The following is a 576,716-nucleotide window of genomic DNA, read 5'->3' on the forward strand; positions in this document are numbered from 1 at the left end:
CTTAGCTAAGGCTGTAGAGCAGACTCATTTTAACTCTCTCTAAGTGGTTTTGGTGCCACTGGATGGGACAGAACACCACACCCAGAAGGTGTGTGGGTTATATTATACAAACACAAGAGGTTTACAATCTAATTTAAAACAAGATACAGAAGTGAGGAACAAATGATAGAAGGTAAGGAAGAAGAACAAAGATGGCAATCAATCATAAAATTATGCAATTCAGGCCTGATCCAAAGTTCATTGAAGTCGAAAGAGGTCTTTCCATTGACTTCAATAAACTTTGAATCAGGCTCTTAAAGAGGAAAATTTTCAAAGACAAGTGCCAAATGGCACCTAACCACCAGTGAAATCCAAAGGGACTTAGGCACCTTTGACCTTCACTGGCAGTTTGGTGCCTAAGTCCTTTTTCAAAGGGAACTGCCAACTGGCACGGAAGTCCCTTTGACTTTCAATAGCCAAATTGCCATCTGCGCCTTAGAAAAATCTCCAAAGAGTCTCACAGAATGCAAGACTATTTCTGTATCAGTGCCCTGAATTTAAAAGAGCATGGAAGAAACATTAAGGATAAAAGTTACTACATAGCATAACATTGTTCCCATTTGCTATCATTAACTATGGCCGCAAGTGTCGCTGTAGTTAATTGCCAGCTGCGCTATTTCAGGTGTTCTAATACAGTAGGACCATTGTAATTTACATCAGACTGAAACTTAGAGAGACAAGGTGGGTGAAGTAACATCTTTTATTGGGCAACTTCTGTTGGTGGCAGCAACAAGCTCTCAGGCTTACACAGGTCTGGGAAATGTACTTAGTGTCACAGCTAAATACAAGGTAGAACAGATTGTTTAGCATAAGTACTTATGAATTTCCAGGGACTATTCAGACCATGATTTTTAGTATCTAGCAAAGTTGTTAATTTGCTGTGACACTCTGAGTACATTTCCTAGACCTGAAGAAGAGCTCTGTGTATGCTCAAAAGCTTGTGTCTCCCACCAACAGAGGTTGGTCCAATAAATATACTACCTCATCCACCTGGTCTCCCTAATAATACCCTGGGATCAACATGGAGACAACAACACTGCATGCATCAGACTGAAACTTAGCAAACATGAGGGAGAAATGGTGTGAAATGATTCAAAATGTTTTTAGAAAATGCTCAGACTCTTATTTTGAATAGTTTCAGATTCAAGTTCTCTTTGTTACCCTCATCCCCTAAAAAGTGATGGGAACGGAAACATTGCAGGCATTTGGTCATTAGAATGGGATATTACAGTTGCCACCTTGAAATAAGAACAGACAAGACAGTCCCAGTTTGTTACTGAAAAGCATCTGACAGTGATATGGCAACATCACAAACTAAGGTGGCTGACAAAGCAGCTTTTCATTTGAAGACAGCAAGAGCACTTTCTCAACCACACCCAAGCTTTATAAATGTCCTCTCAGTAGTACCAGATGTGTCGTACCTTCGATTTCTCAAGATGATGGGGGGGAGGGAGGGGCCACACATATGGATGTATAAACAGAGGGTTTGTGAGTGACCCAGTATGGCCCACCTTCTCTTCTGCTGAGACACTGTTTAACATCAAGACAGAAAACTATAAGGGAAAAGTAAAGGTGTCCATAAGGACTCACCCTGGAACCTAGAATTTACTGCCCATGATCAACTCTTGCTGTTTCTAGAATAAAGTGCACCAGTACAGCTCACCTCTGCTCACCCACCCACCCACGCAGCAGTGCAGAGAATTGACAGACGCCACTCGCACACATGCACACCTTGAGAGAACTCCTAGTAGGAACAATCAAACTGAAAGGTTGAGAGAAGAAAAAGAGAGAAGTAGAGTCTCAAAAAGCTATAACTCAAGACCAGGAAATCTTTATGGGAACTGCATTCACATATATTTTATGGGGCTAAGAAAGCCACTGAAGACTGCAAAATCAGAGGGAGGACTAAAGAGATGGTATGAATGAGGACCCATACCTTAACAGTTTTGCAATATGTTTTATAATTAATACGCTTGAGCTGGATGTAGAATGGAAACACATCTCAGACTCTCCCATACATTTTAGAGATACCATGGGTTTGCAAGCAGGGGCATAATACACTCTCCCAAAATAAATAAAGCGCTCCTTATATCTGTAACGGAAAGAAGGAAAGGAAAAGAGGGTAGAAGATTCTGCAATCGTCAATCACCCAACAGTGTGGCTGCTGGAATGTTCATGCTTTGAAATGCCCATTATTTTGGAAGGAAATCCTTTCTAGCCCAGATAAATGGTCCTAAGACAGGAAATAAACTCAAAAGCTTTAAAATAAAAGCCAAATATGAAAGCCACATGCAGAATTGCTAACTAAATAAACTGAACGATGCTTTGTGGGAACCTGAAGGTCTATCTGCAATACCACAATCTATATTTGTCAGCACATGCTATTTTCATTATTCGGATCAGAAATTCAAAGTATGTTTCAATTTCATGGCAATACTACATAGATGCGGTGCTATCAGAGTCAAGTATTTATGCAGCACTTGTTCCATCACCAATTTATGTTTTAAATAGTCAGAATGATTTCTTCAGTGAAGAGTACAGCCCACACCATCTGTAGATTTTGGATTTTCATCTCACCTTGTGCGTAGCAGAACTCATGAAAGAAACCAAAATACAACATGCTTGTTCACAACAATTCAGCCAATTCAAGGCAAGTACTACTGTATTTTGATCTATACAAGTAATGAGTGCTATAAACTGGCTAAGCTGCATCTCACAAAACGATGGATGGGGAAATTAATAAGTTATCATGTAGATTTTAAGACTGACATGTCATATTATCCCCAATAATGGTTTGAACGATCAAATATTTTATATTAATCCTGCACTTTTCATTTAGACAATTCTATACGGCAACAGATTTTTTGTTCTATTCGCCTCGATATGCCCTTTTGTATTGTTCTGCCTCTTAAAATATGAGGGATATTGGGAAAAACAGCTGCTACTTCATAAAAAAAAAATCCATCAATCCCTTAACATTCTTTTTACTATAATTCCTCCTCCCCACCCTCTTCGGCTGCTTTACAATATGTTCTTTACCAAGGATATTTAGACGTGCAAGAAGCAAGACTTGAAAAACCCACTGATCTGTGGTGAAGAAGAAACTTTCCTGGGCGAATACCATCCATTTCAGCAGCATGTAAGCATCCCCTCCCCGTCCCCCTGCCAGCTAAAGTATATCCCTTTTTGTCGCCCAGGTGAACTTCCAAACATGAGCAGAGTGTAAGCCATGGCAGTGGGGTCTTCTGAAGTATGCAGACAGTCCGCTCCAGTGCCTAGGCTGTTGCTCAGCGCTTTTCCAAGTTGCAAAAACTGACAGGCACGCTGAGAGTTTTCAGAGCTGCCACTGAGCATCTTGCAAGCAACAATGAAACCACAAGAGTCAAGTCAACTTTGCTCTATTAGATCCTGGGAAAAGCTATGGGCACCAGCAGAGGTAGGCACCAGAGATAGTCATTAGGAGGGGAAGATGCAAAAGAAATCCGAAGCTGCAGGAGAAGATAGCAGCCATGCACACCCAAACGAGCAGCACCCTCACAGTAGTCAGGAGGCTCTGGGAGTAGGTGGATTTGTATGTGGGGGCTGGATAGAACACAGAAATAGCGGTCTTGTCTCTTGTAGCTGTTACCTGACGTTGAAGGCTTTAATGAGATTCGAGACCTATTAGCCAGAGGTAACAAGATAAACAGAACCCTGAAAAAGGTCTACAGACAAAACCTGGCAGGTGTTCCTCGGGTGACCAGATAGCAAGTGTAAAAAAAAATCTGGATGGGGGGGGGGGGTAATAGGTGCCTATAAAAGAAAAAGCCCCCAAAATTGGACTGTCCCTATAAAAATCGGGACATCTGGTCACCCTAGGTGTTCCCCATTTCACAGCGGGGGTGGGGGAGGGGCGGAAGAGAGGGCTTAGCTTCTCACCTGACCATCATCCCTGGATCTTCATCTAGTCCTCTGGCTATTAGGTGTCTGGCATTAGGTTCCAATCCACACATATGACTGGGTGTGTGGATGGGGGAGATTGACAATTAATACTTTACAGAACATACACGTGTGCTAAGCACTTCACAGAAGATACAACACATACCACATACCTGGGCCCTGCCCCAAGAAACCTACAATCTAATCATCCAATTCTGAAGTATGTACAATTCCACCCCTAACTGCCCCCCAGGACCTCACCACCTATCCAACCCCCACCCCCTTCTCCCTGTCCCCTGCCTGCCCCAACCCCCATCCACACCCCTGACTGGCCCCCGGGACTCCCACACCCTATCCAACCCTCCCTGTTCCCCGTCTCCTGACCACCCGCTGAAAACCCCAGACCCATCCAAACCCCTCTGCTCCCTGACTGCTACCCTAGAACCCCCGCCCCATCCAACCCCCCCGCCCCGACTGCCCCCCCCAGAACCTCTGACCCATCCACCCCCCCGCTCCCTGTCCCCTGACTGCCACCCCCCAGAACCCCTGACCCATCCAACCACCCCCTGCTTCCTGTCCCTTGACTGCCGCCCCGGGACCCCCCCGCTCCCCGCCCCATTACCATTCTGGAGCCAGCCACGCCGCTGCGCTGCCTGGCAAGAGCAGTGGGCCAGAGCGCTGGTGGCGCGGCGTGCTCAGGCTGCGGGGAAGGGGCCAGGGGCTAGCCTCCCCGGCCGGAGCTCAGGGGCTGGACAGTACAGTCCCACGGGCCGGCTGTGGCCCGCGGGTCATAGCTCGGCCACCTCTGGCTTAAAGGGAAGCACATGTAGAAGTATATACAAAACTGAGGAGCATATATGTCTATAGCGTTAGCAGGGAAGGAGAGAAGAGGGAAAGGAAAAGAACACAATGTAGGGACAGAAAGAACGAACAGGGGAGGGAAGAAGAGTGAAAAGCAAACTGAAAACAAAGGAGGCTGTGACTAAGTACAGCACACATCGGCTTTATTTTTTTAAATTGCAGGGGGCATTGCTGCACAAGTTCCTTCACCCTAGCTAGCAGGGGCAGTCCTTACGCCAGGAAGCGTCAGGTAAATTTTTTTCAAGCTTTGGTAAAAGGCTTTGTACTGTATAGGAGTCTAATATTTCAGTTCCCAAAACCCACGTATGCTCAAGGCAGAATTGGCATCTTACCCTTTAAAAAAAAAAAACAACCCACCTCACGTAAACTATCTAATAAATCAGAAACAGGATTTGTGTGTCTGTCTTTTGGAATTTTTGCCCCAGGGTCCACAGATAAATTGCGTTATTCCGAACTCCTGTTGGCACCCTGGTTAAATCTGAAATAAATAAGAGTCACGTTCTCTTCATACAGCAGGGTTGCTATGCCAACGTTAACATGCCTAACCTTGCCTATAAAAATAGATCTAGTCAGTTTCAAAATGCATGCAAATTACTGTGTCAAAGAGGTACCACCACAGTGGCAACTTTCTGGTGGAGGAGTAAGCAGAGAAAAAATGAGAAGAGCAGCAGTAAAGGTTTTTAGCAATTAGAAGTAATTTTCACGATTAAAGCATTCTTCTGCTCCCTGTTTCTCCACATACGATGTCCTACCTCTGCAGCACAGCAAGGGAAGAGAAAGAAAGTAAAAGAAACAGAGCTTTGTACTTTCCATTAATATATGTTTGATCCATAATCTGAACAGCCGGTTATTCAATGCAAGACAGATCATGTGAGTAACTTTACTCACATGCTTAATTATTTGCGGGGCTGGGGCCACACATTTTATCATGATTACATAATTAACTAACAGGCCATCGATGATCTTTTATGGGAGAAAGTGAGGGAGGTATTGACTCATCAGAAGGGGAAACGGTTGTTAAGTGTTCAACTTCGAGAACTGATGGGATGCATAGTAACATCTTAAATTCAACTCATGTAACCACATAAAAAGTGTTCATTCTCAGATTCTTTTATCTGAAGTCTCCTTGAAGTGGGTTTCTCTTTAGAAAGTTGTGGCTTCCTTTGGGGCACACTTTATAAGTTTTAAGAGCCTTCAATCATATTTGTATAAATATCCCTTAAAATACATTTTTAGAAACAAATAATGCAGAAAATGGGTCTCCGACACTTCTTCGCAGGTACCAGAAGGAAATATAGCCCTTAACATGAGATGTTACTTCAGTTTGCCTGAGCATTCTTGACAGAACTAGCATTGATATTTAAATGCAGTACCAAACCCAGATTTTAGTACTTTTGTACTTTTTAAAAATACAAGAAGTGACTACACAGAAACTTGTGACAAAAGGGCACTTTTTAATTTTAAAGCCACATTGGAGAATTGAAAAATAAAGCAGTTCAATGCAAACTGCCACCACTTACTTATTAATAATGGCTGAACTGAATTTTCAAACTGGTATTTCTAAAGGTTTTTGAACAATAGGGGCTTGCCTAAGCTTCTGAAACTTGTGGGAGCGACTGAAATACTGTGAACCCAAAGACACCCAGTGAAGGATAATCTCACTATTCATACGCTCTCGTTCTGTGGCATGGCACGTATTGGAGAACAAGACAGTAAAAGGGTCTACTTGCACCAAGAGAGAAGCATGCAACAAAAATAAGTATGGCCTGATTTAGGGGTGGAGAAGAAGAAATAGAGAAGAAAGTTAGAAATAGCTGCTCTGTGCTATGCAGCATTCTCCAATGGAAAGTGGCAGAATAGGTTACAATTTGCTGTGTACATTAAGGTTAACAACACTAAGCATTAACTCCCTTTTCACAGTTCCTAACACCACTGATGGGAGCAAAAGCATGCACCCTCTGCGGTCTGAAACCAAGCACAGAATAGGAGAGAGCATGGGTCAGCACAAAGCTATCAATTGCGTAGAAAACTTTCTATCCATCGTTTGACCAAGACTTTCCCCAGAAAATCTTTGGCTTCGAGGCATTCACAAAGCCACCTGACAGTTCTTCGCCATCCATCAAAGACCTCTCCAGACAGCAAAGTTCTAATTAAGATCAGTTGTGTTTCCCTTCAGTGGGTTTGTACAAGAGAAGGTCTTAGATGGGAGATGTGAAAAGTTTATTTGATTAATTGATTTTATTTACAAAAATGATAGTATTCATGGCTGAACAAAGGTTAAGCAAATTAATGACTAGCTAAGTGAAACAACATTACTGCACAAATAAAATTCTAGAAGGATATGTGTTTTGATTAAACTTGTTCAGATTACTGTTTCAATATTATTATAATAAAAATGAATACTAGTTGTATATATTATGTACACACAGTGCAGGTTCTACACATACTGGATCAGTCTGAAAAAACACACACACCAACCAGCATTCCACTGATGGAATTCACTGAGTTAATCCTGTTTTAGACCAGTGTGGGACCACAATCAGGCCAAATACATATAAGAACCGAAGTGAGCCAAGGTATTTTCTTTGACGAACTGTAGTGCAGGGACTATGCAATATGCAGTTGTCATTCTTTCCTCAACTGTAGTTTACATGGCCTGTTTTACTGAGTGAGGACAGATGGGTCAAGATTCTTTGTTCTTTTGAAGAATGCAATGGGATCTTTAATTTCCCACTAAAAAGTTACCAAAACAGAGGCACGGGGCATGTTTAATGTCTTATGTGAAGTTTAAAGAATGGATCAAGAGCAGACAATCCCAAGTGACAGCAGTGGTACAGTTTTTCATACTGCTGAATGCTGATGGTCTCCTGCATCTCCTCCCTCCAAACCTGACCCCACACTTTCTGTCCAGAAAGTGCAATCCTTTATTACATGCAAGTGTACTATTATGACAATATTAAGGAGACATCATAAAAAGCATTCAGGATTAATGTCACATCAGCCACCAAGTGACTCCCTCCACACTCCTTGTTCGTGTGTCTACTGTTTCCTATTCAGGGAAAAGAAGCATTTTAAGTATCTAATCTCCCTTCGTTCAGGTCACTTAACAAGATTAATTCCTAATGTGTATTTGCTAATTCACCAGTTTTGAGCATCACTCCATTCACACCAAAGAAGCATCAAACAAGACATACATGAAGCAGCTGCAAAGGGTGGAAAGTCTTATTTTTAAAAGTTTAGTTGGTTTAAAAAAAACTGAAACAAAACCTAAAAAAAATATCCTCGTGTCAGCTCTAGACAGCGAGAAACATGAGTGCTTGAAGACTTACATTTGCTTCATCAAAGGGGAACAGTTCTGCAATACACCTGGGAGGGCTCTGGATTCCAGTTTGAGGCACTGCCCTACAAAAAGCGCATACATTTTTCTAAGTACTGAGGTTTAGAGTTTCCACTGAGCCTTATCCTCTTGCTCACAGCAACAGGTACCAGTCACCACTACACACAAATATGAACTTAAAAATCAAGACTAGCCACAAAAAGTGTACTGATTTGATGAACACATGCTAGTGTAACTATACATGCTCCTTTATTTGTTTGATATTTTATCCCTCAATACCTAAGAGATTATATTTAAATACAGAGAGTCCGGGCCAGACCAAAAAACAAACAAATCTATCCATATATTTTAGAAACTCAAGCATTTCAGGAGACTGTAGAACATTCTGAAAAGACTGGTAATGTGATATAGAGCCTTTCCCTTCTAGGTCACTGGTTCAAATCTTGCCAAGTGATCAAAAGGTGTTGCCATCAGAAAACTGTTCTGTGATTTTTGTGGAGTGAGCTAGTACTCTCAGCCCAGCTTCCAGTGCCAGGTATCCCCAACTTAAAATCCAGTGCCAAACCTAGCACACTGACACCCCCACTGGCAAGTTTCAGAGGCTTCAAGTGGTAAACTAGTGTGGATAATTAGCCACATATTCTTCCCAAGGGGTGGGCTAGAAGCTCATAAGGAGAGTGAAATGGAGAAGCTTATCCTGTCAGCATCTGTGTCATACCTTTCTACGGGCACATGAAGGACTTCAGTCTACAGGGTTTTCAAGCCAGCACCTTTCATCAACACTGAGGTTTTAAGGGCCTCAATCCTGCAAACACTCAGGCTCGTGCACAGCTTTAGGCATATGTGTAATCCCACTGAACTAATCATATGGGTGTTTGCAGAACAATACATTTTAAAATAGTATTATCACATGTTAATTCCAACAATCTAAAGCTGACTTGTCTAGGTTACAGTTGCAAGAAGTTCTTAACCCTCTTTGCATCAGAATGATTAAGGAGAAAGAAGTGGAGTAACCATTGCTTGACCGAAGTATAATAGTATCCTTCAGACTGACATGCAGGATACTCTTTCCCTACCATTCCCAAGAATACACTTTTGTCAACTCTTACAAAAAAGTGAATTTGCTTTTGAAAATTTGCCATTTTAATACATGGGTTTGAATTACTTCTTCATATTGCTCACTGTACAGTAATTTCGGACATGTGAGTGTTAAGATTTCACTCAATAAGCTGTCAGGTGCCATTGTGAACAAATGACATAATGCAGGCAGGAGAAAGCCAAGATCTCACAGAGCATTCAGTAACACCTAACTGTACTGCGATAAAGACAGGACATTTTACTTTGCGTTAAATCAATTTGATAGTCTAGAAAATTCCATGCGAGTGGCAGGGTATGAAATGCTTACTTGTACTTAAGTCATTTCTCATCTTTAAAGTCACTCTCTTTAGCAGTATCTTTAGGAAAAAAAAAGAAAAAACCCCACCCAACAGGTGTCAGCAATATAGCAATCTGTTTACAGCTGCTAGAATTCTCACCCCCTCAAACCCTCCACTAACTGTTATGTAGTAGTCCCTGCCTAAGGTTCAGACAAAGCTTGGAGATCTTGATATAACAAGACATCTTCTGTCATGTGTTGACTAATTGTGATCTTTCAAAACTAAACTTATAACTCTGCAGTAGGTAAATTATCAGATCCTGACCGGTAAAGCCATTGCTTCTTGTGCAGTCAGAAGAATTAATCAAATCTAAAGCCTACATACATGACCAAAAAACGTTTCTTCCCCAAATAAGGTTCCATTTTACTATTTATTTATGAATTTAAAAAAAAAAAAACCCTCTCAGTTTGCACTGGTTATATCTGAACATGGTCCAGAGGATTCAAATAATTATGCATTTTTCTTTGTTACAATTTAAGGCTCACTGATTATCTCCATGTGTGTTTTAATATTTGTTTTTATTAATTTTACCATTGCAAGGCTATTCAGCTTTTCCTCTCAAGAAGATATAGATAATGACCTATGAAAAAGAAACACTATAACTTTGACTAATGTAATACAGGACCTGGGATCCTACAGCACTAAATTAAGTTAAGAATCACATTTCTTTTGTTATTACAAGTGAAAAAAGCTACATTACTATCTTTCTTCATTTATGCTTCTAAAACAATAAAAAAGCAGTTCAGTGAATGCAATTTAAAATGAAAATGATACAGTATAAAAGTACTCCTATTAAGAGTTCACTGTGCATTACTCACTCCAGGTTCTGCATTTAAGCATTTAACCGGATTTTGGTGTTTAATGAAAGAATGAATCCAGTTAAATGAATCCAAATATTAACTACAAAATGTTGACATATAACAACTATCAGGCCAGATGAATGAATAAATCATCTAAGCATGATTTAGGTCAATTTCTGTTCCTTCCTTCAATTCCTCTCAATGAATACTTCATAAAAGAAATAAAATCTTAAATGTTTGGTGGACTGAATGCTCACAAAATCTACAAAAAAAAAAATGTAAGAAATCCCAACTATATGTGCTATCAAGGTATCTTGGAAATAGTGTTTCTGGGAAGTTGGGAGCCTATATACTTATTAACACAGAATGAAGTGTAACAGTGTGAAGAGTGATTTAAGGTTAAGAGTCATAATGAGACTAAAACCTCACACCGTGTTAAAAAAAAAAAAACACCACCACCCTAGACTTATTATAGTACCTTTAAAGACAACAGTAACGGAGTCTATTATTAAATGCAGGAGTAGCAATTTTATTTATCGGCATTCATAAAAGCAAAGATGATTTGATTTTATTTTATTTAAGTAAAAAGATCATAAGTCAAATCCTGCATCTGTTCTTACTCATAAAGAATATCCACTGAATTTAAGTTTTCCCTGAGTAAAGTCCATAGAATTTGGTCCTACCTTTGCACATAGTCAAACACAAAATTTAAGAAGAAATCTTCATTCAACCCCCAATTACTAGTGTACTCCAGACATTATGCAAAATATTTGTAATGTATGAAACGTTTGTGATATCTATAATTGAAGGGTATCAGAAAAGTCTATAGTCATATATTAAAAACTTTTAAATCCTTGCTCTTTCAGTGTGATGTCACAGGACCATGATTCAATGTAATATTGCCTAACTCATGCAACAAATATTTCTTATTTCACAAGATAAAGGCAAACTCCATTTTTTAAAACTCTGTTACTATGGTGCATACAACCAAGTTTCTTTTTTTAAAAAAAAAAAACCAATAACTCTCGGATATGAAACAATCAGAAAAAAAACAGAAAATTAAAATACAGAAAGATTTAAATGAGGTGAATCTCTCAATAAGATTTACATTTGGTTTTGGTTGATGCTCAAGTAAACACATGAAATTGTGCATGCTACAGAGCCAATTTTTTCTCAGTTTCTTGGATTCTGGAAGCATTCACAGCCCATTTGGGGTCCGTATTTCACCAAAAAATCTGGAGATAAATACAGGTTTATAGTCTATGATGGATACACTGTATTACACCTAAGTACATACACAGAAATACGCACATTTGATGTAAGCATTGTACATATATTAAAATCACACACATTTGTTCCATACAGAAATAAACATTCTTTTATTGTTGTGCACTGTGTTTGTGTGGCTAATGACAACTCTCAGATGTGTTTTCACCCAACAAATGTCACCCAGCAAATGAGTGGCTCTGGAGCATTCAAGCTCATAGAACATATATGTATGTTTTTACAATGGAGCGAAGTCACCGAGATTATACTCATTTGTGGGAAACACCCACACGCAGATATGTGCACACACATGCAAAGATACAAGGGCACACAGTATCTCTGTTGGATAACTTCACATTCAACCAGGCCAAACCATAAACAATAACCATGATGGGGGAAGTGGCTTGGATTGCCTTCTACTGTGCTTAATGTTCAGCATGTATCATGCAGCTAGTACATGCATTTTCATCTCCTAGAGAGGATGATCCTGGATAAATATTCCACATTCTTGAGTCACGTCCCCCTCCCTAAACGAAATTCATTTGGCTACTGGACTAGATGGCATCGCCCAGAGAAAAAAAAAAGAACTTCCCACTGCTGCTGCAAAGGCTCTTCCTCACCCCACCAACACTGGTGGCTAGGTGGATAGGCTCGGTGTGTACTGTGTATCCAGAGAGAGAGATCGGTGGATTCTCCTTCTCGAAGAGTGGAGAAATAGACCATCAAGGACCCCCGGCTCTTACACATTAAAGCAACGTCCCCGCCCGAATAGAGATCTCTGTGAATCAACCCCTGGCTCCAGGTGTCACCCCCATCGAGCAGCACGTTTGAGAGAGGGAAGGGAGAGGACATATGTCAGCGACGCGAGGGAGGAGTGGGGCGGGTGAGGAAGGAGAGCCCCAGCTGTCAGGATCGGGGGATTTACGGGCATTTTCATGCATGCGGGGAGCTGAAAGGCAGTGACAAGATCTGCCTACAGACAGCGGAGTCTGCGTGCGAACCCAGCCACCCAAAGGGGCTCGGATCAGGCGCGGGAGGGGGAAATGCCCGAAGAAGTAGCCAGAGGAAGGGAGGGAGCCAGGCTCTTGTGCTTTGGTCCCTCCCCTCCCTTCTGCCTCAGACACTCCAGCAACTAAGGAAGCTGGGGCTCCCCCTCTCTCTCGCGCGAGCCCTGTGCAATCACTGAAGGCAGAGAGGGGGAGGCAGGGGGGAGAAAATGCTGCAATGTAGCCCTAGGCAGAGAGATCTCCCGAGCAAACCCAAACGCCGAGTCAATAGTGCAATGATACCAATCAATCAAATTACCACCCCCAGACACAACCCTGACCAGCAGCCACCACTTCCTATATCTATCACAGCAGTTACTCCCTATTCACTCCCCAATCACCGCCTCCTCCACCCCCCTCCAAACACGTCTCGTCCATTTAGCAACTGCAGCCACAGTAAATAGGCAGACCCCGTTCCTTGGAGGGGGGAGAGACGTACAGGATCTTGGGGGACGGTGGTAGCCAAATTTTGAAAAAATGGAGGCGGGGCAGTGCAAGCAGACAGCTGGCTGTGTGTGTCCGTCTGTGCACGGCACAGCACTTACCTTTCACCACCCTGTCCGTCGTTGATAACTTCGGATCAATTGCCTTATGCTCAGACATTTCCAGCAGCCGGGGGCAGGAGGGAAGGGCTCTCTCCCTCACACAGCGCAGACACAAGGCTGAGACGGCTGCTGCAGCAGCAAACGGCCAGTCAGTGTCTCTAGGTCCTTGGCTGTGGTTAAAGTTACGGCCCCTCTTGCCTGCTGCTTGCTTTGCTTTGCTTTGCTTTCCTTCTTCTCCTCCTTCTTCTTCTTCCTCCGCCGCCTCCTCCTCCTCCTCCTCCTCTACTTAATTATTTATCTCAATCACGCCACTCGCTTCCTTGTTTATATTTTTTTGCATAAATAACAGGCAAAAGCAGCCAGAAAAAAATAAGTTTAAAAAAATAATCAGGGTACACATGCAGCAGCCCTGGGCTTCCTTCCCCACAGCAGCAGAACGGCTGCTGCTCCAGCTCCTCCGGCTGCTGCACTGGATCTGGATACGTCTCTTCCCCCTCCTCTCTCCTTCCACTCACATAGACACAGCCACTGAGCTGCACACGGTCCAAGGCGCAACCTACCCTCACCGCCTAGCCTTACACCCGCATCTCCCTCCCAGCTCCTTCTCCCTCGCAGCCATTGGCTCAGGCCGGGCTGCCAATCACTGTCAGGTAACGGCCGCCCGCCTCTCCTCCCAGGTGTTCTGACGGCTCTCCCCATTAGCCGGCTTGGGGGCAGGGGAGGGGGAGCACGGCAGCCGCTGGGGGTAGAATTCTCCCCGGAGCGTTCCACAGCCGTGGTTGTGCAGCGAGGAGAGTAGTAAAGCGCCTTGTGAGCTTTGCCCTGGGGAGCGGAGAGGTGGGGCAGGACTGTGGGCCGGAGGGAAGCTCTCAGTTGCACCCGGCTATTGCACCGCGGCTGGCGAGGAGTTAGCGGGAGAGCGGCGGCGTTGGGGGGTGTCTCCCCTTTTACTTTACAAACCCCAGGGCCACAAGAGCAGCAGCAGCAACAACAGGGAGAAAGCGCGCGCGTGTCACTGGCTGGCGGGGGCGGCCTCCGCCTGTCACTCGCTGTAGCTGCTGCTACACAACAGGAAAAGCTCCAGGGTGATCGCGCCTGCGTGTGTGTCCCTTGCAGCAAGGCACGGACACAACAGGCTCGTCCATGCACCGCTGCAGCCCCTTTCCCTTTGGGGTCAGGGGCTGCCGCAGTTAGGTTTCCTCTTGCTCCGGTGCCTTTATCAACCAAGCTCCCGACAGTAGCTTTTCCGTGTTTTTCCTTCTTTGCTTGTAGTGCTTCTCTGCGAAGGCAGGGGGAGGGGCCTCGGCTGGTTGGGATGGGAGCTTTCCAGTCGGAAGGTTGATGGATGGGTTTTCACTAGCGGCTGCCATTTAACAAACCAATGTATAATTAATTAGAGTAAAGTCACTGTAGCGTTTGGGAGAGTGGGGAATAACCTTACAATCAGGAAATGCCAAGGTGCTGAGCTAGCTGTGAGAGTTATTGCAGATCCTGCACATTAGATTATTATACTGTGTGTCCTTTTACCTTTCCTCTGCTTTGTACAGCAAAAAACACAGTATTTCAATAAGTAATAATGGGGGTGGGGAAGGATGGTCTTGTGAGGCATAGGTCTAGAAGTTCCATGGACTCTGCCATGCACTTGTTAGGTGATCCTGGGGAAGTCACTTGATATCTCTGTGCAGAGCTGGTGCTAGGCATAAGCAAATTGCTTCTGGCCCCAAGCAGCTAAAGGGAGGGGGGCGTTTGCTCTTTATTATAATAACTTGCCTGTTTTAGTATTGGGTGGCCAAAAATATTCCTGCTTCGGGCCCTCAAGGGGATAGCACTGGCTCTCTCTGTGCCTCAGTTTCAGGACATTGTATGTAAAGGGGCTAATAATGCACATCTCCCAGGGGTGCTGGATACCTAATTCATTAAAATTACAAAGTATTTTGAGATCCTCAGATGGAGGCCACTGTGAATGCAAAATGTAATTATATAGTTTTAGTTTTTAGAGAGAAATCATTTTCAGACTCAATATTTTTGTTTCTGTTTTGTGATGATGGCATTGTAATTCAAGAAATACCATGACATATATTTCTTAATCTGCCTTGACTTGATTAAAAATAAAAAGTTATGCAAATCTTATAAAATCTTTAAAGAGTGGGTGCACATACTTCCTTTTGAGATATTATCACACATGCACAGATTTTCAAAAGAGCTCAGTATGACAGATATTGCAACTGCATGCAATATCTTTGGGGGACCATACTGTATTAAGTTTATTAATAGCTGATGTACCACTCTTGCTCAGGGATCATATGCAATTTGGGGGTGGGAGAGGTTGCCACAGTGCCTCCAGGAACTATAAAACAGTGGGGGAGGGAGGGTGATTAAGGTTGTAAACACTTCCAGAGAGATTCCACTCCCCTGGGTAGGCTTGTATAAAATGGTTCAAACTGGGTTTTCCAGAGACCAACAGACAGAGAAAGGGCTTCTGGTACAGAAAGGCTGGGTCTAAACTGGCTAGGGCCCTTCTTTCTGAACCAGAACACAGACAGGACTGTCTGTCCCAACAGTTGCAGAAGGGATAGAAAGACTGGCCTACTAGGGCCCCCATAAGGCTGATAGGTGACCTCTGTTAAGATTTTAGCATGAGTATAGGAACTTTCATTGTTTTTTATGTTTTCTCTGTAACTTGTAATTGTTGGTAATATTCAGTTCATAGTTGGAGAGAAAGCAATGCACAGGCACTGGCTGTTAGGGTCCAAACTGGCTTGCTGGGGATATCACAACGTAAGGTAGGGAGCTGTGCAGCCTTAAAATGCCCAGTCAGAAGGGAGTGAGACCAGGTAACTGGTGGAGTCCTGAGACCTGGCTAGACGTTCCTGGAGGGGACTCCGAAGGGGTGGTTAGGGGTGCAGTTACCCTGAAATTGAAAAACTCAGCACCTAGCAATTTCCATTGTCCTTAGTGGGAATTGGTGGATTCTGAGCTCTTTTGAAAATCTCACCCTGGAGTGAGTTTTACATGGGTGGACCATTGTAACCCATGTACCCATACATAGCACCATTCCAGTTAATCCTCCATCCACCTCCACAAAGCCCATTGCAGCAGCAAGGCCTTCCTCTGTCCACTGTGTGAAAAGAATTTAGTTTTCTGGCCTTCACATATAACAAGCACAGAAGACAGCATTTAACTGTAGGAGAGTCTGTGTTACAGAATGATTTAATGTCAAAATATCTCACTGGCTTTGGAACAAAAAATAATAGAAAAAACAACTACCGATAATCAGGTAACTTGATGTTGCTAAGGTTCCTACCCAAAATGTGTTACTAGAATAATCTAGAAATGCCTGTATCCTCTTTCTTTTACTTCTCAGTATTAAGAACCTTCAGAGATGAAGTTATAAAAAAAATACAATAGAGAAAAAAGGGAAGACAGGAATAATAATGCTTAAATGTGTCATTATTATTTAATAATAATGCTTAAATTGCATCCTACTGTATGTCAATCAATAGGCATGTGGCAAGATCTGTAAATGGATCAGCAATGCTGCACATATTGCGCAGCTGTTCATTGAACTTTGTTTACTTGCTAGCCAAATTTTGTTGGCTGGTAAGGAAACCCTCATCGTTGTTCCATAGAAAGAGTTATTCACGTCCACCAGTCCTATAATTGGAGTAGTAATCTCCTTCCTTAATAGACTTGGTGCTTGAACCAGAGCCACTATTATCTCCTAACACTTTAACATCCCCACAACTGGCTGACTGTTTGCTTGGACTGGAATGAAATGGGGCAGCCTAGCTGGTAGCACCTGCTGCAAGTTGTTTATTTATTGATGCCAGTACAACAGCTCTGGCTTAATTCATTCAGAAAGGGGAAGGAACATATCCAGAGCTACTATTAATAGTTTTCAATAGTGTGTCATTTTTCCATGTGGAAGCCAGCAGTAGGACTGTCTGACACCTGCACCCTTGCTCCAACTGCTCATGTTGTCTTGATCTTTAGACTTCTTCCTTGAAGGCACCTAATCACAGCCCTAGATAACACACCTCAAAGGGAAAGGACACCATTCTACACCTCTCTCACTGAGACCTTGAGCAAGCATAGGACCCCCACATACGCTGTCTGCTCTTAGAGGTGCAGGGGTTTGCTCCCTTTTGGGACAGACCATGTGAAATATCCCGTGCCTTATTCCTATTTAGTTTAATGCAGTGGGTTAAGCTAAACAGAAACAAGACAATCTTATTCCTGAATAAGAATGTCTACCCATGAAGTTATATAAGAGTAACTGTTCCTGAATAACTCCATGTGTAGACAATCCCTTATTGACAGATGCCTGCCCCTCTTTTGCACCATGCTATACTGTGATTTTGGTGGGTTGTTTGCTTGTTTTTTAAATCTATTTTCTTTGTTGCTGTTTTTTAAGGATGCTATAGTGACGGGGATAGAGCACTACTTGTAGAAGGAGAATGCCTTGGTTGACAAAGCAAAAGAACCCGTACAGTCTGTGCAAGAGGAAGCCATATGTGTGGCTGTGGCACATAATTCATGTGAGTGAATTACCATTCTTTGATTTGTTTGATGTTTTTGAAGCTAAACTTTGTTGGTTGCTATTAACCCATAGCTGTGAGAATGTGAGATATACATTCACCGCACTAAAGAAAGACAATATAAAAAGGGTGACTGTGAAGGGGTTCCCTGGGTGCAACCTGAACTGTGGAACCGCTGAGCCCTCTGTCCCACCATCCTGGGATATCCCTCTCACACAGTGATAGTGTGACAAGCTATAAACCTGTGGCAGGTACTGCACGTACACAGACATCCACAGCCAGGGACACAGCCAACTGAGTTACATGAATGCTTGTCCCAGCCACTCATGAACCAACAATAAAGAGGCTCCAGCCAATTTCCCCCAGCTCCCCAGTCTTGCACCCCTGAAATACACTGTCTTGCCCTAGTCAGAAGCATGACCAGTGTAAGTTTATTACCTGTGGAGAGGACACACACTAACCTTTGTCAATTGAGCTGAGATTTCCCAAGCACTTAAACCAAAACCCACTGTTTTAGGTAAAATATAAAACAGATTTATTAACTACAGAAAGATAGATTTTAAGTGATTATAAGTAGTAAGCATAGATACCAAAGTTGGTTACCTAAGAAATAACATTTGAGTTCTATAAACTAGACAGGATTTGAATCAAGCAGTGTCTCACCCTGATAGATGGTACAAATGGGTCACAGATCTTCAATACATAGGCTGGAACTCTCCTCCACACAGGGCCACCCTCCCCAGTTTAAAATCTTTGTCCTCCAGATGTGTTTCCAGGTGTTGAGTTGTGGGGGGAGTGAGGCCAAGTCATGATGTCACTTCCCCTTCTTTTATAGTTTCTTCCAGGTTGCTGGAAAGATCTATGCTTGTGACGTAGGGTCCCATTGATCAAATGTTCTCCATTGTCTACGTTCTCTCTCTTAAAAGTCTTCTGGGATGGTCGCTGGGGAGTGTGGATTCCCTTTAATGGGCCATCAGCATGTCTGGCTACTCCATTGTTGCACCTGAAAGGCTAGCTGTGGGTATTGCCAACCACACAACATTATTTCAGTAACATACACATAGCAAAACTTCATGACTTGTCATATGATAGCTCAAACAATCCAACAGGATACTAATGTTCAACAGATCAAGACTTTCAAAATGATACCTCACAAGGCATACTTTGTACAAAACATATCATAATTATGTGACAATGCTGAATATGGGGGTTCCAGGGTATTGCTTTGGGGTACAGAGTGCCACAGTGACAAATGCGAACTACAGCATGGATTTTTAGCTTGTTGGGATAGCAACAGTAGTTGTGGGAGTAGCTACTATTGTGATTTAATAAAATGAAGTCAGTGCCCAAACAGTACAAAATGTTCAAACACAACTATGTTCCTTCTGTTACTCTTCGATTGAGCAAATCCTCAAGCTACATACAGGATGCATAAGGCTACCAATGCAGTAGATTCCACAGCTACCTCTGTGCTCCGGAGTAGGACTCTGGCAGCATTCTGTTCTGGAAGAGGGAGGGAGAAGTATGTTAGGAATGTAGTGTGGCCAGTGGGTTCATGCACAGCACAGATCTCCTGGGCAACAACTTCATGAAGTGGGGAGCATCATTATTTTGGATTGAAAGCTATCAAAATGACACGGGAAGAAGCTAAGATGGCAGCAAGAGACCATCAAAGATGGAAAGCAGTGGTGAAGGCCCTACATTCCTCATGGAACAGAAAGGCATAAGTCAGTCAAGTCATGCTGCCCATATCCACAATTGTCATTGTGGGCTCCGTGCATGTATGTCCTGGGTTCTACTTGGAAGGCCTCATTGGGAGGTAGGAATCAGTCCTCCCAGCCTATACTTACTATACACAGGCAAATCCCATTACTCAGGCTTTGCCCATGAGACTAAAATTAGGTCTTATTTCATAACAAAGATACATGATTGCCACTGCTGTGTGATGAAATTCTATGTGATGAAATTCAGGGTAAAATAGTACCCTATATGCCTATAGCACTTCTAGAAACTGCTAAAGTTTTTTGTTTTTTCTTAAATCTTTTCTCCTTTTATTTCTATGGTTTTGACCTTACTATGTTCCCCCCATCCCCATGCCCCATTTTCATCCACTCAGTAGGGGTGTTTGTTTATGCTGCTGCTGCATAAGTTTGATCTTCCCTTCCAATGGGCAATTTCAGTTTTCAGGTATTTTTTTAAAAGTCGCAACATTCATATTTCATAGCACAAAAGTAAGTAAAAACCTCATTTACCAGATCTATCATCTTGCTACACAATGTGATACAAGCATGGCAGGGCTAAAATGCATGACTGCTCTATCAAGGAGGTGCAGCAAGGCCGTGACCTTGTGACTTGTTTCTGTTTGGATATTACTTCAGTTCAGTTGCAAGCGCTCCCGATAGTTTCAACGCCATGCTATGAAAAGGAGGGAGATGTAAGCCTCTTTTCTCTGCTTCATTTTGATCATAACATGGATTTTAAATAGATAACTTTCTACTGGTTTTTGGTAAGATTTACTGTTATTTTGGCAGTAAGAGTTGCATAATAGCTATTGATTATCGCTCATAGGGACATGCTGTTTTCTGTCTACATAAGTGGTCCTCAGACTTTTCCATATTGGGACACCTTAGTTCCAGACCAGAACTAAGATCCTTCTCACTTGACCAGATCCCCATGTGACAGACTGACAGTATCGCCTACTATACTTAACAACGTTATGGAAATAAGGTAAACATTACTGAATTAATCTTAATACCCTTGGGGTACATTGTATTAAAAATGCAGTTGTTTATTTGGTGTTGTAGCATTGTATGTACCTTCTCTAGCAGGGTGGGGGGATGCTAATGGGCTTCCTCCATGATCAACACTTTGAAGCCACCTCCCTGGAGAGACAAATGTATATGCCAGTTCAAACTGGATTCTCCAGGGACCAATAGACAAAGAAAGGATTTTTGGATGAATAGTTTGGTTTTAAACTAGTGCAAGGCCTTCTTCCTGGTTTAGCAGGACCCAGGGTGCATGGAGGGCCCCAAGCCTTAGGATTGGGTTAGACTGACTTGAGTCCTTGTTCTGAGGTGGGAGGATTGATGGACTGCTACTGCCAGAATCCATGTTAGGGTCGGGGTTATCTGTGGTAAGCTTATTAGCATACTCATACATGTAGGTTCTTTTAATAAAGTAGGCTGGCATACAAAGAACTGTGTGGTACCTTATAATTGTAGAAATTACACCTGTTAAGCATCTCTTAAGAGAAAGCAAGCAGGTGTCCTTGGGCAACCTGTCTGTGCTGGGAAATGTGCAGTGAAGGCAGGGAACTGAGCAGCATGGACATACCCCAGGCAGAAGGCAGTGAGATGTGGGTCTTCACCCAGAAAGGCAACAGCTGGGGAACTGGAAGGCTGAGAATGGGTTCCCTTGCTGGGCCACTAAAGAGAAATACAGGTGCAGCTGCCCTGAGCTATGATGCCTCACTCCCCTTTAACAATATGGGAGGAAGGAGGAGGATCATGATAATTAGGTTGAGAACCCATAGTCTATATATTTCAGGCAAAGTTTGTGAGGTTCTACCTTCTATCTTGTTTAAGGCCTATAGGGTAAGATTTATTTCAGAGCAATGGGCCTGCACAAAGTCCCATACACCCCTTGAGTCCCTCATTAACAAGCAAAACCAATTGTCTTCCACAAATATGGGGGCTTGTCAAGCAAACTAGTGCTGCTCCACTGCACAAAGGAGAGCTGGATGAAGGGCATGCAGGAAGTGTGTGGGCATGGATACCCACTCTGCCATATGGCCACATGGCAAGTTCCAGTATGCATGTCCTCACATCTTTCCCATTCCCGTAGTAGAGGCTTCATAAGCACCTCTTGTGGCTATTTCAGCCATTGTACTGAAGTAGTCTTGGCAGCTCATAGTTTCTCCATGACCTGTGGGAGGATTTACCCCTTGCTTGCATGTGTCAGGCATCTGGCTCAGCTACTTATGTGGGCCCTGAATTTGGCCCTAAATCTTCTAGTGGAGTTTAAGTGCTGCTTATGGCATAGTGGGGCCCTGTGCATAAGGGTGAATTTCACACAAATGCAGGCAATAGTTTAAATAAAGAACCGGATAGTGTACAGAGGGCCTAAGGGTATAATAATGGAACTGTGTCAATATTGAGGACAGAATGAAAGCAACAGCATCAGAAGGGAAAGCCATGGAAGCAATGTAAGCTAACTTGGAACTGTGTGCTGTGTCGTAGGAGTGCCATGGGCAATATGTACTCATTGTATGTGACCATACAGAACGGGATAGACAAGATTTGAAAGAAACCAAGGAATAATCAGAGAAGGAAAGACATGTGAAAGAAAAATATTCCAAGAGTGACCGTTTTTAAAATAACCCCACTATGCCCTGTTGTGAGAGTTGGACTCGATAAAACCAATTCTTGACCAAAAGAAGCTCTGATTGTAGTCATGTGAAGTGAATGAATAGCTGCAGCTTGAATAAATCTCTAGTGTAAAACATATCCCTAAATTGGGTCTCTAGCCTAGATGGGTGTGCAGAGTTGAGGGGAAATGTGCAAGGAACTTTCTCACTGCACAGAAGTCAGGCAAAATCTCCATCCTTGAACTCTCCTGGCACACACATATGCACTGGTTTAAACAAACCACTGCAAACCCCTATGTAAACACCTATCAGTTTAAAACTGGTTATAGACATTTGGTTTGCCCCTATAAGTTTATGAATGCAAGCTAAACCAATATAAGCCAGGTTTAAATCAGTTTAAGTGTTCACACAGAAAGTTGCACCTATTTAACTAAATGGGTTTAAAAAATAAATCACATCTTTAGGTAAACCAGTGGGAAAGTATGGGTAGACCAGGCTTTGCTGTGCCAAGAATGGGGAAGTTTGGTGCAGACAGCAGCACTAAGATCCCCCAGAGAAGGAAAGGCAACATGCTGCCTCCCTTTACTGGTCTGCGGAGCAGTAAAAGGGCTATTAAACAGCAAGGGCTGCTTAGGTCTGTGCTTCCAAAAGCATTAGGGAGAAAACCTCCAGGTGGCTGCCACTACAGTCTTTCCCCAGTGCAAACAGTGGCTTAAAGCCACAATCTTGTCAAGAATAGTTAGGATTCCCCAAGGATCAAATCCTGCAATCCTTAATGAGGCACTGATTTCAGTGGGATTTTGGCGTCTGTAAGGGCCACAGAATTTCTGAAGGGGTTTTGAAGTATTATCATCTAAATGAATAATAAAGCCTTCCAGGAATCAGTAAGTAAAAAAATTAATGGGATTATTTTTATAGAAAGGAGCAACCATGATGGCTAGCAGACATGTGTTGAGAGAGAAACAGACAATACTCGCAAGAAGGAAATAAGTTTGGGGACATAACTTTGTATTATAAACTTTCCAGTACATGGTCTGACTTAATCCCACTGCAGTGTTAAAAACTGCTTGGTGTGGCAACAGCTGCAAGAATTCTGAAATAAAGTGGGTTGCTTAATGTGCACATTACCCAAAATGCTTTTCTATTCCCCCCCGATCCCCCTCTCCCAGCAATGCTGTGATCTAAGAGCCTACAACAAACTGAAAAGTTTGGATGTGTTTTTTTCCAAGGAAGGGAGGTTTAGTTGGTTTTATTAACATGCAATAAATTATTTATGTTTGCTGGCTTTAAAGCCAGAAAGAAATATAGATGAAATCCCACTAATTTCAGGGTAATGTGTGTGGAACATATCCTGGAGGAAATGATTTATTCAGATGTCCTCACCGCCAACTCCAGCCTCAACAGTAACAGCAGACCATAATGGGTGTCAGAAGTGAGATGATTAATCAAAATAAGTTAATACCTAAGGAACAAACATTCAAAAGTTCAATTTAGTTGCAAAATAACACAACACACCTCTAACCAAGCACAAAATGTGTCCTATGATTTATTATTTAGAGAATCAGAGTGAGTATGAAAAGGAGCAACAGAATAGAATGTGCATTCTGCTAAGTGATCTCCCATGGCATGCCTTTTCCAAAGAACTTTGTAATGGAAGAAAGGACAGAACAACCTGATCTCTGACTGCAGCCATAAAATACTCATATTTACAAAGCAAAGCACTGAAGCCTGAAGATTACCATAAAAATCTAAGGAGTTTTAATGAATATAATTGCTCTGTAACTTGCACATGTTGGCTTAGTGAGGACATTTAAAAAAATCATCAGTTTTCAATACTGGTAGTTTGTAATTTATGTATTTCAGGTCCTGATTTTCATTTACACCCAAAGGGGCCTTGAAAAAGGTGTAAGTTACATTTACACTCACTTTAAGGCCCCTTTATATTGCCAGAGTGAGGTAAAATGCCTCAGTGTAAATGAGAATCAGACAGCTAAGTGACCACGAACTCTAAACAACTAATGCAAATTTAAGCTCCAAACCTGTAAACTGCTCTTTGCAAACCCTGGAACGCCCTGGGAAATCTCCAATGACTTCAGTGGGACTCTGTGCAGATGTAGTGGTCTTCCCATGCAAAACAGCTTCAGGATCAGGATGTCAATATCTCAACAACAAAAGTAGATTTCATTTAAAAATCTAAATCCCCAGGCATGCCAGAGAACTTGTCCTTCAATCAAACAGCTTTTTCAAATGGTTTTCAGCGTCTTGTATTTAATCTAAGAATCCCATGACCTGTTCACTATTTTCCTCCCCCTTCAGTGTTCTGTGCTTACTTAGAGACATTCAGCACATCAACACACACATAAATCTTTCCCCCTAGACTGAGTTATTAAAAAATTTATCCAGTTGTTCATACAATCCAGTAGGATTAGAACTGTTCATAAAACAGCACCAGCACAGCTGAAAAGCATTCAGTGGGTACGTTTTTTAAAAAAAATAAAACATTTTATTGGTGGACTGCACATTCATCCTATAAATAGCCTCATTCTCCTGCACTGCACTAACCATCTTTACATAGTATATTTCAACCAGCCATTCTCACTGTCTTACCATGTCTAATACACAACGCTAGTTAGGAGGAGCTAATCACACTGCTTTCTGACTAAGACAGAAATATTTCTCTATCCCTTCCTTGAGTTCACAAGTATTCCAACGTGTAATCGCTTCTTGCTGGTTGTCTTCCAAAAGGATGTTGTGAACCCCTCTACAGTTCAGCCAGGATGAATTTCACCCTTGTGCAGAGGGCAAATACAAGGCCATATACCAAATAAGTCCCATTTAAGTCTTTGGTGTAAGGGCTAAATAGGATTTAAATGGTGCTTTGGCCTCATGCTGACCTTCTGCACAGGGGTGAATTTAATTCTTGTCGAAGAATATCTGTACAAGGAGGCAGGTTTTGAATTAAGTAGCAAGACTTGATGTCAAAAATAAAAAAATATTAATTAGTACAATATGCAGCTGATTTCTGTAATGACAGAAGCATGTTAAAACCTATTAATAATAAAAGCTGAATCCATATTTCACAGTATGCTGTAACAAAACCTTTTGTAAAATATTGGTTAGTTAGAGAATGTGTTTAAAAGATGGATTTAAGAGTCTACAATGCCTGCCATACAAATCAAATCTTGTTGATTTTAAAACAACAAGAAATAACTTTAAAATATACCTTAATATAAAGTTTTGTTAAAATGTATTTTCTTTTGTAATATTTTTATTGACTTTTATATAAACACAAGTATCCCCAGTCTGGGAAAATGTTAAAAGAAATTTGCAAAATTGCTTATGACTTCAATAAAGGAAAAGAAGGAACTCTGCTTTACATGTATCGTTAAATAAAATTCTAAGGGATTGAAAACAGGAGAAAGTGGATAAGAAACAAAGGGAGGGAAGAAGAAGTTTATAACAAAAAAGGTAAAACCCAAGAACCACTAATGTAATCTAGAAAAAGTCCCCAAATAGTCTCCAAAATAGTTAATTTGTAATTGGATATGATTATTCATAACAGGATGCTTCTGTTAAAGATACTAAGCTGAAACTCCACTTAGTGTAAATTATTATAACTCCATTGAAGTCACTGGAACTATGACCATTTATATCAGTGGAGGATGTGCTTCGTAGAATCTCGGAAATATTGCATCCCATAGAAGAGGAGGGAAACTATGATTTGAAACTCATTTCTACTCCATCCCTGCAGAATGGGAGTTTTTCTGCACAATCACCTTGCGCGCTCCGTTACCCTGGGTAGTGCCGTCATGCTGCCATTGTCTCACTCCCCGTACAGTTGTGCTGTAGGAGCTATGCAAGAGAATGTGTGTCTGAATTAACACTTGATCATATAGTCACTCTGATAGCCACAACTGAGCCCAGGGAATACACAATGGAGAATGGCTGCGCCTGTCCTGGTCTTTGCCTTCCTACTCCTGCATCTTCAAAACTTATGGATGCCCAATACTATAGAGTTCTGGATAGGAGCCAGAGGTGGGAGGAAAACAAGCAGAGCAGACACTCTTCCCCTATACCCCCTGCGATCTGATTGTTTTGGCTCTTCTCCCACCGCTGAAGCACAGAGAAGAATATTACAGAAAAGTCCTGTTACAGTAGGTCACGTAGTCTCCCCTTAATATGTAGGATTATCTCCTGTAACACTGTATATTGTCTCTTTCTAGCGGAACAATCTCAGATTTCTAGTACAGTGGTACTTTGGCTGTCATTAAAGATGTACTGAGCCACATTTAACTTTTTTTTATTCTTTATTTTTTTAATCCCTTTCTCAGTTCAGTAATAGCTCGCAGCAGGCAGAAATTGACAGAAATAGGGAGGGCCATGTGAACACATTTTCCAAAGATTCTTTCCTACAACTCTGCCATTTTAGGACATTCCCTGCACATATGCTCGGAGTATCCAGAAGCACTTTCCAATACATTCCAGAGTCTCTTAATTCTAAACTGCCTTCTCTCAAGTGGAGTCCAACTTTCCTAGTAGGAGGATATTTGAGTTGCCTTTGACTCTGCCTTTGAAGCATCCACCCAAATATATGCCCAAATAGAATCTGATTATGCAGCTCTCCAATAAAGAGGTTTGAGGTTTAAAAAAATCTCTCCTGATTTTCCTAAATAAAAACTCAATTTTTGATTGCAGTTCTAAATCTATAATTCCTGCCAACAGCAACACACACACAGCAGCCTGCTTCCATCAGCATTGAGACTTCCCAGACAAGCTGTACAATATCGCTCCAGAAACTGCTGAGGTTTGGCAATAATTGTAAGATCAATGGGAAGAAATAATAGCAATGGAGGACAAAGTTAATTGGGTAGGACCATATGGTAAATATTAGAATACTAAGGCTCTAAACTTTTAACTCTCAAGTCCTGGGTTTAAATCCTGTCTTAGGTCATCAGTGGAAATTTAGTTGAGGCAACATTGGAAGTTTTAGGTATCTAAACTCCACTACATACAGATTCAGCTTATGCGTGTTATTGCAATAGCTGGACATACAGTAAAAAAGTTTGTATGGTCCTTAATTCACACTGAAATGGAAGAAGAGAAAGAAGAAAAGATAATAGCTAAGGAATTAAGTGGATTTGCGTCTTCAAGTTTTGAATCACAAATCTAAGGGGAAAAAGGGGTATGGATCTTTAGGGTATGGAAATTGTTGGAAAAAAGTCAAACACAGCACATGCCTCTCTTTTCGTTCATTTATTTTATTTCATACTCTTAAAAGTCAAAATTTACTTTAGGACAGGCCATTTCCTATTGCTTCTGCGACTTTCTGGGGTATGTCTTTTTCAGGTTATTTGGAGGCAGTGTTGTGTTTGACAAGAGACTTTCAGTCTGATTCTTCTTTGCCTCGTATCTTGAGTCACCTGGGCAGAGGGAGAGCAAAACATTGCCACATCAGTCTTCTCCACTCCCACATCATAAGGAATAGTTTTGTTTCCCTGATTAAATGAGTTATGTAATTTAAAAGTATGCATTTCAGATTTCAAGTTACTAGATGCAATGCCTGGAAGTTGAAGCCAGCAAAGTTCAAACTGGAGATAAAACACATTTTTAACAGCGAGGAACAGCTTGCCAGGTAATATAATAAGTCCTCCATCACTTGGAGATTTAAAGCAAGTCTAGATATCTATCAAAAGATATTGTTTACTTCATCCAAAAGTTATTGGGCTCAGTGCAAGAATACTTGGCTTATTTTGTGCATAAGGTTAGACTCGATCACCTTAAGGGTCTCTCCGGGCCTTAAAAAGCTATGAAGTGTACATTCAAGCATAAAATCTGAATGGCAATTTGAAATTTGCATTCACCGGTTAGTTATGCAATTCTGAATTTACTTTTGCTGAATATCCAAGCATTCAAACTTCAGATTAGCTTTTTGTATGTACTCACATGTGTAAAGCTGGAATATGCACAAGAATATTTGCAAACAGGAACCCTAAAGTGGTGCAAGCACAGCCGAAGCAAATTGATGTAAAATGTGAACAAATATTTTCAGATTTATTTTAGCAGCACTCTTCTCCAATGGGCTGGTTTAACCTTGACCATGAACTCTTCGGACTCCACTGAACACACTCTGCTGCTTCATACAGTTGTAAAGTAAAGGAGCAGATGTAAGGCCAAAGACAGAGTGCTTCATTTTTGTAGTTGAACAAGATGGGGGTGCTAATGCTCCAGAAACATTGAAGCCTGTGATCTTCAACACTGTTTCAACAATTCCCTTCTGGAGCGCCCTTCAAGTAACCTGTCGGAGATATACCCACTATAGATGTAACTGATGCAATTTCTCCCTGGAGTGCAAGCCACCCCAAAATGGGCAGGGAGCCACGACCCAGCACTTTCTAGGGTTCATGCTAGCGTGGTTCAGCTCAGTCATAGGCTCATGCCTAATGGGCACAACCTGGTCTTCAAAAAGGAGATTGACAACATGTCAGCTTTTCATCCATACAAGTCATACACCTGATAGCTGAATATCACATTTGTCACTGCCTCCTCCAACAAAAGATTTCATCTGATGCAGGAGCAAACTTGTCATCACCTCCCGCTGACCATGTGAATCCTTTTCCCAGCTCCATGCTCAGTAAGTATAAGGAAGAAAAACGTGCACGCTGTGGAGACAATACAGAATTGTGTTTTTGAGAAGCTGGGTGACAAACAGCTAACAGTAAAACAATGGACCTCTCTGTCTTATGGCCCTGCAACAGTAGGACATCTGCTTGTGAAGTGAGTCCAGGTCACTTCTCGTGGTCTGTTGCTGCTAGGCTAGGTTCTTGCCAATTATCTGTTTGACTGATGGGTGAATGTTGGCCATTAAGCAACTGAATATTCTTGCCATACGGAACCTGGCCATAATCATAGTTATAAAACATTTTATCTTATGCTTTATCAAAGAGCCTGGGCCCCATTCAGCCTTGGTATAAAGTTTTGAAGCCATTGGTTCAACCCAGACCTTAATTTAAACCATAAATTTCAGCAGAGTTGCACATGCACAAAGCTGAATTAATTTTATGTACTTTTTAAAACCCTGGGTAGAACACTGTCACTGCAGTCAGTGGCCTTGGCAATTCAGAAGCTGTCACTCTTCTTTCCAAGTCAGCACTGAAGTAATGCTGCAGGAACCATGTTGCTGCCTTTTAGATGAGATGTAAAACTGAGATCCCCCTTGTGGTCATAAAAATTGCATGCACTTTTCATGCAAATAGGTGTTAGTCCTACATTCCTGGCTTAATTCAACTGGGAAATCACATTTTGTCTACATGAAGTTCCCTGTTGTATCAAATGAGTAAGAGATTCCTGTTCATTGTTGCTATACCTCTGATAGTCAGCCTTAGTGGGGTGGAGGGAAGTCTCTGGTCTAGTCTTCCTCCTTGGAAGGAGTAGAAATACCAGTATCCTAGTTATCCACCGCATCAGTGCACAAGAGGAGGCGAGTCCTGAGCTTTTTCTTTCCCATGTCAAGGCAGCCAGAATCTAGATCATAATTTGAATCCAGTTGTAATAATTGTTGGGTTCTTTGGGTGAAAAATGCTATCTGCACATTAGTATATCAATGTTCCATATTAATGCCAATTGTTAAGTATATGTAGTCACACACACCCCTACTGAAACTGGACATGGACTTCATTAGAATCTGCACTCCTTTGGCCCCAAAACCAACATACAGGGATTTAAAGTTATGAAGCACGATGCCATCCCAGATCATACTCCCTTATGGCATAGCATGACCCTGCAGACAGCCCACTCTCAGTTTCCTCCTGGATCTCTTAACAACGGTCCAGCATATTTAACGTAACAATCCTCTTCTTAGGGTCTAATTCATTAAATCTTTACAAAATATAGTCTCCATTGGGCCTCAGGCCCAACCCCATCCCTCTTGGGTCTTCCAACTCATCTCTTACTCCAGGACTTCAGGTTCTCCAGTTCCTTCTGGGTCTGGGAGCTCTGCTAGTCCCACTGCAGCCCTGGCCTCTCCGGACAGTCTTTCCTCTGGGTTTTCTTCCTGCTCTGGTCTAAACTCCCCCTCCTTTGGTTAAGGAATTCCACAGCTCTCCTCATTGTGGCTGTGTTATGGTTCAGGCAGGCTCCCACAGCTCACCAGTATCCAGTCCTGCTCCACAGAGCCTCCCTTTGTCCTTGGACTCACACACTTCCTCCCGCTGGTTCAGGGCCCCCCACAGTCCTCCTTGGGGGTGTACTATGATTCAAGCAGGCTTGCAGCCCTAAGCCAGCTTCTTCCAGCTGGCCCCTTTAAATTACTGCCCCCCAAGTCCACCCAGACTGCCACCAGCATTTCAAACAGAATTCAAAACACCTTCATAACAAAGTCCTTCCTCCTACCCCCGGCCTGCCTGCCCAGCATCTCTGCTGAGGTGCATTCTTCTAATCATCCTCACCACCTGAAGGCCAGGTCACACCATCTCACTGCTTTCCTCCTGGGTTGGATGATGTCAGAAAGCAGTAGTCCTTCTCCTACTAGTATCTATCCCATTACAAGAGAGGAGGCGGACTATATACTGTCTCCTAGCCAGAATTGGTCCCCCTTGGCTGAGAGAGAGGAGCCTTGTCCCACCTTACCCTATCAGGGTCCTGGTCTGAGGAACAGTAGCTTGGATTTTTCCACCCAGCCACTAACTGTTACGCCAGGATCACTTTCTCTGCCCCACCATCTGCCTCTGCCACTCCCTAAGTCCTCTGTCTGCTCCAAAATTGCTGTAACCTTAAAGGGGCTGTATCATGATCAGCGGTAGGATGACCCTAGTCCTCACTACCCTTTAAATGGGATAGACACCCTTTTACGTTATCCAAAAAAGTATTTTTCTGTCGACTTTCAGGAAATTTCATGACACAGCAGAGATTTACACATGTATGATGGAAACACGGGGATGAAAAAAGCCAGCTTTTTATTTTCACTAATGTTCTTTCCTTTTTGCTGCCTTCTCCCAGGCAAGGAAAGCTTTACCTATCTGTAGTGGTAATTTAAAGGAAAAGAAAAGCCTTTTTACAACAGTGTCATGTGTCAGTGCTGTCTGAATCATGGCTGTTGGTGCAGGGCCACAAGCTAATGGGGTGGTATCCTTCCACAGCTGTTCTGGCAACCAAGCATTGGTGTCTTAAGTGACATGATTAGATTTACTGTGCAAGCTAATTGAAAAGGAGCTGAACAATTACTCCAGGTTTTGAGATAAGATTTTAATGCTGATGTTTTTCTACTTGCTGTGTACCAAAACTCTCGAGGTGGAGTGAGTCGCAGCAGCAATAAGTAAGTGTTAACAGCTATTTATGTCAGGTCCTTTTGAATTTGTAAACAGAACTTGACAAAACTAAAGCAAGTGTCAAGAGGTTGTTTCACACTCTGTTACACTACATAATGGGATATGAAGACATTTCAGAAAAGTTTAATACAGCAGCAGAAAAATACCTCTTGTTTGTGGGACAAACAGCCAGATCACATTGGGGAAGCAAAAAACAACTTGACATACAGTGAGGCTTTCTTCTTCTAACATTGCACTGACAGCAGTAGTCCCACTGAAGAATGCTAGATTTAAAAGAAGAGGTACTTAGTGGCTCAAGTGTGTACAGTGTATATGTGTATATATATAGTGGACAAGGGGTACCAAAGCATTATATCATCTAAGAATTTTTTATTTATGTCCCATGGTGGCAGGGTCTGGGTGAGAATATAGAAAGTTTCATACTTTACCTCCCCTGTATTTAATTTTTTTAAAAGGCTTTAAAGACATGTGAAAGATTTGGCCTAGCCACAGGCAGGATATAGTTTGCACAGCGTATGAGAAGTCAGCCACATCCTCTTCCACTGTTTCTTTTTTAGGTTTGATGGGAGCCCTTGGGAATCTACATGTAAGCAATACTCATGTCTTCATTCTGCTGCCAGCTTCTCTCAGCCTCCCTCTCCGCTATAAATCAACACAGGGAGAGAAATAAATGAAGAATGGGGAAAATACCTCCTGGGAAACTGACTTTGTGAAGCAAGGTCTGCCAATGAATAACCTGGCCTTGTGCATATAACTTTAGAATTGGTATCTGCCAGGATTCTACACAATGTCCCTGTTCTGTTTTTATAAGCATCTGATTGCACGGAACACAAGCTTTTACATCTTTTTCTAGGCCACATTTCTATTTTGTAATATGTTTCAAATCAAAGGGAAAAAGCAATCTCACACAATCAAGCTAGAGCTGCCATTAGATGATTCATTCTCTTTCCAAGAGAATTACTGGTCAAAGCCACCCAAAAACCACCTCAGGATGATCTTGCAATTTTGCAGGGAGGATATGCCCAAAAAGAGTTAAGTAGGCCTGCAACATTAGTCAGCAACACCTGTTTTACTGTCTACATATTCAGTTCTCTATTACCACTGCCCATAAACCCACTCTTTTTCCTCCTCTTTAAGAAGTTATATGAGTTTGGTACAGTAAGACCAAACAAGTGCATTCCAAGAGTTGAACACTTTGGTATACTTAATAGGTACCTACTCCCATTATAAATTATGTATACTGTATGAAAACATAGGGCATTCTTCTCTCACTTACTATAGTGTAAATCAGGAGTAACTCTGTGGAAGTCAGTGGAGTTACACTAACATACGTGAGAGAAGAATCTACCCCAATGTAGCTACCAGAGTTGCCGCATCTAATGATTTATTGTGAGTCACCTGATGTTTGATTTTTTTTTAGCTTATGGGGCCATGTTATTGTGTGAAAATATCAGCTTTCATTTACTATTTAAAAAATTAAGTCTTCAGGGAAAAGCTTGAATATGCAAACACTTGACTCAAAAAAAACCAGAAGAACCCCGGATTTTATATTGTTTAAAATCTCATTAGTTTGAAGCCAATTGCATGATTTTGGGGGGGGCATGAGTTAAGGTATTTGAACACTTGGGGTTGCAACACTGAGCTTCCCTTCAATAAGGCAGGTGTAAGTGATAGGTAAGACAGACCAATAAGGAACACACATGCACAGAACATAATGCATTAGTCTGTTGTCCAGACTGGTTGCCCTCTAAATAGTATCTGAAATTCTATATAATGAATTTTGTGTCTATTGATCCTCAGCAATATGCCAGTGTCAATACGTCTGCTTGTAGTAATGCGACATGTTGTGAGCCATATTACTGAAAAGATGAATTGGTCACAGAGAACTTGATGAAGGCTGGAAAGATTGAGAGAACAGATAATGTTTGCAGCCGAGAAGCTGTAAGAGATGGAAATTTTTACGTATTTGGGCAGCTGAGCACAACAGATGGCAAGAGCTTAGGGGAAATAAACGCAAAGTTTGGGAAAGCAAGCAGTGTGGTCCAGCCATGGTCACTGAGCTCCTGCAGTAGGAAAAAAAATCAGTCAAACATTAAATAGAAGCTGGACTGCACCAGTGTTTTGTCAACAAGTTCATACCAAACAGGCACTTGGCAGACAGAAAAGATTGGACAGAGGAGGTTGATGGGTTTCAAGGGCCAGCATCTGAAAAATAATGGTCAGGATCAGATGGTATGACTACTTTAGCAACCAGGAGATTTGAACAGAGATCCACCAATTATGGGTCAAAGCGCATTCAGCTAGAAAACTCGGCTGTGTATCTGACAGGCCTTTTGTCTCAGGCTAGCAAGACATACGATTGTCTGCTGAGCAATGAAAAGGTGAAGAAAAGTTGATTATATTTAAGTGAAGGGGGCAAATGTTACAATCCAATTTACCAGTTAAAGTGGTTTATTAAATCTTGTGATTCAATTAATAAATCCAGGTTCATAGCTGGTATAAATTCATATAGTTCCATTGACTTCAATTAATCTACGCTGATTTACTCCAGATGAGGACTAGCAGGAATACTTTACAAAATATCTTGGGGTTCATCCTGCATTTGTGCCTTCCCAAAATTCACATCTCTGGGAATTTTGGGTGGGTAAGAAAGGTAGGATCTGGACTATTACATCAAAGCAACTAATGAAGTTATCAGAGATATGAGAATTCACATTTTTGTGATAACCAGAGCTATCTATCATGCCGATCAAATTCCACTTCTAAATTCCCATTGCAGTTCCATTCATACATGGTGTCCTTCTACAGTCTCTTAAACTATTGTGGAAAGTGTAAATTCTGTGTACTGCTATTGTGTGCAGTCATAGTCCATACACAGATGGCTGTATGTATGTGGTGGATGACTTGATTATATAGAAAGTATACATGATTGTGTGGTGTACTCTAAAGCTTTTATCAATATGAAATGGAGATAGTCCAATTATTCACAAGCTGTGAAGCCACAACTGAGTTATGCAAGATCTGAAATGAGTGCCAACACAATCATTATAACATCCTCCATACCGTCATAGGTAAGTGACAAATGCACAATAGAGTGGAAAAAAATGCAGGTACATAAAAAACGATATTGGTACTTTGGGTTTTTTTGTATCTCTCTGCTTACAGAGCCTAAGCCACCAAAGTGCTGAGTGACCTTTAAATCTTTTCAACATCAATGGAAGCAGACTAGAGGAATCTAGAGCACTGAATGGCATGTGAGAAAGCAATGATTTAAAAATGATAATGTACTTATAACTGTACTATTTTTCTGATTATCTCCTTGACATCTATTGCTACACACCCAATCCCAATTATTTGTTCTTTGGCTCAGATAAGCTTCTGAACTGAGAGGACTGGGTGGTCTAGTGTTCTGAGCATAAGAGTGGAATGTAGGAATTCCTAATTTTAATGTACACTCTGACACTGACCGCCTTTATGGGTTCAGGAAAGTCCCTACATCTGTTAGATGGGATCAATGATACATAAGAATGACCATACCGGGTCAGACCAAAGATCTGCCTAGCCCAGTATTCTGTCTTCCGATAGTGGCCCAATGCCAGGTGCTTCAGCAGAAATGAATAGAGCAAGTAATCATCAAGTGATCCATCCCATTGCAGATTCCCAGCTTTTGGCAAACAGAGGCTAGGGACACCATCCTGGCCCAGACTAATAGCCATTGAGGGACCTATCCTCCATGAATATAACAGGGTTCAAAAAAGAACTAGATACAGTCTTGGCCTTCACAACATCCTCTGGCCAAGAGTTCCACAGGTTGACTGTGTGTCATGTGAAGAAATACTTCCTTTTGTTTGTTTTAAACCTGATGCCTATTAATTTCATTTGGTGACCCCTAGTTCTTGTGTTATGAGAAGTAAACATCAACACTTCCGTATTTACTTTCTCCACACCAGTCATGATCTTATAGACCTCTATCATATCCACCTTTAGTCGTCTCTTTTCCAAGCAGAGAAGTCCCAGTCTTACTAATCTCTCCTCTGTCTTTTGTTGTGGTCTGAAAGCTAGTTAAGTGAGGCACATGGTCTGACCAAAGTTAATTATTTTACTTCAGACAGGTTGCCTGTCACTCCAATGGCAATTTTACTGGATGCTGCTAGAATGCCTGAATATCTCTATGCTGCTTTCTGGTCTCTGTTGGTTTCATCTGGAGGAACAGTTGTCTTCGTGACCAATAAAAAAACAAAAACACTCATTGCTGTGATCCAAAATCTTAGGTGGCCAACTGGAATCCATAGGAATTCACTGAATTTTTTTAAAGTTGACTTTAAAGTGGTCTCCCCACATCCAAATTCCTTCTCAAAGACTACTGGTGATAATCCATTATCTGCCTTGCCACACTCATGCCTTTTATCAAACAAACAAAACACAGTTTGCATGCAGATTTGATCCTCAACCAATGTAGACATGAGCTTAATGTGTATATGAAATTGTATGGACTGACATTTTTGTTCATGTTAAAATCTGATCCCTGAAAGGTGCTAAGGATCTTCCGAAAGGTGCTGCATTCCGTCCACTCCCATTGACAATGGGAGCAGAAGGTACTCAGCACCTTGCAGAACAAACCCTTAGATTTTTAAACTCCTTTGAGCCATGAGCACATCTTTATCTGTGTACAGCACCCCACCAGATAAATATATATATATTCTGGGGGGACATGGTGTAGTGAGTGTAAGCAAAATCTGAGGTGTTTATGGTAATCAGTATTGGTGCATTCTGTATGGGTTGTAATTTCCTCAGAATTTCACCTTTCATGTCCAGATAGATTGCATTTCTATAGTATTTAGCTGTGAAGATGCTCTAGATAACTTTATAATGTATATATTATATTCCTGCTAAACGAATTAAACTATAGAGCTGTATATCTGTCACTGATCAGATGTTAAGTTATAGTCAATATATACAGCTTTAGAGAGAACAGAGACAGCTTACATTTATTTAAGCAAAGTTCTATGTTATTCTGCTGTCAAACGTCAGCTTAACTCCTAAGAATTCAGATGTGTTATTCCCTATTTTGTAACCCAATGAAATTTAAAATAAAAATACTTGGCAGCCTTCTAACTATTTTTACTTGTGGTGGAACTCCCAGGCAAATGAAGTGGGTTCTAGCCCACGAAAGCTTATGCCCAAATAAATTTGTTAGTCTCTAAGGTGCCACAAGGACTCCTTGTTGTTTTTGCTGATACAGACTAACACGGCTACCACTCTGAAAGCTATAAAAATAGAGTATTTTGAGAAAGGAATGAAATGTTATCTCTTCTTTATAATGAGAGGGAGTTTTGAGAAAAAAAAAAAACGGTCTATACCATGCCTCCTGAGTGTTAACACCGTACATGTGGACAGCAGTGCAAGCCAACCGTGGCAGGAAATGAATGTAGCCTTTTCATTGTCAGACCAGAATGTCAAGCATAGGGTGTTAAAATAAATCCATTTACAATTCAGGTATTTGTGCTTTTGTATTCTTTATCACAAAAGCATTTGCATTTATTTACACTCAGATTTCAACTTAGTTCATGGGGAGGGAGGGAAGAGGTCCTATTTCACATCTGCAATCCATTTTAATTTGTGACAAAGTTAATTTAAATCTTTCAAATGGATCCAGGAGTTGTGTCTGCATAAAGACTGTTCACATCAATACTCCAGGGACAGGCCTGGACATCTTTTCACCAGTAAGAACAATGGTATGTTATAAAAAATACAACTTTGGATTGGCAACCCTATTTTTGGAGTTATTAGTTTGCCTTTTGAACATATTTAAACTTTGAATTTGTGCTGATATTTCCAAGTTCAAAGCTAGTTAGTAAAAAAAACCACATGAGTTTTCAGAGTAACCTTCATAAAAGCCATTGATCTGCTTTTGTGTATTAGTTAGCCTATCTTTTGCCTCTGAACACCATATAACCTAGTGGGCTATTTCACTAGCCCAAGAAAGGAAGCAAACACTATGCCCTATTCCTTTAAAGGCCCCCATCTTTGAGCACTAAAAAAAAAAAAAGAAAAAAAAAAGAAGACATAATACCAAAAACAAAAACACCTCAATGACAAATATTGGCTACAATCCCCAGAAGTTTTCCCTTGCCTCCAGATGGCTGAGGAGTCTAATCTGTGCTCTACAGGTTTTTCCACAGAGCACAACTCTCAGCCAGCATACTGTATACTTTCGTTCCTCCTCTGCTATTTCTTAGCCTCTTGAGCAAGGTGATTCTCTTCAGAACAGGCTGAGGCTTGATGTGTGATGCAACACCATTGCAGTCTATTGCCAGCCAGCTCCTCCCAATTCGTAGAGTCAATGCCTCCCCTCTTAAGATATACTTTGAGAGTTCCTTGCACTGTTTCCTCTGTCCACCACGAGTTCTCTTACAATGACTAAGCTGAGAAAAGAGGACTTGCTTCAGAAGGCGAGTATCTGCCATCTGCACACAATGGCCAGCCCAGCGAAGTTGATGTTTCATAATCTTCGCCTCAACTCAGGTGATGTTAACTGCAGAGAGAATGCTGGCATAAGTGTGATGATCTTCCTATCCGATATGGAGAATTTTCCTAAGGCAGTGCTGTTGGTACCACTCCAGACGCCTAAGATGGCTTCAGTATGTCATCCACGTCTAGCATCCATATAGAAGGGTGGGGATAACTACTGCATTGTAGACCAGGACCTTTGTTTCCATCTGCAGCTCTGTGTCAATAAAGACACGATGAAGCAACTTTCCAAAGGCACAATGGAGCCTATGTTCGATCTCCACATCAAGACTGGCTGTCTGGGAGAGGTGGCTACCAAGGTAATGGAAACGCTGAGCATTTGCCAGGAGTTCACCACCGATGATGATTTGTGGGAGATGGGGGGCAAGTACAGTTTGTGGAAAAAGTGGGGGGCATGTGACAGGCAGGGATCATTAAACCTTGCAGGGCTGTTGCATCACCTTTTTCCACATTCCTGGACTCAGCTCCTTAACTTCAAAGGAAATTAGATTAAAACCAAATAGCATGAATGCAGACATTGCATGGATAGTCCACTTCGTTTTTAAATTGAAATACGGGGTATGAGGGGAGCCCTCTGAAGTCAACATAGTTCCTTTTCCTCCCCAGTATCTATATAACACAACAGTAATACAATCTATAATTCTCTACTATGTTTGCATTGGCTGAAAATGTAAAGGTAGAAAAAAATCACCCATTAATTATTTGTTTAAATTTGGAGGTTTAAATTAAGACCAATATTCATCCTTTTCGTTCATGATGTGTTACTTCAATTACATGAGCCCACAAACAGGGGTGATGTGTAACTCACATATTTGATATGAAATCTCGATGGCTTCCTGGGAGGCAATTATCATGCTGGAATGAGCAAGTCTACTATGGAATGCTACATCTGCCTCATTATGTTAATAAAAAGTCCTCTGCATTCTAAGCATTACAGTGAGGTAGAGATAGCATTTCAATGTCACTAAATATCTTTAATTTTATTGTGACTGGTACTCCGAGGCACTCCACTAACACAAATAAAGATACAGACAACTAGAAGCAGATTGAAAGTTGTCTAGTTATTAGTGATATGAAATGTAAATGTAGGTACATTCATATGCAAATGAGACCTAGCACTCATGCTCCAGTCCCAAGGAGTCAATAATATTGCAACATATTGAGTTTCCTAGCCTAAGATGAAAAATATTGCAGGATGGATAAAATGACTTTTTAAAAGGAGCATGGAGCAGTTGTTCAGGCTAGCTCTATCTGGTCATGATTCTTCAGTGCAGAGCCTTCCCAATAGCTTGGGTAAGGGAGTTGAGAGGTGACTTCATGCAGTCACTGCACAATAAAATTGACAAAGTGTCAGAAAAGTTCACAGCAGCTAGGGGGAGGATACAAAATCTAGGGATCATAACATGGAGTGCTCTGACTGCTGCTTAATCCAGAATGAGCAAAAGTTCTGGTAAACTGAGACACGGTTACTCACACTAGATAATAAGTATTTTTGAGACTGGAACGGGGAATCCAGTCTTGAAGAGCTAGAGAGCCACTTCCTTTGTAAACAGCAAAAGCCATGTATCCCAATTAATCACATACCAACATAATTTTAGAAAATTGAACTCACCTTCATGAGGAGACATTGGGGTGTGATTATTTTGTATCTCTCTGGGTTCATCAGATGCATTTTTCACCTCTTTGAGGGAGAGAGTTTTACCTACACTCCCTTCTCCAGAAAAGTTTGCCATTTCAGCTTTTATACTAACTGCTGGGTAGGATATGGTTCACATGCCACTCTTCCAGTTTAGTATTCCCATTGTTGCTTAGTATTCATGTAGCTGAAGTTATGTAACTTGATCAATTCCGTGCATCCCCCCCCCCCCCGCCCAGTGTAGACCAGGCCTTAGTTTTAGCAATTATTCTCTCACAAGCACCCCCTGCTGGTCAGGTATATCTGCAGGTTTTCAGTGATCCAGCCCTCCAGCCAAGTCACACACACAGTCTGTATGTGAAACAGAAGAAACCCCTTCCAGGGTATACAGTCTTTAACTTGTCCTGACCCTTCTATGGGGCCATATCCCCCAGGCTTCCTCCCTGGAGACACTGTCTTCTTGCAGCCCTCCCTGAGCTCAGTTCCAACAGCCAGCCAGAATCTCTCTCTTGCATCCTCGGTCCCTGCTGGCAACTGTCTTAGGCTCAGTCCCAGCAGCCAGCCAGGAGCTCTCTCTTGCTCCCCCGATCCCTGCCAGCACTAGTCCTGCTGCTCTTTCAACCAGGCAGGAACACAGTTCTCTCTCCTCCAGCTCCAGCCAGCAACTGATTGACTCTAGCCCTGCCACTCCTTTTATGTGAGCCTGCTGGGCCCTGATTGGCTGCTCCCTGCAGCCTCCCTCATTGGCTACTTCCCTGCAACCACTCTCGGATGCTTAGAGAACTTCTCTTCTGCTCTTTTCCTGGATCGGGTATGGTAGGACCTTGAGGCCTCCAGCAGGGGGCCTCTGAGCCTACACCACCATCACACTGGGAGTGCTCACTTGTTAGTGATACCTAGCACAACAGCTGGTTGAATAATAAAACACACCACCACTGAAAAGCCCTGCTTTGTGAATATTTTTAAATGAAAGAACAAAATTCTTTTTGTAATAATATATGAAGTATTCATTTGTAAGTATTCATCTTGTTTCTGGATTTACAAAATGCTTGTGAATACTAAAAATCACCACGAATTTTAGCAAATAGATTTGTCTAAAAATTTCATACTCCAATGTGAAAATAATATGAAATAATATAACACTGTAAGAATGACCTGCACCATTACATCTATATACTCACTCTGATCTTGGGGAGAGCTCTATGGGTTGAGGTAGATCCTAGTCTAACTCTGGCATTCCAGTTAAGAACTCCAATAGATCTACTGAAGACCAGACGTTTTATAGGCCTCGATGTTCTATATGTATATGCATGAATAGCTCCTTCCTCCATCACCATATCTTAACTTCCTCACCCTCATAATGCTGGGGTGTCCTTATCCTATAGGTTAGTCTATTAATGAGGTTAAGGTCATTAAAAGATGTTCCCCTCCAAAAATTCTCTAAACCAGTACAACTGCCTTCTTGCAGTTACCTGTCAGTATTTCCAGCACTTGTGATTATTACAGAATAAAGTTGTGTGCCAACTTGTAACTTAAGGCCACTATTGGATCACTTATTTATGCTAACTTATTAAGCGACTACTCTACTCAGGTTATGCATTATGCTTATGCTAACTGCTCAAGCTATTTTTCTAGGTCTAGGCCTATAGGTCTCTTGCGTTTCTGCAGACAATTCCTTACCCCTTTGTCTCAGAATTATTACATGGCTACAGAATGTGATCCAAAAAAGCCACCACATTGGATGTGTAAGCTAACCAATGGGAGATGCCAAGGACAGAAGTGTGCCCTAAGCCCCTCTCCTCTCACAGAGAGAAGTATCTCCTTGCAGCCTGTACTTAGATGCCTGTCTCTGTTAGTGATCCATAACTGAGAACCTCTCTCCTGAAGCCAAGTGACTTAGGCACCTAAGTTGTCTTCTGTGAGAATGAGTTAGGCACCTGCCTCACTCCATCAAAAAAAAATGCAGGGGAGGAGGGAAGGAAAGAGAAAGAAGGTGGTGCCCTCCCTACAGCTTTTAGCCCAGTGGTTAGAGCTCTCATCTGGGAGACCTACCTTCGATTCTGCCCTCTGCCTGCGAGGATTTGAACAGGAGTCTCCCACACCTCTCAGGGGGATTCTCTAATCACTGGAGTGCTGCCGCTGCCAGATTTTGAATGGAACTCGATCTGGTAGGCATGCTCAGAAACGGGCACCACACCACCTACAGGTTAGGCAGCAGCCGAGCTGGAGTTTTGCACCTAAAAACTTTTTGGATCTGGGCCCAAGAGATGGAGAATCTAGCACTAAATGGCTTGCTCAAGTTTAAACTAGCTTGGTGACAAAGCTGGTTTTGAAAAAAAAAAATAATTAAAAATAATCACGAAATCTTGGCTCCCAGCTTACAGAAAGCCTTGGATGAAGCAAGTAGTTCTACCCTATCCCTAGCCACGTGTCAAACTCTAAGCGGCACTTAGCTTAAGGGGTATTATTTGAGTTTTGATTGTTAAGATATTATGTACATATAACACCAGGAAAAGAGTAAAAGCTGTTCTGATGATATGACTTTATGCACTTTCATTTGCCATAACAACCAGGAAAACACTTGGTGTTTTCCTTTAAATGCAAGTGATTTGGTTAGTAACTGAAGGGCCTGCTCTTTGGTTTGCAGCTTGGATTTTTCTATTTTGCCTGCCTCTAGAAGATTTTTCATTCATTGGCCCTGATTTCTGATATGACTAGCACCGTTTCAGAAGCCTAGTTGTGGCATAGAAGTGGGAAGAGACTGTCCTAATACTACCTTGTTTATGGAAACGTTTCTATCAAAAGCATTTTGTTAGAATTTAAAGGATGCTCATTTTAAATTTAAAGGTATTACCAGGTTCTTACAAGACCACCATTGGTCAGTACCAGTTCAGGAGTTTTGCCCTGTTCGATTGTTGAGACAAGGATAGGATATTGCAAGTGTAAACAAAAAGTAAGAGCTCATGTTTGATTCCAGTCCAAGGCAGAATCAAATCAATGCCTCTATCACTTTCTCTACTATTCAATAAAACTATTCATCCAAATATCAGATAGAGGAAGCCCTGTAGACAAATAGTCCTGGATATTATTTACCACCTAGTAGAGGTACCCATGAGGAAAAAGTATATTGGGATGCCCACATTATCATGACATTAATGTCATGAAAAAAATACAAGACTTCATTGAAAAAAAAAATCTATAAAAAGTTACATATGAAATGCCATATGGCATTCAGGTCAACTCTTAACAGCCTGCAAGGTGTTCAAGGTGACCATTCACATGTTCATAACCTCTTGCATAAACAGTGATTTTAAGTGAAATCTGACCCCTTACTGAAATTCTAGGGAAGACAGCCTTGCCAATGACATATATGGTATGACCTTCAATTTCTTGTAGTCCAGGAGGACTTTGCTTCCAGCTGTTCATGCAATCAGAATCTCTAAACTGTATATAGGATTGTGCTGTGCTTAATCCCCTGCCTCTAGCCTCAATTAATCGATACTGTATAATTACTGACCATGGCATTGATTTTCTTCCATGGCCTTTTAATATACTGTGTGTGTCTTCAGTCTCTCTCAGGCGTGATATCAGATTAGAATTCCGCTCCACTGCCTGGGCTCAATCAGCTTTCCATTTAAATCAATGGAATATTAGCACATACTTGATCAAATTTCATGGTGACGTAAGCGTGGTACAAGACAGTATACATAGCAGATGTAAGTTGGACAGAAAATGGGCTACAGGTGGAGCTCAGTGAATAACTGATTTTTTGGTTCTCTGGCAGTTCTGAAAAACAAACAATTGGTTCAACCTGAAGAAATGCCAAAAAATGCCAAAAATGTTGGCAAATTGACAAAGTGTTTCAGGTCAAATTAAATATATGAGCATTTTTAAAGGGTTAGAGTCAGGAGACAGCGGGAGGGGATTCCACCCTTACAAATTTTAGCTCAGTGGTTAGCACACCCACCCAGGTTATGGGAGACCTAGCTTCAGTTCCCTCCTCTGCTTGATGTGGAGTAGGGAAAATTTGAATGTGGGTCTCATCTCGCATGAGAGTGCCCTAACCATTGGTCTGTAAGGACCTGGGGACAAGTGTGTCTCAACCTCTCCTGTTGAAGCTGTTCCACTTTGTACAAAGTACTTGGATATTCACAAGAGGGAGAAAGAATGACTCTGTAGCCTGCTGGGTTACAGCACTCATCTGAGAGGTCAGAGGCTCAAATGCAAATCCTTGCTCTACATGCAGGTCTTCTACATGAACTCACTTTAAATCCTCTCTCCTTTTGTTAATAAACTTGTTTTACTTTTAATCTAAGTTTGATTTGAAGTGAACGTTAACTCCAGATAGTGGGGCCAGCTGCTAAGTATTTATCTTTAAAGGAACGAACAAACCTTAACACCTCTGAATAATGCAGGAGAGGGCAGGACATTGCAGAGCACATGATTTGGGGAAAATGTGGGACTGGGGGTTTTGGTGTCATCTTGCCAGGTGTAACCAAGGCTGGTGGAGGCCCGAGCGTGGCAGGGGTGTGACAAGCAGGCTGCTGGAATCAGAATTGCTGAGTCAGAGCTGCTTAGACACTCCCTGCAGGGTTGTATGCTGGGTGGAAGCATCCAGACAAGAGAACCACAGCAGCAGAGCACTTTGAGGCACTCTGTTACAAGGAGAAAAGGAGTACTTGTGGCACCTTAGAGACTAACCAATTTATTTGAGCATATGCTCAAATAAATTGGTTAGTCTCTAAGGTGCCACAAGTACTCCTTTTCTTTTTGCGAATACAGACTAACACGGCTGTTACTCTGAAATCTGTTACAAGGAAGGCACAACCCCTCACTGGTCTGAATTGCACCCCAGAATGTGACACCCAGCTCTAACCCTTTTCCAGCTGACCACATCCTCTCCTTCAGTCCACCCAGCCAACAGAGAGGGGATTGTGAGCAACCTTCCCAATCCCTTACAGACTTTATTTAAAGTTGGGGCCATAGTCTGGGTTTGCTTGCTAGTAGTGAATCATCTCTTGCTTTCCTTTTCTGATTACGATTTGTTGAATAGCAGACTGCTCTGGTCAGTGAAAAAGAGGGAAATAGTGTAGGCTAGTTTTCAGAATCAAACACCTATTAATCACCTTGTTATTCCCTTATCTAATGGAAGAGTAACAGTATGTCTTGCTTTTCATCTGGGCTTAAAAGTGAGTGTGTGCAGGCTGTGTGTCAGACAGGTGTGCACAGGATCAATTTACAGCAGAGGTAAAAGATCAGTACCTATAGATGTGTGTGATTGGCATGCTTCACCCAAAACATCTGAGTGCACTGATATGATGTGTTGCTAGGGGTGACCAGATGTCCTGATTTTATAGGGACAGTTCCAATATTCAGGGCTTTCTCTTATATAGGATCCTATTATCCCTTACCCCCATTCTTATTTTTCACACTTGCTATCTGGTCACCCTATGTGGGGCAGAGATCCAAAGAGCAAACATTTGTTTTATTTTCAGGGTGGAGGTATTTGGTAGACAGGTTGTGGGGTACAATTTAAGAGTGGCACACAGCAATTTAGTTGCCTGACTCCCATTAGCATCAGTAAGATCTGTGGGCTAAATTCACAAAAAGAACTTGTGTTTCAATGCCTAACTCCTACTGTGGGTCTCTCTCAATCCGTCCTGTTGAAGCATTTTCACTTTCTGTAAATAGTTAAATTCCCACAGGGGAACAAAAAAAACAAGACCATGACTCTCTGTGGTCCTGTGGTTAGTGCACTCAGCCTGGGATGTGGGAGAATCAGTTCAAGTCCCTGCTCCAATGAATATTTAATTTATACAAAGTGAAACATCTTCAGAGGGAGAAACTGAGAGGGCTACTCCCCAGAATAGCCAACGGCCTCATTAGGGCACTTTTCTGGATTAAAGCCCCTGCTTCAAATAAAGCATAGTGGAGATTCAAACTTCAATTTTCCATATCTCATGAGGGCCCTAGCCACTGGGCTTGTGAGTACAACAGGACATGCAAGTAGAACAGGTAGGAGGGAAAACAGAAAACTAAAGACAATGGATTTCAAGAAGACAAGCTTTAGCAAATTCAAAGAACTGGTAGGTAAGATCCCTTGGGAAGCAAGACTAAGGAAAAAAGAGTTCCAGAGAATTGGCTGGATTTTAAAGAGACATTATTATGGGCACAAGAGCAAACTATCCTAATGCATAGAAAAAATAGAAAGCATGTAAGAGACCAACCGGGCTTAACCAAGAGATTTTCAATGACCTGAAACTCAAGAGAGTCATACAAAAAGTGAATATAGAAAGACACTGCCAGCATGAAGAGACAAAATTAGACAGGCCAAGACACAAAGTGAGATTAAACTAGCTAGGGACACAAAGGGTAACAGGAAAACATTTTACAAATACATTAGAAACAAGAGAAAGACCAAGGACAGAGTAGGCCCATTATTCAGTGAGGAGGGAAAGATAACAGAAAATGCAACAACGGCCTTTTTTGTTTCAGTTTTCACCGGAAGAGTTAGCAGTCATTAGATGACTGATAGTGCACATCAGTGTAAATGGGGTAGGATCTGAGGCTAAAATAGGAAAGAAACAAGTTAAGAATTACTTAAACAAGTTAGGCATCTTCAAGTCTACGGGGCCTTATGAAAGACATCCTAGAATACTTAAGGAACTGGCTGAAGAGATCTTTGAGCCATTAGCGATTATCTTTGAGAGCTTGTGGAGGATGGGAGAGATCCCAGAGGTCTGGAAAAGAGCAAATACAGTATCTATCTATCTATAAGAAGAGAATAAGGACAACCCAGGGAATTAGAGCCCATCAGCTTAGCTTTCGTACTCATAAAGATAATGGAGCAAATAATCAATTTATATTCACCTAGAAGAAAATAAGGTGATAAGTAACAGTCAACATGGATTTGTCAAGAACAAATCATGTCAAACCAACCTAATATCTTTCTCTGACAGGATAACAAGCCTTGTGGATAGTGGGAAGCAGTAGCTGTTATATATCTTGACTTTTTAAAGGCTTTTGATACGGTCTTACATGACCTTCTCATAAACAAACCTTGAGAAATATAGCCTAGATGAAATTACTATCAGGTGGATGCACAACTGGTTGGAAAAGCATACTCAGTAGTTATCAATGGTTCACAATTGAGCTGGAAGGGCATATTAAGTGAGGTCCCACAGGGATCTGTCGTGAGTCCAGTTCTAGTCAATATCTTCATAAATAATTTAGATAATGGCATAGAGAGAACACTTATAGATGATACCAAACTGGAAGGGGTTCGAGTACAGTATTAGAATTCAAAATGATCTTGAGAAACTGGAGAAATGGTTGTGATGTTGCACTCCATATGATTTTATGAAAATCAGTGTGAATACAATGTAACTGGAATATGCTTCATGCAAAAGGTCTCTGGTAAGGTATCATTACAAAGCTTATAATCTACTGAGTGTGGTCATCCTATTTGTGTAAATGTATCATTCTTGTATTGAAACTAGAAAAATGAAATATAACTGAGGGCCTATTGTAATTATGCAAAGTGTGGACCACTAATGGTGGTTTGGAATCTTGATGGCTCCCATCAACTAAGACAATTGGTTGTAAATGGCTCTGTTTACTTGCAAGCCTTCCTGTGAGTCAGGCTAGGAAGAATGAAGGCTTGGGATCTCACAGGACATGTGACTATGTCACCTGGTACTGGAATCCATCTTAAACCTGGTGCTTTTCCATTTAGAAGGAAGGGTGGGGACCCAGAGAGACAAAAGATTCCCACCTTGTGCCAAAGCTATATAAGGGGGTGGAACAGAACAAAAGAGGTTCCAGTCATCAGAAATCCCTTAGCTACCACCTGAGCTGGAACAAGGACTGTACCAGGGGAAAGGATTGGGCCCAGACTAGGATGGAGTCTAGTCTGTGAAAGAAGCTTATTGGAACATCTCTGAGGGGGAGATTTACCTGTATTCACTTTCTTAAATGTATTAGGCTTAGACTTACATGTTTTGTTTTATTTTGCTTGGTAACTTGCTTTGTTCTGTCTGTTATTACTTGGAACCACTTAAATCCTACTTTTTATACTTAATAAAATCATGTTTTGCTTATTAATTAACCCAAAGTAATTAATACCTGGAGGAGCAAACAGCTGTGCATATCTCTATCAGTGTTATAGGGGGTGAACAATTTATGAGTTTACCCTGTATATGCTTTATACAGAGCAAAACGGATTTATTTGGGGTTGGATCCCATTGGGTGTCTGGGTGCTAGAGACAAGAGCACTTCTTAAGCTGTTTTCAGTTAAGTCTGCAGCTTTGGGGCACATGGTTCAGACCGTGGGTCTGTGTTGGAGCAGACTGGTGTCTGGCTCAACAAGGCAGGGTTCTGGAAGTCCAAACTGGCAGACAAAATGGGCTCAGAGGTAGTCTCAGCACATCAGGTGACAGTCCCAAGGGGGTTTCTGTGACAGAACCCATCACAATGGTATGAAATAAATAGGATGAAATTCAATAAAGACAAATGCAAAGTACTACTCTTAGGAATAAATAATCAACTGTAAAAAGAAAAAATAGGAAATGTCAGTCTAGGAAGGAGAACTGCAGAAAAGGATCTGGGGGTTATAGTGGAACACAAACTAAATGAGTCAATGTAATACTGTTCCAAAAAAAAAAAAAAAAAAAAGCAAAAATCATTCTGTGATATGTCTTGCTTAAAACACTCCTGCTAATATGAGAAGTAATTCTACTCAGTACTGGTAAGGCCCCAACTGGAGTAGTGTCCATTTCTGGGCACCACACTTCAAGTAAGATGTGGACAAATTGGAGAAAGTCCACAGGAAAGCAACAAAAATTATGAAATGTCTAAAAAACATGACTCAAGAGGAAAGAGTGAAAAAAATAAGTTTGTTTAATCTGGAGAAGTTATGACTAAGGGCGGGGGAGGGAGGGGGCATCAGAAGTCTTCAAGTACGTAAAATGTTGATAAATTGTTCTCTTCATCCACTGAGAACAGGACAAGAAGTAATGGGCTTAAATTGCAGCAGAAGAGACTTCGGTTAAACATTAGGAAAAACTTCCTAATTGTAGGGACAGTTAATATTGGAAAAAATTACCTAGGGAGGTTGTGGAATCTCTATCACTGGAGGTTTTTAAGACCAGATTAGACAAATGCCACTCGAGGATGATATTAGGCAATACTTAGTTCTGCCTCAGTGCAGGAGACTGCACTAGTTGACCTACTGAGGTCCCTTCCAGTCCTACATTTCTATGATTCTGTGTATGCACCAACCAATCTCCAAAATTCTCACCCCAGCTGTTTTTTGTGCTAAGTATGCCTACCGGATCAGACCCTCCAGGAAAGATAGGCAGGGAAATGTCTGAACTGAGAATCTCTTATTCATGAACTAGGTGCTGAGCAGCTTGGCAGCATCAGGGCTTAGGGAATTTCGCACCTGTCTACCAGTGGAAACTTAGGTGAGAAGGGTATTAACCTGGCAGAAACTTAGGGAGCTTACAGGGTTAGGTGGCAGCTGAGCAGCAGCTTTGTGAAAGTCAGTGGCACATAAATGTTTAACTTGGGTGCCGAATGAGGCTTTTAGTCTCCTTGTGACTCTAGCCCTGTGTAGTTAAACCACTGCCTTATAGTTTGAAAATTCATTCATTTATGTCCATGCTCCCATTTTTAAAAATCTTTGCCTTTATGTGATTATAGTCTCTGTATGAGAAGGAGACTATAACAATTGGTTGTCATCCCCACTTATTGGCTATTTTGTATATACATCTATATTGCTTTTTCAAAATTCAGTGCTACCTTACTTGATGGAGGTTTGCATCTTTTAGTGGGTGTTGAAGGCATGTAGCACCTAGTGGATTGGATTTATTTAGCCAAATCCTAACATGTGTGAATTTCACTCAGCCAACATCCCTGCACTCTTTGGGGCAGGGACTGTGTCTTCCTCAGTGACTGGCAAGGGCGTAGCACACTGTGGACACTACTACAGTCTAAGGGCTTGTCTCCATGGTGGGGTAAAGTGCACTATCGTGTTGTGATTTCTAAAGCATGCTAACTTTATAGTACTGTACACTACATTAAAGTGCACTAGGGAACCTTTAGTGTGGATCAGCAGGGTCTATATGGATCAATTAATGTGAAACACTGTCACACGGTTGGTACACCCCATTATTGGGTGTCAGATTGTGGGGGTCATCAAAATGGCTATTTGGTGGACCAAATAACCTGGATCTGGGTGGTAGCCCTTCCGCTCAGGGCAGTATGGCCCAATGGCCAGAATCAGTAAGGCTGTCCTTCCGCTCAGGGCAGCACAACCTAGTGGCCCAAATCTGTGTAGTTGCCAAATAGCATATTTCCCCTGAAAATTGCTCAACCATTTTAGCTGAAGCATATTTAAAAAAATGCAGCAAGAGGTAGAAACCTGGCATAGAAAATTTCAGCCCAAATGGTTGTTTGGCATTTGTAAGAAATTGGGAACAGGGTCTGTAGGGGCGGTCACCCCGCTCTGGTGTGGTAGGGGTTAAAAACAGCCCTGGGAAAGGGCTGCCTTGGGGAGCCAAACAGGAGTGGGCTTGAGGCAGCCAAGCAGGGCTGGGCTGGGAGTATGAGAAGGCCTAAGGGAGAAGCGGGGTCAGAGTCTCTCTCCAGCCTCGGAGGGAGAAGGACGTAGCGGCCTGGGAATAGGTTACTTGAAGCAGAGCAGTGCTGGGTAAGTGCAAGAGGAGCTGGGGAGCTCCAGCCTGGCAACTCCCAAGGCTGAGGCCCATGCAGGTACTGGGGCTGCAGAGGTGTAGCCCAGGGATAAGCAGAGGCAGCTAGTCTGACCCCCTTGCCCATGATGAGCGGCCATTACAGACTGCAGTCTGCCCCACTGAGAGGGGGTGTAGCAGAGCCAAGACTCACCGGCGTGGCGCCTCCTGCTGGCCATTTGGGAATTAGCTCATCCAGTATGCCTGCTTCCTTTGTCTCTTCAGGTGCAGTGAATGCAATGGACAGAGAGATAGAGGTGTGCCCAGGGGTGTTTGTCCCTTGTTTTTATAGTTTCACTCCCCCTCTTGAAAAATGTTTCCAACTGGGCACTAGAAGACAAAAATGTTTATTTGGAAGGATGTTCCCTGCTGGCTTTTTCTCACCCCTTTGAGCTTTCTTTTTTCCCCCTCTCCCTGCTTGATGATTCTTAAATGCAAATTAAGGTGAGCACACTCCTGTGTCTAGGACAGACCTGGTTGCCAACTTCTGATTGGGTAGGGCGGTGGGGTTTGGAACATGTGTTAACAACATCATACAGAGACATCTTAACTTCCATGTTGCCACACATTTTACTAAGATGACGCTGACCAGCAAATTATACCGTGTACAAGGCATGTCTTGTACAAACATGACATTAGTGTGTAGGGTGTGGACACAGGTATATTCTGTTGCAGGTTAATCAGAGGAAATGTTTTTTAGGCCAGTGGAGTTAGTTATGCCACTATAATCAGGTCCTGTGGCTTCTGTACACACAATCTTAAGGACTCAAACAGAAAATGACATAAAACCCACAAGTACAATGTTTAGCATGCAGTTAGAGGTTAGACTGAGACCCCTTTGAAAATCTAGTCTTTAATGCAGATGATTCTCAAAGAAATCAGGGGAGTTACTGTAATGTTGGCTTTCACAGTTAACAGCCAAGCAGAGAGAGGAGGTGAAGGAGGAGGAGGCAGCAGCGGCAGAGAAGCCAGCTGATAACCACAGTGCAAAGGGAGCAAGTCCTTATGTTGCAACGGTGCCTAGCCTTTGTGTGTGAAGTCTGAAGAAAGCAAAAGGAAGGTTATTTCCAACACTTCCCGGGACCATCTACTCACATAAGAATCAGGCATAGCCTGCTGCTACATAAGTAATAAAGGTTTCCTATATCTCTGAAAGATAGCTAATTATTATTATCCTCATTTTATAGATAGACAAATCATAAGCTGTCTAACTCAGTCTGCACAGGGTCTCAAGGCACAGACTCACTTCTGCAGCTGCCTCCATTTTGAAGTAGAATCAGTCCATCCAGCTTTGAGATCAGCAGAACATTTTTCCGAGCTGCCTCCACCATTTGAGATTCTTTTCTAGAGGGTAAGTGACAATCCTTACATCCAATCCTATCAGGGACTTAATCCCACTCATACTGAGAAATTACTCTGTCTTCTGGTCCCCAGAAACTTGCTATGTAATAAGCAGTTAGACTAAAGCAGTACAGCACTCTGAAGAACTACTAATTCTGTGGTGAACTGTGTGCAGTTAGAACTTAGCTAGTGTGGGACAATGTACTGATTATTAATTTGTATTACTATAGTACCTAAGAGCTCTAGTCATCACAGCAAATGATTTGTTGAATTCAGCTATATTTTTCTGCTTTTTGAACTGCGAATGAACAGATCAAAGCTACTTTCATGAAAGTATTTATTCAATGTGTGCTTAATATGAACATATTTTAGGCTACAGATTGTTCAAAGTATTCACTGGGAGTACTGCTTCAAGTATTTGATATTCACAAATCAGATCTTGAGTTGTACTGATTGCAAACTCAATCAGTTTGGGCATGGTACTTTTCCATGCCCTGACTAGATGAGTACAATTCTTTGAAGCAGGTTCTTTATGCAAGAACTAGATATTGCAAAGTTGAAATGTGCTTTCTATGAATATTCTGTGATACTTAAAATTAGCCATCTTCATGAACCTGCCAGTAAACTCATTTGCTAGAGTATTCACAGCAATAACAAAAAGGAGTACAAACACTGCTGAAGGAAATTAATCTAAAAGTTTGAACAAATATTTTTGTATAATTTTTTGTACTATTTGCTTAGCTCGACTCCTATCTACCCTAATCTTTTTCTCTCTCTCACACACACACTGCTGTTTCTTCTCTCCTTTTCTAAAAGCAGCACTCTGTGCAGAACAAAACACAACTTGTTAATCATATGAGTATCCCACACTTCTGCTTGCTTTTATGTAATCTCATATTTTAAAACATGCCAACATTATATTAACAGCAACTCTTCAAAGCTTTATTTCTTCCCAGGACTAAAATAGTCGAATATCAGGCAGCATGGCTAACCTTCCTCTTGATCCCCTGCCACAGCCCACCAAAATTAACTCAGTAGTAGCCAATTATACTTGCTTATCTTTTATTTTCTTACTAATTCATTTTAAATATCTGCTTTCTGACTGCTTTCTTACGAAGACACTTCTATAATCCCTATTTAAATTTCACTGTTCCTTGTCAGACATCAGGTAATTATTCCTTGCTGTGCCAAAGGTATCTCAGTTTATGGCCAGATGCATGAAAGAGATATACTGCTTCCTAAAAACGTATATACAATTTCCTATGCATGCGTCTTATTTTCATATAAAACACATCCTAGCAGAGTCAACTCAGCCTTTCATTCTTCCCAGGTAAGTAGCTTGCAGTCTACTGTATATGGTGTAGCAAAGGAGATGTTAAAAGCAGAGACTCTGTCTGCTCTGAGAAAGTGTTAAAGGTCTGAGATACCTTTAAAAAAAAATTGGCCATCATTTCTCTTCCTTTGCTTGCTGTGTGATCACTGATTGCCCCATGCCATGCCAGAGGTGACTACTTTTGAATGTTTGTATGTACAATTTGTGAAGTACTTTATGACCCTTTGGGATGCAAGGCACCATACAAATGTAATGTAATCTACTATTATGTTACTGGTTTTGTCTATTTTTAACCTTGAACATTTTGACTTCACCAACATTTAAGCATGCTACTGACTGAACAGATTACTTAGGACTTTCTAACTTGCACTTACTCTTAACTGATGAGTGGCAGGGGTTTTATCCTACTGTACCTTTCAATTAAGAGTAAGGTTATTTTTTCTACTCCACATAGTAGTGCTCAATTCTTCAACGTGGTTCTCACTACATGCATGGAACAGCCATTTGTGTCAACTTCCAGGAGCATATGTATCTTCTGTTAGTGTCAGTGAGAGATCTATGGATATATGGTAGGGAGAGTCAAGTTTCAGAGTTGAGATATTGTGCAGATATCAGTGGGACATTTTTGACATAAATAGGGAATATGTACTGAAGTCACAGAAAGTATGTGTCAATAAAAGTGGTGTAGCAATGAATAGATCTCGTTAAGGCTGAAGGTCCAGCATCTGGACACTTATTTTCATAAAAGTTCCCAATCAGTATATTTTTCAAATATGCATTACCTAATTTTCATGCCTTTCCTCTATTTTTAAGGGAAAGGTTGTTTTTATACTCTACACATGGTCCCTCACCACAGTATTAGTTGCTCTGCTCCAGTGGTAGGTATGCAATAAAAATAAGTGAAGATAACTTTACTAGACATCTGAATGCCTTTAAGCGCCAATCAACTGAAGTACAAATACAAACTGAAGTTAAATGCTTGGGTTTATGATTTAAAAGTACTGGTCACTGACAAGCTGATGCAGGGGAGAGCTCCTCTCCTGTCAAAATCCAGCAGCCATTCAAGAAGGGGGAGCAAGCACTCCTGACAACATGCTGATGAGGGGAAGAGAGGAAATGGAAAGGGGAACACTGCCTCAGAGGCAAATGCCACGTGAACATCACTAGTGATGTTAGAGGCTCCACAGAAGACCAGGCAGAAGGTGCTCTGAGGCACCATCAGTGGGAGACTCTTCTCTCTCCCTCTGCATTTTTCTTCCTGATGGGCTGTTGCCTGCCCAACTCCCTAAGAAGTAGGATCCCAAAGGCTGTATTCTGGCCCTGCCCTTTTCCTACACAGAGCTCAGAGAGCATGAGATGCTCAATCCCCAATGTATCCCATAGTCCCTACCTGCTGAGGTCTGGCTTCCAGTCTCTGTTTTCAGCTATGTGACTCCACCCATCATTTGGAACAATCTAGCTTTGACCATAGAGATGGTGAGTGTTTGTGGGTAGAGGGCCTCGCCCCCTGCTTGAGGCTGATTCAGGCTCCAAAATAGAAGCCTGTGGGAGAGGTGCCAAAATGGGGGTCACATTCCAATCCATATGTATCATATGCTGTACTAGAACATCTCCATGCCTCTGAACTGCTCTGCCTCGCCTTTTGCAAATGCATAGAGTTCATCCTCTGCTAGCCTTTGCCAGTACAGTATTGCCAACCCCACCACTCAAAAATCATGACATTGGTTTGAAAATCATTAGTACTTTACAAGTGACATTTGGATTCTTCTTATATTACTTCTGGTACCATAGCCATTAGGATTTTGATTTTGAAACTTTCCTCTGTAATCACAAAGGCTAGAATCTTTCATTTTAAAAAAGGTAAGATTCTCTCCTAGTCATATGAATCCAGGAGACTTGTGATCAAATTCTGAGAGTTAGCAGCACTGTGTGTACTGTGATGATTGGACCCTTCTCAACACCTGTACAAGAAAAGAGAAAAATGGATAAATGATTTCAGAAAGGAAAGTTAGAGAGCAGCACAGGAGACTGATGACCAGAGACTGAAGAAAAGAGTCTTAAGAAACTGTACTGCTGATATTTTTATTTGCTGAGGTGATCTGAAGTGAGCTGTAGCTCATGAAAGCTTATGCTCAAATAAATTCGTTAGTCTCTCAGGTGCCACAAGTCCTCCTTTTCTTTTTGCGGATACAGACTAACACGGCTGCTACTCTGAAACCTGATTTATTGATGACATCTTCAGATCTCTGACATATGGGCATTTTCCTATGTTCTTGCAGTATTTTTGTCAGTTTTCTTCTTAGGGTAACTCAGGTTTCTGTGCTATGTAAGAGTTGAATAAATGATCAGTTTATGGTTTGCTTGTCTTTGTGAGAAGCAGCTGTATTTCAATATCTAATGGCATTTTTAATATCGCACTACCCATATGCCACATCAGCTCTGTGATAATTCCTGCTAGAAGCTGCATATTGCAAATAAAAATCAAAGCAGGAACTATTTTTTAAAGTTATGACAAAAGGCTTTATCTCACAGAAATTTCTCATTCAGATTTAAGCTCAACATGTTTGTTTAGTCATAGGTTACTAACATTAGATTTTAGAACTAGATTGTGTATATTTGTGAGGGTATAGTTCTGTAGTAGCATCAGCCATCTCCTGAATCCCCCCTCACAGCCAGATGTTACACTGTGGCATCCTGCCACTTTTTCCCCCTCTTGGTTCCCCAGTAACTCAGTCCAAAGGTAATTAAAACATTCCCCTCTTGGGGTCTATTTTATTTAGGCCTAACCTATATAAGGTCCTAACCTTAGTTCAGTGTCTCTTTCCCCTTAGATAGGGAGTCCCCACTGTGTCTTTCTAAAGCTGGCTCCCAATCCAAAGTCTCTCTCTCAACCTCCAGTTCACCACCCCATCATTCAATATATTTTTTTCTCTTAAGTAGGGAATTCCCTGCTGTCCTTTCAAGAGTTGTGTCCTAATTCAACATCCACGCTCAGGCTTTACTTGGTTGGAGTTCAGCCTTCTGGCTCTATCCTCTCAGCTCGCCTAGTATCAAGGTTTTCCATACAGGAGCCTGCCAACTCACTATAGTGCTCTCAGCTGTACCACATCCCCCCCAACCCCCCTGTGGACCATCCTACTGCCCTTTATAGGGGAATCAGTTGTTATCCATCAGGCCCCATCTAGGCTGTTAATGAGGCACAGGTAAGCTGGAGCAGTTCCTTCAGTGATCCTGATGGGCTGGCCCGAGCCCTCCACCCTTAAGGGGCAAGCCACCTTATTACAAATTAGTACAATTATTGTATTTGATTTTACATTTTTGTAAATAAATTTAGTGTTTGCAGAGGGTGGTGGGTTGAGAGCAGAAAGTGCAATTGGCAGTTACCCATAGACAGGTACATCATGGGAAGTGCAAGCATCCCCCCGTGATCCGGACAACACGTTTGGAAGGACTGTCTCTAAAGACCAGTATAGTTCTGCTTTCACGCCATTTTGATACTTGGCCTTTTCACTAGGGCAGCCCAAAAGGCATCTATTAGTGCCAGCTGTGATGGCGATTTCTATGATTGGACACTTTCCTCTAGAAATAGACTTAGACCACCAGCTTATTTTACAGTGGCCACCAAACAGGCCAGACTGTCACTCTAGGCTGGATCTGAGCGAGAAGTAAAAAGATTATGTGGTTTTCAATCCCCTGAACCTCCTAGCTAGGTTCTTATCCATGTACCTATCATCTGTAACACCTCTCTTTAGTAAGGACAGTGTCTTAATCTAATACAAATGCAAAAGCTCAGTGTCCATTCCACTCCGTGGGCTGGACATCTTCATATTGGGGACAAAGGTGAAGGAATTCTTCTCTGAGGCTGGGAAGAGATTGTGGAGAAACTTCAGGCTAGCAACTGGAGCAGTGTTCCACTGATGCATTGTGACTTGTTGCAAGGGGATGATGACCAGAGGATTTATGCAGCAGCTGCTCCTCTGACCTTGCCCCTGCTTTCCCACTCACTCAATCCACCTCACTAATTCGCCTTGTGCAAAACCTGGCTCTGCTCCATGCCAGGGTGCTGAGGATGGTGGGCTCCCAAATCTAACCCACATCCCCTTACACAATGTATTTTTGTTTCTTTAGATTTAAACAATAATTGAAGAGGTCCATATTAAGAGCACTAGCACCCTAACAATAAGACTTATAATAACATAGTAATGACCACATGTAACAGGGTCAGCACCCACCTTTCACAAGCACCCCCACTGGTTGGGTGTGTCCATGGTCTTTAAACCCATCCAGCCCTGGTTTGGGGCTGTATCCGCAGGACTTTCTCCTTGGAGACACTATCTTCCTGTGACCCTCCCTGGGCTCAGTCCCCACTTAATCCCCACAGCCAGCCAGGAGCTCCTTCATTGCTCCTCCAGTCCCTGCTAGCAAACTGTCTTTGGCTCAGTCCTAGCAGCCATCCAGGAGCCTCTCACTCCCCCAGGCCCTGCCCCCACTTAGCTGTCCATGATCCTGCTGCTCTTCCAGCCAAGCCACACAGTCCCTCCTTCTCCAGCTCCAAACAATTACTAACTGCTGCACTGTTCTGCAGATCCTTTTTATAGGGCCCTCCTGGCCCCTGATTGGCCATTCCAGCAGCCCCATTCCAGCAGCTTCCTCACAACCACTCTAGGCTGCTTGGAGGATCTCTCCACTGCTCCTTTCCTGGGATGGCTCTGGCAGAACCCTGAGGCCTCCAACAGGGGGCCTTTGGGCCTAGTCCACACCATCACTCCACTCATCAGCAATTAATACTCATATGTAGCTAACACTAACTCAGGGTAACTGAGTGCTGTTACTGCTGTGGAGCTACTGCTGTGGTGCTGTGGAGCTAAGAGATTAGATTTGTCCCCAATGACAGAATTTCTTAAAAGTCCTAAATATGCACGGTCTTGCTTCTACAGTTCCTTGTTATACATTGAATGTTATGCTGACAGTCCCACTTTCAACATGATTAACATTCAGAATTTATATGAAGTTCTAACATTATACCAGGTTTTATCTAGGTTTTTATATGTCCCCTATTACTAAAGCATTTGAGCACCTCACAATCTTTAATGTATTTATTCTCACTGCAGCCTATGAGGTAGGGAAAATTTTACAGCTAGGCAACTGAGGCACAGAGAGGCTAGGTGACATTCCCAAGGTCACACAGGAAGTTTGTGGCAGAGCAGTGACTGACTGCAGATCTCCCGACTCCTAGGCTAGTGCCCAAGCCACTGGACCATCATTCCTCTCTACTCTGGTGCTCATATCGTATTAGCATTTGGAGTGCCTCCTAATAGCTGGTCGTGTATTTGAATGAAAGAATTGGAAAAAATAGCAAATAATATCAGGATTTCCTTTGGCACGCTTTCCTTCTATGAATGGATGTTACACTGGTCCAGCAGAACACTTTGTATACTCTTTAGTTTCAAGAAGATTAGAGGACAAAGAAGTCAAAGAAAAAAATTATAGTAGATGAAGTCAGTGTCAGTTCATTTTGACTCAAGCTTGCAAACACTCTGTACATGGGACTCTCACGTTGGGCCCTAACGACAGATGATAACTTGCCACCTCCATACAGAGTACTTGGCAAATAAGAGAGGAAGGTCTCATAACATTAAGTCACTGCAAAATATCTATGTTTCTTCACCAGCAGCAAGTGGACAGCTTTAGTGTATGACAGCTATACAACAGAACAGAGTTCTTTCTGCTCAAGGCTCAGATGTATTTTATGATGTCTTCCCTCTAAAGGCTTCTTAGTTATGTGAACTGTTGGAATCAGAAGGACAAGCAAGACATATTCATGGAGGTGTAGCTGCTTCTCTGTGCACATTTGTTTCATATATATAGGCAAAGGTGGTACAAGTGACAAGGCCACTCCGTGCTCTCATTAACATCTCTGCAAATCCAGAATAATTCTTGACTTCTGGATTTGCACCAACATAACCAGGAACAAAATTTGACCCCAGCATCACTTTCTTTCATTTGCTGTACTCTGACTCTTATGACTAAGTTTTTGGAACATGTCACTTCAAAGAATGTTACTATAAAATGTAAGAAAATCTTGGTAAACAAAATGACACAGGTTGTGCTGATAACTAAGGCTACAATTTAGTCACAGAGGTCAAGGCAGTCACAGATTCCGTGACGTTACTGGACCTCCCTGACTTCTTCAGCTTCAACTGTCAGCAGCTGAAGCCCTGGCTGGAGCCATAGCAGGGGCTGGAGCCGGGGCTATGCTCCCCACATAGCCCCACGGTGGGGGTCGCAGTCAACGTGGTGTGCCTCTGCCCCGCGGTGGGGGCCAGAGCCAGGGTGGTGTTCCTCTGCCCTGCAGCTTCCACCGGGGCCACCTCTGGGGCCATGCATCCCTGCCCCGTGGCTTCTGCTGGAGGCCGCCACTGGGGCCATGCACCGCTGATCCGTGGCTTGTGGCAGGAGCCGCCGCCAGGCCAAGCACCCCGCCCTGTGGTGAGGGCTGCAGCTGGGACTGTCCACCTCTGCCCCGGCTTCTATGGTTATTTTTAGTAAAAGTCACAGGCTCCGTGAATTTTTGTTTGTCGCCCGTGATCAGTCCATGACTTTTACTAAAAATAATCGTGACAAAATCTTAGCCTTACCGATAACTGTCAGAAAAGGCAGAACCAACTTTATAAGGGGACTGACGTAAATTCACAGTCCCAGGATCTAAGGCTATATCTATACGGCAATTAGACATGCGTGGCTGGCCCATGCCGACTGACTCAGGTTTGCAGGGCTTGGGCTATGGGGCTGTTTAATTGCAGTGTAGACATCTGGGCCCAGGCTCTATGACTCTGTGAGGATAAAAGCTTTACAAGTTTTCACCTACCTCTTCAAATGCACCCAGTAATGAATGTGAAGCCAATGTAGATCACAGAACTCTGGTAAAGGTGATTCTTCCTGCAAGAATCACCATCAAACAAGTAGACAGACATATTCTGCACTGGCTGAAGTTGCTGAGATGCTCTAAGACATAGGCCCATGGAGGATGTAACTAGAGAGTCTTACAGAGGGTCATTCCTGGGTGCTATGCAATATCTTCATTAATGTCCTGGACAATGGAGTGAAGAATAAACTTATAAAATTTTCGGATGACACCAAGCTGGGAGGGGTTTGAAGCACTTCGGAGGACAGGATTAGAATTCAAAATGACCTTGACAAATTGGAAAAGTGGTTTGAAATCAACAAGGTAACATTCAGTAGAGATAAGTGTGAAGTACTACCATTAGGAAGGAAAAATCAATTGCACAAATACAAAATGGGGAATAACTAGGTAGTTCTGCTGAAAAAGCCTGGGGAGCTATAGAGGATCACAAACTGAATGAGCCACTCTGATGCAGTTGCTAAAAATGCTAATACCATTCTGGGGTGTATTAATATGAGTGTTATATATAAGTAAGAGGAGGTAATTGTCCTGCTCTACTCAGCACTGGTGAGGCCTCAGCTGGAGTACTGTGTCCAGTTCTGGGTGCCACATGTTAGAAAAGATGTGGACAAGTTGGAGAGAGTCCAGTGAAGAGCAACAAAGGTTTCTGAAAGGTTTACACAACCAGACCTATGAGGAAAGGCTAAAAAACTGGGCATGTTCAGTCTTGGGAAAAGAGGACTGAGGTAAATGGGACATGATAACAGTCTTCAAATATATTAAGGGCTGTTATAAACTGGACTACAATCATGTCCACCGGAGGTAGAACAACAAGTGATGGGCTTAATCTGCAGCAAGGGAGATTTAGGTTACATGTTAGGGAAAACTTTGTAAGCTCTGGAATAGGCTTTGAAAGGAGTTTGTGGAATCCTCATCATGGAAGGTTTTCAAGAACAGGTTAGACAAACACTTTTCAGGGATGGTCGAGGTTTACTTTGTCCTGTCTCAGTACAGGGGACTGGACTTCATGACTTCTCAAGGTCCCTTCCAGCCCTCGAGTCCCTGTGATTTAAAAGGGACTGACTGCTTTGCTTTCGAATCTTCTTCAGTGGGACCATTAAAGTTTTAACAACTTTTGGAAAACACTAGGTAGCCTTATTTGTGAAGAAGCCATGAAATAAGGCTGGCGTTGAGGCCTTCTATGGTATTTCAAGAGTGTCAATACTGCAGTCAATAGAGTCGTCTCCACTACCCTTTTACATTTAAGTGCCATGGAAAGGCTGGAAAAAGGTGACATTCTGAGAAAATGAGTTACAAAATATGTAAGATTGCAGTGAACGTAAAATAGGAAATCTGCTCCCGCAGCAAGATTGAATAACGTTACATTTGGATTGAAAACTAGAGGATAGGTTCAATCTCCTAAGGGTACTGTACTCAGGAATCAAAATTAACTCAAACTGTACAAGATGGAAATTAATTAAAAAGAATTATGGATTGTAATTAAGAAGGATTATAGCCCTATCAGCAACTTAGAAATTGTTTTTTAATACAGAGTCAAAGAATGAAATATGAAACAATCTGCCAAGGTCAGCAATAAAATGAACATTCAAAAGGGAGGTATGCAAAAATCACTATGCTCAGCCTTTATCACAAAGTCTGGGTTAGAGATAATGGGGATGCAGATTGTTGTAAATAAATTGGAAGCCCCAGAGCAGCTGGTTTTCCCCCTTATCCTGGGACTCTTGAAAATGTTCTCTGTTGTGTCTTAGGATATGTCTACACTGCAATTAAAAATACATGGCTGGCCCAGGCCAGCTGACTTGGGCTCGCCGGTCTCAGGCTGCAGGGTTGTTTAATTGCAGTGTAGACATCTGGGCCTGGGCTCTAGGATTCTTTGAGAAACTCTATTCTTGTTTCATGAATACTATACTGCAAAAAGAGCATTGGTTATGTGCATATAATCAAGTCCAACTAAATAAAATAGTTTGTGCTAGGGATTTTTTGTAAGCATTTACATTTTGGTTCATTCTTCACAGAGAAAGCCTGCTTAGCCTGATAGTGTCTTATCTGAAGTCATTGGGAGGTTTGAGTTCATAAGGAATGCAGGCCCCAAGAGGATAACCATCCACTTTTTATCTTAATGGCTGTAATATAATAATGGAAGTTGGATATTTTGCCACCGTATGGTAGAGCATGGCCACCTTGCCATTCCAAAGGTTTTCTAATGTGGGATCTTATTTCCAGACAGTGGTTTTGACTGATAAAAACCAACTTTGCTGACTCTTAGCCCCATGATTTCTCTTTCTCAAGCCATTTTCCTTCTACTGGTTGTAAAACAAACTATATTTCTGAGTCTTTACAGCCCAAGGTTAGTGATGGTGCATTTCAAAATAAATTTCAATTACCATGTGTTATAGTATTTAAATTAATGATGTAAAGTTATTTTGCTGCGACATTTGATAGCTGAAAGCTCAAAAATAGTTTAGGGGGTTTCAAAATGCCTGTGATAAAGAGAATTCCAGATGTGTTAGGCTGTAAACAGCATAAATAGCTGGGAGGATGGCCTCCTTCACCCCATCCCTCACTCCTCCAGAAACATAACCAAAAGTACAGTAGATAAGATACAGGCTTACAGTGATTTAACTGGCACAGAAGCAAACCACCACATAAAATTACTTAAGAATAGTCTTTGAGGATACTGGTCATCAGGGTCCTCATTAGGACACCCAAACACTGAAAAACTAAAGAACTGCTCATTAATAGGGGGCTTTTTAAATTTTTTATTTACTTTTTTAAGAAGTGTGAATTGCTGGAAGAGCAAAAAAACCTCTCACATAAAAGCATGATGAAAGCAAAAAGAAATAGTGGCAAGTATTTGCTCTATTCAGTAAGGAGAAGCTAGAACACTGCCATGCCGCCAAGAAAAGGCTTGCTTGGTAGTGAAGATCTAGTATATTACACTGCCATGGGGGAGATGAGTGTGACATGTGAATATACAAGGAGCTGGAGATGAATCTCAGCTGCAGAGTTCAGATCTAAACATTCAAGGTAGTTCAGATCCAGTATTCCAGTTTGGATCCATTTTAGAGAGGTAGGCCAGAGCTGGGCCAGATCCCAGTTTCAACTTCTGCAAAGTTGAAGGGGGTTCCAATCTCATGTTTTTTCTTTTAAGTGAAGTTACAGTCAGTCATCATCGTCTTCCAGGCACTTTCTCACCCACAAGGTGCATGCGCCACCGCTCTTTCGCCCCAGCAAAGGAATGAACTGAAGATTTCATTACCCCCCAGTGGTTAATTGATAAAAATTGACCATCCTTATAGTAGAGATCTGCAGCTATCGAAACAACTCTTACCCATGTGGCGCCAGATTGTGATTCCATCATTTACGCTGGTGATCAGTTACTCATTTGTTTATACATTCTTAAATAAAGTCTTTTTCCTAGCATATCTATAATTTCATACCCTTCGTGTGTTTGACACATTTAGTTCTACTGACTCAATAGTGCTCCTGAAGATCTACCCATATTTTCTCTGTTCTAGTTCAGTACATGAGTCCACATTCAGAAATCAACAACCCTGCAGTTATTGTCCTCTGATTTGTTGAGAACTGGATCTTACCCTCTTTGCAGCCAACCACTAGGGCTTCTGAGCTGGAAAAATCACTCTCAAAGAGTGAGAGACTGAGTGGACTGTCTCTGCAATGTCATACTCCTCTGGGCGTGAGGGAATCTGAACCCCAGTCTCCCTCATGGTAGCGCAGAGGAGTACCTTAATGTCGCTGGGCTGTAAATCTTTTTATATACAATTTTTAAATGTTATTTACATAAAAAAGAGCAAATAGCTCATGACCAGCTTACTCCTAAGCCATCAGTTACCCCCTTGTTTACCAAATTTCCCACAGATGCTTCTGTCCATCTCTATAGAGAACTCAATATAAATGACCTTTGTAACAGAGATTCAGATCATGTATATATTTACACGAATCATCTTACAGACATGCTGGCCCTTACTGCTAGGGCCATGTCAGGAAGAATTCCATACTTACACCCCTTGTACTGAATGTCAACTTAAGTGGATTCTTGTCTCATCCTCAGGCATATGCAAGAAGACATGCATGTGTCAGTATCTGGGAGGGCAAGAAAGCTTTCTCTATCGCGTAGTCTAATCACACAGATTATTATGCATTCATACAGAGTAAGCACACGTCACATATACTATGTTGTGTGCACAGACAAGGGCAAGAGTCTCAAAAGACTGCATCATGTACCACCACCTGCTAGGATTTACTTTAAAAAAATCAAAACAAACCACAGCTAATAAGCCTCTGCATTTGGAAACTATTGTCATTCACCAATTGCAGTTCCCATATGAAGGATGAGTAAATCTGAATGCATGATTTTAAAACTCCTCAACTCGAAGGAACTGGAATAATGCTGAGACAACTTGAGGACATTAAAGTCAGATTGTAAAAGTAACAAAAACAAAACCAGAACAAGTTATTCTCTTTATCTGAGGAGAATGTCACATTTCTCTTTTTGTAGGTGTGTAAATCAATGGCAGGTGAAGGCTCTACTGCCCTCATGCCAAAAATCCCACACTCTCCTCTCCTATAAATAGGCTGACTCAGTGCCTATGCAATTTGAACCAGATAAAATGACCAAAAAAAAAAAAAAAGACTAAGGCACCTATATAACATAAAGAGAATTTTAATATCCCCAAAAGGGGAAAAAAAGAGTTTAAGAAACATATTACAAAAATAACCATACAGAGTTGTGAGTAATACAAATAAAAACATTGAAGTGGGACATCTCTTCCATACACTAACATAAGGAATAATTAGATAATATATACATATGTTGCCCAGAACCGTAAGGTTTCAAGATACAAAACACTCCCAAAACCCATCAAAATACAAGTCCGCAAAAGAGATCGCTGCATAACTCCAAAGAGGTATAACAGAACTTTTTCCTTTCTTCTCCTATGACTGGGGCATACTTTCATTTAGGAGCATTGTTACAGCACTCATACCCATTGTATCTTCTCTGATGCAATATTCCTTCCAACAGGAAAAGAAAATACACCTTACAAGCTAAATGGGATCAAAAGTGGGAAAAATAAATGTACGTATTTCCAAGATCTATTTATGCTGGGAGAATAATAAGTCAGTATTCTCCTCAAATCAACAGAACGAGCTGTTCTTAAAAGTTAATCTCTTTTTATACTTCAGGGCATACTGCCATGTTATTTTTCACTTTGTGTGGAGCATCACCTTCTAGTCTGCCAGTTGTACTTGCCCACATTTAAGGGTATGCTGTCTTGTTAATGAAGCCCCTGCCACAAACCATTTGCATTGCAGATAACACTGTGGATATGTCACATCCCTGGCAGATTCAGCTGGCCCTCTGATCAACAGGGCTTAAAAACATCCAGACCTGCTTCATATATGTGACTACACCCCAGCTCTAACAGCATGGATTCTAAATGACTTACATGTATGTGTATCCTATGACCAACTCCCTTGTAAGGGAGTCAATTTTCAGGATGACTCAATGGGTGGATTTTTTTTATCCCAGCAGTGCCTAGCTCCTCTCCAGGACCCCCATTTTATAGATGGGGAACTAAAGCACAGAGAGGCTAAGCGATTAGTTCAAGGCCACGCAGGAAGTCTGTGACAGAGCAGGGAATTGACTATAGGTCTCCTGTGTTCTAGGGCAACCACTGGGCCCTTCCTCTCCTTAAGGTATTTGCAGGGAGCTCTAAATTGTACAGAGGGGTTCTATGCTGACTCTTCTATCCATAGCCCTTCAGGTGTATTTTCTCTGCAAAGGGAATGAAAAATTCATGGGTCTAACTCATCTATGACCAAACTAAGCAGACAAGGGTTGCAAACTCTTTGGGTTTAAAAAGAAGACGTGCATACTTTTTGGGTTTTCTTCTTCATCAAGAATACATGGGGTTTCAGGAGACCATGTCTCCAATTTAGCAGATACAAATAAATCTCTAGAAGCAGCAGAAGACTGAAGAAGAGGGTTATTAATTTAACAGTTCCTTAGTATCCTCCCCAAAAGGGCCATCTCTGGGATAACTGGTTTGATTAAGAAGGCAGCGGTGGCCAGCATCCCAGAATCCCTTATTCTAGCGACTCAGGGTGAAAAAGAGGCAACTATAAAGAGGCAACAAAACTATAGGGTTTTATGCTACCCATGCAGTTCCCTCTGACACCTTCTTTGCATCATAATAAATGATTAGAGACTTAACTCTTGAAAAGAGACATTTTATTAGCTAGGGTTGGTTATACTCATGAACATGATCCCAGTAAATCCTGGTCTACTGGTTGCATGCTTTCAACTTGAGAGCAGGAGTCTGACCCTGCGCTCCTGAAATCCTGCACTTTGCAAGAAGTACCTGATGACAACTTGCGTTAATCAGAGAATCCTTGACTGTGGAGTTGCCTCTGTTCCCTCTGCATACATCACACTGTGCCCCAGTTCCCTCAGGACTATCAGAAAGTCTATCAAGAACTGCAGGTTAGAGTTGACAATGATCTGAGAAATCCAGCAAGGACAGGAGGTATCATTTCCTTAACATAACAGAAAGGTGTCTGGGAACCCATAGTGCTGCAGCACATCCCACAGATACTTGTGCCACTCTGAGTCAAAGGCCTCGTTTTGATCCAAGGAACATGCATACCCCCTCAGGCCCCTGCATCAGACACCTTCTGACACCCGCACAGCAAGTCCACTAGCAGCCTACCCTTGACTGCACTGGCCTGAGCCCCATAGATCAGCGCTGGAGCCACCCCACCAAGCTGCTTCAGAAGCACCTTACCAAAATCCTATAGTCTGTATTAAACAGGGTGAGGGTGTCCAGTTTTCTAAGAGCAACTGAAGACTGTGTTAGTGATACAGGCACCTCCACTGCCTGGGGAATAAGAGTCAAAAGAGGCATTTCCACCACTGGACACTTCCGATCTCCAGCGACCAAGCCAGATGTTCCAGCTGATGCCCCCAGTTCCTTTCCCCAACCATTTTTCTCATCCTCCTTTCCTTCCCCCTCTTGATGACCTGCCAATACCTCCACATTTCCAGCCCCTTCCCCAAGATCCACCACTGACTCCAGAGCCTGTATTGCCTTGACAAGGGTGCAAAATGTCCCTGCATCCTTGGCTAGCTCCTGGGCCTCCATCTCTCCCACCCAGCTGGCCAGAGATGAAAATTTATTGCCCAACTCTATAGGTAAGGAAACGGATCCTGGAAGAGGAAGAGAGGAAAAATAATCTGAGGCTACCTACCCTAGAGAATCCCCTTCACCCAGGCTAACCAGGTGCACACAACCCTAATGTATACAACCACTCCTGACAATATTTCCCTGATAGATGCTACCAGGAACCCACCACAGAGTGCAGCAGTCTCATGAAATGAAATATCAAACAAACAAACATGACATTGCAAAGTAAGAAATATAGGCAAGGCACGTTTTGGACCTGCAAGGTGATTGTGTCACTGAATGCCATGGTGGTTCAAAACTGGAGCACCTACAAAACTGTGCACTTGTGACTGGCTCAGTCAGTGCATCCCCAGCGGGTTCCCAAGTTGAGATGTCCCACCACTGCTAAGATGAAGTATACTACTCATGCTCAAGTGCAATATCGGGTGAGGTCAGGCTGTGGCCTCCCTTCTCCCAGACAAGGGGCTGAACTAGAATTCAACCAATGATCCCAAAATTGCTGCTACTATGTTCAGCAATTACATAACGAACAATTCTGACAATTAGATTTTCATCATTAGACTTCAGAATTTACTGTCTTCTTGCATCCTTTGGAGTTGCTGTTTCTGTTTGTCTGCCTATCAACTCTTTAAAACAACACTGCACCAGTTTGGGAGGTTATCTTCACAGCCCCAAGGAGTAGAAATGTAATCTTTTAAAAAAAATGAAAACAGAAGTACTAAAAATACCTGATGAGACCATGAATGGAGTGCTGGTATGGCCCGTTGAACAGTGATGGCTCAGTCTGACCTGTGTACCAGACTGCAACCCATGTTCCTGTATGCACTAGGAATTCTATGCCCCTGTTGTGTATGCCTACACTGTTACACATAGGCAAGGGCCAGTAGACTGGTGTGCCATTTCTGGTTTAGCATATTCACATTCTCCCAGCACATACTGCAATTTTTGCTCTTTCCCAGCTCTGTGAACTGTACAAAGGAGTGGAGACTCAAACTCGTACATTTAATTTAAAAATCCCAGCTGAGTCTGGAAACATCTGAGCTACTTTATGTGTCTTCCAAAATTTCTGACTTAAAGTTCATTCAGTAACAACTCTGGTACCTGTGTATTAGATACAGATGGTATATGCAGGTGTGACTAATATCTGAAATTAAGTATTCTGAATACACAGATAATATGTAAGGAAAAACACTCTGAATACACTTGTGATATCTTTTTTTCCCTTCAGCCTAGATGTAGAAAATAAGAGGGCATCTATTTGAATACATCTCACCTTTTTCCTGACCTTTATTGCATTATAAGACACATCCTAATTAAGTCTGTTCACCCTTTTCTCTTCTCCCTCCAAGATTCAGTTTATTAGAGAGAGCAATAAATGTAATGTTACAGAGATTAGGTTAGCCATGCATTTTTGGTATTAATACATTCTTACAACTGAAACAGGGTGACATAGTTTTATGATCTGGAGAATCTTGATCTCTTATTAGCATATACAGTTACTTTGTGAGTCGTTGCCTGAAACTAAACTGTTGCCTTGGTAGCAAAGCATGAAGTATAGCTGCCCTCTAAGCCAGAAAAGCTAAAACTCTTATTACTGCAGTATCCTACACACTTGTGAATGATTCTTGTGTTAGATGCTAACACATACAAACCAGAAAAACTGGATAACAAATGCTGACCTCCTTGATCTAACATTTTGTTTTAACATCTACACAGAAGAAAGATTTTAAACTGAAAGTGGAAATCCTAAAATGAAAAGCATTAGATATGCCTACAAATGAAACACGTACTGTATTGGTATTTCTCTGCGTTTAAAACCTAACAGAGATCAAAATACATGTGCCTCCTGCAGTCTCTGGCCAGGAATTGTTTCTGTTTATGAGCTCTGTTGTGATATTGTGAAAAAATATTCTGAGGTGCACCGCATAACCCTGTGCGGTGACACAGAACCCTACTGCGTGTGATGTGGGCTATTAGAAGGCAGTTTTTATTGCTTGGCTAAAACAAATTTAACATCACACTGCAGGTAATCATAAACCATACTCTGTCATTCATATGTACATACATCTGTCACGTCCTGATAGGGTTCAGTATATGGCTGTATTACTATGGATTGCAATACAGGAATCCAAAACAAGAAGAAAATTGGTTTTAAAAAAGGTCCCATTCTGATATGCTTGTGTTCAGAGGGCTGATAATTTTATTCATGATCAGATTTTAGGTATGTTTGTACCCAAAAATGTAGAAATATAAATTAGCCTGTTTGAGTTTGCCTGAGCAAAGCAATATGCAAGGTGTAGTTTTGGTAGTTCTCACTAGTCCCCTAAGATATTATGGGGGTCTTGCCTCTTTCCTGGATCTGATGGTGGAAACAGAAGCCCTTCAAAAGTTTTCTAGTGGCTGAATGAGGAAACTGTTTATCTTGTGGCTGTTTGGAAGGATGATCATTACAATTTCCAGACTACTGCTGGGACATACAACGTAAACTAGCCTTTGAAGGTAATGTAAAACCCAAGGGTGCCATATCATGGCCCCTTTCACTATACAGAAGTGTGTATGTATGCATGTGTTTTACACTTTAGGGTACCAGGCCTATAACATAGACCATGGCACCAAAGAACTTGGTGGAGGGTAGATAAATGCAAAATAGGATTCTGAGGGTCTTTGACTGTAAACTCTTTGGGAGCAGGAAATTCATTTTCCTATGTGTGTGGAAAGTGCCTCCTGCACTGTGGGTGCTACCCAAATGCAAATAATAAAGTATGTAACTAAAGCCTTTGATGACAGTTTGGCTTGTTCTATTTTTGTTTGAATTAGCCTGATGCAACTTTTCATCTGGGCATACTGTCAGAATGACCATCTGAATGTACATTTGGAGAACTGCATACATTCAGCTCACCTTTGCTTCCTGGGCAAATACAAAGTCACCCCAATACTTGAGTCAAATTCAGACAGGATTGTATACAGATCGCAGAACGATGCATAGTGCTAGAAAGTGTTCAGTCAGTATGTAAGACTGATTTTCATTTAAGTTACACCAGGGAAAATTATACAATATGCCTCTCCAATAAACAGAGTTAAATAGATTTTCTTTGACTCCAGTTACTCTGGGTACTACTCATACTAATACAGACTTATTAAATTCATATTACACTCCAATATGAGGTGAGCTAACAATGTTCAGATGCTATGCTACAGATATGTATCCCAGATGTTGTTTTTGATGAATGACATGAAATGGGAATAGCGAATAATTTGCTCCAGGAAAACAGCTAAAAAAATTCATCTGCTGTCAAATTATAGTAGCTCAAAGATGTTTAAGACACAGCTAGAAAGGTTATTAACATTTTAAGCATACTGTATGCCATGACTACTGCATATTTTCTGACATTCCTGTAAAATTTCAAGCACTTGGGAACTTGATGGCTCAGGTGTTTGATAATGTGATACAGACTCTTTCATCTCTAGGTCACTGGTCTGAATTCAGTTTCATCTGGCAGGAGCCAAAAATTGTTGGTGACCAGTGGTGTATATGAACTTAGTTACTTGTTGATCTCAGTCAAATTCAGATAAGTGTCCTCATCACAAAACATCAGTTACCCTCTCCACCTCTTCCCCCCACATCCCACACAGCCTTAGTGGTAGGGCTTGCTGTGTCTGGGCCAGCAAGGGAAATAAAACCATTGGCTCCTTTAAGGATTGTACCTCTCCCCACCTTCTTGTGGGTAACCCAGCCTCCTCATGGACTTCAGGAGGGGGACGCTGCGACTGATTAGTTGGACAGAAGGGTGTAGCATAAATCTGTTGGCTCCCATGTACACAAGGGCAGGATTTTTAGCCCTTGCCACTTCCCCAGGCCACCATTCTGTATTGGAAAGACCACCCTCCCCCCTCCTTGGAATTAGGATAGGACCAAGGTTTCTAGGCCTTGGTGTGGACATCATGCTAGATGCCTTTTGCGCTCTGGGAAGGAATTTTTCCCTCATTGCCAGAGTGGCCTGGACAGACTGGCATTTTTTCATCTTCTTCTGAACAGCCCATGAACACAGTAGGAAGGTTAAGTTGCAACATTCATTTTATCACAGCTCAGCAGGTGCCCATTGCATAAGGATCAAGAGGTCTAGAAGCCAGGGTTGCAGTGGCCTGGGAGACCAACACCTCCACATTGGCTCTGGGGAGCTGGGTAAAGCAGTACCCAACAATTGCTGGATGGTTAGGCACTGCAGGAAGTACTGTTCAAAGAAGTCAGTGTGACAGAACCCTGAGGCTGCCTGATTGGTCCTTACCAACTATTTCAACAAGGAAGTTGCCCCAGGGAGCTGTCTGAGCAACAATGCAGACTCTGAATTGCTATAGATCTTGTCTTTTGGCCTGTCTTTGCCCCTGGCCAAGATTGACCTTGGTACCCATTTCCTGACTTGACTTGGTAAGTAGTCTTGACTTCTGCCTTCAACCCTGACTCAGCATATGCTACTGGCCTGGCTTCCTATGCTCCAGCCATTACATAGTGCAGGTAATCAATCAATATGATTTCTGGTACCCTGATAAAATGAAACTGGAATTGGATGTGGATTAATGATCTCCTAAAGTGCTGTGGGGAATAGGGTTGGAGCTACTAATGTGTGAAAACCCCTTCTTCCTTACCCCCTTAACCCATGTACAAGGCACGATGAGGGGTTCCCAGCAACAGTGCTTGGACCAGATTAAAAGGGTGGGTGTTGGGGGGGGGCGTGATGGCAGCCCTCCACCAGTTGTACAGATTACAAAAGAGAGATGAGTTGAACAGGACAAGTTCCCAGATGTTACTTAATAAAGTTATGACCTAGTTAAACAATATTCCTAGGGTCTAGTCTGTCTTCCAGCAATGTCTGCAACAATCATTCTTGTCAGCACACTTGTGAAATACAGTGCTTTCTGCAGGGAAGTCAAAGACTGAACAAATAAAAAGTCTGAATTACTGGAGGAGCTCCTTTCAACAGAAAATTGAAGCACATTGGCTGGGGGTGGGAGGGTCTGGAAACTTCTGAGTGCTAAGTTAATTCAAACGTGCAAAGAAAACAAACTTCACCTGTATCTCCATCTCTAAACCTGGCAACAAAAGTTCTTTAAGAAAGTGTATAACAAATTATTTTGAGTATTCCTCTTTTGATCAGATAGAATTTTGAGTACTGAGGGTGACATCCTGGTTCCACTGATATCAATGACAAAACTCCCATTGACTTCAATTGGATCATAATTTCACCTGCAGTGTGTTACCAGTGTGCTTTTTCTGGAGGCTCCACTCTGTGCTTCTTTGATCCACGAGGAGCTCCTGTGTAAGGGGATGAAATAAGCGGAGTAAAATGTTGCTGAGTCTTGTTGGCAATGTCAGTGATGTCTATTTCCTTCCCACTCTTTCTTAATTACACCTTCTGTAAAAACGGCGTGCTTTCCTCTAATTTCCTTCCTTCCCTTCATCACACACAATTGGCTTTAAAAAAATCACACACCGAGTAATTAGCAATGTGTCAGTGTCAAACTGCATCCCAACAGGGGTCTGTTCTTGGATTAATACTAATGAATATTTTAAATTTAGGATGGAGAGGAGATTATGATAACAAAATTCAAAGAGGTTATGATGCTGGGGGTGGGGATGGCAGTGGGGAAGAAGGAGAGATCACAAATAGTTTGAGGACAACATTACAATCATGATGAACTTGAGAAAGAGCCTGAAATCTGATGCAATAAATACAATGAGATTCATAAAGGCTAACATCCAAACAGCAGGAAATAATTCAGGGCACACAGATAGGAGGGAGAAAATATTGGTTAGGCAGTGGGACCACAGAGAAGTACCTGGGAGATGAAGAAGATGATAAACTGAATGTTGTGTGAAGAGGCTTGCTAAGAGTCTAATACTATATATAGTATTATAAGAGCCTTTCCATCATAAGAATAATAATCACAACACTGACACCGCCTTCTATCCCTAAACCCTATCACAACCTGCACTCTAAATAAAATAATATATTTATTTTTAAAAAATCAAAATAAAAAACCTACTGCAAGCAGAGTTTTGGAGCAGGAAAGGAAAAAATGCCAATAACACCAAGAAGTATACTAGAGACTTTGCTATTGATGATTTTTTTTTTTTACATGGAAGATACTCAGGTACCATGGTGATGGGCAGCAGTAGAAAAATAGATTAGACAGACGGACAGATAGAGCTGTATTAATTGGCCAGTGTCAAATGAATTGTGATATAGTTATATAAAGTAGTTTTAAAATCCCTCTCCCCTGTGTCTACATTTAACATGTACCTTTTGTTCCAAACTGTATACATGTGGTGGTCAAACATCCCACGCTGATATTTTGAAACTCTTCGGTTGATGGGTTTAGTGTGTGGCTGCTATAAGTGATATACATATGAGGTTGGACTAGATGATCAGCTGGTCACTTCTGGCCTTAAACTCTATGACTAAACACTAGCATGGGGGAAAGCACATGCACATGGAGCATAATGTACTGGAACACACCAGGTCTGGCCTGCTGCCACCAACAAGAGCTTCCCAGGAGCTATTCCTGAGAAACGCCACGGAGTTAGGAGATACTCAGCCTTGAAGCATTCCCCAATGCTTTGTGTACTAGGGAGGCCCCTTACTCATTATTATTTGTATTATTGTAGTGCCTAGGACCCCTGGTCATGGAGCAGGACCCCATTGTGCTAAGGGGTTGTACAATCACAGAACAAAAGATGGTCCCTATCCCAAAGAGCTTACAACTTTAGTATAAGATGAGACAATGTATGCACACAAACCGACTGATGGGGAAGTACACCAGGAAACAATGACACAGTATTGGTCAGGATTATAGGCAATAGTCTCACCACACCAGCAGCCTAATCCTTGTCAAGCTGTTTTGTAGGCATCGCAGCAAAGGAGAGTTTGAAGGAGGGATTTGGAGAGGAGTGGCTTTGCAGATGTTTACAGAGAATTCTTCCCGAGTGTGAGGGGAAATACAGGATAAAGCACAAAGGTGCGTGTTGGAAAATTTGACAAGTGCGTGAGGAAGGCTAGCATCATGGGCTGATCAGAGGCTGGAATCGACCTTCTGATACTCAATCAGAAATGACAGATAGGGTGGGGATAGGCTTTATAGGGCCTTGAAAATGAAACCAAGTAACTTATGTCTGATGCAACAGAGAAGCTGGAGACAGTGGAGAAATGCAAAGAGAGGGGACACTTGATCAAAGCAATGGATTAGGAAAATGACCTTTGGAGCAGCATTTTGAATGGATATGAGTGGCACAAGATTGCACACATAAAGGCCAGAGGAAAGGATGTTCCACTAATCGAGAGCTTGGATGAGAGTTTTAGCCATATGGATGGATAGGAAAAGGCATATATCAGAGATGTTACATAGAAAGAATTTGCAAGACTCAGACATAGCCTGGATGTGAGGACCTACAGAAACGTCCAAATCAAGGATGACACCCAGGTTATAAGCTTGAATGATGGGCAGGATGGTGGTAATGTTGTCCACAGTGGTCGAGAAATGAGGTCTTAAGGAGGGCTTGGGGGAAGAAAGATTAAGAGCTGTGTTTTAGCCATGCTGAGCTTGAACTGAGGGCTAGATGCCTATGAGGAGATCTCAGAAAGAAAGGCTGAGATTTTCATGTGCGCACAAGGAGACAGGTCTGGAGTACAGAAGTACATCTGAGTCATCTGCATCGAGATGGTAGGTGAATTTGTGTTTGCAGATGAGATTTTACAGAGAAACGTGTAGAAGAAGAGAAGGGGACCAAGGACAGATCCTTGTGGAACTCCACAGAAAGGTGATTGGGGATGCTGGGGATCCTCTGAAAGAGATGCTGATTAGAGATGTAGGAGTACCAGGAGAGGACGAAGTCATGGAAGGTAAGAAAAGACACAATTTCAAGAAGAAGACCATGGTTAACTGTGTCGAAGATGGCTGACAGGTCAAGGAGGATGAGGATGGGGTACTGGTTCTGAGCTTTGGGTAGGAAGCGATCATTAGAGACATTGATAAGAGAGATTTCAGTGGAATGCAAGGGCCGCAAGATGGATTGGAGAGGGCCGATGATGGAACTGGATGAGAGGAACTCCAGACAGCGACTGTAAACAGCACATTCAATGAGTTTAGAGAAAAAAAAGGAGACGGGGCAGTAATTGGAGAGGCAGATGAAATCAAGGGAGGGTTTTTTAAGATGGAAATAACTAAAGTATGTTTCTATTGTGAGAGGAAAGAGCCCGAAGAAAGTGATTGCTCACTCCCCAAAAATGCTGCATGGGTGAGCTAGCTTCTGCCTGTGTGGCATCCTTGAAGGGATAGTTTGGGGTTGGAGTGGAAAGTCCACCTGTATTATTATTATTTTTCTTTTAAAGAAAATTTACAATTGGTTCCTAGAAGGAGTGTCAGACAGTGTGGTAAAAAGAACCTTTAAGAGTGTTGGGCCCTGGTTACCTCAGAGATTGTCTCTCTGCACATGTGATACCACAGCAGTTGAGATCAACTTAGTGGTCACGTTACCACATGAGCTAGGTAGGTGTGAGTTACATACTCCCTCTGGCCAGGAAAGGTCCTCCTGAGCTTCAGATGTCCACCTATTTAAATCTCCATTCAGGCTGCTACTTGTTACCCAATATTCCTGTTGCGGTCATCAAAATCAGGGATTGAGCCTCAGATCTCTAAATCATAATGCACAAGTCTCTACTGCCTGAGATAAACGCGCTCTTAGCTAAGGCTGTAGCTGGGTCATCAACTTCTGTATGTTGCCCAGCCACCGTTAGAAGGAGTCAGAGTGCCATACTGAGTGGGTGGCATTTTACAAATACTCCCTGGTTTAATCATCAGAAGACTCAAGGCCTTGTCTTTGACTATAGAACTCACTTCCTCTCTCATTTCCCCAGCACCTGTATTTGTTGACCTTTAGGTCCTACTCCATGTTTAGTTGTTGTTCTACCAGGAATTTAGGAGGGCTGGGGAGTGGGGGGGAAGGAGAAGGGGAAAGTAACATGGACAGGGTTTTGTCTTAGAAAGGTCTTTTGGCTTTGAGCTGTAGGGTTTTTGGGGGTCTTTGTTTTTGGGGTCACCATTTTTGTTTGGGGGCAGTGTGCATTTTCATAATGTATCTGGAGAATAATATGGGTATAGTTTTTAGCCTCTTTAAAGGATATATATTTTCCTGTCAAATTCCACTACACTTTCAAAAAGCACAAGTGCTTCTGGATAGGACAGAAGACATAATTGTATAAAACCTCAATTTGTTTCCTTCGCCCACTCCCAGTTTTATATCATCTTTCATATTGGAACAGCCTCCCTCCTCCTCCTCCTCTTCCAAATAAACTTCTGACATCTGTTCCCTTATAGCAATCAGCCTTTCCTCTGCACTTGCCTCTTAGCTTGTTGTACCCACTTGCTTATTTAAACTATATGCTCTTTGGGACAGGGAATCTTATTTGTGTGACATTTCTAACCCTTTGTACAGTAGCAATACTGTACAATATATATTCTTACAGCACTTATATAAATAATAATGAAATTAGACTAGAAAGGCAATTCCCTAGTTAACACCTCCCACATGTGGTGATTAAGTACTAGGCTTATGGGCACACAACAAACCCAGTGAAGATACATTTCTAGAAAGAAACTGAAAATTCCTGTTTCCCAGATGGTTACCAGGTTGTTGGGTGCTCCACTAATCAATCACGGCAGTAACAGGGAGAGGGTGCCTGTCTAGGTGAAGAAAAGACATATTTTGGGTAAATCCTGAGTTGCCATTTTATGCATTTGATCTGATTGCCAAATTTAGCCTTTGTTTTCTTGTCTTGTCTTACTCTGTAGATTATCCAATAAAGGGTGACTGTGGACAGTTGAAATACAAAAAAGGAAGTTGAATAGCAACAAGATGAGTCCAAAGGTGATGACACTTCAACATCAAAGCCTGGAAAAATTCTACATAGGATCTGCAGAGGGGAGTGGATTAGTACAGACCTCCTGTATCTGGTATTGGACACCATGAAGCATTTTCTGACCAGAACTGTTGCTGTATAAGTGTAAAAATTGGAGGTTAAAGTGCAAATCTGAAGACTTCTGCCTCTGTGGTTGAGAACCTTGTGCATGGTAACAAAGAAAACTAACAGTACTCATCTAACTGGACAATAGACAACTTATTTGGAGATGAAGGTATAGCTGGTATCTCAGATGGAGCTATGTTTAAAGACAGAGATTTTTGCTTTGCTATTCTGATTTTATCCTTTGTGTGAAATAAATGCATGAAAAATCAAAAATTGATGTTTTTATTGAACTAAATACTAACATGAAAAACAGGGATGCGGGATTATACTATAATAGTACGGAGTCCACAAAGCCAAAACTTTCAAATCTGTTAACAGTAGCCAAAACCAAGAGTAATGACCTATTTTTCTTGAGGCACGTGGTAGGCTCTTTTACAGATGTACCGCTACTGAAAAGTCCAGAAGTACCGTGGACAGTAATGAGTTTTACTGGGTGTTATGTTCATAGCAAATACACAGAGATAGAAACAAAACATAAATACTCTTTCTAGAAAGTTGCAATGTAACACTACTTTATTTCTAAGAATCCAAAACTCTAACACACAACAATCAAATACAAAGGGAAAGACTAGAGATAGCAGGCTGCTTCCTAAGGCAGAAAGGCACAACATAACCCACCTTGCTCTAGGCTGACTTTTTTGCAGACTGACTGCTGAAAACCCAGTTTGCATACTTCCCAACAGAACCCCCTAAACTGCAAACAAGACAAGGAAACTCCTTAAAACGTGAAGTGATAGCTTGTAATTTTAACATAGTGTTCAATATGCCACAGTGGGGAGCAATGAGTTCCCAGTGGAGAGATATTTGTTGTCCTCTGTGGTGCTTTGTAAACTAGTGGTTTCAAATTGAGGTCTTCTACAAGGCCATATCAGAAACCTTCATCTTCCTCAACCCATTCTGAGCAAAGGAAGAGCATGCTAGAAATGAGATGAGAAAGATATTTATTTCTTGATTTATTTTTATATAGTGTCCTTTACAAAGAGAAAATAAATCATAAACTCAATGCCAGTATTTAGTGTACACAACTCATTGGCCCCAAGATGAACAAGAGTTGCAGATAGGCCAACACAGGTGAAAAGCAACCCACAAACAAGGAGAGTCCAGGAAAGTGGAAAGGGCAGTGGAAGAGTGGAATGTATGGGCTTGGGAACAGGTGGATATGAGATCATAAATACTGGATGAAGTCTGCCTATTGAGCATTTGAAAACCAAAAGGACAAGTTTGAATTACCATCAGGAGTTGACAACAGATAGCTGTAGGACAGATAGGTGTTGGTGTGGTAGGTGCTGCCTCCTTGAGTTAGAGCATAATTGGAAATAGCCTCATGAAACCTCTGAAATGTAGATGATCTCGTTGAGGTCTATGCTCTACCACAATATATATCTTATAATAATGGAGATGTAGACAGTGTATGGAGACTGAACTTTATTATCTCTAAATGTAAGAGAGGAAGAATGATTCTGTGGTTAGATTGATAGCCTGGGTCTCAGAAGACCGGAGTCCAACTCTCTTCTCCACCACTGACTTCTTGTGTGACTTTGGGCAGGTCACTTAGGGTAAAATTTTTAAAAGTTCATAAGTCCCCTTTTCAGAAGAGATCCTTATAGGTATTTAGGTACCTCTCATTGATTTCAGTGAAGGTTAGGCACCTCAATATGTTTAATGATCTGGTACGTAGAACCCTAAGTTTAATTGAAAGTCAGTAGATCTTAGGCTCCTAAGTGCCTAAATCTCTTTTGAAAATGGAACTTAAGTGCCTAAGTAACTTAGGAGCCTCTGAAAATTTTACCCAAAGTCTCTCTGTGCCTCAGTTCCCCACCTGTAAAATGGGGATATTAGCATTTTCCTACCTCATAGTGGTGCTGTGAGGGTAAATATATTAAAAATACTTAGTTACTATAATACTGGTGGCCATATAATAGAAAGTCATTATTTTTTCAAGAAAAATAAACATTTATTCAAAATAAATTATATAATTTAATTACATGATACTAGATTCCCAGTTATTGGAACTGAAGGTATTTGTGATGTACAAATCATACGGGGACAGATAAAGTGAGGGAGTAAATTGGTTTGCATTCGGCAATTAATTATGCTTATTATATCCAACTGAGCAGGAGATATTGTGCCCAATTCTGCCTTTGGAGAACAAATGGATAATAAAACATATATGTGTCTCCCAACGCTGCTTACACAATATACAAGTTAGCAGGAACAAGCTGGGGATCAACTGCACCGGTGCTATGAATATCAGCCTTGGCCCTGGTGCACCCAGTTGCACCCTAGTGCACTCAGTCCACAGGTGTGGACAAGAAGCTGCCATACCCAACTTGTGGATAGGCAGCTGAATCAGACCATGTGAATCATCGTGGGAACTTTAAAATCAACATCTCTACAGTGGCTTTCTGTATTAGCAAACATCAAACTTCCAGCTATCTGTCGAGACATAGCCACGGCACAAGAACTTAAGCGTGTCAAAGATTACCGAGAACGTCCCGTCCAGCAGGTTATGGATAACATACCCCAACAACACCTGAAACTGCGAAAACCACTAGGGACCACACGTGACCACCTCATGTCTCTGGATCCAGCCAGTGAATGGCAAAGTGTCTGGACTTCATTCCAAACAAGCACATTTTTTCCTGACCCAACAAGCCGCCCTCCCGGTTTTGACCTGTCACACAGACTTTGGACCACACTGCACCACATCCAAATAAACTATGGAAGATGTGGCTACCTGATGCTCAAGTGGAAAATCAAAGACTCCCCTTCGTGTGACTCACATCCAAACCATTGAACACATCATAATGCAGTGCCCCAAATATGGATTCAAAGGTGAATTGGATGACATACACAATGTCACAGAGGAGGCTTTGAAATGGCTTATGGACCTTCAACTGCATTTATGGAATGTTGCTCTGCAGATGCCATACATGCACAAGAGAGAGAGATGGACCCAGTTGTAGGTTACAACTAATGCCCCTCAAAAAAAAAAGAAAAAGAAAAAGAAGCCCAAGTGGTTTCTCAAACATCATAACATCTACAGAAATAAAATCGTTTTTGCGAGATTGGGTCAAAATGAATCTGAAGTGAACAATCAGGGTTCAGACACCCCAGGGTGAAAACAGGGGGTCTGAACCCCAAAGAATAAGTAATTGAATAAGCTGGTTGTATACAATATTACTGTACTATAAAAGTATATCAAATAAGATCTTTGCTGAAAGCTAATGACACACAGGTGATAGATACCATTGTAAAATGTACATATTAACATTATATGAGGAATTATGGATACTTACTAATATTATGCTTTAACGTCTGTGACCAAACAAAGGGAGAAACAGGTTTTCTCCCAGACAGGAGGGATGGTAGCTATCTACCGGTCACCAATGTAAATTAAGCATTATGGAATCAAAACAATTGAAGTCCCATTTAAATATGAATCAGCAGAGGAATGGGAAGTCAACAGGAAGAAAACAGCAGCAGAAGGTCATCCTGACACTGCAGAAAGAAGCTGCAACCCAGGAAGCCTTCCTGGCTCTCGATTTGGAGACAATGGACTTTGGGGAATATAAAGACAATCACAAAGCCATTATGGTATCCTTCACCTAAAGAGTCAAAGAAACCAAGGACTGTTGGCTCTGTGATCGGATCTTTGCTAAGATCTGGCCAGCCATGCTGGAGGAACAACTGTGGTGAGAAAAACTACTTTGAACAAAAGACTTTAGTTTATGTCGGGTTTTAGACTTAGAAGCATATTTTTACTTTTGCTTGTAACCACTTCTATCCCAATTCCTTCTATTTGGTATCACTTAGATACCTGTTCTTTCTTAATAAACTTAATCTTGTTTTATTACACAATCATCTCAGTGTAGTGTTTCAAACTGAAGGGTAAACCCTCAGCCAAATTAACAGGCTGGTACTGTGCACTATCTCTTTAAAGGAGCAGTCCAATTGATAAGGTTTTGTGAGTACTGCAGTGAGCTAGGATGAACAGTGCAGAGGAGACAGTTTTGGGGAAACTTGGGGCAGGAGGAGCTGTTTTTCCTGCAAGGAGTAACCAAGCTAGCGTAAGCAGGCTGTTGGTATCAGAGCTTTGAACCTAAGTGCACACTATAGAGGCACCTAGGGTTAGAGAGCAGGTGGTGACACAACCCTTTACTGGACTGGGTGGAACCCCAAAGCATTAGGATAGTCCATTGTTTGGGGAGCTGGTACTTATAAGTACACTCACCTTCTAAAGGGATTTCATAGACAAGAAAGTTGCACCAGTTTAATTTAAAGCATGAATTTAACCTAATTTATTTAAATTTTGGCAAATCCCTATGTGGACACTGTTAATTTGATTTAAGGGTGGCTTATTTTGGTTTAGCTTAAGCTGTGGGGAATAAATTTCTGAAACAAAAATAAGCCACAGTTAAAACCAGAATAAGACATACACACAGGGGTTTGCATGGGCTTAACTGAATGGGTTTTAAAAAGTGACAAGTTAACTTTCTCATGTAGCTAACTCCTAAGGTAAGGTCTATTAAAGGTACCCCAAGCAGTGATTTGAGAAGCATAGAATCTAAAGAGGTCCATAAGATGACATGTTATTCAAATTAATGACTTACATAAGCTTGGGGACATTGTAGGTCAAGCAAGCAAGTGAGCTTTGAGTAAGATGTCTAGGATCAAGCCCCGAGTTTACAATTCGCGTACAGGTATATTGGTAGCCAAGGCAAAGAATGCAAAGTGGGTCTAATATATTCTTGAATGCTTACCATGGTAAGTAAACAGATTGCCACATTTTGCACAAGCTACTAGTACTAGAAACTGTTTTACTGGTAAGCTGAAGGAGAGAGAGTAAAATAGTTCATGACACAGGCATGAGTAGCAGAGGCAGGATCTCCTCCAGAGAACAATATATAACTGACAGCAAGAACTTGCCAAAAGGAACTTTTCTTTACAAAACATTTGCCAATCTGAGGGAACTCAACTTTCTACTCCCGAAGGGAGGCCTTCTCTATCCTTCTCTATCAAAAATGAGAGGGCCACTGCTTGTGGAACCTTTACCACCCACAAGAGGCACAGATCCACCTTACATCAGGTGGGGTTCATGGATCACAAACAATGATAGTAAATTATGCTTTGCATTTCTGTAGCACTTTTCATTCAAGGATCATAGAGCATTTTACAAACATGAAACAAAACGCACAAAACAGGAGTAGGACAGTATTCTTATCCCCATTTATGAGTGGGGAAAGTGTTTAAGTGACTTAACCAAGATCGCACCAGGAAGAGAACTTGGATCTCTTGATTATTAGGCCTGGCCTTTAATCACAAGATCATTCTTCCCCTCATTGTGACCTTCTCCTTAGAGAAGGGCATCAAAGGTCCCAGGCTAAGAACAATGACTGATAAATTGGGCTTGACCACTTCATCCACACATACAGGCCAGACCTTGACAAATCTCATTGCTATTCTCCACAAAGAGAGTTGAAAAATTCTCCTGGAAAGCTACTGAGGAGTCAGTTTGTCTTGGGTCAGTTACATTACAAAGTTATCAGTTTCTCTCAGCCCAAACCATTCCTGCTATTCCTATTTATTCACCATGCCAGAAACACTTCCGTGACCTCAAAAGCAGGCTTCTATAAACCAATATAAATTGTTTATAGAGCGATCAGTAAGATTTGAGAAAGTTTGTGCCAACATCTCCTTTCTAATCAAACTGTTTTAATCCCAGAATATCGTTAAGGGGCTGAACTTGAGCACCCTTAACTCCTGTTGATTTTTTAAATGATAGTTGAGGGTGCTCTGCACCTCTGGGAAGTGCTAAATACCATAGATCAGAGGTTCTCAACCTTTTTCTTTCTGAGCACCACCCCCCCCCCCCGCAAAAAAACTCCACGGCCCACCACTGCCACAACAACTGTTTTTCTGCCTATAAAAGCCAGGGCATACATTAGTGGGTAGCAAGCAGGGCAATTGTCCCGGGCCAATGTCACAGGGGGCCTTGCAAAGCTAAGTTGCTCAGGCTTTGGCTTCAGCCCCAGGTGGCAGGGCTCCGGGCCCCAGGCTTCAGCCCCACATGCTGGGGCTTTGGCTTTCTGCCCTGGGCCCCAGTTCTGCTTAGCAGACCCCTTGAAACCTGCTCACAGCCCACAGAGGGCCCCGGATCCCTGGTTAAGAACCACTGCCATATATGATTGAGCCCTAAACTTGGTTAGTCTCTAAGGTGCCACAAGTACTCCTTTTCTTTTTCCTAACCTGAGAAGTCACTCCACAGATCAAGCACACCAGTATTAAAGATATCAAGCCATATCAAAGATTGAACACTCCAGAGAGCCAGGTATAATAACCCGCAATGAGTTTATCAACACTCGGACCTAGGATGAGATTGGTATGGGGATTGGCAGCACCCAGAAGTTAAGGGGACCTGGATAGCTAAGAGCGGCCGGGGGTTGGGGGGGGCAGGAATTATTTCAAAAATTGTGGGGAAAATTTAAATCAAAGCAGATCTATACTAAACAAAAAAGTGTATGTCTCTATGGAATATTGCAGATGCTATGTGGGAGTGTTGTAATATTATTCCATTACGTGACATATTTATTAAATATTTTGCTTCAGGCAACATTCAGATAAACACTAGAGCTGAAAAAAAGGTAAATAAAAAACACAAAGAAATGTTGTACAATTTGCCTGAACAATTTTTGAATCCTATTAGAAAGAATTATGCACTGAATAGAATGCAATGGGGCTGCTCCTGAGATTAAAAAATATCAAAGTAAAAACAAATATGGTTAATGTTACCTTTCTCATCAATTCTCTTTCTCTCTGCTATGAAAGATTCATATGAGAAACAGTTGGATAGATTGAGCCTGATTCACTGATGTTTTTCCACCAGTGAAATGTGAGTTTGAAATGTAAAATGCTACCATTCTGATTTGGCAATATTTTACACCCACTTTGCACTGGTGTTAATTACTACACCAGGTGCAGGACAATGGTGAATTGAGCCAACTGTGTCTGATTTTGAGTCGGTATGCATGCAAGAGGGGGAATGCTTATGGAGCCTTCTTGCCTTTTGCATGGTTATGCCTTTAGGAACAGACATTACCACAGTACCCCGCTCCACTCCACTCCCAAGGATGGTATGGCAAAATGTAAAAAAGTGAAATTGAGCCAGTAGAAACCTAAGGTCATAGTGAGCTTACAGCGGCACAGCTGTACTGATGCATAGAGCCCTGCGCAGATACAAAAATGTGGATCTGCATCTGATCCACATCCTCCAGGATCAACCCGTGATCCAAACCGCGATCCGCTAGCCGTCTTTTACCAGTATCCACATCTGCACCCGCAGCAGCAAGCCGTCTCACCAAGGCTAGTGACAGGGGAAGGGGGGAAGGGAGCAAGTGGGGTGGCAGGTCTTGCAGAGAAGAGGCAGCGTGAGGGTGGGGACTGGGGGTAAGGGGCAGTGCAGGGGTGGGGTCTCAAGGAGAAAAGGTGGCACGGATGGGGGAGCTAGGAGGAAGGGGCATTGCATCATGTGCTGCTCCTGTGGGCTCACGAGCGATGGCACACGGCAGCAGCAGTGCGTGTTGCATCCCAGATCCGCAGATATAAAGCACATATCTGCAGATTTGCTGGGCTCTACCAATGCAGCTGAGCCGCTGTAAGATTGCTCGTCTAGCCACTCAATGCCAATGGGAGAGAGCTCTCCCATCGACATAATAAAACCACCTCCATGAGTGGCAATAGCTATGTCAGCGGGAGAAGCTCTCCTTTGGACATAGCACTGTCCACACCAGCGCTTCTGTCACTGTAGCTTACATTGTTCAGAGGGGTGTTTTCCCCCCTCTTTTTGCCCCTCTTTCAGTGATGTTAATTCCTTGAAGACTCAGGCCATGTCTACACTTGGGATTGATGTTGCTGCAATCGATTCAGTGGGGGTCGATTTAGCAGGTCTAGCGAAGACCCACTGAATCAACTGCAGAGTGCTCTCTGGTTGACTCTGGTACTCCACTGGAACAAGAGGACTAAGGTAAGTCAATGGGAGACCATCTCCCATCGACACAGCGCAGTGTAGACACTGCAGTAAGTTGACCTAAGTTACATCGAGCGTAACTTAGGTCAACTTACCCCAGTAGTGTAGACAAGGCCTCAGTAATAAGAATTATGTATCCAATGAGAAAAGAAAGGAGTGTGAAGGGGGAAATGATTCATGACCACAACTCAGAGTAAAAGAATAACCCATTCATAATTTGCAAGGTCATCTCTTTTTCTATATCATTGTTCTAATGAATCACTGTTTCTTTACATATGGGGAGTAGCATGTTACAGTAATTAGAGGAAATGGAGAGACTATTTGCAGCAGTGTTTTTAGGAATTATGCCAGTAAATTTTGTGAAACATTCTAGTTCCCAAACACCTGGTTAAAGAAAGGACTTCATTCATGCCTAAACCTAGAGAGACTTCCCTAGTTCCGTAAACTGCAAAAGATTTTAATGTGCTTGTCTCATTGCCAGCCTTATGGGCAGCTGATTTGATCCAGGATCTCACAGTGTTGACATTGATACATTTGAAGCAGCCAAAGGTATGAATCAGAAGGTATAATATTTGCTGTTTCCCCCTGGTTTGAGAAGCAAGAAAAAACTGAAAGGCTTAGCTCAATAACAAGGGCTAACTTTACTGGCAGTGTTACTGATTTATGCTGTTAATTTTCCATCTAAAGACTTCAAGAAATATGTTACCTCAGCCGTGATCCATTTATTCTAATAAATCTTCATTTGGAAATTTAGGCATTTAAAGTGAATATTAAAAATGTTGCCAAAGAATCTGAACAGAAGAAATCTCTTAGCCTAATTCTCCTGAGAGCATAGCTGGATGTGACTGGACAGTTTCAAGGCGCTACTCTCTGCAGATGATGTTTTCTGAGTTATTTTATAAACTTAGAGCCCATGTAGAATCATATGGCTTGGTTATAGAAGTACTCTATTCTCACATCTGGACGTTTTACCTGGAGGAAAGTCAATAAAGCTTTAGGGTTTTTGGTTTTGTTATAAATCCTCAATTTCTTTGATAATTTGATACATTTCTCAAACTGTAGGCATGACTTTCTAGTCAGGGACCTGATAGAATCTTTTTCTACAGTTCAAAATGAAAATGCCACAACTTAGCAAGAGTTTGTGGTTAGGTCTAGCTAGTTAGATGTTGTAGTTACTCAACCTACAGCTCTTCTGTGTGAAACAAAGAAACAGCATCTGCTGCTTGACATGTTTTTAAGATTTAGCCTTAAATTATGCCAAGGATTCTGGCTAATGTGTGGATTTGGGTTTGACTGAATTTAGCATCAAAATGTATGAATGCTTATCCAAAGCTTATTTGAAGGACCTGAAATATTTGAGCATTGGTTCCACAAAACTGAGCTGGAAATATCTTGAGAACAGACAGACAATCTAAGGAGATTTTAGGCACCTCTGCTTCTGCTGTGTTAAGAAATATCACAGGTTTGGTGAGGAGTCGGTGCAGGTGCCATATTTGTATTTTTCACAGTCTTTTGAAATGCCACATAGTCATTTATACAACTCAATTAGCACTACTTGCCCCCTTTACACAGTATTTCACCTCCTGCATTGCATGAATAACATGAGACCAGCTCTCCTATTGCTTCAGCCCTTTAATAGCTCCCAGAGGCCAAAAAAAAAAAAAAGCCTAGGAAAAACAGAGATGAGTATTGAGATATTTAAGTTTATTGAGGTTCCATAGGAACCTGAACACACAACACTTCTGCAACACACCGGCAACACTTCTGCTTTCAGCCCCAGATCAGTGCACTAGGGTCAAAAAACCACTACACCTGCAGGAACTTTTGGGCTCAGATTGGAGCCCATGGTCTAGGACCCTACAGGGTGGGAGCCTGGGTTTTTCTTTGCTGTGTAGACATACCCCAAGAGGCAAAGCTTTGTGCACCTTCCCCTGACACACTCCTGGAACAGCCAAGCACTATCTATCTTTTAGTGCCTGATGTAACAATATGCTCCCCCCCCCCCCACCATTCCCCAGTCTGGACATAATTACTAGGAAGCAGTTTATATAGTTTCCTAGTTTTCCCATGTGAGCCTTCAGTTCTTTTTCATTACTCCATTCTTTACACACATGGGACATCTGAGAGAGGATTCAACTCCCTGACTCTTGTGATCAAATAGGACATCATCTCACTTAGGTGACAGAGGAAGAAATGTGGATTAGACAGTCTCTATTAAAAAGAGAAAAGAAGTTATTTCCAGAAAAAGAAGGTTTAGGTTTCTTGAGTTGAGCCAGGGCTGCAAACCTGAAGGAAGGAGTAATGATCACTCTTTCATTTCAGTGCAGAACCTGAAATAATACAGTTAATGAAATTTAGAGTTAACATCCAAGACAAGCTTTGTACGTTCTAGTACTTAGATAAAACTAATGTCCTTTCTCAGGGTTTAAGCATGGTTTATGGAGGGGCAGAAAGTGATAGAGCATATGAGAAAGCTATAACAAATAAATATTAATTGTGTCTCCTTCAGGAAGTAAGGAACCATGGGTGCTTAATTACTGTTGGATAGTAAAATGGTTAAATTATGGTATTGTAATATTTTTCCTTATTATAAATTGATTCCAAGCAGATATCTAAGATTAACAATGAATCCATCTATTTGGATTTATTTATTTTCTCTAAAATTACAGAGAAGATTATTTGGCATGCACTTTCTAACTGAATAAAACACTAGTACAGCAAGTTTGTTACTTGAGGACTCTACCGCTAACTATATTAACTAGTCATATAAACTAGCTTATAAACTAATTAACCCAGCATAATATTTAGACCCTTAGAAAAATAAGTATATGATGTGATTTCTCTCTCTCTCCATCCCCCACTTATATTTTACAGATACCTGATAAGCATCCTATGTTAAACTATTTTGGACCTCTTCATCTCCTTGTGGACTAGTAACGTTTTTATGAATAGCTTGTACAAGCTTTCCTTTACCGTTTTTGTCAGACTGTCTAACCGATGGTATGATTGCAAAATCAGTTCAGAATGTGAAGTTAGAAACCCATAATGGTAACTTCATCTTTCAATTCATGGAAGGTGGGGAGGAGAATACATAATAGAAGACAGAGTAGCACAAAATGACCATATAATTATGAAAATTATCCAGCTTATTGTTATAAATTCCAAACATATTGGCTAAAAGCTACTTGTTTGAAATGTCAGACTTGCATAATAATCTGTAAAAAAAAAAAAAACAGGGGGAGGGGGAAAAGGTGATTATGGATCAAAATGTGCCTAGTCCCTCTTTGGGAACAAGAAGCCTTCCCTTCTTGGAAGGCCCACACAGGGGCCAGTCACAACTGCTGTCCTTCTCTCCGTACACAAAGACAGGTCCCCCTCAGTGGTCCCATAAACACAAATGTAATGACATCCATCCCCCAATATGGATTGGGCCATCCATGGGAATTGACCCCATGGCCTTGAGTGCTAAAAGCTACCTCACCCACTTGAGCTAATCAAGTGACTCTGCTACTGCTAGTAGTAGCAGTAGCAGGGTCTTAAACCTGGATCCACAAAGGGGCTTAGATGTTGCAATGCTTAGCATTAAAAGTTATAAGTGGGGAGGACACACCTCTTCCTCCTTGATTTTTGAATGGACATAGGTGGGCCAATGCCTATCTTCACCTGGTTTATGGATCCTACCAGTACTTAGGCATCCGGATGCCTAGAGTGAAGAATTTAAGCTCCTAGGGGATTTTTACAGCAAAAATTTAGGCACTAAGCAAGTTTAGACACCAACAGGGTTAGACGGCAGCTAAGCAGGGTTTTGTGGATTGCAGTAGTGCCTAAATCTGGGATTTAGGTGGCAAAATCTATTTGTGGATCTGGGTCTTATACTTTCACGTACACCATGACAAGAGGGGGTCATGTAACACACACTAAAACAGTGAATTACACACACCACCCCAAAAGGGATGAGGAGGGACAGGGAAGAGACGGGGACATTTCTCTACACCCGCATCCCCACACACACTAGCCAGTGCAGCGGCTGAGTCCCCGCCGAGATATGTGGCTCCACACTACACCCAGTCAGGCCAATGGGAAAATTAGAGTCTGACTCTAAAGTGTAAGTAGCTGCACACAAGTATCTTTTTTTCCAGTGTCAGAGCTTAAGCAGGTGTACTGTGCAACGGAAATCTGTGAGAGTTTGCTACAGCTGCCAGCAGATAATTAAAGTGAATCATGAGCTCAAGAATGGAAGGTGAAAGTATTAAGAGCCCACTCAATCCAAGAATACCAAAAAGACAAGGTGAGTTAAAAGATAGTCATTGCCTTTTGGAACTCACAAAAGAAAATATTTCTCAAAAGCAAACTTAGGAGCAGAACGTCTAGGATCTTTCTGAGAAATGTAAAGGAGTCTTCCATGGTCTGATCTACAGACACCTTCTTTCCTTTATATTTATAAAAAGCCCATCTGCTTTTTCTTTATATAGCCATCAACTCCAGAAATGAGGATTTCTAGGTGCTTTTCTAAGTAGAATAAGTAATTTTTGAATCCCATCACCAAAACAAACCCCACACAGTATTGCAGTGCCTCTTTAGAGGTGTTGTTGTCTTAAAACATTAAATTGAGATTCTCCTTTACTAACCATTCTGACGATCCAAATCAACTATTGGCCCTGATCCCATGTTCCTCTTCCGCACTGTAACAGAGCGTACTTACCTCTTTACCCTGTTTTGACAGCAAGGCATTCTGGGCATTGTGGCTCCCAGGGATACCAGAGTGTTTTAGGGCTTGCAGCAATGCATGCTGGGGCTGTGGAAGGGAATATACAGAGCTCCCTCTCCCAGTGAAGGAGAGAATAGGGATAGAACAGGGACTGATGTAAATCTTAGTACTAAAGGATCAAGAGAAAGATTAGGAAAGGTAAAAGTGCTCTTGGTCTCTCTGAGCAAAGGACCTAAGAAGACAGCCAGGCTAAGGTATCACAAGAAGTGTTTGTGTAGGGCAAAGGAAGTATTCTTGGTGGGGGAAGAGAACTGGGGATGGGAAGGCAGGAAGCTAATGGTCAGATCTGACCCCAGTTTTATTCTTGAGTGCCCCAAGGCTTGTGGAAGAGGGAGGGTGTGACCGTAGATGGTACCATGGTACTTTTTGAAAAAAATTCTTCTTTTAAGAACCTGATTGATTTTTCACTGTTCTTAAGATCCAAGGGCTTGGGTCTGTGTTCACCTGTACAAATTGGTGAGGATTATTATCAAGCCTTCCCCAGGAAAGGGGGTGTAGTGCTTAGGGGGGAAATGTTTCCAAGTGGGCACTTCCCCCTACTTCCTGAAACTGAGTACCTAATTAGTAAGGAAGTGTACACACTTGTTGTCAAGGTTCCTTCCCCACTCTGAACTCTAGGGTACAGATGTAGGGACCTGCATGAAAGACCCCCTAAGCTTATTCTTACCAGCTTAGGTTAAAAGCTGCCATCACCAAAGTGTTACAGAAAGAACAGGGGAAGTGCCCACTTGGAAACATTTCCCCCCTAAGCACTACACCCCCTTTCCTGGGGAAGGCTTGATAATAATCCTCACCAATTTGTACAGGTGAACACAGACCCAAGCCCTTGGATCTTAAGAACAGTGAAAAATCAATCAGGTTCTTAAAAGAAGAATTTTAATTAAAGAAAAGGTAAAAGAATCACCTCTGTAAAATCAGGATGGAAAATACTTTACAGGGTATTCAGATTCAAAACACAGAGGATCCCCCTCTGGGCAAAACCTTAAAGTTACAGAAAACAGGAATAAACCTCCCTCTTAACACAGGGAAAATTCACATAAAACAAAAGATAAACTAATCCGCCTTTCTTACCTATACTGGCTGCAATATTGGAGACTTGGATTAGGATGGGTTAGAGAAGATGGATTTCTGTCTGGCCTCTCTCAGAGAGAACAAACACACAAACAAAAGCCTTTCCCCTACCCACCCCACTTCCCCAAGATTTGAAAGTATCTTGTTCCCTTATTGGTCCTTTGGGTCAGGTGCCAGCCAGGTTAGCTGAGCTTCTTAACCCTTTACAGGTAACAGGATATTGCCTCTGGCCAGGAGGGATTTTATAGCACTGTATAGAGAAAGGTGTTTACCCTTCCCTTTATATTTATGACAACATGTATGTTAATTACTGTAGACCCCATTATAAAATGGTGGTGTTTTCACTAGGTGCACAAACACCTCATTTGGGTTACCTGAACAGTACTGAGCCATTTAGCTGCTCATATGCTCTCACCCCAGTTCTTTCCCATTCCCCTCAAGCCTGACAGCTGTATTATTGTGCAGGGTTTGATAGTGCCCTGCAGGCATGTTTATGGAAGGAAGAAATCTCTGCCACCTCTGCTTCTCTGTGATTGGCTGTTCCCTCACACTGAGAAAGTATTTGGGGGAGGGGTATTTTTGGCTCGCCAATTGAATATAGCAGGTGCCAAATCCTGCCCCTCAGCCCTCTCTAGCTATAGTGACCCCTGATCAGACTCTCTCTCCCCACAGTAGCAGACACTGATCTGCCTGTCCTTGCCCTGCTTCTACCAGGTAGAAGCTCTAGCTAGCAAACAAGAGCGGCTAACAGGGGGATTTTGCGAGGGAGTTTACAGGCGGAGTGTGAGGGGGGACTACATACACTTAACATTCCTTAAACTTTTTAAAACTTAAAACCCAAAACACCCCCTGATAAAAACAAAACAACAACAAAGGAGCAAGCTTCAGAAGAAAAAAGAGAATACAGGCAGAAGTCCAGCAACAAAGGGGGCTACCCAGTTTATTGCACCCAATGCAGCATGTATGATTACTTGCCCTATGTGTGAATTCGGTGCAAGGAGCTCTTGGCCCTCAGAGGCTATGTACAGGCTTTGGAGACAAGATGACTGAACTGGAGGAGCTAAGGGAGACAGAGAAATATATAAATGAGGCTTTCTGGGACACAGTTAAATGGTCCTAGCCCCAGTCTGACAGCCTCTGTGCTGTATGTTGAGGATGAAAGCCTCAGGGAAGGAGAACATCCAACTGGAACATAGGGAAATGATCCCATTGCTGGGACCCTCCTTCCAGATAATGTTGTGATTTCCTCTCACACTGAGGATATCTCTCCGGGGTAGGGAACTCCAGTTATTAGGAAGAGACAGGTATTAGTAATGGGCGATTCGATCATTAGAAACATAGATAGCTGGGTTTGCAATGACCGGGAGAACCACATGGTGACTTGCTTGCCTGGTGTGAAGGTTGCGGACCTCTCAAGACATCTAGATAGGCTTATGTTTAGTGCTGGAGAGGAGCTGGTGGTCGTGGTACATGTAGGTGCCAATGACCTACGGAAGGATAGGAGAGAGATCCTGGAGGCCAAATTTAGGCTTCTAGGTAAGAGATTGAAGTCTAGGACCTCCATGGTAGCATTCTCTGAAATGCTTCCAGTTCCGCGTGCAGGGCCAGTTAGACAAGATGAACTGCAGGGTCTCAATGCATGGATGAGACGATGGTGTAGGGAGGAGGGGTTTAGATTTATTAGAAACTGGGGAAACTTTTGGGAAAGGGATACAGGAAGGATGGGCTAAACCACGTAAACCACAATGGAACCAGATTGCTGGCACTTAAAATTAAAAAGGTCGTAGAGCAGTTTTTAAACTAAGAGCTGGGGGAAAGCCGACAGGTGCGGAGGAGCATGTGGTTTGGACATCCCTTAGGGGAGGATCTATAAATGGAGATTCCCTATGTCCTAATAAGGAGGAGAGGTTGTAAGATGATAAAATATAGGTAGGATCTGATGAGAAAAGTCAAAAGAAAAAAAGTCCCATTCAATTACATCATGTAATGGCAGACAGCTAAAAGGTGACAAGTTTTTAAAGTGCTTATATACCAATGCTAGAAGTCTAAATAATAAGTTGGGTGAACTAGAGTGTCTCATATTAAATAAGGATATTGATAGAATAGGCATCACAGAAACTTGGTGGAATGAGGATAATTAATGGGACACAGTAATACCAGGGTACAAAATATATCGGAAGGACAGAACAGGTTGTGCTGGTGTAGGAGTGGCACTATATGTGAAAGAAAGCGTTGAATCAAATGAAGTAAAAATCTTAAATGAACCAAAACGTAGCATAGAATCTCTATGGATAGTAATTCCATGCTTGAATAATAAGAATATAGCAGTAGTGATATATTACCGACTACCTGACCAGGATGGTGATAGTGACTGTGAAATGCTCAGGAAGATTAGAAAGGCTATTAAAATTAAAAAATCAATAATAATGGGGGATTTCAACTATCTCCATATTGACTGGGTACATATTACCTCAGGAAGGGATGCAGAGATAAACTTTCTTGACACCTTAAATGACTGCTTCTTGGAGCAGCTAGTCCTGGTACCCACAAGAGGAGAGGCAATCCTTGATTTAGTCCTAAGAGGAGCGCAAGATCTGGTCCAAGAGGTAACTATAGCTGGACCGCTTGGTAATAGTGACCATAATATAATTAAATATAACATTCCTGTGGTGGGGAAAACAACACAGCAGCCCAAAACTGTAGCATTTAATTTCAGAACTATACAAAAATGAGGAGGTTAGTTACACAGAAATTAAAAGGTACAGCACCAAAAGTAAAATCCCTGCAAGCTGCAGGGAAATTTTTTAAAGACACCATAAGAGAGGCGCAATTTAAATGTATGCCCCAAATTAAAAAAACATAGCAAGATGTTGTGAAGGCCAAAACTATAGCAGGGTTCAAAAAAGAACTAAATAAATTAATGGAGGATTGGCTATTAATGGCTATTATCCAGGATGGGCAGGGATGGTGTTCCTAACCTCTGTTTGCCAGAATCTGGGAATGGGCGACAGGGGATGGATCACTTGATGATTACCTGTTCTGTTCATTCCCTCTGGGGCACCCGGCATTGGCCACTGTCAGAAGACAGGATACTGGGCTAGATGGACCTTTAGTCTGACTCAGCATGGGTCTAGTCTACTATGTTCTCTAATTGTGTAGGTCTTATTGATTTGGGGATGGGGCTTCCTGGAACATTAAATAAAAAAAAACCTGTTAAAACTATGCCAATATTGGACAATTGCTGGGCCTGACCCTCCCTTTTTTTTTTGTAAAGTGAAGGCCAAGGAGAGAGCTGTACTTTAAGGGAATGTTTAACTGATACAATGAATCCTGTACATCTGGATAGTCATACAAAAATATTTGAAAATGATAATGTCTAAGGAATTTGTAATGCATCAGTGAATGCATGCAGGAGACTCCATATGCACAGCCATACACTTTATCACTGTCTCCAAAACTACTGGTAAAATTAGCACAACCTATGAAAAATTACAGCAACTTCTCTGTAAGTACAAACATGCATGTCCCTTATACACATAGCCTGGACAAAATGAATAGCCACCAGATGCTTGTATATTTATTTCACAGCTGTTAAATTCTCTCAACCATTCCTGCAGAACCCCAAAGGTGAAATATCTATTTCAAGCAATATAATGCTGATATGCCCTTTCCTGGATATGAGTGACATAATGGAGCCATTAGTGCTGCATTTGAATTTATATTCAAGTTTTCAAGACATGTGCGCTCAGAGTTCATTGAATGGAACTCTGAGTGTCCTGCAGTACTGTATGTCTAAAAGTTACTCAACTGCAACATAATAAAGCTTAATAGGCTAGCGAAGCATAAATGTTTTCTTTGTTAAAATTAGCTCTTTAAAGCAGGATAAAATAAATGAATGTGCAGTTGCTCAAAGAAACTCACCTACAGTATTGGAGGATCTGTTCAGTTGTAAATTGATTGAAGGAGATTGTCTTAGATGTCAGTATATTACAGTAATTCTATTCAACGGCTGAATTCTTCAATTTTATTTCACTGGGGATGTTAATCAGTTCCTTGATGTGATATTAGTTACATTTAACCTGAAAGGAGATAGATTCAGTCAGACTTACATGGCTAACTCTGTTAAGACCTCATTGAAAGAACAGAAAAATGAACAGCTAGATGCTAATTGGACTATACAACTAGCAAAGGCCATGCTTTTACACTTTATTATAGATATTTTTGGACCATGAATTAATGTTAAGGCTGTGAACAATAAAAGCCAGGAAATGGAAGGATGACACTTCTCTTAACTTACACTTAATGAAAAAGGAAATAAAAGACACAGTACCCTGTATTACATTTCAGTCCAGTATTCTGGTAGCTAGCTACCACACAAATCTCAGTGATATCCAAACAACTTCAAACTTTACCATAAAAAGGGACAAATTCATGGATGTGTAATTTGTCACATATTTTACCAGAACTGCTCTTCTGAATCTCAGCTTCATCATATTGTTATTATTATGGGAAGAATGTGACAAAGAGTCATTGCACTTTGTCTTGAAGGCTGTGAAGTAGAAAACCATTCCTTACTCTAGGAAGAAGGCTCTGTTTCATCCCGATCACTGAAAGTTCCATTGCTCTTGAGATCATGGAGGGAGAGACAGTTTCTGATATAGTATAGATACAGCCAACAGAGCTGTACAGATTAACAACAACAAGATTTTAAACTTCATGCAGTGGGCAGCCAGGGATGTGATCAGAACACCAGAATTATGTGCTCTTCTTGATCCATAACTGTCAGCAAAAGCCTGCTGTATTCTGTACCAAGTGGAGTTTCGTAAGGGTTGATAGCTTCAATCCTAGGATGGTGCATTTATACAATTAAGCCTGGAGATAAAAAATGCATAGATCACTATGACCAAAACTGCACTTGACAGGATAAAGCATAACCCTCTTTGTGGCTTGAGTTGGAAGGCAAATTTGTCTGCTGTTGTTTCTTCAGAACCAAAAATAAGGATTTCAGTAAGGGTACATACCTTGAAAATAATGCAGTTATGCATCTGATACACATACTAGTCAGCAAAAATTACTTGCCTGCAATTTGCTTTCAATATCTATCCATCAGTCAGTTTGCAATTATTATTATAGTAAATGTGAATCCTATCAATCCAATTTAACACTTGTTTGTCTGGAACTTTAGCAACATTCAAGACTGGGAGGTGGGGGTAGGGGGTGGAGCAAGAAGGGGAAACTACCTGGACTGCTAAACCAGATCAATACAGTGAAGAGCAGGCAAATAAAAATATTCTGTTCTACTCAAATAATCTGCTCACTTTCCTGTTACCTAAATTGGTATTCAGTATTTAATTGCACACTCATTTCTAGTTTTAAGTTTGCCCAGAATACATAACTCTGGGACTCCACCTCTTGGACAGTATTCTACACTATGGTAATAGAACTGTAAGAGTTCTCCCTCTGTTTTTGTTATAAAGGAAGGCACATCACAGAATACTTTTATATCTGCACTACAGTATGTCATCTCAATGCATTAATTTTTTTAAATGTCTTCCCTGATACGATGTGAAAAATGATCTTTACAGTGCAGTGCTATGCAGTGCTCAGTAGCCATTTTTTTGCCGTTGAGGATTTAGTAATGCTATTCTATCTATTTTCTTTTCCGCTCTTTCTTCTACCAAGAAGCCGCACAGAAGCTGAGCTCCTAGGAAGCCACAGAATATTGTCATTACTAGAGTTGAAGCAAAAGGGAGGAGATATTTGGGGGGAGCCAACTGAAAACAGCTGCCACAGCACAGCGTATTGTCCATATGGGGGAGCAGGATCTGTACCAGAAACAGAAGACTGAGACTTCCTCCCCCTCTCAAGTTGCTGACAGCAAACAGTGATCAAGCTGCTAAAACTCCATCTAACTACTTAAGAGGCACTTTCAAAGAGGAGTTATTTTACATTCTTGAAGCCTAGAAATTTCATCTGCTCTACAAGGTGAATTTTAATAACATCTGGTTCCTGGAAAAGAGACTCTCCCTTCCTGACACAAAGTTTATATTTGTTTAAATAACTCGAATGCAGATGAGATATTATGATGCTTTTAGCCATTTAATGTAAATAGGGGATTGCAGCTTTGTATAAACTGGCATTTTAACCGGAGTTTAAGGAAAAGAAGTGTTGAAAACTTAAAGTTTGAGCTGGGCTTTAATTGAAAATTTCCATGGGAAAGAAAAGCCCGAACTTAATCAATGAATAATAATTTTTTTTTAGGCCAGAGTTATGGGAGTTGCTTCACCAAAGTGGAATTCCACTGCTGTTACTAGAATTACACTGATATAAAACTCAGCGTAACACAGTGATGAATCAAGCTCATGAAATGGGAAAATATTGCTAACAAATGCAGGGGACACTCAATCAATCAATCTACTAGGAGACTGGGTGCTTGCAATGGCACCTAGGTTGACTTGCCTCCACTCAAAGGACCCCTAGAACTTTATAAAGAAGTGACTGTTGTAACTTTGGATGAAGGTAAATTTCCACTGTATAACAGACACATCTACTTGATGTAAACAGATGAAAACCAGCCAAATATGAGAAAAGTGACAGTACAATGTGTAACACTTCTGCCGGTTGGAGCCGGCAGCAACAAGAGTCAGGTTCAGTATCTAGGGGTTCTTTTTCAGCAATACAACAAAACCAGCTAACCTGGGCACCTCTAAGAGGCAGTACTTCCCCTCTTGCAAGCACAGAGTTTGAGTGTGGAAAAGAAACTTTTAATAAAAGGAGGGAAGTAACCCAGTATTAATTTGGGAAAATGCCATAAGCAGGATTCCTAAACATAAGACCATAAGCAAAAGACCCAACCCAGAGTACATTGGACAGTGTCCTTTTGCCTCAGGTTCTTAAATCCAGCAACCAAAAGTTCACTCCACTGCACCCCATTCACAGTTGTCCTTGGCCATTGAAGATCCAGAGTTCAGAGGTGCCTGAGCTTGCCTCCCATCCTGGTGGTGGGGGGAGGGGGACACCTGGCATGCTCTGCTGTCCAGGCACTCGCTGTAGCATCAGCTGTCCTGATGGCCACTCACCACTCTGCTCTGCTGGCTGCTCGCCGCTCTGCTGCACTGGCTGCCCTGCCAGCAGCTCACCTCCACTCTGCCGACCGCTCTGCCAGTGGTTCACCTCCACTCCACACCCTCTGGGATGTCTTGAGGTCCCACCACTTAATACAGCTCTCAGTGATTTCAGCAGTTAGTGCGGGAGCTTCACTGCTCGTGCAGACTGGGCAGCCTCTTGCATCAAAGACACTCTCCCCAAGCAGGCCTCAAAGGCCTAGTTACCAGTGATTTCAGCTCTATTGGTGTGCAACAAGACTCCCAATTGAATCTTAACCAGCTCTCTTATTACACAGTGGAGAGAGAAAGGGTCAGATGGTGTCTAGGACTCTTAGGCAGGACCCACAGCACCGTGTACACCACCTTCTCTCAACTCCACTGGATTTTGGCACCCATGTCTCCTGCCTAGCAAGTGCTGTTTAGTTGAGGGTGAGTCCCTCAATCACGGTATGCCAAGCACAGTTCTGATGCCCTTGATATACACAGCAAGGATACAGAACTCTTTAGAACCATTGCCCCAATAACAAAATGACTTGTGATCCAACTCCAGTCAAAAGTGATAATTTGGGCAAAGCAGTCCCATCATGCTGAGCACCTACGCAGGGTGGGTGTGCCCATGCAAACAAGGTCGGCTCCTGAAGTCTTCTTCCCCAGCTCATCACTAACTCTTTACATGACAGGCAAGAGCTCATTCAGACCATGCTTACAAATGTAAAGAGTAAGCCCAGGCGATGTGGGGTTTATCATTGTAAGAGTTAGACAAATCTTATAATGGTATGTGTTTTGGTAAGCAATGGGGAAAACTGCTAAGGGCTGATTTTTTTAAAATAAAGTTACTCAATGTTTTTCTTACACACTTTGATAAAAGAAAATATTGATTTTTATTCTGCGCTTCTATCTTCTTTCCTGACGTCTGAACAAACATGTGGAAAGGGAAATAAAGATTATGAACATGCCACTTAAATCTGAAGTTCGGGAATTTCCTAACTATTCCACAAGTCTGGAACTATTTATTTAAGTCTTGTGTTTCTTCCCACAGTGGATGGTATCCTTTCTTCTGACTGGTAACCAGCCAGGCTTCCCATGGCCCAAATTTTGGTGTAAGTAACTATTATAACTCTTATTTGTGTATTGTTATTTATATTACAGTAGCACCGAGAGGCCCCAACTGTGTGCTGTGTGTTATACACATACTCTAAATAGACATGATGGAGTGGGAGGACTCCCCATTTTATACCTGAGGAATTGAGATACAGAGGGATTAAGTGACTTGCCTAATGATGTCTCTGGCAGAACCGGGAACTGAACACAGGCTGCCTGAGTCCAGTTTTCCAGACTTTTGAAAGTCGAGGCCCCTTCAGGAAAGACACACACACACACGCACCCCTCCACCCCTCCTCTCTCTCTCTCTCCGATTATACACTTGTTCTTTTCTTGTTTTCCTTAATTTAAAATAAGGCATCCACACCGACTTCCATCTGTGGGAGCTGCTATGGGGAAAACACTGAATCAGGGCATCTGGCTCCACAAACCCTTATCCTAGCCACACATGCTTCCCAGTCAGAAGTGAGCTTTTATGGGTAGTGGTGGCCTTTTCTGAGTGCCCAAGCAGAAGGGAGGTTGTAATCATTTTGTACCACTACTGTCTTCTGCCTGGTGGACTTTGCAGCTTGGAGGACTATGCACCTTGGTTCACTCTGGTAGCTTGGGTAAACTTGGGCTGAAACTGAACCATCATCTACACCATAATTTTTGTGTGTGTTATTTTTTGAACTGAACAAATAAAGTATTGCTCCTAATGTCCATTACAATAGATCTGTAGATCACCATGCTTGGTATCTGCTTACGCCAGTGATATTATTTGAATACCTCTGTTGAGATGTGTGAGCAAATTATGAGATATTGTTGCTAAGGAACCAACCTTCTTTGTGTTCAGTATTTCGGTACCACATTAGATGTAATTGTAAGTGTGCCCTGGGCAAGTCAGTGTGCCCAGGAAGTATGTGTAATGCAGACATGCACACACTTGCAAGTCCAAAGGCACTGGTTTTTCTTCAAAGATTGTATTAGTACTGTCTATTTTGTGGCTGTTTTCATGTCCCTATACTTATTTGTGAAAGCAGCTACACTGCAATCATGTGTCATATCATTATATGTCTCTACAACCATACAATTTTACACCAATCAGTGAGCTGTGCTTTGATTTTCTAGCCATTTTCAAAAATGAGTACAAATGGACTGGTACTCAATCCCTGGTTCTGAATCCTTGCCAAACTGTAAGCAAAGATCAGATGCAGGCTAAGAGCTAATGCAAACTTCACAGCCCCCTAATACTTCTATATCAGGTCAAACAAAAAGACTGGATTAAAAAATCCCTGAATTTTGGGACAGTTCTGCTCTGGAACTGATCTCTCGAAGTCTGGCCCATCTCTAATGGTGGTATGCTTTTCTATTAGCACATACATCTAATCCGACTACTCATGCTTAAAGTTGCTTATGTGCATATTTGGTGGCTCAGGACCTTACTTTGTAGTATAAATAACATTAAATATGAAACAATAATCAATGTATGTGCAAACAAAAAAGGTAATTTTAGATGTTAATGATGTACTGTAATCCTTTTAAATTATATCTTGGGGGGGTTTCCTCTCTCATTTTTAAAGTCCCCATCTTACTCTTCTGAGGCCTAATTTTTCAAAGACCCAGTTTTGCTCACACGGTTATGGAAGTGTTGTCTGCCAGGATCTGTACTGTGGATCCTTTCAGGAGCTGCAGAAAGGCTCTGCAGGCTCGTCAAACTGTCCAAAGTTCCAGCACATTGACCTGGAGCAAGGATTCTTTCCAGGAACATAAATGAAGAGCAATGAGAGAGAACTGAGAGGTGGTTGGGGCTGCTCTGCCTTTTATGTCCTGCGGGGAAGCCTGGGGATACAAAGGGTGCAGGTGCAGCCCCGGCAGACAATATTGATGAAAAGATTCCAGTCTCGTATGTGTGCATAGTGCGATCTACACAGACAAACACTTAAAGAAGTCCTTAATTAGTTAGGACAATAACAGTACTTTTCATACTGCTTGTATTACATTGCTTGTTGAGACACTTTTAAGCGCTTTATTTTTTCTACTAATCTAACCCATAGATCTATATCTGTATTATATTATTTACGAGGTCATAATATAGAGAATTAAATCAAAATTCCATATCCACTTTAGCCACTTCGTGATATCTCTGCCTCAATTTTTTGATCCCTAAGTAATACGTTTCTACCATGTATTGCTAAATCCAGGGCTTTTAATTCTTCCTTATCTATTTTTTTTCCAGAAGTCCTTCATGTTCCATGTTTCCAAGCACAGCCAGCCTTGGATTTCTATTTCTTTGCAATTAATCTAAGACCAAGAATACAGACTTCCATATTGTTAAGAAATGTGGTAATCCTATATCATATGAAGTCACAGTCCTCGGAGAACATTACATCACCTGTAACAATTTTCTCCAAACACAGAAAATTTTTGTGGAGTAACATATAATCTGTGAAGTATTTTATAGTTTGCTTGTTGAGATATTACTGAAAGAGTGGTTTGGATTGCCATTTTCTACATTCTTTTCTATTGTGTTTAGTAGGATATTCAGTTCTGTGCTTCTTTACAAAATATTAATATGTACAAATCCATTTCATTATTCCAAAATTAATAAGTTGACATATTCACCATGGGCCAGAGTCTGTTACCCTTCCTCACATTCAGTGTTACTTTAATCAGAGAGTAGTACCACCAAAATCAACAGTGCTATGTATCCAAATATGCCCCCCAAAGTGGGGCTTGATCCAGCAAGCAGATGATCATCAAGCCCTAATCCAGCAAAGCACTTATGCATGTGCTTAACTTTAAGGACTTAGATAGTCCTATTGAAGACAATTGAGAATTGAGCCCTTAGCAACAACAAATACAGTTTTGGAGAGCCAATATTCTAAAACAATCCACAGAAAGGAAGACAAAAATCAAGGTTTTTCTTTTTTTTAGAACTAAAATATGTCCTAGATTGAGAATAATGCTCCAGGAAACTAACTGATTACATGAGCCAAGATGTTGTAGAAAGATACCAAAATAGATAATTAAAGTCTCAAAAGGAATCTCTGGTTGATAGAAACAGCAGATGAATGGTTTCTACAAATAATAAATAAGTAGCCATTGTTAAAGTTTGGTTTCTTGGTTGTGGTATTTTTTTGTTTTTTTGAAGGAGCTCTAGGTATGAGTTGGCTCTGATAAACAGGAAGATGTGGTCAATCCAAGGTGTGACAAGTGGGGATGGTAAAAGTCTGGAAAGGTAACACCAGAGAGAACTCTGATGAAGAGTGAGTTATGGATGAATCCTTAAATATGATTTATGACTTTTTACTTTTTGTTGGAATAAATCAAGTTCTAGTCTCAAACATACCATGGCTGCAATTTCCCCCTGCTCTAGCCTCCAAACACTACTTTGGCTGTGCACAGGGGCCACAAAGGAACTGCAAGAAGCCAGGAGGGAACACCCCTGGCACAGAAACTGAGTAGGGCTGATGGAAGAGGCCTTACAATGTGGGGCTCAGGGCTGACTGGAGTGGAAGGAATAAGTTGGAAGAGTTTAATATAGCACTGAGAACAATGGGGGTTTCTGGGCTGTTGGACATTCCATAGGCAGTCCTATGAAGTCTGGGATATATTACATGTAAGCACCCCATATGGTAAAACTGTCCTTGGCTTCACTGGGAGTATAGTCTGGTCACCACTGAGCACTTTTGAAAATCTTTCCTGTTGGCTTCAGTGGGGCTCCATCTGGATGTAGGAGTCTGTCTGCATGGCGTTCTTTGCAGGATCAGGACCATACTTTGCAAGTCCAGACTTCTTCTGATTTTAATTGTGCAGCCTTATTACATTAACATCTTTTTTGTATTTAATTTGACAAATGTTATATCTTCACATTTCACATTACATAACAGCAATAGATTTTGAGTAGCTTTTCCCCGCAGCCATGATGATGTAAAAAGGAATACAAAAGTCATAATAAACATGAGTCAGGCACTTTAAGAACGTACTTAAGAATTTATTGCCCCAATCTTGCAAACAGATAACATAGTAACAGAGGTGCTTAACTTTATACATGTGAATACTCCCATTGAACTAAGTGAGACTACTCACCTGTGTAAATTTAAGCAGCTGTGTTTACAGGATCTGGTCCTTAGTTGGTTCTTTGTATTTGAAATTTGTAAAAATATAATTTTCTAGATGCACACACATCAAGGGCAAACCAGTAAGAAGTGTGCAAACTGAAATAATTTGATTTACAGTAATAGACAGCAGCTACCTGCTGTTTGTGTTAAATACGAATCATGACATAGCAGCACCATTGGTTATGGAACCAGATGAGAAACCCATTTTTTCTGATCTCCAGAGCAGGCATAAATGACCAAAACATATGATATGTTTGTTAATTAATGGAAGAATTCCAGTAGCACTACTCTGATGTTTATTATATCTGTTTTGCAGTCTAGTAATAAATGGTAAATCATGTCTCTTTACCCAGTTTGTTAAAAATATATTTTTCCTTTTATTACTGAAATATGAGAATGTTTTCTGGTGTTTAATATTTATGGATAAAGAATGAACGGATTATCTGTTTCTTGTCTGCTTGTTTATGAAATATAAATTGAAATTTAAAAGCTTGTTACTGTATATGATGAATTGTCTTTTTTGTATACTTATTCAGACTCTACTGTACAGTATAGTTCAGCATAGGTGAAACATTTTAAGGATTCACTGATACTGTAAATTCATTTAAGTGCATGGAGAAAAGAGTAGAGTAACAAGGTGCACATAGGGTAGCTGTCAGTGTGAACTTCAGATATAAAACATGCATTTAGCAACTGTTTAACTGATTACCCATACTACTTTTCTTGGGGGTCTTTTACTTTTGATTGCCTAACTAAAGAGAAAGGACTCGAGCTGAAACTGGCTTTTTTTAGAATGTATTTAATATTCTTACAACAGCCACCAATAATAATATAGGATATAAGAAAGCAAAAATGGTATTGCCTATGGTTTAGTTACATAAATTGGAAAAGTGGTCAATATAACCATTTAGGTTTGGACTCAAATTACACAGCCACAATAGAAAATAACACTTATACTCTATTACTATCTTAGGAAGGTGACTTTGTTTAGATTTTTGACTCAGAATCCCTCAGAATAGGGCCTCACTAGCGCCAATTATTTATCAGCTATGGTGTTGCTAACACAGGGGAAAAAACAATTCAAAGCCAGATCATAAAACAATTTGGTCAGTTACTTACATGCCAGTTCAACAAGGTTTCCTTTGCAATAGATGTATATTCCCTATTTCCCAATGAATAATGTTAGCCCCAGGATCTAACACTCCTAACTACCTAAAATAAATGCCTACATTTTTGACAGACTGTATAGACAGAGTGCAGTAGAAAAAGCTTGACACGTGGTCTCATTTTCTGGCTGTAGCACTTGAAAGGCAGTATGAAACCATTAACTATTGTACAGTTCAACAATCTTAGTTAACCACAGTAACTTTTTTGGTATTAAAGCTACTGTACAACAATCTTGACCAGAATCTGTTCCAAAATAGAGGCTCAAGCAGCAACTCTGACAATATTTAGAGCATATATACAAGTGTCATAAATATAAAGGGAAGGGTAAACACCTTTAAATCCCTCCTGGCCAGAGGAAAAACCCTTTCACCTGTAAAGGGTTAAGAAGCTAAGATAACCTCGCTGGCACCTGACCAAAATGACCAATGAGGAGACAAGATACTTTCAAAGCTGGAGGGGGAGGAAACAAAGGGTCCTCTCTGTCTGTGTGATGCTTTTGCCTGGACCAGAGCAGGAATGCAGGTCAGAACTCCTGTAAAGAGTTAGTAAGCAATCTAGTTAGATATGTGTTAGATTCTGTTTTGTTTAAATGGCTGATAAAATAAGTTGTGCTGAATGGAATGTATAGTCCTGTTTTTGTGTCTTTTTGTAACTTGAGGTTTTGCCTAGAGGGATTCTCTGTGTTTTGAATCTGATTACCCTGTAAGGTATTTACCATCCTGATTTTACAGAGGTGATTCTTTTACTTTTTCTTTAATTAAAATTCTTCTTTTAAGAACCTGATTGTTTTTTTCATTGTTCTTAAGATCCAAGGGTTTGGGTCTGTATTCACCTATGCAAATTGGTGAGGATTTTTATCAAGCTTTCCCCAGGAAAGGGGGTGTAGTGCTTAGGGGGGAAATGTTTCCAAGTGGGCACTTCCCCTGTTCTTTCTGTAACACTTTGGTGATGGCAGCTTTTAACCTAAGCTGGTAAGAATAAGCTTAGGGGGTCTTTCATGCAGGTCCCTACATCTGTACCCTAGAGTTCAGAGTGGGGAAGGAACCTTGACAACAAGTGTGTACACTTCCTTACTAATTAGGTACTCAGTTTCAGGAAGTGGTGAATTGACTGATCTGGGTGGTCAGCCAAGAGCAAATTTGTGTGTTACTTATCAGCTCAGCCATCAGTTTACAGCTCAGCTATTTTTCATAGCAGGAACTGCACTGCAAACACAGGCAGAGTGAAGGACAGACACACTTTTCCCACAGCCCAGCAGGCAATCCAAGTTGGTGGAAAACTGAAAGAAATGGTTGAAAGCGCCTATCTGAGATAGATACTTGCTATTACCAGACGACTCACAGATGGTCAGACCAGGATCTCAATCTTCTCCCTTCCCAGTGTCTTCAGCTTTCAGGAATTAATGTACTGAAGGAGATAGGCCATTTTATTCTATTTCTGCTGGTTGGTCCAATTTGGTTCCTCTTCTTGGAGATGCAAGTATCGATCAATCAGACAGCGACCCATACTTCTTCCAAAGATTTGAAATGTCCAGCCAAAATGATAGCTGTCCTCTTTCACCATGCAATCAGAGAATGAAACAGCAGCTTTTGAGTTCATAGATTCCAAGGCCAGAAGGGACCATTGTGGTCATCTTGTATGACCTCCTGTAGGGCACAGGCCATAGAACTATAGGCTATAGAACTTCCCCAAAATAATTGCAAGAGCATATCTTTTAGAAAAACATCCTATCTTGATTTAAAATCTTGAGTTCTTGCTACCGGGACTAGAATTTTTCATTCTCTTTATGTAACACATCCTGCCACATCAGCTTATGTAAGACAAGTTGTGCAATAACTGTTGGTACAAGCATTATGGGACATACTTTAAACACAAGCTGTTTTGCATGGGTCAGAAACTTACTTCTGCTAGTTGCTTTCTACAGGTCCCTTTGTCATGCATCCCTTGGCCAATTTTGCATTTATGCCAGCTCAAGTTGCAGTTTCTCTATCAATACTCTGCTAGGTGCTGAATTGTCCACTTTGAATTTCATATAATTTATATGAATTTCCTCCATATGCTTTGATGCTCTTGAAATTTGTTTTAACTGTCTGTTATACAATGCAAAGCCACCTCAAGAACTATTGTTCTCCAGCAAGGCAGAACAGCTATATAACTCTTCTATTTCTGTTCTCCTGGCTTTAACAATGGTATCTCACTGAGCTGAGTCTGTACGTTATTAATCAAAGAGTTACATTTCCAATTATTCCACTCTGTGGTCAAGTGTCCTTATAAACACACTATTTGATTTCAGTTCCTTTTATTTACTACCTCTTTCAGCTCAGGTGTATTTCATTAACTTATACCATATGAATGCTTGACTGCAAAACTTAGCCTGACTTCTTCACTTTATCACTTAGACGAAAAGAAATCAATATCAATGCAACTTCTTTCTTTCCTAACTGGATTGCCTATGATGTACAGTAACTCCTCACTTTATGTTGTAGTTATGTTCCTGAAAAATGCGACTTTAAGTGAAACGATGTTAAGCAAATCCAATTTCTCCATAAGAATGAAGGTAAATGGGAGGTTTAGGTTCCAGGGAAATTTTTTTTTGCCATACAGTACAGTACAGTACTATAGTTGGAAGGTGCACCTGCCTTATCCCACACAGGCACAGCCCACTGGCACTGGAGACAATGAGGCAGGCAAGGATGCTGAAGGTGCTGTAGGCTAGGAGAAGCACGTTGCGCAGCAGCAGAGGCAGCTTCCCCTACTCTGCAAGCACCAGGTGCGGGGGGCTCAACCCTCGGCCTGTCCACTCCACCCCTTCCCCCAAGCCCCGACCCTTAACCAACCTCTTCTTCTCCCCCTTCCCCCTTTACTCCGCATGCTGCATCCTCAGTCCTCCCCCCTCCCTCCCCTGCCTCCTGCCCATGGCAATCAGCTGGCTTATGGTGTTCAGGAGGGAGGGGGGAGGAGCGAGGACACAGTGCGCAGGCTCCCCCTCCCTCCCCAACACTGCAAGACAGCTGATTGCCGCGGGCAGGAGGCAAGAGAGGGAGGCGCGCCATGTCCTCGCTCCTTCCCCCTCCCTCCTGCCCGTGGCAATCAGCTGGCTTGCGACATTCAAGGGGCAGGAGGGTGAGGGGAGGGGGGACTCGGCATGCAGCCTCCTCCCTCCCTCCCCTGCCTTCTGCCCGCAGCAATCAGCTGGTTGGCAGCGTTCAGGAGGCAGGGGAGGGAGGGGGAGCCTGCGTGCCGAGTCCTCGCTCCTCCCCCCTCCCTCGTGAATGCCGCAACCCAGCTGATTGCCGCAGGCAGGAGGCAGGGGGAGGAGGGTGAAGGCACTGATCCACGGGGTCTGCTGGCAGGCAGGAGGTGCTGTGGGGGGGCATGGGGAACTGATAGGGGGGCTGCCAGCTGTGGACAAAGCAGGCAGCCAAAAGATGTTATAGCAAAGCATTGCACAACTTTAAATGGAACATGTTCTGTAATTGAGCAGGGACGTAAGATCAAAACAACGTTAAGCGAGAAGACGTTAAGTGCGGAGTTACTGTAAACCCTGTCACTAAAATTTATAACATTTTGGCCAGTGCTGTATCATTTATAGTTAACTTCCCTTTCACACATTTGAATTACAATATTAGATTCCATCAAGTTTGCCATTTTACAACTGTATCTGATACATTTTATAATATCAATGTTTGATATTAATTTAATATTATTTTTTATTAATTCACAGACAAGGAAAAGGGGGAAGTCTCTTTAGGTCAGTGGTTCTCAACCCACAGCCTGTGGGCTGCTTGCGGCCCAATCAGCACACAGCTGTGGCCCATGTGACATCCTCAGGGTTATACAGGTAGTATATATAGTGTGTGGATTGGACCATAGAGAGCGGCATATGCTGCCCACAATGGTAAATAGGTTGAGAACCACGGCTTTAGGTGCACCAGTAGTACTCTCTCACAAAAGGCTGCAACAGCTGTGAGTTTCCTCAGACTATTGAAAAAAATCCAGCAGATAGACCTTGGGTTTTTATTCTCTCAGCCTGTGTTCTATTTTTTTGAAAAGGCCGTGCTGACTTGGCAATTGTTAAGTAGTCATAACTGAGAATTTTAGGGCCTTAGTTATTACATCAGGTATGAAGCTGAAGGCTCAGTGCTTTAACCACTCAAAAAGTGCCCCAGTTTTACAAGTAGTAATACAGGTATACACTTGCAATTGATGATTGCTACGAAAGTATGGTTCATTCATTTTCAATGTAATTGCCCTGGACACTTCAGGAAGACAAGATACTGTGATTGTGGTTTAACTTGGCTGCAACTCTATTAACACACTGGGAAAGGTATCGGGCAGTAACTTGTCCAGTGCAGGTCATCCTTCTAATTTATCCATGCCACCTTTGGGAAAGCTGCCCTCAGCCTTGCTCCCTTTCACACCCTTAATCTGGGCCCAGCACTGTCGCTGGAAACCCACCACTCTCCCATCATACAAGGCTTAAGGGTAATTAGAAAATAGGTTGGCCACCTCACTATACCAGACATCAGGAACCCCCCACTGTCCCCCACCTTCTTTATTTATTACATCTGCACTAAGATGCCGTGGGAGCAGTCTCTCCTTACGCATTTCGGTAGATGTACTTCTCCACCTTCTCAGTGCTGTGTAAGCTGTCAGGCTAACTCGCTGGTCAGGGCCCAAAGAACTTTCCAGCCACACAATTCCCCTCTTTGTTATTCAGAGCTTACATTTTATTTTTTCAAAATAAAACTATGTAACATGAGATCAGCATACTAGTCATGTCCTTCCCCCTTGACCTCGGGTTTTCTGCAGGAGCCTAACTATTCCCTACTGCATTACTCTATGCCTGGGAGTAAAGGCAAGCCTCTCTTCTCCCTAGATTGTTCCCTGCGGAACTACACTCTACAGATCACCTGCCTGAGAATCATAAGCTGAGTTTTCCCTTGTTCTAGAGCAGCGGTTCTCAAACTTCTTTGCACTGTGACCCCCTTCTGACAACAAAAATTACATGACCCTAGGGAGGGGCCAAAGCTGAACCATCCTGGGTGGGGAAGCCGAAGCCCAAGGGGTTCAGCCCCAGATCTGGGGGAGGGGCGATTTTCAATCTATCATCTGATCTCTGGCCTCACAGCATCAACTGAGAGGCAGCTGATTAGGTTACAGGTGTGGTTGTGCCCAGCTCCTCTTAAAGGGACAGGCACCCTGAGACATGCCAATTTAAGTGTTCTCTTAGTTCATTTTATGTGTTTCCACCAAACAAAAGAAACAGAATCCACACACCCCACCACTTGCTAAACATCACTCACATACCCTCCATAGCTTTGCTCAGGAAACTTGTACTCAGACAAGTTGCGTGAAGTAAACAGACTGTTTGTCTGGTAAGAAATACATCTGACCTGTCAGTCATGCTGGTTGGTCCTTAGTGTACTATTATAAAAAAAACTAAAAGCCACCTTTTGTAACCATAATCTTTCAATTGGTGCCTGGACATCTGAGTTTTGAATGAGTGTTGGACATTTCCAAATCAGTTCAGCAAGATAAAGGTTTTCAATAGTTTTCTAGTCTAATTAATATCTTATAAAGGTACTATGACTGTGTTTGACAAAATACTGTACGCCAACTATTTGCTGAAAGTAAACGCTTAAGCTTCCAGGCTTTTATTGATTGTTTTCAAAGACAAGTTATTTAACAAATTATTTAAACACAATGTACATCTAGGACATGTAGCTCAAAATATTAGACCAGCTACTGTGTGCTAAGAGTTGACTCATAACCAGGGAACTTTTACATTATGCCACCTGTTAACGATCAAGCTGGATACTTACATGGCCCTTATCATTATTTGAGCACCTTCCGGTACTAAATATTTATCTCCTCAAAACAGTTCTGTAAGATAAAGAAGTATTATCATTATCATTCTACAGAACAGAATTGAGGGACAGAGGAATTAAGTGACTTGCGCAAGAAGTCTGTTGCAGAGCCAAGAATTGAAGCCATATATCCGGAATTCCAGTCCAGCACCTTACCTTCTTCATCACTTGATTAGCACTTTAGCAGCTCTTTGAAAGAGATGTAGGTATTACAGTGCTGACATTTGTGGCACCTAGAAAGGTCATAGGAACAACACTTCAATCCACATAGCCTGAGTTAGGCTCCTTAGAAGGCAATCCACACAGCCAAGTATGCTAGGCACCAATTGAAAGATTATGGTTAGCAAATTTGCAGATGACACTAAGCTGGGGGGAGAGGTAGATATGCTGGAGGGTAGGGATAGGGTCCAGAGTGACCTACACAAATTGGAGGATTGGAGCAAAAGAAATCTGATGAGGTTCAACAAGGACAAGTGCAGAGCCCAGCACTTAGAACGGAAGAATCCCATGCACTGCTACAGGCTGGGGACTGTCTGGCTAAGTGGCAGTTCTGCAGAAAAGGACCTGGGGATTACAGTGGACGAGAAGCTGGATATGAGTCAACTGTGTGCCCTTGTTCCCAAGAAGGCTAACGGCATATTGGACTGCATTATTAGGAACATTGCCAGCAGATCGAGGGAAGTGATTATTCGCTTCTGTTTGGCACTGGTGATGCCAAACCTGGAGTATTGCGTCCAGTTTTGGGCCACCACTACAGAAGGGATGTGAACAAATTGGAGAGAGTCCAGCGGTGGGCAACTAAAATGATTAGGTGTTGCGGTTCAAATACAAGACAGGACAAGCTTTAAGCAAGCAAGCAGGCTGGTCTGCCGACGGCTGGTCTGCCTGTCAGCTCTTCCACCCTCTCCTTTATTTCTCTCTCTCCCCCCGCGCATTACATACTCCAACAGATAAAAGGAATACACTGGCTTTGTATAATATTCTTATTTACCAATTTCTATCTACCGCATTCCTTGCTCTCGGGCCTTGAGCCCAGTCCTGGGAGGCTTCCCACGGTTCATGTCATCTGGGCGAGATTCCAAGGTTCATGCCCTTGAGAGGAGCCGTGTGTGCACTGCTCCTACACAACACTCCGGGTGTGCCCTGAATGTTGCCAAGTGCATGAACCTCATATGAATGCGACAATTAGGGGGCTGGGGCACATGATTTACGAGGAGAGGCTGAGGGAACTGGGGTTATTTAGTCTGCAGAAGAGAAGAGTAAGGTGGGATTTGATAGCAGCCTTCAACTACCTGAAGGGGAGTTCCAAAGAGGACGAAGCTAGGCTGTTCTCAGTGGTGGCAGATGACAGAACAAGAAGCACTGGTCTCAAGTTGCAGTGGGGGAGGTCTAGGTTGGATATTAGGAAACACTATTTCACTAGGAGGGTGGTGAAGCGCTGGAATGGGTTACCTCGGGAGGTGGTGGAATCTTCATCCTTGGAGGTTTTTAGGCCCGGCTTGACAAAGCCCTGGCTGGGATGATTTAGTTGGTGTTGGTCCTGCTTTGAGCATGGGATCGGACTAGATCAGTAGTCACCAACCGGTCAATCGCCATCAACTGGTCCATCCTAGAGGATCTCCCAGTCGATCACGATCTCTGGTGGTGGAGCAGAGCTGCCGCTAAGGCAGGCTCCCTGCCTGCCCCGGCCCCATGCTGCTCCCGGAAGTGGCCAGTGCGGCCCCACAGCCCCGAGGGACAGGAGTCTTCCTCTGCGCGCTGCTCCTGCCTGCAAGCACCCCCCCCCCAGCTCCCATTGGCCAGGAACGGGGAGCTGTGGCCAATGGGAGCTGTGGGGGCGGTGCTTGCAGAGAGGGGCAGCGCACGGAGCCACGTGCCCCCCTCCCCTGTCCCCAGGGGCCGCAGGGGCACGTTGGCCCCTTCTGGGAGCGCTGTGGGCCCAGGGTAGGCAGGGAGCCTGCCTTAGTGGCAGCCATGCCGCATCACCAACCAGGAGCCGCCGGAGGTAAGTGCTGCCCAGTGGGAGGCTGCACCCCAACCCTCATCCCTGAGCCCCCTCCCAGAGCCTGCACCCCAAACCCCCTCCTGCACCACAAGCCCCAGCCCTGAGCCCCCTCCCAGAGCCAGCACCCCATACCCTTTCCTGCATCCCAACCCTCTGCCCCAGCCCAGAGCCCCCTCCTGCACCCAAACTCCTTCCCAGAGCCCACATGCCACACCCCCTCCTGCACCCCAAACCCCAGCCCTGACCCCCCTCCCAGAGCCAGCACTCTGTACGCCCTCCTGCACCCCAACCTCCTGCCCCAGCCTGGAGCTCCCTCCTGCACCCAAACTCCCTCCCAGAGCTTGCACCCCTCATCCCCTCCTGCATCCCAATCCTCTGTCCCAGGCTCAGCCGAGAGCCCCCTTCCACACTATGAACCCCTCGGCCCCAGGGGGGCTTTGGGGAATGTGCAGAGCCTCGGGGAAGGGGTGGGGTAGATCCTGGGTTGCCTTTAAATTCAAAAAGTGATCTTGGGTGTAAAAAGGTTGGAGACCACTGGACTAGATGACCTCCTGAGGTCTCTTCCAAGCCTTTGATTCTATGATCATGCTCCCTTTGTAACACTTCCTTCCTGGCTTTTATCAGGTTAGTCAGTCTCTCCTTTTGATGACCCACCTGTCACATCTCAGCACTCGATCACAATAATCTACCTTTGCAACTCCCACAGATCAGACCACTCCCTCTACATAAGCTCCCACAGCTGCCATTATTAGGATATTAGGATATTAAGGATTCTCTGCTGCCACTGTCCAGCAAGTAGAGGTAAGTTGCAAGAAGCCAGAGAGTCTATTGGTCAGTTACAGGGCATAGGCTCTGATGTCACTGAGGTCTGGGGCTGAGAAAGCGCAGCTGGGTCTGCCTATCTTTTACACCCCTTTCCCAAACAGCCCAACTCCACAAAACAGCTCAGAGACTGGAACTATATTCTTTGTGGAGCACCATAAACTGCAAAATCCAAAGTTTGAATATCAAACCTTTAAAACTCATCATTCCTTGCTATTCTCTTCCTAGTGCCCAAATATATTTATGTATTACAGCTGCAAAATACATGCAATAGATTATGTGCTGTCTTCAAGCTTTTCCGTGCACAACATGGACTCTTGAAAAGATCAAAGTAATTAGAAAAATAAATGAATGCATGCAAGCAGTTTCAAAACTATCTCCGTTTTCCTGCTGTTACTGGTACTTTTGATGTGGCTTTTCCCCCTCTCTCTCCTTTCTACCACTTCTCCCCTCTGAGTGAATAGCAACGGCCACACAGTGTTTTCTTTAAAAAAGCTTTTACATAATCCAGACAAGAAGAGAGCTTTCTTCAGTATAACTTTTATACAGGTTTTCTAATCTCCACTGAGAATTAGTTTTATATTAGATTATTGAGGAAAACATGCTCAGTATACCTGGAGACTCAGTTTGAATTTGATTTAGGTCACAAGTGCAGTAAAATGAAAATATTGTTTCTGGCTGAGTTGGAGTTGATAGCATTCTCTCTCTCAAACAATATGAATTAGATACAATTCTTCACAAGAATATTTTTTTCTGTTAGAAAGAAGAGCAGATTTGAAAGTTTACTAAAAATGTCAACTCTTCAATTGAATACAAAGACGTTGGGGTGATTGTCAACCACAGTTGACTTACAGCTTTTCAGAGTTCATAAACATTGTCTTCTTAAGCCTTCTAAAAGCTAAATGTGTGGAAGTCTTCCTTCCAAATTTATTTTAGGCTAAACATGAATGAGTTTGTTGATATGAAAATGTAAATCTCATTGACAGAGCTGTGGGTTTGATACAAAGGCCATTGAAATCGATGGGAATCTTTTCATTGATTTTATTGATCTTTGGGCCAGGCTCTATATGAGTGTCTAGCTAGGGCATCCAGTAGGGAATTGCAGGTCCCAATAATTGTTCATATTCCCTTCTTCATTTTAAGGAAAGGAAAAGTGGCAGGTAAATGAACTAGAAAAGAAAGGACACTCAAAACTGAGGAAAAATATCCATACACATCCATCACACTGTACCTAGGTATTGCATTGGTTTCCAAGCAGTTTGTGAGCTGACAGATTGTCACAGTTCAGCCCAAAATCTATGACACCTTGCTGGGTTTCTTGTGAACAAAAATCTCATTGACAGTATATTATAAAATGTTTATAATGTTTCAAAATTGTATATTTCAATTATATATCATAATATACAAGGGAATTGTTTTGCACACTTGAAAATGAATCATAGACCAAAAGAGCAGACTACAATCCTGAGTTTTTCAAAGCTCAGATACTATTTTGATATTAAGTAGAATTCTTGTAAATTATATCTGATTGCATAATCTGACAGAACTGAAACCATTTAAACCACTTAACAAATATGGAAAATAATAGCAGAGAGAAAGATAGAGTATATTGCACTGTAGCTAGTGGTCTGGGCTTTCTTTTCATACATGTCCCATGACCTTAATTTGATACACTGGGCCAAATTCAGTCCTGGTTTAAGAGGGTGCATCTCCACTGAAGTCAATGAAGTTGTCTCTATTTATATTAGAGCTAAATTTGTTTCCAGATAACTCACACATGATGTAATAGGTCCAATTAAATAAATGTATTCAGTATTCCAGATGAATGAAAGAAGAAATTAATTGGTCTTTGCTCTTCTAGACAGAGTAGTAGTGTCTCCTTTGCTCTTATTTGCTGCATAGGGGAAAAGAGCCAAATCACTGGGCTTATTTGCAGGTGTAAGAACAGCAGGATTGAGCTCCCGAATCCTGAGCTGCTATGTTGGTACGGTAGGATTCTAAACTGTGTAAGAGCTGCATTTTCAGCATGGAGGAGGACCAAGTAGTACCATGTTCCTGTAAAAGTACTTCATAGATCCCGCTTGCAGTGGATCTGATCTCTTTGTTAGCCAATACATATATACAGCAGAGTATACAGCACATTAATGGCTGTTATGTGCACAGTGTGTTTGTGTGTGTGTGTGTGTACGTATATTTATCTATCTACATATTAGGCAGTATAAAAGGGGAGGAGATATTACATTACACATCAAGAAAATATACACTTGTTCTAAGGTCCAGAAGGAGGTAGGAGGCAGATGAGTTGAAAATCTCTGAGTAAAGACAGAAGGAGTAAAAACTAGGGGTGACATTATAGTAAGGGTTTACTATAGACCACTGAATCAAGAAGAGGAGGTGGATGAGGCATTTCTAGAACAAATAACAGAAATATATTTAAAAAAACCCACAAGACCAACTAGTGATGAGGGACTTTAACTACCCAGATATCTGTTGGAAAAATAATATGGCAAAACACAAAATTTCCAATAAGTTCTTGGAACGTATTGGGGACAACTTTTTGTTTCACAAGATAGAAGAAGTAACAGGTGGACAGCCATTTTAGGCTTGATTCTGACCAACAGGGAGGAATTGGTAGCAAACCTAAGATCAAAGGCAATTTCTTAATTCTAAGGAAAGGAAGGAGTGAGAGCAGCAGAATAAGGACATTGGATTTCAAAAAAACAGATTTTAACTAACTCAGAGAACTGGCAGATAAGGTCCCATGGGAAGAAAACCCAAGGGAAAAAGTAGTTTCTCAAATAGATAACTGCAAGCCATCCCAGTGCAAAGAAAAGATAGGAAGAATAGTAGGAGGCCAATATGGCTCCATCAAAGGTCTTTTAATGATCTGAAAATCAAAAAGAAATCCTAAACAAGTGGAAACATGGATGAATTTCTAAGGAAGAGTACAAAAAAATAGCACAAGCATGCAGGGCTAAGGCACAAAATGAGTCACATCTAGCAAGGGACATAAAAGGTAATAAGCAGAGGTTCTTTAAATATGTTAGGAGCAAGGCAAAGATGAAAGAAAATGTAAGTCATCTACTTACTGGGGAAGGAGAGCAAATAATGGATTACATCAAGAAAGCTGAGGTATTTAATGCCTATTTTGCTTCAGTCTTCACTTAAAAGATTAATGGTGACCAGATACTCAACACAATATTAACAACAAGGGGAAGGAACACAAGTCAAAACAAGGATGGAACAGGTTAAAAATATTTAGATAAGTTAGATGTAGTCAAGTCAGCATGGCCTGATGATATTTATCCTAAGGTATTTAATGAATTAGCTGAAGCAATCTCAGCCCTGGTCTACACTAGGAGTTTAGGTCGAATTTAGCAGCGTTAAATTGATGTAAACCTGCACCCGTCCACACGATGAAGCCCTTTTTTTCGACTTAAAGGGCTCTTAAAATTGATTTCCTTACTCCATCCCTGACAAGTGGATTAGCATTTAAATCGGCCTTGCCGGGTCGAATTTGGGGTACTGTGGACACAATTAGATGATATTGGCCTCCGGGAGCTATCCCAGAGTGCTCCCTTGTGACCGCTCTGGACAGCACTCTCAACTCAGATGCACTGGCCAGGTAGACAGGAAAAGGCCCGTGAACTTTTGAATTTCAATTTCCTGTTTGGCCAGCGTGGAAAGCTGCAGGTGACCATGCAGAGCTCATCAGCAGAGGTGAGCATGATGGAGTCCCAGAATCACAAAAGAGCTCCAGCATGGACTGAACGGGAGGTACGGGATCAGATCGCTGTATGGGGAGAGGAATCCGTGCTATCAGAACTCTGTTCCAGTTTTCGAAATGCCAAAACATTTGTCAAAATCTCCCAGGGCATGAAGGACAGAGGCCATAACAGGGACCCGAAGCAGTGCCGCGTGAAACTTAAGGAGCTGAGGCAAGCCTACTAGAAAACCAGAGAGGCAAACGGCCACTCCGGGTCAGAGCCCCAAACATGCCGCTTCTATAATGAGCTGCATGCCATTTTAGGGGGTTCAGCCACCACTACCCTAGCCGTGTTGTTTGACTCCTTCAGTGGAGATGGAGGCAACATGGAAGCAGGTTTTGGGGACGAGAAAGATGATGAGGTTGTAGATAGCTCACAGCAAGCAAGCGGAGAAACTGGTTTTCCCGACAGCCAGGAACTGTTTCTCACCCTGGACCTAGAGCCAGTATCCCCCGAACCCACCCAAAGCTGCCTCCTAGACACGACAGGCGGAGAAGGGACCTCTGGTGAGTGTACCTTTTAAAATACTATACATGGTTTAAAAGCAAGCATGTGTAATGATTAATTTGCCCTGGCATTCGCGGCTCTCCCGGATGTACTCCCAAAGCCTTTGCAAAAGGTTTCTGGGGAGGGCAGCCTTATTGCGTCCTCCATGGTAGGACACTTTACCACAACAGGCCAGTAGCACGTACTCGGGAATCATTGTACAACAAAGCATTGCAGCGTATGTTTGCTGGCATTCAAACAACATCTGTTCTTTATCTCTCTGTGTTATCCTTAGGAGATGATATCATTCATGGTCACCTGGTTGAAATAGGGTGCTTTTCTTCAGGGGACACTCAGAGGTGCCCGTTCCTGCTGGGCTGTTTGCCTGTGGCTGAACAGAAATGTCCCCGCTGTTAGCCACGGGGGGGGGAGGGGCTAGCCACGCGGTGGGGGGAGGCAAAATGCAACCTTGGAACAAAAGCACATGTGCTATGTATGTAATGTTAACAGCAAGGTTTACCGTGAAAGAGTGTACCCATTGTTCTATAAAATGTGTCTTTTTAAATACCACTGTCCCTTTTTTTTTCTCCACCAGCTGCATGCGTTTCAATGATCACAGGATCTTCTCTTTCCCAGAGGCTAGTGAAGATTAGAAAGAGAAAAAAATGCACTCGTGATGAAATGTTCTCTGAGCTCATGCTGTCCGCCCACACTGACAGAGCGCAGACGAATGCATGGAGGCAGACAATGTCAGAGTGCAGAAAAGCACAAAATGACCGTGAGGAGAGGTGGTGGGCTGAAGAGAGCAAGTGACAGGCTGAAGAGAGTAAGTGGCGGGCTGAAGACAGGGCTGAAGCTCAAATGTGGTGGCAGAGTGATGAGAGGAGGCAGGATTCAATGCTGAGGCTGCTGGAAGATCAAACCAATACGCTCCAGCGTATGGTTGAGCTGCAGGAAAGGCAGCAGGAGCACAGACTGCCACTACAGCTCCTGTGTAACCAACCGCCCTCCTCCCCAAGTTCCATAGCCTCCTCACCCAGATGCCCAAGAACGCGGTGGGGGGGCCTCCGGCCACCCAGGCACTCCACCACAGAGGATTGCCCAAAAAACAGAAGGCTGGCATTCAATAAGTTTTAAAGTTGTAAAATTTTAAAGTGCTGTGTGGCATTGTCCTTCCCTCCTCCACCACCCCTCCTGGGCTACCTTGGTAGTCATCCCCCTATTTGTGTGACGAATGAATAAAGAATGCATGAATGTGAAGCAACAATGACTTTATTGCCTCTGCAAGCGGTGATCGAAGGAAGGAGGGGATGGTGGTTAGCTTACAGGGAAGTAGAGTGAACCAAGGGGCGGGTGGTTTCATCAAGGAGAAACAAACAGAACTTTCACACCGTAGCCTGGCCAGTCATGAAACTGGTTTTTAAAGCTTCTCTGATGCGCACCGCGCCCTCCTGTGCTCTTCTAACCGCCCTGGGGTCTGGCTGCGCGTAACCAGCAGCCAGGCGATTTGCCTCAACCTCCCACCCCGCCGTAAATGTCTCCCCCTTACTCTCACAGATATTGTGGAGCGCACAGCAAGCAGTAATAACAGTGGGAATATTGGTTTCGCTGAGGTCTAAGCGAGTCAGTAAACTGCGCCAGCGCGCTTTTAAATGTCCAAATGCACATTCTACCACCATTCTGCACTTGCTCAGCTTGTAGCTGAACAGCTCCTGACTACTGTCCAGGGTGCCTGTGTATGGCTTCATGAGCCATGGCATTAAGGGGTAGGCTGGGTCCCCAAGGATAATTATAGGCATTTCAACATCCCAATGGTTATTTTCTGGTCTGGGAATAAAGTCCCTTCCTGCAGCTTTTGAAACAGACCAGAGTTTGTCAGAAGATGCGAGCGTCATGTACCTTTCCCGGCCATCCCACGTTGATGTTGGTGAAACGTCCCTTGTGATCCACCAGAGCTTGCAGCACTATTGAAAAGTACCCCTTGCGGTTTATGTACTCGCCGGCTTGGTGCTCCGGTGCCAAGATAGGGATATGGGTTCCGTCTATGGCCCCACCACAGTTAGGGAATCCCATTGCAGCAAAGCCATCCACAATGACCTGCACATTTCCCAGGGTCACTACCCTTGATATCAGCAGATCTTTGATTGCGTGGGCTACTTGCATCACAGCAGCCCCCACAGTAGATTTGCCCACTCCAAATTGATTCCCAACTGACCGGTAGCTGTCTGGCGTTGCAAGCTTCCACAGGGCTATTGCCACTCACTTCTCAACTGTGAGGGCTGCTCTCATCTTGGTATTCATGTGCTTCAGGGCAGGGGAAAGCAAGTCACAAAGTTCCATGAAAGTGCCCTTACGCATGCAAAAGTTTCGCAGCCACTGGGAATCATCCCAGACCTGCAACACTGTGTGGTCCCACCAGTCTGTGCTTGTTTCCCGAGCCCAGAATTGGTTCCACCGCATGAACCTGCCCCATTAACACCATGATGCCTGCATTGGCAGGGCCCATGCTTTCAGAGAAGTCTGTGTCCATGTCCTCATCACTCACGTCACCGTGCTGACATCACCTACTCGTCCGGTATTGCTTTGCCAGGTTCTGGTGCTGCATATACTGCTGGATAATGTGTGTGGTGTTTAATGTGCTCCTAATTGCCAAAGTGAGCTGAGCGGCCTCCATGCTTGCCGTGGTATGGCGTCCGCACAGAAAAAAGGCGCGGAACGATTGTCTGCCGTTGCTCTGATGGAGGGAGGGGCGACTGACGACATGGCTTACAGGGTTGGCTTACAGGGAATTAAAATCAACAAAGGGGGTGGCTTTACATCAAGGAGTATTTCAGACAGGACTTCACGGAGGGTTCCAATAAGAAATGGTGCACCTAAGTAATTGTTCTTATTGGAACAAGCAGGTTTGTCTGGCCTCTGATTGATACATGGATAGATTTACCTCACTGCACCTTCTCTGTGAGTGACTGCAGTGTGACCCAGAGGAATGAGTCCCCTAGACCGGGGGGAGGGGGGGAGGGGGGAAGCAAATGAGTACAAAACAAATCTAGTCTATTTCTTGTCTATTTCTTGTTTTGATCCACTCCATCTATCTTTTAGATCTTTGGCTGGCAGCAGACGGTGCAGGACTGCAAGCCATCCACACCTCATGGCTGCTCGGCAGAAGATGGTGCAATAGGACTGCTAGCAATCCGAATCACCTGCCTGCTCACCATAAGATGGTTCAATAGGACTGACTGCAGGACTAAAGAGAATGACCTGGTCGAGTCACTCCAAATTTAGTCCCTGCGCCCATGTCTGCCCAGGCGCTCCTGATCGACCTCACAGAGGCGACCAGGAGCACCTCGGACACGACGATGATGGCTACCAGTCCTATTGCACCGTCTGCTGCCACAAGGTATGGGTTGCTGCTGCTGTGTAGCAATGCAGTACCGCGTCTGCCAGCACCCAGGAGACATATGGTGACCGTGAGCTGAGTGGGCTCCATGCTTGCCATGGTATGGCGTCTACACAGGTAACTCAGGAAAAAAGGTGCGAAACGATTGTCTGCCATTGCTTTCACAGCAGGAGGGAGGAAGGGAGGGCCTGATTATATGTACCCAGAACCACCTGCGACAATGTTTTTTACCCCATCAGGCACTGGGATCTCAACCCAGAATTCCAATGGGCAGTGGAGACTGCGGGAACTGTGGGATAGCTACCCACAGTGCAACACTCTGGAAGTCGACGCTTGCCTCGGTACAGTGGAAGCACTCCGCCGAGTTAATGCACTTAATGCACTTAGAGCATTTTCTGTGGGGGGACACACAACTGAATATATAAAAACGATTTCTAAAAAACCGACTTCTATAAATTCGACCTAATTTTGTAGTGTAGACATACCCTCAGAACCATTAGCAATTATCTTCAGGAACTCATAGAGGCCGGGTGAGATTCCAGAGGATTGGAGAAGGGCAAATATTGTACCTATCTTTAAAAAGGGGAATGAAAGGGAGAATTGTAGACCAGTCAGCCTAAATTCGATACCTGGAAAGATACAGGAACAAGTTATTAAACAATCTAATTGTAAGCACCTAGATGATAATTGGGGTATAAGGGATATCCAGCAAGGATTTGTCAAGTGCAAATCATGTCAAACCAATTTAATTTGTCAAGGTTACTAGCCAAATGGATAGGGGACAAGCAGTAGCAATGATGTATCTTGATTTTAGTAAGGCTTTTGATACATGACATTCTCATAAGCAAACGAGGAAGATGCAGTCTAGATGAAATCACTGTCACGTAAGTGCACAAATGGTTACTGCAACGGGTAGTTATCAATGGTTCAGTGTCAAATTGGGAGGGCATATATAGTGGGGTCTCGCCAGGTTCAGTGCTGGGTCCAGTACTATTCAATATTTTAATTAATGACTTGGATAATGGAGGAAGAATATGCTTATAAAATTTGTGGATGAGACCAAGCTGGGCGGGGTTGCAAGCACCTTAGAGGACAGGATTAGAATTTAAAATTACTTTGATGAATTTGAGAATCAGTCTAAAATTAGCAAGATGAAATTCAATAAAGACAAGGGCAAAGTAGCTCACTTAGGAAGGAAAATCAAATGCAAAACTACAAAATGAGGAATAACTGTCTGGGGGTAGTACTGCTGGAAGGAATGTGGAGGTCATGGATCACAAATTGAATATGAGTCAACAATGTGATACAGTTGTGAAAAAGTCTAATATTATTCTGCGTGTATCAACAGGAACTTTGTGTGTAAGACGCGGGAGGTGATTGTCCTGCTCTGCTTGGCATCGGTAAGGCCTCAACTGGAATACTGTGTCTAGTTCTGGATGCTAAACTTTAGGAAAGATGTGGACAAACTGGAGAGCAATAAAAATGTCTAGAAGGTTTAAAAAACCTGTGAGGAAATGTTGAAAACACTGAACATGTTTAGTCTTGAGAAAATAAGACTGAGGGCTTGTCTACACTACTGCGCCGGGTCGATCTAAGATATGCAACTTCAGATACGTGAATAGCGTAGCTGAAGTTGACGTACTTAGATCTACTTACCGCGGTGTCTTCACTGTGGTAAGTCAACAGCTGACGTTCTCCCGTCGACTCCGCTTGTGCTCCTCATTCTGGTGGAGACCGCTCAGCGGTCGATTTATTGCGTCTATACTAGACGAGATAAATCGACCCCCACTAGATCGATTGCTGCCCACAGATCCAGTGGGTAGTGTAGACCAGCCTTTGGGGGGGACATGATAACAGTCTTCAAAAATTATAAGGACTGTTATAAAGAGGATGGTGATGAATTGTTCTCCATGTCCACTGAAGGTAGAACAAGAACTAACAGGCTGAATCTGCAGCAAGGAAGATTTAGGTTAGATATTAGGAAAAACTTTCTAACTGTAGGGGTAGTTGAGCTCTGGAATAGGCTTCCAAGGGAGGTTGTGGAATCAGCATCATTGGAGGTTTATAAGAACAGGTTGGACAAACACCTGCCAGGAATGGTCTATGTTCTTTCTTCCCTCTTGGCTTTGCCCCCCCCCTTCAGAGTCTAGGTTTACTTGGTCCTACCTTATCACAGAGGGTCTCTTCCTCCACCAGTCAGTAGCTGTTGCCACTCCTCCCTCTTCCAGACCACCCCATTGCTACGTGAGTGAGCATTTTTGGCGAGGTGCTGCTTGGATTTTGCAACTGAATGACACAAGCCAATATCTCTGGTCCCAGACACAATCCTAGGAACCTTCATCTTGCAGTGTCCAGTTATGTCCACTGGACACTGCAAGCTTATATGAGTTTGTCAATTTAACAAAGAAATTGATATGTACCAGGCCTGTTATCCCAAGGAGAGTCTCTGACACCCTTCAAACCAAATGCACTGCTTCAGGTAGAATAAACAAAAAAATTATTACTTACAAAAGATAGATTTTAAGTAATTATAAGTCAAAGCACAAGAAGTCACATTTGGTCAAATGAAATAAAAGCAAAACGGATACTAAGCTAATCTTAACACTTTCAGTGCCCTTACAAACTTAGATGCTTCTCACCACAGGCTGGCTGGTTGCCCTTCAGCCAGGCTCTCCCCTTTGATCAGCACTTCAGTCACATGGTGGTGGTGTCTGTAGATGAAGGTGGAAGGGAGAGAGCATGGCAAAGTCTCTCCCTTTTATCTTGTTCTTTCTTCCCTCTTGACTTTGCACCCCCTTCAGAGTCAGGTGAGTACTACCTCATTGTAGTCCCAAACTGACCCAGGGAAGGGGGTGACTCACTCAAGAGTCTAACAGATCCTTTGTTGCAGCCTAGGCCAGTGTCCTTTGTTCCTGTGAGGCTGGGCTGGGTTTGTCCCATACATGCCCTGATGAAGTGCGAACTGCCCCTCTGCTCCTGGAGAGTTTTGCCTGGGCTTATTTTAAGTCATGAGGACACATTTTCAACCTCATAACTATATACATGAAATTACAACCTATAACTTTACTACAACGACAATGGTCAGTGCATCATGAGCCTTCCAAAGACACTTGACATGACAAGCTTTGCATTGGATACCACACAATCATATTATAAGGATGAACGTGGGGGCGCAGGGTGTTCCCCCTAGGTACAGAGTGTCACAGTATTTCATAGCAAGTTTTCACATGAAGCTGCATGACAATCAGACTTAATTTTCTGTTTGTTTTATTTCTTGAATATGGAGAAAAGAGAAAGAAATATAAGGATAAAGTGCCTGGAGGCAGCAAGACAAGTGCTAAATTACAATAATCAGGTAACTAGTCAGAGTGAATATAACAAGATTAAAAGGGGTAAATAGTATAAAATAGTGATGGTTGATTCATTCCACCACTTCTTTGTTTTTATATTGTCCCTTTAGGGCCTGATCTAACTCCCATTGACTACAGTAGGATTTAGATAAGGTGCTTAGATTAGAAGTTCTTTGGGAAATGGACTGGTCTTATTTTATGTCTGCATGCTATATAAACAAATAAAGAGGTGGAATTTTGAACCATGTCCTACAAACAGGTCTGTGAAATGTCAAGCTGAAATTTATGAAATGGATAAGATTTATGAAACTCTCCTTCAGACCAAATAATAAATTTCCCTCAGGTGACTATATTGGAAAAAGATCAAGGAAGCATCTTGCTAATCATATAAACTTAAACGTTGTTATTCTGGTAACTATAGACTTTTATCCAAAAGTCATAATGGGGAAAAAAAGGGACCTGGATTCTGTACCTGAGCCCATGGGGATTCTGGGGAACAAAAAGACACCTGGGCCATCTGTACAGACCACAAGTCACCTGTACTGTTAATAAACAGGTACCTATCCGGGATCCCATATGCAGCCTGTGGCTTCTGTGCAGTCCTGTGAAGTCTAGTGTGTAGAATTTCTTCAAGTCTAGAAAAATAACCAGTGGCTATTAGATAAATATGTCCCTTTTCTTCACACACATCTTGTGTTCTTTTCCAAGGCCTCTTAAGGAATGCTGTGGGTATGAGAGGTTTGTTGAGTTGTGTCATGGACTTGCATGTTTTCACCTGGCACTTTAGGTCCTGCCCAATGCTAGTTCAATCACAATCACATTCAGGCTCACTCCCAGAATTTTGTGAGGTCCTGATGTCCCTCATTTATCTTTTCCAATATTTCATCCTTCAGGAACAGTGGGATGACAATAGAACTGTCACAGATTATCAGAAAAGATGTAACAGATCACAGAAACATTACAAGGCATGGTTTCTCAATTTAGAAGAAAGAGACACTGAAATGGACTAGTTTGCCAGTTATGAATTCCAAGCTTTTGGGATATTGTATAATTTAAGCCATATTTCTTCTGGTTCCTACCAGCTACAAAAGAATAGACTAAAAGAAAGAGCAGTACAATGTGCTAAGTGTTTCTTCAAAAAAATAATAATCTTACACTAGCTTTTACTAGCTATAGAACAACTCCCATTTGAGTATGACCCCCATGTGAGTCACTGGAGTAGGCTTCGCTTAATTGCTTATGCGGCATTGCTAACTCATGATTTTATTGCAAGTCTTGCAATACTTGGGTTTTTTCTTAAAGCTTCAGCTCTTAGTATTCGTAGATTGCATAAGAACAGCAGCTTTTTTAAAAGTATGTTTCTAATACTCATGGTTGCACTCTAAAGGCTCAGAAACCAAGGAGCCAAGAATCCAACTGTGATGGGGTTTCCACCCCACATTCACCCTGAAAGGGTTAATGGATGCCAGATGGGCCAATTAATCTATTAGGCTGAAGGCTGAGAGGAAAGTCTTTATTAGGGGAAGCGGGAAAAGGCAGGGCTTCTATAAAATTAGGGAGGTAGTCTGCAGTCACTCCCTGGGAGAAGGGAGCTGTGTTTGGGTACTATAGCAACAAGTAACCTATGGTTGCTCATTGGAAGGAGGGAGTAGAAAGGCCGGCAAACCCCAGAGAAAGGAAGCAGCCCAGGGAGTAAGCAGCATGGTTGGGGACTGAACAGACCATGGCTGTATGTTGTAGGGTCCCTGGACTGGAACCTGGAGTAAAGCGCAGGCCCTGGTTCCCCTACCCACCACTGAGGAAGTGGCACTGGTGGGGCAGTGAAGTGAATGACTGCCTGTGTCACTGTGGGAGCAACAGAGATTTTAAAGGACTATACCCTGGAAGGGGGGAACACCGCAAAGAGAATGCTGTGGTTCCTGGAGCAAGAAAGGGGCTGCAGACCAGAGAAAGGGAGAGAGATGGAGTGACAGTGTGCAACCACAGGAAGGGTTTGTCGATCTCATGAGCTAATCCCCAGAGTGGCCTGGAGGAGGTGCCAGCCTAGCAGTGAGTGGAGTACTCGGTAACACCAACATCTATTGATTTTTTTTTTAAATCACGATTTTTAAGTCAGTCTCATGATTTTTGAACATTGGGGATGGTGATAATGCTTATTGGTCAACATATCAGAACAATGCTGACAGCCTCACAGATAAATATTCATCCTAATGGGCCCTAGTAAGCATGTGATGCTGAGAGATGCTAAATCTAAGATGTCTCAGGCTTTCTTCTTTAACTGTGGGAATGAAGCCCTACGACATCCCAAGCATAAACATGGAGACCAAGTCTTCTTAAAATTGCATGAGGAAAAATATTGATAGCATCGGTTGTTAGTGGATGTAGTTCCATGTGAAGTCCTTTCATGGTTGAGATGAATTCAAATACTTTGTACAGAAGAGACAAGTGGCATCTTCAGCTGTTGCTAAATCCTTGTAATAAAAGTACTCACAACAGCTTTGGTGAAGGAACACGATCCTGTTGAAAAGAGTCTTAAACCTGTTGAATAGAAGTCTGTACCTCTGGGGTCTGACAACTTGGCCCTGTAGTCCCATTATACAGTGAGGAACTAATGAGTTTCATAGTTTGGTGTCTATATGTCCACATGAATAGCTGTACATACAGGATGCATTCGACAATCCCACATCTACATGCTTCTTTGTGCATCTGCTATGTACCACAAAATCCCTCTTTTCACTCCTCTGTATCAAACAGCCCATTGAAGTGTTTGCCCCCCATTTATTTTTCTCCCCAACACAAAACATTGTACGTGAAGCTCTGTTGATCTTTACTAAGTAATATAGGTTTTGGAGCCTACTTGCTTCACAGCTGTCTTGATAAAGCAGTGCAATCCACTTATAATAAAAGCAACAGCTTTAAATGCAAAAAAAGGCAAGAAGTTAATTGAAAAACTTATTAACTCAGCACTTCAATTTCATATTCATCGGCACTTGTCGTGTTTGTATAATCAGATTATCTCTTGGGCCCTCCAGCATTTTCATATTATGAATTTTACTGGTAGCTTGGGGTTCAGGATGAAATTTTTAACTTGAGTGCTTGACTTTGGAACTTTCTAATCCTTAACACAGTATTTCCTAATATTTTATGGTTTAGTTTATTGATGAGAGTAACCTTAACTAACATTAAATGGAGTGTTTTTTTGTTTTTTTGTGACTGTATCTGTAAGAGAATTCTACATTTGTTAGGAGAGAAGTAAACTTTTCTAACAAGAGTGGTTTTTTGGAGGGGAGGGGTTGTTCTCTTTCATGTTTTAATGGCAAGTCTTTGAAGCTCCTCCAGAGGTTTAGTATGTTTTAGATAACCAAAGATGCGTTATAGATACAATTTGTCATATGGCTCTACAATACATGATAAATATTGTCTCAAAATATGTGGCCTGTAACAAAAATACATGATGGTGTATTGTGATATGAAGGTTTTTTGGTATGAAATTGGGATTGCAACATTACTCATGCATAGTTAGGTTATCACAAATGACTGCTAATAAAACTATTACTCTGTATATGCCATGTATTTTGCTAAACTACTTCAGAAATGTTTTAAACTTAAAGAATTTTAAAAAGATGTATTAGTCCTTTTTTATTTTGCATCCTTCTGCCGCTAAAGCCAGATGGTTCAGTTATCATAGGACCAAGGGTCTGATCCAAAATCCCCTGCAGTTAATGAGTGTCTTTCCACTGATTTCATTTGGGCTTGGCCAAATGCAATGGCCTCAGAGGGAGAGAAGAATCACTGATAAAAATTTTACAAGCCTCTAAAAGTTATCCACAATAGCTTTTTCATACATAATGTCATGATTTTATATCTGCTATCTGTAGACCTTCCTGAGCTAGAGACTCTGTGTCCTATTGAAGAGGTGGGACACGTCTCTTTCCAATGGTATTAGCCAACCACTAGCTCATGAGAACTGGATGAAGACGCTTCCCCTGTAGGCAGGCTATTCCATTACATTGTTTCTTGCACCTTCCTCTGACGCAGCTTATTCCTGGTCAGTCAGAGGCAGGATATTGAACTAAAGGGAACATTGATGTGATCTGGTATGGCAGTTTCTTTATAGATATGAGATGTGCCAGTGTCTAGCCTAGATGGTTCACAACATATCAGTCCATACAGTAGTCACTGCTCAGATCTACATATTCCCCATTCTGGATCTCAGAGTTGTATAACTGGGGTGAGGATGGAGGAAAGGGAGCAAAAGGGGAGGAAAAATTTCTATAGCAGATTTTTTTTATTAATAAAAAGTAGAAGATGTTTAAAGTTGCTCAGAGATCTGGAATATTAAAAGTCATCCCAGTGGAAATGGGTGCCATTGCGGTGGTCATAAGGCATAAGAAATACATATTACCTTGTGGCTGTGTATTTTATCATATTCCTTCAACGTATTGTGATACAGCATGGCCAAAAGGCAGCAGGAGAGTGATATAGGAGAGATATGTAAGTCCCAGGATGAGGAGAAGCCTTATTCCCTGTAGAGGGAAGAAAGGTTTCTATAGATGAATTAAAAGCACCTGAAGCCAATTGAAGCACCTGAAGCTAGTCACCTGATAAAAACCCCCTGCTTCAATCAGCCAGGGGAAGGAGTTGGAGCAGAGAGCAGTTTCAAGGAGTTGGAGCAGAGTGGTTTGGAGTTGAAGTAGAGGAGAGTTTGGAGAAGTGCCGTGGCTGGCTAGAAGACCAAGAACCTAGGTAAAGAAACACCCAGCTTGTGCAGAGAGAGAGCAGGCAGGAAGCCCCACAAGATGAAGAGCAGGAGAGGGAAGTAGCCCAGGGGAAGGAAGCACTAGTTCAAGTGGTTTACCACTATCCCTAGGGCCCCTGGGCTGGGTCCCGGAGTAGAGGGCAGGCCTGGCTCCCTCTCTCTCCACTACCCTTCTCAAGGTTACTAGTGGGACAGTAAATACTCTAGTTCAGGGGCAGAAAACTGCGCCCTGAACCCCCCCCCCCCCCAAGAAGAGGAAGTGCGGGACCCATCATAATCGTACCGGCAATTTGTCACAATATATTGACATCTAGCTATCTGTCTTTATACAGAAATGTATACACAATACATATAATAGAATCATAGAATATCAGGGTTGGAAGGGACCTCAGGAGGTCATCTAGTCCAACCCCCTGCTCAAAGCAGAACCAATCCCCAATTTTTGCCCCAATCCCTAAATGGCCCCCTCAAGGATTGAACTCACAACCCTGAGTTTAGCAGGCCAATGGATAACCACTGAGCTTGATCTTTCCCATCTGTCAGCTCTCCAATCCTAGAGAGTGACTGTAGAGTTCCATTCCATTCTATTATGTTCCTGTCCTCCCTGCAACCTCTGCTCTAAACTTTCCTTCTTTATAGTCACCACCCAGCTCCTTACCCAGCTGGGGCTTCACCTTTAATTAAGCCTGGCCCACCGTCCAAGTACACCCAGGCCGCATCATTAGCCTCTCAAATCCACATTAACTCTACCCTTGCCTGTGTGGTACACACCCCACCACTGTCCAAGCCATCTTTGAGACTTGCTAAGTTCTTTGCCTCAATGACATGTTGTGGCAACAAACTGCACAGTCTAATTACGTGCGTTGAAAAGTATTTCAGTTAATTGTAAATTACAAGTGTGTCCGAATCACGATGGTACTACGGGGTTGTGCTGTTATCATTTGTTATTAGTGCAGCAGCAACTGAGATCAGGGCTTTATATTAACATATATTTTATATATATATGTTATATATAAAATATATATATATATATTTTATATATAACATATTTTATATGTTATAAAATATATAATAATATATTAATATAATATAATAATATGTTATATATAATAATAATATATGTTATATATAACATATTTTATATGTTATTTTATATTTTATTTATATATTTTATAACATATAACTATGTAAGCTTGAATCTCGTCCTATTATTGTGCACTGTAGGTATGCATTTTGGTTGTTCCTGGGCAGAAAAAAAAATAGAAATAACGAACTGATAGCTAACTAACTATGGTATCATTTATATGCCACAAAATGACAAAGCTTCCTTTTGGAAACTTTTTGTCATTGTCACTTTATATTAAAATAATACACATGCACCTACACTACTCACAATATGAGGACCAATATCATTTCCCATACTTCTGAAGAAATAAAGATGGTTAAATAAAAATATATAATCAGTCTGTACAATGGATGTCGTACGACTACTGAACTTCATATCATCAGTGGATAATCCCACTGGCTTTAAACTAATTATGACTATTTGGAAAACATGATTTTACAAATCTCAGCAGAAGCAATTAAATAATTTCGAATACAATTCTTGGCTGTCAAGAGACTAGATGGCACAAAGGATTGGTAGCAGGTAAAGGCTGAATTTTGTCATAATTTCCTTGAGAACTAGATTGATTATGGATTTCATGGAATACGTGTTTGTTTTTTAAATCTTTGACCTTTGATGTTTTAGGATTTCTGAGTGAGAGAATGGCTAATGGATGAATGTGTTGGTAAAAGGTTGACCAGAGATAACTGAGAGCTGCAAAGTTAAATGGTGGGCTGAATGGGTTAAAAGAGAGATGAGGCTCACTAATAACTGTGCAGCAACACAAAGGAGGACAAGAGGCCCAATCCTGCAATTGGTTTCATGCAGGCAGACACTATATCCTGAGGTCCGCAAGGGTCTTTCATTGCAGATATGGCTACAGGACTGGGGCCATAACAGGAACTTAATTCCCCATAGGGAGATGAATTGCACTTGTCATAGAGAAGCTACCACGTGTCCTGTGGAAGAATTTCACTCCATGTTCAAGGCCTTTCATATTGTGAAAAATTACTCACTTATGTATTTGCAGAACTGGCCCCTCTGTTTGGGATTGTTTTTAATTTCCTTTTTTTCCATGGCTTTTCTATGAAGATTAGACCAGCATACATTTATCCTTATCGAAACAGATCCCTAAGCACAACCTTGACTATGTGCATTACAGATGAGTGTGGGAAGCAGTTTTCCTTTTCCTAAAACCTCAGACTAGAAAGGCCAGAGGGCTGCTCCCACATGCCAACTCCACTTTTCAAAACTGGCCATTGTTTATAAAAGCACACACACTTTTTTTATTTATTTGTCCTTGAATGGGATTAATACAGATTATTTTGGAGGAAATGTTTTACATTTTTATGGTATTTCCAGGGATTTTGTTATTTTTCTCTTTAAAATGGTCATAATCAACCATATCTTTAGGAATGCAATACGCAGCCTTTTCAGCTCTGGGTCATTAGTTTGAATCCAGTCCAACTCAATAGTGAATCTGGAAGTATAAGGTAACTGTTTGGTAGCCCTAGAGTATGTGAAATGAGTTGGTTGTCTCAGTCAGGTTCCTAACTCAGATGTCCCACCACAGTTATCATTATTATAGTAAAAATGAGGAGTCCGGTGGCACCCTAAAGACTAACAGATTTATTTGGGCATAAGCTTTTGTTGTTTTTGTGGATACAGACGAACACGGCTACCCCTGTGATTATTACAGTAGGTGCTAATTGGTATTTTTGTGGGCAGGCTCAGCAGAGAGGCCAAGGACATAAATTCAGTCAGGGTCAGAGTTAGGTGCATTAACACAGCATTCTGGGATGATTCCAACATTGCTACTTTTACAGTGTCTGTTTTGAGGACAAGAGGACCTGAGCCTCCACAGCTGTCAGTGCAGCACCGTTAGCAACCACTAACATTTAGCGCTCGTCAACATGTATTAGCTCTAGAATTACCACAGTTATCCAAGTAAGGGTTGGAGCGACCAAAGGAACCATAACTGATTTAATGAGCCATTCGCAGTTTCACTGTACCGGCCGAGTGTACTTAGACATGCATGGCTTAATCTTTGAGACAAGCATATGCAACTTTCTCTAAGAAAAAAAAATCCGAGCAGACTTGCATCCTAGCAGCCATCCCAGCATGGTCTGACACAGTAAAAAAGCCTTTTCCTCTTCACATGGTTTTCAAGAAGTCTTGATGGGCTTATTCAGCTAGAACAGAATTTATTTCGATATTCCTGTGATGACCATTTATACACACAGGAGCTAATTCACTACAATGTGTCCACATATAATGAGTGATTCAGTGAGACAGTTACTTCCAGCACAGAGAGCATTACAAAACAGAACATTACTCTTTTTATTTATTTGAATCTTCACTTATTCATAACTGCATATCAGTATAATGGTTATTTTAAAAACCAATATACTAACTAACCACAAAACAGATGGCATTCATTTTACCTTCTCACCACTAATACAAAATTAATGGAAATCATTCACATTTGCCAGAAGCAGATTCTATGGAGGGAAGTATTTATTATAAATGGGTCAAGATGCTACTAGGCATATAGATCCTACATCCTTCTCTCTGCTGGAAGACAATTATTGAAATGTCCTTTGCCTCTTTTAACTAATAAATACTTAATACTGTTTTATTAGTTTTATTTCTGAGACCTTTGTCATTTCAATCTAACTAGCAAAAAAATCTACACAACAGATTTTTCCCTTTTGCATCTGCAACTTAATTGCAAAAGTCTTACACAATGCTTAGAGTGAAGATTAACATTTCCATGCTGTAGCAAAATCCATGAAAGAAAAAGTTGCAAGGTACTGTAAACTCTTCACATATATAAGAACAATTCCCCCCGCCCCCATCATCTAAATCTTTCTTCTTTTTTCTCTTTTTTTAGGTGTAATTTAAAAGTCTTGCATTTTATGGACTTGATCTTGGTTCTTCCTCTGGCAAATCTCCCACTTGAGTCAGTGGGAGTTTTGCCTGAGTAAGGAACGTGGGATCAGATCAATTTTGAGCCACAAATAACTTCCAAAACAACCTTCCTAATTCTAAACAGAATTTTGGGCTCATTCCTCTGAGACACAGAGCACCCTGAACTTCTACTGAATTTTGCAAGGTCTGAGGGTGCTGAGCCCCTCAAAGAATCATGTCCCTGGTTCCAGAGGAACAGCTTTGGCTATGTCTGAAGGTTAACTCCCAACTTAGCGTATGTCTACGCTACGAAATTAGGTCGATATTACAGAAGTCGATTTTTAGAAATTGATTTTATACAGTTGATTGCGTATGTCCACACTAAGCACATTAAGTCGGTGGAGTGCGTCCTCACTACCGTGGCTAGCATCGACTTACAGAGCGGTGCACTGTGGGTAGCTATCCCACAGTTCCCGCAGTCTCCGTGGGAATTCTGGGTTAAGTTCCCAATGCCTGATGGGGCAAAAACATTGTCGCGGGTGGTTTTGGGTACACGTCTTCAGTTGCCCCTCCCTCCATGAAAGCAATGGCAGACAATCGTTTCGCGCCTTTTTTCCGTGAGGACGCCATACTGCTTTCAGCAGACGGTGTAGTAGGACTGCTAACAGTCATCATCCACCGCTTCCGCTGCAACTCTGCTCTGCTGCTTTTGTCTCAATAGCGAATTTCTCCATGCTGTCTGTCATGGGCTTCCGGGTACGTGTGTTCTTCCTCGGGAAATGTGCGGGGTGCTAACCATCATCCTCCACCGCTTCCGCTGCAACTCTGCTCTGCTGCTATTGTCTCAATAGCGAATTTCTCCATGCTGTCTGTCATGGGCTCCCGGGTACGTGTGTTCTTCCTCGGGAAATGTGCATGGTGCTAACCGTCGTCCTCCACCGCTTCCGATGCAACTTTGCTCTCCTACTCTCATGAATCCACCTCGCAGGTCCTCTCGTCGTTCTCTATAAATATCTGTTCTCATGGCATCTGTCGTCAGCCACCGCTTCTGCTGCAACTCTGCTCTCCTGCGGATGCCATACCACAGCAAGCATGAAGCCCACTCAGATCACCGCAGCAGTTATGAGCATTGTAAACACCTCACGCATTATCCTGCAGTATGTGCAGAACCAGGCGAGGAGGCGACGGCAGCATGGTGACGAGAGTGATAAGGACATGGACACAGACTTCTCTCAAAGTACGGGCCCTGGCAATTTGGACATCCTGGTAGCAATGGGGCAGGCTCATGCCGTGGAATGCCGATTCTGGGCCCGGGAAACAAGCACAGACTGGTGGGACCGCATAGTGCTGCAGGTCTGGGACGATTCCCAGTGGCTGCGAAACTTTCGCATGCGTAAGGGCATTTTCATGGAACTTTGTGACTTGCTTTCTCCTGCCCTGAAGCGCAAGAATATCAAGATGAGAGCAACCCTCACAGTTCACAAGTGAGTGGCGATAGCCCTGTGCAATCTTGCAATGCCAGACAGCTACCAGTCAGTCGGGAATCAATTTGGAGTGGGCAAATCTACTGTGGGGGCTCCTGTGATCCAAGTAGCCAACGCAATCACTTAGCTGCTGCTATCAAAGGTAGTGACTCTGGGAAATGTGCAGGTCATAGAGGGTGGCTTTGCTGCAATGGGATTCCCTAACTGTGGTGGGGTGATAGACGGAATGCAGATCCCTATCTTGGGACCGGACCACCTTGGCAGCCAGTACGTAAACCGCAAGGGGTACTTTTCAATAGTGCTGCAAGCACTGGTGGATCACAAGGGACGTTTCAACAACATCAACGTGGGATGGCCGGGAAAGGTACATGATGCTCGCATCTTCAGGAACTCTGGTCTGTTTGAACAGCTGCAGGAAGGGACTTACTTCCCAGACCAGAAAATAACTGTTGGGGATGTTGAAATGCCTATAGGTTTCAGAGTAGCACCGTGTTAGTCTGTATTCACAAAAAGAAAAGGAGTACTTGTGGCACCACAAGTACTCCTTTTTTTTTTTTTTAAAATGCCTGTAGTTATCCTTGGGGACCCAGCCTACCCCTTAATGCCATGGCTCATGAAGCCATACACAGGCACCCTGGACAGTAGTCAGGAGCTGTTCAGCTATAGGCTGAGCAAGTGCAGAATGGTGGTAGAATGTGCATTTGGACATTTAAAAGCGCACTGGCGCAGTTTACTGATTCAGTCAGACCTCAGCGAAACCAATATTCCCACTGTTATTGCTGCTTGCTGTGTGCTCCACAATATCTGAGAGAGTAAGGGGGAGATGTTTATGGCAGGGTGGGAGGTTGAGGCAAATCACCTGGCTGTTGATTACGTGCAGCCAGACACCAGGGCGATTAGAAGAGCACAGCAGGGCGTGCTGCGCATCAGAGAAGCTTTGAAAACCAGTTTCATGACTGGCCAGGCTACGGTGTAACAGTTCTGTTTGTTTCTCCTTGATGAAAACCCGCCCCCTTGGTTCACTCTACTTCCGTGTAAGCCAACCGCCCTCCCCTCTTTGATCACCACTTTTAGAGGCAATAAAGTCGTTGTTGTTTCAAATTCATGCATTCTTTATTAATTTGTCACACAAACAGAGAGTTTGTGCCAAGGTAACTGCCAAGGTAGCCCAGGAGGGGTGGGGGAGGAGAGAAGCACAAGGCCACACTGCACTTCAAAACTTATTGAATGCCAGCCTTCTGTTGCTTGGGCAGTCCTCTGGGGTGGAGTGGTTGGGTGCCTGGAGGACACCGCCCCCCTTGGCGTTCTTGGGCATCTGGGTGAGGAGGCTATGGAACCTGGGGAGGAGGCTGGGTGGTTACACAGGGGCTTCAGTGGCAGTCTGTGCTCCTGCTGCCTTTCCTGCAGCTCCACCAGACACTGGAGCATATCAGTTTGATCCCACAGTAGCCTCAGCATTGCATCCTGCCTCCTCTCATCACGCTGCCGCCACCTCTCCTCTTGCTCCTGCAACCTCTCCTCATGTTCATTTTCTGCTTTTCTGGACTCTGCCATTGTTTGCCTCCACACATTCTGCTGAGCTCTTTCAGTGTGGGAGGACCGCATGAGCCCAGAGAAAATTTCATTGTGAGTGTGTTTTTTTTGCCTTCTTATCTGAGCTAGCCTCTGGGACAGAGATGATAGGGAGAGTGCTGAAACATTTGCAGCTGCAGGAGGAAAAAACAGGGAGAGCAGTATTTAAAAAGGCACATTTTAGAGAACAATGGGTAGACTCTTTCATGGTGAACCAAGCTGTTAACATTACATAGCACATGTGCTTTTCGTACAAGGCTGCATTTTGCCTCTTATATTGAGGGCCTGACGGTTTGGTGTGAGAGATCACACACACAGGGCCGGGCAACAGAATTCGGCTTGCAGGCAGCCATGGTAAGCCACAGTCTTTCGGCTTCTTCAACCTTCATAACATGTGGGAATGGTTTCAAACAGCAGCGCCCTCCTTTCCCATACCAAGCACCCATTGGGTTGGCCATTTAAAAGGAGGGGCTGTGGTTTTCGGGTTAACGTGCAGCACAAACCCAACTAACCCCACCCCATCCCCCAATTCTCTGGGATGATCGCTTCACCCCTCCTCCCACCGCATGACTAGTATCAGGGAAGATCCCTGCCAGCCAAACACAAACAGCTCAGCGTGAATGGGCCCCCCCAAACCACGTGGCTAAAAGCTGGGATGATTTCTTTTCAGACACAGGCAAACAGCCCAGCAGGAATGGTCAGCTCTGAATGTCCCCTTAATAATGTCCCTGGAGATTTCTGCTCCATCCCCAGACACGTTAACAGACTTTTCCAGTAGCTCTACTGGCTGTGAATGCATCCCAAGTTTTCAGGCAAATTAATCATTAAACACGCTTGCTTTTAAACCATGTATTATATCTACAAAGGTACGCTCACGAGAGGTGCCTTTTCCGGCTTCATGGTCCGGGAACCCACCTTGGGAGGATATTGGCTAAACAGTTCCTGGCTGTCAGGGAAAACGGTTTCTCTGCTTGCCTGTTGTGTGCTATCCTCCTCCTCCTCCTCTTCCTCGTCCCCCAAATCCTCATCCCTGTTGCATGAGACTCCCCCCTTGCAGGTGTCCATGGACAGGGGTCGGGTTATGGTAGGGGCACCCCCTAGAATTGCATGCAGCTCATCATAGAAGCGGCATGTCTGGGGCTCTGACCCGGAGCGGCCGTTTGCCTCTTTGGTTTTTTGGTAGGCTTGCCTGAGCTCCTTAATTTTCACGCGGCACTGCTGCGGGTCCCTGTTATAGCCTCTGTCCATCATGCCCTTGGAGGTTTTTTCAAATATATTGGCATTTCGTCTTTGGAACGGAGTTCTGATAGCACGGATTCATCTCTCCATACAGCGATGAGACCCAGTACCTCCCGTTCTGTCCATGCTGGAGCTCTTTTGCGATTCTGGGACTGCATGGTCACCTCTGCTGATGAGCTCTGCATGGTCACCTCTGCTGATGAGCTTGCCACGCTGGCCAAACAGGAAATGAAATTCAAAAGTTCTCAGTGCTTTTCCTGTGTACCTGACTAGTGCATTTGAGTTGAAAGTGCTGTCCAGAGCAGTCACAATGGAGCACTCTGGGATAGCTCCTGGAGGCCAATACCATCGAATTGCGTCCACACTACCCCAAATTCGACCCGGTGATGTCGATTTCAGCGCTAATCCCCTTGTAGGGGAGGAGTACAGAAATCGATTTTAAGAGCTCTTTAAGTCAACAAAAATGGCTTCGTCATGTGGACGGGTGCAGGGTTAAATTGACCTAACACTGCTAAATTCGACCTAAACTCGGTCTTAGTCCATAGGCGCCGACTCCGTGGGTGCTCTGGGGCTGGAGCACCCACGGGGAAAAATTGGTGGGTGCAGAGCACCCACCGGCAGCTCCCCTCCCCGCCCCAGCTCACCTCCGCCTCCGCTCCGCCTCCACCTCCTCCCTTGAGCGGGCTGACGTGTCCTGCTTCTCCCCCTGCTTCCCCCCCCCCCCCAGTGCTTGCACTGTGAAACAGCTGTTTTGTGTGGCAAGCCTGGGAGGGAGGGGGGAGGAGAGGGAATGCAGCGCGCTTGGGGAAGAGGCAGGGCCAGGGAGGGGATTTGGGGAGGGATCCAATAGGGGCTGGGAGGGGCCAGGGGCACGAGCACCCATCGGCGCCAACAAAAGTTGGCGCCTGTGGCTTAGTCTGCTTAGAAAGTGTTATATTGTGTCTTGCATTTGCTTGTATTGATATCGTCATTCTTTCTGTATGTGGTTCATACGCCTTTGTAGGAGATGCATGACATGAATGATTCCAACAGTAAAAAGGAAGTTTCTATGTGATAGAAACAGTTTTTGTAATAAAAATAATAAATGATATATACTACATCAGCAGGTTTATGAGCTTCTGTACCCTGAATACACAACGAGTTCAATATATTTGTAAACAAGTATAGTTTGAAGAAATGGGCAGCATATTTGCAGATTGTTAAAATGTGACTATTCGTTTTAATTATATCTTCCCTTACATGATGAATTTAATGCCATCAGGTGATTTGAGCACATCCTCTTCAGATTACAGTACAAGAAACCCCACTGGCAATGGGCATTCCCTAAGTACACACTTTGTAATCACTAACCAACATCTTAGCCAGCTATGAAAGACTGTTGACATCTTAACATAAAAGAGCATAGTAGCTGACTGTGGCTTGCAGGTTTGTATGCTTTGTTATGTAAAAATCTCTTTGATTTTTAGTTCAGAAGCTCAACTATAGGGAATATCAGACAGGTATGAGTGTCTTCATCAGCTGTCCTCTGAACCCCTAAGTGGGAAAGGATCTCATAGGTAGCCACAGAATCCATAAAATACATTAAAATCTATTGTAAAGAAAAAATCTCTCCTAGAGCAGTATATGCCATTTGAGAAATTACATAATCCAGAGACGACATGATATAAATATTTCTTCTTTTCTTTGGTAAGAACATTAAAATATCAATTTCACTCTTGTTCAGTCCTCAAAAGCAAGTGCTGTCCACTGTGGTGAAAGCAGGTGCTGGACATGTCATATATTGAAACACTGCCAAAAGTGAGAAAGCACAGGTTTATTGCATTCTGTCAACTGCTATTTAATTCCTACCATTACAACATGTACTAGAGTGGCCTAGATATCTGCGTGTATCTTGAGCATAGATGAAGATCTTTAGCTTTTAATTAATAATACATAGCTGCAGAATCTACAAGGCTATGTATAATTTATATATCAGTGTCTCAAAACTAGTCATTCATGCATTATATATTCTGACACAAAATTTTTTCTTTTATTCTAAGTTATTTTTCAACAGAAAATGTATTAAGATGTTATCATGCATCCTCTAAAACTGAACAGAGCTACCCTCAGTTTCACACTTCTCAAAGATGTCTGCTTGCATTGCATACTCAGCTAAATGTTGCAGAAAGAAATCTCTGTCAGTACTCTTTCTTTTTCTTGATGGGTTTTTAAAAGTGATGAGACCATTTCTTGTGTGGGTGTTAATTTACTGCCAGAAGTAAAAATAATTCAAAGAAAGAGAGTTTAAAAAATATGGACAGACACATTCTTCAATTATTTACCTGGGAGGTTTCTGAACAGTGTTAGTGAAAATGGAGCAGGATTTTATAACACCCAGGTCTTGTGAAAAAAAAATCCATTTTTATACAGCACTTTATGTAAACGCTTATAAATTATGTATGCAGTCGCACTGTAGCTGTGTTGGTCTCAGGATACTAGAGAGATAAGGGGCATGGACCAACTTCTGTTGGTGAGAGAGAGAAGCTTTGGAGCTACACAGAGCTCTTCTTCAGGTCTGGGAAAGGTACTGTGAGTGTCACAGGCAAATACAAGGTGGAACAGATTGTTTAGCATAAGTAGTTAGCACGTATTAATTTAAGGGACCCTTAAAGATAGAGTGGGCAGTTAACATCTCTGCAGTCATAGCACACAAAAAAAGTGTGTGTGTGGGGAGGTGTGGGGGTTAGTGGATTACAGATTGTTGTAATAAACCATAAATCCAGTGTCTCTTAGTCCATGATTTGTAGTGTCTAGCAGAGTTATGAATTTAACCTCTCAGGCTCATCTTTTGAAAGTCTTGTGCAGGTTTCCTTTGAGGAGCGACAGATCAGATAGAGAGTGATTGCTTTGTGAAAAGTGTTCACCCACAGGTTATAGGCTGTTTTTGTCTTTTAGCATTTTCCTGTGTGAAGTTAAATGCTACTGTGGTGGGTTCTTTGGAATTTCTCCCCCCTTACAAGGATGTTAAATTTAATTATATTATGGTTGCTGTATCCAAGTGGTTCAGCTATATTCACCTGTTGGTCCAGACCCTGTGCTCCACTTAGGACTAAATCAAGAATTGCCTCCAGAACAAGCAGTTCCAGGTCCAGCTGCTCCAAGAAGCAGACTTTTAAGTTGTCTAGACATTTTATCTCTGCATCCCATCCTGAGGTGACATATAACCAGTCAATACGAGAATAATTGAAACCCACCTATTATCTGCCTTTGTAGCCTCTCTAATCTCCCTGAGCATTTCACAATAACCATACCATCCCGGTGTGGTGGTTGGTAGTATATTCCTAGTGTTATACTCTTTTTATTCAAACATGGAATTTCTATCCATAGAGAATCTAGTGTACTTTTTGATTCATTTAAGATTTTTTACTATATTTTGATTCTATATTTTTCTTTCACATATCGTGCCACTCCCCCACCAGCACAGCCTACGTTGTCATTCCTATATATATTTGAACCCTGGTATTACTGTGTCCCATTGATTATCCTCATTCCACCAAGTTTCTGTGATGCCTATTATATCAGTATCCCAATTTAATTACAGGCACTCTATCTAGTTCACTAATCTCAGTATTTAGACTTCTTGCATTTGTATATAAGCACTTGTACATTTTGTCAATATTTAGTTGCTTGCCTCCGTGTGTTATATTTAAATGGAACACTTTTATGATTGATTTGTTTCTCACTAGCTCTTACCTGTACTTTACCAACTTCTTTCTTATCCTCTTTACTAGGAATAGAGTTTCCCCTTTAATAAATTCATCTGTAAGTGATGTCTCCGCCCATTCTGAGTGCTCCTCGGCACCTGTCGGCTTTCTCCCAGCCCTTCATTTAAAAAATCCTCTACATCTTTTTAAACTTACATCCCAGCAGTTTGATTCCAGTTTGGTTACTTCCTGTTATCGGATCCTCATTTCCAAAAAGGTTCCCCAGTTCCTAATAAATCTAAAACCTTTCTCTCGATATCATCATCTCATACACGCATTGAGACCCTGCAGTTCTACCTATCTTTCTGACCCTGCAGGTGGAACTGGAAGAATTTCAGAGAATGCTACCATGGAAGTCCTGGACTTGAATCTCTTACCTAGCAGCCTAAATTTGGCCTCAAGGACTACTATCCCTATGTCATTGATACCTACATGTACCATGACCATCAGCTCCTCCCCAGCACTGCACATACATACTGTCTAGATCGGCAACCTTTGCACCTAGCAGGCACTTCACCATGCAGTTTTCCTAGTCATCACAAACCCAATTAGGAGTAGAGAGGTTATTTTACCTCTATATTTGGCACTGGTGCAGCTGCTGCTGGAATAGTTTGTCCAGTTCTGGTGCCCACAATTCAAAAAGGATGTTGATAAATTGGAGAGGATTCAGAGAAGAGCCACAAGAATGGTTAAAGGATTAGAAAACAGGTCTTAGAGATAGTGACTCAAGGAGCTCAATCGATTTAGTTTAACAAAGAGAAGGTTGAGGGGTGACTTGATTACAGTCTGAGTATGTATGTGGGGAACTAATATTTAATAATGGGTTCTTCAGTCTAGCAGAGAAAGGTATAACATGATCCAGTGACTGAAAGTTGAAGCTATACAAATTCACACTGGTGTGCATTTTTGATAGTGATGGTAATTAACCCTTGAAACAATTTAAAAGTCATTTCCAGCATGTCCTAATTTCAGAGTGCCCACCTGTTTCTGTAACAATTTACCAAGGGCTGTGGTGGATTCTCCATCACTGATAATTTTTAAATCAAGATTGGATATTTTTCCAAGAGATCAGCTCTAGGAGTTATTTTGGGGAAGTTCTGTGGCCTGTATTATACAGAAAGTCAGAGTATATAATCACAGTTGTCCCTTCTGGCCTTGGAATCTGTGATGGGAGCAGATCTTGAATACAGTAGAAATAAAAATGTTAAGATGGAAGCTTGAATTTACAAGGATGGACCACGTTTGGAATGAATGAATTAGGGGAAGTGTGAAGATGGTACCAATTATAGAAAAGCCGAAGGAATCCGGGCTTCAGTGGTTTGGGAATGTGAAAAGAAGATAGGAAGAATACATAGGAAACGGTATTAAATTTAGAAGTGGAGGGTAAGAGAAGTGTTGGAAGACCCAAAACTAGATGGATGAATGTTATACAAAAGGATTTGATTAGCTGCAGAGTTTCTGAGGAACTGCTTAAAACAGAGTGGAATGGAGAAGGAGAACTCAAAGAACCAAGCCCATATAGATGGGACTAAGTCTGGAAGAAGAAGATCTGCAGGGATCAGGCTGTGTATCTGGCGAGGGGACAAGCTGGAAGATGGGGCAGGAAGACAGACACACTTCATGTCATTGCCCCTTCCTTCAGCCAGTGGTGACCTGTTGATGCTTACTAGAGCAGCATTATATTATGCCATGCTACCACAGCATACTGAATTATGTTCTCCCCATATTGAACTAAATTCATCATGGATTATTCATTTGTAGGGGCAAGAGAATGCTTCCAATCTACACTGGTGATATTCCCTGGACTGCTTCTTTATGGGGATGGGTTCCCCCGACCTCAGAACAGGAAGAGAGATCAACCCAAAGAATATGAAGATCCTTTTAGATCTCTGTGCTTCTTGGAGGATTCAACATAGGAGAGGGCCATCAGTGCGAAAGCCATTTCTCTGCTCTACCTTCCTGTTTTCTCTGGCCCACAGCTGCCTCCATGACAACTCTGTCCCATTGGTTCTACTACCAGCTGCTGCCCTTGAGATCTTTCACAGGATGGGGAGCACAATCATGTTTTGGGGAAAATCCTTCCCTAGATGAATTCTGAAATATTTTGTCTAAGTATAAACTGGTTGTCTCTGGTTACCTGCTCACTGTATCTTTGGTGCTAATTTCTTGTTCCTGTTCCATGTATTTGCCCCGGTTGTTATTTAAAAACATCATCCCATGTTTTTCTCTTGTCACTCTAATGATGACTTGTAATATATGTGAAATTATCTTTGTCTATTATGAAATTAATGGGAATCCTGAGAGTATTATTGGTCTGGGTATTAGTCATTCTAACTTGGAAAACACTGAATGTACTCAAATTGAGGCAGATTATTGAAATATAATTTGAAACAGGTAATTGCAATTATTTGGCAATATAATATTCCAATATGCTTTCATAACTAGATCATAATATTTTGTGCATCTGTTGAGAAAAGTAAAATACTGGCAAAGTAGATTATAAAATTACAAACAGCATAGCAAAGACTTCTTAGGTTATCCAATCCATTCCTCCTGCCATATGGTGGTTTATACTGCTCATTCTGAAATGTTTTGTCCAGCCTAGTTTTGGGTAATTCTAGTAAGAGAATAGTAACAGGATAATTAGCTTATGGTTTATCAGCCACTTATTAACAACTTCTATTTGAAAACTATTCCATAGACTTTTTGCTATTTGAAAACATTCCCTGAAGTATAAATGTTTTCATGTGATTGTATCTTATTGCTTAATAATAACTATATATTGGCCTAAATACATTCCAAAGTATACCCTCAGTCACTGGCTTATTACTGAATTAAAAGGGAGCATCTGTATATAGTTGTTCTACTGAAATGTATACTCAATAATCTTGCTATGAAAAATTCCCTTTTCTTTGCATGGCTACTGCTCTCAGAACCCTTTCATATATGTTCACACCAAAAATGGCTTTCAGTTAGAGTAATTTATTTTTGATAACTGTACTACTTCATTGTACAGTGGTCAACCTTAGAAGAATGAAAACTTTGCCTTATTCAGATAAACCTTCCCATACTTTCTATAGAAAATACTAAAAAGAATGTAGTAACCTTAAGGAATACTGCATCTATTTATTAAGGAAAAAATTGAAAGTTTTTTAAGAGCAACCACTGGTTTTAATATCTGGGGTTTGGTGTCATAAGAGGATGAAGAGGTGGGCACAAGTTGAGACTGCCATGTTTCTATACATAGTGGATGCAAAATTCTGAAGGCAAAAGAGTGGTCTGATTTGTATAGTTAGGAATAATAGTACAATGATTAAAACAATCTCTGTCTGGAGTGACTAAAAATGGTCCTCAACAAATCAAAGTTCAGAGACTTGTATGCAGTATGGTTACTGAGAAGAAACATACATGTTGATGACAAATCAATCAGACCTCTCAACCAATCGGAATACAGGGGCTTTCATAATTGAGAAATAAGTGCTGGTTATAGTTCAGTAATTGAACAGCATCCCCGCTTTCTGGTTGGAACAATTACATTTCATTTACGATTCTGGTTCTCTCTTTTTGCCACCCCAAACATTCCTCCTCATTGTTGTTTATTTCTATGTGTTGTTCCACTCCCAATATGTGCTTTTGCATTTTCTATTCCTGTCTTCCTCTGTGTTTACAACACCCTACCTTGTTTTCTGAAATACAAATTAGTTTCTTCCCTCATCCTCCAGATCATTTATGGGAAACCGAAATCAAAATACAATGCAACAATCATCCCTTTGGGGCCTCAGCCGGCACTTAGAATCATAGAATCATAGAATATCAGGGTTGGAAGGGACCTCAGGAGGTCATCTAGTCCAACCCCCTGCTCAAAGCAGGACCAATCCCCAATTAAATCATCCCAGCCAGGGCTTTGTCAAGCCTGACCTTAAAAACTTCTAAGGAAGGAGATTCTACCACCTCCCTAGGTAACGCATTCCAGTGTTTCACCACCCTCCTAGTGAAAAAGTTTTTCCTAATATCCAACCTAAACCTCCCCCACTGCAACTTGAGACCATTACTCCTTGTCCTGTCATCTTCTACCACTGAGAATAGTCTAGAACCATCCTCTTTGGAACCACCTCTCAGGTAGTTGAAAGCAGCTATCAAATCCCCCCTCATTCTTCTCTTCTGCAGACTAAACAATCCCAGTTCCCTCAGCTTCTCCTCATAGGTCATGTGTTCCAGACCCCTAATCATTTTTGTTGCCCTTCGCTGGACTCTCTCCAATTTATCCACATCCTTCTTGTAGTGCGGGGCCCAAAACTGGACACAGTACTCCAGATGAGGCCTCACCAATGTCGAATAGAGGGGAACGATCACGTCCCTCGATCTGCTTGCTATGCCCCTACTTATACATCCCAAAATGCCATTGGCCTTCTTGGCAACAAGGGCACACTGCTGACTCATATCCAGCTTCTCGTCCACTGTAACCCCTAGGTCCTTTTCCGCAGAACTGCTGCCTAGCCATTCGGTCCCTAGTCTGTAGCTGTGCATTGGGTTCTTCCGTCCTAAGTGCAGGACCCTGCACTTATCCTTATTGAACCTCATCAGGTTTCTTTTGGCCCAATCCTCCAATTTGTCTAGGTCCCTCTGTATCCTATCTCTGCCCTCCAACGTATCTACCACTCCTCCCAGTTTAGTATCATCCGCAAATTTGCTAAGAGTGCAATCCACACCATCCTCCAGATCATTTATGAAGATATTGAACAAAACCGGCCCCAGGACCGACCCCTGGGGCACTCCACTTGACACCAGCTGCCAACTAGACATGGAGCCATTGATCACTACCCGTTGAGCCTGACAATCTAGCCAACTTTCTACCCACCTTATAGTACATTCATCCAGCCCATACTTCTTTAACTTGCTGACAAGAATACTGTGGGAGACCGTGTCAAAAGCTTTGCTAAAGTCAAGAAACAATACATCCACTGCTTTCCCTTCATCCACAGAATCAGTAATCTCATCATAGAAGGCGATTAGATTAGTCAGGCATGACCTTCCCTTGGTGAATCCATGCTGACTGTTCCTGATCACTTTACTCTCGTGTAAGTGCTTCAGGATTGATTCCTTGAGGACCTGCTCCATGATTTTTCCGGGGACTGAGGTGAGGCTGACTGGCCTGTAGTTCCCAGGATCCTCCTTCTTCCCTTTTTTAAAGATTGGCACTACATTAGCCTTTTTCCAGTCATCCGGGACTTCCCCCGTTCGCCACGAGTTTTCAAAGATAATGGCCAATGGCTCTGCAATCACATCCGCCAATTCCTTTAGCACTCTCGGGTGCAACTCGTCTGGCCCCATGGACTTGTGCACGTCCAGCTTTTCTAAATAGTCCCTAACCACCTCTTTCTCCACAGAGGGCTGGCCATCTACTCCCCATGTTGCGATGCCCAGCGCAGCAGTCTGGGAGCTGTCCTTGTTAGTGAAGACAGAGGCAAAAAAAGCATTGAGCACATTAGCTTTTTCCACATCCTCTGTCACTAGGTTGCCTCCCTCATTCAGTAAGGGGCCCACACTTTCCTTGGCTTTCTTCTTGTTGCCAACATACCTGAAAAAACCCTTCTTGTTACTCTTGACATCTCTTGCTAGCTGCAGCTCCAGGTGCGATTTGGCCCTCCTGATTTCATTCCTACATGCCCGAGCAATATTTTTATACTCTTCCCTGGTCATATGTCCAACCTTCCACTTCTTGTAAGCTTCTTTTTTATGTTTAAGATCCGCTAGGATTTCACCATTAAGCCAAGCTGGTCACCTGCCATATTTACTATTCTTTCGACTCATTGGGATGGTTTGTCCCTGTAACCTCAACAGGGATTCCTTGAAATACAGCCAGCTCTCCTGGACTCCTTTCCCCTTCATGTTAGTCCCCCAGGGGATCCTACCCATCCGCTCCCTGAGGGAGTCGAAGTCTGCTTTCCTGAAGTCCAGGGTCCATATCCTGCTGCTTACCTTTCTTCCCTGTGTCAGGATCCTGAACTCGACCATCTCATGGTCACTGCCTCCCAGATTCCCATCCACTTTTGCTTCCCCCACTAATTCTTCCCTGTTTGTGAGCAGTAGGTCAAGAAAAGCTCCCCCCCAGTTGGCTCGTCTAGCACTTGCACCAGGAAATTTTCCCCTACGCTTTCCAAAAACTTCCTGGATTGTCTATGCACCGCTGTATTGCTCTCCCAGCAAATATCAGGAAAATTAAAGTCATGAGAACCAGGGTGTGAGATCTAGTAGCTTCTGCGAGTTGCCGGAAGAAAGCCTCATCCACCTCATCCCCCTGGTCCGGTGGTCTATAGCAGACTCCCACCACTACATCACTCTTATTACTCACACTTCTAAACTTAATCCAGAGACACTCAGGTTTTTCTGCAGTTTCGTACCGGAGCTCTGAGCAGTCATACTGCTCCCTTACATACAGTGCTACTCCCCCACCTTTTCTGCCCTGCCTGTCCTTCCTGAACAGTTTATAACCATCCATGACAGTACTCCAGTCATGTGAGTTATCCCACCAAGTCTCTGTTATTCCAATCACGTCATAATTCCCTGACATCACCAGGACCTCCAGTTCTCCCTGCTTGTTTCCAAGGCTTTGTGCATTCGTATATAAGCACTTGAGAGAACCTGCTGATAGCCCCTCATTCTCAGTATGAGGCAGGAGCCCTCCCATCACAGACGTTCCTGCCTGTGCTTCCTCCCGGTATCCCGTTTTCCCACTTACCTCAGGGCTTTGGTCTCCTTCCCCCGGTGAACCTAGTTTAAAGCCCTCCTTACTACGTTAGCCAGCCTGCTCGCAAAGATGCTCTTCCCTCTCTTCGTAAGATGGAGCCTGTCTCTGCCCAGCACTCCTCCTTCATGGAACACCAGCCCATGGTCAAAGAATCCAAAGCCTTCTCTCCGACACCACCTGCGTAGCCATTCGTTGACTTCCACGATTCGACAGTCCCTGCCCTGGCCTTTTCCTTCCACGGGGAGGATGGACGAGAACACCACTTGCGCCTCAAACTCCTTTATCCTTCTTCCCAGAGCCACGTAGTCCGCAGTGATCCGCTCAAGGTCATTCTTGGCAGTATCATTGTATCACTTCATCTCAATTAGGGTACATCTACACTGGCAAAGTTACAGCACCAGTAGTTACAGCGCCACTCAGAGAGCACTGAAAGGAAATCACTGTTGTGTGTTCACACTGTCAGCTGCCTGCGCAATAGCATGTTCACACTCACAGCACTTGCAGCGGTATTTGTAGCGGTGCACTCTAGGCAGCTATCCCACAGAGCACCTCTTCCTCTTCTGCCGCTAAGAGTTGTGGGAAGGCAGAGGAGGTCGCACGGCATCCTGGGTCCTGTCCCAGTGCCCCGTGATGCATTGCTTCGCATCCCAGCAATCCATGTGCTTCCATCTGCATTTGGTGCCATCTTTCAACGGTTTGTGTACTGCATGCTCTGCCTCTTCGGTCTGCAGGAATGGATCCCAAACTGCTGACCAGTATGCTCCTCGCTCTGACCAACACATCACGAGTGGCAGTGGAGTTATTCCTTAACTACAAAGGCAAGAGGAGTGTGACATAGATCTCGCCACGCATACTAGCTATGACACGAGATTGCTTGTGGCATTCACAGAGGTGCTGACCACAGTGGAACGCCGTTTTTGGTCTTGGGAAACAAGCACTGAGTGGTGGGATCACATTGTCATGCATGTCTGGGATGATGAGCAGTGGCTGCAGAACATTCGGATGAGGAAAGCCACATTCATGGGACTGTATGATGAGCTCGCCCCAGTCCTATGGCAGAAGGACACGAGAATGAGAGCTGCCCTTTTGTTGGAGAAGCCAGTGTTGATTGCACTGTGGAAGCTGGCTACTCCAGATTGCTACCAATTAGTCGCTAACCAGTTCAGAGTGGGAAACTGGATGGCTTTGCACAAATGGGCTTCCCTAACTGCGGAGGGGTGACAGATAGCATGCACATTCCAATTCTGGCACCAGACCACCTAGTCACCGAGTACATTAATCGCAAGGGATATTTCTCAATAGTTCTCCAGGTGCTTGTGGATCACTGTGGGCTTTTCACAGACATTGATGCAGGCTGGTCTGGAAAGGTACATGACACAGGCATCTTTCAGAACACTGGCCTGTTCAAGAAACTGCAAGCAGGGACTTTCTTCACAGACTAGAAGATCACCGTAGGGAAAGTCAAAATGCCCTGGGAGACCCCGCCTACCCCTTAATGCCGTGGCTTATGAAGTTATACACGGGGCAACTTAACAGCAGGAAGGAGCAGTTCAACAACAGGCTGAGCAAATGCAGAATGACTGTTGAGTGTGCTTTTGGCCATTTAAAAGCCTGCCTCTATGGGAAGCTGGACCTGGCCAATGACAGGCCTATGCTTATAGCTGCGATGCCTCTATGGGAAGCTGGACCTGGCCTATGCTTATAGCTGCATGCTGTACACTCCATAATATTTGTGAAGAGAAGGGTGAAAGCTTCACTCAGGGCTGGACTGCAGAGTCTCAGCACCTGGAGGCTGAGTTTGAACAGCCAGAGACCAGGGCTATTAGAGAGGCACAGCGCGGGGCCATAAGGATCAGGGATGCCTTGAGGCAGCAATTTGAAGCTGAAAGCCACTAATATTTGTTGCTATGCTCAGGATTGCAGTGCTTGTAATGCTAGGAGGTGATTGCTGCACATGATGCAAGAAGGGACCTTAACATAATTGTATGTTGCTTTGCAATGCTCTTTTTGCTTTCACTTAATAGAATAAAGATTGCTTTCAAACCAACACAATTCTTTTTTTAAAAGACAACAACCGGAGGAAAGTCAAATGAAAAAATACATCAGCAGGGAGGGGGATGGGGGAAGGGAAAGTTCCAGGAAGAGGAGGGGTCCAGGGATGGCTAAATATTTGTATATGTCATATCCAACCTTCTCCTCTAAAGTACAATGCAGCGGGTACTGTACTTCAGCAGGGCCAAACTGCAGAGGGATGGGTGTTGAGTGCAGTGGGTAGTGGGAGTCCTCAGTGCTGGACTGTGAGGAGGGATGAGTGGAATGCTGCAGATAGAGACTGGAGCCAGGAGGTTCATAAGACTGTGTTGGTGGTGTCTGGGGAGCACATGGGAAAGAATTTTGTGACAGCAGCTGCAGGGGAGGGCGGGCACGGAGCTGCTCAGTTTGAGGAGCTAGTATCGCCTGGAGTGTGTCTGCTTGGTGCTCCATAATGTTTAAGAGCCACTCTGTGGATTCTTTCTGGCATGCCGTGTTCTCCTTTTGGTCCCTCTTCTCGCTGTCCCACCACTCCTTCAATTCCTGTTTCTCAGCGGCAGAGGACATCATAACCTCATGCAGAAAGTCCTCCTTAGTTCTTCTTGGCTGCCTTCTAGTTCTGTGCAGCTGTTCTGCTGCTGCTAACAAAGAGGGAGGCTGGGATCCCAAGGTCATCTCTGTGAAGTTTAAATGCAACATTTTACAGAAGCAGTATTGTTTGCAACACACACAACACTGATTCAGTGCTTTAAAACACAGCCAGTATTCACACACCTGTCACTAACTGGCTGACCCCAGGCAAGCACACATGAGCCACAAGATCCCCAAAATGGTGAGTAGCTACAGGGGCAGGGTAAATCACTGTTCCCAGACCCTGCTGTACACTGGGCATGTGGCTCTTGGGAAGAGCCAGCACTGTATGGTGGGTGGGCTGATAATCATTCCTGTCCCCACACTTTCCACAGGATGTGATCATTATGGAAGATATCTCGCTCCTGAGGGTGAACAGGGAATCAAGGGAGGGTCTTCTCCAAGCCCCTATGCGGCTCACCTGTGTGCAGCAATGGTTCCCTGCCCATGACAGCACAGTGGCGCGGGAAAGTTACCATTAATGTGGCAAGAAACAAAGCAGCTCTGCCGAAGAATCTGTGTCAGTGGATTACCCAGTATCTCCACAAGAGTTTCCTGGAGATCTCTGAGGGAGATTCCCGTGAGGTGAGGGAGTCAATCAACAGCCTGTTCCGCCGCTCAGACTAGGCATGAGGTGGGAGACGAGCCTGCTTTCTGCAACTCTCCTGCCCTACTGCCCCCAACAACTCGCTTCAGCAATTCCCAAAATCAGATCCACTTACTAGGGGCCCCTCTCCTGTTTGTGCTTCGCCCAGATGCTACTGCTGTGACTGGCTAGGCTCCTCTGGGGTAGAAAAGAGCTCCTGGCTGCATGCATCCCTGGCCTCCGAGTCATCCTCTGCCTCTGGGTCCCCTTCCCCCTCCACATCCTCGTCCAAGATTTCCTCCTCCTAGCTCATTCCATTCTCGACTGGCATGCGAGCGAACAAAGTATCCACAGGGCCTTTGCAGTGGAGGTGGGGTAGCCACCAAATATTGTGTCCAGCTCTTTGTAGAACCGGCCACTCATGGGTGCAGCACCGGAATGGCGGTTTGCCTCCCGTGCCTTGCGATAGGCGTTCCGCAGCTCCTTCACTTTTACCCTACATTGCAATGTGTCCCAGTCATGCTCCCATTCTATCATGCATCATGAAATCTGTCCATAGGTACCATAATTCCTACAGCTGGAGAGCAGTTGGGACTGGACAGCCTCCTCTCCCCAAATGCTGATGAGGTCCAGCAGTTCGGCATTGCTCCAAGTGGGGGATCCCCTGGTGCGTGGAGCTGGCATGGCTACCTGGAAAGATGTGCTGAGACCACTGCACGCATCACTGAGCAAACAGGAAGGGGACTTCCAAATTTGCAAAGACATTTATGTGGTGGGGATGATGATTGGTCACCTGACGGCAGGGCAGTAGAGTTCAAACTGAAGACCAGAGAGATGAGAACAGGCATTGTGGGACACCTCCAGAAGGCCAACTGCAGTGCTGTAATCGCCACGGTGTCTAAACTGGCACCACAGCGCTGTACCCTTGGCGCAGAAAACTGTACGCCTCGCACTGGGGTGGTTTTTTTAAAGCACTACAACTGTGCAGTTTCTGTGCACTAAGTGGCTTGGCAGTGTGTACAACGTGGGAGTTACAGCACAGAAAGCTGCTTTACTGCGCAGAAACTTGCCAGTGTAGACAGGGCCTTAGATAGATACATTGTCATATATTTATATCTATTTTATGAGCTTTTTCATATATGTGATGCATAATAATAATTAGGGCTGTCAATTAATCACAGTTAACTCATGCAATTAACACAAAAAAAGAATCACGATTAAAAAAAATTAATTGCGATTAATTGCAGTTTTAATCGCACTGTTAAACAATAGAATACCAATTGAAATTTATTAAATATTTTAGATGTTTTTCTACATTTTCATATATATTGTATTCTATGGTTGTAACTGAAATCAAAGTGTATATTACTTTTGATTACAAATATTTGCACTGTAAAATGATAAACAAAAGAAATAGTATTTTTCAATTCACCTCATACAAGTACTGTAATGCAATCTCTTTATTGTGAAAGTGCAACTTACAAATGTAGATTTTTTTGTTTGTTACATAACTACACTTAAAACAAGGTAAAACTTCGGAGCCTTCAAGTCCACTCAGTCCTACTTCTTGTTCAGCCAATTGCTAAGACAAAGAAGTTTGTTTACATTTACGGGAGATAATGCTGCCCTCTTCTTATTTACAATGTCAGGAGAAAGAGAGAACGGACATTTGCATGGCACTTTTGTAGCCAGTGTTGCAAGGTATTTATGTGCCAGATATGCTAAACATTTGTATACCCCTTCATGCTTCGGCCACCATTCCAGAGGACACACTTCCATGCTGATGATGCTCGTTAAAAAAATGTGTTAATAAATTTTGTGACTGAACTCCTTGGGGGAGAATTGTATGTCCCCTGCTCTGTTTTACCCAGATTCTGCCATATATTTCATGTTACAGCAGTCTCGGATGATGACCCAGCACATGTTCATTTTAACAACACTTTCACTGCAGATTTCAGAAAATGCAAAGAAGGCACTAATGTGAGATTTCTAAAGATAGCTGCAGCACTCAACCCAAGGTTTAAGAATCTGAAGTGACTTCCAAAATCTGAGAGGGATGAGGTGTGGAGCATGCTTTCAGAGGTCTTGAAAAAGCAACACTCCGATGCGGAAACTACAGAACCCGAACCACCAAAAAAGAAAATCAACCTTCTGCTGGTGGCATCTGACTCAGATAATGAAAATGAACATGCGTCAGTCCCCACTGCTTTGGACTGTTATCAAGCAGAACACGTCATCAGCATGGACACGCGTCCCTTGGAATGGTAGTTGAAGCATGAAGGGACATATGAATTTTTAGAGCACTTGGCATGTAAATGTCTTGCAACGCCAGCTACAACAGTGCCATGAGAACACATGTTCTCACTTTCAGGTGATATTGTAAACAAGAAGCAGGCAGCATTATCTTCTGCAAATGTAAACAAACTTGTTTGTCTGAGAGACTGGCTGAACAAGAAGTAGGACTGAGTGGGCTCGAAGGCTCTAAAATTTTACATTTGTAGGTTCAACTTTCATGATAAAGAGATTGCACTACAGTACTTGTATGAGGTGAATTGAAAAATATTATTTCTTTTGGTTTTTTTTATAGTGCAAATACTTGTAATCAAAAATAAATATAAAGTGAGCACTGTACACTTTGTATTCTGTGTCATAATTGAAATCAATATATTTGAAAATGTAGAAAACATCCAAAATATATAAATAAATAGTATTCTATTATTGTTTAACAGTGAGATTAATTGCGCAATTAATAGCAATTAATTTTCTTAACTGCTTGACAGCCCTAATAATAATAAACAGAGACACAGGAAAAATCAAACACATAAACTTTGGTTGAAGTAAATGGAGATACTCTGATTTACATGAGACAAGGATCTGTCTCACAAAAATTATACTTTGCATTCTGTAGATTTAGTGAAGAGATGGAAGCAAGAGTTATACCAACTAGTACTCAACTCGGGAAACACAATTGTTTGTCCTCTGTTTTGGTGGCTGTTTGGCATGAAGATGATAGCATATCAGTTCATTTCTGCCATGCTTTACTTTATAATCCATCAGATCTGTTTAATAGTATTGTCCACATCAATTTAATCAAATTTTTCTAATAACAACCCATTGGCACTGCATTAAATGATGTATTAGTGTAGTACAGTGGTCTCAAACCTTTTTACGCCCAAGATCACTTTTCGAATTTAAGGGCAAACCAGGATATACCCTGCCCCTTCCCTGAGGCCCTGCCCCTTCCCCAAAGCCTTGCCCTGCTCACTCCATTGCCCCACCTCTATTGTTTGCTCTCCCCCACCTCTGTTGTTCGCTCTCCCCCACCCTCACTCACTTTCACCAGGCTGGGGTTGGGGTTCGGGGGTGTGTGTGCAGGCTCTGGGCTGGGGCCGAGGGATTTGTAGAGTGGGAGGGGGCTCTGGGCTGAGCCTGGGGCAGGGGATTGGGGTAAAGGAGGGGGTGAGGGGTGCAAGCACTGGGAAGGAGTTTGGGTACAGAGGGGGCTCTGGGCTGGGGCAGAGTGTTGGGGTGCAGAAGGGGGTACAGAGTTCTGGCTCTGGGAGAGGCTCAGGGCTGAGGGTTGGGGTGCAGGATGGGGTATGAGATGCTGGCTCAGGGAGGAGGCTGGGGGTTGGGGTGTTGCCTCCTGCTGGGCAGCAGTTACCTTGGGCGGCTCCCGGTTGGTGGCACAGCAAGGCTAAGGCAGGCTCCCTGCCTGCCCCGGCCCCATGATGCTCCCAGAAGGGGCCAACACGCCCCTGAGGTCCTTGGGGCGGGGCACGTGGCTTCACATGCTGTCCCTCTCTGCAAGCACCGTCCCTACAGCTCCCATTGGCCACAGCTCCCCGTTCCCGGCCAACGAGAGCTGCAGGGGCGGTGCTTGCAGACAGGAGCAGTGCATGCCCGCCCTCAGGGCCGTGCTTGCTGCTTCTGGCAGCCCCACTGTGCCGCCAGAGATTGCAATCGACTGGGAGATCCTCTAGGATTGACCAGTAAATCGCGATCGACCGGTTGGTGACCACTAGTTGTAGCAGATAATCTGATCTAGATTGTCAAATGGATGCGTAAAGCAACAGAGATGGCAGCCATATAAAGTTAATATTTACCAACATTTACTGTGTCAGCATCTAAACTACAAAAGATATTACCTTTTCTGAGCATATGGAAATACTTTGCTATATCACATTCCATACTGTAGTAACTGTCCTTTTAATAATGACAACTGTGTTTCTGTATTTACCTAGTGGTACTGTGTTACTCATAATTAGAGCTGTGCAAATAGTGAATTATTCAGTTCACTGGCAATTCCAGAAAAATCAAAAAAATTGTTTCAGGTAAACCCAATAACAAGTTTTTCAAAACGTTCAGACAACTGGCAAGTTGAAAAATTGTTTTGGATCAAACAAAACATTTTTTGACCCAAAATGTGTTTTCTATTTTGAACATGTTTAACACTTAATTAAAAAAAATTAATGAAATTTCTAAACAAAATGTCATTTTGAACCAATAAATATAAATATTTTATTTCAAAATGAAATGTTATGACTTTTTTGTTTTTTCAACACAAACAATTCAGCGAAATCAACCTGAATTCAAGAAACATTTTGGTGTTGCCAAATCTGCATTTTGTCAATAAAGTTTGGGCTGCAAAATTTCACCCAGCTCTACTCATACTGTTAATTCATGTTGTAGATGTAATTCATGTTAATTTGTTATTGATGGCTTAGATTTCAGCCACTTTGAGGATTATTGTTATCTGAAATCTACTAAAAGGTGAGTCACAATTACACGCAACTCTAAACCATTAATAGCCCATGGATGAGGGGTAGCTGCAATGGGAAAAAAAATCTATGTTTCTGTCGTATCTGCTGAGGGACTGAAGATGTTTACCTATCTTTTGGGTTCTGTTTTTACTAATATGGATGTATGTTTGAAGTAAAACTGTTGCAACTATTTATTATGAAACTTTACTAGCTGTGACCAAGAAGAGCTCTGTAGGTTATAATAACGAGGAAGTGAATAATGCTTTGTTGGAAGAATGAAACTGAAGACTGATGGCAAACTTTTTTTCTGTTGCAGTACATCTATATGATATCTGTTGGATTCCTGTCATACTCTAATTTTATTGTATTTGTACTGAAAGAGGCTAATAGGTTTGTCTGGTTTGGGCTACTTTCCATAAACTTATGTTGCTTATTGGTTATGGTATTATTATACACTTGGTGTTTGCAGACTTTTCCCTTAATATTTATTTCATTATTTTAGCAAGCATGATGTTGAACAAGATGATAGTCATAAAGACCAAGTTCCTCCTTTATAAAAACTGTTACATTAATTCATAAGTGCTTCTCCAATCCTTTGGTATTGTCTGTCAGCTACCTCTTAGATACTTACATGGTCTCCATTACCATAATATCTGAGCACCTCATAATTTTTAATGTATTTATCCTCACAACGCTCCTGTGAGGTAGGAAAGTACAATATTATTATCTCTATTTTAGGGATGGGAAACTGAGAAAGGGAGGCTAAGTGACTTGCCCAAGGTCATACAAGATGTTTGTGGCAAAGCAGGAACTTGAACACTGGCTTTTCACCTCCTAATTAGAACATATTGTGGTAACTGATAGCACGATGAGCTAAGCATGAATAAATGTAGACATACTAATAGTGATCGTCGCATGCATCTAAAATCAAAAAACAAACCCGCATAATTTCAAACCCAATCCTTCCAACTGTGTGTCAACTGTTTGAACTGTATCTGTGTGATTTTTACAATGAAGGCTCTTTGAGGCAGGTACTGTCTTATTCTAGGTTTGTACAGTCAAGCACCCTTTTGTCTCATAGTCACAATAATACCTATTCAAGATATGAAATGTAGTATAAACAATAAAATGTGGAGTAGAATTTTCAGAAACATTTGTAGATCTAAAATAATCTTCAAGTTCAGACTATTAGCAGAAAATCTTGTTTTGAACTTACTGGACTTCTAGTAGAATACACAAACTTAATATGTCCAGTAATGTAAATACTGAAATCATAGAGGGTAATTAAAGCAACCCAGTGCATATTTATTAATAATTATTATTATTGTATTAAATATTTTACATTTCTAAAGCACCCATCTCAGTAGTGTCTCAGCACTCTGTAGTACACATTGGGGTGGGGAGGGAAGGGAGAAATTAGGATGAAGTTAAGGTTCAGAGCATGCATCAGTAACTAAGGGTAAAAATAATATTTCAAGGATGTGTAATAAACCAAGGAAATTCAGAGTTGATGTTACACTTAGAAGAAATCCAAGCAAGTTAAGGTAAGAAACAGACAGTCAAGGCACCGGAACCACTTTAACTCTTCACAGTAGTGATGTTATGCAATAACCCTGTGATGATCATTATGACATTTTAGTGTTTGTGGTCTGTGACAAAGCTCTGTCCTTGCCTCTAGGGGTCCCGCGTTTCCTGGCGGATTTCGCTAGCCTCAGAGGCTCACTGTAACCCTCCACGTAACCCTTCTCTCTCTAGAGACAAGGGTCACAGTCTACTAAGCCATTTTCATCACAAGCCAGCGAGGGAGGTGAGGAGAAGTTATCCTTCCTTGCACAGTCTCTGTTGTCTCCCAGTCTCAGTGATTAATCAGGGGGCAAAGGTGGGGGGGGGGAGCCCGGGCCCACCCTCTACTCCGGGCTCCCGCCCAGGGACCCTAATAGTATCAGCTATGGTAGCTGACCTTTTAGAAACATAACATGTACAATTCCCTGGGCTACTTCCCCCACAGCAGCCCTCATTTCCTCAAGCTCCACTTCACCCTTACCTCAGGGCCTCCTTCCTTGTACCTGATATGGTGTGTACTACTCAGCCTCTCCAACAGCACAACTTCCTCCCACAGCTCCTGACATGCGCACCAGCCTGACTAACTGCGAGGCTTTTAACTAGTTTCAGCCAGCCCCTGTTTGGCTTCAGGTGTCCCAATCAACCTAGCCTTCTCCCTGCCTTCTGGAAAGTTCTTAATTGGCCCCAGGTGTCTTAATTGACCTGGAGCAGCTGCCATTTCACTTATCCTGGTACTAGGGATTTGTTTAGCCTGGAGCTAATATATCTATCTCCCACTACTTTTCTACAACCATCTGGCCTTGCCCCATCACAGGTCTTAATTTAATATGTCTTTAAAAATCAGTGTAATCTAGATTTTTCCACACTATTCCCCCTCATGGCATCAAAACAGGAAAGAGTTAAGGTTGGTGATATAACTGTGTTTTTTTATGCAACATTTCTGAATTTCTTTTAAGCATAATCTTAACTTTAAATTTCTTGGGCTTATAATAAACACAAGGTTTGACCACCAGGCCAGCCAGATGTCCCTACAGTTGTGCTTCCACAAGAGAACAAGCACTGGAGGCACAGCTAACAGCCTAATTTCACAGTATGAGTTCCTAGAAGGGAATACGAGTAATACGAAATAACTAGTCAAACTGACCTTTAAATTTGATTCCTGGAAACTCAACTCTTTGTTCTTGGAACGACTAACTTCAACTCATTTTTGCTCTTTGACTCATGTCTGCAGGTAGATCTTTCTTTTTCCCTGGATGCGAATGGTATCTGGGAGGCAACATACAATTTTTTTGTTCTTACTGGGACTACAGAGGTCTGAATTGATCTTCCTCGTTCATTATTGAATTATTTAACAACATAATATGGCTTTTCTTCTTTATGATGTGGTCTTTTCACGATTTAGCTCACAATCATAGTGTGGACTACACCCTCTTCTAAGCCATTTTGTCTAATATTTTAGTTTATAAGGTGCAGTAAATGTTGCTGCTATTTACAGAAAATAAGCTGGACAAATGATGTTAATTTCTATCACTGACATGTTCCTCCCCTCTTATGTGATATTATTCTCTCCTTCCATCTCTTCCGATTATTCCTTCTCTCACTCTAGATTATTTACCCGATGCACTGACTCGTTGCCATTAGCTTGGACTTCCATTAGAATGCAATAATAGTGATCTTTTGGACTATGGTCACTCAAGAATTAAACACCTGCAATTTAGTGTTACCTGATACCTATTATTTCAGAAAATGGAAACAATTTAAAAACTGACAGTCCTGACAAAGAACCACATCCCAATCTCATAGATCCACTGACTTCAGTGGTGGTGTTTTGGATTTTCACAGTATAACATCAGAATTGGTTAACACCCCCCCCCCCCCGCCCAACAGCAAAAACAACCCCCTGCCAAAACATTAATTTGAAAAACAGCTACACAAACAGTGACAGCAGTAACAGCCCATGGTTCAGTTCTCCATTTTGTCCTTATAGCATGCAGATAACACTTTTAAAAATGCTTTTTACTGACACTTTTTTCCCCGAATGCTATCAATTGACCATTATCTATGAAGCTTTTCAATGGTTCCAGTTTAGGTCCCAGTCCTGCTCCTACTGATTTAAATGGGAGTTTGGCCTTTATTTTGATAAGGTTCAGACCTGGTCCAATGCCTATTGAAATCAATGAAAAATACCCTCTTGATCGATGGGAGCTGGACTGAGCCCTAAAACCATTTTTAACGGATGGTGCACTTAAGGAGAAATTGCAAACACTACCACCCTTACAGTCTGATATTTCTAACATTTTTCAATTTTTTTCTCTGCCAGGTCAATAATTAATATAAAGCATAATAGGGTCGGGGAGTTAAATCATTGTGATTTTGAACACTTTCCAAGCAGGGCATTAAAATTGTATTGCCAGGATAAAGATCTCTGCATGAAGGGGCATATTTCCAAAGTTCCATTCGTTCAGTCTGTTCTTTAAATACTGTACCCGGCTGGATTCATGAAATCTGGGCCCCTTTAAAAACAGATCCAAAATAGCTGCAGATCTAGAAATGCTTTTGACTTTTTTTTTCTTTCTTCCCCCTGAAGGCCACAACTAATGGCTCTAGACTGTTCTCAGTGGTAGCAGATGACAGAACAAGGAGTAATGGTCTCAAGTTGCAGTGGGGAAGATTTAGGTTGCATATTAGGAAAAACTTTTTCACTAGGAGGGTGGTGAAACACTGGAATGCGTTACCTAGGAAGGTGGTGGAATCTCCTTCCTTAGAAGTTTTTAAGGTCAGGCTTGACAAAGCCCTGGCTGGGATGATTTAACTGGGGATCAGTCCTGCTTTGAGCAGGGGGTTGGACTAGATGACCTCCTGCGGTCCCTTCCAACCCTGATATTCTATGATTCTAATGAACGTTGCTGCCATTAAGGGGCTCTTCCCCGGGGGAGAGAGAGACACTCATCCAGGTATCTCCCCCACCTCCACCCTGTCACAATCGTTTGAATCTGGTCTACACACGCCTGTGGCCCTCTGTTTGTTCCCTGCGTGCCACAAGCTACCCCTGAAGCTAAATGGGAGTCCTGGGGTGGGAGGGAAAGCAGGACCCGTTGCCAAACGAGAGCAGCATCCCTTTCGCCGGGGCTGGGCGGGCTGCAGAGGGGTTCGGTTGAGGAAGGCGATTTTCAAAGGAACTCGCCTTTGGTTTAAAAGGAGGCCGGCGTGCGCCGGACCAAAGCCCGAGCGATACCACCCGCACCCCGGCCGCACCCTCTCCCCTTTCCCCGGCAGTGCAGGAGAGCGGGGCGCCACGGCTTGGGGGCGCCGGGCCCTCGCCAGGGCGCCGTCTCCTCAGCTCGACAGGAGGAAGCAGGGCCCGCGTCCAGCCTTGGGCGGGAGTTTCACTTCTGCAGCCAGCGCGGGAGGCGAACTTCCCCCAGCGGACGGAGCGGGACCCGCGCGAGGGGGCGGGCGGGGGCTGCAGCGGCAGGTCGGCGCTTCCGCAGTGGCGGTGGCTGAAGAGGGGGCGTCTCTGCTGCTGGGGCCGGAGCGACGCGGCTGGCTGAGCGCGCCCCCGGGCTCCACCTGCCCTACGGAGAGGGAGGCAACGGGCCGCGGCGGAACGATGACGAGCCCCTCAGGTGGGTCCGGGCTGCTGCCGGGATGGGGTGGCCGGGCCAGCGCTGGGGGTGGGAAGCGGGGAGGGAGCTGTCAAACGTTGAGGTCTCTTCCTCCCCCCGCCGCCCAGCTTGGCTTCCCGGGGGAGGGGCGGGTCCTTCCCTGCCCCCACACCGGACTGAGAGACGAGCGGGAGGGAGCAAAGGGGCTGGAACTGGGGGTGCTGCACCGGCTCTTCTTCGAGTCCCCCAGCCCAGGCTGTATCCCACCTGGCGATGCCCTTGGGGTGTGGGGAGCACCGCAGGGGAGACAGGGACCCACTTCTCTTCATGCCCTCCCGCGACGTGCTGTTGCCCAAAGCTACCCTATTACGAACCCTGAGTCCTGCTAATGAAAAATAAAGAGTAGGACCCAACCCACCAAATTTTGCCGGGCGGGGGGGTGATGCTAGAAGAAGAGTGAAAACGTGCGTCCCTGGGAATTTCTTATTTTGCTTCCCTAAGTGAAGGATGGGTAGAGCAAAGCCTAAATTTTTATTTTGCGAAGTGTCTAACGTAGGAGTGAAAATGTTAGACAACTTTTTTTTATTTAAAGGGGATGTGTAGTAGAAGACTTTTCTTCTTGCATTGAGGAATAGCTTAGCTGTAGGGACCATTGCTTACTTACAAAAGAGTAAGTTGTTTCCTTAAACAAAATGAATACAGCTGGTATATGCGTTGTTAAATGGTGAACAATAACCCAGAATTTCTTTAGTGAAATATAATTGTAGACTTATGGCTTGGAAATATACAACCCCTCCAGTTTGGGGTCCTAACATCATATCTAGCTCAGTACAACCACTTTTAGGCAAAGCAGGTGAGGTAATATCTTTTTTTGGACCAACTTCTGTTAGTAAAAGAGACAAGCTTTCGAGCAACTCTGAGCTCTTCTTCAGGTTGCATTGAAATGAAAAACAATGTCAAATGCCCACAAAAACTGGATAGGTTTGCCAGGTTTTCGACCAGAACGCCCCATCGAAAAGGGACCCTGGTGGCTCTGGTCAGCACTGCCGATCAGGCATTAAAAGTCCGGTCAGTGATGCGGAGGGTCTAAGTCAGGCTATCCCTACCTATCCTGGCACTGCGCTGTGCCCTGGAAGCGGCCAGCAGCAAGTCCGGCTCCTAGGCAGGGGGGCTACAGGGCTCCACGCGCTGCCCCCGCCCCGAGCACCGGCTCTGCACTCCCATTGGTCGGGAACCGCAGCCAATGGGACCTGGGGGGGCGGTGCCTGCGAGCAAGAGCAGCGCGCGGAGCCTCCTGCTCTGCCTCCCCCCCGCGGCCCCCCCCCGGCCTAGAAGCCAGACCCGCAGGCCGCTTCCAGGGCACAGCATGGAGCCAGGACAGGCAGGAAGCCTGCCTTAGCCCCGCTACGCTGCTGACTGGGAGCTGCCCGAGGTAAGCCCACGCCCCGAGCCCAAGCACCTGCCCCTGCCCTGAGCCCCCCCAAACCCCTCATCCCCAGCCCCACCCCAGAGCTCACGCCCCAGCTGGTGGGGGAGAGCAAGCCACTGAGGGAGGGGAAAATGTAGTGAGCGGGGGGTGGGACCTCAGGGAAGGGGCAAGGCTAGGGTGTTCGGTAGACCACTGGACCACAATGAAAGCTCAACTCACCCGTTCACCTTGTATTTCACTCGATTCCCGTAAATATTTTGTTTTGGACATTTTAATTTGTTAGTGCCATTTCTCCAAGTGTTTTATATGGCAAACTAAATTTTACTGAACACTTCATGCTCAAATAAATTGGTTAGTCTCTAAGGTGCCACAAGTACTCCTTTTCTTTTTACTGAAGAAGACTACCATTATTTTTCATAAGTGTTTAGCACCACAAGCCACACCTATAGCTTTATAGAAATGCTCCCCTCCAAAATATCCATTAATCATATGTTGGTTCAACTTTAAACCTATGTATCATTACATACCAAAAAATACATTTCAAAAGTTATTGCAAAGTCAAGCGCTTGAAAGTTGGGAAAGGCTAGAATTAGGGTAGAATGGACAATATAAATTCTGATCCCTTGGAACGTGCATTGTCACATACTTTTTAATTAGATAATTACATACTATTTTTTCCATCTCATTCAAAACACAGGATGGACAGTGTTCAGTGATCAAGGCATCTAATTCAATTTTTCTTTTTTCCTCATAATTCAATTTCTGATCTTCAGCCTTATTTACTACACACCATCCAAACCCTGCACTGAATACAGAATTGTTCATTTTTTCATGGTCTTTTTTTATAGAGTACATCGCTATGGCATAAAAGTGCCTTACAAAAATTAATGCATTATTATTTCCATTTTACGGAAGGGGAAACTGACACAAAGAACATAGTAAATCAGGGGCAGATCCAGGATTAGAATTTAGGACCCCTGGACTCGCAACCTTAACCACACTGCTTAACTGAGGAAGATACTGAGTATTTACAGTTCCCATTGACTTCAGGTAGAGATGAGTGTTCAGCTGCACTTCTGAAAATGAGTGCCCCCTGGTATTTTATATTGGGCACCCAGAAAATGACAAACACACAATTAATGACCACCTGCCAAAAATTGTGTTTTAGAGACTTGCTTGATATCACATAGTAAGTCTGTGGCAAAGGCAGGGATCTATTTGCACAACTCTAGGAGACAGAAAAGTATTTTTACCCTCATCTTACCTATGAGAAAATAGATATGAAGGCCAGAATTTGTAAAAGTGTCGCTATTTTTGGTGCCATGATTGGGCGCTCGCTCTGCATGAGACATCCAGGACTTTTTTTTTTCTTTTTTCCCAGTGTTTTTAGGATTTTATAGCACTTTTTATGTTCAATACACTAACGGACACTCACAGCCCCCTTATGAGGTACAATAGAACCTCAAAGATATGAACATCAGAGTTATGGCCTTACTGATCAACTGGATAGCATGTGGGACTGGAAGTAAGTGGAGACCAAAATGCAAAAAAAAAGGCAGCAAATACTGTATTGCAGTGGTCACCAACCGGTTGATTGCGATCGACTTGTCAATCCTAGTGGATGTCCCAGTCAATCGCGATCTCCGACAGACTTCTTTATGCAAATTCCACTAAACATACTGTACCTAGTGTAGATAAAGCATTCATGAATGGCAGATCTTTTATGAAATCTGTCTTCACTTATGGGGAGAGGCAGAGGTACGATAATCCACTAATGGTGATGCCATACTTGAGTTATATCTCCTCCACATTCATGAAGATAAATGTCATAACAGAGATTAGCCATTTTGTATTCTTTATTTATATAAAGTGCACTTCTCCCACTTGACAGAAATAAGTCATTAAAATTGATTGTGTTTGAATGGAATGTGTTAATCCTACAGGGGAATCTAGCCAATGACTAGGCTTGGAAACATTTGATTTTTGTATTTCATGAATAACAGAAAACAGCAATATATATCCAGTATTTTTAATTTTTTAAATTAATTTAAATGTTTGCATTAATAGGAAATAAATAATGCTCAGCGCTTGACTTAATTAAAAATATAATATGTAAAAGTGAGTTTTAGAGACGATTCAGAAATAATATCACAGAATTTGATAATCGTATATAATAATATCTTCTCAATATTTCTTTGAGTATAATGGAATACTAAATTTTTTACAAGATCCTATGGTGTGCATTCAAAAAACCCTTTTTGTGTATTAAAAATGCCCTTTCTATACATTTTGCTTATTAATGATGAAAACAGTTTGATAGTGTTTTGGATTAAAGGAAAAATCTAGTATTACTGAGATTTAAAGATTGAAATCTAATTATTCCACGCCTAATACTTAAAGGTCGAGGTTGATCATTTCATCTCCATCCAAGATGCTATCCAGCTGCCAGTGTCTTCAAACCACTCCTACTGCCTGGAAACTTAACTTCCTTTTTTAAAAAAAACATTCAGCATGGTCATGGAAAGGAAAACCTGTTTTATTAAAAATTAAAACAACATCCCGATGACCTAAAATATAAAGGACCGAGTTTTTTTCTGCACAAAACTGGCATTAGAGGCTGGAATCATGGGTCATTCACAGGCATGTATCAACAGCTTGATAGGAATGAAAGATAATAGGGAGGGTGGGGATTGACTATGAAGGGCCTTAAAAGTAAATACAAGTAGCATATATTTGATGCAATAGAGAAGGAGGAGTCAGTGGAGGGTTTCAGTGAGAGGGGTCACATGGTCAAGGCTATGGACTAGGAAAATTATCTTTGCAGCAGCATTCTGATGGCTATGAGCAGGGCAAGCTTGCATTTCTCAAGGCCAGAGAGAAGAATGTTGCAGTAATCGAGATGTGAGATAATGAAAGCTTGGCTGTGAATTTTAGCTGTGTGGCTGATTTGGAAAAGTAATATGTTAGATGTGATGCAGAAAGAATTGGCACAATTCAGACATAGTCTGGATGTGAGGACCTAGCGCAGGGGTGGGCAAAGGGCATCCGGCCCTTCAGACATTTTAATCCAGCCCTCGAGCTCCTGCTGGGGAGTGGGGGCTTGCCCCGCTCTGTGTATGCCATGGTTTCGCACGGCTCCCAGAAGCAGCAGCATGTCTCCCTTCTGGCTCTAATGCGTAGGGGCAGCCAGAGAGCTCCACTCCCTTCCCCCGCCTCAAGTGCTGCGCCTGCAGCTCCCATTGGCCGGGAACCACAGCCAATGGGAGATGCAGGGGTGGCACCTGCAGATGGGGCAGTGTGCAGACCCGCCTGGCCACGCCTCCACATAGGAGGTGGAGAGGAGGACATGCTGCTGTTTCTGGGAGCTGCTTGGTCTAAGCACCACCCAGAGCCTGCACCTCTGACCCCCTCCCATGCCCCAACCCCCTGCCCCAGTCCTGATCCCCCTCCTGCCCTCCAAACTCCTTGATCCCAGCCCAGAGCACCCTCCTGCACCCCAACCCCCTATCCCCAGCCCCATCCCAGAGCCCTCACCCTCCCACACCCCAAACACCAATTTCATGAGCATTCATGGCCTGCCATACAATTTCCATATCCAGATGTGGCCCTCAGGCCAAAAAGTTTGCCCTGACCTAGCGAGAGGTCTGAGCTGAAGACGAATCACAGTGTTTCCTTTTCTTGCAATTTTTTCATAAGTCTTGTGATATTTGATGTGTCTCTTAAAGTCCTAATTTCTGGAGTCATTTGGTTTATGTGAAAATCTCAGATTTTGTCAGAAAACAGTAAGTTTCAGTCTCAATGGTTTGTGGACAAAAACTTGAAAATGTGAATCCTAAAGGCTTAAGTATCAGAAGGCAAATACAAAGAACCCAGATTTTATTATTTTGAAAAATCCGGTGTGTTTGAAAGCCAGTCTTACGATTTTGAAAACCTTGATTTATGATTTTTGAATGCGTGGGGTTGCACATAGTGGCATCATAAACTTCGAACAGAAACAAAGGGGGGATGTTTTCAAAGATATTTGAAAATCATTGCTGAAAATCTGCCCTCCCATAATGATTTTTCTTTGTAACTTGCAGTTGAAAAAAGTAAGAGTTCTTTCAGAACTGAACTCACCCAAAGCAGTTTCCTTTCCTTCTCTGAACTCTTATTCCTCTCTCCTGTCTCTAGGTGCATGGTCATCTCATATGCTCACTGAAGCTTAAAATAAGCAGTAGATTACACACATCTGAGTTTCATTGGCACTGAAAAATTATGTCACTGAAGCCACAGTACAGGCAAAAGAAAGGGCAACAGTCTCAATTTCTAAAAGGAGGAGCATCTGTGTCCAGGGGGATGGGAATTACAATATAAACACGGTTCTTCTGCTCTCTTGTCTCTGTTTCTCTTGGTGCTGGTCTCTGAGTACCTGGTAAGCTTACATACTCCTCTATTTTTACACGTGCAGTAAAAAACCAACCAAACAAAATTTAGAACATTTGAACATAGTGCTACAGTAGGCAGTACTGGGTTAGAATTTTATCTGCATAGGGGACCCATTCATTTCTGATTATATTACTAGATAATCTGTTTAATGTAAAAGTAGTAACAGATTTTAAATGACAGGTTTCAGAGTAGCAGCCGTGTTAGTCTGTATCCGCAAAAAGAACAGGAGTACTTGTGGCACTTTAGAGACTAACAAATTTATTAGAGCATAAGCTTTCATGGGCTACAGCCCACTTCATCGGGTGCATAAGTATTTGCATAAAACAAACCCACATTTGAAATATTCAAAATAGCCATGCAGTTAAGAAGGGAAAAACAAATACTGAGGTCTGAAAGTCAAATAGAGATTTATATTATTTCCTAAGACAATATGGATCCTTATTTATCATCTGATACCTCCCTATTTAGAAATGAAACAAAGCTCTCTAATTATTCATAAAGTCTGATTTACACTTCCATTGGTTCTGATATTTAAGGCAAGCTAATTTTAGATTTTTTTTAAAAAAAGGCATAGTTATACAGTTCTGCAAAGTTTCTTGAGACTCCTTATAATCTTAAAAAATCAAGACATACTGTATATAACATGGTATGTGAGTATAATTTAAGAATTCGTAGCTGAGTTTGGAAAGCACCCTTTTTGCTCTTAGATCACATGGTTAGCAGCTGTAACTGCTTTGAAACATTATACAAGTACTTATTAATAGCAAGTATTTGTGGCTTTGATTCTCTCCTTATTAAAAGTTGGAGTGTGATGAATAGTCATTTTCATTATATGGCCAAACACCAAATACTGACTTCTTATGTTTAGCCATGTAATGAATACCATCAAAGAACCAAATTGTATAAACTGTATTTTAGCAGTGCTAAGAAATAACTTTCATGATAAAATAACTCAGAGCATCCGTAGGAACTATTACGTAGTTATCTGCTGGATATAATCTATGTTAAATATCAGCACACAATAGTAATTGTATTACTTTCGTCATTCAATAATTACATACAATATTAGCACTCGATATAAGCATGCAGTAATAGCACTGTAATACTAAAGTAAGCAATAATCTGAATTTTCTCTTACATGGTATGTTGTAATCTTTAATATAGTTTAAAAAATAAAGCCTTTTAAACAGATATTTGCTTTTTTACACTCTCTTCATAATAGTATGTCTGTACCTCACAAACAGAAAGAAACTGGATAGGTACTTAAATGAAGTGGACAGACTTTCAGAAGTGCTCAGTACACCGTAGCTGCTGAGCTCTTTTGAAAATCTGGTCCAGAGAGATTAAGGCCAAATTTTTCAAGTGTCCACTTGTTCTGTGTGTCTGTGTGCCTAGCCTTGGACACCCTGGGCCCAATCTTCAGACGTGCTAACCAATCATTGCCCCCTTTGACTTCAAATGGAGTTGTGGGTCCTTCTAAAAATCAGGCCCAAGATGTCTGACCTGGTTAAAAAAGGGTGTGGGGGGGGTGGGGGGGAGGACAATAAGTGGCCATTCTGAATTCCAAGTTTGAGTTGACCTTTTATTAATAAATAAATAAATAAGTAAATAAGTTAGAGCACAAGCCCAAAGGGCTGACTCCTGAAAGACTGCCACCTTTGCCTTTCTTTTCAGTCATTCATTTCCCATCTCTTATAATGGAAACAGAGAGAAAAGGACCTTTGTTTAGTTTGTTTTGCTTAGAGAACCCCGCATATGCTATGAACTCGGAGGGGGGACATTATAAACAACTTGAAGTAGGATCTGGTGGGGACTCAGGAGAGCCCCTAACTCTCCCACATTTTGAAATGCTGAAAACTTGTTAATATTCATGTAGGCATGAAATGTGTGCTTGCTGCATAATGAGAGTGAAACACTGGTGCACAAAACAACTTATACCAGTGTAACAAATTGTCTTGAACAAACATTATGTAAGTATAAAAAAAAAAACCCAAATGTTTTAATTGGCGAAATGAAAAATTGGAACATTTCAGGCATCCTGAAAAAATAGTTATCAGGATACTGTAACACCATGTGAAAAACTATGACTGTGTTGGTTTAAAAAAAGAAATGACAGCCTTACCTAAATGATTTGTCCGAGATTACACAGGAAGCACGTGACAGCTAGGAAGAGGACCTAGAATTCCAGTGCAGAGTCTTAATCAGGAGACCATAATTTCTACAGATAATAATTAGAATACAAACATACGTTGTAAAAATCATTCAGGGGGTTTTACCACTCCTTGAATTTCTGTGCAGCATCCTGACACAGTGGCCATGATTGTGATCCCTTAGGTAGTGCCTATAACATGCCTGGTGAAGGCATGAGGCTACAGTGGAGGTGGCTCTGTGAGGGAGCCACATTGTACTTCTCCAGTGGTAATGCAGTGGCTAATCACCTCTCAGCTGGGCTCATGGAAGGAGTGTATTTGCCTCAGGACTAGTGCCTCTGGGATCTTTAACTGGGTGGTTGTGTCTTCATGTTGCTGCCTGCTGTGGTGTGTAGCTTAATGCTACAGCTGAGCCCTATAGTTTGTACCAAATAAAGACCCAGACATTAATCCTTGAAATTTGTTGTTGGTAAATGGTACTTTAAAAATAAAGAAAACCAAGAAAACCTCACAAAAACTCAGCTCATTGATGATCTGTCTATATTTTAAACGCTTACCAGTAGCATTTAACATATTCTATGTACTGGTGAGGGGACATTGTGTGAATGCTCACAAAGAAACAGAATTAGAGACTGTGGAATCTGTAACTTTTTTTCTTACTTAAACAACAGAGCCAGTTCAGACAATTGTACCAAATCTGCATAACTTTGGAGGAAGTAAACGTAAGTTTGGAGGAAGTAAACACCATCTAGCAAACAACAAACAAACCAATATTAACATTAGCCAAGAACACTAACAATCTTTCTTATACCCAAACAAAGACATAAAGCAGAAAACACTGAGCCCCCCTCCCCTCTCAGGTTCTTTGTATCTGTCTGTTTACATCCATGATCCTGCAAACACTTAAACATGTCACTTTATGCCTGTGGGTAATCGCCTTAGGTTCCTTGGTGCAGGGACTGTGTGTACTTCTGTGTCTAGTACAGAGCAAACACCGAGGTAGGCACAAATAATAAGTCATGATAGCTCCACTTGCTGGATATTTGTATATTTTATTCCACAGAAATAATTCTGAATATCAATATATCACAGCATTCAGCTTGAGCGCTCCATGGAATGGAGGAAGGTTAGCTGGTGGATCGAACAGTAATAGTACTCAAGTTGATAGTTAGTCAAAGGTAAATGTTTGAAAAATACTACTATTTGTTAACAAATAGAGTTCTTATAGGATATAGATCACATCCCTAACAACATTTAACATATTAAAGTGGTAATGTCTTTGTCAGTGTTCAAACTTTTACAAGATTTTGCTGAGTAGAAAATGAATCAATACATGGACTTAAATATTATAGAATTGAAATATATATACATCATATTTTCATATAATGTATGCTTATTATTGTTTTGGTTTACCCATGAAACATTTACACTTCGTTAGTTGAAGGATGGAAAAAATACAATTGTGTGCCTGGAACAAGTTCAACAAGAATAGCTGAAAACTATTTGAGGACTGAAATCAAAAGACCCAACCTTTAAATAACATTAGTTTCTTCCTTAAAAATAGAAGCCTACAGGACTCAATTAGTTTAACACTAAAGCAATACTGAGCAGTAAAAGCAAACAAATAGCACTCCTGTCAGCCAATACAAAATGTGGCATCCTCCAGATTGTACTGATGTTTGTATTAATTCAAAAATCAGTCACAGTTGTTCACTCATTAAACAAGTCATAATATGCTTGAGTGACAGAAACTGCATGTTAAGTTAACAAATCATACATACAGTAAAACTGTCAGATACCAACTTCTGGTTCTGTTTATTTTTCTTTTTTAAATGTATAATATGCACTAAAACTGGTAAATACTGTATGCACTATTAATCAGGCTCTACAGACATTCAAATTTACCTGACCTTCTGTGCAATTTGGTGTAATTACCAGAAGTAACTCCTGATGGTGGTATTTGTAGGAACAGAGCTAATGTGTTAGGGTTCCTCCCCCCCCCCAGAGGCTTTAACGTTTTCAGTAATGTCCAAACAGCCAGGTCCAGATCCTCTTCCGTGGCTGAGGCACATGCAACATCAATTAGGAGTGCGTGTGTATGTGCATGCACACGGAAAGAAGCCCAATCAGTTAATCATATTCCAGTAGTATAGAACTCTCCAGAACACTTTCATCCTCATATAGGGCCCAGTTTAGCCAAGTGCTTGAACATATACTTAGTTGAATCGAAGCCTTAACTTTTTATTCAACTGTGCAGTTGACTTAAACATAATTTTTTTAAAATCTATCTGTAGTCCATCCGAGTTCTGCTCAAAATTGAAGTAGGGTACCTAATGATTTAAGGTTTGATCTGAAGCTCATTGAAGTTAGTGGGAAGACTCCCATTTACTTCAGTGGATGTTGGTTATGTACCTAAGCAACACCAAATGAACTGAAACCATGTTTTTATAAGCTTAAATGGCTTTACCTGAATCTAGAGAACTACATTTTGAGGAGGGCAGGCCAGGAACTTGGGGACGGTATCATAATATTACGTTTTAATATCCAAACCCAATTTGTATCTCATTCACACTGATCTGATCTGAAAGTTAAAATAAAACTTCTAGCACAAAAAGTAGGGCTAGATACTGTAGAATTTAATAAAGATTTAATTAGAATACACAACAAATAAATCTAGCTTGGAATGCGATTTCAAATGTAGCAAATCCAATAAAAAATGCAAAAAGCTCAATAACACCCCTATTTTCAAGAATTCCAATAATTCTACTATTATAGTCTTTTGGAAAGTTTCCCATAGCTTCAAGTTTCCTGCATACAGAAGCACTGGGTCAGTTTCCCAGCTGCTGTAAATCATTATAGCTCCATTGAAGTCAATTGCAGAATGCTGATTTCACGCCAAATCAGGATCTGGCCCACTATCCTTAATCAAAATTCCACTTAAAAATTTCATACTAGCATTCTGTGTTTGTAATTCGATAATCTTATCAAAAGCTTCCAGAGGTTTTCTTCCCCCAAGAGATTCTGTTCACTGTTCAAGATTAACCATTTTAGAAGAGGCCAAATCTAATTTGGACTTGAATGCATCAAACCTAGCCTGTAATGATTGAATTGGAGAAAAAATATTTTCTGCAGAAGCTTTTGAGGTTGCTTTTACATTTGTCAATTTAGAAACAGAAACCTTTCCTACTAACACAAAACATCCAGGTCAATTTATTTTTAATTTTCTTGTAGAGGTCCTGCCAAATTATTGTCACCTAGTCTTCTACGAGAGTTTAAAACAGCTCTATTTCATTGACAGACTCTTTGCCTATTTTTCACCATCTGAGAAGGTAATATGATTCATTTAAATGGCATTCCATATTCCTATATTTTAGCTTTTCAGATATATTGTGTATATAGATGTGTGTGTGTGTGTGTGTGTGTGTGTGTGTGTGTCTATATATATATATATAAAAATACATTTTGTCCTCCCACATGCCGGAAGGCCCTTGATCATGGTGAACCATATATATAATTCTTATATAATTCATGAATCTCACACATGATCCCTACCTAAATCATACTCTAAATCACATGCCCCCCGAAAGTAGAACTGTACTCAACCTTACTATGGACTTGTGACCATTCATAATGTTTAAACATAGAGCCTTTAGACAACCATTGATTAGAGAAACTTTGATCTGAGCAGAAAGTTGGATGTACAAACCTTACTCATGGCACTCAGGTGTGAAAATAGTGGCCTATGAATTTATTATTCCACCTTGTCTACAAACAATTCAGACATGAGTATTTTTATTAGGCAAAACTGAGGCTTTTAAAGTGGGGTCTATTATTAAAGTGGGGTTCTTTTCTGAAAATGACTGTGTAAACATGTTGCTTTCTTACTATACTCCTGTACATTAAGAGTCTTATCTGTTGAATTTAGTGATAGGAGAAAACATAAATTTTACTGTTTCTGTTATCCCTGCTGATCTAACTCAACTGAATGTGAGTGGATTCTATTCCTTGTTATGCCTCATGAACAGAATTATTTAAGTTCCAGTTATAACTGTGCAAGTTTCTTAAAAACAATGGGATTGCACAAGTGTCACTTGAGGACCTACTTTGGCTACACTGTGCTAAAATGTTGTAATGATGGCAATGAGTTAATAAAATATATGACTAAAAAGAAAAAAAAGTAGTAGAACTGATAGTCTCAAGGTGTTACCTTTCTTGTTATCTCTCTAATTGGCTAACCATTCAAGGAGAAATGAAATGAGAAGCTTGTTTTAATACGCAACTACAGTTAGGTGCAGAGTATCACATATGAGGTCATAAATGTTTTCCAGTGCCATTGACTTCAGTGGGAGGAGCGAACACTTAGTACCTCACTGGACTGGCTCTCTGGTGGTATTTAGACAAAGAGTGCAGGTACTGGATTAAAATTTAATGTAGTACTGTAAGGGTTTGCTGTTTTACTTTTAATTCCTACGCATTTCTGAATATGTACGTATGGGAGACTGCATGCATTGTGGAAAAATAAAGTCCCTTGTGAGATACTTTTCAGTACTATTCAGAATCATCTTGCGGCTATCTAACCAAGAAAAATCCTCGGAACAGTAAAATATTATGGGCAAAATCCTGTCCAGTGAGCCTACTCCAACTCGCATTAAAGTCAGTGAATTCAATAGATAAGTCCCTTTCCAAGAGTTTGCAAAAGTGTGCCAGGGAAAGGCACTGGGACAATATCCTGGGGACTGTGCATTCTGCAGTGCACTTTACTGCTTTTCTAAAAAAGGAGAAACATATACTACCACTGTTCTTCTAGTGTGTGAGCCTATTGCAGCATGTGGGGTGTATTTATGCCTCTAAACAAGCTATCCAGGCTTCCTTGATACCTTGGAGCACCTAGAATACTTTCTGTTTTGCCATTAATGATTGTGGACTTTAGTGCAAAATGTTTTCTTTTTTGCTTTTGTATGTTAAAAAAATCCCATGAGTTCTTGAAACTTATTATTTCCTATCTCTAAAAAATACAGGCTTTGTTTTGAGAGCATATGCCGTGAATTGAGAATTAATATGATTTTGGCAGTATTAGTTGAAATTGGTGTGTACCTGGTATGGAACATGGAAAGCAAGCCAGAAGTGTAGTGAGCTGAACTATTCCTAGATAAAATATAATTTGCTAAAACTTCCCAAAGAAAATCGAAGTCCAGTTAGAATCTTTGTCATTTACATATGGATAATGTTTTCCTATGTGGTTTCCAACTCTCCAAAAAGGAAAAGAAGAAGAGAAAGAAAAAGAGGAGTTTGCAAAAAGCAAAGTTAACAGAAGGCCAACAATTAAAATGTAGCAGAAAGAAGCAAGACAGAACTAAGTGTCAGAAAGAGAAAACAGAGGGAAGTAAAATATGTGAAGTAGAATGTGAGAAAACCAGAGCATAGATGTCAGTACAACTTGTCAAGTAATATGCAGCCGCAAAGAAAAATACAAGGTTAGAAAATCTAGACTGAAAAACAGAAAAGTTCTTCTGTCTACTTAAGGAAAGTTGAGAACTAGTCAACTCAGTACTTTGGGTTAGAGGAAAAGGTGTTTTCATTTTAAGAGGATTATTTGGACACCAATGTGTTGTCCAGTGATTTTTGCTGGTTCTAGTGACCATTTCCAGAGGGACAACCATGAGACAGTGGTAGAGAAGAGACCTGAAAACCCTGCATCTCCAGTCACTGTAGCAGGTTCCTGGAAAGCCAGCCAACCACACAGACTGTTCCCTTACATCTTGAAGTTTAGGACCTAGCTGGAGTAAAAGTCTACTTTAATATACAAGTCAGAATTTTTTTGACAATCACATATAGATTTTCAGGGTCACGTCCTGCAAATGGATCCTCACAGGTGCAGGTGTGATGATATTACTGGATTAAGAACATAAGAATGCCATACAATGATCCATCTAGCCCAGTATCCTGTCTTCCAACAGTGGCTGGTGTCATCTGCTTCAGAAGGAATGAAAAGAACAGGGCAATTGGGTGATACATCCCCTGTTGTCCAGTCCCACCTTCTGGCAGTCAAAGGTTTAGGGGCACCCAGAGCATGGGATTGTATCCCTGATCATCTTGGCTAACAGCTAAGATTAAGATTTTGTCACAGTTATTTTTAGTAAAAGTCATGGACAGGTCACAGGCAATAAACAAAAATTCATTGAAGCCTGTAACCTATCTGTGACTTTTACTAAAAAAAAAAAAATATATATATATATATATATGTAATGGTGGGGGCTTCATGGGCAAAGTGGAGGACTGAAGTGCCCTGCAGGCGGGGAGGGGAAGAGAGCCCTAGCCTCACTGCAGGGGGTGGGGAGTCTAGCACCCCCCACAATGACTGACAGCTTGGGTGCCCCTTCGGCTTAGAGCTCCGGTTTCCCCAGCTGCAGGCCAATGGGTCTGGGTGCCCCCGCCATCCCAGTGCTGAAGCAGGAAAATGTCACCAAAGTCTCTGAAATTCCTGGAATCTGTGACTACCATGATCACCATGACCTAACCTAATCCTTAGTAATAGCCATTGATTAACCTGTCCTCCATGAACTTATCTAATTCTTTTTTGAACCAAGTTGTACTTGTGGCCTTCACAGCATTCCCTGGCAATGAGTTCCATAGGTTGACTGTGTGTTGTGTGAAGAAATATTTCCTTTTGTTTGTTGTATACCTGCTGCTTGCTAATTTCATTGGGTGATCCATTGTTCTCGTGTTATGTGAAGGGCTAAGTAACACTTCCCTATTCGCTTTCTCCACACCATTTATGATTTTATAGACCTCTATAATATATCCCATTTAGTCGTCTCTTTTCTAAGATGAACAGTCCCCGTCTTTTTAATCTATCCTCATATGGAAGCTGTTCCATACCCCTATAATTTTTGTTGCCCTTCTGTGTACCTTTTCGAGTTCCACAGTATTCAAGGTGTGGGTGCTATGTATTTATTTAGCAGCATTCTGATATTTTCAGTTTTATTATCTGTCTCTTTCATAATGGTTCCCAACATTCTATTAGCTTTTTAGACTGCCGCTGCTCATTGAGCAGATCTTTTTAGAGAACTATCCATGACTCCAACATTAAATTTCATCTGCCATTTTGTCTCCCAGTAACCCAATTTTGTGAGATCCCATTGTAACTCTTCACAGACTGTTTTGGACTTACTACCTTGAGTAATTTAGTATTGTCTGCAACCTTTGCCACCTTGCTGTTTACCTTGTTTTCCAGATCATTTAAATGAATAAGTAAGTCCCAGTACAGATCCCAAGGGGACCCCACTATTTACCACTTTCCATTGTGAAAATTGACCATTTATTCCTACCCTTTGTTTCTTATCTTTAACCAGTTACTGATCCATAAGAGAACTTTCCCTTTTATTCCATGATTGTTTCGTTTGCTTAAGAGCCTTTGGTGAGGGACCTTGTCAAAGGCTTTCTGAAAGTCCAAATACACTATATCCATTGCATCACCTTTGTTCACATGCTTGCTGACACTCTCAAATAATTTAAATAGATTGATGAGGCATAATTCCTCTTGACGAAAGCTGTGTTGACTCTTCCCCCAACATATGATGTTTATCTATGTGTTTGATAATCCTGTTATTTACTATATTTTCAACCAATTTGCCTGGTACTGAAGTTAGGCTTATCATCCTGTAACTGAAAGGATCACTTCTGAAGCCTTTTATAGAAATCAGCAGTACAACTGAAAAGCATAAGTCTCTACTGTTGCAGCTAAGGGACCAGGCCTGTTCGCTCATAGGCAGTAGGTTGCTCGTAACCCTCTATTTTGTTGTCTGGCAACTAGGGGAAGACAAAGAGCCAGACTGTGCTAATGTGTGCTACACAGGGGTCTGCTCATGTGTTTCCTTTTGTAGGATCAGGGTATAAAGCGGTAATATGAGAACTCGCAGTTTGTAAGAGAAGACAGTGATCACATGATGTTAACCTTCTACTGAGAAAAAAGTGCTTGCTGGAAGAATGTATCTTAAATCATTCATAAACTTGAATGTTATTTGGGCAGGTTGGTTGATTTTGCAATATAATGTATGAATTGTCTTAATATATGATGGTGTAATGTGATTAAATAGGGAAAGAACATGTTAAAAATTGCTTAGACAAGATAGATGTCTTCAAGTTACTAGGGCCTGATGAAATACATCCTAGAATACTCAAGGAGCTGACTGAGGAGGTATCTGAGCCATTAGCGATTGTCTTTAAAAAGTCACAGAATACCGGACAGATTCCAGAGGACTGGAAGAGGACAAATATAGTGCCCATATATAAAAAGGAAAATAAGGACAATCCAAGGAATTACAGATCAGTTAGTTTAACTTCAGTATCCGGAAAGATAATGGAGCAAATAATTAAGCAATCAATTTTCAAACACCTAGAAGATAGTAAGGTGTTAAGTAATAGTCAGCATGGCTTTGTCAAGAACAAATTGTGTCAAACCAATCTAATAGCTTTCTTTGACTGGATAACAAGTCTTGTGGATGGGGGGAAACAGTAGATCGGTATATCTTGACTTTAGTAAGACTTCTGATACTGTCTCACATGATTTTCTCATAAATAAACTAGGGAAACACAATGTAGATGGAGCCACTCTAAGGTGGGTGTGTAGGTGGTTGGAAAACCATTCGCAGAGAGCAGTTATCAGTGGTTCACAGTCAAGCTGGAAGGGCATATCAAATGGGGTCCCAGAGGGATCAGTGGTGGGTCCAGTTCTGTTCAATATATTTACCAGTGATTTAGATAATGGCGTAGAGAGTACACTTATAAAGTTTGCGGACAAAAAAGCCAGCATCACTTTGGGATGTATTAACAGGAGTGTTGTAAGGAAGCCACAAGAACTAATTCTTCTGCTCTACTCCGTGCTGATTAGGCTTCAGCTGGAGTATTGTGTCCTGTTCTGGGTGCCACGGTTCAGGAAAGATGTGGACAAATTGGAGAAAAAATGGAGAAGAGCAACAAAAATGATTAAAGGTTGAAGGAAACATGACCTATGAGGAAAGATTGAAAAAATTGGGCTTGTTTAGTCTGAAGAAGAGAAGACTGAGACGGAACATGATAACAGTTTTCAAGTACATAAAAAGTTTGTTGCAAGGAGGAGGGAGAAAAATTTTTCTTGTTAACCTCCAAGGACAGAACAAGAAGCAATGGGCTTAAATTGCAGCAAGGGTGGTTTAGATTGAACATTAGGAAAAATGTCCTAACAGTCAGGATTGTTAAGCACTGGAGTAAATCACCATGGGAGATTGTGGAATCTCCATCATTGGAGATATTTAAGAGCAAACACCTGTCAGGGATGGTATAGATAATACTTAGTCCTGCCATGAGTGCAGGGGACTGGACTAGATGATCTCTCAAAGTCTCTTCCAGTCCTACAATTCTGTGATTGATTAGCTCTGTTGGGGTGTGGGTAGGTTGGTTGGTTGGTGTTTGGAGTTTTTTCGGTTTGTTTGTTTTTTTGCTGACTGGCGGGCAGTAATAAAAATATCTAGGTTATTACATGGGTGGAATCCTGAGTCCACTGCCTTAAGTGACTGTGCAGGGATTAATTTGGGCTTTTGTGTAGGAAAGTCTGCTTTCTGATAAAACTGTTCAAAAGTTTTACAAAATGCTTGTTTAACTTGGTTTCCAGCTGACCACCAGATTCATCATTGTAATTTTGTTAAACTGTGTTTTTGTTTTCTTTGGTTTACTGACACACTATACTCCTGTCTCACTTACTTCCTCCTTTGTGCATGACTGTCATTAATGATGTCAATAGAGCTCAGCTGTAGGATTGGGTTTAGCTAACTTGTGCACCGTTTACTGGCAATAGAAACAGCATAGATTGTTAAAGGTACTGTACATAGACACTGACTAGTGCTTTGATTTTTCCCGCCTCTGCGCTAGTGGTACATTTGAATGAGGGATTGGAGTGGGGAGGATATTTTGAATCCAGAGGATCTTCCCCACTACATTAAAGGCATATCACGTATTGAACATAAATTACTTTTCACTGTCCTTTTAAATGCTGATAGTGGAGATTCAAAACATCTAGAAGAGGACAGACAAAACCAACAAATAAGGATGGATTCAAAGCCAATGTACAGAAGTAGATGAAGATCATGCACAAAAGTAGCCAGAGCCTTCTTGCCTACCCTGAGGATACTCTGTTGACTTCTGACAAAAATTAAAACATATTTGGCAACAGATTTTATGGCAGTGAGGACATAAGATTATTATATTAGAGGTTGTGACTGGTATGAGTTCTGTTTCTAGGGGACTTCTACCATGTAGGTTTCCTGTGTCAGTGATGGTGTCTTTGTTTTTCTTAAGAATTGTTGTAGTGTTGTCATTGTTTAATACAGCACACTTGGCTTGACTTTATAATGAATTGAAAATAGAAATTGCTTTGAGCAAGAATCGCTGTAAGTAGTGGTGATTGCTGAAAACTGAAGGATTTGTTTGCGGAGTTACTTAAGAGATCTCACTCTGCAGGAAGCAAGGCACTGTTGTGCTGTGGTGATTTCTGGATTCTTTCAGTTTCTAACAATTCCCCGCACACAGGAAATCTTAACTGTTCAGTGATTAAGCCTCAATCACGGAATCCCACATGCAGCCCCATTTAAATTAATGGGGCTCTATGGGATCAAAGCAGGCTGCCTGGAAGCTGTCAGTTGCTGGATTGGGGCCTTTATATATATGTATATATATATATATATATATATATATATATATATATATATATATATGCCATTTTCCTTGGGCATGTTCTCAATTGTAGAAGGGAAAAGCACTACAACTTAAGCTCAGCACTACAACACCTAACTTTCGGCACTCTGATTTAGGTGCCCAGGCATCCTATACAATGCACTGGAAGAGTTAGGAACTTACAAACGGGAATCTACAAAAGCCAGGAAGCTGAACAGGGGGCTACCTAAACTAGCCACTAGGAAACATCAAGGAGAGGGATGTGATCCAAGCCCCCCAGTCTCCACTGGGGATTCACAGCCATGAACCCTCCCCTGACATTAGTCACCAGGCCCTTTTTTGCAAAAAAACATGGGGGAGGAGGAAGTGGTGGAGAGTGTCCTAACCCACTGAGCTGGATGATATTTTGAGGTGTCTGTCTCAGTCTCTCCTGTTGAAGCCCTTCCATTTTAAATATTCGTTGGGTCAGAGAGAGTGACTCTATAGCCCAGTGGTTAGGACATTAACCTGTTCTAATGAATATTTAATTAAACCATTCCACTTTGTATAAGTAATTAACAGGAGAGATTGGGATGTTTTGGGATGGGTCTCTCTCAAAGCCCAGTGGTTAGGGCACTCTGCTGAGAGATGAGATGTCAGTTCAAATTCCTGTTCCAAATTAGGGAGAAGGGGGATTTGAACCCAGGACAACCACTGGGCATACGGTTATAAGATTCATAGACTTTAAGGTCAGAAGGGACCATCATGATCATTGCAGGCCACAGAACCCCATCAACCGACTCCTGTAATAAACCCCTGACCTCTGGCTGAGTTACTGAAGTCTTCAAATCATGGTTTAAATACTTCAAGAGAAGTATTTAATACAGAGAATTCACCATTTACACTAGTTTAAACCTGCAAATGACATGTGCCCTTGCTGCAGAGGAAGGCACCCCCCTCCCCCCAGGGTCTCTGCCAATCTGACTTGGGGCAAAAATTCCTTCCTGCTGCCAAATGATCCTGGGCATGTGGGCAAGACATATGGCTCTGTGGATATGGGGAAAGCAGTGGATGTGATAGATCTTGACTTTAGTGAAGCTTTTGATACGGTCTCCCACAGTATTCTTGCCAGCAAGTTAAAAAAGTATGGATTGTATGAATGGACTATAAATTGGCTAGATTGTCGGGCTCAACGGGTAGTGATCAACAGCTCCATGTCTAGTTGGCAGCCAGTATCAAGCGGAGTGCCCCAGGGGTCGATCCTGGAACCAGTTTTGTTCAACATCTTTATTAATGATCTAGATGATGGGATGGATCAGCAAGTTCGCAGATGACACTAAGCTGGGGTGGTCGGGGGAGAAAGAGGTAGATATGCTGAAGGGTAGGGATAGGGTCCAGAGTGACCTAAACAAATTGGAGGATTGGGCCAAAAGAAATCTGATGAGGTTCAACAAGGACAAGTGCAGAGTCCTGCACTTAGGACAGAAGAATCCCATGCACCACTACAGGCTGGGGACCAAGTGTCTAAGCAGCAGTTCTGCGGAAAAGGACCTTGGGATTACAGTGGATGAGAAGCTGGATATGAGTGAACAGTGTGCCCTTGTTGCCAAGAAGGCTAACGGCATATTGGGCTCCATTAGTAGGAGCACTGCCAGCAGATCAAAGGAAGTGATTATACCCCTCTATTCGGCACTGGTGAGACCACATCTGGAGTATTGTGTCCAGTTTTGGGCCCCCCACTTCAGAAAAGATGTGGACAAATTGGAGAGAGTCCAGCAGTGGGCAACTAAAATGATCAGGGGGCTAGGGCACATGATTTACAAGGAAAGGCTGAGGGAACTAGGGTTATTTAATCTGCAGACGAGAAGAGTGAAGGGGGATTTGATAGCAGCCTTCAACTACCTGAAGGGGGGTTCCAAAGAGGATGGAGCTCGGCTGTTCTCAGTGGCGGCAGGTGACAGAACAAGGAGCAATGGTCTGAAGTTGCAGTGGGGGAGATCTAGGTTGGATATTAGGAAACACTATTTCACTCCTCATCTAGTGTACCATTCCCTGCCATTTGGGATTTTTGCTATAGGTGGTCACCAATCATGCCATTGTAGGAAGTCCTGGTATACCATCCCCTCCATAAACTTATCAGACTCTGTCTTGAAGCCAGTTATGTTTTTCACCCCCACTTCTGCCCTTGGAAGGCTGTTCCAGAACTTCACTCCTCAAGCTAGAAAACTTTGCCTAATTTTGAGCCTAAACTTGTTGATGACACTTGTTCTTGTGTCCACACTGGTGCTTAACTTAAATAACTCCTCTCCCTCCCTGGTATTTATCCCTCTGATGTATTTATAGAGAGCAATCATATCCCCCCTCAACTTTCTTTGAGTCTTCTCTCATAATGTAGGTTTTCCATTCCTTGGATCATCCTTGTAGCCCTTCTCTGCACCTGTTTCAGTTTGAATTAATCTTTCTTAAACAGCACTGCCACCTACTCCTCTGGCAGCTTTTGTGTGTATGCCAGACCCAATCTGTTACGGAGCCTCTGAGAAGATCTAGTGGATAAGGCCCCACGAGCTTGACACTTGGGGGGAATACTTAATTTGAAGACTGCCTCCCAGGTTTAAGCATAAGACAGGACTTAGGCAGCTATACACACTCACTGGCAGATTTTTAGGTGCCTATGGGGACGGCAGCAGCTGAAATGTAGGCACCCAGGGATTTTAGGTGGCAATTGAGTGGTGATTTTGAGGATCTGAACTTTATGACCTATTTACCATTCTAGGTGCCAGAGTCCAGTCCCCTGCACTCAAGGCAGGGCTACTGTGACGTTCCCCTCTGGTGTTATCTGGACTGGTGATCTGCTAGGTCACCCCAATCCTTGACTCTGGGAGCCAACTTTACCTTGCTCTACTGTGAGAGCTCCCACTCGTGGGCTGATCACGCACAGTTTCTGGCATGTAAGCTGCTCCTTGGATTGTGCAACCAAATGACACTAGCCAATATCTTGGATCCCAGACACAACCCTAGGAACCTCTGTCTTGCTGTTTCCAGTTACGCCTGCTGGACGCTGCAAGCTTATATGAGTTTGTCAATTTAACAAAGAAGTTGATATGCACCAGGCTAAGGGGAGTCTGACACGCTTCAAAGCAAACACACTGCTTCAGGTAAAACAAACAGATTTATTAACTACAAAGATCTGTTATGCTCTGACTTATAATCAAAGTCGAATTTGGGCAAATGAAATAAAAGCAAAATGTATTCTAAGCTGATCTTAACACTTTCAGTGCTCTCACAATCTTAGATGCTTCTCACCACAGGCTGGCTGGCTACCCTTGAGCCAGGCTCCCCCCTTTGATCAGCGCTTTAGTCACTTGGTGGTGATGTCTGTAGGTGGGAAGAGAGAGGAAGAACCTGGCAAACATTTCTCCCTTTTATCATGTTCTTTTTCCCACCCTTGGCTTTGCCCCCCTTCTTTTCAGAGTAAGGTGAGCATCAGCTTATTGTGGTCCCAAACTGACCAAAGGAAGGGGTGTGACTCACTGGAGGGTCCAACAGATCCTTTGTTGTTGCCTAGCCCAGTGTCCTTTGTTCTGTGAGGCTGGGCTTGTCCCATACATCCCCCGACGAGGTGTGAACTGCTCCTCCGCTCTTGGAGAGTTTTTGCCTGGGCTTGCTTTAAGCCATGAAGACATATTTTCAGCCGTATAACTACATACATGAAATTACAACCTATTACTAGAACAATGCTCAGTATATCATGAGCCTTCTGAAGACACCTGACATGACAAACTTTGCATTAGATACCACACAATCATATTATAAGGATGATCATGGGGGTGTGGAGTGTTCCTATGAGGTACAGTATGTCACAGCTACATAATAACTAGACTATTCCTGACAGATGTTTGTCAACTCTTAGAAGCCTCCAATGATGGAGATTCTACAATCTCCCTAGGCAATTTTGTCCCAGTGCTTAACTGCCCTGACAAGAAGCTTTTCCTAATCTCCAACCTAAGCCTCCCTTGCTGCAATTTAAGCCCATTGCTTCTAGTCTTATCGTCAGATGCTAACAACCATTTTCACCCTCCTCTTCGTAGCAACCTTTTATGTACTTGAAAAGGTTTATGTTCTCCAAACTAAACAAACCCAATTTTGTTTTGTTTTTTTAAACCACACACAATGTTCCCTCATAGGTCTTGCTCTCTAGACCTTTAATAATTTTTGTTACTCTCCTCTGGACTTTTTTCAGTTTGTCCACATCTTTCCTGAAATGTGGCAACCAGAACTGGACACAATACTGTAGCTGAGGCCTTATCAATGTGGAGTAGAGTGGAACAATTACTTCTCGCGTTTTGCTAACAACACTCTTGCTAATACATCCCAGAATGATGTTTGCTTGTTTGGCAACAGTGTGACACTGTTGACTCATATTTAGCCTGTGATCCACTAGGATTCCCAGATCACTTTCTCCATTACTCTTTCCTAGGCAGTCATGCCCTTCCAGCTTCACTGTGAACAACTGATAACTACTCTCTGGGAATGGTTTTCCAACCAGTTATGTACATACCTTATAATAGCTCCATCTATGTCAGGAGTGGGCAAACTTTTTGGCCCAAGGGCCACATCTGGGTAACTGTATGGAGGGCCAGGTAGGAAAGGCTGTGCCTCCCCAAACAGCCTGCCCCCTATTCACCCCCCTCAAAACCCTCGACCCATCCAACACCCCTGCTCCTTGTCCCCTGACCACCTCCTCCAAGGACCCCCGCCCCAACCATCCCCTCGGGATCCCACTCCCATCCAACCCCGCCACTCCTTGTCCTCTGACTGCCCCCACCCCTGCCCCCTGACAGGCCCCCCAGGATTCCTACGCCTAGCCAACCCCCCCCCCCCATTCCCCATCCCCTGACCGCCCTCCCCAAACCTCCACCCCACCCAGCCACCCCCTGCTCCCTGTCCCCTGACTGCCCCCTAGGACTCCCTGCCCCTTATCCAACCCCCACCCCCTTACCATGCCGCTCAGAGCAGCAGAAGCTCGCAGCCTCACCAGAGCCAACCACGCTGCCGTGCTGCCCGGCAGGAGCAGTGGGCCAGAGCACGGGTGGTGCAGCGAGCTGAGGCTGCGGGGGGATGGTACAGCAGGGGAGGGGCCGAGGGCTAGCCTCGCCGGCCAGGAGCTCAGGGGCCGGGCAGGACGGTCCCACGGGCCAGATGTGGCCTGGGGGCCATAATTTGCCCACCTCCGATCTAGGTTGTATTTCCCTAATTTGCTTATGAGAAGGTCATGTGAGACAGTATCAAAAGCGTTACTGAATATCACTGAATGCAATGGGCAAGAGGTGAAGGCTAGTTATGTACAGTAAGAGAAGGCATTTACTTACTCAAATCATTGCAATTAGCAATTGAAGGCAAAGAAATGCAGCCTATGTGCACATGACACAATAGTTTAATAGCAATTTGAGAATACAAATATGATCACTGAGCTAGTTCATGTGGTGGTGGCAGGAATGCCCTTCCTCTAAGATAATTGCTTTAACTGAAACAGGTGTGCCACTGCTTCACTGCATTTTAGGTACTTCATGATCTCACTGTAAAGCTTAGAAGCAAATAGTTGTAATCTTCATTTCCATTAGTGGCAAATCTCTGAGAAGCAACATGGGAAAACATTTTCCATTATCCAAGAGTAGCTCTAAAGTGTTTTCTGCTGTCCCTCCCACACGAATCCATTTTGGCTTGCTTCAGGGAATTTGCCTTGTTGAGGTCTAGCAGGTCAGAGATATCTCACTATGCATCTATGTTACTGGTTGTGTGCCAGGTACTTTGACTGGTAAATTCATTCCTGATGTGGGAGGAAAGTGTCATCTCAGGGACACTGATTAACATTAAATTTAATAGTCTCATTCGGTTTTCACCAAGAAATTGCAGGGATTGCTTTGGTTTCTGGTGGAACTTTTCTTGAATTCCATAGTATATTATATTGTCACAGCAAGGCACATGTACAGATTAATGGCCATATGTTACTCTTTGTGGAGAGTTAGTCTATGTAGGGGCCAGGAGACGCCAGAGTTTCAGCTTGTCAAGTTTTATCCTAATTGCTCTAACTAGGTGGTCCTGGTGTGTCAACCCTCTCCTCTCACCCTGTGCGCACACATAGAACTGAGAGGGATTTTATACTGAGTTCTGAGGAGAAATTCTTTATCTATGGTAAGCTGCAACTTTCGCATGGAGACCAATACCTGTGCACATCTCTCCATCACACTCTTGTCTCTTTATAGCATGGTTCCTGACTGCCCTAATTGCTCCTTGGTAGGCAGGATGGACAGCATTTTTCTGCAAAGCTTTATCCAGTTCAAGAAGGGATAAGGCAGCAGAGAGCACCCACTCCCCGTTACACACTCTTCAATCCCAAGCAGCTCTCCATTACTGCTGAGTCAGGACCCTGCAGACTAGGAGGGAGGGGTTTCAGTGGAACTGGGGATAGTGGGAGAGCATGCCACATCTTCACCTACGATGGCATTCTGCGTAGCTTCTCTGCCAGTGGAAATCCAGGTATAAACAACATAGGTGCATATTTGACTATTAAAAGCCTAGCACTTCCCTGGCCCCATCCTTCTGTTCCAGGGAAAATGTGTTTTTTTTTATTTTTAGCATTGGTGAAAAGTACTGTATTGACAACTATGGAGAATCAACCATCAGCTATCAACCAAAGAGTTTAGCCTAGGTGAAATTCATCCAATCTTCCTCATTTCATTTAGAGCTGTGCAAGATACTCAGCAACAATGTCCACTCTGTCTTTGGTGCCTCTGCTGACACAGCCAACAAGACTGCTTATTTTAGAGGTTTTTGGGTCATGGACAGCTGTCCACTAGACACAGGGCACCAACTTGCTTCACACCGGTCACTGAACAGAAAGGATGCCTTAAAATGGCTTATGGACCTACAGCTGCATCTATAGAATGTTGCTCTGTAGATGCCATACATGAGAGAGAGAATCTCTCATAAGGCAGAGACTTGTCATTTAGATGACAAAGTTTTCAAAGTGAAAAACTAGGGACTCCTTGAGTTGGGGCAATTTGGACAGCTAGAGGGTTGGTAACTGATCTCCCTTCCCCATTCCAGACTGAAAGAAGTGGGGCAAATTACAGCAAATGGTAGTGTACCCAGAATATGCTGATCAAGATTCTTCTGAAACTGGGTGTGGCAGGCTTTGTACCTCATCAACCCCTTAAGACAGGGGGCAGGAGGTAACCCCACTTCTATGCCTATGTCCGTTTTCTAACCCCCCCACTCCAGTAGTCACAGTGTGACCCAATGGCCAGAGTCCATCTACTGCCTCTTCCTGAGTGGGATAGCACAGCCTAGTGGCCAGAGTCCATTCAGTGTGCCCCAAGGCAGTGTGGCCCAATGGCAAGAGTCCACCTAATTCTCCTCCTCTAGTGGGATAGCATGGCCTGGTGGCCAGAGTCAGTACAGCCACCTTTGGAGGCAAAACAGGTGGCCTAGTGGCTGGTGCCTGGGGGCCATCACAAGGGGGTGGCAGCCCCCAGTAGGCCCACCCAACTCCACTGGGCCCCAACCCAGGGCCCTACCAGCAGCAGAGCAGTCCACCACAGGGTCAGCAGGGAATCCTACCAAAACACACTGTCCTCATAAGGGTGGAGGTACCATTCCCTTACCCTCCCTGGGTCACTTCCAACCAGCTTTCCTGTAGCAGTGGTCCATATGGTATTGGGGTCTTCAGGCTCCTCAGCACCAGACACTCCCTAGGGTTCTGATAGCAGCAGACCTCTGGTCCAGGTTTCTGGCTCTTCAGCTCTAGGCTCCTCAGCACCAGACACTCCCTGGGGTTCTGGTAATGGCAGGCCTCTGGTCCAGGTTTCTGGCTCTTCAGCTCTAGGCTCCTCAGCACCAGACACTCCCTGGGGTTCTGGTAGTGGCAGGCCTCTGGTCCAGGTTTCTGGCTCTTCAGCTCTTGTAGGTAAGGCTGTAATAGCTCCTAGGCTGGCACTCCTGCAGAGTATCCTTCCTCCTCAGCAATCCACCCTGACTGAGCAGCTCTGCAGGCTTTTATAGCTGACTTCCAGGTGGAGCATGCCCAGTAGAGCCTCAGGGGTGGGGCTTCCTCTAGTAGAAGGGAAGGATTAACCCCCTCCATACTAGTGCAGGGCCAATCCACCCCATCACATTGCGATAAAACCTTAGTTTTATTAAAACAGGCTGAGAAAATGGAATTGTCCCAAGCTAGTTTAACATGGTTAGATCCTGTCTATGCTATCCAAGGAAGCTCTGTTATGCCCTTTTTGTTGGCAAATACCATATTCAAAGGCAGCTCTCTAGAAAGGTGGAAACACCATTTCAAATTGCTGTGTAGAAAGAGCCAGAGAAAACTGTGTGTGCTTGTAGGTTGCCAAAGATCTCCTTTCATCACGGAGAAGAGCTAAACATATCTTATTAAATTCTTTATACATTCAGGAAAATGTATACTGTAGAGAATATAATGTAATCTGTGCAAAAGCCCTGTTTTTGTGATTCTATTTTGATGTTAACCTGAAGGATCAGTGACCCTGAGTGTTTCTTGCTTAATTTGAAATGAAGAAGAAAGCAGAAGCTTGTTATAAATCAGATTAATAGAGAAACTGATTATCTAATGTACATGCTTAAAAGCAGTTAAAAACCACCAAACCTTTTAGATCTTTCCCTGCCCAGATAAATTTGTTTGATACACCACACACTTCTCTAAAGTAATTTTCTCCTCAGTTTTCCAGTTATTTCCTACTCTCTTTTACTCTACTTTTCTTCATAATCCTATATCCATAATTCTAATCCTTACCTTGGAATTAAATTCCACCCTCCCCCCTGCAAAAGTTCCTGATAGTCCTCTTTACCAGCACCACCAAAAAAAAATTTTTTTGTCTCTCCTGAAGCATACTAGATTAACATTTTTCTTTTCAAACCATGGTTTAGAGGGCACATTTTATGGTAGTGTTGTGTTATGCTTTTATGGGTGACCACACATCAGTAACCTACTGATTAGTTTGGCCTGACAGAAAAGTCCTTTGCTGCTATGGATGATGACATAAACTTTCCTATTGTTTCTCATTGCAGAATTAATAATACATTTTATTTCTACCTTTGATTCTGCTACCAAGTACGAACAGTTAAAGCATAGCTTAATTTTGTCAGGTGGTGATAGTTTCTATTACATTAACTTTCACAGGAACAAAATTCTTCTCAACTTGCATTATACACAAAAGAAAAATAGTGAGAGATAAAAACAATGAAGGGAAAAATTCTTGCTGAAAAGTGAAATACCTGCTATTCTGTATTCACCATTGAGTTCTATTGAATTATATCTGGACTTCATCTTTTTCTGTACCCTGTAATAATTATTTTACTTTGGGGAGTGAGGGTGGAGATGGAAGTCTGGGTGTAATGTAGTTTTCAAGTAAGCTTCCTTAGAGAATTACATCTATATTTTAAAGAAAAATATTTCTACAGGGAAAAATAATATTGTGATATACAAAGATTAATGTTTGGGGCATACAGTAGATTTTTGGCTTTGTAGGCTTTTAAGTTTTGCTTGGTCTGTAACTAGGGAGTTGGTGAACAGTTGCAGAACCTTTCATCTCCAAGAAACTGAGTCAAAACCAACCTAGGGGAAAGAAACAAATAAATCCTATCTGTTGAGTGTTATACGTGAAATACTGGCTCCACTGACATAAATGGCAACACTTCATACCTTACAAGGAATAGACTGGTGGTCTCTCCTTTTGTGAATGATGGGTGGTTGTGACAGGAGTTCTGGGTGCAATGAGGAGTTGCGTCACTACTTGCCCTGCAACCCTAGGTGTCCCACAATGTTTTGCTGCTGTAGCTGCCAACCTGGGATGTTTACAACAAGTTCACAAGCATGCAAGTCACACTCTGAGTGTCTGTGTGTTAGGCAGATGTGGTTCAGCAGCCTGGACCCCAGCAGCCTATCTACAGACCCACGGCCACCCTCTGGCTTGCAGCAGCCTTGGTTGCTACTTGCAGGGTAGTGCATACTCCCAGTCCTGAATTTTCCCCCAACCCTGTGTTCTGTAATGTCCTTCCCTCCACTGGACAGTTCAGAGAAATAAGGTTTGTTCATGTAAAGAGACAAAAGCACATGGCAGCTTAAATATACCCTTCCATTCAAACACAGAACTGAGTTGGTTTATAATGGAAAAAAAATGAAAAATTTATTAGCAATTGGACATAGGTTAAGTAAAAGAAATAATTTGAAAGGTTTACAGGCAAAGTATAAACATGCATCGAAATGTCTGAAGCTTAATCTAGCAAGGTACATTCTTTGCGTAAGTAGGTTTCTCATCTATATTCAGTTCACGGAGACTGAAAAGTGAAATACCTGCTATACTGTATTCACTATTGAGTTCTATTGAATTATATCTGGACTTCTTTTCCTGTACCCTGTAATAATTATTTTACTTTGAGGAGTGAAGGTGGAGGTGGAAGTCTGGGTGTAATGTAGTTTTCAAGTAAGCTTCCTTAGAGAATTGCATTTATATTTTAAAGAGGAATATTTCTACTGCGAATATATCAATCTTTTGTTGAAGGACCCATCTTTCTCACCTTGCAAGAGTTCTGGCCTCTTGTGTCTGTTTAGTGATGGATGCCAAAGATGTCTCCTGTCCTTGCTTATATCTTCCAAATTTCAATGACCTTGCTTTAATAGGCAGGATGACCTCATGCTGTTTTTTCCCTTCCTATTGGCTTCCCCTCCACTTGCATGTAAATTGGGGCTTCTGTTGTTTTGATTCCACCATGCTTAATTTGCACAGGAGACTGGTAAATAGCTGCCTTTTCTCCTGTCTGGGAGAGCATTTGTTTCTTCCAGTTTGGTCACAGACTTTAAAACAGAATATCACTAAGTATCCATATTTCCTCATATAGTGTTAATACAAACATTTCAAAATGCTGTTAATTAACAGCATGTCATAAGCTTTCAGAAAAGACTTCACTCTACACACTTTATAATACAGTAATATTGTATAAATTAGTTAATCCAATTGCTTATCACTTAAGGTTCAGACCCCTTGTATAGACCAATAAACCTTTGAAGCCCCTCAAAGTAAAGTTTATTCAAGCTGTGAGAAAGGCAACACTGAGTCTGATGAAGGAAGCTCCATGCTCTCTCTTCCCCCATTTGTGTTTGCTGAAATGAAAATTGTTCTGTTTTCTGCCATATCCTCCCCCAGCTGTCTTGATGGTGCTGTTTACTGCTTATCTGTAAATTGAAGTAAACAGTCCTTTCTTTAGGATAGACCTGTTTTAACAAGTCCCTCGCTGTACCTGGTTTTCACATACTTTAGTCATAATTCCAGCATATATTCATAACTCTTAATATACATCATGTACATACATCAAGCAAGAATATTAATGATCAGTGAGTTGTTAGTGTTCAGAGGATACCTTACAAGGCACATTTTGTACAAAGATTACTACAATAGTGTGGAGGGTGTGAATACAGGGATACTTAGTGCCACAATGGGTTATTGAATCTCACTATGGCTGGGGAAGATCTCACCTGATCACCTTCCTATAGGCTCTTTGCAAATATTCAAAGTAGGGGCAAAATTTTGCTCACAGTTTGCATTGTAATTCCATAGTAATTTCACTGACTTTAATGAAGTTACTCTGGATAAGTAACTGAGTAGTATTTAGCCTTACATTTGAGCACATATACCACTTTAACAGTGATTCCTCCCTGCTTTATGATAAATCTAATGTAGCAAGCCACCTTCTGGGTCTCACCAGCCTCAGCTGTTTTTTGCCTTGGAGAGACAGGCTTGGAGTAAAACAGTCCCTCTTGGCTGCATAGCGGCACTCTGTCCTTCTCTCAGTCAGTGTTTTGGGCTTGTTTTTCTCCCTTATGGGAGAAAATGCAGCCTCCCCTCCTGGAGAGGCTTGTTTCCTTGCTCTTGCTCTTGCTCTTGCTGCTGCTGCTGCTGCTGCTGCTGCTGCTCTACTCACCTCACCTCACCTTACGCTACGCTTCCTTCCCCCCCCCCCCCCCCTACACAGGGGAGGGTTTAAACAGGTCTCAGACAGCCCTTAGTTGGAATCAGCTGATCCTAATTGACCTCATGTAATTCCCTCTCAGATGATCCTCACTGACCTGTAGTCACCCCTCCTCAGTTGATAGGGAGGAGGGCCTTTTAACCTTCTGGGACTGTTTTCTACCCCACCTCCCCCTTGCAGCCTTCTGTCCTGAGTTTATCATGGTAATTAACAAACACAGCTCTTACATTCATTATTAACAAAAGTTAAATTGAGACTGAGAAGAATATCTTAGAAAGCAACAAATCAAATGGCACAAATCAAAAAAACAAGAGAAACAAATAATGCAAAACAAACCCACTTTGTCTCCCACCTCTAAATGAAAGACAGCTGTATGTAATTTAATAGCACTTGCCTTCTTATTTAAACAACCAACATTTCACCAAACTGCTGTAATGAAGTACTAGTCCTATGAGTCTCCCCATAAACAAAGATCAGGAAAGAAAAATGTGTTAAATTAAAGTTTATATGATACATGTCTTAAATCTCTTTCTCCAGCAAATGTATAATAGACATCTCACTCACCCCCTTTCCTTACATAAATATGCCATTATGTGTTTTCTCTCTTTAAAAAACATCAATATGGTAAAAAAGAGATACAGCCCACCTCTCAGTAAACAACTTAACACTTTGAATATTAACCTGACCCTTCATACATAATAAGTACTGTATGATGTAGTATTTGAAAAATTTATTGTAATTTTGCCATAATAAAAGGCTTAAACCCCACCCTCCCCCAAACTGCCATCCTTTTCATCCCCACTCAGCAGAGGACATAGTCACACACTCAGGGTGGAATTTGGGGTTTTGTATTCTATCACAGGATCTTCAGGGTGCAGCCTGGGACTGTAGGACCACTGTGCCCCCTTAATTCTCTCCAGACTGGGTTGTCTTTCACAATGCTTTGCTAGTGACCAGCAGCAAACCCTTCCAGGTGCTGTGATCATTCAGCACAACAGCATGTGGAGCCCCACACCCAGGTAGATTGTATGAATACTCCCAGAGCCACTCATGAATCACACAGAGAAAGGCACCAGCCAAATCCCCCCAACTCCCAGCCTGGTACCTCAGGAATATACCATCTTGCACTGCTCAGTGTGAGCAGTGCAAATTTATTAATTGGTTCACCACTTCATCAATGGAAAGTGGATATACTCCAGCCTTTGCAAAACCTGAGCAGATTTGCCATATACTTCATACGAACTCACTGGTAAAGATAAACAGTAAAACAGATCTATTGACTACAAAAAATAGATTTTAAGTGATATTAAGTGATAGGCAAAAAGTCAGAGTAAGTTACCAAAATAAAATAAAATATAAGCATGCAGTCTAAACTCTCAACCCTATTCGACTGGGCAACAACAAGACTAAGCAGTTTTTCTCACTCCACTGGATATTGCAGCTCATAGTACACAGATTGCCCGCTCGAAATCTGGGCCAGTCCCCTCAGTTGGAGTCTTCAGAGTGTCCTTGTTGCTTGCAGCGTAGATGGATGAAGGAGAAAGGCCAAGCATGTGGCCACTGTGTCTGTTTTATACCTTCAGTCCTATGTGCTTGGGGAGCACAAGTCCAGGCATGTCTGGGGGCACTGCTGAGTCTCCAGGTAAGGTTGAGAAATTCCCCTGGTGTGGCCTCATGCAGGTGAGTCATTGCACTGTAGTTCCCATGCTAGACAATGGCTGTTGATGGGTTGTTTGACACCCCACCCGGATGTTGGTTACTTTCCTTGATCTTGCCTCCGGAGAGCTAATATCTGGCTGATTCCCCAACGTACAGCATGTTTTAGTGACAACCATACAACACAATTCTCCTAACTTCATGTGCGTTAATGATATACATATATGGATAGAGAAATGGCTTTCAGCAGATCATAGCCTTTCACCGATACCTTACAAGGCGTGCTTTATAGGTAAGATCACAATTATATAGAAATGAGGAATATGGGGGTTACAGGACGCTCCCAAGGTATAGAATGTCACATGTTCCCAAATCACTTAGGCTCTTTTGAGTATGAAATTTCCATCCAGGTATATCATACCCACATGTGTTCCAGTTGTTTGCACAATATTTTAAAATAAAAACATGCATTTGGAAAAATATAAGGCTTTTTCATATTTCATAACTTCAAGGCAACTTTCCCACCATTCCTTCATCTTCAGACTGCGGCTTCTCTTAAGTCTTGGACTGAGACAGTGCATAACTTTTCTGATGTCCCTCTGCACAGATGTGAATTTCACCTTTTGTGTATATGATTTACATTTAAGTAACACTAAAGGACTCAAAAGCACTTTGAAGACATTTCTAGCCATGGGTCCAATGCTGCATGTCTGCCATGCATAGAACTCTTGCTGATACCAACCTCTCTTCTCTTCTCTTCTCTTCTCTTCTCTTCTCTTCTCTTCTCTTCTCTTCTCTTCTCTAATTACTGGAAGATTATGTCCAGTTCTGATGTTCACAAAAAGGATGGTGAAAAACTGAGAGGGATTCAGAAAAAAGTTACAAGAATGATTTGAGGTCTGCAAAGTATATCCAACAGCCAGCTGAGAAGTCACTTTTTCACAGTCTAAAAGTACCTACATGGGAAACAGATTTCTGATAGTAAAGGGTTCTTTAAACTAGCAGAAAAAGGCAAAATGAAATATCATGAAAAAACAAGAGAGATATATTCAGAGTAGAAGGTGAAGATTTTTAACAATGAATACGTAACCAGTGGAATAATTTACATAGGTGAATTCTCCTTCACTTGAAGTCCTTAAATCAAGACTGTATGTCTTTCTAAAAGATATACTGTAGCTCAAACACAAATTATGTGCTTGATGCAGAAATTGCTGGGTGAGGTTCTGTGGTATAGGAGATCAGACTAGATAATTATAAGGGTCTTTTTTATCCATACAATTTGTGAACTTCTATCTTCTCTTCTGACATTCCTTATGTAACTCTAGCAACATTTTTTCTTTTATCCTTTTCTTCTATACAATTGACCAAAATCAAGACAAGGGTCTGAGGGAAAAAAAAAAAAAAGCCTCACGGCCTCTCCTCTTCCTTAAACTACTGTAAAACTGAAACCATTTTGCTTAGCCCAGTGTGCTCTTACTAGGGTTCTACCACATTCACAGTCCATTTTGGTCAATTTCACGGTCATAGGATTTTAAAAATAGTAAATTTCATTATTTCAACTATTTAAATATGATATTTCACAGTGCTGTAACTGTAGGGGGCTGATCCAAAAGAGGATTGTGTGGAGTCGCAAGTTATTGTAGGAGGGTTGCAGTATTGCCACTCTTACTTCTGTGCTGCTGCTGATGGCAGTGCTGCCTTCAAGGGTGGCAATACCATACCATGCCATCCTTACTTCTGCGCTGCTGCTGGAGGATGCTGCCTTCAGAGCTGGGAGCCTGGCCAGCAGCCACCGCTCTCTGTCCACCCAGCACTGAAGGCAACGCAGAAATAAGGGTGGCAATAGTGTGACCCCCCCCACACAATAACCCTGCGATACTCCGCCTCCTCTTTTGGGTTAGGACCCCCAGTTTGGAAAACACTGGTCTCCCCTGTGAAAGCTGTATAGTATAGGGGTAAAAGTACACAAAACCCCAGATTTCATGGGGAGAGACCAGGTTTCACAGTCCGTGACGCGTTTTTCATGGCCTTGAATTTGGTAGGGCCCTACCTATAGCACTCAATTTTAGCTCTAAGTAAAATGAGAAATATAGTATTATAAAACATTTTTTATTAGAATTGCATTTTAAAACAGGGATAGAGAGCCATCTTGCATAAGGCTGATTTCGCATTTTGACCACAGAAAATATGGGGGCCTCTATTTCAAATATATTTTGAAAATTTTCAATCAACTGGTTTGAGAGAGAGCAGCAGTTCGTTGTCGACCATTCTGGGATGCCATTATGCACTATACTGTGTATAAAGGATGAATGATTAGAACAGAGGTTGGCAACCTTCGGCACATGGCCCATCAGGGTAATCTGCTGGTGGGCCGTGAGACATTCCGTTTACATTGACCATATGCAGGCATGGCCCCCCGCAGCTCCCAGTGGCCGCGGTTCGCAGTTCCAGCCTGTGCCACTTCCTGCAGCATGCTAACCCCTGGATTAGAAGCTAAGAAAGGAATGATGGTCCAGTGGTAATACACCTGACAGATATTGCATGCGATCGCAATATCTTTGCAGACCATATTATTTTATACCTGTGAATAGTATTACGTATGACTGTGTTCTACTCCATGATGGAGGGTTAGCACAGCTTCTCTAGGAACTACAAATGGTGGGAGGTGATTAAGGTGAATCACTAAGACTAAACAACTCTAGAGACGTACCATACCCTGGAGTGCTTTGCATATACTGGTTTAAGCTGGGTTTTCCAGCGGCCAACAGACAAAGGCTTTTGGCAGAAAAAGGTAAACTGACTCAAAGCCTTTTTTCTGATCCAGCAAACGGACAGAACCTTCTGTCCAAGGGAGGGAGGTCTGACCCTTGCCAAAGAGTTGGAAGGACTTTGACCTACTAAGGCCCCAGAGATAATGCTGCGAGTCTGTCACGGAGGTCACAGAAGTCATGGATTCCGTGACTTTCTGGGACCTCTGTGACTTCTGCAGCGGCTGGTGTGTCAGTCTTGGGCAACTGTGCCTCCCGCACAGCAGCAATGGGGGTCCCAGGCCACCATGCTCACCTCAGCAGCAGCGGGGGTCCTGGACAGGCTTAAAAACCCCTGGTCAGAAGACAGTGTTATAAGGGTCCCTACACAGAGACAGGTGATTTTGGAAACCGGAGACGTGACTAGGAACTCCTAGAGTGTATCACAGAAGTGGGGACACAGGAGCAGTTACCTGAAATCATGATATCACTAATCTAGGACTCTGAGATCTGGGCTTTCTTCACTACTGTGCCCTGTGTGACTTTGGACAAGTCATTTAGTCTATCTGTTCTTTAGCTCCCCATCTGTAAAATGGGAATAATCACTAGGGTGTTGTGAGGTTCTCTTTCTCTCTGAGTATATATAATATAGATTGTGAGGTGCTCAGTAACTATGGTGATGGAGCCCTATAATTACCCAAGTTAGACTTAAGGATTTGGCCTGAATGGACTCTGCAGAAAATCTTCAGTACACAACATTGTTTCTTGCACAAAGGGTCTTGTACTTATGCCACTACTGCATATGTAATATTATATAAATGACAGAGGATGTTTGATTTATGCATTTTTAATTCTCTAATTGGTTAGTATTTATTGTTGGTGTATGCTGTTGTGTGGTATGTGTTTATATGCCTATAAGAGCTATGCAGCTCCCATGTCTAAGCTTTGTTTGTTTACAGTATTTTAAAAAATCAAAATAACTAGTGTATAGTGGGATAGAAATGAACTTTCTATTCATTTGGTGCTTTCTATTAAGAGAAATCTAAAACCGGAGCTTTTACACTAATATAATTATCAAATGTGTTGGCCAAATTCTGTTCACACTTAAAATGGCATAAAAGAGGTGTAATTTTGTCTGTGTTGTTACTTCAGATTTACGTCATGAAAACTGAGTGTAGAATATGGTCCATAGCATACAAACCTGTATTACTAAGCTAAAAGTATGTAGTCTATGGATGCTGTTGCTTAGACCCAACCTGTGATTAACTTTGTGACAATAGAACTGTATTAATTAATTTGATGTCATATTGTATTTTGCTGCATACTGTTGTTGATCAATATATCAGTGGCGTCAATGGCATCCTATCATTTATAATATCAGCATCATGGGTGTGCCTTTATCTACTTTATTTGACATTTCCTTTTGTTTCTCTAGCTGCAGCAACTTGCCAGATGCTGAACTATTCCTATTTTTATTAGATTAGCATTTACATTAATATTTTAAAATAAATATATAGAAAAAACAACCAATCCAGTTTGCAACACATCAATTCGGGGGAGGGATAGCTCAGTGGTTTGAGCATTAGCCTGCTAAACCCAGGGTTGTGAGTTCAATCCTTGAGGGGGTCATTTAGGGATCTGGGGCAACTATGGGGGATTGGTCCTGCTTTGAGCAGGGGGTTGGACTAGATGACCTCCTGAGGTCCCTTCCAATCCTGTGATTCTAATTGCTGTAGTGTATCAAATGACATGTTATATTATGATGACAGAATATACTCTTTTAGATTAGTGTCTCCTGTTCAAGTTGTAATTAAACAGTTTGATGCTTTAACAATTATTTTCTTGTTGAAAATGTTAAACTACTTCATTACATCACAAACAAGAGACTTTTCAACAACAAAATAAGGTGCTTTAATCTGTATTAAGTAGCAGCTGCCCCAATATTTTTTTGTAAATAAAATACAATAAAAATAAGAAAGTAATTGTTTTGAGTATTATATTTTGTCTGCACAATATGACATGTGATATGTGAGATGCACTACTACTACTACTGCTGCTGAGACATAATGACAGATATGGGGAGGGAGGGCTCAGTGGTTTGAGCATTAGTCTGCTAAACCCAGGGTTGTGAGTTCAAGCCTTAATGGGGCCATTTAGGGATCTGGGGCAAAAATTGGGGATTGGTCCTGTTTTGAGCAAGGGGTTGGACTAGATGACCTCCTGAGGTTCCCTTCTAACCCTGATATTCTATGATAAAAAGAATAAATAATATGAAAAGGAAAAAATTAAACATATTTTGTTTTGAAACAATTTCAAAAATTTTACTAAACAAAATTTTCAAAGGGGATATTTTATCAGAATTTCTATTCCACACGAAATTTCAAAAATATTTATATTCTAGTTTGGAACATAAATTTCAAATTTTTCTGCAAACAGTTGAAAACCCAAATTTCTATCTCTACCATTCTGTTTCAAATTACAAAGAGAAAAAAATCTAACATGCTAGCTGTGGTTATTAGATAAAATTGGAGGTTTAAAAATGTTTTTTTTTTTTTTTTTTACAGAAAATACAAAGGACATTCTGGTGATTTATGAAGAAGAGGCAGAAGAATGGGCTCTGTATTTAAAATCGCTTTTCAAACACATTATAAAGGAACAAGGAATCTTACTTTACAACCTAGAAACTTTGTCTATTCAGCATCTAGAGTCACTCTCTCTATCCTGTTATAGATGTAAACTGCTCATACTATCAAATGGACTTCTAAAATGCCTGAATCAAAAGAGAAGATATTTCCTGGACAGGGTCCTTGAGCCTTCCGGTAGGGTGGTGATTCTACTTTGCGGGGTGGAGAACTCAGATGTTCTACATGAGATACTGACCTTAGACCAAAGCAGCCAAGAGATCTCCACCGATCAGGATCCCGAGGAATATCTCTCCATTGTTGCTGGCATTATTCAACAAGGTAATTTTAAAGTTTAATCCTGCTGATGATATATTTGTCACTTAATTATGATTAAAGTTATCCTCCTCTTAGATCCAGAATAAGGAGTATGCAACTTTGGAAAGTCTAGCACTGCAGTGAATGTTCTTCAGAAGCTGTCTGGTGAGCTTAAAGGGATGATATACTCTTGTCTCTCTGACCCCTGGGTTCAGATAATTATAACAATCTAATGCCTGCCATTAGTATGGTTGAAAAATGTGTATGCATGTCTCATAACTTTCAGTAAAAACAATGAGGAGTCCTTGTGGCACCTTATTATTTATTTGGGCATAAGCTTTTGTGGGATATAACCCACTTCATCAGATGAATGGAGTGGAAAATACAGTAAGCAGGAATAAATATACAGCACATGAAAAGATGGGAGTTGCCTTATCAAGTGGAGGGTCAGTGCTAACGAGGCCAATTCAATCAAAGTGGATGTGGCCCATTCCCAGCAGTTGACAAGAAGGTGTGAGTATCAACAGAGGGAAAATTATTTTTCCACCCCATGTATCTGATGAAGTGGGTTATATCTCACAAAAGCGTAAGCTCAAATAAATTTGTTAGTCTCTAAGGTGCCACAAGGACTCCACTTTGCTTTTACTGATGCAGACTAACACAGCAACCTCTCTGAAACTTGTTATAACTTTCAAATTGTCTTAATTTCCTAGTTCAGAACTTCCTAGGCAATGTGCTAATATGGAAAATATGCCATCCACAAAGTTTGGGCTTACTTCCGTCATTCTTTTTCTCTCCGAAGCACACACAAGCTGAAACAGTATGCTAATCTTCTGCAGCAGCTGAAACAAGAAGTTTCTGCTAAATAGAATTGCATCCTGTATATGTTTGTTATGTGACTGCTGAGGCAGATCAGCACTGAGCAGGAGGTCAACATAAGAGTTATTTTAAGAGCTTAAGTAGTGAATAGGTCTTGTGCTGGCCCATTGCACAGGGTTGAAATTCATTTGCAAGTACTTTACTGTGCTGTAGAAATGGAACTGAGGAGTCACTTTGTACCTAGCACCGTCTGCAGTCTGTTTTGTAGGAAGACTGTATTGCAATCAATTTGGGGAGGCCACTCCAGTAATATTATCACAGGCTCCACATACATCACCCGATATGCACTCCTGGTAGGCATTTGCTGCTGCTGCTTTTTCATAGCCTCTCAGACCTCTGTCTGCTCCCAAACTCCTTCTGTTTTGTGTGGTTATACTATTCACACACATTCTTGCCCCCATATAAGTTAGTTTTTTGTTACAGCTGCTGTTTGAAAACTTTCATTCAGCATGCAAAGTGCATACTCAGTGAAGCAGGACATGAGCCTTGACCTCAGAATCTGCACATTATGTGCAGGGTAGAATGTTGTGCTGCTATCTAGCAAGTAGCTCCACATCAGAGTTTTCTTTTCTTTTACTTTAAAAAAAAATAAAGGAAGGAAAGTCCATCAAAAACTTGACATTAAACGTTTGAAGGTTGGAAAATGAAGTACTCAAAATTCCGGGAATATGAATTAAAACCTAGTGTCAGATTTTTTTCCTCACTCCCTTGTCCCAGTCTTATGCTAGAGCAACTCCACCAAAATGCTGTCATGAAGTGGAGTTGCACAAGTATAAAACTATGGCAGTGGTGTGGAGAAGTAGACCCAGTCTTTAATTACATGAACATGGATTTACTCTGCAGTAACACTGGTGTGTAACTGAAAGCATGCTTGGACCCAAGTGAACAGACACAACTGTACTTACAAACAGAAGTCCTAGATCCCCTCCTCTAGATCTTTCTTTTATGTTCTGGAGTAAAGCTAATCAGAGTCACCCGATTTGGCTTCCAGAAAGTTGGCATCCCAAAAGTTCTGCACCTTCCTACAGTGCATTACTGATGCTTGACTATTGAATGGGAGAAAGAGCTCTTTGGCTCACTAACCTCGTCATTCATGGGAATGAAATCAATGGGATCACACCAGTATAGCTAAGAGGAGAATTTAGCACAGGGACTGTACTTCCATATCAGTGGGAACCGCAAACAGGAAACTGCAAACATTTGTTAAAAAAAAAACAAATATAGTTTCTTAGAAGAAAGGTGTTTCTTCATTTTGGTCAGTTGTCACAAAGCATTTGTTTACAGCGGTCAGACTACAGAATATGACAACGTAAAGTGGCAAGGCATCCACAATATCTTGTTTCTAATAGTGGCCAGTAACAGCTGCTTCAGTGGAAGGTGCAAAAAAAAAATGCTGTAGTGGACAAATATGAAAATCACTTGGTTACAATGAAAGTTTCTTCCTAATCTGTATCAGTTAGTGATATGCCCTGAAGTGTAAAGGTTTACATCTTCTATACTGTTTACTTCTGACTAGTGTTGCTGTGGATGTTTGCATTATCCATGTTAATCTTTTATTCAGAATCCTGCTAAGCTTTCGGTCTCAATGATAACCTGTATCGGTGATTTTCGGATGTTGTAAAACAATTTTTTCCTTTTATCAGTTTTAAATTTGTTGCTTTTCAATGAAAGAACAAGAGGTACATTTGATTTACCTTTTGTATACCAATGTTTTGTATGCCCCATCATGTCTCCTTTTACTCTTCACTAAGCTAAATACTTTCAGTCTCTCTTCATGTGGAAGCCTGCCCGGACACACCTCATTTTAATCTTCACACAATGCACAGTCAACCTGTGGAACTCCTTGCCAGAGGATGTTTTGAAGGCCAAGACCATAACAGGGTTCAAAAAAGAACTTGATCAATTCATGGAAGATAGGTCCATCAATGGCTATTAGCCGGGATGGGCAGGGATGGTGTCCCTAGCCTCTGTTTCCCAGAAAGCTGGGAATGGGCGACGGGGATGGATCACTTGGTGATTACCTGTTCTGTTCATTCCTTCTGGGGCACCTGACATTGACCACAGTCGGAAGACAGGATACTGGGCTAGATGGACCTTTGGTGTGACCCACTATGGCCATTCTTTTGTCCTTATTTTCATCACCTATCTCTGATCCCCTCTGTTTCTGCAATAACTTTTGACATAGTGACCAAACAGTGACCAAACAATAGTGACCAAACAATATTATATGTATTTTACTCCTTCCTTTTCCATTTGCTCATAACATTATTAATTGCTGCTAATTTGTTCACTCTGCACATTTGTACCACCTTGCACAATGCCTCCTAGTCAATATTCATAAAACTCTCCCATTCTTCTCCTTAAAACCCATGTATTCCATGGCACATTTCAGAATTGACTACCTGACACCACAGCATCAGTTCTCCTCTGCAGCTGAGTTCCATTCATTGCAGGGCACAGGAGGCCATTTGGCAGCTGATTTTGGCTCCATGATTCAGTACTGGGCTAGTCCTGGCATTAGATAGAACAGAAGAGGTCCTGTTCTAATTTCTATCACTGGTTTACAATCTCTCAGACTTTACATCAATGTAGATTTGGTGTTAACAAACTCTGCCATGCCATGCCCCTACGTCCGAGTGGCTGACTGGCACAGAAGCAGGGTTTTCTGGCTTTACGTCTGGAGGGAATTCTGGGCAAGGGGATTCTCTGCTAGTTAATTTGCAGCTGAACTCTATTCTCTTTGTGCTGTCTGAGCAGCATGAAGTGGATAGAATGGACCGAGAGATCCAACTCCATATCTCTTCATTTGGCTGAAATATCCTTTACCACACCAGAATGTGCCAATTTCAACCCTTTGGCACAGTTCTCCAGCTGTGTACTCTTATAATGCTAGCCAAATAAATAATACTAATTAACATGCACACTTCAAATAAAGGTGTTAGTTGATAGTTAGATAATGTACCCATTAGAGATCCAGTTTACAGAATAGCATGATTCAAAGAAAACCTAAAATCAGGAGGATTTGCTGTCTGTGGTTGAGAGCATTTATAGGGGGAGCAAATGAGGAACTGAGACTCAGGCATTATGCTTTGTAACATATGTTTCCTGGATGGTGGCAGATTTTAGTATGTTCCTGTTTAGTGCTAGGAAGAATGCAAATATTTTTGCTGTTAAGAGATTGGCATAGCAAGACTTCTTAAAAGGTGTGAACATTTTTACAGTGATGTTATCCTGAGCAGCTCAATTAAAACCTTTCTTCCGTTTTTTTTAATTGTCTGAATACTCGTTTGTCATTAGAAATGTAGGCTGTACAGAAAAGTTAGGACTTAGGAGGTTGTATTTTCCCAAGCTAGCAACTAAGATTCTGTTTACTCTTCTACATAACTGTGCGTTTAATTTTAATGCAAGGTGACTCTATTAATTTAGTATTTTGACTTTTCTTTGCCTCAGCTTTTCTTAATATTGATGAAAGTACAGTTCAACACTGTGTTTTACTCTATGCCTTTCCCCCTCCTCTCTTTCCCCTGCCCCTTCTCACCACTCTAGAGTAGCTGTCAACCTGACACTGCAGACAGCCAAGAGTCTAGGCATGTACTTTCTCCTAGAAATGATGGTTACTGTTATATATTTATTAAGAAAGAGATCCTATGGGCCTGGTTTTTCAGCCTAGACTTAACTGGGCCTCTGTTTTTATGAGACTGTTTGGTAGGACTTTGAATCTATCGAGGACTTGGGAATCTTAGCATCTAGCACTCTCTTTAATGGCTCTATTTTATTTGATGGTGTTGGCAAAAATAAACACAGCAGTCCTCTTCTCTTCTCTTCTCCTACAGCCTGTTCCCAAAGAAGAAGAGGGCCCTTTTTTCGTGACCCACAGGAGAAATCCATTTATTTAAAATTGAGCACTTAAATACACCTCTATCCCGATATAACGTGGCCCGATATAACGCGGGTTCGCATACAACGCGGTAAAGCTCCGACACGCTGACGGGCCGGGGCCGAGGGGTTGGATAAGGGGCAGAGGGTCTCGGGGGTGGTCAGGGGCTCCCCCCCCACAAGGTCTGGGAGGCAGGAGCTGTGGGGGGCACTTTTGGGGGCCCCACAATCCCAGAGTGGCCCTGGGGATTAGCAGGGGGCTGGGAGCAGCCCGCTCTGCTTCCCTCTCCCCAGCCCCAACCATGTCGCTTGGGGGAGGGGGTTTGGGGGAAGGGATCCCCCCCGCACTCACCGGCAGTGGCGGAAGCGGAGCAGCCCGGCCCCAGCCCGCTCCACTCCGCCAGCTCCCAGCCGTGGCGCTCTGCTTCGAAATCTGAAAAGCTTGGTTTAAGTGACTTGCCTAGTATCTCATAGGAACTCTGTGGCAGAGGCAGGAATAGAATTAGAGCTAAGCAAATAACTGATTTTTTTTTCTTCATTGGCAGTTTCAAGAAGTTGAAAAATAAAATACCTTTTGGGTCATACAAAACGTTCTGTTTGATCCAATATGAAACATTTTGTTTTAGATTTTGAGCATTTTAAAACATTTTTGATTTGTTATAAAATAAATTAAAGAAAACTTTGAACTGAAAAATTGAAATGTTTTGTTTTAAAAGGTCAAAACAAAATGTTTTGATTTTTTCTCAGAATATTTTTGTTGTTTCTAAGCAAACATTTTGGCAAAACTGACAGAAATTCATGAAATGTTTGCGGATCACCGAATCTGCATTTTTTTTTTCCAAAAAATTTTGGTTGAAAAATTTCATCCCCGCTCTGGATAGAATCCAGTTCTTCTGAACAGCATTCAACTGCCTTAGCCACAAGACCTTAACCATGAGACTATTCTTTCTTTTTTTGTAATCCCCAGCCTCACTCACTGCACACCTTCCAACTTCCGTAACAAATGAGGCAGAGGTCCTACAGACAACAACCTGCTTCACTACACAGCCACAAATCACCTCCAGAGCAGGTCCATCCTCCTGGGTCATATGAAAAAAATAGTTTGTCATTTTTGTAATTAATTCACATGCTCAAGGGGGCTGAATTAAAGTTGCACAGGCAATCTTAATTCTGGCATTTCCTAATTTTTGAGTGAGAGATTCCATCATGTGGCATCTAAGTAGTGTCTTAGTTTCTACCCTCCTTTTTTCCCCACCAGCAGCCATTGGTTTTTTTCTTTTACCAAATGCTGCTCAGGACTTCTGCTGCAGGGAAAAGCAAGGAGACCGTCCCCACAAAAGTTTACTTTCGTTTGCAAGTGAATAATCAAACCATGAAACACGCTTTGTATTGTCCCTGCCAGGCTCCTACAGCAGCATAGCTGCTTACACTACTCATTGAGGTGATGGAGTGCAGAAGAATGTTGGGGTTGAAGTGACAGGTAGAGACAGAAAACAAATAATTCCTGCACCTATTGTTCCTATGCCCTCATCAATCCCATTTTTCTCACTTCAAGATAGTGTTGAAAAGTCACCACAGAACTCAGATCTTCAATTTAGGGGTGTAGTGGGCTGTTTTTTTGTCTCATAGAGAGGCAGTTTAGCCTACTGGCTAGGGCATTGATCTGGAAATAAGGAGACATGGGTTCTGTTCCGAGTTTTCCCACATGACTTTGGGAAGTCACTTTACTTTTCTGTTTCTCCTCCCATCTTTTGTCTCTTTTATCCATTTAGATTGCAATCTCTTTATGCTGGCAATATCTCTCACTGTGTCTGTACAGCGGGTAGCACAATGGGTCCCAATTTTAGTGGGAGCTTGTAGGCATTACTATAATACAAATAAATAATATTTCTGTCAGGTTTTATTTTAAATGCAATTGATATTAAGGTGGTTGCCCAAAACAGTTTTAAACCTGACTTACTTGTATTTTTCTCCTATCTTGGTACAAGCAGCTTGCTATTCCTCTGACATAAGTGGTTAGCCAACATTTGTGTCCTTGCAGGGCTGTTTCTCTTAGGAGGAGAAATTGGTGATCTGAATCAGGTATATTCTTTGGTGCAATCCTGTTTATTTCCAAAGTATGTACGCAAAATTCTGTTTCCTTGAACACAGTAGAAACAAACAGCAGGAAGTTTCCTTGCTCATAAATCCTCAAGCCTGCCTCTCCTGCAAGTTCTGTGCCCAAGAAGCTCTGTCTCTGTGTTTCACCTCAGGGTCACGCTCATCACTGTTTTTTTTTTCACTTTCTGCTGGCTTTCTGCCTCTAAAACACACACACACACACACACCAGCCCAAAACTTGGCCCCTGCCTTGGCAATCAGGGAACCCTCTGTTAATCTACCGAGGTTAGTTTTTCCTCAGGCCTTGTCATACAGCGAGTTGCCTTAGGTAGAAGCTTTTCACTACATGAAGGGGTTTAATTGCTCCTGTCAGGTAGACTGAAGGAAGAGTGCATAGCCTGCACATCAGATTGAACTAGGTCAAAGTCTCACTTGATGGCAACCTTTTTTTTGCTTTTGCCTTTGCAAGTAGATAAGATTACTGCAGTATTCTTGGTATTCCCTATACAGTACCTTAGGAAATACCCAAGGAATACTGTGAGTTGCTGCAGTAATAATTATTTGTAAAAGCATTGAAGATTTCAGTGGGGACCCTAACACAAAGAAAAACACAAATACAGTTTTATCAGGCAAGAAAACAAATGGAGAAATCAAGGGTCTAATTCTGAAGAAAATAGCTTTGCCCACAAAAGATATGAGGGATTTTGTGGGGATGGAATCTTCACCCTTAGTCCAAGAGTAGATCTTGAGGCACTCATGCAGCTAGGTCACATTCAGTTAATGGTAGAACAGAGAAGAATAAAGGGCACAGGCTGCTGTTCCCCACCTTACCGAACTGTAGCCATGTAGATTCATACTATACATACCTCAGGCACAATCCTGCACAAGCCCACATTCCCATCATTTTTGGTAAGCTATGATGATGCATGTACCAGAAGGGTGTATACAGGCTTGTGAGGGATCTCCCCAGATTGTCCCCCTCCTCATCTTCTCTTCCGCAGCAGGCCCACCACTTTTAAGATATTTTGGCCTTTGTGTAAGAAACCTCAGGATTTAGCCTCAAAAGGGAGGTGGGGGTGGGAATGCAAGCAAAAATAAATGACCCGGCCCTGCCTTATTTCTAAGATTCATTTGTTGTTGTTTTTAATCTTTCCGTATATTGTCAAATTATAGTTTTTTATTTTGTTCCATTCAGTTTCTGATATTGAATTTGTGCAAAATGGTCTTTAATATTGTGGTTACTTGCCCATCGGATGCTCCAGTTATACCACAAGTTTGCCAATGAAGAAATATATACATAATTTACTCACAGAAGAGTCATTAATACACTTGTTCGTTGATTTTAAGAAAACGGTGATGCTTTATTATATCTCTCCTTTCATATAACAGATTTAAAAGAATTTGTATTAATTTTTGCAGAGAATCATTTCAGTGTCAATAATACCTAACAGACTAATGAGAAGTGCAGGTTTTCTATGTGATTGTGTGAAATGCCCATCGATGGAGAACAGTGTGTCAAAATGAAGATTTCGAATGGAACCTCATCTGTTGTGATTCCCTTCTGTAGGAATTTCATTTCTCAGAAGTCTCCTTTTGTGTACTAAACTATTGACAGTAGCATTGAGGCAGGGATACAACTGAACAAAAACCAGGAAGTTCAAAGTAAAAACTAACTAGGACCTAATCCTGCCATCAGTCCATATACTCCTACTGACTACAGTGGGACTTCTACCTTAATTCCACATCATTGTGCTGCTGTGAAGACTGAACCACTGACCATATTGGCTTAGAGTGGCAAAGCTTTGCATTTCATAGTATAAACTGTGCCAGTATAGTTTTCTTTTCTCACTTGTGCTATCATATTACTTATTCCACATAGTAAAAAAATAAATTACTAATTAACTAACATTTAATACATTACTCACTCCTAGTATGTAAGTTGAGGAATGTAGCTGAATAACAAGCAGGTTTTAATATTTTTAGGAAGAAAACCTCTGGTATAGCTTCAATTAAAAAAAAATCTGTAATATATACTGCTAATGCCCTGGAATTAACTAGTTGTCCCAAAATAAGTTGTTCCTAAAGTAGTTCTCATCCCACCAATGGTCATCAGAGCTGTCCTTGCTGGAGTACAGAATTAAACATTTTAAGAAACAACTTAAGAAGCAGTGGGAGACTGGCCAGGGAGATGCTCATTTCAAGATGTTTTCAGGGAGATGTCATCCATTAAAGTATCTTTCTTTTCTTAGACGAACCACAGAATGAAGAAGCCAAAGAGTCACTGTCTTGCATCTATGAAACAGTTCTTGCGGATGGTGAGTTTGAAATTCCCTAAACTACATGAAAGTAGAGCAAAGGGCTCTTGAGCACAAAGAGTCTTTACATCTTGTGTGACCCGAAAGGAGGTTATCTAATCTTTCTAGAATGTGGAACTACATAGAGGAACCTGTCTCGTACTCACACATCCACCTGCCCATCCCTCCATGGGTTCCAGAAGAGGAAAAGGAGCTGACAGAACCATTGCTCTCCCCCTCAAATCCAGGTAGTGTTGGGCAGAGGAAGGACCTCCCTCTTCCATGCAGGGAGGGGGGGAGAGAGAGCTTTTCCTCTCCATTTCTCCCTGGTGGGGAGGGAAGGATCTTCCTGTAGAACAGGGGTGGCCTGGGGGGGGGCGGTGCTCACTGCTCAACCCGTGGCTCTGCCACAGCCCCTGCCCCTACTCTACCCCTTCCTGCTCCCTCCCCTGAGCTTGCTGTGCCCTCGCTCCTCCCCCTCTGCCCGCCCCCAAAGCCTCCTACATGTCATGAAACAGCTGATCGGGAGGTGCAGGGAGGGATGGGGAGGTGCTGGCCGGTGGGCAGGAGGCGCTGGGAGCGGAGGGTGGGGGAGAAGCTGATGGGGGGGCTGCTGACATATTACTGTGGCTCTTTGGCAATGTACATTGGTAAATTCTGGCTCCTTCTCAGGCTCAGGTTGGCCACCCCTGCTGTAGAGGAAATGAGGTTGATATGAGTCTTTCAGTTTGGACAGTACTTTTTCTCCTGTCAAATGTCAATGCTGCTTCACTTAAAGGCAGGTAGGCATGGAGCCCAATAAACTCCCCAGCCAGGTACCAGCTCCTCCTGGTGCTTTCCATTCTAGATTATTTGCTTAATGAATGCTTATTTCATCAGTCAGTGCTAAGAAACAGGAGATGGAACTTGGAAAGATGAATTCTCCCCCAAGCCCAGGAGAGTAAGAGAAGGTGGAACTTTCCCTTTGCTTTTAGCAAAAGAGTTCCCACATAGCACGGCCTCTGCTACTAACCCTTACTTAAAGGCCTCTTCAGTAAATCTTTATTGCAGGGCTGATGTCAAGTTACACCACTGTGTGAAGTTACTAGCTCAGCACAATCAACTTGCTGGCTGATGAAAAAGCTTTGGTGAGATTACTAAGTGTCTTTTGGAATTCCTGGCTTAGCACCTCCACCTTACTGGACTCATGGCAAGGTATGAGCCTCTCTGAGGTTACTGGATCAGCAGCTCTGCCTTGCTGGCATGATGTCAGAGCACAGGATGCTGTAAGCTCATTGGCTGTGAATTTCTAACTTGCTAGACTGAATTCAGGTCACATGTCTGTGGGGTATCTAGTTCACCATTTCTGTTTGCTGGGCTCATGTCAAGATACAGGTATCTGTGATGTCACAAGCTCAACACCTCAGTTTTCCTGGTCTAATATCAAGCAGCAAGCCACTGATGTCACTCACCGTCTTGGCACCTGTAGCTGACTGGGCTGATGTCAAGAAAAAGGGAACTCTGAGGTGACTAAGGACCTCTGTCTTGCTGGTCTGAAGTCAGGGAGAGGGCTTTTCTGAAGTCACTGGTTCAATATGTCCAGAACTCTGGGCTGATGTACAGAGGGAAGTCTCTTTGAGGTTACTGCCTCATCCCCTGTAACTCAGTAAGCTAATGTGGAGTGGAAGTATGCTGGGAACATACTGGCTAAGCACCTCCTAGCTTGCTGGCATGATAGGAGGAATAGACGGGGGTGTGAGGAGGGAGAGCTGATCTCCCCGCTCAAACCCAAGAGAAGAAAATAATTAGGAGCTGCACTTCCCTTTGTTCCCTCTTTCTTTGATCCCTGACTCTGCTATAGCCCTACCTTCATCCTGCCCACTTTGGAAAGTCGTTAGTCTCGCACAGTCCTTGCATTCCTTCAGCAGCAGTGCAAAGGTAAGTGGTTTCTTGCACTATATTCTCCCTTTGGTGGCTAGAAAAATCTTTGGGGAGTCACCTAGGATGTTGTATAATCCCTAATGTATGGCACGTGGGAATACCCAGTGTTTCTCAAGTTACCTTGCTAAGCGATCTATAAGGCTTCCCCTGTAATCAGTGTAGGAGCCGGTTGCAACAAAAGTGTTTTCCAGTTTTTCCTCTCCCGTTTGGGGAGCAGGCTGTGTCCTGCCTCCTGAACACACTTTAGGGTTTTTGGGATCAGGGTTGCCTCCTTGATGTTGCAATAGGAAATAGTCACTTGACATCCCTGGAGATCCATGGATGGGGGAACCTTGCCCAAGAAAGAAGAGGGAATAGGATGTTTGTTCACTAGCATGTCAGTGTCTCAGAAATCAGGCAAGATAAGGTGTCAAGAGGCAGCTGGTGATGCCCTTGAAGAAGTATGGGAACCTCACAAACAAACCAGCATGGTTTGGCTCAGTGGTGACAGTTGCAAAGTGAATCCTGCAGCTTTGCTTGTCTCTTATAAAAAGGGAGCTTATTCAGTCACAAAAATGTATAAAGCCTGTGCTACATAGATGCCAAGGAGCTTCCAGTTTACCTTAGACAAATATGATCTCTGGGATAAACAGCTAAAACACAAGTAGTTATGGCGACATTATGTGAGAGAGAAACCTGGGATGATATCATGAAATAACTAACTTTTAGGGAAAGATTTAAAAAGAGGTAGTTTGGCCCACTGAAAGTTGGACTTTCTCTCTTAAGTGTACAGTCTGGCATAGAAAAGGCACAAGATAAGAATAGGATAATTTAGGCTTTGGCTGGAATGAAAGGTGAACAGATCAAAAGAACAAAGCTTAAATGAGAACTATGAGGCAACAGTGGTCGAAAGAACAGCAAGTAGCTGACAAGACAAATGGAAAGACAGCAAATAATGTATCTAATAAAGCAAAGATAGATGGAGAATGAGTGAGACCTAACAATCAAGAAGAACTGATTGACTAAAGTGAATTGTGTAAGTCCTTAAGGGAAAAGGTGGGAGTGTACATTGGAAAATGGAAACAAATATGATCTCTGAGATCCTTTCGGGAAATATGAGTTGTAGGCAGATGTGAAATCAACTGATTTGTTAGTACCTGGGAGTGGTGGAAAAGATCCAGTGGTAGGATGCTAATCATAATAATGTGTATTTATGAGGGTTCATTCCTGTATCTGATAAAAGAATTCTCATGAGCAATTTAAGTCAAAGATACAGAAAGTGAAGCTGAATAATTTTGAGGCCAAAATAGTCTGAACAACTCAATGATTTTAGCCTCTCACAACTATTCTTATATATTTACTTTGTTTCATTTCAGTGTTTTCATTCCATGTAAGAAAACAGACCAAGCTATATTAAAAAATTAATTTCAAGAGATCTTATAGTTCGTGAAAAAAAGTTCCATTTTTTCCCACCCTGCATAGCCATTATGGCAATTTATAAACTGAGTTGGAAAAATGAAGTAATCTTGCTGGCTTCCAGGTATACTGGTTATAATAACCATTTAACCATGGAGTTGAAAATGTTTATGCATTATTGTTGAACTGAGACAAGGTGGGAGAGGTAATATATTTTATTTGACCAACTTTTGTTGGTGAAAGAGACAAGCTTTCAAGCTACATGGAGTTCTTCTTCAGGCCATTGTTGAACTGACATTAATTAATTTACCCAAAAACTAGAGCTACCTAAAATTAAAATACACATTCAGAATAATTAAACAGAGATTGTTCCAGTTTCATATTACAATTTTGCCTTTTTACCATTGACCTATTGGACCTGTATTAAGTAAATAAAGAGATTAGTTCTCGGCATGATGTTAAACTGCATCCTCCACTGCCTTGTGGATACTTGTTGGTGAAGAATGGCTAAAGGATCTCACCCTGACAGAAAGGTGCTCACGCTGAAGTGAACTTGTGGGATTGTATGATGCTCCGATGGCAGTGTCCTTACATATCATGACACTTTGAGTTAGTTTACAGAAGGGATTCATCAACCTTTTCAGTGTCTATGCTCCAATTCTTCAGGCTAGTGGTGAGTAGGATAGCTTTTACCAACAGCTAGAAGAATTGATCGGCAGGAATCCATGGAAGGAACCCATCCGAGTATTTGGAGTCTTCAGTGAAAGTATTGGATCCAATGCTGAGATCTGGCCTGGGATTCTGGGTAGGCATGGCATTGAATGTATAAATGACGATGGTCAGAGAGTTCTCGATATCTGTGCCAGTCAAGGCTTATCAGTGACTAACACCTTCTTTGCTGATAACATCAGAAGAACATCATGGAGACACCTGAGGTCCAAGCACTAGCACCAGCTGGACTTGGTATTGAAAAAACATACATATTTGAAAGATGTCTTACATACATGATCCTTCTAAAGCGCAGACTTTAACATTTAACTCAACATTTTAACTCAACATTTTTCCTAGTACTCTTTCCAAAGCTCTTGACTGCCGCATTGTTCATACTTGTCTTCAGGACTTCCCATGCATCTGACGCAGTTTCATTCCTTCCAGCTATCTTTGCTACTTCTTCATTAAAAAGCCATTTCTTGACAGGATCGTGGATTCGACACAAGTCAATACAAGGTTGTACAGCAGTTTTGTTACAGTGGATCTTCTTAGCTTGAAATTTCACTTTGCAGCAGACAAGAGAGTGGTCAATTGGTTGGCAATGGGTCCAACCTCTCAGGTTGGCAATGGGTCCAAACCTGAAGACCTTACTCAGATAAAACTTTAGTGAGTCTAATGATGGTAGCTTATGGTTCCTTAATATTATATTTCATCTGAATAGCTGGGCAGGTATCCCCTTTATGCAGAGAGGCTGGAAGATGGATTCTGACTTCTTGAGGTGCACCTCTTCCCATATGCCAGGCTATGTCACCATGTAGAGGAGGACACAACATGGTTTAGTGGATAGGAAACAATGGACTGAGACTCAGAATACATGGTTTCTATTACCAGTTCTGCTACTGACTTATGTGATCTTGGGCAAGTAGTCACTTTACCTTTCTGTGCCTCTGTTTCCTCTCCCATACTTCATCTACCTTGTGTGTCTAGTTTGTAAGCTCTTTGGGAGAGGGGGTTGTCTCTTACTATGTGTTTGGTACAGTGCATGGTACTTTGGCCACATAATTCGTATTAAATTAGTGCTTGGAGGCCCCAAGAGTGTTAAAGACCTGTGAGTGACTGTAAATACATGTAATTTATATTAATGATGTTGCCATATGTACATGCATGTGGTTGTGCATGCACAAAGTATGTATGCAATTGTGTGTGCAGACTTCGGAGCTGGAAATCATACCCTTATTCTAAAGCCATGGTGTGATTAGTAATTACAGTCTTCGTGATGTCACACCCATAGACTGGTATGTGATCAGTGTGTGGCTGGCAATGAACAGTGAGAAATGATAGATAGTAAACTGTGTCTTGCTGGGAATTTTACGGCTTTTAAAGAAACTGTCTGCCTGATGCTTACTTTATTTTTGGTGAGCAACTTTTCTTTCAGATAACAGGACCATTTTGGATTCATAGACAATACCGGCCAGCTCACAGATAACACAAACGAACATTAATTTTTGATAGAAGAGCTCAACCATGGAAGTAGAAAATGGGATTGAAAATGATTTTGAGCAAAACAAACCACTCCAGATAGCGTGACACAGGCATTCAAGTATGAGCTCTCCTTTGTTCACCTACACATCCGTTAAATGCCAATGGAATTGTCAGGTTGCTCAGATATCAGGACTGCTTCAAAGGAAGATGAATATTTTTGGCATAAGGATCATAAAGATTTGGGTGTTTTTATTTTTTACAAAATTGGGAATAATTTCTGTTAATATGTAGCGCAGATTTGTATTTGCACTTGAAGTGCTTTAAAATGGGGAGTTTCTCAGGGCCTCTGACCATTAACAAAAGAAGTCTTCCTTCTCAACAGAGCAGAAAGAGTCAGGCTAGTGATAGTCCCAAAGACGTGAAGGGATTGGCTTTGAAATGATGTGATTTCAAGAGATTTGTAGTAAAAAGGAAATTAAACCCTTAATTTCTCAAGTTACATATAGGGACCTCTACTGCCTCCATGTCCCTCTCAGCCCTCCCCTCATCAGTAGCAAAACGGCTCACAGAGTTGCCATTGGTTCCCACCTAGCAGATATACTCATGTGAGCCCTCTAATGGGGCAGAGAGCATTTAGAATTAGTTATCCTTGTTCCAAGTAGCACCAGCAGGCATATTTACGTGGCATATATTTTTGCTGGACTATAAAGGGAACACAAAGTGTATAGAAATGATTCCTTGATTCGTCCACACTCCAACAGGCTATGAATTATTTTCCCACAAAACTACTCTGAGGGATTAAATTCCCAATCCTGAAAATCACTTACACATATGCTTTACAAGCCTTTTGGTGGATTCAGCAGGACACGTAAGCACATGCATATTTTTACTCACATGAGTAATACCATTGAATCTAGTTCGACCACTCACAAGCTTAAAGCTAAGTATTTGCTTAAGAACTTTGCCGAATTAAGGCTAAATACAGTGGGGCTGAACGCTCCACAATCTGAAGCACCTGTACTGCATAAACACCTTTCCAATTTGTATTGCCGTCTTAGCCCAATGTATGATTTTAAGTCACTTTCGATCCTCTCTATTGCTATGTGATGTAAGGGAACATAGGGACCTTGTTCAGTAGTTGAACATACACCTTAGCTCTTCAATTAACATTGCTGTAGCACTTTCAGTTCTCTTCTGAGCACCACAGGGAGGTTTGTATGTGTAAAGGCTGAGTAAAAACTGAGTAGGGATCTCAGGCTTTGCCCATGAGCCTTTTACCATGGTAACCTTAGAAAACATGCATGTTTCATTTAGTTCTTTTGCTGATTTTAACACCCAGAGCCTGTTACACACATTGTTGATTCAAAGTATATAATGAGCATCAAATATCAAAACAGAGATAATTTGTGAACCTTGTAGACTGCAATAAGGATTAAATAGAGTACATTTGAAAGGTTAGAATTCATTTTGGGAAGGAAGTTGGATGTCAAGTGTAGGTTGTCAGGAGCTGTGGTAAGGCATTCATGAAAAATTCTGTTTATGCAGAGGAATACAATTTCAAAGAAATTTCATAAGTTCAGTTGAGAATGTGGAATTGAAAGCTATAATGCATTCCAAAAGGTTTTACATAAAATATACTGAAATAATGTGTTGCATAATATGAATTAGGAAGAGAGATTGAAATAAAATTGAAAGCATCAGTACAGAATCCAACTAAACAAATAACTCTTAAAGTGTATGTAACAGATACATAGCTAATATTTGGTTACTGAGTTATGAAGCTAAACTTTTTATATAAATCCTTTTTAAGTATGAAAAATACCAATAGATATTTTCCAAAGCGTGCCAAAGAAAGCAGCCTGTGAGATAGAGCATTACCTTCTATAATGGACTATAATTCTCAGGAAGAAGAGGAGTACTAGTGGCACCTTAGAGACTAACCAATTTATTTGAGCATAAGCTTTCGTGAGCTACAGCTCATGATGATGCATCCGATGAAGTGAGCTGTAGCTCACGAAAGCTTATGCTCAAATAAATTGGTTAGTCTCTAAGGTGCCACTAGTACTCCTTTTCTTTTTGCCAATACAGACTAACACGGCTGCTACTCTGAAACCTATAATTCTCAGGAGTATCTTAAATACCCTGGGGAAAAGAATAATAGCTTTTTTTAAATTTATTTTTAGCTTCTTTTTAACTGTCTAAGTAAGCCTCATTAGATACTATTAATGATTTCTGATATTTAGATCCTTCAAGAAGGGACCCATTTTTATTGATCCATTATTTAAACCACTATTCCTCCAATGCATACACTCATATAGGTCACTGCAAAAGAAAATATTTGAGTTCACTGAACAATAAATACTGGAAAAAAGTACTTCTCCACTCGAAGCTAATATATTATGGTGAAGAAGAGCGAAGAATATTTGGATGTTCTCTAGCTAACAGAGTTATTTTTGATGGTAGGCAATTATTTAAGTAACGTCAGGCATGATGAACAGTTTGGTTTGGGTGACATCGTTTTTAAAGGGGTTTACACTGAAGATATTGATAGATCTCAGAGCAATAAAAAAGTGAATCCTGCCAAGTATGGTCATCAAATGAATTTGTGTTTGAGGATCTGACTTTAGGAAAGCAGTGGATGTTATTTCATATTGTCATATCATGTCACTTACATGCCAATATGCATCTACAATTGCAAAATCTTGTTAAAAGAGCTTAAATTCCTGCAAGGCTTGCAGAATAGCTGACTTCTTAACTGTGACTTCTCTGGCAGAGGCACAGCCATTTCAGCAAATGGGAATCACAATCAAGGCTTGAAAAAACCCAGTCCTCAAAAGACCTATGTGACAAACACAGCCTAATCTCAATAGTTAGCATGATTGTAGTGGAAAACTCACAGAAAAGGAGCATCTCATATGTCAATACATATTCTGTCTTTTATTAGCAAAATTTCACCATTCTAAGAACATTGATGTTAACCCCTTACACATCACATATTGTAGCAAATGCTTAGAACAAAAGGTTTACTGAATCCATCCCTTATCACCCAATCTCAAAAAGCAGGTAGGGTGATTGTTCAGAATACAGAAATAACATGTTTGTTTCATGACATATTAGGGACAGTGTTGTTGGCACTCATGGTGAAAATGGGAATATTGGGAATTATGTTTTTGGGGCTCAATTAGAGGGAAGGAACAGTATAAAATGTAGGGTGATGATACAAGCCACTGTTATCCTTGGATTGCAAGACAGATAACATCTTTTTGAATTAATAGCTATATAATGTGAATATGAAATTTATTGGGGGAATCTTACCTGTTGGCTTTCAGTAATTGGCACACAGCTACCTATCGCCACTGCTTTCCATTCACTATCAACAGGGAAATCCTTTTATTCTTACTGCCATGGAGTATGCAGACCCCATACTGTCTCAGCTGCTAAAGGGTTAATAGGGAAACTGACTGCTCAGCTGGGGCTAATTGGTGGCCTCAACAACTGTAGAGATAAAAGGACTGCACAGGAAAAGAGCAGGGCAGCTGTCAGAGAGCTGAGGAGCCAGTGGGAGCAGGACCCTTCATCAGTAGACTAGTTAGAAGCTACCCAGGAAGCTGGAGTTCTAGGAAGCGAGGACTCCAGGGTGAGAGTCTGAGGAACAGCCTGCAAGAGAGGTGTGGTAAGAAGTAAGCAAGGGAAACACTACGGAGAGTGGTACCAACCACGTCATACTGAGTCCCTGGCCTGGACCCAGTAGAGTGGGCAGGTAGTTTGCCTATCAAAACCAGCAAGGGGGTTCATAAAGGCTTTTACAAGTGAAGCATTCTCCAGAAGACCCGTATGCCCTTTGTCTCAGGCAATTGGCCTCCTGACAGATTGGGCTCTTTACCACCCTGGAGAAAGGACTACCAGCCAGTGGGCCAGGGTGGTTACAAAGAACCAACAAGTGTCTAGATGGCAATCAGTCCATCAAAGAAAGAGGGAAGCTGAAGCAGAGTCTTTGAATTGCCAAAATTATGCCACAAAGGTTGGTGAATATCAGAAGATGGGGCTCAGACACTTGGATATTAGGTTCTTTGGAGAAAGCACCATATCTTTTGAGTTTATACAGAGCCTAAACACCATGAACTCCAGTCCTCATTCAGGTCTTCTGGGTGATACTGCACTATAAATAATAAATAAAAATACAAATTTGGCTGTTAAACTTCATGCTAATTTGTCAGTAGCTTAGCTCTAACATAGACTATATCACTAGGCAAAGTACTAGAGACACTACACAATGTCACCAACTACTCTAAGTATTGATAAACAGAGTAAAAACTATGTAAATAAAGTTATGGTGAACTTCATACGGGTTGGCAAGTTTCCACAGAGCTCTTTAAAGATGATAACTAGAAACTGGCATCTGACAGGCCTAACCCTACCAGATTTTTTTATATTATCTCTCCTTTTCATTTTGTCTGATGGTGAAGTAGCTCTTGTCTTTGCAAGAATAAGGCCTTCTCTTGAATTAATGCAGTGAAGGACAGGACACCCCTTAATTCATTGTTTCAAAGCCTGTTATATCGAAATCAAATGCTGTTTTCACTGTAGAAGAAGGATATACGTAACACTGCTTGGAGTATTCTGAAATAAATTCCAGATGTTTCTAGATAATGTTTATGGAGTGTCCCAGAACATTAATCTGGAATAATTCTAAAATTTGCCTCAGAACAAAGTAGATTGCTAATCTAGGTCTAAATGCAAGACCATAAATCCAGCAGAACCACAACTGATTCGTTGTATCATGATTCACGTCACACACACCCCCTCCCTCCATGTTCTTTCTCAAGAGCTGTGCAAAGGAGGGGTTTGGAGGATGTACGTAAGAGTGGTTTGGGAAAGTGGAACTATTTAATTGCAAACACCTAAACCTCCTGCAAAGGGGCTGCAGCTGCTTCCACAAACCATGGGCTATAATGACAGTGAAGCAGTTGTGCAACTATGCTACATCAAGGTGTCTAATTCTGGGTAAGGTTGTCTTCCCCCAACATCTCGTAGATCCTTTGAGCAAAGGCTTTACATTTGTAGTCAGATGACAGAGCAGAATCTGTTCTCTAAAGGAAATCTGTTCTCTAAAATGGAAAAAGAATAAATTGCTTCATTTGAGTCATCCTATCAGTAACAAAGAACCCAGAGGTCCAAAGAACCTATTTAAAGTATGTCCATACCCAGTCTCTACGTTCCTGCACTATATTGTATAAGTAGCGATTTACTTTATTAAGCAAATATTATGTTAAGAATTGGAATGGGACAAAATTGTATTGCATTTGAAAAATTACTAATATTTAAACCTCTCAAACATTTTGTAACTCAAAGTAAAGTAAGTCCCAAGGAGGATGATTAATTGGAAGTGACTATACCTGATGCTGAATAAGAAAACATTTGGTCATGTGTTAGGAATACATCCAACTCTCAACTCCTCAGCTTCTTCTAAAGCAAAATTTGTAACAAAAAATCTTGGAGTCTGAAAGATATTCACTGTTTTCTCAGATAGAAAACATACTGGCAGTACCAATCCCATACAGACTTGCAGCTTATAACAAATGCTGTTCTTGTATAACAGGGCAAGGAATTCTGCAAAAACACTGTAATGTTAAGGAATATATCATTTTTCTTTATTTCACCATGTTTAGTTACATTTCTACATCCTAGGTTTTATGGATCATTTCACAGAATCATAGACTATCAGGGTTGGAAGGGACCTCAGGAGGTCATCTAGTCCAACCCCCTGCTCAAAGCAGGACCAATCCCCAACTAAATCATCCCAGCCAGGGCTTTGTCAAGCCTGACCTTAAAAACGTCTAAGGAAGGTGATTCCACCACCTCCCGAGGTAATGCATTCCAGTGTTTCACCACCCTCCTAGTGAAAAATTTTTTCCTAATATCCAATCTAAACCTCCCCCACTGCAACTTGAGACCATTACATCTCGTTCTGTCATCTGCTACCACTGAGAACAGTCTAGATCCATCCTCTTTGGAACCCCCTTTCAGGTAGTTGAAAGCAGCTATAATATCCCCCCTCATTCTTCTCTTCCGCAGACTAAACAATCCCAGTTCCCTCAGCCTCTCCTCATAAGTCATGTGTTCCAGTCCCCTAATCATTTTTGTTGCCCTCCGCTGGACTCTTTCCAGTTTTTCCACATCCTTCTTGTAGTGTGGGGCCCAAAACTGGACACAGTACTCCAGATGAGGCCTCACCAATGTCAAATAGAGGAGAACCATCACGTCCCTTGATCTGCTGGCAGTGCCCCTACTTATACATCCCAAAATGCCATTGGCCTTCTTGGCAACAAGGGCACACTGTTGACTCATATCCAGCTTCTCGTCCACTGTAACCCCTAGGTCCTTTTCTGCAGAACTGCTGCCTAGCTATTCGGTCCCTAGTCTGTAGCGGTGCATTGGATTCTTCCGTCCTAAGTGCAGGACTCTGCACTTGTCCTTGTTGAACCCCATCAGATTTCTTTTGGCCCAATCCTCTAATTTGTCTAGGTCCCTCTGTATCCTATCCCTACCCTCCAGCATATCTACCTCTCCTCCCAGTTTAGTGTCATCTGCAAACTTGCTGAGGGTGCAATCCACACCATCCTCCAGATCATTTATGAAGATATTGAACAAAACCAGCCCGAGGACCAACCCTTCGGGCACTCTACTTGATACCGGCTGCCAACTAGACATAGAGCCATTGATCACTACCCGTTGAGCCCGACAATCTAGCCAACTTTCTATCCACCTTATAGTCCATTCATCCAGCCCATACTTCTTTAACTTGCTGGCAAGAATATTGTGGGAGACCGTGTCAAAAGCTTTGCTAAAGTCAAGGAACAACACGTCCACTGCTTTCCCCTCATCCACAGAGCCAGTTATTTCGTCACAGAAGGCAATTAATTAGTCAGGCATGACTTGCCCTTGGTGAATCCATGCTCACTGTTCCTGATCACTTTCCTCTCCTCTAAGTGCTTCAGAAATGATTCCTTGAGGATCTGCTCCATGATTTTTCCAGGGACTGAGGTGAGGCTGACAGGCCTGTAGTTCCCAGGATCCTCCTCCTTCCCTTTTTTAAAGATGGGCACTACATTAGCCTTTTTCCAGTTGTCCGGGTCCTCCCCCAGTCGCCATGAGTTTTCAAAGATAATGGCCAATGACTCTGCAATCACATCCGCCAACTCCTTTAGCAGTCTCGGATGCAGCACATCCGGCCCCATGAACTTGTGTTCATCCAGCTTTTCTAAATAGTCCCGAACCACTTCTTTCTTCACAGAGGGCTGGTCACCTCCTCCCCATGCTGTGCTTCCCAGTGCAGTAGTCTGGGAGCTGACCTTGTTCATGAAGACAGAGGCAAAAAAAGCATTGAGTACATTAGCTTTTTCCACATCCTCTGTCACTAGGTTGCCTCCCTCATTCAGTAAGGGGCCCACACTTCCCTTAACTTTCTTCTTGTTGCTAACATACCTGAAGAAACCCTTCTTGTTACTCTTAACATCTCTTGCTAGCTGCAACTCCAGGTGTGAGTTGGCCTTCCTGATTTCACTCCTGCATGCCCAAGCAATATTTTTATACCCCTCCCTGGTCATTCTTCCAGTCTTCCACTTTTTTGTGTTTAAGATCAACAAGAATTTCACTGTTAAGCCAAGCTGGTCACCTGCCATATTGACTATTCTTTCTACACTTCGGGATGGTTTGTCCCTGTAATCTCAATAAGGATTCTTTAAAATACAGCTTTATTTCATACCCTATACCTTACCACGTTTGTCTTTATATGGGTCTTCATTACTTTAAAAACTCTTAGTGAATTATTTTCGAAGGTGTTGAGCTCTTGTACCGTCACACTTTTTCTTTAGCTATTCGTGTGTGTACAGAATGGTTGGCTGAACTTGCTAACACCTTTGGATTGATAAATGATCACTTTTTGGAAGTAATATGAAAAAGTATATAATGAGATCTAGTTCATAATGATACATTAACTGAAGGTATTACATAAATTTCTATATCCATTCTTTCTTTGCTGCTAGGTTTCTTGAGATTTAATAAAAGACTGACTCAAAGAGTCATTTATGTGAGCTCATTACCTCTCTCTTTGGAACCTTTATAGCTAGATACAACATCTAAATGACATTTATTTTCTAATCAGTGTTTTTTTAAGGTGTTAATATTTTCACAATAGAAAGGACATTTTTATGGCAACATTTTTTTAGAGTTGTGAAATACTCATATAAAATAAAAAAGTACTTGTTCTCTTGTCAGTGCTGCCAGTTTCTAACCTAAAGTGACATATGCATATTGCTCAGAGTGGAGAATATCTTCTAAAAACTTGTTTTAATGGGTTTATCATGAGACACTAGACATGTGACACTACCATTCATTTTGACAAAGTGTCATAAGAACATAAGAATGGCCATATTGTGTCGGACCAATGGTCCATCTAGCTCAGTATCCTGCCTTCTCACAGTGGCTGGTGCCAGATGCTTCAGAATGAATGAACAGAGCAGGCTAATCATTAAGTGATCCATTCCCTGTCTTCCAGTCCCCTTAGTTGTCTCTTTTCTAAAATGTACAGTCCCAGTCTTTCTAATCTCTCCTCACATGGAAGCTGTTCTATACCCTTAATCATTTTGGTTCTCTGTACATTTTTCCGATTCTAATATTTCTTTTTTGAGATGGGTCAACTACTGAATTGCATGCAGTATTCCAGGTGTTGATTTATATTGTGGCATTATGATATTTTCTGTCTTATCTATCCCTTTCCTAGTGGTTCCTAACATTGTTCGCTTTTTTGACTGCTGCTGCACATTGAGCGGATGTTTTCAGAGAACTATCCACAATGACTCCAAGATTTCTTTCTTGAGTAGTAACAGCTAATTTAGACCCCATCATTATGTATGTTTAGTTGGGATTATGTTTTCCAATGTGTAGTACTTTGCATTTATCAACCTTCAATTTCATCTAGCATTTTGATGGGTGACTGGTCAGTTTTGTGAAATCCCTTTAACTGTTACCCAAGTCCAAAGCTGACTGCTTTGTTCTGAGTCATTTGCAAACTTTGTCACCTGACTGTTTACCCCTTTTTCCTAGATCACTTACGAATGTTGAATAACACTGATCCCAGTAGAAATCCTTGGGGGACCCCACTATTTACCTCTCTCCACGGTGAAAACTAACTATTTATTCTGACCCTTTGTTTCTATCTTTTAACTAGTTACTGATCCATGAGAGGACCTTCCCTCTTATCCCATGACTACTTAGTTTGCTTAAGAGCCTTCGGTGAGGGACCTTGTCAAAGGCTTTCTGAAAATCCAGTTACGCTGGATCACCCTTGTTCACATGTTTGTTGACCTCCCCCCCACATTATTCTAATAGATTGGTGAGGCATGATTTCCCTTTACAAAAGCCATGTTGACTCTTCCCAAATACACTGTGTTCATCTATGTGTCCGATAATTCTATTCTTTACTATAGTTGCAACTACTTTGCTTGGTACAGGAGAAGGCTTACTAGCCTGTAATTGCCAGGATTGCTTTAAAAAAACATTCTCCAGTTCCTAATAAACCTTAATCTTTGCTCTGAACACCATCATCTCATCCATGCATTGAGACCCTACAGTTCTGCCTGCCTAACTGGCCCTGCTTGTGGAATGGGAGGCATTTCAGAGACTGCTACCATGGAGGTCCTGGACTTCAATCTGCTATCTAGCAGCCTAAATTTGGCCTCCAGGATCTCTCCCTATGTCACTGAACCACGACCACTGGCTCCTCCTCAGCACTGAACAGATGTCTCGAGAGGCCCTCAGCCGTCGCACACAGCAGGCAATTCACCATACGGTTCTCTCCGTCATCACAAACCCAACTATCTATATTTCTATTAATTCAATCACCCATTACTATTACCTATCTACCTAATACGAGCAACCTCTCCAGGGGAGAGGTATCCTCAGTGAGAGAGGGTACCTTGAGATCATCTGGAAGCAGGGTCCCAACTATGGGATCTTTTCTGTCTTCTCCAACTTGATGATCTCCTTCCTAAGACTCTCATCCTCCTCATCAGCACAGAGGCTGTCAGCCTTGGGGTGGGACTACTTTACTGTGTCCGTGAACTCCTCCAGTTCAGTCACTCTGGTCTTGAGCCCCCCGTACATGGTCTCTGAGGGCCATGTGCGACTTGCACCGAATGCACACATATAGCACCTGACCACAATACAGATAATCATGCATGTTGCATTCAGTGCAATAAGATGGGTAACCCCCAGTCTGCTGCCTGACTTCTGCCTGTATTATTTTTACTCTTGCAGGGTAGTGTGTGTAGTGTGTGTGGTGTTTTTTGCACAGGGAGTGTGTGTGTGTGTGTGTGTGGGTGTTACTGGCCAAAGTTTAGAGAATATTTATTAGGTGTGTCTGGCTTTCACAGTCCCTAGCTGAACTCCCCTACTAAAGTCCCCTGTTTGTTTGCTAGCTCCTCCTAGGGGGAGGGATAGCTCAGTGGTTTGAGCATTGGCTTGCTAAACCCAGGGTTGTGAGCTTAATCCTTGAGGGGGCCATTTAGGGATCTGGGGCAAAAATTGGGGATTGGTCCTGCTTTGAACAGGGGTTCAAATGATGATCTCCTGAGGTCCCTTCCAACCCTGATATTCTATGATAGCATCTGTGTTCATTTGACATACTCCAAACACTGTTCATCACACTGAATGGTCATTCACTGTCTTGTTTGTTCCTGGTAAACTCAGAGCAAATTCTACTTCGCATATAGCAATATGTCTTAAACAGACATTATGTAATATACAAAAATCAAACATTTTGATAACATGAAAAATCAGGGACACTTCAGGTATCATAGAATCATTGAACTGGAACGGACCTCAAGAGGTCATCTAGTCCAGTCCCCTGCACTCAAGGCAGGACTAAGTATTATCTAGACCATCCCTGACAGGTGTTTGTCCAACCTGCTCTTAAAAATCCCCAATGATGAAGATTCCACAGCCTCCCTAGACAATTTATTCCAGTGCTTAACCACTCTGACAGGAAGTTTTTCCTAATGTCCAACCTAAATCACTCTTGCTGCAATTTAAGCCCATTGCTTCTTGTCCTATCCTCAGAGGTTAAGAAGAACAATTCTTCTCCCTCTTCCTTGTAAAAACCTTTTATGTACTTGAAAACTGTTATCTCCTCTCTCGGTCTTCTCTTCTCCAGACTAAACAAACCCAATTTTTTCAATCTTCCCTCATAGGTCATGTTTTATAGACCTTTAATCATTTTTGTTGCTCTTCTCCGGACTTTCTCCAATTTGTTCACATCTTTCCTGAAATGTGGTGCCCAGAACTGGACACAATACTCCAGTTGAGGCCTAATCAGTGCGAGTAGAGCGGAAGACTTACTTCTTGTGTCTTGCTTACAATACTCCTGCTAATACATCCCAGAATGATGTTTGCTTTTTTTGCAACAGCGTTACACTGTTGACTCATATTTTGCTTGTGATCCACTATGACCCCCAGATCCCTTTCCGCAGTACCCCTTCCTAGGCAGTCATTTCCCATTTTGTATGTGTGCAACTGATTGTTCTTTCCTAATTGGAGTACTTTACATTTGTCCTTATTGAATTTCATCCTATTTACATGAGACCATTTCTCCACTTTTTCCAGATCATTTTGAATTTTAATCCTATCCTCCAAAGCACTCGCAACAACTCCCAGCTTGGTATCATCCGCAAACTTTTTGTAAGTGTACTCTCTATCCCATTATCTAAATCATTGATGAAGATACTGAACAGAACCAGACCCAGGGCTGATCCCTGCGGGACCCCACTCATTGTGCCCTTCCAGCATGACTGTGAACCACTGATAACTACTCTCTGGTAATGATTTTCAACCAATTATGCACCCACCTTATAGTAGCTCCATCTAGGTTGTATTTCTCTAGTTTGTTTATGGGAAGGTCATGCGAGACAGTATCAAAAACCTTACTAATGTCAAGATATACCACATCTACCACTTTCCCCCTATCCACAAGGCTTGTTACCCTGTCTAAGAAAGCTATCAGGTGGGATTGACACAATTTGTTCTTGACAAATCCGTGTTGACTGTTACTTATCACCTCATTATCTTCTAGGTGTTTGCAAATTGATTTCTTAATTATTTGCTCCATTGTCTTTCCGGGTACAGAAGTTAAGCTGACTGGTCTGTAATTCTTCGGGTTGTCCTTATTTCCTTTTTTACGAATGGGCAGTATATTTGCCCTTTTCCAGTCTTCTGGAATGTCTCCCGTCTTCCATGACTTTTCAAAGATAATTGCTAATGGTCCTGTGATTTGAAGACATCTAACTTGTCTAAGTAATTTTTGACGTGTTCTTTCCCTATTTCAGACTCTGATCCTACCTCATTTTCATTGGCATTAACTATGTTAGACATCCAATCGCCACCAACCTTCTTGGTGAAAACCGAAACAAAGTCATTAAGCACCTCTGCCATTTCCACATTTTCTGTTATTGTCTTTCACCCTTCATTGAGTAACGGGCCTACTCTGTCCTTGGTCTTTCTCTTGCTTCTAATGTATTTGTAGAACGTTTTCATGTTACTTTTTATGTCTCTAACTAGCTTGATCTCATTTTGTGCCTTGGCTTTTCTAATTTTGTCACTACATACTTGTGTTATTTTTTTTTATTCATCCTTTGTAATTTGACTGAGTTTCCACTTTTTGTAGGACTCTTTTTTGAGTTTTAAGATCATTGAAGATCTCCTGGAAGAAGATCTTCCTGAAAAGAAGTTTGTGGGACACTGAGAAATCAAATGGCTAACTAGGATTATCCCAGTAAAACTGGCATGATCTTTCATATGTTTGCACAGTTAGCTTCTTTATATTATGCAGTCAATGTATTTTTAAATGTGCTTGTTTTGGTCAGTGAAAATGCTTTTTCAGTTTAAAATAAAAATAGGTGAGTTAACATCACCTGAAATTTTGCATTGTTTGAGTGGGAAATGGGTATCGGAATGTCTTGATCTAAATCTGAAGGTGACTGTAGAGTACGTGTTAGAATTATTATGTAATCAGCTCACCATGACAAGAATAAAATACAGTAGAACCTCAGAGTTATGAACACCAGAGTTACAAACTGACCGGTTGACCACACTTCATTTGGAACTGGAAGTACACAATCAGGCAGCAGCAGAGACCAAAAAAAAAAAAAAAAAGCAAATACAGTACAGTACTGTATTAAATGTATACTACTAAAAACATAAAGGGAAAGCAGCATTTTTCTTTTGTATAGTAAAGTTTCAAAGCTATATTAAATCAATATTCAGTTGTAAACTTTTTAAAGAACAGCCATAATGTTTTTTCAGAGTTACGAAAAATTCAGAGTTATGAACAACCTCCATTCCTGTGGTGTTGGTGATTCTGAGGTTCTACTTTACTGAGATGAACAGTAAGGGATCTACTTCCAAGGGATTTTACTTTCTCACCCCTTCTATTCACTGTGTAGATGGACAAACTTTGGTCTGCAATTTTCTTCATATACTGATAATAGCCAGCTCTGTCTCTTTGTAATTGAACCTTCTTTCTATAGACTTTCCCAGTATCTCTCTCTGATATTCATTAGGTTAGGGATATTTCCAATAGCAGTCAGCAATGTTAGGGGCTCTAGAGTAGCTAGAGTGACCAAACAGCACGTGTGAAAAATCGGGACAGGGAGTGGGAGTTAATAGGAGCCGATATAAGAAAAAGACCCAAAAATCAGGACTGTCCCTATAAAATCGGGACAGCTGGTCACCCAAAGAATAGACAGCTTGCCACATTCCTTCACGCCTTTAAGCTCCATATTGATTAATTCTTGTATGACAAAAGTTTATATTAATAATAAAATCCGTCAGTTACAATCTGACTTGATAATAAATGTACAGTATTGTTTTACACAATGGTAACGTGCGCAAGCTGTCTTATGACTATCTGTTCACTGTGTCAGTCAGAATTCTCTGGGTCATTTAGGATACAGGGAAAATCCTGCACCTGTTTTTGTAACCAAACACATGCCTGCCTGCAATGAAATTCATTGTGCAGAAGTTTGAGGAGTTTGATTTGGAAAGTCCTTGACGAGGTCTTGCACCCCATACAGGCTGTGGAGGATGGGAAAAGGGTAGGTCAGGGGAGGAGCTGGAGCTGGGTTTGTGGATATGAAATTGTGTATATCCACTGGTCATCACTCCTTATCAAGCAGGGGCACAGCAGTAGCAAAAGCTCCTGCATCCACAGGGTTGCAGTAGCAGCAGTGTTGTGGCACGGTGGGAGGACTTCCCCTTTCCCATGGAAGTCTCTGTATGCAAGTCTGGCTACACAATTTGTGTGAGGAGAGAGGGGGCAGATTTTGCCTATGGTGAGGACCAATATTTGAGCTAAAACTGTATAATAATTACAAAATAATTGCAATGTTGTCACAGGCTCAATGTCTCCTACTTCGAAAGCAATTATTTTGGCTTCTCTCAACACTGGCATTTATATAGCAGTAGTAGGGCTTTACGATGTGTAACTGACTCAAGAACTTTATTCTTATCTGTATGTATAATGATCTTTATCGACAGTACTCTTTCTTTTCTTTTTAATAAATCTTAGATTAGTTAATAAGAATTGGCTGTACGTGTGTGCTTGAGTAAAATCTGAAATATTCATTGACCTGGTGGGTAATGTGTCCGATCCTTTGGAATTGGTAGAACTTTATGGCGAATAAGATTTCAGTAATCCTCATCCTATTTGATTTGGCTGTCTGGGTAGGAGCCCAAGGCTGGATTAGTTAAGGGAGACTATTTTGGGGCTTCTTGGTAACCAGTAAGGAATTATAGAAGCTGTTTTGTTGCTAGCTTGGTGAATCTAATTATTAGAACAGACCACCAGTGTTGGGGATTGTCTGCCCCATTCTTTGCAGTTTGCCCTGATTGAGCAATCTCAGCGTGGTCCCTCCCCAGCAATCACGGTCACGGGCTAACTGGACTTTCTGGCCTGCCTTAACTCTTTCTGGGCAAGTGTGAGGAGGACACCTGATCAGTCACCTTTAGGGCTTTTCTGAAAAGAAAACAAATTCACGAGTTTGCACCTCAATGTTGTCTGTGTTCTTGACTATAATTGACTGAGTGTTCCATAATTTACAGTAATACAAAATGCTCTGGTCCTCTGACTGCTCACAGAATCCTGACTGGCTGATGAGAAGTCTGAAATATCATTAGACTACATTAAATGTGCTGCAGAATATTCCTGGAATAATCCTGTATCATTATGAATGTGCTGCTGTCCTGGGAGATGAGGTGGCGAGACTGTCTAACATTTTGTACTATGTCAGAGCTAGTCAGTAGAATGGAGTAATAATGATAAAGCTGAGAAGTAGCAGGTGTGAAGAATGGCTTTTTCTAAAACACAGTTCTGGAGAGGCAATTGCCAATTCTTTTATGTTTTCACATTAAAATTCTGAGATGGGATGAAGGGCTCATGCTACAGCTCTTCCGGCCATACTAGTATTGTGGAATAAAGAAGAAACCCGTCACTGTAAATTGCACACAAACTAAATGGGATGGTATCTTATTTTAAAATTAGAATATCATCGTGCACAGATAGTGTATATGTTTAGGATGCTGTGAGTCCATCTTGATAGATGTGAATGACAGACGAAGGAACTCATGCTGCTCATTGCATCCACTACATATTTATGGCAAAGACCTTTGTCTATGCCAGGGATTTGCCCTGGTTAGATCCATTGGTAGCAGCTCACTAGTGTAGCTGCCCTGAGGCAAACCCCTAGTGTAGCCAGACAACGCTGCAGTTGGTCAGGACACACAGGTGAATGAGAACAAGCACAGAGGTGGATTTAATGGCTGAACACAACTCCAGTGTCATCTGCCCCGTTTCTCCTGACTCACGTGTACCAGATATTTAAATGGGTCCAATGTGAGGGTTACAGGGCTCCAACCATAAAACACATAACTCAGAGTAGACTAACCTCAGCCTATCCCTAGGATTCAGCTCACTCTGGTGTATCTTCTCACTCTCCCCACTCTAATGGGGACAGACAGTACCAAAAGAGGGACCTCAGTCTGCAAAGACTTCAGGTCTCCCCTTCTCCCAGAAGCACAAGTCTACCAAAGAAATCCCAGGTGTCTTACTTCAGGGAACTGGCCATTTTGGCCTTTTTATCCACACTGGACACCAGCCAAAAGTTATGACAAACTAAACAGTCACACAAGTTATTAATATTTATTTCTAAGTCCTACTGCTATTTAACACAACTGTCTCCATGGGGCTGTAAGGAAGGTGGAAAAAACCCAAAAGGCCCCTCACCATTTGGCACCAATGGGAAAAGTTTCTTCCTAACCTCCCAAAAGAGGTAATTGGTTAGATCTATAACATCCTGAAATACACGGCTTGTATCCTAAAACTACAGAGGAGGAGGGTATGATAGCTAAAATGGAGTGAGAAGCTCCAAAAGACCTAGGCAAAGGTTTAAATTAATGGGGTGGGGGGAAGAAAGGGGCCAATTACCTCCCATCTCCCTCTGGCTGGCCAATGGGAGGCAGAGAAACCCTGGAGGAGAAAGGGCCCACCTTTTGTGTTCTGGTGTGTGTCCCCTCCCCCAGCCCTTTCCCAGCGGCTGTCTGCCCCCAGCAGCTCCTATAAAGTTTCCTACCTGTTGAGTCAGGTGGGTGGCATTTGCATCAGTAAAGCTTAGCTCTGTTTGAAACAAGAATAAGCTGCAGTGATGAAAATCATTGCTTATCTCAGTTTACCCTGCACAGACTGTGGTTTGCTGTTGCAACTACACTGGTGGCAAATCCCCATTTTAGACAAAGCCAAATACGTTTGACCTCAGTGAAACTTCTCATGTGAGCAAAGACTATTGAGATGAATATGGGTTGTGGGATCTTTTGGACAAGGACACTGGATGAAATCCATTGACTTCAATGGGGCCAGGATTTCATCTACTTTCTTTTATTTCTTCACAAAATGCCACGTACATCAGTAGCATTTTGTAAATAATCATCGTCTAGCAGTTTTCAGCCCATCATGTTTTATTTGTGTAGGATGACTAACAATACATTTCACTCAATATTATATCTTTCAGATTACCAAAATAACTCTGAAGTTAACTTGCAGTTGAATGAAGGAGGAGTATCAGTGAAAACAGATGTGAGTTTGGAAACTGAAGTCGTTTCTGAAACGTTGGAAACTACAAGACCATCAGCATTGGTGCTACCAGAAAGGATATCCTGTGAGGTAAGACCTTTCAATGCTAAAAAGTTAGGGATAAATATCACTCTTCTGCCCTGCCACTGCTACAAGCTCCTTCATAGCACGTCAATTCTGTGGGGCAGATCACTACTCTGGAGCACAAATGAGAGTTTACCTGCAGTGGGAGTTATGCTGTCTGTGTGTCACATCCAATACAAACATCTGCAAACTAATATGGATTTGGGACAATCGTTGCATGACTTTACGTCTATTAAAAATTGTTTGGCAGATTGGGTCAGATATAATTCCACTTCAACATGTTTCATTGCAATGTAAAGGAAAATTGTAGTCAGGAACTTTCAAAAGATATTAATTGCCTCTCAGTAAGAATCAGGTTTGGGGTGGTAGATATGTGTGTGTGTGTACAAACATATGAATGCTCATTTTTAAAAATCAACACTGTATGTGAGAAAACACAAAAGCATGAAAACTGTATAAAGAGTGCAACATCTGAACCCCAACCCCGTAGCCCTTAGACAAGTAAGTGGCCACAGTCACGTGAGGGCTGAAGAATCAGGTGAATAATGGCATGGCAGAGAAGTGGAAGGAATGTTGCACAGTTTTGGCTGCTATGTTACAAATAGACTATTCCATGCCACTGAGTAGCAGTGGTTCAGCGAACCCTAGATTACTGATTATAGCTGAAAATCAGATGAAAGACATGCATATAGAACATATTTAGCTTAAAACTTTTACTATTTTGGAAAACTCTTTCAGTAATCAGCACTGATGAAACCAATAGGGCTCTACATATATTACGCTAAAACCTATAGAATTGAATAAAGAATTACAGTTAGTATGATTTAAAATGTGTACTTCTGAGAAATACTGTTTTTCCTCACTGGAAAGCCCCATTATGAAGATGGAGAGTATTATTCTAAACAGTAGAAACTTGCAATAGAATTTTAAGCTAACAAATTGTATTTAATAATGAATATCCCTTTTATAGAATTTTCTAGTTTAGTTCCAATTTTTCTGGAAGAGTTGTCATTGTCTGTTAAGTTCTATAGGACCTTTCGATAATATAAATTAGGAAATTATTATTTTGGGAACAGGGGGTATACTAGAAAGTATTAAACTGCTTCTCTAAACAGTGAAACAAATATATTCCCTTTTGACTTTTGGGAAATCTTTCTGGTTAAAAAGATAAGAAAAACAAGGGCCTAGATTATCCCCCTGCCCCCAGATTGCTGTTCTGAAGGGTCCTTTCATGCACGGATCACGCCATCACATTCAGAAGGGAGATTATGTAGTGATATAAGGGTATACATTTTGTTTTGAAGACTAATTGTCTTATTTTTTCTTGTTTATTGACTAATAAAGAGATTAAGGGTGAAATTTAGTTCAGTTTTAGCTGATCTGAAGGGTGGCAAATATAGCTCAGTGAATTGTTCATAGTGAATGATTGTTCTGACTCTTGATCTGTTCTTCAAAGAACACTAGCATGTGTGTATATTTTCCCAGTGAAAATACATAAATTTGCCACAAATCAGTGGGCCAGGTTTAAAGATGTTGAACAGTGCAACATTACAGACCAGTATGACAGGGGAGTCACCATGAGTGAGTATAAACTGGTGTCACTTGTATACAGAGACGGTTGAGCAGTGCATGGAGAACAAATAAGGGGCGGGCGCAGGAAGGCATAAGATAAAGTAGTCAGCTTATTTTATTTTACACCTTCTTGTTAGTTCCTTGCCTTACTATAATTCTGACTTTAGTATTTAAAATGCACCAGCTTACCCCTAAAACTGAGATGCAGTTTTATACCACCTCTGAGATGCAGCTTACACCACCTAGGTCACCTTTGAATTTGGCCCATCACGTACTGTAGCTCACTAATGTTCTCTATGTTGAAATTCACCCTTGGTCAGAGGGTCCGCAGAAGACCATTGTACCACTTAAGTTCCTTACCCATGAATCCAATTCTGAGTGTTTAAGTGTGTTTTAAGTAGTGTAGGGGTCCCCTGCATGAGGGGAATGTCACCCTTTGTGGACTGGAAGTGAATATATGATCTTAGGCTTACAGTGAAAAGAATTTCATTATATATGGTTTTAGTAAACAGAGTTCAAACTATTACAATAATCCTGTCAATTTTTTACTTAGAGAAACATAAAGGAGAACTTAATGAAATAGCATCACAGCTGTTATATAACAATATTTCAGGATATAAAGCTATTGATAAAATAACTTTTCTTGCAACTTACATTAAAGCATATAATTTACATTTTATGGTTTCCGTTTAATTTGATGAAAGGCTAATGGGAGCATATTTCTAACTTTATAGAACCCTGGTGAAATATTCATTCTTTTGAGAGATGAAATAACGGAAACTGTAGAAATTGAATTCATAACAGACAATCAACGAATTAGGACACAGCCAGCCTTTTGGAATCAGAAGGTCAGATGCATGAAAGCTTTAGGTAAGAGAACATTGCTGTAGCTTTAAATAAATAGAAAATTTTGGTCCTGGACTCTCTTCACTTGTCTGACAATAAGCAGTTTCACTTCCCATCAGAATCTAATATTATTTTGTGTTTCCTGTATATGGGTTTTGCATACAGAGCATTATTATTTTTATTAATACACCAATACAAAGGCTTGTGATTTATGGGAAACTGGATTTTATTGGGTTGTTTTTGTGTGGTTAAGTGGCAGGTGGCAGGCTTTAAAATGTCATTGATTAGTCACAGATTAACATTCTTAATAAATTCCTGCTATAAAATGCAAAGCTAATATTCTTATTACTGCATTAGATTTAACAAGATGTTTTGTCTCTTATTTTATTCAGCGAAGTTGTTTTTTTCTTTTTGCCCATATGCCTGTCTATAATTCTTACTGACATCTGAGAACATTTCCCTTCTTTGCTGTGATTTCATATCCACTCCGTTTCTCTATGTTACTCAATCTCCCTTGGTTTCTCTGGGTTTTGTCAATCACTTTATCCATAATATTAGCTATTCTATTTTCTTATTTTGCCTGGAGCATGATAAACCATACAACAACATTTTTCATTGTATGAGTTTCAGAATGCAGAGGGAATGGCCATACCTCCCTCCCATTTATTGGACTAGAGGTGTGATGGAAATATTCAGCTAGGAGTTCCGGGTTCAATTTGCCTCTCTGTTGCATGCTGTGAATTCCCAAGCTGTATTATATAATATTTTATTTTAAAAAACCATGGTAATACCACATCATTTAGAAGGAAAACACTTAAGCTACAATTTTCAAACTTGGTCGCCTGAAGTTAGGCCCTAAAATCCATTGTAAAAAAGTTCCTCCTCTACCTTGGTGGGTCTTGCGCTTATTGGCGGATCTGCTCGCCTTGGAGCTTCACGGCAGCCCTCAGCTTGGCCGTTTTTCTGAATTCACACTCCAGGTCAACTCCTCCTGTGTCTGACCAGGAATTGGGAGGATTTGTGGGGAACCCGGGCCCGCCCTTTACTCCGGGTTCCAGCCCAGGTCCCTGTGGAATGCAGCTGTCTAGAGTGCCTCCTGGAACAGCTGTGTGACAGCTACAACTCCCTGGGCTACTTCCCCATGGCCTCCTCCCAACACCTTCTTTATCCTCACCATAGGACCTCCCTCCTCGTGTCTGATAATGCTTGTACATCTCAGTCCTCCAACAGTCCGCATTCTCACTCTCAGCTCCTAGTGCCTCTTGCTCCCAGCTCCTCACACGCACACCACAAACTGAAGTGAGCTCCTTTTTAAAACCCAGGTGCCCTGATTAGCCTGCCTTAATTGATTCTAGCAGCTTCTTGATTGGCTGCAGTTGTTCTAATCAGCCTGTCTGTCTTAATTGTCTCCAGAAGGTTCCTGATTATTCTGGAACCTTCCCTGTTATCTTACCCAGGGAAAAGGGACCTACTTAGCCTGGGGCTAATATATCTGCCTTCTATTACTTTCCTATAGCCATCTGGCCCGACCCTGTCACGCCATATTTTCAGGTTTCAGAGTAGCAGCCGTGTTAGTCTGTATTTGCAAAAAGAAAAGGAGTACTTGTGGCACCTTAGAGACTAACCAATTTATATGAGCATAAGCTTTTGTGAGCTACAGCTCACTTCATCGGATGCATCATGAAAGCTTATGCTCAAATAAATTTGTTAGTCTCTAAGGTGCCACAAGTACTCCTCTTCTTTACACCATATTTTGGCATCTTTGTTTTGTCAATGAAAGCTGACTTTTGTTGACAAAACTGTGTAGTGTAGACAAGGCCTAAGTAAGTGGCTTAATTTTTTGGGGATGCTAAGCACTAGCAAATCCCATTGTTCCCTCTGAGGCGTATGTGATCTGTGGGTAACAGAAGTGAACATCAGCTTCTCTTCTCTCCCACGGGAGCAGCAGCTATTTCTTGTACTAGTGTTCTCAGATCAGCTCCTGTGGGAGGCTGCATCTCTCTTTGCAGGGAAGAAGTTGATCACAATCACTGACCTCATTCCTCTTCCCTTAAAGGAGCCTCCACTGGCTCCCTCTCACTGGGGATCATAGGTGGCTTTGACAGTAATAGTTGTATGGTGCATTCATTTGTATGGTGCATTAACATTTGTATGGTGCATTCAAAGGGCTATATGGACACTAATTGATCCTTATGACACCATTGTGAGGTTAGATGAGTAGTATTATCCCCATGTTACAGATGGGGAACTGAGGCAAGCAAGTTGTGATTTGATCAGGAAAACATGGCAAGTCAGTGACAGCTGGGATTAGAACAAGAGCTCCTGGGGTCCACGTCTCTGTGAAGTCCATTCAAGTATGGAGGCACTCAAAGGTGAGGTTGCAAGTTGCCTGATTATCCATATGCTTGAGAGTTATTCATTACCAGGATGGCTCCATGGGGAGGTAGGTGGTGATCTGAAATGGCTGTGCTTGGCCAGAGGAGGATCTTAGTGATGAGGCATCTTTCAGAAAAGACACACTGAAATTCCCATTGACTGTATTGTGGGGGCTCCTCCAGGCATATCTTCTCGGGACATTATTGGGCCAGGGCAGATAGCCATAAGGGGTATAGATTCGTAAACACAAAATACAAAGCATAAATAATATGTTCAGTTTCTTTTTGTCCCAAACCAAGATCAGTTTTTTGTTCCGTTAGAGCTTTTAAATAAAAAGTGTTTGGCATTCCAACAGAAGCACTATTTTCCTCCCATCATTGTTTAATTTAGCTTCTTTGTTATTTGTCCCTCCCTCCCCTCCCGCCTGGGAAAAACATAGAATAATTAAAGTACAGGAATGCCCGTTTGGACCAAGGATCCAGCTGATTTCATTTTAACAAAGGAAAGTAAAATGAGCTTGTGCTTATTATCATTTAAGTGAATTGATATACTGATTTCTATTAATCTGAGTTTCTTTGACTCTCCATTTCTTCTCTGTCTTCAAGTTTGTCCATTTTTAATTCTTTTGTGAGGAGAGCTAGAATTTTAGTTTTGCTGCTGGTAGGTACAGCAGGATTCATGGCACAGTGAATACTAATGAATTATAAAATGTACTCATAAAGAGGTCTCATGCTGCATACACAGAGCAAGTTGTTCTAAAGTAACAGACTATACAAATACCTCCTTCCTCAGCTTTCAGTAGATAAACAACTGGAATGGAAGTAATTAAACTGTAATTTCTACAAAACCCAATTCTGAGAGGCTTGTCTGCAATTAAGAAAAATGTTTCAAAAGATGAATAGTAAATCTGTAACTTGTAATAAATGACTGAACCTTTACTTAATCTGTAGGCAGAAGGCAGCTGATTATAGAGCATCAATCCATCAAAGCGAAGGTTGAAAAGTGAAGCATTCTGTTTTCATCTCTCTTCTAATTTGAAACAATACATAGCTATATTTTATAACAATTTACAGATATGTATTTTTGTTGCATTTTTGTGTTAAACTGAAGGACTGGTTTAAAAATTATTGCATTGAAACATCTGTGAAATGAAAATCTTATTCGTTACCTTTTATGTGGTGTTTGTGATATTTCTCTGTTCTTTTACTTTCTCCCTGACACCTCCTGTCTGGCATTATAAAATGTTTTCAGCTGCCGTTTTTGTTTGTGTTTTATAAGATTTTCCTGCTGGCCCTGTAAATGTAAATGTCTACTGTGGGGGAGTCATTAAGGCCGTGACACAGATTGAATACTGCACAGCAGTAGAGGAGATTGAACGCATATTTAAAAAAGTGGCTGATCCAATAGCTTTTGCTTGTCAGGTAAGTTGACATCTCCATTAAGTTAATAAAAAAGCATAAAAGTGCCAGTATGAGATAAGAGAACATATACTCTGCTATAAAGGCTATTTTGATAAAATAATGAGCAATGGATCAACAAGAGTGGAAAGAAGCCAGTCTTTGAGATGTCTAGTTGTAAACAAATCAGACAAGTGAAAACAAATGATCTCTATTGAGCTATTATTAGTTGTATTATTTGTTATTTATTGTTTACACAATGACATACATTTGAATGATTCTTTACAGTTGTAGACTAATGCCCCTGTCTCATAGATGAAAATAATAATAATTAATTTCTATCAGTAGCAAAAAGGAAACTGCTGAGCCTATTCTGAAACCAAGGGAAAATGTCCTTAAATCACACAGTGTTTCAGGATTGGGGAGGGAGGGCGAGAGAGATTTGGACCACAGTATATCCAGCAGCAGTAAATCCCTTCTTTTGGGTTGGTATTGAAAACTGAAAGCTTACTGTGTATGGAAAACATGAGCTTACTATACATATACAGATTGCACACAGCTTTTCAGTTATAACTCATGAGATCTGCTGGTTGCCATGCAGATATTTGCATGTGTTTAGAAGAATTCAGGCTTTGAAGCTGGACTTCATACTCAGCACTGCAGACTGCAGTATAAAGCCACTGCAGCATGAAGTCTCCTTTAGCAGCAATATGTGAAAAAACAACAGGAAAAGAAAGCAGTCTTTAGAATGGACAGAAACTGAAATATCACTTGTCCAAGGATTGATAGTTTGAGCATATTTGATACATCTATATTGTAATGACAAAGAAAGAACAACAACAAAAAAGTCTGTGTGTAACGTAGACAAGTCTCATTCTCCTGTGACAAATATACCTTATATACCACCTAAGGCATTACACGCATAACAAAAGGATTAATAAAACATTATATATTTCATTATTAGTATTCTGTTTAAACACAGTGGTAGATTTCTTCCAAATACAATTCACTTTTGTTCTTGGAAAATAAAATAAAATGAAGTGTAGCTTATCCTGCCAGTGCACCTCGGAAAGTCTTTATAATATCTGATCATTCTTAAATCTCTAGATTAAAGGCCATCTAAAATGACCTTGATCTGGATTTAACAAAATTTTCTGTTGAAAGGAGAGGGTGTGAGACTGAGTTTAAAAAAAAAAATAGTGAGCTAGCAATACCATGTTTGTCTTAAATGTCTGTAGGTTATTAGATTATTTTGTCAATTAGGTTGGCCCCTCATCTTAACAATGTGACTAAAATTCAGTAAGTAAGACATATACAATTTTAAATAATATTCATATACAAATTGTAAAAATTTTCCATGCAGAACAGTATGTGTACTAGGAAATACACGACTAGTGTTTTGAATGCCAGGCATATTTTAATGATCGCCTAACCTTTACTCACCTGAGTAATGAATAGGGGTACAAATTTGGAGCTACTGTAAGTCTGGCTATTTAGCTTTATGTGCTCTGGGTTAGTATAGGAAACATAAGGCACTGCCAAGAGACTTTTTCATAATCAATTAAGTGGCCCTGTCCACACAGCATCATGACAGTTCTGTGGGAAAGAACGGTAATGGGAAATCCATTTTGTGGTGGTATTTTTAATGATGAACACCAAGCCATGGAGCAATGTAACTGCACTAGCTAAGCTATTTCCCACAATTTTCAACTCCTTTAACCTCTTATTATAGCAACAGAGCAACAGCCTTGTTATAGTTAAGGGTAAGATGAGCTTTCTGTTTAAAGCTTGACTCTTGAAGTTTTGATATGGGAGTGTGGGTTCTGTTAGCAGTCCAAATTTAGGGACATTTGAGCAAGGGGTTCCTGAGATAATAATTCCATGAAAATAAAAACAGCTTTTCTTAAACTTTAGAGATTCTAACAACCTTTTTAGCTCACACATAAAGGTCAATCCAGGGCTCAGACTATTGGACCAGGGTCTCAAATGCTCAAGGTTATCCCAACAGAGTGCATGGCACCAACCAGCCCTTTATGGGAAATCAAATTAAAACATTATTTGAAAAAGATTTTGCTTCTGCAATTAGGCTTCCTGCAAGCTGCATGTGCTGATTCTCACTCCTAATAGATTTCACTGAGCACGTGCAGACAGAGGCGTTAACAGGATTGTTAGCCAGCAAAGTTTCATGCTAGTTGGTTAGCTCCAGGGAAAAAGTTGTGGTTCTTTGAATCTGACCCCCCACCTAGTGTCAGTTTGAGCCTTACCTGGGGCAGAAATCTGGAAATGGGTGGGCGGCTTATTACTAAAATCTGACAGGGTTTTTTAAAAATTATTATTATTTATTTAAAGTGCATGCTTGCTGGCAGGGAATAGGTATTTTAAGGTGTGGAGGAGTGGGGGGAAATAGGAATGAGAGGGTTTGGGGCTGCAGCAAGCGAAGGGGGATAAATGGGGATGGGAGGTAATGGAGGTGAGAGAGTTTGGGGGATTTAGGTGATGGATAGGGACACTGGGACAGAGATAGATGGGAGTGGCAGGAGAGTGGGAGGAGAAGCCCAGGGGCACCCATCAGCCCCATTTTTCCCTTTCTCTGTATGGCTGGATCTGGGGATCTGAGCCCTTTTCTCTCCTCCCCTCCCCCCCCGCCCTTATGTGGGCTCTGAGTCCCTTCCCCCTGTTGGTGACTGAGCCATAGTCCCTGTCCCATGTGTGTGACAGGATGTGGGGAATCCCACCCCACTGTGGAGCGAACTTCCAGCATGCACCAAGAACAAGTGGCTGATATTGGAATAGGATCTGAGAAGGGGTATGCTGGACACACATCAGAAATTCTCCTCCTGCCCTGGGGAGAGGGGAACACCCACTGATATGAATGGATCAGTTCACACATTTCAGGGCTATTGTTTTAGGCTGTATTCATCCACATTGAGTAGCCTTTCATTGGAGAATATCTCATTGAGATGAATGAGCTACTGAACACCTCTTTGAATATGAAACTTTTAAGAAATCTGGGTAGAAATCTGAGAATGAACTGTAAGCATTTGGGGAAATCTTCCTTTGAAAAGGTTTTTTTCGTTAAAAAAAACCCCCCAAATAAACCATCATCTGAGTACAACAGAATATTCAGAAGGTGATGAAACTATTTTTGAAAAGTATAAATTGCACATGTGAATTCTCATAGGAGGGGAAGAATGAAGAGGGGTTTGTATCTACAGCGAGGGAGGGGTGTATTATGGGGCCCTAAGTGGAAATGGGTATTAGGGGAGAGAAGAGGGGTTGGCGGGCTCAGGTGAGGGGGAGGAGAATATGAGGGGTAGCAGAGGAAGTTGGGGGTTTATGACTGGTTGGGAGACTACTGCCAGTTCTGAATTCTCCCCTCTTCAGGGGTCTGAGCCCCTCTCCCTGCCTACTGTGTGTTCTGAGATATGGGGGATCCAGCTCCTCTTGGGGTGTTTAAGCTCCACCATGTGAGCTGCAATCTGGAGTGGGGGGACTGAAGGTAACACAAATATAAATATCTGAAATCCAGAAAATGACTAGGTAAAATACACATCATCCTGCTTCGGATTGATAATGGGATCTGGCCGGTGTGTGGGGGAGGGGCAGACTGGATGGACCTGGGGCATGGCTGGGGAAGTAAGCTGAAGCAGGGACAGGATTCCCAGCTGTCGGTGGGTAGCAGGAGTGAGGAGCCCAGCTCCGTGTGCATCTCAATCATGTAACCAAGGTAGCCTGTAGCTTTCCAGTAAACTGCTACCTGTGATATGTACACACAGTAGGGTTGCCAACTCTCCCGGGTTGGTGGGAGTCTACCGGAATCAGCATTGATCTCCCAGTGAGTATTGTAAGCAATCAGAGAGATTTTAATAGGCCACTAAAAGACCGTTTGGTGATGCAGCGGGGCTAAGGCAGGGTCCCTGACTGCGCTGGCTCCACGCGGCTCCTGGAAGTGGACGGAATGTCCAGCTCCTAGGCATAGGGTCAGCCGGGGGTCTCCACGCACTGCCCCCACCCCAAGTGCTGGCTCCGCAGCTCCCATTGGCCAGGAACCATGGACAATGGGAGCTGCAGGGGTGGTGCCTGCAGGCATAGGCAGTGTGCAGAGCCCCCTGTCCCCTCCACCTAGGAGCCGGACATGCCAGCCGATTCTGGGAGCCGCATGGAGCAAGGGCAAGCAGGAAGCCTGCCTTAGTCCCACTGCACCACTGACAGGGAGCCGCCTGAGGTAAGCGCCGCCCAGTTGGTACTGTACCTCCTCCTGCACTCTGAACCCCTTGGCCCAAGCCCGGAGCCCCCTCCTCCACCGCAAACTCCTCATCCCTGGCCCCACCCCAGATCCTGCACTCCCAGCCAGAGCCCTCACCCCCCTCCCCGCACCCCAACCCGCTGCCCCAGCCCAGTGAAAGTGAGCGAGGGTGGGGAGAATGAGCGACGGAGGGAGGGGGATGGAGTGAGTGGGGGGTGGGGGCTTGGAGAAGGGGCAAGAGAAAGGTTGTTCAGTTTTATGCAGTTAGAAAGTTGGCAACCCTAACACACAGCAGCATAGGGCAGGAGACAGCAAGGAGCATCTTTTTTACATGTTAATGGCTTCTGTAGTGACAACTGATGACTCAATGGGATGGGAAGGGGAGAGGGAACTGGAAATGTTGTCAGGGGAGCTACATGTTGCAAGGAGTGGTGTGGTAGAGGATGGAGAAGAGAGACACACCAGGCTTCTCTCACACCCTTAAAGTTATTGTAACAACCATGTAATAAAATTGACAAGGTTTTGAGACATAGACCAGAGATTTATCTCACTGGTTCTCTTAGCAACTACACATTGTAAGCATTTCAAAAACTGACCATTATTCCCATTTCACTGGAACAAAACGTCCATGAGAGGACAGGAGCACTGAGGAATCCCATAGCAACCATGTGGCCTAATGGAAAGACTGCCTGACTGAAACTATTTGTAGTTCTGCCACAGGCCTGCTGGGTGACTTTGGGCAAGTCACATCACCTTTCTGTGACTCATCTTACAGTTTCCCATATGTAAAATGGGGATAATGTATAATGCTGAAAAGCACTGTATACAACTAGTTTTTTTTATTATCTAGCCACAGTATCATATGAACTGTAAACCTAGGTGAGAACTACACCTGCCTAAATGGCCACTAACTCCTATCAACAAACATTTCTCTTTCTATTTAAAAAAAAACTAGGAAATTGAATGGCAAAATCTTTAACACAGAGTTAAGGTTACCGAGTGATAGCTCATGCCCTTCCAGAATGTTGATTTAGCAAAACTGAAACTTCTGAAAACCAGGAAATACAGAGTAAAGGTAAATGTCTTTCCAACCTTAACTTTTCCCTCTTTGTGCCATGCTCCACAAGGCCCATAACACTCTGCCTTTTCACTGTGATGGACAGGCACTGCTGGCACTTGCCATACGTTCAAACTCTGAGCCCACCCCCCTGACAGAATACTACACTTGTAAAATTCAGCAAAAACTTCATACCTTTCTTCAACCTATTCACACTTACACACAGGATGCCACCTAAACCTGTGCTTTACCCTATACTTTAACCTATGCTTTACCCTCCCCATCATTAAATCCACAAACTGCTTTCATATTTCATATTTCACCTCACCACTGATAATACCAATGGCAAGAAGACCCCAGTTCCCTGCTGCTGATACAGTCGACACAATTCTATGCTGAAATGATGAAGACTGGAACCTCAAGGTACATATGCATCTCTTTCCTTTGATAACACACATGGGGATACTCAGAGGCAGATCTCCTCATATCACAATCACAGCTCTTCCAAACTGTTCAGACTTATTCCTCCACCAATTCAATACAGCTAAACCTAACCCAATGAATGCTGCTGGAATTTGTGCAGTTAATTTCCAGTGGCTATTGCCAGCTCTAGGGGGACAGTGTTTACCATAACTCTGTATTTCCTAGTTTTCAGAAGTTTGAGTTTTGCTGAACTTGACATCCTGGAAGGGCAAAAGCTATTACTGGGTGACCTTAGCTCTCTGCTAACAAAGTATGGCAGCAGGATACATTGTAAAAGCTCAGTTAATGGAACATCATCTAAATGTGCCCTAAAAAGAGATTTACATAAGGAAAACCAAAACACAGTTTAGGAAGATCATTAGAATTCCCATCAAGTAGCAGGAATAGTAGTAACTTCTATTTAACCAGTATAATTAAAACCTTTGAGACGAGCATTTTATCCTCAAAAGTATCCTGGGGCAACAGCAGTTTATGTAGAGTAACAATCAGACACAACATAAAACAAAATTAAAGTCAAAAAGAAAAGCTTACAGTAATTATTGATCAAAGAAACAGCATTCTGTGATTTTAAAGAAAAGTTCAAGTTTCTTGTGAATGTTTGCAATCTGAGATGCTGATTAAAATCTCTTAATGAATGCAAATTAGTCCAATAAGACATACTAAGGATGTCGTGTTTGGATAATATACTTTTAAGAGATTGTATCCTCTGTTGTTGACCTTTCAGATTATTTGTACATGGTGTGCATTAATGTTCACTAAAAAAATAGGGTTAAAGTGCTAAGTTCATTTTTTTACCGTTGGCCAAATCAGGACATAGTCGCCAGAGATGACAGATTTGAGTAATACTGTACCTCTAAACCCAATTGAGTCACTTGTTTAGACTGGGGTCAAAAGACAAAATTAGATTAAAAATTAGGGCTGATCAAAAATTTTTTTGAGAAAACATTTTACATCTTAAAATGATTGTTTTTAAAAATCAAAATGTTTTGTGCAAAAATGTGCCTTTTTCCATTTGCTTCTGAAATTTTTATCAAAACATTATTGAAAACATTATTAAAATGATATTTAATAGCAATACAATACAATAAAATAAAACATTCCAAGATGTTTTGAAAAAGGATTTGTTTTGAAACAAAACTCTGAAATTTTAGGTTTTCAGTGTTGGATGTTCCTTTTACTTTAGTCTGCATCATAATGATGAGTAGGGCTCCTTGTTTGTCATGGAAGTCACGGAAAGTCACGGATTCTGTAACTTTTTGCAACCTCCGTGACTTCTGCGGGGGGCAGCTGGCTTGGGGACCAGCTGCTCAGGTGGCCCCAGGGACAGCCTCACTGGCTGCTGCCTGGGCAGCCAGCTCCGGGGATTGCTTGAGCAGTGGCCAGTATGGCTGGCCCCGGGGACCGGCTGAACAGTGGTCCCTGGATGGCTGGTGCAGCCGCTGCCGGCGGCAGTTCCCAGGTGGCCAGTGCAGCCACTGCTGGCGGCCCCTGGCAGGTGGTGCCACGGCTGGTCCCTGTCCCCATCAGCAACAGCCCCACAGTAGCACCCCCCCCAGCAGTGCTCCCCTCCTGGCTCTGCCCCCAGCATTGGCCCCCTAGGTGCTCCCCCCAGCAGCGACCCCTTTAAGATTTAGTCAGAGGTATTTATAGTATAAGTCATGGACAGGTCACAGGCCCTGAATTTTTGTTTATTGCCCATGACCTGTCCATGACTTTTACTAAAAATATCCATGACTAGATCATAGCCTTCATGATGAGTGCTGAAAGGACTTGGTATCAAGATATATGGGAGGTGGGGACTGCTAATGGTTTAATTATAAAAGTGGGAACAATACATTCATATAACACTACATCAAAGAAGCTCTCCTAGGAACATATCTTGTTATACTAACTCCTTATGTAGAGACATGATCATATGGCTGTTATGCGTCATAATTAGACTTTTGTTCCTATTTCACTATATACTTTAATTTATGATTTCAACATTGCGTTATACAGCTTATTGATTTTTCCTATGAGATTTTCTACTAATACAAAATTGATCCTACTTATTTAGATTTTTTATTTTAAGATTTCCTTTGGTTTCCCAATAAAGATGCAAACCAGTGGCAGGTGCTTAATATTGAAATTGTGATGCTCCTGTTAATTAGAGTGACTTTGAATATCTAGAGAGGTTTAGGGAATCTTCACATCAAACTCTTTTTGAATAATATTTTTAGCTTTTGAGACATTTGATATATCAAAAGATGTTTTTATCATACACATTAAACATGATTCCAGTTACAGTATGTAAATTTTGCGGGGAGGGAAGAAAAGATAATTAAATCCAGCCTTCTCTATAAAAAGTTATATGAAATAGATACGACATACATGCTCCTATTTATATGATGAATCGCAGAGCCTCACATGCAGTCTACCTATGAATCCATTTCCTTTGGGACTAATTTTAATATTTGACCTTTATAAACAACTTCAGCAAATACCATTTAAAAATGTTTCCTTTTCTTCTTCCAAATGCGGAATCTCCTCTCAAAATTATGATAGTCCAGAATGGACAATGGGTAATATTTTCACAAGTGCATAAGTGATTTAGGAACCTAAATCCTATTTTCAGAAGTGACACAGGCACTGAAGAGCCTAAGTCTCATTGAAAGTCAATGATACATAGACTATATTATCCGATACATAGAAGATATTCAAGTATAGTTCATCTGTATGAAAATGTGACTTTTGTAGAGCTGCCAAAATCAATGAGAAATATGCCAGTCTATTGGATAAGTATTGGCTGCACAAATTAAGGGTCCAAATTTATTAACACTTATTACCTAGTACAAGCTATGATTCAGGAAAACACGTATACATCCCTATTCAGAGAAATACTTAAGCACATCCTTAACTTTAAGCATATGCTTAGCTTCCATTGACTTCAATGAGACTTGAAGCACACACCTAAGTTAAATATATGCTTAAGTGCTTTCTTGAATCAGGACCATAGTGCTATGGGATTTCACATGGTACTAAGCACTAAAGGCCAGATCCTGGGGCTAAACTAATTGGTACACTGCACGTGGCAGAGGTTTGTGTGCAAAAGTGTCTGGCCAAGAGCTGCGATAACTCAAACTGGTAGCAGGGATTGGGGGGGAGGGGAGAGACCCTAAATTGAATCTTTGCCACTGGAAGATGACCTTTACATTTGTTAGGCTGGTCAGGTTGGCTTTGGAAACATAGTCTGATAGCAGTGTAGTACATACTGGCCTTATCATACTATCGAAATTAGTCCTACCTTCAGAAGTATTTACAGACCCTAAGCAGCTTAAAATAGTGGGTTTGGGCATGATGTGATGAGTTTTTAAAATATCTTTCTAAAAATAAAACAGTTATTAAATGTACAGTCCTAGTAAGTTATGTAAAGGGACAAATTCTACACATAAACAGGTGGGACTCAGTAGACTTCAATGAAGTGTTGCTATCTTGTTTTATTTTTTTTCCTCTCAGTTGGTTTTACAGCACATTAATAATCTTTTCTGCTACATTTTGGTTGTGTCTTCCGTCTTTTGATTCTTATCAGAACAGTTAATTGATACCTTATTTTCCATGTATAGAAATGAATTTGTAATAATTCTAAGCAGTAGCTTATGAATTAAAATATATCCTTATAGTTATTTGGTTAAATTCTTTTTATCCCGTATTGTACATGGGTTTTCCATTCTAAAACAGAAATCAGTATCAGTTTACAAGGAAAAATCCCCCAAAGAAAATGGCGGCACTGCATGGCTGTCATGATAAAGCATGGAGATATCTTTGGACTAAGTACAGTGTTTTGTAGGATCCTTTCAGAGATGCAAAAAGTTGGCTGCTACTTTAGTTTTGCTTCTTCTGAAGAGGATATCCCAGTGGCTGGTCTGCAGTCAGTGTTTTCAATTTTTGTTTTCATTTATTAGTGCATAGTCTATGAATGGCAGGGCATGCTCAGAAATGTTCCCTCAGTAAAAGGTTCCTCAGCTGCCATGAGTCTGAGGGTATATCTGTACTACAGTCAGAGGTGTGATTGAAGCACAGGCTGGCATACCTGTGCTAGCTTTAATTTAGCTATCATGCTAAAAATAGCAGTGAAGCTGTAGCGGCACGGACTTTGCTTTGGGTTGTACAGGCACCCTGGGGACCTTTGCTACATACTCGCCTTGCTAGCCTGCATTGAATCCTGTACTGCTACATCTTTTCTTTTAGCCATGCTAGATAGATTAAAGCTAGTATGGGTATGCCAGCTGGTGCTGCAATCACACCGCCAACTGCAGGGTAGACATATCCCGAAAAACGTATAAAGTGATAATTCAATGTGTAAATGTCACCCTTCAAAACCTTTGTTATATTAAACATGATATAATATACTGTAAGCCTCTTTGTTTGAAACTCCTCTCTCAAACTCCTCTCTCTATTTTAGGATAGTAATAGTGACAAGCCGTTCTCTAGGGTTTGAGTTGATGGCGAGAACATGCAAAGAACTTTTGTGAAGCCCGCTCTAGGGCTTCCCACAATTTCTCTGCAGTCAGACTACTCTCCTTGGCACCTCAAAGGTGGCAGGGAGGAAATACAGCTATGGGCCCTGCTGTTCCACTTGCTTTCCTAGCCCACAGAAATATTAGCTGCATGGTGGAGAGCAGATTGCACAGTCCCCACTATGCGCCAAGCTGCCGTGAGGCATGGTTGCTTCTTCAGCCCTTTTGAGTGTGGTGCAGTGATTGGGACATTAGCTTGGATCATTGCAGCTAACGTAGCTTGGTTCCTGACATGATTCAGTGCAGTATGAGTGTCTTCTGTAGCTAATAAATGTGCTAGTCAAATTGTTTTACCATAAAACCACTAATACTTTCCACACAGTTACCCTGATCCTCAGATATGTGTAGCTGCTTTACACTGTGTCACTGGTGCATAGTAGACCTGAAAGTGGTGTTAGCAGCCAGCTTAGGGGGGATGCCTATTTGGTGTAGAGCCAGGATAATGACTCATACCATCCTCCTCACTTGGGTCAGCCTAGGCAACATGCTGCCTTGTGATCCCCAGTTGCAGTAATGGCCTCTTGGGTCTATTGGCTGCTGGTATAAATTAGAATAACCCTCACACTGCTCTAAATTAGGGCAGGGTACTGGTCCAGTGCATTGCTGAGCCAAGAATAGGAGGAACACAAAGGTTTCTTAAAGGCCCTCCCCAATCCTTCTGAGTTTAGTCACAGCTAAGGCTTGGAGCCAAAATGTCCACTTTTCCTTATTTTGGTCAAATTATCTTGGTGGTCTTATGTCAGATTACTTCTCCTTTGTGGTCTTTCAAAAATAAACTAACCTTAATGACACTGACCTTACGTTTATTTTGTTTAAATCCTTTGATTCACTGCCACTACAAGGACATGGTTAATAACACATAAGCACTACTTGCTCTAAATTTTTGTTTTATCTTTCTTCTAAACAGGCTTTCAAGTTTTCTTCTGTGGAGAAGCTTGACAATACTCTGACCTTCTTATTGAAAAGCAATGTGTCTGCTTATGAATTCAGCGCTTTCCCGAATGAAGTGCACCATCAACAAGCTAGTGAGTACATTCTCATATGCATTTATTTGTACACTACTGTTGTAGCAATTGCCTATTTAAGACATGTTTTGGATGTACATATAGTGGCTATTAGTGAAATGCAGAAGCCTACATTAAGGACACCAATAACCAGGATATCTGGGATATCAACACAAACTACTATTTAAGGCCCAAAATCAAAGTCTTGGATGAATTCATTTAGCCATTTCATGTTCCTGACACATTTGAAAATATATTGCAATAAACAGGTGGGGGTCTTTCCTCAGTTTATGCTTCTAAAGTATCACGTCGGGTGTTTGCAGGATGTCTGTCAACCCTCAGTTTCTCCAAGAGCCTTGCTACAAAGTTAAAAGCCCAGAAAATACAAGTTTTCCCTTTTCATATAATTGTCAGTTGTGTGAGGTATAAGTTTGAGGCATCAAAATTATCCACAAGAAAGGAATGCACATTGGAAAACATAATCCCAACTATGTATATAAAATTATGGCGTCTAAATTAGCTGTTACCACTCAAGAAAGAGATCGTGGAGTCATTGTGGATAGTTCTCTGAAAACATCCACTCAGTGTGCAGCGGCAGTCAAAAAAGCTAACAGAATGTTGGGAATCATTAAGAAAGGGATAGCTAATAAGACAGAAAATATCATATTGCCTCGATATAAATCCATGGTATGCCCACATCTTGAATACTGCATGCAGATGTGGTCACCCCATCTCAAAAAAGATATATTGGACTTTGAAAAGGTTCAGAAAAGGGGAACAAAAATTAGTAGGGGTATGGAATGGCTGCCGTATGAGGAGAGATTAATAAGACTGGGACTTTTCAGCTCGGAAAAGAGATGACTAAGGGGGGATATGATAGAGGTCTATAAAATCATGAATGGTGTGGAGAAAGTAAATAAGAAGTGTTATTTACTCCTTCTCATAACACAAGAACTAAGGGCCACCAAATGAAATTAATAGGCAGCAGGTTTAAAACAAACAAAAGGAAGTATTTTTTCACACAATACATAGTCAACCTGTGGAACTCCTTGCCAGAGGATGTTGTGAAGGCCAAGACTATAACAGGGTTCAAAAAAGAACTAGATAAATTCATGGAGGACAGATTCATCAACGGCTATTAGCCAGGATGGGCAGGGATGGTGTCTCTAGCCTCTGTTTCCCAGAAGCTGGGAATGGGCAACAGGGGATGGATCAGTTGATTATTACTTGTTCTATTCATTTCCTGTGGGGCACCTGGCATTGGCCACTGTTGGAAGACAGGATACTGGGCTAAACAGACCTTTGGTGTGACCCAGTATGGCCGTTCTTATGTTCTTAATGTTTATTTGAGTTAGTTCTTTTCTTCTCATTTGGGTACATGGACTGAGGCTTAAGGAGAAAATACCTTTGTTACCTCCAAATACAATATTGCAAGTATTGTTTACTGCCATTGATATTTATCATGTTCACTTGTATTTTCCACAGTCTTGGTTACTCTGTTTGTATCCATTCAGACTCCATATGGCTGAAATTCACCTTTCTATAGAGGGCCAACACAAGGCCCATGCACCACTTAAGTTCCACTTAGGTCCTCAAAATAAGGCTTACGTAGGATTTCGGTGCTGCATACCAACCCACTGGTTTTGTGCTGGGCCTGAGGGGTTGTGTGTGAATTTTATTGTATGTGTCAAGCACCATACCACTCCCTATTGCGCCACTGAATAAGAGTTTTGCCTGAGTAAAGATTGAAGGATTTGGCCCAATGCAGAGGGGACCTACAGGAAGCTGTAGAGAAGATCTCTTTCCTTATCAATATACAGGAGTTCAGGCAAAAGTTTAGTCCTGAACCACTGTGGCTTTGCTTCTCCAGGGTCCCAGTCACTCTCATATTCATTGCTGTAGTCTGTTTGTCAAGTCAATGCAAAAACTCCCATTAATCTCAACGGAGTTTGGATCAAACCCTTAGTTCCTTAGGGCTTCGAATACAGACACCTTTTGGTTTAACTAGTTTTTCCTCAAGAGTTCCAGCTTTAGTATCTGCTTTGAGCATCCAGCATTTGAAAAATTAAATGCTCAAATACAAAGTGGGGAACAACTGACTAGGCAGTAGTACTGCAGAAAAGGGACTGAGAGCGGTAGTGGATCACAGATTGCATATGAGCCAACAATGTGGTGCAGTTGTGAAAAAGGTCAGTATCGTTCGGGGATGTATTAATAGGAGTGACGTATGTAAGACTCAGGGGGTGCTTGTCCCACTCTACTCAGCACTGGTGAGGCCTCACCTGAAGTATTCTGTCCAGTTTTGGGCACCACCTTTTAAAAACGGCAAATTGCCGATAGTGCAGAGGAGGGCAACAAAAATGATAAAAGGTTTAGAAAACCTGGATATATTCAGTCTTGAGAAAAGAAGATTGAGCAGGGGTGGGTTGGGGATAAATGTGTTGAGGCCTGGGGCATGCAAAAGTCAAATTTCTTTAATTTAGGCTTTGTGTTTTGCCATTTCCATTTAATTTTATAGCAGCTTCTAGCTGTCACAGGCTCCTCCTAAGCATAGGCGCCGACTCCGTGGGTGCTCCGGGGCAGGTGCTCTGCACCCACCAGCAGCCAAGCTCCCCTCCCCGCCCCACACCCCACCTCACCTCATCTCTGCCTCCTCCCCTGAGCGCGCCACTTCCCCGCTTCTCCTCCCAGCGCTTGCCACTGCAAAACAGCTGTTTCGCAGCGTAACAAGCTCCGGGAGGGAGGAGCAGGAATGCGGCATGCTCAGGGGAGGAAGCGGGGAAGAGGTGGGGCTGGGGCAGAGATTTGGGGAAGGGGTTGGAATGGGGGCTGGGCAGGGGCGGGGGCAGAGGAGGGTCGAGAACCCACCGGCACCAGCAGAAGTCGGCGCCTATGCTCCTAGGCACCCCCTCGTCTCAGGGAAGTCCTGCAAGTGATCCCCTCAGCTCAGTTTCCCTCTTGGATCCCTTGTAACTTCATGGAGTCTTGTCCTCTAGTCCCAGAGCAGTTGATTAACAAATGTATAAATATTTCGTAACCAAAGTCCCAAAACAGTCCATGTCACCCCGGTGTATGTAGTCCTTAAGATCGGAGATCCTCTTGGGCATTACCATAATACTTACCTAAGGCTGCGATGTTGGCATGGGTATTTTAGTGAAAGTCAAGGACAGGATGTGGGAAATAAACAATAAATCATGGAAACGTTCACAGGGCTGGCGTTAGGGGATAGAAAGCAAACATATACACACCAGTGAGTTACCATCCAAAACCTAAGAGTGACAGAGTTGTAATGATCGGTCTGTTCAAAGTGTCTTTCAGTGCAGACCCAAAAGGCAGCCCCTGGCGGTCTCTGGCTTTAGTTTAGAGTCTGGTCCTTCAGAGTTCAAACTGTCAAAAAAGATAAAGTTTCTTCTTGCCAGGGATTTTTGTTCTCTTCCTCCAGAGTTCCAGATGGTGGGACTAGTTCACATGCATGTTTCCTCTTCATGGGTGGTGGTGGTGACGAACAATCAACCGTTTTTTATCCCCTGGTGTTCCACAATGGTTTGTCTGTTGTCCATGGGCAATCTTTTATTGGGCAGGAGCTAACACCTCTTGTGGTTTCACACTTAGTCATGCTTCTCTTCTGGCTGGGGAGGGGTGTGCTGGTGGTTTACCATTGCAGAGAAAACACTTTTACAATTGCAGAACAAACACTGAAAATATTAACTTATACCATGGGGTATGGAATATTATAAGCGAGATTTTGAAATGCTTGTATCAGAGTCTAAACACCAAATAGTTTTATAAGACTCATACCTATTTTGAACAAAACTAAGATACAGGTGACCTAGTCTGGTCTCCAGTTATGAGTTTGTCAGTTATTAGCTAATGCCTGCAGTCTGGGCAAGAGCTGGCATTTGGCCTGCCGGCGTCACAGCTTTACAGTAAGGAATTATAAAATTATGGTGCGTAATGACTGTGGTAGGCAAGTAAACACACATACAGCAGCAACTCACATGTAGCCTTGCACATATCCATTAGAAGTTATATGTAATCACAAGAAAGCACTGGGGACCAGATTTTCAAAGGTATTTAGGCCCCTAAAGATGTAGATAGGCATCTTGTGGGATTTTTTAAAGAATCATCCTATTACGTGTCTATCTGCATCTTTAGGTGTCTAAATACCTTTAGGGTATGTCTATAGTACCTGCGGATCAGCGGGCAGCGATCGACCCCCGAGCGCTCTCCCATCGACTCCTGTACTCCACCGCCGTGAGAGGTGCAGGCAGAGTTGACGGGGGAGCGGCAGCAGTCGACTCACCGCAGTGACGGCACCGCAGTGAGTAGATCTAAGTACATTGACTTCAGCTACGTTATTCACGTAGCTGAAGTTGCGTAACTTAGATGGATCTTCCCCGCCCCGCCCGCCCCCAGTGTAGACCAGGCCTTAAAAAGCTGGACCTGGGTTACTCCTTATGCTTATACACTCTGTTTCCTACACACAATCACTAGCTACCTAGTTAATACTCGGTTAAGCTGGACGTCTGCAATAGCTTTACGCTCTGACCACTGCACTGTTGCTTTTAACTTCCTTCATTAGGGGAGTGATAATGAAAAGAATAAAGAAAGAGGCTTTCACCTCTAGGTTACCAGGTCAGGATTTAAATTTTTAGTGTCCAAAAATTGTTCCCATCCCATAGATGTCCTAGCCTAAAGTGGACACACAAAAGTACCGTATATACTCGTTCATTAACCCGTTCATTTATAATCTGACCCCCGCAAGATGGATAGGTAAAAATGGCAAAAACTGTTGTGACCCTTTCATAAGCTGACCCTATATTTCAGGGGTTGGCAAACTTTGGCTCCCGGCCCATCAGGGTAAGCTGCTAGCGGGTCAGAACATTTTGTTTAGCTGGAGCGTCTGCAGGCATGGAGCCCATCAGCTCCCAATGGCCGCGGTTTGCCGTTCCCAGCCAATGGGAGCTGCAGGAAGTGGCGCAGGCTGAGGGACATGCTGGCTGCCACTTTCTGAAGCTCTCATTGGCTGGGAACGGCAAACTGCAGCCACTGGGAGCTGAGGGGCACTGTGCCTGCGAATGCTCCAGGTAAACAAAATGACAATGTATTAGATATTCAATTCAATAATTCAATAAAGCTTAAAATCATCAAGTTTTGGTGTAGATCCATTTGATAAGCTGACCCCCGCTTTTTAATGCTTCACTTTTTACCAAAAAAATTTGGCTTATGAACGAGTATATACGGGTAGTTCTTTCTGGTTCTACAGCAAGGAAAGGTTTTAGAGATATTCCCTATGCTTAGCTTCAGTATGACAAAACTTCAAGTTTAAAGATAGTTATTTTCCTTCTAAAGCTTTTGTGTGTTCAAATAATTACAGTACTTTGCTAGCATATACAACATAAAACCTCTTTTGTCCCTCATTTTAATGAGTCAAATACAGTACAGTAGAACAGTTCTTTACAGTAGAACATCTCTGATTTGAGCTAATAGAGAACCCATTGCAAATTACTGAATGTTGTGGATCAGCAATTGAGTGAACAATTACAATTTTAAAAAAAGTAAGCTAAGAAGCTAAGTACATTTTGTGATGCATTATCCTTATTCACTTATTTTGACAGGTGAAGATTTAGTTTTTTTGATGATACTTCACAGTATAACATATTTTATAGCTATAAAAAATTCTTAGCGCAAGAGATCTCACTATGGCACTCTGTTAAATCTCAGAGAAGGGAAAGTGCAGATAGTGTACATATTAGTGAAGTGCAGATAAGCAATTGTCTACTGTACAGCATGTGATATACATATGTATTTTTATAAAAATCTAGCTAAAATAGCATATGTAATGCAAGATGAAACCTCTCGAACATTTTAGCCAGCTAGTTGTTCTACCTCATCTGTGTTATGACAGCACACCATTAATGACATAAGTGATTGCTGATAGTCCTGTTTTCTTGCTTCAAGAGCGTTTGAGCATTCCAAAAATTCTCATTGTAGCATAATTTCTAGTGGCCTAAACAGAATCTTTGACTTCAAGAGAAGATTATCTTTATTTAAGGGGGAAAAAAACCCATATTTACTATTCAGCTGTGGATTATCACCCTGCCATTTAAATGAAAGGTGTGTGTAACAGGAGGTACTGGATACTGGCTGTAGCCATGTGACATGGTACAGTAACTCCTCGCTTAACCTTGTAGTTATGTTCCTGAAAAATGCTACTTTAAGTGAAACGATGTTAAGCGAATCCAATTTCCCCATAAGAATTAGTGTAAATAGGGGGGGTTAGGTTCCAGGGAAATTTTTTTGCCAGATAAAAGACATATACAGTATAAGTTTTAAATAATTTTAAACAAGAAATTTAATACTGTACTCACCAATTATGATTGCGAAGCTTGGTTGAGGAAGGCGTGTAGCGGGGTCAGGGCGCGGGGGCTTGCCCCGTTCCACCTGCCCGGCATTCCTGCTCCCTGTCTGGAATGGGCAAACAACAGTACAACGGAAAACTGCATGTCTTTAAACTAGTATGTTCTGTAACAGATCAGCAACCTAATAATGAAACAATGTTAACTGGGATGACTTTAAGTAAAGAGTTACTGTCTAAGCTTTTGTAACCCTGAACCAGCTCAGAAAGTCAAGACAGACCTTTTACCAGCACTCCTATGTGTCACACCTTTACTAAAGGTGGAGCTAAAATTCATGCCCCCAAGAAAGTAGTTGGAGTCCCTTCTAAACAGAATTTATCTTTCCTTCTCACTGACTTTTGAACCAGATGCCATGAAAAGCTAGGGAAGGTGGAAATATGGAAGAAGCCTACTAGCGCCTCCATAGTTCAGATCGCATGGAGATTTGTATTTAAAGTGAGGATAAAATCCTGTAATTCACACTTTCACGATTTAATTAAATCGCTTTAACACAATAATTCTTCAAATTTTTTACAATATATTTTCATGAGAGATTCAGTAACCGTGGCAGAAATGCGCCTTTTCTGAAATTACCCCAGAGAGTCCAAGGTTTTTTGGGGGCCCTTTATAGCTAAAACACCCATCATCATTATAAACTGCAAACTTCATATACATGTATATTTTCATAAAATCTCACATATTAGTAGCACAGTTTTCAAAAGTTACATCTTTTGATGTAAACTCCTCTTATTCATTGTAATCCAATGTAGAGCCACAAACAGAGAAGCTGATGGAGCTGCCAGATGTGCCAGCTCCATCTGTTCTCTCATTTAGGCCAGGTTGCCTTCTTGACTCCCCAGCTACATTCTGTGAATTCAGGATGTCATAGGATGGAGAGAAAGTGGGGCTTTGCCCAGGAGTGAGGAAGGATGATGTGACGAGAGTGGGTTCTGCAGGGGAGACATGGTGAAGGGAAAATGCAGAGGAGAGAAGAGAAATATTCCAACAAGTTGCTTATAATTTGTTGGGGTAAAGCTGCATTCTTATGAATCGTAGGAGGTTTGTCAGATTGCAGCTCCTCCATGATCCAGCATGTCAAGTTAGCCCCATTCCCACCTCAGCCTCCCACTATGTGCAATATCTGCTAAGATATGAAATGTAAATTCCTCAACCAGAGCTTCTGAAAGCTGAAGAATTAAGTTGTATGAGTGCTTTGCACCATGCAGAACTCTGTGTGTTCAAATAATTGCTGCATGTGTGTTCAGTTTCTCTCTGCTGACACAAAAGATGTAGATTTACAAGGTTAACAGTAGTAATTATCTGTAATCATAATGTTGGGTTTTGGAAAAGGAATACATACTGCCCATTTAGTAAGTGATAACAGCAGGAAAACAGGCACTCTTATGTACATTCTATTTAATGAGTAAAATACATGTGTTGGTTTTGAATTGTTAAGCCAAAAATAGGTATAAAGGACATGTTTTGAATTGTAAACATGGGCATATGGCTCACAAGGCTTCCTGGAACTTGATTTTTTTTGAAACCTGAAAAGCATGGAGCCATGTACAAAAATGTGCATTAAATGTGTGTGCAGTTATCAAAGTTGCCACCACATCTCCTATTTGTGCATACAAATGGCACAGAATACCTGACAAGTGGCACATGCAAATACCTCATCATTGTGTATGCTACTGTTATCAACATGTTTAAATAAAACATACAGTTATTGCCCTTGCTCCTGGCCTCAAATTTTCAAAACCAGGCCCACACTCTCTAAGGGTATGTCTCCACTGCAATCCAAGGTGTGACTGCAGCTTGGATAGATGTATTTGTGGTAGCTTTATCCATGCTAGTTTGGCTAAAAGTAACTGTGCAGATGCGGCACCACAGGCTTAAGCATAGGCTGCACAAGAAGGCTGGGAACCCTGTGTGTCTTCTCGCATTGCTAGCCCACGCTGAAATCTGTGCCCCACATTGTTAGCTATATTAGTATGGGTATGTCTATCCGGGCTTTAATCTCACCTCAAAGGAGATATAGTTTTAGTTGATCACCATACAGTGCCATCACTGGCTGTAAGAGAGATGAGCTCAGCGACAGACCAGTGTAGGATTTTTTCACTCTGATGAGCTTGTTCGTGTTTTGACGGGAAACTGTATTTTACTTATTTTCATTGTTTATTATTATTTATAGTCAGATATATCCATTATGTTACATTACACTACACGCATGTGCACACAAAGTACATAGGGACATGTGGGTTTTTGTTCATTCTGAAATCTGGAAAGGGAAGCTTTTAAAATATTCATAACAATCTTGCTGAAATGCAGAACCACAACCATAAGTTGTAGTTCTTATTCCTTCTGCTTCCATTTTCTCATCTTGTAGTTACACATTTTCAAACACTGCTGATGCCATTTGCATTAATTTCTCTTATCTAGAACATAAACAAACAGAGCCTTGCCAAAGCATTTTGTTTTAAAATCCTGATCTGTACTGCTATCTGGTGCTGCTGGACTTTAAATTTGGGTGGAGTTCAAATTAAGATGCTTTTAAACTTTCATTTTAGCTCTGATAACTCTAATCTTGTGTAATGTTAAGAAATGGTTTGTTCATCAAGTGTGATAATTTAAACCTGCACGGACTTCCTGACAGGTTTTGACGTTACAGATTTTTAATTTTAAGTCTGCATTTCATCAAGATTTGTGTATTATTGGGAATTAACACTGGTTAGATAATTTTTTCCTAAGTACCTTCCAAGTTAATGACAACAGACTAATAAAATGTGTAACAAATTGTTCCAGTGCCTCTCTTTTTAATACACTGAATAATATTTTGGTGCATTAAAACAGAATCCCAGTTTGGGAAGGATATGATGGACAGATGAATCTGAGAAACTGCTACAGACATTGGATTTTAGGAATTTTGCTTTGCTGGAACTGGAATGCATGAATGGAAGGCGAAGAAACACTATTTTTACTTATGCTGGGTTACTGCATTCTGTTGACAGGCTATAGAGTCAGAGAAACTGCAATAGAATGGTATTCTTGACCCACTAGATATTGTGGATGAAATCCTGGCCTCTTCTGGGTCAAGATTTCACCTCAGGGGCTAGATTCACAAGGGGGACTGAGACATCTAGCTGCCCCTTTAGATGTCTAAGTCCAACTTCTAGGTGCCACTGGCATTCACAAACCCCCACTCAGCTGCTGCCTGACCCTGTAGGTGGCTAAAGTCCCATGGTGCTCAAGTTCTGCCAGTAAAGTCCCAATGGCACCTAAATTTCTTCTAGTAAGCATGTGCAAATCTATGTCCTAAATGTGTTTAGTTGCTTAGCACCTAAGCCCCAGTGAGATCCTCAAACTTACACGTTCCCCTGCTTATCTCACCTTTGGGACTCAATCTAGTAGGTGTGCTTTCAGCATGCCTAGTCTGTGGGGAGTTGGTGGTGCTGCCCCTGAAATGTGGGAGAACTAGGTTAATATCTCCACTCTGCCTGGTTCTGAGCAGGGACTGGAACCCAGGTTTCCCACCTCTCACGTGAGTGCCTTAACCACTGAGCTATAAGGTGTGTGGGGGGCCGGGGAGGTTCTCCATCTCTCCTGTTGAAGCTGTTCCATGTTGTGTAAATAATTCAATATTTATTGAGTCAGAGAGAGAGAGAGAGAATGACCCTATGCCCCAGTGGTTAGGACACTCACCTGGGAGACCTGGGTTCAAATCTCTGCTCTAAATCAGGCAGGGGGCATCATTACCACCTCCTCCTCCTTGTTTTGTTTTTTGCAAGGAAGGGCTGATCTGCCTTAGGTGCCTACCTCCAGGAGAGGGTTCACTGCTGTGAAACGCAAGCAGACAGAGGCACCTCCTTTTGACCCAGAGTTAGGCTCTAACTCCCTTTTGAGGAGCTGGGCTTAAGTCAACCCTCTCCTTGTCGTTTCCTACTGGGTGGCTCAGGCGGCTGCCTGCTCAGCAAGCTGAGTTCTGTGAATCCCTTTTTTAGGCACCCAATTCTCTGCAGGCATTGGCTAGGGAGCCTGAGCATCTAACTTGGGCTTGTGTATTCCACTGTGCAGCAAGGCACCTGAAAGTTAGGTGTTGCAACACAGAATAATGTAAGGCAAGTCCCCCTTGTGAAGCTAGTCCCTGGTGCCTGCATTCCTTCAGCACCCAGAACATCCCTTGAATTCAGTGCCATTGTCCAGCAAATGTAAGAATGAGCCCCTCCCCGAACAGCAGTGAAGGCACAACAGCCTGGGCCTCAGTGCAGGCTAGCAATGAGATATACCTAGTATTAGGAGCAGACTGTTACATCCATGCGGAAGTCCATACTGCACCAGCTTCACTGCTATTTTTAGTATGCTAGCTAAAATAAAGCTAATGCAGGTATGCAATCACATCTTCAATTGCAGTGTAACTATAACCTATATGTCATCAATATAAAAAAATCGTAAATGAATTTGCAGCATCAGTGACATGACTGATGTACAGAATACACTATATTGAACCTTCCAAAGGCAGATTAGCCTGATTTACTATAAATACCTTACAATCTCTCTCTTTATTCTGCGTTGTCTATCAGTGTTTTTAAATAACAACAGTCTAATAATTAAAGGGAATTAATACCTTTACCACTGATAATCAGACACTTCACAGCACCTTAAAGTCATTATTTCATCATTAATGTAAAACAATCAATAATTATTCAATTCCAAGTTGAATGAGATAGATGGGTTATTCATCCTCATTTTGGACTGTAAAAAATTATTATGGTTTCTTTGTTAATGTTATGTTAGTTGTTACAGATTTCATACATTAATATTAAACAAGAAACCCTTGGAGAATGCCACCTTGTGATATCACTAGCAAGTGGAATATACGTAATAATGATATGTACTATCAACTTTAATTGTTTACAGTTTTTAACTTTTAAGGCCAGATACAGTCTCCCTGGTACAAGCTGGCTGCTTAAATTGACTGGGGTAGCACAATGTTTCTGGTCAATCTGTCCTTTAATTTAACATACAGCATAAGAATTTAATACCGGTAAAAGTTGGATCCAATCCAATGACCACTGGAAACTAAGTGACACTTTTTGTATAGTTTCCTTCACACACTGTCTCATTCCAACTAACAGAATTGCAGCAGGGAAAGTAGTTGGCTAGAAATAGTAACCATTGGTTGTGTGACAAATGTGCCTCTTTTGTCACATCAGGGCTCAGTGTTTCTCCCCCTGGCATTAAGGGGGACCTGGGGTAAATCAGTCCTATTCTGCAGATTTAATACTTCATATTGGCCTATTTACAGGATAGGGCTTAAGGTTGATTCAAGGGCTTCTTTAGACAAAAAAAATTAAAATTTTTAACTCCTCCTGGAGCACTACCTCTTCTTCTGCTGGCTCCACCCTCTTTAAACTACTCTGGGCCCAGCTATGCTGGGAATCAAAGCCTCCTCCCCAAACAGAAATAAAAATAAGATTTCCCCTTATGGGGTAAAACAGCTCTTGACCTAGCAGAAACATTTTTCCCTCACTGCACACTACCTTTCTGCAGCTTACTTCTCATTCCACCTCTCCTTTCTCCCTCACTGGAAGAAGTTTTTAAAGATCACAGGCTGCCCTTAATTAGACTCAGGTGTCCCTAATTAAGCTGAGATAACCTCTTTCAGTTCATAGAAAAAAGGGCTTTAACCAATCTAAAACTGATATACTTGCCTTCAATCACACTTCCAGATCCGCTGGCTCCTTTGGTGCTTTTGAGGAGCAGTGGGTGCTGTCCGGGGTTCTCTGCTCAGTGTCCCCATCAGGTTTCCTGGTTTTGGCCCTTTGACCCCCACATCTGTTCCTGTTTTTTTTTTCGTTGTGCCCTGACTTTAGTTGAGTTCGGGGATCCATAGCTCCTCCCTAGGCTGGGGGAGGGGCCTTTAGCTGTGGGCTTACACCCGCCCACTTCCCAGTACCCACACCTCCAGAGTGGACAGAACTGCTCCAGGGCCTCTCTCTTCGGGGGAGAGCACTGTTGCTCAACCAACTGATCCTGTCCATGCTCTGGCACCAGCTCAACACCCTGTGCCTGACATCGGGTTTCCTGGCCAATCTCCAGAAGCTGATACTGGAGTTCTTTTGGCCAGGACTGCATGGGGTGTCTGCAGAGGTTTGTTGTCCCCCATAATCAGCTGAGTTCCCGGGCTCAGTGGATCTTTCCCAAAGGCTGGGGGAGGGTCTTTTAGCCATGGGCGGACTTATACCCGCCCACTTCCCTGGAATTTCAGTAGGACCACACCTCCAGAACTGTCAGGTCTCACTTTTTGTCACAGTTGAGTTACCTGTAATGTCACAATGGCGCCATTCAAAAGTGACATGAGCTAATAACCTGACCCCAACAGTCCATAATCATAACTACATGAAAAATTTGAAGATGCTGTTTTATTGTTCAGGTTAAAAATAAAAATCCAACAACTATATAAGTTAAAATTCTTTAAAATACCAATTTTAAAAATTTTAACTAATAAACTTATTTATTTATTTGTAAATTCTCAGAAATTATTTCAACACTCATTCTTTCTGATTGTGAGGATGTTCTATATTCTTTGTTCATGACAAAGAGATTGAAGTACTGCTTTCAGTGGAAAATTCAACCTTAATTTAGGAGTCTCAACTAGTGCCTCCATAAAATACTAAACTGTCACAGTTTGCATACATTATAGCATTTTGTTATGCGTATGTAGAGAGTACGATGACAAATTTGACAAAAATATTGAAGTTCAGGTGCTGAGATTCCCTCACTTCCCTTTGTGGCACCCTTTATGATGCATTTTGTCACTTCCTCCCATCTCAAACAATGTGTGTGAGTGGAATTTATAAGATGATAGAATTAGGACTTATTTTGCATTCCTGGCCAATTATATCTGGTTTAATTTGATGGCATGGATTTTTTCCTTAGAACATGTCATTAACATGTTGTAAAAGTTTTTTGCATAAAATATTTGACCTCTTGATGTATGCTTAGGCTGGAAACATAGGCTGGAAATTAATTTTTTTTGTTATCATATCCTCTCTAAAATTATCCTTTAACCTTTTTCAACTTTTATGTTCCTGCTAGACACCTACAAAGGCAGAAAGTTTAATACAGGCAACTCAGGGAAGAAATCTTTTTTTTTTGGTGCTTTTGAAATATCAGCTATTTTTTAGACATTTTACTTGTAAAAGAATCCCACGTAATGTGCAGAATTAGACCTAGCTTTGATGGTTTTGGTCTAGTTTTCAAATTCCTTGCATATATTATACTGTTAGTGTGTGTGTGTTTTCCCCAGGGATTTTTTCTGCTGTGTGTGGAAATATAGAGAAATAGCTAACTACATTATGGATTATGTTCACTTTTTTCTAGGGGAAAAATATTTATAGTTATTCTAATATAGAATCTAGACTATGGAATTTAAATAAGAGGCTGAGAATGGCAGAGTAAACATATCATACAGCAGCTATTTCTCACAAAGACACTTTAGATATTTTTGTTGCTGGAGCTATTATTTTAAAATTACAATTATTATAATGCTTAATAGACTTTTACTAAGTAGACTCAAAGAAATATAAAACTCAAAGAAAACACAGCTAGTATATGGAGATACACAGGAAAATAAATATTTTCTTAACAGAGAGCCAAATTTTTGAAGCTGTGTGCCTCTAAATATATGCAAGGCTCCTGAATCTATTTCATTATTTATATTTAAGTGATTTGTTTTTTCAAAGGTGCTGAGCACTTAAAACCCCATTGTCTTCAGATAGATTTGCAGGTGCTCCATACATGTGAAAGTCAGGCCTTTTATATTTAGGTGCTCAATCTTAGGTGTTAGCACTGAAGTTTTTTGCCAGAGGTCTCTCTCTCTTTCTCTCTCTCTCTCTCTCTCTCTCACACACACACACACACACGCTTACTTATGGTGGCTAAAAACTTCAACATTATAGTCGACAGTACAAACAGTGGTAACAGCTAGTTCTCCACTCAGTATGGCATAGTACAAATATTTCTGGGTTTCTCTGTTCTTGCTTCCTTGTTCAAAAGGCAATCGAGTATTTAAGTAATGACCATAAGAGTCACTTTTGGGATCAGTAATTATTTTTTTCTATTGCAAGAACTTCCTGTGTCTTTGCAATCCATCTTTCTAACAACGGTGAGCTGAGATTTTGCCATTCCACCACTACCATTGTACCGTTGCTAATAATAAGTTCTGAAATAGTTGGTTAATTTCAGTGTACCTACCTCACTTATTCCCCAAAAGAGAAATGCAGAAGACAATACAAATTAATGTCCCACTATTTCAGAACAATGACTAAAAATCTGTTCCCCAAATGTAAAGTCATTTTTAAAACAAAAAATGGGCCTGATTTTCAGTAAATTGATCTCTATCAAGCATTCTTACAACTACAATACCCACCTGCGGAAGTGAAGAAACAGATTGATAGAGCCAGAAGAGTTCCCAGAAGTCACCTACTACAGGACAGGCCTAACAAAGAAAATAACAGAACGCCACTAGCCGTCACCTTCAGCCCCCAACTAAAACCCCTCCAACGCATTATTAAGGATCTACAACCTATCCTGAAGGATGACCCAACACTCTCACAAATCTTGGGAGAAAGGCCAGTCCTTGCCTACAGACAGCCCCCCAACCTGAAGCGAATACTCACCAACAACCACATACCACACAACAGAACCACTAACCCAGGAACCTATCCTTGCAACAAAGCCCGTTGCCAACTGTGCCCACATATCTATTCAGGGAACACCATCACAGGGCCTAACAACATCGGCCACACTATCAGAGGCTCGTTCACCTGCACATCCACCAATGTGATATATGCCATCATGTGCCAGCAATGCCCCTCTGCCATGTACATTGGTCAAACTGGACAGTCTCTACGTAAAAGAATAAATGGACACAAATCAGATGTTAAGAATTATAACATTCATAAACCAGTCGGAGAACACTTCAATCTCTCTGGTCACGCAATCACAGACATGAGGGTCGCTATCTTAAAGCAAAAAAACTTCAAATCCAGACTCCAGCGAGAAACTGCTGAATTGGAATTCATTTGCAAATTGGATACTATTAATTTGGGCTTGAATAGAGACTGGGAGTGGCTAAGTCATTATGCAAGGTAGCCTATCTCCCCTTGTTTTTTTCCTACAAACCCCCCCCCCCCAAGATGTTCTGGTTAAACTTGGATTATTGCTGTGCACATTGTAAGATGAGCTATTGCCAGCAGGAGAGTGAGTTTGTGTGTGTGGTTTTTGGAGGGGGGGTGTGTGTGTGGGGGGGTGGTGGTGAGAAAACCTGGATTAGTGCTGGAAATGACCCACCTTGATTATCATGCGCATTATAAAGAGAGGTTTCAAAGAGGGATGGGCTATTACCAGCAGGAGAGTGAGTTTGTATGTGTGTCTGTGTGTGGGGGGGGGGGGAAGGGTGAGAAAACCTGGATTTGTGCTGGAAATGGCCTTCCTTGATGATCACTTTAGATAAGCTGTTAGCAGCAGGACAGTGGGGTGGGAGGAAGTTTTGTTTCATGGTCTCTGTGTGTATATAATGTCTTCTGCAGTTTCCACGATATGCTATGCATCCGATGAAGTGAGCTGTAGCTCACGAAAGCTCATGCTCAAATAAACTGGTTAGTCTCTAAGGTGCCACAAGTACTCCTTTTCTTTTTTCTTTTTACGAATACAGACTAACACGGCTGTTACTCTGAAACCAGTAAATTGATAGGCATACATTTGCTGATACAATCTAGCTTGTGAACCTGCAAAATGGGTATTATATTACAAATATAGGAATATACCCCTCTAGAAATGTAATGTTCAGGTCAGCTATAGAGATTAAAAACGACTCTAGAGAATTTTAGTAATAAATACTTATGGGAAGGTATGCCAATACTGTACAATTTTCTTTCCCTGGGGCATTGTCCAGCTCTCATTATTTATCAGGAGAAATAATTCAAGTGTTTTTTGAAATTCCATCTGTCAGAGAAAATGGGACTTCTCGGTTGTGTTAAAGGAAAGTTAAGAGGCACCATTACTGAAATGTATGACAACTACTTGAATTATAAAACTTTTAGTTATAAGAATTTGCTCTCTGAGGACCAATTCTGTAAGGACAGCTTTCAAAACACTACAAATTATTGAACCCTGGAAGTTTGGTAAAGGAGGGTGATATGTTTTGTATATAAACCAGGGACTTTTATGAAACCCTTTTCTTATTTTCATATACAGATTCCTATTGGGAAGAGCTTCCTACACTTCTCCATTGTGCAGCTAAATTTGGATTAAAGAACCTTGCTACTCTTTTACTCCAGTGCCCTGAGGCAAGTCAGGCTTGCAGAATAACCAACAAACATGGAGAGAACCCAGCACATATTGCTGGAAAGCACGGGCACAACGAACTCCAAAAAATCATTCAAGAATTGTCAGTAAGTTTGTATACTTTTCCACAATGTTAATTGAATATGTAAAACCAGATGCTTAGCAGTCCTGTTACAGGATAGAATCTTCTTTGAAAGAGGTACTGATATTTGTCAAACCCTAATACTGTTGTCCTTCTCTTTAAAAACATTATGTGCTGGATTCTGGCTGCCCCAGCATGGGTGCATGACAGGTGGGGCAGGATACGAGAACCCTTCCCACTTTTGCACTGATATAATGGGCAGCCAGAATGTCAGTGATTTCAAACCTAAGTGTAGTGGTATTGGAGTTGGAGTTAAGATAGCACAGTGAGAAGTTGTCCATATGGTATGTCTAGGTCTGTGCTGCCTGCACTGCAACAAGCAATCAGAGCTGTGGGAACCTCCAGCTGCTTCTCTAAAGAGAAAGTAAGGAGATGTAAAAACTGCTTCTGAATTCTCCCCACAGTGTTTTGAGAAGCATTCTGTCTGCCTTAACATTCCACAAGGAAAAATTCCTTTGGACACCTCTCTACTCTCACCTTGAGTATAGACCCGACTATAAAAGCCATTCCAGAGCCATAAACAAACAAATAGGGCCTGATTCTGTCTCCCATATCCATACTAAGCGGTTCTTTATTCTACTTGCTGTGCAATGGAACTTCTTGTCAATAAGGCACTACTTCACATGAGCAAAAATGAGAGAGTGTAGCTGTGATGAGGTATACAAATTCCACACTGGCCGAGAGGTTGTGGGCTCAATCAGCCCTGTTCCCTACACCTCCAATAGGTGCTGCCATTTATACTACCATGGCTTTCCTGGTATTGTTATTGGTGAGAGCAAAACTAGCTCAGGTTTGTCCACATGTGCTGTGCTCATACCTCTGACTGCAGTGTAGGCATACTCTAAAAGATGTAAAGCAGACTAAGAGTAGGCATAGGGATATAATACATAACCAGGTAAATATTGTGAAGAATTGGCTCGGCCTTGTGAGTTGCATGGCTTTTTGTCGTTGTTGATGCTTGTTCTGTTGGGGAGTAGATGTTGAGTGGCAAATAGCAAAATTGGGAATGCTGGCGAGAAAGGAGATAAGAAAAGGAAGGAGGGACACTCGGGGCTTATCATCTGTCTAGCCATGATGATGAGGCAGGGTTTTATAGGCGTCAGAGTAGAGACAAGTCTTAAAGAGGGATTTGAAGGAGGATCAGGTAGTGGCCCTGTGGATAATAACTGAGAGTTTTTTGCATGCATAAGGAGCAGCATGGGAGAAAACATGAAGGTATTTAAGGGAGAAGCTGACTTGTGGGTAATAAAGACTGGGAACACTGATGAAGTGAAAACATGATTGAGGTCATAAGTTACTAGTCTCATTTTCAAAAGTGACTAGGCACTTATCAATCTAAGTCCTATTCAATTTCAATCTGGCCCTAGGTGCCGAAGTCCCTTCTGAAAATGAGATTTAAGCTTCTTAGTCAGTTACAGATAGCAACAGTGAGTGGAGTAATGGAGTACCTTTAAAAATCTGGGCTCATCTCCTTAATTGGTATATACTGGCAAAGTTCTCTTGACATCATTGGAGATGCATCCATTTACACCAGCTGTGGATCTGGCCTATAATTTCAAATACTGCAGCTGTGACTAGCAGTTTCAACCGTTCTCTCTCAGGGCCTCTCTTGAGATTAGGTGAAAAGTAGAATTTGAGAATTCACAATATTCTGTCCGACCCTGACACTGGGAGTTTCTAATTTTGTACTAGTCTATTCTGGATCACATTTTTGTTCTCATTTACCTCCTGTCATGCTGTCTAGGGTGGCTCATGACTGTGAGTGCCTACATCAGGGCAGACTGTCAAAAACAGGGCAGACAGCCCAAACTCGTAGTGGGTTTTATAATTAGATTTCACCAAGCCAGTAATGAATGTGAACTCCTGGATCACTAGAACAGTCCTACCATTGAGTCATAAGCAGTCCTCTTAGCCTCTCCAGTCTATCTTGCGAGCCGGGCAAACTGGACTTAGTGGTAAAGGTCTCTTACACCAAAAAATCACACAATATTCAGATTGCTTCTAGTCCCAAGAGATGAGACACTTACTCCAGATCAACAAGTACCCTAGATCTTACACCAAAGACAATGCCTGTAGCCAATCCTGTAATAAACTATCTAAAGTTTTATTAACTGGGAAAAAGAAATAAGAGAGTTATTTACAGGTTAAAGCAAGCAAACATATACACACAAATGAGTTACCATCTAGATCCTAAGAGTGACAGAGTTGTAGTGAGCTATCAATTCAAAGTGTCTTTCAGGGCAAATCCAGGAGGTAACCCCTGGCGATCTCTGGCTTCGGTGATGTCTACACTGCACACTGTACAACAGCGCGGCTATACCACTGCAGCTGCGCCATTGTAAAGTGTGCTGTGAGGCCACTCTTTATCTCCAGGAGAGAGCTCTCCTGGCAACAAAATAAAACCACCTCCAACAAGGGATGGTAGCTTTGTCGCCGGGGGTGCAGCTCCCGCCGACGTAGCGCTGTCCACACCAGCGCTTTTCATTGTTAAAACTTTTGTATTCAGGTGTGTGTTTTTTTCACACCCCTGAGCAACCAAAGTTTTAATGACAAAAGTGCCAGTGTAGACAAAGCCTTTAGCTTGGTTTCTTTGGCCCTGTGACCGTTCAAACAGCAGAAGGGATGAACAATCTTCACATCAACTGTTTTCATTTCCCTCTTCCAGCCTTCACAGTGTACTTCCCCATGGGTAGATGGGGGCAATTAACAAAGCCTTTGTTTTATAATGGCCCAGTTAAATGTCGATAGTCCTCCTGGATGGCTGAGGAGGGGATGGGGGATTGGGGGTAGGGAAACATGAAGAGATGATTCCTTTGCCTGGGATCAGAAGTTCAGAGCAAACATTTTCTAAGTTGTAAAGCAAAACTTACATATTTTCTTATAGCCTGGACTAAAGACATTACAAGTGAGATTAATACATGCATTTCATGCAGTTTACAAGCATTTCATGAAGTCTAAACACTACTACATTCTTATAAGACTATTACCTATGTTAAGCAAAACTAACATACAGGTGAACTGGTCTTGTCGCCAACTCTGAGTTTTTGGTTCTTAGCTAATGCCTGCAGTCTTGGCAAGAGCTGCACCTGGTCACACCTCCAGTATACGTTAAATGTGGGCAGAACTACATTACAGCAACCCTATGAATTAGTGAGACTTTCCAGTACCTGAGTACTCTCCATCATCTGAAGAAGTGGGTTTTTTACCCACGAAAGCTTATGCCCAAATAAATCTGTTAGTCTTTAAGGTGCCTCCGGATTCCTCGTTGTTTTTGTGGATACAGAGTAACACAGCTACCCCTCTGATACTCAGCACCTGAGTGAGAGCTAGCTTGCGATTTATTCACCGTATCCCAGCTTTTTCCCCAAGAGGACAATTATGTGACAATGAGAAAATATTGCAGCTTACTGTGTTCGTTATAACAAGTTACAGCATTAAGAGTAAGCCAACTTTAATTGGTTATTGCACATTTCATTATTGATACTATATGCTGTATAAATTATTCTAGAAAATCAGCAAGGAACCTGATTTTAAGTGTGTTATGAAAGATTTACATCATGGGATGCTCTTTTTTAAATTAAAGCAGCTAATGGCATACAGCCATATATCCCCCAGGATCACTGTCAAAGTACTATACTGTATTTACAGTCAATGTGGGACAGGAGAGTTGAAAGGACTTATCACCCCCGCTCACTATGTCTTTCATCTATAGAACACTGATTCAAATTCAACTCAGGTCAGTAGGTTGCCGGTCACATGCCATTTATTAATATACAGATACCCACTACCACAGTCTCAGTAAAGCAGCTCAGTGACTGAATGAGACTGATTAGCTGTTTGATGACACTGTCACCTGTACAAGTGGTCCCTACAAAATAAGTTTCAGAAATATCTGTGGAGTACTGGCAAGAAGAATATTCAATAGATACAAATTAGGCTATGTCTACACTAGCACTTTTGTCAGTATAACTAATTTTGCTCAGGGGTGTGAAAAAAAAACCTGAAGAAACACACCCCTGAGCGACATAAATTACACCAACAGAATTGCCAGCATGGATAGCTCTCTCCTGCGGTGCCGCTGCATCGGTACAGCTATGCCACTGTAAGGTCTCTACTTTAGACATGGCCTTGCAAGTGCTGTATGTGGAGACAATAAAATTGTCCTTCTGTATCTGTCAATGTACACCTTGCTAGAGTACCTTTTATGAGGTGGGTAGTGGGAGGGGGACACAATAACCCATAATAAGGCATTTGCAAGTATTTCACTATTCAGTAATCAGCTTTTCTTTCCAAAAGAGATTTGTAGCTGTGATCCTTCTTGGTTGGTTTAGCAATTATGTGAATATCATTTTTCAGTTGATGCCACAAACCTGAAAATGCAATTTTAATTAAAACCAGCGTGCAACACAACACCAGCAAGCATGAGCTTTGGTAACATGTTGCTTTATGGAACTCAAACATACATGTTATCTGACAACAGCTGCAGTACTCAAACCTAGTTTATCCCCTGATCCTCAGTATACACAGCAGCAGCTATATTGCTTCAGGTTATAGTTTGAATGGAAAAGAAAATGGATGCCATAATTAGCGACCTTAAACATGCTCCAGATAAAAAAGATCACTGAATTACAGTAAACACAGAGAAGGAAACAGGTGAACGTGACTCAGGCGGGAGAGGAGAGCATCTGTGTGCCTGCTACAGAGAACTTAACACCATGGTAACAGAGCCAAATGCATTTGAAAAGCAGGATGCTCTCTTCAATAGCCAATAGATCAGAGCCTCAGGTGCATCAGAGAATTGCTTGGTGCACCTGGAAGTAAGAGCATAGATAGCTTTTTAACACCTTTTCTCCCCACCCCCAATCCTGAGGGCAAGCAGGCTTCCACTGCAGCGGATCTGGCCTAGGGTGACCATGCGTCCTGTTTTGGCCAGGACAGTCTCAGCTGATCAGTAGGCAAGAGCAAATTGGACAAATGCCCACTTTTGCCCCCCAAAATGGGGCATACACCCTTAGAGAGGTGCAGAGGAACGTGCGCAGTGTGGGGGGGCCAGCGGCAGCGCCAGCCCTGCAGGGAGGCGGAGGGGGAAACAGGGCTCCAGCGAGCAGTGACGCCAGTCACAGTGGGGAGTCAGGGTTTGGGCATGCAGCAACAGCTGCACAGGAGGCAGGCAGGGTATGGGTGAGTAGCAACACCAGCCGTAAGCACGGGAATGGGGGGCAAGTGGCTCAGGCCAGCCCCATGCAGAGTCCTGTTTTCCCTTTGGGAATATGGTCATCCTAATCTGGCTCAAAGAGTCACTAACACTTCTATCACACAGCCCTTTCTGGTTCAGTTGTGGCAAGGCTTGTGTTTGCTTTATTTCTCTGACACGATTTAGTTGTTTTTTAAATGAGAAATGTATGAACAGAAATGAAATAGGGAAGAAATAAGTCACAGAGATAATGTGCAAGCCTAGAAAATGATATGGCAAAGACATTGGTTGTCGTACTTTGATGAACTGCTATCAAATTAAAATGTTCAGATCCAAAATCGTCAAGAAAAAGTCCTTATGCGGTACGAACAATAGTTTCAGATAAAAAGCTCTGTATATCTCATTCACAGAATGTCCAGTTCTGAGGCTGGCAAAACTCCTCCTAAAAAGTTAAATGGAGTTTTGCCTGGCTAAGCACATAGCTCCAGCCTGACTCATACTACATCTCCTGAATTCATCAGTTGCTTTTCCACTTATTTTTTTGACACACTCAGACTAAGGTCTCATGCAGTTCCTGTGTTATATTACATAGCTACATGCTTTTCAATTTGCAGCCAACTACTTTATCGGACATATGATTTCTGGCTGCAAATTGAAATAGGTGTTTTAGTCACAAAAGGTATCAAGTGAAACAGGTGAGTTTGATAACAAACACTGCACTTTCTAGTATATCAGGCACGGCAGGAAGAAAGATAAGACACCAGGAATGTGGTTTAACTCAGCTGCTACTTTATTAAGAAAAACATATGGGAACTATCTGACAATAACTTCTCTGGTGCAGGTCATTTTGCCTGTTGTAATCCTTTCCATCTATAGGAGAGCTACCATTAGCCCCCTACCCCATTAACCTGATCACATATGGGAGCCATGAAGTCTTGGCTGACATCTTTAATTCATTCCATTTGAAGAGCAAATGTTTTCAGTTGATTTCATGGCTTTGAAACTTTGTTTGCTATTACACATATTCAGTGTTCAAATTAGGTGCTGTCACAGGAAACGAAGTTTCAAAGCTGTTAAATCAAACTATGGGGGGTCTCACATCTTATATGACGGGAATCCAAGATGGTATCTCCATTCACGCTTTTTAAATCTTGATTTCCCAATTCCAAAAGTCCATTTGAACATTTGGTTTGCTCAAGGAAGTTTTTTAAACTGGAATAAAAGCATGAAAATTGATCTGCCTATCAATAAGAATGTGTAACTGAATTTTGTGACTATTATGATGAAATATCCCACAGGAGATGTCTCGCACTGAAAACTAAATTACTGTATCACATGATACAATCTTGTAGCAAAACCCCAATACCTAACCTCCTCTGAGCAATGGCCAGACAGAATGAAAGTGTGGATCTTAACTTGCTGGGATAGAGAAAAAAGCTGTATGTCATACAAGGAAACAGCAAAAATCTTAATGCATAAAATGCAGTGCTATTTACCACATTGTTAAAGAGATGATACTATATTGAACATTAAAGCCACCCTCATCCCAAATTTTCCCTGAAAGAAGCCAATCCCCCTCAAATTTCACATGTTGGTGTATCCCAAGATATAATTGTATAGGATGTTTATAAAAACAATTAGAAAAGGAGTGTTAAAGTTATGGCATTATTTAAACCATTTCTTTATCATTGGCATTTTGAAAATTTCCCAACTTTTTTGGCTTGTCTGTATCTCCAGAATGGCTTCAAATTGTTGTTTCATTTTTCATCCTTGCTTAGATGTCACATTTACTGTGGCTTTTTTTGGGTTGGGGGGAATAAAGATAGTAATAGTGTGTGCATAACTCACATGGAAGTAAGCAGAGAAAGGGTTATTATGAGCTCATTAATAGAGCAGATTAGAAGCAGGGATACATTTTGTGAGAATTGTGTCAATTGTTTTCTCCAGTTATTTTTCAGATTTTGAAATTTCAACCACTTCTACTCATGAGGACTTCACGGAGACTACTTGTTATACCAATAAAATAAAAACCAGCAGGATCTTATTAAAAGGGGAAAAGGCAAAATGCCAAATTTATTGTGAATACAGAAAGAACCATAGTAAGCAATTAGTTATAGCTATAACTTTCCATTCAATTTCATATTTATTCACACATTCATTCATACACACACACACAGGTTCTGCAAAGTTGTTATCATAGTTACTAGCCTTAGAGTTGCTCATGCCAAGCCACTGGCCAGGTGGCCTGGAAACAAGGAGGGAGCAGGGCCTTGTCAGATGCACATCTGACGCTCCTGGAAGTTGGTTTGCAGAATCAGACCCCAAAATTATCAGTTTCTAGAGTCCATTTTTATAGGAATTTAGTCCTATGCCAGGCTGTGGGAATTGCTTCATCATGCTATTGCTGAATCAATCAGCAGATGGCACATTCCTGACGGCTCCATGTTGTTCTTCGGTTCTCCCATCCTTGAGGCTGTTAGGTGGATTCCAGTCTGGCCTCCAGGGGTCCTCTGGTTGTTTCCACTTGATGCCTTCTTTGGCCGATGGACACTGGATTCTTAGGCTGGCACCTCCCTGATCATTCAGTTATTATCCACACCAAGCATCCATCCACCTACATCCTCTATCTCTATTTTAATCACAATTGTTAACAAAGCGAGATGAATACAACAAAAGGGCGGGGAGTCTCTGTGTGCTGTTTCTGTTGTTACAAAGTATTGCTTTGAGAACAGACTCTTTCTTAGGATGTACTAACACAATTAGCAACTTGCAAGTTTCACACATAGAGGGAGAGAAACAGTACCAAAAACCAAGAGACCTCTTAATTAGTAATACCCTGGAATTTAAACTATGGGGAATCAAACTCATTTGTGATTTTAATACAGAACTTCTTTAATATGATCCAACATACTCACATGCTTCAAGCCAAGCATGTAAATCAGGGCCACAGAGATTGGATTTACTCTTGCCTGGCCCGGCAAGGAATCAGAGCCATGAGGCTCCTGAGCATGATGGTTAAAGGGGAGTTTAGGCTATGTCTGCACTACAGAGCCTATGCTGGCATAGCTAGGCTGACATAGGAGATGCCATGTACACTGACAAAAGGAGTTTTTCTGCCATTGCAGGAACACCATCTCCCCAAACACTACATTGACAGAAACACTCATTTGTTGGCATAGCTGCGTCTACTCTGGGGATTTTGTCAGCACAGCTGTTTATCAGGGGTGTGTTTTTCACATCTCTAACCAACATAGCTATGCCAATATAACTTTCAAGTATAGACCAAGCCTTATATCGGACTATATTGCTTGCAAGAGACTTCATAATTAAAGGACTTTGTTTCCTCTCTCCCCCACCTCCCTTACTAGAAGAAAAAGACATTTTAGTTGGCTGTTTTGGTTTTTTTTTTTTTCTGTGCAGGCTGAAGAAAGCCCTCGTTCCAACTCTTGGCCATATTGAAGAAATGCTTTGTATAGAAGTGTAGATGCCCTGACGTGGCTAGACAGAGTATTTTAGCTGTTCTTCCTTTATCTCTTCTCCCTTTTTCCTCTGACTCACAAGTACACCTGAGATACATACTCTTACAGCAGGACCTAAAGCAATGTTGAATTTTTTTTTTAATGAGAGGAGTTGAGTTTTTACAGAGAAAGTGTATGGTTTTTGGTAGAAGATGGAGAAGGAAGTTGAAAATTGTTGGTTATGCTCCACTGAAATACAATTTCATCCTGGACCCCTTTTTTTAACTAGGTGGCCAGATTCTGCCACCCCAAGTCATGTTGAATAATACTTTACTCCGTGAGCAGTTCTTTTTAAAAAATGGAAATAAGACACTGTGCTATAAAGGATGTGTGAAATCAAAGGACCTGCTTGTGGAGTGAGATACTACTCAGTGTGAGCAAGGATGTCTGAAGCTTGCCTAGAGTTTTGTTTGGGAATATATGGTTAAATATGTTGACTATGCAGAATATTTCAATGTCCCTGCTGTCAAATCTTCCCTACTGAGCAGTGTACTCTTACAGGTTTTGGACGTTTACATTTTAGCAAATTGTGCAGCCAGTTTATCTACAATGTCCTGTAGAAGATCTATTGCAGGGATGCAAATTGAGGTCCGGGGAGAGGGGGAATCAGGGTAGCACTCCATGTCTACTGAAAGATTTAATGTGGAATTTTAGAAGTATTAGATCAAACCCAAGAAAAAATGTCTTATTAATGCTATCGGTATTAGTGCATTTAGAACACAAAACACTCTGCTTTTACTGCACTTCTCTAATGGATGAGAATACAGTCCTATGAAAATAGTGGTTAAGTATGTTGTTGACTGAGGAGTTTCCAAATTTTTCACAAAAGGAAACAGACTCATCCTTGTGTTTTGAGTCGTCATTTCTGGGGTATTAAATATAACAGAAATAACACATACTTTCTAATCCTGTATGTCAACAAACGGGAACTGACCGCATTCTCTCTCAGCACATCACCTCTGTATTTTTAAAGTTCCTCGAAGATCTTCTTCCATATGTTGAGGAAATCGTAACACAGACACATCATGTTTTGCTAAGATTTTATCATTTTTGTAAACATTTTTCACTTTTCTTAGGTGGATATAGTCATTGTCCCTAAAAGGGGTTTCTTTAACAGCCTGAAATGATCATTCTATAGTTTTGTACCCAGTATGTTAGCAATTTTATGAAGAATAAAGAATTCGTTATTTTAAGCAAAAAGTCAAATAAAACCACCTGAGAAACACTCACTTCCACTCCCTGCATGTTTCATTATAATCTAGGTAAAGAAACTTCCTCTTCTTCCAGCATAATGAAGTTATCATATACCAATATATTTGTCCTGCATTGTCACTTTGTTGCCAGTAGCCTCACTTTAGCTGCAAATGCAGCGTCTGGGACTATCTGTTCAGACTCTAGACACAACAACCAGTGATCCAGAGGCCTGGATTCCCTTCACAGCAGACTGGTGGACCGCTGATAGAAGAGCCTGACTGAATCAGTGACACAAGGTACAAAGAAAAAACAAAAAATAAACAAGGAATAACATTTTTAGAAGCTCCTAAGTTCCATTTCAAAATGGGTCTAAGTCTCATTGAGAGTCATGCTGGTCCTTTATGTCATCTTATGGACAAAATTCCTCCTTCCAGCATTAAGGGTGTTCTGCTGCTCCATCCATTACAGCACTCCAGAGGTTCAGAGGGCCATAATTTGTCCCTTTCTGTATTTAGTAGTTGATGCTGACTGCTACATGGGCCATAATCAGAAAATATACACTGTATCCCACTTGCAGTATATTTCGCAGATTCTGAGAAAATTCCAATTAAAAGACTGTTTTATTGATTGCTTAATGCAAATAAGGCTTACTGATTGTTGGATTTAGCCTTATAACATGGTCCTATGGGTAACGTCAGTACCATTTTATACAATAATTGCAGTATTCATTTTTTATGTTGCAGTGTCTAGACTATGTGGTGGCAAAATACTTTTGTTTTTAAAATATTAAAATGCTTTTCATCATTTTAGGCTTGGTTGCCTAATTCTGATGAATAAAAAATAGGTTAATTGAGCTTTTTGAATCCAGCCAAGTCCCATTCTGAATAATGGACTGTAAAAACATTTTGGATTTTTGTCTGCAAATATAATTGTATGTATCTCCCTGCTTAATGAATCAGACAAGACCAAATTTATATATTGAGAGTGGTATATGTATGTGTTACTGAGCTGGTATAAGTCCTGAATGAATGTGATATTTAGCAGCTATTGAAAAGCAGTAGGTGTTGATCCTGTACCTATTTGCAAAATTCCTATTCACTTCAGTGAGATTAGAATCAGACCTTAAGTGAATCTGTGACTGTATTTGCTCTTTACAATACTCTTCAGCTAGGTACAGTCACGTTAATTCTTCTCCTGTGAAGATTGATTCTATCAATTGACATGCCAGGATCTAGAATATTGTTGCTAATCGCTGAGGTTGCAGTTGTTAACTACTCCAGATGTGCCCTGATTAGTGTATAGACATTGGGAACACATCTGTGTTTCAGCAATTATAGATGAGAATTGTTTTCTGAAGAGGAGTGTATATATTTAAATGCCAGAAAAAATCTAAAATGATGGCATTTTTTCTGAAACCAAGACCAGTATTTCTTTAACTCTTTAACCAAGGATGAATCTAAAAGACAATGAATTGGCAAATTCTAATCAGGCCCTCCATCAGTTATGTAAACATAGGGGATTGCGACATCTCTTTCACTAAAGCTGGCAGCTCAGTTAAGCTCCTCTCTGGCTGCATGGGTCTGGGCCCAACTCCACATTCCGATCTTGCCCAGCTGGTCAGCTCAGTCGCTCCCTATCTGCTCATGATAGGCTACTCTCAAGTACTCCCCACCCCACCCATCTACTTAGAGGTAGGAGAAAATCACCCCCTCTCCTCACTCTGAGGGCAAAATCAATCCCCCACCTCAGATTCAATATATATCACCCAGCTTCTTCTCTGGGAGCAAAATTGACTCTGGCCCCACTCTTGAGCCTGGAAATTGCACAGCTATTGGAGATTAGGGATGCAGAAGATACTTGAGGTCGGGGAAGAGAAAATTGAAAGGGGAAGGGAAACTCTCTTAAATTGAAGGAGGATGGAAATCCTAGTCCCATCTGCTGGTTTGAGATGTGGTTGTGGGGGAGGAGGAAGAGAGAAAGAGACAGAGCGCAGAGGAGTCAGTGGAAGAGTAACTGGGAAACAAACTGAGGACAGGAAAGGAAACAGACTTAGAGAATACAAAGGAAGTACTGTAATGAAAGGCTAAGAGGGAAAGAACAGAGTGGGGTAGGAGAATACAGTGAGGGAAAGAAGAGAAATTGTTAAATATGCCATACCATCCATTGCCTCCTATCATCTCCTCCTTTATTTTCTTACTACATCCCAACTCTTAAATCCACCTCTGTCTTTAAAACAACACTTCAAACAGCTTAGTGATGCTTTCCACAATTAAAATCCTGTGAAGTATTCAAGTCCAGGACTGGGTGCTGTTGATCCTGCTTCCTTTTGGCTCAATTGTGCAACTCAAGTTGGTGAAAAGTTACAAGAGAGTAGTCCCATTGACTTCAATGGGACAAGTCCGTGAGTAAATGCTCCCCAATGTAAGGGTTGCACAATCAGGCTATTTACTTATATGTAACTCCCACGCAAGTCAATGAGACTTTTGTGTGTGGAAGAAATGTAGGATCAAGCTTGGTGTAAGAGAGAAATTCTGTCCTCAGATGCCATGTCCAGTTCCCATTTAAATTCAGGGGGAGCCAAATTTGTGCATCCAAGGGAAGAATTTGAAGCTCAGCTCTACATTTTACACTATCTGGTGCAGAGATGGGGAGTAGAGAGGTAGTCGGGAGAATCTTGTGCTATGGAAATTCTTCCAGTCTGGATGTTCTTTCTTACAAATAATTGTGCAGGAAGGCTTATTGAGATATGCTGCTTTCCCTCTGAGCAGGAGCACAGCACACTTCTGGCTAATACTTGCTGACACTAGCACGTGCACTTGAGAATGTAGTATGTGGGGGCCAGCATAGTAGCTTGCCTTTGCTCAAGTTCTGGTATAAGAAAGACCCTATCCTGCTGCTTGTGTGCAGAGAATCTATTTCCTACAAACTCTTCCCCCAGTTACGCACCACTGCTGCACCAAGCAGATTTTCACTCCTTTATGTGTACATTTAAAACTGACTCCAAATATACTCAGGATACATGTGGCTGAAATGCACAGTAGAAAAAGTGTAATGTGGTGAATCACTAATTGAAATTAGTGAAGGGTTCTCAACCTTTTCTATACTGGGACTTCCCCAGTCCACCTGGCCCTCTTGCATTTAGTAAATTTCTAGCTGAGATACTCCCTTAGCAGTCTGGGAAGGGCAGGATTGTCATCAACTGGGACTACCAGAAAAAGACGGTCTGAGAATAGCTGAACACTAGTGGATCACTTTTATATATTGTACCACCATTCTACAGTCTAATTGTAGATTGTGTCTTTTCTTTTCAGGACTAATGTATTAATGTATTTATTTACTAGTATAAATTACACAGGCATCAGCCAGAAAGAACTTTGGACAGTCCTGTCACTTTTGCCAAAAAGGCATGGGAATTTCCCAGAGTTCTTAGAACTTCCAGTATTTGAATAAATGCAAATAGCAACACTCCTTTAGGATTGTGTGCCCTGCTGCTGAGCCTGTGGATGGCAAAGTCAGCTTCCTTTTTTTCATAGTAATTTTGTTATTCCTGCATCTTACTGTATTGTAGCTCAGTCTTGTGCAGCCCCAGAGGGATTCATTCCATTTCTCATATAATGGGAGGATCCTCAATTTAAACCTGTTGCTGCTTCAGTCGAGATGTTATCTCCCTCCAAAGACACAGTTACTTAGTGGTTGGAGAGAAATCTATGTAGGAAGAGAAAGTGGAAAATATATTTTAAAAGAATTCTAAATGTGCTAAATTTGATTGCTATCAATATTTTGTTTAATTATCTTAAGTGCTGCTGCAATAACACTTTGGCTCATTGCTCGTCAGCATCAGGTAGTTGGGAGTTTATGTGAGAGAAAAGGATCAGTCAAATTTCTGGCATTTGCGCTATTCCAACGGTGATAACTCAGCAAAACCTGCTGGGATTTTACTCTTTCAACAAGATTTTAATATTCAGAACTGTTGATGGTTACATGCATCCTACAGTACGTGGGAGTTCCTAAGCTGACAGTGAATAAGATAATGTGATAGTGTTAGATGTCTTTTAGTGGCTAGATGTTTACAACCCTTTTGTAATTAAATCAGATTCTAAGCCCAGATTCACTGAGGGTATTTGTACACTGCAATTAGACACCCGCAGGCGTCCAGCCGCCGGCTCGCAAGACTCAGGCTAAGGGGCTGTTTAACTGCAGTGTAGACTTTCAGGCTTGGGCTGGAGCCTGGGCTGTAGGGCCCTGAGTGGTAGGAGGGTCCCAAATCTCAGGCTGCAGCCCGAGCCTGGAAGTTTCCACTGTAATTCAACAGCCCTGGAACTTGAGCCACTGGAGCCTGAGTCAGCTGGCACAGGCCAGCAGGGGTTTTTTAATGCAGTGTAGGCATAGCCTGAGAGATTTGTCAATTTGGGACAAGTATTAGGCAACCTTTGGCCATGTCTATACTAAAGAGCTTACAGCAGCACAGCTACCGATGCAGCTGTGCCGCTGTAAGATCTCTCGTGTAGCCGGTCTTATGTAGAGCTCTCTCCCATCGACATAATTAAACCACCCCCAACAAGTGGCAGGAGAAGCTATTCTGCCGACATAGCGCTGTGCGCAAACTACCACTTATGCAAGCTAAACTTATGTCACTCAGGCGGGTGTTTTTTCACACCCCAGAGCACCAAAAGGTTTGCTGACATAAGTGCTAATGTAGACATGGCCCTGATCCCATATTTGGGTCATATATTCCATTCCATAGGATCCCTCTCTCCTCAACAGAATATGGGAGCGTTTTACTGATGCTGTCTACCAGTGGCCACTTGCTTACCCTTTCTCTCACACACACACACATACACATACACACACAAATACTCTAATGTCTTCCTGGAACACTCTGCCTTTTGCGGGATGAGCAGATGAATAATGCCCGTTCCTCCATACTCTTTAGTGTAAAGTGAGTCACTGACTGTATAAGCACAAGGGACAACATGGGAGTTTGGCTCAGAGGGGAGCAGACTGCTAAATTAATTGTTAATGGGCTAAAGTAAATAAAATCCATTAATTAAAGAAACAACTAAAATAAACCTTAGCTTCCCACTTAAAGATAAAACCTTGTTCAACCCAGTACCCAATCACAGAGTAAACCCCTCACATCAACTTTGGAAATTAAGTTTAACATCCTTGGAGAAGGAAGTATACCAAAAATTTGCAGTGTGAGACTAAAGTTTAAACAGGGATATTTCACAGAAATGAGGGAGTGAGTAAAACACCACCACCAATCCTCAGATCAATAGTGCAGAAATTAAAATCTTTACACTTACTCTGGAGGCTGCTTATGCAACTAGAATACGGTCACAAAGGCATGGACACGTTTAAACAAAAGAGGAAGGCAAACAAAAATTAATAAATTATTGAAGAGGTTATTCAAACCATACAGGTATCCTTAAGAAAAAGAAAAATCCAGCTGGAGTGAAAGGAACATAAACTATAGCAGATAATATGTAAGAAAATAACACTGTGTGGGCTAAGAGGGAAATTGAATGGCAATTAGCCAGAGACATTATAGCAGTGAAATTCTTTAAGTCTATCAGAAGCAGGAAGTGTCCAAGAGTATCAGTGGGTCCACTGGAGCACTGTGGAATAAAGGGAGCTATTAGGGCTGGATTCAAAGCTCAGTGAAATCAGTGAAAAGACTCCCATTGACTTCAATGGGTTTTGGATCACGCTGTAAAAGAAGATAAGGGAATTGTTGAGAAACTGAATGATTTCTTTGTCTCTATCTTTGCCATAGAGTGTGAGGAGATACCTACTCTTTTCATGTGATAAAGATGAATTACTGTCAGAGAGCGAGATATCAAAAGAAGAGGTGCTTGAACACACTGATAAATGAGGGCCTAATCCAGAGGCCATTGAAGTCAATTGAGTCTTTTATTTGGATCATGCACTTAATTAGCTACAAGTCAGCAGGCTTCTGAAGGAAGTTTAGAATGAAGTGGCTGAGCTGCTAACACAAAACGCAGTCTCTCCTAAGAGCAGCTGCTGTGCCAAAGGACTGAACAGCAGCAAATACTGTGCCCAGCTTTAAAAAAAGGCACTAGCAATGATACTGGGAATTACAGACCAGTACATGTAGTGTTGTAGCTGTGTTGGTTCCAGGATATTAGAGAGACAAGGTGGGTGGCCTGAAGATCTCTGTGTAGCTTGAAAGCTTTTCTCTCTCTCTCTCTCCAACAGAAGTTGGTCCAATAAAAGACACTAACTCAATCCACGTTGTCTCGCTAAGAGCACAACTTCTTACTTCTGTACTGGGTAAATGAATTGAAATAATACTTAAAAATAAAATTATAAGTCACTTAGGAGATCTTGATTTGACAGTGACAAACCAGCATACCTTAGGCAAAGGAAAGTCATTCGTCTACAACAGGGGTGGGCAAACTTTTTGGCCCGAGGGCCACATCTGGGTAGGGAAATTGTATGGCAGACCATGAACGCTCATGAAATTGGGGGTTGGGGTGCAGGAGGGGGTGAGGGCTCTGGCTGGGGAAGTGGGCTCTGGGGTAGGGCCAGAAATGAGGATGTGGGAGGGGGCTCTGGGCTGGGATAGGGGGTTGGGGTGCGGGAGAGTGAGGGCTCTGGAATGGGGATGGGGATGAGGGGTTGGGGTGCAGGAAGGTGCTCTTGGCTGGGACCAAGGGGTTCGGAGGGCAGGAAGGGGATCAGGACTGGGGCAAGAGGTTGGGGCATGGGAGGGGGTTGGGGTATGGGGGGGGTCAGGGGTGCAGGCTCTGGGTGGCACTTACCTCAAGCAGTTCCCAGAAACAGTGGCATGTCCTCCACTCCGGCTCCTATGTGGAGGCAGGGTCAGGCGGCTGTGCATGCTGCCTCATCCGCAGGTGCCGCCCCTGCATCTCCCATTGACTTTGTTTCCTGGCCAATGGGGGCTGCAGGGGCAGCGCTTGGGACGGGGGGGGCAGGGGTGGAGCCCCCTGGCTTCCCCTGCGCCTTGGAGCCAGAGGGGAGACATGCCTCTGCTTCTGGGAGCCGTGCGAATCCATGGCATGCGCAGAGCGGGACAAGCCCCCGACCCCACTCCCCAGCTGGAGCGGGACAAGCCCCGGACCCCACTCCCCAGCAGGAGCTCTATAATCCCACTCCCCAGGACCCCACTCCCCAGCCCACCCCTGGACCCCACTCCCCAGCCCACCCCTGCTCTATAATCTACTAGTATTCAGTCAATGTTTCAGTAAAATTGTGGATAAAAAGAAATAACTGACATAATTTATATGAACTTTCAAAAAGCCAAATACCTCACAATGACTATTAAGGAAACTGATTGTTTAATGGCTTAGACATAAAATATTATCATGGGTTAGAAACTGGGAAAAAGACAAAAAGCAAGAAAAAGAGCGGGACAAGCCCCCGACCCCACTCCCCAGCTGGAGCGGGACAAGCCCCGGACCCCACTCCCCAGCAGGAGCTCTATAATCCCACTCCCCAGGACCCCACTCCCCAGCCCACCCCAGGACCCCACTCCCCAGCCCACCCCTGCTCTATAATCTACTAGTATTCAGTCAATGTTTCAGTAAAATTGTGGATAAAAAGAAATAACTGACATAATTTATATGAACTTTCAAAAAGCCAAATACCTCACAATGACTATTAAGGAAACTGATTGTTTAATGGCTTAGACATAAAATATTATCATGGGTTAGAAACTGGGAAAAAGACAAAAAGCAGAGAGTAGAAATAAAGGAAGAACTTTCAATATGGTAAAAGTTTAAGAACAGGGTGCCCCTAGGTTCGGTAATAGGACTGGTGGTGTTTAATTTGTTTTGTTGTCAAGAGAGCAAGTAACTTCAAGGGGATCTAAAAAAATTTGGTGAATGGACAGCATGGAAGCAGATTAATACCTCTGCTGAAAAATGCAAAAGTATGCATGCTGGAAGGAATAATTTGAACCACTCATACACATTTGCTGGGTTCTCAGCTAATTGGAACCACTCAGGAAAAAAAGACTTATGAATCACTGTAGACTGTTCAATATTTAACATTGGTGAAAAAAGCAAATAAAATGTCAGTATGCATTTCAGTTCTGGTGACTCTATACCTAAGAAGATATAGCAACAATAGCAGGTGTTCAGAATTAGATGGTGAAAATCATTAGCAGCATGGAGATATTTTTCTACAAGGAGAGCTTGAAAAGTTTGGGAACTGTTAAGGGGGAGGCAAATAATAGGATATCATACATGATAGTATCAAGAAGGCAAATCAGATGCTCCTGTTTACCCTGTCTTATAATACGAGAACAAGGGGAGAGTTAATGAAATTGAAGGGCAACAGATTTATAACTGATAAAAGGAAATACTTGTCCACACAAGCCATAATTAATCTGTCTAACTTGATTAATTCAAAATGTCACTGAAGCCAGGAGCTTAGTAGGATTCAGTAAAGGATTCAATGTTTTCATAGATAATAGACTAACACGGCTACTATTCTGAAACCTAACATCTACATAAACCCTCATGCTTTAGCATTCATGGCAGCCTACTAACTGAATGGCCTAGGAAGAAACTTTCCCTGCAGGAGGTTATTTCATAATTGTCCATTATGGGATCGTCTGGCATCTTCCTCTGAATTATCTGATACTGGCCACTGTCAGAGGAGGGATGCTGGTCTACTAGTCTGATCCAGTATGTCAATTCTTATATACATATATTCTCAGGTGATCAGGACACCCTCCTGAGTGTATGCATCCGATGAAGTGAGCTGTAGCTCACGAAAGCTTATGCTCAAATAAATTGGTTAGTCTCTAAGGTGCCACAAGTACTCCTTTCCTCCTGACTAAGATGTAACTGCCTCAGAAGCATGTTAAATAGACAGAATGAGCAGCAGAAGGAAGATCCCAAACTATTCACTGGATCCTGCTTTTGCTGCAAAAGCCCCAGAATACACATTGCTGGAGAATCCCAGATTATGGTCCTGCAGCAAGACAAGTTTACATTACAGGGGACATTTTAGGTCTTGATCCTGTCAAATGGGCCACGGGGAGCCTGTCTGAAGGAATTCTAGTGATTTTGAGAGGACTGACTTACTTACCTCCCTGAATACAGGTGATGTGTGGAGTGTGCCAGTTGGCTGTCTCCAAGAGATTTAGGAACCAGACATCTGACACTCCTTACAAAGACATTGGATATGAGGGGAGAAAGCACACCAGTGGCATACCCTTTCCCTACAGAAAACAGCAAAAGGCAATGAGAGAGGAGCTGGGTCTTGTTGGAAGAGGAGAAGGGAAGTTAGGGAGGAAAGAGGTGGTCTGGTTTATGATCCAGAGTATAAACCATGTAAAATTTTGCAGTTTTGGCTGAATTTCATTTTTGGGGGGGTCATTGAACCCAAAACTCTAAGAGAAACTTGGGGGAGGAGATGAGAACCTATGTATGGCAAAGCCAGATAAAAGGCTTGCCGCAACCTCTCTGAATCAAAGGCTCAGAGCTCTGCACAGCTCTAAGAGTGACTTACCAGACTTTTCTACCAAGTGTGATTTATTGCTTAATTAGGAAAATTGTCCTTAGGCTCTACATCAGTAGAATGACCATTAGAAAAAGACATTTTTTTCAAAGCTACTGAGCCCATTATAAGAAACTACTTTTTTAAAAAAAATCCATTTTTATCCTATAGAGTGTTAATTTTGTTTAACATAGCCAAATCACATTTTCCTTTTATAATTCTGACAGTGGGCTGGGCACAGATGCCATGGTCACACTTCTTTCCCCACCTTTTGGTGTGTTGAATAAACAGTAAATGATTCATTATTTCTTACCAAGTTTTTAGAATATTTAGCAATGATTATTGGGCTTCCTCACACCCTGTGCAGCCTGAAAAATGGTTTCTGGATTCTTGTACTTTTCAATACGCTGCCTAGCGCAAAAGAACAGAGTAGGAAGACAGGATTCAGTATAGTGACATGAATGTTCATTATCATGAAGAAACCCACTGCTCTTGTTGAAGGGTTGCCTAGCAGGCTGCTTTCTAATTTAAGAATGCTGCAAATTTTGTTTAAAAAGAACACACACAGTAGTTTTTGATTCACACACACATACACTCACCCCCACCCATCCACTCTCATTTTAAAATAAAATGAGTTTTTGTACTTCTTGATGACTTACTCCTGGAAGCTGACAGCATTATCACAGCTATGCAGCTAGAAGCATTACTGATGTATTGACTGGAAATGCTGCTTAATCAAACAAAAATTGGGAGTAGCCTGGTAGCCATGTTCCACAAAGAGTAAGTCTGAACCAGTAGTTAGGATAATGGCCTATAAGTTAAAGACCTTGTTTCAGTCCACAGCTCTGTCACAGACTTTATGTGGATGAGGTAATAACTTTTATTGTACCAACTTCTGTTGGTGAGATAGACAAGCTTTCAAGACCACACAGCTCTTCTTCGGGTCTGGGAAAGGTACTCCGAGAGTCACAGCTAAATGCAAGGAGGAACAGATTGTTTAGCGTAAGTAAAACCAGACAATCATTATGCTCTCCCAGAACTAAAGAAGAGTTCTGTGTGGCTCAAAAGCTTGTCTTTCTCACCAGTTGAAGTTGGTCCAATAAAAAATAATACTTCACCAACCTTGTCTCTCTAATATCCTGGAGTTAACAAGGCTACAACTACACTTCATACAGCTTTTGTGCCGTGTGAGGAGATAAATATCAAAATCTGTGATAAGATGAAGTTTTGAGCAAGGAGGAAAAACAGGTTAATCAGTCAGACAATAGTGTCCACTCAGTGTGACTTTTTAAACTTAATTTCTTGATCTGAGTTGTTGGCTGCAACAGAAAAGCTTCAAAAACAGATTCCAACGAGAAACTGCTGAGCTTGAATTAATATGCAAATTAGATACCATTAACTTGGATTTGAATAGAGACTGGGAGTGGCTGGGTCATTACACATATTGAATCTATTTCCCTATGTTAAGTATTCTCACACCTTCTTGTCAACTGTCTAAATGGGCCATCTTGATTATCACTACAAAAGTTTTTTTTCTCCTGCCGATAATAGCTCATCTTAATTAATTAGCCTCTTACAGTTTGTATGGCAACTTCCACCTTCTCTGTATGTATATATATATATATATATATATCTTCTTACTATATGTTCCATTCTATGCATCTGATGAAGTGGGCTGTAGCCCATGAAAGCTTATGCTCTAATAAATATGTTAGTCTCTAGGGTGCCACATGGTATACAGTGACTCAAAAAAACTCTCAAAGTCTTCCTCTCCATTGATGAGCAAAGGAACACTATGACTGATGCAATGAGCTCTGCGCGACTAATGGGATGTTAGACTTGATCTTTTTTGCCCTTTGTTCTGTGTTTTGGCCATTATTTCTTTGACTCTGTGATTCATACTGAATCACAACGTTGCTGAAGAGCTTCAAAACTTGTCCTAAGAGATGTCATCAGAATTGTTTGCCGTGTTTGTCCAAGAACTCACCAGAAGCATGTATTTACTTGTGGCTTCTTGGGTCTGACCCCAATCTTTTCTCCTGTTTAGTATTAAAAGAAAAAATACTATCATACATATTAAAGACACTATGCATGACATAAATATAATTATCCTAATAACGTAAAAACGTTTTAAAGCTTATAATATCAAATTGATATACCTGGTAGAATAATGTGATTGTGTGTAGAACATCCAAGTGATGGATTAATATAACAAGGAACAATGTGAATCTAATTATCTTTCCAGACATCGTGTGTGTGTGTGTATGCTTTTGTAAGACAAGTCACTTATATTTTACCTCAAAGTATGATAGATTTAGGTGGTAACATACTATAAAAAGGAGGTTGAGAAGTGTTAAATACAAAAATAATCCTGTAAGTCATGCTTAACAGTCTGTGAAGTCAAGTAGTTTCACTATAACTATGCTGTTTGCAGTGTTGTTGTAGCTGTGTTGGTCACAGGATATCAGAGAGGGAAGGTGGGTGAGGTAATATCTTTTATTGTAGCAAAAAGAAAAGGAGGACTTGTGGCACCTTAGAGACTAACCAATTTATTTGAGCATGAGCTTTCGTGAGCTACATCTTCATCAGATGCATACTGTGGAAATTGCAGAAGACCTCAGTCTTAAATAAGTCTCTAAGGTGCCACAAGTCCTCCTTTTCTTTTTGCGAATACAGACTAACACGGCTGTTACTCTGAAACCTTTATTGTAGCAATTTCTGTTCATGAAAGAGACAAGCTTTTGAGCTTACACAGAGCCCTTCTTCAGGCTATGCTGTTATTTACTTTGTGCTGCCTGCTTGGTTGGGAGAAAACCTTCATGGTGTGACAGTGTGGTCACTGCAACCTCTGGGGTGTGAAAAAATAGTGCTTTCTGTGATCAGAGAGTCACATCCTAGGTTGATTTGAAAATAACATCTTACATCTCACCTACCTTACATTTCTTCTTCTGCATCAGGAATGTGTGCTTAATGTTAAAAACAAGTGAAAAGGTCAGTGACTACAGTGGACTAAATTGTGTCATTTAAGTACTGAGAAGACAAGGGTGATGCCAAGCTGGACTTCATAGAAGCATCTCAGGGAGACGTGCATCAGGAGGTACAACTATTCCCCAAACTCCCTGGTACACAGGGGTTGTGTAGTGAGGAAAGCCTACTCCTCTGCTACACCAGCGACTTCAGCTGGCCCATCTGAAGTAGGGAGAAAGATAACCCGTCCACTCCCTTTTGGGTGTTATGTGACCATGAAGGGCATATGAAGACAGCAGTCACTATACACCTGTGAGCAGAGAGAGACAGGGCATCCAGCCAGGCCCTTGTGCAGGATTGCTCATTGAAATTGCCCTGTCTCCCTTTCCATGTCCTCTTCCTCCATACTAGAGCAAGGGACAGCCTGGCCTTATATTTGCTGGTTGGGAGGAGAGGACTTCCAAAGCCTTTCAGTAATAAAGAGCTGTTTCAATCAGAACTTTTAAATGTTGTTTACTGTAGCTGATGATTCATCCACAGCTGCTTCAGTAGCTGTTACTGTAGCATTTACACATTTGTTCCTAAACTGTTAAATGAAATTTGAAAGGGACTCATTTCTATATGCTGTTCTTCTAACAGGCTGCAACTTGTACAAGGCTATAGATTGTGCAACCCTTATCACATTGGTGAACACCATACACTGTACTGACTTCAAAGAATGACTTCAGTTCTCCTCTTCTTTGTGGACTAGATTATGGCAAAGCCACATGTCCTGTGAATGGGGCAGTACAGGAAAGAGACTCGATCTTCTTCCTGCTTCCTCCTGGCTCTGGGAGTGAGGGTAGAAATTTGTCGCTGATCCATGCCAGGCAGAGGCTCACTCATCAGCCACACCTAGGATAGTAGCAGGAATGTAGCATCCATTTACTTCTCTGCATTTAGATGTAAAGTCTGTGAAGCCCGCACAGGAGCCTACAGGGGCATTCTTACTCCCTCTTATGGCCCATCAGGGCTGCACAGCCCAAGTTACAATTTGTCACCAAATGCTGTAGCAGTTTGGTACAGCTGGATGGTTGAAATGCATGGCAGATTTATTAAGGAAACTGTAAGGAGAACTACATGGAATTGGCTAGTTTCAGTTCACATGGGCTAAAACAAACATTTTTGTTGGTTCCAGTTTGTGTAGTTTCCAGCCCTTTGAGTTTGACTTTGAGCTTCAGGGTCATTCAAATCCATTGCAGTGAGGACAAAATTACCATAAAACAAGGCAAGTTTTGTTACGCAACATACATCCCATTTGACTTGAGTGGCTAGCCAAAAATTTGTGTTTGTATAGATTGTTCCAACAGGGAGGAGAAGTTGGTGGAGGAGTCTGGTACCTTCCATGCAATCTTGTTTATTTATAAAGAATGTACAAAGTCCTGGTTTCTTGAACACAGGAGAAATAAAAACAACTGGATATCATTTCTTTACCTACAGTGCCAAACCTTTTAACCATAACCAGATCCAAAAGCACTCTTTCTAGGCTTCTTTCTGGGTTATATATTGTGCTTCTCCAGGCTGACTAGCTTTCTGCCCCTATACCTCTGTCTTTGTGTTGTCTCCTTTAGAGTCTGTTTCTGAGTGTTCCCCAGCCACCAACAGAAACTTACTCAAAACTGTACCTAGCCAAACCCTCTACGCACAGTTCTAATGTCTGGGCACATTCACAGAAGCAGAAATGCACAAATACACATTGCCTGCCTCAGCCTCGTGGCTTGTCTAAGCGAACCTTTAATTTGCCGCAAGCTGGGGTGTGAATCTACCCCGTACTAGCACAAATCCTGATGCATGTGAACTTGCCACAACCTAAATGTTCATGTAGCCAAGACCTCAGTTGCTTCTGAAACCACAGGGAGAAAAAGATGCTGTGGTGCTTGGCTCAGATTGCTGTGACTGGAGGTCAGGTTTGGAGAAGGTGTGGCTAAAAGAAAAGAAGGCCTTGACCAATGTGTTTTTAAATGGAAATATTTTGGAGTCTGACTGTAAAAAGTACTGAATTTTAGTTCTTATCCTGCAATAATTTTAAATAATGTAACACCATATCACGTCCAAACATCGTTATTTATCATTAGTGGTGATGACCAATAGTACAACAGACGACAAAACATCATTCATTTAGTTTATCTCTAGTGTAATTCTATTGCATTCAATGCTTTATTCCAGGCATAACCTTTTTTTAGCGCACTGTTATTGTCAACTATGCATGCCTTGTAGTGATTTTTACAAATTTCTCTGTAAGAATAAAAGAATGCAGAGAACTTCCTCTCACTAGATGATACATGTCAGGCCTAGTAACCTGGAACAAATATCTCTTTAATACAACTGGATGTATAATACAAAAAAAAAAGTGAATAATGGTTTTAATTTTTTTAACTAATTCCTTATCACTGTGTATGTCTTGTTTCTGCTTTCCATGAGTATTCTAGCAAATTCTGGCAGGAACGTTTGCTAAAACAGTCAATTGTGAGGACCTGATTTGGGCAAAATCAGGCCTTAGAAAATAGAATATCCCCACTGAATCATCAGTGTCACTCCATATAGCACTTTGGATTTTCATTGGAGGTCCTAGTACTGACACTGTCTCTCTTGTGTGTGCCCACAAGAGCACAACCAGAGCAGGCATGGCTGCTGGTAATATCGCCTCATTCAAACACTGATCCCACTTTCATTGTAGTCCGTGGCAAAACTTTGATTTCACCAAAGGGTAAGTATTAAACAAATTTCCAAAGATAGGATATTGTCCACTATGCTGACTGTATCTCCTACTCTTGTATGTTACTTGGTTTGAACTTTGAGCAAAAGGGTATAAGAAATTACAAAGTTAAAGATTAAGTTGTATGTAAGAGAAGATCTCAGACCTAGGGTGGGATTTTCTAAAGCACCAAAGTGTTTTAGGAGCATTAGTCTCATACGTGTGCTTCTAAGTCACTTTGGTGCTTTTGAAAACCCCACCCCAAATGTTCACGACATAATTATTTAAATACCACCTTGTTAGTGTTTGTGTTTCTGACACATCTCTGTGCTAGTTATCTTTTTGTGCATTAACCAAACTAAGCATGTTAGATGGTGAATATCAGAATAATTCAAAAAAAGGACAAACTGATTTCTCCAGTCACAGTGATGTTTTTTCAGCAGATGTTTCCAGTTTTTATATTATTGATCTCAAATGAAGTAAGGCAGACATCACTAATACACTAAAAGCTATTTTGCTATTTCCTGTGCAAATATTTTCTGATGACATATGCATGTGGGAAGCAGTTTTGTCAGAATGTCTCAAGCACGACTGTTGTAAAAACTTGCATAGCAGCAGGTCACTATTTAGCCATCGTCATTCATGGCTAAAATATATTTTAGAGCATAGATGTAATTTCACTTGACACTTGGCGGAAACCATCTGTCCTCTGTTGTTTTTATTGCTTCCTCCCTCTTGTACATATTTAAAATAATATAAAATAGGCAAGCTACGTATGTTAAAAATATTCTAGCAAGAAAATATTATCACTTTAACCTCCAGACCTTAGGCTATTTCCACTGAACTTTAACTCTTGATTCTTTTCATTTTTCATTTTACTGTGCCAAACATTATTTTACTAAAAAATGACACTGGTTGCAGATCAGTGAAATCAGGGCCACACGTATTTTTGTAAAGGAAACACAATGTTCATGGTCCAAAATATGAATGTAGTTACATGTCTAAAATTTCTCAAGTGATTATCCTGGCCTAAATTGAAAAAAAGCTAACTAGTGACTTTTAATGCCTCAATTTTTGGGTGCCTGACTAGAGACACATTGAAATGACCTGATTTTCAGAAGGTTGGAGTTGAGCATTTTCTGAAGATCAGGTTCCTTTAAGGTGGCAAAACCAGAGGCGTTCAAAATCACCAGATGTTTTTGAAAATTTAGGCCCGTGATCTTAGACCCCATCCTGCAAGATGCTTCCAAGAGACGTTGAGATCCCAGTGATCAACTCTTGACATTCCTTTCAGGGGTGGCTTAAAACACATTTAAATGTATTATGAAGGCCATTTTTTTATTAAATCAGGTCAATGGTCTGTATGCAAAAATTCTTGTGAAATCATATGGCAGTATTTTGCCACACTGGGAATTAAATGTGTTCTACGTGAAACAGAAGAGCTCAATATCTTGTAAAATCAGTCCTGTTATATACAAGTTGAGTGACTGCACATTTTAATGGCTACTTTGGTACCTTAGTATCCCATTCCATGCCACATCAACTGATTTGTGCCTGCATACAAGATAATTGCATGGGTTAGTTACACAAGCATTTTTGCATGCGCACCTTGACCTGTTTTAATAAAAGGAGTCTTTCTAGAATAAATTTCGCTGTAGTCACAGATACAGTGAAAAGTAGTGTAAAGCTGTTGCAATCCAGCACTTATTACACTTGCTTATTTCTTGCAGGAAATTTATCTAGGATTTTAACGTGGGAAGGGAAATTTGTTGATTAGTCCGATCATACAGCCTGGGATCAATGTTGCTAGTCTGCTACCCCTCATTCCACCAGACTGATTGGCAGATTAGCATTACTATATTCCATTTTTTATTATTCTAGTAAACCATTGGTCCTATTTTTAGAAATAGAATGAAAGAATTTCATAGAAATCTTTGACGTTAACTGAAGATATTTTTCATTGGCAGCTGAGGAAGTGCCTGACTTGTTCCAGAAGCTATCAGCGTAATAAGATTGTTTCTCTTGACCTTTACATTGGTTGTAATATTAAAAAAAAACCTCATATGCAGCTGGTGTAGTACATAATATAGATAGGATGTCAGTTTCTAGTTTAATAGAATAAGATCTTTTTGTTCTGTATTCTGTACATTTATTGTACATACTATACGTACACTGCTCAATACATGAATGTATTTCTGCATTTACTATAGTATATATTATGGTAATGTGTATTGTTCGAGAAGAAACGGGACAGTTCCTACCCTCACTACACGCTCTGAGGGATCACAGGTCTCAGACCGCGGCCCATGGGTCCCCACGTAGCGCTTAAGCCATGACTGCCACCCAGCAGCTCACCTGAGGAACTAGGTGTGGGTTCAGGGAAGGGCTAGCTCGCAGAGGACCAGGCCCTCAAAACTCCCTATTGGGAGAAACATCCAGCCCACAATTGGCTAAGGAGTACTATATGAACCAGGAAGTAATAAGAGGAAGTTGTCTGAGCATCTAAAAGAATCCTTCGCTGGCAGCTGCTAGGGACCCCGCCTGCTGCTGGTTGCTGTCCTCCCATCCTAGACCCCAGTCTGCTTCCAGTTCCTGATGTCATGCCCTTATCCAGGCCCCTGCTCCTTTGCCTTACCCATGATGCTGTCACCAGCTCGGACTCCTGGCTTGGTACCTGACTCTGTCTCCAGCTCTGACTTTATGCATTGTACCTAACACTGTCCTTGGTTTTGACCCTCTGCTCTGATCATTGGGACTGACTCCTGCTTAAGGTTGCCAAGTGTCCATTTTTTGACCAAACAGCCCAGTTGAAAAGGGACCCTGGAGGCTCCGGTCAGCACCTCTGATCAGGCACTTAGAAGTCCAGTTGGCAGTGCAGTAGGAGTAAGGCAGGCTCCCTGCTTGCTGTGGCTCCGCACAGCTCCCAGAAGCAGTGGCATGTCCCCCCTCTGACTCCTAGGTCCAGGGACAGCCAGGGAGCTCCACGCACTGCCCTGCCCCAAGTGCCAGCTCCGCAGCTTCCATTGGCTAGGAACCACAGTCAATGGCAGCGGCAGGGGCGCCACCTGCTGACAGTGTAGGAGCTGGAGGCAGGACATGCTGCTGCTTCCGGGAATTGCCTGAGGTAAACACTGCCTGGAGCCTTCACCCCTGGACCCCTCCCATGCCCCAACTCCCTGCCCTAATCCCCCTCCTGCCCTCTGAACCCCTTGTTCCTATCCTAGAGCACCCTCCTGCACCCCAGAAACTGTACCCCCAGCCAGTGCTCTCACCCCTTCCCCACCTAGAGCCCCCTCCTGTACTCCTAACCCCTCATCCCAGAGCCCCCTCCTACAGCCTAAATCCTTTATTCCTGGTCCCATACCAAGGTCCTGACACCCCCCCCACACACACACACACCAGCCTCCTGTACCCTGAACTCCTCATTTATGGCCCCACCCCACAGCCTTCCCCCCCAGCCAAAGCCCTCACCCTTCCTGCATCCCATCCCCCTGAGCCGGCCCGGTGAAAATGAGTGAGTGAGAGAGGGAGGGTGGGGAGAGCGACCAACAGAGGGAGGGGGGAATGGAGTGAGTGGGGGGCAGGACCTCAGAGGAGGGGCCAGGCAAGGGTGTTCAGTTTTGTGCGAGTAGAAAGTTGGCAACCTTATTCCTGCTCTGACCACTAGGCTGACTGCCCCTGTCCTGGTCATTGCACCCACCTTTTTTGTGCCACTACAGTAACACAGAGGAGCCAGAAAGCTACCCTCTTGAGTATAAGATTTTCCTTGACCGGGGCTTTGGCTGCAGTGTAATAATTCAGAGCTTCACACACAAGTGTTTATTTTTATTTATTTAAAATTAACATTTGAGGGAATTCTTATTTTCATTTTATGAGACAGCATAACAAGAAGGAACTGATCCACTTGTTCTATCCATGATCATCTTAAAACCCTTAACCAGTGCTCTCTCACATATTGTAATCCTAGTTTTTGCAAGCTCTTGTCATATGCAAGTCCCACCATACCTGTTAAAATTTAAGTCTCCAGTAAGAAAGATGTTACATGCCAAAATGTCAGGATATATAAAACTTTCCCTACTAATCCTGTCTGCAAGTATTACAATATGCTTATTTTTTACAAGCTCACACTAAACTATATACAGTGATATGAAATGCAACATATTTATATAACTTTACAGAAAAAGGTTCAGTTAAATCATTGAAGTATACAGTCTAATTTATTTACAATCACATTGGGAGAAAAGTATAACTCCATTCCATTATGTGTTTTGCACTACAAAAAAGAAAAAAAATCAAAAGAGCAAGAATAAACGTTGCAAACTGGTCTTGATCCAGGAAACTCTTAAACACATGAGTAATTTTAAACATGTGAATGGTCCCATTAATTTCAGTGGATTTACTCAAGTTATGCATCAAGTTAATTGTTTGCAGATGTGATATGAGTAGATTCTCTAGAATCTTCCATTTCTTCAGCAGATGAGCGTTCAGCTAGTGTTAACTAGAGTTCTAGGTTTTTCTTTTTATGACTTCTCATGTGGGAATTGAGTCCAATACAGGATTTGAAAATGTGGTGTGCATGTCTTGCAAGAGTAGTCATTGGGCGGGGGGGAGGGGAGAGAGGGTTGAAGTGTTGGCCTTGCAGCATACTCTCTTCTCCTGCAGAGACTTCACATGCCACTCCTCAAAAATGGTCATAGAATCATAGAATATCAGGGTTGGAAGGGACCTCAGGAGGTCATCTAGTCCAACCCCCTACTCAAAGCAGGACCAATCCCCAACTAAATCATCCCAGCCAGGGCTTTGTCAAGCCTGATCTTAAAAATATCTAAGGAAGGAGATTCCACCACCTCCCTAGGTAATGCATTCCAGTGTTTCACCACCCTCCTAGTGAAAAAGTTTTTCCTAATATCCAACCTAAACCTCCCCACTGCAACTTGAGACCATTACTCCTCGTTCTGTCATCTGCTACCACTGAGAACAGTCGAGATCCATCCTCTTTGGAACCCCCTTTCAGGTAGTTGAAAGCAGCTATCAAATCCCCCCCTCATTCTTCTCTTCCGCAGACTAAAGAATCCCAGTTCCCTCAGCCTCTCCTCATAAGTCATGTGTTCCAGTCCCCTAATCATTTTTGTTGCCCTCCGCTGGACTCTTTCCAATTTTTCCACATCCTTCTTGTAGTATGGGGCCCAAAACTGGACAGAGTAATCCAGATGAGGCCTCACCAATGTCAAATAGAGGGGAACGATCACGTCCCTCGATCTGCTGGCAGTGCCCCTACGTATACATCCCAAAATGCCATTGGCCTTCTTGGCAACAGGGGCACACTGTTGACTCATATCCAGCTTCTCGTCCACTATAACCCCTAGGTCCTTTTCTGCAGAACTGCTGCCGAGCCATTCGGTCCCTAGTCTGTAGCGGTGCATGGGATTGTTCCGTCCTAAGTGCAGGACTCTGCACTTGTCCTTGTTGAACCTCATCAGATTTCTTTTGGCCCAATCCTCTAATGTGTCTAGATCCCTCTGTATCTGATCCCTACCCTCCAGCATATCTACCTCTCCTCCCAGTTTAGTGTCATCTGCAAACTTGCTGAGGATGCAATCCACACCATCCTCCAGATCATTTATGAAAATATTGAACAAAACCGACCCGAGGACCGACCCTTGGGGCACTCCACTTGATACCGGCTGCCAACTAGACATGGAGCCATTGATCACTACCCGTTGAGCCCGACAATCTAGCCAACTTTCTATCCACCTTATAGTCCATTCATCCAGCCCATACTTCTTTAACTTGCTGGCAAGAATACTGTGGGAGACTGTGTCAAAAGCTTTGCTAAAGTCAAGGAACAACACGTCCACCGCTTTCCCCGCATCCACAGAGCCAGTTATCTCATCATAGAAGGCAATTAGATTAGTCAGGCATGACTTGCCCTTGGTGAATCCATGCTGACTGTTCCTGATCACTTTCCTCTCCTCTAAGTGCTTCAGAATTGATTCCTTGAGGACCTGCTCCATGATTTTTCCAGGGACTGAGATGAGGCTGACTGGCCTGTAGTTCCCAGGATCCTCCTTCTTCCCTTTTTTAAAGATGGGCACTACATTAGCCTTTTTCCAGTCGTCCGGGTCCTCCCCCAATCGCCATGAGTTTTCAAAGATAATGGCCAATGGCTCTGCAATCACATCCGCCAACTCCTTTAGCACTCTCGGATGCAGCGCATCCGGCCCCATGGATTTGTGCTCATCCAGCTTTTCTAAATAGTCCCGAACCACTTCTTTCTTCACAGAGGGCTGGTCACCTCCTCCCCATGCTGTGCTGCCCAGTGCAGTAGTCTGGGAGCTGACCTTGTTCGTGAAGACAGAGGCAAAAAAAGCATTGAGTACATTAGCTTTTCCACATCTTCTGGCACTAGGTTGCCTCCCTCATTCAGTAAGGGGCCCACAGTTCCCTTGACTTTCTTCTTGTTGCTAACATACCCGAAGAAACCCTTCTTGTTACTTTTAACATCTCTTGCTAGCTGCAACTCCAGGTGTGATTTGGCCTTCCTGATTTCACTCCTGCATGCCCGAGCAATATTTTTATGCTCTTCCCTGGTTATTTGTCCAATCTTCCACTTCTTGTAAGCTTCGTTTTTGTGTTCAAGATCAGCAAGGATTTCACTGTGAAGCCAAGCTGGTCGCCTGCCATATTTACTATTCTTTCTACACATTGGGATGGTTTGTCCCTGTAACCTCAATAAGGATTCTTTAAAATACAGCCAGCTCTCCTGGACTTCTTTCCCCCTCATGTTATTCTCCCAGGGGATCCTGCCCATCAGTTCCCGGAGGGAGTCAAAGTCATGGATTCATGGCACAGACCTTTCCTTCTGGGTCTGTTGAGTGCAATAAATTCCCAGGTTTTAAATGTGCATCTTGCAGGCTTTGAGGTTGTCCTTAAAGGAGTCTTTATATTGGAGGATGGTTTGACCTTTAGAGCAGCTTCCCGTGCTCAGTTCGCTGTAGGGTACCACTTTTGGTATACAGGAAACCTCCTGAGGACCATGTGTCCAACCCAGCGAAGTTAAGTCCTGATGAGCATGCTCTCGCTGCCAGGGATTTGGCTCCTCTCAAGGACTTCAGTGTTGGGGATCCCCTCCTGCTACTTGAAGTTGCAAATGGATCTTAGGCAGTGAAGGTGGAAGCTCTCCAGCTGTTTGATGCAGCATTGGTAGAGAGGCCATGTCTTGCAGCCATAGAGAACTGAGGTGAGTACAACAGCATGATAGATTTTTTTATCTTGGTTCTGAGGCAGATTCCATGCTCCCTCCCGAGTCTGTGGGTGAGCCTGCCAAATTGGCCTTTGCCAGGTGCTGAATGATGTCCCCATCTAACATGGCATTATGGCAAAGTATGCTACAGAGGTAGCAGAATTTCCTGGTCTAGTTGAGGATATGTTGTCTGTTGTGATGATGGGATCATGGTGCGAGTGATGCTGGTGATCTGGTGCTGGATGGTATGTGACCTTCGTCTTTTTCAGGCTCATTGAGCAACCCAAGCATTTTGAGGCATCAGCAAAGTGATCCACAATAAGCTGAATGTCTGAGTGTTTGTGAGATGAGGAGACAGTCATCAGCAAACAGGAGCTCTCTTAGTCGCTGTTTGATTACCTTGGTGGGGGGCTTGAGTTCCTGTAGGTTGAATAGACCCCCATCCAGTCTAAACTGGATGTGTATGCCTCTGCATTCCAGGATTTTGACAAACAACAGCATGGCTGAAAAGACAATGGCAAAGAGGGCTGGAGCCATTACTCACCCTTGCTTGGTGCCACTGGTGACAGAGAAGGCTTCTGAGTCACCACACTCCATTTGTCTGGCCATCATTCAAAGAGGGGATGACCGCAATTGTCTTTTCTGGGCAGCCAGATTTACAAAGGAGTTTCCATACGCCCTCATGATTCATTGTGTCAAAGGCCTTGGTCAGGTCAACACACACCATGTATGGGTCCTTGTTCTGTTCACAAGCCGTCTCTTGTATTTGTTGGACTGCAGAAATCATGTCCATTGGGCTACGGCCAACACAAGAGCCACACTGCAACTCTGGGTTCACCAAGTCTGCTAGGTGAGAGACGAGCCTATTGAGGACAACCCATGCGAGGAACTTCCCTGCTATAGACGGCAGTGAGATTCTGCAATGGCTGTTGCAGCTCGATATGCTTCCCTTCCTTTTGTATAGATAGACTACAAAAGCATCCTTATACTCCTGGGGTGTGGTATCCTTTTCCCATTTAATTTTGGAAAGGCAGGTGAGTTTCCTGACCATGTGGACAACTCCACTTTTGTACACTTCAGGTGGATTGCTGTCAAGGCCTGGAGACTTGCCTGGAGACAGCTCATTGATGGCCTTAATAACGTTGTCTAAAAAAAAGGGGCGGGGGGGGGGCGGTCCATGGTCAGCTCCTCCAGGACAGGTTGCTGTGGGAGTGAGTCAATGCCTTCATTGGACAGAGGCTCCTGAACTGACAATCCACTATCAAAGTGTCCTGCCCAGCGAGAAAGTATTGCCTTTGTCTGTGAGCAGCCAGTTACCATCTGCTGTAAGGACAGAGACTGTACCACAGCCATACACTGCACAGAGACCTTCATAGAAGGCCTTTATGTCATGCTTCTCAACTTCTTGCAGCTCTGCAGCCTTCTGCTCCCACCAGTGGTTCTTTATTAGCCTTAATTAGGTTTGTAGTGTATGTCTGGCCTCCTGGTACCTGGCCTCCTTCATTACTGATTTCTTGTCCAAGATGGTCTGAACCTGACAGTCTTCCAGGGTTGGTTATCCCTTTGGAATTGTACAGCCAGTTCATATTAGGGGTGAAGGAGTCAGATAATTAATTTTCAAAACACCATCAATAGCTCCCATATTTGGTGAGCTAAATATTTAGGGCTGATGTACATGCTATTCTAGTAATCTAAGTATTTAGCTCACCAAATATGGGAGCTTTTGTTGGTGTTTTGTCAGGTTCAGACCATCCCTCTCTCAAATATCTGAGAATGGACAAGGATATCTGCATTACAAGACATTAAACTACTTAACCTTTCTGTCTAATTAAATTAGTAATGATGTATTTTGCACAATCAATGCACAGATTCTTTGGTGATTAGCCTCTTATAAATCCCTTAGCTCTATTAATAGATAGAAATGTTTGTAACTTTATTTTAAAACCTGAAATGCTGACTATTTAGATTAACCATTCAAATCCAGCCAAAGTCAGCAGTGACTGAAAGAGGTTGCTGTCCGATGGCTGGAGTGGCATGTATGAAACAAATTTGGAACTCAGCCCAGTTCCTCGTGGAGAAGTGAGGAGCACAACCTTTAATGGAGCACCACCATTAATTGGCACCCCGGCTGGCAGTCTCAGCCCTGGTCTACACTACGAGTTTAGGTCAAATTTAGCAGCGCTAGATCAATTTAACCCTGCACCCGTCCACACGAAGAAGCCATTTCTGTCGACTTAAAGAGCTCTTAAAATCGATTTCTGTACTCCTCCCTGACGAGGGGATTAGCGCTGAAATCAACATTGCTGGGTCGAATTTGGGGTAGCATGGACGCAATTCAACGGTATTGGCCTCCAGGAGCTATCCCAGAGTGCTCCATTGTGACCGCTCTGGACAGCACTTTCCACTCAGATGCACTAGCCAGGTACACAGGAAAAGCACCGGGAACTTTTGAATTTCATTTCCTGTCTGGCCAGCGTGGCGTGACTATGCAGAGCTCATGAGCAGAGGTGACCATGCAATCCCAGAATTGCAAAAGAGTGGACCGAATGGGAGGTACTGGATCTGATCGCTGTATGGGGAGATGAATCCCTGCTATCAGAACTCCGTTCCAAAAGATGCAATGCCAATATATTTGAAAAAAATCTCCAGGGGCATGAAGGACAGAGGCTATAACAGGGACCCACAGCAGTGCAGCGTGAAAATTATGGAGCTCAGGCAAGGCTACCAAAAAACCAAACGGCCGCTCCGGGTCAGAACTCCAGACATGCCGCTTTTATGAGGAGCTGCATGCAATTCTAGGTGGTGCCCCTACCACTACCCCACCCCTGTACATGGACTCCTGCAAGGGGGGAGTCTCACGCAACAGGGATGAGGATTTTGGGGACAAGAAAGATGATGATGAGGTGGAGGATGAAACTGTTCTCCCTGACAGCCGGGAAGTGTTTATCACCCTGGATCCAATACCCTCCCAAGGCGGGCTCCCGGACCTTGAAGGCGGAGAAGGCACCTCTGGTGAGTGTACCTTTGTAAATATAATACATGGTTTAAAAGCAAGCATATTTAATGATTAATTTTCCCTGAAGACTTGGGATGCGTTCGTGTCCAGTACAGCTACTGGAAAAGTCTGTTAACGTGTCTGGGGATGGATCAGAAATCCTCCAGGGACATCTCAATGAAGATCTTCTGGATATACTCCTAAAGCCTTTGCAAAAGGTTTCTGGGGAGGGCAGTCTTATTCCGTCCTTCATGGTAGGACACTTTACCACGCCAGGCCAGTAGCACATAGTCTGGAATCGTTGCATAACAAAGCATAGCAGTGTATGGTCCTGGTGTTTGCTGGCATTCAAGCAACATCTGTTGCGTTATCCTCAGGAGAGAGATATCACTCATGGTCACCTGGTTGAAATAGGGGAATTTTATTAAGGGGACATTCAGAGGTGGCCGTTCCTGCTGGGCTGTTTGCCTGTGGCTGAAAAGAAATCATCCCCGCTTTAAGCCATGCAGTGAGGGGGTGGGGGTGGCCTTTCACGCTGAGCTGTTCGTGTTTGGCTGGCAGGGATCTTCCCTGATAATAGTCATGTGATGGGAGGAGAGGTGAAGCGATCATCCCAGAGAACTGGGGTGGGGCGGTTAGTTGGGTTTGTGCTGCACGTTAACCCGAAAACCACAGCCCCTCCTTTTAAAAGGCCAACCCAACGAGTGCTTGAAACAGGAAAGGAGGGCGCTGTTGTTTGAAACCATTCACCATGAAAAAGAGTCTGCCCATTGTTCTCTAAAATGTGTCTTTTTAAATACTACTCTCCCTTTTTTTCCTCCTGCAGCTGCAAATGTTTCAACGCTCCCCCTATCATCTCCATCCCTGAGGCTAGTGCAGATAAAAAGACGAACAAAAACACATTCGCGATGAAATGTTCTCTGAGCTCCTGCAGTCCTCCTGCACTGAAAGAGCTCAGCAGAATGCATGGAGGCAGACAATTGCAGAGTCCAGGAAAGCAGAAAATGTATGCGAGGAGAGGTGGTGGGATCAAGATGATAGGTAGCAGCAGCTGCGTGGTGAGAGGAGGCAGGAGGCAATGCTGAGGCTACTGGAGGATCAAACGGATATGCTCTGGCGTATGGTTGAGCTGCAGAAAAGGCAGCATGAGCACAGACCGCTGCTGCAGCCACTGTGTAACCACCTGCCCTCCTCCCCAAGTTCCATAGCCTCCTCACCCAGATGCCCAAGAACGCGAGAAGAGGGGTGCCTCCAGGCACCCAAACACTCCACCCCAGAGGACTGCCCAAGCAACAGAAGGCTGGCATTCAATAAGTTTTGAAGTGCAGTGTGGCCTTGTCCTTCCATCCTCCCCTACCCCACCCGGGGTACCTTGGCAGTTATCCCCCTATTTGTGTGACGAATTAATAAAGAATGCATGAATTTGAAACAATGACTTTATTGCTTCTGCAAGCGGTGATCAAAGAGGGGAGGGCGGTTGGCTTACAGGGAAGTAGAGTGAACCAAGGGGGTGGGTTTTCATCAAGGAGAAACAAACAGAACTCTCACACCGTAGCCTGGCCAATCATGAAACTGGTTTTCAAAGCTTCTCTGATGCGCAGCGCGCCCTCCTGTGCTCTTCTAACCGCCCTGATGTCTGGCTGTGTGTAATCAGCTGCCAGGTGATTTGCCTCAACCTCCCACCCCACCATAAACGTCTCCCCCTTACTCTCACAGATATTGTGGAGCGCACAGCAAGCAGTAATAACAATGGGAATACTGGTTTTGCTGAGGTCTGAGCGAGTCAGTAAACTGCGCCAGCGACCCTTTAAACATCCAAATGCACATTTTACCACCATTCTGCACTTGCTCAGCCTGTAGTTGAACAGCTCCTGACTATTGTGCAGGGTGCCTGTGTATGGCTTTGTGAGCCATAGCATTAAGAAGTAGGCTGGGTCCCCAAGGATAGGCATTTCAACATCCCCAACGGTTATTTTCTGGTCTGGAAAATAAGTCCCTTCCTGCAGTTGTTCAAACAGACCAGAGTTCCTGAAGATGCGAGCGTCATGTACCTTTTCCGGCCATCCCACTTTGATGTTGGTGAAATGTCCCTTGTGATCCACCAGTGCTCACAGCACCATTGGAAAGTACCCCTTTCGGTTTATGTACTGGCTGCTAATGTGGTCCGGTCCCAAGATAGGGATATGCGTTTCATCTGTCACCCCACCAGTTAGGGAACCCCATTGCAGCAAAGACATCCACTATGACCTGCACATTTCCCAGAATCACTACCCTTGATAGCAGAACATCAGTGATTGCATTGGCTACTTGCATCACAGCAGCCCCCACAGTAGATTTGCCCACTCCAAATTGATTCCCGACTGACCGGTAGCTGTCTGGCGTTGCAAGCTTCCACAGGGCTATTGCCACTCGCTTCTCAACTGTGAGGGCTGCTCTCATCTTGGTATTCATGCGCTTCAGGGCAGGGGAAAGCAAGTCACAAAGTTCCATGAAAGTGCCCTTACGCATGCGAAAGTTTCGCAGCCACTGGGAATCGTCCCAGACCTGCAACACTATGCGGTCCCACCAGTCTGTGCTTGTTTCCCAGGCCCAGAATCGGCATTCCACGGCATGAGCCTGCCCCATTGTCACCAGGATGTCCAAATTGCCGGGGCCCATACTTTGAGAGAAGTCTGTGTCCATGTCCTCATCACTCTCGTCACTGCGCTGCCATCGCCTCCTCACCTGCTTTTGCAGGTTCTGATTCTGAACATACTGCAGGATAATGCGCGAGGTGTTTACAATGCTCATAACTGCCGCAGTGATCTGAGCGGGCTCCATGCGTGCCATGGTATGGCATCTGCAGGAGAGCAGAGTTGCAGCAGAAGCAGGCCTACTGCACCGTCTGCTGCCAGCAGCACCAGGACACAACAGTGGCGGTGTCGGTGAGCTGAGTGGGCTGCATGTTTGCCGTGGTATGGCATCTGTAGGAGAGCAGGAAAGCAGAGTTGCAGCGGAAGCGGTGGCTGATGACCTGCGAGGTGGATTTATGAGAGCAGGAGAGCAGAGTTGCAGTGGAAGCAGTGGTTCGATGATGATGGTTAGCAGTCCTACTGCACCATCTGCTGAAAGCAGTATCGCATTCACATGGAAAAAAGGCATGAAACGATTGTCTGCCATTGCTTTCATGGAGGGAGGGGCGATTGACGGCATGTACCCAAAACCACCCTCAACAATGTTTTTGCCCCATCAGGCATTGGGAGCTTAACCCAAAATTCCAATGGGTGGCTGAGACTGCGGGAACTGTGGGATAGCTACCCACAGTGCAACGCTCTGAAAGTTGACGCTAGCCATGGTACCGTGGCTGCACTCCGCCGACTTAATGAGCTTAGGGACATACACAATCGACTGTATAAAATCACTTCCTAAAAAATAGACTTCTATAAATTTGACCTAATTTCGTAGTGTAGACATACCCTCAGAAGAGAGGCCAAGGGAAGAATGAGCAGAAAAAATGAACCATCCTCTTAATTCCTAGAGGTGAACCCTCTAGATCAGGGTTGAAACTTATTGGCAGCGCAGTGTGGAAAGTTTGTGCTTTCTTCTTCTGCATTCATGGTATGGATAGACAAAGGGCTTTAGCCTACAAGACTGATGGTCCAGCATCTTTGATGAGCAATCAGTTCCTTAACAACAACAAAAGATGTAAAAGGAAGAAAAGCATAAACCCTTTGATCTGAGACTAAGCATTCAGGTTGTAACCCCAAAGGGACATTTTCTGTGAAGAGTTATGGTTAATGACTGAAAATAGGAAGGATTGAATAGAATGTAAGCAAAACTTCACCAGGACACAGTAATTATATCCTCTTATTAATATTTTAAAATATTTTCTTAGGATCTTAACTCAGTGGTAAGGTGACTGAAAGAAAACCTAGACTTGTTGCAAGATGGCAGAATTGTAGGGATAAGAGGCAGAGCTAAGCAGAAGATATAACACTAAATGACAAGGATATATGGGAGAGTCTAATTTAATGGCCTGTGATATATAGGAAGTCAGATGAGATTATCTAATGGTCCCTTCTGATCTTAAAATCTATGGGTCTGTCGTCTTCCATTGACTTTGATAGTAGATTGAACTGTAGGACTCCTCTTATGTTGCGAAGAACTCCTTTTCTCCTACATTGATATTATTCACTAGTAATTTAGTAAATTTTAGTAATATTTTAGATTTGGGACTTTAATACCCACAAAATAAGCCGGGTTGCCACTTTTACTTCTGCTCGTAAAAGACAATCAGTTTTTAAAATGTGTTAAAGAAATAATAAAAAGCAGATTGCACTTAGTTTCAAGCAGCTTTCATGTTTTAAAAACAAGAAGAGGAAGCAAGACCTTCAAGCCATTAGCCAATAAAGGAACAATCAGCAGGAAATCAACTCTAATGTCTTAGTTTTGATTCACACATACAACAGTAAAGGGTACCTCACATGCATTAAACAGACAATTATTGCTGATTAGTAAATTAATGGAAAAGTCTAGGTTATCAGAATTTTGACTGAATACCATTCTTAGAAGAGTGGTGCTGCTTAAAGTGAACCAAGAACTTAATTAGCTGATGCCAGCACAGCATATTATATTGTTTTGACAAATGGTTGATTTAAGTTATTGAGATAAGTACTCACAGTGAAGATCTCAGTTGAAAGGGTTTGTCATAGAGAAGCCCCACCTGAAGCACTCTCCCGTAGCAGGCTGCAGTAGAATGGTCATACCTGCCTCAGTTTCCCTCTTTCAGAGTCCCCAGTAACTTCACACAAGCTTTTTTACCTCAATAATATCCCTCCTTGGGGCCTGTTTATTATAAATATGTAGTGCAAAACTGTCCATACCAGGATCCAAATTTTTTTACCCCCCAGTGCATTTACCTTAAAATCCCATGATTTCTAGTCCCTCCACACCCTACATACCACACTCCAGCATCTTCCACCATACCCAGGCTCTTCACTGGTCTTCTCACCAAGTCAGCCACCCTCCTCTTCCCAGACCTGGCTCTCTGTCTTGCGGAGAAGAGTCAGCAAACCCTACTGTTGCCTTTAGCCCTGCTCCATTGCTCCCCCAGCACATACCACTTCCTTCAGAAATCTCCTACAATATCGATCTCTGCCAGTTGGGGTCAGCTGACCAGTGACAGGTACACTGGCCTCTTCCCTCCTCATGGTCCAGTGTCACCCAATGACATAGTTAAACAGAGGACTTTGCCTACAGGACCCCATAAGGGCAAACTCTGACAACTGCACCTGAATGGGGATTATGCAGGTTTCTCTTGTCTGGGTGGAGATTATCAGAGAAGCCAGCTCTAGGGGACAGTAAGTATAGTCATAACTGATTGTGATTTCCTTTTATTGTGAAGCAGCTGAGCAAAAGAAAGTTTTACTTTCAGACTTACTGAACTAGACCATGCTTAGCTTTGTGAACATTGAGCTTCATGCTGTCACAATCTAGGGATTTTAGGCTAATGAGTTTCCCAGGTAAAAATTTCAAGAACAGACAGGACATGGGAAGAAATAGTGTTTTTAGAGCAAATGTGAAAGACCCAGGGCCAGAAAAAAGAAGCTGCTTTTGGCTACATAGTTAAACACTGTGGGCTAGATCCACAAAGGTATTTAGAAAACTAACTGCCACCTTATGTGCCTGAGTCCAAAATGAAGATCTTCAAACCCCTGCTCAGCTGCTGCCTAACCCCACAGGCACCTAACTTTTATAGGTGCCTAAATTTCTGCTGGTGTGCATGCACACAGCCACTTAAATCCTGATGCCCTGCACCTAGTTCACATCTAAGCCCCAGTGGGATCCTCAAACTAAGCATTTCCTTCCTTAGTTTTTTGAACGAAAGGATTGATCTGACTCTAAGAGTGGGGTTTATGGTTGTGAATCCCAAGCAGAGGGAGGTGCCTCCCTCTAGCCTGGAATTAGCCTAACTCCTTTTGAGGGAGCAGGGATTAGGGCACACTGCCTCCTCAACATTTTCTATTGGCTAGTTTAGGCAGATGCCAATAGAAACTGCTCAGTGTGCTGGCTATTGAGACTCCCATTCTTAGGCACCTCACTCTCTCCATGCATTGTACAGAAAGCCCTGGCACTTAACTCGTGTCCGTGGATTTCAATGAGGCAGAAGGGTGTCTGAATGTTAGGCAATGCAATGCTGAGAATAAGGGTATGTCTACACTGCAATTAGACACCTATGCGGGTCTGTGTCAGCTGACTTGTGGGGTGCCAGAGGTTGGGCTCCAGCCCAAGCCCACATGTGTACACCAGAATTAAACAGCCCTGTAGCCCGAGCTCTGCGAGCCCGAGGCAGCAACACAGGCCAGCCCCAGGTGTTTAAATGCAGTGTAGACATATCCTAAGTCCCCTTTGTGGATCTAGACTAGCCTGTCTTAGCTATAGTTTCTGTATATAGAAGTGCCTTTGTGCAGTTTTGCTCTTTCCTGGTCCATCTCTGTTCAATGTAAATAGGATTCCATGTAGATTTTGAAAATAATTTCTACTAGACTATACCCTGAGTCTGTATCACTAACTTCTCTTCCAGTGGGAGACTGACATGCTGCATAGCCCACAAATCTGCTACTTCTTGGCAAAGGGACAACAATATATCACTCATCACTTTTTACTATATCTATGAACCTTTATGTTGATTATATTAATATGCTTTAACATATTGAAACTAATGTTAATAAAATGAGACGAATGGCAACAAAAATGATGCATGAGTCAGATTTAACAGGATACATTTCACTTAGATACCATTGGGATTTAAACCTGTCAGGTTTGTCTCCAATTTTCTTTCCTACATCCTCAGAGGATTTTTGGTTTTCAGCATAGTCTGCACAGTGCACTTATCTCCAGGCACTGAACAATGAACAGGCTGCTAGCAACTGAGTACTTCTAACTGTTCTTGATCACTGACTAACAAAAACCCAATATGCCATAGTTCCACATGCCAGCTTGGATTTGATTAAAGTGATTTAAATAGCTAGTGGCATGCTGCTTTAAAGTTTTTCTTTTCACTAGTTATTCTATATTGTTTGCATTAGTTCAACTGGCAAATGGCTAAGCCATTATAAAAACTGAAAGTGACCCTCTTTGAAAGTTTAGGCTGCCAACTACCCAATGTTCTGTTTGTTGCAGGGTTTTTTTTCCCTTTACTGACATATTTTACTTCATACTTGACTAGTATAGTTTGAGATTTCAAAACTGTATTTTAACTGTGGTCTGCATTTAATAAGGAAATGAGAAATTTCCACCATCACCTCTTTGCAGACTGGTAATCAAAACCCAATTTAATCTTCAAACAAGAATTTCTCCTATTGTGAACACAGTATATGTGCCAATAAGTTAATAATAGGGAAGTATGCAGTGACCTGCTAAAAAGGGTCATTTGGTGATGAATAGCATTGGCTCACCCTTGCTATCCGATTAGGGAATTCTAGGAGTACTGCTATTAAGGCACAGTCACTAGCTATCAAATATACTCCTAATTTCTGTACTCAAATTATAACCAGGTTAGTTTAGTGTTGTGTTATTACATCTGTAAAACCTGTGTTCAGTTCCTTACCCTAGGCAGTCTTTTATTGGCTGAGCTGCCAGGAGCTCTGGAGGCAGCACATTTAAAACAAGATTTTCAAACTTGGGTGCCTAAAGTTAAGTACCTGAATCCATACCTAAAGAAGTGGCCTGATTTTCAGAAGGGATGAGTTCCTGTATTTCCCATTAATTTGATGGGGAGTTGTAGGTGCTTCAGAAAATCTGGCCACTTTTATTTATGGGCCTAATGGTGGATTTAGGCCCCTGATTTGAGGCACTCAGATTTGATTTTGCTCTTAGAAGGGAATGTCATGTGTTCCTAGAATATCAGGGTTGGAAGGGACCTCAGGAGATCATCTAGTTCAACCCCCTGCTCAAAGCAGGACCAATCCCCAATTTTGCTCCAGATCCCTAAATGGCCCCCTCAAGGATTGAACTCACAACCCTGGGTTTAGCAGGGCAATGCTCAAACCGCTGAGCTATCCCTTCCCCTGTTGCTGAGTAGTGACTCACTCAGTATAATTCAGGTGCTGCTTTGATGGTTGAGATGGATGAAGGAGGTGGTATGTGGGTCTGAATTAAGTTTAGGTGAGTATTCACATTGAAGGTTAAATTAGGGCTCAGAGTCAATTACATGAGGTTCACAAGCTGTTCTCAAAATGGGGGAAATCTCAGGAGGTTAATTATTCAAATGAAATTTCATCCACAGCTGAAATGGAAGCATAAAAAGATTCCTTTTCTTTCTGTACTTGTGGATCTGCTCCAAAACTTAAAAGGCAGGTCAAATTCAGACTTGAAGATTGGAACCCAACCTACTTGCATACATCCTGTTTTCAAAATAGTTTGGATTCTAGTTTAAGCCCAACTCTCACTGATAGATTAGCTCCAAAAGGAAAACTGTCCTACAGATATTGTGACAAAGTTCCTCCTCTGTCTTTGTGGGTCCTGTGCTTTTTGGCGGATTTGCTTGCCTCAGAGGTTCACGGCAACCCTCAGTTTGGCCACTTCTGCTAGAGGCTCAAACCTGCTGTTCACTCAGCTAACCTCATCACTAGCCAGCATGGGGGAAACGGAGAACAATCCCCACAGTTTCTGTGTCCCACCTAGTGGGTCGGGGACAGGCCAGATCCCTTTCCAGATTAGACCTTCCCTTCTGGTGTTTCCTCACAAACCAGGTCAACTCCTTCTGTGTCTGATCAGGAGTTGGGAGGATGGATGTGGGGGACGGGGGACCAGGGCTCACCCTCTACACCGGGTTCCAGCCTGGGGCTCTGTGGATAGCAGCTGTCTACAATGTCCCCTGTATCAGCTGCGTAACAGCTACAACTCCCTGGGCTCCTTCCCCATAGCCTTCCCCCAGCACCTTCTGTATTCTGACTGCAGGATCTTCCTCCTGAAGCCTGATCACACTTGTACTCTTCAGAACTCCAGCAGGATCCCTATTGGTTATCTAATTTAGGGACACTCCAGCTATGCCTTCTCACTCCCTGCTCCTTGTGCGCCCCCCACAGTAACTGATGGGAGGTCCTTTTTAAACCAGGTGTCCTGGTTAGCCTGCCTGCCATAATTGATTCTAGTAAGTTCTTAATTGGCTCCAGGTGTCTTAATTATCTTGCCTGGCTTAATTGGTTCTAGCAGGTTCCCGATTGCTCTAGGGCAGCCCCACTCTGGTAACTCAGGAAACAGAAAACTATTCATCCAGTGGCCAGTATATTTGCCTTCTACCAGACTACTGTACCTCCTGGATCCCAATAGGACCAGACTACTGTACCCTACTGATCTGGGTCTGTCACAATATATACATAGGGCAGAATCCTGGCCCCACTGAAGTCAATGGCAAAACTCCCATATGAGCAGAGTGAAGAAAGCAAGGGTTGATGGATGCCCCATGTAAAGCAATGGAACGTGAGTATTGGTTAATAATGGTGAGAGTTCTGTAAGCTAAACATGTTAATCGACAAGGTTACTAAAGAGCACAGAATTTGCCTTATTAAATCAGACCTTTGATCCACTATGTCCTGTATCTTTGACCTAATGCATTAATTACCCTTAGATAAGCAGGTTTATGCTGAATGTTTGTCTTGAGATTGAAATGAGATAGTTATAATTACACACATTAATGTGTTTCCCTAATCATTTCTTAGTGCACTGCTCAATTCTGTTTTATTTGTTAATTTAGATTTTTCTAACAATTTAAACTCAAACACTACCTCTCATAGAATACATAGATTTGGTAATTTCTAAATATCTAACAGGTCCAGTTCAGACACATCTAAGGGACCCACAGCAACACTAGATTGGGGGCTTCTGCTGTATATAATATATTTCTCACACCCATATATCCTCATTTATATCTGATGTCACTGCTCCTGTTTGTACTTTGAGTACTACTTTGTGATTTTTATTTGCATTTACAGTAAGTTGTAGGCACTGTTTTTCTGAGCATCGATTTGACATGGCAGGTGAGCATATTTCGTTAGAGGGTGCAGAAATAAAGTGTTTCTTTTTGAAATAGCTACATTAGCAAGATGTAGGCTTAAATCATACTGAGCCGTAACTGGAGTCCTGACTGGAGGATCCCACTGACCTACACATCTGAGAAACGCTCTTTTGAGGGACTCTTGCATTTTGTCACTAGCTGGATAACTTTGAGAGATTGGCTCCTTGACTATTGAATTGGCCATGTTTGCTCTGGGTTTTTGCCTTTAGAAAATCTATTGGTTAACAAAAATATGTAATGTTTAATTTCTATAGAAATGTATAGAAAATGATATGAAAAACAAAGTAATGAAACCCATTTCAACATCAAAGAGACAGATTCTCCTTTTACTTACACCGCTGTAAATTAGTAACTCCGTGGATGTTAGTGTAGTTACACATATACAAGACTTGGATCCAAGACCCTGATCTAGCAAAGCAGTTTAGGGGGAGATTTCAAAGACACACATTTAAAACAAAAAACCAGAAGTTCGGCTTCCAACTCTTTTTTGTGCCTTTGAAAATCTGCCCCTCACATGAGTAGTCACATTGACTTCAGTGGGACCACTCCCTTGTGTACTTAAACATATGCATCCATTCCTGACCTTGAGCCTGTGGGAGAGGAGAAGAAAGTCCTAAGAATTTGTCTTTCAAAGCATCAAAACAAAAGCTACTTTTTCAAAGAATGTGAGCAAAAATAATAAGCTTCTTGGCTAAAAGAAAGTTACAATTTTAAATGAATGTGTTCAGAATTTTAGCTTCTGAGTCTAAAAGTTAAAAATAAGTGCCCTATTGTATATCTATAATCTGATGTAAAAGGTTACAATCTATACTGAAATGGTGTTCTGTGTGCTCTGCATTTATATGCTAAGCAGATTCCTTATATGGTATCTAGGAGAAAAGCAGGACCACCTCAGGTTATCATAAGTGCAAAGTAAAATGAAAGACTAGGCTTTAGACTTGCATTATACCATGTAGCATTATTTCTCTAATATATAGCTTAATTAGAGTAATAATGCTACATGGTATAATGCAATTTTTAAATTGCATATTTTTTTTTTAAAAAGGGAGTACTTGTGGCACCTTAGAGACTAACCAATTTATTTGAGCATAAGCTTTCGTGAGCTACAGCTCACTTCATCAGATGCATACTGTGGAAAATACAGAAGATGTTCTTATACATACAAACCATGAAAAAATGGGTGTTGTTCTTATAACACCCATTTTTTCATGGTTTGTATGTATAAGAACATCTTCTGTATTTTCCACAGTATGCATCTGATGAAGTGAGCTGTAGCTCACGAAAGCTTATGCTCAAATAAATTGGTTAGTCTCTAAGGTGCCACAAGTACTCCTTTTCTTTTTGCGAATACAGACTAACACGGCTGTTACTCTGAAACCTGTCCTTTTTTTAATATATCCTCAGTGTCATGAATTAGCTTTTGAGTAAAGTGAAGAAGGTTTCAGTGGCAGACTAATTTCTGAAACCCACAGCTGAAAGAGGAACTGTGGGATTTTTTTTTTGACTGCTTCTTTGTGGTGTAGTTGCTTGGTAAACAGTGCTGCAGAGTATATAAACTCCTCTGACTGGAATAAAGGTAATGTGACATGCAATGATATTAACCTTGGATGGGGATAACACTTTGTTCCTCCTTTTAAAATCTAAGGCTTTATTTAAAGGGGGGGGTTAAAGACTGTCATGAAGACTAAACCATGTATAAATGCAGAAAAGACTTCTACCTCATTTTGTTAGTTAATGACTAACCCCATCCCTATTTAAGACAGGGGCTCATTGAAGTGGATCAAATGAATGATCTATACAGTAGCTTGTGCTTTTACAGATATCTTAAATAATTCACTTATTTAGAGCACCAGAAAACAAAGTAATATTTATTGAATCAAAACTTTAATGTTAGCAGTTGGATATCTAATTTATGGACCCTCTTGAATTGGGTCAGAAAGAAGTGGCAGACTGATGTCATCCTCATTGTTCTATTACTTACCCTTTTTAAATGGCTTTAGAATGCTGGACAAACACTGAGTTCTCTAATGGTTTACTAATCTGCCATTGTTGTAATATGGTCTGTATTTCCCCACTAAATGCATGGGCATGACCTTTTCTTTTAACATCACCATTTTATATGGTTTGAGACTCACCGTGTGGTTTTTTTAGTTAATTATCACCTCACAATACACCTGAGGTATGTAGTAATCCTCCAGAAATGCACTGCCTGCTTAGTCTTTGCCTTGTTGCTTAGTTATAATAAATCCAAAGCATTGGAAGAAATTGCCATAGGGAAAGGTTTGTTTTCACAGTGTGTATTTTCTGACAGAAATTCTCTTTAGTATTAACTCTGTTTTCTCTTGGCATTGAAGACACCAAGATTTATATTCACTCTTTCCTACCCATTCTATGTAAGATGACAAGAAATGTCTTCTTCTAATCACCTGATCCATAAGGCTGTTCCTGCTGAGGGACATCTTACCCTAAAAAGAAGTTAAAACAAAAGAAATGAGCTGCATATAGTCTGTCAAACATTCAACCATAGTCCTTGCTTTTTTAGAAGTGAAATGGAAGGAATAGGCAGACTTCCTGAATTCATTAAAAACTGATTGGAAGCACCCTGACTCCTTGGAGCATCTGCTTGACAACCTGTGAGAATTCTCTCAGCCCTTCATCCTTCGGAGGCAGATAACTGCATGATCGCCAATTTGACTGCATGCAGTTTTCATAGAACCTGCCAGAGTTGTGCAAAAATGAAAGACTGCCTGGCCCTTTTATAAGGGTAAGGATTTTGCTCCTGTAAATTTGACCAAAATTTCCCTTACCTCCCCTTTTCCTTTTCATGCAGTGTGCTGTACACTAATTGATTGTAGACCTCCTATCCAAGATGTCCATTTCAGTAGTGCTGTGTGTACTGGTATACAGAGCCTGATCCTGCATTACCAAAGTTTGTAGGAATTTTGCCATAGACTTCAATGGAAGCAGAATTGGTTTCCATTGAGCTCAGTGGTCCTTGGATCAACCTGTCGTGGTGCTTGCTATCCTTGCATATTGTCAAACAATTCAGGTTTTCCAGTTTCTGGCTTCAAGGAACTCTTAGCCATGGCATCAATTTGCTAGTTGTGTTAATATCTAATATCCTGAGCCAAAAATATAGAAAACTTATTTTCACCTGGCAGGATTTCACAGTGGGCATTAACTGAATGCAGGAGCATATACTACTACAATGAAAGCTATTGCCATTTTGAGTATTTCAAGAGCAAAAAGTTAATCAGAGAAATACTCTAAACATGCTCCCCATGAAATCTATGTAATATCCTCTAGAGCAGATTTTATTGCTCAGAGGGTGGCAGGGGGCCTGTCACAAAAAATAGGACATTTGGCTAGACAGCCATGGGAAAGTATTGCAGGGCAAGCACACCCTGTCCACTCTTGGGTAGGAGGAGGGTTATTTCCCCATGACTAAGTCTGTACACTCACCCCTGTCTCAGGATAGCATGATCTAGGGACAAAAGTCAAAATGGCTGCCCTGTCTCAGGGCTGCCTAGCCCAATGGCCAGAGTCAGTATAACCCCCCCCCCCCCTTCAGGGCTGCATGGCCTAGTGGCCAGTCAGGTGAGTGGCTGCTAGGTAGTAGGATACAGGCCCTCCCTGCTGCACCAGGTCCCAGCTCAGGGCCCTGACAGTGGCAAGTATGCTCACCACTGGGTCAGCAGGAAATCCACCCAAAATACACTGACACCACCTAGTACAATCACTAGTCATCCTGAGCTACTGCCTACCCTGTCCCTGGTGCAGTGACCCTGGCATCTCCAGGCTTCTCAGTCCATGCAGCTCCAACACACCTTGGGAGTCCTCCTGGGTCTCACTGTCTCTGGCTTCCCTTGTCTGGGGCCTGCCTCCTCAGTGGTCAGCCCTGAATGAGCCAAGCTGCTTTATAGCTAGTCTCCAGCTGAAGCATGCCCACCAGGGCTGAGGGGGCGTGGCCTTCTTGGCCCAAAGAGTAGAGTTAACCCTTGCAGTACCAGTGTGCCCTGTCACAGAAACGCACAAAGTAGAGTGGCTTGCTAGAAAGAGAGAGATTCTACCAAAAGGAAGATATCTGGTCAGCATAGTGTTGATAGCCAGCTTTAGTTGAACTCATATTGTGCAATCTTTTGACTGGCAGGAATTTCTCATCTCTTGCTATCTGAAAACTCACCATGGCAAAGGAAGGAAATGTGGGGGAATTGACCAATTTCATTTGTTTCATATTTCTTCTGTGATATTGAGTGTAAGGTAGTTATTGTTCAGTTAACAAAGTTGTAGTGGCTTAGGTCTCTGGGGGTCTGTCTACTCTGCATTGTAAACCTGGGTCTGTAGTGCCTGGGCTTGTGGACTGGGTGTTTCCAAACTCATGCTTGAGCATCCATACTACCTTGTAAATCTGGGTTTACAGTTGTTGGACCTGGATCTTACAGCCATGCTAACATGTCCATACTGCACTATACAGACCTTCTGACTCAGGTCTGTGGCTTAACTTGCATCTATACTGCAAAATGACAGGGCTTGAACCTAGGTCATAATGGGACTTGAGCTGTTTCCAACCCCCCCCAGCAGGATCCTAGGATCTGGGTCCTGAGTGTTTACTGACCTGAGTCAGACTGATTTGTGTGTGGACAAAAGGTGGGCTGGGCTCAAACCTGAGTTAGAACGCAAGTTTAGTGTTCAGAGTAGACATACCCTGGGAGTTCCTTAATGGCTTGATTGTGCAAGTTGCTGAGTAGTAGGGTCCTTATCCAGGAAAGGCTTTTGTACCTTGCTGAATCAGAGTCTTTGGGCTCAGCATCTTGCAGGATTGAGTCCCAAATCTTAACACTAAAACTCCATAGTGAGATGCGCAGTCTATAGGTGGGATTTTCAAAAGCATCTAGTTGTCTTAAGAGCACAAATAATTTCAATGGGACTTGTGCTCCTAAGTCACATAAGCCACAACACTTTGAAAATCCTACCCCATGTCTGCTTTGTCTCATCTTATTTTTGGTTCTTGTGTTAGGATTCTGGATTCTAAGAAATAAAGTAGTGCCATGTTAAACCTTCCAGAAAGAGAATGTTTGTTGTTCTCTAACTTCTCTGTGTGTATATTGTGAACATAAGAAGAAAGCCAGCCCTAGAAAGTTTCCCACATTTTGTAGACTTATGAGATGAGGGGATAGAAGTCAATACAGTATGACAGTTCAATAATGCAAATGGTTAGGGCCTAATTTTGGTCTCAGGACACTGATTTTATACTGGTATAACTCCACTGTTTACTCTGGAGCACAGGAGTTACTCAGAATTTACACCAGTGTAAGTGAACTGAGAATTGGGCTCACAGAATATAAGCATAATAAAACCACCAGTTTTGTTCAATAATATAAGCATCTGAACTGATTTGTCTCTGGCTCAGCATTTCCAGAGAAATTCTGAAGTGAAGATTAAAACCATAGCAAAAATGTCGGTGCCCTTAACAAGGCATAGGATGGCATCACCTTTCTTGTAGTTTGAATTTTTTCCTTCAGTGCAACCATGGAAACACTGAGAAATGAATTCCAAATTGGTGCTGTAGAAGTACACCAATGAAAGTCGTTCTCTGTGTTTGGATTGCTCCATACCACTTGTTAAAATAACAAGTACAGTTTTCTGAAAAGTGCATAATGTAAGGCATTTGATTTGGTTGTGTATGTAGTGTAAAAAAGGTCAGTTAATCATTGGTAAGATGTAGTAGCCAAGGAGCATCCATTTTGACAAAAGTTATACTGTGCTTTTCTTTTCCCAAAGGTTAGAAATCTTCCTTTTTTTCATCTGGCATCAGGAAGGTTTTTTTTTTTTAAATTATTATATCTGTAAAATAAGAACCTTGAAAATGGATATCATTGAAAAATGCTTTTACATTTGGATAACTCTAACAGCAAGAACAATTTTTATGAAACTTTATTTTAAAAACCCCACATATATTCTAGCCTGCTATAAAGTAGAAGAAGGTTGTGCTCCAAAGGTAACTTTTTAGTAAGTTATGCAGTTCTGGAGCCTTAAAATTCCACTGTCATACTAGAAGGGATGGTGTTACTTTTTCACAGGACCTTATAACACCATCCTTTTCAACAAGTCCCTTTCAGAAAAGGAGTAATTCTGCAGAAATACTTTCTGCATATATACATAAAGGCCTCACTGTTTCATGCTGGGAAGGGAGGAAATGTAATTCAAGAAACACTGAGCCTGATTCTGTGCTCACATCAGTTTTACATCAGTATAACTACAGTCATGTCACTGAAATCACACACAATCCTTGATCACTCTTGGGCCAAGGCTGGTGCAAATCTAGTGGAATAAATTCTTTTTAAAAACTGAGCTGTAACCCAGCACATCAAATAGTAATGTAAAAACATGCTGTCAATCACAGTTTGCACATCATGGAATTCCACAAGTAAATAAGTAATAACAGTGGCTAATTTCTCTTTGATATAGTTTAAGGAAATCAAGTCAAGCCCTTACAGAAGGAAGATGTAACTGTAAGCACTGGAGTCAATAGCAAATGACAGGGGTATAACCTTTTGCAACCCTTACCAGGGGTACAGCAAGGAGAAGGGGGAAACAAAGGGAACAGCCCCCTCATCCTCAGTCCTGACTGAAGCTAGAAATTTGGCCAGATCGTCCCTCTATCATGACAGAGGGGCAGCTGGGCTAAATTTGAGAGGTGCCGCAACTGCGTGCACCAGGTCGCAATGACACTCAGCCCCTCACTCATATGTGAGGGACATTGTGACCCTGTGCATGTGCTTGGGTTCTCCCCCACCTTTGCAATCCTTCTAGTGTCCATGGGTACTGGCCACCCCCAGGAAGAACTGGAGCAGGGGGCACCAGGAAGCCCCAGTCCCAAGAGGGTCGGAGGCTTTTGATGCTTCCTAGGGAAGCAGAGACTCAGGAGGAGAATGGGGTCTGGGGCTCCCAGAACTGCCCGTCCCTTGGTGGGGATGGTGCACTTCAGCCAACTGCCTCTCTGAGTAAGAGATTGGGGCTGGATGCTTGATGGGGAGATCTCAGGGCTGGATACGGGGCAATGTGAGGGGAAGGCAGCAGATGGAGAGACTAGGTGTATAGCTGGGAATAGGGGACAAGAGAGCTCTCTGGGCCCCCTCCTTAGGAAAATTCTGATTGTGTCTCCGCTCCATGACACAGCACTCGCTCCAGGAAATAAAGTAGAGTGGCTTACCAGCTCCCCTGTGTGTTACACCTTTTCTATATTGGCCAACATGTAAGTTAATTCTTTTTATTATTTGTATTTACAGGTCAGGGCCCCATTGTTCAAGACATTGTACAAATAAAAGAAAGACAGTCTCTTCCCCAGAGAGCTTACAAACTACATGTAAGACGATATATAACAGGTGGATAAAGAAAACAAAAGGCAGGAGCTCAAGGAAACAATTAATAGCTGTGAGAAACATAGTGACATCAGATTTTAAGATTTCCTTGCTGAAATTTGTGTATAAATCAATAACACAGTGTCACTTTATATTAGATGCCTACCCCTCCACTAGCACTCTTCGGTGACTTGATTTTTTTTTACTGAAGGTGTTTAAAGTTCCCCAGTTTTCTTCCATTCTTTGTAGTTTGGTTTACTGTATGCAATTTGCTGAAAAGCCAATAATGAAAAATGAGAAAATAACCATTAAAAAGAAAAGGAGTACTTGTGGCACCTTAGAGACTAACAAATTTATTTGAGCATAAGCTTTCGTGAGCAACAGCTCACTTCATCTGACGCATTCAGTGGAAAATACTTGTGGCACCTTAGAGATTATCAAATTTATTTGAGCATAAGCTTTCGTGAGCTACAGCTCACTTCATCTGATGCATTCAGTGAAATATTTTCCACTGAATGCATCAGATGAAGTAAGCTGTAGCTCATGAAAGCTTATGCTCAAATAAATTTGATAATCTCTAAGGTGCCACAAGTACTCCTTTTCTTTTTGCGGATATAGACTAACACGGCTGCTACTCTGAAAAATAACCATTGTGAAGATCAGACTGCAATGTTCCAAAGGTGGTAAATTTATATACCCACAATAGCAATTGGTTGGTTGGACTTTATAGAGAAACAAGGCTCATAAAAAGTTGTGACAAATAGGCCAATTTTTATCTATGTGAAGAACTGGAAACACAGAACACAGGAAACATAAATTAAATGTAATGATCCAGATATCATCCATATCTTGTCTCAAAAAGCTTATTTAAAACCAAAGTAATTTAGAGATGCTAATCTAAGTGGATCCAGTCATCATAGGCTAGACTGTGAACTAGCCCAACATGACCAAATAACTAAGCTTAGCTAAGTTTATTAATTAAAGACAAAGCAGTGCAACACAGAAAGAAATGAGTTAATACTTTACCTGTTCTGTGCGGAAGCTTGTTTTTTGCAGAGTGTAGTTCCTTACCTAGAAGATGTGCTTTGAAATACACATCCAAGCCTATCTATATTTATATTATAGTTGTTTATGAGCTAAAAGCACTTTGTACATCATCCAAGACTAAAATTTACTAATTTGCTTTTTACCATTTTTTTGGTACCATGTTTTACCTTTCCTTATTTCTGTTTTAGATACTACATTTCAGACCAATTACTTGTGAAAGTACCTCCCAATTTGAACCACAACAAAGAATATATGTATCTTGTCTTTGACAGGTTTTGTATTTTCCAGTGCCAAAGCTGACTTCAGCTTTGTAGGGTATTACTGGATATATATCTTGTGCTCCTGAGAGCATTCTGTACCAAAAAATTAAAATTCTGTGACCAAAAAAAAAAATTCTGTGCACATTTTAAAATTCTGCAAATTTTATTTGTAAAATAAATGTAGAGGCTCCAGCATGGTTTTGGAGAACACAGGCCACTGGCTGCACAGAGGTGGGAGATCACTGTGCAGCTCCACCGCCCCACATCTCCCCAGGACACGGATTCAGTGGTGAGACTGCACCCAACCCTGCCTCAGCACAAGGACCTGGCCTGCCCCAGAAACACCCCAGGGCCCTGATCCTCCATGCCATGTGCATCAGGTGTGGGCAGGCAGGCTCAGCAAGGCAGAATCCAAATGTGGAGGAGCTTAGTGTGGGGGGATCCAAGTGTGGGTTGAGAGGGTTCTCTGTGGGTCAATCTGGGTGCGGGCGACTCAGTGGAGAATCTGAGTGTGAGGGGATCTGGGTGCACAGGGGCTTGTTGGGGTTTCTGGGTGCAATGGTAATGGGACTCTGCAGGGGAGTCCAGGAGAAGGTGGTTGGGGCTCAGTGGGGCAAGGGGGCCTGGGTGTTGGAGGATAGAGCTCATCAGGGACGTCTGGATTTGTGGGGCTCAGTGGGATGGGGATCCAGGCTCAGTAGGGTGGGGATGTGGGTGGCTCATTGTGGTGGTCCAGGTGCAGGGGGAGTGGGACTCCTCAGGGGGGTTCTGGCTGCAGGGGAGGGGTGATGCTCAGTGGGAGGGTCTGGGTAAGAGGGGGTCTGGATGCACTGGGTTGGGCAGATGGGGGAGCTACTCCCTCTACGGCGATCCCTCCCCCTGCAGCTGAGGAGCAATAGGTGCAGGAAGCGCGGTGTGGGGAGTTTGCAGAGCTTCCTACAGCCAGGGGAGAACCAGCCTGGGGGTCTGACCCAGCCCCGGATGCCATGCCGGGGAAAAGGAAGTCCCATCCTCCCCATCCCAGCCGAGACTAGCAGCTGAGCCTGACGCAGGGTAGGAGTCACCAGCCAGGTCTTCCTCAATCCCACCCCCTGCCCCACAGTTATTTACCTCTCTGCTGGCTTCCCTGGGCACCCACAACATACTGCTGGGGAGGGTCACATGACCGCTCGTGTGGTTTCCCTTTGCTTCCCCATCAGAAAGTCATTTTTCTGCAGGGAAGCAAAGAAATCTGTGGGGGACATAAATTCTGTGCATGTGCAGTGATGCAGAATTCCCCCAGGAGTAATCTTGACATGAGTAAAGAGAAGTGAACAGTACTGTGGGAAAGATGTAATATCATTTGTTTAACATAATAGCCCACATACTGGGTATAATACAACATTAATACAGCGTGCACTATGCCTAACATACATGTATTGGCTAACAAACCCCGGCTTGGCACCACGAAAATTATTATATCAGGGTGACACCTTTGCTAAATGGATATATGAAGCAAAGGTAAGAGCGTTTATATAAAATGTATACTGGTTTAGCTTATTATGCAAGCGGCAGTAGGTAATTAGTACAATTAAACTAATATTTGTTGTAATGCAAACAAAGCTTTGTAAGATGGGAAACTGAGGCATTAGTTCACCCAATTTAGGCTTAATCAATTTTTCACCTTTATTTATACATTTTCAGAATCGCTGACAGTTATAGTTTCTGATCATATATGTATGACAGACAATAAGACGGATAAGACAGAAAAGGTAGGGGCCTACATTACATCAGTCTCTGGAGTTCTCCAACTTGGGCCCTTGTTCACTTAGTTTTTTATATATTAATTTGTCCTTCTGCATCATCTGACATCCCATACATCCAGTTATGTGTTTACCCAAACATTAATAATTTGTTTTTTCACTCTCCATTCTGTTACTGTAAGTCATTAATATTATATTAACACAACTCAATTATCCTTTTACCATTCAACATACGTTATCATTTACTGTTAACATTAAATTTACAAAACGTAGCATACATTTTTACCATTCAGCAATTTTCCATCTTTTAGTATCATAATTCAGTACACATGTATCATCCTAAATTACTTATGAACATAACCTTTATTTTTCTTAGAGTAGGAGTGTTATGGGGAACAACATTCCCTAATGTCAGCATAACCTTATCTTTTCCAAACATGGGTTTTCAGTGGACTTTTTGCTCAAAATTTAACATCCATGCTTATAAATCATTAGAAAGCCTTGTCAGCAGTTTCACCTGTTACATTTTGAAGTGCTTATTCATTTGCCAGTTATCAAGTGCTTAGATGTATAATTGTTCCCCAGCCACTTTAAATGCCACTTTTATTTAAGTACCATAAATTATTATTTACAAATTACCATTATAGATAAGGTTATTTAGGGCTTCTTTTACTTTATGCATGTAATTGCTAATTTGAATTGTTAGAGTGTTTTTTGATTTAGTAATATTTTTAGATTTAAGGTTAGTGGATCAATATGTACATTAAAAACTGGTATGTATTTTCAACTTCCTCCTGATGCTGGGGTTCAATTTGAATTATGGCTTTATTTTGAAAAACTGGACTATGTATTATAATAGTACATGAAGAGTCAAACAGAAATTTGGAGTAGTGACATAACATGTCAGGTCTTTATACATAATTTTTTAATAATTAGTTACTACACAGTACTCTCTATTCATATTATAGGCTACCATTACTGCTGTGAATTGCCAGTTGGTGAGCTTTACTGGGCAGGAGACAGGAGTGACTAACTTTCTGATTTGTTATACTGGTCCAGGGCTGTGTGGCCACACTCAGGAGTTGTGATGTGAAAAACATTACATCTACACACATACTGATATTCCTTAACGGAACAACAGGCCATGTCTGATGCCTTCCAAGTTCACATTGCTGTTTGATATAACAGTAGCTGTGGGTGGCCTTAGTGGCCCCTAGCAGCTGGTGCCGCTGGCCCCCTGGCACATCTCCCCCTGAGCAGCACAAACAGCACAAACTTAGCCCCACCCCCAGCTAAGATTTAGTCAGGGGTATAGAGTACAGGTCACAGGCAGTGAATTTTTGTTTATTGCCTAAGACCTGTCTATGCCTTCTACTAAAAATACCCATGACTATAAATCGTAGCCTTAATTATGTGTTTAGAAACAGGTTCCGCTGCCTGTGCTCAAAATAGTTAATGTGCCTTTCCATATTTTTTCAGATCTGCCCTGTTCCAAATGGACATCCCAGATCCAAATAGTCCCAAAATAATTAATCTAAACTTTGGCGTCACCTAGTTTTGAAAAATACCGGACTGCAGAATAGATTTTGCCCAGCTATTCGATGCTGTGCATATTTTTGAGATGATGCTATTTTATTAATTAACAAAGAAATATACAATGATTCATTTGCTTTTACACAGTAACTAAATTTAGCCATATTCCAATGAGAGATTTAAAAGATGTATAAGCATAAAATGTACATTATTAAGCAAAGTTACAAGTATGGATATAGCATGTAAACCACTAGGTAGGGCCCAGTTTTATCTCGGGCCATCGTAACATTTCTGTAGGTGATTGCATACTGAATAGTGCACATAGGATAGGTTGAAATGCAGTTGACCAGTCTGTTATTTGTAGGTTTATATCAATGTGGTATGCATTACACCTAACATATATGTATTGGCTAACAGCACATTATAGCTTCGGCATGAAAGGGGCAGATCCTTGGCTCCATCTCAACGTGTAAGCCGGTGGAGCTGAGCTGATATTAGGGGAAAGTAAGCTTCACTTGGTAAAGTGCTACAATAAAATACACTGCTTACCCTCAGAGAGAGTCACAATTTCTTACCAGGAGATCTCCTGGGACTGTGCAGTTGTGTAATACCTTTTACACACTGCTGAGCCTAAAAGCTCCATCCAGCCCTGTATTTGTTTAGATATATAGCTGCAATAACAAAATGTGCATGAGAATTGTTAATCCTTTACAGACAGTGCCAGAAGCTATGGGGTACATTTGGCTTCAGTTACTCTGGATTTATGCTGGGGTTAACTTCACTGAAATCAAAGGAGTTACTCCGGATTTATGCCAATGTTACTGTTGCAGAATTTGCCTGTATGGCTTGACCTCATAAAGACAGCTGGCTCGATCCCCAAAATGGAAAGGAAGTGTAGACATCAGAAGAGAAGAACAGAATTAGGTCTGTTGTATTAATTTTGATGGACTACATGGGCTCAAAGAGTCAAAGGTGTTAACATGAACCCATCACTGTCCAGCATTAAACAAGGTTTGTATACAGAGACCTTAGCCTGCTTAGTATCACGGCAAACACATTTTTATTAGAGAGAGAGAGAAGAAAAACAGAGCATTTGAAATGTAGTAGTATTACAACATTTTTGTTCCTTTTTTTTTAACTGAAGAGAGTTTTTAGAACTATGCCCCCCTTTTTTGTCAGTCTCTTAGATAAGAGGTTCTTAAACTGGAGGGACGCCCCCCTGGGGGCGGCACGGAATGTATTCTGGGGGGCATGAGAAGCTTTAGGGAAAAAAAATCTTTCTGTGCATGTTTTACTCCAGCAATGAATAACTAGCTCCAGACAAATCAGGTCCTCAGATGGCACTAGGCATCTGATTGTAGATGGTGTTGTGCATTTGATGGATTTCTGTTAAGCTTTCATAGCATTATACAGAGTTGTTGCCATCTGTATGTTAATCCGTTTGCTATGATGCGATCTGCACATTTAATTTTAAGCATCAACTACAATTGCAATTTTGCTTTTGCTGTTAATACAATGGATCGTTGGCTCTGTTTGAATCAATGCCTTACAGTTTTTAATATTTAGTGAGAGTTGCATGTTGGGTTTTTTTTTTAATCAGTATATGTGCTTGTGTGGTGGGAGTAGATGGTAGTAACTGTCTTTTTGGAGAAAAGAGAAAAAGTTAGTGGAGATGGGCAAGAACTATTGTTGCTGTTATTGTTAAAATCCGATTTCACCCCTGAAGACAAAACAAGGCCCACACATTGAAGAGGGGAAAGAGGAGAGAACAACAAAAATAGAAAATGCAGCTTCTGTCTCTAATGTTGACTCCCATACAACCTCACAGCTGGAAAAACAAGGGCACAGCACACAGCCTTATTAGCCACTCTGAGACCAGGGAAACTTGTACCATCATAGGGCTGTTGGGGCATTACTTTTAACTGCCTTTCTGCTTACAGCAACATTGCAAAGTATACCCTCTTGGCTGGCTAAGCTAGACTCTTAACAGAAGTCAAAAGACAGGGATAGGAAAGAGAAGCAATAAAGTGGGGAAGGAAAATAACACACGGCGGAAGTGGGAGACAGTCTCAGATCCCAGGTCGGGGTTGAGATTTAGTGAGAGCTGGTGGACGTGGCAATGTCATTTGAGCCCCCCTCTTTGGCCTGATCTCGTCAGGACATCTCTCAGGATCAGGACAAGAAGGGACAATCGTGTCACACAGTCAGAAATTGTTGCATTCTCCTTCTTCTGTCCATATTTTCCCCCAAAGTCTTTTTTGATTTTTAAAAAACCTCAAAGGGGTAGTGGATGGAATAACCCATCCCCTAAACTATTTTGTTTACCAATGAAGTTTAATTTTCTACACTACAATTTTGGTCCATTAATTTTCAGTCCCATGCTTTTCTTGTTTACCAGGCATAGTTTTTAACACCGTCCTTGAATTATATTAGTAGGCCTTTTTGTTTGGACTAGTTCAGTTTATTTTGTCTTCGTTTTGCATCTTTTCCCATTAACATTTATTGTTGTAGGTTATTGTGACACTTTATAAACTTTTTTTTTACAGTTTAGCTTACAATTAGGATAAATTTGTAGGCCCAATTACCACAACAGGCCTAATGTATAATGTCACATTTTGGCCATAAAAACAATCTTCCTTGAACCAGTCAGCCACAGATAAATGCTGTTTGGAAAATTCCATAAAGTAGCAGTGCAATCTTACATACTTAATTCTTCTTCCTATTTAATTCAAGAGGTGGTTACTTAAACTTATTTACGGATCAATTTGCTTCCGATGCTAAGATCTTGCATGGCTTTTCTTCTTTGAGTATATACCAGAGTAAAGGCTTAAAGCAAGACAAATGCTAATGTCAGAGACAGTCAATTCTTGCTTAAAAAAGCAAAGGGTTTGCTACTGCAACACTATTTCTCCTTCAAAAGATATGGTTATATATTACCATTATTGTTTTAACTTAATTATATTACTCTATTTCTTCTTGTTGTCTGTTATTTCTGGTAGGTATGTCCGATTCCTAGATGAGTATAACCTATTTCAGCTTGAATCCTTGTTATTCTTGATCCTGTTCTGCTACTTGTTCTATTGTTTCTGCTAATTTATCATGATATTTATCTTCTGACATTAGGAAAGTCCTGTTACATTTTAAGCCCACATCTGCCATTACATATACTACTCTTGCTATACCTGTATAAAAATACTCCTTCCTTAAGAGTATTAGATATATATAAGTCAGCAACAGCCTGAAAGAGAATTATTATTATCAGTTCTGTCTTAAAGAAAATGACTACAGACGACTTGTGTTATCAGCTGGTGATATAAGCACTGTGCTTTTCCATTATTTCTTCAGAACACCATTTTGGGTCTTGTGTGAAGGTCAGGATTTGCATTTAAATGGGGGAAAGCATGAAACACAAGATCCTGTAGGTGCCATATTTGTAATTTAACAAGAAAGCATTGTTCACAATATAGAGTGTTTTATTCAAAGAGCTACTAATAACAGGTATGTGCTTTCCATTATCACCAACTAGACGCGCACACAGGTACCTTCTGATGCTTTACATTTTCCTCCATATAGTTTGCTTTAGCAAAAATGAATTAAAATGGTAGAGATTATTTACTGGATTTATATTACAATCCCAAGAGATCATGACAGAATACCAGCTTTGATTTCAGAGAACAGAGCAGGTATAGAGCTGACTCGAATTTTTGTTGGGAAGTGGTGAGGGTGAGGTGGTATAACATTCCCTTACAGTTATCTGGCTCAGCCTCAAAAATGAAGTAGCAGATTTGAACTCCTATTCCTTCTCACAGTATTTCCTGATTTCTGCTTCCCCCGGTTTCAATCACCATCCTCCCTATTCCCAGATTTACTTTACTATAGTCCACAAAGATTAATCTTTTTCAGGGAAATTTGAAAGTAGATCCCCTTCTCCTCCAACCCCAAGCCTGTGTTTGTATGTGGCTTCAAAAAGAAAGTACTTCTTCCCTTTCCACGATTCCGGGCAGATCTGAGACAGCACAGTTTAGAGGAATGGAATGTCTGACTCCATGCCATGTTTGTTCCTTCAGAATATACTGTCTTAGCTCTATCCTGAATTGGATCATGTTGAACTATAATATACAGGGGATTCCTTTCCACACCACCCACTATACCAGGCACAGAAAATGTGGAAATGTGAAAATACACGGGATGCCTTTATGCTGGGAAGATACTCCCATGGATATCTATGTCAGTTTTAGGGCCACTTTGTACTCATTGTGCAGTGCAAAGCAGCCCTAGTGCTTGGCAGAACCTAGCCAACTATTTTATCGACAAAGAACTGCATATTTCATCATGCATGAGTTGAAGGTTGCCGTTTCCTTGATACTTGTGAACTAATATCAGCAAAAGATGACATTGTTACCACTCCCTCTGAGACTTGTATGGGTCCTCTTCCCCCAGTCCACCGAAGCAACAATTCTGGCAACTGATAATAGGAGTTTGATTGAACTAGGTATCTGAAGTGCAGTAGCTGAGTAAGAGAAAACTTGGAGACCAAATAGAAGAAGATAGGGATTGTGGTGCATATAGCTATGAAACAGTGAGGCCTTTGTTTTCTTTAAGTTTCTAAAAACTCTGCCTGTGGGCACACTCAGCAACCGTCTTGTTCTGAGAGTTGTTGCAGCCTAGACGAAACACAAACTGTGATCTCTCATGGAGACATTACCTTTGTTCTTTCTTTTTGTTGTTCTCCTTGCTATAAAATAAGTAGGACTGAAAATATATAGTTGCTCCTTGAGAACAGAAAACATAACAGATTTGACTGAAAAACACTAATATAATGAAATAGCTAAAAACAAACAAAAAGCTTCATTAAATCTGGCGTGGGGACTCCTCCATGTTACTCAGCCACAGGGAGACACAATATTGTGCATTAGATTGTGAAAATGGCTAAAACAGTTCACTGAATAGCATCAGTGATCTTAAAACTTACTTAAAAGCTTCTTTAATAATAAAATCTAGAGTCAAGAGGTAAATGTATGCGTTGGTATTCATAGTTTAACATGAGACTGAAACTCAGGGGGCAGGTCTTCAGCTGGTGTAAGTCATCATAATTCCACTGACATCATTACAATGTACGCCAGCTAACTATCTGCCCCACAGAATCTCATAAAGGGAAGGATTACATGTTCAAGCACAGCATTCAACATTTTAAGCTATAATTATTGTTTGAGAGATCTATTGATCTTGAATTTTTATACTGCCACTCATCATTATAGTATCTGAACACCTTCCACTAAAATCAGTAGCAAAATACCTAGTGGAGGTTTTGTTTGTTTTGTTTTTGTTTTTTGTTTGGTTTAGATTGTATTAATTTTTTTAAGTGATTTGTTTTAAGGTAATTTTTTTGGCTGGTTGGTTAGATGTTTTTTGTGTTGAAGGGGGTGCGTGCAACTACCAGCATAAGATTCTACAGTGAAAGAATCAAACAAGGAAGCAAAAACGTGGAAAGTGCATAGTAAAACCCGTAATCAAACACAAAATTGTACACTACAAATGAGAAATACTGAAACAATGTTCTGTGCATGCTGCTTAAAACCCAGCCACTTCAAACTCCTGCCCTTTCCATGTCATATTTTAATTTACTTTATATGACTTTTGTGTGTCTTTAGCCGTAGTAATTTTTTACTTGAGGCCAGATTGTGATTCCCTTACTTACGATGAGTAGTACCTCATTCCACAAGTAGTCCCATTGGAAATAAATAGGGTTACTACTGGAGTAAGCTACCACTCAATGTGAATAAGTTTATCACAACCTGTCCTCATGGTAAATATCTGCTTCAGTGACTGTTCAGCTAGAATTCTGACATTACTTGCTAGATTCATAGGTTTTATTTACTTTTTCAGATCTTCAAATTGTATTTTATTATTTTAGTTCCTCAAATTATGTTATTTCTTCATAACTCTTCTGTACAACCCAGCACTATAAAATATGTCTTCCCAAACTCTAGGGGTAAAATCCTGGCCCTATTGAAGTCAATGGAAATTTTCCCATTGACTTCAGTGGGGTCAGGATTTCAACCCTAGATCTCAATGCATCTGCCAAGATCAATTTATATCTTTGTTTCACAGTATCTATTGTGTGCAGATATTAGAAGATGATATCTGACTCAGCTGGGAAAGAATGGAAATATTAGTGAGTAATATATGAATAAGTCTCTGCTGACTAGCATTTCTGCAGCTGCTCCTTAAGGTAAACTGGCAGAATGCTGGTGATCAAACTTTTGTTCTTATCAGCCATGTTTGGCAAAGGTCAGTGAATAGAGAAATACTAAAAGTAAATACAACGCTTCTTTGTTCTGTATTTATGCAATTCATTGCCAGAGGAAGCCATTGAGAAACATACTGTGGGTGAATTTTAGAAGTAGTCGATAATTTCACAACCACTAACAACCTCTACAGCAAGGCAGGCTAAGACAATAATATAGTGCTAATCAGATCTGATGTTTTAGGATGATAATTGCTTGCTTGTAATAGTCAGGAAGAAAACTTTTCCATTTTGTTGGCCTGATTCTCTGCTCACTTACGCTTGATTAAACCGGAAGTAAGTCCATTGAAGTCAGTGGAGTTATGCTGGTGACAACCACTGTGAGAAAAGAATGAAGATCTGCATCAACAAATTTTGAAAAAAGAAGGTTTGGTCTGAAGAAATAACGGAGTAGTCATTGTAAAGTCAAAGTCTGGTGGATATACATTTTGCTGAAAAAGACAGAGCAAGTTACTGCGTAAAACTGATAGAAAAAAATGCTGTTCTGAGCAGCATTAAAGTGTTGTAGATTGCTGTCGCAAAATCCAGTTGGCACAGTTAGAAAATTTCATTTTTTAAATGATTATTTTCTGCAATATTCCTAACAATATTGTACCAGTAGAAATAAATTAATAGATTCTAATGCCAGAAGGGAACATCGTGATCATCTAGTTCAGTGGTTCCCAAACTTGTTCTGCCGTTTGTGCAGGGAAAGCCCCTGGTGGGCTGGCCAGTTTGTTTACCTGCCACGTCCGCAGGTTCGGCCGATCGCGGCTCCTTTCGCTGCTCCAGGCCAATGGGAGCTGCTGGAAGCGGTGGCCAGGAGATCCTTCGGCCTGCACTGCTTCCAGCAGCTCCCATTGGCCTGGAGCAGCGAACCGCAGCCACTGGGAGCCACGATCGGCCGAACCTGCGGACGCGGCAGGTAAACAAACCGGCTGGCCGCCAGGGGCTTTCCCTGCACAAGCAGCAGAACAAGTTTGGGAATCGCTGATCTAGTCTGACCTCCTGTAGAGCAAAGGCCATAGAACTTCCCCAAAATAATTCCTAGAGCATATCTTTTAGAAAAACATCCAATCACTAATTGTCAGTGATGGAGAGTCCACTATGACCATTAGTAAATTGTTCCAATGATTAATTACTCTCACTGTTAAAAATGTATGAATCATAGAATATCAGGGTTGGAAGGGACCTCAGGAGGTCATCTAGTCCAACCCCCTGCTCAAAGCAGGACCAATCCCCAACTAAATCATCCCAGCCAGGGCTTTGTCAAGCCTAACCTTAAAAACGTCTAAGGAAGGTGATCCCACCACCTCCCTAGGTAACATATTCCAGTGTTTCACCACCCTCCTAGTGAAAAAGTTTTTCCTAATATCCAACCTAAACCTCCCCCACTGCAACTTGAGACCATTACTTCTCGTTCTGTCATCAGCTACCACTGAGAACAGTCTAGATCTAAAGCCTAAACAGAGCTAAAATAACCTCTCTACTCCTTCTCAAGATTCCCTGTTTATGCACCCCAGGATTAGCTCTTTTGGCCAGAGTGTCACATTGAAAGCTCATATTCAGCTGATTATCAACCATGACTGCCAATTTTTTTTCAGAATCATTGCTTCCCAGGATAGAGTCCCCCATCCTGTAGGTATGGCCTACTTCCTTCGTTCCTACATATATACATTTAGCCATATTAAAATGTATATTGTTTGTTTGCACCTAGTTTACCAAGCAATCCAGATCACTCTGAATCACTGACTTCATTATTAACCTCTCCTCCAAGTCTCTTCCCTTTGAGTTTGGCAACATCACTACAGCCAGCCCTCAGGAGTTCGGAGTATAAGTTAGTTCATCCCCACTGTCTGCTACCCTCCTGAGCTGGGCTTCTCTCCTTTTTAACTCCTCCTCCAAGCCATACATGCTTTGCAAGTGTGGTGGGGTGGGACTTCCTGGGCCCAGATCAGTTTCTTAACCCCTTTCTTACTGGTAAGTCACAGAGTTCAGTAACTTTTTTAAATGTTCATTATTAAACTTTATCTTTTTCTTGAAATTCAGAACATGATTTTTTTATTTGTAAATGGCACCTTTTTTTGATCAATCCCATAAATCCCTGTCATAGTTTAAAAAACTTCAGTTACAAGTAGGTAACTTTTGGGAATTAGTCCACATTTCTTAATATTCCTTCATTATTCATTTTGTGGATCTTAGAATATTTTGCAATTTAGTTATATTTTACTTTGAAAATGTTGGTTTTCATCTTTTCGCAGTAATCTAGCATTTTTTCTTGCTGTAGTATTTTTAGGGAATAACCTTCAATGTTGGTATTTTTGCTGGTGGTGTTTTTCTTTATCTCAACATTGCTTTATTTTGTAATGATTATTCTTTCCATTCTGATTTACACTCCACTTAGGGTGGAATTATCTAAGGTCCTGAGACTGCACCATTAAAGTCAATGGGAACTTTGCTGGAGAGTACAGGATCAGACCCTAAAAATGGTGCACAGCTGGGATAACTGTACTGTGCGCTCAGTCACATGTGTGTTGGAGCTGAGGAACAAAATGTTCAGTGCCAGCTTGCAGGAATAGCTACTGCTGCACCCATATGCCTGTTTGTGAACCAGGGGATCGATGTACTTGGCAAACTCATTGGCCAGACATCTAGCCTATTCCTAGCAAGTTTTCATCTCCTCTGTTTAAGACCCTGTCAAGGTTCCTCCCCCACTCTGAACTCTAGGGTACAGATGTGGGGACCTGCATGAAAAACCTCCTAAGCTTATCTTTACCAGCTTAGGTCAAAACTTCCCCAAGGTACAAAATATTCCACCCTTTTGTCCTTGGATTGGCCGCTACCACCACCAAACAAATACTGGTTACTGGGGAAGAGCTGTTTGGACACGTCTTTCCCCCCAAAATACTTCCCAAAAACCTTGCACCCTACTTCCTGGACAAGGTTTGGTAAAAAGCCTCACCAATTTGCCTAGGTGACTACAGACCCAGACCCTTGGATCTTAAGAACAATGAACAATCCTCCCAACACTTGCACCCTCCCTTTCCTGGGAAATGTTGGATAAAAAGCCTCACCAATTTGCATAGGTGACCACAGACCCAAACCCCTGGATCTGAGAACAATGAAAAAGCATTCAGTTTTCTTACAAGAAGACTTTTAATAAAAATAGAATTAGAAATAAGAAGTCCCCCCTGTAAGATCAGGATGGTAAATACCTTACAGGGTAATTAGATTCAAAACATAGAGAACCCCTCTAGGCAAAAACCTTAAGTTACAAAAAAAATACACAGACAGAAATAGTTATTCTATTCAGCACAATTCTTTTCTCAGCCATTTAAAGAAATCATAATCTAACACATACCTAGCTAGATTACTTACTAAAAGTTCTAAGGCTTCATTCCTGGTCTATCCCCGGCAAAGACAAAATGTAGACAGACACACAAACCCTTTGTTTCTCTCCCTCCTACCAGCTTTTGAAAGTATCTTGTCTCCTCATTGGTCATTTTGGTCAGGTGCCAGCGAGGTTACCTTTAGCTTCTTAACCCTTTACAGGTGAGAGGAGGTTTCCTCTGGCCAGGAGGGATTTTAAAGGGGTTTACCCTTCCCTTTCTATTTATGACAGACCCAGTGCAAACAGGCCATTGTGGAGCTTTGCTTATATTCTGCCCTTGTATGTCACAAAGCCATCTCTCTGCATCTTACTTTCTTGTGCAAGGGAGCCATGCTAATATGCTTCTTTGTGAGCCTCTGCGTTTTCCCAGGAGTTACTGTGGTGCTGCTGCTAATCCTCTGCTGTATATTTTGTTATTTACACTGTCTTCTTGGTTTGAAAAGAATAACAATACAATCATTTTTGGACTGCAGAATTTCAGTATTTTTTATGTTTCTCATGATATGTGGGGGGGCGGGTGGAGGGGGGAAGGAAAGATTTGTGAGATAGCGAGGCTTTGGAGTTGAAGCGAAAAGGAACTAGTTCAGTAAGAATGGAAGAGCAGGCAGGATATGTCTAACGTACAAATATTTGCAGAAAGATATGATAGCTCTCTTTGGTACTGTAGAAATGCATTTATACTAATTAGTGAGTTTTAAGGCGAAAGTTCAAGTACCTTTTTTGAGCAATGAAAAGCAAATAAAGAATAAACAAATACCAAAGATTGCAGTAAAGATAGTTGATGCTTCAGAAAATATTTTTTTTTACCCTTATGTACACACTGCACAATTAATTATGGGCCAGGTTGTGATACACTCACTCAAATTAATTAGGATCTTACTTCTTGAGTAGTTATATTCATTTTAATGGGACTGCTCAAGGAGTTACCCTTATTCATGCTCAGTAGAGCTTATCACACTTTATTCCTTATTTATAAAAGGAGGGGCTGTCCGTCTTCCTCTGAAGCATAAGGTGTTCTCCATTGCTGGAGGCAGAATGAATGTAGGACAATGATGGATCATGATCTAGATTAGTAAGGCTAACCCTATGTTCCTGTGTAGAGTGCAAAATAATTAACTTTTAGCTAGGGAGTGGCTTAAAGATATAATTTAATGGGTGAATATTACATTTGTGCACCCTTACCTTATAGCAGCTGGCTCACAGATTGTATAATAGAAATGCAGCCTGATCCAAAGTCTGTTGAAGTCAGTGGAAAGACTCCCATTAACATCAGTGGGCTTTGGATCAGGATCATAGCCATTCCTCTTCACTTCCAAAGGATGGTGCTTTAGGAGTTGAAGGTCCTGAGATATCAGCATTTTGTATGGTACAGCTTTATGGTTGTGCTGTCAATTTGCATGCAGCCACAGATTTGCCTGGAGAGGCATAAAAATTTATAATATCAAAGACTATTAATTTACTAATTTGTCTGCTGAGTCGGAGTCTGTAAAGTGCTCTTTTGTCCTCCACAGAGTAAAGGGGTAATTTTCTGAATAGCAGGAAAAGCAAGAGAACACCTGGTATTTCTTCAGGTCTCCAGGTAGAGAGTCACTCCTTCTAAGACGACTCTGCTGTTAAAGTGTTAGTGATGTATGTATATGTTAATATCACCAACTCAGACATGTAATCATCCACTTTCTAGTTCCTCTGTCTACCTGCCTGGTGCAGTGGAGCTCCAGTGTAATTGCAGTCATACCAGAAATAAAGACACTTGCTGTTTCTCCCTAGCACTGTCCTATGCCTTTCTGTAGCTTACTATTCTGTCGGCAAAGTACCAGCCTTTAGAGATGTGGAAAAATTAATAAAAAATGCAAAGCAACAGAATTCAAGTTTTTCCCGCATTTCATCACAAACCAAAAATGAATCTAGTTTTATGGAAAACTTATGTGAATTGTTTGAGGAAAACTAGTCTTATTTTCCAGTTCAGATTAGCCAAATTTCTAGCAAAAATAGATGGCATTCTGAATTTTTTATAAAACAAACCCATTTCTCAGTAAAAACCATAGTTTTCTAAGTTTATAGTATGAAAATAGCCTTTTCATAAACAAAAATAATGAAAATGTGATGACCTCAAAATCATACAGGAACTGCCAAAAAGACTATGAATTTTTGCAAACTAAAAAATCTGATTTTTTTTCACAGCTCTTCTTGCGGTGTTCTGTAGTATTTCTAAACAAACTTGGCATATAAATAGGGACTCTGGCGAAAATTCTATTCCTAGTGCCTGGCGCCTAGCAGCTGGACTGAGCAGATGCTCAGGGGGCACAGGGCAAGAATTCTCTCCTGGCTGTGGAGCAGCTTTGCAGCTGCATTATGGAGCCTACTCCTGTGGTTGGAGAAGGCTTCATGGCCCTATGGGAGGTAAGCGTGAAGATTGGCACAGCAGTGAATCACCGGCTCTGGCCCTTCCCCTACTCCTACCTTGTCAGGATCCCACCAAGGGCAGTCGGGGCCAAGAGTCAGAGCTCGGGCAAACCTGGGGCTGGGAGTAGCACAGGGGTTCATAATCCAGTTCTGGGCCAGGGCTGATACCAAGGGTCAGAGTCCAACTCAGGTTTCAGGATCTGAGTCAAGAGGCGAAGTCCAAATCAAACCAAGGTCAAAGACAGGCATTTAGGAGCAGGTATAGTCATGGCAGCTGCAGCAGACCCACACTGTTGCTTGGGCACTTTCTGAAATGCCCCTTGGGTTTATATAGGACAGGGAACCAATCAGGAGCCACAAGGCTGCTGCTTGTCAAACCCTTGAGGCAGAAATCCCATGGTCTGTGTCCACAGCAGGCATGAGAAGTGGAGTGCAAGCTGGTCACAACTGCTGCTACATGGCAGCCTGGAGAGGCCTGGATTCTGGACCTGCAGGGCCTTACATACCCACTGTGAACTGTTGTGCAGAAGCAAAGCTCTGCACCATGCAAGAATTGCATGCTCCCCACACTTGCCCAGCTCAACTATGAAGTCTCTGTACCCACAGATCCAGAGTGCTTGATTTTAACCTGATTCCATGTGTATTCTTTTGTACCCCATATTACAAACCAAAGGAGAATCTCTGTCTCGATCCTTAGATGTTTTTAAGGCCTGGCTTGACAAAGCTTTGGCTGGGATGATTTAATTGGTGTTGGTCCCTCTTTGAGCCGGGGACTGGACTAGATGACCTCTTGAGGTCTCTTCCAACCCCAATATTCTATGATTCTATGATATTCTAGACCAGAAAACCTTGCCATTGGCCATCACAAATATCAATGAATCTACTATTGCACTCTTCTGTCCAGTCCCTTTGCTCATTTTCCACATTGGTTGCAACTAAAAGAATTATTTACTTTAAAGATCTGCATTTAAACAATTAGTCTTTTAAACCTACCCTTAAAAAGCTATTCATCCAAAGTGACAGCGCTGGAAACTCACAGAAAGAGGCGGCGCAGCATATATAACCCTCAAAAGGGGAAAAACAATTGGTTCTGTATTCAAACAATTTTTATATTACAGATTCATACATCTTTTTTTACGTTGTTCTATAATAGGCATAGTGCCCATGACATGAGAGTACAATTGCTATAAACAGCTTTTTCATTCATCAAATGGCTCAGCTACAACAATACTGTATACAACGTATTTCACTGATACTTGACACCTTTTCTCCTTTAAAGAAAATATACAAAGATGTGTCTTGCAACTGTTGGTGAGAGTGTGGAATGAAAGGTACCTTTATCCATAGTTGTTGTGAATGTTCAAAAGTGCAGAAATACTATATTTTAAATATCAGAATGGATAAAGCAGAAGTGAAATTGCTAATGGATGCAGTGGTCATGCTTTACTGTGTCTCTAATCAAAATACCTATCCACTCCATAATACAAAATTGCTCTTGCACCTCCTGATAGCATCAGTGTGGGTTCTGGCAGAGTTTTGCAAGAGGAGGAGATCCCCTAATAATGTTTTGTGGCTCAGAAGATACAGGATATTCTTACAAGGGAAAAGCTCACATATGATATGGGAGTGGGGTGGGGGTGCGGGCTACAGATCTCCCGACCATTTCTAGTATATGAAAATAAAAAAACAAAAGATAAAGGGAGACCAAAAAAATACAGACATATGCTTTTACTGTAAAATATTTAGTCTTTAGCTTCTGGTCTAGTAATATTTGGAACTAATAGAACTGAGTACGATAAACATCTTTTTCTGTATTAGGTATTACTCCAGATATCATTACATTGCTATAATATTATTTGAAATATAACCATGATAAGTTCAGAAAAAATATGGATACGGTATCTACACTTAAACTAATATTTATGTTTTCCTCCAAAGTGGAAATTGCCTCCAAAGTTTTACTGGAAGCGTGACACTTAAAATTAACACTACTATAAAATGCTACAGCACAATATCTGCAACTATGAATGGATATTATGCTGGTGTAAATAGTGGAGAATTAGGTCCATTGTTTATTTTCAGCTAGGTGCTTCAATTAGGGCAGAGGTGGGCAAAATGTGGCCCGCGGGACAGTCCTGTCCAGCCCCGGAGCTCCTGGCTGGGAAGGCTAGCTCCCGGTCCCTCCGCTGCTGTTCCTCCTCCCCTACAGCCACGCCGCTGCGCAAGGAGCACAGCTTGCGCCCGCCCACCTCCCAGGCTTTCCAACAAGCCTGTCCTGCCGCTCTGAGCGGCATGGTAAAGGGGCAGTGGGGGGTGGCAGGAGGTCCCGGGGGGCAGTCAGGGGACAGGGGGTGGTCAGATGGGGGGAGGTTCAGGGAGGGGGGCGGTCAGGAGACAGGGAGCAGGGAGGGTTGGATAGGAGGTGAAGTTCCGGGGGGTCAGGAGGTCCCAGTAGGGTGGGACAGGGATCAGGTGGGGTTGGATAGGGGGTGGGGTCCTGGGGGGGCAGTTAAGGATGGGGGTCCCAGGAGGGGGAAGTCAGGGGACAAGAAGTGTGGGGGGGTCGATGGGTCAGGAGTCCCGGGGGGCCTGTCAGGGGGCATGGGTGTGGATAGGGGTCGGGGCGGCCAGGAGACAAGGAGCAGGGGGGTGGTTAGGGGCGGGGGGTCCCAGGAGGGGGTGGTCAGGGGACAAGGAGCAGGGAGGTTGGATGAGTGGGAGGTTCTGAGGGGGGTGGGAAGTGGGAGGGGGCAGATAGGGGGCAGAGGCCAGGCTGTCTGGGGATGCACAGCCTTCCCTACCAGCCCTCCATACAGTTTCACAACCCCGATGTGGCCCTTGGGCCAAAAAGTTTGCCACCCCTGAATTAGGGCCTGATTCAGATCTCACGTAGGGCTTTTCTGAAATAACTAAATTGTTTTAAATTCACACCTTTTGTTACTTTGGTCAAATCACTATGTGGACACTCTTATTTCAGATTAAGAGTGCCCTATATTGATTTACCTTAAATCAATAAAAAAACTAGTGAGACTATTGAAGAACATATGAGGTGAGTATCAGAGATGGGCATGGATGGACAGTGATTTATAACCCAAAGGATTTGTGTCTAAAGAGCTCTGAAGCTTAATTTTTTTTTCTAGGAATTCAGGACATTAAGAGAGATTTCCATTAGGCTAGTAAATCATCTTTGAATGTATTAATTAGCTCACAGACATGAGATACTTCTGTCTTTCAAAACTTATCCTAAAATGGTAAATGAGACAAGAAATAATTCATGTTCTAAAATATGTTGCTACAGCTTTTGCCATACTTTATACTTTTGCTTTCCTTTTATTTAAATGAAGTTGTTCACACAAAATGCACTGATTTGATGGCGCATTAGTTCTCTTCAAAGAGTTGCTGACAGAGAATTAATGCTCAGTCCTGCAATGTTACCATGTTCAGTTGTTAAATGTCAATAAATTTAAAAGTTAAATATCAACCATGTTAAGTTGATGGACCTCCACATGGGAACTGGGTCCTCTTACACCAAATTCATTGTAGGTTTTGGGGCCTAGGTTTTTCAATATCAAATGTTAATATATGTATATATATAAATATATATAAATGTTCATAATTTAAAAAAATATAAATGAAAAGAGGGATTTTTTTAATTTAAACATTCCGCCTTCTACTAATTGTAGTGCTTGCCCTTCATACATGACAATACTTGACTTGTGTCTGAGAATCAGAAAGGGAAATTGACTGGAAACAATGGACATTTGGCTTGACTGTTTTCACTGGCCAAGCTGCAAAATATGCACAGTAAAATAAAGTGAAATAAAATAAACTATATCCATAAATTGAGAAATGTAAATTAAAGTTTTTAAAATCTTTTACATTCCAATTTTAATAATTTATAGTGATATGTTGTTTACATATAATGATATGTTGTTTATATGATTATTTTGATGATGAAAAATGTTGAGCTGCACAGGAGAGAGAAGATTTTTTTGATTTGTTTGTTTTGTTTAAAGGGCAACACACATGGGACATGCAACCTTTTGTGCCATTGAGCCCAGGTCCATGGGGACTTCTTGTATGGCAGCACACATTGGGTGTTATCAGACTTAGACAGACCTACAAAGGAGAGGGTGGGACCAGAGAATTTGCTTCAGCTTGGATCCTTCCCCACTTCTCTATGAGGGGACATCTAGTAACGAGTGTGATATTTTTGAATGTGGAGTCAGACCCTATTTCTTTGATATTTTCTTTCGAGAAGAACTAGAAGGTGTTTTTATTTTTCTCTTCACTATAGCATCTAATGTAAATAAAACATTTAGTGGATTTTCCATAGTCATCTACAGTAGTAAAATATATACCATTAGAGTCAATGGCAGAAGAAATCAATGAATCAGAGGTTGTTCAATAACCATTTGTTGTTCAACATCTGTTCCCTTTTCCAATTCTTTGTACTAAAGCTCATTTAAATAGTATGCAAAACATTAGTGTAATGCAACTTGCAGCCACTGTAAAAGGTGAAGTAATAACAACAAATAATTGGTCTGGGCTTCCACAGTGCTGACTTGACCAGATTTCTACTATGTGAAAACTTGGTATATTATATGTTGAATCAGGCCCAGTTATCTCTGTCCTTTTCGGCTTTAGGCTATTAATGATTTCTCTGTTTGTTCAGCTACAGCCAGACCCAAAGGGTATGGAAGTCGCTTTGAGTCTCCACTGCCTCTTGTATCAGGCCCTGATTTCCTTGTTCTTTTATTAATTTCTGTTACAGCCTTTCTATTTGTGTGCTTAGTTAGGGGCAGATTGATAACTCGGCAAAATCACTAGTCACGTCATCATAGTTAATCTGTAGGGTATTTTTAGATCTCCCAATTCTCTGAGGAATGTCTTGGTTTTGTGGGAACATTTTCAGCCAATTCTGTTGAACAGAATTCTGTTCAACAGAATCCCGGGATACCTTGCTCTCTGCTTCCCCACCCCTCTGATACTTCAGTGGAACTGTTGGGCTCCTGCAGTACAATGGCACCTCCAGCAGTTGTTGGAACAGCTCCTTTGGCCGTTCTCAAAAAGAATGAAAAAGTCAATATTAAATGCTCTGGTGTTGTATATTTTTCATATCCTTCCCTTCTTTCTTCCTCATAGCTTCTACTAAGGCCTTCTATTAAAAAATATATTGGATATTAAATTACATATTTACCCATAGCTGTGGAATAAGTACAATTATATCACTGCATGCTCTAAAATTGACAAAAGTGACAATAACTAACCTCCTTTTAGTAGTAAACAAATGTTAAACAATGGTTTCCACTTTCCACAACAAATCCCATTTCTAAACTTTCCTAGCACCACCTTCTACTAGATAAAATGATACATACTGTGAGATTGTTCAGTGAGATATGAATATCCAAGACTAAGCCATCACAGGAATTGTGTGATACAGTTTATATGCATTTAGATTTTCTCAAGAGGGAATTCACAGAGTAACAGTTGGAGAAATAAGAAGGTTGGTAAGATTTTTCAGCAGTCCACTGAAAAACAATGTAAGAGCTCTGTGGTGAACAGTTTATACCGTCTAATCTTTAATCTTCCATTGTGGCTCCTGCCAGCCAGAACATGTGTATTTAATAGCTGATTAGCTGTGACAAGTGAACCAATGTGCCAGCAGTGGTTTTGTCAAGTATATTTTCACAACCTAACTATTATAAATTCAGTTTATATGCACTTAAAGCAGGAATTTTGGAATTTCTTCCTACCTACTGAATGTACTTAGATAAAAAAAAAAGGGGCCAGATTCTTAGATGGTGAAGACTTCAGTGGTCCCATGATGATAATTTACATAACAGAAGAGCTAGTCCATGGGCATATATTACTATTGGGGAAACAATACCTGCATTACCAAATCATATTACGGGGTATGGGAGGAAAAATTACTATATATCCTGTTGGGATATATTAGGATATATTCGAGTAATGTAATAAAGTAAAAGGATGGAATATTATAATTCTATAGTATTGTGCCTACTTTTGTTGACACAGCTCCCTGCTGCATAGATGGTGTTTTATGATCACTATAATTGATAATGGTGCTGACGAATAATCTAATAGGTGCAGGAGTGGGCAATACCAATCCACTAATGGATTATATCTCAGATTCATGAACATGTTTGATATGCCAAATGCAAAGTTTGGCCCACCACCCTAAATTGGAAAGCTCGCAAAAAATGGATCCAGATTCTGACTCTGAAGGAAAAATTTAAGAGATAGCAAAGCTACTTGTAGGAGAATGTTAGTAGTGGTATTAAATTAGTAGTAGGTTGTGTGCCTGATGTCAAATGTTTATTATATTTTCTCCCTCCTTTCCTCTGTCTCTTTTTTTAGTTTGTTTGTTTACTCTTGTTTAATACCCTTCTTCCTTTTCCATTTGATTTTATTCTTTCCTCCTCTCTGAATAGCTGCTAGTGGTCTTCTTGAAAAAGATACTACATGCATCTGAAGAAGTGGGTATTCACCCACGAAACCTTATGCTCCAATACGTCTTGTTAGTCTATGAGGTGCCACAGGACTCTTTGCCACTTTCACAGATCCAGAATAACACAGCTACCCCTCTGATACTTGAAAAAGATAGTCATTGAGGCCCAGTGAGTTAGCAACAACTGTCTTCAAAAATTGTTGTCAAGTATAGTTCTTATAGAACTGTGCTTGGACACCATTTAATAATGTTGTTCGCTGTATTGTTGTAGCCATGGCAGTCCCAGGATATTAGAGAGAGTGAGTGAGGCAATATCTTCTTGTATTGGACCATCTTCTGTTGGTGAGAGAGTGAAGTTTTTGAACTTACACAGAGCTCTTCTTCAGGTCTTTTTGAGTTGTAGTTAGCATCAGTACTTAATTGTTGCCAGGGCTTGCCAGGGCTGAGCCTGCCACCTCTAGGCTTGGTAGTTCATAGCCATGGCAGCTCTGGGCTTGCTGCATCAATTATGAAAGTAAAAAAATTGCTTGAGCCCCAGTACTTAATTGCTTGAGCCCCAGGATCTCTTTCATTACTAATTAAGCACTGGCTAGCATGGTTGTAGGCCAATTACCCAGTCCTGTTTTGATGATGATTTTTTCCTTTTAAAAATACTTTAGACTCTATGCTAGGTATTATATAGAATAGTATCTGAACATGGTTGTAACTTGATTTTTTATTATATTAGCCCTGAAGCTATAATAGTGTTAGGCTGCAACCATGTTTGGAAGTTGTTGCGATCATGTTTACAAGCCATAGGGCCACTCTAAATCACAAATACCACTGTAAAAAGAAAAGGAGTACTTGTGGCACCTTAGAGACTAAAACATTTATTTGAGCATAAGCTTTCATGAGCTACAGCCGATAAAGTGAGCTGTAGCTCACGAAAGCTTATGCTCAAATAAATCTGTTAGTCTCTAAGGTGCTACAAGTACTCCTTTTCTCTTTGCGGACACAGACTAACACGGCTGCTACTCTGAAAAAAATACCACTGTGTAATTGGAGCCAATCACTATTGTCTCCTAATTGGATATATCCATTTCAATGTGATGTGTAGATGAGACTTTAACAGTATTTCATAATCAGGAAATTCTGGTGAATTTAGCAAATATATAGTAGTTCTTTACAAACATTAACTAATTATAATTCCATCATCAATGCTAGAGGGATGTTTCTTTCATACAGTCTTATTTATTTAACCCCAACTGCGACAGACTGCTCTTAACTGAGAACATTGGTCTGTTCAACTCCATTTGTGTGATTCTTTCAGAGAGTCACAGAAATGTAGGGCTGGAAGGCACCTCAACAGACAATCTGGTCCACCCCATGTGCCAAGGCAGGATCATGCATGCATTCTAATCAAAGGTTAGGTGAAAAAATCACTTGGACATAGGAGGAAGTCCCCATTTATAAAGGAAGGGAGTGTGAGTCTGTTATGTTCACACATCTTAGAGCCCTCAGCTTACAACAGGATTTAAAGTGACAGGTGATACCAAATGGTGAAAGTAATGTGGTGGTGCTGTGTTGAGAGCTATTTGAAATCAATAGTGTGTCCAAGTTAAAAAAACAACAACACACACACAATCAAAAACATAAAGAAACCAGTTTTTATAAGAAATGTCAACAATAAGCATTGAAATGCTGGAGAACTCTTTAGCCACAGTTTTATCTCTTACAAAATCAGTATGAATGTACCTTTAAATTTTTCACTGCTTTAATGAATTTCACATGATTGCACATTCCAGTTCAGCTAATTTTTGTTCTAATATCACAAGAGATTATCCCCAAAAGAGACGTTCAACTGAAATATGCTGTTACTGTCTTATAAATATTGTATATAACAAAACACTTGAAAACAGTTTAAAAACTTTGTTAGGTCTTTTAGTTCCATGTCTTAACTTTAAACAGTATGTTTGAAATTTTTTCTCCCTTTTCCCACTCTTCCTGGCACCCTGCCTCCCCTCCATGACTAGGAGTATAGGCTGTTGTTGGGTTGTGGAAGTCAGAAAATATGAACTTTGTAAAGTCTGCTTGTTGAATGTAAAACTGACCAGAATTGCTTAGAGTGGGTTTTTTGCCTCACCCCCTTTTTAAATAAATACTGAGTGGTTTTCTGAATTAATTGAGTGGTAAATACTGAATCCAACTTACTTTTCCAGTAAAAATGAGTGCTGCTCAAAATGCCTCAAAGCAACAAAATGTCTTACGTGAAAAATATCTGTCTGAAGAGTGAGATGTAGACAGGTGAGTGGACTACTCACTGAAAGCGTAGAATGGTTCCCTGGGTGGTTTTTTTCTTTGAAGTACAATTCAACAAGAGGCAGACAAATGTCTCACCCACACAAAATCAATGTCAAAAAATCATACCCTATACCCCTTTGTGTGGTTCTGAAAAATCTTAAACTACAGGGAATGTGTTGCAGAAACTGCAAGAGTAAATATTATAGATCCATAGATTCCCAAGGCTAGAAGAGCCCACTGTTATTATCTAATCTTACCTCCTGTATAACACAGGCCGTACAATTTCCCAAAAATAATTTCTAGAACAGATCTTTTAGGAAAACATCCAATCTCGATTTAAAAATTGCCAGTGATAGATAATCCACCACGACTTTTGATAAATTGTTCCAATGGTTAATTACCCTCAGCGTTAAAAATTATGCCTTATTTCCAGTCTGAATTTATCTAGCTTCAACTTCCAGCCACATACTTATAATATACATGGGGAAATAGTTTTACTTTGTGTAATGACACATCCACTCCCAGTCTTTATTCAAGCCTAAGTTAATGGTGTCCAGTTTGCAAATTAATTCCAATTCAGCAGTCTCTCATTGGAGTCTGTTTTTGAAGTTTTTTTGTTGAAGAATTGTCACTTTTAGGTCTGTAATCGAGTGACCAGAGAGATTGAAGTGTTCTCCAACTGGTTTTTGAATGTTATAATTCTTGACGTCTGATTTGTGTCCATTTATTCTTTTACGTAGAGACTGCCCAGTTTGGCAAATGTACATGGCAGAGGGGCATTGGTGACACATGATGGCATATATCACATTGGTAGATGTGCAGGTGAACGAGCCTCTGATAGTGTGGCTGACGTGATTAGGTTCTGTGATGGTGTCCCCTGAATAGATATGTGGACACAGTTGGCAACGAGCTTTGTTGCAAGGATAGGTTCCTAGGTTAGTGTTTTTGTTGTGTGGTGTGTGGTTGCTGGTGAATATTTGCTTCAGGTTGGGGGGCTGTCTGTAAGCAAGGACTGGCCTGTCTCCCAAGATCTGTGAGAGTGATGGGTCATCCTTCAGGATAGGTTGTAGATCCTTGATGATGTGCTGGAGAGGTTTTAGTTGGGGGCTGAAGGTGATGGCTAGTGGCGTTCTGTTATTTTCTTTGTTGGGCCTGTCCTGTAGTAGGTAACTTCTGGGTACTCTTCTGGCTCTGTCAATCTGTTTCTTCACTTCAGCAGGTGGGTACTGTAGTTGTAAGAACACTTGATAAGAGATCTTGTAGGTATTTGTCTCTGTCTGAGGGGTTGGAGCAAATGTGGTTGTATTGTAGAGCTTGGCTGTAGACAATGGATCATGTGGTGTGGTCTGGATGAAAGCTGGAGGCATGTTGGTAAGTACAGTGGTCAGTAGGTTTCCGGTATAGGGTGGTATTTATGTGACCATCGCTTATTAGCACTGTAGTGTCCAGGAAGTGGATCTCTTCTGTGGACTGGTCCAGGCTGAGGTTGATGGTAGGATGGAAATTGTTGAAATCATGGTGGAATTCCTCAAGGGCTTCTTTTCCATGGGTCCAGATGATGAAGATGTCATCAATGTAGTGCAAGTAGAGTAGGGGCATTAGGGGACGAGAGCTGAGGAAGCGTTGTTCTAAGTCAGCCATAAAAATGTTGGCATACTGTGGGGCCATGCGGGTACCCATAGCAGTGCCGCTGATTTGAAGGTATACATTGTCCCCAAATGTGAAATAGTTATGGGTGAGGACAAAGTCACAAAGTTCAGCTACCAGGTTTGCCGTGACATTATTGGGGATACTGTTCCTGACGGCTTGTAGTCCATCTTTGTGTGGAATGTTGGTGTAGAGGGCTTCTACATCCATAGTGGCTAGGATGGTGTTTTCAGGAAGATCCCCGATGGATTGTAGTTTCCTCAGGAAGTCAGTGGTGTCTCGAAGATAGCTGGGAGTGCTGGTAGCGTAGGGCCTGAGGAGGGAGTCTGTATAGCCAGACAATCCTGCTGTCAGGGTGCCAATGCCTGAGATGATGGGACATCCAGGATTTCCAGGTTTATGGATCTTGGGTAGCAGATAGAATACCCCTACTCAGGGTTCTAGGGGTGTGTCTGTGCAGATTTGTTCTAGTGCTTTTTCAGGGAGTTTCTTGAGCAGATGGTGTAGTTTCTTTTGGTAACCCTCAGTGGGATCAGAGGGTAGTGGCTTGTAGAAAGTGGTGTTGGAGAGCTGCCTAGCAGTGGATGTGTCATTACACAAAGTAAAACTATTTCCCCATGTTTATTCCCCCCTCCCCCACTGTTCCTCACACATTCTTGTCAGCTGCTGGAAATGGCCCACCTTGATTATCTCTACAAAAGGTTTTTTTTTCTCTCCTCCTGATCACTCTCATTACAGTGTGTATGGTAACACCCATTGTTTCATGTTTTCTGTGTATATAAAATCTCCCCACTGTATTTTCCACTGCATGCATCCAATGAAGTGAGCTGTAACTCATGAAAGCTTATGCTCAAATAAATTTGTCAGTCTCTAAGGTGCCACAAGTACTCCTTTTCTTTTTGCGGATACAGACTAACACGGCTGCTACTCTGAAACCTGTCATTAAATATTTGTTCCTCATGGAGGTACTTTGAGACTGTAATCAAGTCATCCCTTAACCTTCTCTGGCCTTGTCTATACTACCACACTAAGTCGACCCATGTTACGCTACTCCAGCTAGGTGAATAATGTAGTGCTGTGTCTATGGGAGACGCTCTCCCATCAACTTAACTTAATTTTCTTGTTCTGGTGGAGTACCGGAGTCGACCAGAGACCACTCTGCAGTCGACATAGCGGATCTTCACTAGACCTGCTGAATCAAGCCCTGCTGAATCGATCGCAGCAGCATCTATCTCCAGTAAGTGTAGACATGCCCTCTGTCTTACACTAAATAGATTGAGTTCCTTGAGTTTATTACTGCAAGACATGTTTTCTGAACCGCTAATCATTCTCATGGCTGAACCCTGTCCAATTTATCAACATCCTGCTTGAATTATGGACACCAGAATTGAACAGTGTTCCAGAAGCAGTTGCACCAGTGCCAAATGTAGAGGTAAAATAACCTCTCTACTCCTACTCAACGTGCCCTGTTTTTACATTCAAGGATTGCATTAGCCATTTTGGCCTCGGTGTTTCCTGGGAGCTCATGTTCACTTGATTATCCACCTCCACCCCCAAATCTTTTTCAGAGTCACTGCATCTTAGGATAGAGTCTCCCAGCCTACATTCTTTGTTCCTAGATGTAAATATTTAAATTTAGCCATACTAAAACCATATTGTTTGCTTGTACCCAGCTTTCCAGGCAATCCATATCGCTGTGTTTTAGTGACCTGTCCTCTTCATTATTTGCCGCTCCCTGATTTCTGGGTCATTGGTGACGTTTAGCAGTAACGATTTTGTGTTTTCTTCTGGGTCATTAATAAAAATGTTAAATAGCTTAGTGTCAAGAACCAGTCCCTACAGGACTTCACTAGCAACATACCCATGCAATGGTAATTCCCTGTTTACAGTTACCTTTTGAGACCTATCAGTTAGCCAACACTTAATCCATGTTAATTTTGTATCATTCTAGTTTTTTAATCAAAATGTCATTTGCTACAAAGTCAAATGCCTTACAGAAGTCTAAGTGTATTACAGCAACACTATTACCTTTATCAACCAAACTAGTAATCTCATTGTCAAGGTTGATTCCCCACTCTGAACTCTAGGGTACATATGTGGGGACCTGCATGAAAGACCCCCTAAGCTTATTCTTACCAGCTTAGGTTAAAAACTTCCCCAAGGTACAAACTTTGCCTTGTCCTTAAATAGTATGCTGCCACCACCAAGCATTTTAAATAAAGAACAGGGAAAGAGACCACTTGGAGACGTCTTCCCCTCAAAATATCCCCCCAAGCCCCACACCCCCTTTCCTGGGGAAGGCTTGATAATAATCCTCACCAATTGGTACAGGTGAACACAGACCCAAACTCAGGGTTTTGCCTCTGGCCAGGAGGGATTTTATAGCACTGTATACAGAAAGGTGGTTACCCTTCCCTTTATATTTATGACACTCATCAGAAAAGATACCAAGTTAGTTCAACAGGATCTGTTTCCATAAACCTCTGTTGATTTGCATTAATACATTACCTGCCCTTTAATTCTGTATTAATCAAATCCTGTGTCAGCCACTTCATTGTCTTGCCTGGGATCAATGTCAGACTGACAGGCCTATTATTACCTAGGTCATCCCATTTACCCTTTTTAAATGTTGGCACAACATTAGCTTTCTTCCAGTCTTCTGAAACTTTCCCAATGGTTCAGGAGTTACTGAAAGTCAATATTAACCATCCAGTGAACTCCTCAGCCAGCTACTTTATAATTCTAGGATACAAGTTATCCAGACGTGCTGATTTTAAAATATCTAACTTTATTAGCTGCTTATTTACAAAAACAAAAGTAGCAAACAATAAAAACTCAAAAGAGGTCCATATGTATTTGTGACATTCTTCTACTGTATGTCCCAACTCTTTCACTTAGGTCTGCATCTGATGATAAACTGACATCTCTTCAATATCAATTTTCAAGTCAGATCCACAGTATTTAGTAATTATATGTTACTGGAATCCACTTCCAGTCAAAATTTGAAAAGCTGATTCTGATCTGGCTATTCTAATTGAAAGAAAATGCTGTTCAGTGTTTCTTTTAGTTATCTTTTAGAGTGTAAAGACTCCTAAGACTATTGTGAACTATGCTATACAAATGCACGTTGCTGGTGGAGAGGAGCTGAAAGAGAGTCCCATGGCACCTTCTCCAGGTTAAATCCTAGGATCTGGGCAATGCTCGCCAATCAGAACCCCTCCCTCCCCAACTGGCCATGGATGCCAGAGACTCAAAGAATGGAGAGGAGTGTCTCCCTCCCTCACTGCTGTCCACTTACCAGCCCCAGTAAGGTCTCCCACCCATTGAAGTCCATGGATGACATTTGCAGAATATGGATGTATATTTCAACAAAGAGAGTACATAATATGGCTCAAACTCTCGTAAAAGATTCTGTTGCTTTGGAGCATGTGGCTATATTTTCTGTCTTGTCTTCTGAGTTACATAATGAAAATAGAAACATCTTCTCTTTATTACCACCAATTTCATTAATATGTTTGTAATTTATTATTTTTTATATTTTTTGGGAAAAAAAAAGACTGAAATTCAGTTGAACAATTCAGAATAAAGGCAAACTTGTGAAATTCAGCAAATGGGTATGAAATTGGGCAGTGGAAAACTATTGTGCAAAATGCAAATATGTTTTGATATTCATTCAAAGAGGTTAGAGCTCTGCTTCCACTAGTTGGGAACCTTAGCTATGTTGTTGAGGTGCTCAGTCAGTGTCCAGCTTTCTGCCTTCTTGCTTGTGAGCTGTTGTGTACTTTTAAAGTGTGGGTGTAATGAGATTATCATTGTGATTCTACCACAAGAGCTGTTATACTAGAGAAATGGGAGGGCTGGTTCAAATGTATTCCTGAATTACATATTGTTCCTAAGTAGAAGATGAAATTCCATGGCTTTTGGTTCTATTTTTGTTACTCCTTTTTTCTCTTCTTTTCTCCATACTATGTCTCTCTTCACTTGCCCCTCTTCTGTTATCCAGAATTTGGATTTTGGCAATAACATCTGCACACACAAGGACATAGAACAGTTCAGTGTAGTATATAATTACAATAAATATACCCAAGCTGAAAGGAGTTACTCCTTTTTCTCTTCTTTTCTCCTTAGTATGTCTCTCTTCACTTGCCCCTCCTCTGTTATCCACCATTTTCTCCCTCCCTTCTGCTGCTTCCTTTCTGACCTGTCCATTCATCACTCCTTCATTTGGTTTCATGGCACATGTGGCTACAGGCATATATTTAAATAGTAAATGTTGTCTGTATTCACACTGTGTTCCCGAGTATGCAGCAATTCTTTTAGGGGTGTAGAGCATGTGAATCTCAGACCACCATTTTCTGTGACTGTTGAGATTAGCAAAGGTACACCATATCATGGTCCTTACATTGATACATCGGGTGAAATCCTAGTCCTATTGAAGTCAATATCAAAATTTCCACTGATTTCATTGAAGAAGGCCAGATTTCACTTCTGTAGCCTGGCAGCATGACATTTTTGATAGAGAGTCCTCGGACCTGCAATTTGCTTCCCACTTTGGCTCATTAGAAAGGGAATCTATTGACTTTCAGGGCATTTTGCATGACTTACTCAGGCTTTTAATGAGGGATCCGTGGAATGCGGAGAGTTTCAGATTTTGCAGATTGTGGAGTTATTTAGTTGACATTGTGTCAGTTCAGTTTTATTTATGATATGTATTTAATTATAATTTGTGTGTGTGCCTTGAGCATTTTTGACAGGTGCATTTTATACTTATTATTTTGATTTATGTTGATTTTAGAGAGATATAGTAACACTTTGCATTTCTTTCCAAGGATCCCAGAACACTTTAAAAACATTAATGAATTAAGCCTCAAAACATCCTTCTGAGATGGGTAAATGTTGTTATCCCATTTTACAGAAAGGAAAACTAAGACAGAGAGTTTTTGTCACTTGCTTAAGATCAAACAGGGAACTTGTGGCAGACCAAGGACTTGAGCCCCTAATTCACCATCCTTTGCTTTTACCCCAATACCAACCTTCCTTTTGCAAATAAAAATATTCCTGAACTGGAAGAAAAATGCAGGATATGTAGAGCTAATTTTAAAATGAACTTTGTGCAAAAAATGGCAAACTAATTAAAGTAATGTGAATTTCAGGCTGCATTAATTCAAGTGACAGTTGTAAAGGATGAAGAATAAGGCAGCATTTGCAATAATTATGTAATGCTTTTTAAAAGATGCATATTGCCTAGGCTTATGAGGCAATGTTCAACATGTTGCCAGCTCTGCCTCAAGGCATTCTCAGCAATTTTATAATATTTGAATCTGAAAGCAAGTATTCACACAAACAAATGTTGGTGCATTCAGAATTAAGAAAACAATAAGAAAAACCTTCTTTGGCCTTTGAAAATTAAACACCCCGCAGGATATACCAATAATATTTTGACTGACAAGAGATCTAGAATAATTGACAGGAAACAATTGCAAGGGAGAAAAAACTGTTTCACTGTATTTTTTGTTTTATTTCAAAAGGAAATTTAATTTTAAATCTATCTTTCTCCAGAAAAATGTTTCTTATGATAACTTCCAGTGCTTTGTGTACACACAGCCTGGGATAGAAATACAGTAGCTTTTAACTGGTATAGTCCAATACAACAGTAATTATGGCTAAATCTTCAAAGGGTCCTAAATTTAATCTCCTAAATCCGTATTTAGGCACCTGAATAAGTTCTGTTTTAGCTAGTATTCTTATTTCTTATTCTTACTACTCTTTGGGAACATAAGTATGGATGTAAGAGCCTAACTTTAGGCATCCAGTTTTGACAATAAGAAAAGGAGTACTTGTGGCACCTTAGAGACTAACAAATTTATTTGAGCATACACTTTCGTGAGCTACAGCTCACTTCATCGGATGCAGCTGTAGCTCACGAAAGCTTATGCTCAAATAAATTTGTTAGTCTCTAAGGTGCCACAAGTACTCCTTTTCTTTTTGTGAATACAGACTAACACGGCTGCTACTCTGAGTTTTGACAATGTTAGCCATTTCAGAGATGCCAAAGCACTTTACAGACTTAAGACCTATCCTGCTCCCATTTAAGTCAATATATAAAAACCTAAACTAGAAGCATGACAAAACTTCATTTTGGCTTCTGTTTCTCGGGAGCAGGATCAAGTGCATTAAATAACACAGAGAGCTGTTTATTAACCACTAAATGCAGCCACTTTGGGGATGAAACATAGAATCTGTATAATATTGCGCAGCAACACTTCACTGTGTCTAAACATTTTAAATTCTTTTTTCATAGCTGTAACAGGATAAACCACCTCCCGAGCACCCCCTCCTGGCTGGGAATGGGGCTCTGCCTCTGTTTCCCCTTCTGCTCAGGCCCCTTAAAAAGTCCATAGTACAGATATTCAAATTTAGTTGGTGTTGGTCTTGCTTTGAGCAGGGGGTTGGACTAGATGACCTCCTGAGGTCTCTTCCAACCCTAATCGTCTATGATTCTATGAAATCATTCCCCTTTTGGGGTCCAATTTATTAAATCCTGCATAAAGTCTTTCAAAATACAACTTAAGCCTATGAAGTCTTCACACCAGTTTCATATGAGCACAGTCCCACTCCCTTAGGGTCTATCTTCTCTTCAGGTTTCTGCCCACACCCACCTGCAATGCCTTCTCTCTCCACGCCTCTTACTTATCTACTGCAGGCCTGATTGGGTAACCTGACCATCTTCACTCTCCCCATCTGAGGAGGAAAGTTGGCTATGTCACTGGCAAGGGTGGGTTTGTGACAATAACCCTTCACACAGATGACCTTTCAGATCCATCAACACAGCTAAAACTCTCCTTCAAGCTCTCATTATCTCGCGTTTCAATTATTGCAGCATCCTTTCTCTCTTCTTGACAAATTCAATTTTGCTCCACCCATATGCATTCAGAATGTTGCTGAAAAGATTGTTTTCCTAGCTCATTACTTTGACCATCTCACATTTCTCTTTGCAACTCTCCACCGGCTCTTCTCAAACATAAGCTGCATGTGTTCATTTTCAAGGCCCTTCGCAGCCTATCCTCATCCTATGTATCCTTGCTCTCATTCCCTCTTGAAATGTAATGTCAGCTTCCATTTCTAATCAGACCATGATACCAGCCTCCATTGCCCATGTCTTACATTTTCAAACAAGCACTTTCATCATTTCTTCCATGTTGCCCCTTGTGCTTAGGAGGAACGCCCCATAAACATCTGCAAAAGTAAACATCCACAAAACTAACTCATTAGCCTTCTTCAAAATCCTCCTCAAAACTCTGCTTTGCTGTGATGACTACAAAAAACCCCAAACTTGGCAGTGGTTAGGCTGCTGGTGTACTGATACCGCTGCATGTCATGCTGACCAACACTGTCTCATTGTTTCCTCCCATCTGTCTGTATCCATCCGTTGTCTCATCTTATACTTACATTGTAAGATCATTGGTATATGGACTGTCTTTTAGTCCTGTGTTTTTCCTTAGAACAATGGGGTCCTGATCCATGACTAGGGCTTCTAGACCCTATGGGAATACAATATTAAATATAATAGTATAGGACAGAAAATGAGGAATAAAAATGTAACTATGGAATTAATTTACAGTCCTGTAGTATATCTTGATTGCCCTGTCACTTGAACATATGCAACTCATGCTGAGTCCAGGGAAAGTTGTATACTTTTAACTAAAAACCTAATTAGATCCCTGAAACCTTGAAATGTGCCCTTCTTGCAAGACAGGAGTGGAGGTATTTTTTACAGGAACTCAATAGTATTCTGTAGTATTCATCATGCAGGCAGATGGAATTGTAAAATTCCAGGTCTGTAGGTAGGCAGAATATTATTACTGAAGAACCCTCATCCCTGTCCTGTTTCTTTCCTGTTGATTATGGATATCTTCACTGGTAACATTTCTTATTCAATACACAGCAACTTGTTTTTCATTTTAAAGTATGAGATCTTCAAATGTTCCATAAAGCTTTCCTACAGGCTGGTTTTCCCTTAATCAATGACCCATTCAAGCTTGTCTTTCATCTCATTGTTTAACTACTGTACACCTGCAGTACATGAAGCATTCATACATCCAGTGCAGCTCTGATTAAAATTATGGTCATCTAAAGCATAATTATGTTTTATGAAAGAAAATCTTTCATCCAGCAGCAGTAATAAGATGGCAAGTAAGAGAGCCAAAGGAAAAAAATGTCTAAGAGCTGAGGGGCCTATATTCACCCCGATTTTTTTTTTAATTTACCCAGAACCCTGCAAGTTGGGAAAAAGAAGGTAAAAAAAAATGTTGGGACAGAACTTCTGCCCTGTTCTGCTCCCTGCATGGCATTCTCCTTCTTCTTCTTCTTCTTCTTCTTTCATATGAAAATAGCAACGTTTATAAGTTAATAGAAAGGTTTGAAATCCATTCAAGGGTTTCAGGCGAGTGCGCGTTTACTAGACCTCATGGACATGAAAAGATGGGGCAGTGTGTTCACAGTATGTTGGAGGATTTGGAAGTCTCTGCATTGACATTTTGATTCTCCATTTGTACATGAGGTGCATGCATCTTCGATGTAACGCCCTAATATGGTACATGGGTTTCAGGCCATGCAAAGGGAGTGGAAACTGCTGTGTGTCCCTCAGCGGGGAATTCTCTCTGGCTCCTCCAGAGCCCCTCCCTTCCGACACACAAATCTAGATTGGCAGATGGGGCATGTCAGTAGTGGGAAGGAGGCATGGAATATGCTGTGCTCCTGCATTTCCCAGCTGGAAGTCCAATTGATGGAGCTCAGAGCATCCTCAAGGCTGGGCTCGGTACTGGGGAAAGGGGAGGAGGCCTGTGCTTACTTCCTGGCTGACACAGCCTGTGGTGAAATTCACCATTGTGAAAAGGTCCTATACACTGCTTAAGATGCATTTAAGTCTCATTTAAAATATATTTTGAGAGCTTAAGTGCTGAATAAGCCTTTTGTTGGTCCTTGGCATAGGGGTGTGTTTCAGCCATAATGTGGCTGAGCTGTGGGCTTCAGGGAGAGGAATGGGGAACACGCAACAGAGTATTCTGTGGCCCAACCTCACCATGCCCACACCTACCCTGGGCTCCCTCGCCCTCTGCATATTGCTGTGCTGGACAAAACACTCCTATGGACCTGGGTCTAGGCCTTGAAGGGTATGCAAACCCCTTATGTTCTTCCCTGACTCCCGCCTCCACTTTCTCCACCACCTATTGCACTGCCGGGGGGATCTCTGAGTGTTCTGTGACATCAGGGACTGAATGTAGTGTAGTTGAGTACACTAAAAGCTGAGCCACCATAATTGGCATAAGGCAAAAGAGAAATGATCTGTGGGATGGCTATTCTTCAGCCCAGTAAAAAACTAATGAGGGGGACGCAAGAAAAATGTTGACTCCACATGACTGGCAAAATAACTTATTGACATGATGGGGATGCTTTTGAGGAATTTGTAGTGATTACACAGCTTGTCAAACAGCAGTGGGTATTTTGTTCTGCAGAATTAGTGCTCTGTAAGATTTGGAAGTCTTTGAAAAAAGTAGTGTGGGGGTATGAAAAGTGAGGAAGGAAGAACAGTAGTCAAAGGAGAAACAACAAAAATAAATCTAAGGAGGATTGTTATTTGTGAAAGCTAGCTTGCTCAGAAGAGAAATCCCTTAGTATTCAGTTGTACAGAATAGCACAAACCAAACACTTTAAAAAAGAGAGAGGTCTTCAACCAAAGACTGAAGAACCTTCAGTAATTTAGTAAAAAGGTCTCTTGATATTAGCATTTATGTGTGTAAAGCTAAATTAATTTTACTGATTCCATTTTCTCTTTTCTATCTCCGGTAGTAATGGTGTCAAAAACAAATCTGAGGTTATTTGAATGCCTGTACAATATAGTATATGACCATTGAGAATGAAAAGCAGTAATTCAGCTAAAATATATAAAACTGTGGGAGTGTAGCAGTAAGTCATTTATGAAGAGCTGAATTGAAATGATAACAATAGTGTTTTTGAGTTGGTTTTTCACTTTTTTCCCTTCAATTTAAAGTGACAGTTACAGGAAATCACACAGAAATTTACTTAAGTGTTGTAGACAGGTACATAAAATGCACATCAAATTATACATGATTAAATGGAAAAAAACTTCAGGTTTGCCCAATGGTGGCTCATGTCCTTACAGAATGTTGCATTCAGCAAAATTCAAAATGTCTGAAAACCAGGAATACAGAGTTTCTATGTGATTCCTCAGTACTTCTCCCCCCTCCTGCACATTTGGTGTACTGGAATAGGGATAATGGTCATGCTTTGAAATATTTGCAATGTGTAAAATGCCACCATATCTAAATAGCAGAGTAAAAGAGGAGGTTAGGGGCAAAAAGGCATCCTTTTAAAATTGACAGTCCAGTCCTAGTGAGGAAAATAGAAAGGAGCATAAACTCTGGCAAGTCAAGTGTAAAAGTACAATAAGACAACCAAGAAAGAATTTGAAGCGCGACTAGCTAAAGACACAAAAACTAACAGCAAGAAAAATGTTAAGCACGTCAGAAGCAGGAAGCCTGCCAAACAGTCATGGAGGCCACTGGGCAATCAAGGTGCTAAAGGAACACTCAAGAAAGACAAAGCTGTTGGAGAAGCTAAAAGAATTCTTTGCATCAGTTTTCACTGCAGAGGATTTGCAGGGAGATCTCCACACCCAAGCCATTCTTTTCAGGTGACAAATCTGAGGAACTATTCCAGATTGAAGGGTCAGTAGAAGAGGTTTTGGAACAAATTGATAAATTAAACAATAAGTCAGAAGGACCAGATGGTATGTACCCAAGAGTTCTGAAGGACTCTTATTAAAAATGAAATGGCAGAACTACTATCTCCGGTATGTAACCTATCACTTAATTCGCCATCTGTACCAGATGACTGGAAGATAGCTATGCAATGCCGATTTTTAAAAAAGGCTTAAGAGGCAATCCTGGCAATTACAGGCCAGTGAGCCTAACTTCAGTACCAGGAAAATTGGTTGAAACTATAGTAAAGAACAGAATTACCAAACAATAGATGAATATGATTTGCTGGGGGAAGAGTCAACACAGCTTTTATAAAGGAAATCATGCCTCAGCAATCTATTAGATTATTTGAGGGAGTCAACAAGCATGTACAGAAGGGTAATCCAGTGGATATAGCGTATTTGGACTTTCAGAAAGCCTTTGACATGGTCCCTCACCAAAGGTTCTTAAGCAAACTAAGCAGTCATAGGATAAGAGGGACGGTTCTCTCATGGATTAGTAACTGCTTAAAAGATAGGAAACAAAGGGTAGGATAAATGGTCAGTTTTTAGAATGGAAACAGGTAAATAGTGGGGTCCCCCAAAGATCTGTACTGGGAACAGTGCTGTTCAACATATTCATAAATGACCTGGAAAAGGGGATGAACAGGGAGGTGGCAAAATGTGCAGATGATACAAAATTACTCAAGATAGGTAAGTCAAAAGCTGGCTGTGAAGAGTTACAAAGCAAACTGACGTGACAGGGTGATAAAATGGCAGGTGAAATTTAATATTGATAAATGCAAATTAATGCACGGTGGAAAAAATAATCCCAACTGTATATACAAAATGATGGGGGCTAAAGAGTTGTCACCACTCAAAAAAGAGATCTTGGAGTCATCATGAATAGTTCTCTGAAAACATCTGCTCAACACGCAGTGGCAATCCAAAAAGCTAACAGAATGGTATTTGTGCCTTTCTTAATAGTTCCTAATAAAAAAGAAAAAAATCGTATTGTTGCTAAGTAAATCCATGGTTTCCTCACACCTTGAATAGTGCATGCAGTTCTAGTTTTCCCATTTCAAAAAAGATATTAGAATTGGAAAATGTAAAGACAAAGGCAACAAAAATAATTAGGAGTATGGAACAGTTTCCATAACAGGAGAGATTGAAAAGATAGGGACTGTTCAGTTTAGAAAAGAGTTGGCTAAAGGTGGATATGGTAAAGGTCTATAAAATCATGTATGGTGTGGAGAAAGTGAATAGGGAAGTGTTATTTACCCCTTTACATAACATAAGAACTATGGGTCACCTGATGAAATTAATAGACAGCAGGTTTAAAACTAAGAAAAGGAACTACTTCTTTACATAATGCACAGTCAAGTTATGTAACTCATTGTCATAGGATGTTGTGAAAGCCAAAAGTATAACTGGGTTAAAAAAAGAATTAGATTAGTTCATGAAGGAGAAGTCCATCAATGGCTATTAGGCAGGATGGTCAGGGGCAGAACTTCATGTTCATGGGTGTCCATAAGCGTCAAACTGCCAGCAGTGTGACTGGACAACAGGGGATGTGTCACTCACAATTGACTTGTTCTTTCATTCCCTCTGAAGTATCAGAAACAGGATACTGGGCTAGATGGACCATTGATCTGATGCAGTATGGCCATTCTTTTGTAGTTGCTGACAGGGCTGGTGAGAGAAATCTCATCCATGGTCTATGCCCCAAAACCTTGACCGTTTTATTACACGGTTGTTATAGTAACTTTAAGTGTGTGAGAAAAGACTGATCTCTCACCTTTTTCACCCCCTCCTCCATCATTCCCCACAACATATAGCTCCTCTGCCAACATTTCCAGGGCCCCTTTCCCATCCCTTTTTTCTATTAGTTGCGTCTGTAGACGTCATTAACATATAAGAAATTGCTCCTTGCAGTATCGAGCCCTATATTGCCATGTATATACGCATATCACAGGCAATAGCTTACTGGAAGGCTGCACACTACCTTGGTTATGTAGCCCAGACTGCACACTGGACTGGTCCCTTTATTCCTAGTACCCCTGTACTGCCAGGAGGCATAGACAATTTCAAAACAGTCTATATAAGCCCACAGATTTCAGATCACTTAGAAGAGTCATTCTTCAAACAGGAAAGGCTTCCCAACCTTAGCTACAGCAGAGCTGGCATTCCATGATAATATTGTATTATTGTATTACCCCAAATCCCAGCTCACATAGGGGGGTAAGGAGAGGAGCTCAGACCACCTCCCCACCCCAAGTTTAAGAGCCTTCTAAATATTCTGCTGTACTCAGAATACATTTCCCCAAAATAAAACTCCTCCTTTGATAGAGGCATATTGGAGAAATATGCCTGCTTTTTTTCCCACAGTGCCTGGGGTTGTGCTCAGATTTGGTGACTGAAATATATTCTCAGAGCCACCCACATCCTGGGATAAAAAGATAGTTTTCCAAATAGTTACCCTCTTTCTATGCATGTTTAGTGTAATCCCTTAGGCATGTGAGCCTCAGCACAACTAATTGGAGATGCAAACGCTTTTTCAAATCATGTTTTAATTTGTTTTCCCCCCAAGAGCTGGTTGGTGCCATGCACTCTAGTGGGGTAGCCCTCGAGCATTTGAAACCCGGGTATAATGATTTGATCTCTAATTGTGAGCAAAAGAACATTGCCAGAATGTATCAACTTTAAAAAACAGCTGTTTTGTTTTTCAGGGGTTGTATCTTAGGAGCCCATTCATTAAATGGCCCCAGATTTGGATCACTGGCCGTACCCCATGTCGCCATGAGGCTCACCAAATTTCAAGGCAATCTGATTAACTGTATAGTTTGTAGAGCTCTTAGAACAGTCAAGCTTTAAACAGAAAGCTGGAGCTGGTCTTAACCTAAACTGTTGCCTTGCTATACTAGTGCTGGAAAGAGGGATCACAGCCTATTGTTCTGCTGATATGTGGTGCAGTGCAGCAGTTTGTAAATCAGTATCAGGTAGCTATGCACGTGAATCAGTTTATATTCAGAGTTTGTGAGGTGATCTATACATGGGTAGGTAGTTCAGATGTTTGTTATCGCTATGTCATATTTTCAAGGAAAGCCAGACTCGTTTAGTGCTGGTGTTTTAATATTTTAGTTTGAGGCCAAGGTTGTGTATCCATTGCTGACTTTTTGTTTGTTCGCTTTGTTGTTGTTGTTGTTGTTTAATATGCTGTGAGTAGTGTGTTAAGAACAATATTTCCTCAAACTGGTTCTAAGATCATTGGATTTGGGCTGTGATTTGTTCTATATCTCATATTCCTTGTTCTTTTCTAATTGCATCTCTTTTGTGAGCCAGACCATGGTGATATATTTCCTATCAGCTGCCATTAAAATTTGAACAGATTTCATTTTCTTAAATTTCCCAGAAAGTATGGTAGTGCTTGGGATTTTTAGCAAACTGTGTGCTAAAGGCATGTTGTAGGCTGTTGTGAACATATCACCGGAAACATGGGTATTTAATCCTCAACCACTAACTTTTAAATGGCAAAGGATCTGATTTTCTTCTGTCTCTCTACTTTTATACCAGTGTGTCACAATTGAGTTGCACAACAAATAAATAAATAATGAATAAATGTCATAATTCATTAAGTCATAACGAGGCACTCCTGATTTACAGCAATATAAGTGAGAAGAAGCAGGGCAATTACATATCGAATGACCATATCTATTAATAAATAAATAACAAGAACACATTCTGAGGAAATGAAAACCATGCTGTGGGAAAGATGATAATATGTAGTGTATGTGGACAAAGTGTGTATTTGAAAGATAAAATTATGTGTACCAGTAATGCAGTGCTTATGTATTACTGAAAAGCAACAACATTGCTGCATTTGTTACCTCCAGCAGCCTGATAATAAGCCATATGGTGTAAGCAGAGATATTAGAAGTTAGAAGTCAGCATAGTATTACAGTGAATTATGACTACAGACTACTGTGAGAAGCATCTCCAAGTGATGGTTTTCCCTCAGTGTCAACAAAATCATCAAAATGATCAGCTTCATTCAAAAATACTATTATTTTTTGTCAAAATAACTGATCTTAGATACTCGTCTTTTGCTTTCTGATTTGTTTGGCACAGCTTCAGGCCAAGTACTTCTAGCTCACCAGGAGAACGGATGCTGGTTGCATTGTGGAAGCTGGCATCCTTTACCTGAGATCACAGATCTTATTAGGAGATGTGAAGTTATAAGAAAAAAATGGAAAAGAAAACAAAGCAGCAGAAGCACCAATGTGAAGGAGTAGAAGAACTCTTTCCCTGCACCTGCTCTAAAACTTAAAACCAGTAAGGGGGAAGAAGGCTTTTCTAAATATGTAGGGCCTAAAACTTGATCCAGCTAACTGTGCTTGATACAAGTATGCCAACTATACAGCTCCCGGATCATAGGCTCAGCTAGAGGTCAGTATGTCCCCTAGTGCATGTTTGAGTAGACTTACAGTCAGGGATCACTACGTTTCTGAGGTACTTTCCCTCCCTGCAGATTTTTTCCTACAAGAGGTGAGCCTTGGGTTCTTAGGCCCAGATCATCAAAGTCATTTAGGCACCTAACTCCCATTGAAATCACCTAAATACCTTTGAGGATCTGAGCCTTAGAGCTAAATCTTAATTGTTCCTATGCAAGTGTGAAAGGGCTGAATGAAGAGAGGTATGAGAGTCTTTCCCCGTCTCCTTGTACACCCATGCAGAGGGCGTCAGGAATGCTAGAGCTTCTCCTGCCTGAGCATGAGGGGGTTGAGGATGGCTAGCACATGTAGCACTGCTGCACAATCCCCGAATCATGGCCAGGAGGATTGTTCAGAGGGGTAGGAATTGCCTTGGGGTGCTCTCCTTTTTAGCAACCCTGTAGGCCTTCTGTTTAGTTCAGCATTCTGTAGGCAGAGTGCCTCCAGCAACTGTTGCTCTGGTGCTCCACCTCTTTAACTTACTCTGCCCGCTCCCCAGGGCAGTTCTGGCTGTGAAAGCCAAAACAAAACAGATTCCTAAGTACATTTTACCTTTGGTTATAACTCAATGTTTAATGTCTTTCACTAACATCAGCAGAGCGTCTGTCCTATCTTTCTCATAACAAGAGGACGATAACTTTAAAATAGATCATGTAGGAAAACCGTGTGAGCTTTCTTGCTGGTGTGAACAAACAAAATCAAACTCAAATTAGAAGGCAGTAAAACACTTTAAATAGATAATACTGATGAACAGCAGTGCTGATTCTGTCCATGTGCATGTAAGCAATTTTATGAAGCTAATTTCTTCATTCATTTATCCAGGTGCTCATACAGGTCTCGGGGGGAGAGGGGGTGATGGATAATAAATAATTTTTGAGTATTTTACATTGTTGTCTAGCTCCTTCCCCAAGGTATGGCTCAAGCCTCCTCCCTGGTTCTTGCTACTTCAAGTGGTTTCTTCCCTCTACTCACAAGGGCTGGGTCCTGACTTCTTTTTCGTGCTGCCTGGTGTCTCCACATCAGGCGACTTTTCCTTGTGCCCAAGACACAAAGGGTGCTGTCCTTTGGGCAAATGAATAATGTAACCACTGCTGGCAAGGAGTATAAAACCCAGTACACCAAAAAAACCCAATCAACACAGACCCCAGCAAAGAAATAACACCCTCCCTCCCAAATAACAATATAACAATGGGGGGCTTTACTGGGAGCAAGAAAACAGTATTTGGGGGAAGAGAAGTGCTGGGTTAACTAAAAAATACTAACACATCCAAAAATCAACAAATTTCCAACCTCCCAATACTCCCAACTCTTCCCAACCCCCAGATCCCTCCCTGGCACCTTCCCAGGCAGATGGTATGCTGAAGGTGAGCCACAGAGATGAGTGTGGCAGTGCTGCAGATGTTGGCCACCTAAAACAAACAAAGAGTCTTCTTACAGTGTCTTCTCTCCTGGGTAGAGCAGGTTCCTCTCTTGGCTCCCTAGTCTGGGAATCCTGTGGAGGGCTCAGTTGGCTCTCAGAAGTCAAGTTGGATCTGTCACTCTGGACACTGGTCTCTGCAGGGCTGGAATTTCCTAACTCATACACTTGATCCCAAAGCAGTTCAAAGACTCCCTTTCTGGGTGGTTGAGTTAATCAGAGGATCCCTGGGCTGTTTTGCTTCTCTCTCAGTTCCCAAAAGCTCAAAAAAACCCTAAACCTAATCTCTTTATCTCTGAGTCAGGCTATCCCCTTGGACGGAAGGGCTGAGCAGCCCTGGCTCATCTTTGGCCCAGCAAACTACTTGTCCATATCACCCCATGCAGAAAGCTCCCTACTGGCCTCAGCAGGAGTTTCTAGTCCATTCCTGACTCCAACTATTCTGAGAAATGGCGACAGAGGGCTCTGGTAGCTGGTATTGTTGTAATCCATAGGCTAGGACCACCTAAAGGCTCAGTATGGGGTTTTAGGAACGGGCAAACTCCAAATGGGGGTTACAGTAGATTGTATAAATAGTAGTAACATTAATGCAAAGTGGAGAGTAAGAACAATTTTTAGAACCAAAATGCCTGGTTGCTAGGTTACAACATAGAGCTATGGGTGGTATTTAATGAAAGAGAATATTTATGAAACTAACTGCTTGCATCTCATGCAGCGTGGACAACTCGAATGAAAAGGCACTGTGGGGGAACATGCAGCCTCCACTTCTGCAGGTGGGAGAGATCCTTCTGGCAGAGGGTGGGGGACAGAACTGAGAGGTTGATGGTCTGTGCAGAGGCTGTGCATCCCTTGTGCTGCATAGATCCAAGCTCCCTGACGAATCTCTGTGTGGCAGTGTGTAAGGCAAGGGTAAGGTTGGGCTAGAGAACATGCCCACCTCTGAGCTTCCTACCAATGAGTTAGAGTCCTTTTGCTGATGTAGCCTCCACAGAGTGGTTCTGCATCTGCTCCACTGCTTGCAGGGAGGAAGCATGGGGAAAGATTCCTTTCTCTCTGCAGAGGCACCTAGCACACAACTAAAGCTAAGTGCTGGGTCCTGGGATTCTGCCATATGTAAACTGCAGTGCATTATCATTAACCACTCATGGAATTAAATAGCCCACTTTGTCAGCACATTCACCAAGTACAATATTTTACATTTAGGCAGCAGAGCTTTAGTGGCATTATTCTTTTAAGGAAAGAGCGCAATTATGTTACTAACAAGAAATGGGTTGGCATACGTCAAGAATTTCTGCTATGAACCAATGCACGTTCCCTTTCTTTAGGATGTGTTTATAACACAGCTAAGTTCAGTAAATCTCGTAGGCCACATGGGGTCCACGCTTCAGGAGAAACTAAAATATGAGATGGTTTGAACTAAAGACAATATGCACAAAATAATGCATCTCTCTAAAATATAGTTGTCCAAATTCAGTCCTTGAGTGAGCAAGCACAATACGTTTACAAATGAAGCTTCAATTTGTCCCAGTATGTATATCCCTAAAATAGCAATTGTTTCTGAGGAAAGGAAAATAGACAACTAACAGAGTATGGGATGAAATACTGTTGTGTATTAAAATCTGGCTAAGCAATAGGAAACAAAGAGTCCATAATAAATGTCAACTTCACAAAGTAGCTCAGGGATCAGAGTTCTTCAGTATATTTAAGTGTTGGAAAATTAAATGGACAGTGAGGTGGAAAAATGTAACAGTAATACAATGGGCTCAGAAAGCTTGGGTTTCGGTTTTGGCAAAACATCAGTCAACAAGGTTTGGTTTATAGGTTAGAGGAAGACGTGAAAGACCACAATCCTTGTTAGACAGACATAAAAAGAAAGGTATTATATTTATCTTATTTGAGTAGAGTTGTTTGAGGATTTATGCCATTCACGTGGTAAACTCCAGCCAGTTCTAAATTCCGGTATGAGACAGAAAGTGAATGAAAGAAGTGAAATAATCTATTCGAACACACTGAAACATATCTTTGACGTCATTGGTGTAGAAGGGACAATGAGAGTGAATGACACTCAGTGTAATGTGGCTGAGTTTAGTTAGGTTTTATGCAAAAGATATCCACAGACCCTGATAAACATTTACCCCAAGGCTGGAAGAGTGAGTCAGAAACTCTGAAACAACTTTCACAACAATCAAAAACATACACAAACCTTTACAGAAGGTACACTCTGTCTGCCATCTACTGATGCAGAAGGCCATGATGTGACCTAGAGACCTCAGTTTAAGTATATAATCTCTACATCCCAGAACCACAACCCCAAATGGATGAGATTTATGCTTTCTTCTACAGGTTTGGCATAGGGAAGGAGTGGCAAAAAACACAGCATAGACCTCAACCATTTTTGTAAAATTGTTACAACAGAGCATGTTTAAAATACCAGCTCTCCCTAGAGAAATAGAGGATTCCCTGTATAAGAAAGAACATCTGTGTCCTAATTCAGCTGCCAGATTTCTTTGGCTACAAACAGGATTTTTTCAGTAACATCAAGGTTTATTGGTTTGGTTTGGTTTGGTTTTTTGCTACTGACAGCTTTTTCCATAGCTACTACAGTACACTGTGCTGTGCACTTAATCAGTTCTACCAGTTTTATTTACTGATTTGTCACAGAAATGGTATTGCCTCAGTTGAATAGCTACCAGTTAAAGAGGTAAAGAAAATGTCTGCTATGCATAGCTTAGGACCTCATCTGCCAGCTATGCAAACTTTAGTACTATTGTTCTGATTGCAAAAGAATAACCCTTGTTACAAAAGCATATTGAAGCAAAATTCTGTTCTCACTCACTCGGGTGTAAATCTAGAGGCATTCCCTTGATGGTCCTGATGTTAGAACAGAATTTGGCCCTCTTTTTATATATCAGCCAAGGCTACCAGACCTGCAGCCCCCTGGTTCTCACACCAAAACAATGATGCCTGGCACACCCATTGTTGAATCCCCAAGGACAAACATGGAAGTGACATAAGCAGTGATAGTGCTGAAGGTGCTCAAAGGAGTACAAAAGGTTAGTATGATAAGGAGTATGACTCTGTCATCTGTTAACCTAGTAGTATCTCATTTGTAACACTGATCATAGATTTGTCGTCATGTACGTACTATTTTGGTATCCGCCCAAGAGCCTGAAAAAGCTTATATAGTCCCCTTTGGTAAACACAAATTTTGAGGAAAGCCTACTGAAAAGTTTTCTTCCTTTTGAGCTAAAGTTTGCATTTGTGCCTAGATAGTATGGTGACAGGCACACTATAACTGCATAAATTTATATTAGGATTTAAGGGAACTCTACTGTGTTCCCTTCTTCCAAGGAACACATTGTAATATCTTAAAACAGAAGAACAGCCCAGAAAAATGGTCTGCTGTGAAAAGTTCATTACAACTGGAGTTTGGAAATAAGCACTGTTTGTGCCTTCCATTACTTTCTGTAGCAGAAATAAATCTATAGAGATGAGGGGGTGTAAACTTGGGAATCTGTGTGCTCAGAATGAAAACCAAACTAATTTGAGCCAAACTCCTGAAGGAGCCAGTGACAAACAGAATGTCCATTCACAGCACAATCGTTTCAAACAGCCGTTATTGGCATTTATGTCAATATGCTGTCATATGGAACCTCAATGAAATAACAGTGAAACAGCACACAGAATTTGATTCTGTGGATTATTGCAGAGTTTCAGTTTTGTTTCAATGAGATCTGTTTCCTGGAAATGTCCATACTTTTATACAAAACAAATGGAGCAGTCCAAGTAAACAAAAAGCAAAAAAAGGTATGCCCAACATTCAAAGTGAGAGTGGGTGATTAATTCTAGTTCTAGAGAGAGACCAGTTTTAGCTGTAGTCTCTATTTTAAGTAGAGGGAATACTGCTGGAGCCAGTAATATATCTAGTCTGGAACTGATATTTTAAGCACGCTTACTGTATGTGCTTATGTTGCATACTGTCTCTTTTTTCTATTTTGGTTGTTTTCATCCCATGGAAATGATAAGTGACTTTGGAGGGGAAAGGAGTAAGTTACTGGAATAATACTAGTCAAATAGACCAGACTATCCCTGGTCTGAATGGGAAAGATGTGTTTAAAATACTTTATACGTTGCCTTTCACACCTGAGGTTCTTCCATGCTGCTCCTTTACCTTATCCATATTGTTCTGTGTTTACATGATGACCCAAGGATGATGATAGCTTCAAGCTTCTCTTTTCAGTTTAGGTGCAGTGTGTTTGTTGCATCCAGGACTGTACTGTAAAATTGTAAACATAGAAGGGAAAATATGTGAGTTCTGAATTCAGCCTGCAAGACTGTTACTTTATTTCAAATGGAAAGCTGTGGGTTAAACTGGATTTTCATCTCTACTGCTTAATCAAAGTCTCTGTTTTTATGGAAAAGATTTCTTTTAATCTCAGCCTATTTATATGGATCAGCTAGGCTGGTATGGGTATAAGTGAAGGCAGAATTTGACCCCATATTTTTGTGAGAAAAGTAGTTAAAGACAATATGAACAAGAAGTGCCTGTCTGTTTGTTCTAGCAGATAATGCTTATTTTCTAATAATAATGTGGGGTAATCTTAGTGGGAAATTGCTGGTTTTGCATACAGGGTCCTCTGTTTACAGCTTGGATGAGATTACAGAAGCCAGCTGCTTCTTTGCCATTAAACAAATGAAATGTCCAACAACTGTGACACAGTGACAATCCTAGTGCTTCATTACCATGCTTGACTTCTTTCATTTGATACTGTTGTATACATATTCAAAGTATCTCTGGCTTGGGGACAAGGAAAACATGGCCTACCAGTAATGTAGATCAAAAACCTGTCCACCTCTGAGCCAACTCCAAATTGGCAGCTTGGAAACAGGCTTGCAAAAGAGATAAAATCATATAATATTTGGATTCCATTCAAGGTTTTACATTTAATTGCACTTCAAGCAGAACCATGTATGTGAATTACTGAAAAGAAGAGAGTGCGATTTTTGTTTATGGGCAGTTTGCATGCGCTTTTTTCCCCAAACTTTACTATCTTCTTTTTCTGTTAACTTTTGAAATTTATACTATGCGAGAAATTAATATAAACAAGAATGATAAATGTTAGGCTAGTCAGTAGAAAAAGACACTTGTCATACCATCGGATTATTACAGAGAATGTATATTCATGAGAAGCCTATAGTACCATATTGCAGTAAAATACTGAATAGAACTAAATTGTTACATGCTGTTTGTTTTTTGCATGTGCCAAAAATACTAAAATAACAAATTTTCAGACTAAAAGATACAAACCTGTCAATTTCCCAAAGAACATCCAAACTTTAATGTAGCTGGTCCATCATTATTCTGTACAGTCCTTCATTTCAGAATCTGCTTCCTCATCCATATTCCAGTCTTTTATACTTATGAGCAAGTATCTTCATGCTCTTCTCAATTACCTGAACTTCTTGTAGCTTGATTCTCCTCTCATTTATGTCATATTTACAGCAGTGTAACTAACAGGCCAGATTCTCAACTGGTGTAAATCAGGATAGCTCCATTGACTGTGGTGGCACTAAGACAGTTTACACCTGCTGAGGATCCAGTCCATTGACTTCCATGGAATTACACCAGATATATACCAATATATAAAAGCAGAAAGTCAGTCTCATTATGTAAAATATGTGCAGTTGTAGAAAGGCCCATAAGGATATTCTGACTATCAGCATATTCACAAAGATTGCATCTCTGATTTTGCTCCTACTTATATCAGTTTTACAGTGGGATAAGTCCATTGACTTTACTGGAGTTACTGTTGGTTTATGTTGATGTGAAAGCAGACTCTGCCCCTGAATGTCTGATCATAAACCAATGCCTGATTTCACTTAAATATATTTTGTTGTTAAGGCATATGATCAAGATGTGAAATTCAGAGCCACTTCAAGGTTTGAGTTTCAAGGTGTGCATCTGGAGTTTTGGTTTGACCCACTGTAAAGATAAGGGTCATTTGTACAGTTTGTACCCAAATTCAGCTCTGGATGTCAACACCATAAAATTGTGTGTGGAGGTGGGTCACAGCCACAGTTTTCATTCACAACCGTTTCTAGAATCCACCCTTGTAATTCAAACAAGATCTTATTTGGCACCCAAGCAGTATGTACTGACTTCAAATATAAACTTATTGCAAGCAGCCTGTCATTATGACCTCTTCCTTTGTGGGCTCCTGTCAAGGTTCCTTCCCCACTCTGAACTCTAGGGTACAGATGTGGGGACCCGCATGAAAGACCCCCTAAGCTTATTCTTACCGGCTTAGGTTAAAACTTCCCCAAGGCACAGATTTCTTTCTTGTCTTGGGAAGCAGCTTAGGTTAAAAACCTGGTACGCTGCCACCACCAAGCAATTTAACAAAGAATCCAGGAAGAGACCACTTGGAGACTTCTTCCCCCAAAATATCCCCCCAAGTCCTACACCCCCTTTCCTGGGGAGGCTTGAGAATAAACAAGATGAGCACAAACCAGCCTTGGATCTTTTAGATCCCTAAAAACCCAGATTCTTAAAAAACAGAACTTTATTAGAAGAACAAAACAAAGATAAAAGAAACACTCTGTAAGATTAGAATGGAAGATAATCTAACAGGCAGTCAGATTCAAAACATAGAGAATCCCTCTAGGCAAAACCTTAAGTTACAAAAAGACACAAAAACAGGAATATACATTCCCTCCAGCACAGCGAATTTACAAGCCAAAACAAAGAAAACCTAACACATTTCCTAGCTAGATTACTTACTAACTTTACAGGAGTTGGAGAGCTTGCATCCTTGATCTGTTCCCGGCAAAGGTCACACACAGACAGACAAAAGTCTCGCCCCCCGCCCCTTCAGATTTGAAAGTATCTTGTCCCCTCGTTGGTCATTTTGGGTCAGGTGCCAGCGAGGTTACCTTAGCTTCTTAACCCTTTACAGGTGAAAGGATTTTTCCTCTGGCCAGGAGGGATTTTATAGCACTGTATACACAAAGGTGGTTACCCTTCCGTTTATATTTATGACAGCTCCTCATGTCCACAAAAAAAACAAGATGAATTACCTTTTGTGAGGTTTATTGGTGGCTAATATTACATTATTTTTATTAATTTTTCCCTGACAATATGTGATTTTTGAAAGCCCACAGCATGAATAAATGGCTCCATATTATTCCATATGTAGCATATCTTAAATTTTCCAGTATATTGCTAAAGTTAGCTTAATGTCATATTATGGAGTCAATTTCTTATGTTATAACTCAGTTTTTATTCACTCCTTACTAAAGTAAACCTCTCACTGAAAGAGTCAATGAGAATTTTACATAAGAATTGTGTAAAAACTGAATGACAACTAGAGATGGGCAAATAACCGATGTTTTGGTTTGCTGCCTGTTATGGAAAAAAAATTGGAGTTCAGGTCAAACCGAAAACAACATTTTTCTGAATTTTTGATTAATTAAAAAAGTTGGAAAAGATTTGTTTCAGATCAAACAACGTGTTTTGTTTGACTCCAGACTGACTTCTATTTTGAGGCATATTTCATCTTTATAAAAGCAAAGGAAATGAAAGGATAGATGCACAAAACTGAGAAGGAGGAAGCAGTGGGGATGCCTGTTGTATTCCCAGAATCCCATTCCATTTGTACAAAATTTTTGAATAGCACTCATTTCAATATTTCCCTTTTTTTTCTTTTTTTCATTTTGACTGAAACAATTCACCGAAGTCAACATGAGTTTGAGAAATGCTTCAGTCAACCCAACGCTGCATTTTTCAGCAAAAAAAGTTTCAAAATATTTTGCCTAGGTCTAATGATGACTTCAGCATTCGTTCCATGGTACATTTTCATAATTGCCACATTTCAGGGAAATTTGGAGGCTATTATGTAGCATGAAGAATTCCATAATTATATGTAGAAAGAATAGCTGAGGTTTGAAAGCCATTGAATGTTACATTTTTTTAAAAAATGCCAGTTTGATCAAGTACAATAAACTGAGCCAGAAGCACATGGGATTCTGGAAGCTACCATCAGAAGAAGTTTAATTACTCTATGGAGAGACTGGAAAATAATTGACTTTTCAACCTTGTTTGTAAATGCCATTTTTATAATGATTAATCAAGGAACAGGATAATCAAGCCCAACAGATAAGAAACAATTGAATTAACCCTGTGTGTTCAATCAATGCATTGTCCAAGGCCTAACTTAAACTTGAAAGGTTTGATTCTTCCAAGTCCTTGTGCAATGCACAAAAGGGAGTACAGACTTGTTGCGCTCCAGTGCCTCTCCTTGGTCTCTATACAGGGTTAAAAAAAAAGTGAGGTGTTTGTGATGTGAAGAGGCCTTAGGCATGATCATCAGCATATAAATGAGGTGCTTTGTTATGGGCTGCCCTCACAGGCTGCAAGGCAGGTGTAGTGTGGTGGCAGCCAGTAGTGCTTTCATTAATGCAGGATCTGATTCCCTTGTGCTTCGTTTGTTCAGTTCATCGCTGTTTGCCTGTGCACAGATGTGGAACACTCCACATCTGTACAGGATCTAGCCAGAAGAGGCTTTCTCAACCATTGAGATGGTCAGAATTTTTTGACCAAAGTGTTTTTGTTGTTTTTTATGGAAAAATACCTTTTCTTGAAAATGAAAAAGTTTGCAAAAAAAAAAAAAGTTCATTTTTTTGTTTCATTTTTCATTAATTTTACTATGTTTTAAATTGAAATCTTTATTGAAGACATTATTGAAACTCATCAAAATGGCTGTAAATTGTTTGATAATGATCCTGATAACAATTTTGCTACAAAAATTAAAAATTTAGAAAAAATGAAAAAATCAGTTTCACACCCTGCAAAAAGAAAAGGAGTGCTTGTGGCACCTTAGAGACTAACCAATTTATTTGAGCATGAGCTTTCGTGAGCTACAAAATAGAAACAGCTTTGACATTTCAATTATCAATGTGATTTTTAATTTTTTTTGTGACTACCTCTACATAAAGCTTAGTTAGCCAGTTAGAGTGGATAACTGAAAGAAAGCCATACCCGACCATATAATGTTAAAAGGGGGCATTTAACCTTAGCAGAAGTGAAAGTAAAATCAAATTGTGAGGAAATAGGCCTGATTCTTCATTAAGGGAGCAATGGTGAAAATAGAACTATGTTTCCTACTTCTGAGACTCCAAATGGACTTCATTCTTCTCTCCAGTATAAAACAGCAGAGAATGCCACTGAGTTACACTGGGGTAAGTTAGAGAAGAATAAGGCATATTATCTACCTTTTATTTGTTTTAGACCACATCTAATGTTATTTCAGTAACATTATTTGCCCAGATTTGCCCTCTGAAACCCAGCAGATGGGGACACTTCTCTTCTTTGCCAAATGTGCCCAGATCTCAGTCCTGAGGCAGACTAGGCCCACTGCTAGATTAGTGGTCCCCGAAATGACAGGTGGCAGTGGTCACATGGAGGTTTATGAGTTCTCTATCCTGAGCTATTCAGACCTAGGGAAAGTTGGACTGAGGAGGTAAAAAATAAAAGGCAACATTTCCAAGTCCATGGCTGGGCTAACCAACCCTGCAAGCCAAGGGTTTAGAAAAGAAGGAAATCACATGGTAGTATCCAGTGTCTTAGAGGCCTTTCATTTCTAACCTGCCTGCTGCATCTTGAGCTAAGACTATCCAACTACTGTAGGGTGCAGACTCAGGTAAGCAGACCTTGCCTATTAATTTACAAGCTAAGGGTTTCAAATCTTCACAGACCTCTTGAGGCAGCCCCTCGGTTGACACTAGCAGAAGTTCTTTCCCTCTAATTGCCAAACTCGTTGCCAACAAAACAAAATTTTGGGTTGAAATGGAGGAAAGGGGAAAGACCCACAAAAAGTCCTACAGTGTGTGCCAGAAGGGCTAAAATTGTATTTCAACTCCATTCCAGGGTAAAGGGTCCCTCCTTCACTAAAAAGTCTACAGAGCTATACCTTTCTGACGTAAAAGGAGATAAGAGAGACCGTAGAGCTTTCTGCCTTAGAAGTAATGCCAAGCAGAAACCCTCAGATGGGCTGAATATGTCTCATATTTGTATTCCCCAAGGTCACTGGAGGATTCTATCCAGTTTTGAACCTAAAGCCCTTAAATGCCAAGCCATTTCATCAGGACAGCCTCGAAGACTTTAAAGTAATGGAGTGAAATCCTGGCCCCATTGAAGTCAGTGGGCGTTTTGCCATTGACTGTAATGGAACTATGACTTCACCCAAGGTTTACAAAGGGAATTTTCTAGGAAAAACAGATCTAAGTAAAACTTTTCTCAATTTGCTCAGCTTTCCCATGTCTCCCAACTACAGGAAACTTGTTAACTTTTCCTGAAAAGCAGCACTATGTCAAGCTACTCACCCCCTAAAATCCAGAGAAGTGAAAAGATGTATTTACTTAAACAATAATTTCATTGCATCAGTCAGAAGAGCTCCTAAGACTTATATAATGGCTACAGTCCTCTTTGAAGGGAATTTGGGTTTCTTGAAAATATAGAAAAGTCTACATTAATCATATCTCCCATTTAGGCTTTCTGTGATTCGTGGGATTTCCTTCATCAAAAATTGATCCATAATGAATAAGTACTGGGAGTTAATGGTTGCTCCCTCCATCTCCCAGAGGCAATTAGCAAAGCTACTCCAAGAGCTCCATTCCCTGCCTTCCCTCTGGGCATTCTCTATTAAATACGTATCCATAGGTGCTTACTGGTTGCAAGGCTAAGGGTAAACAACTGGGAAGTGTTTCCCTTTTGCAGGCCTCCAACATCACAGAAGGGGAACTCAGTGTTTTTAAAACTCCACTCCTTTCTAGGCCCACATTGCACAGATCCTCAGGAGTCATGTCTCTAAGTCGTGGCTTCATGTTTCTCATCACAGGGTCAGTGGGCCATGGAACTTGTCAGAGCCCCCTGTTTGCAGTTTATTGCTGCTGTTAGCACAAATTGTGCATATTAACCCAGATTATAGCTACTTTGTATTCTGAAAAAGTCTCATTTCAGGGATTCCGTACACATGTTTTGTCAGACATCAGTGCAGTGATGTCCTATGTCCCCAAACTAGGGGGAACCAATTGAACAATGGGGAAGTTCTGCCAGAGCATAAGACTCTTAAACTGCTAAACACATTAGATGGACATAGCATACAGGGCCAGTGCTTTGTTCATGGGGACAGATGACCTGGACATATTCCTTAAATTGTGTTTACTGTTTGGAGGGGTAGGGAACACGGGGCACTGGATCTAACATTCTTGAGATTGCCATACACAGCTGCAGCGGGAAAAGATGCTCTCTTGGTTCCCCCAGAGAAACCCAAAATTTCTCATATTCATTTTCCCTTTTTCCCTATACTTTACAAAGATCTGTCAGCGGTGATAAATGATGGCCCAGATTGGTGCCTCTTGATCTGCTCACTGGGTGAAGTTCACCCCATGCCTTCACTCTGAACCCCCATAATCCTAGGGAAGTTAAGCAGAGAGACCCAGGAGCAGAAGGCCAGCTCTTCAGTCAAAGACTCTCTGCTGATTGCATATCTGCTTGCAGTGATTCCTTGCAAACTGCAGGATTTATGGAGCACACTGTTAAATTCCTGCTTTCAAGTTGGTAGGTACTTTGTTGTGTAGGCAGAAATCAAATGCAGGGGATTAATATTCCTTTTCAGCATTCAAGTCTCTAATCAATGACTACTGAGGACTCTGTTGTGCCCTTTAGGCACATGCTAGTAATACAGGTCCCAGGGAGTTCAAGCTACTGTGATGCTCCTTAAGATGCAAGACTCTAGATACCTCTAAAGAGTCCTGCTTTGTGCACTAATGTCTGCTAGATGGATGCCTACACAGCACTGTGTGCATGTTAATCAGACATTTGTGTATGTGCAATGGAGACATATATTTCCATACACATCTTACTGAAAATCAGGCCTTGAAGGAATACAAGCTTCTTCTGTGGAGGACAACCAAAACTGACTGTAATCCTACTCTGCTTTGTCTGGTCAGAGATTGGCAGAAGTTAATATATCCTTCTGCTTATATAAATATGGTGAAAAGACTATGGACATTGTTACTACAAACAGTGGGCCTGAAACTCTTCCAACTGAGGTTAATTTGGACATTGTAAAATCAAGAGCTTTAATGTTTTTTTCAGAAGCAGGATAGAATAAGCACATAGCTCTGCTTTGATAGTAAGGCAGACCCAGCTAACATACCTGCAGTTGTGTGACCGGTCCTCTAGTCTCCTGTGCACATGCAGCATGCACTCAGTGGTCTACTATTTTCAATTAGCCCTCCAAAGATTGTTGCACCCTGACCATTCTGGTCTACTCCACAGTGCCGCACAGACCCTCTTTTCATCTGTTACTGTCCACACCTTCCATCCACCCACCATGCATACGTCACAATTGGAAACTGATTCTCACACATGCACGCACACACATACAGAGTAAACAGAGTTAGATTCATATATCACTACTACTATCCTGTCTCTGTTTTCGCCTTAGAAGGATTTTAAGGAATTTATCAGTAGGCATTAGTACTGAGGGCAAATGCACCTCTGCAAAATATGAAATGAGGGCATTTTACCCAGAACTGAAAGAAAAGGATTTGACTCTTTTTTTCCCCAGGGCAAAAGCTCTTCTCTTTCACACTACACTGATGTGTTTATGGATAATATCACCAAAAGATGTGCTCTGCTTGATCTTCTTTCCAGATTAATACAACCGATAATGAAGACAGTGATCAGGAGGAGGAGGAGGAAGATGGAATTTATGTTGCCATGCTGAGCTCAGGCCCTCACATTACCTCTTGTAAGTCGTATTGTCTGAAAGGTTTCAGGTACCATGTCCTTCATACTGTGTTGTATTAACTGAGAAATGGTGGTATCTAGAGACTATAGGGGAGTGTATACACACACAAGAGGACAAAGTTATGGTTAAATGCTCAACCTTAACTTGCAGATTTCCTGACTTTTTAGCATTTAGCTGTGTGACCTAAGGGCTCAGTCATGCCTTTAAACACTGGCCCATGGGGGAACGTACCTTTTGCTACACTCTTTCAAGGGGTGCAACATGCTTTCCCCTTGGTGGCCACCCAGATCTGCGGGCTGATGTGGAGAGTGGCAGACCCATTTCTCTCCACCCCTCCTGTACTCTATCAGAGAGCAGCCCTTGTGCTAGAGGAGGGCAGTGCCTACATTTGTCATTAGATTCTGCATGGAAGCACAATTGGGAGGCTCTTTTCAGCTTCCTCTTCTCACATCTGTACAAACATTGACCTGTCCCTTAACGTTTCAGTAATGTTGGCTGAGATTTGCAAGGGAACCTAAGACAGTTAGGGAAGAGCTGCAGGTTTTTTTGCATTATTATATTTAGAAGCACTCATCTTTCTGTCAGGCATGAGGCAGTACAAAGTAGTCAGGTATTTTGGGGGGGTTCTAGAATTTTTTTGGAAAATACCAGAAATGGAAAAGAAAGAATTTATTGGAAAACTTCTATCTCAAATGCACCCTAAGTGAAACAGCTTGCTTAAAATATTAACATATAAATTGTGGGTTAAAATTGAGAGGGTTGGCAAAAGAATAGAAACATATGTAAGTTAAATGCTTCTAATATTGGAAATAATGGAGGGTCTTCATAATGTTTATGTCCAGAAATGGATACAGTTTTAAAAGGGTATGGAGGGAATAAGTTACATGGTTTCCAGTTGTTATTTTAGCTAAATCCTTATGCTGTACATAGTGCTGAAAATTTACTGTTATGTATTTCTCCACTATATCCTTATTTTTGGTCAAAAGGCCACTAAGGCCATAAAGCTCACTACAAACCACTTATCCCAGGGGAAATATTTATTTCATTTTAAATAATGTTAAATGATAAGCAGCCAAGCTATAGTGTATTAAAAATAAGTGATACAGCTGCATGAGTTCTAGCATATTTTACTAACTCATGTGTGCTGTGCTGCTTTGAAAATGAGGCAATACAGATTGTGGGGAAAGGATAGTGCATATTGCCTAACCACCCCACCAATAACTCTGAAAAGCCCTAATGTTATTGTATACATGAATATGTTGTGTTCTGAGGTAGCAAGATATAATGAAAGCTTCCACTGTTCATTTGGTAAATATTTTAAAAGCCATTCACTGAAGTTATACGTTTAACAGCGTTCCACTGTATTAGTTCATAAAAGTTTTATTGGCAGTGCTGGTACTTTTATGGAAATCGGTGAAACACAAAATGCTTCCAGTTGGCAAATTTTAAATTAAACAATGCATTCTTTAGCATTAACAGACAGACAGAGCACAGGAGACCAGTGTGGAGTCAGACAGAAAGCCTGGGAGGAATCAGGCAAGAAGGAAGAGGACAAGGAGGAAGAAAAGGAAGAGGAAGCTGAAGAAGTCAATGGAGTGGAAGAAAAGAAAGACGAAGAAAATAATTTAGAGGAAAAGTCATGCAGCTTTGATGACGACAATGACAATTTATATGCCAGCATACCTGATGACGATCCTGAAGTGGGTGGAAGAGACTCTTTTTTCCTGGACAAGCCACCCCTACCTCCTCGAGATCCATCTACCACTATAAAACAAGATTATATTCACTACTTTTCACAAGGTATAGTCTTACCAAAAAAGAATTTTTCATCATATGTGTAATACTTGTTAAATGCCACTGTAGAGATTCTATATGGACGTGGCTAATGGTGGTTGGCTAGTCAGTAAGGCCCTGATTCAGCAAAACAAACAAGTGCTTAATTGCGTTGCTGAGTCAAGGCGTAAGTCACTCAGTACTACAGATAGAGTAGTGATGGTAGACTGTGAAGCACTGGTTCCAGGCTGAGTTTTCTTCCTCCTACGCATCTCAGAGATCCATAAAATAATACATGGTGCATAGAATTATAAGGAAGGTTTTAGACACAATACTGAATTAAGATGTTAGTTAAGTTACATTTAAATTGGTGCTTGTTTGCGAAGCTTGCAATGTCACAGGTAAAATTAATAGAATTTACTTTATGCATTCTAATAGGGAAAAGTAACCCAATATTGTATTAAGTATAAGTTCTAGCCAGTATTGTGGTAGAAATGTGGCCATCTGTTGAATTATAGATTGGACAATGATCTTGGTATTCCTGTTTTGGTATTCCTGATGAAGGGCTGACATCATGACCCTAATGCGGTGACAGGGCTGTCACATGGATTTTTTAAAACCAGACTCATGGAACAAAAATCTAAAATTAAATTTTGTAGTTTGCATTCCCCCTATGGAAAGGCAAAAAAAATAAAAAATGTTGTGGTGGCACTTCTAGAAGGATCATGATAGTTTTCCTATTGGAAAAAAAATGGGAAAGAGCAAATCCTTAAATGCCAAATATAGATGTTGAGCTAATAACAAAAATCAACTTGTCCTTTGCAGACACTATCTGTAAGTATCCAGATATGTCCATTCTGAATTTGCTGCACAAATGTTTGTCTTTAATAGATTATGAAAATCTGAGAACTGTGACCATAATCTCTGGTTCTTCTTTGAGTACGAGTCAGTGTAGATCCCACTGTAGGTGTGCATGCTCCCCAGGCACGCAAGAGCAGGTTCTTTTTGCTAGCAGTGTCCACTGGGGAAGTGCATGAATCCTATGCCTCCTCATGCTCCCATGACGGTCTCTCATTTTCCTCTGACCATCCATGGCAATGAGACAGAACCTAGTAGTGTCCTATCTGCTGACAACTCTATTATTATATCTTCATCTAAACTTCTGAAACACTTCAGAGCAGCCTTCAGTCTCTTACAACATCTTGGACTGAATAATTCTTGGCTGGATATAAATTCTTCAATCTAACCCCTCCTGTATGAACGAACGAAAACACACAAACACACACGCACGCACATGCACATACATGCACACGACTCCCCTGTAAAGGACCTTAACTTGGTGGGTTCAAAACCTGTAGGCTTCCAGCTGTGCCCAACCAGTGATGCACTAATTCCACTTAAAGATGGGTACAGCACGTGCCTTTTCTGCCAGGGTAAATTCCACATTCTAGTTTGCCTTTCTTCTGCTGCTTGAACCGAAAAATCGTGAGATGCGAAACTCAAACTCCATCTTTTACAACAATCCATGAGAGTGGCATTGGAGTCAGAAGATCTGGGCTCAAACTCCCATGGTAGCCAAAACTTCACCCTCTTGTGCTCCATCAAGGGGACAGATGATACCTAAGGCTTCAGCAGAGAAGTCAGCACCATGTGAGGAACCATCACCAACACTGACCACAGCACTGGCTACATTAACACTGACCAGAACTGTTGAGGCCATGGACAGCAAAACCTCAGACATCAGACCAGGTCACTGAAAGAAGCTACCTAGAATGCTGAGGCAGGATCTTGAGGAAGAACTCAGTGTCCTCTCATGTAGAGACACACAGGAAAGCATCAGGGATAAATCCTCAAACTCTCCCAGCTCTGAAGATGAGTGAAAAGGAGCAAACTAGAGTGCAGCAGAATTCCTTGGTTCTGGACCCCACTACCAACTCCAACCTTGGTATTATGGGGGAACAGTTGTGGACTGCAGAATGGTCAACCTCCCTGAGATGTGCACTGGTACTGACAGAAGCACCTGCACCCCTACCCAGTGGCGGCACTATACCCACTGGCACTGCCTATGGAGGACACATACTCATCATCACTGGGGCACACCTCACCAGTTTCCCCCTTAGGGTCATGAACTGTAAGAGTCTGAAAAACCGTAAGAGTTCTTCAGAACTCAGCCACTGCATCAGGACTGGTATTGGTCCTGTCAGCAACCTTCCAACCACCTGTATTCATACAGGATACCAGTATGGCCCTTCTTGGGATAAATGGTCCTCCTTCACAGGCCTGAAGGAGCCACTCTTCTCCATCAAGAAACAGAAGATCTCCCTCTCTGGCAGCCTAACTGGCAAGGCTGCAGACCCCCAGAGTACCAGGAGGAGCGGGACCTGTAGGCACAAATCCATCAGCATCTGGCATTGCCCCTCAAAGACCTTTCCTCATCATCAACCAGCAAGGTGGTCACCTCAGCATTGATACCAAAGCTGAATGATTTCAAAGTATTCCAAGAGCTCCTGGTATGGATCACAGACACACTGGAGATCCAGACTTCAGTCATATCTGAAAAATCTCACAAGCTATTCATTTTCCTATCTTCACCTTCCCCATAAATGTGGCATTGCTAGATCCAGCATGAACTCCGTGGCAACTGCTAGCCACTGTATCACTAACAACAAAATTTATCAAGAAAAGATACCAGGTGCCACTTTCCAGGTTCAAGTATTTTTATTCTTACCCTAATCCCAATCTCTAGTAGTCTCAGTCATCCAAGAAAAATTGCATTTGGTCAAGAATATGCATAAAATCCCAAATGATTGGATCTGCTATCTCTATATCACATCAGTGAGTGGTTGCTAATTGCCAGACTCTCCTAGACAAATGAGAGTTTCTTACATGGGACAGAGCAATGCTATTTATCAACAAGCTCCCTCACAAGGCTTGAGAGGAGCTTAAAGACATTGGAAAAGATGGACAATTGGTGGCAAATATGTCCCTGCAATCCACAATGGATGTAGCTAGATCGACAGCCATTGTGGCATTAGTGAGGAAGGCATCCCGTCTTCAAGCTTAGGGAATTCCTCATGAAATGCAAGCCATAAGAGGATTTGCCATTCTCACTCTGGACATTTCCAGAGCTCTATATTAATACCTAAAGAGGAGTGAGCCCTTGCAGCGCTCTCACTGTTTCTTTGTGTATTGAAAGGCGAGGTGATCTCTCCACGGGGACTCTCCAAGTGGATTACACAGTGCATTTCCACTTGTTACTAGCTGGTTGGTGAGCCGCATATGTGAATGTCAAGACTCACTTCACCAGAGCTCAAGCGAGCAAGTCCGCATTTGTCAGAAATGTGTCAGTCTCACAGATCTGTAAGGCAGCTACATGGACAAACCCACTGACCTTCTTTAAACATTATGCATTTGACATGCAGCCAGGGCAGATGCCAAGTTCCGAAGAGCAGTACTTCATTTTTTATTTAATTTTATTTGATTAGCACAGATCAAACACTTCATACCCACTTAGGGGCACTGGAACAATTTGTATAATGGGGGTGCTGAGAGCCACTGAACCAAACTGTAAACCCCAGGATATAATGGAAAGCACTTCAAGCCAGGGAGTACGGCAGCACCCCCAGCACCCTTAGTTCCAGTGCCAGGGTACCCACTATCCAGAAGAAGATACTGCTTGCCAGTCACATACAGTGGGATTCACAATGACACATGCGCAAAGAAGAAAGAAATGAAGCTTACTTCTTTGAGGGAGCCTCTGCATATTCCCATTTGTGGGATCAAGGTGCCTGCACCACAAACTTCTGGAACCTTCTGAACAGGAGTATCCATTGTGGCCCCTCACTCCTCCCTTTTCCTCTGATCCTGGAGGGTTCTAATGGTGTAAAAGTGGAGAGTGTCCCCAACCACCCCTCAGCTCCTTCCACTAATTTGGGAATTCTTGCCCTGAGACGCCAAAGAAGCAGGGAAGATGGGCAGGGAGTGTGAACATGCAGAGACTCCTCTTGCAGAACTCCAGTTACAGGTAAGTTACCTTCATTTCATTGTTGAGTGGTCTCTGCATATTCCCACTTGTGGGAGTTAACAAGCAGCACAACCCCCAGGAAAGTGGGCTGAGGAGTTCTAGGTAAACAAGGACTGCAGAATGGCCAGAATAAGCATCAGCTGTGGATGCCAGGTCAAGAGTGAATAGATCAATCTGCTCCCTCCCCCAAGATAAGTTTTAATTGAAGGAATTTTTTTTGCTAAAAACAACATATGTAGCTGCAGTATCTGTCATGCAGCATGGTGTGATGAAGAAAGCTTGAGGGCATGCAGTGCACATGGCCTTTCTCCTGTCAGTTGTGCAGCAAGGGCACCCGCCCTCGGGCTTCCAGCTCCCCATCTGTTGCCTTTCTGGGTGGAGACCCCCATCTCTCTCCCTTCTGATTGGGCTGTTTCCAAACTGCACAGTTCCCTGCCTTCACAGTGCATTTCCCAGCACTGACAGGTTGCCCGGGGGCACCTGCTGACTTTCTCTTTAGAGATGGTTAACAGGTGTCATTGCCACACAGCACTTCCTGTATAAGTCTACTTTATTCTTAAGGTAAAAAGCATTACAGAGAAAACAATAAAAGAACCTACATGTATGCTAATAAGCTTACCAGAGTTAACCCTACTCCTAACATGGATTTTGGCAAGACCAGTCCTTCAGACCCTCCCCTCCCTCCCAGGGTTCCTTGTGGTCACCAGTTTATCACAGCTTCAGCTCAGAACAAGCACAATGTCCTCTGTGACCTCCGTGGTCCAGTCCTTCCAACTAAGGATTGGGGCCCTCCATGGACCTGTCTGTTTGCTGGATCAGGAAGCAGGTCCTGAGACAGTATGAAATCAGGCTATTCATCCAAAAACCCTTTCTTTGTCTATTGGTCCCTGGAGAATCCAGTCTGAATTAGTATATGCATCTCTGTCCAGGGGAGGGGTTTCAAAGGGTTGATAACAGAGGAAGTACAGTAGCATCCCACCTCCCTACAAGAGAAGGTACTTACAATGCCAGAATAATACATACACAATTGCATTTTAATACAATGCATCCCAAAGGTATTAACCCTAACTCAGTAAGGTTTATCTTAATTCAATAAACTTTATCTTAATCCCATAAGGTTTGTTCAGATTTTACAGGATATTGTCAGTGTGTCATGACATGGACAACCTTTGGACCATGACAGACTGATTCCTCTTGTGTCAGCACCGTCTTCCCAAGGCTTTGGGAAACTTATAGATACATTTTGGCCCCATATAAATAGTGACAAAGTTCTCTGAATATGCAAAATTTGATCCTTGCCTTCTTGAATGTAAATGAGGTGCCATGATATACGGGCATTCTAGCAGTCTGCAGAAGATGGAAAGACCAGGCTTCTTAGCCTTTGGCTCAGAACCCTAAACAAGAACATTATCCCCATTGGGAAAGAATTTAACTTGTATTTATACCATTTGCAGAACAAAATAATACAAGCCAGAGATCTATATGCAGCTTTTGGGGGGGGGGTAGCTACAGATCTATGCCCTGTTGTGGATCCACTCAGGGTTTTGTGGCTCCCAGATCCATGATTGGCTGCTGAATCAGAATCCAGGTTTTGCGGCTCCTGGATCCATGTATGACTGCCAGATCTGGATCTGGGTTTTGCAGCCTCAGATTCATGTTTTGCTGCTAGATCCAGATCCGTGTTTTGCAGCACCAGATCCATGGATGGCCCCCAGGTCCAGATCCAGTTTGCAGATCCAGAGCTTTTGGAAACTGGATCCAATGGCCAGAGAGCCACTTTAGGCATATAGTTAGGTCTCCTAGGCCAGGGACTTTAACAGTGGCCAACCTGAGATGCCTCCCCTGTGAGCAGGGATGGGGAGGCAGCCAAATTCACTCCTGTAAGACATTCTTAAAAGCAGATGCTGGACTTTATTCACTGCCAACTTAGTCAACAGGGCCTGAGAAGCCACCCACAACAGTAGGCGTGTGTGAGGTGACTCCTGTGGCTTCAGACCAAGTCTGTACCAGAGGGGCAGCTCCTCTTTTCTTTTAAAAGACAAACTGACAAACTAACTGGAGGGCAGTTGCCAGTGCAGCTGTTACTGGTCAGCAAACCCCCACTTAGGCTTAAAAGAGAACACCTGGGCCCTGAATGAGCAGCAGGGAATTGCCTTGGGAAAGCCCTGTAGAGAGCAGAAAGCTCTGTAGACCTCTGGAAAGAGTGGGGAATTGCCTGGAAGCCAGCAGAGAAAAAGAGAGGGGGGGAGAGAGAGAGAGAGAGACCTGCTGACTTTCCTGAGCTAGAGGGTTATGCCCAGAGAAGGCTGAAGTGGGCTGAAGGCTGGGGACAAGGTGTGGTGAGACACACTGGGGCTGTTTATTGATGAGCTGGGGACTTGTTTTGTTAGGATTTATGTGCATGGGACCCCTGTAATAAATTAACTGTGAGAGCTATATTTGTACTTGATAAGACCGTTGGGACTATTTCTGAGAACCAGTGAAGGAGGGAAACTGAGGCATGTTCCCTTGTTGTGCCATGGCCTGCTGCTGGAGGGCTCTCCAGTTGGGTTTGCCCTATGACATAACTCTAAACACATTTTGCCTCCAAAGGGCAGAAAAAGAAAAAACAAAAACTGTCGAGGAACATATAGAAGACGCTGTGGTCCAAGCTTGCTGCACCATCGGTGTTTAGAAAAGAACTGCATTTCCCCTTTTATACCTTTTTTTATACCCTCAAACCCTTCAGGATTGGGGAACTGAAGGACAAGCGGGCCCAGAGAACACTGCTGTCCAGAGGGCTCTGGAAGCTAATGGTGCAGATGCCTGGAGCCTCAAGTGGAAATATGCCCAGGCCACCTGAAGAAGAACGGTTACCCTACAGGAACTGTGGTTCTTCTAGTTGTTTTAGTCAGTGCGGAACCCATGACCTGCCCTCCGTTCCCACTTTAAGAGACTTCAAAAAACATGAGCTTCATACTGGAAAGAAAATGAGGGAGGGTCCTGGTCTCCCCACTCTTTATGCCCTCACACGAGAGCAAGAGGAGATACAGGGTGAATGCACAACCCCGATGGACACTGCTAGTAAAAAGAATCCAGTCTTATGCACATGGGTCACATGTGCGCCTAGAGTGGGATCCACAGTCACCTTCTAGAATGATGGTTTTCAAACTGTGGTTCATGGACCTGGGGATCCACAGACTATGTCTAAGATTTCCAAAGGGGCCTGTATCTCCATTTGAAATATTTTAGGGGTCCGTAAATGAGAAAAAGTTGAACCCACTGGTCTAGAAGACTCACAGTTACCATAGGGTAAGTATCTGTTCTTTATTTTTTCTGAATAAGGACTTCAGGATTTTGTTCAGTATGAATAAATAAACCCTGGCTATTGTGCAATAATGTTGGCAGCCATTTTGAGTTTGGCCTAGCTCCTTTCCACTGCCTAGGTTGCCTCTCACCTCTAATCATCTGGTTTTACAGATTACCTATTTCCTAGATCCTTACTTCCTTCACAATTTACACTCCATAGTCTCCGCACCCCACTCTATTGTGTAGTCTTTTCTATCTAATCTATCGCCATCTTCATGGTATCTGAGTGGCTACATGTTTTATAGCTTTCTGTTCTCCAGGATATGGGGGGGGTTGTTTTGTTCCAGTGGGATTTCCTCCAGTCTTCTAACGTGAAAGAAAAAAGCTGGTTTCATATGCATCTGATGAAGTGAGCTGTAGCGCACGAAAGCTTATGCTCAAATAAATTGGTTAGTCTCTAAGGTGCCACAAGTACTCCTTTTCTTTTTGCGAATACAGACTAACACTGCTGTTACTCTGAAACCTGGTTTCATACAGGATGCTACAAGTTTATATTCATATATTAAAAAGTAAAGATTACAAATTACATTACAAATTACAAAACACATCTACTTACCATAAAGTGGTGCACTGTCACCATGACCCCCAAATGCCCCTAACTTCTCTTGCAATACCCCCTGTTCTCAGTAGCTACATACATGAGAGGGGTAGACTTGGAATAAGGAATTTCTTGGTATAAATTTGGATTAACCTGCATAATTCATATGTGGCTACACCATGCATTAGTAATGCTTCCATCTCTGTCTCATTCCTATAAAACATAAATATGGACCTGAACAGATAGGTAGATATGGACATACAGAGCACAGGCAGTTAACAAGCTAGGGGTAATGTAAGGTGCCTCTGAAACAATTCCTATATGAATCCTTCATTTAAAACGTGCTGTGTTTTCATGAAGTATTAGCTTTGGTTTCATCGTTACAGCTTTCTGGGGAAGGGGAAAAGGAAAATAACATATGAGGATCTTCTCTAAATTAGGATGATAGTTTCTTTTCAAAGACAAACTGTAACGAGTCATCACTACACATTTTTAGTCAGCCATTTACTGCAGGTATTGCTTAGGAATAGATAAAAGGCATTCTAGTGCTCAGCCCTTTTTCAGAGAGAGGGTTTGGTTTTTTTGTTGATGGCATAAGAGTGCCCCCTATTGGAGTTCAGAGAATGAAAATGCCCACTGAGACAGAAACATGGAAACAGATTATTTCTCACATTAAGTATAGAATATTGCAGACTTTTTATCCACCACAGTAGATGTTTTACAATATATTTTATATATAAGAAACCCAGAGAACATAGTAGGTGATAATTAGATAGCTGGTTTACATGAACATAGTATCACTTTTAAAATTTATTCACCTGATGTAGTCCCCAAGACACACAAAATGTTTCTCACTCTAATTAGCAGCAGAACGGTTTTAAGCATTAAGAGACATACGCAGGGGACCACAACAACACGAAGGGAACCACGATTCACTACTAAAACCTACTAGGGGATCTTCTGTTTGTTTGGGGACAGTAGGTAGACAGCAATAACAAATGTAAACATGCGTCATTTTGTGGCCTCAGAATCCCTCATTAATAAATTGTGCTAAGTACGTTTGTGACATCTGTCCAAGTATTTTTAAAACCACTGATTTAAAAATGAAACATCTACCAGCTGCTGTTTTTAATATCATTTTCTCTGCACAAGCTTCTAATATATTGCTGTCTAAAAAATGAAATCTGGGATATTATTAGTTCTGCCTCAGCTTTTTAAATAGAAAGTGAATGCAATTCTGGGCAGCCAGAAAACACAATGTGTGGAATATGGGGAAGGTGGAAGCAAAGGCTCAGGAAACCGTTTTTTTTTTTTTTTTTTTTTAAGGCATTGGCATGAATTACAAAAGATGATATACAATGGAACTGTATGTCATGAGCTGTAAAAGTACATCTGGAGACCCTTTCATCAGAGCCCCAGGTGTACAAATGGGTACAGTGAATTGGGGCAACTGCCCCGGGCCCCGTGCTTTGGGGAGTCCCGCTCTTCAAGAAAATCGTGAGGAGTGGACAGGGAGATGAGGCGAAAGGCAGGCGGGTGAGGAGGACCCCCCTACCAGAACCTCCCCCTCCCACCCAGGGCCTCCTGCTCCCCAGTGGGCCCTGCCGATCAGCACCTCCCACCAGCTGTGGATCAGCTGTTTAGCCGCTTTTGCAGCGTCAGGAGGTGCTGGGGGGGGGTCTGTGGGGAGCACCCCCTTAGGGACGGCCCTGCCTTTCATGGTTTATAATACAGTACAACAGTACATCTTGGTCAAACTCAAAAAACAGGTGGTGTTGCAGGATAGTTGTCCCATTAAAGGAAACTGGGCTTGGCTCTCCTGTTCCAGTCCAGGTGGATGATGAAGAGGGCAGGGTAGCACCAGGGGAATATAAGGGTATATCTACACTGCAATTAAAAACTCGCAGCTGTCCCGTGCCAGCTGACTCAGGTTTGTGGGGGTTGGGCTGCAGGGCTGTTTCATTGCAATGTGGACTTCCAGGCTCGGGCTGCAGCCCAAGCTCTGGGACCTTCCCACGGCACAGGGTCCTAGAGCCCAGGCTCCAGCCTGAGCCCGAACGTCTACACTTCAGTGAAACAGTGCCCAAGCCCAAGTCAGCTGGCACAGGCCAGCCACGGTTGTCTGATTGCAGGGTAGACATGCCAAATAAGGTCTTGTGAGCAAGAGACCAGGAGAGTCAGAGCAGATTGGAAGGGCAGGAGATAAGAGCTGCCAGAGACAGAAGGTAGTTCCTGGGAGAAGGCTGAAGGCAGGAGAGCAGCCAGAAGGTTTTGCTGACTGACATGTCTCAACCCAGAGGGCCAGTGCTGGAGAAGGCTGAAGGCAATAGCAGCAGAAGAGGGAGATTCCTGCTGGCTCTAAGTCAGAGAGATGGAGCCAATGGCCATAAGGGGCTGAAAGAAAGGGGAGCAGTGAAGGGGTTTACCCACTGACGTCTCTTTGGTGGAGAGCTGGACCCTGAAGAACAGTGAGGAGTGAAGCCAGGGGGAGTGAGGGGTGCTCCCAGCAGAGAGGCTGTGGGAGCTCCCGCTGGGAAGAACAGGATTGCACCCATGAAGGAAGGGCTGGGCTGTCCTGGCAGAGGGATGGAGATGTGGCTTATGGTGAGAACAAAGCTGGCTTTTTTAAGGACTAATTGCACTGGGGTGACGTGTTGTGAGACATTTGTGCTATGTTTTGTTAATACATGTTGATGGACTTGAGAACATGGTTGCATGGATTTTCTAGGGATCCAAGAGGGAAACTGAGGTGAGAGACCACATATGGGGCAGCCCCTAAGCCAGGAGGGGACACCTGGGAAGAGGCTTCATGTCTACAGAAGACATGTGGGAGACAAAAGCTAAAATTTTAAAAATATGGGTAGGTAAAGTTAGACTACTAAGGTGGTATTTTGGCACATAAGTGAATTGATTTTCACAAGTGCTGAGAACCCCACAGCTGCCATTTATTTTGCTTTACTATTAAGGATAAGAAACCTTTTATATTTAGTGGGAGCTGCTGGGTGCTCAGTATTTTTTAAAATAAGGCCATTTATTTAGGGTCCTCATTCTTGGCTCCCAGTCTCAAAAAGTTTAGCAAAAACTATGAAGAAAAAATGAGAATGCAGTCTTTCCCCTAGACACCATCTGTATGGGCTTTAATAGGAGCTGTGGGAAATCAGGCCACGTTTCTTTAGACGCCTAAATATGTATTTAGGTGCCCAATTTGAAAATTTTGGCATTAGAATGCAGCTTTTTGGAGTCTGAAGATTGAAAACAACTTGTCTATGTTGCAGCAAGGAAATGGGTAGAAGATAGAAAGGAAAGAGATGTGACTTCTGGTCATCTGGAAGTATATGGTGAAGAAGAAGATAAATCTGAGGAGGATGAAGAGGATCCATATACTTTTGCCGAGTTGGATGACAGTGTGTATGATATGATACTGGCCTCTGATGAGGAGAAAAGAAAGCAACACGGATCCTTTATTATAAACCGGCCACCAGCACCTGCCCCTCGTCCCTTGTGTTCCCCTAAAGAAGAGAACACTCCCTACATAGTACAAGGTAAGGTTTGTTTAAAGATATTTACTGACAGATAAGTTGTACTCCAGGTAGAGTTGTCTGTTGTGAATGATGAATATTAATTTTCTAAAAATTATCTTCTACTTGAGGCTGAGGTCCTTGGCTTATTAATAAACTTGAATCAACCTATTCTCTCTTTGAAACAAACTGAAAAAGTATCCAAGCTGTTGCTAATTTCAATTTTGCATCTAAGAGGATGCTGCTTTTTTTAAAAAAAACCTAATCAAAATTACTTAAAATAGTAACACAATATGAAAAATTACTCAGCCAAATACTCAGCTGGTGTAAATTAGTGGAGCTACACCAGTTTACACCACCTCAGGATCTGGTCCATTCTGTTCAGTGTGTCCTTCAAGCAGTTAACAAAGGGTGCAATATATTGCCCAAGTAACAATATTAAAAAAAAAAAAATCTTTCCTTTCCCCAACCCCAGCTTCAGAACTTTCTTTACTGTGGTTCTTCCCTTAAATCCCATTATTTTGAAATCCATTCTTTTAAAATGTGTTTCTACAGGTAAACAAATTGATACACTGAGTAGTAGTCTAAGTTTCATCTCTATTTTTTGTTGGTTTACATAATTCTCAATGAATATGCAATGATAATGGTAGTGTTCCTGAGGTTATTCCCATCTTGTTTTATGGTGCTATCCTTCATTGCTTTCCTTCTGGAATAATAAATTCATAGAATCCGAGGTCAGAAGGAACCATTGTGATTATCTAGTCTGACCTCCTGTTTAACACAGGGCCAGAACTTCCCCAAAATAATTCCTAAAGCCAATCTTTTAGAAAAACATCCAATCTTGATTTAAAAATTGTCATTGATGGAGAGTCCACCGCAACTCTTGGTAAATTAATCCAATGGTTAATTAGCCTTACTGTTAAAAATGTATGTCTTATTTTCAATGTCAATTTGTCTTGCTTCAACTTCCAGCCATTGCATCATATACCTTTGTCTGCTAGATTGAAGAGCTTATTATCAAATATTTGTTCCCAATGTAGATACTTATAGACTACAATCAAGTCACCCTTTAACTTTCTCCATTAAAATGCTGATTGGCTGCTTGCGCCCACTTTACCAAGTGATCCATATAGCTCTATATCAGTGACCCATCCTCTTCATTATTTGCCACTCCCCAATTTTTGTGTTGCCTGCAAACTTTATCAGTGATGATTTTATGTATTCTTCCAGGTCACTGATAAAAATGGTCAATAATGTGACACCAAGAATCAAGCCCTGTGGGACCCCACTAGAAACCAACCCTCTCAGTGATAATACCCCATTTGGAGTTACATTTTGAGACCTATCATTTAGCCAGCTTTTAACCCATTTAATGTATGCCCAGTTAATTTTTAATCTAAATGTACAATGCCAAATCAAACACCTTACAGAAATCTATGTATATACACTCTTACCTTTATCAGCACAAATTGTAAATCATCAATAAAAGACATCAAGTTAGTTTGACAGGATCTATTTTCTAGAAGCCCATGCTGATTGGTATTAATTACATTATCCTCCTTTAATTCTTTATTAATCAAAAGTCCTGTATCAGCTGCTCCATTGCCTGGGATTGATGTCAGAGTGACAGGCCTATAATTACGTGGGTCATCCTGTTTACCCTTTTTAAATATTGGCACAACATTAGCTCTCTTCCTGTCTTCTGTAACTTCCCCAGTGCTCTAAGAGTAATTGAAAATCAACATTAACAGTTCAGCAAGTTCCTCAGCCAGCTTCTTGAAAACTCTTGGAGGCAAGTTATCCGAAACTGCTGATTTAAAATTCTGTCCATTCTTTTTTCATTTATCACAAATCATCAGTAAACTGTGTTGAACTCAGGGGAAGAAGATGTGGAAAAGAGCATTTAGGAACTGCTGTTTCAGTATCTATGATTAAACATTTCTGTATCCTGACCACACACCACATTTCCTTTCCTAGCAATCTTATTGTGACATTAAATTAGCATTTTGAAATAAAGTATCTTAAAGGTTTTTGTGTGCACAAATTGTCATTATGATAGCTAATGAGTAAATCTCAAAGATATAGAAGCTCATTTTGGTAGAAATAATTACACATAAATTAGGATGTGTATCTGAACTTTATCAAAGTGATCTGAAATTCCTGCTTCTGAAAAATTGTTTTGGAAATCTCCTGGGAGCAGGCGTTCTGGTGAGATGTCTAGTACTTCCTGCTTTTATTCTGTCAGAAATACCATGAGAACAGTGTTTCCTCTTCTGTTTGAATTACTTGAAAAAGAAAAAAAATCAGTTAAAGTTATCCTCATTTATTTTATTTTTTTAATTAAACAAAAGTCATACCAAGTTCAGTTTGAGTTTTGGGCCAAAGTTTGGGCAGGTTCTTAATTTATCCAAATCAGTTCATCTATCTGTAACTATTACAGAAAACGTAATTCCACAATTGAAAAGCTCCTTTCTTCAGTTCAGTTTTATGTAAATAAGGATGATACTGAAATATAATATTGGAGTTTAAACTATGCTGAAGGGATGGAAATGAAAGAGAAAATGTATACAGAAATGTGATAGGTGTTTGGTTAGGATGGGGATAAAACTCTGTCTCTAAAAAACAGAGTTACCTCAGGTGTTTGTACTCATTACAGACAAAGCCAAAAGAAAGAGACATTGGTAAGAAGTGGAGTGTCAAATGTGCTGGAAGTGTAGTTTGTTTTGTTTGGGATTTATGATTTGATTATTAATACACAGACATTTTAATTTTACTGTGGGTAGTTTGGCATATGGTATTTTGCTGGCCTTTAAGTGTTTGTCTCCTAAGATTTCCACAGAACTCTTAAGTGCTATGTAAAGAAAAGCCATTTTGCTACACTGAATATTCTGTATCTGCACCACATTCGCCAAAAGGATCTTTTCTTTTACAGAGCTATTACGAATGGTTGTTGGTATCCTTAACCTCAGCGGTTTCCCTCTAGGTTTCTCAGAATTTAGCTGGATGTAAAAGAATTGCACTAATTTCCTAGAAAGTCATCACTTAATTAGAAAACTAATTTTCTTCCATCTTGTATTCTCTGAGAGAGGACTTGGAAGATAAGATTCTTGTGGTATGTTTCATTTAAATTCCCCATTCTCTTTATTAAGGACATAACCTTACATTTATCCAATAATGGGAAGAAAACCATAACAAATGTCATGCCTTTCTTAAAGGCAGGGCTGGTAGCACCACCTCTTATTAAGGTTATCCAACATTTTCCATTATAAGACCCTGATTTCAGTTCCTTATAACTTGGCCAAACTTTAAAAACTTTAACCATTTGAGATGACCTTTTCTGTGCTGGGTGTCTGCCTCAAGCTGCATATTTTTAAAAAAATTCAGCCAAAATGGTTCAGCTGTTTTGGAAAATGAAGATGGGGAAAAAATACATTGTTTTGCCCATGTTGAAAGAGAGTTCTTTGAAATGCTATAGTGCCCCCATGCTGTGAAGTAGGGACTGACTGACTAGCATCTAGTTAGTGAAGAGAAGGAATTCTGATTCATCTGATTCAAATGCAGAGAGGACAAAAACTGGATCTTTAGGAAAGGAAAGGAGTAGATTGGGACCAGGAGTCTTGTGAGCCTGGGACTGGAGGAGGGAGAGAAATTGTGACTGTGAGTTGGAAGGGGGAGGATTGGGACTGGCTGGGCAAGGAGAATGCGACTGGGAGCCATGTGGGGAACAACTGCTATCAGTTGCTCTGTTAGCTATAATGGCAGAGGTTTGTGTGATGGATTAAATGGTTCCAACCCTGCTGATGAACAGCAATGTGGGTATCAATATGATGTCACAAGATGGAATTTGTTTTGTCAGTTGGTTTTTTAAAAAAAACAAACCTCAAAGCTGTGTTAAAAGAACATTATTAATGTTGCAAATTCAAGCCCTCAAAAGTTAGGAAATGCCAGAATTAAGGTTGTCTGTACAACCTTAATTTGGCCCCCTTGTCCATATGCATCAATTACACGATCACATTTTTTTCCCACGGGACCCCTGGGTGATTCAGTCCACAGGCCTATTTGACCCTGCTCTTGGGATAAATCAAGATTGAGTAGTGTTGTCTGTAGGACCTTTGCATCATTAGTTGCAGCAAAATGGAAGAGCTATGCTGAATAAGACATGGGATTGTAGTAATAGAAGGGACGGTCTCATGTTTAACACAGTTGAATGCTGCTCTGAAGAGTTGGATTCTATCCCTGTTTCTGACACAGAGTTTCTGTGTGGTGCTGAGCAAGTCACTTAAACCAGACTATTCACAGGTAGTCACTAATTGTGTGTTCCTCTTTTTCTAACCCAACTTGAGATCATGGGGCCTGATCTTCAGAAGTACTGAGTGCTCACATTTACAACAGAAGTAACTGGGAGCTGTGCTCTGAATGTATAAAGTGCTATGTAATGCTAGATACTCTGAAAAATTGGTTCCTCGTGTCTCAAATTGACATTCAAAATCAGTGGATAATTTTGACCTTAATCTCTGTGCCTCAGTTTCCCATCTGTAAAATGGGAATAACACCACAGTTTACCTCACAGGGGTGTTGCATGGGCAAGCTTAATTACAGCATCCCCTAACTTCTGAGTGCTTGATTTGGAAAGAATAATGAGGTTGCAATGTATTTTTTGTGTGAAATTTACTAGGTAGACCACTTTGGAAAACTTTAGCTAAACGATGTTATTTAAATGTAAAGTATTATCGCCAAGGCCCTGATCCTGTATTGTGGACTGGACAGGTGTAGCCCAATGGTGAGTGTGGGTTAGTGGGGGCTCGTCCAGGATTCTGAATTGTTGTGGCCTTCAGATGCTCAGGGTGACCATCCCCTGTCAACAGGAAGTAGGTAACCTACTGGTCAGTGTGTGTTCTCCTCTTCTATAGCGCATCCAGAGAGGATACAAGTCTGTCATTGCTACCACTTACAGAGTCTGCTTCTTAAGATCAAACAGTAGAGATGCATGCTATTAGCTTAGGCGAGCCCCTCACATTCAGTCCTGATGCCAGCCAAGAGGGAGGCCATTCCACAAATAGATCCTTCTTGAAGTCAGTAGCATTCCATGTAGGCAAAGGTTTATTCAGGGCCCAGTTTCTGTTTACGGTGCTCACTCATTGAGAAATGATCAAATAGCATATACCGCCATTTATGTCCCTGCAAGTACAGCCTGAACTCCAGACTTTAAAACTGTCTGATGACGCGCTGCCTGCTGGGCACTTTGGCCAGTCTAAAACGCAGGGCTTGATTTCATAGAGTTTCTCGTGGCCAGGTTTGAGTTCTTGTGACAAGGTACTATGTGTAGCACCCCAGTCACCTGCTTCAGCACTGGGAAGAGTGCAGGGTTAATTGAAGCCAATTATACACTTTCTGTTGTGGAATTGTGCACACCTAGTTGATGATCTCTGGGCTAATGAGGTAATTGGATGGAACAGGAAGCAAGGGGAAGCTCAGAAGGGGCACTCAGAGGGTGAGCCTGGGCTGAGGAGTGAAGGTGTTGTGGAAGCCTCCTCTTGCTGTAAGCCTGCTTTACACTCTGTTACTTTGTAAAAAAAGAATAAATACACACCGTGGTGAAAGATAATAACCTGGTGTGTGTTTGGGCCCATGCGAGCACACAAACTGACCAGGCAGTGAAGTACACCACGTAGTGACAGAGGCGCCCAGTGACAGCTCTTATTTTCAAGAAATACATTAAATTCTGCGACCTTTGGGCTCACAGAAGAACCCATGCTCAAAGTCACTTGGTCTTGTCCACCCCTTTCTCACCCCACCCCAGCCTTGGTCCACCGTGTCTCTAGATTTCCTTGTGGAGCTGCCCTGCTCTCATGGGTGCATGGTGATACTAGTCATGGTCGACCTCCTGATCAAGATGGTACAATTTGTTTCTTGCCACAAAATCTCTACTCTCCAGGAAACAGTGTGCCTCTTTTCTAGTTCCACAGTCTGCCAACCAGTAGCGTATCAGACCGAGGACCACACTTCATCTCCCACTTTTGGTGTGAATTTTTTAGTTCCTTAGCGTGGAGCCCCCTCAGGCTAACGGGCAGATGGAATGGGTCAGTCAGGTTCTGGAGCAGTATCCCCATTGTTCCCTGAACTACCAACAAGGTGACCCTATGAGGACTTTGCCTACAATAATTCAACCCAGGCCTCAACACGATAGAGCCTGTTCTACGTCAGTTATGGCTTCTATCCACGCTTTCACTGAGCCTTACCCACAGGTTTCCCCGTACCTGCAGCCATATTAAAAAAGCATAACTTTAGAAGCAGCCAGAAACAAGGTTGTGACTCACTGGACTGGAGAAATATGTGACTAACCAGCTTTCCATAGATCACCAACAAGTGCTCTGCAGACCACAATTTGGGATTTGTTGATTTAGAGGCAATTAACATAGGAACCCATGATACCATTTATACACAGCCACTTTTCAGAGTAGGACTACGCTTTGAAGGATGATGGTCAGATGTTCAGATGGTGTAAATTGGCATCGTTCCATTGACTTCCACAGAACTGTGATAACACATACAAGTTGAGTATCTCGGCCCTGTGTCTCGCAGCAGATGAAAGTAAAGAGATCTGTAATTTAATGTTTTTATGACCCTTCAGCTCGGAGATTCCCCTCATTATTTTTTAAAATCGTTATGAGTTCTAATCAGGTTTCTCTTAATTTCATGTAATTTTTTGCCAGATTATACTGAACATGTGAACTTCTATACTGAACACTCCACTAAACATACTCCATCTTTAATAAACAGTTGAGTGTATCCCTGCTTGTTGTTTAGGGCACACCAGTGTAAATATTCTGTCTTTATATGAAAAGTTCATCAAAAGATGAAGCTGCAGAGTGGTGCCAAATAGCGCTTTGTCCAGATGGTGCGCATTCCCTGTGTGCTCCCTCTCCGTTCCTTAAATTCTTAATATTCCTTACCAGGTTATTTCAATATGTTTCCAGCTATGTGCTGTCAAAACAGTTGTTAAATAAATGTATTAAGGGATTTTGTTTTTATTTTACAGTGAAATTACAATGCTCATTATATGTGCCAGATTAACAGCCCTGGAACCCAATTTTCTCAATTTATCCTCACAACAGGTGCAAGCTTTCCCACAATGCCCAGCAATGTGCCCCAACTCAGACTTTTGAGGACTGCCTCAAGGGTTGAGGGGATACATTAAGTATCCCTCATTGAGCAGTCACTTGCCTCCTTGCTGAACCGACCAATGAGGGTGCTAATTGTCATCAGTGTCGTTTGTTATGTGGACACCTGGTCCAGCAGGAACTAGAATGAAGCCACAAACTTGTTTCATTTGTGTCTTTAAAGAGCTCTCAGGGGGCAAAGGCTTTTACTATTCTACTTCACCCAACCAGTGACATGCTGTAGTCTGTGTCTCATTACATATCCCTGGAGCCATACAGTCCCCCCAAGTACATGAAAACATTTTAGCATCTAAAAGTGGCTGTCCCTGGGACAAATTTCAAGCCAAAAAGTCAGAAGAGGAACAATATTCCAACGTCTATTCCAGAATAGAGTACAAGTTGCACTCCAGCATCTCATCAAAACCAAATGAATTTGCACCACATGCAGCAACCGGTGGTTGGGTTTTCGGGGAACAGGAATATTCCATATAAGGAATAGGCAGTGTTTACCCAAATGCTGTAAAAATCCCTCATTTCCAGCACCTCAGAGACTCAAGAAACAACAGATTTCTTGTAACTATAGCAATCAGTTCCAGTGTGAGAGATCTCTATTATACTAAGCACTGAGATTGTTTAATGCTCTAGTAGTTTTACTGGCTAGAATGGGGATTTTTTATTCTGCTTGTAAACTGGTATGCTAACTTTATTGGCTAGATTGGTAAACTAAGATTAGATTTTAGATGAGCAAACTTTGGGGCATTAAGAAATCTACTGAAAAGGTGCAATGGGAGGAAACATTTTTAGGATGCACTACTGTGATTGAAAGCTGAGGAATCCATTGGAGGCAAAAAAGGGTGCAGTTTCATCAGTCCTCTGGGGAAAAAATACTACTTTGTATTAAATAATTAAATATTAATTAGGCTAGAGAGAGAAAGACACATAACCTGTGGATAAGGCACTTGCCTGAGAGGTGGGAGACCCCTGTTCAAGTCCTTTGCCTCATCAAGCATAGTGGGGAATGGCCATTTTGGGTAGAGTTAGACATGCTCCAAGCACCCTTAGTGGATTGAGTCCCAGAAGTGAGATAGGCAAGGGGAAGGCCTATCTTGACTAAGTTTGAAGATCGTGCTGGCATTTAAATATTCAGACGTCTGCCTCAGGCAGTCAGGTGCATGTCCAGAGGTGAAAACTTAGGTGCCCAGGGAACTTTTACAGTGGAAATTTAGGCACGGAGTGAATTTGAGCATCTACTGAGTTAAACAGCAGACAAGAGGGAGCTTTGTGAATTGCAATAGCATCTAAATTGGGGACATATGCACCTAAATCTGGGGGTGCAAGTTCCTAAGTCCTTTTGTGGATCTGGGACTAATAGATTCATATCCCAAATAAGACATAATTTTGTTTTCTTTCTGATCCATCTGCAAGTACTGTGTGCCTTTAACTATCTCTCAGCAGAAGTGACCACATGCTAGCAATAATATTTGTGGAGAGGAATAGGAGTAATTTGAAACTAGGAATTGCTGAAACTTCCTATTTTCTCACTTTTTGAACTGCTCTGGTGGGCGTGATGAGGTGTGTACTCCACACAGGCTCTGAAGGGGTTAATGTGGGCCTGAGAGGCCAAATAACATACCTGACAGCACCTCAGAGAGAGAGAGAGAGGGGCTTAATGGATGACCAAAGCCCAACTGGGATGGGGCTGGGTGGTGATTATAAAGGTAGGAAGTTTGTAGCACAAAGAGGCTTAGGGGATTTGGATAGATGTGGCTGGTTCTCTTGCTGGGGGTGAAGTGGAAAGCTGGTCAGGCTAAACTGCTGGTTGGGGAGAGATGGAAGTGATAACAAATGATACTCAAACCAGGCTAGAAAATGTGCATAGGGAAAGCATTGAGGAAGACTGGTTGAAAACAAGGAAAAAGAAAAGGATAGATTCTTTAGAACCAGCAGAAAGAACTGCAAGTGGGAAGGCAGGAATGGGACATGGGAGAACATTATATAACAGTAAAATCCCAAGATAAAGATAGGGTATGTCAATCACCTGATGATTGCTGAATGGTTCAAAAAAAAGTGTTGGAGATATAGTAAGATCTGGGAAACTACCTCATAGAGTCTTATTAGTGGAATGCAAAAACAAAGAACAAATAGGACAGCTCCTTAAGACAAAGGTGCTAAGAAAGCTAAAAATGAAGAGTTAGCTACCTGGATTCCTAACTGAAACAAACAGGGTAGATGCGACAGGAGTCAAAGATTTGGTCACTTAGCAAATAATTGCAAAGGGAAATTAATATGCAGCAAGTGTGGAGGAGACCATTCACATGATAATTATGAGGAAGGGACAGAACAAAAATGTTGTAACTGTGAAGGAAAACACAGCTCAGCATATGGAGAAAGTACCGAGGCAAAGCAAGCTATAGGAATATAAAAAACAAAATCATTAACATCTCATATGCAGAAGCTGCTAGGAGACACCTGGAGAGAAAAATAATACCCAGTTGGGGGTAGGGATTACCAAGCAACAAAATACTGAGAAGAAAGTAATGAGTGACACTGGGGCAAAAGGAGATGATATACTACTTATAGAAAAAGAAATTGCATCTGTGACTGAAGGCATACGTGGTACTTCTTTCAGACAGGAAAGAAAACAGAGAAAATGAGACTTATAGTTAAAGCTGCTGAAAAGTAACTATGAACTACCAATTTATCAGAGGAACATCTCCCATACTTTCCTAAGTGAAGGAAGTATTGAAGGTTACAAGAATGGGGGTAACTATTTTTATCTGGAATGCACACAGTCTTATCACACATGGGCAGGAATTAAAGAAATGTTATTGATATGAAAACAAAGCCTGATGTACCATGCATAAAAGAGACTTGGCAAATAGAAAAACTAGACTAAAAAAATCCAAGATTTGGCATATATAGACATGCTAGAGAAATAGGAAAGGGTGGGGGTGTGTACACCTTTGTTAAGGAGAATCTAAACTACCTTGATTTAGAGTTAAAAAGTTAAATATCAAGTATAATGCTGTTGAGATACTGATACAAAACAGCTCTGCATCTCTCAAACTACATAATGTTTATAACCCCTGCAGAAAGCTAGACTATAGAACTGAAAGAATTAACTGCGGATGTTACATGCCCATGTATTATCTGCAGTGATCTGAACAATCCCAACAGATTGTGGGAAAGTTGGAAAAATTATAAGAATGGAAAATGTCCTAGAGCAATTTTTTGAAGATAATAATTTAGTAATATTACATGGTGGAAGACCTACCAGGTTCACTGCAGCAGACTGAAGCCTTTCTTGCCAAGACCTGGGAATAGTTTCTAGTAACATAGCAAGCAAATGCATCTAGGAAATTTACAGAGAGGATGAAATGGGTAGTGACCAGTTCCTGACTTTCATTAGATATCCAGGAAAAGGAAATACAAAGACAAGACTAATACCTCCACTTGAAACCTAAAAAAATCAAATTGGAAACTATTTAACATGAGGAACACGTGGGCATGCAGTGTATCAGTGAGGATACTGAGGAATTCTGTAGTAATATTACTAAGGAAATTATAAAGACAGCCAGCCTAGCTATTCCTAGGATACCAACCTTTATAAAAGATAGAAAAGCGTACTGTGGTGGAACAAGGAATGTTTACAGTTAATTAAGGAAAGGAACAAGGCATATAAGAAGCAAAAGCTACACTAAATGGTGAGGACTTAATGACGTATTAAAAAAAGTAAGGTACTTGCACATAGAGCTATAAAAAGGGTGAAAAGAAAAAGCTGGAGGAAATCTGCAGGAAAGTAAAGTAAAGATATCAATACATCAGAGGTACACAAACAATTTCAGAAAATGAATGGAATAAGAATAAGAGCAACACGAAGCCTTGCAGTGGAAGGCCATAGAGTAATAAGCTCCAACAAAGAAAAAGCAGAAATTTTGGCCACCATGTTTCAAAAAGTCAGTAATGATGAGGCTCAGGGGATAGAAATTAGGGAAAGGAAAAGAACGTTCCTTAATGATAATTATGACATAATGAATAGGTGGGAGGAAGATGTCAATCTTATTTTAAATGAAAAATTCCATATTCAGGACCTCCAAAAAGTGATGAAAAGGAGCAAAAGCACCACACGAGGCAAGGACAAAATAAGCTTTGAAATGCTCAAATACTTCATACTAGGTGATGAAAGCCTGAGGATAATACTAAAATTAAACAATAGCATATAGAGGAAAGGGAAATATCTAGGGGCTGGAAACATGTGATTATTGTCCCAGTGAAGAAACCAAGCAACATGCACTTTGGGTCTGAGGCATACAGACCAATTAACCTCGCAGCATATTTAGGTACAACTATGAAAAAGATGATGACAGACAGATTAGTAATATACCTAGAAAGAAATAGACTCATAGATGGAACACAAAGTGCGTTCAGAAGAAGTAGGAGTGTGACTGACCACATTGTACTGATAGAGACAGAAACACATAAAAGCTTGAAAACCAGTGAGTACATTGGAACCTTCTTGGACATAGAAAAAGCCTACAATGAAGAGAGGGACTTTGTAAAAAGTGGCAACTATGGGTAATGTAGGAAGAATGTATAGATAAGAGATTTTCTAAGCAAAAGAATATAAAAGTCCAGATACCAAAGGCCTTTTCCACCATATATTCCATTACAAATGGAACTCCACAGGGGAGTGTCATTAGCCTAACCCTTATTAAAATCGTAATAAATGACCTATCAAAGGAGATGAGTGCAGGAATAGGCATTACATTATTTTCTGAAGACTGTGCCATATGGATCAAAAGCAGAAATCTTGAAAATGCCACCAAAAGAATCAACGATGCACTTCAGAGTAGTTTAGAATGGGGAAACAGGTGGGGTTTCAAGTTCTCCATTGATAAAACTAAAGGAATGATCTTCACAACTTGGATTGGAAGATTCAAAAAGAGGTAACATTATATTATATATATGACCAGCAGATAAGTATAGTGGAAAAATTTCTTAGGTGTGATATTTGATAGGGACCATATTACAAATATTATAGATAAGTCCAAAGGGGAGAATCAACTTACTTAAAAGTATATCTGGAACCTCCAGGGGAGCAGATTAAAAAAAACAGTGATAGTGCTAAACAGAGTTCTAAACAGACCTAATATTGAGTATGGCTACCAGGCCTTCAGGTCAGCATCAAAAACAAATCTGAGAAAACTAGACAGTATCCAAGCACAGGCATTGGGTATAGCATGTGGTGTCTTCATTACTACACTTGTGTGTGAAATGCAGGTAACAGAGAGAAATGCCTGTCAATGCCCCTCTGCCATGTACATTGGCCAAACAAGATAGTCTCTACACAAAAGAATAAATGGACACAAATCAGATGTCAAGAATTATAACATTCAAAAACCAGATGGAGAACACTTCAACCTCCCTGGACACTGAATTACAGACTTAAAAGTGGCAATTCTTCAACAAAAAAACTTCAAAAACAGACTCCAACGAGAAACTGCAGAAGTGGAATTAATTTGCAAACTGGACACCATCAAATTAGGCCAATAAAGACTGGGAGTGGATGAGTCATTACACAAACTAAAAACTATTTCCCCATGCTAATTTTCTCCCGACTGTTACTCACACCTTCTTGTCAACTGTTTGAAATGGGTCACCCTGATTACCACTACAGAAGTGATTTTTCCTCCTGCTGATAATAGCCCACTTTAATTGATTTGTCTTGTTAGAATTGGTAAGGCAACCCCCATCTTTTCATGTACTCTCTGTGTGTATATATATCTTCCTACTGTATTTTCCACTCCATGCATCTAATGAAGTGGGTTTTAGCCCAAAAAGCTTATGCCCAAATAAATTTTTTAGTCTCTAAGGTGCCACAAGTACTCCTCGTTGTTTTTACTCTTAGAATGAAGATCCTAGACTTAAGCTTTTGGTCTAAAGCATTAGATGATAGTGAAGATAACTCTACACTAATATGTACTGTTGGGGATTGACTGGAGACTGGGTAGGACAAAAACTCAAAATTCCTCATGTAAGTAGTGTAAAGAAGTGGGTAAAGGATGTCAATGAAAAGAAGGGCTTAAGAAAGGTCAAACTCTATAGCAAAGGGAAAATACCCAATCACTGGAAATCCATCCCCCCCAATATAGAAATGGAGTTATATAATAAACAAAGGAGAAGAATGATAAATGTACAAGATTTAGCAAATCAGTGCATCTGTGATACATGGAGACACTATTGTCAAATGTATACTGACAGCTCCAAAGAAGAAGGAATGGGTAGAGCAGGAGCAGCTTTCTGTGTGCCTGTCTTTGGAGTCACGAAAGAGGTAGGGCTAGCTAATTTCATCTGTCTTTATGGCTGAGCTAACAGTGAATGGCAGTCATAGACTCAGGAAGTGAGTCTGCTGCTCCACAAACTCAAGAAGAAGAAGTAGTAGTAGTAGTAAGGGCTGAAGGAGAGAGTCTGCAGTCAGTCTCGGGGGGGGCGGGGGGAAGGGGATAGAAGAAATAAAATGTAGTCCAGAGAGACAGGGAGTAGACCTTGGCTGCTAGCTGCAGGGTCCATGAACGGAAACCCAGAGTAGAGGTTCCGCTACCAGCCACCAAGGAAGATGTGGTGAAACCCCCTGAGGTAGGAGGTGTAATGACCATGGAGCCCAGAGATAGGCAGATCTGCTCTACAGTCATTGGATTAATGATGGGTTGGATTCTGTTATCCCGGAGGGGATTGACTAAAGCATGACCTGGCCAGAGGACCAAGTTGCAAAAAGAGAGACCACCAAAGTGACCATTGGCAGGGGGTGCCATATGGAAAGACAGCCACTACACCACTTCTGGCCACAAGGAGGTGCTCCTGCAGTGACTAAACCCCTTTACAGAGGGGAACATATGACCTGATCATCCCCCAGCGAAGTTATTGAAAAGACTCCCACTGACTTCAACAGACTTTGGTTCAAGCCCATACTGCGTAAGGGATTTTGCCGTTACTGTTTGTCCTTTTGGAGTGCCACACTCCCTTTTTCTGCAGCACGCACAGAAGATGAGCATGGTGTGCACACACACAAATACCCTACTCATGACAGGAGAATGAGACTTTTTTATTTTGCTAAAATTTATTTTCTTGATATATGTGTTGACACAATGGGAGGAAATTACATCTAATCTTCTGCAAAAATGTGCCATGCACCAGACAGGAGATTTCAGTCCACTGTGTTTTATTGCAGTTTTTCAGACACTAGCAATGAAGAAGCTATAGCTGTAGATATACATAGAATAATGTTCAAAGCAAATTCATACAGTATCACTTCTCTCCGTGCAACAAAAATGGGACTCCAAAGCCTAATAAATGTATCCAAAGTTTTAGACTTAGTTAATTGTTCCATTTTCATAATGAACCTAATATTCCTGAGATGCACTGTGAGAGGTCTTCCAACTTCTAGCATATGTTTACCTACTAATAGAAGCTGCAGAGCAAGAGTTCTTGGGGTGGTTTCTTGCCTAGCAAGTAATTAGCACCCAGCAATTTAATGTCACATTCAAATAATTAATCAATCCACTTGACTGTTTTCCCCAGCATTCTCTTATTGCTGGGTTTTCCAGCAATAAGAGAATGCTGGGGAAAACATTCAAGTGAATTGATTAATTAATAGAATTAAACATAACAGTCAGTATAACTCATGACCCCTAACTGTGTCAACCCTCATTCTTCCATATTTCCTGCTTGCTGTCCTCTGTTTACTGACATCCCTTGCTGTATTTTGTCTAATTTAGATTTTAATCTCTCCCAAGTAAGAGACTTGTCAGTTTTATTTTTCTAAATGCCATGCACACCTGGGATGATCTTTAAGTAATAAAATAATTACACTAAGTAAAGCTAGAAATAATTCCGTACATACATCTATCAATGCTCCATAACACTGATTTGTAACCTACCCCTTCTATTTCATTCTTGGCCTTCTCTTGATCAGATGCAGTCATTGTAGTTAATTGTGTGATTGTTTTATGATGTGACCAGATATTGAGTAAGGATAAGTTTGAAACTAACAAACTTATCCTGATTGGTGACCTAGTTAAGATGTGAACGTTGATATTAAGAAGTAAAATCTTGGTGCATAAATTAACTCATGCTATCATTTAGCCCTGTATCCCAGTGTAGAATTTTTAAAAAATTTTGTGATTAGTAATTGTCAATGTTTCTTAAGCAATGCAGTTCTTGTTATAGGTAGCCTGCTAAGACCAGACTCAGTGAAGTTGACAAATAAATGCAACTTGAATAACCCTGATCAAGCTGATTTCAGATGAATGATATCCACCATTTTGTCTCCTTCTGCTGCTTCATGTGTGTATTTTATTGAAAGCATTGAATAGGTGACATTATGCTGATTTTCTGACTCAGTCACATTCGTCCTCAAGAGCACAATTTCACGAAAGTTTTCAAGGTTGAAATAGTGTAATATTTCCTGCCTGCCTCTGCAGAGCCAAAACAATAAGTCTGACATGTGTGAACTGCCCCTTTCATCTCTTTCAGGGTCCTGTGGATTCTGTAATTCTGCAACCCTGGCATTTGGCATTTTTCCAAGGCATCACTGCAGTCATGCTTTCAAGTATTTGTTTTCTGTTTCCCTTTCCTGCTGGAATCTGCTTACATCTGCTTTTTGCTCTCCAGCTTTCCTTACATGGGAGAGTTAATTGGATTATAGTACATACCTAAAAGAATTCCTTATATGTTACAGAAATGCAGCTAGTGCATCTAAACAATTTTAACTGTCTTATAACTGGGGGGGAGGAGGAGGGGAGTTAAAAAAATATAATGTTTCTTTAGAGATCAGGGTAATCTAATCTGAGATTACAAACTCTGAAATGTCTTAATCATAAACATATGGTTAATGCATAATGTGACTGTAAGGCAGAGTTAAGGTTATTTAAGTACACTACCTGTGCATTTTCATACTTACTATGTTTGTATTTCTTTTTAAATTGAACCTGGAAAACTGAATTTTCAGGGTTTATAATGCTTTGGGGGAGGGGATGATTATAACATTCCTGTAATGCATTGTACCCTAAACTAGTGACGAGTACTCTCAATCTTAACTCCATTTTGATATAGGTTTTCTCTGGGATATATGTATCTATGTATTGAATGTAAAGTGTATTGGTTTTTCATTTATAGTTTAAGTTGGCTTTCTGTTTTTTTACATAAATGCCCACACATGCCTTAATCAGCCATAATATGAATATAAATTGAAAGGGCCATCTATGTAGTATCTTGGAGATCATTGTAGGTATAGGTTGGATAAATAAGTGTAATGGAAATGCATAGCTTCTTACTTGAATTACCCAAAGCAGAGAGGCTCAGAAAATAGACACCCTGCCTTGGATGGAACTCAAGTATGATATCTTGGCCATCAAAATGAGGGTTTGCTTTACTGATGCCCTTTGCACCTTTTTTTATTCTTCTTTATGTGGGAAAGGACAGAATAATTTCCCCCTGTCACACAAGCAAGCCCTTCCCCATATAGTAGTTCAACCATATTCCAGAGGTTACAACAAGGGTGGGCAAACTGCAGCCCGAGGGCTGCATCCAGCCCTCCAGATGTTTTAATCCAGCCCTCGAACTCTCACCAGGGAGTGGAGTCGGGGGCTTGCCCCGCTCCATGCAGCTCCTGGAAGCAGCAACATGTCACCGCTCCAGCTCCTAAGTGTCAGGGCAGCCAGGGAACTGTGGCCATTGGGAGTTGCAGGGGCGGCGCCTGCGGACGGGGCAGCGCGCAGAGCTGTCTGGCTGCGCCTCCGCGTAGGAGCCGGAGGAGGACATGCCGCTGCTTCTGGGAGCTGCTTGAGGTAAGTGCTACCTTGAGCCTGCACCCCTCCTGCGCCCCAACCCCCTGCCCCAGCCCTGATCCCCCCTCCCATCCTCCAAACCCCTCGGTCCCAGCCCGGAGCACCTTCCTGCACCCCCAACCCTTCATCTCCAGCCCCACCCCAGAGTTCGCACCCCCAGCTGGAGACCCTGCACCCCAACCCCCAATTTTGTGAGAATTCATGGCTCACTATACAATTTCCATACCTAGATGTGGCCCTTGGGCCAAAATGTTTGCCCACCCTGTATTACAACATATGGGTGGTAGAACAAATTGCTTGATTCATCTCTGTTTGTGACCATTGTATAGTATTATGCTTATACATCTTTTCAGTCATTCAAAAAATTGGACTAATTTGTTTTCACTTAGTTCTCCCACATGGAGCGTTTGTTGCCAGCTGAAATCATTTCAGCAAGATGCAGAGTGGTTTTAATGATTTTACTTTCAACAGCTGGAAGACTAATTCCATTTCTGATTACTCCAGCATTTCAAAGCTCAGCAGAAAACTCAAAGCCTATCAATTAAAGTACTTCCCAATCAGGGATATTGTTGAGAGTACCCATCCTGGACTCACTTCATTTCCCCTATTGATGATTTTGTTAGAAACTCTGCTCTTAATTCTCACACCCCAAGCTATTGATTTAACAATACTGGTAGAAAATAGAGTACAGATGCCTTTTTATGCAGTAATAATCACAATTTCACCTCTATGTTGTGGTTACTCTCTTGTCCCCTACTTTAAAAAGGAAAAATCCTTTAAACACCAAGAACCCTATACATACGAATGGGAGAATAAGCCCACAATGGAGAAAATGCTTCAGCTGGACTAGGTGGGCTCGATGCAGGTAAAGGTCAAAGAGGTGAAATCTAACCCTCTAAACTGAAGCTAGGGATGAGTCTCAATAGGGTCACTTCTAGGGTGGGCAAGCAGGGTAGTCACCCTGAGTGCCAATGTTCAGGGGGCTCCATATTACTCAGCTGGGTTTTTTGTTTTGTTTTTCTCTGCTGGTCATTTTGGTTCATTTGCTTTTTACTCAGCTGCTTGTTTTGAGGGTGGCACCAAAATCCACTTTTTATCCTGGCCGGCAAAACCACTAGGGCCATTCCTGGTCACTGGAAAAGCCTGTGTGTTCATCCAGTTTTTTAGTGTATTCACAACACTGGTGCAGTGTGTTGGAATTACAGTCCCAAAAGTATGGAACTTCCGGCCACTCGCTTGGCTTGCTTCCATCAGCACCTTCCTTACCACTCTGTGCAAGGTCGATCTGAAGACCTATCCTGCGGTACAGGGGCACTCCCTTCATGACTTCCACTCCACACACATGTGCAAAGCCTGAGTTCTGAGCTTAAATGGCACTGAGGCCTGGCCTGCTACATTATAAGTAAATGTCCCTAGTAAGAATATATGCCTCTTAGATAATTTCATATGTTTGGTAACATAAATAACCCCACAGTAGCATGTGTAAAACTTTGGGGACAAATTCTATCCCAAAATGCACATGCACAGGTTCTGTTTTCATCTATGGAAATGGTGTGCTTAATGTAAGGACATAATTTGTCACTTTTATTTGGACAAAGATAACTTTTCTCTGGTTCCTCCCCACACTTCATCCTTAGTCTCATTCACAAACAAGGAATTGACATTTTGCTCCTCACAGGGAAAACCTGACAGCAGCAGCAGCAAGAAACTGCAATAATTGAATTATTAGTGGGTAAGTCAGAATGTAATGATCAAACATACACAAGAGCATGTTAACTTAAATAGATTAAAATATTATCCAATAAAGTTCACAAAACAAAAATATTAAAGGTTAATGCTAGGAAAAGCCATGTTTTATTCATCTTTGGTATAAGATACCTGAAAAAATAATAACAAAAGAAAGATAAATCAAGATGATGATATATAGCAAAGACAGTTAATCTAGGATACCCAAAAATCTTTACAAAAAAACTTTTAAAATCCACTGGGCAAATATATTTGTATTAACGTCTAATATTACCTCCCTTTTGGAAAAATTACATGAAGCAAATTATGAGCCTTTACTGAAAAGATTTTTAAAATAGTTAATGGCAGAAATGACCGTTCTCTGTAAAGTTTGTTTCTTCTTTCAAATCCTTCCACTAGAAATCCCCATAAAGATATAGAAGTATTGCAATTTTCTATTTTACAACATGTTTAGCGTAATAAGATCATCAGGGTTAATTAAAGGAAATGATATAGTGCAGGCGGTATATGTAATAGGCCTTGATAATATTGTAAGATGGGGGCAGTTGTGAACACTAGATGAAGGTAATGAAAGCTCCTTCACTGGAGGTTTCCAAAAGGAGGCTGGATAGCCATCTGTCTTGGATGGTTTAGACAAAACAAATCCTGCATCTTGGCAGGGGGTTAGACTAGATGTCCCTTCTAATCCTGTGATTCTATGACACTAAGATGAAGCAGGAAGATTTCAGTAACCTTTTACGATATATAATGTTCTTATTAAAACACCTGAAACTTGCTGAAAAGGGTCTCCATCCATTTTAAAATTCTGGGACTAGATAACGATTCTTCTCTAACAGCAATTCCCCCCAGGACATACTCATCCCATGTTTAACAAATGTGAAAAAATTACCCTGTAAAACAGTCAACCTGTAAAGAGGAGGGGCAGTAATTAGAGGGAAGAAAAAAATGGACACAGAGACACTATAAAGAGTTTTCAATACAGATATAATACTAGTATCTAACTGTACACAATTAAAACATTTTATTTCACATTCTTGACAGAGGTAGGCTTTAAGAGACCATTCACCGAGATTTGAAAGGTTATAGCCTCCCAGGGCATAATTTCAAAACTATATAATGACCTTTTATTAAACTTGCTGTAGGGATAACTAAGAAAATAAAAGAATTAAAGTTGGTTTTTTTGGTTAAGGAAATAATATATTTGCTTTATTATTTGTCACTAGTAAGGAAAAGGTCCTAATCAGTAAATAAAAGAAGGTCGTGAGAGTAAGACATATAACCTGGCTATTGCTTGTCGTGTGGGAAGGATGTATGGTTCAAAAAGTAACTGATAAAATAAACAGCTGCAGTAACAAGACAAAGAAAAACTGTCTTAAAAGGAAACAAGCACAACCCTTCCCACTGTTCTGCTAGTAAGCAAGGAGGGGCGAGGAGATAAGAAAGGAAGGCCTTAGAGGAAGAAAATTGGGTTTTTGCTAAAGTCAGCAAATACAAAGAGAGTCATGAATCTGAAGGTTCTTTGTCAGATCCTACTTGATCATGCTGGAGTTCATAAAGGAATTCATGGTTAAATTAGTCAGGTGGTCTCTAATATTAATATTAATAACAATTTCAAATATTAATTATACCAACACTTGCCATTGAAGACAAATGTAATTATATTAATAAGTGGGAAAAGTTTTAGATAAGAAAATTCCCTGTGGTCTTGGTTCAAAGCCCACTGATGCCAATGGTAATCTCTCCTTTGTCTTTATTGGTCTTTGGATCTGGCTCCTAGAGCTGTGGTCTCTTATTTGCCATACAGCAGCTCCTCTTTCATATGTGTAACTATAAAAGAAAATAATAAGTGCTATTAAAGTGGTACCTGACAACCTCTCCTTTAACGGAAATCTACAGCGATGAGTCAGACAACTCATGCCTTAAGCTATATTTGGTAGAAAAATTCCTAAGCACAGGAATATTAGTCAATTATCTTAAACTTCATCATGGACAGAACAAAAGAGAAATTACCCGCGGATCTATTAGTAAAACTTTGGGGGCTTACAAATAAAAAGATCTATCTGCTCAATAATAAAAAATTGCTCAGACCTTTTCACAGCATCAGATCTGCGTTTTGGCAGTGCTTTGGATGAGAAAGGAGCCCCCTGACAGTATACTGTGTCTTAGAAGAACAGCCGTGTTAGTCTGTATTCGCAAAAAGAAAAGGAGTACTTGTGGCACCTTAGAGACTAACCAATTTATTTGAGCATAAGCTTTCGTGAGCTACAGCTCACTTCATCGGATGCATACTGTGGAAAGTGTAGAAGATCTTTTATACACACAAAGCATGAAAAAATACCTCCTCCCACCCCACTCTCCTGCTGGCAATAGCCCATCCAAAGTGACCACTCTCTCCTTACAATGTGTATGACAATCAAGCTGGGCCATTTCCAGCACAAATCCAGGTCCTCTCACCCCTCCCCCGCCCACAAACCCACTCTCCTGCTGGCAATAGCCCATCCAAAGTGACCACTCTCCTCACAATGTGCATGACAATCAAGGTGGGCCATTTCCAGCACAAATCCGGGGTCCAACAAGAACGTCTGGGGGGGGTGGGGGGGATAGGAAAAAACAAGGGGAAATAGGTTACCTTGCATAATGACTTAGCCACTCCCAGTCTCTATTCAAGCCTAAATTAATTGTATCCAATTTGCAAATGAATTCCAATTCAACAGTTTCTCGCTGGAGTCTGGATTTGAAGTTTTTTTGTTGTAATATAGCAACTTTCATGTCTGTAATCGCGTGGCCAGAGAGATTGAAGTGTTCTCCGACTGGTTTATGAATGTTATAATTCTTGACATCTGATTTGTGTCCATTTCTTCTTTTACGTAGAGACTGTCCAGTTTGACCAATGTACATGGCAGAGGGGCATTGCTGGCACATGATGGCATATATCACATTGGTGGATGTGCAGGTGAACGAGCCTCTGATAGTGTGGCTGATGTTATTAGGCCCTGTGATGGTGTCCCCTGAATAGATATGTGGGCACAGTTGGCAACGGGCTTTGTTGCAAGGATAGGTTCCTGGGTTAGTGGTTCTGTTGTGTGGTATGTGGTTGCTGGTGAGTATTTGCTTCAGGTTGGGGGGCTGTCTGTAGGCAAGGACTGGCCTGTCTCCCAAGACTTGTGAGAGTGTTGGGTCATCCTTCAGGATAGGTTGTAGATCCTTAATAATGCTTTGGAGGGGTTTAGTTGGGGGCTGAAGGTGACGGCTAGTGGCGTTCTGTTATTTTCTTTGTTAGGCCTGTCCTGTAGTAGGTGACTTCTGGGAACTCTTCAGGCTCTATCAATCTGTTTCTTCACTTCCGCAGGTGGGTATTGTAGTTGTAAGAATGCTTGATAGAGATCTTGTAGGTGTTTGTCTCTGTCTGAGGGGTTGGAGCAAATGCGGTTGTATCGCAGAGCTTGGCTGTAGACGATGGATCGTGTGGTGTGGTCAGGGTGAAAGCTGGAGGCATGTAGGTAGGAATAGCGGTCAGTAGGTTTCCGGTATAGGGTGGTGTTTATGTACCATCATTTATTAGCACTGTAGTGTCCAGGAAGTGGATCTCTTGTGTGGACTGGAACAGGCTGAGGTTGATGGTGGGATGGAAATTGTTGAAATCATGGTGGAATTCCTCAAGGGCTTCTTTTCCATGGGTCCAGATGATGAAGATGTCATCAATATAGCGCAAGTAGAGTAGGGGCGTTAGGGGACGAGAGCTGAGGAAGCGTTGTTCTAAGTCAGCCATAAAAATGTTGGCATACTGTGCTTTATGTGTATAATAAGATCTTCTACGCTTTCCACAGTATGCATCTGATGAAGTGAGCTGTAGCTCACGAAAGCTTATGCTCATATAAATTGGTTAGTCTCTAAGGTGCCACAAGTACTCCTTTTCTCCTTACAATGTGTATGATAATCAAGTTGGGCCATTTCCAGCACAGATCCAGGTTTTCTCACCCCCTCCCCCCACACACACACACGCGCAAACCCACTCTCCTGCTGGTGGTAGCTTGTCTGGAGTGACCACTCTCCTTGCAATGTGTGTGGTGGTCGGGGTGGGCCATTTCCAGCACAGATCCAGGGTGTGACAAGAACGTCTGAGGAACCCCCCCACCTCCTCAGACGTTCTTGTTAAACCCTGGATTTGTGCTGGAAATGGCCCACCTTGATTATCATACACATTGTAAGGAGAGTGGTCACTTTAGATAAGCTATTGCCAGCAGGAGAGTGGGGTGGGGGGAGGTATTTTTTCATGCTTTGTGTGTATAAAAGATCTTCTACACTTTCCACAGTATGCATCCGATGAAGTGAGCTGTAGCTCACGAAAGCTTATGCTCAAATAAATTGGTTAGTCTCTAAGGTGCCACAAGTACTCCTTTTCTTTTTGTCTTAGAAGAGTATGGGATTGTCTCATAATGGAAAAGCTCCTGGATGATATAAAACGGGAGGAGATTAGATTCTTACAGGTCTGGCTATCAATTTCTAGAATATGAAAATGATAAGATGAAATAAATAGAGGCCTTGGAAATACCGAAGTATATTGGCTTCATTAGGGGTACTCATGCTTAAAGATAAGCATGTGCTTAAAAGCTTTGCTGCATAGGATCTGATTCTGAAAAGGTGCTGAGTGCCCTCAATTCTAAGGCTACAGGCCCACAATTAAATGCACTATATATGCACTTAAATAGTCCCACTGAAGTCAGTGTATCTGTTCACATGAGTAAAATTACACACGTTAAATGTTCGTAGGATGGGGACTCAAATGCTTTATCCTTAGAATTCTATGTGACTACACATTCTTTTTTATATAGTTGTATTACATACGTTATTAACTGGGCACTATGTATTGTGCAGATATCCTATGTAAACTGCAGCATTCATTTACTGCATCTTAATTTTGTTTCTGATTAAGAAACCAACTAAATTGTAATTGCTGGTAATTAGGAAAGGACAAACAAACATTAGCAATTCCTATTAATTCATGTTCATTTAGATTGCTTTCTTCTGTTTACTATTATGAATAATAGTACATAGACAACATTTATGTTAGTGCTATCTCCAAAATACTTTAAAAACGTGGTTTAATTAATCATCTCAGTTCCCCATGTGAGGCAACCAACAATTATGCCCTATTTTACAGGTTGGAAAGCTAAGGCAGAAATGTTAAATGACCTGTCCAGTGCAATAAACGGAATGTGTGCCAGAGATGGAATTAAAATTCAGGAGTTCCTTGGTTTCAGACAAGTTTTTAAATGTTGCACTACACCTTTCACTCTTGGGTCCAAATTCTGATCTCACAATGTTAACTCTATTGACTTCAGTGGAGTAATTCCATTCACATCAATGGAACTCAATATGTGCACCAGTTTAACTGAGCTCCAAAACAGGCCCATGATGTTTAGCAATTGTAAACATTGTAATACAAATTATATGTCGCTAATGTGAAAATGTGTCTATTTATTATTTACTATTATTATTTTCTAACATACCCTTTACCATAATATGTGGGCACTCTGTGGCTGGCTAAAATCATGTCTCTCTATGCAACAAAACAACTTTGCAAATTAGTAGTAAAATGACGTATCTACAAAAAAGGGTTAAAAGAAAAATCAGATTAAAAAAGATTACATATAGACATGTACAAAAAGTTTTTCTTCTCCACAGAGTTTCATAGGAAAGATCTGGGTATTTTTGTAGTCAGTAGCTGTGTTGTCGAGTGCAAGCTAAATCCAAACACATGCAGACGTACGGTTTTAAAACTCTGTTATTAGGAGAGCTGCAGTACTAACAGCTTGTGCACTCTTAATAGTTCTTGTGGCAGATTAACTAGTAGTGGTGCTAAGGTTTTCAGGTTGCAAAATTACAGCGGTCTTAAAGAGGACAAATAATCCCTTCTCAATGCTTTACAAAGGCGCTCTTCCTTCCAGCAAAGGCTAACGAAGGAATCCATAGGTGGGTTTTTTTGTCATAACAAGCACAGTTACTACACACCTATGGACATTCTTCATTGGTCATCCTCGCCTTACTCTGGTCACAATTAAAAATTCCTTGCCCATTTGTGTTCAGGGGGTCTGCTTTTCAAAAGCTTTTAACAGGCTGCTATGATCTGGAATCCTTTCATTATAAACAGGCTTCCTGTTCCTTTTGTGATTTTGTGCAACTTTTTCCACTATGAAGAACTAGCTTTTCTTTTCTGGTCTCTCTGAATGACCCTGAATGGAAGGCAGAATGCATGTTTCTTCCTGGTACTGTCTTTTCTCTCTGTTACTGGCAAAGCACATCCAGACATTCTCCAATAGAAGTTGTTGTTTTTTTTCCCCCTGTATGTTTTGCTCTTCACTTGCACTGAGTCTATGCACATTTCACACCTTTTTAGTCTTCTCTTTGGTAAATATCTAGATTTGTTCCTGCACCTTCTTGTGCTTCCAAAAGAGTTCATTCTTTGGACTTCAACTACTTGAAGCTGATTCTGCTTTGTCATTGAGTCTTCCAACTAGTCTATATCACTTTGGCATCCAATTTCCTTTGCACAGCATCCTTTTTTGCGCATTCTTCTTTCACATAAGCAAATTCCAGAAATGCTTCTATTATACATTGAGAGAGAGAGTTTTTTTCTCTTCCAGCTTACTTTCAAAGGTCCAAAATTACCTTGCAGGACACTGAAGTTCTGATAAGCATTGAGCTATCTCCTTATTGTGTAATTGTGAACAACTTCCTAACATTTTTTATTTTGTTGCAGTGTTTCAGCAAAAGACCACCAGCACTCAGAGTGATAATGAGAAGACGTACTATGCTTTCAGGAAGCAAGGTGTGGAACTTCATTTTGCTATTGTAATAGTCTTGATGATCCTTAATATGACTATGAGAGTTTTGCTCTGGCTTGATTTTTTTCTTGGATGATTTAATATCTTTTTTTCCTACCAAGATGATCTAAATCCCCAATAGTTCTTCAGCTTTTAAAAATCAATTCAAATAAATAAAAAATTATTATTTTAACAAAGCAAATCAGTGAGGAGCTTTATGAAAGCTTTTTGGAAAGATATGAAAAAGCAAAAATGACTTTGCACTTTTCTGTCAGCTTTCGCTATAATGATTAAAACTAAAAAAAGGAGGAACTGGGTGGCTCATATGTATGCTGTGCACCAGTTCTAACCTGCCTGAGTCAATAGCAAGTTACCAAAGTTTATCTCATGGCTGCTTTGTGACCCATGTAAAATGAGTTTCTGATCCCAGCCCAATTGCTATTTGAGAAGAGTCCATATCACTAAATTACCACTGCAACTGGCATTAATTGGTATCCTAGCATAACTAGCATTATTGTTAAATGAATGAACATGGAGTTGAGACTGAATTATCCTTCCAGGAAATAGCCCCTCTAGGTCAGGATTAGGACGTATTAGTTGAAGCAGAGTAGGGAAGCTGCATTACAGTTGTCTGTCCAGTGAATAAACAGAGAACGCCACTTGCCAGTGCTGTCAGTGTCACTTTTTGCAAGCACTAAATTCATTAAAAAAATAAGTGTTGAAATATAGGAAGGTTCTGGGTAATGATTAAATAACTGCAACGTTTAGTAATGGAGCATTGCTAGTGTAATCCCTACAAAGGTTATTCCCCTAAGAAGTTTTAGGTTTGATTTTTTTTCCCACTGCCTGGCGTCCGGTATAGTCATTTGCACTCTCTTAGCACAAATGTAAATTATTATCAGAGATGCAAAGTGGTGGAGATTCATGGCCAATGTATGCTGGTACTTAATATTCTTGAAAAAGAGCAGAATGGGGCTCAATAATGACTTTTTTTCTCTTCATCAAGGTATATTTCCCTTTGCACAGCTGGTCATCCCTCATGTAGAATAAAGGGATGTCATGCAGGCACAGTAAGGAATCAGGCATAATCAATTAAAAGCTTACATGTAGGTAAAGACAAATACTATGGCTCCAATTCGGAGATTCAGCCTAGCTGCATTCTGTGTAGGAGCTGAGGAGAGGAGAGCAACAGTGGCATTATGCCACCTTTTTTAGTTCCCTGATTCTGTGGCTGATGGAGAGCTGTTTCAGTATCCCTCAAAAAATCAAAGCAGCCTCTGGGCTGCTTTAACCTACTCCCAGCTGCCTTTGCCCCCAGGCAACCATTCCAATAGCTGAGAATACTAAGAATGTATGGGCTAAACTGTGAGGGTGGCAGCATAGAGTTCCATATTACTTCTCTTCAACTGCACACCTGCACAGGGATTAGTTAGAACCTAGTTCGATGAGGCTACATAGAAATTAAAAGATTCCTCTTTGACCCTGCATATTTTCTGATCATTATAGTTGAGTGAATTATATGAAAATTCAAAACAGATTCTAACCTACTCTCAGCACAAGCTATTGGGAAATATGATATGTGAATTTTGGGGGAGAGGAAAATGGATATTGATGGGAATTTGGGGAGTGAGGAAAATGGATATTAATGGGAATTTGGGATTTTCCACTCCTATCTCCAAGTAAAGTCATGGTTTATAAAGCAAATAACTTGGCACTGATATAATATGTCTACATATGATATAAGTGGCTCTTGGCCACGATGGTCAGGGATGCAGCCCTAAACCTCTGGCTGCCAGAAGCCAGGAATGGAATACAGGGGTGGATCACTCCATAATTGCCTTGTTCTGTACACTCTCCCTGAAGCTCTTGTACAGGCTACGATTGGAGACAGGATACTGGGCAAAATGAACCATCGTCTGACCCAATATGGCAGCTCTTTTATGTCAGGACTCCCTTTTGAATTCTGTGGAATTTCATAATTAATTAATGGTACGGCACTATCTCAAAAGAGAAGTTGCTACATAAACTTAATTTAACGAAGAGTGAACCAATCAGGCAAATGGCAATGAGTTTGAAAGTTTTGTTCACCAGGACACACTACTTCACACTATTTCAAAAGAACAGTAGCAAATAGCTCATTGCATGTTTCTCTATAGAGCTTGGCTGTAAACACGGTTAAGATGGTAAAGATTAATTGCCATCTCCTTACAGATTTGCTACTTTCATGCTCTTGCTCAAAATGAGCTTTCATTGAAAAGAAAAACAGTTTTAAAAATGAATTAACCGTCTGTGCCCTTTTTAAACTCCTTTTTATACTTGATAACTACAGACAGAGTTCGAACGGACACTACCACCTATACCACTTTGAGACACAGCATCCCTTCTGGACAGGAAGAACTGATCCTTTTGCAGGAAAAGGTGAAGAAGGGAACAATTACTGTGGATGAAGCACTTGAGAAATTTAAACAATGGCAGAATGAAAAAAGCAGTTTAGAAGTCGCACAGCAGGTATACTTCTGAAGGATTATGTTTGCTTGTAGGACATTTTGTCCAAGAGTTTCAAAAATAGGTACCTAAATTTGGAGTCCTAAATCCATACTTAGGCATCCAAATAAGTGTACATCTATACTGCAGCTGTGATTCCCAGCCCTGGCAGACAGACTTGCACGAGCTCTGCTCAAGCTAGTGCACTATCAATGGCAGCGTGGATGTTGCAGTGCAGATGCGACTTGGGCTAGCCACACAAGTTCAGACCCAGGAGTTCAGCAGGCATAGACTCAGGCAGCTAGCCTCAGCCCCCGCCTATGCTGTAACGTCCACACTGCTATTTTTAGCATACTAGCTCGAGCAGAGCTAACACAAGTCTGTCTGTCCACTCTGGGAATCTGGCCACCCAGCTGTGGTATAGACATACCCAGGGGCCCTGATTTTCAAAAGTGTTGTGCACCCAGCAGCTGATTTCAGTGAGAACAAGTGGGTTCTCAGCATTTAATTTCGGTTGCGTATTTTGGTACCTAACTATGTATTTAGAACATAGTTTTTGCACCATTTTGTTCATGTTTTGTTTTGTTTTTTTTAATCTTGTTGTTTTGATCATCTATGAAAGCTGTGTAACATCTATGAAAAATGATTATCTTTGAATTCTTCACCATACGCCTTATCTCACTGAATAAGCTGAACCCTTCTCAATTACACACAAAATGTATACAGCCAGCTAATGGAAGTTCTACCATTTCAGATATATAGGACATTGTATATACATTGCATAGGTTTTACACAGGTTTCAAACCGCTTGCATGCAGAATTACGTGCTACAGTCTGGTATATACATATAGGGATCATTGTATTCCCACCCACCACTAAAATGGAACCACTTTTATATTGCAACAAACAAATCATTATGCTGGCAGTAGCCCCACCAGCAATTAGCAGAAGTACAAAAAAAAAGTGAAGTGAAGAATAGGATATCTTCCAGATTCCTAGACCATGATTCTACTACTGTATCAGTATTCATGCTGAATAGTATTTTATTCTGTGAGTAGCCCCATTAAAATGCCTCTTTCAGTTTGCAGTTCACAAGTAATACATGGGCTGAAATTTGTTCACCCTAAACATTGGTTTTAAACAAAAAATAAATATTTAAGAATCAATATGTCTTTGCAGACAATCAGTGGGATTACTTGCGTAGTAAGATGCTACTTATCATGAATAAGGGTGGTAGGGTCAGGCCCTAAAGGATCTTTCTACTAGCACCTTATTTCTCAATTGGCTAGAAAATGACTACCTCTTATTATGGCTACAAAGACTGATGCAGACTGTTTAAATCTATTTGGATAGGAGTGTAACTACCATCTAGCCCTGGATACGCTGTAAACTTGCTGATGGCTTGGGGATAAATGCTGAAACTAAAAGACTGCACCTATAGAGCAGCATAACATTCTTCCTAGCCTTTTAAAATGATTTTCCTGTGGTGAGAAGCTAAATGTTCAGAATACTAAAAAGCCAACTTTTCCAGCTATTTATTCATTCATTTTTTTACAATCAACCCTAGTTATTGATTTTTATTGTTGTTTGTGTGTTTCTTTTTTAAGGAAAAAGTACGCCAGCTCAGAGATAACATTATTGGGAAAAGACCAGAAGAAGAAATTTTGTATGGTAAGTAGCATTTCAATACAATGAAGACATGAATTGAGGGATAAATATGCCATATCTCTACTACCAATCCAAATCGCAGGTGGGCCTTTAGATCAGGACCTAGTGAGCACTTTTGTGTATCTTGGTTTAACTCACAGGTATTATCTTAATAATACTTGATCAACCTTTAGGGTAAAATCCTGACCCTTCTGAAGTCAGTGCGAGTTTTGCCATTGACTTCAGTTGAGGCCAGGATTTCACCCTCGGTGTCTACTGCTCAGCTTTCCTGTAATGCACTGCGTTGCTTAATAAAGTGTTGGGACTAGAAATGGGCAATCAATTTCCTAATAACAGTTTATGTGGAGAATTTTTAGTCTTTTTTTTTTCTTGTTTGTGACTCATCAGTGAACACACATTGGTTTTTAGTAACTTGTTCACTGTTCAAAATTATACATATTTAGAGCCTGTGAATTGCTCGGGAAGTGCTCACTGCAAGAGCTCTTTCACATAATTAGTATTCATTATGTGAGCTGTGGTTTTTTTCATTATTTAAAATTCTACCGTATTGTTTTGTTCCCGATGGGATGTCCTGCAAACAAATTTCATCCTGTCTTGAAACTAAAAGTTTGTTTCACAGTTAGACAAAGCTTGAGTATGAACCTGAAATTTTCCGCAAATATTTATACAAACAAAACTCCATTCACAGAACATTTGTTAAAAATAGGATGTGAACACAGTCAATGCAAAATTCTATTTCTAAATCACAAAATGTTTGCAAATTTATTTTTCTCTCTACTCCCCTAATCAGGAAATCACCCACACTACTGTTTTCATGATTACATTGGAAAACAGTGCACTTACATAGACTTGATGGTTAAAGTGTTGTAGTAATCTGATAAAACTCAGTATTCATTGAGTACTCTTTGGAGTACCAAGGAGCATTTTTAAAGTAAATATAAAATAGGTACCTTTTAAACAAGTAGTCACTCGGGTAACTAAAAACTGTTCCTAAATATTAATACTAATTGATTGTCAAGTGGAGTGTATGTGAAATCCCATTAAAAAATAGTTCAACCTGTCCTGCTGTTTAATTTTGACAATTAGTACTGTCATGGTTCCCTCCCCACTCTGAACTCTAGGGTACAGATGAGGGGACCCACATGAAAAAAGCCCCTAATAAGCTTATTTCTACCAGCTTAGGTTAAAACTTCCCCAAGGCACAAATTCTTTGCCCTTGGAGGTTATGCTGCCACCACCAAGTGATTTAACAAAGAATCAGGGAAAGGATCACTTAGAGTTCCTCTTCCCCCAAAGCCCTTACACCCCCTTTCCTAGGGAGGCTTGAGAATAATACCCAGACCCAAGCCCCCGGGTCTTAGGACAATAGAGAAATCAGTCAGGTTCTTAAAAGAAGGATTTTATTTTAAAAAAACAAAAAAATCACCTCTGTAAAATCAGGATGGAAAATAACTTTACAGGGTAACAGAAGATTCAGAAACACAGCAGAACTTCCTCTAGGCTTAGTTTCAAAGTTACAAAAATCAGGAATAAACCTCTCTCCAGCAAAGGAAAAGTTCACAAGCAGAACAAAAGATAATCTAACTCGCCTTGCCTGGCTTTTACTTACAATTTTTGTAATATGAAAGACTTTTAGGATGGTTTATAGGAGAAGGAGTTTTCCGACCTGATGCTTCTCTGCTTCCCAAGAGAACACACAAAACAAAACCTCCCCCCACCCCAAGATTTGAAAGTATCTTCTTTCCCCATTGGTCCTTTTGGTCAGGTGCCAACCAGATTATTTGAGCTTCTTAACCCCTTTTAGGTAAGGAGGAATTCTAGGCTATCCTTAGCTGTATGGTTATGACAAGCACAGAATAGTAAACTGCTAAAAAAAAATCTGCCCTTCATATATAGCTATACCTATGGGGGGGGTGTACACAAGCAATACTGTGTCTATCTATTTACACACCTATATATTTATCCAATCCAATCCAAAGAGGGAAAACACACACACACACTTGCTCTAATGCCAGAAAGACAGTAAAACAAATAATGCATTCTAATGATCTTTTTTCCTCTTGACAGACAAAATCACCATTGAACATCATCCAAATGGTAAGTGATACTAGCTTAATCTTAAAAGTTCACCTTAGCATAGGTAGTTTTCAGAGTGCCCCTCTGGCAAAAACTACTGCACAGAAATTCCAAGTTATATAGCTGGTTCCTTAGATTGAAATAATGCATTCTGGTTAGCTGAATGGTGTAGTAGTAACCTAGAGGATTTCAGTCTGAAAGTCCCCACACTGCCAGGAACTTAGAGCACTGCACCTGTGAAATGGTTGAATCCCTATCAGCTTTCGCAACAGAGCACACAGACCCTGAGTTAGTATTCAGAATCACTCCCTTCCCACGGTTTGGTTTTATGGGTAGTTCACAAACGGTTACTTGATATAAACCTCAAACTAAGCTTTCTCTCTGAGCTTGGTTGTCTCCTAGCATTTCCCTCCAAGACCGCCTGTATCCTAGTTCTCTCTAGTTTCCTCTCTCCTGAGAGCCACTCTCTCTCTTAATGAACCACACCTGCCACCTGACCTTCAAGGTCAACAGGAGAGCCCTGCCATTCTGGGTGAAATTCTATTGTGTGCATCAGACAGGTTAGACTAGATAATCAGAATGTTCCCTTCAAGTCTTAACATTCTGTGAATCCTGCTACAGTGTCTTATATCGCTCTGAAGTGTCTCTCTAGCTGGCATTCAAAATGGGCATAAGACAGAACTTTATCTTGGGTGGGAATGACAAGGCAGAGACATAAAAGGAGAAACTGGGAAGAACGTGAAGGGATCCCAGATCCTTTTGAAACAGATTTTAACTATTGAGGGCCTAATCCTTGAGTTCTTACACAACTCCCACTGAGTTAATTGTCAAAATAATGAGTGTAAGGCTGGGACATTAAAAGTTTACATCTCTGTCCACCCAACAGATGTTAATTCATGACTTGAAACAAAAATTACAGTAGCATATCTTCTCTTTATCGCCATAATCCCACTTTTAGACTCTCAGATTTGGATGTCCTATTCAGTAGCCACGTTTGAAGATTAAATTTTGCATGCACAGTTATTATTCCATAAACTTATTCAGGAAGGAGTTTAGGGTTTTTTTTGTAAATGAGCAGGGGGATAACTGAATTTTGCTTTTTATAGTTACAAAATGCGATTTTGAATTTCTTGATATTGGTGCTGATCTTCCTCCCACTAAAGTCAGTGGAAACTGTGCTATAAACTTCAGTTGGAGCAGGGTCAGGCTCAGTCTTCCACTATATGATTTCAGTTCTTCCTATCTTTGGGTCCCCAAGTAATACTTTATGTGGCTATTAATATATGATTTATTCATAAAAAATATGCCTCTTATGGCAGCAGGAGAGTTTATCTTGACTTTTTTTCTGGAAAAGCAAGTGGGATAGATCTGATTTTAACAACTGTTACTACTAAATAAGGAGTAAGTGTGTGGCATATGAACGGACATGCTATTTGCGCAAGCACCGAATATGGACATAGAAAACACTTTGTTTTTTAGAAAGCTGATTTTCTGATAACAATTAAAATGACATTCATTAAGGCATGGATATGATCACATTTTTGTTGCATTCTTATAGAACTGGAGAAAAAAATGAACCACCAAAGAAAACCTCCTATGGTAAAGTTTTCAAAAATGCCTAAGTGACATAGGAGCTGAAGAACAATTTTCAAAAGTGACTTAAGCGCTAGACTGAGGAGACTAAGTCTCATTGACTCTCAGTGGGACTTTTAGACTTCTAAGTGCCAGATTTTAAAAGGTATTTAGGTGCCTAAAGATACAAAAAGGTGCCTTAGATTTTCAAAACACATAGGCACCTCATTCTCATTAAAATCAATGGAGTTAGGCTCCTTGGCACTCCTGAAAATCCCACTAGGTATGTATCTGCACCATTATGCACCTAAGTACCTTTAAGAATCTGGCCAAAGGCACTTCTGCAACATTTACCCATTATCACATACAAACTGCCTTGAGTTTTGTGTGCCATTTCCCATCATTTAAAAATCATCCATAGTCATGTTCTAAAAATGAATATGAGAGATGATTCAAAGTGATCAGAGGTGATTAACAAAAATACTTGTGATTCATGATGATTTGAACTGCCTGTAAATTGTTGTCTTCTGATGGCTCTTTGGTAATTTTTGTAGAATGAACTCTTCTCAGTCCAGTTCTGGATGGACAAGTTTCCACATCCTAAAACTTGCCATCATAATAGATATTAATTAGCAACTTCATTGCCAGTGTTAATAGCAAGGACTGAATGGGCATGTAGTACCATTCTATCACTCAGTAATGCACCTATGTTTTAAACAACAGTCGTCTATTGTGCCCAGACTAAGTTCTACCCCATGTGCTGACACTGCAAGCCCTGCCGCCAGTGATGTAGGAGATTACCTGAAAGTGACAACAGGGCCAGATAGAGGCTCCAAAACACCTGAAGTTAACATAAATTGTATTTGAAAACACCAAAAGGCCATTCTTGAGCATTTATTTGTGGGGGAGGAGGTGTTATGTATCATCAGTGTGCATAATTGCACTTTGATTGAACGTAGGTCTCCAGAAACATGTCAGACTTATAGACCTGGAAATTGTAGTCCTTTGGTCACAGTTCTGCCCCATGAATATGCCTCCAACATATTCTACTGGAGCCACCTCCGGGGTGAGATGGTAACTCAGTCTTAATGCCCATTCCAGCCCAAGTATCTTTGAAACCACCAGTGTGGGTGGCATGCTGTGGCAATTTTGATGGTTGTTTTGTCCTGTGGGTGCTTGTTCACTGGAAACTGGATGGAAGTCCTTTTACATAGGCCATTCAATAGCCAACACATAGTTATGACTTCAATCATTACTGACTTTTTAAAGATGAAAGATGAAAGTGCATGTTAATTTATTCATTTCTTTGTGAGAAAAAGCTTCATCTCCAAGGATATCTTTATTTCACCATGTGCTGCTATATTAAACATTCTGTCCTCTTACTGTTATAACTGCTCCAATATAGCTCAACTCCCCAGTGTACTGTACATGGCCAGGTCACCTACAGGAGTAAAGAAATCCTAGAATATATACTTTTTCAGATTTCACTATCTGAACCTGTGGAAGCCCATGGCAATAAAGCATATATGGTTTAATTAAGTTTGCCCAACTGTCTGCCAAAGACCAAATTGCTTCCACAGCGTCATCCAAAAAGCCTTCAGAATAGCATTGAGCTTCTTTCACAAACTGTTAGCTTGTTGATTATGAGCACTATCTTGATTACATGGATGCATTTCCCCAGCCCTTTGTCTCTCACCAGCATCTTGTTTCTATTCCCATTGCTGGCAGTTATCTCAGTAAACTCACTCACCTGATAATCAGTGGACTCCATTCTGATAGGGAAGGGAATGCATATACAAAAATCCATAAGACCGATAATAAGTAGAGATGGGCCTAAACCATAAAATACACACCTTTATTTTGAACACATCCACCAATTCTAAGTGTTCATGAAATACGAAGCCAGTTATTGAATTTCAAATCCTTTGCTTCTCCCTGTTATTAGGAATGAAATAATTCAAAGTGAATGCCACTCAGTGGAAGAGCTCACAAACTCATAGTGTTTCCTTGGAATTATGCCATTGGCAGGAATGGGAGGAGGCGTCACTTAAACTCAGAGGTGAAAGTAAGCCGGTCCGGTCCAGTACGGCATACTGGCAAGAGCTGGTAAGCCGTGCCAGACCAGACGGCTTCCCCAGGCCGGCGATTTAAAGGGCATGGGGCTCCCCGCTGCGGCCGGAGCCCCAGGTCCTTTAAATCGCCGCCCAAGCCCTGCTGCCGGAGCCCTGGGGTAGCGGCGGCAGGGCTCCGGTGGTGATTTAAAGGGCCTGGAGCTCCGGCCACTGCGGGGAGCCCTGGTCCCTTTAAATTGCTGCCTGAGCCCCACTGTCGGAGCCCCGGGGTAGCAGCAGCAGGGCTCTGACGGTGATTTAAAGGGCCTGGGGCTCCGGCCGCAGCGGGGAGCCCCACACCCTTTAAATCACCACCCCAGCCCCGCTACCAGAGCCCCGGGGTAGCAGTGGCAGGGCTCTGGTAGTGATTTAAAGGGCCAGGGGCTCCCGGCCACTGCTGTGGCAGCGGTGCCCCAGGCCCTGTAAACCTCCACCCGAGCCCTGGGGTAGCGGCAGGCGCCGGGAGCCCCTGGGGCTCCGTCAGCGATTTAAAGGGCCCAGAGCTCTGCTGCAGTAGCAGCGGCCGGAGCCCCGGGCCCTTTAAATCACCCCTGGAGCTACCAGCTGCAGAGCCCCGGGGTTCAGGGTGATTTAAAGGGCCCAGGGCTCCCAGCCGCCGCTACCGCAGCTGGAGCCCCGGGGCCTTTAAATCTTGATTTAAAGGGCCCAGGTCTTTAAAGGCCCCACCTCTTCTGGTTGAGGCCCCTCCCCCTGCTCAGGACTCCGGCGTACCGGTAAGTCCTTTAAGTTATTTTCACCCCTCCTTAAACTCCATGGAATGACCAAAACCCAAGATGTTAAAGACCATGGCTGGGATGTTCTCAGAGAGGCCCAGTGTCTTTACAATACTCCCCAACCTCTCAATCTCCCTCAGAAGCCACTCCGTCCTTGCAGCTGCACATCCCCAAACAAACAGGAGGGGACTCTTGTATAGTCAGAGGCAAGGATCAGACCCCCAGCTCATTCTCCAACAAAGATGACCTATTTTTATAGAAGTTTCACAGTTTTCCCAGTAGCATTTTCCGTATTTAGCACCTTGGAAGGAAAACATTACTTAAGTGGCTGCCAGAAATATAGAAGGGATATTGGAGAATTTAAAAGAGAATTTTAAAAATTAACATATCACATTGTGTCAAAACAATCACTCACTCTAACTATAGACTTTGTGACCTTACTACATTTTTCAACATTCTATATTGTCCTAACTGCTCATGTGGCGTTCATGACTGTTTATAAATTGTATGCATCTTTTTAGTCCCCAACTCGAAGCCCACCAGAAAAGGAACAGATGCCTAAAGATAATTAATGGAGGTAAGAGCATATATAAATTATTTATTTTTATATAAAACAATTCCTAATAAAGTGCTTCATATCGGTGATGCATGCTCTTAACCATGGAAGAGAAGTGACATCTCAGCCATAATCCTGGTATCCCTACTGCAATAACCAGAAATGCACACAGTGCTATAGTATGCAGTGTTATGTATTATATGTTAGGGCCCTGATTTTTAGTCAGATTTCAGTGTGCCCTCAGTAGTACAGCGGCAGATTTGCACTGAGTCAGAAACACAACTGGCTTGTGTATGCAATTAAAAAGTGGGTGCTGTTGTAGATACAACTAATTACACCAACAAAAATTAGAGGCTTTGGGGGAATATGTAGTCTGATATACTGAACATATGTATACTATCATACGATACATAGACTGTCCTAAAGGTATTGAATAAAACCTATGCTGCATGTAACTAAAAACCATCATAATCCAAATATGAGGTCTATTTCTGATCTTGCTCACATCTGTGTAAATCAGTAGTGACTCCACTGACGTGAATGGAGAATGAAGGGATAAGAGAGGTGTGAGATCAGCATTAGGTGAACAGTGTCCCCAAAAGAGGATTGTGTTTGGTTTTTGCAATGGCAGGTGTGAGCTACGTAGACTGAACAACTGATATATTTTTGTTCATTTCTAGAATCTTTGGAGATTTCTCTAGGTTGCCTGAAAGGGTTTACATTTTTGTAGTAGGCTTGCGAACTGTATGACCTGCAAAGCAGTATCCAGAGGCCTTGAGACATGGGAAAGGGTATTCACCAGAAATTAGTGACAAACAGTGAAGGCTCTCTATCACTGGGAAACCTGGGGTACTGCTACCCTGAGAAAATTAAGAAAATCAATGTACCTTTGCCCAATTCTGTGTATAATTCACAGCTGATAATTTATGTATGAGAGAGACAAGGGTGGTGAGGTAATATCTTTTATTGGACCAGCTTTTGTTGGTGAAAGAGACAAGCTTAGCACTACAGGATGAGGGATTCTTATGCAGCAGTGGCTCTGGGTCCCCTTATTGCAAAGTGCACCTTTCAGTAAGGGGATTTCAAAGCAGCAGTAGTACTTCATTAACCAGCCTCTCAGCCACAATACAGCACTGAAGGGCACTTTCAAATGTGCCTTTTATTAGTGAACATATGTAATGGAATGAAGGAAAGTTAGTATCCTAGCATGAACCTAAAATGCCTCACCAAGGACCACCACTGACATCAAAGCTAGCCACTGAGTTCATACTGGCTCCCTGTGTGCTAGGGACTAAATAATTTTACAGATATATCCTCTAGGACCACAGGTACCTCACTTCTATGGCAGAACTAAATCAATGCTGCAACTTATTTTCACGTAAGCAGGGCAGCTTTAGAATCTATCTGGGACACCGTGAGAGATGAAAGCTGTCCAAGGAATGCACTCAATCAAGCATTTTCTAGGTGTTCTGGACTTGCCCCTTCTCTGGCTAGCATTGCACACTTGTGGGTTACACCTGCACTTCCAGCCCCTTGGCAGAACAGGGCGGGTTCAGGTTGCTTGCACCTCTGTATTCTAATTTAGGTGCTCACAGCCTGTCTTGTCATCAGAAGTTGCCAGAACCCAAGGAGTGACCCAAGCCGAAAGTCACTCACTAACAGCAAAATATACAAATGTGTAGTAAGAAGTGTGAAGAGATGGGAGATATCTGAAATGTTGTTGTTGATATGCTGTGTACCTCTTCTATTTGATTGCATCCATGTATTAGACAGTATGATAGTAAAGAGTTAACTCAGTCTTGGGTGGTTTTACACATCTGCAGAAAGGCAGACAGTGGTTGTAAATCCTTGATACTTGACAAAAATATGGGTGTCAAAAGATGTTGCTCTTTTGTCACTATCCAAGGGGAGCACAACCACCCCTAGCTTATGGCAGAACCAGGGCCCTGCGGAGAGAGAATTTGAAGAAAGAATTTGGAAATTGTTAAAAGCACTGGCCGTGAAACTGAAGGCAGAGGCAGGTCTGCAAAAAGGATTGTAACCCAGTCTCCAGGAGAGTGGGAGTAAAGGCTAAATTGGACCTAACTAAGGCTTGAAGGAAATGCTGTGCTTAGATAAGATGCCATGTGTGTCGACCTTTTGTTGTTCTAACCCTTGCCTCTCTGATTGCTTTAGTCCTATGCATGAATACATACTTTGTTTTGAAAAAAGTGATCAGGGTCACTGCCTTTTCATCTAATCACAGGTTCCCGAATGGAAGCCTGTAGCAGGGGCCAAATATAGTTGGATCTGCTGGGGAAACACGGTTGCTAAACAGGGGTTTTGTAACCTAGAAACCCAATCTATAAGTGGGATGAATCACAGGATTCCACTCTGAGAAGTGTTGGCACTGGGTCTGGCACTTGGAAGGCTACCCTTGAAGAGACTGAGAGAGAGCTCAGAAGTAGAGCTTATCCTGGAACAGGGGTACAATAGAATGGCCCTATTATTTTCAAAGGGATGTCCCTTCACCAGAGAATTTGGAGCTGTCACTGGAAAGTTAACCACTGAGGTTGTTTGCTATTTCTTTTTACACTTTTTTACGCTATATTCTGTTTGCATGCTGTTTATTTCCAGCACCACAACTGGTTAATAAAGAAATCACTGAGGTAAAACATACAAAGGTATTAATGTAAGGAGGCTGTTCACAGGGAAACACTAATTACCTATCAGCTACAGCCATTCAGTAATCTGTCATTTAAATGATGAGAGGATTATGTGTATTTACTACTCCTGTTTTCAATAGCAGCAGAGTTTGCTGATGGGCTTTGTTAATGAATGTGACCTTCCTACTTTGGGCATCTCATTATATCCTGTTGAAATATTAATTGCTCTCTCTAGCAGTTCATTGATACTCTATCCTATTGCATATTGTACCTCAAGGAGTCTGTTTTAATCACCAGTTGCTACCTGCATTTTCTTTTCTGTTCCCTATATTGCTTTTAAAACTATTTTAAACATTGTGGAATGATGAGAGTCATTAGGATTGATTGCATAGAAGACATAAAGATAAACAGAATATTACTGCATTCATAGTCTTCCTGTCAGTGCAGTCCTTAGCCTGTCTTCTGAGATTGCCAACAAGAGTGCCAGTCATGATCCATTGAGACCACCAATTAATTTCACAGAATTTATCAATTACTTTTCCTTCATTCTGGCCCTGAGGTGAATTTGAACCAGTTACCTAGAAATGAAAGTTGCTACATCCTGTTGCCAGCCCACTGAAGAGCCCAATCCACCTGAACAAGTTAACGAGTTATGCAGCCTTACACAGAGAAGAATGATCATGTCATGAAAGTACAGGGCTGAGAGTCAGAAGATTTGCATGCTGTTCCTGAAACTGCCACAGTCCTCCTTCAACAAGTTACCTGTGGCCTGATTTCATGCATGCTGAGCACCAGCAGCTCCTGTTGATGTCAGCGGGAGCTGAGTGTACTCAGAAGCTCTGAAAACTGGAGCTCCTTGTGCCTCAGTCTCCCATCAGCAAAATCAGCTAATAATACCTACCTGACAAGAACGGTCAGACTTCACTTTAAAATGTTTACATTATAGAAGTGAAACGTTTTACTATATTTACTGATATATAATATAATGATACATTAATGGCAGAATTATGTTATAATGAGGAGGAGATAATATACCCCTTTAACTAAAACTAATATTGCATCTGACTTCCGAAACAGGCTATTGTAGCCACCATTATAAAGCTCAACTTTAGCCAACAATTACCTTGTCTTGGAGGGGGGAGAGATAGCTCCGTGGTTTGAGCATTGGCCTGCTAAACCCAGGGTTGTGAGTTCTGTGAGATCTGGGGCAAAAATAGGGGACAGTACTTGGTCCTGCTGTGAAGGCAGGGGACTGGACTCAATGACCTATCAAGGTCCCTTCCAGTTCTATGGGATAGGTATATCTCCATATTAAATTAAATGCAGTGCTATGTGAGTTACTGCACTAAGCAAGGGGGAGCACTGCACTATACTATATTAGTACCACTGTATGGTAATGAGTGGCACAACCTATTTTCAACACTTTAAAAGTAATCTTAATATGAAGCTCTCTGAAACTTGCTGTCCTTCACTTAAATGAAGGAGGGTGGATTGATAGTGTTCCTGTTTTGTTTCCCGTTAGTGTCAGTGAACCTGATTGATTTCCTGCTCCCTGAAGTGCAATATTCAGGCTCTTCCAAGATTGGACTGTCAGTCAGTTTCATGGACACTCTGCCACTGCGGCTGCTACAGCACATATGGCAGGGAAGTAACATGGGAGGTGGGAGGGACACCACCATATGGGAAATAACCGAACAATAGGGGAGACATTCAACATATGGAAGAGAGATGGAAAAGAGACATTACAAGAAAATAGATCTTCCTCATGAAACTAGGTTTCGATCACATTCTAATCTCTTCTCCTCCATGGTGGTGGCACTGTTCCCTCTTTCCTGATAATAAAGGGATGGTTAAAACATCAGTACTTTCTGGGGTAGGAAGATAGAGGTAATCGTTTTCTATCACATTCTTTTCACTCATTTCCAGTGTGTACGTGGGGAGCGAGGTTGGAGAACTGGTTTGCCAGGAAGAATCTACATATCTTATAGGGCTAAGGTTGCTAACAGTTAATGTTGGTTGAAGCAATATTTACTTCCGCTCCTTGCTCTGTGAACCCACTTAGAAAGATCACAGACTGTAGCCATGAAATGGCTAGACAATGTATTGTGCTGCCATTGCTGGCGTGCCAGGAGACCGATGATGATACAAGAAAGGGGGTGGTTTTTTGTGCTGCTGACTGAGATCTATAGGCTTGGACCATTATTGTTCTGTGGCCTCTTGCCCTCTGCTTATATTTGCAGCACTTCTGCTTTTGTACACCCGCCAGTGCCGCACCTCATGGGAAAGAAAGCACTTCCTCAGTGAACACAGCAAAGCACCAAAGTTTTTATATTAGTTCGTTCCCTTCCATACCATTTTGCTCGGGAGGAGAATGTACAATATGAGCCAATGTCTATAACAATGCCATTTATTCCCTTTGTTTAGGCTTTTTGAGCCCACATTTCTAAAACTCAGCTATGTGCTTCATCAATACTGTAGTTTAAAATATGACCTTTTTTTGACTCACTGCAGCTATTGCTTTTAGCTGCACTTTATCCTGTTTTATTGTTGCTTCTATAATCAAACAGAGTGTTTGTGTGTCTTTTGGGATTAGATGAGCCCTCAGTATTGTCTGGCCACTTCAGTTTATCGTGCATTACTCAGCCTGTCTCCATCCAGCTGGCTTCATTTCAGTGTCACCCTTTCTTATCCAGATCAGTGCCTTCACTTCCACACACCATCATTGCACCAAGAGACTTCTGAAGACATTCATGCAGTTCCCAGCCAGATGAGACTTTAAAGATGGGTGCTGAATATGCTATTTTCTACCTCCCTTTGTCCCCAGCTCTTAGGCAGGTCAATGGAATCCACAAGTGTTCACTCTGAGTGCAGAGCTTGGCCTACGGAATCAATATTACATTCACTCAGTCTTTACAGCTTGTGACAGACCCAGACCAGTGGGGTACAGGAGTCTGGTCCTATTGGGATCTGGGAAGTGGGTGGGCGAAGCCCATACAGGAGTCTGGTAGAAGGCAAATATACTGGCCACTGGATGAACAGTTTTCTGTTCCCTGAGTGACCAGAACAGGGGAAGCGCTAGAGCAATCAGGAACCTGCTAGAACCAATTAAGACAGGCAAGCTAATTAAGACACCTGGAGCCAATTAGGAACATACTAGAATCAGTTATGGCAGGCAGACTAATCAGGACCCCTGGTTTAAAAAGGACCTCCCATCAGTTAGTGGAGGGTGTGCAAGGAGCAGGGAGTGAGAAAGTATGCTGTTGGAGGTCTGAGGAGTACAAGTGTGATCAGGCTTTAGGAGGAAGATCCTGTACTGAGGATAAAGAAGGTGCTGGGGGGAGGCCATGGGGAAGTAGCCCAGGGAGTTGTAGCTGTCACACAGCTGATACAGGAGATGGAGACAGCTGCTATCCAGAGGGCCCTGGGCTGGAACCCGGTGTAGAGGGCGGGCCCGGCTTTCCCCCATTCCTCCCAACTCCTGCTTGGACACAGGAGGAGTTGACCTGGTCTGTGAGCAACACCAGAAGGGAAGGTCTAATTTGGAAAGGGATCTGGCCTGTCCCTGACCCACTAGGTGGGATTGTTCTCTATTTCCCCCATGTTGGCTAGTGATGAGGTTAGCTGAGTGAATGGCAGGTTTGAGCCTCTAGCAGAAGCGGCCAAACTGATGGCTCCTGTGAAACTCTGAGGTGAGCAAATCTGCCAAAAAGCGCAGGACCCAGCAAGGCAGAGGAGGAACTTTGTCACAAGCGATAAAACATTAGCATTTAACAGGTTTGCGCAAAGTGAAAGGGTCAAGGTTAAACCATTCAGCTGTAAAAAGCAGTAACAGAAACAAATTTAAACACCATCCCCTATGTAGATATCACATTGTGGGGTGCCGTCCAGACCATTCAGGGGTATTTCACCACCTGGCCTGCAACTTGGGTGCCTCACAATGCCTTGCTGTTGTAACTCCCATCCTGGGCCGCTCACAAACAGCCTAACAGCATGCAGGTCACACCCTGAGTGTCTGTGTATAGCTGCAGTCTTGGTCCAGCCACTCTGACCCCAGCAGCCTGTCAGCAACACACCAGCCACAGTCTGGTTTTCAGCAACCATGGTTACTATTGCCTGGGTGGCCCCACCAAATTCCCAGTCCAGGATTTTCCATAAAAACGTGTGTTCTCCACTGTCCAGTCCTCTCCTGGACAGTTCAGATATTAGAGGTCCATTGCCCCTATAAATGGGTCAGTGTGTGACTGCTTGCTACTTTAATTGGCATTACCAAACAATTCAGTTTAAACACAACACTGGATTAGTTTTTATTAAAGAATAAAACAAGTTTATTTATCAACAAAGAGAGATTTTAAGTGAACACAAGTATAAGGTATGAAAGTCAGAACTGGTTACAAGAGAAATAAAGATAGTAACTAAGACTTCAGATACTAGACTTGGTTCAAAGTAAAATCCTTACCACAGGCTCCCATCATCATTTCTGATCAAATTTACAAGTCAGTATATCTCACAAAGTCCAAAGGCTGGTTCCTTTGTCTTCTTGGATGAAAGAGAGAAGTCTTTGCCCCTGACTTTTATAGTCCAGTCAACCTTTGAAATGCATTTTCCTGAGAGTTACCCATAGATAAAGTACCTTCCAGCATGCCTCCAAGGATGGAGGCATGAAGTCTCGCGGTGAAAGAGGTTCCATGTTGTTGTTGTTTGAAATGCAAATCGATCTGTTCCTGCCCCCCTTCGCAGAAAAAGAATGGCCACTTCAGCGGTGATTGCCCATCAACTTTGACACCTGGCTAGAGGCATCAGCTTGTCTTCTGTCTTTGAGGAACAGGTTGACCCCCTTCCAGGGTTTGTCTGGTAAACACATTTCAGTGATAATTTCAGCGATAATTTCAGCTTCTGTTAAAAAATGTACATATAATTAGGGCCCTACCAAATTCACGGCCATGAAAAATGCATCATGGACCGTGAAATCTGGTCTCCCCCTGTGAAATCTGGTCTTTTGTGTGCTTTTACCCTATACTATACAGATTTCACAGGGGGAGACCAGCCTTTCTCAAATTGGGGGTCCTGACCCAAAAGGGAGTTGCAGGGGGGTCACAAGTTTATTTTAGGGGGGTCGTGGTATTGCTACCCTTGTTTCTGCACTGCTTTCAGAGCTGGCTGGCCAGAGAGTGGTGGCTGTTGGCCAGGTGCCCGGCTCTGAAGGCAGCGCCCCTCCAGCAGCAGCGCAGAAGTAATGGTGGCAATACTATACCATGCCATGCTTGCTTCTGCATTGCTACCTTCAGAGCTGGGTGGCTGAAGAGCAACAGCTGCTGATGGAGGGCGCAGCTCTGCAGCCAGCAGCACAGACGTAAGGGTGGCAATACCATACAATGCCATGCTTCCTTCTGCGCTGCTGCTGGCAATGGCTCTGCCTTCAGAGCTGGGCTCCCGGCCAGCAGCCGCTGCTCTCCAGCTGCCCAGTTCTGAAGGCAGTGCCATCGCCAGCAGCAGCACAGAAGTAAGGGTAGCAGTACTGCAGCCACCCCTAGAAAAACCTTGAGACACCCCTGCACACACCCAACTCCTTTTAGGGTCAGGACCCCTACAATTACAACATCGTGACATTTCAGATTTACATAGCTGAAATCATGAAATTTATGATGTTTAAAATCCTATGACCGTGAAATTGACCAAAATGGTGAATTTAGTAGGGCCCCACATATAACGTTGCTGCCCACATTTCATCATGATACTGTTGACCAGCAAGTTTAGTTTTCAAATGATACTTTACAAGGCATATTTTGTATAAATATTATTACAGTGGTGTATAGGGTGTGAATATAGGGTGCGTTTGGTCACAGTAGGTCCATTTCTAGCCGAAGTCTGTGACGTTAAAACAAATTACAGAAAAATTCTGAGCAAAAAGTTCTCTCCTAGAATAGATACTATTGGCCTCATTCTCTTGGGACTCCTACTCTCACTTATACCAGTTTTACACCACTGATTCCAGTCCTGATTTATGCTGATATGAAAGGATAATAAGGCTTCAGGATTTATTGCTCCTCACAGCATCTCTGGATAGTAGTCCGTTTTTAGGTTAGATAAAGATTCCCTCCCCACCCTCCAACACACTTATTAAGCTCCTTCCCCAAACTCCCTGATACAGACAGTTATAGCTCCATCCCTGAGGTGTGGCTTAAGACTCCTCCCTTTTCTCTCTGTGGTACTTGCAATCACCAGTATTTGGAGCATTTTCTGCCCTGTCCTCATGTGGTATGGGACCTGGGTTCTTTTCTGGCATCTGGTGCCTCCACTCAAAGTGACACCTCACTTTGCCATAGACCCAGGCCTGCTGACCCCTTGAGAAAATCAGCTATAATACTGCTAGCTTGCAAGGCCTGTAAAGCCCATTACGCAAGGAACAATAAGGTAAATAAAACAAATCTCTGAAAAGGAATGACACACTAGAAATAACAGCATAACAAAGGGGGACTGTACTGGCAATGGGAAAATAGGATCTGGAGAATGGAAGGGTTAAGGTTCATTAATTATTAATGAATAGTAAAAATAAAGGAATTCCCTGCCTCCCAACACTTGCAAACCCCAGTTCCTCCCTGGCATCTCTCTGAGGCAGATGGTACAGCTGAGGTTCAATGTCCTGAGATGGAGCATTGCAGCACTGTGGCATTGACTGGCTTAAATAAAAGTCACGTTGCTTTTTCTTCACCCCTGGGTAGGGCAGGGTCCTCTCCAGACTCCAACTGGGATCACTGGTTCCTGGGTCTGGAAGCCCCTGGGGTTTCAGCTGGCTCTCAGTAGCCAGTGCTGGATCAGCTCTCTCCCTCTGGATGTGGACTGCTGCAGTGTCGAAACTGCCTGGTTTATGCAGCTAGAGTCTCAGAGCAGAGCGAAACTCACTTCAAGGGAAGTAGGAGGGACTCTGTGAGCTGCACTCTCTCTCCTCCAGCTTCCAAACTCAAAACTGAAACGACATGCTCTCCCTGTGTCTATCAGGCACAGTCATTAAGCCGCTTGTCTTGGTCCCTTGGACTGCTTGTACAGATTGTCCCATGCAGACGCCTCCCTATCAGCCTCAGCAGGAGTTTCTAGAACCATCTGTCTCTGACTCCAAGCATGCCGGGAATGAGATCAGAGGACTGGGGCAGCTATTTTACTTGTAGTCCTTTTTGGAAGGGCCTCCTAAAGGCTCAGACTGGAACTCCAGAAGCTGGCAGACTCCAAGTGGCTGTTACATAGGGCTCAGCATGACCTGAAAGTGAACAAATTCAAATTACAGAGTATCAGCCGTGTTAGTCTGTATCCGCAAAAAGAGAGGGAGTACTTGTGGCACCTTAGAAACTAACAAATTTATTTGAGCATAAGCTTTCGTGAGCTACAGCTCACTTCATCTGATGAAGTGAGCTGTAGCTCACGAAAGCTTATGCTCAAATAAATTTGTTAGTCTTTAAGGTGCCACAAGTACTCAAATTAAAATTACTGCATTAAATACCTTGCCTCCCTTTTCAACATTTCAGGCCAGATCCTCAGCTTGTGTGACTGGGCATAGCTCCATTGATTTCAGTGGAGCTATGGCAACTTATACCAACCAAGGATCTGGACCCTCATCTCTACTGACAGAACTACAGCTGGAGGAAAAGGTTAGTTAAAACAGTAGGTAAACTGAAGATTGCTAAAGTGAGATGAATCATGCAGCTGGAGAACTCAGGATCAGCAAGCAGTGATCTGTCACTTTTAGAAAATTGCTACATCAGTGAGAAAGGAAAGGATAGTGGGAGTGAGGATTACATGTGGGAGAATAACTCGCAAGATAAAATGTATTCAGCAGTTTTTGCCCATGTTCTTGTTTATGACAAAATAGATTGTCATGGACAAAATACATTGTCCCTCTCCTTCAAAAAAATGATTTAGTCAGAACCCTTCTGGTTTTGTCTGTGACAAAATTTGAGTTGGAGACCCAGTTCAAAAGAATGCAGTACCACACTGGTAGTGGCATGTGTTTTTGAAAAGCAGGACATGCTCATCGAGAGGCACATATGCCTGCTGCATAAAATAGCGAGAGTACTGCTACCTGTTGTACAAAAGTGGAATGGCACTAACAAGAATGACAGAGGAGTGTGCTACAACTTCTTCCTTTTACATCACCTCTGGCCCTGCCAAGTCAACAGCAAGATAGAAACAGTGTTGGAAATGGAATATATTTTGCATGCACCACAGAAGGGAGAATGCATTTTTGGGGTGAAATTCTCAAATCCTTTATAAAATCTGGATGTCTGAGCTTTTCGTTCCGATTTAAAACGTCAATGGCAAGATTCCTATTTTTTTCAACAGGCTTTCAGCCATGCCCTATATGCCTCTCTGACCTGAAATCAAAGTGATGAAATACATTTATTGGTAGCAGTCAGAGGAATGCTAAACAGGATTGTGTGTTTTTTGTTTAACTTCGACAAATCAGGCCACTAATGCAACAGCATAGTAAAAGGAATTGGGAGGATATAGGCCTGTACCACTTAAGTCAATAGATATTTATCACTGTCTTCAAGGACAGGCTCATCCCCACTCATCCCTGAAATAACTCTTGCTACTTTTTCTAACATCAGACCAGCAGCCTTCAAAGTGGGACAATCCTAAAAGAGATGTAAATAATTCCTTATACCATGACATTCTTCCCAGCATTTTGCTATGAATTTTGAAGCAGATCCTCAGCTGGAGCAAATGTGTGTAGCTACACTGAAGTCAGTGGATCTGTTCCTATTTAAACTAGGTGAGGATTTGAGCCTTTTTAGTATGTTGTCTCGCAAGACAGGTGTGTGAAAACATGTCTTCATAATTTTACACTGACATTCTGCTATTGCATTTTTGCCAGGGCATGGAAAGGAAGACATATTTGAGTGTAAATCATAAAATACATGCATTAGTGAAATGCAAATTAGCAAGGCTCCTCACACAAATAAACATTCAAAAGTAAGCTTCTCTGGCCAAATTCTCTTCTGTCTTCAGCACTGCAGCTTTCATGTGGTGTTCACTCCTTTATCAAATTGAGTTCTAAGCATGTAGAAAGACCAAACTTGAAATCCTGGATGTGGATCTGAGAGCAGAATTAATGCTTTTGATGCTTTATCTAAACCTTCAAGAAATGTTGCATTTGATCACGTACCCACCCATTGCTAAAAGTTTATTCAATAATATGCATTTTTTTATTATTCCCTGCAGTGCACTTCTTCATTCTGTCTTGCATCAGCTGCCTCTGTTCAGCATCCCACACACGTATCCAATCTACATCTTGACTTACGCTCAATCTACTGCACATATTGCTAAGAAAATGACCATGCTCTCATCACTGCAGTTTCTGCACCTTGGAATCATATGGTTCGGGCGATCCTGGCAAAAGTCCAGCATTGCTGAAGAAAGCAGTAATAAAAATTTCTTGTCAAGTCAGCGCTGGATTTTACACTCTTTCCTTGCTGTTTATTTCAGTTGATTCTCTAAATGTGAGGTTAAGAAAAAAACTGTGCCTTGTTTTGTGTACCATATTTTATACTCATTTCAACTTTGCTACAAAACCGTTAGAGAAGTGCAATTAAAAAGTGCCACTAAAAAGTTAAATAAGATGCTTGATTTAAATGGACTCACATGCACATAACTGGTGAAGTTATAAATACAGAGAAGTTGTATGTTTTCCTTTCTATTGTTTAAAACTTTTTTATACACATTTGTAATGTCTGTTTATACAGGAAACTTGCCTCTTTTGCCAGGAGGGATGGCTGTATTCTAATTAGAGCTACTTTCTAACGGCCATCAAACTGTATCTTTGTAAATTAAATTTGGATGTAAATCAGCGCAAGTTATCTGCAGCTATAAGCATGATTACAAAAAATAATGTTTACAAGGCAGGTTTGTGTTTGTTTGTGTGTGTATGTATGTTTAATAGCATGGCTAGGGTAAACTATAAACACAGAGCCAGGCTCTAAGCTCTGTTAAACCCATGCAACCCCAGTAAGACATATGCAGTGATAGGCATAACCAAGCAGAATTTGACTCAAATTGTGGTCTGCATTCACATAGCGACTCTGAGATTTAAGTGAGCACCCTCAGTTGTGCAGGAAAACTTACAAGATTTGAAGAAATGACCCTTCTTATCCACACAAGGGAAATGTACAAGTATGTATATGCAGTTTACAGTCTAGCCAGTACTGTACCCTGTAGATAGCACTCACACAATGCTAGAACTGATTGAAGTGTTTGTTGCCAGCAATTTAGTAGTTGGATTTTCTATCTGAGAACAAGTTTTTAGATCATGAATTTTACCAATATTTTGGTTATTCATTATTGATTGGCAAATAATTTTCCTCAACACATTTAGGCCTGTGCATTGTTCATGCACTGTTCATAGTGGGCCATATCAGACATTCAGAATTCTCAATCTGCCCTTTTAGCTATATAATTAGGCAACTAAGTCATCTGATATGGTTTGTGTTCCCTGACTGGATGATCTAATGTAAGCATTTCCAGTGTGAATATTCTTGTTAACGCACAAGCACCTGAATATGTTTGAATAAAAGTTCCTCCCTGAACCAAATACCAATGTCTATGGAAAAGAAAAAAGAAAAGGCTCTGACCATGGTCAGATTGAGGCACGATTCAGGTGAGTGAACATGTTCACTAAGACTTTTTCTTGCTATTTGCCCTGATTTATCAGAGTTATTTGTGACAAGAAAGCGAACTGTTGCAAACAGAGATGATCTGAGGAGCCAGTGTTTGGATCTGGCTTAGATTTAAAGTAGAGTTCAGGTCTGGATTTGACACCAACAAAATCTTACGAGGTATTCTCATGAAGTTGTCTCCCACACCTGTATAATTTTAAGGTGATTAGGGCTGGTTGAAAATTTTCTGTTGAAACCATTTCACCATAGAAATGTAATTTGGCTAAATGTAATTTTTTGTGAAAAGTGTCTGCTTTCTGTAGCAAATTTCTCATTTTCATTAAAATCCAAAACCTGAAAACTATTGGTTTGGGCTGGAAATGTTTAGTTTTACTAGGAAAAACAAATATTTTTCCACCAGCTCTAGTTTGGACTGAAAGTTTTGATTCTGGCCTGTTTCTCGTTCCGCTCTTACTCCTAATCTCTGCTACCACTCTTAATCCCCCGCACCACCACCCCCCCCACACACACCAATGGTTACCTCATGTCATTTGCTTGCCTGGTGACATTAAGACAGACTGTGTGGATTGCCAGGGTCACCCTGAAGGAAGAGAGGCCTGTGGCATGTTTGCGCCTGTGTTTCTTGTCTCCTGAACCCCGGAATAGGTGACCTCCAGTGGACCTGAGCCAGAAGGCTGACTTTCCATCTCCAGACTTGAACAGTGGACCAGCTGGATGAGGGGCTGAGTGAGTACAGCACGCAGTCACATCCTAAGAGGGCACTGGGGAAAGACTAAGCCTTAATAGGCACACTGAGCTCAAGAAGAATCTATTTGTTCTCGGAGAACAATTTTTGACAATGATCAGCTAAAACTCTCGAAAATAATATGTCTTAGTCACCAGTTTTGTTTTTCTTGTGTTCAACTTGCTATTGCATGTCTCTTGCATGATTTATGTGAGGCTGTTACTTTTGATGACAAATATCATGAGGGCACAGATTCAGCTTGACATTGTCTCTGACTGACCAAATTTTGTAAAAATATAGGCATTAATTCTTCAATCTTAATACAGGTACCAGACTTGTACAAATGAGCATCAATTTGCTATTGATTATTAGGTAAGTGCTATATGACATAGTGTTTGCTCTGAGGGGCTTATAGTATAAATTGAGATGGTGCAAATCAGATGACAGTTCTCTGGTGTTAATAATTAGAGTATTTTCTCTTGTTTTCTTCAGTCTGCTCAGACTCTTGGTTGTTTTTTGTGAATATGTAGATCTTGGTTCTCAGCACAGATGTTGCAACCCCCAACAAGTGACAGGAGGTCACAACCAACCTGCCATTCCCATATTGCTAAGGGGGGAGGGGCATGTATGTATATTAGCTCGACTAAGGAGTCCCATGTGCGCTATTTAAGAATTTTAGAAATATTGCAAAAGTAACACCACAAGTCAGAAGAACAGCAAGAGACAATTATAGCAAGAAAACCACTCCAAAGGATGGCATTCCAATTTGATGAGCTTTGGTTATTGGTAACTATAAAATGCAACCAGAATTGCTTCCACCATTACATATTTTCTGGATGTTACTATCTTCAGTATTTTGTTATTTTTCAATTGATTTTTTTTCAATCCAGTTTTAAATGAGTACAGTTTAGTGTATGGAAAGATAAATTTGGTATTTTCAGTGCTCTTTGCTTATCAGTAAATCTTGTAGCACCTTTGCAAAATTTCTAACACCTCACATGAGACCTTCCAATCAGTCTCCCACACCATCTGCATAGACCATCATTTTCACTGCATTGCAAGTGCTCAGGAATTTTTCCATTTAAAAAGCCTTCTACAATCTCAGATATAACTCTCAGTTCTTTAAGGTGAAGAGTGCCAATGCTGGAGGTCCAAACTATGAAGTCCAGTAGCAGCTATTGAACTCCTGTTTCCCTGTTGGTTTTCATGTTGTCTTTTTTATTTATTTTTTTTCATGCTGGTGAATGGTGCATCTTTTGTAGAACTGAACAGAAGAGACTGTGTGTTTGGATGTTGATCTGGTTTAGCTTCAGGCTACATTCCGTGTTCAGATTTGAGGGAGAATTGGGGGTAGAGTTTGGATTGAACAGTGATGAAATCTTGTGGGGAAACATGCCCTTTCCAGTTCTGGCTCTCACTTGGAGCCAAATCCACCAGGCAGTTCAAATCCAGTTTCAAACCTAAATGAACTTCAACCTCCCAAAATAAACAATGGTTCAGATTTTAGGCTCATTTTTTCATTCACCTGTTATTCATCTTGACAATGATTAGCTTTATATCCTTTTCATCATTCTGACTTTCAACTTTATAGCTGTCCAACAGCAATGAATCAACTCAATCAATTTGTTGACTATTTGACTAGATTCTAATATAAATTTAGTACATGTAGCAGACCTGAAGGCAGTTGGCCTATCCAATGTATCTTCACTAGTTAGGAAGGCTTATATTGTCAAGTGGCTCTACCAACCATGAATCACATGGATATATTCCATTCATTATCCCTATACTGTGTGTATAATGTGCCAGATTTATTTTATTAGTGGAGCTGGGACCCTGGGTATAAAATGTCAGTGCTGCTGAAGATTGATTTCAAATAGGAAATCTCTCATTACAGGAATAATAGCCAGATGAGAATTTTACTAACAGTCCTTGGGGAGGGACACTAATAATGAGTGGGAGAACCATGGTCACACAGACTGACTGACCGCCCATTTACTATATTGTGGCCAACACTCATTTTGACAAACTTCAAAGTTACTTTTCAATCAAGCTTCTCTGAATAGATCCAGAAATCAGCTAGGAAGAAGGCAAACTTTTTCTCCACCCACCCACTGCAGATAGTTTGGGTAGCAGGTAATCTTGCCTTTTCTAGCCTGCAGACTGCAATTATTGAGACTCTAAAACAAGAACTATATCAGGAAAGCAGCGTTAGTTTAATGGGAAGGAAAAGTGGTCTAAGGGAAGGAAACAATGGTTTTGTGTTCCAGGCTCAGGCCAAGGAATCTGTAGACCTATTCCAACTCCATGTCCAGCTGTGCAAAAGACTTGTCAATCTCTCTGTTCCTTGGTTTTCCCAACTGGGTGAAAGCACCTAGCCCTCAAACTAAATTAATCAAACATGTGTAGAGCTCTTTGGGAGCCTTAAGAGGAATGTACTAAATATGTGTGAAGTGTCATCATGATTCTAATAGAGAGTGCCAATTATGACCACTTCATTGGTGTTGTATTTCCATAAATCCCACTTAAAGGTGCAAATCCAGCGTGTGCCAAGTGTTTACATTATTTTTAAAACTTTTGCACTGCAGTGGTATGAAGGTGCAACTGATATCAGATGTTGAACACAGGAATCAGCTTCTGAGATATCTGCATCTCATTAATTGCTCCCACAGACTTTTTTTGTGGGTTTTTTTTGTTTGTTTGTTTTGCATCCTGAAAATTACAGGTACAGAACGGAAAAATTACAAGGGCAGAGAGAGGCCCATTATAACCCAGACCATAAAAGCTTACGACAATCAGGTCAAATAAAGATGAAATACACCAAGTATCATTTTTAGACAGCACGGTATTTCAGTTAATACATTCATATAGACTTTAAGGCCTGGAGGGTCCATTATGATACTATAGTCTGACCTCCTGCCTAACACAGGCCATAACATTTTACCCAGTGATTCCTGTATCATGCCCATAACTTCTGGATGAGTTATAGTGTATCTTTTTAGAAAGACATCTCATCTTGATTTTAAAGACTTCAAGTGATGGAGAATCCTCCACATCTCGAGATAAATTGTTGAAATGGTTAATTACCCTTTCTGTAAATTTTTTGCACTTCTAGCTTGAATTTGTCTAGCTCCAACTTCCATCCATTGGACCTTGTTATGACTTCTTCTGTTAGATTAAAGAACTCTCTGCTACCAGAAAACTTCCCCCATCCATGTAGATATTTATGATCAAATTCATTGCACTTTAAAAAAAAACTTAATTGGGACAGCTGTTTAATTGGGATGACAAACACATCCCAGTTTTCCTAATTATTGTGAAGTTTACTGTAGTATGAAAAATATCAGGGGTAGCCATGTTAATCTGATTTCACAAAAACAACAAGGAGTCCGGTGGCACCTTAAAGACTAACGGATTTATTTGGATCGCATCACATGATCCATTGTCTACAGCCAAGCCCTAAGATACAACCTCTGGGGGGGAGGGGGAAGAAGCGAGGGTACTGCAGGCTCAGGGGAGGGGCGAGAAGGTGTGGAGTGGGGCAGAGCAAGGGGTTGAGCAGTGAGCACCCCCCAGCACATTGGAAAGTTGGCGCCTGTAGCTCCAGCCCCGGAGTCGGTGCCTGTACAAAGAGCCGCATATTAGCTTCTGAAGAGCCGTTTGTAGTTCCGGAGCCACAGGTTGGCCACCCTTGCAGTAAGTGAATGAGCTCTTCAGAGCTTGTGTTGTCCTCCCAATACAATCTTAAATAAAACTATACTTCCAATCTGTCATAGCTACAAGCCACAAGTAGCGACTACTTTGAAATTAAACTTTTACTGTTTTGGTGCCTCCGAACTGTAGTTCTCAGTCAGGCAAAGCTCACGTTGATTTTGCCAGAGCGTATGGACTGACGCACATTACCCACTTTTGGTCAAGTTAAATGACAAACTCAATATGTATAAATGATTTGTACCTCAAAGGGAAAGGGCTAGGGATCAGAGGGCTAGCCTCCCAACTGTACGGAAAGCCATCCCTACGCTTGCAGTATGAGAGACCCCCTGGGTTCTCCCTTACAGCTAGTCCAGTTCGGTGAATGTGTGGTGTCGTTGGGACCCATGGTGCACATGCATTTATCAGAAGAAGGTGAAAAAACGCCATAACATATCTTGCCTGCTGTGGAAGAGGTGGAATCCCTCCTGACCCTGGCACTGATCAGCTCATACCATGAAACATGAGATTTGATTACTCCTATTTTATCATAACATGCTCCATAATCTTTTAAATCCAGCGCTGGTATTGGACCACATAACTTCTGTAACAGTGAATTCCAGATGCTGACTAGTTTGAATTCCTTGTCAGATTATAAAAGTACTTGTCTTGCACTAGGCCATCATTACATTAATATGTCATATTTGTATATGCAAATAACCCAGGTGCTAGATTTTTTAAATAGCTACTCACTTTATTAACAAGGATTATCTTACTCACAGGCACCCTTGGTGCAACTCCACTGAAATCAGGGAAGTTTGGCAAATTAAGTAGACAGTCATCAATCTGACAGACTCCACTTCTCCAAATCCAGTTTATAAGCAATCCCCCTTTCCTGTTGTTTTGCAGCAGAATTTAGCTAAGGAGCCTGCTGACATCCCTGAGGTGAGTGAAGTGAATTAAGCAAAGAAGAATTTGTGTTTACTCCTGCAGCTCTGAAAACATGACAACAAAAAATTGCTTTTGCAACTGGAGGAGACAGTAGAAGGAAAAAAGACCATCTTAGTTTAGGTTTCCAAGATAATATTTCAAAGACTAGTGAGCAATAATAAAATCAAGAGTATATTTTTTTAAAAAGGAGTTGACAGGGCATCTTTGAAGTCAGTTAGTACTTTCTTCGATATACCAAGTTAGATTACATGAAAATCAAGGCAGTGGTTAGATTAGATTAGACAGGACTAGATTGAGAAATTACCGTCAATCCTGAGTATGGGACAGTGTACAGGTGTAGTGCCCAATGAGTTGCCACAGGAAGGAATTGTGACTCAGAGAATCCAATAACTTCCTTGTTCCCATGAAGAAATAATTTATTGCATCTCTATGAGGAGTATATTTTACCATGCCCCACACTCACTCTTTCCAACCTGTGCTGGCTCAGCTGTGTTGGTTTCCAATTGACTCTAATTCCTCAAAGTAGCACCCACACCCTGCCCCATCCCACCCACTTGCTTAATGGCTGCCTGGAGATTGCTTTCCCTACCCTGGGTAACCCTCTGCATGCACACAGGATTGGTGGCCTTTATGTCTCCTTACTGCCAAGCAAGGCCACATAGGCTCTGTTACAACATAGCCCAGACAGAGAGCTGGCTGAATGTTGGGAAAGAATTCTCATTACATATTTCCTCAAAAAAGACATAAAATTTACCAAATAAATTATATGATCAACAGACCAGTGAAATGAAAAGATGGACAGATGGATCAACCAAGCAAACAAAAGACAAAATTTTTGTTGACTACGGAATCTTTAGAATGTCACAAGATGAACACAGTGAATTATTCAGCCAACCTTACGTGACCAGCTGTTATTACAGAGCAGTTTACCCAGCAGAACAAGGCAGAGTGAGAGCTCCATACCGAGCTGCAGTTTTTGCATTCAGGACAGGCAAGCCTGTTCCTAAGACTATTCACCGCATTCACAATCCAAGGTATGTTACCTGTACCTAAAAGAGAGCATAGAAACAAGAATATCCCCAAGGCAAAGATGAGCTGAAATAAAAGAGGGGGCAGGGGAGGGTAAGATTCTTTCATCCTCTCCTCCCGCCCCACTTTGTATGTGTCAATTTCAAGAATATTAAGGGAGGGAGTGAGCCAATAGCGAGCCTCTTCTTTCCACCCACCGCCCCTATTGTGTTCACTTCTGTTCAATCATTCATTCATTCTTCCTCAGTCCCTCACCCACACATTCCTTGCTGACAGCCCAGCGGCACATCTGTTAGGAATTACAGTAACGCTTTTGCAATTTAACTTGGTATTTAAAAAAAGGAAGGGCGATGATGACCGATTAATTTCTAAAGACCATACAATACTTTCTGTTATGAGTTCAGATAATGCTTGAACACTGCACATATATAATACATGTGAAGCCTTTTAGGGAGTTCCAGGCTTGTTCCTCAGAAACAGCCCCAATGGTATAAGTTTGTTGCAAAACCTAGTGCTTCTGAATTTAGATCAGAAAGCAGTAACAATAGTAACCAAACACTGAAGCTGGGATTTTCAAAAGGGTTGAAGGGACTAAAATGTCTAATTGAAATTCAGTGGGAGTGATGTGCCTAAATCCCTTAGGCCCCTTTGAAAATCCCAGCCTCAGTGTCAACTAAAACAGAGAATGCCCAACACTATTTACATTCCACATTTCAGTGTCAAGGCACTTTCCCTTCCTTAGAGGTCTGGTGTGCAGTGGGACTGTGCAGGCTGCACCATCTTTTCCAGCAGCCCAGCCTGCTCCCGGGGATGCAAGCTGGTATTTCTGAGGTTATGGCCTCAACTCCTCCCAACCAACTATCGGGTGCTGCACTGAGAGAGATGCTCTACTGCTAACTCCGTATCTCACTGGGAAAGGCTGCTGGCCTCTTCGCTTAGCTGATAAACCAAATCTGGAGGAATTCTTAGCTGCCTCCGTTGTACACTGACACCTGTATCACCTCAGGCCCAGACAGATGAAAATTAAAGGGTATTATCTATGAGGGAAATTGGCTAACATCTCCCATGTCACATTATCCATCCTCTCCCAGCTAAGACCTTCACTCAGGTCAGTGCCTTAAATTTAACAGGAGAGTCTTCTTTACCAAGTACTAAAGGAGGTTCCCATCCTCCATTAAGGACTCAGGCCTTAGTGATCTGCATGATATAAGCAAATTATTGAAACAATTAAATCTTAAAATGAGTGGGGCAAACATAACTTCACTGGTGTCAAAGTTATTTGAAAATATCCCATTGGGGTGAATCAATCCCACTGTGTGACAGATTCATGCCATGTCTCTCTTCTCTATTAGCTTCTCTTCTCCCTGGGTGAAGAGCAGGACAGATATTGAGACAGGAGGTTTTTGCCTGCCTGGAGCTACAGTGAATTACTAAGATTTTTTTTTTCAATGATAGGTGCTTCTTTGTAATGTGGCCTTCATTTTGTGCAACCACAGTAGTGGTCTTTATGCTTGTTAAAATGTCAGCCGTATATTTTAGGCTCTCCTCAGCCTGTTTTCTGTTAGCAGAACTGGGGGTAACATGACTTGTTATATACAAATGCAAGGGGAAAATGACATACAGATATTGCATACAGCCGCAAGAATGGCATAATTTTCTTACTGTAGCTACACTATTTGACAGTTCACACATCTTATCTTATCAGTTGATATGCTCTGCTGATCAGAGACATAATGTTCAGACCCACAGTAAATTCTCAAGCTACCATTCAGTGTCAGCACTTGCTATTACAAAATTAAACTGACATTTTAATCTATTTCTCTTTCTTAACTAGGTGTAGAATTCCCATGCATCACTGTATGCCACTCAAAAAGAGACAGGATTGTGACCTGTCTCTATTAGACATTACCATTACCATGCCAGATAACCACAATAAACACCAAAATGCATACTGACATATGACAGAGGATTAAAGAATAAAAAAAATCAAGGCCAAGTTTTCAAACTTGGATGCCTTAAGTTAGATTCCTAAATCCATGTTTAGGCACCCAAATAAGCGGTCTGATTTCAAAGATGACGACTATTTCTTAGCTGTCTATAATAATGGAGCTCTCATACATAAAACTGTGGGAGGAAGGATGGCCTTATTGGTTACAGAATGATCCTGAAACTCAGCAGATGTGGGTTCAATTTCTGGCTCTGCCACAGGTTTCCTGGGGCAAGTCCCAATCTATAAAACTCAGACAGTAACACTTCTCTCCCTCCCTTTGTCTCTTGTCTATTTAGATTCTTTCCTTATGTATTTTTACAGGGGTTACAACAATGGCCTTTGATCTCAGGTGAGGCCTCTCGGTGCTATTAAAATAGAAATGAATAACAGTAGTAGTAGTAGTATGTCTGTCTCCTGAGAAAATCCCACTGGATCTTGTGCCAAGAGACAATTTTATTCCAGTTCCTGACTCTTTGCTTACTCAGAATTCCTTAGGTACTTCTCCATTGGGAAGTTGCTGAACTAGTTGCTCAGGTTTCAACTCAGTCATCTGTACTGGCTTTTTTATTTGTTTCTTCTTCACTACTGCATTTACTACTGCAAAAGTTCCACGTCTGTGTATATTGGTTTCAAGAAGCAAGTTCGCAAAATGATCGGAGAGGGAGATTTTCTCTGTGTGGCTTGTAATCCAAGATGGGCCCTAACTACAAAACTCAAATCTGGATCTGGATTTTGACCTTCCCTCTGCCAAAGTTCAGGAGTGTTTGGTTCTAAGAGTTTAGTTCTGGCCTACCTCTAGCTGTAATTATTTGGGCAATGGGATTCCTTCAACAGAGCACATGCTTGTGTTCCTGTGTCATCTCAGCATGCAGTAAACAAAATGAAAAGCAACCATGAAGGCACAAGTCTGTCACCGGTGAGTGAGTTTTTATTAATTTAAAATTAAATTAATTCCTGCACCTAATGGGTTGGGGGAAATGATGATGCAAATGCTAAAATTATTTTCATTCTGATTAAAGGTACTCTGGGCCCATATTTTAGCCAGCCACATCTAGGGCCCCTTATTTGATTCTTGTGAAACACTTGCAGATGCAGAATTGAATGCAATGGTTGAAAATTTGATTCTTAGTATACAGTTGTAACGAGTTATTTACTTGGCTGTTTCATTATCAGAAGGTGTAGGATCACTCATGTAGCTGCTCTATGACAACGGGAGAGAGCTCTCCCATTGACATAATAAACATACCTAAACGAGCGGCAGTAGCTATGTTGGCGGGAGAAGCTGTGCACACAAGTGCTTATGCAAGCAAAATTTACATTGCTTAGGGGTTTTTTTCCACATAAGTGGTAGTGTAGACATGGCCTAGTTTCTAACTTGGTTTCAACTATTCATTCATGACTAGTAAGGTACTACTCAGCCTGAGTTACTAAGGGCCATCTTTAAGCATATTGAGTAGTACTTTACTTTTCAGATAACCCCCCTGATTTCAATGGGAGTATTTGCAAGATAAGGTGCTATTCATTGTGAGTAAGGGTGATAGAATCTGGCCTTCAGTAAAGAACTTAGGCCGTTCTGGTAGCCTAAGCAGAGCATCATTAAACTGTAGTAAGGAAAACACATGTATTTTCATGCATGGGATCTGAAGGGACATTATGGCATAATGTTGGCAGATTCCAAAGTGTCTTCCCAATGTCCTTGGCCAGGACAGTGGGCTGCAGTGTAGAATTGGGAAGCTGAGGAGTACTGAGGAGGAAATAGGGGAAGGGTCCTTTTTCATTTAGTTTAGATCATTCATTTTTGGTCTAAATTGATTGGATGTTGCTGGAGTGCATGAGCTGCATTCCACCCTAGAGATGGCTGCATTCTACTGGTGAACAACGGATTATATTATCTATGTCTAGTACAGCCTTTTGGACTCCAGTTCGTCTTTATGAAAGGCACTATGTGAATGTGAGACATATTTTGAGCAACAGCAGCAGGGGAAGAAAGTAATTGGAAGGAAAGTGCTTTTCAGTTGTGTAAAGGTGGTTAAAGAAATTAGGAGGCTTAAAAGCCATTTATTGTGAACCCACTGCTGCCATTGATTAACAAACTCTAAAAGCCCGGACTTGTGTTGTTCTCTGGCTTTTGGGCATACAGAGGAAAATTACATTAACCTTCACTGTGTTTGTTCATATTTCTAAGATGAGATTTCATAAACTACTTTAGGTACAGGATTCTCTGCAGGTCTGACGTCAATGTGTTTGTTTCTCCAGATGTCCGCAACCCAAGGAGGACAAGCTTTAACTTACCTTGCCTTAAACCAGGAGCCTTCTCATTGCAAATGCTGCCAAGTGTGAATTAAGTGAGCAAATCAGCAGCTGTGCTAGCAAACTATTTTATAATCTAATCATATTGTCAGAAACCCCAGTTGTGTCCCTCCCTCCCATGTTCAGACACCAGCCTGGAGTTCTGCAAATCTTAGTTGATTTAATCTGCGAATACTTCAGTGTTGAAGGCCATTTTAATGACTGTACTTAACTCAGCCACCGTTTGTATTTCATTTAAAGGGAATTCAGGCTTATTCTATTATACAAGTGTAGTATAGGGAACAATACTCAGTTGGTGGGGGTAACAGAATGGACAAGGTGACTTAAGTGGCCTTCTCCATCATTAACTTCTATAATGTAAAGTCTAATGAGTATTCAGTTGTAAAGCAGTACAGAGGGTAGGGTGATGAGGTAACAGGTGTGAAAAATCGTGACACTTTCTTTTTGGGGGGGTTATAGTTGCATATATAAAACAAAGCCCCTAATATCGGGATGGTCCTGATAATATCAGGACATCTGGACACCCTAACAGAGGGTTCCATGCAGTAATATCTGGTGCATTGCAAAATCTGCCCTGGCTACTCATCAATATTAAAGCTGAGAAAATAATTAGCATTGAAATTTTATTTGTCAAATTTTGTCTTCTTCTGTTCAGTAGTTGTCCATGAGCTGTTCATAATTTTCTTGAATGTGTAACCTTTCTGCCCATCAGAGTTGGCAGCAACAAGGGCTGGGTTCAGTATCTAGGGGTTCCATTCCAATAACACAATGCAAAACCGGCTCGAGCCCCCACCCAGTGACCTGGGACAAATATATACCACCCCCGCTGGGCGCCTCCAAGAGGCAATACTTCCCCTCTCGCAAGCACAGAGTCTGGAGTGTAACAAAAAGCCTTTTAATAACAGAGAGAAACAATGTGGCGTTATGTTGGGGAAACACCACCAACAGGATTCATAACACAACCCATGAGCAAAAAACCCACCCCAAGCAAATTGGGGCGTGTCCTTTCTCTTTGGTTCTTGAGTCCAGCAACCCAAAATCACCCAAAGTCCCAAAAGTCTCTGTCCCTGGTCAGGGCAGCCCCAGAGTTCGAAAGTTTATCTGCAGAGTTTTACCTCCCAACGTGGGTGGAGATGGGGTAGGGGTTAAGGGGCACCTTACGTAGTCCAAAGCTGATTGCCCCACCTCTCCAGGGAGCTCCCCTCTGCCAGCCACCCCCATGAGCTGCTCCAGGCATCCGACAAACTGCTCTGCCAGCCGTCCCGCAAACTGCTCTGCTCCACCAGCAGCTCTGCTCTGCCAGCCGTCCCGCAAACTGCTCCACAATATATCTCCAGGCTCCCCCACTACTTAACACAACACTCAGTGATTTCAGCTCTTAGTAAGTTTAGCTCTTTTGTGATTTCAGCTCGTAGTAGGGGAGCCTCAGTGCTGGTGCACCATTAGCCGAAAGTGAATTCAGCTCAGCAGCCTGTAACTAGACTCCTAATGGAATCAAAATTAGCTCTGATATTCTACAGTGGAGAGAGGAGGAAGTACAATTAGCATGTAAGGCCCTCACCAGGGGGCCCATACCACCAAGTATTAATACCTATCCCCAGCCTCTCTCTCTTCACTGGGTTTTGGAACCCATGACCCTTGCCTAGTGAGTGCTGCTTAGTTGATGGTAGGTGCCTCCATCATAACAAAAGGCCAAGTACAGTTCCACTGTCCTTGATTCACATAATCAGGATAATAACAGTTTATTCCTGCCCCAATAACAGAGAAACTGGGACTCCTATAGCATCTAAGTGACCATCTAGGCAGGGTGGATGTGCCTATGCACATCATGAGATCAGCCCCTGAAGTTCTTTTCCACAACCCACCATGACTCGCCACCAGATGTCAGGGTAGAGCTCATCCTGACTCTGCTTACAAATGTATGAGTAAACTTGCAGATTAGTTTGAGCAAATCATTCTTGGTCTGTAGAAGTGGCCTCCCCTTACCTAGAGTGAACTTCAAAAGGGTGGTGACTGCCCAGTAAACCCCACTATCCCCTCCTTTTGACATTTTTGTTGAGACAAATAGATTACGTGCTCCTCCTTCATGGATCTTCAGGCAGTGGCCAAGTAGCCTCTGATATTATTCAAAATCTTGGTGGATGATGCAAAATTCCTTAATTAGTACAGTCTAGAGAGGGTTGTGAGGAACTCCAAAAGGATTTAACCAAGGGAAGTGAGTGGGAAGCCTGACAGCAGATTAAAGTCAGTGCTGACATGCACATGGTAATGCATGTCAGTGAGAACAATTTGGCTATCCACACAGCCTGATGGAATCTAAATTGACTGTAACCACTGGGGAGGAAGACCTGGGTGTCGTTGTGAATAGCTCGATGAAAGCTGTTCAGTGTGCTCTTGTGGTCCAAGCAGCATACAGAATGTTAGGCTGCATTAAGAAAGCAATAGAGAATAAAACTGAAAATATTATGTCATGATATAATATAATGTGCTTATATAATGTGCTGTTTTACACAGGCACCCATTCACTCACCCAAACACACCAGTCTTCAAAAGAATATAGCAGAAATAGAAAAGGTCTAGAGAAGGGCAACAAAAATTATTGGAAGGATACAAAGACTCTATTGGGGAAGAAATTGAAAAGACAGAGAGTGTTAGAGGGGACATGATTATACCAGAATTATGAACACTATACAGAATGTAAATTATTTACCTTGCCCTCATAATGCAACAAGGGGCACTCCCGTGAAAATCAAAGGCAACAAATTTTAAAATGATTTAAATTAAATACTTATCATGAGGAACTCATTGCCATAAGATGTCACTGAGGCCAAGAGCTTAGTAGAATTTAAAGAATGTATTAGACATATGTATGAATATTAAGAATATCATCTACAGATACATAAAATGGATATAATGGGCGTTTCTAACTGCAGGGGATTAGGAAGAAGCTTCTAATGAGGGCAGGTTGCTGCATAGTTGTCCATTATGGAGGTTTTAAACCTTCCCCTCAAGCATCTGGTACTGGTCAGATTCAAAGAAATAAAACCAGACTGGATAGACACAGCTATTGGTCCCACTAGTACTGCCTGCACCCAGTCCTTCCTATGTCCTGGGACCTGATGCATCTCTGAATGCACTTGGGAATAGAGAATCCTGGTTCTGTTTAAATTCTATTGTGTTTTGCATTGAACTGCTTAAAAGCAGGGAGAAAAGAGCTTGATTCATATTCTACATTCAATTAAACACTTCAAAAACAATACTGCAAGTCATGATAGCCAGTAAGGTGCTTTTCAGTGCCCCTCAGAAATCTATCTGAAAGCAGGAGATACAGCACTGCTTTGTTGTCAGGCCTTAATGACAGGAACAACATTTTGAGACTGGCCAGGGGAAGCAGGTTATAATCGCCAAGGAGGTTTCTTTCACTGGTATCAGCCCTGCTGGGCACAGGCTGTGGTGGGAAACTGCTTCTTTGGAAAAAACTTTTTGCAGAGGGAAGAGCATACAGCTGCAGCATTGCACCCAGCTAAGCTGTGACTCATCTATGTTGATAAGACTCCTGTACTTTGAAAAAGCATATCGGCTACTGAACCTCTAGATAAGATCAAGCAGCTGATAGGAAAGATAAGAAAAGACCGAGCAGAGGCACTCAAGCAGCTCCCATTCAAAGCAAACTGCAGAGTTGAAGAGCTCTTTGCCTCGTACACTGACTGTTTTATAGTTTGGAAGATGTTAACGTTGTGATTATTTGCTATATAACTTTTTGGGGTTTGTCCCAAAGGCAAGTTAAATGAATTTATGATCACACTATAACAATTTACAGGATAATGCAGTTAGGCTATTTTGCAGAGTTGCAACAGAGTTCCTATTAACTATTAAGGTTCAGCTTCTTTTTTTCTTTATTTTCTACATCCTGTAAGTGGTATCCTGTTAACCTCTGTCCTTTTCCCCAAAGGTGAGTTATCTCAATGAGCCACCTTCATGCTGTGTCTTAATTAAATGCAATGCAAGACAACCTGGGGCAAGAGATTTAACATGATCTATGGCTGGATATATTTGTGAAACTTGCTTGACTTGCAGTAGATGCCTGATAGATGTTCTGTTTACTTTGGTGAAAGGGCTGGCCTTAGAGGACTTATCGGTTTCCAGACAGCTGGAAACAGGGAGCAAACACAAGCTCTGAGTTACTTCCTTGTCCTCTGCTTCTTCAGAAAGTGATACAGGCACCCTAAAAGTAGCAGACTCCATTTGGCGTTCTGGGCTCCAAAAGCTGTTGCTTCATTTGTGTTTAAGACAGATTCTAACTGTAACTTGTTTTTTCTTGACTGCTATTAGACCTATCTTATTACGTAAAATCAATCAAAAGAGTATATGTATGATGTTCATTTGAGAGGTGAAAGACATCCACTTGTCAGGCATCTTTTGATGAAGTGGACAGAGATAAAGTGGTCAATAACAACAAAAGCTTCACTGGAGACTTGGGGTAGGTCAACAAATCTTCATTTCTTAAACATTATAAATAATGTATTTCTAGATTGGGCCTGATTGCAATTTAAAAAATACAGAATTAGTGTCCATCCTGTCCCAATATCTTTCAATTAGTTTTCATTAATGCTTTTTCTGTAGATTCCCTTATTTTTAATGTTTCCTTTATTGTGTAATTACTTTGTAATCTTAGGGTATGCCTGAGCTGGTTTCTGTAGTGTAGTGGTTATTACATTCACCTAACACGCGAAAGGTCCCTGGTTCATCACCAGGCAGAAACAGTGCTGCTTTCTCTCTTGGATGATTTAGTTGTGGATTGGTCCTGCTTTGAGTGGGGGTGTCATAAATATAAAGGGAAGGGTAAACCCCTTTAAAATCCCTCCTGGCCAGAGGAAATCTCCTCTCACCTGTAAAGGGTTAAGAAGCTAAAGGTAACCTCGCTGGCACCTGACCAAAATGACCAATGAGGAGACAAGATACTTTCAAAAGCTGGGAGGAGGGAGAGAAACAAAGGGTATGTGGGTCTGTCTATATTTTATCTTTGCCAGGGATAGACCAGGAATGAAGCCTTAGAACTTTTAGTAAGTAATCTAGCTAGGTACGTGTTAGATTATGGTTTCTTTAAATGGCTGAGAAAAGAATTGTGCTGAATAGAATAACTATTTCTGTCTGTGTATCTTTTTTGTAACTTAAGGTTTTTGCCTAGAGGGGTTCTCTATGTTTTGAATCTAATTACCCTGTAAGGTATCTACCATCCTGATTTTACAGGGGGGATTTTTTTTTATTTCTATTTACTTCTATTTCTATTAAAAGTCTTTTTGTAAGAAAACTGAATGCTTTTTCATTGTTCTCAGATCCAAGGGTTTGGGTCTGTGGTCACCTATGCAAATTGGTGAGGCTTTTTATCCAACATTTCCCTGGAAAGGGGGGGTGCAAGTGTTGGGAGGATTGTTCATTGTTCTTAAGATACAAGGGTCTGGGTCTGTAGTCACCTAGGCAAATTGGTGAGGCTTTTTACCAAACCTTGTGGTTTTGGGAAGTATTTTGGGGGGAAAGACGTGTCCAAACAGCTCTTCCCCAGTAACCAGTATTTGTTTGGTGGTGGTAGCGGCCAATCCAAGGACAAAGGGTGGAATATTTTGTACCTTGGGGAAGTTTTGACCTAAGCTGGTAAAGATAAGCTTAGGAGGTTTTTTTCATGCAGGTCCCCACATCTGTACCCTAGAGTTCAGAGTGGGGGAGGAACCTTGACAGGGGGTTGGACTAGATGACCTCCTGAGGTCCCTTCCAACCCTGATATTCTATGATACACTGCAATCAGGAGGGGTGTGTAAGTGCAACACTTAGATACACCCAAGCTAGCTGTCTTCTAGCTAGCTCATGTGTCAATAGCCCATGGCACCATGGGCTTCAGTGCAGGCTGTACAAGTCCACTTGGGACACTGGGTAGCCCAGTGGATAGCCCCCACTGAAGTTCATGCTGTCATAGTTGGTTTCATTGCTATTGGTATGTGAGCTCGCTAGATTACAGGTAGTTCAGGTATATCCACATGCGCTACAGTTACACATCCACTCTACCCAGTGTACACGTTCCCTTAGTATCTGTAATCTTCTCAGTGAATCTAGGGTGACAAGGTGCCCAGGTTCGATGGGAACACCCAGTCGAAAAGGGACCCTGGCAGCTCTGGTCAGCACTGCTGACCGGGGGTGTTAAAAGTCTGGTCGGCGGTGCTAAGGCAGGCTAGTCCCTACCTGTCCTGGCTCCGTGCTGTGCCCCAGAAGCAGCCAGCAGGTCCAACTCCTAGGCGGGGGGGCCACGGGGCTCCACATGCTGGCCCTGCCCCGAGCACCAGCTCCACACTCCCATTGGCCGGGAACCGTGCCCAATGGGAGCTGCGGGGGCGATGCCTGCAGGCGAGAGCAGCATGCAGAGCCGCCTGCCGCGCCTCCACTTGGGAGCAGAACCTGCTGCTGGCTGCTTCTGGGGCACAGTGCGGTCTGCAGCCTGCCTTAGCCCCCTTTCCTACCTCCCCCGCTTGCTGTGCTGCTCACCGGGAGCTGCCAGAGGTAGGCCCATGGCCCAACCCCCTGCCCCAGCCCTGAGCTGCCCACCAGCCTGGAGCCCCCTCCTGCATCCCAAACCCCTCATCCCTGGCCCCATCCCAGAGCCCACACCCCCAGATGGAGCCCTCACCCCCTCCCACACCCCAAACCCTGCATTTCTGGCCCTACCCCAGAGCCCATACCCCCAGTTAGAGCCCTCCCACCCCAACCCCCTGCCCCAGCACAGTGAAAGTGAGTGAGGGTGGAGGAGAGCAAACCACTGAGGGAGGGGGAAATGTAGTGAACGGGGGAGCAGAGCCGAGCCTCGGGTAAGGGGTGGGGCTAGGGTGTTCGGTTTTGTAGGATTAGAAAGTTGGCAACCCTAAGTGAATCTCATGGGCCTTAATCCTGCTCTCTCTCTCTCTCTCTCTCTCTCTCCCTCTCCCCTTCACCTCCCAAGGATACATGTAATTCATTATTTGTATCTTGAGGTAGAAGAACAGAACTCCCTAAAAGGCACATTACCAGCACAAGTCCATTACAGATGGGTCTGTCAGTCATTAGCTGGTACAAATAGGAAAATGTGTAATTGCAGCCTTAGGGCCAGAATCTCCTTGCCTGGCACTTTGTATAGTCATTCAAACCTGTGCAGTGTGGATGTAAAATGCTACCACCCATGTAAATGAGAGGAGGCTTCTGATTACATAGCATTTTATATCCCCTTTGCACAGGTGTGAATATCCAACACAAGGCAATGGATAATCCAGGCCCTTCGTTTTCAGATCAAGACAAAATAGGGATTTTGTATAACTTGAACATCAATTACAAGTTTTACAATACATCGTAATGTTGAGCTGTGTAGGGAAGTCAGGTTGAAGCATCAGAGAAAGGAATCTGTGGACCTATATAAACTGGAAATGCCATGGGGGCTAAAATGTTGCATATTTGTACCAATAAACTGGAGAACCAATCCACTTTAATCATCAGAAGAGGGAAATGGGAATCATTATACTTCTTCTGATTAATGTTCATAATTTCTAGTTCCCCATATTTGCCTCCCATTTTATAAATGGTTTGGTTTTGATCTGAATGTAGAGGGACCAAGTTCCTCTCCCTAACAAAAAATAACATCTAGCCATCTACCTTTGTTTCATGGGATCTCACTTATGAGTTGAAACTTTGTAATCATCTTTTGTCATCCACTCCCTTTGCAAAGTCTGGCCCAGAATGCAATCCATGTTTATCTGTAAGTTTTTCCTGGTTCCTTTTCAGGAATAAAATTGAAAACACATTGAAAAAGGGAGAAAAGAATTAAATGCTCTCAAGTAAATAATTTTCAGTTAGCAACCAAATTGCTGTTCCCGACACAATTATCACTTGAGCACTATGTTGTTCAGCTTTTTTCACATACTGTACAATAAGTTTTTTTTCTTAACTCTCATAAGTGGCCATTGTGTAGCAGGAAAGGCATTGGAGAATGGAGGCTAAGTGCCTTCCTTGAAGAAGGCACAGATTGCATCGAAGGTGGATGAACTGAGTGGTGAATTTACCAAACAGGTCAAATATTATGTTCTCTGAAGATTCCAGAGTGCATTGGGCTAAAGGAAACCCCTGATATCACCTGAAAGTAGAGTTCTCCTTAGCCCTCTGCAGTCTTGATGTCTCAGAGGCAAACATAAGGGCCCAGTGTATGCGTCAGCATTCCATTCCTACTGCCACTGAAGTACAGAGAGAGAAAGACGGGCTGCCGTCTCTCTAGAAGATGTCAACGTTTAGGATGTTGAAATGGGGCATAATCCTACTAACTGATACCCTAAAACAAACAGAATGAGAAGAGTGGGCCAGCCAGCTCTTAAAGACTGTCATGAGGGAAGAGAAAAATTTTGGAGGGATGGATTGTGTCCCAGACCTGTACATTAGACTGTGAGATTTGGAGGGTTTGTGTATTTTTGTGATTCAAAATTCCTAAATGTTAGGACTTCCAGATTTGAATAGTGGCTAATCATAAACCTCTAGTGCTTTAACCAGTAGAATCAGAGATCTCTAAGAAGCTAGGCTGGGGTAGGGTGACAGGGGCAGGTAAGACTTTATATACAAGATTAGGCCTTGCTTTTAGTGCAGTTTTAAATTCCTAGTAAGCTCTTGTTTTGTTCTTGGGGTCTTTTAATTTTTTTTAATGTTTTTACCATTTTTATTTCTGGTTGAAGAGGATAAAATTGAATAATGGGTGTATATGGGTAGTCATGGCCCATTAGCTAAGGGTTTTCTTCTTTATACATTGTTACAAAGTTTGAGTAATTGTCTCGGTGGTCATGGAATGCTAGAATGTGTTTAATTACAGAGAGGCCATCAATCATTTTTCCTGGAGTAGTTTTTGGCAGCAGGTCATTATATTATAACTATTTCTGTATGCATGTGTTTGTAAAGTTTTTTGGTTTCAATTAAGCTTTTCAATGTGGCCGTGAGATGTGCATACTAATTTTGCTGCTTGGAGTGATGTATACTATGCTACTTATTAATCTTTGACAGTGTATGAAATGTTTCACCTTCCAATGAAGACCATCCTTTTACACCAGATAAATTTTGCTGTGCAAAGGCTTATTTAATACCACTAATTAGATAGAGGCCTTCCACTTATAATAATACAAGGTTGGATTCTGCTACCCTGACTCAAGATGAGTTGCACCTTATTTTACGAGTAGTCTCACTGATGTAGTTAAAACCATTCCGACTGGTCGTAGAGTAAGGTACTCTTCACTGAGAATAAGACTCGGACCTGTGAGGAGACAGAGAACAAGATAGAAGGTGAGGATGGGATATGGACAATATTCCATACTGAATTATAATAATCTGAAAGGTGTTCAGAACTGGAGCCTAATGATGCACATTCTAGTACCCTCTCCTGTTCATCGACATTTCTGTTTCTGGCAATCACTCTTTGGATGACTTATGACAAGGTGGAAGTAGGGACATAAGTGTGCACCACTCAGGATCACAGAGGTACTGAGAATGTGTCTTCTTTATTCATTCTCTCCCTCCCTTCACTTCCTTATGTCAGTGGCGCTGGAACACTTTTTTTTTTTGGGGGGGGGGGGGGCTCTGCATCCACCCCTTACCTCTGTCCATGCCCCCCCCACATCACTCCCTAGAGCTGGGGCTGGGAGCGGGGCGGTGGCTATGGGGGGGGACGCAGATGGGTAAGGAGGCCAAGGCTGGGGCTACAGCTGGAGGCAGGTGCGGAGCCCCAGGGGCAGGGCCGGCAGCTGGGACCTTGTGTAAAACCTGGGGTGCTGCAGCACCCCCATGGTACCCCTAGTTCCCGCACCTGTGCATCATGTTAGTGAGCTTCCTTTCCCTAACGTAGGGGACTGGAGAGTCCCCACGGTCTGTGAAATGTTAATTATGTCAGAGAGAAGAAAAGAACCAGACCATGTTTGATGTCCGAGTTGGACTTTGTTTGCTTTTGTTTAGTTTTTATAGTTTGTAGTAAAACGATGTGACTGCTGCAACATTGGATACGTTGTAAGACCTGTCCGGGATCATGTTATCCCTGTAGGGGTCTTCAGGATTCCTGTGCAGAGTCAGATTCTCCCTGGCCCTTGCATGTTGTGACAGATTTTCACTACCAATCTGCCTGGGGCCACAGTTGATCAGGCTGGGGCCACAGGATCTTTTTGGGGAGGAGATGACGAGGCACACCAAGTGTCTAAATTTTAAAACTTTATTAATAAAATGATAAAATAACAGCAGAGAGTGTTGGGCACGTTCCCACGTCACTCGGGAAGAAAGAAAGTGTTAATGCCCCAAGCCCTAACCCACTTTCATACTCACGCACGACCCAGACTCCCCAAGTCTGAGTGTAATGTCAGAAGAAGATGGGGGGGGAAGGTGGACGGGAGAGCTGTCCTGGGCCCAGGCTGACCAAGGATCTGCTGTGCTCTCCGAGTTGCTCCAGCTTTCAAGAGGGTTTTAAGTCCTGGGCTCCTTTGGGGGTGTTCCATTCCACGACCTCTGTTCCTTGTGCTCTCTGTGCCAGTCCAAGCCGGCTGTCCGTGGGTTCTTTAGCTTCCCAAAACACCTCGGCTTCAGGGACTCAAGGCTCGGCTCCATCTCACGGGTGTTTTCCATCTCTGCAGTCTTAGACTTTGTTTTCTTCTGTGCTCGCCTTCCAGTTCTGCAGATTTGTGCAGTTGGAATCTTCTTTCTCATGGCTGCTCAGGCACCTGCAAGCCCCCGTCTTTCTCGGCTGTCAGCCAAGTCTTGGCTGTGAACAGTGTCCTTGGGTGGGGGCCAGCATCTTTATCTTTGCACTGAGCTAGCACTCCAGTGTTGAGTTAACTCGTTCTCTGCTCTATTCTTCTTCTTCCCTCCACCCCCAGCCTCTTGTACTCCTGCAAAGGAATCTTCCACTCTCTACTCACACACCTGCTTGCAACAGCATTAGCAATATACAGTGCTGATCTACCTTCCCAGGGGACTCCCTAATGGGAGGGAGCCTTTGGGTTGTGACAATGTGTGTATGTGAAAGCATAAGGAACTTTCCCTTCCTGGCATGCCTTTCCTGAGCAAGTCACACCAAGAAAGCAGAAGGCGCAGAGGGAGGGAGGGAGGGAGGGAGGATCATGGCCTGAAACACACTCCCTTCCAGAGCCCCTGCTGCAGAGATGTAGCTGCCTGTAGCCCCCACCATGAGTCTGTGCCTCAAAGACATAATCTGAACATCTCCAGTCTGGCAACTGTTGAGACCCAAGGACCACCTAGTCCCGCATCCTGTCTCTGACAGTGGCCAACACCAGCTGCTTCACAATAAAGGGCAAAAATCTCTCTGGTGGGAAGTTATGGAAAAATTCCTTCCTAACCTCTATTAAAGGTTGGTTTGATAATTTACTTAGGGTATAAAGTCATTGTGATGCCATTCTACAAATGACCTAAATGTTTGAAAAATAAGTTATTTTTATTTGTATTACAGAAGGGCCTAAAGCCCCCAATATGGATCAAGGACCCATTGTGCTAAACACCGTACTTACACATAGGAAGAGATAATGCCTGTCCCAAAGCTTACAGTACAACCAGACAAGACAGGGAGCATGGGAGAAAGAGAGTAATGTTACCCCCATTTTATACATGAGCAACTGCAGTAAAGTTCTTATCAAACCAAAGCTGTTTAATCTTTGCTGAAGTCATGCGTGTAACCAATTCTTTCTGGTTCAGTTAGATCTGCCCTTACCAGTGGCTGAACAGAATGATCAAGCTATAATTCTAGCTACTTAGATTCGTATGTCTACACTACGAAATTAGGTCGAATTTATAGAAGTCTTTTTTTAGAAATCGGTTTTGTATATTCGAGTGTGTGTGTCCCCACAGAAAATGCTCTAAGTGCATTAAGTGCATTAACTCGGCGGAGTGCTTCCACAGTACCGAGGCAAGCGTCGACTTCCGGAGTGTTGCACTGTGGGTAGCTATCCCACAGTTCCTGCAGTCTCCACTGCCCATTGGAATTCTGAGTTGAGATCCCAATGACTGATGGGGTTAAAACAGTGTTGCGGGTGGTTCTGGGTACATATCGTTAGGCCCCCGTTCCCTCCCTCCCACTGTGAAAGCAGCAGCAGACAATCGTTTCGCGCCTTTTTTCTTGAGTTACCGTGCAGACGCCAAACCGCGGCAAGCATGGAGCCCGCTCAGGTAACCGTCACCGTATGTGTCCTGGGTGCTGGCAGACGTGGTACTGCATTGCTACACAGCAGCAGCAACCCATTGCCTTGTGGCAGCAGATGGTACAGTAGGACTGGTAGCCGTCATCTTCATGTCCGAGGTGCTCCTGGCCACATCGTCCAGGAGCGCCTGGGCAGACATGGGCACAGGGACTAAATTTGGAGTGACTTGACTAGGTCATTCTCTTTAGTCCTGCAGTCAGTCCTATTGAACCATCTTATGGTGAGCAGGCAGGCTATACGGATTGCTAGCAGTCCTACTGTGCCATCTTCTGCCAGGCAGGCAAGAGATGAGGATGGCTAGCAGTCCTACTGCACCATCTTCTGCCGAGCAGCCATGAGATATGGATGGCTTGCAGTCCTTCTGCACCGTCTGCTGCCAGCCAAAGATGTAAAAGATAGATGGAGTGGATCAAAACAAGAAATAGACCAGATTTGTTTTGTACTCATTTGCTTCCCCTCCCTCCCCCATCTAGGGGACTCATTCCTCTAGGTCACACTGCAGTCACTCACAGAGAAGGTGCAGCAAGGTAAATCTAGCCATGTATCAATCAGAGGCCAGACCAACCTGCTTGTTCCAATAACAATTACTTAGGTGCACCATTTCTTATTGGAACCCTCCGTGAAGTCCTGCCTGAAATACTCCTTGATGTAAAGCCACCCCCTTTGTTGATTTTAATTCCCTGTAAGCCAACCCTGTAAGCCATGTCGTCAGTCGCCCCTCCCTCCATCAGAGCAACGGCAGACAATTGTTCCGCGCCTTTTTTCTGTGCTGACGCCATACCAAGGCAAGCATGGAGGCCGCTCAGCTCACTTTGGCAATTAGGAGCACATTAAACACCACACGCATTATCCAGCAGTATATGCAGCACCAGAACCTGGCAGAGCGATACCGGGCGAGGAGGCGACATCAGCGCGGTCACGTGAGTGATCAGGACATGGACGCAGATTTCTCTGAAAGCATGGGCCCTGCCAATGCATGCATCATGGTGCTAATGGGTCAGGTTCATGCTGTGGAACACCGATTCTGGGCTCGGGAAACAAGCACAGACTGGTGGGACCGCATAGTGTTGCAGGTCCGGGACGATTCCCAGTGGCTGCGAAACTTTCGCATGCGTAAAGGCACTTTCATGGAACTTTGTGACTTGCTTTCCCCTGCCCTGAAGCGCATGAATACCAAGATGAGAGCAGCCCTCACAGTTGAGAAGCGAGTGGCGATAGTCCTGTGGAAGCTTGCAACGCCAGACAGCTACCGGTCAGTTGGGAATCAATTTGGAGTGGGCAAATCTACTGTGAGGGCTGCTGTGATGCAGGTAGCCCACACAATCAAAGATCTGCTGATATCAAGGGTAGTGACCCTGGGAAATGTGCAGGTCATAGTGGATGGCTTTGCTGCAATGGGATTCCCTAACTGTGGTGGGGCCATAGACGGAACCCATATCCCTATCTTGGCACCGGAGCACCAAGCCGACGAGTACATAAACCGCAAGGGGTACTTTTCAATAGTGCTGCAAGCTCTGGTGGATCACAAGGGACGTTTCACCAACATCAACGTGGGATGGCCGGGAAAGGTACATGACGCTCGCATCTTCAGGAACTCTGGTCTGTTTCAAAAGCTGCGGGAAGGGACTTTATTCCCAGACCAGAAAATAACTGTTGGGGATGTTGAAATGCCTATAGTTATCCTTGGGGACCCAGCCTACCCCTTAATGCCATGGCTCATGAAGCCGTACACAGGCAGCCTGGACAGTAGTCAGGAGCTGTTCAACTACAGGCTGAGCAAGTGCAGAATGGTGGTAGAATGTGCATTTGGACATTTAAAAGCACGCTGGCGCAGTTTACTGACTCGCTTAGACCTCAGCGAAACCAATATTCCCACTGTTATTACTGCTTGCTGTGTGCTCCACAATATCTGTGAGAGTAAGGGGGAGATGTTTATGGCGGGGTGGGAGGTTGAGGCAAACTGCCTGGCTGCTGGTTTTGCGCAGCCAGACACCAGGGCGGTTAGAAGAGCACAGGAGGGCGCGCTGCGCATCAGAGAAGCTTTGAAAACCAGTTTCATGACTGGCCAGGCTACGGTGTGAAAGTTCTGTTTGTTTCTCCTTGATAAAACCCCCCGCCCCTTGGTTCACTCTACTTCCCTGTAAGCTAACCACCCTCCCCTCCTCCCTTCGATCACCGCTTGCAGAGGCAATAAAGTCATTGTTGCTTCACATTCATGCATTCTTTATTCATTCATCACACAAATAGGGGGATGACTACCAAGGTAGCCCAGGAGGGGTGGTGGAGGAGGGAAAGACAATGCCACACAGCACTTTAAAATTTTACAACTTTAAAACTTATTGAATGCCAGCCTTCTGTTTTTTGGGCAATCCTCTGTGGTGGAGTGGCTGGTTGGCTGGAGGCCCCCCTACCGCGTTCTTGGGCCTCTGTGTGGAGGCTGTGGAACTTGGGGAGGAGGGCAGTTGGTTACACAGGGGCTGTAGTGGCAGTCTGTGCTCAAGCTGCCTTTGCTGCAGCTGAACCATACACTGGAGCATACTGGTTTGATCCTCCAGCAGCCTCAGCATTGAATCCTGCCTCCTCTCATCATGCTGCCGCCACATTTGAGCTTCAGCCCTGTCTTCAGCCCGCCACTTACTCTCTTCAGCCCGCCACCTCTCCTCCCGGTCATTTTGTGCTTTCCTGCATTCTGACATTATTTGCCTCCACGCATTCATCTGTGCTCTGTCAGTGTGGGCGGACAGCATGAGCTCAGAGAACATTTCATCACGAGTGCGTTTTTTTTCTTTCTAATCTTCACTAGCCTCTGGGAAGGAGAAGATCCTGTGATCATTGAAACACATGCAGCTGGTGGAGAAAAAAAAAAGGGACAGCGGTCTTTAAAAAGACACATTTTATAAAACAGTGGTTACATTCTTTCAGGGTAAACCTTGCTGTTAACATTACATACATAGCACATGTGCTTTCGTTACAAGGTCGCATTTTGCCTCCCCCCATCGCGTGGCTACCCCATCAACCCTCCCCCCACCCCGTGGCTAACAGCGGGGAACATTTCTGTTCAGCCACAGGCAAACAGCCCAGCAGGAACGGGCACCTCTGAGTGTCCCCTGAAGAAAAGCACCCTATTTCAACCAGGTGACCATGAATGATATCTCACTCTTCTGAGGATAACACAGAGACATAAAGAACGGATGTTGTTTGAACGCCAGCAAACATACACTGCAATGCTTTGTTGTACAATGATTCCCGAGTACGTGTTACTGGCCTGGAGTGGTAAAGTGTCCTACCATGGAGGACGCAATAAGGCTGCCCTCCCCAGAAACCTTTTGCAAAGGCTTTGGGAGTACATCCAGGAGAGCCGCGAATGCCAGGGCAAAGTAATCCTTTCACATGCTTGCTTTTAAACCATGTATAGTATTTTAAAAGGTACACTCACCGGAGGTCCCTTCTCTGCCTGCCGTGTCTAGGAGGCAGCCTCGGGTGGGTTCCGGGGGTACTGGCTCCAGGTCCAGGGTGAAAAACAGTTCCTGGCTGTCGGAAAAATCGGTTTCTCTGCTTGCTTGCTGTGAGCTATCATCTTCTTCGTCCCCAAAACCTGCTTCCGTGTTGCCTCCATCTCCATTGAAGGAGTCAAACAACACGGCTGGGGTAGTGGTGGCTGAACCCCCTAAAATGGCATGCAGCTCATCATAGAAGCGGCATGTTTGGGGCTCTGACCCAGAGCAGCCGTTCGCCTCTCTGGTTTTCTGGTAGGCTTGCCTCAGCTCCTTAAGTTTCACGCGGCACTGCTTCGGGTCCCTGTTATGGCCTCTGTTCCTCATGCCCTGGGAGATTTTGACAAAGGTTTTGGCATTTCGAAAACTGGAACGGAGTTCTGATAGCATGGATTCCTCTCCCCATACAGCAATCAGATCCCGTACCTCCCGTTCAGTCCATGCTGGAGCTCTTTTGCGATTCTGGGACTCCATCATGGTCACCTCTGCTGATGAGCTCTGCATGGTCACCTGCAGCTTGCCACGCTGGCCAAACAGGAAATGAGATTCAAAAGTTCACGGTTCTTTTCCTGTCTACCTGGCCAGTGCTTCTGAGTTGAGAGTGCTGTCCAGAGCGGTCACAATGGAGCACTCTGGGATAGCTCCCGGAGGCCAATAACGTCGAATTGTGTCCACAGTACCCCAAATTCGACCCGGCAAGGCCGATTTAAGCGCTAATCCACTTGTCAGGGGTGGAGTAAGGAAATCGATTTTAAGAGCCCTTTAAGTTGAAATAAAGGGCTTCATCGTGTGGACGGGTGCAGGTTTACATCGATTTAACGCTGCTAAATTCGACCTAAAGTCCTAGTGTAGACCAGGGCTAAATGAGTAAGGCCTGGATCCCCAAAGGGACTTAGACGTTGCAACACTCAGGGTCACAATGGCTAACTTTTAGGCACTTAGAAAATCACAGGACAACAAGTCTACAAAGCCTGAGTGAGGTAGCCAGGCTCCCTATACAATGAATGGGGAGAGTTAAGCACCTTAGAATGCAGTCCACAAGAGCCAGCACGCAGGGTCAGAGCCACCTAAGCTAGCCAATGGGAGATGCTGACAAGAGTAGTGTATGCTAAACCCTGCCCCTTTCACAGAGATGGGCATTAAGTCTGGGCTGCAGGGAGGTGCTATCTCTGCTTGTGATCCATGAACTGGGAGAAGATAGCACGCCTTTGCCTAACTCATGTGTGGGGCCTGAGCTGGTAGGAATGCTCAGAGCGTACTTAACGGTACACAGAATACCTGGCGGGAGGGGCAGCAAGGAGGAGCTCTCTTATAACCTTCGGCCCAGTGGTTAGGGTACTCCCTTGGGATGTAGGAGACCACTGATTCAAGTCACACCTCTGCCTGATGAGGAGAAGGGATTTCACCACCTCAGAGGCATATTCCCTCACCACCAGACTAGTGGATATTCTAAACTTGGGCTCCCAATCTCTCCTATTCAAGTTGTTCCACTTTAATTGCATAATTAAATATTAATTGGGCCAAAGAGTGAGACTCACTGTCTATCGCCCTCTCCCGTCCCACTGTTCTGCGTGCAGTTAAGAGGCATCTGAGCACGCCTACTGGCTAGGGCCTCACATGCAAGTTAGGCAGAGGAGTGCCCATCTTCCCACTTCTTGGCTCGCCCGGAAGCTTAGGCAAGAGATAGGCATCCAGGTGCCAAGCAGTGTGCATGCCCAGAGGCAGAAACATGGGACCTTTTTACTGCAAAAACATAGGCACCTGATGGACAAGATGTTTGCTTAGGGGGCATTTTGTGGATCACAGTGGAGCCTAAAAATGGGACGTGGACACCCAAGACCCTTTGTGGACCTGGGTCTTACTCCCCAATAAATCTTCAAGCTACATATTATGGATGCTGACAGCCTAAGTGGTTTTCAAAAATTAGCTCAAACTGGCCTTCATGTGTAATTTACAGTTATTTTGTACACAATTTGTATTAAACGGCATGGGGAAAAAAGCTACAAAAATCCTTTGTACTGAAGCAAAATATTTATTTGAATACATACTGGTCTCAGGGACCTAGAACATATGATAAAAGGCATTGTAGTGTCTAAAATCCAACACAAAAGAATAAAAGTTTTTTCTCTCCTATAAAAACTAATCTCCTTCTGAACAAATACAGAGCCAGACAAATGTAAATCCACCAGCTTTAACAGAGTCACACCCGTGTAACTGAGATCACAATCTGTCCCAAACACTCTGTCTGGAAGCTTGTGGTCCTAACTGTATACAGTTAATACTCTACATGGTTTACTGTTTGAGGGGTTAGTTTTATTTTCTACATATATTTTGTTTTGCAAGTAATTCTGTTTCTTTATTTTATAACACTGCATTGTTTGTCAGCAAGAAATAAAATATTACAGTAATAGTAAAGAATGGAAAGCATATTGAAAAATATCCAATGAGGAAAAATTTAACACTTAGTACGTACTGAGGATGCGATTGGTACAGAGTCTATATTTATATACCGTGATTCATTGAACATAAAATCCAGCATCTCCATTGAACCAAATAAAAAACAAGAGAGGTATAAATTAATATCAGTGAAGTTTTTAAGGGCCAAAGGTTGGAAACCCCCGCCGCCCCCATCAATTTTCTCATAGGTATGGAAGGTACTAAATCCACTACTGTGGATCTGTTTCATGTTGTCTATCTTCATGACTGAGCAAAGTGGATCTGAAGACATAGTGGGGGTAGTCCAGAGAGGGATAGGAAAGTAGCTATTGGATCTATTGCTACATAGTTCAAAGAGCCTAAATACCTCTTTGGATGAGGTATGCAGAGACCCCAGTTGCTACTATAGGCCATCAACTGCAGTTGATGCAGCAATGTGTAACTGCTGCACACCAAGCTGTAAGGTTAGGTGGGAAAGTTTCCTTTCCCAGCAATCCCTGTTTGATCACCTGCCCAGAGCCTATTTACTCAGACTTTGCACATGAGCGCATTTGGCCCTAATGCCTTTGTGCCACCTCATGACCCTGATGTTGTTACAGTGCACTGGGATTGGTGGCGCTACTGTTGTCCAATGTTTCTTAGTCAATTATGTAACTTCTGTTCATAGATATAATGGTAACTAGTTGGTGGATTTAAGTGTTTCCCTTTTCAGCCTGTTCAAGTCTATAAAACAGCCCATCTCACAATTAGAAGGTTTCTATAGGAGTCACACATTTGTGAATGGAAATGCCATCCTATCTGCAATAACTCTGTTTTAATCTTGCTGGTCCACATTCATCCTTGATGTAATGCCACTGAATCTAACACCTATTCCGTGTTGGTCATTGTATTTCAGAATTCTTGGCTGCCATTATAATCTCCGTTATTAAGTAATGTTCCAACGTCAACGAGAACATAAACCACCACATTTTTTTTTAAACGGTGGCAGGTGTGGCTTTTCCCCCCCTTTTTTTCCCCCACCTGGAGGTGGGTCACAAGCTACAAAATCCAGATCCAGATCAAAGTTTGGATCAGATTTAAAGTGCTAGCTCAGCCCCATCTCTAACGGCAATTGTAAACGCTTTCTAAAACACACAAGCGATAGAATTTTTTACATGTCGGAAGTTTTTAAAAAACATTACTCCTTTAAATGACTGGTAATTATTTAATTGCTAACACCTTAAAATGCTCTTCAGCAAACTCTAACCTTTAATAAATAATCAAGTCAAAATGATTAAGTAATTTTATTACTAGACTTCGTTTGGACTTTGAATAATTTTTTACCAAGACATACAAGTAATTGTGTAATTAGTAATAAGTGTATCACTCCTGTATGTGGTTTTCTTAAGAGTAATAAATTACAAGGTTTTCTTCTTTCCTTTTCTTCTGCACTCCCCTTTCTTTCATTTTTATCTCTCCCACAAGTTGTCCCACTTAATTACAACTTTAAGCACTAGAGAACAAAAGACGTATAGTAACAAGTAAGATCACTGGTCCATTTAGTGAGATGTCCGGACTGCTACAGCTGCCAGTATCTGACAGATCATTTCTGAATGCAGCACTGCACTATAAGACAGACTTGACAAGAGACCTGTTTCAGAGACTGAAACAATCACTCTCTTCATTTGCCTGATTCGACAGTGGATTTGAATTAGAGAAGCCAAAAGTCTATTAGATTATCTACAGTAGCTGTAATATGCATGAGTGAGTAATGTCACCCACTGGTGCCTGCCTTGAGAGACTCTAAGTGACCTGCTACTACTAGCCTCTAAAGGAGTTTTTCTTCATCATTAGTGGGAGAAGATTGTGATTTTGGAGCTAGAAGAACCAGGGTTCTAGACATGGTTCCTGGTGTCTGTGTGATACAGTAACTGTATCTTATCTACAGTGCAGGTGTCCCTTACAAAGACCATCCTCTGCCAATGCAAGATTGTTCCCTGCAGCATATTGTTCAGACCATTCAGGGAGAATAGAAATCAGTGGCCTTGGGCCCATTAACCACAGCAGAAAATGTGGTCCCTTGAGCTTTGTTTTGGTAATGAGTGGGCTATCTGTTCAAAGTGATTTGCAATCATTAACAGATCCTCAACACCAGAGAGAGTTAGGTGGGTGAGAGCCCCACAAACAAACCCAGAAATTGGTTTATTCTACCTGAAACCACAAACAGACTCAGATTCACATAGCACTTGGTCCAATCTCACTATAAGCTATTTGCACTCATGAGAAGGTTCACAAACTTTCCAGTGATCCTGGCCAAAGATTCAAGTTTGTAACACTTCTAAACCTGAACCCAATCAAGTTTCACTAGCTTTCAGGTTCTCTCCTACAAAAACTTCCCACAAGAACTTCAGCTTCCTGTGGACCAAGATCATGGCTTATTCTACAGCATTTGCATTTTGGGGTTCAATCCTGCTCCCACTGACATAAACAAAACTTCACTAGGACTATATACATGCTCTAAATTAAGCATGTGCTTAAGTACTTCACTGGATTAGGGGAAAAAAGCAGCAGGGAAAAGAAGGCAGAGTCTATGGGACAGTCTAGGGAAGGTTTTATAAACAAAGTCAGTTTAGAACAGGAGCCTGAAGAGAAGAGTCAGTGAAGTTAATTAGGGGTGATGGTTTATATAGTGACTTCTTTTTAGGTGTAAAGTCAGAAAAAGCATTCCCCACATTTTGGAAACTATAGGGTTGAGGCTAGGGAAGGGAATAGAAAGGGCATTGAAGTGGTCAAGAGTAGAGGAGATAATGGTGAGAATGAGGATTTCAGCAGAGGTGGAATTGAGAGAATAATAATAAATTAATTATTCACATTTCTGTCATTCAGTTCATCCCAAAGTGCATTACAAATATGAACTGCATTACTTCAGCTATCACTATGGAAATGTAGCCCTTTCTGATAAGAAATGTAGCAGTGGTTTCAGAGCGCATAGCAAACACTACAAAAGGAAAAAGAATATAATAACCACTTGAGAGTATAAAGGCATTTAGACAGGCAGAATGTAATTTCCCAAATTAAAATATGGGCTGAGGGATGCTTCTCGACTGCAAAAAGTGTCGTGGTATCACTTCCATAATTGGCACAGTCAGTCACAAAACAGAAATAACGTCTCATTCTAATTTTTTTTTTTGGGGGGGGGGGGGGAGCTTATTTACCATTTTCTGACCATTTGGCATGTGATATTTTTCACAAGCATTTTCACTGAAATTTGACTTCCAGTTTTCTGACCAGCTTGTGCAAGTGGTCAGGATCACAGGATCCACACAAAGAAGGGTAAAATCTCCAACAGCCCAGTGCCCCCTAGCCACATCTCAGAGCAATTCTTCAATATGAAATCCTTTTACAAAGGGAAACTGGAAAACAGCTGATCAGAAAATTTCTAATAGAACAGTATTTCAGCCTGTCTGAAAAGAACGATTCTGTTCAATATCACTTTCATGGTTGTGGCACCATAAAGAGATAGTCCTGAGACATTAGAGGCAGTCCTAAGAGTCTAAGGCTCTAAAAGCCTCAGACTAGTAAAGTAGTATGTTGCAATAGGGAACCAGAATTACCATACTGGATCAGACCCCCGGGCCCACCTACTCCAGTATCTGGTCTCAGACACAAGCCAATGCCAGGTGGTTCAGATGAAGTTTTAAGAGGACTGCAGAAGGCAGCTGTGTGATAATCTATCTGTGATTGGGTGTGCAAATCCTACAATGGAAAGGAGGGGGTTAGGAGCTACTTGGGTGCAGGCAGCGCCACTCTACCACACCTGCAATGCATGAATAGTCTGGGGAAGGAGCTGACAAGGGGAGCAGAGTAGCTGTTTGGTAGACAGCTAGTGGAGGTGGATCTCTGTGCTGAAGCTCTGCAGAAGGAGCACTGTAAGTGCCCTAGTGGTGAAGCTGAGCCCTGACCATTGATGATCTACTCTATCCTACTGAGGAAAAGGACTCTGGGCTCTGCCAGGTTGGAAATGTCTTTGCTTTTTTTCTCTTTTGTGGGGAGACTAGTAGGAGGCAGCTGCATAGCACTCCAGGGTGCAACTGCCTACCTTTGGGCCCTGGATTTGAGTCTGGTAGAGGGAGAGAGTAGGCCTGGATTCCTCTGTTCAGCCCCTGATGGGGTTAGAGGTTTTTAAACAAAAAACAAACAAATTTAAACCCTACCTGATACTAGACACTTGGGACTAGGAGGACCCCACATCCCAGAGAGTTCTGCTTCTGGGACTTTAGCTGGCTGAAGCCTGAAGCCCCTCACTGGACAGTGGAATTAGCCTTTGTTAGACTATGGATTCCAGAAGGGGTGAATGCAATCTGTGAGCTGCCAGAGGGCTGAGTTACAGAAGGGGACAGGCTACTGCAGGGTTGGAGCAGGGGCGCTGGAACAATTTGTATAGTGGGGGTGTTGAGAGCCATGGAACCAAACTGCAAACCCTGTATATAATGGAAACCACTTCAAGCCAGGGGGTGCTGCAGCACCCCTAGTTCAAGCATCTATGGGTTGGAGTGGCTGTCAACACAGGGTGCCAAGACAGAGAGTGCTGGTCATACCCTACCCTGACCACTAGGCAGTACATGTGGGGAGCAAATCCCTTCACACTACCTGTAGTGATGAGCTTTGCAGTTCAGACACATGCACAGAGTGGCAGAATCAGTCCTTCAGAAAATACGCCGCCACCTACTAAATCACCATTACTGTAGCACCCTGGATTTTTCTAGTAGATAATTAATCCTAGCACTGACTGCTTAATTTAGTAGCACTGATAAGATCACACCTAAACCAGGCCCAGCTTCAGACAACCCTTCCATCTTCACTGCAGTCAGGACTAAAACTTGCATTCATGTCAGTGAGAACCAAATCGGGCCCTAAATTATTTCTCTTGTGTGCCATTTAGACACTTATTCATGGATATTTAGAGAATAAGTTCTCCTCCCCTTGTATAGATACATTCTCAATGGTTCCTGAGCTCCTTTAATATAGATGCAATATTTAAAGCATGGATCTAGAAGATAGTATTATACAAACTATTTTGTTAGGTGATTTATGATAGATTATACTTAGTAAACCTGTGATTACTATTGCTTTTACTGCCTTCTAAGGGAGGATTACCAAACATAGCAAATCTGCAGGATTTTAATTACTAGGGGGCTTAATTGCAAATTCATTATATCTGAACACAATGAAATAAAGTATCAAGTTATATTTTTTGTGTGAACTAAGTTTGCTGATCAAAATCTTACACCAGATCTATGTTACTATATTTCATCTTAGACTATTATACAGTTCTAATAATAATTACTTTGCTATTTTTTATCTTCTTTTAAAAGCAGAAAAGTGGGTGTAGGGTCAGAAAATGGATAAAATTGTCAGAAGGTTTCAAATTATAGGCAGAGGCGGTAGTGCCACATATATTTAGGTTTGACACTCCTGATTATAAGACCCAGTTTTCAGTTGCTTACATCTTTGTCAGATGTTTAACTGCAATAACTGAGAAGCCCTAAGGAAGTTAATAATTCCATATTAAAACCAGAGTTCAGATAGTGTGCAGTAAATAAAGCCAAGAGTCACACGCTGAACAATGAGGATAAAACAAAATACTGAACAGCTGATTATTCCATCCTGTGTACTGAAAGAGGCAGGAGTCCTGTGGGGGAAAAAACGGTATGTGATCATGTCATAAGACAGTTCAAGGGGGCTGAATTGAGGCTGCACAGGCAAAATTGACTGCCTGTCTCTGACCTTAATGTTCTTTTAATGTAGGTTTTGTTTTTGTTTGTCTGTCTTGTTTGTGTACGGAATTGGAATAATAAATGGCCTGAATGCAATTCACTTCTAGTCTCCTATCATTCTGGGTGCTGATCTCCCATTAATGTGAATACAAGTCTCTCTTGAGCAATGCTTTGGCTTTAAGACCTTTCTAAAATAGTATATTTACTCATTATTGTGGAACAGCTCCTGCAGAACCATTACAGCTAATAGGAAAATACATGATAATTGCATATTAAAAACTGATATCTTGCTCAACAGTCTTTAATTGCCACCCCCTTGTGTCTAGGCACTGCTGGTGTCTCAGAGTGCAGAATGTTAAATATAATATGTATGTCACACTCTACATGATTTTATACAAATATGCTAATGAGTGTGAATATAATGTAACTGGAATATGCTTCGTGCAAAAGGTATCTGGTAAGGTATCATTACAAAGCTTATAATCTACTGAGTGTGGTCATCCTATTTGTATAAATGTATCACTCTTGTATCTGAAAACTAGAAATATAAAATATAACTCTTGAAAGCCTATTGTAATTATGCAAAGTGTGGGCCATTCATGGGGTTTGGAATCTTGATCATTCCCATTAACCAGGACAATTGTCTGTAGATGGCTCTGTTTCATTTGTAAGTCTTCCTGTATATGTGTGTGCTGGCAAGTGGGTAATGAACTCTTACAGTGACATGTGATCATGTCACCTGAACTGGAATCCATCTTTAACCTCGTGCTTTCCATTGAGAAGGAGGGTGGCAACCCAGAGGGACAAAGGATTCCCGCCTTATGCAAAAGATATATAAGTGGGTGGAAGACAACAAAGGGGGCAGCCATCATGAGGAATCCCCTAGCTACCACCTGAGCTGGAACAAGGGCTGTACCAGGGGAAAGGATTGTACCCAGACTAGGAAGGTGTCCAGTCTGTGAAAGAAACTTATTGAAGCATCTCTAAGGGTGAGATTTTCTGTATTCAGTTTTATTACTGTACTAGACAGACTTGCGTGTTTTATTTTATTTTGCTTGGTAATTCTGTCCATTTGTTCTGTCTGTTACTACTTGGAACCACTTAAGTCCTACTTTCTGTATTTAATAAAATCACTTTTTGCTTATTAATTAACCCAGAGTATGTATTAATACTTGGGGGGGGGGGGCAGGCAAACAGCTGTGCATATCTCTCTATCAGAGTTGTAGAGGGTGAACAATTTATGAGTTTACCCTGTATAAGGTTTATACAGGGTAAAAATGGATTTATTTAGGGTTTGGACCCCATTGGGAGTTGGGCATCTGAGTGTTTAAAGGTAGGAATGCTTCCTAAGTTGCTTTCAATTAAACCTGCAGCTGTTAGGGGACATGGTTCAGACCTGGGTCTGGGTTTGCAGCAGGCTAGCGGGTCTGGCTCACGCCAGGCAGGGCACTGAAGTCCTAAGCTGACAGGGCAGGAAAGCAGGAGCAGAAGTAGTCTTGGCACATCAGGTGGCAGCCTCCAAGGGGGTTTCTGTGATCCAACCCGTCATAATATGTATTGTAGTCAGAGAGAGCCCAACAGTTTTGGAGTATGTAACTCTGCTATTGTAGTCTGGAAGTTCTCATTTGGCTCTGAATGTAATGGCTCAAATTCACCTGTTGTTGCAATTCCTATGCATGATTACAGTGAAATGCAGTGTTGCTGACTCTACTGGTTTTTAGTGTCTCGCAATGTTAAGTGTTTTTCTTAAAGCCCCTGCTACTAGATTCGTGTGATCATGTAACTCAGCTTTCATTTTAAAACAAATCAGTTTCTAGCCTTCTGTAGAGACGTTTGAAAACATAACCTAGTATGTTGCAAAGGTTCATACGCCAAAAGGCAAAAAACCACAATGTATTTTTTTTTAATCGCATGATTTTGTGGGGTGTGACTCATGCTCTTTGAATGCTTGGTGTTGGCAACAGTGCAAAGTTCAGGGTGACATCTTTAATTTCTTTTGAGTCACAGCTTGTGCCTCATGTAACCTTAGAGGGCTTGATCCTGTTCAGTGTCCCTGTCAAGTGTAGTGCCTATTGGCACAAGGCAAAAACTGGTGAGCAGGGCCAGGAGCACAGGAGAATGTGATCCAACATCAATGAGTGCTACTGCAGGGACACTAAGTTACTCTTGATTAGTAGCAGAAGAAAGGCCTGAGAGGGGAATATGTAAATATGCCGCTTTAGTACAGTGCTATTGTCTTCTCCATCTACCCCTCCTCTTTTCACCAACAGCAGCACAGAAGTAAGGATGGCAATACCATACCATGCCACCCTTACTTCTGTGCTGCTGCCTTCAGAGCTGGGCAGCCAGAGAGTGGGGGCTGCTGACTGAGGGCCCAGCTCTGCAAGCAGCAGCACAGAAGTAAGGATGGCAATACCATACCATGCCATGGTTCCTTCTGCGCTGCTGCTGGTGGTGACTCTGCTTTCAAAGCTGGGCTCCCGTCCAGCAGCTGCTGCTCTCCAGCTGCCCAGCTCTGAAGGCAGCACAGAAGTAAGGGTAGCAGTACCACAACCCCTTGCAACCACCCCACAACTCCTTTTTGGGTCAGGACCCCTACAGTTACAACACTGTGAAATTTCAGATATAAATAGCTGAAAACATGAAATTTACGATTTTTAAAGTCCTGTGACCATGAAATTGGCCAAAATGGACCATGAATTTGGTAGGGCCCTATTAATGACTATAGAAACTGGGATGTTTCCATTTTGGGGCTTAATCATTGTCCCAAACATGGTTGAGCGGAAAGGAAAACACCTACGGCCAGACCGTCAGCAAGTGTAAATCAGTATAGCTCCATTCAAGTCAATGGAGTTATGCTGATTTACACCAGCTGAGGATCTGGCCCCCTAATTTCTAATGGTTGCATCATCACATCTGATCATCTTGAAAACTTTTTCACGTAAGCAAATCCAAAATATTTGAAGATGAATGTGTATGTGTGACTTCTATGCCATGTTACGTGACTGATAGCTTGGACTTAGGAGTTAAGAGAGAGTACTGTAGTTGATTGTCAGATATACTAACATCTAGGTGACACCTTTTTGCAGACATTAAGAGTTTCAGAAGTAGAAAATCATGGGAGAGCCAATCGGGCTGTTCAGAATGCTGGGGAGCAACCAAAATGTTAAGGAGATAGCAGAAAAGTGGATGATTTACACAAAGGGTGATGTGGGTGAGGTGAATATTCTTGGTGGTAGACATGGAGCATTATTCTTTCCTGGTAGTGAAGATGAGATAATGCCAGGGATAGACATATCAAACAGGATAGGTTGAGAAATTAAGTCCTAATCTATCCCAGGGGCCAAAGGGCATTTATCTAACCAGTCTAAGGGGACAACAACTTCAGACTCTCACTGCTAACAAAATGGAAAGCTGCTTACCTCGGCCACCAAGTGCAGCTATTTAAGGCTGGGAAAAGGAGGCCTTGAAACCAGGGCTCGCTTCTTTCCCAAAGCAGTAACTTCTGCCCAGTTACTTCAAAGGGCATCAGATCAAGAGAAAGGAGCTTCACGTAACTGGGCTGTCTCCCACGAATGGCTGTTGTCTGTTCCCGACCATTGCAGTCCCAGATGCTATCATCCCCAAAGGTGGAGAGGAGGCCCCTATTGCAATCTCCTTCCCAGAAGCAAATAACGTTACCTCCACTACTACAGCCCTGGCCAACAGCAGCTTTCAGGTGGGTGGGGAGGCAAATATAGCTTTGGCTCTTTTTAGGGGATGGCTATTAGATTTTATTTGTTGAGTTGGGTTAATTCTATTTTGCTATAATGGTTCCAAAATTATGAGTAAATCATTAGAATCTTTGTAAAGGCAAAGCCTGGTTGTATCAGGGGAGGGAATACTCATAGAAAATCACCCTTATGCTCGGTTGTATTATTTGGGGGAAATTCTTTAAGAGCATATGCATCTTCAGCTACTACTTTAAACATGGTCAAGTTGGCCATTGACGCTATGGAGCAGAGATGTGATTCCAGGTTAGAACAACTGAGTCCCCAAGACTAAATTAGAGACACATCTAGTGTGTCTCTGTGGGGTGGCGAATGGATGAGAATCTTCTAGTTCTGGTTGTACAATGTTGATGAATCTGATCCTAGTAGCCTAACATTTGTCTCTGCTACGATAAGTAAAGAAAATGCTGAAGGTTATAAATTCTATAAAATCGAGAAGAAAGAGCATTATGATGGTATGTCTTTAGGATGTTAATGATATGTATAAGCTGGTAACCAGAATTCAAGGTACTGAATCACTTTAGACCAATTTGATTTTTAAACCTTGTACATGCAATACAATGTGGGAGGGATATCTCAGTGGTTTGAGCATTGGCCTGCTAAACCCAGGGTTGTGAGTTCAATCCTTGAGGGGGCCATTTAGGGATCTGGGGCAAAAATTGGGGATTGGCCCTGCTTTGAGCAGGGGGTTGGACTAGATGACCTCCTGAGGTCCCTTCCAACCATGATATTCTATGGTTATAAAAACACTGAAAAATAGAAAGCTCTTGGGTGGGGAAATTTTTAAGTTAATTGCTAACCAAATATAAGTAACGGACACCTAAAAATTATTGGTCCAAATACTCTGTTGGAGTAAATCAACTGAATTGGAGTTCTAATGACTTACCCCAGCTAAAGATCTGCCCTATGATCTGCACAGATAGCAAAAGTGAAGACAGACCCTTATGGGAAAACCATGGCAAACTTTGTGACACAACTTGCTTCCTCCTTGACCTTCCTTTCAAACTACATGTAGCTAAATGTGTTTGGTTTTTTTTTTTTTATCATTCTGTTTATTTCTATCTTGCTGTGAGGTGGCACTATCTCCACACTATGCTTCATCAGATGGAGATTCTAGGGGGTGGGAATATCTCTTGCACTTTGGAACCAATTTATAGCTTACCAAAAGAAGAGTGTAGGGAATCTGAGTGCCTAGTCCCCCATTCCCCAAGTAATTCAAATTTACCTTTTAATGTTCACTACCAATCTGGCCTCTGTATAGTCCTCCAGGAGCCATTTTTCAGTAAAAAATCTTAGGCAGTGGGTTTTCTTCTTTCCCTCCCCACTTCAGTCATGTTTGTATTGGGAGAGGAAAGGGAGGTGGCAGATGTAGTGAAGCCTGTTTATCCTCCTCTCCAGGCTTCTGTTCCGCACTGTCCCTGCTCCTCCCAACGTGCTTTCTCTTCAACTCTTGTCTCCTCGTTCTCTCTCCTGATGACGCACCCCATTCCTCTCACTCATTTACAGAAACAAATTGATGGGATGCTGTTGTCCCTTTTAATGCTGGATGCTGTGTCTTTGTCACTGATGACGACTGCCCATCTGCTTGCCCAGGACTTTCTTTTCTCTTTATGCATGTGTGCACTTGTTCCAAGACGCACTTGATTTCATCTCAGACTAATTATGTTCAGTCACATCCACCCATGGTTCCACTGGTCACACAGGCTTGACTTGAGTGGTACCACTCTTGTGCTTAGAGCTAAGGGGGCATGCAAGTGTTTGAGCAATCAAGACCAAGCATTTTTCTCTGGTTATGGTTTAAATGTCGAATTTTTTTTCATTAGACTTCCTCTTCATCAGAAACTCCAACATACTGCATTAAATTCAGCTATAGGGTAAACGGGCACCGCTCTATTGACTTCAGGAGAGCACTTATTTACATCAAGGTTGAGTTTGGCCCATTCACACTAACCACATAGATTCAAATTAACAGGTAAAGCGCCAATGAAAAAGTTTTTTTGTTCAGTTTGCCTGTGGGGAAAACTATATTGACTATACAGAAGTGCTGTTCCGTGGAGTCTCTTCACAAGCATGTCTTCAGTGGAAGATTGAAGAAATCAGGCCACTCTTGTGTGAGTCTAAATATGGATTTTTGGAGCTTATTCTGATTTGGAAACCTGGCTTTTTGTAACTAACTACTGTAACCGTTTAAGTTAATGAACTGATGTCATAGGAATGAGTTAAAAGGATGGGGAAACTGTCAAAGGCACGAAGTGCAGTTAGAGATCCAGTTCCTACTGACAGTCAGTGGGAGCTGAGTGCCTCCTGTTTGGGCCTTTTGAAAATTTCCCCACCATGAATGTACAGTTCTACTTGCTTCAGTGAGAGTCCTAGGTTATAATGCCAGAAAACTGTTAGAACAGCAGGTCAGATCTATTGTAACATAGGACATAGAATTTAATTCAAATGGACTGCACATCCTCTCGAATTCACTGAGTTAATTATATATCTTATCTAGCCACATTTATTTAGTTTTATGTTCAGTCCTTTAAAAATGAAATAAACATTTTATATTAAGTAAAAAAAAGAACACAGTAACTGCCTAGACTAAACCAGGTAACTCATTTATAATATCTTGTAAATTGATTGTTTACCATTTTGTCAGTTTGAATGTTGTAATTTCTAGCCCCAAGTCCTATTTCCAGTTATGCCAGCCTGGAGAGACAATGCTGACTGGCTGCTGCTATCATACTAAATGCTGCTCATTTTACTCCTGGGAGTAGTCCCGATGAAGTCAGTGGGAGAGCTCACAAAAGTAAGGAGAGTAGGATTTAGACCATCATGTACTGTGCTCTGGTGGCACTACTGTACTTTTGAGTATGAAATGGCAACATTGCTGTCGCTGTATCTGAGGGGCAGCTGTGGATTTGAAGTCAGATCCATGGGTTTCAAGCACAGCATATATAAATCAATATTGCTATCTATTGTTATGTGCACTAAAGCAGTGGTTCTCAACCAGAGGTACGCATACCCCTGAGAGGATGCAGCGGTCTTCCAGGGAGTACATCCACTCATCTAGTTATTTGCCTAGTTTTATAACAGGCTACATAAAAAGCACTAGCGAAATCAGTACAAACTAAAACTTCATACAGACAATAATTTGTTTATACTGTTCTCTATACTATACATTGAAATGTAAGTATAATATTTATATTCAATTGATTTATTTTATAATTATATGGCAAAAATGAGAACATAAGCAATTTTTTAGTAATGGTACACTGTGACACTTTTGTATTTTTATGTCTGATTTTGTAAACAAGGAGTTTAAGTGAGGTTAAAACTTGAGGGTACACAAGACAAAACCGACTCCTGGAAGGGGTACAGTAGTCTGGAAAGGTTGAAAGTCACTGTACAAAAGGAGCAGGGCTGTAATAGTCAGTCACCTGATGAGCTGGTGACTCTTCTCTCTGTTTTCCTCAGCCCATTTTGTTTTCTGTTGGTCTTTTGGCATCTCAGTTTTGACCTTGTTTTACCATTCCCAAGTCTCCTCTGCAAGGGCTCCATGCCATGCTCCTTATGCTGGCAAACCTCACAGTGATGTGCCTGCAGCGAGCACATGGAAGTGGGCTGGGTCGCTGGTGTTTTAACTCTGAAGTTCCCAACCACTATTCTTCCTTGATCTATATTTTTTGGGGGGGAAACGAGACTGCAAATAGTTCAGTTGCTGTCATCTGGGTAAAAAATAAAAAAGGCTCCTGAGATATGGATCTTGTTGTGGTGCCTTGAGTCACAAATGGATCTTTAAGCAGACTGACACTGATGGGCAATTATCTTTGAGTGGTGAGAATGGCATGGCAATTCTTATTTGTATGCTGGTACTGCTTTTCTGTTTTCAAAGTGCTTCATGAACATTAACTGGTTATGCTTGACAGCACTGTGGGGAGATAGATAAGGAAGGATGTTGTTCCCATTTTGCAGAGAAGAAAATGAAAGTGGTTAAGCGATTAAGTCAAGACCACTGCAGCAGCCTGACCTGACCTAGAAACTCAGCTGTCCCTATCCCCTAGTGCTGTGCTCAGATCACTAGACAGTGCCACTGTTTACTTTAGTGTTAAAGCATTTAAAAAGTCTGTCACTAGGATAACATGTCTAACTTTAAAGGATTGGAAAACATGCTTTGTAGTAATACCCAGGAAGCTCATTTATTTAGTTTAACAACGAGACAGTTAAGGGGTGACTTGATTTTATTTTATTTTTTAATGTACCTACATGGGGAACAAAAATTTGATGATGTTTCATTTTTGTCTGCTAGGGCAAAGAGTCCAAGATCCAAGGTCTACTTCAGTCTGGAAGTAAGGTGCAAATTTTGAACAGTGAAGGTAATTAATTAGTGGAATAACTTAACAAGGCTTGTGGTAGATCCTCCCTGACTAGCAATTTAAAAATCAAGATTGGATGTTCTTCTAAAAGATGCTCTACTTCACTGAATGCATTCCTGTTTGAAGTTCTGTGGCCCATGTAATGCAGGAGGTCAGACTAGATTATCACAGTGGTCCTTCTGGTCTTATCTATGAAAGTATTTCATGATCACTTTAAGCTGTGAATATGTTCTCCAGCTTCTTTCCACATATATAACAAATATTTATTGAACACTCCTGCCTTTTCTGCATTGTTACTGACAAATTTACCATCCCTATCGAGAAATGGACCCTAATATTAACAGGATTTCTTTTTCTTGATATATTTTATAGATCCTTCTTCTTATCCTTAGGCTAGTAGCTGTAGATTTTTTAATTTTTTTTTTAATGGATACTTTTAGCTCCCTTGATCGTGAACCCTGAATGTGAATCCTAGAGACTTGCTTACCAAAAAGCTTAATGGAAAGAATCCAAACTTTAGTAGTTTAAATTTCATGATTTTTAGGGCTGACTGATGATTGTTGAATGCTTTGGGTTGACAACGTAGTAAGTGTGTGTCATTTGCTTGCTGTCATAATAAATGGGGTCACAGTCCTTGTCAAAAAACAGGTATTTATTAGTAAGAATAGGAAGCTCCAAAAAAACCCAATCTGCTTTCCTACTTTCTGGGAACCCCATGTTTTTCTGGACCTGTCAATACAGAACAGAGACTCTAGTGGCTGAACAGCATAACTGCAAGTAAATGTCATAGCACCTACATCCTTTATGGTACTTCATGACAAGTAGTCTTCTTTCATATAGCATTTGAAAAGCAACAGGCTGGGGTTATAATAGAATTTTAAGATTCAAAAACCATTCTAATGCCTCTGGGGGAGCTAAGGGTATCCTGTTGTCCCATTCATGCTTACGGTGATGGCACAGTTGTCCGTGATGAGTCACGTGGGTTGTACCTCACCACTGGCACAATTTGGTGACTCTCTGGGGTTTTATTCCCCATTTGTGGAAGAATATCCACACCTGCCATGCCTTGTCCAAACATAGTTGAGTGCAGTCCACTGTCTATGGGAAAGGCAGAATCTTGGAACTTCTTTCATTGGATCTTCAATCAGGTCTTTGTTTGGGACATCACGAGTGGCACACAATTCAAGCTAGCAAGTGCTGGCATCCTTTCCATTGGCCTGTAGCATTGATGCATGGATCCAGAAAGGCTTCCTGGATTTGAGTCAGGAGAGTGGTAAGACCTGCTAGCAATCCTGAACGCAGCATTGATTTCAGTGTCAACGAGACTGTTGTGGGAGCTGTTACACCAAACTGGTATGCAATACTCCACTGTTGATAAAACTATGGCGAGTACTAATGTTCGAAGTGTGCATGCATCACATCCCCAGGGTGCGCCAGTGAGCTTCTGAATGATGTTGACCCTCATTTTTATGTTCTTCTTGATGTTGGCAATAGCTCAGCATCTGAGGGTAACTTCAAGGTACTGCGTATTGTGGTCATGTGATAAAGGTAGACCACAGAAGTCCACTTTCAGAGACACTTCAGCGTCGTGGTAGTTCAAGTGGAAGGCAGAGAGGAGTGTTCTTTGAAGCACTAGTTTTCAGATTTTAGAACTGGTTGCAACTGCTCTGACAAGGTGCTGGCCTCAACCAGCTACACAGAATCCAGCTACTAATAAAAATGAAAAAGAGCAACATCGTTCACTGACCTTACTTCCACATACAGTACTGTAAGGTGCACAGGGCTCGTGCAGATTTATCATTAACTTTCCCGTGCCAATCAACCTTAAGACTTGTCACCAAGATGCGAAGTACACCAGGGTGAATCTGCTAGCAAATCAGAGATTAAACAGCAGCCTCCCTCAGGGATCCATTTTAGTGCTTGCACTGTTCAACTCAATATCAGTGACAGTTTGGTCACATCATCTTGTAAATTCATCTATGCAGCTTATATTGCACTAGCAATGCAACTGTCTTCTCTGAAAGCCACAGAAAAGTTCATGAACCATGACCTCTGGACACTTGAGACATGTTTCAAAGTTTGGTGACCCATTCAAGTAGCATAACTGAAGTAAACTATCTTACTGTTTTGTGTTTGTTCTGACACATTTCAGTATAGAACACTCACTGAGAAATAACTGACAACCACAATCAATCAAGGTTTGGTTCTTCTGTTCTTGTCCAGGATAGCATATCTCCTCCTGGTTTCAGAACCCCTATTTCTCTCTTTACCATCTCACATACCCTTTTTTCTGACCCCTTTCATATAATATTTTAAATGATTTGGGGGGGACAAATCTCAAATATTTATTTATTTTTTTCAACATGTATTTCCCAGCTTACCTAAACTCTTCTTTAGTCTGCTTTTCTCTATGGTTTGAAACCTTACCAATATTTCCCTTTGCTAATTTGTTAAGAACATCACAAATGCCTTCCAAATCAGACAAGTGCTCCATCTAGTCCAGCATTCTGTCTGACTATAGCCGGTACCAGATGCTTCAGAGAAAGGTACAGAATATCTTATGGTGGACAATGACATTTCTTCTTAACTGTATCTATTAGCTGTTGACTTATTCCCAGAAGCATACAGTATGCTACAATATGCCTTAATTTACATAACCGTGGATATTCTCATTATTCATATAAATACCTAATATTTTTTTTAATCCTCCTATGATCTCAGTTGTATCTTTGGCAATAAGTGCCCCAGGTTAATCATGTGTGGTGTTCTTAATAAACAAATCCGTTTTAAATATCTTCCATTGATGTTCCTTTTTGTTCTTGCACATAAGCAAGAGTGGATAGGAATGCCTGATTTAGCTTCCCTTTTCCATTGTACACTACTATGCTGTCTCCTGAGTCTAGATCTGTATACCTCTGCATTATTTGGCATGCTCCTTCTGTCAGTTTTCCAAAGGCAGCCTTTTTTAGATATAAAACCTGCTGGACTCGTGACAGCAATGGAACATGAGCCACAGGCAGAAGCAGCAAAACACATGGCAACAAGTTCTTTAGTTCTGATTCTGTGAACAGTAGACTGTCTGTCTTTTGGAGGTTTGCTTCTTGGGGCACATCTACACTGTGTGGGTTTTAAAAAAAAAAAAAATAAGGCAGCAGCATGTGTGAACCCAGGTCAATTGATTTGAGCTCAAATTACAGGGCTAAAAATATCAGTGTAGATGTTTCCACTGAGGCTGGAGCCTGGGCTCTGGAACCTGGTGAGGTGGGAGAATCTTAAAACCTGGCCATTTACACTATTTTAGACCCATAGCATGAGTCCAAGTCAATTGACCTGGGCTCTAAGACTCATTGCTGCAGACTTTTTTTTTTTTTTTTTTTTGCAGTGGTAGTCATAACCTTTGGTGCTTCAAAATGAGGGACTGGGCTAGGGGACAGCTCCTATATTCCTTGTTTGCAGTTCACTCATGGCTCCCAGAATGGGCATTCTACTAGCAGTTCAAGTGAGAACTCTTTGGCTGGGCACATCAGTGGCCCGGTGTAGGAACTGACTTGGGCAGTGTCAGAAACAGCTGTGTGATCCTCACTTTAACTATTGAAAGCAAGCTTTGGCAATTTGGGGAGAACTCATTCTCCAGAGCCTAGAGTGATTCTAGCTGCTTGCCCCACCATTGGCTTCACTTTTTATTATTTGTTGGCTGGAGAATTTCACTGCAGATGCATCACAGCGGGTGCCTCCCCAGCATTCCAGCCTACAACTGCAGCACATCAGTCAGCCCTTTACAATGCTCCCACGGCCTAGTTCCACACTTGCATGGCTACTGTGTAGAGCCATGTACAAAAGGGATTGCAGAGATGCTATTTTCAGGGCTATTTATTCATTCACAGAGCACAAACTGGAAAAACGTTAGCTCTTTAGATTCTCAAACTGGGGGTCGGGACCCCTCAGGGGGTCATGAGGTTCTTATATGGGGGTTCACGAGCTGCCAGCCTCTAGCCAAAACCCCGCTTCACCGCCAGCATTCATAATGGTGTTAAATATATTAAAGTGTTCTTAATTTATAAGGGGGGGGGTCACACTGAGAGGCTTGCTGTGTGAAAGGGGTCACAAGTACAGAAGTTTTGAGAATCACTGCTTTAGACCATGCTTATCAAGAGGAAAAACATCTTTTCTGCTCCTCATGCAGGAGCTGGGCTTGAGTGGTAATCCTTTAAGAAGGAGAACTCCTTCCTATTGTCTCTTGCAGATCTGTTCCAGGGCTGCCAACCATCGTGCATTTTATGTGACATTTAGTCATCATGCATCCACCTGGATGTGAGCATGAGGCACAGTTCCCAGGCCAGTCACCAGGGGCTGCTTCAGCCAGCATCTGACTTCTAGATCTCTTTTGGCTTGTGGGTAGGGAGGGGAAGGCCAGTGAGGAGAGGAAGTCTGAAGGGGAGTTAGGAAAGGAGAGAGAATGGGGATCATGGCCTGAAAAGGCATGGAGGGAGAATGGAGCAGTATGGCTCTGATCTGTCATGCCCACGACAGCCCTCTCGGGCTCCCCCAAAGCCTTCGAGCTCTATCCTTTCCTCCTTCTTCCAGATTCTCTCCTCCCAGCAACAGCTTTGCCCCTCCCCCCCAAGTGCCCTGGTCTCCAATCAATTATTCTGTTACCTCTGGGTTTCCGTAACAACCACCCCCTCAGGACTTCTTGTTCCCTGCAAGCCCTGTCATGATTCCTTTCTTGGGTTCCCCCCTTGTTCCAAGAGGAAGTGGTCTGGGCCAGGTCTTTTCCAGGCCCACCTAGACAGGAGAGGAGAAATAAAGGCTCTTCCTTCTGTGCACACACCATCCATCTACGTAATCCATGCAAAGGAATGAGGGGGTGGGGGAGAATGCTACTTTCCTGCTTACTCTCCTCTTCACTGTGGGCTAGCAACCCACATACATCTCCAGGGTCCCCAGCAGACACCTAGTGGGGCAGCTATCCCTTGCAGCCACATCTTCACAACTATTGCCACCCATGCTAGCTAGCTTAAAGGTAATGCAGGTATGCCTCCCCATGTACAACTGCACATAAATTTATGGTGTACATGTAAGATCTGGGGCAGGATCTTGTCTTTAGCTTTGTCTGTTTAGCACCTACCACTCCTTTGGGCACCCAAACATAATAAGTAACAACTTGGGGAAGAAAAGGACAACCCCAGGAAAATCACAGACCGTATGCCTGATTGCACCAGCAGTGCATTCTGACTGCACTTATCTTTCCTTCTGCAGCTGAAAGAGGATGTTTTTCCATCATTATTTCAAGTGTGAAAGTACAGAAGTAATTCCTTAGCCATGTGAGGAGAAGAGTAACTATTCTCAGTGCTAGGGGAAAGCTCTTCTTGAATCATCATTCTTTTCACAAGCTACAAATCACAGTGTGCCCAAAATGTTAATTACAGTATTTAGCGCAGAATTTATGTAAATAGAAGTAATTACAATAATTACTGTTACTGTGGTGCAATTATATTGGTAATTGTGTCCTGGGAAATAATGAATTGTCCTGACTTTCGCTTCTACTGTTGTTGTTGTTTGTCCCTATATGTTTTTTTGCTCGGAGGGGAGAAGAAAAAGAAAGTTCAGTTACTTTAGTCTTAATCAGCATTCCTTAAACGGTGTTTCATAGCCTATTGCCATCCACTAATAGCAAAATTGTCATCTTGGCTCTACTAAGTATATTAAAAACTGGAATGTTAGTGTAAACTTGCCAGGCTGTCTGTTCAAGACACAAACATTGCAGGCTTATAGACAGCAAGATAGCTATGTTTAACATTAGTGGACATAGTGGAGAAGACTGTTATTCCCCATGAGTTTCTACCTCATGCTATGGCAGTGTGGCTCATGGGAGATGGCACTAGGCTTGTAGTCAAGAGAGATGAGTACCTTCCCCCCTGTGACCCTAACATAACGTGTGAAAAGCTAAGCATAGCTGAGGCTGTAGTCCAACTGGTGAGATGCATTCTGTGAGAAGTGATGGCTCAAGAGGTGGTATTACAAAGTCTATATTAAACCAGTACCACATTATACTGATGTGCCTAATCTTGCAGCAGGCTTTATAAAAGGCACATGGATCTTTTTCATGTGTGAAGATGATGAGCGCACATATCTTTAGGGACCAGTCCTGCATTTCCCTGCACCCTCAGACATCCTGCTGAAGTAAAATTGCAGACTTAGGCACTTTACTGTTGACAATGTATGGAAAAGCTCCTTTCTGCCAGCATATATGGGCTACTAGGTGATGGTAAAATATGGTAAGATAAACAAGCATAGATTTAGTAATCACTGGAAGGGTAAGTGTCACAATAGGACTGCAGACAAAATAACTTCCACAGAGCTGTAGTCTTTCAGATTAACTTGATAAAAACAAAGTCCCGGGGCAGAATGTACACCTCACTTATTTGGCAATTCAATAGCAGCTGTAGCTTTGATTTCATTAACACAAGCAAGGTGAAAAATTATAAAATCTCTGAACATAGCGTGATTACTCTTTTTTGGCACTGATTAAATAAATATCATCATGTAAACATGAATCGTGATGGATTCTTTCTCTGCATCTGGTCTGATGCATGTAGTAAGGAGTGTCAGACAAATAGCACTATATATAATTTAGCTTTAATTAATGCTTAGTTATTGTAAAGTGTGACCAGCATTTTACAACCAAAAGGCTGGGCAGCTGTTATTCTACAATAGCTCATTAAAATGGTCCATACTCCAGAGTACCGATTCCATTAAATTACAAGAAGTATTTAGAAAACTGGGGGCAAGGGGGTGGAAAGAGACTGGGAGCTAGTTGGCTCACCCTGAGACTGTTTACATTAATCAAAGGAACTGATTTCAATAAGTAACCTGAAAAAGGAGTAATACATATCTCTAAAGCTCCTTCACACAAACTAGATAACTACATTTATTTCACTACTTATTCTTTATGGGTAACTTAACAAACATGAAAGAGGAAGATGACAGATATCGCAGTTACCTGTAATATCACTGAAAAATCATATTGAGTAACCTGACCTATCTCTAGAATACTTTGTATTAAGTGAATGGCTAATGTATTATTGTGGGCCTGGGTAATCAAAGGACTGTATTGAACAATGTGGCAGACAAGAATGGACTTTGACAAACAGAGTCAATTGGGTATCTCTAGTGGGAGGTAAATGCAAATTCCCACCTCCGTTTATGCAAAAGCTCAGCCTTGTGAAGCTACCTCCTGAGGACACTGTTGTCTCCTGATTACCTGTTCCCAGAATCTGAAGATCTAAGGCCCAAGTGTATAATGGAAAGACTGGTGCATGATGTGCTTGCTCTTAGCTAAAGCTTTTATTAAATTAGAACCAGTGAAAAACCAGTTTGTGGTGTTTGAAGGACTGACCCCTATTGCTGGAGTTGGGGAAGATACGGGCAGAGGTATGATCTCTCATAAGCTTATTAACATCCATGTAGGCTTTTATTATTTTTAATGTTTTCTCTATAACCCTTTCACCTCAAGAATAAATGTGCTTGCTTAAACAGCTAAGTGGTGACTAACTGTAGACAATCACATTGTTTATAGCCTTCAAAGAGAGCAAAGTACAGGTGCTAGCATGTTTAGGCAGTCTGACTTGCTGGGAATAATGGAATAGACAGGGAGGAAAGCCTGGGGGAAATCCTGGCCAGGAGGGAGGGAGAGAGGTCTGCACCCACGAGCGATGACTGCTGAGGAGTGGGGAGCATTAGAGTCCTTGCTGGACTGAAAAGGGGGAATACAGGTTCAGTTGCCCTGAACTGTGACAAGAGACGCACAGGTCTGAGTTAGCCACAGTGGTGGACAGGCATACAACAAGATTTTTACTAATGAACATCAGTCATGACCTGAAGCTGCCGGTGAAATTCTCCTCCGCAGGGGCTGCCAATCATGCTGAATTGCATGGTGTTTATTTTTAAAGAAAATCTCTGCACTAAGTGAATACACCATATACTTCTACTTCCTTTTGGCTGAGGGCTACTGTCAAGGCTGGTAATGCTTCCTCTGTCTGGAGACACTAGCAGAGCTGAGTGATGTTCAGTAATGTTAACCCATAGTTCAGGTGACTATATATACCTGTTAGAGGGATCTCATGACAAGTTAGGGGCTTGATTTTTTTTCAGAACTACTGAGCACTGTCAGTCCTGTTGACTTCAGGTGGATATGCAAGTGGTAAGTAACTCTGAAAACCAGCCGCTATTTGGGACTACATACTACCTCACTATCCCAAAATGTATTGGAGGAAAATATTGTACTACTTCTGTATTCAGAACAGAATCCACATTTGTAATGTGCCCATATCACTGCTCCCCTTCCATTTTTTCAAACCATAACTTATTTTCTTCATGGGAGTACCTTGACTTTGTGAAGAGAAATTAGAGAATACTTGCTGTAAGCAAGTTAACTCTCTGATACACACTTAAAATACAAAATGCATAGAAAACAGTGCTGCTCTAACCTATGAATCAGTAGTCATGGGGTGAGGGGGGTAGATTGATACTGCTTCCAATGAAGTGAATTTCAAAGCTCTCATTGACTCCAGTGGGAATAGGATTGGGCCCCTCGATAGCTATTATAGTATTTACCCTAAATTGGGCCTATCTGGAAAGTCCCCCAAAAATTGAAGTGGTGTGAAAATACATTAAAACAGTAATATTGCTTTTAATTTTCCAAGTATTTTGCAAACTGATTACTTGGTAATGGAAACTCGATATAAAAGTACATTAGGCCCCAATCCTGCAAACCCTTTCACGTGGGCTAACTAGCAAGACAACTGAAAGTCTTCAACACAAAACATGAATTCAGAGAAAATTCCAAACAAAACCGCCGAGCTAGCAACAGGCATTTCTTTTTTATCTTCCAATCCTCCTGCTTTCTACGGCAGCCCGTTTTAACAACTTGCAGGATGAGGCCTTAAAAACTCAAGGGTGCTCAGCACCTTACATGAGCAGCCAATTTCAATTAGGCTGTCAGTTGTCTTGGTAGTTAGCCCATTTCACAGAGGATGAGGGCTTAGAGGCATCTCTTCCATTTCCTCTGTGATATCAAAAACACATGCATGAAGCATTTCATAGACGTTGCAAATATATAAGCTGTGTGGCAAAGATACTGAATGCGTAGATATAACGAATTACATACTATGTTAAAAAAACAAAAAACAAAGCTCTTAAAATTCTCATTTCCTGAATGCTTTGTAGCAGATTGATGGAGTGAAGGCTAGGTCAGATTTAGGGGCTTTAAGCTTTCCCCCCAAAGAGGATGGTGCTCTAAGCTATTGCTGGAGCATTGAGAGGGTGTAAGAGGAAGTTCATGGAAGAAAAAATCAGGGTGAATTTCCAGGGGGATGGGGCTTTGGCTGCAGGGAGTCCTGACCTGCTCTACTCCTTACTTTTGGAGACTGTCTGACCATTCTCCAAATATATACTTCCAACTTGGGGTGGCTTATACAGGACTTGATTTATTAAAGATTTAAAGGAGTATAATTAAAATTAATACCAATCCATGTGGATTCATGGACAATAGATATTTGAGAAAAATTACAAGTTGGGTTGATAAAGGTAACTGTTTGATCTAATACTTCTGTAAGGCACTTAAGTGGTCATGCAGAATCAAGTTGTTTTAAAAAAACTACTATGATATAAAATTAACATGGTACACGTTGAATGGATTAAAAACTGGCTAACTGATAGGTCTCAGTGTAATTCTGAACAAGGAATCATTGTCAAGCAGGTATGTTTCTAGTGGAGTCCTGGAGAGACTGGATTAAGGCCTATGCTATTTACATTTTTATTAATGACCTGGAAGGGAAAAAAATCATCATTGGATAAAGCTTGCACATGACACACAAAATAGGGAGTGGTAAACAATGAAGAGGACCAGTCTCTGATTCATAGTAGTCTGGATCATTTGGTAAACTGGGCACAAGCAAACACACATTGTTTAATATGGCTAAATGTATAAATCTAGGAACGATGGTAGGCCATACTTGCAGGGTGGGGGACCCTATCTAAGAAGCAGCAACTAAAGAAGATTGTCTCCCACCACCACCAATTGGCTGAACATAAGCTCCCAGTGCAATAGTGTGGCCAAAATGGCTAATGTAATCCTTGAATGCATAAATAGGGGAATCTCAATAGTAGAGAGGTTATTTTATCTCTTATTTGACACTGGTGCAACTACTCATGGAATTCTGTGTCCTGTTCTGCTGTCAACAATTCCAGAAGGATGTTGATAAATTGGAGAGGGCTCAGATAAGAGCTACAAGAATAATTGAAGAATTAGGCTATGCCTACACTCGACACTGTGCAGCAACACAGCTGCACCGCTGTACGGTGTCCTGTGTAGCCACTCTATACCGACGGGCGTGCACCCCCAACGAGCAGCAGTAGCTATGTCAGCAGGAGAGCGTCTCCCACCAACATAGCATTGTCCACACCGCCACTTCTGTTGGTGTAATTTATGTCAGTTAGAGGGGTGGGGGGTTTTTCACACCCCTAGCTGACAAAAGTTTTACCAATAAAAGTGCTAGTGTAGACAGCCTTAGAAAACATGTCTTATGACAGACGCAAAGTGCTCAACCTATTTAGGTTAAGGGGTGAGTCGATCAGCCCAAGTACCCTACATGGGGAACAAATATTGAATAATGGGCTCCTCAGTCTAGCAGAGAAAGGTAGAACACACTCCAATGGCTGGCAGTTGAAGCTAGAAAAATTCAGAGTGGAAATAAGGCAAACTTATAAGTGAGAGTAATTAACCATTGGAACAACTTACCAAGTGTTGTGGTAGATTCTCCATCACTGGCCATTTTTAAATCAACACTGGCTCTTTTTCTAAAAGATCTGCTCTAGGAATTATTTTGCAGACATTTTATGGCCTGTGCTACACAGGAAATCAGACTGATGATGATGATGGTCATTTCTGGCCTTGGAATCTATGAATCAACTGCTCAAATATCTTCTCCTGCAGTATGTAATCGGAATGTACACTGAGCATTTATTGCACTAAAAAAGCATGTTTTCCCAATTTGTTGACTTTAGTAGATCTCCCTAGTCGATATTAAATCCGATGGGCCTGTTGCCTGATACAAACCATTGTGCATCAGGGATTGTTAAATTAACAGTTTTGGCCCCAGTTCTACTAAACAGATTTACTCACCCTATTCCAGGGAATTCTTCTTTCAAATGTTGTGCGGGGGAAAATTAGAAGGGGAAAAAAGCCTGATGCTGGCAACTGTGATCTGGAACCTGATGATGCTATATGGATAATCACAGGTCTTTTGATTTCAGGACTCATTACCTCAAAGAGCAATTCTGCAGGCAGAATGAAAAAATTGAACCAGTGAATGGCAAATGTCTGAGCTTAATATCTATCATTTTTAAAATACAGGTCAGGGAGTCTACAAATTGTATTTGCATCTCAGACATTCTGCAGCACAAAAACAAATGTGGTCTAGTGGTATATGCCATTCATTTCAGCTCAGGGTCCTCTTGGAACATGACAACTATAAAACTAAGATTCCAAAATTCAAACACAAATAGAACCGAGGTTCCCCTTGGTCCTGCTAACAGAGGAGCCAAAGCAGGCAGACTTGGGGAGGAAGCAGTGGTTCTCCTGTATCCTCTCCCTGGCCAGTCCCTGCAGAGGACAGCAGTAAGGGGTCTGCCTGTGAGACAGAGGGGCATGTTCAGTGCAGACAAGTGGACTTCACATCCACAAATAGCATATAGTCATTGGGTCCACATAGCCCAGAATTAGTGTAGGAACCACACAGGGCCTTAGCGCTATTTTGTAGTTGAAGACTCCACCTCATTGCTCATTTCATCTTATAGTTTCCCCTGGCACAGCTGTTTTGCTTGGGCTTTGTTCACATAGGACTTAATTGTGGCATTTAGCCACTGATAGGGTACCTGGGAGAGACTGGGCCAATTGATGTGGTGAGCAAGCGAACTGTGAAGTTATGTTATACTATAGGGTACATAGCTTGTTCCTTGCCCTACACCTTGCCTCTTACTCAGGCTGGTGCAAAAGGACGTGGGATCATTGGGAGACGCTGCACTGCTGGCACTACAGGGTATGCTGTTTCTGAGCTCCTTGAGTGCAGAGACTGCAATTGTGACAGTCCCTTGTACCATCCTGTGGTGAGGGACATGGCCTCTTACTCACACCAGCAGCCTATCTACCCATGTATGGTCCCGTCTGCCACAATCCAGCCCCTTTTCCCAGACTAGCTCTCCACACCAATCTTGACAAAACTGTTGCTGCTATTGTGCTCAATACCTGCGTGGGGTTAAGAGGGAAGTGGAACTGTTCCTTTTGTTCTCTTCTGTACATTCCACACAGAAAAATAATCTGGATTGTGGAAATAAAAGCGCCAGGAAAGAAAATAAACTTTTCAGGGGTGTTCATCCCCTAGATCAGGTAAACCCAGAAGATTAGATAGAAATGACTTCAAAGTCTGGCATGAAGACTGGGAGGTGCAAATCCTCGGGCCGCAATAGTGTCAAACAGATTCCTGTTTTCTGTACAAGCCTGAGAGATTGTTAGCAATGTGGTAGTTCAACTGAGGTTATGTCTACACCACCAGCTCAAACTACAGCGGTGTGAATTGCAGCACTCGCTAACATGCTGTGATATAACTCCACTGTGTGGATACCGCGGGCATAAACGAAAAGGTACCTACTTTGCATTAACTTAGACCTGTTTGCACCAGCAGTATCCATGTGAAGGAGTTAGAGCACTATGCTAGTGCATGCTGCAATTACACCCTTGTAGTCTGTACTGTACACAAGCCGTGCATTAATTTGGGCAATGAATACATAGTTCCTGAATATCTGTAATTGGCATTAAGCTAAAGCTGAATTTGGCTATTCTATCAGTTGATTGACATTTTCAGATTTTGAAATTAATGAGATTTCAAAAATATTTTAAATATTTGGAAAAGTTGACAATATTCACAATTTTCCCACCCCCTGCTTTTCAACCAGCTACAGAGCTAGGTTACAATAAAAAAAACAAAACTCCAGTTTACAGTGATAGTGGTACTGAGAATAAAAACACACAAGTTCGTGGGCCAGCACTGAGTCTTATTTAGGGAAATGCTCTGTGTACAGATTAACTCTATTCTATTTTTTTAAATTGTTGTGCCTAGTGTGCAATGGGACCTGCAGTAGTTTTGACCAGTGGATTGAAATAAGAGGAGTGAATTTAATGTAGCTTTTGTAGGCTTTATGCAAAGGCTACATTTTATAAAATTGCATAAAAACTTCCCTTTGCTAGCTATGCCTGATTAATTTCAGATATCCCTGTGATGCTTATAATTGGACTATTTTTCTGATGGAAGAATGTCCCTGTTGTATAGCTTCCTCCAAAGAACCAGGCCAGGTGGAGATGGCCGAGGATGTCTATGCTTTAAGTGACTGGGCTGCATATAATTCTGTTCCAAAAGTCTGAGGCACCATGCCATAGCTATCTACTCTGTGTTCAGCAAAGCAAAACATCTGGAGTAATAATCCTTTTTTTTTTTTTTTTTTTTTTTTTAAATGAATTAATGGAAAACTCATGTCTTCCCAAAGCCAGTTTCATAAAATGGGTTGGGATTATTGAACATTGATAGTATTATGTGATTACTCCTCAGCTGGCAGTGTTCTCCTATCATTCCTTAGCAATGCTATCAGGGCATCTGATATTCCTTTGCTCCTCCCCAGCACTTGCTAATAGAGTGAGTAGCAAGTCAGACTGCAATTTGTGGCGGCTGCTGCTCAGCCATGAGTGACTGGGTGAAATGCCAACAAAAGACAGGCAGCAGCACCGAGAAGTTGCAGATTTAAAGGAGTTTCCAACCTAAACCAGGAGTCCTTCAGAAATTATAAGCTTCCCATGTATGGAAGGACTGGATTTTATCATTGGAGAATGGCATCTTTTAAGATGTATTGATGAAAAGAACTATATAAAAAAGAGCTGAGTATTGTCATTATACAAATTATGGTACCAGAATTTTCTTCATAGCGGATTTCACAAGGACAATCCAAACAGAAATATTTTACATGTGAAGCACAGGAAGGAACCAAATCTGAAAGCAAGTTGGAGATTTTTAACTTGAGTGGGTTGTTACTTCAAAATCAAGCAAGGATATTGGCAAATATCCCTTTCCCCATACAAGGCTTGATCACAAGATAAAGAACTGGATACAGATGCCATTATCCAACTAGTTACTAATAATCACTAGTTTAAATTCTGAGTATGTGTTTCCCAGACCTGAAGAAGAGCTCTGTGTAAGCTCAAAAGCTTGTCTCTTACCAACAGAAGTTGGTCCAATAAAAGATATTACTCACAGACCTTATTGCTCAGTTAAATTTACACAATTGAGTCAATATGTAATTATGCCATATTCTTTATATGGATTGCAATAAGAAGTGTAAACATACTGTATAGATATAAGAAGGTAAATGTATTGGGAATGAAATCCCAAACACATTATGTACCCATACTATGGGCAGATGCTTCATTTGTTGTATCTATCTCTAGCAGCCATGAGGCCTTCTGTCTGCTTTTGATTTTAGCCATGCTCATTTAACTTGTCACACCAATATATACTGAATTGTGAGATAGCGAAGGGAGTTTCCTCTAAACTCTACGGAAGGAATGAGCATCAGGTACTGCAAGAGTTGATAAGGCAGCTATGCTATTCTGTGAATCTTGTGGCTATTATAATGGAGCCACAATCTCCCATTAGGTATAAATGTACACGACTCCCATTGGAGCCAATGGCCGGGGGGGATGCTGCACAGGGAGTATTAATGTAACAAAGAGCTAGATTTGTCCTCTCATACTGTGTAGATTGGTAGCAGTTTGACAATTGAAGTTACAGTCTCTCTTCTCAAACTTGCTCCTTTAAATAACATGCTTATCTAGGGCCAGATCTTTCCATCTTTATTCAGTCCTCACTCAGGCAAGATCCCATTGACGTCAATGGGAGCAGGCCTAAGTTAAGGAATTCTGAGTAGAATCCTTAGTAAGTGACCAATTAGCATGTTGTCCTGTCACAACATGACTGTTTTGGTGTAAGTGGTGGCTGGTTGTTCAGCCCAGACATCTGAGGTTGATCTGCCACATTTGGTAATCCTCCTAGACCAGATTCCCACTCAGCTGTACAGGGGGTTCCTTTGCCTCTCTCATTCATGTTATAAATGGTTTACTGTCTGCTTTGCAGACAAACTAGATTCCAAGGCAATTCTTGGGATTGTTTAAAAAGCTGTTTGACCCTTACAAGGGTCAAATTTGAATTCAAAAGATCTGTTGGATGTTTTAAATCCCAAGTTAATGACCCAGCTCTAGCAAACACGTATACAATCCCAAATTAAGTTACAGTAGCGCATCTGGGGCCAAAATACGCTAGTGCAACCCTGTTGACTTCACTGAATTTGCACTTCATTGGGATTTCACAGGTGAGAAACTTGTCCCTTTTCTAAAACTTTTCTCCCTGCTAAGGCCTAGATTTATGAGAATTCACACAACTCAAAATTCACGATCAGGCAAACCTAGAAACTTTTTAATAGCGTGGGAGACCTTTGAAGATGTAAACCTATTTGTATATCTAAAGATGATGAAACCAGCAGTTTCAATAGGAAAGCTTTGCTGTCTGAAATGTACGTTTGTATTAGTATAAGTGGTATGTAAGAATGAGCTATTAACATACACATGCTTAATCCTCCACTTACCTGAGTGAGAGAACACTGAGTAGACAGGTAACCATTCATTGCCCAATTTGTGGTAGCACTGGTCATGATTCCACAGTTAAGGTGGAGTCAAAAGTTCAGTTTAACAGATGCATTAAATGAATTGGTACAGAAAAAATAAGTTCAAAAATCTCAGCCTGTTTTCACTAGATTGTCGCACTTTGTACTCCTATTGGAAGAAATCTGGGACCTGTCTTTTGTCCATATTGTTGCTTCTCACATGCCAATTGGTAGTGTTTGTCTGCGGAGCCTCTTATAGCTTTTTAGCCATAACTGTGAACATGGCACCAAGCTGGATCCATATGTGGGGTAGTGCAAACACATCACAAGAGAGAAACATGGCTAAGGCCACTGTCAAGGTATAACATCTTAGATGCATGGATTGTGTGACAGATGTACTGATCTGTTGACATGTGATATAAAAGCGTACAAGGGCACTGTTAAGGCTTTGCATTACTGGTCAGGTTTGAAGCTGAGATACATTATTGTTTTCGGGTATCTGTTGGACCAAGTGAAAACTTTAAGGAGCACTGGAGTCTGTAATGGACAGTGTTGTAGACAGTATGTGAAAGTGGAAAGGAATGTACAAGTCTCTTCCCTTGATTTATTCCCATGTTTCCAACGTGAGGGTTAATGGGAAGTGTCCACCCACAGTCTTAAATTGTCAGCTTTTGTTTGCTAAGCTGTACCTGATATTCCACATGGAAGTGAAGGACTTGTATGGGGCAGGGACTGTATCTTCCTTTTGTGTATGGACAAAAGTCTAGCATATTTCAGACACTCCTAGAATCCAAATACATACCCCCCCCCTTTTTTTTTAAGGGTACGGGGATAGAAAAATGAAGTATCAAATGACTAGCCCTGCTATCACACACAACTCAATACTTAGAGGAAGGGGGACCCTAGCCTAGAAAGCAGTGACCCCAAAAGATTTGGGGGTCTTGATGGATAACCAGCTGAACATGAGCTCCCAGTGCAGTGTTGCAGACACAAGGCCTAATGTAATCCTTGCATGCATAAACGGGGGAATCTAGAGTCTAAATAAAGATTATTTACCTCTTGTTTGACACTGGTGCAACCACTGCTGGAATACTGTGTCCAGTTCTGGTGTCAACAGTTCAAGAAGGATGTTGATAACCGAGAGAATGATTATAGGATTAGAAAACATGCCTTACAGTGATGGGCCCATTTAGCATAAGAAAGAGAATGTTAAGGGTGCTTTGATTACAGTCTATGTATCTACATGGGGAACAAATATTTAATAATGGCATCTTCAATCTAGGAGAGAAAGGTATAACATGATCCAATGACTGGAAACAGAAGCCAAACAAATTCAGAGTGGAAATAAGGTGTAAATTTTTAACCATGAGTAATTAACCATTGGAACAATTAAGGGTTGTGGTGAATTCTCTCTAGATCAAGATCAGGTTTTTTCTAAAAGGTATATACCAAGAATATATTTTACAGACTTTCTATAGCTTGTGTTATACAGGAGGTCAGACTAAATGATCAGTGGTCCCTTCTGGCCTTGGAATCTATGAATCTAGGCTGTAAGTCAGACCTGGGATCTCTTCCTGGCTCTGTCCCTGACCTGCTGTGACACCGTGCGCAAGTCATCTGAAGCCTGCCCTTCCGTTACCTCACTGGTAACACAGAGACTATATTTAATCTCCTTTGCAAAGTGTCATCAGCTCTATGGATGAAAAGAGCTACATGAGCATATAATTTGATCAATGGGGAGTGATCACCTGCATAAAAACCGTAGCTGTTCCAGGGACTAATCACTGAAGGCTTGCTCTGTCTTCTTCTCATCATCACACACAGTAGAAGGAAATAAAACCAAAGGAGCCAATAAACAGAATGATTTTTTTTTTTTTATAAAAGAGAGAGAATATTGAGTGAGGTCAGGATACCTTTCCTTTCAGAGACCTGAAATTTGGATGGCTGATAAATACAGTTTCTATATAGCAAACTGTATGAAATATTTATATTGTATACATATTTTTAAAATAATCAAGCCTAACCAATAACATTTAGCATTCCCATACAGTTTGCCTTAAACTTGTTCCATCCTTTAGCAACCTTGAAATGTAACATGTATATAATGTAATTATAAACCAAGATACAATTAAAATATTCAAATCAATTTTATTGCCTCAAAGATAGATTTTAACAAATGGGGAAAATTCCAATCTCTACAGGTAGGAAGTGAGGTGGGAGACCGTATTTACTTTGAAATGGTAAAGCTGTCATTGAACAAGGGGAAAAACGTAAATAATTACTATAAAACTGTATTCTTCTCCTTCCAAAGATTAGTGGTAATTGAAAAGAAAAACTAGATGTATTTCCTTCCTCTCACTCCAACCCACAATACCAGGCCAGTTGTGTGTGTGTGTGTGTTGTTTGTTTGTTTTTTTAAAAATGAGTTCTTGCCAGCATGATTTTGGAAAACTGATACAATAAAAATTAATGTTTTGAGAGTCCAAGGAATGCAGGATTGGTCCTTCAAAAATGTATATTTTCCTTGCTACGCTAAACTTTTGTACAAGGAAACTACTCATTACAGAAACCCTTTGATTGCTGACATTAATTATTTTTTTCTTAGTGCCATTGGTCAATGAGATCTTACAAAAACTAAACCAAACATTGATTTTTTTTTCTCCAGAGTGATATCTGTGGAACTTGATATATATCTGAATATAAAACATTTCAAGGCAAAGTATTTATAGAACTTAAAATACACAATCCTTTTAAAACATTACAGAATTCATAATTTGTCAAATTTAATACCAAGTTTTTACTTTTAAAAAATTGTTCTCAAAATAAATCCACAATCTCTTAGTGCACTTAAAGAGAAAAGATCAAAAGCATCAACTGCTCTCTTTCCTTCCAGTGTTAATTAGAATCTTAGAAGCATTTATATCTATTATGAAATCATTTGGGGGGTTTTATATGCTTATAGGGAAACCCTGCAACACAAATCATGAAAGCAGGCAGTTTCCAAGCTGGTTAGTTTTCATCACAGTTAAATTAAGAGTATGAACCTTACCATTTTCTTTTGTACTAATTTCCATCCTGGTGATTTTTTTTTTTTTAAGTCGTATGGAATACATATAGCTGCCTCCTGCTTAATTCCATTGAATATAATATCCTCTTTTTACCATTGTGCAAGTATGTCTGGCACCTTCACAAGTGTTGAATCCATTGCTTGTAATACTCAGAAGTTGATGGCCCATTTTATAGGACTGATTTGGGAGTCCTAAAAGAAGCAGCTAACTTTCTATGATTTGCAGAAGAAAACAGGGTCATTGTTTTAAATCAGGTAGATGAATTTAAAGTCCCTTTATGGATTTCAAGAGTTTTTCCATTTCTAACTTACTAATATCCTTCATTATCAGTGCCATCTTCAGAATCTCATTATTCCAACTCAATGTCTCCTGCATATATGGTAATCAGCAATATAGCAGCAAATCCTGTTAGTAAACCAGCATTCTGAATGAGGAAGAAGGTTAAATCTGTTCTCCTTCCAGTCACTTTCTCTCTCAGCATGTCACTCATCTCTGGGAACTAGAAGAGAAGGGTTTATTTTTTAGGTAACAGTTGCCATCTTGTGGTAGAATATGTAATTTAGCATCTTGATAGTGATTTTTATTTTGTACTTTATAGCTGTGTTTGGATCTTAACCCTAATAGAAAGGAGAGTTAGTGGTAGGGACAGGTCAAAGGGCCCATTTCACCAATGATGGGAAAACTGAAATGGTGGTCTCTCCTGTGCTGTAATCTAGAGATGTCATCCAGATCTGAACCACTTCCTTCATATGACCTCAGGAATCTATGGGGGTCCATCTACTAGGCCAGCTGCTGCTATCTTGCCAAGTTACACAATCATAATAAAAAGGATGTTATGGTCTGTCATTTCAAACACTGCTGCAGTCAGGAACCTCTGTAGGGTCTTTTAGGGAATGCAAAATAAGGATTCTGGGGGCACATCTACAAACTACCACAGTGGAACTGAAAATGCATACATCCTTTCAGAACTGGAACACCTAAGTGAGCTCTTAGGGGTGTTGATGAGCTGGTGGGAATCAGGACAGAAAGAACAATGACTCTATGGTGAGATTTATCCTTTCACCTAAGGTACCAATGCACTAAAGGGACAGGCTCTAATAAAGGAAGATTGATGTATTTTTAATCAGTTTCATGTAGCAATAAGAAAGTATGATAATTAACGAACTGGACCAGAAGACTGAAGCAACATACTATAGAATTAGTTGAGTTTCCTAGCAGTCAATGATGACTCTGTCATTAAAGGTGACAGGAGACCTTAACACCCATGTCAACACTCCCTTTCACCTACAGCCTAGAACTCCTCACATGCATGTTATCAACTATAGGCTGCTCTCAGGTTCTACCCACCTGTGGCCACACATGGTACCGTATAGTCAATCTGGATATGTATAAAGCCAACACAAAAATTATATTGCTACTATGGATGGACCACCATCTGTTGCTAGTGGTTATCAGAACACTTCCTCTTACATAACAAGGACAAGCTTTCTTAGTAAGTTTCCACTGCGCTCTTACACAGCCAGAGTGTCAAGGCACTGATGACCAAATAAGATGCTATAATCACAAAAATATCTACTGCTAGCGACATTGGCTTCTAATCAGTACCTCCCTTCCTACATATGCACACTGACTCGACTGATCTCCCAGGTTCTCAGGCAAACAAATACAGGAACTGTTGAAGGAATGAGACCAAGCAGCCACTAGCTAAAAACATGAGCTAAAGATGAAAGTCTCTGGGACAAGAAATTCCTTCAGACTTGCTCCAGTGTCCTATAGACACAGCCACTTTCTCATCAGCCATAGTTAATACGAAGTCTGTGGTCCAGCTGAGCTAGAGTGTACATTGTTTAATTAAACCTGTAGTGTATTCCAGAGCCCCCAACCTCCTCCACAAACTGCTGAAGAATGATCCGCCTTCTCTGACCAAGTTGCACTTGTGTGTGGAAGCAAACAAACAAGCATGGAACAGATAATGCCATGCCTCCCTTAAGGACCATTCAAACAGCAGGAGATCCTGGACATAGTTCCTTCTCTATGAGCCACTCCCTATTATTCTTAACCATACTTCACAGAAGTGAACATTTAGGCTCTCTAACAACACAAGCTATTAACTCTTTCTTTGAAAAGTAGGCTACTACCTACCTTGAAAAATGTTGTTGTTCTAGAACAGGGGTGGCTAACCTGTGGCTCCGGAGCCACATGTAGATCTTCAGAAGTTAATATGCAGCTCCAAGGCTGGACCTACAGATGCCAACTTTCCAATGTGCTATGGGGTGCTCACTGCTCAACCCCTGGCTCTGCCCCCACTCCAGCCCTCCCCACCCCCTCCCCTGAGACTGCAGTACCCTCGCTCCTTCCCCACAGAGCCTCCTGCACGCCACGAAAGAGCTGATCGGGAGGTACGGGGAGGGAGGGGGAGGCGCTGATCAGTGGGGCTGCTGGTGGGTGGGAGGAGAAGCTGATGTGGGGCTGCTGACTTATTACTGTGGCTCTTGGGCAATGTACATTGGTAAATTCTGGCTCCTTCTCAGGCTCAGGTTGGCCACCCCTGTTCTAGAACCACTCCTAACTGCACTGACCTGGTAAACTACAGGCAAATAATCTCTAACTTCCCTTTCCTTGGGATGGATTATTTATAAAATGATTAAAGGCAGCCTCATATCGCCTAACAAGAGCCAATTTCCCAATCAGGCTTCAGCTGAGGGTATGACATGGAAATGATACTGGCTGTCCTGATGACTGTCTCCTGGCCACTGCCAGTCAAACATTTTTTTTCCCCCCTCTCTCTGCAGCAATTGAAACCTACATTATGAGATACTGCAGGACTGACTTAGAGAGCTAGCAGGAGTTAGTGACAGTACCCCCAGATGTTTTCATCCTTCCTAACAGACCACACCCAGAGGACAGCAATGGTTAATGGCACTTCTGCAACCAAGGGCCTAGTCTCTAAAGTTCCACCACGCTCCTTTCAACCTATGGAATGTCTAGGTTAAACCCCTAGGGGAAGCTTATCAGATGCTATTGCTTTAAATGCCAGGAGTATGTGGATGACACTGGGCTATTTATCTCTTTCACCTCCCCTGTAAACTATACTACCTCCAGCTATCCTGCACCTGAACAACACCAGATCAGAGCTGGCTGAAGTTGAACCCAGGGGGGGAAAACCCAGGACTAATGCTAATGGGGTACAGAGAGACACTTCTCAGAACTAGACAATACCATCAATACAGGGTACCTACCCAACCATGGACAAAAGTATGCAACCTAGAACTCCTCGTGGAATTGATACGAGACACCAAAATAACTGAGAAGCTTATTTCAACCTGCAACATGCCAGGAGACAATATCCCATCCTGTTTGTCCAGATGACCTTCTATCCTGTCAGACACAAACCTCTAAACACAACGATCCATTCATTTGTGACAGCCAGGGTCACGTATTGTAACCTGTGTAGTTGGAAATAAATCCAAAACCACTCAACTTCAATGGTGCAGAATGCAGTTCACTTGCTGACAAAGACAGCCCAGCAGCTGCTGCTTCTCATCCCCATCCTAAAATCATGGCACTGGCTACCGTCAACTGTTTTCAAGTTTTAAAGTTCTAGTCTTGGTTGGTTGTGTGTGTTTGTTTTCTGAAAAGCTCTCAGTGGGGTGATATTAAGCCAGCTCAAACTGCCTCTCCCTTCATGAACTCCCAAGGCAACTGCAATCCCCTCAAACAGGTTAAGACTAGTGGGAGCAGAAGACAGTCTTCTCAGAAATAAGCCCATCACTGTGCAAGTCCTCCCTCCCACCCCACACACATGCACTCTCTCTCGCTCTCTCACCCACACATGCAAGTCATTAACAAGCTCTGCTCTGCCTGCTCTCTGAACAGGGGAGAGAAGAACAAGAAGAGAAATGAAGTTCTAATTAATCCTACCTGCTTCTAGACAGAGGAGTGTGAAAATCAGGAGAGAAGTGGAAAATCAGACCTCTGTATAGAGCACTCGCATAATTTTTTTTCAGATACAATTGTAATGGACAACCTAAAAACAGAAGAGCAATGGATATGGAGACAGGGTGTTCTCTATATAATGGGTTTAACAACAATTGTTTTAAGTTGAGCTACTCTAAAAGTAAAGACAATTCATAATTTTTGCATGATATTCATGTTACATGAGTACTTGCATTTATGACCTCATATCAAAGAGCATTTGGAGTGAAATTAAACCATTTCAGTTGTGAAATTGTTCTTGTAGAGGTTACTAAGGCATTGTGAGTTTGAAAGACTCTTGGTGTGCTGGTTGACTCTAAAATGGCCTCAGGTGGTACCTGTGCAATCATATCTTGTTGGGCTGTAGCTCGAGGTGGGCCAAAATTGTCACCTTGCCCTGAGGCCCTTCAAATTCTGGGAATTTAGAGGAGCTTCAGGTTTGAACTCTGGGCTGTGAACCTACACGAACAGATGTGGTTTAAAACTCAGTTCCATTTCAGGAGAATAGCTGGTCTTGCAAGATTTGAGCCTAAGACAGTAATGTTCATGAATGATAGTTAACAAGATTTCTGAATTTTGTGATTTTAAAAATCTCATCATGAGAAAAGCTCACATGACTTTGATGCTGTTGAGTCCAAATTGCAGCTGTCAAACACAAGCCCCAGTCTAAAACTTGCGTCCCCAGCCTTCACACCTTATTTATGAAATATGTAGGCCACGGAGCCTATTATGAAGACAAAGGTTAGTACATTTGTACTGAATCAGCAAGTATGAAAGGGTGGGTCTTCACTCATGGCTGATGTTTGCTTTTGTGCCATTCTTATTTTTTAGCTGTAGTAGTTACAAATAAGTGGGGTGAGGAACACTTGACTCCCAAAGCCCTAAACTGAATAAAAAGCACCTCAAAATGCAACAGGTGAGATTACTGACAAGGCTTTTTAATAACTTAAAGCATGATGCTAGAGTTGGAGCAAAAAGTTGGAAACCTATGTTTGGAAAAGACAAGTTAATGCTGACATCAAAGATTATTGTTCCTCATAACTTTCCTACTCAACTAACAGTTCATAAATAGCATCCTACATTTTTCATTATATACATACAAACTTATACTGAAATATAAAGAAGAATTGTTTAATAGTTTAAAAAAAAAAATAAGGGTTGTGTTAGTTTAATGTTACTAGTTTGATTATGTAGAGTGATTGAGTTTGGACAGTACCTATGTTAAGGCTTTGACCTAGCTTTTGTCTTGCCAATCTTTCTCTTACCTAGACTTCTTCTTTCAATAATGCTTACAGGACAAAGGTGGTGTTATGTGTTGGAGGACTTAAACTAATTAACTTCCTCTTATCTGATACTCACAATATAATGCTAAGTCCCTATATTGGAAAAACCATGAGTAAGATAACGAAGACCTGAAAACAGTATACAGAGCAAAAGGTATGTAAATTGAAGCTTGCGTGTGCATATTGTAAAAGTTACATAAGACAATGTTTTATAAGCTTAATGTTGAGTGAAGGAAAGCTAATGAATCTGTAATGTGAAAAGGTACAAGGGAACAGGACTCAAGTCTCAGAAATATCAGACCGGAGACTTGAGACAACCGTCATGAAATGCAGAAGAGTCTCCTGGTACCCTGGAACTCAGTAACTTAGGCCTCTACCTATTCCACCTTATCTGTTTTTTGTCTGGCATAAATATGATCAAATTATAAGTGACAATAATTCTGTCTGAATATGTATAAATTTGGGTGGACTTGTGACTCAATTTACAAAAGAATTTTTTCTCAATAACGATTCCTGCTGGAGTAAGAGAATTTTTCTCCATTCATATAGTGTTGCACAGTTGGCTAGGTGCACTAAGAAGGTTTTCACTTTGATATATTTGCTTTGTGCCCCAAAGCAATATCCTGACACTCCCATCTTTTTACCATGGTGACACAATTGATATGTTTTGTGCAAAGCATGCCTTGTAAGGTATCATTCTCAAAGTCTTGATCTGTTAAACACTGACAGCACAAACAATAATATCCTTTTGGATTGTATCCGAAGTTATGAATATTGACGGGGTACCAATATTTCAAATGTGTTTGCTCCTGGAGTGACACCCACAAGGCAGTTTATATCCAGACTAGTCAGCACATTGTGGACGAATCATCCAAGGTAACTGCCCATTAAGAAACACAAGAGGCCATAAAAGAAGCTTATCTTCACCTGATGGGCTCTTCTGTGGACACTTCAGCCAGTATGTGAGTAATGGCTGCTATGAGTCATTGAAGCATGCAAGGGCATGTGACTAGATCATGTGATACTGGACTCCATCTTAGGCCTGTACTTTTCCACAAACTGGGCTGGGGACTTTGCTTGGAACAAAAGTTCCCACCCCATGAAGGAAGCTATAAAAGGAGGAAGTGACATCCCTTGGCCTCACTCCCCTTACAACTGAACACCTGGAAACACCTTAGGAACAAAGACTGAACCGGGGATATGGTCCCAGGCTGAAGGGATTTCTAGCCTCTGTATGGAAGATTGGTGAACTGTTTGTACCATGAGGGTGAGACACTGCTTGATTCAAATCCTGTCTAGGGTATAGAGCTTAAGACTGCAATTTTGTTTTATTTCTTGGGTAACAAACTTTGATCTGTACACTATGACTTGAAATCCATCTTTCTGTATTTAATCTGTTTTATATTTTTTTACCTAAAACAATGAGTTTGAAGTGCAAGGGGATATCTGCTCAGGAACAGGGGCTGGTGCATTGTCCTCTCCACATTGAAGGAGGGGTGGACTAGGAAATAAACATACCGGTCAGACTTTTGACCAGGGCAAGACAGTACAGCTCTGGGCTCCTAGGCTGGGGGGGGGACTGGCTGAAGCCTCTCTATTGTTAGTTCATGAGTGGCTAGGAGAAGCATTCATGTAACTGCAGCTGAATATGTCTCCGCTTGTGTGGGGCTGTGTAAGTTGTAAAATGTGGAGAGAACTGCAGCTTGTCACGACCTCACAGCTTGGGGTGGGGGGGCAGGTTAGTGAGACCCAAGTTCCCAGTTGCACCCAAGGGAAGTCAGTCACATCCCCTATCAGGATCAGAGGGCAGAATACCAAATTATAGTGAATGAACCATTATTCAGGTCCCCTGTGGCAATGCCTATATTCTTATGCATGCATTAAATAAATAAAATGAAATTGTATCTCACCATATCTGCCAGGGAAATGTACAGGAACATACCACCAGCTATTGCAAAGATAATGTTAGGAGCAAAGTTGCTGCCCACTAATATACCAAAAACCAGACCAATGTAGCAGGAACATGATGAAATAAAGTTGAAAAATAGAGCCTGGTAGGTGCTCATTCCAGCATTTATCAAAATGACAAAATCCCCTAGGGAAAAAAAAAAAAGGTGGAAGAGGACATTAAGTGATTATTTTCTGAAGGTTTGAAATGAGATTTGTAACTTGTATGACAATTATAACCCAGCCCTCTTTCATATAAATACCGAAGAACATTTTCAGTCAGCATTAACATGACTGACAGGTGAGTTAATGTAAATATCTTACCCAGTTCATGAGGAAACTCCTCACATAAGATTGCTATGGATGTACTAAGTCCCTGAAGCAGAGAGAGGGTGAAGGAAGCACCAATAGCCAGACCATCAATGAAGTTGTGCAAGGCATCGCTCAGCGTGATCATCCAGGCAATTGTTCCAATCTCTGACAATGTGGGTCCCTTTAAACATTTACTTTGGGTTTGGGTTTTCTCTTCCTGCAGAAAGAACATAGCAATTATGTGATGCATTAAACAGCTGCAAAGAAGCCAATGGATTTCTTTCCCTTTTTTAATGTAGAGCTGCTAAAAGGTAAAAGTACTAACTGTAATGGAGACCAAAGTTCTTTGTCCCCAGAGCTGACACTGAAAAGGCAGCAGCTGCACACACTTTCCTACATCACTGACTTAATCTACTTTGATGCAATTGGGGAAGGATCGATCACCACTCTGACTGTGAAATAGCATCTCAATGCCCATTTAGCCCTTGGTTCATCTGCTGAGACAAACACCAAGGGTGAGAACTGGGGTAGTGGATTTTACAATTCACACACCAATCCATGAAAAGCTGGACAGAATACAAACTTGGGCTTCAAATGGGGTACTAAAAAGCAATCACTCACTTTCCACCCCAACCACTTAATTAGAAATGAAAGGGCGCTATCATATTACCAGTCCCTGTCATTCTTACTTGGGCACTCAGATACCCTGCTGATGAGCACCTCTATAAAACCCTACATAGCCATCCAGGAGCATCATCGATTGTTTCACTTCTAAGTTTGGGCCATGCAAGTCACGTCCTGGGGTTAAAATCAGTTTCTAAGGAGTGCATGTTCAATATCATTGCCAGTAAGTAATTTTCACTGTGCTGCTGAATGGTTCTAAGTTTAAAAAAAAACCAAAAAACACACAGCTTAGTGTAGAGCTGCTGAGTATGAACATTTAGGACTCAATACTGTATCCCAGAGATGGAAATAGAAGTCTGGCACCATGTAGTAATGAACCTCTTCAGGCAGATAAAGCACAAAATAAATGGTCTCCTTTGAAAATGTGGTTTCCTAGATGTTTGCACATACAGTAATTGTGCTACTGCATTTGTAATTGTAAAACCCAACAACATTTCTACATAAAGGCTCTTGGAAATCCATTAACTAGTGCTAGTGCTTGAAATGGAGAGTTAAATATATATTGAAGTTACAGAAACACTGCCCTTTCTCTTTAGCAAACTCTGTATATATCAATGTAATACCATATTCCTCTGATTACAAGAGAACTACAAAAATAGTTGTAGGAAGTTGTTATACTATAATTATAAAAAAAAGTGTGAGGGGTTTTGCTATGTGAAAGATAGAAGCTACTGAACAATTACAATTTGATCTTAATAAATGAGAATATAAAATACTGATTGATATCTTACCTGGGTTGACATTCCTATATGTTAGCACTGACTTGGCAGCTAACAAAGAGAGCATCACTGACTCTGCAACCTTGCCAAAATAGCTTTTTTCATATTGCTCAAGTGAGTTGTGAGCGAGCAGTTTATAAAAGCGTATCTCTTCTTCCTAGATAAGCTTATACAACCAACTGAGAAACAATACATTGTTTTTTATTTAATGTTCATACCTGAGCAGAGACCACACTAACTGTGTCAAAACTCGGGTTTCCATTAGGCTCTATTATGGCTGGATTTGCATAGCACATCATCCCATTGTTAGATTTCAATGGCGTGGGTGGATTACCCTTATCCTGAGGAAGATTCTGTTTGTGAGTTTCAAAGTGAGTGTGGCCAGTCTAAATGGGGGGAGAAAAGAAACAAAACAAAAATACAGACTGCAAAATAGGAATGTGTCTAAACACACTGTGCAAGAAAAATCAGCTTGTCCATTTGGATGGACATACAGATGTCTATGTTTGTGCTGATTATACTGTTAGGCAGAACTTCCCAAACTGGTCAGAGGACCACTGGTGGTCCACAGAGCATTTGCTGATCATTAATGGAAAGCTTGCTCTTCACAAGGCAGTGCTTTTTCCTTCTCAATTCCAGCTGTTAAGTTGCACTAAAGACAACCAAAAATACATTAGCAAATACTGAACGTTCCTGTTCCATGTATGTAATCAGTATGAATTGGCACATGGACCACCTCCCTGTTGTAATCTTCAACAGCAGGGAGATGGGGCTGAGGAATCTCCAAGGGGGAAGAGGAGGTACACCAGACAGTTGAGGTGCGATTTAAACTCTGAACAAGTTTGAGACGCCCTGCTCTGAGACACATGCTGCAGACTGTACATGAGCACACAAGACAACAAATACAGTGTGATATGGGGACGAAACCGAGAGCCTGTGCAGAACCCACAATTCCTGTTAAGGTTTCTGCACTGGAACATGGAGGGGATGTGGGGATATTGGCAGTGAGGTAAAAGCACAGTCAGTGTAGAGTCAATAGGCCAAAACCTTCATGGGTGGGAGTGTCTGGCTGTATACACTTATCCTCCTTACACCCTACAGTATCTGCATGAATGGCCAAGGGAGGGCTCAGGGTAGAATGCCCTTTATGTATTTCCACCAGGCAAAACCCATTCATTCAGGCTTTGCTCACAGGATTTGGTCCTTCAGGGTGCATAGAATGTGGCCTAATGATTAGAGCAGGAGATGGGAACTCGGTTTCTGGGTTCTATTCCCAGCTCTGCTTGTAATTCTCTGTGTGAGATGGTTAAACTGAGGCTCAGAGAGGCTCAGTAACTTAACCTTAACTTATCTCAGAGGGGTGTTGTAAGACTGAGATCCTTGGAAAATAATGTAAAATCTTGTATATCATCAAACTACCAACTATCTAATAAAAATGTAACAGCTGTTTCAAACTAGGGCTCAGTTTTGTAATATAAAAAAGCCTGCTAGTAATATAACTTGCTGAAATATATCAAAATACATCAGTCCAGTTAGTTACCTGGCCATAGGTCTTCAATATCATTTTAAGAATCCTTTCCACAAAGAAGAGAATATAGAATCCACCAAACACAGCTACTGCTTTCTCAACATAATTGTCAGTTTTAGGATCCAATCCAAATGCCTAGAAGAGAATGTAACAGCAAGCAGGTTAGTCAATCTTAACACACTTTCGGGGGGGAAAATACACTAGTTGGACTGGATCCTCTGAAGGACTGAGTGTCTACTACCACCAGTAGCTTTAAGGGGTCCTAAGTTATTACTCAAACCTAAATCTTTTAAGTTAGGCCATCAATAGTTGGGCTGATGTATTGAAATAGTACAATTTACAGACCGAGTGTAGAAGTCACTCTCGAAAGTCTCTCCATTTACTTCAGTAGGCTTTGTTCCCAGTAAGCAATATTTACTGTCCTAGAACCATTACATATCTGGCAACTATTGGTTTTGTTTTGGAAGCTTCACGCATAGAAAATAAATCCTCCCCTTCCAAACAGTAATTTAGGTACATGATAGTCATAGGTTGAAATGAAATGATGACAAGTCACTTTAATTACTAGATGGTAAAATGTTGCAAGAACAAAAATCCCAAATACAATCCGAATGTGCGGAAAATTATACATAGATGTGTCTGTTTAATAACCTCTTTCTACAACAGGTAATTTAAATATATTTCTCTACATGTGCAATTTTGATAGTGGTTTGCCAATATTTGATCTAAGTTTAGTCTCTTGACCCATGGTAGTATTTGAGGAAGAAACAGGTATTTCCCTGACAACTAAAATCCCCACTAAACCTGAGCTAGGAAGAAACTTCTGTTATTTTAATGGGCGAGAGGGAAGGGCACAAGTCTGCTTGCATGAGGACTTGTCAGGATACAGACTTGAAGAGGAATTTTACCTGTATAAGGACAGAGTAAGCAGAATTTGGCTATAAGGGCCTAATTTAACCCTCAAAGATGCATGTGCAACTCTCATTGCCACCAGTAGTAATAGCATGCATTCTGAGGACCAAATTCAGTGATACCTTTGGCAAGCTAAAGTGTTATCTGAAGTAAATGCAATAAAGTAAAAATTGCCATGCTGACTTTAATGCCTAAATTACTATTGTCAAAAATCAAATCAAGTGCCCAGGAAAATAAGGAGTGAAACTCGGACTTTGGGCCTAAGTGCATATGAACTTTTCCATGCGCCCGATTTAGATGCACAAAATTTACTGTGCTGACATTTGCACTTAGATATCTAAACCAGGCAAACACAAAAATATCTGTACCGTCAGCAAAATACCTACTGGAAAATTTAGGTCCCATATTTTAAAAACCCAGTGGTTGACCCTGCCTTTTTTAAACTATTGTATAAAATCCCCTGATGCAGATTAACTTTCCACTAATATTTATTCAATGAACTGAAATAAGAACTGCAAGCACTTTGATAAGTGACAGTAAAAGCTGCCTGTTTTCCTGGGGGATACCTATTGGGTCTGAGCCTGCAAACGCTTACCAACTTGAGTAGACCCATTACTGTCTGTGGGACTGATTGCATTAACAACAGTTTATAAGACAAGATTCCATTATTGTTACTTCTTGCACCAATATTACTACACCGTGAACTACAACAGACATTCCTAAGCCTTCTACCAATATAGCCACAATACAACACAGAACCTGGAACAAATTGATCGCTGTTGTAATTTTGTTAACTTCAGAATTACAGAAAGTATAACTTTGGTCTAATGTATTTTCCCCTTTCTCCAGTGATGGAAGCATAGTCTAGTACAGTGGTCCTCAATCTCTTCCAGGACACGCCCTCATTACAATAAAGTAGGGGCGTTCCCCACCCATCTAGCCATGAAGACAGATGGTAGTCAGGCCCCCCTGAAATGTGTTCACAATTCCCCTAGGGGTCACGTCCCAAATGTTGAGGACCCATGCTATAGTGCACTTCAAAAATGACAACACTTTGGAAATGGGTAAGTGCCACAGCCAGAGAATGAATACCCTTCCTTACCTCTGGAATTAGCTGGAAAATAGCATTGGAAAAGAGGGTCCCAATGGCCAAGCCCACAAAATAGGTTAAAATCTTGGGGAAATATGGCTTCTTCAAGAGAGGAGTTAAAACAAATCCAAGGAGTGATGCCAGGTTAATGATACTCACGGAAAGGAACCCAAACCCCCAAACTGTGAATGAGAGCACAGCAGAAATATCAAGTGTTTTAATATCATATACAATGTATTTTTAACAGATGAATTGACATGAGTATAAAAAAAACTGTTCACAAATCATTTTTGACCTGCAGTTGATGTTAGAACTTACAAGTAGAGAAATCAAAAAAATGCATCCGATGAAGTGAGCTGTAGCTCATGAAAACTTATGCTCAAATAAATTTGTTAGTCTCTAAGGTGCCACAAGTACTCCTTTTCTTTTTGAAAAAGTACAGTGTAACTTTAAAGGAGCTGACCTGAACCCACAAAAACAAGAAAACCAAAACGCTGGAACTGATTAGTTCCTGTCTGGAACCAGTCACATCAAGGATTGAAAACACACTGGGGTCTGAAGTCCAGGATTTGGTGGGTCAGATTGTCAGCTGATACAAATCAGCTTACTCTGAAGTAAATAGAGAATCTAGCCCTGCTATATTTAATCTGGGACTAATGCTTTAAAAGCTAAACCAGAGGCCAGTATAGTCATGACATAGGAATAAGACTATCTTGTTAGCCACTATGGCTACATTTGAATATAATTTGCCATTGGAGAGCTGAGAAGCAGCCAGAACACTTGTAGTTCCCGTCCTCACAGATCTCTAGGGTTGGAGGGCTGCACCGCTTGACTCTTTATATCCCCTAATCCTTTCCCTTTGAAGGAAAGATTTGTAAAATCCCCAGTAGTGGCTCCCTTCCCTCCCTTGCAGCTCCCTTCTTCCCTTGACTCTCCCAAGTACCTCTATGTGGGGGATACAATAAGCTTCTCTAAAATGGCTTCTGCCTGTCAAGTCCTACCTGGAAGTAGTATCTAAATATCTCAGAATGGAGCAAATGTATGAACATTTGTATCTCTCTCTCCTACCCACCACAGACAGAGAATGGAACAGGACCATGAGGGAGAGTGGGGTAGACAATTTTTTTTTTTAATTTCTTGTGAGTAACCATGTCTCTGTGTTAGATGCCACTCTCTGTGGACATCCAATGTTGTAATAATGAAATAAATCACGGAAGGTGCAGATTCTCAGCTGGGGTAAATCAGTATTATTTGTTTAAATTAACGAGCTATGCTAATTTACACCATCTTGGGAATCTGGCCCTGAAAGTATTAAATATTTATAATTTACAAAAATAATCTTGTGCTAAGTCCTTGTATAATGGGAGCAAGTTTTAGTGAACAGCATATTTGCACAGAGAAGGTTTAAACTACTCCTAAAATAGGTTTAATCAAATACTAACATCTTTTCTGTGTGTGAAGCACTTTGGCCCTATAAACCCATGCCATAAGAATACACCCACACAAGGGAAATTTACATGGAAAACACCGTGTGGTTCATGGTGTGAAGCTTTCAATGCATTATTCCCTCCTGAAAGGCAATTTGACTTACAGAATGGAAGAAATCTGTGAATCTCTGAGGAATTCATGCAGAGAGCCAGCCCGTCTCTTTTCCTCTACAACAGCACAGGACACTTATGGCCATGAGCTAACACCCCTGAGCAACAGGAGATAGTACCTCATTTAGCGGCTGTCTCCACAGTATGAGTCTCTGGCCTGATGCCAGTCCTGAAACCCACTGAGGTCTCTAACATGCAGTGTTTGTGTGGAGAGGCATCTGTGCATTCAGAAAGAAGTGAGATATTTTCAGGTGGACTCCGCTCCCTCCCATCAGCTATTTTGTGGGAAGGGATTTTTCTGGCAGAGATTCTGCTTCTCTGACACCCTCAGTGCTATGTAGCTGAATGCTAATGGGGCTCTCTAAGCAGAAGTGCAACAGCTCACATGAAAATGAATAGGTGAAAAGCCAGACAAATCTCAGACGTTCTGTATCAGTGAGAAAGTGGCACTAGCAGGTGGAAAAGAAGATGGATCATTAGTGACAGACAGAGAGAACTTCAAATAGTTCAGAAAGTAGTACTAGACTCCTGAATAATGCAAAAATTGTGTATGAGTCAAATGAGAAGAGCCTCTTCTTTTAAAGAGAGATAAGGGTAGAATCAGGCTTGGAAAAGCTCGGTCCCATGCACCATGAGCATAATTTCAGGTGACAAAATGCAATGCCATGAATGTTCCAGAATCTGCATTGTAGATTTTGTTATAAGCAATGTGAAATTGTCAAGATTGAGGTTTATTGTCCAGGAGTATCAAAAAGTTTTGCCTGTACACCAACTTGCCTCTTACCTCACCTTTAAAGAAATTCTGTGGTATAACCACAATCAGTTTTCCATATAAACTGCTAATTCTACCGTAAAATCATCCACAAACAATAATCACAGTCAACATTATGTTGGAACATATGAGAGCAGCAGGATAATCCAGAAAACTGTACAGTATAAAAATTGCTTTAAGCTCCTCTTTGCACTGCTGGAGTGGTGCAAAGATGACTTAGCATAGGCCAGGGGTCAGCAACCTTCAGCACGCAGCCCATCAGGGTAATCCACTGGGACATACTGGCCGCCGCTTCCCACAGCTCCCATTGGCCGGGAACAGTGAACCACAGCCACTGGGAGCTTTAGGGGGCTGTGCCTGCTGACGGTCAACGTAAACAAAATGTCTCGCAGCCCGCCAGCAGATTACTCTGAGAGGCCGTGTGCCCAAGGTTGCCTGATTTTTTTCTCTTACATGACAACAAACATACGGAGTAGGGCTGTCAAACTATCAAATAAATTTATCGCAATTAATCGCAGTTTAAATTGCACCATTAAACAATAACCGAAAACCGATTTAAATTTATTATAAATATTTTGGGTGTTTTTCTACATTTTCAAACATACTGATTTCAATTACAATACAGAATAAAAAATGTACAGTGCTCCCTTTATATTATTTTTTATTACAAATATTTGCACTGTAAAAAAGATAGTCCAATCTACAAGTCAAAGCATGAAAGGGCATATGAATGTTGAGCATATGTGACATGTAAATACCTTGCAATGCCGGCTACAACAGTGCCATGCGAACACCTGTTCTCACTTTCAGGTGACATTGCAAATAAGAAGTGAGCAGCATTAGCTCCCATAAATGTAAACAAACTTGTTTGTCTTAGCGACTGGCTGAACAAGAAGTAGGACTGAGTGGACGTGCAGGCTCTGAAGTTTTACATTGTTTTGGTTTTGAGTACAACTATGTAAAAAAAAATTCTACATTTGTAAGTTGCACTTTCACAATAAAAAGATTGTACTACTGTACTTGTATGAAGTGAATTGAAAAATCCTATTTCTTTTATCTTTTTTACAGTGCAAATATTTGTAATCAAAAGTAATAATATAAAGTGAGCAGTGTACACTTCGTATTCTGTTTTGTAATTTAAATCAATTTTTGAAAATGTAGAGAAACATCCAAAATATTTATAATAAATTTAAATCGGGATTCTGTTAACAGTGCAATTAAAACTGTGATTAATCGCGATTAATATTTTGAATTGATTTGATTTTGTTTTGAGTTAATCGCTTGAGTTAACTGTGATTAATGGTCAGTCCTAATACAGAGCCAAATCCCTCACTGCAGTGGAGTTGCACCAGGCTGAATTTAGTTTACTTTGCCTGGTGGTGTCAGTGTCCGGATTTTCATATGGAAAGGAATGTACATGATGTTATGAGAGGAAAGTGAAACCTTGTGCAAACAATTTAAAAGCCTAAATCAATATTAACGAAAGCTTTGATTTTTATCTGTACTAAAAATAAACAAAAACATTTGGGTTCTGTAGTTACCACAATCCATTCAACTTTTGCTTTTACCATTTAGAATCATCATAAAACTGTGCCTTTTAATTTTGTATATTGTCTACTCCTCTTTATTATCCTGTGCACTGCAAATATTTTAAAGCAGATTTTAAAAAAATTAATTAAACCTATTTTCAGGTCTCAAAGAAACTGGGTCACGAACACTAAAACTGGATACAATCAAGACACATTAAATTAGGACAAACATTTTAAAATTATGATTGTTTTTAATTTAATACTATCCATTTTGACAGCAAAAAACAGGATACATATTAATATCTACAAGTCAATGTAGAAAGACAGCAGAAAAACTGAGGTCAGAAAATATGGTAAGAAAATTAGGTTAATGCCAGATTGCTAGAAATGTGCTGACTGTGGAAGATTCTCTAGTAAGAATGATTATGCATTCATAATAGCACTCGCACTCTCTCAGAATAACAGAATATATTGGTGTATACAATGTTGTTGTTAAAAGAAAAGGAGTACTTGTGGCACCTTAGAGACTAACAAATTTATTTGAGCATAAGCTTTCGTGAGCTACAGCTCACTTCATCGGATGCATTCAGTGGAAAATACAGTGGGGAGATTTATATACATAGAGAACATGAAACAATGGGTGTTACCATACACACTGTACCAAGAGTGATTACTTAAGGTGAGCTATTACCAGCAGGAGAGCGGGGGTGGGGGTGGGGAGGGAAAACCTTTTGTAGTGATAATCAAGGTGGGCCATTTCCAGCAGTTGACAAGAATGTCTGAGGAACAGTGGGGGTGGGGGATGGGGAATAAACATGGGGAAATAGTTTTACTTTGTGTAATGACCCATCCACTCCCAGTCTCTATTCAAGCCTAAGTTAATTGTATCCAGTTTGCAAATTAATTCCAATTCAGCAGTCTCTCGCTGGAGTCTGTTTTTGAAGTTTTTTTGGTGAAGAATTGCAACTTTTAGGTCTGTAATCGAGTGACCAAAGAGATTGAAGTGTTCTCCAGCTGGTTTTTGAATGTTATAATTCTTGAAGTCTGATTTGTGTCCATTTATTCTTTTACGTAGAGACTGTCCAGTTTGACCAATGTACATGGCAGAGGGGCATTGCTGGCACATGATGGCATATATCACAGTTGGAGAACACTTCAATCTCTTTGGTCACTCGATTACAGATCTGAAAGCGGCAATTCTTCAACAAAAAAACTTCAAAAACAGACTCCAATGAGAGACTGCTGAATTGGAATTAATTTGCAAACTGGATACAATTAACTTAGGCTTGAATAGAGACTGGGAGTGGATGGGTCATTACACAAAGTAAAACTATTTCCCCATGTTTATTCCCCACCCCCACCCCTCACTGTTTCTCAGAGGTTCTTGTCAACTGCTGGAAATGGCCCACCTTGATTATCACTACAAAAGAGTTTTTCCTCCCCACCCCCACCCCCGCTCTCCTGCTGGTAATAGCTCACCTTAAGTAATCACTCTTGTTACAGTGTGTATGGTAACACCCATTGTTTCATGTTCTCTATGTATATAAATCTCCCCATTGTATTTTCCACTGAATGCGTCCGATGAAGTGAGCTGTAGCTCACGAAAGCTTATGTTCTAATAAATTGGTTAGTCTCTAAGGTGCCACTAGTCCTCCTTTTTCTTTTTGCGGATACAGACTAACACGGCTGCTACTCTGAATGTCGTTGTTGTAGCTGTGTTGGTCCCAGGGTATTAGAGAGAAGGTGGGCGAGGTAATATTTTTTTGCACTAACCTCTGTTGGTGAAATGGTCCCTTGAAATGCGTTAATTATTTATGCTAGACAGTCTGTTCCACTTTGTATTTAGCTGTGACACTCGGAGTTAGTTTCCCAGAGGAAGAGCTCAAAATCTTGTCTCTTTCAAAAACAGAAGTTTGTCCAATAAAAGCTATTACCTCACCTACCTTTTCTCTAGAATTTAACGAGATGGGGGATGACCTTTTTTAATTCTGGGCCCACATTTCTATGGCCTAAATCCTTTGATACTGGAATGAAGTATTTTTTTATTATTTTATTTATTTGATATCTTATGTCTGCTCTGCTCAAACAAGGTGAGCGTTCAATGGATAGTTACTTGTTTTTTGTTAGGAAACTTAATACAGGAGACCAAATTACATCCATCACTGATTTAATAAAAGCAGCATGAACATAAGAAATACTGCCAACCCCAGAGATTCATGAAAAGCTGAAAAAACCATAAGATTTAAAAAAAGAAAACTTAGGTGTTTTTATTGGCTTTTTGTTATCTGGATGTTTAGGGTTCATTTGGGTAACATTTTCAAGTTTTTCTCTACAACCATGAGAGCTAGAAACTTACGAAAGAGGGAGAGGGAGAGGGAAAGAAAGAAAGAAAGAAAGAAAGAAAGAAAAAAAGAAAAACTGAGTTTCCTCACAATTACCTGATACCAAGAACTGGTGCTTCAAGAAGAATACCAATTACTACAAAACTCATGATAAAATTGCAAGATTTAGCAACACTGCTGAAAATATTTTGTTTTCATTGTATTTTACAGAGCCATATATGTAAAAGTATATTTATTACTAGAACTTGATCCAGCTTAAACTATCTTTGGCCTTTTATGCTACTGAAGCCCTGGAAAATTGCCAGTTCTGGTTTTATACTATCGCAGGCCATCCTATATAGAGGAAGTCAGTCTGTCTGGAGAGCCCCCAAACAAACAGCCCTACAGCACCAAACTTCAGCATTCTGTGGAAAGCAAACGTGGAGAATTCACACAATAATCTCTCCCCCATGCGCTAACTCCCAATTCTCAGGTCCTTCAACACTCCAGTTATAGTAACAGTGTATGAGTTGTTCTGACTCTGTCCTATGTGATTGTGGGTGGCAGCCTGGATAGGATTAGGCCTTTTTCCAGTCACCATTTTTTAAATTTTCTGTAGGCCTGGCTCCCTCCATGGCTAACCAATGTATTACTGAAGTCAGTCAAGGAGAGAAGTTTATGCCATCTGTAAGCTGCAACCTTCTCTTTGGCATTATGGGAGATAAAGGGCAGCAGCTAGAATATCCTGAGCTCCCTGCCTGAAAACATGATCCAACCAGTCAGCGAAAGCAGTGATTCTCAAGCTTTTTTCATTTGCGTACCCCTAAAAATTTTCAAATGCTGGTGGGGACCCCTTTGGAAATCTTAGCCATACTTTGCGGCCTCCCAGGGGTCTGCGGACCACAGGCTAAGAACCACTGAGCTAGGGAAGACAGCAACAAAAATCTTAGGACCTTAGCTCTTTTATACTTCGCCACCTGACTTTAGTAAGTTAAGAAAGGACTCTTCTCCCTCAAACAAGCAGATTCTAGGAATGTATTTAATGGACACTCTGCATATCTGAAAAGGCAAATGGTTATCTGTGGTTATCAGCTGGTGCAGAGTGTGCAGATCTGCTCTGAAGAAGCAATGGAGCGGGCTGCATATGATGCTTTATGTTTGCCTTGGACAGGCAGAATGCCTCAGAGCATCACCAGTTGGCTGCTGCAGGTCTGCAGCTCTCCCCACATTACTCCTCAAAGAGGCAAGAACATGATTTTGCCCATAGTGTATTATCAAATAGCTTTATGTGCAGTACTATTTATTAAGCCTACAACCCACATGGAAAATAGATATGTGTTACATGCTGCCTTTTAGCATTTTCTGTTTCTGAAGCAGCATTTTTATTCTTAGTAATTACTGAGTTACAGATTTTGTAATGAATTTTGGAATTTAAAAAATATTTGGGCTTCTAAAATGTTCTGTATTTCAGGCCCCTGCAATACAGGGTAGGGCAGGAGGCCCCTGAAGATTTTCTGTAGTTCTCATGGGGCAGGCTGCCTCTCTTATCTTGTCACTGGACATTGTTGATGAGTTGGCAGAGTCAAAAAAAAAAAAAAAAAAAAAAAAGAGCGAGATGGTCACAACAGCATAGGAGGTCAATTATGGGTCAAACTTTAAATGTACAGGCTACTTAACCCACACAGAAAAATAATATACTTCCTCTACTCTCTGTCTAGATACTTATTTGGCCCTTATCAGGATATCGGAGATCCTACTGTGTATGGCATATAGTTTTTATTAATAAGTATTATTATTAAATAATGCAGTTCAGTAACATTGTCTAACAGCCAGAAAGAGAGGCAACATTTTCCAAGTACAGAAAAAAGCCTGTCCTCAGGCTCTGACAAATAGAAAATCCAGTATAACTTTAACTAAATATTTACCTCTACCTCTGCCCTTGGTCACGGTAGGAGAAAAAATTATTTGGTTATTATTTCACTATTTTATGTATATTATTTTGTTGAATTATTCTTTGCTCCAGCTTTGTGTGTGTTTTATTATTATTTATATTATGGTAGCACCTTGAAGACCTGACCAGGGCCCCATTATGCTCGTCGTAGTACGAAAAATATCACAAAGAAAGTTGCAGCCTCACAGTGCTCACAATCAAGGATTATAAGATGCAATGGGTTTACTTTTTAAGTAAGTGTTAAAATAATTAAAATCCTTTCCATATGAAAAATTAAACTTAGTTATAATGCAATTAACAAAACAAGTCATGGCAAATAGAGATCGTGGATTTAATGAATTCCTAAGCAGCATTAGTCAATGTTCATTTTATTTATTTTCTGTTATAGCACCCCTACAAAGCACCTGTAATTCAGAATTACATATATTAAATAGTATATATTAACAACATTAATAGATACTGTTATGGGCCTATTGATAAACACTATCATTGGCCTGATCCAGCGTTCCTTGCACGCTCAGAGCCCCCACTGAACTCACTGGATGTTTTGGGTATGCGAGGAATGCCAGATCAGACTTGATATGGGGTTTACAAAAGAACGGCTGATAAAAAAAAAACTGATGAATTTCAGGAAAAACCAATATGCAGAATTTTGTGCAAAAGGTAATGAAAAACTGAAAATGGGTAAAGTTCTGCAAAAGTAAATGTTCTTTCTAAAGCAATTAGTTTTTGGTGTAGACAGATGAGCAGGGGTTAAGGGGGCACAAAAAAACCCCATTGCATTATTGTTCACTATTTCATGCAGTAAGAAAAATAAATGAAAAGAGTAAGATGGAAGTCAGCAACAGAACCCAAAGGAACACTGTCAGTGTGAGCCATAGGTATAAAAAAAAAATAGAAAAGTGATCAAATATATTCACAAAGATAGAAAGAAGAGACTGAAATCTAGCAAAGACTTATGGAAAAGTCTTTTTGAATTCTCCCACCATGAAATTTGCAAGTTCTTCTGCACAGAAGCTCCTACCATGTTTTAATAGACAGCATTGAATAATAGCAGCTTTTAAGATGGCGAGCCACAGCAGTCTGAATGGCCAGAATTGAACTCATATGGTTAGTTCATATGATTTTAAGAAGAGAAGTAAAGGAAAGGTTCTCCCTTAAAGGGCCACTCAAATGGAAACATCTCATAAAATGGGCACCATTCTATTGGGTAAGAGTAATGGCTGTTACACCCAATGGTAACAGAGTTACAAAATAAGAAATAGAACAAGAACAAAAAAGTTGGGACTCTTCTACCCTGTCTTTTAAACGTAGAAACGAACAGTAATAAGATCATATACCAGGGTTAGCTAAAAGCTGGCCTGGTAAAATATGGCCTGGCCCAGAGGCCAAATAAAACTCGCATTGTTATATGTCTCTCATAATTGACCTCAGGTTTAATATGGAGGCATGGCACACAGAATCTGCTGGTCTCAGCATGAAATTCTCCATCTTGATCCAAGAAGACCAGCATGCATGTTGGGACATGCAGCTTCCTACATTAAGGATGCTATCAGTTCTACCTCATATAAATTAAGGACTCCTGGAAAGAGACTTGGGACTCCTGGAAAGTTGTCAGTGTGGACCTCATCTAAGCAAAGTATGGACACTTTGTAAACTCTTTCAAACTTGGGTGCCTACATCTGCACTTAAGCACCAAAATAAGTGGCCTGATTTTAAGAGGTCACAAGAGTAACGGGAATTGTTGGTGATCAGCACCACTGAAAAACAGAAAATTCATTTAGATGCTTTCATATGGATTTAGGCTCCCAACTTTAAAAGGATTGACCTTTGTTGGTTTGGTTTTTTGTTTCAACTCACAAGCAATCTGAGCCAAAGAAAGAAACTAACAATGAGCTCTGTGGTTAACAGCATACCTGCCTCTGCCTTGGACTCATAAATTATGATGATTTTATTGGGAAAACCCTCTCATTCTAAATTCTGTTTATTAAATAGCTACTAATACCATCAAAATTACCATTAGCAGTGATATTAGCGTTCAGCACAGCACAAAAGCCTACAAGAACAACAAATTACTGCATAGCACTACACATTCTTTTGCACGAACACCATGTTAATGCCTAGGACTAGTTGTAAGTTCATTGGTTGCTTAAGAGAAGATGGAATTTTCTTCCCCCACACACACATCTATGTTGCCCCCAAACTGTCTTCAAATCCCCTCATTGGCTATAGAAGTGCAACATAGGAGCTGCCACAGAAACTACTGTGAAAACGTTCTGGCTTCTCTATTACTGTTGTTTGTTATTTTTAAGAGATTAAAAGTGTGCTAGGTGCCTCACAAAACAGGATATAGGCTCTCACCCTGAAGACCTTACAGTCTGAATTCAACAATGAGGGTTATCAACAGACACAAAAGGAGGAGGAAGGGAAGAGGAAAGATAAGGATAACACGAAGATCACACCCTTACTCAGTAAGACATTTATTTACACATCTCGGCCTCAATTCTGCAGACACTGAGAGCCTGCTTTTCAAAACTACTGAGCACCAAGAGCTCCTGCTCACTGATGTAGAATTGCAGGTGCTCAGCCCTTTTTAAAGAGAGGCCTTTAAGTATTCTGGAAAAAATCACATTGATTTTGCTATGTCAGGATCAGGGGCCACAGTTGATTCCCTTAAGATAGCTGGTTTTGCACTTATTTTCCTTCCCCCTTGCATTTCTATGTATTATAATTATTAATTTCAGAGTCAGAAAAAGAGGGATTTAAGAACAGGTTTGAGGAGACGTTCCATGCACAGTGGGAAGCATGGAAGAAGGAACAAAAGCAGGAATGGGAAAGGGACAGATACGGAAAATTTCCCTGGGCAGGATACCCACTGACTCCCCCAGAATAACTTTGTTTCCCTGACCGCTATCTGCAAATGACAATTCAAATTTACGACTCCTGTAAATCTTAATGATAGCTGCCCATCTAAAATGCAACACATTAATATTCACCCCTGTAAAGTACAATTTCTCCCTGCAATCACCAAGGCCGTCTTCTGTTTCAGAGAGTGATTATAAGTGAAATGGCTCTTATGCTTCCGTGCATAAGCCACCCTCTAACAGAGATGATCAGAAAGAAACTTCCCTCTATGTGCAGGTTATTTCATAACTGCCTACGGGAGGATTTCTTGCAGTTTCCTCTGAATGTATCCATAAATTAAGTGGAAACAAATGGACACAATTCATCTCAGCAAGTCCTACTCCTGTTCCATTATGAATGAAAGGATATTATCTACCTTCTGAAGAAGACGGTTTAGATTTGTTCTTGTGCTTTGACGAATTATCACAAGGGTGAAAAATCAGCTGTTGTAAGACAGCTGGACATATTGCAGAGAAGCTGGAATTTGTTATCTGGCTGTTGTTCGGCAATCCATGAAGTGAAAAGATGTCCTCAGCAGACATGCACTGAAAAAAAAAAAAAAAAAGATTATTAAGCTGACATGAAATTAAGAGGTGACAGATGAGAGAAATAACTGCTACACTAAAAACACTAGTGTTATGCAGTGAAAATACAGGGCAGGATTTTCCAAGTAGCATACTTTGCACATTCCAAATTTGTGCATGAAAACACCATGATTGAAAATCCCTCCCAGAATCCATTGGCCAAGTCACCAAAGTGATTTGGGAACATAATTCACATTATAAATCAATGGAACTGGTTTCTAATTAACGTAGGTGCTTTTGAAAATCTTGGCTTCTGTGTATTTATGACCAGTTAGCTCATAGCTTAAAATAACATTGAAAACACTGGCTCACAGTATATAAAACTAGTCTAACAACTAAATAATTAAATCTAAAAATATTTAGGATACCATTAAAATCTCAATGACAAAATATCAACAAATGATAGTTACTGCAGCAACTGTTGTTCACATAAATAAATATTTCAACCACATGCTGTTTTACTGAATCATAGAATCATAAAATATCAGGGTTGGAAGGGACCTCAGGAGGTCATCTAGTCCAACCCCCTGCTCAAAGCAGGACCAATCCCCAACTAAATCATCCCAGCCAGGACCTTAAAAACTTCTAAGGAAGGAGATTCCACCACCTCCCTAGGTAATGTTGAGCCTGACAATCTAGCCAACTTTCTATCCCCCTTATAGTCCATTCATCCAGCCCATACTTCTTTAACTTGCTGGCAAGAATACTGTGGGAGACCGTGTCAAAAGCTTTGCTAAAGTCAAGGAATAACACGTCCACTGCTTTCCCCTCATCCACAGAGCCAGTTATCTCGTCGTAGAAAGCAATTAGATTAGTCACGCATGACTTGCCCTTGGTGAATCCATGCTGACTGTTCCTGATCACTTTCCTCTCCTCTAAGTGCTTCAGAATTGATTCCTTGAGGACCTGCTCCATGATTTTTCCAGGGACTGAGGTGAGGCTGACTGGCCTGTAGTTCCCAGGATCCTCCTTCTTCCCTTTTTTAAAGATGGGCACTACATTAGCCTTTTTCCAGTCATCCAGGACTTCCCCCGATCGCCATGAGTTTTCAGAGATAATGGCCAATGACTCTGTGATCACATCCGCCAACTCCTTTAGCACTCTCGGATGCAGCGCATCCGGCCCCATGGACTTGTGCTCGTCCAGCTTTTCTAAATAGTCCCGAACCACTTCTTTCTTCACAGAGGGCTGGTCACCTCCTCCCCATGCTGTGCTGCCCAGTGCAGTAGTCTGGGAGCTGACCTTGTTCGTGAAGACAGAGGCAAAAAAAGCATTGAGTACATTAGCTTTTTCCACATCCTCTGTCACTAGGTTGCCTCCCTCATTCAGTAAGGGGCCCACAGTTCCCTTGACTTTCTTCTTGTTGCTAACATACCCGAAGAAACCCTTCTTATTACTCTTAACATCTCTTGCTAGCTGCAACTCCAGGTGTGATTTGGCCTTCCTGATTTCACTCCTGCATGCCCAAGCAATATTTTTATGCTCTTCCCTGGTTATCTGTCCAATCTTCCACTTCTTGTAAGCTTCTTTTTTGTGTTTAAGCTTTGCAAGGATTTCACTGTGAAGCCAAGCTGGTCGCCTGCCATATTTACTATTCTTTCTACACATCGGGATGGTTTGTCCCTGTAACCTTAATAAGGATTCTTTAAAATACAGCCAGCTCTCCTGGACTCCTTTCCCCCTCTTGTTATTCTCCCAGGGAATCCTGCCCATCAGTTCCCTGAGGGAGTCAAAGTCTGCTTTTCTGAAGTCCAGGGTCCATATTCCGCTGCTCTCCTTTCTTCCCTGTGTCAGGATCCTGAACTTGACCATCTCATGGTCACTGCCTCCCAGGTTCCAATCCACTTTTGCTTCCCCTACTAATTCTTCCCGGTTTGTGAGCAGCAGGTCAAGAAGAGCTCTGCCCCTAGTTGGTTCCTCCAGCACTTGCACCAGGAAATTGTCCCCTACACTTTCCAAAAACTTCCTGGATTGTCTGTGCACCGCTGTATTGCTCTCCCAGCAGATATCAGGGTGATTGAAGTCCCCCATGAGAACCGGGGCCTGCGATCTAGTAACTTCCGTGAGTTGCCGGAAGAAAGCCTCGTCCACCTCATCTCCCTGGTCCAGTGGTCTATAGCAGACTCCCACCACGACGTCACCCTTGTTGCTCACACTTCTAAACTTAATCCAGAGACTCTCAGGTTTTTCTGCAGTTTCGTACTTGAGCTCTGAGCAGTCATACTGCTCCCTTACATACAATGCAACTCCCGCACCTTTTCTGCCCTGCCTGTCCTTCCTGAACAGTTTATTGGTCTCAATAAACTTGAGTTAGAGTCTTAAGTGGTCCTACTGTATGTTGTATCCAATGGTTTTTATCCATTTCATATCATTGACTGTTACAGAACAAATCAGAATACATTTACTTTAAAAAAAAAATTCCATTAAGACAAGTACCTCTTTAGCCTCTTAGCTTAGGACAAGCCAGTAGCTCCTGTGCTAGCAAACATATATTTTACTTTAGTATGTCAAGCCAGGAATTCTTTTCAACGTACAGCTAATAGACAGAAATCTTGATTTAAGTTGCACAGATGTGTAATGAATTGTTTGACAGTACACAAATAATTTATAATTTCTTTTTATTCACACATTTTTCTATCATGACCAATACCTGACGGAGTTCTTCACTTGAGTATACAGATGAAACAAAAAGTTTTCACATACCAACGACGAGTCCTGAGACAACAGGTGAAATCAAGTGTTCTTTCTATACAAGACACTGCATAATAGTCAACCTAGAATGTCTCAGTGTTGGAGGCTTAGGGGCATTTTAGGAAATATAAATTAAGGACCATTCCCCTACTCCTGTCAGATAATTTTGTTTAATTCTCTGCTCAAACCACAACAACTACAGAATGAAATAATGCCATATAAGTGCAAAGTAGTAGTATTATTTATTACAGTAGAACCTCAGAATTATGAACATCAGAGTTATGAACTGACCAGTCGACCACACACCTCATTTGGAACCAGAAGTACACAATCAGGCAGCAGCAGAGACAAAACGAAAAAAAAAGCAAATACTGTACTGTGTTAAATGTAAACTCTTAAAAAAATAAAGCATTTTTCTTCTGCATAAGTCAGTGTTCACTTGTAAACTTTTGAAAGAACAACCATAACATTTTGTTCAGAGTTACAAACATTTCAGAATTACAAACAACCTCCATTCCCAAGATGTTCGTAACTCTGAAGTTCTATTGTAATTTTTAGAAATAATTCAAGCAGGAACATCATAAATAAAATGCAATAATTTTGAAAACATGAAAAAATTTATCAAGGATTCCAAATCCTTCTTGCTGAGTAAATGTCTTAGCCCTAGTGACATTCCATAAGTCATTAAAAAGATGTCGTAGCCTTATCAATGGACTGAAGATCTCTCTCCACTATTGAAAGTAACGACAATGTAACGCCCAAGGCTTGAAGATGGGATCAAAAGAATACCATTTAAAGAAACTGTAAGTCAGGGGTGGAGGTATCTGTCAACAAACATTTACACCTACTAATCAAAACTTTTCTTTTCTTCATATTCGAGTTCAAATAATTATGTGAAGGTTGCTTTTTAAGATTAAGCTAGACCTTATATATGTTTCATACCTGAATTCTAAACTACGCTACAAATGTACTTATCAGTAATATATAGCTTTTCATTATGCTTCAGTTATATATTCTTTGGACATCACTTTTTGTATGTCTGCATTTAAGAGATTTAGACAAGAGGCAATATTTCCATATCTATTGAACTGGAATTTCTGAAAAAGCCTGTACCCAATGAGAAGCATGTTACTGAGGACTCTGTCTATACTAACAGATTTATTTGGGCATAAGCTTTTGTGGGTAAAAATCCCCACTTCTTCAGACGCATGGAATGAAAATTACAGATACAGGCAGAAATATACTGGCACATGAAGAGAAGGGAGTTACCTTACAAGTGGAGGGCCAGTGCTGACCAGGCCAATTCAGTCCGGGTGGATGTAGTCCACTCCCAATAATTGATGATGAGGTGTCAATACCAAGAGAAAGAAAATTGCTTTTGTAGTGAGCCAGCAACTCCCAGTCCCTAATCAATCCCAAATTGATGGTGTTAAGTTTGCAAATGAACTGTAGCTCTGCAGTTTCTCTTTGAAGTCTGCTTTTGAATTTTTTTTGTTGAAGAATGGCTACTTTTAAAACTGTTATTGAGTGTCCAGGGAGACTGAAGTGTTCTGTTGGCTTTTGTATGTTACCATTACTGATGTCTGATTTGTGCCATTTATTCTTTTACGTAGAGACTGTCCAGTTTGGCCAATGTACATGGCAGAGGGGCATTGCTGGCACATGATGGTATATATCACATTAGTAGATGTGCAGGTGAACGAGCCCCTGATGGTTTGGGTCCTCTGATGGTGTCGCTAGAATAGATATGGGGACAGAGTAGGCTACGAGGTTTGTTACAGGGATTGGTTCCTGAGTTAGTGTTTCTGTGGTGTTCTGTGTAGTTGCTGGTGAGTATTTGCTTCAGGTTGGGGGGCTGTCTGACCTCTGATTGAATTGGCCTTGTCAACACTGGTTCTCCACTTGTAAGGTAACTCCCTTCTCTTCATGTGCCAGTATATTATTGCCTGTATCTGTAATTTTCACTCCATGCATCTGCAGAAGTGGGGATTTTTACCCACGAAAGCTTATGCCCAAATAAATCTGTTAGTCTTTAAGGTGTAACTGGACTCCTCGTTGTTTTTGTGGATACAGGCTACCTCTCCACTATCTGTCTATACTATTGCTGAACCTATGCTAGCAATGACAGGATTTGTCCCAGAGTGGTACACGATAACCAAGCCATGCTACACACTATTCTGGGTAGCCTGCCGTATGATTTTATAAAATCTCAAAGTGAGTCAGAATGGGGTGGAATACTATTCCAGCACTCCTCTGGCAGCCCCAGAGGCTTCTGCATAATTTACCATTTCTTGTGTTTAAAAATTAAGGCCAACTTTTTTTGAAGTGTCTACTGATTTTGGGTGTCTTAGTTGCCGAGTATTGAAAATCCTTTGGCCTAATTTTCAGAGGCACTGAGCACCCACAACTCCAACTAATGTAGCTGATGTGCACACCCAGCACCTCTGAAAATCAAGTTCTTTCAAACTGAGCAGCCAAGAGCAAGGACTGAAATGAAAGTTACAGCTGAGCTAACAATCAAAATTTTCATTCTTCAGGAAATTCTGATATTTTGAAATTTTGTTTCCATTCCAAATAGGGATAAAAAGTCAGTATATTGACATTTTTCACAAGACAAAAGTTCCAAATCAACTTTTTTAAATGTTGAAACATAATGACATTCCTGAAGCAAAGTGTTTTGTTGAGGTTTGTTGAACCAAATCAAAAATGTTTCTTTTCAACTCAGTTCAACATTAATGAGAGCAGGTTAATAATTTTCCATTGAAGTGAATTTTAAAGTCTCTATGTGTGTATTCTTTAGGGCATATGTCTCTCTTAGAGGATGACCCTTCCGTGACTTTCCCACATACCCACTTTGAAATTAAAGCAGTTACTTCTGGGCCGCTATAAAGTACTGTAAGCAGGAAGCCTACACCTGTGTATTAAACTTGAATAAATATGTTCCTGTTTTACCTAATCCTGGATCTGCAATGTGTCTGTTTTTCTGCGAACACGAAGAGACACCTTTGAGGGGGAAAATGGCCTAAGCTTCTAGCCTTTTTGATTGCAAAGAGAACATTTCATATGTGAACCAAATGTAGTGTTGGCTTTCTGAATCTGCTGTCAGACAGGCTGAAACAAGAGCTCTAAAGAGAGCTGCCCCCATTCACTTCCATAGGCTGTTAGCTCTGAAGACTAAGGGCATGGCTACACTGGAAACTGCAAAGCACTGTCGCGGGAGCACTGCCGCACCAGCGCTTTGAAGTGTGAGTGGGATCGCGTGCGAGCACTGGGAGAGAGCTCTCCCAGCGCTCCTGGTACTCCACCTCCACGAGGGGATTAGCTCCGAGTGCTGGGAGCCTGTTTACACTAGCACTTTAAAGCTGTCTGACTTGCTGCGCTCAGGGGGGTGCTTTTTCACACCCCTGAGCCAGCAAGTTAGAGCGCTATAAAATGTAAGTGTAGTCAAGCCCTAATAACTGAACATCCCCAGGGGCACCACTTTGGGGGTTGGAGGGCTTCTTCCCCTGCCCCCTGAGTTTCATACTAGAAGTTTGCTCGCGGCACACATCCTAGCCCCAGATGAAGCTCTTAACTGCAGCATAGCCTGAGTGTGGAATGTGAGTTCTTCAGAGAAGAGGCACTGCTCCCAGCTTATGCCCCTGGGGCAGGGAGTCAATATTTTGTTTATAAACAGAGGCAGGGTGATTTAGATAAAGAAGGGCTGGTAATTAAAATGGATGAGCCTGAAAAACAGGAATCCGTCTGTGGGGGCTGGGGAGATTGAAGACAGAATGTAGGGGACTCAGAACAAATACAGCCAAGGTTACATTCAGAAAAGAACAGGAGTACTTGTGGCACCTTAGAGACTAACAAATTTATTAGAGCATAAGCTTTCGTGGGCTACAGCCCACTTCATTGGATGCATAGAATGGAACATATAGTAAGAAGATATATATATACATACAGAGAAGGTGGAAGTTGCCATACAAACTGTAAGAGGCTAATTAATTAAGATGAGCTATTATCAGCAGGAGAGGGGAAAAAAAAAAAGTTTTGTAGTGATAATCAAAATGGTCCATTTAGCCAGTTGATAAGAAGATGTGAGGATACTTAACATACTCTGCCAGTTGCCATCCAGTGGTTCTTCAGTCACACATGCAATCAGCACACTTTGGACAAATGCCTGAGCTGTCAAGCATAAGTATATATGTGCAATGACACTTGACAACAGGCTTCTGTAGACTGGATGCACATATTGTAGCCAGACAGCCAGCCCCCCCTCTCAGACCAGCATTGCGGAAGCCAAAACAGGGCACTTAACAAATTCCAGCACAGCCTTTGAAGCTGTGAAAAGCACAGGTGTGCTGCTACAATGTGCCTCTGGGAACATATACAACGATTAGGCTCACAGCAGGCAGAGGCGCTGTGACAGACATGGCTCTTAGCCCCTACTAAATAGCATGATGCACACACACCAACATCCTAGGTGGGAAAATATTTACCCTAATAAAAGGAATGTCTGGTAGTCGAAACTTATTGTTTCTCTCCCTTGCAAGTGTGAACTACTCTTGCGAGAGCTGGCGTCACCCAGACAGACCAGCCCCAATTTGGCATAAGAAAGGAGAAAGAGAATAAAGGAGTACAGAGGTATAAGTAGGGGACCTACAGCACCATGATTTTTGAGTGCTTTTCACTATCTATCTGCTGGTCAGATAAGTGACAGCCTCCCAAGGCTTCTGCAGCTAAGAGGGTCCCTAAGCCTTGTCCCTTATTCGTCTTTCCGCGGAATTGAGTGACCGATCCTGGCTTGGCACCGCTGGAATCGAGAGATGCAAGGAGGGTAAGAAGCACCCATACCTGATCTCCTATCTTTAGTGTACACATATTTTGAAATAGAGCTCTATACTTTGTTTTCTTTCTTTGGGATTGTAGCTTCAGTTTTGTAACTTGTTTGTGTGTGTAACATCTCTACATTTAAATAATAGGCACTAGCAATTTTGTAACCACATGATTAGAATCTAGTTTAATAAATTTTGGTAACCATTTGTGCATAAGCCTGACTTGTTTCTCTGGTTTACTGTGAAGCAGCCAACACAATTAAAGAACCTCAGCCATTTTGGCTATAAAGCCTGGCCATTAGGTGAGAGTACTAAGAGCCTAGCGTTGAGTTGTGCCGCCTCCACGGGGCAAACTCTTGGGGCACCTGTCAGTCAATCCTGACTGCCCGCTGCGAAGGAGCTCTGAGCTCTAGCAGTTAAAGTCACGGGTGGTTAGGAACTTGGGGCATCCGTCAGCCTAGCCCGGGCTGCCTGCCGCGAAGGGACAGTGCGTCCTAGCGGTTAAAGTCACGGATGGTATAAAACGGGCATAGCTGGCACCTCACCAAACATCCCTGGCCATCGGCTAACACATATACTCGGGGGGTGGCGGGGGGAGGTTTATTGGATTGGAAGAACCATTACACAAAGGACAGATACTGGTAACTACTCAGACAAAAAAAATACACCCTGAAGTAGGTCCAGAATTTTCTCATCTGAATCAAATACAGAACCCAACTTATGCAACATGGCTTCCTCTTACTAAAATGGACTTTCACCAAACAGAATGTAGAAGCAACACAAGTCTTTCCAGCTAGGCTTCAAGTGAGTTATGATAGACTCCTGCACTTGTATATTTTAAAAAGGGACAACACAAATTTTTTCCCCAGTACACAGTACCATGTGACTGCAGAGGGAAAGGCTGGAGGACTGGGGAATCCAGGCCTTCTTTTTTCTTTTTTAAAGAAAAATATTTTCACAACCATAACCAAAACTGCATATTTATATTTAGTGCACTTAACGGGAAACATTTACATTTTCTTCCTTTAAAAATATACCAAGCATACTGGTACAGTGTTCAACTTGTGACATTTGAAATAGGTTGGGAGAAGTGAAGACCTTGGGCCCAATTCTATCCCTCTTACGATGAGTACTACCTTGTTTTCAATTAGGCTAATTGCAGAGTGAGCATCTACTCAACATGAGCAAGGATGGCAGAACTGTACCCTTTATAAACTGCAGCCTTTATAAGGAGATATAGGAAGTATACACCTGGGGCTTTTTAAATTTTTATACACACACACTTAACGCAGTCAAGTACATACAATAAGCAAAAGATCTGATCTTCGGAAGTATATTTATAAGTCATCCCTGGCAGGGATGGCTCAACTGTATCCAGAGAGGGGTTATACTCCAGAGACAGTAAAGTTATTCTAACCCAACCTTCAACTTGGTGGCAGTTTTATAACAAGAGGGCTGTCAAGAACCCCAAGATACCCCTTCACCACCTCAATTAAACATACTATTCTGAGATATTAACCGTGAAAGTTTATAGAAAATTGAAACTAAGGTGACTTTAAAGGCAATACTGAGTCTAAGGAGGAAAAGATCTGAGTTGCGTATAGCTGGACTTAGAGGGAAAAAAAAGTTATTTTCACAGATCACCACATATATCCCTATGGCATCAAGCCAGAATATTAACAGATTTATTATTTGATGTAAACAAACAATTAAGTTCCACCCTGTAATAAGAAAAGATATGAAGAATTCTGAAAAAGGATCTCTACACAGTGGATCTTTTAAAATCAACTAATTTTTTTTTCACATGACAACTTCACTGTAGGCCAAATCCTGAGGTTCTGCTTACTCAGCTTGGTAGGATTTGACCCTAAAAATACCCATTGACTTGTCTGTTGCACCGCTGCTATTATCCAGGAAACTTTCCTGCTTCAGGACTGAGTAAGAAACCTCAGGATTTGATCCTATATACAGAATATCACAACTTGCATACAGAAATTCAGTGATAATAGTCAAGGTTTCAGTCCTTCACTATAAACAGTTTCACTTTAATCTGGTTCCACCGTATGAATACTTTTTGTAAGTACACTGCACGAAGTAAATGTCAAATAGACCCAAGGTCTGTTGCACTGTCTACCCCCACACCCAGGCAGAGGATATAACCAGACAATGCCTGGGAAAATACAGCTGCAATGGGCTTCAGACAAATAAAAATGTCACCTACTATGAAAGAACTTGTGGCAATTAGTTTGCAAGATGTAGCTATACCGGTTGATTTTAAGGGTCTGTTTTTATTAACTTACTACAAAAATTAAAAAGAAAAAATATTTTCCAAATTAAATGGACCCTTTTGGATGGCATCTTATGCACGCCTGTGATATGTAACATGTACACATTGTGGATACTTCTCTATTAACTGATCACAAAGCAATCCATCTAGACACTTACATCAGTATTTCGACCTTTCTCTGTATTTATATCTGTATCTTACTCACCTGTCTTTCAGCACTTAGCTAGACATCTGTACCATCTGCCACGTGTGGTTAAAACTTTCTTGCCTTGAATTCCCCTAACCAGAAGAACTGCATCGTTATGCTGGTGACAGAACCAAGATTTGGCTGGTGGTTTATTTTATTTCCACCTGACTCTTTGAGGTTATGTACCTGCCTGCGTGTCCCCTCACAGAAATAAAATGGGTGGGAAATCAGCGGCGGGTGCCAGCGGCTCCATCAGCCCCCCACAGCTCATCTGCGTGAATTCTCACGGTGCCTATTTCCGGCCTCCCCGTCACCACGGTGCCTCGGCTCCCGCAGAAGCAAACCTGAGCTCTCCGCAGCGCCTGGGGCCAGGCTGGACTCGGAGGGCAGCAGCAGCAGCAGCAGCGGGGTTTGCTCCCGCCCGGCTGTGCCAGGGGGGTGGCAGGAGGAGACGTCCCGCGGGCGCGCAGTACCTCGTTATGGTGCAGGTGGTGCTGTCCCGGCGGCGCTGCCCCCGGCTTCCCCGCGGCTCCCAGCGTCTGCAGCAGGTGGGTGAGCTGGGCGGCCGAGAGGCTGCGGTTCTCCCCGAACAGGCTCAGCACGTCCTCCGCGAAGCCGCCCACGGGGCCGCCCGGCTGCGGGGCCCGCGCACCCGCGGCCAGCGGGCTGAAGGCCGCGGCCGCTGCCAGCGCCAGGGCCGCCACCGCCCCCCGGGGCATCTCGGCCCCGCCTGGCGCTCCCCCTGCGAGCGCGGAGAGCTGCTCGCCGACACCCTCGCGGCGCCCCCTCCGCCGCGACTCGGTCCCCGGCGGGAGGCGGGCAGGGGCCGGCTGCGGCCGCGGGGTGGAAAGCGAGGTGCTGCAGCCCCGCAGCTCCTCAGCGCGCCTGACAAGAGAGCACAAGAGACGGGGAGATGAGTCAGCGCGGAGCGAGCGCGCAGCCCGGGGCGGCCTGCGCGGAGCATCCCCTCTTCCTCCCCTCCCCCCCCGCCCCCGGCCACTGCCCCACCGGGCATCCCCCAACCCCGGACTGTGCCTCTCGCCCAAAGGAGCCAGACTCGGGCGAGGCGCCGCTGCAAACCCCGCGGGAGCGCGCGGCGTCCTGGAAGCCGCTTCCCCCCAAAACGCTCTGAGGAGGAATATTTTTAGCCGCCTTCAAAAACTCGCTCCCCACCACCACCACCACCACTCCCCTCCGCCTTGCATTCCGTCTGTCACACACACTGTGTGGCCCCCCACAGTCACTCATCCCGCCGCCCTCACCGGCTCTCTCTGCCTCCTTTACAGCCCTGCCTCTGCCCAGATAAAGGCTCCAGGAGGGGCACGTGTTGCAATTCCACCGCCCCGCTCGCGTTCCTCCTCTGGCCCTGGCACTGGCCCAGGGGTGAAAGACCCGTGGTGCAGCCCAACAGCTTTGGCCTCTTGTCTCCCCCAGCCAGAGAGCCGCCTACGTGAGCTGGGTTAGAGAATAACTCCTGTTCTTTCCGTAGCCGCCCCCACAGACTACCTAGCAACGTGTGGCTGTCTGCTCAGGTATCCCAGCAGAATTCCTTTGGGCGCTGTCCGCTGGCTCCCCTGACGCCTTCGAGCAGCAGTGGGCGCTGTCCGGGGTTCTCTGCTCGGTGTCCCCGTCTGGTTCCCTTCGTTTGACACTTTGACTGCACTCCTGTCCCTGTTATTTCATTCGTTGTCCCCTGTACTCATTTGGCTTCCAGGTCCTGTGGATTCCTCCTCTTAGGCTGGGCAGGGATCCTTTAGCAGTGTGGGTCCCAATAGGATCACTCTCTTGTAGCCATCTGGCCTGACCCTGTCACAATGGATTTTGACACATGTTGAATATGGGGACCACAGCTATTAAAAATAGTTTTAAAAGGAATTAAGGTAGGGTAAGTGTGAGATGCTCTCAAGGAAATGGCAAGTTATGGGACACTTCTTAACTGTATTCTAATGCCTCTATAATTCTTTTCCACTAACAATAACAACTCAACATGTTCTCTGCCTCTGGCATGCAAGAAAATATACTCCATACAAATATTAATCTCTCTCCGAGTGTAACGCAAAGCCTGAATTGTGACCCCCCTACTTCCATAGCACATAATTAACACACCACGCACTTAACTAGTGCATGTCAACATTGAATATCTGCTAATCTTGCTGTGGTTGTAATGCTTTTGTCACCTGTTGGCAGATTTGAAGGTTGAGAGGCTTTAGTGAAAAGGTAGCAGTCTTCAATCAAAGGGAACAATGGAAAATGTCACCACCTTTGCTGGAGGCAGCCTCTTGGTCACATGCAAGACTTTAGGGACATGGCAGCCATCCTGCCTGAGTTTGCTTCAGTTTGGAAACACCATACTTACTAGATGCAACCAATCCTATTTCACCACCTGCTCAATTTAAGGGTATGTCTACACTGGAGCTGGAGGTGCAGGTTCCTGCTCAAGCATGGGCATGTCTACCTGAGCTGGAAATTACATCTCCATCTCCAGTGTAGCTCAAGTATCCTCAAGTAGCATTTCCAATATGCACGTATTAAACTCTCCAGTGTGTGGTGTACTGTTTATTTCTTTGTCTAGAGACTGTTTCATCCAGAGAACAAGAACACCTATTGTAGTGAACAATCTGCTCTGCCTAGAGGATCCTGTTAGGTTGTCTAGGATAAGTTTTCATTCTATGAGTCATGGTCTGTCTTCACCCTTCAGTACAGAAATGACCTTTTTATAATAAAGTTGTTTTGTTGACTTTAAATCTATGCGAGAAGGGTTCGCTCTGTTTCTGCTTCATAAGACAATGTGTTTTCTCCACAAGCGTGAGAGGAGATCAAAAACAGAAGGGATCTCAAAGTCCTCCTTTAGGAGAACAGCAGTCTAAGGTTTGGGGTACTAGGTCTATATTAAAACCACTGGAGGGAATTTCTATAAAGTGTGAAAAGATCCTTCACCTTTCCATCATCCTCATTCCCACTTCTATTGGCTTGGCTTTAGAAAGTCACTGATTACAAGGCCTAATGCAGGCTCATACGTGTTAATGCAAACTTATGGAGCCATACCTGTTATTTACTTTAGTGAGCCAACAAATCCTTTTCTACTTTCTTTCCTTCATTACTTGAGGTGAAAGGTAGTGTATAGCCCTATGTGGGATGACACCGACCTTTCATTTTTAACATAACTGAAGTCAGAGGAAGTAAAAGCAACACATTGAATGTTCTGAATGTTCGGTGTGCATCCGATGAAGTGAGCTGTAGCTCACGAAAGCTTATGCTCAAATAAATTGGTTAGTCTCTAAGGTGCCACAAGTACTCCTTTTCTTTTTGCGAATACAGACTAACACGGCTGTTACTCTGAAACTAGTACTGACTTTGTCACTTCATGACCCCGATTAACTTTGAATTGTGATCATCACAATTCAAAGATAAAAAAGGCTGACAGGATTCTTTTAACCATAAAATGTAAGCTATGAGACTGTTCAGCTGGGCCAATTTAAAAGGTGAACTTAATAGATTGCAATTTGAGTTCCATATTATTTAATACGTCAAGGGGCTAAGAGAATGTCATGGTTGACAATGAAATGTGTACTCTGTCTGTACTGAAGTATAATGAATATCTTTATTGTAAAGAGAGAAAGTGATTCATAACAAAATTTCAAAGAACTATATAATGCACTAAATTGGTCTTTCACGAAGCCTCCGGTTCTAAAGCAAATAACTGAAGAAAATAGGACTTTCAGCTGAGATAGTGTGCAAATAGTATATATCTATTAATTCCTTTAAATTTGTTCTAATACCTAATGTTAGCAGCACGGCTGAGAGATAGAAAACAGTTATGAGAAGTTTAGATTTTGATTTGTCAAACATTGCATTAGGTTCAATACAAATCACATGCAACTTGAATACAAATGCCAATCAGTGCTTATCAGTGTATGAGATTGAAATTCGTACAGCATGAGAGGCTAATGATGTTATTTCATACAAAATGAACACTGGCTGAACTGTACTAGTTAACAGGGAAAGAAAAATCATCACATAGTAGGATCAAAAATTTTAATGTTAGAACCTGGAAAACTATTAGTCTTTCAACTGTGAAGGTCACACTGAAAAAACTAGTCTAATTCATTTTGTTTCAATAACAAAGAGCATTATACCCTGGGGAATGTATCTATTGGCCCAATTCAGACCTGGTGTAAGAGGATGCAACTCCATTGACATGTGTAGACTTCCTCCCACTTCTTCCAGCTCTAATTATGAGCCACTAATTTATACAATTGCTGTTATTTATTTGTAAAATGCTGACAGTTCTGCAGGTTCTGTACAAGATATTAAAAAAAAAAAAAACAGCAACCATGTGGCTGAACCTTAGCCTGGGTTGGGAAATAACTGATTTATTGGCTAGGTTTGTTAGGGAGGGAGAAATGGAGCTAGTTCTCCCATCCGAGACCATAAAACTCCCTCCCCTTAACTCCTCAGAGGTGTGTCTCTTTCCCGCACGATGGACCGTGTCATTTTCTAATTCGGGTTGAAGTTGGAGATAAAAGAGGAAACACCACAGCTGATAAAGCCAATGGAATGTGGAGGGATGACTGTGCAGGGCATGAATTCTGTGCAAGTGCTCTGTACACAGGGTGCCAGCTGCATTGCATTAGCCCTAAGGAAAAATCCTTCCCTTCTGATATGTTGTTATTAATATCTATCAGCGCTTTGCAGCTGGTTTTTAATTCCAGGGAATTCCTTGCCTTTCAATTACGCTTGCTTTAAGCTGTAATTTATTTATTAATGGAGCTGTGAAGTTTATGACAAAAACCAGTATTATTGTAAGCATGCTATCCCCACAATATAGCAAAGGGCTAGATTGCATCACAACCACTCAACCCATAATAAAAGGGGTATGATTGTTATGCCACCACAGGAGCACCCCAAGGAAAAGTATGACTCAAGAGAACCCATAGGGAACCCAGGGAACCACAACTCCTTCTTTGATTCCCCCCCTTACTCCAGAGTAGTGGTTCTCAAACAGGGATACATGTGCTCCTGGGGGTACACAGAGGTCTCCCAGGGGGTATATCAACTCATCTACATATTTGGCTACTTTTACAACAGGCTACATAAAAAGCACTAGAAAAGTCAGTACAAACTAAAATGTCATACAGACGCTGACTTGTTTATACTGCTCTATATATACACTGAAATGTAAATACAATATTATTTTCCTGTTGATTTATTTTATAATTATATGGTAAAAATGAGAAGGTAAGCATTTTTTCAGAAATAGTGTGCTGTGACACTTTTGTGTTTTTAGGTGTCATTTTATAAGCAAGTAGTTTTTAAGTGAGGTGAAATTTGGGAGTATGCAAGACAAATCAGACTCCTGAAAGGGGTACAGTAGTCTGGAAAGGTTGAAAGCCACTGCTTCAGAGGATAATAATTTGCTACTTGGCTCTGCTAAGAGAAATTACTACACCTCCTCTTCCTCCTCCCCACTCCATACTGACTCAGCTCTGCTGCCTGGCATGTTGTGGGTTCTGAGCTAAGACTCCATTCCCTGTTCCACCCTCTGTCCACTCCCCACATACCTGTCTTGAGGTCTGAAGAGGCGGGAGGAGGGAAGGAAGCCATTTCCCAGCAGATTTTTCTTAAGTAGCACAGAACTGTCAGTTAGGGTTTGTCTGCTTATGGAGTTACCGGAGAATAATTCCATGTGTGGACACTCTTATTTTGGAATAAAAGTGTTTTGTTCCTATTTAGCTTAACCCATGTGGCATCCCCCTTGTTCAAGCAGGAGAGAGTCATTCAATGTTAATAGCATTTGAGTCTGCTGACATAGCTTTCCAGATATAGTGTCTCCACTACAAAGTACAAGTCAAGTTCCTGCCACAGAATGGGTGATGGGTGATGCAACCACAACGACGGTTGCGGTTACAAATAGTGCTCACAAAACTAAATGGAATCCATAATTGGACACACATATATTCCCCCAAACTGTCACATTCATTATTTAGATCAGAAGTGTTTTTAAAAAATAAAAAACTCGTAAGGATATAAACTCTCATGCTTCAGGACAACCACCAACCCCTATGTGCCTCGGGTTAGGAAGAAATTTCTCCTATAAGTAAGTTATTCTATCATTGTGCAGTATGCGGTTTCTTGCACATTCCTGTTCATCATTTGGTATTGAGCCCAATCAGAGGCAGGATACGGGTCTAGATGGTTCACTGGTCTGATTTGGTATGACTATTCCTATGTGGCAATAAAACCTGTGTATCCTCAAGATGTAGGTATTAAAGGGGAACATCAACACCAACAGGTGTAAATCATCACAGCTCCCTGGAATTATGTCGCTTTAGCTGAACTGATGATCTGGCCCTGGCTACATGTTTGGCCCAAAGCTTCCTGAGGCTTGAAACCAACGTTTTACATTATGAGGGCCTTGTAGCCTGGATAACAAAACTGTGTTGGAAATGTAGTCAAAGACACTTATTCACAAATAAAACTTCTTAGTATAAATTCTATAAAAACAATTTCAATTCCACAAAACACCGTGAAGCAAAGAAACTGCCAGTGATGTCACTGACAAGCAGAAAAATACACAGTGAACTATATTTATACAAATTCTACTCTACCCTGCCACTCCTGTGACTAGATGTCCCTTTCCCATTCCTCCCTGCAGTCTACACTGAAGTGAAAGGTGTAGGTGACAGAGAGCTGGCCACACTGGCTTTTTGCAACACAAAGTTTCTACTTGGCTCCCACTTTCTTTAGGGTACTTTCCATCTGCTAAGCACGGCTGAGGCAGGAAACAGGAGGCAGAACTGGGGCCTACGATGCTTTCTGCCTCAATGTATCCATCTGTAAGATGGGTGAAGTAATGTCTAGTTAGGTGCTGCAGGTGCTCTGGAATTTAAGATTTGCAAATGCTTTCAGATGAGTGGATGAACGGTGCTAGATAACTACAGATTATTAGTACATTTTTGTCAAAACCATACATTGATTTAGACATAGACACTCCCAAAGTTGTGCTGTCTTTGTTTGTTTGTTTTAAATTTCAGAATTGTTTACTTTCAAGTCCCCCACTTTCTCAGCAACTGTATGTAAATGATAATAAAAAACAGTATAATTAAATAAACAAACTCTTATTTGCATTAGAGATTCAGCCCATATTTGCGTAATACTGTGGAGTTCAAGGAATTCCTGGGCAATTCCAGTGGGAATTATTTTCTGTTACCAATCCTCTACAGAATGAAAATCCTCCTCTGCTTGGGGGATAGCCAAAGTATTTTTCCTCATGGAGTGATACATTCTTACACTTTTGGTTAAAAGAGCTTCTAAACTGAATGTTATATGAAAAGAACATCAACAAGCTAGAAAGTAGTATTAAGTAAGATCAAATAGGTCAGATATGTTTAGAACTATTTGTAGAACTGAATGGTTAATTAAGATTGGGTGTGTGTGTATGTATATATAAGTGTGTGTGTGTGTATATAATCTTAATATATGCCAAATGTAGTGTTTGTTCCTTAGATAACCAATCAGGGAAGCAGTTTCTGTTCCAATCAAGTCTGGCAACAAATCTCACCAAATCTTGTTGGGCCATTGAGGTGAAAGAACAACATACAACATTACTCTATTGTATTCCATGATCTGATTCAGCACTTTCTTGAGTTATTTTCACCTGTACAATGTAAGGGCACATCCGGCAAGGTAATGGAAAATCATGCCTGTAACCAGCAATTCAGTTCTTCATAGAGCACCAAATCCAGACTTGGTGTGAGTGGGTGCATCTTACTGGCACCCACGTACATCAAAGGTGGATTGGCTTGTAGTGTTTTTTATTATTCATTAGATATCTCAAATTCAGGTTAGTATAAATGAAATAAAGAATCTGATTGAACAAAAATTGTTTTACATTCTATAGTTTGGTTGATAAGATGCATATATCCCTCACACCAATATTTTTTCCAGGATACTTCATTCAAGATAATTTATTCTTAAATGATATGTGAAAAAGTATTTAGGTGGTAGTTGGTGTAAATTACTTTCCTCTTAAAAACGATATCCTGTAGTTAATCACTCAAGAATAAAGCAATCCACATAAATGCAGTTGGATATTTCAGGGGAAATATGGCTATTGGTATGTAAAAATACTGGGCACACATCTATTGCATCTTCCCGTAATTTTTATTTTCCAAATTGATCTACTCAGTTGTTACTACTCGACTTCCCACACATTTTAAACACGGTCATGATTGTTCTAGATTCCACTGCCTGATAATCATACCATTCAAAGAGATAAACAGTAGAACAGCCCAGATCATGTGCTGGTGTAAATTGACTTCAATTCAGTGTTGCCAAATCTTGAATCTTGCGTTATTTGGTGATTTTCTTAAATCCCTGGCTCTTGGAGAATGTAATTAGGTGACAATATCAAGTTTTATTTTTATATTTTTAAAGTAAGTTTGAAGCCTTCATAGTTGCCTAGAAAATCTGGAAAACATGACCCAAGTGTACTCTACAGACTCAAAAAAGCAGAAGGCAAATAAAAAGAATCCATAATTCATTGGTTTTTTTAAACCTCAAGATTTTTAAGACAAGCTCATGATTTTGGGGGCCTGACTCTTGATTTTTGAATGTTTGGAGTTGGCAATGTTGCTGCAGAGCTAATTTATCCCATCTGAAGATAACAGTTAGGAGGAAAGTTATAGAAATATAAATTGATTGATGTTCTAAGGTATGTTTTTTAGGAACAAGGAATTGCTCTATTTTAATGATCCTACATTCTTTATGTACACAAAGCTTTTAATAAAGACAATGGGGGTTCTGGATTTGCAAGAAAACAGAATCAAGCTCCAAATTTTTTAAGAATAAGTGGTTTCTTAGTGACTGTGAAGTGTGTAGAAAGGTATTACTGAGGTACAAGAAAGATTTAAAAACAGTAGAGAGCCATTCTGATGTCACACAGTGTTATGTTGGTATAACTGCTTTGAATTCAACACCTAATTTACTCTATAGTAAGTGAGATCAGAATCAAGCCCACTGTTTGTATATATATACTTTGCAGCTCAGGTAGAAAAATTAATATATGCTTGAAGAAATATTTTGTATTTTGGCTTCCTTTTCATGTCTGTCTGGGCAAAAGAATATATTTGGTATGAGATTGTCATTCTGTAACAAAGATTTTTACAGTTTGATGTATTGATATATTATGTACTTTTTCTTTAAAAAAGCAGCACATTACATGTTATGTTTCATCGGAACAGTTTACCATTTTGCTGTTCTTTATATATTTTTCTTGTCTTCTTTTTTAAACTTAATAAACAATTAAAAAGTTACACATCACAGATATTAATGAAGGATTCTGTGCTAGATCCTGCTCCTATGAGAGTCCCATTAAGTTCCAGGGGAGCAGGATTAAGCTTCTAAGGAATTGTATTCCACTTGTCCCCAGTATTTTCCCACTTTACCGATCAAACACAGAGGGTTTCATGTTGTGATGTCTTAGGCAAATAACATGCCAGCCTTAGAAAGGCTGCTTCCCCAATACTTCACTGTCACAATTTGCAGAATAGTATTGCTGTGGTAATTAATCATAATTTGTATCGTCACTGAGGTATTTTGTATTAGCTGTAATATCCCATCTGTAATTTGCTGTACTGAGAACAAGGAATCTTGGCTCATGGGAAAAAAGGTTATATTATGCAACAAGTTTCAGCCAGCCATAATGGTGTTACTGGTTCTACAACTCCCTTTTTACAAGTTAAGTAGTTCTTTCTCTGGGAAGGCGTAAACTTGTTTATCACAAGAGGCATATGCCATCCTTTATACAGTTTGCAGATACCTATCCAATATGTAAGGAAATATGTATTTAAAAGCAATGTCTCCTAGCCAAACAGAGGCTATCTCAGTACTAAAGCACCCAGGCCAAGCACATATTCACTTATGCTGTTTTCTGTATTTACTTGCAACTCTGCAATGTACATGCACTTTGCCATAAGGTGGATGTAAAAAAATTTTGACTTTTTTTCACAGCAATGAAATAGATGTCATTAAAAAGATGTATTTTAATAAAGGATAAGTGTTTACTTTCAAAACATTATCTGAATGGATTTCAACAGATGAAACATGGACAGGTCCTCAAAGCAGTATTTGTCAGGTCTTAGTAAAGATGTGATTGTGGGAGAGAGCATGACTGAATCATAGCTGCATACCATGCTCTCTAAAGGGTAACATGGACTACACATTAATTAACTTCTTAACTTTGCCTAAAACCAAAAACTTTCTCCTAGCCTTATTAGACTCACCTGAAACTATGTAATACAACTGTTAATCAGGCAAACTCATGCATGGAAATACTGACCCCTCCTTGTTTATAGAAGACCAATCAATGGGCTTTGGTTCAGATTCTAGAACAGGAACACTTTCTATGTTCTGGGGTGTAGGATTTGGGGGTTCTGAAACTCTATGGGATGCACAGCACAGTCGTGTGGGAGTTAATTGCATACAGAGGGGGGCAGGGGTTGTGGAAGTAGATTGTGAGAGGGGAGAGGGGAGGCTTCTGAACCTACAGCTACCCAGGTTATTATTTATATTTATTTGTATTACAGGAACGCTTAGGAGCTCCAGTAAAGATCCAAGGCTCCACTGGGCTAGACACTATACAGACACACAATAATAGACAGTCCCTGTCCCAAAGAGCTTGGAATTTAAATACACAAGACTTTGACAGAAGTATTGCCATCTTCATTTTACAGCCATGGAGCTGCAACACAGAGAAATTAAGTGATTTGTCCAGGGTCACAAGGGAATTCTGTGCCAGAGCTAGCAGTTGAATCCACATCTCTTGAGTCCCAGTCTAATAGCTTAAGCACCAGACCATCCTTCTTCCATCTGGTTCTATTCCTTCTTCCCACTACAGAGAGGAACTCTGGGCCTACTGTCACCTTAAGGCCACAGGGGAAGCTGTGGAGTACAATCTAGGGGGAAGAGTCCTTCTATCCATCCTTTCCACCAGCCCGACTACAAATGCTCAATGCACAGCTCATTTATTCAGGCTCTACGCTGATACTAGGATTTGATCCTTAATATTAAAATCCCTTTATTTCTACGTTCTCCACTGGTAAAACCAACCTTCTGGTTAAAATTAAGATGTAGTTTACACAGTGTTTGAATCCCATTGTTATTTTGTGAGGTAATGCATCAAACCACTCCCAAAAGAGAATTATTATGTCTTCCTTCCAAAAGAAGAAGAAAAGTGAATGGGACTTCTGGGACTGCTGTGTGTCTCTAAAAAAAAAAAGGCTATTGGGTCTAGTCATGTCCCAATAAATTGTCTGTATAGGGTCCAGAAAGAGGACTGCGCATAACAAGGGCAGAGACCAAGAGGAAGTCAGCACTGTACTTTTTCCCTCTACCTAAGAGGTAGAAAGGATGGGGAACAAACTTGATTGTAACAATAGCTGAACCAGAGGAACCAAGTTATACACAGAAAGTGTATATCTCCCTACCCAGAAAGTGATGTCAGCGAGGGAAAGAGCTAGATGGTTGCAACAGCAGCAGTCAATGCAATATTTTTAGTACAAATTGACCAAGGCACAAAGTTAGGATCTGAATCTGAATTTCCCCCAAAGTTTCAGGATATTTAGGTCTGGGATTTTGACTTGGACTTATTTTCATTGGAATGTTGCAGAGAGCCATTTGCTATAATGTCTTTTGAATTACAAATACTGTAATACATATAATAGAAAATGTAAATGTTAAAGGTTTTGGAAAATTCTCTACATCATAAAGTAAGAAGGAAAAAATGCTCTGTTGTAATTTAAATGGGCCAAATCCTATGGAACAATTGGAGAGTGTGTGAATAAGGATAAAGGAAAAATGAAGTGGAAACTGATTAAGAATCTCAGGATTTATTCCTAGGGTATAATGAGGATCATGAAAAGTAGCCAGAAAGAAGAGGATATAGAAATGAATAGAAGAGAGAGTAATGTAGCAGATTTAAGTATACTGCATTACAGAAAGTCACCTAATTACAGTTTCACCATTCAAAAGTTAGCATTTACTGAACATTTACAGGACCATGGTATCACACTATGGTATCTGAAACAGCACAGTATTGCCCTGTATTTAGAATAAGAAACAGCTTTGCTATTTCAAATACTATGGTGTGATAAACATTGCCATTTTAATTATGAACACTGTAGATACTGGGCTGGATCTTCAAATGATGTAAATTGGCATGACTCTGTTGGCTTCAGTGGAGTGAGTCAATTTTCACCAGTTAAGACTCTGGTTCATTATTTCTTTAAATGAGTTCACAGAAGTGGGAGTAGAGAAGATGAGTGAAAAGTAGAGAAGACCATGCTGCAAGATCCTAAAGAGGGCAGATGTTAGCAGCAGGAATAACTGGTTGGAAAAACATCGGTGGAACAGTTTTCTGTCAAAAAATGCAATTCCATTGAAAATTAAACATTTTGCAAAACTGTAAATTTTACCAAAAATTTGTCTCAGAGAAAACAAGCCGGTAAACAAGGCTTGTTTGGTGGACAATATGTTGGCATTGTGTTTTATGGGCTTGATTCTGTAGAGCTGCAGATGAAGGTTGTGAAACAGCAATACTAACCCACCAGCAGAGCTGGGGGAATGATGCTTTGTTACTCACAATCCACTAAGGTGGAGTAAACTGAAAGGATTGGGTGATACAGGTTGTTCGGTGGTGAGAACACTGTGTCCAGTTCATCTTTCAGCCCTGTGTGGGACAGTGTTTTCTTGGACACATTTCTGTGTTAATGACGTGCTAATCATGCTTGAGTGAGCCACTAACTGCTGGAGCCCCCAGGGTGAAATCCTGATCCCACTGAAGTCAATGGGAGTTCACCCTAGGACTTGAGGGACTTGGAAATCTGCATTGGTGATATAATGGTACAACCTGAGGATAGGAGAACCCAGGTTAAATTTTAAATCTCTGGTGCCAATTTACATACATTGTGGGGGGTGGGAGTGTATTTCTGAAAAATGCTACGTCTAGACTTTGACTGTTGACCTGATTCTTGTTGCACCAGGGTTACACAGCTACACTTCCACCACTTCGGGATACACTGGCATAAAACCAGTATAGTAGAGTAGAGACTCAGGTCCTATATCTCTAAAAGTGCAAACTGTCTGCCTTAAGACAAATTTGTGCTGCGCACACACAGTACTCAGTATTTGAATTTCAGATTAATTACCAGAAAAAATCCAGTCACGTATGAACTCCTCAGTTAGTACTAACAGCATACCAACTTTCCAATTAATAGTTCAGCCATTTTTGGTGTTTTCTGAGTAAAAAAAGCAAAACTACACTAAAAACACCACAATAACTTTAACAGCACACTCGTTTGTTTTCAAAGCATTTTGCTCATATCATTGGCACGGTGCTAACCAGCCTGAGTCAACAGATAAGATATTTGATCTGAGGGTTAGTCATGTGGAGTCCTGTTGTAGAGTCCTGTGGATCTGAGAGGTGGTCATGTGACGCAGAATTACCATGTGAGCACACCAGTTTTGTGTGTTGTGGATGAGAGTTTTCACATTACTTGTACTTTTGTGGCTTCCTAACTGCACCATTGGCTAGTATTCGAAACCTAGCTCTCTTGTCCTCTGTCTCTCGTGGAAAAGAAGAAAAATTTATTTTTCCACACAGTGCATAATTAGCCTGTGGAATTCACTGCCACAAACTGCCTTTGATGCCAGATTGGACATTTATATGGATAATGAAAATACAGTTATGTTAGATGAGATTCTAAAAAAATAAAATTGAAAGGGATATGAACCTTCATGCCTAAATGATGGGGGTTAGACAAAAACTTTCCGCTGAGCATACGATTCCATAATTTCCCACTTTGGGGCTTCTTGCACTTTCACTGAAGCATCTAGTGCTGCCCACAGTTGAAGACAGGATACTGGACTAATGGAGCACTGGTGTGATCCTATAAGGTGATTCTTGTCTTCCAGTAAGATTTATTTAAATTTAAATGGCAACTGGTTTTAAAAAAAAACCTATAGGCTTCACTCATTGTGAACTAGCATAAGTTTCCATTTCTTTTTCACTTGCACTTGTGCACAAGCAAAAATAAGAGCACTCTAAATACTTCTCTTCCTGTAAATAATTTACAACAAAAATATTTAATATTTGCAGTCAAATGCACATGTAGACTCATTGGCTATGTACAGTTCTTGAAAACTGCTATAAAAAGACTCCATTATTTTCAGTAGTAAAGAAAGTTAAAGAGAATATTCTATTTACAATGCCACTGAATGTAACTTGTGAATTTAAGTTTCACTAACTTATATCCTTTTTCACCATGTGAAGCACCTTGTTATTAATTTCTCAAGGTTCTTTCCAAATTAATGAAAGAGGGAAACATATACAGTTCAATGAAACTGTAAAAGACTTAACCTTTTGGGTGCTCTGTGTGTGTACACTAATGGCCTGATCCAAAGCCCTCTGAAGTTACTAGGAAGACTCTCACCAGGCTCTTAATATGTTGAATAGAGTAATATTTCCAGACGTGTGTCTGTACACTGCCACATTCACAGCCGGGGTGGTGGTTTCCTTCTGACATTCATTCTCCCATCTAAGATCTACCACTAGATGCAATCACTGCATCATGCAGTGCTCTCTCATCCCCATTGTGCCTCAGTATTACATGATAGTTCTCTCTTAGCGAAGACTAAGGGAAAATATGAGATATGAAGTTCTTATGCTTCCCTGAAAATCTCATTGAATGTAGTTTTAATAGATGATAAACTGCATACTTGTGCCAAGCTGTTTCATTATTTTTTGATGACTTGTCTGGTATGGTAACTGGGAGGCACTATCAGTTGTTGGTATGAAATGTAAATTTGCTTCACTTAGCTTTTACAACTTTTAAAAATTAGTATGGAATGATTTTTATGGCACTTACCGAAAGGTCTTTATATATTGTACAATTTCTATAGCTGCTGGATAGTTATTTTCAAATTGTGCATATTTTTATTGGCATGAATATGAGGAATTTTAGTGAGAAATTACTGTTTTGACTCATGTTTCCCATGTATTGTCACTATGGTAGAATAGCAGGAAAAAATATATTTGGGCACATTTGTTTTGTAAATTTCACTTGGTGCTCCAGTTACAATGGTACCTTTGCATGTGTGACCTTTTCTTGTGTAAAGAGTTCACAGTGAGACCCTAAATTAGAATCATAGAAGAATCATAGAAGATTAGGGTTGGAAGAGACCTCAGGAGGTCATCTAGTCCAATCCCCTGCTCAAAGCAGGACCAACCCCAACTAAATCATCCCAACAAGCAGGGCCGGCCCACAATATTTTGGCACCTGAGGCGGGGAGCGCAAATGATGTCCTCATGCCCCCTCGCTTGGGCCAAAACTTCTCAATTCTGCCTTTTTCCTGTTCTACTCCTCTCATGGTACTGCTCTGCTACCTACCCCAATAAAGGAGAACTAACAACTTAAAATACCTTGTTCAAAATTTGTAAGTAACACTTAACTTTCAAATGCCTGAACAGCAAAATGTAACTTTTCTTGTCTGCACAGTAAACACTGGCATTTTTATCTGTTTGAATAATCAAAGTGGTCCTTTCCGTGCCTTCTTGGTTGCAAAGATTTGAACTGCTTCCTGAAGGTCCACACTTTGGGCCAGCTCATGCTCTATTGAGATGGTTGCAAGGCCGACCAGCCTCTCCTGTGTCATTGTGGACCGTAGATGTGTTTTTATTAACTTCAGCTTGGAGAAGCTGCATTCTCCACTGGCAACTGTTACAGGAAGTGTTAGAAATATGCGCAGAGCAAAAAAAGCATTTGGAAAGAAGATGGTCATCTTATTTGTGCACATATATTCCAGAACAGCCTTCGGAGTTGATCTTGCTGAAATGTATTTTGAAAGGGCTTTCAGTTCATCACCTAAGTCACTCGCATCAATATCGTGCATGTCATCATGTGTCAACAGTATCTCTAGTGCGCTGCATTGCTGGTGTAGGTCTTCTTCAGGTATAGTGAGGAGTTTTGGAATATCATACAACATCCCAAATATACTGCTGTGTTCCTTGAGCTGCATGAAACGTTCTTCAACTGACTGTACTGCACAATCTAGCACCTGGTTAAAGAATTCAACTTTGAATTGTTGTTTGGGGTCTCTTATGGGATTATCCCATGCCTCATAATCAAAATGTTGTCTTCTTCGGTGACTCTTGTATTGTTGAATGGGTGGGAAAATAGCTTCAGTGTGAAGTTCCTCTGCCAATTTCTGTGCACTCTTCAGAACATTTTGAAATCCCTCATCTGACTGGTAAGACTGTAGGTATGACTTTGCTTTTTCCAGTTGTTCCATTGCTCCAGATATATCAAGGTCAATACCCTGGAGTCTCTTGCTTACAACATTTATTTCAAACAGTATGTCATGCCACAACACTAAGCCACACAGAAATTTGAAGTTATGTATGTTTCTGGTGATTCCATTTCCCTCTGCCACTGTTCTCCCACGAACAGTTCCTGTCATAGCATTATCCTCCATAATGGCAACTATGGCATCATCTATCTTCCCAATTTGGTGTTTGACAGGCTTTATCGCCTCCACTCGACTTTCCCATCATATGGCATTCAGTGGTTTCAATGTCAGAGAGGATGTTCCCAGATGTTGCTTCAAAATTTGCCATCGATGAGTTGATGCAGAGAAAAATACATAAAAAGAAAAGGAGGGCTTGTGGCACCTTAGAGACTAAGAAATTTATTTGAGCATAAGCTTTTGTGAGCTACAGCTCACTTCATCGGATGCATACAGTGGAAAATACAGTGGGGAGATTTTATACACACAGAGAAGATGAAACAATGGGTGTTACCATACACACTGTAACGAGAGGGATCAGGTAAGGTGAGCTCTTACCAGCAATAGCAAACAATACCAGCAATAGCAAACCTACGTGAGCGATTACCTTTTTGTTGGCTATTGCTGGTAATAGCTCACCTTATCTGATCCCTCTCGTTACAGTGTGTCTGGTAACACCCATTGTTTCATGTTCTCTGTGTATATAAAATCTCCTCACTGTATTTTCCACTGCATGCATCCGATGAAGTGAGCTGTAGCTCACGAAAGCTTATGCTCAAATAAATTTCTTAGTCTCTAAGCCCTGGTCTACACTAGGACTTTAGGTCGAATTTAGCAGCATTAAATCGATGTAAACCTGCACCCGTCCACACAATGAAGCCCTTTATTTCGACTTAAAGGGCTCTTAAAATCGATTTCCTTACTCCACCCCTGACAAGTGAATTAGCACTTAAATCGGCCTTGCCGAGTCGAATTTGGGGTACTGTGGACACAATTCGACGTTATTGGCCTCCGGGAGCTATCCCAGAGTGCTCCATTTTGACCGCTCTGGACAGCACTCTCAACTCAGATGCACTGGCCAGGTAGACAGGAAAAGAACCGCGAACTTTTGAATCTCATCTCCTGTTTGGCCAGCGTGGCAAGCTGCAGGTGACCATGCAGAGCTCATCAGCAGAGGTGACCATGATGGAGTCTCGGAATCGCAAAAGAGCTCCAGCATGGACCGAACGGGAGGTACGGGATCTGATCGCTGTATGGGGAGAGGAATCCGTGCTATCAGAACTCCGTTCCAGTTTTCGAAATGCCAAAACCTTTGTCAAAATCTCCCAGGGCATGAAGGACAGAGGCCATAACAGGGACCCGAAGCAGTGCCGCGTGAAACTGAAGGAGCTGAGGCAAGCCTACCAGAAAACCAGAGAGGCGAACGGCCGCTCCGGGTCAGAGCCCCAAACATGCCGCTTCTATGATGAGCTGCATGCCATTTTAGGGGGTTCAGCCACCACTACCCCAGCCGTGTTGTTTGACTCCTTCAATGGAGATGGAGGCAATACGGAAGCAGGTTTTGGGGACGAAGAAGATGATGATGATGACGAGGTTGTAGATAGCTCACAGCAAGCAAGCGGAGAAACCGGTTTTCCCGACAGCCAGGAACTGTTTCTCACCCTGGACCTGGAGCCAGTACCCCCCGAACCCACCCAAGGCTGCCTCCTGGACCCAGCAGGCAGAGAAGGGACCTCCGGTGAGTGTACCTTTTAAAATACTATACATGGTTTAAAAGCAAGCATGTGAAAGGATTACTTTGCCCTGGCATTTGCGGCTCTCCTGGATATACTCCCAAAGCCTTTGCAAAAGGTTTCTGGGGAGGGCAGACTTATTGCGTCCTTCATGGTAGGACATTTTACCACTCCAGGCCAGTAACACGTACTCGGGAATCATTGTACAACAAAGCATTGCAGTGTATGTTTGCTGGCGTTCAAGCAACATCCGTTCGTGTGTTATCCTCAGGAGAGTGAGATATAATCCATGGTCACCTGGTTGAAATAGGGTGCTTTTCTTCAGGGGACACTCAGAGGAGCCCATTCCTGGTGGGCTGTTTGCCTGCGGCTGAACAGAAATGTTCCCCGCTGTTAGCCACAGAGAGGGGGGAGGGTTGAGGGGGTAGCCACGCGGTGGGGGGAGGCAAAATGCGACCTTGTAACGAAAGCACATGTGCTATGTATGTAATGTTAACAGCAAGATTTACCCTGAAAGAGTGTAGCCAGTGTTTTATAAAATGTGTCTCTTTAAATACCGCTGTCCCTTTTCTTTTCTCCACCAGCTGCATGTGTTTCAATGATCACAGGATCTTCTCCTTCCCAGAGGCTAGTGAAGATTAGAAAGAAAAAAAAATGCACTCGAGATGAAATGTTCTCCGAGCTCATGCTGTCCTCCCACACTGACAGAGCACAGACGAATGCGTGGAGGCAAATAATGTCAGACTGCAGGAAAGCATAAAATGACCAGGAGGAGAGGTGGCGGGCTGAAGAGAGTAAGTGGCGGGCTGAAGAGAGTAAGTGGCGGGCTGAAGACAGGGCTGAAGCTCAAATGTGGCGGCAGCGTGATGAGAGGAGGCAGGATTCAATGCTGAGGCTGCTGGAGGACCAAACCAGTATGCTCCAGTGTATGGTTGAGCTGCAGTAAAGGCGGCTGGAGCACAGACTGCCACTACAGCCCCTGTGTAACCAACCGCCCTCCTCCCCAAGTTCCATAGCCTCCACACCCAGACGCCCAAGAACGCGGTGGGGGGGCCTCCGGCCAACCAGCCACTCCACCACAGAGGATTGCCCAAAAAAAAAGAAGGCTGTCATTCAATAAATTTTAAAGTTGTAAACTTTTAAAGTGCTGTGTGGCATTTTCCTTCCCTCCTCCACCACCCCTCCTGGGCTACCTTGGTAGTCATCCCCCTATTTGTGTGATGAATGAATAAAGAATGCATGAATGTGAAGCAACAATGACTTTATTGCCTCTGCAAGTGGTGATCAAAGGGAGGAGGGGAGGGTGGTTAGCTTACAGGGAAGTAGAGTGAACCAAGGGGCGGGGGGTTTCATCAAGGAGAAACAAACAGAACTTTCACACCGTAGCCTGGCCAGTCATGAAACTGGTTTTCAAAGCCTCTCTGATGCGTACCGCACCCTCCTGTGCTCTTCTAACCGCCCTGGTGTCTGGCTGCGCGTAACCAGCAGCCAGGCGATTTGCCTCAACCTCCCACCCCGCCATAAATGTCTCCCCCTTACTCTCACAGATATTGTGGAGCACACAGCAAGCAGTAATAACAGTGGGAATATTGGTTTCACTGAGGTCTAAGCGAGTCAGTAAACTGCGCCAGCGCGCCTTTAAACGTCCAAATGCACATTCTACCACCATTCTGCACTTGCTCAGCCTGTAGTTGAACAGCTCCTGACTACTGTCCAGGCTGCCTGTGTACAGCTTCATGAGCCATGGCATTAAGGGGTAGGCTGGGTCCCCAAGGATACATATAGGCATTTCAACATCACCAACAGTTATTTTCTGGTCTGGGAATAAAGTCCCTTCTTGAAGCTTTTGAAACAGACCAGAGTTCCTGAAGATGCGAGCGTCATGTACCTTTCCCGGCCATCCCACGTTGATGTTGGTGAAACGTCCCTTGTGATCCACCAGAGCTTGCAGCACTATTGAAAAGTACCCCTTGCGGTTTATGTACTCGCCGGCTTGGTGCTCCGGTGCCAAGATAGGGATATGGGTTCCGTCTATGGCCCCACCACAGTTAGGGAATCCCATTGCAGCAAAGCCATCCACTATGACCTGCACATTTCCCAGGGTCACTACCCTTGATATCAGCAGATCTTTGATTGCGTGGGCTACTTGCATCACAGCAGCCCCCACAGTAGATTTGCCCACTCCAAATTGATTCCCAACTGACCGGTAGCTGTCTGGCGTTGCAAGCTTCCACAGGGCTATCGCCACTCGCTTCTCAACTGTGAGGGCTGCTCTCATCTTGGTATTCATGCGCTTCAGGGTAGGGGAAAGCAAGTCACAAAGTTCCATGAAAGTGCCCTTACGCATGCGAAAGTTTCGCAGCCACTGGGAATCGTCCCAGACCTGCAACACTATGCGGTCCCACCAGTCTGTGCTTGTTTTCCACAGCATGAACCTGCCCCATTAGCACCATGATGCATGCATTGGCAGGGCCCATGCTTTCAGAGAAATCTGTGTCCATGTCCTGATCACTCACATGACCACGCTGACGTTGCCTCCTCGCCCGGTAGCGCTTTGCCAGGTTCTGGTGCTGCATATACTGCTGGATAATGCGTGTGGTGTTTAATGTGCTCCTAATTGCCAAAGTGAGCTGAGCGGACTCCATGCTTGCCTTGGTATGGCGTCCGCACAGAAAAAAGGCGCGGAATGATTGTCTGCCGTTGCTCTGACGGAGGGAGGGGCGACTGACGACACGGCTTACAGGGTTGGCTTCAGGGGGCTAAAATCCACAAAGGGGGTGGCTTTACATCAAGGAGTAGTTCAGGCAGGACTTCACGGAGGGTTCCAATAAGAAATGGTGCACCTAAGTTTTTGTTCTTATTGGAACAAGGAGGTTAGCCTGGCCTCTGATTGATACATGGCTAGATCTACCTCGCTGCACCTTCTCTGTGAGTGACTGCAGTGTGACCTAGAGGAATGAGTCCCCTAGACAGGGGAGAAGGCAAATGAGTACAAAACAAATCTGGTCTATTTCTTGTTTTGATCCACTCCATCTATCTTTTACATCTTTGGCTGGCAGCAGACGGTGCAGAAGGACTGCAAGCCATCCACATCTCATGGCTGCTCGGCAGAAGATGGTACAGTACAACTGCTAGCCATCCTCATCTCTTGCCTGCCCGGCAGAAGATGGCACAGTACGATTGCTAGCCATCCTCATCTCTTGCCTGCCCGGCAGAAGATGGTACAATACAATTGCTAGCCATCGTCATCTCTTGCCTGCCCGGCAGAAGATGGTACAATACGATTGCTAGCCATCCTCATCTCTTGCCTGCCCGGCAGAAGATGGTACAATACGACTGCTAGCAATCCGTATTGCCTGCCTGCTCACCATTAGACGGTTCAATATGACTGACTGCAGGACTAAAGAGAATGACCTGGTCAAGTCACCAAAAATTTAGTCCCTGCACCCATGTCTGCCCAGGCGCTCCCAGCCGACGTGGCCAGGAGCACCTCGGACATGACGAGGACGGCTATCAGTCATACTGCACCGTCTGCTGCCAGAAGGCAATGGGTTGCTGCTACTGTGTAGCAATGCCGTACCGCGTCTGCCAGCACCCAGGACACATACGGTGACGGTTACCTGAGCGGGCTCCATGCTTGCGGTGGTATGGCGTCCGCACAGGTAACTCAGGAAAAAAGGCGCGAAACGATTGTCTGCCCTTGCCTTCACGGAGGGAGGGAGGGAACGGGGGCCGGACAATATGTACCCAGAACCACCCACGACAATGTTTTAGCCCAATCAGAGTGCTCCATTGTGACTGCTCTGGACAGCACTCTCAACTCAGATGCACGATTGTTTGCCGTTGCTCTGACACAGGGAGGTGCGACTGAGGACACGGCTTACAGGGTTGACTTCACGGAGGGTTCCAATAAGAAATGGTGCACCTAAGTTATTGTTCTTATTGGAACAAGGAGGTTAGCCTGGCCTCTGATTGATACATGGCTAGATTTACCTCGCTGCACCTTCTCTGTGAGTGACTGCAGTGTGACCTAGAGGAATGAGTCCCCTAGACAGGGGAGAAGGCAAATGAGTACAAAACAAATCTGGTCTATTTCTTGTTTTGATCCACTCCATCTATCTTTTACATCTTTGGCTGGCAGCAGACGGTGCAGAAGGACATATTGCCTGCCTGCTCACCATAAGACGGTTCAATAGGACTGACTGCCGGACTTAAGAGAATGACCTGGTCAAGTCACTAAAAATTTAGTCCCTGCGCCCATGTCTGCCCAGGCGCTCCTGATCGACCTCACACAGGCGACCAGGAGTACCTCGGACATGACGAGGACGGCTACCAGTCGTATTGTACCATCTGCTGCCACAAGGCAATGGGTTGCTGCTACTGTGTAGCAATGCCGTACCGCGTCTGCCAGCACCCAGGAGACATACGGTGACGGTTACCTGAGCGGGCTCCATGCTTGCCATGGTATGGCGTCCGCACAGGTAACTCAGGAAAAAAGGCGCGAAACGATTGTCTGCCCTTGCTTTCACGGAGGGAGGAAGGGAGGGAGGGAAGGGGGGACTGACGATATGTACCCAGAACCACCCGCGACAATGTTTCAACCCCATCAGGCATTGGGATCTCAACCCAGAATTCCAATGGGCAGCGGAGACTGCGGGAACTGTGGGATAGCTACCCACAGTGCAACGCTCTGGAAGTCGACTCTAGCCTCGGTACTGTGGAAGCACTCCGCCGAGTTAATGCACTTAATTCACTTCTGTGGGGACACACACACTCGAATATATAAAACCGATTTCTAAAAAACCGACTTCTATAAATTCGACCTTATTCCGTAGTGTAGACATACCCCATGGTGCCACAAGTCCTCCTTTTCTTTTTCTGGATACAGACTAACACGGCTGCTACTCAGAAAAATACATAGATGCTTTGAATTACATTAAAAAATTCAGCAGCCTCACTAGAAGCTGATGCTGCATCACTGACCACCAAGTTCAATGAATGAGAACTGCATGGGACAAAAAAAGCTCAAGGGTTTAACTCTCGGATCTGTGTCTGCACTCCTCCGTTCTTTCCTCGCATGTTGGCACCATTATCATAGCCCTGACTTCTCATGTCAGCTATCGCAATTCCCGTATCTTCCAGCTTTTTAAGAAGCACATTTGTCATACCAGCTCCTGTAGTATCATGAATGTCAATAAATTCTAGAAAATGCTCTCTGACAGTCACCATTTGCAGGGACATTTTCACTAGGTTCTGTTGCTGTTACAAAAACACACCATTAAAGTCATTTGTTCCGTATGGCCGATGTCAGGTGTGCAGTCCAGAATAACAGAGTACTGTATGATCTCATTTTGAATGGTTTTTCCAAAGTAATGGTGTGTGTACATTTATTGGGTGGTGACTCTTCTTAAATGCTCCTGGAGTACAGCATCAAACTCAGCCATCAGCTCCACAATTTTAAGCAAGTTTCCATTGTTTGGCACCTACAGCTGATCTGAAGTGCCACGCAGTGGTAGGTTTTGGGTAGCAAGCATTCTCACAATGGCAATGAGCCTTTTCAGAACATTTTGCCAGTGAGACCCCGATGCAATCTTCTCTTGATGCTGATCATCTATGCTGGCCTTTAACCTTAGTCTCATTTCAAGCTCTTTCCACCTATGGAATGCTCTCTGGTGATTTGCTGCCTTCTCATGGCATGCCAGATTTCTAGCCAGATTTTTCCAGTCCTTTGTTCCTGTAGAACCCAATGTGGCTGGAACATTAGACTGGAAGAGTTTGCAACAAAAACAGTATGCAGCATTCTGGGTTTTTGAGTACATAAGCCATTGCCTCTCCATTTTGTCACTACTGGGGATTTCACGCCAGTAATGTGTTGGATGGAAACTTCTGTTTTCATTGTCTTTGGGGAACATGAAGTTTTTCACTTGCTATGGCCCATGCAGTAAAAGGAAGTCCCTCAGGCTACTGCTCAAGTGGGTCCACAGTCCTGGATCATCCAGACTTAAGGAACTAAACTCAGCAGCAGCTGTTTCTTGAGCCTCCACCACACTTTTCTCTGATCTACACTTTTCTTTGGGAATGTGCATGGTTACATCCATTTGAGATGGAGATATGGATGCTGCAGTAGCTGCCAGGTCACCTGCACTCTGACTAACGGAAAGATCAGGCATCTCCTCACCACTCACATCCTCACTGGGGCCGGAAGGCTCACTGTGAACATTTGTGTCTATTTTGACAGGTTTCAGAGTAGCAGCCATGTTAGTCTGTATTCGCAAAAAGAAAAGGAGTACTTGTGGCACCTTAGAGACTAACCAATTTATTTGAGCATAAGCTTTCGTGAATGCATCCAATGAAGTGAGCTGTAGCTCACGGAAGTTTATGCTCAAATAAATTTGTTAGGCTCTAAGGTGCCACAAGTACTCCTTTTATTTTTGTCTATGTATCTGAGGAGAGCTCCTTCCTGCTTAGATAGAAAAGCTTCCTTTGCTTGCTTTCTTTTTCTGAATGCTGCCCCAGAATGATGTTTTCTTCTTTCACTCATGACTGCTGTTCTGTGCCAGCTATAGTGGCTCTCAACACTCAGCTGAAGGGGACAAATAAGCAGGCCAGTAGCAGGGCCTGAGTGAGGGAAGATATCAGCGTCTTAAGGGTCTAACTGGCTCCTACTACTTCAGGTGACTGCCTGTTCTCCTCAAGTGGGTTCAGGGAAGCAGCAGGAAACAGGAAGCTCCCGGAGAAGCTGGTGTTAATCAGTCCAGGCTCCTGGGGATGCTAGAGAGGTACATAAGAGGCTCCTTCTCCTCTCTCTCCCTGCAGCTCCTGCTGCTTTCCATTATTCCCTCTCACCTTTTCTCCTGCCTGCCTGTTATGTCTCTTGTGCCCTCCTTCCTCCAGCACAGCACTCCACCATCTCTGTGCATCTACAGCAGAGAGACTACATATGCACCAGCAGCAGATACAATTTTCTAGGTCCTAGTGGCACCCCCCCACAGTCTGGCACCTGAGGCGGCCGCCTCAGTTCGCCTCATGGTAAGGCCAGCCGTGCCAGCCAGGGCTTTGTCAAGCTGGGCCTTAAAAACCTCCTCGGATGGAGATTTCACCACCTCCCTAGGTAACCCATTCCAGTGCTTCACCACCCTCATGGTGAAATAGTTTTTCCTAATATCCAACCTAGACCTTCCCCACTGCAACTTGAGACCATTACTTCTTGTTCTGTCTTCTGCCATCACTGAGAACAGCTGTGCTCCATCTTCTTTGGAACCCCTCTTCAGGTAGTTGGAGTAAGTACACCAAGGTTTTCAGATACAAGGAGGACAACTTTACTCTGGATCCTGAAATAAATGGAGTGCCACCTCCCCATCCACAAGCCTTATTGTGGAGTAAATTCACAGAAGGAAGTAGTCACAGACTTTGGTTAGAAGGTTCAGAGGACAAGTTAACCTCAGGGTTAATATTAGGTTATTTGCAGTCTGTGAACATAACTGCCAGGATGGGCCAATTAGACAAAGCTGTGCTAAGTTACTACCTCCATAAGAAATTTGTTCATAGTAAATTGTCATAGGAGTGGAAAGCTAAAATAGCAGTTTAGTACGTTTCCTAGAAATTAAAAATGGGGCAGGTGCTCTCATTTCTAAAAGCAGTCCACATTCCAAAGGTGAAAACTTTTAAGATTTTAGATAATGCTAATTTGGAACTATTAGAGTGGCTGCTGTATAAAATCAGTGCAGTCACAGAGTTGGAGCTGGGTAGCACCACTGGCAACACTTATCAGATATTCAAAATCAAATTGAAACTCATATCTATTTGTAAAGAAACAAATCAAGCAGGCCGATAGGCAGCAGCATCTTGATTGATACATCTCCAGGTCTCGTTGCAGTAGCTTTTCTGTTGAATTTTGCAAGACTCATCCAGACCCAACACACTCCAAACCAAACTTTTCTAGGAGGTAGAGTCTCAATGAGATGATCTTTTGTTATAGTTATATAAAGATAAGGTATATCCTGATAAGGTTGTGCTTTCGTGTGTTGCAGGTATGGCGTGATGATCACCCAGCTTCCTATGTTATAAAGAAAAAAGCAGTTAGGTAATGCTTGCCCTTGTAGTAGAGTAATCGGCCTGTTTTGCTCTGACAGCTGCACAGTTTCCTAGTTAGCAGGAAGTTAATCTCTTGATAAGAGACGATGATTGATAAATGTAGGAGGTAAAATGTAGATTCTGGTTCAGATCCAGAATTTGAATGCCCCCTGATTTGTGGGGCAGAGGAAAGTTCATATTTAGTTTCTAGTGTACTTTATTATAGTGTTAGATGACAAAAAAAGAAAAGAAGCATCTCTATGCTATATCCAGACCCCAGGAGTACTCAGAGGATATAGTTCAGAGCAGGGGTCAGCAACCTTTTAGAAGTAGTGTGCCGAGTCTTCATCTATTCACTCTAATTGAAGGTTTCGCGTGCCAGTACTACATTTTAACGTTTTTAGAAGGTCTCTTTCTGTAAGTCTATAATATATAACTAAACTATTGTTGTATGTAAAGTAAATAAGGGTTTTAATATATTTAAGAAACTTCATTTAAAATTAAATTAAAATGCAGAGCCCCTCCCACCCCCGACTGGTGGCCAAAACCTGGGCAGTGTGAGTGCCACTGAAAATCAGCTTGCGTGCCACCTTTGGCACGCATGCCATAGGTTGCCTACCCCTGGTACAGAGAGATTTCAACCCAGCCGCCACTTACACTTGTATGTTGCGTGTGCATATACCTGCACACTAGCAGCAACACCAGTGTGTGCTGGTGATGCAATCTGCATTTGTAAAATCCATTGGGAGAAGAAAATGGCTTTTCACATAAAGTCTATCAGTGTGTTAGAATCAAGTAACTGTGTGCACAGATGTTAATACAAAAGTGTGTGTGCAGGTGCATGAAGTGGAAGCAGGGGGCCCGCTAATTGCAAAATTCAGGTAAGTGTTAGCAGAATACTTCAATCCCCTCTTCTCTGATAAAACAATCAAATTATTTTCTTGATAAACTAGAGTTGTAAAATATTAGCTGAAGTTCTGGCCTTGTGCCTGGCTGTATATTTGTGTTTTTTTTAATCAACCGGTCTACATTGTATGTTTTCTAAGAAGCATAATGTAAGGGGATAATTTGCAACAACTTTTTTAGCTGTTCGGACAGCTGAAAATTTGGCTGTCCCTGTTATGGCCTTCTCTCCAGAAATACACTGTACCTTCGACAGTGGCAGATTAGCCACTGGGCCAACTGGGCCCATGCCCAGGGTCCCTGGCCAACTGGGGGGACCCCTGGAAAAATGGGAACCCTCATGCCCTGACCCGCTCTATCTGGCGTTCCTGCTTGGGAGCTGGGTCAGGGCCCAGGACAAGCCCCCACGCCCTGACCCCGCTCCCTGACAGGAGTGCCGGGTGGGTGGGGAAAGCCCCCGTGACCCGACCCCATTTCCCCAGCAGGAGTGCAGGGGAGGGAGGCACGGGGGGGACTGCAGGTGGACGGGGTGAGGCTGGGCTCCACTTGCTCTGGCCCAGGGCCCCACAAACCCCTAATCTGCCTCTGCCCTTCGATAGAACAGGGATACATATTCTAAAGCTTGCAAGGCATGAATAGCTTCTTACTGTGGACACACCTTTTATATATTAACCTTATGGCACCCTCGTCCCTGAGAGCATAAAGTTATGTTGTTTGCTCAGGCAAGGGTGCCATTTCCTTTCCCCTTTCTATTAATTCAGATAGAAAAGTTCTATAGTGTAAGAAATACAGGGCCATGTGCAGTTCTCAGCAGCTAAAGTGTGACTAAGGTATGCAACTATGTCCCAGCTAGACCCAAGAGAAGGTGTAACTTGAGAGACAGGCTTCAGGGGTGAGGGTGTAATTTAGTCTCGGTGTAGATTTTTTGTAACTCATGGTGTGGAGGAAGGTGCTACATTTGCATAGGACACTCACTCAGCATAAACACCTCCAGGACGATCCTCTGTGTACTTTTGATAGCAAGGAAAGGTAGGGAACCAAGGACGGAGTGCACACGAGGGCATGTTGCTGGGGCCAGATCAGTAAAGAAATGACTTTGGACTTCCCTTGTAAGTTCTCTCCACAGACAGCATCACACAGCAAGAAAAACCTGTGTTTGGATTAGGTGTCTTGGAAGGGTCAGGCTGTGCTCCCTTCCTTGTCTTTGAAAAGGTACACAGAAAGTATCTTGTGTCCTTGCCAAGACAGAGAAATTGTTTTATTTTTCTCTGGACACTGTGTACAGTGCAGCCTCAGAGCACAGGATGGTAACTCAGAAAATGAAGTCAGCTGCCTGGTACTGGAAAAGACTAGAGGGCTGAGTTTATGTGCAGGCCAGTTCTGTTTGGTCAGTTGACAGCACAGTTGCTGGTCAAAGGCCTACCAGATCCTTTGAGTGCTGTTTGCCAATGAAGACGCAAGTAAAAAAAAAAAAGAAGAAGAAGAAGAAGAAGAATTCAGCAATTAGGAGATGTGAGAATCTGATCCATGTTTCTGCAGTACTAAGACTGAATCCAGGGACCGAGACTTCCAGTCCCCTCTGCTATAACCATGCCTGAGAATAGAATCCCAGGATTCCTGACTTCCACACCGCCTTGCTGAAACCACTAAATAATATCTTCCCCCTCCCCCACCTCCACCTGGAGACAGGACTAGAATGTACATGTGTGAGGGATCCCTGCATGTGTTTGGGGACCTGGAAAGCAGTGGACAATGAAGGAACAGGAACAGTATGAGGCCCTTAGAGCTCCCTGGCCTGTTTCCTGCTGAACCACCACCACCCTAATACTTTGTCCTCCTCCCCTTCAAACAAGCAGGGATGCAACTACCTACTTTGATGCTGAAGAAAGGAACAAAGCACTCTGCAAACCACCTGACTTCCTGTGACACATGCAGTTAGGCATTCTGAAAGGTGGGGGGGGGGCTTCAGCCTCTGTTGTTCTACACTCCTGTATCACAGGAAAAGGGTTGCTGAAAGGCTTTTATTACTATTTTTGTCTTAAAGAGTATTAGATTCCGCAATATAAAACGGTAACATGGACTAATCTCTTGTATGTTCCCACCTGTGAAGTACTGTCATCTTCCAGTGGGTACAGCAAGGGACTAAGATTGAGAACTCCTGAATCTGATTCTTGGATCTGCATTGACTTGCTCTGTGCCTTGGCCACATTGCCCGGGGCCCGATTTTCAAAGATAGTGAACATACACAACTTCAGCTGAAGTCGAGAGAAGCTAGGAGTACTCATCGCCTCTGAAAAATCACTTTACAAATGAAGTTTACCATTACATTAGTGTGACTCAGGTTTGCCACGAGATTGTTTATTTTTCCAAAGAGTGCAAGTAAAGGCAATATGTACATTAATGGCACTCTTTAGAGCTGGTGAATGAGGAGTTAAACATACAGCTTCAGTTAACAGGAACTGCTAGATTTGGGCAAATACTGAGTCTGAGCCTCCACCACACTTGAAATGAGTTCCTGGAAGACCAGTATTGCTTCACACAATGTAGCCGGGCAACAAGCTCCAAGGGTTCTTGTTAGCTGTGTGCTGGGAAAATTGTTTTCACAGACCATGAAAGTCTCTTTGATGCTTGTTTGGTGATAATGACCACGATGAATTTAAAATGAAAGGAGGACCACAAGTGGATGCAAACAGTGCTAGTAATTAAAAGAAAATGCAGTTTAAGTAATTTGTGCTTGCATATGGTAATATATGTCTAATACTTGTTAGGGAGAAGAAGTTGTTTCTCTGTGGATCCTTATAAATGGGCTCCAGCATAGTAAAACTTGGTTTAGTTATCAGTAATTCTCTCATAAAGTATTTATAATAATATAGACAGTTTTTTGTTTGAAAAGAGGCACCTGCACAAGTTACTTCTAGTTTTGCAATAATCTTGCAATAACATTGTGAAATTGCATAGATGTTTACAGAAGGAAATTGGAACAAATCCAAACCCTGGGCAATACCTTGTTTGCAATTGGCATGTGGAGTTTCCACTCCTGCTAATTCTTTACTCCTCTTTGGTTTGCAAAATCCAAAGAGATGATGACAGATCATTCCTTCCAGTTTTAACTACCACATTTCTTTCCATTCCTTAGTAAATGCAGCCTAACTAGGGTTGACCACCCAACCTATCTCTGGTTTCAGAGTAGCAGCCGTGTTAGTCTGTAGTCTGTTACCATACACACTGTAACGAGAGGGATCAGATAAGGTGAGTTTAACAACCCCTCAGACAGAGACAAACATCTACAAGATCTCTATCAAGCATTCTTACAACTACAATACCCACCTGCTGAAGTGAAGAAACAGACTGACAGAGCCAGAAGAGTACCCAGTTACAGTGTGTATGGTAACACCGGTTGTTTCATGTTCTCTATGTATATAAATCCCCCCACTGTATTTTCCACTGAATGCATCCGATGAAGTGAAGTGTAACTCACGAAAGCTTATGTTCAAATAAATTTGTTAGTCTCTAAGGCGCCACAAGTCCTCCTTTTCTTTTAACCTATCTCTGACATCTCATTTCATCCTTTCTTCTTCTGTCAGTGACAATGCTAGCTTACATTTGGGTTTCCAAAATAAAACAATTAACTTTTATTATACTCATATTGTATAGCCTTAGATTCCTATTTTTAGGCGAAACCAGTCTTCCCTACAGACATGCCCCAGGTTGGGAGATCTGAAAAGGCCATGTTAGAAACTTCCTACCTTTATAAACCATTAGAGACAGAGACAACTACAGTGCACATACTGCATCTATGCACAAACTTGGTTCTTTCTGCAGTTTTGTCACAGGGTGCAGTAAATTTTGACTGGTTAATAGTGACTACCGTAGTACAACAGTTATTTTTGCTCACAGACTTTTACGTGAATGTATGTTGCAGACTGGAATGGACTTTAAAAGGATCAATTATTTGATTGCATTTTTGGTCCTTTTAGTTCATATGAATGAAATTATGTTGGATCATATTAAAGAAGTTCTGTATTAAAATCACAAATGAGTTTGATTCCCCATAGTTTAAATTCCAGGGTATTACTAATTAAGAGGTCTCTTGGTTTTTGGTACTGTTTCTCTCCCTCTGTGTGTGAAACTTGCAAGCTGCTAATTGTGTTAGTACATTCTAAGACAGACTCTGTTCTCAAAGCAATTCACAGAGACTCAAAGCAATACTCTAACAACAGAAACAGCACCCAGAGACTCCCCGCCCTTTTGTTGTATTAACAATTGTGATTAAAATAGAGATAGAGGATGTATGTGGATGGGTGCTTGGTGTGGATAATAACTGAATGATCAGGGAGGTGCCAGCCTAAGAATCCAGTGTCCATCGGCTGAAGAAGGCGTCAAGTGGAAATAACCAGAGGACCCCCGGAGGGCAGACTGGAATCCAGCCAACAGCCTCAAGAATGGGAGAACCAAAGAACAAGATAACTTCTTGGAGCTGTCAGGAATGTGCTATCTGCTGATTGATTCAGCAACAGCATGATGAAGCAATTCCCATAGACTGGCATAGGAAGAAATTCCTATAAAAATAGACTCTAAAAAGTGAGAACTTTGGGGTCTGATTCTGCAAACCAACTTCCAGGAGCATCAGATGAGCATCTGACAAGGCCCTGCTCCCTCTTCATGTCCAGGCCACCTGGCCAGTGGCTTGGCATGAGCAACTCTAAGGCTGGTAACTATGATGACAACCTTGCAGAACCTGTGTGTGTGTGTGTGTGTGTGTGTGTGTGTGTGTGTGTGTGTGTGAGAGAATGTGTGAATAAATATGAGATTGAATGGAATGTTATAGCTATAACTAACTGCTTACTATGATAACAACCTTGCAGAACCTGTGTGTGTGTGTGTGTGTGTATGAATGACTGTGTGAATAAATATGAGATTGAATGGAATGTTATAGCTGTAACTAACTGCTTACTATGATTCTTTCTGTATTCACAATAAATGTGGTATTTTGCCTTTTTCCCTTTAATAAGATCCTGCTGGTTTTTAATTTATTGGTACAACAAGTATAGCAATACATATCTTATTTCTCTGTCTGAGAGGATTTAAATAACTTTTGGAAAAGCACCTTTAAGGCTGTGGGTGGTGCTTTAAGCATGCTAGTGCAGTCCAGTGCTGCCAGCTGCGCTCCTTCTAATCAACACACACTGTTTATCCCTATCCTGTTCGTTGTATTTGCAATCTCATGCCACTGGAGCTGTATAGACTATATACACAGCACATGAGCAAACAGTAATTTGAATCCCCAGACCAGGATCTATTTGAGAGCTTTGAGACTTAGGGAAATTGTCTCTTTTGGAAAGAAGGTAAAAAAGAAGTTTTGTGTAGTGTTATCGTCCCACTCCAAATGACCTGGCACAACCTCTATCTTTGTTTCATGCCTGTAAATTTGTGACTACCTTTTCAGGTGCCTCTTGGGAGCTATGATTGCTGTATGGTTTTGGGGATTTTTTTTCATTATTTCCCTTTTGAATATAGCACTCATAAAAAGTGCTGCATTGACAACTCTGCAGCATGAAGTCTTCTAACTACACCAGCAGCAGTGTGTGAATTGCCTTCTATTGCTTCCACAAGATCTACTTCTCTTTTTGATCAATATTATTTTAGAAAGTCACTAAAGAGCAGAGGGAATTACTTTTGCTTCTTGATTTGGATTTTGCAATTAGCTTGGATTTCCGCAGAGTAACTAGAAGATCTGTGTTGGAAGAAGGAAGCACATTTCTTTAACTGACATTAAAAACTAGCTGTAACACCTTTTTATGCCATCTTGATAAAGTTTGCAGCAAATATTTAGGTTACATAAGGATAGTGGTGTCACATTATTAATGGATCTGTAGCTCTCAACCACTTTGTCATTTGTATTTCTCAGAAATATGCTTGCAAATATACTTGGGATACTCTGTGACGCTCAAGATAAAGGGGTGAGACTGTGACATCAGTCACTCTAAGTGTAGTAATATTACATAGCAGTAAATAGCAAGATGAAGAGCACGTACCAGTAATCAAGATCTGGCTTATCTAGTCATTAATCCCGGAAAAAACTGCCGTGCCTTACACCAGCGTAGTAATTACTGTTCAAAGATACATTTAAAAACATTCCTACTTTTGCCACAGCACGCACCTTGCCTGTGACGTCGTCGTACATCTGCACAGCACTCAGAAGTGCAACTGCAGCACGCCTGAGCATCCCTCCTGAGCGAGCCTTGGTTTGCCTCATTTGAATAACCAGAGCAGTGACGCTGTGGCAGCACAGGCTGTACATCCCCAACCGGGCACCCTGGTTTTGTACTCCAGCTAGTGCGCGTTGTTACTGATCGAGCTAGAGCAAAGCGAGCTCGGGAAGTCTGTCTACAGGTGCTGCAGTCAGACCTCTGAGTGCTGTGTAAACATACCCTCAATCAGCCTCTCTCATTTCACAAAAAAGAACAGGAGGATTTGTGGCACCTTAGAGACTAACCAATTTATGTGAGCATAAGCTTTCGTGAGCTACAGCTCACTTCATCGGATACATGCAGTGGAAAATACAGTGGGGAGATTTATATACAGACTAACACGGCTGCTACCCTGAAACCTCTCATTTTAGAGAACTGCTGCCTCATACATTAGCTGCAGGCTTCTTCTTCTTCTTAGGCACTGCTTCAAAATAAATAACTAGGAGTCCCAGACACGGACTAGGACTGCATTGTGCTAGTGCTATGCAAACAAACACACAACAAAAAGACAGTCCCTACCCCAAGAGAGCTTCCAATGTAAGTACTTTGTATCACTTGATCATTACACTCACCTTATAAATAATACAGACTAGAACGCAAACCCCATATTTGCATTGGTAAGCACTTTCCCACGTCATCCCACATGACCTCCTGATCCTGGTCTCCTTGATGTAGTCTTTGTGTGTAAAAAGAAAAGGAGTACTTGTGGCACCTTATAGGTACTGGAACTAAAGGTACTGGGGGTGCCTCCGTACCACCTCGCTTGAAGTGGTTTCCATTATATGCAGGGTTTACAGTTTGGTTAAATGGCTCTCAGCATCCTGCACTATAAAAATTGTTCCAGCGCCCTTGGTAGCAATAAGCTACACCAGGGTGTATATCAATAGGCTATTGCGAACACCTTGTGACAGGTTAGATGTGACAGGTTGACGATATCCTGTAATATCCTGAACAAACTTTATGGAATTAAGACAAAGATTTGCATTTGTAATACAATGAGCTCCAAAGGTGTTAATCCTAATTCAATAAGGTTTAATTTAATTCAGTAAAGTTTGTCCTATTGTGAGATTATATGGAATGTCTTTAGTTGAAAAACAAGATTAATGCAATTTGTGGAAGTACAAAGATCTTTTTTGGAACAATACGTGTGAAGTGGATTTCCTCAAGAAATACCTTGAAGTGAGGAGAATGCAAATTCTACCCCTCCGAAACCAATCTTTTGAAGATATGCCCAGGGAAGAGAGACACTTTGTATACTAACTAGCTGCTTCTGGAAACTTCAGTTCAAAGACCCCTGAACTGTATAAAAAGGAAACTGAACATATTATGGGTGTGCTTGTTCTGAGCCAAAGATCTGGTGAACTTGTCACAGAAGGATGCCCCTAAGGTGGAGTATTAAAAGACTGCACTTGCCAGACCCACGTGAGAGTTGGGCTGAACGCTGGTACGCTTATTAGCATGAGTATAGGTTTTTATTGTTTTCAGTGTATTTTCTCTGTAATGTTTTTACCTTCAAAATAAAGCAGGCTTGCTTAGAAATAGCTGGGTGGTAACTTATATCTGTATCAATTACATTGCTATCTGTCTCTAAAGAGAAAGCAGGCAGGAGTCAGAGGGCAACCCATCTGTGCTGGGAATGATACTAAAAGCGAGAGACCAGTCCAGCCTGGGACTATCCCAGTCAGAAGGGAGAGTAATGCACCAAACTCCACCAAAGAGAGGCAACAGCTGGGGAGCTGAAAGCCAAGAGTGGCTGAACCACTGAGGGGAAATGCAGATGCAGTTGCCCTGAACTGTGACGCACCTTAGTCTTTGGCATTGTGCCTGGGGTTGCTCAAGAAGTGCATCAGTAGCATACTAGTACACCCCCTAGTGTGGCTTTCTGCTATTAGCATGTGGCACCTTTGGCTTTAAATAAACTAATTTTGGGATTGGGGGGAGGGGTATCACAGTTTATCCACCAGGTGGTACCTCCTGGTACACTGTTAAGTATAAATAGATTGCTACATGTTGCCTTTACCCAGTAGTGTCTCTTCTGTTACACAGTTAAATTATGTATCTTTTGATTCCACACTTTAGGAGTTTCCTAAATGAAGAAATAAATATTGTACATGATTCTGTCTGAAGCTATTTCCTGCTAAGTCTATGCTAGATTTATCCAGCTAATCACCTCTTACAGCTTAGACCTGGAGGAAATCCATGGACTTTCCAGCTATGAACTCACAATCTTGCAACAATTAAAACAAGCTTCTAAACATTTTTTAGTGCTGAATCATTCTTCAAGGATCAAAAAGTGAGATGATCACCCCCAGCCTGAGTTTTATTGTCTTTGATGTAGGGGAGCAGGTGCCTGGAGCTGGTGGGGCACATCCTCAGCTGGTGTAAATCAGTGTAACTTTGTTGGAGCTATGTCCACCAGCTGAGGATATGTCTCAGGTTGCCTGGGTAAAGCACAATGCCATTACACCTTGTGGGGACCATAGGGAAATGGAAAGGTGCTCTTGGTTTCCCTTTGAAGAGCTGCACCTAGCACAGACATGTGACAGTAACTGGTGTGCAGAGGGCTAATGAACCATGGAGATGAGCTCAGCATTAATGCTTGGACAGATAGCCTGCAGCTGTGCCATGACCAAGCCCCTGTCTCTCCTAGGGCTTGTTCACACTAGGGCTTACTTCAGTATAACTTAACTCACTCAGGGGTGTGTGAGACATGTAAGTTACACTGACCTAAGTGCTGGTGTGGACAGCACTATGTCGGTGGGAGGCGCTCTCCCGCTGACATAGCTACCACTGCTTGTGGAGATGGAGTGATTATGCTGATGGGAGAGCTCGCTCACATCAGCATAGATGCTACAGGAGAGTAATTTTTTTTTGAAGCAGAAAAGAATTTTATTTGCATAACACTTACAAAGAATCACCAAAAAGGAAAAAAACAAAACTATGCAACAAAACAAAAGCAAACGCAAGGTATAACACAGCAGCCTTCAGGAGGGAGAAGTGTTCAGGCTGGCCTGGGCCCAAAGCGGGGGGGCTTCCTCGACACTCATGGTCTTCCACCCTCCTGAGTTACCTGGTGGCCTAGAGCGGTGGGGGCTTCCTCGACACTCGTGGTCTTCCACCCCCTCGAGTTACCTAGTGCCACGCCCAGTATCACCGATTATTCCTCTCCTGAGAGTGCCCGACAAGATGGGCATGGCTGCAGGGTGGGCAGTTTGGGGGGGGAGACGTACACCCACGTGTGATAGGACCTCTACTAGGTGACGGTGATGATGGTATCCACACCAATGGCAATGGCTGGGGCTGGGGTCTCTTGCTTTTCCCCTCAATCAAAGGGTCAGATGGAGGGAACCGGACGGGGTCACCGAGCAGAGAACCTCGGACAGTGCCCACCGCTCCTCGAAGGCGTCAAGGGAGTCAGTGGACGCCGCGCAGAGGAACTCCGCCCGGATACGTGAATGTACTGAGGATCGGAAAATGGCCCTACAGTCTCAGGACGCTTCATTGGCCAACCTCCTCTCTCTGGTTTTATAGATGGCTGTTTTAGCTAGGGCTAGGAGGAGGTTAACCAGGAGATTCGGCGACTTTGTGGGGCCACGGATGGGGAGTGTGTAAATCAAAAGGTGAGGGGAAAAGTGCAGCCAAAAGCGTAATAAAATATTCGTGAGGAGCCGGAAAAGGGGCTGCAGCCTGGCACACTCTAAATATACATGTGCCAGGGTTTCCCTCACGTTGCAAAAAGGGCAAGTATCCGGGATGGGGGTGAACCGCGTCAAAAACACGCCCATGCTCACGGCTCCGTGAAGGAGCCGCCAACTAATGTCCCCGACGGGCCTCGGGACCAAGGTGGAATACAGGCTGGCCCACTGAGGCTGCTCACCCTCCAAAGGTGGCAGGAGGTCCCGCCACTTTGTATCAGGGTGGGACACCAGGGTGAGGGCGTGAAGGATGTGAAGCGTGAGTGTGTATAGATGTTTCCTTGGCGCGGTTTGGAAGCTGACCGGCTGCAGTTCATGCAGCTGGCTCGCAGTGAAAGGGTGAGGGGTTTGTTGGGATCTACGGGGTAGGGGCCCAATTGAAAGGTCCAGCGGGCCTGGGGTAGAGGGTAGGCGGGGTGCGCCCTCGCGCAGGGCTTGGCTGAGATAAGCCCGAGCAGCGGGCGTCAAAGCGACCTTCACTTCCTGAAGTATGCGCCGGGGGGTACGAGGTCAGGAGAGCCCCGTGTGCCGAGCGAGCATCAGGGGATCCAGCCAGTCTCCCCGGTCGTAGTCCAGGAGGTCTCCGACTCTCGTGACTTCCGCCAGGACCAAACTCTGGTGCACCGAGGGGGACTCCGCCACCTGCACACAGAGCTGGGGGTTGTGTAGCAGGGGCTCTGTGAGGAGATCCGCTCCCACGGTGGCCGCCGCGGACCTGGTCGTTGAAAACAGTTTCCAGGTCCGGAGGAGGTCCTGGTAGAAGACCGGCAGCCTGGAGAGGTCTCGCGGAAAACCTCTCGGACAGAGATAAAAGAGCTGCCGGTCGTATCGGAGCCCTTGGAAGCGGCGCAGGAAGGCGTGCGCTAGTATGCTCCACGTCGAACTACCTGCACTATAAAGGAGCCTCTGCAGGGCCTGGAGGCGGAAGACACGGACCTGAGTGTGCAGACACTTCAGGCCCTGTCCTCCTTCCTTCAGGGGTAGATGAAGAACCCCAACAGGGGCCCAGTGCATTCCTGACCAAAAGAACTCTAGAATCGATGTCCGGAGGTTGGTCAGGAAACCCGGGGCCGGGACCAGGGTGTTGAGCCAGTACCAGAGCGTGGACAGGACTAGCTGGTTAAGCACCAGTGCTCTCCCTTGGAGGGAGAGACATCAGAGTAGCCTCGTCCATTTCCGGAGCCGCTCTATCACCCCGCCTTCTAAATTTTGCCAGTTCTCCTGCGGAGAAGGGTGCGTGGTAGAAAGGTAAACGCCTAGGTAGAGCAGCGGACCCGCGCTCCACCGGATGGTCTGAAGCGCGGGTGGGAGGGAGCTCACCTGCCGCCAGTCCCCTACCGCCAAGCCAGAGCTCTTGACCCAGTTGACTCGGGTGGAGGAGGCTGCCGAATAGATGGCCCGGCAAGCCTCCACTAGCGCCAAGTCACCTGGGTCCTGGACCACGAGGAGCACGTCATCGGCATACGCTGACAGGACCAGCCGCAGCTCTGGCTCCCGCAGCACCAACCCTGTCAACCTCCTTCGGAGGAGACAGAGGAAGGGTTCGATTGCCAGAGCATACAGCTGGTCCGAGAGGGGGCACCCCTGCCGTACTCCTTGCCCGAAGCTGACCGGTTCGGTCAGGGTCCAGTTGAGCCTAACCAGACACTCTGCGGAAGCATACAGCACCCGGAGAAAACTCACAAACTGAGGTCCGAATCCAAACGCCCGCAGAGTGCCCAGGAGGTACCCATGGTCCACTCTATTGAACGCCTTCTCCTGATCGAGAGACAGGAGGGCGAATGACAGACCGTCTCTACACCCGAGTTCCAAAAGGTCTCGGACTAGAAATAGGTTGTCAAAAATGCTGCGGCCTGGGACAGTGTAGGTCTGGTCTGGGTGGATCACGTCCACCATCACGGACCCTAGCCGCAGCGAGATTGCTTTCGCTATGATTTTGTAGTCCGTGCTAAGGAGCGAGACGGGGCGCCAATTTCATAAATTGCGGAGGTCCCCCTTCTTCGGCAACAAGGCGAGCACCGCTCACCTGCACGAAAGAGGGAGGACCCTGCCCTGCAAGGACTCAGCCCAGACAGTGGCTAGGTCTGGGCCAAAGATGTCCCAGAACGCGCGGTAGAACTCTACGGTCAGCCCGTCCATGCCCGGAGATTTATTGGTGGGCATGCGACGGAGGGCTTCCGAGAACTCGGCCAGGGTGACAGGCAGCTCTAGTCGGTCTCGGTCACCCACGCTGACCATAGGGAGTTCCTCCCAGAGCACCCTGCAAGCGCCAGGATCGGTCGGATCCGGGGAGAAAAGGCTTGTGTAGAAGTCACGGGCCATTCCACACATCTCCACCAGATCCGTGAGGGGGGTGCCGTCTTCTGCTAGAAGGCAGGTGACGTGTTTCTTGGCCCCCCTCATTTTCTCCAGGGCGTAGAAGAAACGGGAGCTGCGATCCATCTCCCAAAGGAGGCGGATGCAGGATCGAACAAAGGCACCTCGGGCCCGATGGTCCTCGAGGGCCCGGAGCTCCTCCCGCTTCTCCCGGCAAACTCCGCAGAGGAACGGGTCCTCGGGGCTGGCGGCCAGACGCCTCTCCATCTCTAAGACCTCCCTTTCCAACTGCTCTATCGCCGCATTTCTCCGTCGGCTGGTGCCCCGGGTGTAGTCACGGCAGAAGAGCTTGGCACGCACCTGCCCTAGATCCCATCATCGCCGCCCCGAGGGAAAGGCACGCCGCTGCTCTCGCCAGGCCAGCCAGAACTCCCGGAAGGACGTCACAAAGCCCTCATCCTCCAACAGGCTGTTGTTAAAATGCAATAGGCCGGCCCCGGCCTCTCTACACGGAGGGAGGCTGTTATGGTGGCTAGATGATGGTCGGAAAATGGGGCCGGCCGAATGTTGGAGAAGTGGGCTCGTGAAAGATGGAAACAGGATAAATAAATATCGTCCAACCAAGAGTGGTGTGACTGATGGGCCTCCACCTGGACAAAGGTGAACGTGGAAGTGTCATCCGGGTGGTGGTCACGCCAAACATCCACTAGGGAATGATGTTCGACTATTTCTCGGAGAATGTTTGTGGCGGCCAGGCTCAGCTCGGCCCCTGAGTGGTCCTGCTCCTCAAGGGTGGTGTTAAAGTCCCCTCCCAGGACTAGGCACTCGTGAGAATCTAGGGTGCTGAGGAAGTCGGACACCCGCTGATAGAATTGTGGCCGCTTCGGGCTCGTTGTCGGGGCGTAGATGTTAATGAGGTTGATCATGAGCCCCTCCATATGGACCCGGAGATGCAGCAGGTGGCCTGGCACGGCCTCAGTGACCCCTAGCACCTCGGGCCATAGGTCGGGGGAGAACAGGGTCGCCACTCCAGCCTGTCGAACTGTGAAATGACTAAAGTAGACCCCGTCCCCCCACTCCAGCCGCCAGCTGTCCTCGGCGGTCGGATCCGTATGGGTTTCCTGCAGGAAAACCACAGAGTACCCCCCATCCCGAAGGAAAGAGAGCACCTGGGACCTGTGGAGAGCCATCCTACAACCCCTGGTGTTCAAAGTTGCGATAATGAGAGGCGTCATGCGGAGGGCTGGGGGGGCTGGGGGTTCCTTGTTGGCGGGGGTGTTCGTGGCCCCCAGCGGGTCGCGCAACAATCCGTGACCCGTCCCGTAAGTGAGTAATTTATCACGGAAGCTGCGGACCCGCCCGTAGGCTGCGGCACCTTGCCTTCCTGTCCCTCTACCCTCTCTTATGAGGGCCCTTGTGGCTTGTAGGATTTGGTCAAAGTCCCCCCATCGCTGGAGAGCTTGTTGCAGGAGCCACGGATGTCTTCTAAAAACTCCCGCAATGCTTTTCGCAGCTCATGGGGGGGTGGGGTTGCGATTTCTCGGTTATTCCCTGGTGGGGCTCTTGGTGCAGCCTCATGGTCCGCTGAGGTGGGCAGACAGGGTGCGGACCACGGACGGGGTGTCTGACAGGCCAAAGTTATTAGGTCCATCTCGAGCCTTGGGATAGAAGGGGATGGCGGAGGGAAAACTGCAGCTCCTAATGGGTCGCAGCAGGAAAATGCAAAGGCTGCTCCTTGGGGGGGATCCGCAAGAAAAAGGAAAGAAATAACCCCAGGAGCGGCAATAGTATTGCAGGAGGAGGTGGATTGGGCAGGGACAGGGGTGGGGGCGAGGGCAGAGGCGAGGCTCTGGGCTTCAGGAGGCAAGCAGCTGAGAGATGGCGCCTCCCGAACAGATTCGAGGGTTAAGGGGGTGGGGAGGGGGCTCCCAGTGATGCCAGGCGCAGGCTCTGTGGTGGATTTGGCAGCCACGGCATCAGGTGGTGGACTACCTTCTGTAGGGTCCCCGCCCGGGAAGGCGGTTGGGGGAGGGAGCATGGGGAAAGGGGGACTGGAGTGAGGTTGCCCAGATCGAGGCCAGCCGGCAGAAGGTCATCCTCTCCCTGGGTGACTGGGGTCAGACCTAGGGCCTCGATCTCCTCACACATGGAGGAGAGGTCGCCTTCCGCCACCCCGGGGGTCTCCCCTCTGGCGCCCGCCTCAACGGTCGCCTCGGGGTTAGCGGGGGTTTCGGGTGATGTCCGGGCAGAAGGGGCTTTCCCAGGGGTCTTGGAGGGGAGGGTCTCCCGTGGAGGGGAGACCCTACCTTCCAGTGCTATCGTGTCTTCCCCACCTGACACCGGCGGATGGATCTCACTCGTTGGCAGAGCGGAAAGCTCGGTGTCAGTGCCCTCCTTCCTGGTCTTCCGGGGGGCCTCCGCATCGGATGGGTAAAGCGGAGCTCGAGCCTTCCATTTGCGTTGCTTCCCCTGGACTAGGGTCCAGCCCTCCATAGCATCGTCTGGGGACTGGTTAGCAGGGGTCGTGTCGGGGGGCAGAGGCGATGGTTCAGGGGCTCGGGGGGGTAACGGAGAGGCAGCATGAGGGAGGGAGGGAGGGTTCCCCTTGGGGCGGGCCCTCTCCTATGCCCGGTAGTATCTTTGCTGCACCCTCCTCCATAGGCTCTGCCAGATTGTTAGCAGCGAGGGCGGGGCTCCCTCGCTCGTCTGGGCGTTGTAGGGGAGGTGTCCCTTGGGCCCGGGCGGGAGCAGCGGTGGATTGAGCAGGAGGAGAGGTGGTTTCAGGTGCTGGGTGGCCAGGGGCGTCGGCAACGACGGAGCCGATGTCCTGCTGGGTCTCGGGGGCCCCTCCCCGCTGGGCCAAGGGGCAGTCTCTTCGGACATGCCCCGCTGCTTGGCAGAGGTAGCACCAGGCCTCTCCCGTGGAGTAGTAGACCCGATAGCGGGCTCCCTGGTAGGGGACTAGGAACGACCCCTCGAGCGCCTCTCCGTCACACGTCGCTGCCAGCGGTAGAAGCTGCACTTGCCGGCAGAACGAGAGGACATGACGGAGGGTGGGATCCTTGCAGCCCAACGGGAGAGGGCTGATGACAGAGACGGGTTTCCCCAGGGTGGAAAGAGCGGGTAACAGGGCGGCATTGGGTAAAAAAGGAGGGACAGAAGTCAGGACTAGGTGGACGCCCAGGTCCTCTAGCGGCTCCAGGGGGACGAACACCCCCCCACTGCCAGGCCCTTCTCCACTGCCTCCTGGATGGCAGCCTCCGATGCTAAGAAAAAGACGACCTTCCCGTACATTTTGGAGGCCACCACAATAGCTGTGGGTCCTACCACCCTCGCCAAAGCCTGCACGTATGTGTCCACGTGGGGCGAGGTGGGCACCTGGAGACAACGGACGCCGTGCTTCCTGGTCATGGTGGGAAAGGGGCCCCGGCCGCTATTGATGGTAGCGGAGGCAGTGGGTGGGCGAGATGACAAGGCGGCAGGTGGGGGGGCTGCCGCCGCCTGGGCATACGCCCTGGCGGTCGGGGGAGGGACGCTAGCAGAGCTGGTGGAGGGAACAGCGGGGAGGGACGCCGTGGTCGATGATGAGGCCACAGCGGTGGGGGCAGCCCCTGCTATGGAGGGCCTGGTGGTTGTAGCGGGGCCATTTCCCTTCTTCACACCCTGGCCTTTC

The 576,716-nt window shown here is 42.1% G+C and overlaps 3 protein-coding genes and 2 long non-coding RNA genes across 7 annotated transcripts in view; 3 read left to right on the forward strand and 2 right to left on the reverse strand.

Annotated features, from left to right (window-relative positions):
* PPP3CA (protein phosphatase 3 catalytic subunit alpha) overlaps positions 1-13,811 on the reverse strand; it is a 326,222-nt gene extending 312,411 nt beyond the window's left edge. The window contains exon 1 of one of the 2 annotated variants that reach the window (XM_074950676.1): positions 13,249-13,533. In XM_074950676.1, the coding sequence (XP_074806777.1) occupies positions 13,249-13,306 (58 nt within the window). In that variant the 5' untranslated portion in view covers positions 13,307-13,533. Of the gene's footprint in view, positions 1-13,248 lie in introns of both variants that reach the window. The other variant, XM_074950675.1, reaches the window with a different exon arrangement.
* A 3,865-nt stretch (positions 13,812-17,676) lies between these two features.
* On the forward strand, positions 17,677-27,744 carry LOC141985793 (uncharacterized). Its single transcript, XR_012639020.1, has 3 exons — positions 17,677-17,786; positions 20,355-20,513; positions 27,689-27,744. It is a non-coding gene; the product is annotated as an uncharacterized LOC141985793 (long non-coding RNA).
* Positions 27,745-160,936: 133,192 nt separating this feature from the next.
* On the forward strand, positions 160,937-438,264 carry BANK1 (B cell scaffold protein with ankyrin repeats 1). Its single transcript, XM_074950677.1, has 17 exons — positions 160,937-161,071; positions 198,759-199,157; positions 208,238-208,303; positions 230,905-231,056; positions 233,357-233,492; positions 237,123-237,265; positions 248,491-248,608; positions 265,243-265,439; positions 374,675-374,771; positions 376,242-376,571; positions 387,730-387,996; positions 413,484-413,552; positions 415,877-416,055; positions 417,639-417,702; positions 419,767-419,796; positions 424,714-424,769; positions 436,607-438,264. The coding sequence occupies exons 1-16, from the start codon at positions 161,056-161,058 to the stop codon at positions 424,752-424,754; spliced, it is 2,304 nt and encodes a 767-aa protein (XP_074806778.1). The 5' UTR covers positions 160,937-161,055; the 3' UTR covers positions 424,755-424,769; positions 436,607-438,264.
* On the forward strand, positions 298,649-302,080 carry LOC141986305 (uncharacterized). Its single transcript, XR_012639250.1, has 3 exons — positions 298,649-298,817; positions 299,801-300,828; positions 301,638-302,080. It is a non-coding gene; the product is annotated as an uncharacterized LOC141986305 (long non-coding RNA).
* Positions 438,265-498,159: 59,895 nt separating the features above from the next.
* SLC39A8 (solute carrier family 39 member 8) lies at positions 498,160-534,450 on the reverse strand. 2 transcript variants are annotated; one of them, XM_074950679.1, is made up of 9 exons: positions 534,205-534,450; positions 523,539-523,707; positions 512,100-512,269; positions 510,098-510,220; positions 508,776-508,943; positions 507,167-507,371; positions 506,806-506,990; positions 499,949-500,136; positions 498,160-499,849 (listed from the first exon to the last, which is right to left on the reverse strand). In XM_074950679.1, the coding sequence occupies exons 1-8, from the start codon at positions 534,448-534,450 to the stop codon at positions 499,987-499,989; spliced, it is 1,416 nt and encodes a 471-aa protein (XP_074806780.1). In that variant the 3' UTR covers positions 498,160-499,849; positions 499,949-499,986. The 2 variants fall into 2 exon arrangements, with proteins under 2 accessions (XP_074806780.1, XP_074806779.1); XM_074950678.1 differs by having other exon boundaries at positions 498,160-500,136.
* Between the last annotated feature and the right edge of the window lie 42,266 nt (positions 534,451-576,716).

The sequence above is a fragment of the Natator depressus genome, chromosome 4 (genome assembly GCF_965152275.1).
Source record: "Natator depressus isolate rNatDep1 chromosome 4, rNatDep2.hap1, whole genome shotgun sequence".
NCBI classification, from domain to species: Eukaryota; Metazoa; Chordata; order Testudines; family Cheloniidae; genus Natator; species Natator depressus.

Excerpts from the sequence above, each read along its gene's own strand:
- SLC39A8 (XM_074950679.1), bottom strand. The coding sequence starts at position 534,450 with ATGCCCCGGGGGGCGGTGGCGGCCCTGGCGCTGGCAGCGGCCGCGGCC. Across the intron at positions 506,991-507,166 it reads GGAGTTTCCTCATGAACTGG|GGGATTTTGTCATTTTGATA; the intron begins GTAAGATATTTA and ends TTTTTTCCCTAG. Across the intron at positions 500,137-506,805 it reads ACATTTCCCTGGCAGATATG|TTCCCAGAGATGAGTGACAT; the intron begins GTGAGATACAAT and ends CTTCTCTTCTAG.
- BANK1 (XM_074950677.1), top strand. Across the intron at positions 387,997-413,483 it reads CACTCCCTACATAGTACAAG|TGTTTCAGCAAAAGACCACC; the intron begins GTAAGGTTTGTT and ends ATTTTGTTGCAG. Across the intron at positions 413,553-415,876 it reads CTATGCTTTCAGGAAGCAAG|ACAGAGTTCGAACGGACACT; the intron begins GTGTGGAACTTC and ends TGATAACTACAG.